The 576,716-nt window shown below is 45.5% G+C and overlaps 2 protein-coding genes across 2 annotated transcripts; one reads left to right on the top strand and one right to left on the bottom strand.

The window, feature by feature from the left end:
• Positions 1-25,985: 25,985 nt before the first annotated feature.
• FSTL4 (follistatin like 4) lies at positions 25,986-438,841 on the bottom strand. Its single transcript, XM_030927157.1, has 16 exons — positions 438,609-438,841; positions 429,853-429,988; positions 398,858-398,891; positions 233,717-233,965; positions 145,828-146,021; positions 141,989-142,112; positions 77,266-77,432; positions 62,844-62,964; positions 54,386-54,547; positions 53,879-54,013; positions 52,893-52,919; positions 49,458-49,576; positions 45,948-46,097; positions 38,353-38,460; positions 29,469-29,578; positions 25,986-27,319 (listed from the first exon to the last, which is right to left on the bottom strand). Exons 2-16 carry the CDS (start codon positions 429,976-429,978, stop codon positions 26,617-26,619), a joined length of 2,529 nt encoding a protein of 842 aa, XP_030783017.1. The 5' UTR covers positions 429,979-429,988; positions 438,609-438,841; the 3' UTR covers positions 25,986-26,616.
• LOC104659815 (overexpressed in colon carcinoma 1 protein) lies at positions 392,554-393,458 on the top strand. The gene has a single exon (XM_030927158.1). It carries the CDS (start codon positions 392,753-392,755, stop codon positions 392,942-392,944), a length of 192 nt encoding a protein of 63 aa, XP_030783018.1. The 5' UTR covers positions 392,554-392,752; the 3' UTR covers positions 392,945-393,458.
• Positions 438,842-576,716: the final 137,875 nt, after the last annotated feature.

Below are 576,716 nucleotides of genomic sequence, written 5' to 3' on the forward strand. Positions count from 1 at the left end.
GTCAGTGTATAGAAATGCAACTGAATTTTGTGTGTTGATTTCACATCCTGTTACTTTGCTGACTCATTTATTAGTTCTAACTCTGTTTTTGTGGAATCTTTATGGGTTACTTCAGAAGACCAAATAACTTGTGGATGGAGAGAATTTTACTTTTTCTTTCCAATTTGGATGTCTGAAAAAAAAATACATATATTTTTATGTTCCATCAATACCAAGTTTATTGAGAGTTTTTAGCATGAAGCGCTGTTGAATTTTGTCAAAGGCCTTTTCTGCATCTATTGAGATAATCATGTGGCTTTTGTTGTTGGTTCTGTTTATGTGATGGATTACATTGATTGATTTGCGTATGTTGAACCAGCCTTGCATCCCAGGGATGAAGTCAACTTGATCGTGGTGGATAAGCTTTTTGATATGCTGCTGGATTTGGTTTGCCAGTATTTTATTGAGGATTTTCGCATTGATGTTCATCAGGGATATTGGTCTGAAATTCCCTTTTTTTGTTGTGTCTCTGCCAGGCTTTGGTATCAGGATGATGGACTCATAAAATGAGTTAGGGATAATGCCCTCTTTTTCTATTGATTAGAATGGTTTCAGAAGGAATGGTACCAGCTCCTCTTTGTACCTCTAATAGAATTCAGCTGTGAATCTGTCTGGTCCTGGACTGTTTTTGGTTGGTAGGCTATTAATTACTGCCTCAATTTCAGAGCCTGTTATTGATCTATTCAGAGATTCAACTTCTTCCTAGTTTAGTCTTGGGAGGGTGTATGTGTCCAGGAAATTGTCCATTTCTTCAGATTTTCTAGTTTATTTGTGTAGAGGTGTTTATAGTATTATCTGATGGTAGTTTATATATCTGTGGGATTGGTGGTGATATCCCCTTTATCATTTTTTATTGCATCTATTTGATTCTTCTCTCTTTTCTTCTTTATTAGTTTTGCTAGCGGTCTATCAGTTTTGGTGATCTTTTCAAAAAACCAGCTTCTAGATTCATTGATTTTTTTTGAAGGGTTTTTTTGTGTCTCTATCTCCTTCAGTTCTGCTCTGATCTTAGTTATTTTTTTGCCTTCTGCTAGCTTTTGAATTTGTTTGCTCTTGCTTCTTTAGTTCTTTTAATTGTGATGTTAGGGTGTCAATTTTAGATCTTTCCTGCTTTCTCTTGTGGGCATTTAGTGCTATAAATTTCCCTCTACACACTGCTTTAAATGTGTCCCAGAGATTCTGGTACATTATGTCTTTGTTCTCATTAATTTCAAAGAACATCTTTATTTCTGCCTTAATTTTGTTATTTACCCACTAGTCATTCAGGAGCAAGTTGTTCAGTTTCCATGTAGTTGTGTGGTTTTGAGTGAGTTTCTTTCTTTTTTTTTTTGAGATGGAGTCTCGCTCTGTCACCCAGGCTGGAGTGCAGTGGCGTGATCTCAGCTCACTGCAAGCTCCGCCTCCTGGGTTCCCACCATTCTCCTGCCTCAGCCTCCCGAGTAGCTGGCACTACAGTCGCCTGCCACCATGCCCTGCTAATTTTTTGTATTTTTAGTAGAGACAGGATTTCACCATGTTAGCCAGGATGATCTAGATCTCCTGACCTCGTGATCCCCTTGTCTTGGCCTCCCAAAGTGCTCGGATCACAGGCGTGAGCCACCGCGCCCAGCCTTGAGTGACTTTCTTAATCCTGAGTTCTAATTTGATTGCACTGTGGTTTGAGAAACAATTTTTTGTGATTTCTGTTCTTTTACATTTGCTTAGGAGTGCTTTACTTCAATTTTAGAATAAGTGTGATGTGGTGCTTGAGAAGAATGTATATTCTGTTGATTTGGGGTGGAGAGTTCTATAGATGTCTATTAGGTCTGCTTGTTGCAGAGCTGAGTTCAGGTCCTGGATATCCTTGTTAACCTTCTGTCTCGTTGATCTGTCTAATACTGGCAGTGGGGTGTTAGGTCTCCCGTTATTATCGTGTGGGAGTCTGAGTTTCTGTGTAGGTCTCTAAGGACTTGCTTTATGAATCTGGGTGCTCCTGTATTGGGTGCATATATATTTAGGATAGTTAGCTCTTCTTGTTGCATTGATCCCTTTACCATTATGTAATGGCCTTCTTTGTCTCTTTTGATCTTTATTGGTTTAAAGTCTGTTTTATCAGAGACTAGGATTGCAACCCCTGCTTTTTTTTTTTTTTTTTTTTTTTTTTTTTTTTTTTTTTTTTTTTTTTGCTTTCCATTTGCTTGGTAGATCTTCCTCCATCCCTTAATTTTGAGCCTATGTGCGTCTTTTCATGTGAGGTGGGTCTCCTGAATAGAGCACACTGATGGGTCTTGACTCTTTATCCAATTTGCCAGTCTGTCTTTTTTTAATTGGGGCATTTAGCCCATTTACATTTAAGGTTAATATTGTTATGCGTGAATTTGATCCTGTCATTATGATGTTCGCTGGTTATTTTGCCCATTAGTTGATGCAGTTTCTTCATAGCATCAATGGTCTTTACAATTTGGCATGTTTTTGCAGTGGCTGGTACCGGGTGTTTCTCTCCATGTTTAGTGCTTCCTTCAGGAGCTCTTGTAAGGCAGGCCTGGTGGTGACAAAATCTCTCAGCATCTGCTTGTCTGTAAAGGATTTTATTTCTCCTTCACTTATGAAGCTTAGTTTGGCTGGATTTGAAATTCTGGGTTGAAAATTCTTTTCTTTAAGAATGTTGAATATTGGCCCCCACTCTCTTCTGGCTTGTAGGGTTTGTGCGGAGAGATCTGCTGTTGGTCTGATGGGCTTCCCTTGGTGGGTAACCCGACCTTTCTCTCTGGCTGCCCTTAACACTTTTTCCTTCATTTCAACCTTGGTAAATCTGACAATTATGTGTCTTGGGGTTGCTTTCTCGAGGAGTATCTTTATGGTATTCTCTGTATTTCCTGAATTTGAATGTTGTCCTGCCTTGCTAGATAGGGGAAGTTCTCCTGGATAATATCCTGCAGAGTGTTTTCCAACTGGGTTCCATTCTCCCCATTGCTTTCAGGTGCACCAATCAAACGTAGATTTGTTCTTTTCACATAATCCCATATTTCTTGGAGGCCTTGTTCATTTCTTTTTACTCTTTTTTCTCTAACCTTGTTTTCTTGCTTTATTTCATTAATTTGATCTTCAATCGCTGATGCCCTTTCTTCCACTTGATTGAATCGGCTATTGAAGCTTGTGCATGCTTCACGAAGTTCTTGTGCCATGGTTTTCAGCTCCATCTGGTCATTTAAGGTCTTCTCTACACTGTTTATTCTAGTTAGCCATCCATCTAATCTTTTTTCAAGGTTTTTAGCTTCCTTGCGTTGGGTTAGAACATCTTCCTTTAGCTCGGAGAAGTTTGTTATTACCGACCTTCTGAAGCCTACTTCTGTCAACTTGTCAAAGTCATTCTCTGTCCAGCTTTGTTCTGTTGCTGGTGAGGAACTGCGATCCTTTGGAGGAGAAGGGGTGCTCTGATTTTTTTTAGAATTTTCGGTTTTTCTGCTCTGGTTTCTCCTCATCTTTGTGATTTTGTCTGCCTTTGGTCTTTGATGTTGGTGACCTACAGATGGGGTTTGGTGTGGATGGCCTTTTTGTTGATGTTGACGCTATTCCTTTCTGTTTGTTAGTTTTCCTTCTAACAGTCAGGTCCCTCAGCTGCAGGTCTGTTGGAATTTGCTGGAGGTCCACTCCAGACCCTGTTTGCCTGGGTATCACTAGCGGAGGCTGCGGAACAGCAAATATTGCTGCCTGATGTTTCCTCTGGAAGCTTCATCCCAGAGGGACAGCTGCCTATATGAGGTGTCTGTTGACCCCTACTGGGAGGTGTCTCCCAGTTAGGCTACACGGGGGTCAGGGACCCACTTGAGGAGGCAGTCTGTCCATTCTCAGAGCTTAAACGCCGTGCTGGGAGAACCACTGCTCTCTTCAGAGCTGTCAGACAGGGACATTTAAGTCTGCAGAAGTTTCTGTTGCCTTTTGTTCAGCTATGCCCTGCCGGCAGAGGTGGAGTCTAGAGGCAGTAGGCCTTGTTGAACTGCGGTGGGCTCCGCCCAGTACGAGCTTCCCGGGTGCTTTGTTTACTTACTCAAGCCTCAGCAATGGCCAACGCCCCTCCCCCAGTCAGGCTGCCTTCAGGCAGATGGATCTCAGACTGCTGTGTTAGCAGTGAGCAAGGCTCTGTGGGCATGGGAGCTGCTGAGCCAGGCATATGAGAGAATCACCTTGTCTGCCGGTTGCTAAGACCATGGGAAAAGCACAGTATTTGGGTGGGAGTGCCCCTTTTTTCCAGGTAGCCTGTCAAGGCTTCCCTTGGCTAGAAAAGGGAAATCCCCCGACCCCTTGTGCTTCCCAGGTGAGGTGACGCCCCGCCCTGCTTCAGCTCGCTCTCCGTGGGCTGCACCCACTGTCCAACTAGTCCCAGTGAGATGAGCCAGGTACCTCAGTTGGAAATGCAGAAATCACGTCTTCTGCATCAGTCACGCTGGGAGCTGCAGACTGGAACTGTTCCTATTTGGCTATCTTGGAACTCCCTCCTTTTTTTTTTTTTTTTTTTTTGAGATGGAGTCTTGCTCTGTTGCCCAGGCTGGAGTACAGTGATGCCATCTTGGCTCACTTCAACCTCCGTCTCCTGGGTTCAAGTGATTCTCCTGCAACAGCCACCCAGTACCTGGGATTACAGGTGCCCACCACCATGCCCAGCTAATTTTTTGTATTTTTTAGTAGAGATGGAGGTTCACCATGTTGTTCAGGCTGGTCCTGGACTTCTGACCTCGGGTGATCCACCTGCCTTGGCCTCCCAAAGTGCTGGGATTACAGGCGTGAGCCACCGCACCCAGCCAAAAAGAACTTTTTTTGAGACAGAGTCACACTGTGTTGCCCAGGTTGGAGTGCAATGGTGTTATCTTGGCTCACTGCAACCTCTACCTCCTAGGTTCAGGCGATTCTCCTGTGTCAGCCTCCCGAGTAGCTGGGATTATAGGTGCTTGCTACCTTGCAAAGCTAATTCTTGTATTTTTAGTAGAGACAGGGTTTCACCATGTTGGCTAGGTTAGTCTTGAACTCCTGACCTCAAGTGATCTGCCTGCCTCAGCCTCCCAAAGTGCTGGGATTACATGCATGAGCCACTGTGCCTGGCCGCTGAAAAGGATTTTTATTTATTAAAAAAATTAGAAAATTATATCCACCATCCAGAGTTACGTTTGTATGCATGAATAGATGATCACAATTCATGGTATGTACTTATTTATTTGTACTTCAAATAATAAAAAGCATAGCAATGAGTTGTTTAAAATATGAAATACAGTAAAGTATAAAAGTTGGAATTCTCTCAAGATTTTTTTTTTTTAAATGTATCAGTTATTAGGTTCTTTGTAAGACATTTAATATACCAATTTGTGAGGATAAACTCCTTTCCTCAGGGCAAATAGATCACAAGTAGCCCTGGAGACAAGAAACAGCTTTGATTTTTGATAAAATTTGCAAGTCCACATCTTTCTGATCAATCCTGCACTGCTTTGTAATCTCATAATATTTCTCTTTATGTGTCAAAGATCTCATCTTCCTGGCTTCTGGGCTTTCTCAGCTGCTTCTTGAAGTAAGCAACAGTGAGATTATTTGGGATTTTCACATTGCTGATATTAATTTTTGTGGAGATGGCAATGATAATTTCTGGTGTGTTCTATAAAGAGGAACTTGCTTAAAGACCAGAGGTCTAGTCACAAGCAGCTCAGCTGCTTCAGAAAAGTCACCCTCTTGTCTCTGTAGTGCCCAGTGAGGATGATCAGATGGTCCTGGGAGTGATGCTGGCTCAGTTTTCTTGGATGCTGACTGAAGGTTTTGCCATGGCTTGGCAGTTTTAAAGGCACATCTTCAGTAGGGTGATATTTGGGCATTTTGCGATGTTTACCCACCTGGATACTACCATTCTCATCACCACCAGTTTTTTGGTTTTGTGACAGTGGCAAGAACCTTCTCCTTTTTCTTTTCAATCCTGGATTTAGTGGCTGAGTGTTTCCTCTTGTATTGGAATTACCTGCCAGTTCCTCTGATGAGGACAGGATTTCAGCTGTCATGGGGCTTCCCCTTCTTGGGATTTTTGGCCATGAAATTATCCTTTTTCACCTTGCCACCAGCATCAGCCTTCTTGGCTTCACATTTCTTCTCTTTAGTATCTGGCTTCTTGACTTTTTACCTACCATTTTGCAAGAGCTCTCTCAAGATTCTTGAATTATTTACAGGCTGGGTTTAAACTTAAAAATTATATTCATTATACAAAAAAGTACAGAGGAGTGTATAGCAAATACTGATGTGTAATCATCACTTACTGTCTGCTACTCTATCAAATGTCAATGCTATATTTATTTAGATTAATTTTATTTAGATTAAAAAATAATAGAAAAAGTCTTATAGATACAGTTGAATTCCATTACACCCTTCGCTTCTCCGATTCTCTTTACTTCTACTCCTGAGGTAACAATTAATATGGATTTTTTGGTTGTCATTATCATGTATATTTCATTACATATAAATGTAGCAAGGGACAATGCATAGTGTAATATTTTGCATATTTAAAAAACTATATAAATGGCATACTGTGCACATCTTTATAAAATTTCCTTTTTTCTTTTCTTTTTCCTTCTTTTTTTTTTTTTTGTTTTTTTGTTTTTAGACAGAGTCTTGCTCTGTCACCCAGACTGCAGTGCAGTGGCATGATCAGAGTTCATTGTAACCTCAATTTCTTGACCTCAAATGATACTCCCACCTTAGTTTCTGAGGCGTTGGGATTACAGGTGTGAGCCACAACACCCGGCCTAATTTTCTTTTTAAACTTGCTTGACATTTATCCGTTAATACATATAAATCTAATTCATTCATTTAATATTTCATTCTGTAAATATACCACGATTTATCTGCTCTTTTGTCATGGTCATTTAGGTTGTTTCCAGCTTTTCTCTATTACGAACAGCATTACTGTGAACCTTCTAAAAATGTTTTTTTGTGCATATGTACTAGAGTTTCTCTAGGGTATATACTTAAAAATGTAACTGCTGGATTGCAGGGTGCACACATCTTTAACCTAATTAGATTTTGCCAAATTGCTCTCCAAAGTGGTGGTGTCAATTTCCACTCCACTAGAAGTGTATAAGATATCCTATTTTTCCAAGTGCTCATCAACACTGGGTTTTATTGAACCTGTTAATTACTGTCACTCCTCTGAGGGTGAAATTGTATTGCAATGTATATTTAAACAGAATTTTCCTGATTATTAATGAGGTCGAGTAACCTTTCATTTGTTTACTGGCCATCAAGTTTCCTTCTGTGATTTGCATGTTCATATCTTGTCCAGTTTGTATTGGATTATCATTTCCTTAAGAATTTCCTTATATAGTCTGGATAGTAATGCATTATTTATTGTATGACTGTAAATATCTTGCTTCAAATTATATGCCTTGTGTTTTTACTTTGCTTATGGTATCTTTTGAAGTACAGACTTTAAAACACTTGTTTGTAAAATAGGTCATATGGTTAACGCTATTGTAAGTACTCAGTTCCATTGGGGTACCTTTGTCCCTGCAGCAATACAACTGTGTTTTAATTATTATAGCTTTATAAGAAACCTTACCTGGTAAGATTAATTCTGTCATTCCCTATCCCCCAGATGGTCTTGGTTATTCTTGGCCTTATTGGCATTTGATTGGATTTAACTGGAATTATAGTTATGCACTGCATAATGATGTTTCAGCCAATGATGGACCGCATATGTGATAGTGGTCCCATAAGATTATAATGGAGCTGAAAAAGTTGTTTTCTATGTGTAGATACATTTAGATACACAAATACTTACCATTGTGTTACAATTGCCTATAGTATTGAGTACAGTAACATGCTGCACAGGCTTGTAGCCTAGGAGCAATATGCTGTACCATATAGGCTAGGTATGTAGTAGGCTATACCATCTAGGTTTGTGTTAACTATGATGTTTACACAATAGTGAAACCACTTAATGATGCATTTCTCAGAACACATCCCTCTCCTTAAGTGCTGTGTTACTATACATAACATTTATAGATTAATTTGGGGGAAAACTTCTCTCTTTAGGATACTAGGCCTTCCTAGTCATGAACATAACATATATCATCATTTAAACAATTTTATTTATTTATTTATTTATTTATTTTTTTGAGACAGAGTTTCATTCTTGTCACCCAGGCTCTCGTCCAATGTTGTGATCTTGGTTCATTGCAACCTCCGCCTCCCTGGTTCAAGTGATTCTCTTGTCTCAGCCTCCCAAGGAGCTGCTACCACGCCTGGCTAATTTTTGTATTTTTAGTAGAGATGGATTTTGTCATGTTGGTCAGGCTGGTCTCGAACTCCTGACTCAGGTGATTCAGTTCAGCCTCCCAAAGCGCTGGGATTACAGATGTGAGCCATCGTGCCTGGCCGTATCATCATTTATATAAGTCTTTAAAATGTCTTTTATAAACATATAATTTTCTCCATAAAACACCTGCATACTTTTTGGTTAGATTTAGTTTTTGGTCTGTTGTGTTTTTGTGCTATTATACATTATGTATTACTTAAAAATTACATTTTCTAATTGTTGCTATTATATAAAATCACAACCAACTTTTCTATATCTATTGGCAAAGTTACCAAACTCTTATTAGTTCTTAATAGTGTATCTTTAGAAACTCTTGGATTTTCTACACATTTACATCCACTGTAAATAATGATATTTTAATTTTTTCTTATGTAGTTCTTATGCTTGCCATCTGTCCGTCTGTCTCTCTACCTTAGTACACTTGCTAGAACCTCCAGCTCCATACTGAAAGGAGGGAGGCATGCTTGGTTTGTTGTTGACTCTAAAGTGAATGGGTTTAACATTTTACCTTAAGTGTGATGTATTGTTTCGTTACCTCTGTTAATTAAGATAATATTAATAGCGGCTATAACAAGCATCAAAATCTCAGTGTCTATAATAGGTTTATTTTTTGCTCAATTAAATTTCAAAATACGTATTGTTGATGGGTGGCCAGTCTCCAAAAGATCACTTAAGTGGGCTGGGAATGGTGGCTCATGCTTGTAATTCCAGCACTTTGGGAGGCCAAGGTGAGTAGATCACTTGAACCCAGGAGTTCCAGAGCAGCCTGGGAAATCCTGTCTCTACAAAAAAACACAAAAATTAGCCAGGCATGGCGATGGGTAACCGTAGTCCTAGCTACATGGGGATCTGAGGCAGGAGGATTGCTTGAACCCAGGAGGTCAAGGCTGTAGTGAGCCAAGATTGCACCACTACACTCCAGTGTGGGTAACAGAGTGAGACCCTGTCTCTCGCAGAGTAGGATTTCATGGGCTAGGCCTGGAAGTGGTGTGCACCACTGATGCCTGCTTTCAAATCAAACTCCAGGAGATCTCCAGGTGATATGCAGGCCTCTCCTTTAGGTCTTGATATAGTTTCTTGTCATGTGGGGATTCATGATCTTAAAAGACAAGTCCCAGCACTCCCACCACCTGTGCCCCTGTGAATGACCAGTGGTGTTGCAAGCACAGGAAAAAGCACAATAAGAATTAGTATTCAGAAAAAGGAAGAGGAGATACATAGCTGTGCCTGGTCAGTAGCAATGATTAAAAGCTGCCAGGTAGGCATCGGGAGGTCCCTCTGCCCACTCAGTTTCAAGGGTCAGCAGTCTCATCCAAAGATCATTACTACATGGAATTCGCAAATCTGACTTATTTCCTAAGGAAATTGCCATCTATTCCTAATTTATTAGGAATGTGTGTGTTTTTATTAAGGGGTGGGGGTCTTGCTGTGTTGCTCAGGCTGGACTTGAACCCCCAGGGTCAAGGGCTCCTCTTGCCTCAGCCTTTTGAGTAGCTGGGATTACAGGTGCATGCCACTGCACCTGGCAGGAGTTTATTTTTTATTTTTGTTTATTTATTTTGTGACGGGGTCTTGCTCTGTTGCCCAGGTTGGAGTACAGTGGTACAATCTCAGCTTACTGCAACCCCCTCCTCCCAGGCTCAAGCAATCCTCCCTCCGCAGCCTCCTGAGTAGCTGGAACTACAGGTGTGTGTGCCACCATGCCTGGCTAATTTTTTAATTTTTTTTGTAGAGAGGGGGTTTTGCTATGTTTCCCAGGCTGGTCTTGAACTCCTGAGCTCAAGTGATCCATTGGTCTCAGCCTCCCAATGTGTTGGCATTACAGGTGTGAACCACCATGCCTGGCCCAGAGTTTTTTTAAACGATGAATGGGTATTGAATTTTATCAAATGTTTTTTCTGTATCTACAGAGGTGATCACGAATTTTTCTTCTTTAACGTGTTAATGAAGTGAATTATATTAATAGATTTTCTAAAGTTGATCTACACTTGTATTACTGGGATATTCCCTTCTTGATCACGAGGTATTCTAAAATCTGATTAGCTAGAACTTTATTTAGCATTTTTTCTATCTAATGCTCCTAAGTGAGATTGGCCCATAATTTTCATTTATTTTACTGTTCTCATATGGCATTTGTTTCAGGGTTTACTAGTGTCATAAAATGAATTGAGGAGCTTTTCCTTTTCTATTTTCTGAAACATTTTATATAAGATAGAATTGCCTCTTAAACTGTCTGGGTCTAGTGCTTTTGTTTGTGTGTGTAGAGTAACTATTGATTTGCTTTCTTTTATAGACTTACTTGGATTTTCCATTCCTTTTTGAGTTCGTTTTGGCAAACCATTTTTTCTAGGAAATGGTCCATTTCGTTTAGGTTTTTATAGGAATTGCATAAAGTTGTTCATAGTGATCTTTTGTTTTAAAAAAATCTTTGCTTAATCTGTGAAAACTGTGTCTTCTTGTTCATTCCTAATATTGTTTATAGTCTTTTCCTGATCACTCCTGCTGTGCGTTTGCTATTCTATCAGTTTTTGCAAAGAGTCAGCTCTTGTTGTTTTCAATCCTTTTTAGAATTTGTTTTCTACTTTTAAAATCTCTCCTCTTCCTCCTCTGTTTTTGACCTCCTACTTTCTTTGGTTTCACTCTGCTGTTCCTCTTGAAATTTCTTGAAGTAAATGCTCAGATCTCTGATATTTAGCCTTCTGTTCTTTTGTAATGTAGGCATTCTTTTGTAATGTACACACTTCTATTACTTCATGTGCAGGATAAAGCTCTGATATATATCTCTAATATGTCAACTAATGTATTTATGATTTGATATATTTATGTATATCAATATATATGTATGTATATAGTTATATCTCTGATGATTTAATTAGGAATATTTTCTAATTTCCATTATGATTTCTTCTTTGAGTTCTGGATTAATTACACTTTTTTTTTTTTTTTTTTTCTGAGATGGAGTCCTGCTCTGTAACCCAGGCTGGAGTGCAGTGGCCCAATCTCGACTCACTGCAACCTCCACCTCCCGGGCTCAAGCGATTCTGCTGCCTCAGTCTCCCGAGTAGCTGGGACTACAGGCGTGTGCCACTGCGCCCAGCTAATTTTTGTATTTTTTGTAGAGACAGGGTTTCACCATGTTGGCCAGGCTGGTCTCAAACTCCCGACCTCAAGTGATCCGCCTGCCTCGGCCTCCCAAAGAGCTCCGATTACAGGTGTGAGCCACCACACCCAGCCTAATTACACATTTAAGTCTCCAAATATCTGGAGATCCTTTGGTCATCTTTTCAGTCATTGATTTCTATTTTATTGCATTGTGGTCAGATAATATGCTCTATGATTTTGATTCTGTGGTAGTTATTGGAACTTTTCCGTAGCATTGTACCTAGTAAAGGTTAGTTTTTTGTATAGCTTCATGTGAGTTTGAAAAAAATTGTATTTTTTTCTAACTTCTAGATGTAGGGTTCTAGATGCATCTATGGATCAAGCTTATTGTGTGGCTCACATATTCTTTCTTTTTTTTTTTTTTAAGTACAGTGGTGCCATCTTGGCTCACTGCAACCTCTGCCTCCTGGATTCAAGTGAATCTTGTGCCCCAGTCTACTGAGTAGGGGTGCTACTATTACAGGCGCATTAGGATTACAGGCATGCGCCACCACACTCAGCTAATTTTTGTATTTTTGGTAGAGATGGGGTTTTGCCATGTTGGCCAGGCTGGTCTCGAACTCCTGACCTCAAGTGATCCACCTGCCTCGGCCACCCAAACTGCTGGGATTACAGGCATGAGCCACTGCATCTGGCCATTTTTATCAGTTTTTATTTGTTCAAGACAATTACTGAGAGAGCTATGATGCTTTCTCTCTCTCTGCTGTGATGATAGATTTGTCAGTTCCTGGTAACACTATCAATTTTGCTTTATATATTTTGAGGCTATGTTTTTAGAATTTTTTTTTATCTGCCTGGTGAGTAGACACTTTTATCATGTACTAACTCTTTTCATTCTTGCTGTTTGCCTTAAAGTCTATTGTCAGGTATTAATATGACTACAACAGTTTGTTTTTTAAAAATTATTACTTGGTGTGTATTTCTAATCCATTGTTTAAAAAATTTAGGTATATTTTATCGAGATATAATTCACATACCATAAAATCTATCATTTTAAAGTATACAATTCAATGGTGGTTGTAGTTTATTCACACAGTTGTGCAATAATCGCCACGATCTTTTTCCAGAACATTTTCACCTACTGCCAAAGAAATATTATAGTTAGCTGTCAATCTCCATTTTCCTCTCCTCCAGCCCCTGGCAGTCATGAATCTCTCTGTCTCTATAGATTTGCTTATTCTGGGCATTTCACATAAATGCAGTCATATGACACATGCCTGACTGCTGTGCCTGTCTTCTTTCACATAGTATAAGGTTTTCAAGGTTCATTCAGGTTGTAGCATGAATTGATATTTCACTCCTTATTTTGGCTGAATAACAGTCAGAGTTTTTTCTGATACTTTTTTCATACTTTTTCTGGTTTCCCTGAGCTAATGGGTAAATTCTTCTCTAGATCACTCTTTCCCTGAAGATAAATTCCTTTGAGTGTCTCAGGTTTATTCAGGAATCTCAGTTGACAATGTTTCACCTTGCTTGGGTCTGAGGTTTTATCTCTGTTCACACTTGTGTATCACAACCCAAGCCCCAGTTTGCTCATACTTTCTCGTATTTATCTTTCTCTCTTTTTTTTTTTCATGGCTGTACATTTTTAAAGGTATTTGTTTTCTTTTCTCCAGCATTTCTGGGTTTTAGTGGATTTTTTTTTTAAATCATGGGTCATGATATTGCCAGAAACAGAAGTCTTTTAATAAACATTTTAATGTAAGATATAACATAATGCACAAAAGTACATATAACATAAATGCACAGTTCCATGAATAATTACAATCACTACCAGGCCAATGAATAGAACATTGTAAACACCCAAGAACCTCTCTTTGTGCCTCTTCTCAGTAGTAATCTATTCTCTTTTCTCACAATTCTGACTTTTGGGATAACCATTTTCTTGCCTCTCTTCATAGTTTTGTTACTTATATGTGTCTGTGACAAAGAACAGTTTAATTTAATTTTGACTGTTTTTGAGTCGTATCTACCCTTTTGTTTGACATTACATTTGTAAGACTTATTTGTAATGTTTTGTGTAGCTGTACTTAGTTCATTTTCATTGCTGTATTCCATTATATAAATGTATCATTGTTTTCTTTGTTCTGCTACTGAAGGATATTTGCATTGTTTCCAGTCTTTGCTATTACAACAGATGCTGCAATGACTATTCATGAACATGTATCCTGGTGTATATATTCCAGCAACATTTATCGAAAAAGTTTGTCTTTTCCCCACCAATCTGGAGTGCTACCTCTGCTGTACGTAACATTTTTGTATATACATATATTTATTTCTAATTCCTATATTGTTTCATTGAGCTGTTTGTATAATGTTGCTCAATTACATACTGTCTTAATTACTATAACTTTATATTAAGTCTTATATTTGATAGAGTAAGTGCTCCCAAACTGTTTTTTGTTTTTGTTTTTTTTTGAGATGGGGTCTCACTCTGTTACCCAGGCTGGTGTGCAGTGGTACAATCTTGGCTCACTGTGACCTCTGCCTCCCATACTCAAGCGATCCTCCCATCTCAGCCTCCTGAGTAGCTGGGACTACAGGTGCACACAACCACACTCAGCTAATTTTTGTACTTTTGGTAGAGATGAGATTTTGCCATGTTGCCCAGGCTGGTCTTGAACTCCTGAGCTCAAGTGATCCACCTGCCTTGGCATCCCAGAGTGCTGGGATTACAGGCCTGAGCCACCATGCCCAGCCCTTCCCAGACATTTTTCTTCAAGAATTTCTTAGCTACTTTTGACCTTTTAAACTTCCATATAAATTTTAGAATTAACTTGCCAAAATCCCTTCTTAAAATTGTAATTGGGCAGGCACCTGTAGTCCCAGCTACTTGGGTTGCTGAGGCAGGAGAATGACACGAACCTGTGAGGTGGAGCTTGCAGTGAGCTGAGATTGCGCCGCTGCACTCTAGCCTGGGCAAGAGTGTGAGACTCTGTCTCAAAAAAAAATATATATATATAATTGGGTTTGCTATTATTCTCTAAATCAGTTTGGGATAAATTAATATTATTATATTATTAAATCTTTCAATCAACATGGTGTATCTTTCAACTTAATGTTTTTAATGTCTCTCAAAGTTCCAGAATTCTCTTTAGAGAGATCTTGTATATCTTTATTGATTTTATTCCTATTAAAATGTTATTATGAATGATATTAAAAAATCATTTAAACTGTTGCTATTATGGAAAAATATAATTATTTTTGTTGTATTAATTTTTCATCATCAACCTTGTTAAACTCTCTTGCTAATTTTAATAATGTATCTTGCATATTCAGTTTAATTTTCTTTTTGTAGAGACAGGGTTTCCCTGTCACCCAGGCATGGAGTGGCACAATTATAGCTCACTGCAGCCTCACTGGGCTCAAGCAAGTTTCCCAAGTAGCTGGGACTACAGGCATGTGCCACCACGCCCAGCTAATTTTAAAATTTTTTGTAAGACTGAGTCTGGCTTTGTTGCCCAGGATGGTCTGGAGTTCCTGGCCTCAAGCAATACTCCCACCTTAGCCTGCCAAAGTGTTGGGACTACAGACATGAGCTACCTCGCCCTGCCCCCTCATTTGAATTTTTTACATACACAATTATATAGTCTTGTTTCTTTCCAGTTCTTACACCTTTTGTTTCTATTTCTTATTTTATTGATCTGGCTAAGACTACAGTGTACAGTGCTAAGTCAAGTGGCCGTAGTGGATCCTTGCCTTATTCCGTATATAAAAGGGGGCACTCTCAATGTTTTACTTTAATGTTTTTACTTCAGTGAAGCATGTTTGCTATAGACCTTCATCTCTAATAATTAAGACAATTTCTGTTTCTACTTTGCTTAGAGAAAATCATGAATATGAATGAATTTAGGATTTTCTCAATACTTTTTCTACATCTCTTGAGATGCTCATAGGCTTTTCCTTTAAGCTGATAATGTGGTGAATTACATCAGATTTTTTTCCTAATGTTAAATCAACTTTGCATTTCTGGGATTCATCCAACTTACACATAATGCACTATCCTTTTTTCTAAATTGCTGGATTTAGTTTGCCGATATTTTGTTTAGCATCTTGGTATTTACATTATGAGTAAAACAGGCTGGTAATTGTCCCTTTCTGGGGTTGTTCTTTTTTTCTAGTATTGCAACCTGAGTTGGGGATTTTTTCATCCCTTTCTATTCTCTGGAAGAATTTGTGTAAAATTGGTGTTACATCTTCCTTAAATGTTTGATAATATTCACTGGTGACACCATCTGGGCCTGGAGGTTTTCATTTTTTTTCTTTTGAAATTATTACAGATTCACATACAGTTATAAGAAATACTATAGCAAGATCCTGTGTACTCACGCTCAGCTTCCTCCAAAAGTTGCAAAACCATAATACAAGATCACAGCCGGGATACTGACACTGACACAGCCAAGATACAGGACATTTCTGTTGCCACAGGATCTCACATGTTATCCTTTTATAGCCACACCCAGGTCCCTCCCACTGCATCCCCCTTCTGCATCCCTGATGATCATTAATCTGTTCTCCATTTCTACAATTTTGCCATTTCAGGAATGGTATATACATATATACAGTATGCAACCTTGGAATGGAATCATGTACAGTATGCAACATTTTGGTATTAGCTTTTTCACTCAATGTAATTCTCTGGAGAGTCACTCAAGGTCGATGTGTCTATCACTAAGTCATTCCTCTTTATTGATGAGTAATATTCCACAGTATGAATACACTGCAGTTTGTTTGACTTTTCACCCGTTGAAGAACATCTAGATTGTTTCCCATTCTAGTCTGATATGAGTAAAGGTGTAATGAACATTTGTATAGAGGTTTTTCTTGTGTGAAGGTAAGTATTTCTGTGGGATAAATGCCCAAAAGTGCAATTATTGAATCAAATGATAGCTAAATGCTGATTTTTAAAAAAATTGCCAAACTGTTTTTCAGGGAGTCTGTTCCATTTTTTATATTCCCATCTGACATGCATGAGCGACCCAGTTTTTCTGCAGCCTCAGCAGTGTTTTTTGTGATTGTTTGTTTTATCAGAGTAGTATTTTCACAATTGTAATAGGTGTGTAGGATATGTCATTGTGTTTTTAATGTGCATTTCCCTAATGGCTGATAATGTTAAATTTCTTTACCTGTGCTTATTTAACATCTGTATATCCTCTTTGGTGAAATATCTGCTTAAGAATTCTTTTTGCCCATTGTCTTTTGTCTGTCTTTTTTTTTTCTGAGACAAGGTCTCGTGCTTTCACCCAGGCTACAGCGCTTTCACTCACGGTGTGATCTCAGCTCACTGCAACGTCCAGCTCCCGGGTTCAAGCAATTTTCCTGTCTCAGCCTCCCAAGTAGCTGGAATTACAGGTGCATGCCACCATGCCTGGATAATTTTTGTATTTTTAGTAGAGATGGGGTTTCATCATGTTGGCCAGGCTCCTGACCTCTAGTGATCTGTCCACCTCTGCCTTCGAAGTGCTGGGATTATAGGTATGAGCCACTGTACCTGGCCTTTTTTTTTTCTCTTTTTTCCTATCTTCTAATTGGATTGTTTGTTATTTTACTGTAAGTTTTGTGAGCTCTTCATGTATTCTGGATACTAGGCCTTTGTTGGATATGTGGTTTGCAGATATTTTCTCCTGGAATGTTGTCTTTCCATTGTTTTAACAGGATCTTTTACATAGCAAAAATGTGAAATTTTGATGAGGTCCAGTGTATCAAATTTTCCTTTTATGGATCATGCTTTTGGTGCCAAGTGTAAGAACTCTTTGCCCACCTGTAACTTGCCCCCATTTCCCTGTGAGGCCATTGGAAGGAAAGCCCAAGTGTGTGTGGAGGGGCAAGCGCTGTTGGGAGAGAAGCAGCTCCCTGCCCTGCCTGTCTCTGGGCACTCACTTCTGCATTCTCTCCTTATCTCCTGGATGATGTTCTTTAAAATGTTTTATTCATGCTTTTAGTGGTAAAATTGTTCTGAATGATTTAATCTTCCCCCTGAAGAGGAAGGGAGATCTGACCATTGTTTCCTAGGTAGAAGTTGGTGAGGCACTTACAGACTTGGTGGTAGCCCAAGGGGAATTCTTGCCTGGATGTAGGAATGAGTCCATCTTCTTCAGCTCATCTGTTTTGTTTTCCTCCCCTTGGTTGCGGGGCAGGAGTCAGGGTAGTGGGGGGTGGTGGAAGGAGTAGGTAGGATCTACAGGCTCTGTAATTGTGTCTCACTTTTGGGAGATAACAGTCTGCCCTCAGGGTGCCCCTGTTCACCAAAGACATGAGTCCTTGTTCCTGACTGCTGCAAAGGGAGCAAGGGTGGATGGGAAACCATACTGTCTGTGTTGTACTTGTGCCACTCAGGAATGATGAGTGCCAATGTCAGGTTTCTCTTAATCTTAATCACAGAAATGATGCACACAGTTTACTGTAGAAGTTCTAGACAATAGAAATAAACATAGAGGAAAACCAGATCCACTTATAATCCGAGAACATTGTGTTTAATATTTTAGCCTATTCCTACTTGCCCCACCAACCCCGAATTCTTATTTTTTTTTTTTTGAGACAGGGTCTCTGTGAGGCTGGAGTACAGTGGTGTGATCTTGGTTCACTGCAACCTCCACCTCCTAGTCTCAGCTGGGACTACAGGTGTATGTCACCACACCCAGCTAATTTTTGTATTTTTTGTGGAGACGGGATTTTGTCATGTTGCCCAGGCTGGTCTCCAACTCTTGGGCTCAAGTGATCCACCCCCCTTGGCATCCTAAAGTAGTGCTAGGATTACAGGCATGAGCCACCGGGCCACCCCTGCCCCCGGCCCCCACTCTCCAGTATTCTTTTATAAAATGAGAATATACAGAATGCATTTTCTTATATCCTGAAGCAATGTGAGTGAGTTTACCTAGCAGTGCATCACGAGGTGCTGATTCAGATTGCCTTGCAGGTTCCAGAAAGCCTGATCACTGGGAGCACAGGGCCTGGCTCCTTTTAGGGTTCCCCCAGGGACTGTAAGTCACATTCTCTGTCTTGTGCCCAAGGGATGCTGAAAGTCTCCCTGTTGTTGCTCTGCCTGGGGGTGCATTGTCCTCATTGCATACAGGGTCCTGGGGGCTGTCACTTCCACCCTTTCTTCCTGGGCCGCCCAGTTCCACTGGTCACTGCTGACCAATATCTCCTGCCTGGTAACTGGATTTCACTTTGGCAGGAGACTTTGGTTCAAAGGGAGGAACTCTGAACATGCAGATGATGGCCAGTGGCCTTGGATAAGTGAGAGTTAAGGAAACAAAGTAATTTTCTTTGGATGGAAGTTTACACATAAAGATGATACTCACTTAGACTTGCAGATAATATGATGTACTCTTTATTGCATACATACATTTGATTTTAAAACAATATTAATTTTAGCTCTGGGCATATCCAGCCTTAGCTAACTGAGAATTGTGGCTCTGGGACCATCTGCTGGCTACTCTCCAGACTGCCACACCGGTCTGGGAAGCTGGCTTTCTTGGGATGGAGGTTAGAGCAAAGCCCCCGCGATAGGTAGCCTGTGCCTCCTGGCGTCTGCAGGGAAGTGAGGCTAGAGCAGCTGCAGTTCAGGCATTCTCATGGTGGTGGATGTCGCAGGCAGCAGGATCAGCAATTAGAGTGCGTGTTCTGACCACAGATGTAGATTCGAATTCTGGCTCTGCTGCTCTGAGCCTCAGCTTCCTCTTCTGTAAAGTGGGGTAACAATAACACATACCTTGTTGGGTCATTGTAAGGTTTAAAAACAGGTGCTTATTAAGTGCTTATCACAGGGCTAGGCACATGTAGTAGGTTACTCCTTCAGTAGAGATGGGGAGCAGTACCTTGTTTATGTCACTGTGATGATTAATTTTATGTCAGCTTGGCCAGGCCACTGCTAAAGACTGAATGTTTGTGTTCCCCACAGATTGATATCTTAAAACCCAGCCCCCAGTGTGATGGTACTTGGAGATGGGGCCTTTGCGAGCTGATTAGGGTATGAGAGTGAATGGGATTGGAGCCCTTAGAAAGAGGCTCCTGGAAGCTCCTTTGCCCCTTTCACCAGGTGAGGACACAGTGAGAAGATGGATACCTAGGAACCAGGAAGTGGCCTCTCACCAAACACCAAGTCTGCTGCTGCCTTGATCTTGGGCCTCCCAAACTCCAGAATGATGAGAAATAAATTAGTTTATAAGCCACAAAGTCTATGGTATTCTGTTATAGCAGCCTGAACAGACTAAGATAACCATGGTGTCTGGTGTCTATCAAACACTACTCTAATGATTCTGTGAAGGTATTTTAAAAATGAGATTAACATTCATTTCTTTGTTTTTATTTTTTGAGACAGTGTCTCACTCTTTTACCCAGGTTGGAATGCAGGGGTGAGATCATGGCTCGCTGCAGCCTCAAACTGCTGGGATCAAGGGATCCTCCCCATCTCAACCTTCCAAGTAGCTGGGACCCCAGGTGCCCATCACCATGTCTGGCTAATTAATTAATTTTTTTTTTTTTTTTGTAATGGCGGAGTCTCCCTATGTTGCCCAGGCTGGTCTCAAACTCCTGGGCTCAAGCGATCCTCCTACTTTGGCCCCTCAAAGTGCTGGGATTACAGTCATGAGCCACCATGCCCAGCTCAGATTACCACTTAAATCAGTAGACTTGGAGGAAAGCAGATTACCCTCTGTGATGTAGATGGGCTCTATTCAATCAGTTGAAGGCCATGATAGAAAAAGACTGGCTTCCCCCTAAGGAGGGGATTCTGCCAGCAGACGGCTTCTGGACTCAAACTGCAACTCTTCTCTGTGTCTCCAGCTGCTGCCTACCAGGCTGATTTTGGCCTTAACAGCCTCTATAGTCACATGAGCCAATTCCTTAAAATAGATCTCTCTCTTTCTTCACATACACACACACACCCTAGGCGTTCTGTATAATACTGTCATGGCATAGCCATCTTAAGCTCACTGAGGACAGGTGCTGTGTCTCCTTCGTTCAGCCCTTTATCGCCCATACCCAGCACAGTGCTGGCTCCCCATTAGCAGCCTGGTGATTACTGGGTACTTCCCACTTTCTGTGTCTCAGAAGCTCTGCCCCAATGAGAGCCCAGAATGGCCAGGGTAATAGCTTCACGTCTGGGGCTGTAGTGAATTTTTAGTGCCTGCCAGGGCAGATGTTGGGCGGTTTTGAACCAGATGTGGTTGTGCATTTTGGGAGGGGAAACTTCCACATGGGGAAGAGAGACTTCTGGGTCCAGGTGCCTGCCTTTGTCCAGCCACTCTTCGGACTGGCCAGAGCACGACTATCGCACTGTGATCAGCAGGAAACTGCAATTATGATGGAAAGGTGGGAGAAGGACGCCGCGTGGTTTTGCCTTAATCAGTTCTCACTTTAAAAACTGCAAACAGACTGGCACCAGAAAAAGGTAATTTTTCTTAATTTTTATTGTAAAATCCTCAGAAAAAGAGCATTTACAATGACAATAGTTTATGATAATTTGGAGTCATCGTTATACCAAGTGGTACTGCAAATACACCATGTGTTCAATACTGTGTAATAGGTCAAAGTAAACACAAACTTATTTCAAATGCCACATACAGTTACTGTGTTGGTACAAATTTCTACTAAAGTTGATGTATTAAAAATAATTTATATATATTTTATAAATAAGGAAAAATTCACATGTATAATAATTACAGGAGGCCTTTTGAGAAATACTGGTGATTACAGAAAATATATTTTAGATGCTACACAACAGTTCAAAATAATGTAATCTGCCTTGACATGAGAGATCTGAGAGTTTTCTGAGGTGAGGAAGCATGAGACTCGAATAGGACAAATGATGTGTGTGGCTTCACATCTTGAGGGTCACTCAGCTGCACGACAGCATGAAACGGTGTGTGTGACCACGCCAGCAAAACTCCATGCCCAGTTCTGCTTTGAGATCTTCTCACACAGCCTTTGGGAAGCATGAGAAGCAGGGGAAAGGTAGGAAGCCACAGGGCCAGGCCAGGATAGGAAGGATGAGGGGGCTGGCCAGCCACGTGGGAGCCAGGCGAGGAGGGAGCTGTGGGTCTCTGGTGTGCGGCTTGCAAATCTGTTTCCCTCACCTCTCCCAAGTAGCACAGGACCCACAACTCTTCAACCTATGGCAGATGTCACGCTGGGCAGTGGATAAAGATTTAGATTTGGGGCGTTTTCTCAATTTAGAGCTCTTGGGCCTCACAACCCAGCCAATACTGGTTGCTCTTACTCAGAAACAAAGCTCTGATCTTGAAGAGGGTGCCTCTGAAGGGCAGCAATCTCTGATTCTGCCGAGCACATGTCACCAAGCTTGCTGTAGGGGTAAGTCAATAGTTATTGCTTTGTGCAGTGCTGGCTGATCCCTCGAAAGCCCTCTAGGGCATGGCCCATGTTCTCTGGGGCCACATGAGCAAGGGCTGGTTCTATATATGTAAAGATGAGCTTGGAAAGAAGTGTGCGTGAATTGTGGGTTTTTTTTTTTTTTTTTTTTTTTAAGTGCATGCTAAACACTCTGGGGCTGGCTAAAGAAGCCTCGCTATGAATTCTGGAGAATAATCCCCACTCTTGTATTCTCCATAATTTCATACATTATTATTTAGTTAAATTAGGCTTCCCCACTTGCTTCCCATGGCTCCAAAGGAGGATGTGGATGCAAAGGACAATGCTTGTTTGTGTCCCAGGGTCTACTGTGTGGCTGCTGCCTAAAGCATGCAGGCCCAAATAAGATGCTCAAATCCTCATGTGACTTAGCAGGTAACCTGGTATAGATAAAAGCAGGGAGTGGATTGTATTCCACTGGCTACTTGGGGTCTTGTAGTCATACCCTGAAGTAGGCACTGTATTTTTTTATCCCTTGAATTTTTAAAGCATCTCTGTTTTATGATCTCTATAATTTTGGAGAGAAACCAAGGCAGCTAGTGACTTTCTTGAACAAAATTTCTTTGCCTACGTGCCAGTCTGGCAGCACATAGTAGTATCTGGCCTATGAATGACTTCTGGCTTGTACCCCAAAGCAGGAAAGTAGCACGAGCAAATACCACGGGGTAGGGGCTGGTGTAGCCATCAGGTCAGTTGCTCCTTGAATGGTCGGAGCTGTTGTGGAGTGGCTCATGAGCAGGGGGCCTGAGACACAGGAATGGAACAGGAAAGGGGGGAGAATAAAAAGGGAGTTGGAGGGAGGTTGCGGGGGCTCGAGCCCTCTGAGAGATGATGCTTCGCTGAGATGTCATGGTCTCACTATTCCTGCCAGAGAACACCTGACTTCCTTGATGGTTCCCAGCCAGCTGTCTTTAGTCTTGGTCATCTAACTCCAAAGGTCTGCAAGCAAGGGTTTGGAGGGTGTGATTCTGGGCAGCAAGGGGCTGTGTCCCTATGAGTTCTGACTGTACTTGGAGTGGAACCTGGGGTCCTGGGTGGGGGAGGCTGTCGAGGACTTCTGTGGCAGTGCTGCAATCTTACTTGTTACCTGCCTGGCCTCCTGGCTGGGAGTGGAGGGGAGTAGCATTCCGGGGGTGCTGGGTGCAGGGGCGAATGTGAGGTAGATTGGTGGATGCATAGGAAGGATCTCGGAGTGGTAGTGTCAACTCTCCTGGAGGCTGGCTTCTGAAGAGTGGGAGAGAGAGAGTTGTGGGATTTGCTAGTGAAGATGCTTCGGTGTCTGTAATAATGGAATGAAACACGTCATGATAAATGAATCAACTATACTTTTTAAGCCCCTTGTAGAAAAATATATCCAGAATGAATCTGTTTCACATCTGAGTTCTGAAATCTTTAGTTCACAGGTTACTGGTCAACAGAAAACAAGATGTGGTTGTACAAAGCCAACTCCTGGCTGCTTTCCTAAATGAGGACTCAGCAGTCTCAATCTCTATGGCAGTAGGCCATTCTCTGCTTTATCTGGGGTTGAAAGCCGGCTTCTTCCGGTGCCTACCTGGAATTGGGAGCCTTGTCTGGACAGACGGAGATGGGGAGATGTCTGGGTTGGGGGTGGGAATTGTAGGGGTTGAGTTTCTGTCTCTGGTGATGCTATCTCTAAGTCACAGTACCTGAAGTTTGGTATTAGTAGTTGGCCCCAGCCAGGATTTACAGGGCTCTTCCAGCTTCTTCCTGGAGCCTGGGGAAAAGTAGGACACTTGAATGGCTTGGAGACTGAAGAAATAAGCCTGGGCCAGCCCCAGGCGGGGTGGGCTGGGTCAGTGTTGGTGAGGCTGGGATGATGGCTTTGGCCGTGGGTGTGACGCCCATCAAATCTCCTCATGCAGGCGGGTTGTGCCATCATCCAGAAGCTGACAGTCCCCCTTCCTGCCATCCGTCTGGGGCTGCCTGGGTGGGCTTTTGGACCCAGAGCCTTTATGCAGGGTTCTGCCCACTGGAGCAGAAGAATGAGGGCCCCTATTTCAAAGCCTTCCTGTCACCACAGGTGCAGATTATTTGTCATTTTGGGGGGGAAAAAAAAAACTATTGAATTTTTGTGAAATTAATTTTATTTCAAAATGACCGAGGGAGTTTATGTAAATAGCTTTCTTGATGATTCTTTTGGTAAAGTCAGTATTTCTTGAATAGTGTAAGGTATCAGTGTGAATTGTGGGTTCATTAGGAGGATTACTGGCTGGGCTTGCTACAGGAGGCCCCCTGTAGTGAGGCATTTCCTACCAGTGGCTTTCCAACTGTGTTCCATGAACCTCTTCTGGGGTGAAATATGGGAGAAAGGGCAGGCCGATCTGGCCTTTTCTTCCTCCTCCTCCTCCTCCTGCCCCTGACTCCCCACCCAACCAACTCTATTGGTTTTCCTGCTAAAAATCATTTACCTGCCTGCATTGGTGACTTTGCCTTCTGGGGCTGGACTCCTGAAACCCTGACCTAGGCTTCAGGCCTGCTTCGATTCAGTTGTGTCTGGCATGCTGTCAGAGAGACCTAAGCCTGCCGTGTCCAGGAACCGCACTCTGAGGACAGTGAAGGGCAGCTATGCTTTTTAGACACACTCCGAGATGAAAGGGACAGTGGGGGAGGAACTGGTGCTGCAGAAGTTGACTCTGTCACTCCTGATTATTTTAAAAGGCCAGTTTGGGTCGAACTGGTCTTTGACTTAGGAATCTTGCTGCCCAGAGGGGCTGGTGTTCTGGCCTGGTAGTTGGTGGGACTTTTCCTCCTTTAGGCTCAGAGATCCTTTTTCTGTCAGGGGCTGATACAATTGAGATTTTTCCAAAAAGAGAAGTTTATGAAAGTTGGAGAATTTTAGTGGTAAAAATGGGAGATTGGGAGTAAACATATCAAGATATTGAGTCAGGAAAAATAAAAGGGGTGAGATGTGTCATCCATGCATCCCAGCAACTGTGAAACTGCATTCTAGACTTTTGAGGTGAGCTTCCTCAACTTATATCTACATAGCATATCTTTTAAAAGAAAAAACAGATGTACATGTCTAGGCACACCCCTAGGAGTCGCAGGGGACACGCATTTGGGGGACCAAGATACATAAGACATACAAGACAAGTGATTGATCTCATGAGAGCTGGGGCGAGGGATGCAGGTGGCTTGGGCAGTCAGGCAGGAGTGAAAGGAGCTGTGTGTGTTGAGTGACACAGAGTCTAGGGTTTCCTCTCCTTGCAAGGGTTTGTTCCTCAATGGGAAAGGAAAATCCTGGTCATGTCAGTAGGTGAAGGTGGCCAAATGAGCAAAGATCTCTGTGGTGAGATCACCTCTCCCAACCTGTGTGGCTTGCAAAATGATCATTCAAACCAGAACACATGTAAGTTCCACTTACATGCGGGAGAGGGAAGGGGAGCCTGTTTTTGCTGAGTCTCTGATCTAGGCAGTCTCCAGAGGGCTGTGTGGGTTGTATTTCTTCGATGCCCACCTGAGAGTCACCACAGCCTGAGACACGTAAGGAGAATGCAGTAGTGCCAGCCTGTGGCCTTCTGTTCTGGGTTCTGCAGTGTGTGTGTGTTGATTGGGGAATGTGGGTAAGAAAACCCTCACTGAAATGTGTTCTCTCTGCAGTGCTGATGCGGGGATGGGGTACCAGAGATGAGTGGATAGGCCACAGGCAGGAAAAATAAATGTTTTGACAAGGTATAGCTTCAGGAACTCACCTGGCCCCACTCGTGTCCCTGGGGTTTCTGCATTGAGCCTTGGGGCCACCCATACCTTGCCAGGCAAGCCCAGTCTGCCCTGAATCTGGGGCACTGGACCTGACTAATGAGATGTCTCCCTTCTGTGCTGACAAGCAGGCACACAGAACTCGTCTTGGTCTCTTGGGGTCCCAACACAGAACCGAGTCCTTATGGATGAGGTGGTCTGGTCTGCTCTTGGAGAAGCAGGGTGGCAATAGTTGACAGGGCTGGTATTCTTAGATGACCATTGTTCTTTCTGGCTGTGGAATGGGGGGGTTGTGACCTCCCCCGAGACTCGGCCTAAGGCAGGGAAGGATACAGTTGGACCTCGGAGAGCATCTTTCTGCTTACTAGCATTTGAGATTATAAAAATTTTTTTTTAATCAAAAATTTCCAAAATAAAGTGAGTGATTTCCCCATCCCCCAAGATGCAGTGAGTCTTGCTGGCTCTCCCTCAGGCTTACAGCAAGTCAAATGGAAAGAAAAGCAAGAAGCAGCTGCGAGGGAGAAGACGCGGTCCCACACGAGGACGGATGGGCTTTCAGTTCGGGAGGGAGGCCCCTGCTCCTGGTTGGCCTCTGCTTCTGGGCCACTCCGTCAGGGCGGAGTCTGGCTGGGTCTGGCGGTAAGGGACAATGACTATGTGAAGGCAACCGACAGAGGTGTCCGCCTGGAGAGCAGGATCCCTTGGTTCCATGATGTCCCCAGGTCACGCGGTGTGCAGCTTGGCACAGAAATGATCCCTTTACACAGCAGCATGTGTTCTCATCGTAGCTCAAGGCATAAATCATACTTCCTAACGAAAAAACCCCAGTCTTGGTAGCAGCGCATACCTTATACTAGGAAACTTGCAAGGAGACCAGTGTTGAACCACAAAGCGAGTACAGGTTTTTGCTTTTGTCTGTAAAAATGTACAGCGCACCTGCTTGGGGCTGCAGTGTCAGGACTAGGGGGTGCTCCTTGGCCAAGGGCTCTGCTCTGGGCCCTTCATACCTCACCCACCCACACCACTGTGGTCCCCCCCTTTATACCTGACACCTCACACCGCAGCGTGTTTTGTCTCCCATTGATGAGGAACAGAGACTCTCGGGCTGGTGTGAGGAGGTACTGTCCAAACAGCCCACTGTCCCTCATGATTCTGTGGGCGCCCCCCCAGGGCTGGGGTGGCCCTGTGGGTGGCTCCTTTAAGTTCTTCAGTGTGCCCACCTTCCCTGTGGACAGCTCCAGGAACAGCAGGTCCGGCTCCGTGTGCAGAGCCGCGTAGATGTTGTATTGATTGCTTTCAGTGAAGGAGCGCTGGAAGGCCAAGTCTGAGATGCCCGGGTTTATTTGCAGGTCATACAGGGTCTGGATCTCCCCCCGCACCGTGATCTCCTGCACATGCAGCCAGGGGCTGTCAGCTGCAGCGCTGACTATGAAGTGCCCGTCGGGGGATGTGTGTGGGGTGCCTGTTACATCACCGTTGGGGCCAACCACAGAGTCTGTGACACTGTCAACGAGTAGCTGTCGGGCAGCAGAGGCAGGACTGTCCTGTCGGCACTGGATGAAGAAGTAGCCGCCCAGGTGGGTGTGCGCCATGGCCTGAGGCATGCAGCCATGGTGGTGCAGGCTGATGGTCTTGAGGGGCATCAGTGTTTCCAGGTCCACTTTGTGGACTGCAGGGTCAGACTTGTTGAAGATGAAGCCAAACCTGGGAGGGGAAGAACTGAGGTCAGAGGTCACCTCCAGGGGTGGGGAATCTGTCGTTCATCTTAACCAATTACATCTTCTGCCTTTTCCCTTTATTATAATCCTTCAGTGATCTAATAGCTTAGTAATAAGATCTATCATTCTGCAGGGGATGTCTTCATAAACAAATTATCTATGATCTCAATCCAAACGCAGTAGAGTTACAAATGTTGCTGGATTGATGCTCTTGTAACATGCACTCATCATTGGAAATGATTGTGGAGGAAGGCGAGAGGCCCTTCAACTGCTTCTCCTTTTGTAATGCCTATGATATGTTTCCCTGAGGCCCATGCCAGCTGGAAAGGGGCAAGTCTGTGTCTGGACGGTGAGCATGGAGGAAAAGGGCAAGAGATCCCTGCCCCGATTCTGCCTGTTACAAAGATATGAGTTCTATATCCTCGCTGTTTTCTAGACTAATTAACAAGTTAGAATTTGAGGATGCAGATGCAGCCAAACAAGTGCAGATTTCCTATTAGTACCCTCTTCCCCTGGAAGGGAAACATGTGGGGGCAGTCTCTTTTCTGGCCACACTGGTGGTGTGGGTAGGAAGAACTCTGGGCATTGGGGTTGAGGACAGCTTTTCCCTCCAGAGCCAGATGGCCTGGTGCCGGCGCATTGCCCTGCTAGCTGCAGAGCCTGGGGCAGGCTGCTCTGAGCCTCAGTGACTCTAGCCAGGGTAGCTCCTTCCTAGGGCTATTGGGCAGGGTAGCTCCTTCCTAGAGCTATTGGGAAGATTCAAAGAGGGAAGTTTAGCAGAGGGGCTCAGGTAGGTGGGAGTTGCTCACATCTGGATTTTCTGAAATTCCTCTTTGGAGGCTGGTTGGAAGTACGGAAAAGCCTGACTCCAGGCAGGCCTTCCCTTTGATCTTGAGAGTCTGTGCCTAAATCCCTTATTCACAGAGGCCTTTTGGTGATGTGTACACTTACAGGAATAGAGCAGAATCTCTTCTGTAATTTTCTCTAGAAAAACTGTACCCCAGAGTGGAGGAAAATACTCCCTCCAAGGCGTATCTTTAAAGCATCCTTAAAGAATCAGAGCATGGAAATAGCAAGAAAGAAAACTCGACTCTTAAAAGAAACTTTAAGTTAAAAGCCACACACAGGAACTACAGAGCCTCTGAGTGTGCCCGACCCCCAGCTGAATACAGCTGCTTTATGAGGGCTTCACCATTTAATATACTCTTAGAGGCTCTTGCAAAGGCTCTCTCTGCAGTGAGAGAGTTCATAAAGTGGCTTTCTTCCTTGGAAAAAGGTGAATGGGTGCCTCTCCAGCATCAGCTTGCAAAAACGAATCACTTCTTTCTGCAGAGAGGTGCTTGATGGTGGATTATAGAAAGGTATAAATAGTGCTACAAGACATTTGGGGTCTTGATGGCTTAGAGACAGGCTTGGTGGTCTGGCAGTGGTGAGTTTACAGAAGATGTTGGGGGCTCTCTAACGTGAATAGGGATGGGGACTGACCATGCGGGCCGAGGTCTGCAGTTGAGACCATGGCTCTTATTATTGGGTGGTTGTTTTAGGTAGTGGCAAACCATGGCAATCAGGAAGCCTTGTCTCTTTGTGGGCTCCTCACACAGATGCTCTGGGGGTTCCTAAAGTATTATGGGCTGTGGTTAGATGGGAATGTGGAAGAATGGTGCACTGAAACAATACTTGGCTTTACATTTAGTCTGACTTTGCCAATTCCTAGCTGTGTGACATTGGTCAGTGTCTTAAATTCTCTGACCCTTATCTATAACATAGGGGTTAAGACCATCTGGACTAGTTTTTGTGTCTAGCAAGCAGAGGGTGCTCAATTTACCGCTACTGTTTCCTTCTTTCCTCTGCTGCCCTTACCTTGAGGATGGGACTTCCTGACCTTTCTGGGCCCCTGAGGGCATTAGGAGCTGGGTGCCTTCACTATAACAGAGTCACTGACCCCAGGCAATGAGGACTAGGCACTGGGTCTGTTTTACTGGACCTTCTCTGTTCCTTCGTGATGGGGTCCAAATTCAGCATAGGAGGAGTAGGGGAGATAGAGAAATGAGTAGGTCCCATGCTGGGCAAAGCTGCCCCTTGCAGGGCTGAGCTGCAGCAGGGAGTGCCTTAGAGGCATCATGGGCCAGTCTCACCTGATGTGGTTGATGATGAGGTTCGTTGGGGGAATGAAGAAGTCATCCACTCCTGCGAAGGGTGTGCGGATGAGGTGTTGGTCCTGGCCGGCGCTGGCTTCTGTGATCACCTACAACACAGAGTGGGAATCCTAGTGAGGGCCCATGCAGGTGGGGGCTGAACCTGGAGACACCTGTATGGTCAGGTGGAGACACCCTGGCAGAGGGGTGCTTGGGAGATGACTAACCTCAGTATCAGGGAAGAGGCATAAGCAAAGTGAGAGCAGTTCAGGAACATCCTAGAAAGGGACCTGTTCTTCCTGAAAGAGGAAGTGGTGGGACAGGACTGACTGCCCGGATTGCCCTTGCTCCATGGTTACACCTGCCTTGCTGCACTTTGTCAGCCGCCGTGATGGCAGAGCGAGAACCTGAGGGGTGGGGGTGGGGTTTCCAAGGGAAGTCCCCAGAATGGAAACATCACTGTGGTTGCTCAGAGATCACCTCCTCTCGCAATGGGGAATCCTACCATCTCAACATGTAAGCCACGCTAGGGAAAGAGGGAGAGGGCTTTCAATCATGAAAATGTCACGTGGTGGAACTGCCTACTGGGAATTCCTTTTTCTCTGGTGCCAGATGCCTGGGCCAGTTTGTTGGTAGTCTCTGTCGGATGCTGCTCACAGGCGTTCTCTGAGGTACGACTCCAGGATTGATGAAAGACAGTAGACATCCTACGGGATGCCACTCTGAGATGCTGGGCTGTTTAGATGTCTTGCAGTTAGAATGCTGGGAAGAGGTCCTGGTCTTACAGAGGAGGCTTGCTGTAGAAAGTAAACAATTAGGCCCTGTGCCTTGTACAAATTGGTAATGACAGAGCACAGCCACCTCTGTTTCCCTGGAGGTAACCCTTTCTCCCCTGTGGACTCGGCAGGAGGAGAGGAGAGCTTTATCCCTGGTGTGTGTCCCAGCTGCACCCACGTGTCAGGGAGGGCACAATGGCAGCTCCGAGCAGAAGCCAGGTGGTGTGTGAAGTCACATAGGATGAGTGAGTGGTCCGGAGTCCCTGCCATGAAACCCCTGTGGTCAGGCTGGGCAGCCCCTCTGTCAGCTAGTGAGGCCCAAGCCAGCCAGCCTGTGTCTTCCTGCCTTCTGCATATGCTCATCAGCCTTCAAGTTCTAGGCCACTGCCCAGAAAGCAGCAGACCAGTGGCCCAATGAGGGGCTTGGCCAACTTACAGGCCCCGAGGAGAAGCCCAGATCGTCTGTGTAGGAGAAGAGGCAGATGCTGAGCCCATGAACGGGAAGGTGAGACACTTTTTCTTTTTTTGAGACAGAGTCTCGCTCTGTCCCCCAGGCTGGAGTGCAGTGGTGAGATCTCGGCTCACTGCAAGCTCCGCCTCCTGGGTTCATGCCATTCTCCTGCCTCAGCCTCCTGAGTAGCTGGGACTACAGGCGCCCGCCACCTCGCCCGGCTAGTTTTTTGTATTTTTAGTGGAGATGGGGTTTCACCGTGGTCTCGATCTCCTGACCTTGTGATCCGCCCACCTTGGCCTCCCAAAGTGCTGGGATTACAGGCGTGAGCCACCGCGCCTGGTCAGTGAGACACTTTTACTGATCATCTGATCATGATATTGTTGCCATATGTGTAGAAAGAAGGGTCTGGATTTCTGCAGCCTGAGGCTTGGCCTGCAGGGTGAGAGCTGTCTGTGGTGGGAGCTCCTGACTCCCATGGCTGAGAACTCTGGATGCTTCTACTTTTTAGGAATGGAACTGCCTTCTGGCTTTTACTTTTATGACAAAACAAACAGCACCTGGCCTGCCTCCTCAGGCAGGCTGGAGGCTTGTGTCTTTTTTGGTCTTGCTTTCCTCTGTAGTCGGCAGGCAGAGTGCTGTCTGGAGTGACGTGAGCCATGATTTTCAGGCTTGAGGCAGTCCTCACATTGCATTAGGTGATTTCTCTGTGATTTTTTAAAAGAGGCCAAATGATTACTTCTATGGCAAGTACTTAAGAAAAAAACTCATAGAAGTGGGCGTTAAGAAAATATTAGCATTAGGAAACTCGATCTTAGAGAGTCTGAAAAGAAAATGCCACGGAATTCCAAGGAGCCATGCAATCATTGCTTGATATCAGGCCTGTCATTTTAGCTCGCAGTAGAGATGGAAAATTACAGGCTGTCATCGGTCAGCGTCATTCATGCTTCACTGCTCTGACACCCTATATTCAGAGGTTACTTCATCAAAACGCAGTGCCACGGGCCGTTGAACTGATGTGGTCATGTCAGCCTTGTTTCTCTGAGTCACGAGTTCCTCCTCAGCTTTTTCTTGAGTCCTAACACACAGCTGGGCCCACAGTGCCCTAAAGATAACTGTCAAGCCCCTCACATTTGCTGCTGTATGGGCATGATTCAGGAGATGTATGCGTGTGCCTGAATCTCAGGATATGCCCATCAGTTGGCAGAGTGGGGACAGGAAGGCTGGGCATCTCCCTCAGAGGGGTGTACGAAGCCAGCTGGGAAGTGGCATGTGGAGGCGCAGGAGACCTTGGTATCCAGAGGACAGGCTGAGAGGCAGCTAAAAGCTGGCCTTAGAAAGTGGGTGGGCCAGAGAGTGCTGGGCAGCATCGGAAAAGATGCCAAATGTTCCAAACCTGGGTGCTGAGGAGGGCTTTGGTGGAGGGAGCCTCATTTGTACAAACACGTTCATGTAGTCTTCCCAAAGTGTGTTCAACAATTCCTTCAGTGTTGGATATTTAGAAACAAAGTTAGGTTATTATTTTTAATCGCTTGCAAATACAAATAATGCAGTAACAAACATTGTATTTGCGGGAGATTAAAAATGTCATAGCTCAATTTTTGTCCACTTCCATGATTATGGCCTTTGGAAAAATTCTGAGAAGTTGCTGGATCAAAAATTACTTTCACTGGCCAGCTATGGTAGCTCACACCTATAATCCCAGCACTTTGGGAGACTGAGGTGGGCAGATCACTTGAGGTCAGGAGTTTGAGACCAGCCTGGCCAACATGGTGAAACCCCATCTCTACAGAAAATATAAAAATTAGCTGGGTGTGATGGTGTGTACCTGTAATCCTAGCTACTGGGGAGGCTGAGGCACAAGAATCATTTGAACAGAAGAAGAGGAGGTTGCAGTGAGCCGAGATTGTGCCACTGCACTCCAGCCTGGGTGCAGAGTGAGATTCTGTCTCAAATAAATAAATAAATAAATACATGAAAATAAAAAAATTACTCTTTCAGGCTTTTGGTTCACACTTCCCAATTGCTCACCACAAAGGCTATGCCAGTTGAATTTCCAGGAGCAGTTTTTGTAAGCACTGGTTTCTTTAACCTTAGACCACAGTGGGAAGGTAGGTTTAATCAAATGATTTCATACTTTTTTTATGATAATACATATCCTAGACCTTCCGTGTTTTGTCATTTAGGCAAAGGTAAACTATCGGTTATTGGTTTTGGAGAAGTAGTCTTTATTATATTTAAAGAATTTCCTTCTATTCCTATTTTTAGGCTTTTTATTAAGAATGCCTGCTATATTTAATTAAATGTCTTTTCAATATTATTGAAAACATCCTACATTTTTCTCTTTCAATTTGTTGGTGTTATGAATAATATTGGCTGATTTTCTGACAGTGAACCATCATTGCATCCTGGGAATGTGTTCCCCACTTGAGCATTTACACATTCCTGGGTTCTATGTCTTTTTCTTTGTGTGTGTGTGTGTGTGTGTGTGCGTAGTAGTTTGTTTATACACATGCATCTCTCCTGTTAAACTCCCTTTTTAAAATAAATTATCGGCCGGGCACAGTGGCTCAAGCCTGTAATCCCAGCACTTTGGGAGGCCGAGGTGGGCGGATCACGAGGTCAGGAGATCGAGACATCGAGACCATCCTGGCTAACACGGTGAAACCCCGTCTCTACTAAAAAATACAAAAAACTAGCCGGGCGAGGTGGCGGGCACCTGTAGTCCCAGCTACTCAGGAGGCTGAGGCAGGAGAATGTCGTGAACCCGGGAGGCAGAGCTTGCAGTGAGCTGAGATCCGGCCACTGCACTCCAGCCTGGGTGACAGAGCGAGACTCTGTCTCAAAAAAAAAAAATAAATAAATAAAAATAGAAGAGTAAATTATCCTTGCATAATATTCCTGGATTTGTATGCATCTCTCCTGTGAAACTCCCTTTTTAAAATAAGTTATCCTTGCATAATATTCCTGGATTTGTATGTTAGACAAGGACATGGGTCCAAGTCATCTCTTGGATTCCAGTCATTCCTATAACCAAAACCAATTCTTCACAATTTATTCATTTAAAAAAATCACAAGCCATGGGGTTTCAATGCACTTTAATTTGAATTCAATTAAAAAGAACTTAACAAGTCAACTTTTCCCAAAGAAAACTTTATATTCTATTTTCTTTAGGAGCTCAGTGAATATAAACATTAAGTTTCAATATCAAATCTTTAGAAACACCGTAAAACTATTTAAACAGTGGTAGTTTGCATCTCTTTGTTTGTAATCACTGAGCCCATGAAATTCAAAGCCAGACAAATCCTTGTACTACTAAGGATGATAAGCCTGAACTTCTTAAAAAATATCCTCAAAGCTTTGGAATCTAGTAAGCATTAGGAAATGAGTGGGATTCAGAACAACCCGAGCAAAACTAGCGCAACCCCACAAAACGTGTTCAATTTGAGTTTTCATCCTGGACTCTATTTCTAACGGGATGTTAGAATTAAAAACAGAATTCTGCCTCTGTATTTATAAGGGAGATTAGTCTACAGTTTTATTTTTTATACTATTTTAAATCAGGTTTTATAATCACAATTACACTGGCTATTTAAAACAAACTAAGGAACTATACAATTTCACCGTATGGTCTTGGGATAGTTTAAGTAAAATTATCTATACTTTGAGGACTTGACAAAACTCAGCTGTACATTTTTCTATGGTAGATTTTTCTTTAAAAAATCCATAATTGCTCTAGTTCAAGTTTCTCTTTTCATAAGTCAGTTATTATTATTATTTTTAAACATTTTGCAAGCATTCACTCATTTCCTCTAGGTTCTAAAATTTGTTGCCTCAGAGTTGCAATGTACTGTTATTTTTTGAGATAAAATCTCATTCTGTCACCCAGGTTGGAGTGCAGTGACGCAATCTCGGCTCACTGCAACCTCCGCCTCCTGGGTTCAAGCGATTCTCCTGCCTCAGCCTCCTGAGTAGCTGGGATTACAGGCACGCACCACCACACCCAGCTAATTTTTGTATTTTTAGTAGAGACAGGGTTTCACCATGTTGGCCAGGGTGGTCTGGAACTCCTGACCTCAGGTGATTCATCCACTTCGGCCTCCCAAAGTGCTGGGATTACAGGAGTGAACCACTGCGCCTGGCTTATTTTTGAAGTCTTTTCATCCTCCTGTATCTGCTATAAAATTCCCTTTCTCATTGCTCATTTTGTCTATTTTTGTTTGCTTTTTTCTTTATCGGAGTTGTGAAGGATTCATCTTTTTTGTTTTGCTTTCTATTACTTTTAGTCTCTATTCTTTCTTGCCACTTTTGTTCTCTTTCAATTTCGTAAATACCTCCTTTTCAGGCTTTTAAGCCCCAGTAATTCCTTGGTACAGCTTTCTCTATATCCTGTAAATTTTGATACAAAATAGTGTGTTTTTCATTGCTTTTGAGACCATTGGTAGTTTTCCTTTTAATTTCCTCTTCGATCCAATAGATATATCCAGGAATGTTTTCTTAATTATCAGAAAATATAGTTTACAACATCTACTTTTATAAAAATTTAAAGTTTCTTTAGTGATATTGTAGACATTAAAAAATTCTATTTGACTGATGAAAGGCTTTCTGTATTTTTATTAAAGCAAACTTCTTGTTTATATTCAATTTTCCTCTCATCTTGTCTCTTTTGTATGTACTATTTAAGTATATTTTAAATCAAGCTCTTCTGTGTCAATCATTCTTGTTTTATGTATTTGTTATGTTGTTTGATATAGCTGTTCAGCACCTACTGTCTCTCAACATGCTTAGTGCTCTTAACCCTAAATTCCACATTGCCTGATGCTACCATGCATGCATGCTGTTTCGTTCACCTGTCATCACTATTCTCACCCCTTTAAGGGCAACCTTTTATTATCACTTTATGTGTGTTTCTTGGAAAAAATTTATTGCTAGTTTTTAAAACCAATCGGCTCATCTCTGCTTTTAATTGGAGAATTCAGTCATATTTGGTATAATGAGATACTCACTTCTCAACTACCAATTTCAAACAACATTCTCTGTATCCTCTCTTATCCCAATAAAGTAAGGTTTAAAGTAAGGTTTTGAGTATTTTTACTCCCCCTTTCTGCATACTCCCTACTTTTGTTTATTTTTTGAACTAGGGTCTCACTTTGTCACCCAGGCTGGAGTGCAGTGGCATGATCTTGGCTCACTGCAGCCTCCACCTTCTGGGCTCAAGCGATTCTCCTGCCTCAGCCTATCAAGTAGCTAGGACTACAGGTGTGTCATCACGCCTGGCTAATTTTTGTATTTATTTTTGTAGATACACGGTTTTGCTAGGTTGCTCCTGCTGGTCTCCAACTCCTGACCTCAAGTAATCCTCCTGCCTCAGCCTCCCAAAGTGCTAGGATTACAGGTATGAGCCACTGTAACTGGCTCCTACTCTTTTTACTGAAATAGTTTATCTTTAGTTACAGCTTGGTATCAGAATTTCTTTCATTGTCTCTCTCCTAATTCAAATATCCTCACCTAGCACTTATTGCACAGTTCCAGATAGCCTCTCCTCATCCATTTTACTTTTAATTTTAGATCTTCCTCTCCTGGTTCATTACTTGCCACTATCTCTGTCCACCTTGACGTCTCTAATCTGGCTCATGTGATGTTTGTCTAGTATCTTTCCTTACGTGTGGCCCATGAGTGATGGGCTCCCTGAGTTCCTGCATATCCGTATATCTTTCTTTTGTGCTGACAGGTAAATGACGCCTTGCTTGGGAATAGAACCCTTGGAGCGTGTAGATGGGATTCCATGGTCTTCCAGCTCCTGTTGCAGGTGAGAAGTCCACTGTCAATTTGATTCGTTTTCCTTAAAACTTGGAGTTCTGGAACTTTATCACTAGTGAAGAGATGTGTCATTTCTCATCAGTTTAGCCTGGGACTTGTAGATCGCTTTTAATCTACAGGATTAAGTTTCTTCGACTTGAATATTTTATTGCAAACGTATTTAATGTTTAACTCCATTCTAATAGTTATCTTTTCTTTCTAAACTTCTGTTCTTCCCACTTCACGGCTCAACCTCTTTATGGGTTTGCTCTGTGAGTTGAGAGAGCTTTTCTTGTTCTTTATCTTTCAGGCTACTATTTTGGGTCTCAATAGAAACCATGCATTTTTTTTGCGAGTCTTGCTCTGCTGCCCAGGCTGGAGTGCAGTAGTGCTATCTCGGCTCACTGCCACCTCCGCCTCCTGGGTTCATGCGATTCTCCTGTCTCAGCCTCCCAAGTAGCTGGGACTACAGGTGCGCACCATCACGCCCAGCTAGTTGCTGTATTTTTAGTAGAGGCGGGGTTTCACTATGTTGGCGAGGCTGGTCTCAAACTCCTGACCTCAGGTGATCTGCCCGCCTTGGCCTCCCAAAGTGCTGGGATTACAGGTGGGAGTCATCTTGCCTGTTCACATTTTCCAACTCATCTATTGCAGTTTTAAACTGGGAAATCGGTTCTGTTCTTTTTCTGGTGGCCCTCCCCTTGAATTTTCTGAAGTGCTTTCTTATTTTTTTGTTGGTATTTCTGGCAGCTGTATCTCTTTGGGCTGGTACTCTGTTCTGAGTGACCTTTATTCTGGTGTCCAGGCTCTCTTATAGTTTATTACTACTTTTTGTCAGCTCACTGGGCCCAAGAATGGTTGGTGGCTTCCCCTGTGTGACAGTGGCCTCAGCGTATAGAAACTGAAGTTGTGAGTGGTGCAGAGGTGCAGGTAGGTGGTCAGTCCCTAGAAGGAAGCATCTCCAGACCCTGGTCTTTCTGCCCTCTTGCCAGTCTTGGTTCCAGAGGGTTCTACAGGGGAGTTAGCTCCATTTGCAGCCCTTCTCACCTAGGGTTCTGAGAGAGAGAGAGAGACAGACCCTAATCTCCAGAAGCATCCATTATTTGTAATGAATTAACTTTTCTCCTGTGCACCCAGAATGGTTCTATGCACCATCTTTGGGAGAATTGAGAAAATAGGCATTCAAATCACTTTTTATAGGGCGCAGTCCTCTTATGGATCCCTGATGGGCAAGGCTGGGCAGGGCATACTCAAGTTACTCAAGTCAGAGTTGCTATTGACCTTTCTTGGCTGATGGGGGAAGGGATCCCATGGATCTCTGGAGCCCAAGCTCTACCCAAGGGAGTGCTAGATGTTTGGGCTCCAGAGCCACACTGTCCAGGGTGGACCATAGGCAAATTATGGAACTTTTCTGTACCCTAGCACACTGTAAGCACTTGGTAAGTGGGCTTTTGTTTATGGATATAATTGCTGCTGCTTCTCCTTCTTCATTGGCCAACATGTGCTGCTTGCTTTGACACTATTCTCCAGCCTCCCTTCTAGACCACAGAGCCTCATTCTGTTGGGACCCAGGAGCTATTGGCTCAAGAGAGGCAGGATTATGGGGCTGGATGGAGATTGGGTGCCACGTTCTGATTGTTGTGATGTCAGAATCCTATTCATCATCATTATTGCTGTCTTCAACTGTCTGTGAGGGGCATTGGCCTGAGGCTGTTTCCTACTCTCTCCTTGAGCCTTTATGGATATATTTTGGACAAATGTAATTAGCCACCTGGGGAAGCAGGAGATACTTATTTTATAGGGAGAGAGTGCTTCTCTCAGTGGAGTGTGGGTATCAGCCTCCATGTGCTCAACATACCTGGAGACTTGGCTGAGACTTGTGCGCGTCCCCCCAGCTCAGGACCCACACTTGGTCATGTGACTTGTCATAGGACAGCTTAGCCGGCAGAGGGTCCACACCTATGGACTTGAAAAAAAAATAGCGACAAGTTGGTCATCATTGTTGTGAAAGCTGACATGATGATCATTTCTGGGCATTGTATGCATGGGCATCACTCCTGGGTGAGGGGAAAGCCAGTCTAGGAGGCTTGCCAATGGTGCCATTTGGGAACGCAGGGCAGAAGCTTCCCCTCTGGCTTTTTTCTTGGAGATACACACACACACACACACACACTTCTTTTTCCTTTTTTTTGAGACGGAGTTTTGTTCTTGTTGCCCAGGCTTGGGTGCAATGGTGCGATCTTGGCTCACTGCAACCTCCGCATCCCAGGCTCAAGTTATTCTCCTGCCTCAGCCTCCCAAGTAGCTGGGATTATAGGCATGCACCACCATATCCTGCTAATTTTGTATTCTTAGTAGAGATAGGATTTCTCCATGTTGGTCAGGCTGGTCTTGAACTCCCGATCTCAGGTGACCCAACCCCCTTGGCCTCCCAAAGTGCTGGGATTACAGGTGTGAGCCACTGCACCCAGCCCAGAAGCATAAAATTAGTTGTCAATAATGTTCCTTATTTTCCTGCATGTTTTACTGAAAGGGACCTAGACCAACATGGCAAAAATCTGAACACAGAGGCTAAGTTTTTCACTCACGAACCAGCTCCAGGGTTCCTTCACTCTTCCTGAAAGTCTTGGACCCTCAGCATCCTTCCCTAGACTACTGTGTGGCCTAGATTCTGGTGAGTTGGCCCTTCCTCCTAGGTCATCTGAGGTGGACTTTGGGATCATCCATTATCACCCCTCTCTATCTTTGTTCTATTCTGGGCAGTTTCTATCTTGCACAGCCTTTGACTGGTGCCTCTGGGACTCAGACTATAGCATCAGCAGATGTGCTCTTTTTTCTTTTTTTTTTTTTGAGACGGAGTCTGGCTGTGTCGCCCAGGCTGGAGTGCAGTGGCGCGATCTCGGCTCACTGCAAGCTCTGCCTCCCGGGTTCATGCCATTCTCCCGCCTCAGCCTCCGAGTAGCTGGGACTACAGGCGCCCGCCACCACGCCCAGCTAATTTTTTGTATTTTTAGTAGAGACGGGGTTTCACCATGTTAGCCAAGATGGTCTCGATCTCCTGACCTCGTGATCCGCCCGCCTCGGCCTCCCAAAGTGCTGGGATTACAGGCTTGAGCCACCGCGCCTGGCCAGATGTGCTCTTTTTTAACTGCAGTACTGCTATCCCCTGATGACACAGTTTCTCCTGTGGCTCTGTCAAATGAAAGCTGTTTTCTACTTCTTATAATATAGATTATAAGCTCAAAAACTCTGTTCTATAATGTTCATATCACCAGACTATGGCCCCCCGCTCCTCTTCTTGTCACTGGTCAACATTCTGGTCACTCCCTTTGCTCACTGTCTTCCTCTCTACCATTTACTTGGTCACTAATTTTGGTGCTTTCAATCCATGTGGAAGATTCATCCAAAGCCCTCCTTTCTTAGTTCCTTCTTGGTTTCAACGATCTTTTCCTCCTCCCCACCTCAGCCACCATAACTTATACTTTGTTTTATTTCACCCACTCATATTCTAGTATTCTAGTCTTTCCAATGTGGGGGAGAAAAACCGCATCATCTGTGCCTCCATTGGCCAAAACTTTTGTAAAGAAGTAAGCATTTCTCCTTAACTCACTTTCACCAAGTTTCTGAATTCATGCCAAATTCAGAGATCATTTTGTAATCCTATTTGACATTTCAGTAAGATTCTACATGATTAAACTCTTACATACCCTTCCTTACATCACGTGGCCTCCCACCTTCCTGGCTTCTCCTCTTTATTCTGACTTCATCTTTGACTGTCTTCTCTCTACCTCCTTTTACTGGAATGCAATGGCTTCTAATAACTCCCTATACTCTGATGACTCTAGAATTCATTCATCTGTTGATGATCTCAACCTAATGTATACAGAATTGAACTCTTGATTTTTCCCACCCTGCTGAAATATTTCTCCACTCATCACCATCTTTGAAGTCTCCCTTTACTATCTTGCTTTAATTAAAAACCCTTGTCTCCTGAGCCTTAAGTAGAAGCTGTTTTTATTTTCTAGACTTTACATACCCCAAGTCCTTTGTAGCCTCCAGCTACCTATATTTGTTCCTGTCAGCTTCTCTTCATTCACCAAAGGCTTTGGCACCTGACACTGTCTTCCTCTACCCAAAGCTTCCTAACCCATCAGTAACGATACCATCTCGACAACACATTCTCTTCCAGCTATCCTGTTAGTTTTCCCTCTTCATAAGAAAACTTCCCTCAAGTTTGGACTTTAGCTATTCTCTCTCCTTTCTGCTTAACCTTCTCCCATTGGATTTCATTCTCTCATTCTGAGGTGGTATGGAGCAGGAGTCTGGAGAACTTAAACCAAAAATCTTTTAAATTCAGGACAGAATTTTTTACAGTCTCAATGCGCTGAGCAGCAAGGCTATGGCAGGCAAGAGATCTGATCCTGGTGAACAAGCCCTAGGATTAGGGGCAAATCAGAGGCAGGCTGAGCCCTAGCCCTACAGAATCTGCAACTCAGTCTGTATTCTCTCTGCCTAGCAGGGGAAAGTGTAATTTTCTATATAGAGTGTGTGCCATTAAAAGCTGTATTAGAAACAGAAGATGGTTTGATAGAACATACCCAAATTGAAGCAGAAAGAGACATGTGCGACGCAATGGAAAGTCCTAACTTTTCTTTTTTTTTTTTTGAGACGGAGTCTCACTCTGTTGCCCAGGCTGGAGTGCAGTGGCACAATCTTGGCTCACTGCAAGCTCTGCCTCCCAGGTTCACACCATTCTCCTGCCTCAGCCTCCTGAGTAGCTAGGACTACAGGCGCCTGCCACCATGCCCGGCTAATTTTTTAATAGAGATGGGGTTTCACCGTGTTAGCCAGGATGGTCTCAATTTCCTGACCTCATGATCCGCCTGCCTCGGCCTCCCAAAGTGTTGGGATTACAGGCATGAGCCACGGCACCCCGCCTAACTTTTCTTTTAAACAGAGTTCCCAAAGAAATGAGAGAGAACGCGGCAGCAGAATATTTGAAAAAATAATGGCTGACATTTTCTCAATCTTTTGAAAGATATCAATATATATATTCAAGAAATACATTCTTTGTAAATCCCAAATCATAATAAACACAAAGAATACCATATGTACACACATGATAAACTGCCAAAGACCACAGAGAAAAATCTGGAAAGTAGAGAAAAATGATACAGCACTTTAAAATAGCAAAAATAAGACAGACTGACAGTTGACCTATCAACAAAAATAACTGAAGATAATTAAATGATACCTTAAAATGCTGAAAGAAAAGAATTGCCAACATAGAATTCTGTACTCAGTGAAAATTCTATACTCAGTGAAGAATAGATGAAGAATAGAAAGTAAAGATATTTGTTCTTTTTGTGTTTTTTTTTTTTTTTTGAGACTGTGTCACCCAGGCTGGTGCAGTATCGGCTCACTGCAATCTCTGCCTCCCAGGTTCAAGTGATTCTCCTGCCTCACCCTCCCTAGTAGCTGGGATTACAGGCCTGCACCACCATGCCCAGCTAATTTTTGTATTTTTAGTAGAGATGGGCTTCACCATGTTGGCGAGGCTGCTCTCAAACTCCTGACCTCAGGTGATCCACCTGCCCCGGCCTCCCAAAGTGCTGGGATTACAGGCATGAGCCACCGCACCTGGCCTAAGAAATAGAAAGTAAAGATATTTGAAAAGAAAAACTGTGAGAATCTGTTTCCAACAGATCTTCAAGCAAAGTTGGTGTTAGACCTATTCAGGAATTAATGGCAAATGTGTGGGTGAATATAAATTAATATCCTGTGGGGTTAAGTGACATATACAGTTAAAATTCATTACCACTACAGTGCAAAAGTAAGGGGGAGGAGGGTGGAAGGAGTTGAAGTGTTTCATGGTTCTAGCATTATTGGGGATATTAAGTAACAATTTGTATGAGACTGTATTGATGCAATGATGCATGTTATAATCATAACGATGTTAACAAGAGTGCATCATCAACAACAGAATAATAAAAATGTTTGACAAATCCACAAGAAAGCGAAAAGGAGAAAAAAGCAACATAAACAGGTAGGTCAAATAACAAAAGTAACATAGTAGATAAAAATCAACTATATAATTAATTACATTAAACATAAATAGATCAAATACTCCAAGTAAAAGACTAAGATGATTAAATTAGATAAAAACTCAACTACACATGGCTTTATAAAAGAGGACCTTAAGTATAATGACATAGAAAGGTTGAAAGTTAAAAAGATGGAAAAATTATACCATTAGAACACTAATTAAAATAAATCTGATTTAGCTACACTAGTGTTAGACAATAGATTTTCAGGCAAGCAGCATTACCAGAGATAAAGAGGGATATTTTGTAAAAATAAAAGGAAAATGATATAATTTCAAAGCAAAAATGGATAGAACTTTGAGAAATAAAGTACAATCATAGTGGAAGATGTTAATACACCTCTCTGCAGCTGATAGACTAAGCAGACAAGAAAATCCCCAAGGATGGAAGATCTGAATAAGACAATGAACCGGGTAGATAGAATTGACACATATATAGAATACCATATCTAACATCAGAATGCACATTCTTTTAAAGTGCACATGGAACATTTACCAAAATTGATCATAAGCTCAGTCATAAAACAAGCTTCAATAAATCTCAAATGATTGAAATTATTCAGAGTATGTTCTCCGGCCAGGGGAATCAATAACAGAGACAGCTGGAACATGTCCCATTATATTTGCCAAGAAAAACACGACCCTGGCTATTTCCAACTTTCTTCATATAACAAGCCTTTACTGGGGAAACTGAGCATTGTTGAAAAGATACAACTCTGCTCACTGGTCTCACTTTAAATTTATACCCACAATTCTTAAGTGGGCCCTCATTGTTGCCCAGCAGTCCTATCATATTTGCCTGGCCAATTCAGTCTCATGTTCAACTTTTATCTCTCTCTTCAAACCTCCAGGCTTGACTGAGAAAAAGCAACTCAAAAAAAAGTTCATCTAACTACCACCCATTGCATCACCTATTTGTACTTGTGCCTGAATGTAAGATATTCCATTTCCTCCTGTTATAATGAAAGAATGTGATTTTATCTGGGGCTAGATCTCCACTTGTGTGCTTTGGATTTCACTGACTCCTGCCTACAGTCAATGTAGGATGAGGATGCAGGAAAGAAAGAGAAGAACTGTGGGAGTAGTTATTGTCAGTAGCATACAATGTTGTAATGTCACCTACTTTAAAAAAGTTATTTTGGCATTCCCTTCCAGGCATTGCCTCATTTCCTTACATTTACTTACCTTTACAGCAAAACCCTTCTATATGATTGCCTGTATTCACCATCTCCATTTCCTCACCTACAATTCTAACTTGAATCCACTCCAGCAGGCTTGCATTCCACCATTATTCGATCTGTTCCTGCCAAGGTGATCCACAACTCTATGGTACCATATCCAGTGGTCAGTCCTCAGTCTTCATAACATGCACATGCTCATTATAACTCTCCCTTGAAACACACTCTTCTTTTAGCTTCAAGAATATCTCTTTCTCCTAATTTTCTTCCTATCTTTCAGGTTACTCCTCCTTGGTCGCCTTTGTTGGTTTCTTCTCTCCTTACTAATCTTTAAATCTTGGAGTACCTCAGGCCTCCAACCTTGAGTTCTTCTCTGTCTATACCACCTCTTGATGATTTCATCCGGTTTTCTGGATTAATACAGTTCATATGGTGACGATACCCAAATCGATATCTCTAGCTTAGGCCTCTCCTTTGACTCTAGACCTGTTTATCTAACTGCAACTTGACTTCTCTACTTACACATCTAACAGTATTTTAAACTTAAATCACCCCCTAATCTGCTCCTTGCCTTGCCCAAAGTCTCTTCTATTGTAGTGTATTAGTTTCATATTGCTGCAGTAACCAATTACTAGAGATTTGATGGCTCAAAACAACACATTTATTCTCTTACAGTTCTGGAGACCAGAAAGCCAAAATCAATGGAAACCAGTGATCCTTCTAGAGGCTCTAGGGGAGATTATGGTTCCATGCCTTTTTCCAGTCTCCAGAGCTGCATTTCTTGTATCCCTTGGCTTCTGGCCCCTTCATCCCATCTTCAAAGCCAGCAATTCAGCATCTTGTTTCAGTTTTCACATTACCTTTTTCATCTATGCAGTCAAATTTTTCTTTGCCTCCCTCTTATAAGGACATTTGTGATTGCATTTAGGGCCCATCCAGGTAATCCAGGATAATCTCATTTAAAAATCCTTAAACACATCTGCAAAGTCCCTTTTGCTATATAAGGTGACATCAATAGGTTCTGCAGATTTGGATGTGGACATCTTGGGGGCTATTATTTAGCCTACCACACATTGTAAATGGCATCACCCTTCTACAGTTGCCTTAAGTTAAAAGACAACTTAAATCCTTTTTCTCTCAAGCCTTATATTCAATCTGTCAGAAAGAATCTATCAGAAAGTCTTTCAGGCTTCATGGTTAAAATACGTCAAGAAACTAATCATTTCTCACCACCCCTACTGCTGTTGTCATCTCTTGCCTGGATTACATCAGACCAGATCCCTGCTCCATCTTCCTGTTCTTTTGAGACAGAGTCTCGCTCTGTTGCCCTGGCTGCAGTGCAGTGGCATGATCTCAGCTCACTGCAGCCTCCACCTCCCAGGTTCAAGTGATTCTCCTGCCTCAGCCTCCCGAGTTGCTGGGATCACAGGCACCCGCAACCATACCTGGCTATTTTTTTTTGTAGTTTTAGTAGAGATGGGGTTTCCCCACCTTGGCCAGGCTGGTCTCGAACTCCTGACCTTAGGTGATCCTCCCACCTCAGCCTCCCAAAGTGCTGGGATTATCGGTGTGAGCCACCACACCCGGTCCCTGTTTGTTAACACATCCACCAGGTTGATTCTTTACAGATCTAAGTCAGATTGCATCAATCCCCGATGAAAGCCCTTCTGCAACTTTCTCACTGAAATGTCCTCACTTTGGGCTTTGTTCTAGCTCCCGACTGGCCTCTGAGGACCTGTGTGAGTGGGCCCTTGCTTGGCCTGACTTCATCCTCCCACTCTACCCCTCACCACTCTGCCTGCTATCATAGTCTCTGTCCTACCTGGCATCTCATTCACCTTGAGGGAGAAGGCCAATTGAAAATAGTCTTCCAGTTCCTCTTTTGTTTGAACCTGGATTTTCATAGTCCTTATTACTTACAGTTCTCTAAAATTCTCATTTATGGTCTGTTCCCCAACTAGAGTATGAGTTCTAGGGACATTATTGCTCATTCATAGCTGTTTCCCTACATAGTAGACAATCAATACTTAATGAATAATTACACATGAATCTTTCCCCCCTTTAGTCTGACCACTTGGCATAGGAGCTGGGGAGTATGCAGAAAGCAAAGAAGAATGTGGCAGGCTGTGCCCCAGAATTTGAAGTTTTCCTCACTCCATTAAAGAGGTGTACCTGTAGGACCTTCTGGGCTCGGATGTCAACCACAAGGACTCTGCTCAGTGCTGGCTGGGCCACATAGATGTATCGGTTCCGGACGTTGACTGCAGATGCCCACTGGCAGGGCTGGGTTGCATTTTTTTCTCTTTGAGGACAGATTTCTTCCTGCAAAAGAGATAGGCTGTCATATATCTTCTTAATTGCCCTTTCCCTCCAACATGTCTAGGTACCCTCTCCCCTGATTCTCCTCTGTGCCTTTCTTCCCCTCTCTCAGAATCCTTTGGATCCATAGAACAGAGCACCCAAGCCCTCCCACATCACCGACTTCTCACTTAACATTCCTTTAATCTTTTGGGGCTAAAAGTCCCTTTGCACCCGCTCAGTTAGCAGCTTCCAGGTCCATGTTCTTCTACTCTGTATGCTACCTTCTCCCTCTCCTCATCCTCATTTTAAAAACTTCTGTTCATGGCCAAACTTCTGAAAGAGTTGCCTATACTCTTTCTCCACTTCCCACCTCTCACATGCCCCTTAACACTCTGGCTCTAGTCCTCAGAGTTGACATTTTCTCCCAGAGGTCAACATGGACTCCTTACTTATTACGTTAAACCCATGTTGACTCGTCCTCTGTTCCCTCCCCTCCATCCTCCCTTGGTGGCTGATCCTCTGTTGCTGGACTCTGCTCAGTGTGCTGATCTCTATATGCTAGCATGTCCAGGGTTCTTTCTTGTTTCTTTCTTCTCTAAAATCCACCCCCTTGTTACTCTCATTGAAACCTATGGCTTTAAACACAGTCTATGTGCTCACAATTCATACCCAATTCATAACTTTAGCTCAGGCCTCTTCCCCGAACTCCAGACTTGAATAACCAACTGCCTAGCTCCACTTGGTTGTTCAAAATCAACTCTTAATTTTACTTCCTAATCTTGCTCATTCTACTGAAAACCTGGCAATTGTGCTATTTTACTTCCATAGGCCAAAACCTTAAAATCTAGTGAAAGGCCATCCTTGATGCCTCTAACCTCAGGCCCCATCCAATGTCTCACAAGTCATTTCAGCTTTACCTTCACAGTATATCCAGAAATAGGCTTTGACCATTTCTGCTTCATCACCCTGGCTCAAGCTACGCTACCTGCCACTCAGGTGACTGCTATAGCATCTGGATATGCTCCTGGGTTCCACCATAGCCTCCCAACCTGTTCTTGACACAGCAGCCACAGGGATCGTTATAAATTCAAGTCAGATCATGTGACTCGTCTTTCTCAATTCCCCTCACTCCCAATAACATTCTTTCTTGCTCAGAATAAAATCCCAAGTCTTTCCTACAAGGCCCTCTACATGGTCTCCTGCTTTTCTCTTTCCCACCCCACTCCACGCCATGGGCATGTTCAGCATTCCTCAATCATGCTGCTCTCCTGCACCAGGGCTTTTGCCTTGGCTGTTCCTTTTGCTTGAAATGTTCTTCCCCAGATATCTACAGGGTTTATTCTCTCATTTCCTTCAGGTCTCTGCTTAGTGTCACCTTATTGGCAGGTCTTCTCTGACCTCGTCTATCTCAGCTCTCCTTCCACCCTTACTCTCTTACCGGCTATATTTTTCATTTACCACTTGACTTTCTGCATTCATTTGTCTACCTGCGCACAGCCTTTCCTCCTTCACTAGACTGTAAGTTCCTTGAGGGCAGGTCTTTGGTTCACTGCTGTATAATTAGCACCTAGTACAGTGCCTGGCACAGAGTCAGTGCTTAAAATGTATTTGTTGACAGAATAAATGAGTGAAAAAGGGGACCTTCTTTTCACTTGTCTTACATGATATACAGTCTCATGGTTTTCCTCATGACTGTGGCCCAACTCTGTCTCAATCTTCTTTGTGTTTCTTGTTAGTCTGCCTGTCCCTGAACTGTTGGTGACCCCAGGGTTCTGTTCTAAATGTCCATCTCAAATCACTTGCACCCGTCCTTGTCTGTCCCATTTGGCCAACACTCACATGCTAATGGCACCCAGATCTGTCTTTATCTCAGAACCTTTTTCTCCAGCTCCTGCTTAGTTCTCTCATGCCACCCCCATTTCTCTCCTAGGTGACTGCAATAGCATTGAAACCAGTCTCTCTCCTTTTACTCTTGTTCTCATATTTAATCCTTACATAACCCCAATTTGCCTATGAGACAACTGCGGCTTAGAAAGGCTAGGTAACTTTTCTAAAGCTACTTAGTCTACAGAGGTGGGATTATGAACCCAAGTCTACCTGACTCTGAAGCCCATGTTCTTATCTGTGACATCACACTGCTTCTTTCTGGAAAATGTAGACATCTAAGCCAGCAGAGAGGCCTGATGTGGGATGCGCCAATCTCCTACTCACCAGCCCTTCAGGAAGAGGCTTGTCCCATTGTAACTCTTGTTAGGTGTTTGAGCAGTTTCTAGATGCAAAAATCGTTCTTTGGGATCGTTCCCCAGCTCACCACAGTCTTATGTTGCCTGAAACACCTTCAGGACCTCTGTGTCTTGTGTCTAGCTTCTTATCCAGGAAAACTGAATCCCGGTTAGGATTTGAGAGAGTCCCTCCAAGTTACAGGTTAGGTTATTACAAATATATGAGAAATGTGTGCCAATGTGATGGAGTGCAATTATTTAAACCTAATTGCTAGAACTCTTTCTAACTGGTTTCATAGCTGTTGTTAATATATGGAAGGAACATTGATGGGAAATAACACTTCTAAAAAATAATTAACTCAAATTAAACAGTCTGGAAAACAGCTTTTCCCAAAGCCACAAATGTGAGAAATGGAACAGCCTGAGATATACCAATAGCCAGCACAGCAATGCTTTAGGAATTTGCCTGGGCCAAGCCCACTTCCTCCATGGGCTCCAAGCCCATAACTATTCACTGAGTGAATTGTGCGCAGTTATTGTGTACAGCTGAGGACACACTGTATCCTCAAGGGGAAGGCATATGGGGGCATGACATGACCCTTTGGGCTTCAACACTATAGTCCTATCCTCAAGGAGCTCAGGGTATCCCACAAGGCCAAGTGGGAAACAAGCCAGAGGAACAGAGGCCTGGTGTGGGGGCTATAGCCCTGGGGCAGGCCTCCTAAGGCTATCCCGGAAGGGCTTTCCTGGATCTGCTATCAGCAATCATCTCTCCTGCCTCTGCCCACTGAATGTTCCATGGTTATTTTCTACCTGGCCTTAGTTTCCTGAAGGCCACTGAGAAAACACCTGTTTGGCAGCTGTCTGTTCACATTGCTGTCTCCATCATTTGACTATGAATTTCTGGAGGCCAGGGACCCATTTGTACCGCCTGGGCCTCACCTGAGGCTCAGTGCAGAGAAGTGGCTTCTGGATGAAGGAATGAGAGTTGTAAATTCTCAGCCTCCTCTATTCCTCTCTTAGCTTGGGAAAAAATTTGAAACCACACCACATATAGCAAATGGAATTTTAGAAATCAAATGGCATGCCTGGTTAAAGATGGACTTTTAGGATTTTGCCTGTGTATGATGTAGAAGCCGCCTCAGGCACAGATACTTACATAGCTCATGAAAATCTTTTCTGTGGGTTTGAGGTGCCTCTGGATCTCACAGTCCACAGGATGGATGACGATGATGCCGTCGTCGGAGAAGACATAGAACATGTTTCCCACGCTGAGGCCTGGGAGGAGCAAATGGAATGGGCATGCCCCTCCAAGCAGTCGGCCCCTGGGCAGGGTCACACGCAGCACTGAACACACAAGAAACCGGCCACATGGATGCATCTGGTGCAGGCATGAGATGCAATTCCTGGTCAGGGTGGGGTAGAATGAGCAGCCAGCTTGTAGCTGGATGGGTGCAGAGAGGGCCCCCAGGACTATGAATCAGTAAAGCATGTCACAGGCTACGTACAGCTGCCCTAAGTCATCTAGGGTTGGCCACAGGTTTTCAGATAAAAGCCTTGGCTTTGACATACATTTGACCTTTCCTGTTCTGAAAGGGAAAGCCTCCCTTGAGGGTTTATTATATACTAGTCACATCAGGATGGATCAGTGGATGCCAAAGCAGCAAAGGCTTTCATCTGATTTTTTAAACCCATGTATGTACAGTGTCACTTCCTGCAATGTGGAGTCCTAAGAATGCTGCCCTTTGCCCAAACTTTGTCCTGGCTGTGCTGGCCAACCCCCCTTTCCCGACAGCTTACTCTGATTTCTGCCCCCGTCCCCGCCACCCTTGTTTCTCTGTGGCAGCCTGTGCCAGGCAGCAGAGCCTACACTCCAGTCATGCCCCCCTGCCTGCCCTGACCCCGGCCCAGGGCTGTGGCTGTCTGGGGAGAGGGTCTAAGCAAACTGGTCGAGAAGCGGCCTTGGGGACCAGTTAGCTCAGCCTCCTTATTTTAAAGACAAACTGAGGTCCAAGGAGGGAAAGGGGCTTGTCTGAGGCCACCTGTCTCTGTGCCAGAGCTGGGGCTAGATCCTGGGCCCTGCCTTCTGGCCTCTGTCCCTCACTCTGTCTCTATAAAGGGGAAACAAAGTACAAAGAGATGTAAGCTCTAGAGTGTTCCTTCCCTCTTTCCTTCTCCCTGTTTTTCTGTCTCCTCATTTCTCTCTCCTCTTTCCCTTTCTTTCTTCATTTCTTTTAAATCTAGAACATTAAGATCTCTACAAATTCTAGGGTAAATATGTAGAAAAATCTCTTTTCTAGTTTTTTTTTTTTTTTTTTTTTTTTTTAGCATGCTGAGAAAACTGGTATGCTGGTTTAATGGACTATCTGAGCAAGTTTTTAGTGAGTCAGAAAACAATAACACAGGAATCACTGTTTTACTTTTTTCCAACAACTCTGCAGGCAGTTTTCTGGGCCTTGGGTCCTTGGCAACCCAGAGGCATTAATGTGGGTGGTCCTTGCTGTTGAACAAGGGGCTGACTCTATGATAAACCGCGGCCGCCTCCAGCGTCTGTGCTGAGTCAGGCTCTGGGCAGGAGGGCTCCTGCCAGCAGAAGCAGCTGGTAGCAGGCCTCTCAGAAGCTGCGAACACTAGGGAGTACGCAGCGTAGCTCTCCATAAGCAATCCCTGGGGAATCCGGGGCACTGGGCAGCCTATTTCTCGAAAGCCAGATGAAGCTCACCTCCGGCCAAGAGTCTGGTCTTAGCTCCACAGCATCTTGGTGTTTGGAGCCAGCACTCCAGCACACACCTGCTCTGACCCCATCTCTCTCACCCACAACAGGAACTTCTCTTCTGTACTCTTTCATCTGGCAAACTACTTCCACTCAAACCTAGGGGCCAGAGGGGGTCAAAGTCCCCACTAGGCCACAGACTCCAGGAACAGCCACCCAAGGCTACTTGGAAAATTGGTAGCTGGAAGAACCAACATAAGACTGAAAGCATAATAGAGCCCACATGGGGTTTGTGGCTATAGCTACATGCCAGGCTGAGTGCAGTGCCTCGGCCTTGCTCACAGTCGGTCCTGGAATATGAGGCTCAACAAACAGTCATTCAACAAATAATTGACTTCACAGGATACCCAGCTGCCTGATCCAGCTCCCTGGAAGCTGCCTGAGTGTAGCTTCTGTTAACAGGGCCTGAAGGAGCTGTTTTTGCTTTTGTCTGTTCTCATCTCATTTCTCCTGTTGAGACTTAAGTGTCCCCTGAGGCCTGCTGGCCTCTTCATTTTGGCTCCCTATCCCTATTTCCAGACCTTGACTTTCAGGAGTGAAGGGTACAAGCATCTAGCTACCCAGGCAGGATGGAATTTGTTCACTGCTCAATTGTTCAATATACCTACCAACCCTATGCCCCAAGGCGGCTGTGGGTCTTTAGTGGGCACTTGGGTCTTTACAGCTGATTTCACATCCCACAGGGCCTCTTGCATTCTTGGCAGGTCTCTACTTCTGAAACTTAAGACCCTTTGTAGTAACCTCCCCTTAGCAAAACACCACCTCTTAAACACTTGAGTGAATGTGCATCTCAACCTAGGTGCTGCTCGTTCAGCAGCCGTGAGAGCCTAAGGGACCGCCGTGATCAGCGACTGTTGCTATTGACAGCATTTCCTCATTTTCTGGGCTCTGCCTTTGTTTTGTTCCCAGACTTATCATGTCAGCTTTAGTGCCTGACGTTCAGGAAATTGTTCTGAGTATGTGTCTGCATTCATATGCCAGACTGCAGGTAACACCGTGTGAAGTTCTTGAGGAAAAAAATGAGATGGGAAATGTCTTGGTTTTCAAACAGGGAGATTTTGTGCTTAAAACATCAATCACATGGTACCTCCTGCTGCTGCCCACTGAGCTGGAGAATGAGTTGCCACAAGGGGATCTGGACTCTTATCTGGTTGTGGGGACAGGGACCCGGGCACGTATCTGTACCCCACAGTGACTCAGGCTCTGCCACCAGCTCCCACACGTGCCCACTATATTTTGAGTCATATGAAATTGTCAGTATTAGACCACTTTGATGCACAAAAATGGCAATTTCATATGGCTCAACTTACTAAAGATTTGCTTGATAAATATGTATCTGAAAATCTATACATTTAAAAATACACATTGGCAGAAATTATGGCAGCTTTTGTCCTCTGCATTTCCTTAATCAAAGCATATTTAAGGTACAGGGACTATCTAGTAGAGATCGACAACTTGTTTTGTTGTTTTTAAACCACACAAGATAAGCAAAGCACTAAATCCAACACCAGTCAGCTACTGGAAAAAAATTTAAGGCCCACATCCGACCAGGAACCCCTGCCAACTGTTCTGCTTCAGTGGAGGTTACAAGCCACTTTCAATGAAAGCTTTGCATTTAAAAATTTCTCATTAAAGACATGAGTACATTTTAAATTTGATTAAATGCATATGCCACTTGAATTTGACACTGACTTCCTGCTCCCATACTTGTAGGGCTACTTTGCGTGTGGGAAAGCTGATGGCAGTTCACGGAAAGATGGCCCATCACAGAACTGCACACACGTGATCACAAGCATGACGCAAAATAACGAAGCTTGGTACCTTCCTCTCGCCACAGGATGTTTGCAACTGGAGCAGCAGAGAATGAGGAAAGCAGGAATGTGATGGAGGGAAGGAAAAAGAAGAAAGCAGTATCAAACCTTTACTGTAGTGATTCCATTTATGAAGATCCTGGTACCTAGTCCATCACTTACAGAATGCGCACCACTCATTGCTCTAGGAACAGTATCTTGGGGGAAGCTCTGGACATGAACAAATGCTTTCAGGTCTCCAGACACTTTTGATTCCTAAGTAAATCTTTGAAATCATGCCCCAGGACCACAGAAGCTAATGGAATTTCTCACATTCTATGGATGATCAAGAGTAAGCAACATTTCTCCCAGATTTCCTGGACTACCACCAGGAGAAGTGACTTTCAACTAGGATTCTCCTAGGATGACCATGTGAAATACTTCTGATTATCTACTTTGATGAAAGTGGCTTAGCCTGGAGCCTTTGACCATGACCAACACCCACATCTATGAAATCACACCTGCAGGCCTACCTGGGGAGCAGTGGTTATGAGGAGAGCACACTTAGCACACTGATGGGCCGGATCCCTAGTGTAAAGGCTACCACACTCCCAAAGGTGTGCATGTGTGCACAGACCAGGGTCTGAGCCACTGTGGGACATCAGTACCTGGTGGGCGGATAGTATAACTGATTTTGTGGATGAAGGGCAGAGGTTCAGGGCATACAGCAAGTAAAAAGCAGAGCTGGGACTCCACTATTTGGGTTTCCTTGTGTTCCTGGGCTCTGTCTGCTGTCCAGGGAGTCTCCCTGTCTGTTTTCAGAGTTGTCTAGGTTGCCAGGAAAGGCCTGCTCACCTCTGGGTGCCCTCTGATTCCAGCTTTATGCACAGAGGGATATGAAGTCCCTGTCTTCACGGACTCATGGTTGGCAGCTGTGGCCCTGGTCAACTGGTGCCCTCCCTTGCCACCCAACACCCCTCAGCCAGCTCAGAAGCATAAATGCAAGTGTTGACTCACGGGTCTTTCTAGCTGAGTCTTCAATGAAGAGCGAGGAGATATCTTCATCCACACCCACTTCATTTTTGGCAATGCAGGTGTATGCCCCTGTGTCTTCATACCGAACACTGCTGATGTGGAGTTCGCTCCCATTGGCTGCAGAAAGGATAGTGCTCAGGGTGCACTGCTCAGCTGGAGACGCCCTCACTTTCCTTTACGGGGCTATGAGAGTGTTAGGGCTGCCCAGCCCCTGGGCAGCCAGCAGCCCTGATCATATGCCCAGGAAGGGCTGGCACATCTGAAATGCACTGAGGGTGAGCTGGACCTGAGTGACAGCTTCTCATTATTGCTCTCAGAAAGCTCAAAAAGACCTGTGTGAGCCCAGATAACAGGGAAATTTGGGAGCCATCTGTTCATTCCTAACCTGTCTGACTTAGAAACAAATTATACTTCTCATTTCCATTCCTGGAGTCTCAGCTGGATTTGAATGGGAATATCACATAGATGTCTACCAAGGGCAGTTCTTACCTAAAAGGGAGAGCTGTTTAGACATCTGAGTTGAGACGTCCACGCCGTTTTTCAGCCAAGTGATTCTGGGCATGGGAATGCCCTCGGCATGGCATCTCAGGCTGGCCGCCACTCCGGGCTCCTGTGCCTGGCTCTCTGGATAGACGCGGATGACTGGCGGCACTGTGGGTGAGAGTCAGTGCTGGTGAGAAAGAGATGGCCCTGACCTGGATTTGAGCCTGTGGTCCAACCTGAGACCCTGCTCCAGAGGGGGTGAACCCAAGAGGTGACTGGAGTTCTGTGTTTAACTAGCTTATAATAATCCTGTCCAGCAACTCTAGCTCTAAAAGAAAGGGCTGTAAAATGGATTGCAGATAATAAACATGTCAGACTTTGTACCCTATGACTCATGGCTTTCATCATTATTCTAAATACGATCAGAAGGCCATCCAAATATTTAATGCTGTTCAGCTGCTACATGTAAAGAGCAGCAGCCACTGAAATTTGTTTCTGAATAAAATGAATAAAATTTAGATATATTCCCTTTCTGTTATCAGAAAGCCATTGGATAGGGCTTAATTTCTTGCAGGAAATGTATCACAAAACACTTATGGCACTGACTGGCAGGGCCTCTGTTCTGGGGAAGTCCATTCATTTTCCAGTGGATCATTTTCATTTCTCCACTTCTCAACCCCCGGAACATGGGTGAAAGGCCAGGTGTGCCCTCCTCAGCTTGGAGTGACTCAGCCATGGGCCCTGGCAGTCAAGTTCAGGGTTGGGGGTGTGACCCTGCCCACTCACCAGACAAGCATGGGTGGGCAAGGTTTCACACCCTCCACAGAGTCTGGCCCTACCCAGCCTGGCTATGGGGAGGGACCTGGAAGAAGCAACGAGGGTCTGGAGGACCCACCCTCCTACCCCTAGCTTTGGGTCCAGGAAATAAGTATCATTTTTAGTGGAATAGAGGGTTCTTCATTAGCTATACCTTTTACTTTACACACTTTCAAAAAAGATTTGTGAGATGTAAACATACCCGCATATTAAACTAAACTAAACTAAACTAAACTAAACTAAACTAAACTAAACTAAACTAAACACACTGCCCTTGGAGGTGGGGGAGATGGATTCTTCTTGAAGTGGACAGCTACATTTTCCTAGAGTCATCTGGAAGTCCCTGTTGTTCAGTAAAAGAAAGCATCCAGTACTTTACTTTAGAACTGAGAAGGTTTTTCTTGGGACCAGAGCATAGAACAAATTGGTACTTATGTAGAAAAAGGCAATGGTGTGGATCCCGGGACCTGAGTGGGGTAGAATTTTTGTGATTCATGTGGGGTGGGCAGAGAATAAAAGAAAAACTCCACTGCCTGACTGTGAGAAATGAACTCTGTAGCTCCTGTCACAACTCCTCAGGGGCTGCTCATAATTCCATCAACTCAGTCTGAATTTCAAGTCTTCTCTTGTCTGTGGGACACAGTTGGGGGCAGGGGTGAAAGCTACATGGACAACCGCCAAGGGAGACAATCCCATCCAATGGCCCAGAGCTGTGACAATAACATGAGCTCAGAGCACCCAATACCAAACCACACAGAGACCCAAAACAATAAAGTCAGAGTCCTTGCCTCAGTTTTTCTTTAGCTCTGGGGGAGAATGCCATGGAGTGGCAGAAAAGCCTGTCACAAGTCAGGCCGCTAAGGATGGAGGAGGTCCACAGAGCTCCAGCGGAGGCACATCTGGAGGACTGCTTCCAACAGAAATGTGTAGCTCTCTTCTCTGACCCCTGTTTGATCCAGAGGAAAGAAAGAAACTTCCCTGCTTGATTCAAAGAGGAAAGAAAGAAACTTCCCTACACCTTGCCTTGGGTAGAGGGAGGAGTGGGGTTCCCTTTGAATAGATAGCATTTTGGTCGGAATTCAGGAACACAGAGATAGAACCTGGAGTACTGGTCTGGGGGGTAGTTGGAGAAGGTGGTAGGGTAGAGCCACCAGAGTTCTAGAGTAGGAATGGCTAGGACCTGGGGTTAATAAGCTTGGCTTCTTACTAGATCACTATTTCTACAAGCCTGCCTGGCAACCACAGAGTAAACTTAAATAAAGTAGAAGAAGAATCAGTGGGGACAGAAGCAAAAATGAATGAATCAACCAGAAAGCTGAAGAGGAGAACTGGTAAAAAAGAAATCTAAGAGCTGTTTGTAAAACCCAACAAAACAACTAAATTCCTGGGGCGTTTGATCAATGATAAAAATAGAAAAAGAACACAGAGGGGATTAAAAAATATGAGAATATTCGGCTGGGTGCAGTGGCTCAAGCCTGTAATCCCAGCACTTTGGGAGGCCAAGACGGGCGGATCACGAGGTCAGGAGATCAAGACCATCCTGGCTAACATGGTGAAACCCCGTCTCTACTAAAAAATACAAAAAAAAACTAGCCGGGCGAGGTGGCGGGCATCTGTAGTCCCAGCTACTCGGGAGGCTGAGGCAGGAGAATGGCGTAAACCCGGGAGGCGGAGCTTGCTGTGAGCTGAGATCCGGCCATTGCACTCCAGCCTGGGCGACAGAGCGAGACTCCGTCTCAAAAAAAAAAAAAAAAAAAAAAGAGAGAGAATATTCAATTATTGTTAATAAATGTGAAAGTCTCAATGAAATGGATCATTTAAAAGGAAACTTTAGACCAGGTGCGGTGGCTCATGCCTATTATCTCAGCACTTTGGGAGGCCAAGGTGGGCGGATCCCTTGAGTCCACATGTTCGAGACCAACCTGGGCAACATGGCAAAACCCCGTCTCTATCAACATACAAACATTAGTCAGGTGTGGTGGCACACACCTCTCTGGTCCCAGCTACTCAGGAGACAGAGGTGAGAGGATCCCTTGAGCCCGGGAGGCGAGGCTGTAGTGAGCCATGATTACGCCACTGCACTCCAGCCTGGGTGACACAGCAAGAACCTCTCTCAAATAATAATAATAAAAATAAAAAAGGAAACTTGGAAGTACCAGCATTGAATTAAGGGGAGAATATTTAAAATAACTGTAAAGTACTACTAACTCAAAAGGCACTCTGACAAGTTTTTTTCAGATAATTCCTTCATTAGGAATATATAATGGAATGAATAATTCCTAGAGCATAGAACAGGGAAGATGTTCCAAATGACATCATGAAGGTAGCATCATGTGGACACCAGAACCTGGCAGAGAATGCAAAAAAGACTACAGACTGATCTCACTTAGGACGAGATACACCAAAATTCTAAGTAAAATATTGACAAGTCAAATCTAGCATGGTATTAAAAGAACATACTATGGGCAAGAGTAATATGTTTCAATGGCTACTAGGAAATCTACCATTAATCATTCTGAAGTCAAAGAGAAAAACCATTCGATTCTCTTGCTAGACACTAGAAGGGCCTTTGAAAAAAGTTCAAAATCAATTTCTTGGGGAAAAACCCTCAATAAAATAGGAACAGAATGACATTTTCTTCATGCAATGAAGAATATCTCTATAAAAAGAAGAAACAGCACCATTCTTTTTCAAATGGTGAAACATTAATTTGGGAAAACAGAAGAAGGACAAAGGCAGGGAGGCAATACCAGACTCCCAATGTCATGCTGGATGTTGTCAATGGAAGGCAAGAAATGAGAGGTACAAATAGTACAAAGGTGGAGAAAAATGATATGTGGCTATATCCAGGTACTGCACCAATAAAGCTATAAGGATTAATTGGTACGTAAAGACGCCAGTACCAAAACGTACAAAATTAACAGTTTGCTTATACACCAGCAATGGCCAGACAGAAAATATAATGGAAGTCAATTAAGAAAACAATAAAACTTCACTGACGATATTAAAAAAGGCTTGGATAGTTGAAGAGAGATGCTCTTGGGTAGAAAGACTTAATATTGCTAGGAAACAAACTCAAAATTAAGCCATATGTTTAATCTAACTCCAGTTAAAAAATCATTTGGTAGGTGCCAGGTGCAGTGACTCATGTCTGTAATCCCAGTACTTTGGGAGGCTGAGGTGGGCGGATCACTTGAGTCCAGGAGTTCAAGACCAGCCTGGGCAACATGGTGAAACCCTGATTCTACCAAAAATACAAAAATTAGCCAGATATGGTGGCTTGCACCTGTAATCCCAGCTACTTGGGAGGCTGAGATGGGAGGACTGCTTGAGCCTGGGAAGTTGAAGCTGCAGTGAGCCTAGATCATGCTATTGCACTCCAACCTGGGCAACTGAGGGAGACCCTGTCTTAAAAAAAAAAAAAAAAAATCAATTGGTAGGGGCTTGACAAAACATTTCTGAACTTAGAAGAAAAAATATGCAAGAACAGCTGAGGAAATATTGCAAAAGGAGAGTGACTGTCATTTTGCTATACCAGATATTACAAAGTTTGACAATACCAAATGTTGCAAAGTGGGGTGGAGGGAGAGAGGACCGCGGAAAAGTTGAGGGCGTTCTGAGTGTGGCACCACCTTAATGATCTTGCTGCATTTTACAAAGCTGTCAATTCAATACTGTGTAGCCAAAGTTTACTAAATGCCAGCCAAGTGTCAGGCATGTCACACACAGCAGTGGGTGAGACAGCCTCAGGCCCTACCCTCATGGAGCCTTCTGTCTGGGGGAGGTGATTCAAGAATTAACCATGAGTGAGACAATCACTTCCAGAGGGAGCTTTGGGAGCATGGGGACAGTGGTCCCAGAAAATGGTCAGAATAGGGACTAGGCTCCACACTCTCAGTTCACCCGGGAAGTGCTTCCTGATGTCTGCAATGCCTGTCCTTTTACTGGCGGTGGGCTTGTCCAGTGAACTGGAAACTCAAGGAATGAGCTTGCCTTTGTATGGTGGGTGGTACATCGGCCCCTCAGTGAGGTGGCCAGCACCAGTGCTGGACACTGGCTGTGCCTCAGCCCTGGCCTCTGACAGGAATCCTGCAGACCCACAGGAATTGCACAGAGGGCACGTGGTGGGAGCTTGATCAAGTACAATGCTGGGCTCACCCCCAGTGTCTGATTCCTAAGATCTGAGATGGGGCTGGAGGATGTGCATTTACCTAACAGGTTCCAAGGGAGACCCTGAGTCAGTCCTGACTTGGAAGCTCCCAGACCAATTCAGGGCTAATTTTGAACTAAAGTGCATGCCAGTGTTCTAGAACAAAATAAAACCCGACTGCAAGTCAAGGGTGTGGAATGAATCATTCACTTAAAAATACACGACTAGGCTGGGCGCGGTGGCTCACACCTGTAATCCCAGCACTTTGGGAGGCCGAGGCAGGCGGATCACGAGGTCAGGAGATCGAGACTATCCTGGCTAACACGGTGAAACCCTGTCTCTACTAAAAATACGAAAAAATAGCCGGGCGTGGTGGTGGGTGCCTGTAGTACCAGCTACTTGGGAGGCTGAGGCAGGAGAATGGTGTGAACCCGGGAGGTGGAACTTGCAGTGAGCTGAGATTGCACCACTGCACTCCAGCCTGGGCAACACAGCCAGACTCCGTCAGAAACAAACAAACAAACAAAAAAAAGACAAAAAAAAAAACATGACTAAATGCAAGACACTTGGGTCTCCATTAGCAGGGACAAAAAAAAATGGCTCACATGTACCTAGAGTGAGACGCACACTGCTGCTGGTCTTGACGGTTTTTTGAGCCAAAGCAGGTAAGATGACTCCCCACTGGCCTCTAGCCCTTCAGCAGGACTAAAGAGGGAGCCTCAGATGTGCCTGCCCCACCTCTGGTGCCCCTGTGTCTCCCCAGTTTTGCCCCAACTCTCTACTGGGGATCATTAGGCCTCTTCTCCTACCGCCCCTTATCCCAGCTCATGCCAATCTCCACAAGAAGCCTAGGCCTCCGGGCATCCCTCCTCCCCAGAACCTTCTGTTATGCCTTCTGGAACTCATTTGCTGTCATTAGCAACATCTCCCACATCCTCAGACTCTTCTATGAGCGCTCCTTCACCTTCCTGCGCCAATGGAAACCTGGCTTCCTCCTAAGGATGCAGCTTCTCCTGCAGCGGCTTCAGAGGCAGCCCGTTTCTCTTGGTACCACTAGGGTGGGAGGTGGGGTAGGCGTCCTCCTGGGCCCTCGTTGCCACTTCCAGACCATTCTCATGTCACGCCCACCTACTACCTAGACACCACCCCCGCTCAGACATAGCTCCCACGCCTCTTACTCCTGCATCCTGGTCCCCTTTTCTACTGGATTTTTCCTGTTAGTCCACACAATGCTTCTATTTCTCCTACCTTGAAAAAAAATAAAAAAACCCCTCTCTTTATCCCAGTTTCTCTCTCAATTATGCCCCATTTTTCTCCTTGAAAACACCCTGAAGTGTTGTCCATACTCAAAGTTAGAGCCAGCTCTGGGCAGTTCCTACCCATGCTGGAGCTCTGAATCCAGCCTCCCACCAGGAGGATGGAACAGTGTGGACAGGGAGCGTCTATGTGGGTGTGTGAAGTTCCTGGGGCCCTGCCAGGAAAGGCGGAGACCAAGCTCTCTGCTGGCAACGTGGCAGAGACCCAACTCTTTCCTTTGGCTCTGATCTCTTTTCCTTTTGTGTTAATCCACACATTAAAAATAATGTGAAATTAATATATCCTAGGCACACACATTCATTTTCTCCCTTTTTTTTGAGAGCGAGTCTCCCTCTGCTGCCCAGGCTGGAGTGCAGCAGTGCTATCTCAGCTTATTGCAAACTTCACCTCCTGGGTTCAAGCGATTCTCATGCCTCAGCCTCCCAAGTAGCTGGGATTACAGGCACATGCCACCACACATGGGAAATTTTTGTATTTTTTGTAGAGACAGGGTTTCGCCATGTTGGCCAGGCTGGGCTCGAACTCTTGGGTTCAAGCGATCCAGCCTCAACCTCCCAAAGTGCTGTGATTTTAGGCGTGAGCCACCACACCAGCCTCATTTTCTCTTAAATTTGAGAACCTTCAAGTGAAAACATTTGCATCCATAACACAAAGGCCCACTGTCTTTGGGAAACACCGACCATTCCCAACGTGAAAGGCAGCGTAAATACATCCTTAAGTAGGAGGCACAGTCACGAAAGTAGCATGCGGGAGTAATAAACAGATTCAGAAGGTTATTATTGTGTTTTTGGGAATGAATCGCGACTTGTCTGAACTGTGGGGAGGTCGAGAGTGTTTTTAATTTAATGGATTAATCATTTATGTCTGAAGTTCTTTTGCCTTCCTATGAAAAAAATGCAAGAGGTTTACCCAGAGTTATAAATCATTGTCAGTGCTCGGGCCACATCTCTGGGAGGTCTGGGCCATGGGCAAATTATACTAATAATTTGAAAGAGGAAGTAGTTGCCTGAAATGGTTTCTTTAGTCAACCGAGTCAGGGCAGAGTCATGGAAGGGGAAGTCCCAGAAGTTGGCGGCCCCGCCTGTGCATGGGATCCTGCCCCCACTGCTGGCAGTGTGGCAGCTCCAGGGAGAAGCGGCCTATATTCTATTCTTGGCTTGGACATTTTCTCTGGGTCTTGATTTCCCAATCTGTATAATGGAGAGGAGGCTCTCTGAGGGGCCACCAGCTCTGACCATCTGTGTGCACCAACTATAGCTAAATTTGGCTTGAGCTACACCAACGATCACCCCCGTGTCTGCCCTACCTTGGACTTTGAACTACATCCTCTGCCAGGCATTTCCCAAGCATTATATACATACTCTATTTCATCAGACCAGGTTAAGGCAGCCAGCAGTGTGACCTAGAGGTCAGAGTATAGGGTTTGGATCCAGAGCAACACCCAGCAGTTGTGTGACCCCAAGCAAGTGACCTTTTTTAGCAAATCATCCATGAAGTGGATTAAGATACGTGGATGGGAAGGTCTATGTGAAGGGCTGATTACAGGGACTGACCAAGGCAAGTGCTGGGAAAACCCTGGCTGCTGTAATTAGGAGGCAGTGAATTCTTCCGTTTCTGGGACTCCTGGCAACACAGAGGCCTGTGAGAATCAAGGAAAAGCTTCCAAGCCTCAGTTTCTGTCCTGGCTTGTCTAAGATGAGGCTCATTGGGCCTCCTGGGGAGGGAGATGGACACAAGCCCTTGTCGGAGGAAATAGAGGCTCCTAATTGAACAAGTGATATGGTTCCATACCACCTGGAAGGAGTGGTGGGTTTCAGTTTCTGCTCTCGCTGGATCCAGAGGCTACAGCGGCTCATCAGCACCGTGTTGCCTAAGGGGCACGCTCCACACTCCACGTGGTCTGTGGGAGCCCCAGCTGCCGAGCGTGACTGGCCTGAATGGCTCACGCCATGGCACTTGGATTTGTTTCATCTGTGGAGGCTTTGGTTGGAGCCAAATAGGAAAATTGGTCAACAGACTTTGCCCTTTCCACACAGTTCCCCTTTACTTATAAGTGAGATGAGATATTTTGAGGTTAGATATTTCTTTAAGAAGACAGAATACAGGAGGGGGCGAAGGTTGATCTGAGCAGCAGTTTGGGGAGGCTTTGAGGGGACAACATGCATGGAGCCATTTACTAACCATTCACCTGCAGGACGTGGGTCTGGAACAGCTGCTCGTGGCCAGAAGCATGGCAGGTGTAATTGCCCATGTGGATGGTGGTCACCTTGGTGATGTACAGGGAATCATCCTCTCCGAAGTCCTGCACAGGGCAAAGACGACGATGAGACGGGCCTCTTTATTGAACAGGCTGGAAACTATAGCTGTCTCCTGGTTTTCCAGAAGTCCTGCAGCTGGGAGAGAGTTCCTTTCTGCCTGGCCCTTGCTCAGCCAGAGCTGTCTGCAGGGGTGAGCCATCCTGGGTAGCAGCAACCCTATCTCGTCTTCACATGGTGGGCCCAGAGCCCTGCATCTGTTTAAGGCCTTGTGTACCTGGTACCTCCTCCATGAGGCCTGGTTTGAATCCTTCCCCCAGCACATGCCCTCTCAATTTCAAGCAACTAGGCCCACGTATCCCCCCATTTACCTGCTGCATGCTTATTTCTCAGGGATCTTGCTCACCTGATGAACAGCTCTGTTTCTGGAGGCCAGGCCTTGTTTAGAGCAGGGGTTAGCCGACTTTCTTAAGGGGCCAGCGAGCAGGTATTTTTGGCTTCATGGGTAACACAGTTTCTGCCAAATACCCAACTCCGCCATTACAGCATGAAAATAGCCTTCATGACATAAATTAATGAACGTGGCTGTGTTCCACTGAAGTTTTATTTAAAGTTGGTGGCTTGGATTTGGCCCATGGGCTGCAGTTGGCCTGCCTATGGTTTAGATCCCACCTCAATCCCAGAATGATTTCAGGCTGCTTGCAGAGATCTTGGTAACCCAAGGGAAGGGAAATAGAACTAAGGGGAATATGGGGCAAACAAAAAAAACAGGGCAGGAACATCAGAGAGCACGAGGAAGGGCAGAAGCCCACGGGTTCCACAGGAAATGGCTTAATAAGCCTCAGCACTGTCATCTCTGCAGCCTCACACGATGGGGTCTTATTGGGCCAGTGCATAGGAGAGGGATGGGAAGGAGGGGGCTTTTGGCTGCATCAGAGTTCCCTGATGAGCACTGGGCACCAAGCACTTGCCCAGTCAGCTGCCTTCCCTTTCGCAGACCTGTGCCCAATGCTGGCCCTTCCAGGCACCAACTATAGACATGCCAGGGATTGGAGTTACCCACTGTCTACAGAGAGCCCTCATCAGGTTGGGCCTTGGCTACCAAACATCTCCCAGGATATGGTGCTCAGAACTGATGGTACAGAGAAGGCCCAGGCTCACTGATGAGCAAGGCGGCTGTGCACTGTCATCGGCAGGGAGTGATGGGAACTCAGGAGATCCAGGATTTAGCTTGAGCTCTGCCACTGACCAGCGTACTCAGTCTCTCGGGGTGCTGGCTTCTCCACCTGTAAGTTGTGGACAATATATATGGCCGGCCTGCCTTATGTGGTGTTGGGAGATCTGGTGAGAAAATGCATGTGAATGTATTTTTGAATGTGGGGTGCATGATATACATAGGGGATGTTATTTTTCTTGTTATTATTAGCAGAAGATGTAAAACTCCTCTTGACCTCCTGGAGCAAACACCAAATCATCCCTCCTGCCATTCTCTGGCCCTTTCTGAGCTCCCTTTTCCCACAGAAGCATTCTGGAGGCAGGAGAGAAGGCCATGGTGGCATGAGGGCTAAGAGCAGCTGAGGTCAGCTCCCTGGGTCTTCCGCTGATATTCATATGAGCTCCTGTCCCTAAAATGCCAATGTTCTCTCTTGCTCACACTCCAGAGGGCCCGGCCACAGTGGTCCCGAAACCCCTTAAAGACACTTTCTGGGATGGGCGCGGTGGCTCATGCCTGTAATCCCAACACTTCCAGAGGCCGAGGCGGGTGGATCACTTGAGGTCAGGAGTTTGAGACCAGCCTGGCCAACATGATGAAACCTTGTCTCTACTAAAAATACAACAACAACAACAACAAATTAGCTGGGCATGGACGCGGGCGCTTGTAGTCCCAGCTGTTCAAGAGGCTGAGGTAGGAGAATCGCTTGAACCCAGGAGGTGGAGGTTGCAGTGAGCTGAGATCGCGCCACTGCACTCCAGCCTGGGTGACAGAGCAAGACCCCACCTCAAAAAAAAAAAAAAAAAAAAAAAGACACTTTCTAGCTAATTAGCCAGATGCAGGGGTGCCGGCCCAGAGTGAAGCTTGGGGTAGGGCAAAGGCAGGAAGGTAGATGGTGGGCACATGCAGCCTGCTTGCAATGTCAGGAGAAAAACTCCTAGCAGTGCTCCCAAAGAAGTAAAATGTTGCAGAGGGCTGCGGGAACCCTGAGAGTTTGCTGTGAAACATTGCTTTACTTCAAAGAGCCCTTTTCTACCATTCTGCGGAAGCCTCCATAATAAAATAAAACACCAGATAGCTGATTTGTCCTGCATCATAACAGAATCATAAAAGGTTCATACCTGAGTTGCTTATGAAAAGTTAATGACTAGTCAATTCTGGGGCCGACATATTTCTAGTCTAAGCTGTTTCCTGGGTCAATACCTAAGACTGGAGGAAAATCTGTTTAGCTTGGAGTCTCAGCGGTGGGATGGCATCCTGCGATGGTACAGCCATTTCAAAGGGAAAAGGGTGGCAGGGCTTGGAAACTCCTCAGCGCCCCAGTTGGCGGGTCCCAGGGTAGACACCATCCCAGAAGGCAAAAACCAGAACTGCTTGCAGGGAGCCTGGCGCTGTGGACCTGCTGGCATTTTCCCTCCAAACTGCCTTCCTGAGCCTTCACACCCATAGCCCCTTCTCATGACGGCCCTTGAAGCTGGTCTCAGGCCCTGGCAGGCCCTGCCCTCATCACCACCCGTATGTTGTTGCTTAGTCATCAGCACCACCACATTCCTCAGGTTGAGATGGGCCCTGGGCTCCGAGGGCTGCCTTAAGGCCACTGTTCGCAGATATCAACCTCAGGATGATACCCATTAATACCAACATATGGTCTTCAAGAGGTTACCGTGTGCTGGGAACTTACACATCACCTTGTATGTATTTAATCCTCAGGAAAAAAACCCTGAAAACCCCAATCCAGAAAACAAAACAAAAGCCCAGTTCCCCAGGGGCTGAGACACTAGGCTCTCCTTGCAGATTCATTCAGAGTGGGGCCTTCTCTCACCACCTCCACGGTTCCTGCTCTGGCCAGTCGCCACCTTCCCGGGGGATGCCAGGGACCCCGGCTTCTAGCCCGCAGCCTCTGCCCTGAGGCAGATGCATCATGCCCTTCATACTCAGAGCCTTGTTTGCTGGTGGCCAGCCCCTCTCAGACCCTGTCCGCTCGCACGCTCCCCTTGCTGTTGCTCTAGAGTGCCAGGGATGCTCCCCTCCTCCCGGGCTGTCTGTCTGTCTCCCTCTCCGGCAAATCTGCTCCAACCTTGTCTGGCAGCCCCATCTCTGGAGCCTAACCTCTGCCCCACACCCTGCTTGGTGCCTCCTGTGGACCCACTGCTGTGCCGTCTGCTGCTTTCTGTACTTACCTAGTTTGCTGTCTGTCTTCCCCTGCAGAATGTGAGCTCTGCAGAGGAGGGCAGGGAGGCTTGTGCCCTGTGTGCGTGGCACAGTCCTGGTGCACAGTGGGCCCTCAAAAAACAGCTGTCGAGTGGACTGCACGGGGCACTGAGCTAGGCTTTCGGTGGGATTCTTTCAGTTTGACAGCCGAGGTGCCCACCTGCCTTCCCATCCACTCAAATGTTACCCAGCCACACAGGCTCAAAATGAGGCAGCTGGTGGGAAGAGCAGAGCACTGGTCTCAAGTCTCATCCCCACTTCCCCACTTGTCCCCTTCTCCATCCTGCAGCCCTCGGGAGAACTCGAGGCTCTTTTGCGCTTATCAGGCTGGGGCACGCTGGAATCGACCAAAGCTCAGAGCAGCAGGAAGAGCTGGAAAAGCCCATCACGCATGGATTCCCACCCTCTACTGATGACTTGTGCTGTGCCTCCAACATAGTCATTTAACCTCACCGTCTGTTTTTTTCTTGCTTACCAAGTACAAATCCCTGCTCCCCAGGAGCACAGACTTAACTCTTGGGCAATCACTCAGGTGCTAAGGGGTGTGTGTCAGCCCTTGGAGGACTTGAGGGGCTGCTGGGTGTGTTATGGCTCTTCTGTGAGCACCTAAGCATCACCTGCCTGTGGCTTCAGCTGGGGGAGAAGCTGACTCTGTAGTAAGTAAAATAATGTCTCTGGGTGAAAATGATAGGCATCATATAATTACAGAACAAAGTGCATATTGTTTTCTGGATATGAATACCGGCCACAGAAATCAAATTTACCTCGTTGGATGTGAGAAAATTACTTTAACAATTGATTTATAAGAAGCTACATAAAACTAAGCCTGCAATCCTTCCTCTCCTGAATGTTCTTTGAGATGCATCTGAATACTGCTATCAACGCTTGATTGAATCTCTGTACTTGTCTCTTTATGGATGGCTTTTTTTTTTTTTGCTCTGATGCATAGAACTGTATTAGCAAAATCAAGGTTCCTTACAGAAATAAACAGATGTCAGATTAGACCATTCTTTGTATTGATGCACATCTGTTTTTTGGGAAAGAGATGATTTTAAAGACATGGTTCTCGCCTCTTAAAAAGCAATTTTCTAAGTATCTCCCCTTAATAAAGAACACAATTAAATGAGACTTAAGTATTAAACAATAGTTAAACAGCGATGAGATGGGGGATGTTGTCACAGTGATCCATGGGAGTCAGGTATAAGCAATATGGAAATGAGCCATCAATACTGAATATTTAGTGACTAAATGTTCAACGCAAGGACTCCAGAGTGATATTAGAGTTTAGGTTAATGATACTGTCAACGTTACAAGTTCAGACTCAGTTTAGAAACAATTATTCAGAGCGTTTCCAAGGTTGCCCTCCTCAGGAGCACCCCAGCTCTCTTTGCGGGAGGAGGGAGTAAAGAGGGGGTCTCTCCCCCCACAATCCTTCAATTCTGGCTGCTAGAATGCCACTAACTGTAGCATCTCACCGCACAGTCGAATGCAGCGAAGCTAAACACAGAGTGACATGCAGTGCCTTGGTGATGGTCGTTCCTCAAACACATCTAGACTTGCCTGGCCCTTATCCAGACCAAGCCAGGACAGCATGCACGTGTGGGTGAGCACACACAGGCATCCACATGGACACAGGCAGTACATGCGAACGCACACACGGGGGAAGGAGCACACTCAAACATCTACATGGATACGAGGCACACATGATGTACATGCATGAGTACACGTACCAACACACTGGCTCTCTAGTGCTGACCTCCGTGACCAACACTGAGGTTACAGCGCCATTCACTTCCTTCCAGTCCCTCACAGGACGGACTTGCCATCCTGCAAAGACCTGTAGAACCATCCTCTTTCTCAGAGTCCTCTCAAGGGAAAGAAGTCTCTGCAACTTGGAGCAGTCTCTAAGTAGCTGACTGAGCCCCCTGGAAGAGGGCTGTTGTGGGCAGCTGCATTCAGTGTGAACAACTCGGACTGGCCTGTCCTCCTGCCCGTTCCCAGGTTCAGGTATGGAAGAGGGAGTTGGAGGCATGAGAGAAGCCACTGTGGGGAGAGCACCTGGTTCCTCCAAGGCTCAGGGCATGTGTGGTCCCTGGCTGACTTGGGTGTCCTCTGGTGTGTGCGGTCAGTCTCTCCTTCTGACCGTGGGTGCCAAAGGGGAGGCCCTCATCTCTTGAGGATGACTCATCTCTTTGTGCATGACTGTATTATCCTCAGCATGTCATATGGTTCCTGTACATAACTGGAGCTCAATGAATATTTGCTGACTTCAGGGAGGTGTGTTAGCCTAGCATGCTACCTTCTGGGGAGCCCTGAGAGGAAGAATAGTGAAGAATTCATATTACCCAGGGAGGTCTGGCCTTGCCCTCTTTGGCTACAGGGAGGCAATCTCTAGGCTCTGGAATGTCATGCCTCATAGGGGTCTCTTTATTTGCCTGGGGTCTTTAGGCCAGGTAGTATCAGTTCTGCCTCTGGAGGGGCTGAGGATGAGGGGGCAGTCACGTGGGCAGTATTTGAATGAGCTCCAGCAAAAACTTTGGACACCGAGGCCTGGGTGAGCTTCTCTGGGAAACTGACGCCGTGACAGTGACGTGTCTATGACTCCACTGGGAGAGGAGAACAGAGGTTCCATGTTCAGAGCCCTCCTGGGCTCTGCCCTGTGGGCTTCGTCACTTGGCTGACTTTAATCTGTACTCTGCTGTATTCAACTTTAACTGTGAGTATAACACTTACAATGAGTTTGTGAGTTTTTCCAGCAAACTGTTGAACCCTAGGGTGGTTTTGGGAACAACCTGACTTCCAGTTTATGTCAGAAGTGAGGGTGTCTTCTGTGGAAGAGCCAACTTCAGTTGGCTCAAAAACTCAAATAGGGAAGTTCTGACCTAGTGGTATGTGTGCTGGAATTGCATAGAGGGACAAACCTGATTATCTGGGTATACACAGGTGCCCAGGCACCTGCAACAGAAGGCTCATGCCACAGACATTGCTCTGAACCCTCCACTTGTCCACCCTTAGAGGCCAGAGGGCAAATACCTCTTGACCTGCCAGGACACGGGACTGTTATGTAGTAGGGGTGGCAGCTAAGGGGCCCTCTGGTGAGGTGCAGGCCTGAACCCTTGAATGGGGCTTTGGCTCCTTGGCTAATTAGCCTGGCATCCCCAGCTGGGGCGGGAAGGGACTCAGGTTCTAGACTGCACTGCAGCAGTCATCTGAAGTTCCAGACCACCTCATACCCACTGCTTTCCTTTGGAAAACCTGCAACCCTCTTCCTGGGGACCCTTGGATCATGAATCCCCAGGCTGAGCAGTCTTTACCAAGGGTTCCAGCTCCTGACTCTAACCTGGACCACACTCACAGCCATGACAGCTGATTCCTGTCCTTGAGACACTCCAGAGAGGATTTAAGTAAATTTCCTTCTACGGCTCATTTCAGGGACCAAGACGACTTTCAGTTAAGAATTTTCTCCTGACACGGCGTTCAAAACTCTCACACGTTGTTGGAGAGGGCGTAGACTGGTGCAGCTATTGTGGAGGGAGATTTGGCAAAATCCATCAAAACTGAAAATGCACCACTTCCAAGAACTTATCTTACATGTCAACTTACACACATGTGCAAAGAGGTGTGTATAAGGATGTTTACTGCAGTCTTGTTTGCTGTAGACAAAACCTGAAACAGGCTGAATGTGAGCTCCGCTGCATGGGGCTGGGGAAGGGGAGTCCAGGAAGAGCAGTGCTTGGGCATGGCTCAGGGGCTGCAGGACCTCCTGGTGACTCCCTTGTCCTTGCTCAGTGCGGAGAGTGCCCTTGGAGGGGTGGTCTCCAATCTGTAGTGGCCAAGAGAGGCACCAATCGGCCTCCTTCATTGGCTGGGCCTCTGTAGGGAGGCAGTGAGGAAGAGACTCTGTGGGGAGTTCCTGGGCTCTGCATTCAGGGCATAGAAGCTGAATCAGAACCTTCCTGAAGGACCCTGTACCTTGGAGATGGGGCCGGAAGTGGTCACTGAGTACAAGTTAAGCCCTGAGGCCAGGGCTTCCCTTAAGTCTTTCCCCTAAAAGGAGAAAGAGGACCTCGAAAGAAGCACTGAGAAAGCAAAGGCCAGAGGAGGCACTTGGCAGGGCAGAGTTACCCCACAAGTTCCACAGGCTGGAGTACCACAGGCCCCGGCCCCCATATCTTGGAGAGCTCTGGACAACACTCCCAATGGTTTGAACTCATTCAAAACTCAAAAGAACTGGATGTTCAGATGTTTTTTGACACAAGCTACAGAGAATTGGCCAAAGCCTTTAAGTGCTTCAAGTGTAGTGTTTTCTAAGATTTTAAAACAAAATGTACCCAAGCATTTAATGAGATTATTTTAATGCAGAGCCTACAACCACTGTCTATCGTGGTACAAACAGCTCTCCATGCTAATCAAACGCCTCTCATCTTTTTACAATGAATTCATGACTGGTTCATATAAAGACAATAAAAATTAAATGAGTCATGAGCTCCTAAATCATTTTCTTTTGGTCTTTTTAATAACTCACTTCCAAAGAAGAGCTAGCTGAGAGTATACGCTTCATTAGAATTATTTGTTCCTGGTTTTATACCATTTAGGTAGGGGGAGAAAAGTGAACCTTTTTTAACACATCCTTCAAACACTGCCACAAATACTTTCTTCTAATGGGTTTTGTTTTTCTGCTTTTATCACCGTACTCTGCCTGCCAACATTTGAAAGCCCCAAATAGCGAGATTCAGTGGAAAAAAAAAAAAAAACCCACAACAAAAAAGAGTGGCTCTTTCAAGTCATTTGAAATATACCAAGTTTGTTGTAGGCCTTTTCGTTTTTTCTTTTTCTTTTTTTAAAGAATACAATAGAAAAACGTTTTCTCTCCCTCAGAATATCTTGCTAAACAATTCCACGTGCTGGTCTCAGAGCACATTGCTTCCTTCCTTGCTGGGGCCAGAGGCCAGCAGCCAGTGAGAATAGGAGCTCCACACACAGGGACCCATATCCAATTTGATACATTCCACTGGGGCCTGGGAACTACAGACAGCCCCACAGCAAAGACTTGGAATTGCTGAGGGCTAGGTATTATGTCCCACAAGCAAGGAACCCAGAGAGCTCTGGGCCAAGGCATGTAGGCGGCTGTAGGCCCATGGACAAGTTCTCCATTCCTCTGAATGACTTAACCCCACGTGCCTCACGGGGCAGGGGTATGGGATGAGGTGATGCTTATGACCTGACCGGCACGGAGCCTGCACCGTGTATGAATGGTAACAACCCTGGCAACAACACTTGTGATGGTCCAGCCCATCAGCCATTACCTGTGACTTTTGAGATGCCCTATCCCTATTTCTGTGGGTTCCTATTCCCTGGCCCTCAGGGTCATAAGGGACAGTGAGGAAGACAGTTACGAGACAAAGGGCGGGTGACGTTGTTGAGGCAGGACATGCAGACTAGGTTTGGGGACAGTCACTTCACCCCTCCCTGAGTGGCCGCTGTGCAGTCTGGGTGGTCAGAGAAGCAGAGGGCTGAGGCCCAGAATGGGTTTGCATGTTCTGCTTCTGCAGAAAGTGAGGCAGCACCCCATCCTTCCCAACCCCAATACCTAGAATGGTATTTCCCAATACCTAGAATGGGGGCCAGAGTAGGGAGGGAATGTGTGGATCTGCTTCTGAGATGGGTCTCACCCCAGCCCCCAAAGCCTGGACCTGAGTCCCCAGGAGACAGGGGCTGCAGGGGAGGCTCACCAGGGAAGGGTCCCCTGTGGGGGCTCCACAACAGGGGCCGGGGGTGAAGGCTCCCCTTCTACCAGACACACTCCTGGGGGCAGCCAGGCCCAGGCCCAGGTCATGCAGAGCACAGGGTGTTGCTGGTGGCCACCCCTCCACTTAGCTTCTGAGGTAGGGGCAGTGGGCTGTGCCTCCTCAAGGACTGAGCTGAGCAGGGGCACAGGGCCAGGTCAGAAGCATAACCAGACACACAGTTGCTTCAGTAACGAAACCCACAGTCGGCCAGGAAGTAAACAAATTACAGGCTGCACTTGTTAGCTCTGGGGAACATGAGCGTGAGCAGACACTATTGATTTCTCATCAAACAAACAGAAGGCGGCGTCATAATCCAGAGAGCCACTGCTAGGAGGGGCTGCAGGGTGTGCCCTGGGCTGCTGAACTGCTGGGGAGCACCTGTCTTTGGGGGCCTTACACGATTCGTCCATAATTCTAGCCTCTGCTCAGTGGTGGACTTGTTTTCCCTCCTGCAAGCTGGGGGGTAAAGCTGAAGCCTCTTGCAAGGCAGTGGCTCAGGTGTCCTTAGGAGACATACCAGGTCCAGGCCCAGGCTGAACTTCCTGACAACCTTAAGAAGGCAAAGGCCAGGTATGGTGGCTCATACCTGTAGTCCCAGCACTTTGGGAGGTCGAGGCAGGAGGATCACTTGAGCTCAGGAGTTGGAGGCCAGCCTGGGCAACATAGCAACAGCTCTCTCCACAAAAAAATAAAAAAATTAGCCAGGTGTGGTGGTGCATGCCTGTGGTCCCAGCTACTCTGGAGGCTGAGGTGGGAGGATCGCTTGAGCTCTGGAAGTCGAGGCTACAGTGAGCCAAGAGCATGCCACTGTGCTCCAGTCTGGGTGACAGAGAGAGACCCTACTGTCTTAAAAAAAAAAAAAAAAAAAAAAGGCAAAGTGAAGATGTCATGAACTGAGCCCAGTTGAGCCAAGGCTCCATCAGGGGAGCCTTGGGTGGAAGCCAGGGGGACTCTGGGGCACTGCTGCACTCCAGATGTGCCGCTGGGGAAGTTAGAGAGAAGGAAGACTCGGAAAACACGAACAAGGCTCCCCTCACTTCTGGGCCCTCTGTTATTTGAATTCCCTCTTGGACGCATGTTTAATCTTAGGCTGGAAAAGGCGCTCCAGACTCTTGCAGCACACATATCTGACCATGTCACTCCCCCATCAAGCATCTGTGCTTCCCCACTGTCCACAGGGCAATTGCTAAGACTCTTAATGTTAACATTCAAGGACCTTTATGTTCTAGCCCCAATCTGTCCCTATACACTTCTTTCTTACTCACTAATTCCTGTCTCCTGAAGCCCGAGGAGGGCTCCATTTCTGTGGCCCCCAGAGCAGTTGTTAGCAGATACCTCGCCTCCCTGGAGGCTGCGAACAGTGTCTTTGTTCTATACTCTGGTACGGAACTTGTGACTCTCAGGCACTTAGCAAGTGAGTCAACCCAAATGATGACTCCCCATGTACGCCACCTGGATGGGCCACACGTGATTGGGTGACTCATAAGTGCTTCTGGGAGCAACGTTGCTCGCTGCAGAATCTGACTGGCTCCTTCTTACCTGGCTCCAGGCGAGAGGGGTACATTTACTTTCTGATCAAATATCATTCTGATGCTCAAGGCATGCTTGATGTTTGCAAGTCAGGAAAGTTTAATTACATGTGTCATTAGAATGGCATTCTGTAATAGCTCTGTGACTGAATTCATTAACAGAATTCTTAACAGATAAGACAAGACAAATTAATATTTTGTTGCTCACGAAAGCTTCTCATTAAGAGAGTAGTGAAAAAGTGATTAATATTTTGTTGCCAATCAAGATGTCTCATACAAACGACAAAGAAAGGAGGCCCACACTCCTTCGTGCTCTGTGATCTCCCCGCCTTGGTTTTTGAAGGTCGATCAGCTTCCCCCTGTGCAGGCGTGTTTGGGCATCACCACTGATTACAATGCCGGTGACTGTATTTCATCGGTCGCTGAGACACTTCAGGCCGAGGGACTCTGGGAGCCTCATCAACCCCAGAATCTTTGCTGCAGCAATGTTGCAGTCCTGGGCTGTTCTCCCCTGACGAATTCTTGCTTCGAAAATGCAAGTGAATCCCGATGACCTGGCTCTAGCCCTCTTCAGCCTGATTTCTTCCAAGGGTTGCTTTCCGCACCGTCCCGAGTGGGGCTACTGCTTAGGAGCACCTCTTGTGTGCCAGGCACTGAGCTGGGTCCTTGACACACTTCAGCCTAAAAACACCCATGTAAGGAGGACATCATGCTTTTTCTCCACAGGCTCAGAGAAGTCTAACAGCTCACCCAAAGCTGCTCTGGATTTGCTGGAGGTGGCGGGTCAGTGCCTCTCTCCCTGGGTGAATCAAGGCTGATGTGGACAGTGAGACTTCAGTCCCCGCTGCCAGCCGTGGGGACATGCCAAGGTCCTATCTGCCTGACCGGGGAGCCTCACCCGGCTGTTGCTGGCTGCTTGGTCAGGACTCAGGCTGCAAGATGCTGAGAATGCTATTTAGCAGCAGCAGGAATAATATTAATGATGGCAACAATAGTAATAATGATAATGACAGTGATAATAGTTAGCATTTATAGAATACCATACGTGAAGAGCCTTAAATGCATATTCTCATTTAATCCTCACTGGAACCCTATGAGGCTGGTCCTATTATTTATCCCCATTTCACAGAAGGGGAAACTGGAGCTTAGAGCAGTCAAGGTTACTAGACTAGTAACTTTCCAAGGTTCTAGCTAGTAAGTGGCAGAGCCCAGGCTCATGCCCTTCACTAGCAAGCTGTGCCGCCTCCTTCCCTCAGGTAGGGGAGGTGTGCGTGTGTTTTGTGTGTTTGTAGACATCGGGCTTGGACCCCTGCGGGGCTGGCGCTGCCCTGCTCCCTCGCGTAGGGGTTCTGAGAAGCACTGGGCCCTGCCTCTTTGTGGGCTACTGACTCAACCAGGAGCAGCAAGTGTTTCCTGGGAGGTAACAAGGGGCCATTCATCTCTGGTTGCACCCACAGTTACCCAAATTGCTAACCTTATTGTGAAAAGCAGAAATGCAATTGAGTTGGTGCTGGAGACATGTTTGAGGGAGGGGCAAACCACTCGAAGTAATTTAATTAACTGATGGCAAGTACATTAAGTGGAGTCTTGCCTCTGCTTTTATTTCTGATGTCTTTCAATGGAGCACCAAGTAATGCACATAAAATGCTCCCACAGATACAGGTGGACCTGTCCCAGTACTGATCAATCTTTACTGGCCAAACATGTTTAAAAGCTGGCACTGTACCTTGTGAGCAGGTACAGTGGAGGATATCACACTCACAAACATGCACCCCAACACAGTCCAGTCTTTACAGATAGGACACTGCTCTTTCTTGATAAGCTCTCAGACAAGCCCTCACCATCGCAGGCCCAGAAAATGAAGGGTTCTGCCCATCCAGCATCTGTCCAGCAAGCACCCACCAGGATTGTGCTGCGTTGACACTCAAAGCTGTATAGGATACTGGCTATGTTCACCGTGGTGGGAAATCACAAGGAAACCATCCTGTCCAGTGTGACAAGGCTAGGGAAAGGGCACTCCCTGGCAGCGCTGCCCGGGGTAGGACCTCCAGAGTGGCCCCCTCTTTCCATCTGCTTCCCCCATGACCCCCAGGGTGTAGCTGAAGGGGCCTACAGAGCAGGAGAGGACTAACTTTGGTGGTTCCTGCAGCATTTCATGCTGAGTCTCTCTCCCCACAAGTCTCAGAGTTGGAAGGGACCTTCAAGGTCACTGGGTTTAGCTGCCCTCTTGTGGCTAGCAGCATTGCTGACCACAGTCCCTGCTTGAGCTTGCATATGCCCCTTGGGATGAGGAGCTCCCTCATATGGCGGCTCCCTCCTGTGGCGGCTCTCTCTCTCCATGGTGGGGCAGGTTTGATGGCTGGAATGGGGTTCCATCTAAGGGGCCCAAATTGATCTCCTGTTGAGGTGCACCTTGTGCTAGTCCAACTTATGGGGTCGCACAGCCTGGGTCAGCTCCCTTTGCCCCAGCCCCTATCCCACCACCTTTGAGATGTTAGCAGGAACTGACCATTCATCCCACGGGTCTTTCTTCTCTGGGCAAGCATCCCACTGTGGACCAGCTGCCCTGTCCTGTGCCAACAAGGCTAGGACTGCCCTCTCTTCTGCCTGAAAATTATATACCTGTTACTGTAACCCAAGACCCGTCAGCTGTCCTGGCAGCTCACTACCTGGGTGACATCACTCTGTCTTCTCAAATGAACTTCTGGGAAGGTACATCACCTCTTGTGCCAAACTTGGACCAATAAATATCCTTGAATTATGCCACTTCTTTAAGTCCAATAGAAGGGAAGTATTGCTAATGTTTTTCTTACAGATTAATTCATTGAGGATCAGCAGGTTAAGAAATTACTCAAAGTCACAAAACTGACGTGGGTAATGCTGGGACCCCAACGGAGGCTGCCTGGTTCCTCAGAGCACAAAAGTACCCCCTGATGGCCATGCTAGGCTGCATGAGCTCAGCTGCTTTCTTCCACACAGCACCACTTAACTCATCACACCCTTGTCCCCTCACCCAGCAACGAATGTCCCCAAGGTAGGTCCCCTCTGGCCTGACCTGGTTTCCCTCCACCTTCTCATCTGGCACCTGGCACTTGTCTTCCAGCCAACCCAGCCCAGTGGCTCACCTCTGCCCTCTACCCCTTCCCTGCATGCAGCTGTCTGCAGCCTACCCAGCATTAGGGCCCAGAACCTCCTCCTAAGGTAACTCAGGCCGCTGTTCTCTCAGCTGTGGAGCCTGCTGCACTCTGCTGGCCTGTGGTCCATCCCTCTGAGCCCTGTGAGCAGGCCCACACAGCCCATTCTCAGGGTCACCTCCAGGCCTTTGCTAATGCAGCCCTGTTCAGAGGCCTCCTGTCCTGCCCATCGCATCCCTCTTCTCTTCCTTAGCCAGACATAGCTACAAGGCTGATGGCCACCATTCATCTATTTTCTGCTGTGGTGGGACTTGGATTTTCTGATACTGCCAAGCTGACAACAGGCTAGAAAAGCACCAAACACGGGATGTTAAACTAAAACTCTCCGGCCCTGCCACTGCCTGTGGCATCTTACCCAGTGTACTCTCCCAGGGAGGTGCACTTGAGCTCAGAGTGCTTCCAAGTGACTTACATTGATGTCTTCCAAGTCCAGGAAGTTCAGGGTGAGCCCGTTGCGCTTCCAGATGATTGGTGGCCTCAGGTCTCCATGGACGGCGCAGGTCAGCACTGTGCTCAGCCCCACAGTCACTGTGGTCACACTGACCCTGTCCTCTGGGGCGAGGCTGAGCTGAACCACTTCTGCAGAGGGAAAGGAGGAGGCACAGTCAGGTGCAGGCCCAGGGAGTGGAGTCTCAACTCAAGGTGAATAGCCATGAATTTCCTGGGTGGAAGGGGCCCAGAAGGGCTCCACAGCTTCCTGAAAATTGTTTACAATGTGCTGACTAAATGTAGAGATAGACACTTTTGCTGGGCGATGAGCCAAGACTTAGGTCAAATGCCCAAAAGGCTGTGTGAGTCCAAACAGGTCAAGAACCATAGTTAATGTGCAGGGGACAATCTGAGCCATAGATTTGTGTCAAGCCAAGAATGTGGGCTGCTAAGGCTGGGGGGCCCACCAAACTGAGAGACCAGTGGGGAAGGGGTGCGGCACCCTGCTCACAGCTCCGCTGGCCTACTGGAGTCTCGGCCTTGCTAAGTGCAGGGAAGGTCTGCTGAGTGAGCCAACAGGTTTCTCATCCATCTGGGGTCAGTTTTAAAGGTTGCGCTGTCTGAAGTCTGGGGAATGAACTGGCTGATCTTTGGTTTGTTTCTGTCTGAGGACTCGCTGAACTTTGGATTTGGATTTCTGTTCTGTGACCATGCACTGTAGCTTTTAATTTTCTGAAGCATACTTCAGGCTGCAGAAATTATTAGTCCTTGCCATTTTGCACTTGATAACTGGCATTAGGACTGATCATTCTTCAGGCAAATGGTAAGAATCTAAGATATTTCTCTGCAATCACAAGTTTTTTGAAATTCTCAGGATTTATGAAAAAATTAATCAAACTCAGGCTGCTTAAATGACCAAATGGGATCAGCTTTGGGGGAGAGTCAGAGAACACTGATGGGACTGGCTCCCTTTTGCTCTCCTCCCAAATCTGTGCACTCAGGGAGGCTGGGGCAACAGCCAGAGGTGGCATGAGCTGCGGGAGGCAGGCTGGCTCTGGGAGCAGTGGGTACTATTTTGTCTATTCCCTATTCATGCTTACGACTCTGTTGGGACCTGGGGGACCCCAACAGATGTATCCCCCTGAACTGGAGCAAAGCAGAGTTGGGAGCTGAGCTCTGTTATTCTGCGGGATGCTTGTGAGCTGTGACCAGGCAGCAGCAGCCCCGCAGGCAGCACATCTGTGCTCACACGCTCTTGCCCTGGGAGAGGGGAAGAGGGAGGGAAAACAGCCGCAGGTGCAAGGCACAGCAGAGCAGCTGAATTGCAAGCAGGGCCCTGAGGTCAGACCCTGAGCAGCAAAGCCCTCCCTCCTCCACAGACGCTGAGGGGCCCCGCCCTGGGCTCACAAAGATGAACAAGATATGCTAGGTGCTTCATCAGTGGTGTTGGATGGATGGATGAGAAACGGAGAAGATGAAATAAAGAAGTAAAAGAGCCAACAGGCCGGTGGAGAGGGGACAATCACACTCAGGAAAAATGTGACTCACGGTGAAGGAACCCTCGAGGAAAGATAAGCACCGAGTGATGGACGCAGACGCAACTGGCATAGTATTTTACCAACATTAAAATGATGCATTTCAAGTTCCCCCTTAAATCAAGTTCTGCTCGCTACCCTCCCACCTCCAAGTCATGAGGTTTATTGCTCAGGGCAGGAGAGAGAAGGCACTAACTCTGCAGCAAGACCCGGGCTTTGGAGAGGGGAAAGAGAGAGTGAGAATGTGCTAAAATAGTTCAGCTCCCGCCGTACTCTGCGGGTCAGTAGGACTCAGACCTCAGCATTCCCCCCAAGAGAAGAGGAGGTGTCCTTTCCTCACCAGATGACCAAGAGGCTCCCCTGGGCCACGAGGCTTTGTGCCGCTGCTCCTGCCACCTGGGGCAACCACATGTGTCTGGGCAGAGCCAGAACCACCTTGGCTCCTGGTACGGAAACAGGCCCAATTTTCCCAGATAACTGAAGCTTGAGAAACTTCAATTTGTTTTATCTGAGTTCTTTTAACAGAAAACCACCAGGCCTCCTAGATTACTGCAGCCGGACAATGAGACACACACCTGCTGCCTGTTGACCATCTCCTGTCTTACCTCTCCCTAATTCCCCGCTATCTAAACTCCGAACTTTAGTCAGAGAGATGGATTTGTGACTGGTCTCCCATTTCCAGGCTGATGTCACTGAGATTAAAGTCTTTCTTCCCTGGCAATACTCATCCACTCCGTGATGGACTTTCTGTGAGGTGAGCAACCAGACGTAGGCCGAACCCCTGCTATTCAGCAGCATCATCTCTGTACCTGAGAACTGCCTTGGGCTGCCAGACCAAGGTCCAAAGGGAAGTGCCCCTAGCCTCAAGGGGCGTGGAGGCCAGTGGTGGCTGTGGGGGGCTTTGCTTGGGGGAGCCTCCTGACCCCCGAGTCCACCAGGCTGTGAGCCCAGATCATGAGCACACCCAGGGCTGAGCTCAGCTTCGAGTGACCTCAGACAGGGCAACCCAGAGTCCCTTGCCATGGGAAGTGAGGCTGCAGTGCACCACCACGTTGCTTCCCTGGGCACTCAGAAGCCAGCGGGGAGAACAGCTGGGATGGGGGTGAGGGGGTGAGGGGGTGGGGGGAGGGGTGGAAGCTAGAGACACAGAGCAGTTTTTAGACAGAGCACTACTTACGTGGACTGTTAAAACTGTCAGCTTGCGCTAATCTTTACAATGGATTGAGCATTTAGTTGTGTTTTTCTCCCAATGGGGTGAGGCTTGTGAAGTCAGGTTAGTTACAAAAGGAACCTAGATTTTCCCTGCACGTCTTATCTGTGGTCAGACTTGAAGGAAAAGACCAATTGGGCCTTCGGGGAGGGGCTTGGAGGCCACAGCAGGGCTTCCCCTGGGCCCTAGAGATCCACTTCTCAGGTGTGGCTTCCTGGCCACCTGTATCTTATCTCTGGGGGTGGGTAATTAAAACATAGATTCTTGCCCTTCTACCTCAGGTTGATGCAGACTCTCTGGTGGGCTGGGTGGACATCCAGATTTTAACAAGCATCCCCAGGGGTTCTGTGGTGGCCTGAGAACCACTGTGTTACAAGATGAGAAGGGCTCTGGGTACATAGAGAGGGGGAATGCAGGTGGGAGACAGGGAGATGAGGCAGTCTGGTAGGCGTGGTTTCCTGGGGCTCCAGACACAAGGCTAGGAGCATGGCCCCTCATTGGGAACACAGGACTGATGTGAAAGGTAGTATGCCCTCCTCCATGTGGCCCCAAAGTCATATATTCCAAGCAGCTCTAGAAAAATGTCTGCGGGAGCCTCAAACATGGGGCTAATAGGAAACAAAAATCCAAGTGGGAGATGAAAGCCTTCTGTGTCCCTTTGGGCCTGTGCCAGCTGGGATAACTGGCTGCTGCATCCTCTCTGAGTTATTCCCAGTCATTTGTATGTAGAAGATGTGCACTTTGCACAGGAAAAACTCATGCAAAATTAGAATGTGTGAATACTGATAGAACCATCGTAATTCTGCTCCTGTCAGCTACGTGAATATTAACCAAACAGCAAATATTTGGATCACTTAAAGTTTAATTAAATGAATGTTTTATTGGATTTAATTTGTGTCAATATTCCCCAGCTCCTTTCACAATTCTGAAGGGATTTAAGGCTACTGAGCCCTCTCCTTCCACCCTCACTCCCAGTTATTTCCTGGTCAACAAGCCTCCCCCTGGCAGGTCCTCCTTCCTTGCTAAGTGGCAAGAGTAGGACTAAGTGGCTTCCCAGGGTGACTTCCAGGGAGAGTATAAAATAAGACAGCACCATGTACTGGGCCCCAAGTGAGCAGGGCAGGCCACCTGGCCCCCAGGCCTGGCTCTGCTACTGACAAGCTCAGTGGCCCTGGCAGCTCCCTTCCTGTCACTGGGCCTCAGTTTAGACATGGATACAACGAGGGCTTGGGCCCCCCCCTTGCTTTTGCCTCGGAGCCGATTATTCTATGTTCATGTCCCCGGAGACCCCCTGAGTCTTGCAAGTGCTCCCACTGCATCTTTTCTTGCCCCTAAGTGTCATCTGCCCCTGTTCTTTGCCCACCTACCCATGATGGTAAAAGTGACACCTCCAGTGGCAGCACCAATGGGTGCCAAGTCCCACTGAGGTTTCCCTCCTCACACCCTCTGAGGACTCCCCTGCGCCACCCCAGACCCCCTATAGCCTCCTGCATGGTCACCCCTCCAGTTTGCCCCAGCTGCCTGCAAGTCTCTTGTTGCCATCGGCAGAACAAGGTACATCTCAGCCCTGCTCAACAGCTGCCAATGGCTCCCTATTACCCACAGATCACCACATAGAATCTAGAACAGTCCCCAGTCTTGCCCCTGCTGTGTCTCTAACATTTTTAACCACTGTGCCAGCTGGCTCCCCGTGGCATTTGTGTCTTCAGACCTCAGTGTGGGCCTGCTTGGCACCTGCTACTTGTCCATTCTGAGCTCCTCACACTATTGGCCCCTACCTCCAAGATGACCTCATGGGATGTTTCTGGGACCCTGACGTTTTTAATGTAAACAAACACTTGGACGGATAATAGGTGAAGAATATTGAAAGAGACTGTCCTGGTGAATTTATCAGAACTTTTACAGGCTTAGTAACAGAAACACTCAGAAATGCTCATCTATTAATAGCTTAGGGGAAAAAAGGTGGTTTAGTTCCCACAATGGGAAATCTAAGGGAGGTGGAAGAGGTTGCAGGCATCCAGGGCCTTTGACAGTGGCATTCTCTACTTGGTTGCAAGATGTCCGTTGGTGGTCCCACACTCACATTGTTTCTGTATGTGGGATTCCAGAGGAAGGTACCAAATCTTGCCTGTGAGCCCTGGAAAAAAGCATGGGGGAGCTCTGATTGGCCACATACAGCTCCTGTGTTCTTCCCTGAAGCAAACACTGAGGGCAAGAGGATTGAATATTGTGCAGGTACAGGACTGATTGGCCCATCAGGCCTAGGCTGAGTGGCCACCTCCACGGGCAGGGACTAGGTGTTTGGGCTGGGGTAAAACGTCTCACGGAAAGGGTATACTGGGCAGATCGACACCCTATGACCATCATAGGGATGCAGCAAGGGCCCCCTCCCTTCCCTCCATCTCCATCACAACTGCATCGGGAAGCCTGGGCATCGTGTGTGATCAGGGCAGATAGCTGCAATCATACAGTGAAGACCGTAAGAATCATCAGAACTGAAACCTGATCTAGGCTGCTGCAGTCCTGCCTCTACCCTGCCCCTTCTCTGGAGAGTGATGGGGGCAGCTTTCACAGGGAGGAGATGTGGCCCAGCTAAGCAAACTCCACCATCCTGTTGAGCCTCACATCCTGATGGTGAGGGTCTGGAATTTGTGGAGATGGCCTTCTGTCTGTGTTCAGTGATCGCACATCTCCTGAACCTCACCCGTGCTGGCCACATCTGCAGGGCTGTGGACCAGCGAAGACCCAGGCCTGGTCTCTGCTCTGGTGGGGAGCCAGGTCACATGAGAGGAAGGTGAAGATGCCACATGCAGCCCTCCAGGGGACAACGAGTGGTCCTTCCGGCCCCTGGCTGTGGCTCCAACGCCCCTGTGTTGACTGACCATCTGTGGGCTCATTGGCCACTATATGGGAAGGTTTCCAAAGTCCGTGGAAGACCAAACGAGACATGCCCAGCGCTCAGAGTATGATCAGGGTCAGTGAGGGGGCTCGGCCAGACACTGTGTCTGGGTTGAGAATGTGTCTACACACAGAGGCTGGTGTCTTCGGAAAGAGAGGGCTGGGCTGGGGGTCACAGCAGCCCATCAGGGAGCTTGTCTGGCACTGCTGGGCGGAAGTCCGTGCCCACAGAGAGACTGACGCCCCGCTATGAGAACTGGCATTGGAGAGCTGCTCTGCAAGTAGGGAATCTGAGGAGGGCAAGGGAATTGGAGGGTTCCCAAAGCTCAGGGCTTCCCATGATATCCTCCTGGGATGATGGCCCATCAGTGTGGGCTGGTTAGCACAAGACAGAGCTTCCTGGGCCACTAGCTAGGCTGCATGCCCCACAGTGGGATTCTGGGCAGGGCTGTTTGGTACTCTGGTGCCTAGCCCAAGGCCTGGCATACAGTAGGTGGGCTCAAGGCCATGACCTGTCTCTCTTGACCCTTCAAACCAGTGCAGTAGCATACCCTTGGTTTTCCAGACATGAGATGCCACAAACACCCATCCTCACCTTTCTCCCTGAGTCTTGGAGCTTGGAGACAAAGGGCGGTCACAGGGAATTAATGGGCTTACCATAAGCAGGCTAACAAACATCCTTCCTGAAAGCAGGAGGCCATAACATTTCAGTTGTTGGAGAATTGGGTTTTAGTTCCTATTACAGCTTTCCCTTAATCTCAGGCGCTATTTCTCACACTGACTTGAACTCGATGAGACACTCATAAACCCATCAGCACCCTCTCAAACAGGATTCTGGTGCTTTGTAGCGATAGAAATTAAATTTCTCAAATTCTTGTCAAGCTGGTGTTAGTTTTCTTATGTCAGAAACACACTAATGGAACACATTCCTACTTGGACATTTGCCATTTTTCAAATGATGCTGTTGGTGAAAAAACCCCGTCAAAAGCTCAGTAACCTGCCTGCACATCAATATTTTTGACTGAGCCTCGGAGGGCAAACTCAGGCTCAGGGGCCTGCTTGGGAATGAGGGCAATTTGGAGAGAGCACAGGCCAGGCGCTTAGACACATCTCTGTAACTGCAGTCTCTTCCCACATTGTTCTTCCTCTAAATTAATGTGCTTTCCTGAAACAAACCCCTCAGGTGACCTGGGTGCCACCAAAGAAGCTGTGGCATTGGAGTGACAAAGCCTATTGATCTGGTCCCATCCCTGTGACCAGAGCCACACTGTGAAGTTGGTGAGAAGGGGAGGAGCCAAGGTGGAGTGCGCATGCCCAGTGTCTCCTGACCAAATAGGGCAACATCCCAACATCTCCTGGACCTTGTGACTTTGGCTGGTGTTTACAGAGTGAAGCTGCTTTGGCATGTCTTGGTGGGCCGGGCAGGGCAGGTGGGAGGGATGGTGTGCTTTTTGTCTCCTCTGTTCCCTCTACCAGAGATTGTCACTCTGGGATTCTTTCAAATAACTGCTGAATCTTTGTGGATGGGAGGCTGGGGACAGGATGTCTTAAAGCCTTTCATCTCGACATTCCTGTTTAGAGCACCAGGGTGCATCTAGCCTGCACAGGTGGCTCTGTATTAGCCAGACTTGCTCCAAAGCCATACAAGAGAGCACTTGCCTCTGTCCCAAATCTCCTGTTTCCTTATGTGTAACCGGATTCAATCTTCCTGCCATTGTCATTCCCTCTTGCTGGCTTCATTTTGGGGATGGCAATAAAATTACTAGTTAATTACCTGCGGGTCAGTGGGTAATCTACTTTTCCAACTGGCCTACGTTGCTTGGTGTTGCTTCAACTTTTATTACAGTTTAGTTATCAAGTTCTGCTCTCTGGTGTGAGCAAACACCTTTGTAAGCTGCATAAAGGCTGAGACTATATCTGTTTTATTTATGTTGTATCCCCACACCTAATACAATGCCTACCACGCAGAAGGGACTTTTAATAAGCAGTTTTAAGCGAGTGAACTACCAGGGTAGTGCTCAGACAACAATTATTTATGGGGCTGGTACCAGGAGCCAGGATACAGTGGGAATATACTGGCGAGAAAAACAGGCCCGGTGCTTGCTAACCTGGAGCTCATGGCTTAGCAGGGAAGACAAGTGTTAAGTGGGGAGGGAGAGCAGAGGCCTGAATCTGTCTACAGACCCCAGGTTAAGGGCCCGTGATGCCTGTAGAGCCTGGTTGCCCTCTTTCTTGGCAGAGCCCTCCCTGTGTGCCTGGCACACCTGTGTCCTGCTATCAAGACATCCCAGTCTGGTGTAGTATCCTCCTTGTTTGCAGGAGGGGCCTGTGCAGGGGCAGGGTTACCTGGGCATCCCTCTGGGCTCTGGGGTTCCATTTAGCCTCCTCTGGCCAATACATCTTTTTGGTTTTGGGAAAACTAAACCTCAATGTGACTGCTATGTGCAGATGAACAGGAAGTTAGAGCAGAATTCAGTGCCCAGGGGCTGTGACATCACCATCCTGGGTGTCATGGGGTGCCACAGTGTGGCAGGCAGGAGAGGCATCCATCAGAAGGATCAAAGGGTCCGTGCTGAGGTGGACAGCACAGAGCCTCCTGGTCAACAGGGGCATGGCTGTCACAGTGCTGCGTACCGGCTCTTCCACCCCCGCTGGTTCCTGTGTGTGGGGGGTAGCCTTGGTCAGCTCAGCCAGTCTATGGGTCTCTCCCACCCTACCAAGTCTACACCCAAAGATGATGGGCATACCTCTGCTCAAGATATTTGCAAAAGGAAAGTATCTTAACTGCCTATTACTTTGGTGTCTTAAGGGGGAAAAGAATGTATTACCTTATATAATTATACAGAGCTACTCAGAATTTACAAAAATTCATACAGATCTCTAAGGTTGGGTCCAGAATCTCCTGAGCAAGTCAGTGGAGAAGAGCAAACCGTTTTTACCTAACTAGCAAGAGGGGGCCATGCTGTGTGTTTCCAAATGCCAGCTCATCTTCCAATTCCTGTGCACTCATTATCACTATTTCCTGGCCTCTCTTGGAGCCAGAATGAGGCCATGTCATTGGGTTTGACATGGTAGGTGATGGGAGGTGACCGTGCCTGGCCACACAACCTCTGTGTCATTGTCTTGGTTTGTTTTATATGTCACCTTGACTGGGCCACAAGGCACCCAGATATTTGTTTGAGCATGATTCTGGGTGTGTCTGTGAGGATATTTCTGGGTGAGATTGACATTTGAATCAGTAGACTGAGTAGAGCAGATCGCCCTCCCCAATGAGGGTGGGCCTCATCCAATCTGTTGAAGACCTGGATAGAAAATGAGCCTGGGTGAGAGGGAACCCTTCCTGTCTCACTGCTGAGCTGGGACATTGGTCTTTTTCCTGCTTTCAGACTGAAACTGAAACACTGGCTTCAACAGAAGCCAATGTTTTATTGGTTCCATAGAAGACATATACATCTTCTGTTGGTTTTATTTCTCTGGAGGATAACACAGTCATCATCCATGCTCTCCTCTCCCTGCCTTTGGAGGCTGTGTGGTCATGCATTTGATGAGAGCGAAGAACACGGTCTAGTCACTGTTGAGGGAGAGCTGCCTGACCCCATCAGACTTGATGAGGATGGGAAACCAGCCTTTACTGTATTATACTACTGAGATTTTGGGATTTCTATAGCAGCTGGTGTTAATTCCATAACACACCCCCCTCAGAAGGGAAAGAAATACCAGTTAACGTAAGGAAATGGGAAAGAGACTTTTGAGAAGCCAAGTCACCCAGGTCAGGAACCTTCTGAGAATGTTCTAACAAGAGTAGATCCAACTTTGGCTCCAATCCCCCGAATATCTTGTGTACAGGGATTTCACTCCTTCACCCCACAGCTGTATCTGTTGCTACAGGGTCCAAACTGCTGGGCTGAGGGAGCAAGGGCTGGGGGGAGGGGGTGTCTCAGCTGGGCTGGCAGAGAACATGTAAACAAATTACACAGTACAATAACCATTATGGATAGAAAGAACAAGATGAGAGAATACCAAGAGAGTAGCAGGGAGGGCTATGAAGATGTGTGTGTGTGTGAGGTGGTGGTGGTGGTGGTGGGGGGAAGCCTCTTTGAGTAAGGAATATTTAAATGAAGATCTTTAAAATGAGAAGAAACCAGCCAAGCCAAGAATGGGAGCAAGGATATTCTAGTTAGAGAAAACAGCCCATACAAAGGCCTTGAGGCAGGGTGGGGGCTTTGAGTGCTCTGGGAGCTGAAACAGACCAGTGCAGCTGAAGCACAGGGCACAAGGCAAGGGCATGTGGCACAGATGCAGTCAGGGGCAGGAAATAGCCAGTTGGAGTGGGCAGAGCAAAGTAAGGACTGATGACTTTAATTTAAGGGACTGAAAAGTGATCAGAAGGATTTCTTTTTTTTTTGAAGAGTCTCGCTCTGTCACCCAGGCTGGAGAGCAGCGGTGCGATCTCGGCTCACAATCAGGATTTTAAGTCAATCAGGGATGTGACATGATTCGCATGCTGAAGGATCACTCTGGCTGTTGTGTGAATAATGGACTGGCAGGAGAGAGGGAAAAAATGCGGGGGGACCATTTAGGAGGCCAAGGCAGTGGTCCAGGAGAGAGACGGGTGGTGACTGTGGAGATGAAGAGGAAGGGACGGGGCTGGGAAATAGTTTGTATGGGGTGGGGAGAAAAGAGAGTGTCAGGAATGACTCCCGTGTTCCTGACTTGATCCTCTTGCATAATATGGTGTGATTTCCTGTGATGAAGCAGGCTGGGAGGGAAGGTCCAGGGACCCCACACAACCTTGAGGTCCCATCTTTGTCTTGATGATAACCCCGTGACCCTCCCAAGGCGTTTGATTTGAAATGTAATTTGGGATCACTTTCTTGGCCTCCTCCAGTGAATGAGATTTGACGATGATTTCTAAACTGTGGCATTCTTGTTATTAAAAACCCTCCTCTAAGGAAGCAGAATAGATGCAAGTCTTTATCATCCGGGTCCCCGTCTTCCCAAGTTTCCTGGGGTTGGACTGTGTCCGGCGGGCCACTCCAGCAGCAGGAGGCAGACACAGAGCCTCTCCTACTGCATCCCTTCACCATTTCCACCCCACAGCACAGGCTGTGCCCTCTCCAAATGGGGGACTGTGCTTCACATGCAGGAAGGGGAGAAGCCACTGCATCCTGAAAGAACATGAATAAATATAACTTGTTTTCTGTTTAATTATCCAGTCTCCTGAGAATGCTCAGTCATGGCTGTGTTTTGTAAACAGGCATCTGCAGACCATTTTGAACAATTTACATCAGTGTATTTGTTTTTGATTCCAATTTCCCGAGTGTGCCACGGTGCTGATGAACTCCTGATGAGGGGTTCCTGTGCCAGCTATCAGCTCTGCTGCTCCCAGGGACCACGGAGCTCCTGCTGCCTTCTTTTTGTAAAGGAAACATTGCTCACAGCCTCCCAGCCCCTCTCTAAGCACGGCTCCCAGGGACCTCCACCCTCTACCTCCTGGTCCAGGAGGAGCCGTGATCAGACTCTTCCTCACTATGGAAGACTCCTGGTATCCTGGTTTCAGGGCTCACCTGAGAAGCTCTTACAGCTTGTTTGCTGAATATTTAGTAACTTGGGTAGGGAGTTCAGCTGAGCCCAACTGTTGGAAGGGCAGGGGCACTGGCCCCTGATGGCCTGGTTTGGACTTTGGCAGAGGGGTTCAGGAGCAGAGTTTGGAAAACCCTCATCCCTCTCCAACTGATGACACTGCGGGCACGAGCAGAAAGCGGAAACGTGGAGTAAGGAAGCCCTCTGAGTGCAGTGGTAAGCAAGGAGGCTGGAGATGTTGGGAGCAGGGCTGGCGGGGCCTGTGGTCTGGTGAGGAGCCTATGTTTGATTTTCTTACAAACTGTTGTAGGATTCTATGCAGGATACTAAAATGGTCTGATTTACACCTTTAAAGACCATCTGTGTATTGGTGGAGATGGTCTTCAGCTGTATTAACAGAAAATCCTGACTGGAAATGGGGCTGGCTAATTCGGGAAATTTGACTATCTCCATCACGAGAAGGCCCCAGTGCATGTTTTCTGGGCAGGTTAATTCCATGGTTCCAGAATGTGACCAAAGCCTCAGGCTCTCTCTTTTCTGCCCTGCAGTCCTCAGTACGCTGCCTTGATGCCCGTCGGGGTTACCGGGAGGCCTACAAACAGTTGGAGGCATCACATGTAGGTACACATCTGGTGGAGAGGATGTGAGTTTTAAGAACTATAAACAAAAATAAAATCCTAAGATACCCACCAAATGAATGGACCGCCTCTTAGCCAAGAGGACCCCAGAAAACTCTTAAAAACTGAGTCCCCAGCCATGCAGGGAACAAAGGTTGGATATGCCTTGTTATATCCACTCTGTTTTGCAGTTTAGACACAACAATGGGCCAACATTCATGTTAAAACAGAGCTCATGAGAGTGACAGGCCAGGCGCGGTGCTCATGCCTGGAATCCCAGCACTTTGGGAGGCCGAGGTGGGTGGATCATTGAGGTCAGGAGTTTGAGACCAGCCTGGCCAACATGGTGAAACTCCATCTCTACTAAAAATACAAAAATTAGCTGGACGTGGTAGCACGTACCTGTAATCCTAGCACTTTGGGAGGCTGAGGCAGGCGGACCACTTGAGCTCAGGAGTTCAAGGCCTGCCTGGGCAGCATGACGAAACTCCACCTCTACAAAAAATACAAATAATTAACCGGGCATGGTGGTGAGTGCCTGTAGTCCGAGACTACTCAGGAGGCTGAGGTGGGAGGATCGCTTGGGCCCAGAAGGTGCAGGTTGTAGTGAGCTGAGATTGCACCACTGGACTCCAACCTGGGCAACAGCAGAGTGAGACCCAGTCTCAAAAAAGAAAACAAAAAAACAAAAATAAACCAGTGCCAGAACAGACTCTTTGTGGTAATAAAATACCAAATTATAAATGGGACACAAAGCCATGCCAGGCAAGGGTTAAGTCTCGCACCCCATGTTTGAATAAACTGCGCTCTACCTGCCACAAGGCTTTTCCTTTCCTCTAGTGGCTAAACAAGCACTGGCCTTGAGATAAGCAATTCTGGAACAACTGCAGCTCCCCCGGAGGCCGACTCACTGCCCCAGCCCCTGTTCTGCAAGTCACAACTACAGCTGCAACTGGACACGAGACTGATTTCAGTAACCTTCTCCTGATAAGAAGACCACTGACCCTGGACTGATCCTGGCTGGTTTACACAGGCTGCACACTTAGTGCCTTCGCATCCTGAAAAGACCTTTTCACCTATAGAGCCTAATTGTAATAGAGTTAAATGTTAATTTTCCACCCCAAAGTGAAAATGGGTCATATGTTACATGCATGTTTGTATATACATACACATGCACCAGGACCACCTTCCTAAATATCCACAGCTCCTCCCGTAACCTGTAGAATATATCTACTTGGCCAATCACATTCAGCATAAAGCTCCAACCCCAACCCCTTCTCCTTCCAAGCGCCTGTCTCTGGTCTTTTCTGCAGGCTGCACTGCCCAGTCTGCGGGATGGCCACCTTGCAGGCTGTATCCTTTATAAGAAAGAAAGTCTCCTTTTCTAAATTGACACTTGTGTGATTTTTTTTTAAGTTAACAAAACAAAGAAACTTCTCCAAAAACTCCCCAGCCGACTTCCCCTCAGGTTCATTGGCCAGATCTGTGTCACATCACTCCTAAACAACTGTGGAAAAACCATCCTGACTGGCACCAGGACGTTGGTGGCTGTGGGGAGAGGTGGGCAAACAGGTTCTGTCAGGAAGGAGGGAGGGGTGAGGGTGTTGGGACAGCACTCTGTTGGTTTGGGTGTTGGGGGGTGGATGATAGAGGAGGCTGCCACCCAGGCATGGCACTCCGGACCGAGCATGGCTCTGAGAGCAGGTGCCGGGGGGGACTGATTGGGCCACCTGCCGGAAGAGGGGCCAACAGGCTTGACTGGATGGGGAGATTGAGGGAAAGGGAGGAATCCAGAATGAATACTGGGTTTTTGACCTGAAAAACTGTGTGGGTGATGGTTCCATTTGCTGAAAGACTGAGGGTTAGGATAGACATTTCAGCTGAGATGCAGGGTTCTGTCTTTAACCATGGGAGGTGGGCTGAGGGGGTAATCAGTTGGATATGGGAGTTTGGGGCTCAGGAGACTGGCCTAGGCTAGGCATGCAAACTTGAAATTCACTGATGCATAATACTTAGAAACACAGGATCACATGAGATCCCTGGGGAGAGAGTGTGGAGTGAGGAGAGATCTAAGGGTGCAGTTTCTGGGACCCCCAGTGTTTAGAGGTGAGCGGATGGGCAGGGGCCAGTGAGGAGGGTAGTGCTGCAGAAGGAAGGGCCAAGGAGGGTGTGGGTCACCTGTGCCCAGTGTGGCCGAGAGCTCCAGGTGGATGAGGAGTGAGATTTGGCCATGGGCTTGGCAACACAGAGGTCATTTGGGGCCTCTCATGTTTCATTAAAGCCCTGGGGAGTGAAGCCATCTTTGGAATGGGTTGGACAGAGAACGGGAGGTGAGAAGGTGAAGAGGCATTCTTTAGAAGGGTTTTGTCATGACGCAGAGCAGAGAAATGGGATGGTAGACAGAAGGTCAAGGAGAGTGGGTTGTTATGTTTTTAAGGTGTTGTGTTTGTATGCTAGTGGGAGTGATCAGATAGAGAGGGAGAATTTCAGAAGAAAAGTCTCTGAGTGGGTGAGGCAGGGGCATGGAGCCTGAGTGGTGGCCCAGCCTCTGATGGGGCAGAGACCTTGTGCAGTGTGGTAGAAGGTGGGCAGAGCCTGGAGTATAATGGGCATGTGGGAAACTGGACCCAATGGTGGAAAGATTGGGTAAAACCCATTTGGTATACATTAGTGCTTCTCAACACAAAGCAAGTTTTCTCAAGAGACATTTGGTAAAGACTGGAGGTATTTTTGGTTGTTGCAACTTGGGGAGGGGGTGGTTTCTTACTGGCATCTGGTGGACACAGCCTGAGGATGCTGTGGAATAGCCCAAAATGCACAGAACAGTCTCCATGACAAAGAATTAAACGGCTCCAAATATCAATAGTGGCACTGTTGAGAACTGTGCTATATATTAATAACCACAATGCTAGCAAGGAAAATGTGGCTTGCACACCCTTAAAATAAATACTTATCTTTCGTGTGTTGGGAGTGGCTGCCCACCCACTGCCCTGCCCTAGGCAGGGGAGATCGCCTGTGTAGATACATCCCTGTCCTAACTCACCCATGTCTTGGTGGTTACACTCTGGTGAGGCCACCTGGCATTCCTCATCTGAGCTGGACAAGGCCAAACCTTGCCCAGGGGTGTGGCTATCAACTCTCCCACAGACACCAGGCTTGGCTGGCCCACCTGTTGCTCCTCTCCTGGTGGTGAAGGGTCTCAGTGCAGGCAGCTGACTGGGAGGGAGACTCAGAAGAGTGGGTGTCACCACCGTTATCATTGTGACATAAAACCAATTCCTTTGCCTTTGCCAAAACTTTTTCTCTTAGGCAGAGGCGTGGCAGCAAAGTTTTAAAGTATTGGGATGTGAGAAATCTCTTTCCCTTATGTGGGACATTTCTCTCTCTCTTCGTCTTGGGTAGGTTCTTTAAATGATCTTTCAGTGAGAACCCTATCATGCCATGTATGCTTTGTCCAAGGACAGGTCTTGGTAAGAAAAATGCCTCCTGTTTCCTCTCCAAAGACTCCTCCGCCATCTGTCAGTTTGGAAATCTCCACATCTTTACCCATGGCAAATTGCTTCTCAGCAGTACTGATGTGGCACTTGCTTTAGGAGGCGCAGGCAGAGGCTGCCAGCTGACTGAGTGAACGGTCCATTTTAGGGATGAATGAACCAAAATCTCATCCACTCTCCCCATCTTAACAATTACAGCCAGGTGCCCTCCCACTCCTCTGAAACCACACTTTTCTCTTCATCCCCTCTGTGCTGCTTCCAGTAGGGACCTCAGCATTTGGTGGCAGCAGGTGGCCTCTTCCCTGGGAATGCTGACCATGGGGTGGGTCTGTGTGGCACCACCTCCTAGGCCCCTTCCCCCACATTGTCTTGGAGGGAGCGGGCTCCTCTGCCTGGCACTGAAGGCCTGCTAGCACCTGGTTTCCAGCCTCATCTCCCACAACTCACACTGAGCTAGACACAAGTGGAACTGCCAGCCACTCTCCTAATGTCCTGGGCCTTCCCCCATCACTGGCCACCAGGGAGGGCACCACCTCACAGAGGAGCTCAGAACTATGCAAATACGCCCAGATCGTCTCAACTCAAACTGGGCAGCCGAAAGTCAGTGTGAAAGTTCCAGGCTTTAGTGACACCTCTGCCCTGCCCTTACCCCACCCTGCCTCTGGAGGTGACACAGGTGTTGTGACTGCCCTGCACCCAGTGAGGATGCGGGTCCGGGGCCGCTGGGGCAGGGGTGGAGCAGGACACAAACCCACAAAAATAAATTTCAATGATCACAAAGGTAGGGGTGAAACTAAATGTTTGAAAAAGCATCTTTTGACAATTTGCCATGTGGTGGGCTGGATTTTGGAGAATTGGCCTGTACTCTGAATGCAGGGGAGTCACTCCCCCTCCCACTAGGGACCCACAGGCTGGTAGATGCTCCACAGGTTGCCCCTCCCCCAGCATCCCTGCAGGGCTGGTCATCCTGGACCTGATGCCACTGACAGGCCTGTCCATGTGGGGATGTGAAAGTGGAGGTCCAGAGAGGTACTGTGGCAGGACCAGCGCCCCGGGGGGGATTCCAGCTCACTTTTTTCTTCTTAGCACCCCATTTCAATGCACTCGGGTTGGAGGGAGAGGGGGACAATGATAAATTCAAGGAAAAAAATCTGGATCTCATCCTCACATAGCTAACAAGTTAGCGAAAGGTGATTTAAGACTTAGACATGGTGCCTCTGCTCATTCTCCCACAACCCACCCAGCCAGGCTAGGGAGGGGGCAGGGGAAGCCCCCCGGGAATAAGTGCTGTCGCGACTGTCCCTTGCCCCATTTATACTCCCCGGCAACAGAAGACTGATTTCTCTTGATCTTGTGTGGTCTGTTTGCGGTTGTGGTGCTGATGACTTCACTGTTAGAACTGAACAGGCTCACACAGGCAGGGCCACTGCAGGGGTCCCAGTGCCCTGGGTGGAGGGGCCACATGCACAGCCTGAGCAGAAGTCTGCATCCTAACAAATAGCTCCTGCATCATGAGGTCTACAGCCCATGTTGGGCTCAGTTTCTCTTTTGTACATTGTAAAAACTGGATCACATTCAGGTTCAAAAGCCTCAGAAGTGTTTGGGATAAAACTATCCTCTGGGTTCTTGGGAGGCAAGACTGTGGCTCCTTTATAAATATGAATCACATAAAGAAACCACACAGATACCCCATGGCTAGCACTGTCCTGCTCCCTCCTTCTCTGTCCCTGGAAACCCCAGTTTCACCCATGTACCCTGCTTTGTGCTGACATCTGGCTGCCGGGAGTGCCCTTATGAGGTGGTCCTTTCAGCCCACCCGTAACCCGAGCTGTGCCAAGAGGGCCCCTCTCAGTCTCACCTCCTCTTCTCCACTCTGGCCCATCAAGAAGGAAAGGGTTCTGAGAAACTCACTTGTGCTCAGGAAAGATCAGCTGACAGGAACCAGGTGTGTTCCCCTCCCAGGTCCTGGCTGTTTTTGGTCTCCCCCAACCTCTCCAGGCCCACCTGAGCCTTCATCTGCAGAGGTCTTGAGAAGGCTAGGGTGGTCTATCAGTCCGCTCTTGCATTGCTATAAAGAAATATCTGAGGCTGGGTAATATATAAAGAAAAAAGGCTTAGTTGGCTCACAGTTCTGCAGGCTATACAAGCATAGCACCAGCATCGTCTTGGCTTCTGGTGAGGCCTCAGCAAGCTTACGTTCATGGGGAAGGTGAAGAGGGAGTGACAGCAAGAGAGAGAGGAGGAAGAGCCAGTCTCCTTTCAACAACCAGCTCTCCCGTGAACTGAGAACTCACTTATCACCAAGGGGGCAGTGCTTGGCCATTCATGAGAGATCCGCCCCCATGACTCAGTCACCTCCCACCCGGCCCCACCTCCAACACTGGGCATCTCATTTCAACATGAGATTTGGAGGGGACAAGCATCCAAACTATCTGCGGTGGGAAAATGATCCTGACACCAGGAAGCCTCCACTTGCCCCCAGCTCCACAGATGCTGCACAGCACGGCCTGCCTGCAGCCCAGGGGCCAGCCCAGCAGTCCCCACAAAGCCCTGGGAGCCATCGGTGGCCACTGGCTCCTTCTGTTAAATCTGGGGTGCTTCAGGAGGGCAGAGTTACTGTCTCAGATCCCAACACGGCCCTCTTGGGGAAAACAAATACGGCGTGATTGGAAAGCAGTCACCAGTGTGGAAATGTATCCATCCACGCAGCTGCTCACCATACCCTAGAGATGAGTTTCTGCTGGGAGCCAGCCCCGGGTGCCCTCTGAGAAAATCTACAGCAGTCTGACCCCTGGCATTCCCGGCTGGGCCAGCCTAGCTCTGTTGGACCTTGTCCTCTATGTCCACAGGACATCCACCCTGGGTGACTTGTCCCATCCCTCCCTTATCTCCCCTGCCAGTTCCACCTTCCCAGGCTCAGCCTCATCATCCTTCCCATCCCTCCTTCATCTCCCCAACCAGTTCCGCCTTCCCAGACCCAGCCTCATCATCCTTTCTGGCTCCTTCAGGTCCTGCCCTCCAGTCCTTGAGTCCGAGCACCTTCTGCTTCCCAAGCCTTTCAGCTTGGCCTCTCCTCCACTCCCATAGCCACAGGCAGAGGCTCTCCAAAGGGCTCCTGCTTGCAGGCCATGTCCTGGACATGCACCCTGACACCTGGGACAGCCTGGAGACCTCAAGTGTGAGCTGGCTTAGCACCTTCTTGAGTCTTCCCTGGCAGCCCCTCACTCACACCTTCCTCTTGCACCTCGTGTTGGGATCACAGCCTATCAGGGTGCCCTGAGCTGGGTTTTGTGCCACGTTCTGTGGAGGTCAGGTCAATGGGACACTCTGTGGGGAGGCGTCAGCTGAGAAAGCAGCACCTGGTGGGGAGGGTGGGGTGAGGGGTAGGTGTGGTTGAGTGGCAGGAACAATCTCTGCCTGGCTTCCACACCTCCTCAGTGCCTTGCACGGGGCCTGGTGCTCAGCCGACCCCAACAGACATTAGCTGAGTGAAGGAGCCATGCTTGCCAACTGGAGAGGAGGAGAAAAACGGGTACTGTATACACTGAAGGGCAAAGGAAGGCTGAGGAGCAGTGAGGGTCTCAAGGTTTTTGAGCCATGGCAGGCAGCAGGGAGAGGGGCAGGGGTCCTGGCACCCTGGTTTTCCAGGCCCCACAGCAGGCACCTCACACCCCCAGCCATGAGGTACACTTGTGGGTGAGGGGAAGGCCTCAGGGGCTACACAGATGACACACAGGGGCTGCACTGAGCTCAGCTGATGCACCAGGCGTGCCGCCCAGCACTGAGGTGGGGGCCTTTCCCAGGGGCCTCATTTTGCTGTGCTGAGCGGTTGAGACTTTACAGCCTACCACCCACATGATGGGGGATTGTCGAATGGCTCCAACCAAAATGTACTCTCTCTAGAGGCTGGTGGCAGCCCTACAAGTCCTGGTCATCTTGTCTCCACCCAGGCCCACAATGGAGTGCCTGAGCCCTCGCTAAGTGTGAGCGCACCATGACTACACAGCTGGCAGCCCCAATCCCACTGCCTGAGCCCAAGCACTCCCATGATTCCCTCTCTGGACACCGTGAGCCCAGCCAGCACTGGCCAGACAGCTCTGTGCATGCAGAGAGCAGAGCCCAGGTGTGGGGGCCCCTGTGGGCAAACCCAGGGTACACAGACCACAGCACGCACACCCAACACGGCTGCTGATTATTTTCAAGGTCCTGACCTTGGGAGCTGAAAATGAGTTTCCTTTCTCCTGGCAGCTTCTACAGACGGATTAGGAAGTTGTGGGCAGAACAGCTTTGTGCTGTCCTGAAACAACACTCTGGTTTAATGAGCTCCCTGTACACGCAGGGCAGTTGTCAGTGAAATCTGCCTATTAAAATGCATGTGGTTCAGAAGGAGGCTTGGCTCTCTCCCGGCTGAGGCCAAGGCTATGCCCGGCTCCTGCCTCTCCACCCTTCCCCAGGGCTGCTGTCCCCATGGGCTCGGAGAGAAGGCGGTGAGTCAGGAATGCTGTGGAGCAAATCACTGCATGTCAGCAGAACCTGGGCTTCAGGATGCCTCTGTCCCTCTGTGAGAGGCAGGTGAGGCAGCTGCCTAGATCTGCCCAGTCCCTCACTGACTAAGGAGTGGGGGAGTCTGTGGCAGCAGATGGTAAAGGACACCTGTGTCTCCACACCTGTCCTCTGCTTGCCTGGTGTCCCGGGAGCTGGGAAAGCTGGATCAGGCCTAGGACCCCCTCTTGGTCAGCCTGCAGCAGCTGACGCAGCCTCTGCTGCCCTGCTCAGAGGGAAGCCTGGGCAGCGGAGGTCTGGAGCAGTGACCGCAGCTTCCCCTTTGTCCCTGGCTCCTCACTCGGTGTCCTCAGCTTTGGGAGGGTCCTGACGTTTCTGGATCAGCCCCATGGGAACCAGAAAGGGATGTGCGTGCCGCTGCCCCCAGTGCCTTCTGAGAGCACAGAGGTCCCCACAATCACACAGGTGGAGGGTCTGACCTGCCAGCTGGGCAGGGTGGGCTCCTGTGCTGTGTCTCCGCACCTGGAGTCTTCCTGATCCCATGTCTCAGAACCACTTTTCCCAGGAGGAGGAACAGTAGTAGGAAAAACTGGGTGATGTTGATTCAGCAGGTTCTGGGGATAGGGGAAGAAAAGGCAGGAGATGGGGTCTGGGAGGAGGAGGTGCAGGATTCTGGTGGGGGGTGGTGAGGAGGCGGGCAGAGGACACATCCTGCACCTGCCGCCTGAAAGCTGCAGACTGTGTTTTCATGGCGCTGTGAGGGCCTCTCCCTGAGCCCTGGCTTAGGAGGGCCCCGGGACCCATGAGAGGGCCCGGGGCTGGGGTTAAACAGGCAGGGGCAATAAAGACAACCCATTTTTCACAAAGCACACTCGTATCCACAGCTGCATAAGCCCCACAAGGAGGCTGGGTGAGGAGCATCTGCCCATCTCACAGATGAAGAGGCTGAGGCTGAATGAGGTGAAGCAATTTGCCCCAGGTCTCAAGTGGATCCTTTCCCCTGATGCCCAGGCTGGTCAGAGCAAGGGAAGCACCATGGCCACAGTGGTCCTGCAGTGCCCTTGCTAAAGCGGGGACTTGGTGTTGCTCTCCTGCCAGTGGATACCTGAGTCCATCGCTGAAGATCTGTTTCAGAAACTGAGACACACCTGGGAAGGAACCGCCTGCCATGCTGTCAGTCATTAACACACAGGCAGAAGAGCCTGCTAGATAGGTTCCAAATCGGGGAAGTGTGGTTTGCTGGGGGCAGAGGTCAGGGTCCAGAGAACAGGAGGAAGGTCATGAGACACAGGAGGCAAACTCTTCCGACCTCCACATTTCACTGGCTTGGCTGGGGCAAGAAGGGCTGTGTTTAGAAGGCGCGTGAGCCACACATTCAGGCTGGGCAGAAATGAACAGTATCACTGAGGAGCTGTGTCTGCCACTGACTCTGGAGGAATTTGCTTTCACTAGCATCAGCCATCTAACCGAAATTTTACCTTAAAAATGCCAAAACTAATGGGCTCAAATAAAGTGTTAGCTATTATGTAGTAGTTTCTAAAAAACCCAGCTGGTCACAACTCAAGCTTTTAAAGGGAGTTCACTTGGAAAACCTAGGTGCCAGAGACATCACGTAATCAGAACAGAACTGATAAACCCACTCAATAGGCTTTAGCACGAGCACCGTTTTCACCAAGAGTGGAGGCTGGATTCCTCTTCCTGGGAGCTTCCTCTGTTGTCACCCAAGCTCCCAGATCATCAGGTTACAGCACAGAACACTTTGGGTCTGGTCAACTTTGGTCTGTGCCTTCTCACACCACATGATGGAGAATTTTATGCCAACTCCCAGGGCTCCAATGCCCCCCGACCTGTGTGCTGTCCCCTACTTTGAGTGAGACAAGTCACTACCCCCCGACATTGGCGTTGTTTGAAAAGTTGGGCTAATGTGCATTTGAGTTCCTGGGTGACTAAGGAGTCCTGGGGAGCTCTGAGGCCTTTGCAGGTCAAATGGGAGGTGGTGGAGGCCCGGCTCATTTGTCTTGGTAGCCCGGCTTCTGCAGGAACACATTCTAAGTGCAAACCTCAGCTGCCTTCCTGCTCATCCCGTGACAGGGAGGAGGGAGTGGGCTGTTTCATTTTTCCTAACTTCGGAAACAATAAGACATTTTTCCTAACTCCGGAAACAATAAGACATGGAGACAAGAGCCGGTCACTTTTGGAAGAGTTGCCAGGCACCTGCAGAATCAGGCCCCTCAGGAAGCCTCTAGTGAAGGTATCCAATGGTATACTTGCACAGATGTGCAAAGACATCTGTGACCAAAGACGCCAATTGCAATATTATCTAGTGAAAAACTAAGAACAACCTGAATATCCATCATCAGGGGATTGGTTATTATGTTTTGGTTTCAAATAGAATTTGAAAGAGCCAGGCAAATCTATTTGTACTGACCTGAAATGGTTTTAAATGAGAAAAGCAAGTTGCAAAACAAGGTGTGGAGTCTGATCCCAGGTCACAAAAATACCTGTGTGGTGTTTGTACATGCAGGAAAGAAAGCCTGCGTGGGTCCAAGCAAATTGCCAATGGAATTTATCCATGGGGTGTGAGACGGGGGATAAGAGAGCAGTGGGATTTGGGAGGGATTATCTTTCAACTTCTTATGTGCAGTAATATACAATTAGCATGTATTACTTTGAAACAAAATATATTCCAAAAGAAAGGAAAGAAAGCCCTGAGGAACATCCCTGTCTCAGGGTCTAACGACAGCCACACAGAGGCAGCTGGGCTTGAAGGGTATGTTCTTAGGAACTCATGCTCACTTAGGTCCTGGGGTTTTTCAATCAGCCCAATGCTCTGGCCCAAGCCCTCAATAGAGGTGGTCCTTTGCCTGCTCCATGTAAGGGGTGCTGGAACTGTTAATCCCATTTGCCTTTGAGCTCACTTTGGTTGGGGTCTGGAAAGTTCTACCAGGCACATCGGTGTGTCCTCTCTCATCTCACTGGGTTGCTGACTGCAGACTTCACTGCAGCTCGGACCCTTATGAATATGGGTTTGGTGAACACTGTGCTTGTAAAGCTTAGAGAGGAGGTCTCGAATTTGACAGCATCTGTTGCTGCCTACCCAGTTCCGACGGACCCCTCCATGCCCACACACCTGCTCTGCTTCTCTCTCTCCTTTCCTCTCCAGTTTCTTTAATTCAGGTCAACCTTACCTGGTAGCCCCTAACTCAATAAAGTATGTGTGCCTAACATGGCCCTTCCTGCAGGGTTCCACTTCATTATCTCCATAATCCAACCTGGGACTGGGTAAGAAGAGCACAGCCACTCTCCAAGTGATTTAACGAGATGCTTTAATGATGTATTGAAAATGAACATTGACCCCAGGTAAGAGGTGCTAAACTGATACTTTAAAAGCACACCATCCATTTCACTCTGATGGACTCTCCTCCTTAAATCACCGTGTTGTCATTTTTATGATGCAGATCTAGCTATTGAGGCTACAGGACTGTGAAATGTCATATAAAAAAGCCAATAAGAAAAAAATAAAATTAAGTTGCGGGGAGTGTGCATTAGCATTTCAAAAATATTCTGTTGCATTATGCTATTATTCTCTCTCTGTCAAGGGGCACTGGGATCCTGTCCTCCCCATAAAGAGACTGTGCCACAGAATGTATTAGCGCTCCATTCCTGAAACGGCGTGGCAGCTGAAGGGCATAGTTACAATAATGGCAAAATACATTCTGGACTAAATTTGATAGGACGTGGGGGCAGTCCGCCTCCTCTGATGACAAAGTCCTGATTGCTTCTCTCCTTGTTGGCTCACTCCTGTGGCTTTCAAAGTTTTGACAAATGAATGTTTTCAGCATTTCTGCCCTGCAGGAAAGTGAGGAATGAGATCTGCTGAGGTGAGGGTCTGACTCTTGCATTTCAGATGACAATGTGGGGGCTAGGATTTTGTAAAGTGCAGGTCACCCCCACTCTATGCTCTTCTGCCCCACAGCTGTATGATTACCCCCACATTTTCCAAGGCCCAGAACTACTCCAACTGCTGGGTCTAGGGTTGCATAGTCATGACCCACTGTGCCATCTAGAAAGGACGAGTTTAATAACTCACAATGGGCCTTGGTCTTCAGGACTGGAAGCCTTTGAAAAACTTTACTCCCATCCTTGGAGCTCAAACATTTGGCTCTCTGAGGTGCATCTTCCCTTGTAACTTGGAGTTCAGTTAGAGCTGCTTCCTGAGCTTGCCTTCCAGGCCTGAGTTGGGCCAGACAGAGGGAAGTGGGTGCAGTGGGAAGAGGCTCTGCTAACCCTTGCCCGCCTTGAAGGGCCCTCTCAGTCTCCTGGGTAACTGTGGGAATGTGATTCCTTTCGATGGCTCTTAATTTGCCCAATTGGGGAAGATGAATCTAGTGCCCCTGGTAGGTGATTACATTAAGCCATTGAGACAATTGCAGTGCTTTATCTGGGACTTTTCAGAAAGCTGACTTGTTCTTTAGGAGCCATCGGCTTAATGGAATTCCACTGTGTTATTTTCCAATGTGATGTGCTGCAAGATGGGTTTGGTCAGCACTTTGGTTTGGGGAATATATTTTCATTTGAGAAGATGCCTCTGCTGGGCTTCTTGTGGCATTGGTTTTGGAAGCACAGATTCTCAGCCCAGCCGAGGGAAGGCCACGACGACACATACAGGGTGCAGAGAGCACAGACCTGCTATAAACTTCCTGCCAGGAGTGGTTAGGTTTCCCGCCCCCCACCGCCCCACCATCAAGCCCAGCTAGTGAGATTCTGTTCTGAATTGAATTTTAGCCTTAATGAGATACCAAGTCCCTTCTGTTCTCAGTAACGGAGACCTTGAGAGTTTTTATTAGAGAGGGAGCGAGACAAAACTTTTCACTGTTTTCATGTTCCTAATAACAGCCTAAGTCGTAACCTGAATTTTTATGTAACTAATTATGACTGTGACTTGGGTATGAAAGATTTATACAATCAGAAAAGAAATTACCTGGGTTATCTCTGAGCAGGCGGGGGATGAATCGTGTAAGGAAGTTAATCAGTTTTCTAGGTCATACAAAAGGCACCTGCACGGTGCTGGGTGGCATGGCCAGTGGCAGAGGGAGGGAGGGATGCAGGGGATGCCTTCCTGAGACCTCAACGGAGCTGCTTTTCCTCCTCCACCCTGAAGAGCAGCCAGCTTTGACAGGGGGCGGGCTTCGGAATTGATACTTTCTCCCAACATGACTTTCCTACCCCCTGCTTCCTAAGACCGACGCACGGGACTCAACAGTCCCAGGGAAATTAAAACACAGTGAGGTGAGTGGGTTAATGGGAAACAGGAGACATCTCAACAAGGGGAATGCACCAGGAATGTCAATTCCTACAATCAGAGCGGAAGCCAGAATTCTATTAATTTTTGCGCCTTAAAGTTTCATTTCAGTTAAAAACGGGGACTGAAAATTAATGACACAGCCATTTCTCGAAGCTCACAACCAGAGGAATGAGTGTTTGCCAAGAAGCAATAGCTCTTGTAACACTTACACTCACTGCATTCTTAACGCATTGTTTATCTGTGGAAAAAGCAGTTTGCCCAGCGTGGCGGTAAGGAGGGCATGATGGAAAGCCAGCGTGGAGGGAGAGAGGAGGCACACGCGTGCAGGGCCGTGATGTGCATTTAGTTACACGACGGCTTCTGGAAGCCCACAACTGATTAATATACACGGGCTTGTTCATTTACTCAGCATTATGTTTAATCATTTAATTTCGCAAGAGTTTTTAGATCTTTTAATCATCCTAATATTCTTCTTATTGCAACATATTACTAAGCTGTTAGTTCAATTCAATTAAAAAGTGTCATCCAAAAGTAATTTATTCCATATGCGTCGTTAAGTGGATACCCCAGATATGTCTGCGTTTTAAAGGAATAATAACTCTTCCGATTTTATTAGTCTGTAAATGAGTGCGCTGTGTTAGCACTAAAGGCAGCATCTCGAGTGGTGAATGTTCGTAGGCATTGATGTGGCAACAGATCTATAACTGTTTCTCTGGATTTTGTACTAAAACTCAGAAGATGAAAACTCGGGCCATCTGTTAGGACTTGTAATTCTCAGGTGGCCCCTGACACCCAGTTTGACTTTCTGATGCTGATAATATTTGTCATAGAACAGCGCTTCAGTTCCCCTTCTGGGAGCTTCTTGCCCAGGTTTCCCATCCCCTGCAGGAGCAGGACGGATTGGGCCATCAAGGGCCAGAGTTGCATGTGCTAGGGGCCAGCGCTGGGCGTGGGGAGAGGTTAGTGCCTTATTACCGTTCTGACCTTTCTGTTTGACTCCTGTGATACTTCCTCTGTTCTCTCCAGAGAAGTGCTGTCCAATGGTATGGCAATGCAAGCCACATATGTGATTTACATTTCTTGTAGCCACGTAAAAAGAAGAAACAGCTGATAGTAATGTAATAATATCTAAACTATTATTTTAACATAAAATCAATGTAAACTTAGTTAATGAGACATTTACCTTCATTTTTCACAGAAGGCTTTAAAATCTGGTGTGTATTTTATACTTACATCTCAGTTTGGACCAGCCTAATTTCAGGTGCTCAGCAGCCACACATAGCTAGGACTTGTAACATAGCCATGTTGGAGACTCAGCTCTAGAGTCCTCAGGCCTGGGGCCCTGTGTGGCCTGTGGCTGTGGCTTACCTGGGCCTGTGGCTCCTCTTAATGGAGGAGGGAACTACTTGGGGTCAGGGTTACCTGGGGGATCTTCCTGAAGAAGTTGGCAGCCCTGTACTTGGAGGTTCTCCCAAGAGGTACAGAAGAGTGGATACTGGCTACTGATGACTTCTGAGGTTTGTCTTACCCTGAGGTGGCAGGAACCCAGCAGGCCCCAGACTGGTGGAAAGAAATAGCTATAAAGATGTTTGTGACCATGTATCCGTGTTCACAGACCTTTGCGTAGCTGAAGGGAAACCTAGTTTTGCAGGTAGCGGAAGGAGTAACCCACTCCAGGGACAACAGGGAGCTCTGCCCAGGGAGGGTCCATATCCACCTTTCACTCCACCGTCCTTCCCCCAGGCATGAGTCAGGGCATGCAGGAGGTGCTGACACACAGGGGAGGTCCCTTCTGCGCCTCCAGCAGGGGACTAGCCTGATTACTGAGCTCAGAGAGTCAGCTTTGTCCTTAGCCTGCTGCGTCCCACAAGGAAAGATTTACTCTCCTTGGGGAACAAAGTCTTCCATGATGAAGACATTTGGGATATTAATGCCTGCACTTTGAGGCCTAAGTGTTCATTTTTCTTCGGCAAACTCTCAACACGGCCAGGGCGGTGGCTGGGGCTGATGGAGTCGCTTGCAGAGAAGTCCTCCAGGCAGGCAGGGATGTTATTTAATACTTGAGTCTGGTGACAGCAGTCAAAGGTGGTTCCCATTTCCTGGAACGTTAAGCAGTTAATCCCCTGGGCCTGTGTCCTATTTGGGCCAGCACAGGAGCCGTGAGAAGTCAGGGACAAATAGAGAGACCTTGCAAAATCTTAATACCCTTCTCTACTTTTGCAAAGTGCCATGCTTATTAATATCTCGTTCTCAGAAAAAGGGCAATCTGTGCTTTTTTTTTTTTTTTGAGAATAGCAATAAAAAAGGAAAATTAAATTAGCAACTCTGTCTGAGCTTCTCATCCATTCAAGTGTCTTCAACTTCATAACCTGTTAACTTAAACTCTGACCACCTATTTAAGAGGTTTCAAGAAGATACCAGCATTCTGCCTGGCCCCATTGGAATGTCAGCCTAAGAGACACAGGTCTGAAGCCTGGGGGGCTGGTCCTGAGTGAGAGGGCTCTGGTGGGGTGGTGTGCTCAGCCTGCCCATGTGACCCAGAAAGCTAATCCTTCCGTCAACACGGGCGGTCCTCGCTCCAAAGCACACACTCAACTCCAAGAATTAGTCAAATACAATTACACACATGAAGTGACCTCTCCAACCCCTCTTAAATAATGGGGAGATAAAACTGTCTTCAGAGCAAAACATCACAAAGAAACTGCACTTAGTAATTAGGACAAGGTAGCAGTAATAGCTGCTAACAGTTATTTGGTGCCAACTGTATACCTTCCATGCATAGGACCTGCTACATAATTTACAGGGCCTTGTGTAATATAAAAACACAGTTCCCTTTGTTTAAAAAATTTTAAGAATTTAGGCTGGACACAGTGGCTCATGCCTGTAATCCCACCACTTTAGGAGGCCGAGGCAGGTGGATCACTTGAGGTCAGCAGTTTGAGACCAGCCTGGCCAACATGGTAAAACCCTGTCTCTACTAAAAATAAAAAAAAAATTGCTGGGCTTGGTGGTACACACTTGTAATCACAGGTACTCGGGAGGCTGAGACAGGAGAATCACTTGAACCCGGGAAATGGAGGTTGCAACGAGCTGAGATTGTATCACTGCACTCCAGCCTGGGTGACCAAGGGAGACTGTCTTAAAAAAAAAATTATAAGAATTTCAAGATGTGGCCAGGCACAGCGGATCATGCCTGTAATCCCAGCACTTTGGGAGGCCCAGGCAGGCAGATCATCTGAGGTCAGGAGTTCGAGACCAGCCTGACTAACATGGTGAAACCCTGTCTCTACTAAAAATACAGAAATTAGCTGGGTGTGGTGGCGGGTGCCTGTAATCCCAGCTACTTGGGAGGCTGAGGCAGGAGAATCACTTGAACCTATAAGGCGGAGGTTCCAGTGAGCCAAGATCGTGCCACTGCACTCCAGCCTGGGCAACAAGAACAAAACTCTCTCTTAAAAAAAAAAAAAAAAAAAAAAGAATTTCAAGATATCAACAGCAGAGCATTAAAGCAAGCATAGGCCCCTTCTGAGTGTGGACCGCTGTGTGACTACACATGTCTCAAGCCAGGAGGCTGCATTGCATCAACTGGTTTAATTCTCACAACCAAACACATACGAATACTCTCTCCATTTCACAGATGAGCAAGCCAAGGCTTAAAGAGCTAAGGAGACTGTGGGAATGAAGGTTTTGAAGTGGGCTCAGTGGAGAAAGAAGCAGTGGGAGAGCTGAGTCATTAGGCAGCACATGGCAAGTTAGCAGAAAACCCCGGAGAACAGCAGCAGGCTGCCCCAGAGTCAGCCGTGAGCGCTGATTTAGTTTCAGGAAAACAATAACACTGTCCCATTAAATTAATGTTGTTAATTTGAAGTTTATTGGTTTTGCAGTTTGCTTTTATTTCATTTATAAATTTGTTTTAGCTTTATGGCTGTGAGAGAGCTCTCCACATAAGAAACGTGTACCTGGTTTTATGTTTGTACATATTTAAGTAACATTATACTAAATATAACTCAAGTCAACAGAGAGCAATCACAGTGTTTCCCCTTCAAGTGGGGTCTGCACATTCCTCAAGGAGGGAAATACATCTCTTGTCCCCCAGGGTGGAAGCCATAGAGGGTGCTCACAACCCTGTCCTCAGCTGGCTGCCAGCAGGGCTGTCCTGGCTGGCTTGGGGCCTGTGCTGGATCCCAGTGGAGAGGGAGGGCATGCGTAGCTGGCTCCTCTGAGCAGGTGGCTGTCTACAGGCTGGGGATGGCAAGGCCCCAGAAGGCCTGTCTGGCCCTGGCCTCCCTCCTGGCTGTTGCCCTACATTCCTTTGCCTTGGCCCAGGGAGCCCTTAGCCTTATGGCAAATTCTTGAAGAGTGTCCCTGACCCAAAGGCAGGTAGGGCCCTGTAGGAACACCCAGGGGCTGAAGGCCATGGTGGGGGAAATAGTAATGACCCCTCAAGACTGTGTCCTAAGCTGGCCCTGAATGGGTACCTTGGGGCCAAAGGCCATCCCTCCCCACTCCCCACCATGGTTAAGTGTCTACTCTTTCTTATAACAGGAGCATGTTCAAAACCAGGCATCAATATCTTGTTACTCTGTGCATATTCTCCACCAGCAATTTGATGCCAAGAGATAGATTTCCGATAGAAATGCATACCAAAGACTTGCACAAGAACATTCGTGGGACCATTATTTATAATTTTCCCAAACTGGAAACATCCCGGTACATGAAGCCAGGTGGTATATTCTTACAACAGAATATTATCATCAATGAAAAGGAACAAACTCTTGCTATAGATGAAGTGACAATAGGCAAATCTCACAGACATAGTTTGAAGCAAGCAGCCAGGCACACAGAGGTCATTCTGTATGAGTCCATTGACATAAAGTTCAAACATAGGCAAAATTACTCTGTGGTATTAGAAAGACAGGATAATAGGCTGGGAGTGGTGGCTCATGCCTATAATTCCAGCACTTTGGGAGGCCAAGGTGGGTGGATCACCTGAGGTCAGGTCAGGTGACCTCAGCCTGGCCAACATGGCGAAACCCCGTCTCTACTAAAAATGAAAAAATAAATTAGCCAGCTACTTGGGAGGCTGAGGCAGAATTGCCTGAACCTGAGAGGTGGAGGCTGCAGTGAGCCAAGATTGTGCCATTGCATTCCAGCCTGGGCGAAAGAGCAAAACTCGGTCTCAAAAAAAAAAAAAGAAAAGAAAAGTGGGATGATAATTGTGTCAGGTAGGAAGATGGGTACGGGTATTGGGCACGGGCAGGAAGTGGGGTGTCTGAGATGCTGGCGGTGCTGTATTTCTCATGGGGACAGTGGCTGCACAGCATGCTCTTGTCTGCTTCATTGAGCTGTGCACTTTTCTATGTATGCTACACCTACTTACAATCTAAAAAATGACTGAAATATTATCAGAGAAAACATAGGGCTAAACAGCACATAAAATATTTACAGAGGAAAGAATATATTGCTATTCCCCATCAGCTCCCATCTCTCTGTCCCTAGGCAAGTCCTGGGAGGAGCCTGCAGGAAGGCTGGGGCCTCTTACGTCTGACTTGCCCCTTGGGGTGGCCCCTGCTGCTCTGGATAAAGCAGCCTCATGAGTGGGGATGACTCTGGGGGATCCTGGGGCTCCAGGCTTTCTTCCCCACTGGAATGATGTAGGAGGAGGCCCTCTTCTGAACTGTTATTGGGGGTTCATGCCAGGGACACTTGGTGCTGATGTGAATTCAGCGAAATATAAAGAACAGCCAGTCCGGGGTGGGCAGGGGCCTCATAGCAAAGATGCCACACAACAAAGGGTTTCATCACCCTCTTTCCATTCCTGTGACCAGAGCTGTGTGCTCCTCTGAGCTCAGTCCCATGGCGTGGAACATGCGGCCCTCACCACAACAGCAGGAGGGTGAGCCTAATTCACAGGTGGGAAAAGTAACCCCACGGACCTTAAGAGATTTGCATGGGTGCCCCCAGGATCACCCCCAGCACATCAGAGGTGACTGGTCTCATGGCTTGTACAAAGTGCTGCTGGGCTGACACAGTGACATTCAGAAGCAGAGAGGTCCCATGACAGCCTGCAAGAATGGCCAGTCTATAGGAGGGCCAGGCATCCTGTCCAGAGGCCCGCCTCCCCAGAGCTCTGGGGTCCCATGTGGCATGTGTGTTTGGAGCAAAGGGGTCTTGTGAAGCCCTGTGTAACTCTCTCAGCTCCCCAGGCCCTCTGCCACACCTTGGCTGCAGTCTTGGCTTGTGTTCCCAAATCCTATTTGTCTTCCAGCCACACAGAGAGCCCTTCCATTTTCAGGAGTCCCACCTCCCAGCAGGGCTCTGTCTGTGCTGGAACTTTCTTTCCCATGTTCCGGCAGGGCTGATACCAGTGTATGCTTCCTGCTCTCTCAGAAGTTGGGTGCGTCTTAGTGATGACTTTTTCCCTGCAATACAGTCTAAGGGAGCTGAGACCTGGTCTCCTGGCTGTCCTAGAAGGCCATATCAGGTGAGGTGGCATCGGGAAACCTCTTGGGTGACATGAGAGGTGCAAGGAAGACCTCAGTGGAACACTGTACCCTAGAAGCTGAGCTCAGATGGACACGTCTCTCCCTAGAGAGGGTTCTGACAGGTCTGCAGGCCACTGTCATCTAGAAAACACCAGCCACTTCTTCACAGTTATGCAGGGGCATTTCTTGCTCCAGACCAAGATATTAGGCAGGCATGAACCCTTCAAGACAATCTGATCCCCTACTCCTCCCACAGATGAATCAACTAAGGCCCAGATGGCAAGGCAGCCTCAGGTATACAGGGCAGTAACAGCCTTCCTGGACCTGAGTGGCTGAAGATGTAGCTTCACATGTGTTTTGCCCGCCCTGGACTGGGAGGCCCCAGCCCCTTGCCAGCCCTGCTCAGCAGGCTTATACTGTGTGGCTACAGCTCAAATGCTGCTACGAAGCTGGGGGTTCGTGCAAAAGAATGTCAGTTTCTATAGAGTTCTTTTGAACTGACTGTGTGTTCTCTGTACTTCTAGTGCCCTAGACCAGGGGTTCTCAATCTCTAGGTCCACGGCCTGTTAGGAGCCGGGCCGCAGAGCAGGAGGTGAGTGGCGGGCACTGAGTTCTGCCTCCTGTCAGATCGGCAGCAGCGTTAGATTCTCAAAGGAGCACAAACCCTATAGTGAACTGTGCATGTGGGGGATTTAGGTTACACGCTCCTTATGAGAATCTAATGCCTGATGATCTGCGGTGGAATAGTTTCATCCCGAAAGCATCTGTTTTCCGCCCCCAACTCCCAGTCTGTGAAAGACAGTCTTCCAGGAAACCAGTCCCTGGTGCCAAAAATGTTTGGGACTGCTGCCTTAGACTGTTGTCAACAGGTGGGGCCCAGGAGCCTGGCAAGGAGATGCAGGCTAAGTCTGGGTTGGCCATGTGCACACATCTCCTAGGATGGTCCAAGGGGAATGTGAACACAGGGTGGGTGGAAGCCACAGGCTCAGAGTGGTCAGGTGGGGTGGAGGGGCCACAGGGCTTGCAGGCCTATGAGACCCGAGTCCGGGCATGAGGCAGGGTCATGTGGCAGGGGCATCCTCTTTGGGGCCTATGGTGGGTTGAGTAGTATCCCTAACCTCTCACCAAATTCATGTCTATTAGAACCTCAGAATGTGACCTGATTGGAAAATAGGATCTTTGCAGATATAATTACTTAAGGATCTTGAGATGAAATCATCCTGGATTTACTGTGGGCTTGAATCCCATTAGTGGTATCCTCGTGAGACGAGGAGAAGACATGGAGGACAAAGGAGGCCCTGTGAAGATGGAGGCAGACACTGGAGTCACGTTGCTGCAAGCTGAGGAATATCAGGAGCCACCAGAAGTGGAAGAGGCAAGGGCCTGGAGCCTGTGAAGGGACTGTGGTCCTGCCAGCACCTTGATTTCTGAGTTTCGGCCTCTCGACTGGTGAGAGCACACATTTACGTGGTTTAAAGCCACTGTGTGATCAGCTCTCCTATCAGCCCTAGGAAACCCATGGAAGGTCCTTTATTGCATTCAGGGAGCAAATCAACCTCTAGCACCCTCTAGGCCTCAATGTGGCCACCTGCTGTGACCCCTGGCCAATCACAGCCACATTCATGGACGCGAGTTCAGGTGGCAAGCGGCAGGTGGGCATGGGGATGGGGTGAGGGGAGAGACCTTGAAATGGCAGATTGTAGGCTCAGTTGGCCCACTCAAAACCGCTGCACTTAGCACAGAGCTCGCCGCCTCAGCCCAGGCATAAATATTTGTGAGCTGAGTTATTCTCAGTCAAGATTGATGCCATTTGGGACATGGACTAGGCCAGGGGTGTGCAGATGAGGCATAAAAGTCATCCCCAAGCTGCTCTGAAAACTGCTCTCAAAATGTGGCAGCACCAACTCCTCAGCCCCAAAGCAGGTCTCCAAGATACTGCCCATGACTGGAAGGCTCCCCTCGACTGCTTGGTTTTGCTCCTGGTGTTTGCCAGGGCTTAGCACAGAGCCTGGGAACACACATCCTCCAAAACCAAGGCCCACTCAGAGCCACAGGGTAGCCACTGAATGCAGAGTAAAGACCACCCTCCTTTTGTGATGGCCTCCCCTACAGCTTCCCTGGCCTACAACGCTCCAGCGACACTGGCCTGCCTCCAGCCTTCGACTACAGCAAGCTCCTCCCTGTCTCCAGGGCTCCTAGACTCCTAGACATCTGGCTAGTTCCTCTCACCTCCCTGTCTCTTCCTTTACATTCTCAGACAGGTGCCCTACCCATAACTGCCCTATCTAGAGTAGATTGCCACTGTTTTCCTATCTTTCTCCCCAGAACTGTAAGTTCTCCAAGGGCAGGAACCACAACTGGCTTTGTTCACCATCAAATGCTAGCAGCCTGCCCAGTGCCCTACACATGGAACGTGCTGGGTAAACACTTGGTGGGTGAGCAGTGAGCCTGCACACTGGTCCCTGTGTCTGGGACACCCCCTGGATTGCTCTCAATGAGGAGTCACTTGTGTCCTGCCGTTTCCACCAGCCCGCCCTTGTTGGAGCCCTGAGACAGCTGGTTCTCTCCTTTAGCTCAAATCCTGGGCCTGGTGTTTGTGATCTGCATTAATGGCCTAGAGGGACACTTGAAGGTCTTGAGTCCAGAGACCCCATAAGGTCCCTGCTGACTGTTGCCTGAAACCCTTTTCCCAGGAAAATATCTCTGAAATAGGTTGGACTTAGGAGGCAAATAATAACATTAGTAAAATCTGACATTCCCTGAGCACCCTGCCTCACACTCTGCTAAACCCTTTATACACATTTTCTCCTTGAACCCTCAGAACAACATTTCTGTACAACTACTTCCATTGTACAGATGAGAAAACTGAGGCTCAGAGGGGTAAATCTGCCCAGGTCTGCAGGATTCTCCAGCTGAGCTCCCTAAAAGCTGCTGCAGTCCTGGGCCAGGACTCTTCTATGATTTGGGCTGAATAGCTAGAACCAGAGAATACAAGTGGAAGGCTATGACGGGCACGGAGATGGAAGGGAAGTGGCCAGGGAGGGGTTTTCTTTTCTCCTGAGCTACCAGTTGAGGGTCTGCACTGGCAAGGCCCCCTGTTCTGGACTAGGACAGTCTCAGCCCCTAGGGCATAAAGAGGGGATATAGATTTTGGAGGATTTGGCTTTTCCAGGGCATGAGTTGGGTCTCAAAGGAACAGGTCATGGGGTTTGGGTCAGGACTTCTGGGAGAGTGGTGGCTGAGATTTCTCTATACGAGTTGTTGACAAACCTGGGTCTGAAATCCAAGGTTCTAGGCTCCCAGACTAGAGACCAGGCCAGAGCCTCGCCTACCAGGTGGGTGGAACTAGTTGGGAATCTGAGGACCTATGTTTTCCCCGAAGCATGAATTCATAGAGCACTCATGATGTGCCAAGCCCCATGTAAGCTTTTGGGAATGGCGGATGAGTGAGTCCAGGGGAGGGAGATGAGAAGAGACATGGGAAATGCTTGGTGGGCATCTGTGGTGTCCTCAAGGCCTCTCTGAGCAGGGAACACTTGAACTGAGTCTTAAAGGAGTTTGCCCAGAAGATGGGAAGGCTAGGGCCTGAGGAGGGGCTTCCAAGCAGAGGAAGCAGTATGTGCCCTTCTGTGGGCACAGATGAACAGGGCCAGTAGCACTAAGCCACGTGCTCAGGGAGTGGTAGAAATTCCTGAAACACTGGGGCCCCAGAGGAGTCTTCCTGGTGATCCTTGTATGTTCTAGGGCAGGAAATCTGTGGCCATTTGGGGGAGAAGCCACCAGTTCTGGTTTCCTGCCAGCTCACAGTTGCATTGTTGAGTTCCAATTAACATTCACGGAATAATTGAAATATGTAATTGGAAAACTCAAAATGCATTTTAATCCCATTAGCAGCAGGATCATTTCTCCCATATGATTCTTCTTGGGGGTGAGTTGGAGGTACAGCAGTGGCTCCTGTGGGTGGGAGCAGAGGCCTTCTGTTCTGGGAATGACAGCCATCCTCGCTTCATGCCCTGGGGGCTGGGACTGCTCTGGTGTCCCCTGAAAAGAGACCTGAGTTACTTCGCCTGTGAGTGCAGCCTGCTGACTCCATCTGGTCAGTGGGAACTGCCCTGAACCCTCACCTGTGCTCAGCCCCATCGAACCAGGGTTTGTCACACTTGCCCTAGTCGTCTGAGGCCCTGAACTACTGCTCTGAAAGGGTCTGTACTGACCTTGTTACCACAAAGAGGAGAAGCCCCTTTCCCAGGAAGATAACTTTCTCTAAACAAATACTACGGTCTTGCAATGCTCATCTGACACTTGTCTCTTTCCAAAGAGATAGCCATTAATACTTGTCAAGTTCTGAGAAATGATTTGGGAGCAGAGGGGCATGGAATGTCTGTTAGCACAAGGTTGGGGTCCTGGGCTGGAGGAGATGCACCCCATCAAAGTAAATATGCCACTGTTTTCTTACCAGGCACAAGGCAAACCTGCTGCTCACCTCTGAGAGCTGCTCATCTGTGACAGATATTTTCGAGAGTGGTGGTGCAGAAACTGGGTGTCCTGAGCCGTTTGCACCCTAAAGGTGTGCTACTCTTCCTGGGGTCCTCTGGGCCTCTAAGCCTAGCTTTATGTGTGTGTGCGTGTGTGTGGCAGTGTTCTCCAAGGCTCTAACGGGGCCCTGCTGTGCCTTAAGACTCCAGCTAGTGGAGCTGGCCCTTGTCCAAATGGTGGACAGTGACCTGGGCCTTGTCTTAGAAAGATGTGTCCATTGGCAAGTGATAAAGAAAGCAATACAAGTCACTGAGATACAGCTGGTGAGGAGTCCACTGCATGGTCCAGATCCAGGGGACAATCTGCCTTCCACTTCTCTCTCACCTTCTTGTTCATCCCAAATAATGCCAGACACATGGTGGCATTCCTTCCTATACAGACCTGGGGAAGCAGATTCCCAGGGATAAGCAAATTCTAGTGCTGCTTGGGGTGGAATTGAGAGCAGACCCTGGAGGTGTTTGGCCAGAAGGTACAGATGCCAGGGGCAGTGGCTCATAGAAACCATTATGAAGAATTGGACAGTGGGCTGTTGGCTCACAGCACTGCATGGGTGTAGGGCAGTATATTAGTTTGTTCTCACACTGCTATAAAAAACTACCTGACACTGGGTAATTGATGAAGAACAGAAGTTTAGTTGATTCACAGTTCCTCAGGCTGTACAGGAAGCATGGCTGGGAGGCCTCAGGAAACTTACAATCATGGGAGAAGGCAGAGGGGAAGCAAGCATGTCTTACTAGGGCACAGCAGGAGAGAAAGAGCAAAGGGGGAAGTGCTACACAGTTTTAAAACATCAGATCTTGTGGAAACTCACTCACTATCATGAGAGCGGCAAGCGGGAAATCCGCTCCCATGATCCAATCACCTCCCACCAGGTCCCTCCCGTAGCATTGAGAATTACAATTCATCATGAGAGTTGGGTGGGGATACGGAGCCAAACCATATCAGGCAAAGACCAGGAGACATATGTAGAAGGCAAGATATTATCTGCACAGATGTGGGAGGGGGCTGTTCAGCACTGGCCCTTCTCCCGCACTGATCCAGCTCCAACCTCAGAGAGACCATCTGCAAATCTGGAACTCCGAGCACTTCATAAGGAGCAATTCTCACAAGTCCATGCCCCCGAGTCAGACCACTGCTAATCAAAGTGTTGCTTCCTCTAATTAGAGTGAGTCAAGTCATTAAAAATACTATCTTTTAATTGTTGGAGTGTGACATTTCTTCTTGATCCTAAGACAGATGCCCCTCAGGGCAGAAGTGGGACTGGAGGGAGGGGAAGGAGTGGGCAGAGGGCAGCAGTAGTTCCACTGCTGAGGCCCTGCTGATGTGAGCAGTGCCTGCCCGGGCAGCCTCCTCCCTCTACATTCTTGCCATTATCCTCTTCCTCTTCCCACCCAACCTGTGCAGACAGCCCCTGGCATGTGCTGCTCTGGAACCACTCCTTGGACTCTGCCTTGTGCACTTGCTTTTTTACTTAAGTCCTTGGGCAACCCTCCTGGAGAAGATTCAGGCATCCAAAACTTGGATGAACCCCCATCGGCCAATATTCTTGGCATTCTCTGCTCTTTGAAATGGTTATAAACTCTCTTAAGTCAGAGAGGATGCTCGGTGTCAGATGCTGGAGGAAATGTGACACGGTCCTTGCCTTCCTTAACATATTAGCTTTTTGCTTGGAGGGAGTCCTAGGGTAGGGTTGGGGAGTAAACAGACCCATGGTAAGAGACAGGCTGAGTAGGGTGTCAGGGTGCTGTGAAAGGGCTGGCTAGGGCATGAGACCTAATGAGCAGGCAGAAGTGCTCAGACTTGATGAGTTGGGAAATAGGGAGCCAGCGAAGGCTCTGGAGTAAGTGGGCACAAGATGATAGGTGATGCTATGGAAGGCCCATTGGGTGGCCCTGAGAGTGGTCAGAACATGGCACTGAGTCATCATGGACACCCTTGGTGTTGTCCCTTCTAGCTTGGCTAGTTCATGAGGGAACAGGGAGATTTGCACAAAGTTTATTTGCCCTCTGTTTATAAATGGGCAGGGCGCTGTTTGAAAGAAGAGAGAGAAGGCAAGAAATATTTGTAAACAATGAGAAGAGAAGTGAGAAGACAAATGGAAATCTTGGTGGAGGTGGCACTGCTCAAACTCTGTAATAGGAATCATATTTCAGCTTTGACCAGTGTCCTGGCAGAAGGAGGGGAACACATACAGCTCAAGTGAGGTTCAGGCAGGTGCCAGCTGGCTGGGACCCTAGCCTTTCCCTGAAGGCTGCCTCTGGCACCAAAGGTTCTCTCTGACTTGGGCAGGAAAGGTCCCCCATTCCCTTGGCCCTAAAATATTACCCTCAGAACTGCCATGGAGTAGGATCTGAATTCTCACATTTTCCTCTTAACAGTTCCAAAGGAATGATTTCCCAGTTTCCTCCAAGGCCAAGTGCATGTCCTGCCACCACAAGGAGCCTCCCTCACTCATCTCACGTGATCTTCCTCTGTGAGGAAGTCACACAAAGTTCCCAGCTGTGGAGTCGGTCACACAAAGCTCCCTGGTGAGTCAGTCTCTGAGGATCACTCAGACTATGAGGTTCAATGGCTCCTTCGCTGCCCCAGCTGCACCCAGCTCAGCACCGCCTGGCCCGGTTTGGTGATTTGCTTTCCATAAACCTCAGAATGGGCCCGCAGGCTAGGCCACGTCCAGGCATAGACTTTACCAAGACCTGTCCACTGGGCTCTCAGCACTCTCAGGGTTGACCACGAGTAACCCTGCACAAAGTCCTGGGACGGGAGCTGGATCGGTGGTCCCATCTCCCAGGGCACCAATAACTCAGCTCTGCACCAAGTCCTGTCCTGGGTGCCTGAGCACAGCAGAATCTAACCTGTCCTGTGTCCATGGCACTTGCAACCTAGGTGTGTGTGTGACATGGTCATGACACAAGGCTGACTTCTAAGCATCCCTGGGTGTGATGTTGTGCAGTGCTTAGGAGTCTGGGTTCTAATCCCAACTCCACCATTTACTGACTATGCAACCTTGGGCAAATTTCTTAACCTCTCTGGACCTCAGTTTCCTTTTCTATAAAATGGGACTCAGAATCTGCCTCATAGACTTTTAGTAAGGTCTGAATATGTGGAAAGTATTTAGCATGTATCAGGCACATGGTTAACACCTGCTAGATACTAACAGAGAGCGACAATGGACCTTAGAGCTTTGGAGGCCCTACCCAGATCTCCACATTCACGCATGTAAAAACACTTGTAATGAGGCCTCACTTTTTCTGAAGAGATCTTGTTTCTGTGGAACACGTTTTTGATGTACATCCACCTGCTATAAGTTAATCGTCTCTTCAATCTTGACAAAAACCTTTCTTATTACCCATAGGCTAGGGTTCAAAAGGCTTAAAAAATCAACTCATGACCCATGTGGCTCTCTGGAGCCCATGGATGTTGCCCCAGCTGGGGGCCACGTCATCACATTGGCCCTCCACTATGTATCTGAAGCAAGGTAGGATAGGACTGCAGGCAGGGGACTTAGGGAGGGCTTCTTGGAGGAGGTGGCATCTGAGCTGGCCCACAGTAGACTGCAAGGATCCTAACAAGTAGATGAGCCTTCTGTGCTGCTTTTTGGAAACAATTTTGTTTCTCTCTGTTTTCACTCCAAGTGTCTGTGAGCATCTGGAAGTTTTAAGACACACCGATCACCTCAGTGCTGCCCTCAGACCACATCTCTCCACGGGGCTTCAGTGGAGCATTTTCGATCCCATAAAAAGAATACCTAATTTGAGAAGTACTGATTGTAAATATCATTCTGTCTTTCTCACTTAAAAACAATCCCTCGACTCTGGGCAGCCCCTGCCTTGCCTGGTTGCATTTCCATCTTTATGTTCACAAGTCCAAATACCAGGGCTTTTCAGGCAGAACTCCTCAGCTTCCAGTGTGTTAAAGCTTTGTAGGTGACTATTCTACTGAGGAGGTGAACACTACTGCTGCGAGTCTGTGAATGACAGCTGCATGCACATCTGTTGAATCAGCAGTGGCTCGGGATGCTACCTGGGTGCTGGCCTATGATGGAGGCCGCAGTCGGGTCATTTCATTTCCTAAGATGCAGGCATGGGCATCCCAACGAGCTCAGCCCTGGTTCTGCTTCTCCCCTGCCCAGAGCTTTGGATGGCTGTTCTTGACTGCACATTCCAGGCCTGTATATTCTGACTGATCTCACACTGTAGTGCCAACTGCCCCCTGCTACCTACACTCTGCTCTAGGATGACAGCAGTGCTGTTTCTTGAACATATTCTGTGTCCTCCAGCCTCACTTCTTTCTTTGCTCCCACTGTTCTTCCTGCCCTTTATTCCAATCGCACACATGCTTCTGGATGCCATTCAAATGCCAAACACCACCTCCTCCAGGGAGCCTGCCTTCCATGACTGCCACATCACAAGCACTCTGCATCTCTCCCTCATACCATATCCCCAATCTCCTGACTCAAGAGAAACGCTGTTTCTTTTGGACTTGGACTTGCCTGGATTTAATCCCAGCTGTGCTATTGCCCGACCTCAGTCATCTCATCTGTAAATCGGGGTTAATAATAGTACCTGTTTGAGGACTGAATTACATACAATAGAAATGATTTAACATAGTGCCTGGCACAAAGTAATGCCTCAGTAAAGAACAGTTATTATTTTTAAAAATGATTAATGTATTTTGAGTATTCCAGCCCCACCTTTTGCTAACTAGGTAGCCCTGGGAGTGAGTGACTTAACCTCTCTGAGGGTGGGGCTTTGCAGACTCTGCAGGCCTTAGATGAGAGTTTTGGAGACAGGCTGCAGGGGCCCCGTAGTAGAGGCCCCTCTGTCCCAGGGGTCCCCCACAGTGGGACAGGGAGCCCCAGATGCCCTCAGTAGCACAGCCAGGGAGAGGCTGCTACCTGCCCCTCCCAGGCCTGTCTGGGTTTGCCCAGGCGCCACTCCTGGCCCACTCGCTGTATTGAACTATTTGGAGCGATGCTGCTGTTCATCTGGAAACAGTGTCATATTCAATACCCACAAGAACAAACACAGACCCTGCCCAGCCACGAGGGGCTCAAAACCTGTCATAGTCACAATGCTCAGAGCCCCCAGCAAGAAACTCATCAAGATGAAGCACCAAGCTTTTAAAGAGCCTCCACCTGAGCCCCTTGGCCCTGGATGCTGGGACAGGGCCTGCCCAGGGAGAGCCTTTGTGTCCTGGAAAGTGGAGGTGGATCCAAGATCCTAAGGTGCCTGTGAAAAGGGCTCTGGCCTCGCTTGACTGACCTATCTGAGTGGTAGCCCCTGTCAGGACAGCTGGACAGCGCTGGAGGGGGCATCTGGGGACTAAGCATCACTCCATTTTTCTGGGTCGCATGTCCACCTTGATAATTGTTCCTCAGCTACAGGAAAACCGTCTGCTCTCTTTCTACAAAGACCGAGGTGAGGGTCTGTAAGAGGCTGCTCTCCATACCCTAGAGCTGGTGCTGTGCCATCCTCCTGTCTCTGGAGCCTGGGCTCGGAAGCACAGCCTGGCCTGGAGGAGGCCCTTGGGCAAAGGAGCTCCACAGAATGTATGCCCCTCTTTGATGCAGCATTTCTCAGGAGCAAGGTCAGCTCCCAGCCACCCTTGGGAACTGGGATAACAGTGGGAATCCTGGGGGCTGCGAGGTCTGGAGCCTCAGGGCAAAGCAGGGCAGAGATGAAAATGAGGTCACAACTCCAACTCCAACTGCCCCGCCATTGATCTGCCCACCTTTAGCAGGTACTTAATACTGAAGGAATTATATTCTTGAATCACCACTCCTAATCCTTCCTCTGAGCCTTTCTCTCACCTTGAAGTAGAGCTCTTGCCTTCTCTGTCTGTCCAAATCTATCCCATCTTCATTCTTCAAGATCCAGCCTAAGCCCATCTTCTTCCAGGAAGCCCTCCTGGCCATCCAGATGGTTCCACAGCACCTATCATCCCAACCCTGTGGTTTAGCACTTGATATTTACATATCTCCTTCTTGCCTGGGAGCCCCACTTCTCTAGATGGGTTGGGAGCTGCTGAGAGCAGGGCCTGGGCTGCCACTTTCTCGCTTCCTGAATGAAGGAAGGATTCCTAGGATCTTCCTTCCCTAGGATCCATGCTGAAGGAAAAGGCCTCTAAGACACAGGGCAGAGGGGCAGGTGTCCTGCTGTGGTGGGCACCTGTCTTCCAGCTTGCCTGACTCGAGGACTAGTCCTGCAGCCTGTCCTGGCACAGATGTAGCCCGAAGCCTGACATTCTGCCTCCAGAGCTGCCCAAAGACCAGCACCAAGCCCTTGACTGGTAACACAACCTGATGGTACCATGTCTCGGTGATGGGTGGGGGGACTTATTTCATTTGGCTCAGTCAGGCACAGAGTTGTTTATTTCAGCTCTCTTTGGCTGTCAGTTCACTTGGCGAGAAACAGAAATGGAGCCATGACTTCTGAAACAAAAATAATCTTGTCCCAATTGCATTTGTATTCAAATGCGCAAAGTAAATTCCAGGGCCTTTCTGAGAGTGTGCCTGAAGTGGGGCCTGCGTGCAAAGGGGGTGCTGATGGCTCTCCATTCCTGAGAGTGGCCAAGATCAAGAATTCAGCCTCAGAACACACCTTTGGCAGCCAATCTGTTAGGCAGCTGCACAGGTGCAGCACCAGCAGGAACCCTGTCCTCCCTGCCTGGTGTGGCCCCTCGCAAAAGCAGCCTGGTGATTAATTACTGTGTCCTGCCATCCAGGACTGTGAGGAGGAGAGTGAATAAACGAGAGGGAATTTTATGTACCCGTGATGGGCAGGAGACAGGTGAGACTGTTTGCTGCTCTAAGTGAACAGAATGTCTGGAGCTGCATCAGAGGGCACTTGCCATGCCTGCACCTCTGCTGACCCCGTCTGCCGCCAGCACTGGGCGAATGAGGAAAATGGAGCTGGGGGCAGAGCTCCTGTGAGGGCCATTGGGGAGTCCTTGAGCCTCTGCGGCATGGAGACAAGGCAAAGTTTCCAGCTTGGGTCTCCCCTCTTTGTCCGGCAACCCTGCTTCCCAGCAGGCCAGCAGCCTTGGGGAGGGGTCCCACACGGGTGACTAGGGCCCCAGGGAGTTGTACTTTCCACTGGGTCTGTGGATTATGATGTGGCTATCTGAAGCCCCTGAATTTTAGCTCCAGGCATTGTGCCTAGGCTGTGTGGTCTCCCAGGATGAGGTAAAGCAGGAACCACAGGGGCCACAGCAGAGGGTGGCATGTGGCCTCCAACACAGCCCCCCTCGGAGCCCTCTTGGATGGCTCTAAGCACTGCCCTCAGCTCAGTGACCTCAGCGCACTTGGGGAAGGACAGGCTGGCAGACAGGGGCCCATGGCTCCAGGCCTCCTGCCCTTGACCTGCGGTCACTTGCCTGCAATGTGGACCGCTTCCCTTCAACATGACCCTCTGTAGGACCCCACTGAAATGCCAGCGTGGCTGAGTGCTGGCCAGCCCATCAGGGAGGAGCTTGAGCCCAGTGAGCCCCCAGTGCTGCGCTTCCCATTCTCATGCCACATCTCCCAGTCCCTCAGTCTCCCCAGAGCCTCCGTCTCCGCCTCCCCACCCTTCTCCTGAGCCTGCGCTCAAGGTCACGTGCAGCTTCTCAAAGACTCAGCCACCCACTTGGAAGCACTTAACGATCTGATTACAAAAGAAGTACAATGGGAAGGGGGAAATATGTTGGTGATACAGGAGACACAGGAGGGGAGGTGAGTTTGGGGGAAGAGCGGGCAGTTTAGTCACACTCAGTGTGTGGTGCCTCTAAGTAATGACCCTTGGACCCCTTGGTCCCCTTGGACCTTAGGGACAACTGAAGATCTGGTGCTGGAAACCTCATGCCTGGAGGCTTGAGTGGGACAAGACCCTCCCCAGGGCACAGTAAATTGAGTGGAGCAGCATACCTGACTGTCTCAGGCCCTCCATCTGTTTTTGTAAATCAAGTTTTATTGGAATACAGACACATTCATCTGTTTACATCATATCTACAGCTGCCTCACGTTACAATGTCAGAGTTCAATGGCTGTGGCAGACACTGTATGGCTTACAAGGCCTAAGATGCCTACGTCCTGGCCCTCTACAGAGAAAGTATGAGGGGCTAGCAGAGGAAAGGAGCTCACTTTCAAAGAAAATGGAGAACACGTGGCCAAAGAGGTGGACAGCAAATGAGCGTCTCAAGGAGAGAGAGGTCCAGAGGGCCTGATCTGCAGAGAGGTCAGACTGGATAAAGTTAGGAATGTTCTCTGGCTATGCCAACTGCAGGGCAAGAGTGACCTGTTGCAGGCCTAGGTTCCTGTACAGGTGTGGGGGAGGTGGGGAGGGTGTGGACAGAGCACAGAGGGAAGCCAGGGGTCAGGATTAAGGCCATGGAGTTGATGAGAAGAGCCAGCCTTTCTGAAGACACTTGGCTAGTTCAGTGGGAGGGGAGAGGGCTGTGGGTCATAGGGTACATGTGTCAATCCCCAAGCCCTTCGATTTCAGACCTAAGCCTTGAACACTTTTCTAAAATATCGGAGACTACTTTCCTACCTTGGTTACAACTGTCCAGCAGCTTCCCAGACTCGGCCCTGCCAGGTCTTGAGTCTCCACCCAGACCCATGGAGATGGGCACTGGCAGATGGAGGATCTCAGAGAGAGGGGAGAGGTAGACCCAGGGCAGAGCCTTGGGGTCGTGCTGCCCTGGTAGTGCCCGAGCCTGGGTCAACTCGCCAGTTCTTTCTCCATCTCTGACCCCTTTTCCACACCAGAATGCAGAAAACAAGTCCACCTTGCCATGCAGCCTTTTCTGACCTGTGGCTCCCAACCCTTCCTCCTGGGGCTGTACTGGCCTCTGGGTTCTCTTTGTGGCCCAAGAGCTCAGACCACCAGGCCTGCCTGGAAGGGGCCAAGGGGTGTGAACCATGCCCTTTCCTCCAGGGCCCAGTCCTCCTGCCTCTACATGCTATCTCCCAAGGCTGTGCCTACCTTCCCCTACCTTGCACAGCTTGAGCACTGGCCTCCTGGGGTGTGCCATCACGATTCATCACAGTGGTGCCACAGCCAGGCCTGAGGCCCGACTGTGAATCGAAAAAAAAAAAAAAAAAAAAAAAAGAGTGTGAAATAGCAAACTCATCATATGAGACTCTCACGCTTCCCAAGATGAGCTGATTCCCATTAACAAAACACCTTCATTTTCAGAAAATCCATGTTCACAGCTTGCTCTGTAGAGCCTCCCCCACAAGTTATGATTTATATTTTATTACAAGGTGAAAAGAGACAAAAAGAAATCCTCACAAGGGGGGAGAGAAAAAAAAAAAGCCCACTGACTCTTTACAGCAACTCCCAGGGCATTTGATTTAAAGGGACATTGTCATCTTTAATGTTTTCATCCCAAGGAATTAGAGAGCGCCACTGTGATAATTTAGCAGCTCCTGATTTTAGGGGCAGCCTTCGTGGTCTAGCTTCACTGTATTTCCCTTTTTATGATTCCAGAGAGTATTTTCTGAGAGATAATAATGTTGGGTGATATTTCTCCTTTGTCATGTGGAGGCCTGAGAAAAAAATTAAAAGAGATCCTTTCTTCTCCCCTCTGTGAGGCCAGGCTGTGGACTGTGGAGGACCATCACGGCCACCTCACGCCACTCCATCTCCACAAGGCCTGACCCTGCCTTCTGGCGCCCCCAGCGCTGAGAAGGAGAGGCAGGCAGCCATCTTGGCCCTGTGGGGAGCTCTCAGAATGGTCTTCACTGTTCAGCTCCTTCTCTCCCGACCGCCACCCCAGGCAAGGGCCACAAGAGCCTCCCAGAGTCATCTCTCTTTTTGTGTCCCTTTCTGTTCCCTTTTTCATCTGTGTTCAGGTCTTCTACTGTCTCTGGAGTTTCCTAGCCCTCATGCTTCCCTGTGGGTGTCCATGGGTCGGTCCTCCTCAAACTGACTTTGACCACACCCTCCATGCTTCCCTGGCTTCCTTGACACGCCAAACTCTGTGGCCTGCATGTCTGTGGCAGAGAATGCTCTGTGTTCACCTCAACCAGAATCTATTTCCTCCTGTGGACACAGCTGGACTACATTTCCCAGCTCTTCCTGTGGTTAAGGGAACCATATGACTGAGTTCTGGCCAGTGGAATGTGTCAGGAGGGATGGGTGCAAGGGCTTTGCTGGGCTCCAAACCCTCTCCGGCAAGCCTCTCTACTCTTTCCATCCCTCTATATACCGGCCAGATGTAGCATCCAGTAAAGGAATCTGAGGTCCCAGGAGACGGAAGAACCACAAACTGAGAATGCCCGAGTCCCCATGTCACCGTGTGCACAGAAACTGAACACCAATATTGATCTGTTACAGGAATGAAGAACAAATCTTTGCACTAATAAATATTGCACTAAGCCCCTGAGATTCGGGGGTTGTGTGTGACTGCATTTAGCTCCCTAACACATGCCCTTGCTGCTCTCATTCTAATCCCTCCCTCCAACATCATTTCTTCTCTTTTATTTGTCAATGGCATGGGACACGTTGGCCATATCAGATGGTCTGGAGCCTTCCCATCTGTTCTTATGCTTAGGCTGTTGCCTCTGACTGGGATGCCTCTCCCCACTCCCATATCTGCCTGTGAAATCCCATCCGCCCTCCTTTGTGAAGACTTGTAGCATCATTTTGCTTAGCTGCATTACACCCTCCTCTCAGTTTCCATGGCGTTCTTTTGGCAACCATCCCACAGCCTTTTGCCTTGTTTTTGCACACATCTTGTTTTCTCATAGCAGAGTGAAATTCTCGGGGCCAGGGACCAAATCTTACTCATGGTCAACCTGTCTGTGTTGGAAGGTACACCATGGTGTCCAGGGTGTTAATTTTGGAGGACATCCCCTGATTTGAGTTTCATCTCTACCACTGTGTACAACTTTTTGATGCCTCAGTTCCTCTTCTGTAAAATGGGGATAAAAAGAGACCCTGCCTCAAAGAACCTGCTCTTAGGGAGAGAGGGAAACCCCCTGCATGTGCCATGTGCCACCTACTGCCCCTCTTTGCTGCAGTCACCTGCCGACTCTGGGTTATGCCCCACCCCATTTCCTGTATTGTAGCCTATGGTTAATAGTAGTCTCCACTACCTGCAACCTGTGTTAGCGCCAGGTGATTTAAACACCCAAGTTGATTATCTGCCAACTCTCCACCTTACAGGCCCTCACTCCATGGCCATATCCTGGAATCCAAACACTGTCATTACAAATAACAGCAGCCTGAAAAGTCATATCTTCAGGCATCCTACTCTCTGATGACCTCCCATCTCTTCGGTTTATTCTGTCTGGTATCCAGAGTCCAAAAATTCTTCAGCTCCACCAGGAATCTACTGACCAACTGTATGCCTGTCACCTACTGTGATGTTGCTCCCTCCTTACCATGGAATTCCATGGAATTTAAATCACTGGAATGATACTGTTGCACACACTCAATTCCTTTACCCCTCTTGACAACCCTCCAGCCCTGGTGAAATCTGTCTGGGTGCTGTCTGCTTATACCTGGGTAGCTGAACATGCTGGGGAAACAGCCACCCTGCTGACTAGTCTCACTTTGGATTCAGGACTAGGACCCTCAAGTGGGTCCGAAAGCTGCCCAGAGATCACACCGCCTCCTCTGCATCTGTCCCTCTTTCACTCTCCTACACAATCGTTCCCGACCTTCTTCTCCCTCCTCAGGCTTCCTCCCCCATCCTCACGCTCAACCATGACCTTGCTTCCTGATTCATTGAGAAAACAGATGTCTGCATATGCACCCACCACACCGACCCACCCATCTCTATCGGCTCACACGCTCAGGCTTCTTTCCTGTTAACTGGGTCTGCCGCCCATGCATCTAAGACAATCCCCAGCCTGGGCCCTGGATTCCACCTCCCCTCGCCTACTCAAAGAAGTCATCTGGTTGTACTGCCTCTTCCTTCCACAGCCTCAATTTCCCCTTTCTACTTGACTCTGCTCATCCACAGACATGCCAGTTGCCCCTGTGTGTTTGCAAAAGACTTCTTGGCCCTACTATCCTCTTAGCTACTGCCCTATTCTGTACTTTGCTGCAAAACTCCTCAGAAGAGTTATCTTCACTTAGTTTCTCCAGTTCCTCTCTTCCCACTCCATCTTCAACCCAATCCAATGAGACTTTCGTACCCCTCTCCCATCCCATTGCATGGAAACTGCCTTTCAAGTCAAAGACCTCCAAACGACTAATACAGGTCTCTTTTTTTTGTCCTCATCTTAACTGAGCTTTCAGCACTTGGCACAGCTGACCGCTTCCTGACTTACTCTTCTCTTGGCTCCCAGGACATTGCACTTGCCTGGGTTTCCTCCACCACTCTGGCATCTTCCTCTCATTCTCTTTTGGGGCTCCTGCTCCTCTTCCTGACCTCTTCCCATCAGAGGCTCTTAGGGCTCAGTCTTGGCTTCTCTTCTCTATCCACACTCACCTACTCAGTGATCTCATCCAACTCATAGCTTTAAACGCTGTCAGTATGCTAAGGGTTTCCAAGTCTCCATCTCCAGCCTAGACCTCTCCTCATCTATCCAACTGCCTGTTCAACATTGCCACTTGAATGTCTGATAGCATCTCAAACTCAGTATGCCCCCAAGTTAACTCCTGATCTTCCCTCCCAAACCTCTTCCACCCATGGTCTCCTCCGTCTCAGTTAATGGCAACTCCATCCTTCCACTCCTCATGCCCAAAACCCTGGAGTCATCCTGGACTCTCTTCTTTTTTAATAACCACATGCAACTCATCAGCAAATCTCTTGGCACCGCCCTTCAGAATACACCCATGATCCAGCTTCTCACCACCATCGTGCCCAATACCTGGATTATTGCAACAGCTTCCTAACTTGTTCACCTGCTCCTACTTTTGCCATGTAACAGTCTTTTCTCAAAACAGCAGTCAAAGTGCTTCCTTTAAAATATAAAGTCAGATCGCATCCCTTCTCTACTCGAAGCCCTCCAATAATCTAGTTTTATCCATTGTGAAAACAAAAGTGCTTAGGTCAGGACTTCTGACCCTGCCCCCAGCTTCCCACACCACTCCAACCATCAGACCTATTCTTACCTAGGGGGCTAGGACACATCTTCCTCCAGTGACTGCATGGCGAGTGCCCTCACCCCTTCAACACCTGGCTCACATAGCCCCTCTGGATGAGGCTTTCCCTGGGCTATCGTATTTAATTTTGGCCACCCCTGCCCTGCCCTGCCCTACCCTGCCCTCTGTGTTGCTGTTCTCAAAAGTACTACTCAGGTTGTAATCTACGCTTCCATTGTTGTTTATCTGTGTCCTCTCCCTGCAATGCAAGTTCCGTGAGGGCAAGAGTTTTTGTCTGTGTTGAAACCTGTTGAATCTCTGCAGCCTAGAACAGCTCCTGCCAGGAAGTATTTGTGTGAATGACTGCGCAATGCCTCCAGGGCTAAGCGCTTTTCACTGGCAGGCCTGCCTTGGGGGCTGGGGCTGGTGGGGACACTGCAGCCTCAGGTGTAGGTTCTAGGGGGGGCACCTCTGAGGTCACATGGGCAGGGAGTACCTGCCTACCTTGACGGCATCACGAAGTCTTCCAGAGTTCATAATTGCACCCTTTGATGGAAAACATTTTGAAAAAAAGCTTCTCTATAAGAGAAAAAAAGGACAATTTTTCATGCCAAATAGTGTTACCAAAAAACTGCTTTTGCACAAATGGTATCCTACATGCAGGATCTCAAAGCATTTTGCAAATGTATATTAATTGGTTATCACAATATCCCTGCCAGACAGAGGAAGAATCAGTCTCCTGAATAAGAAAAGAACACTTGGTTTTCATGATTAAATCAGGCACAAAGATGGAATGTGTGAGCCCCAGGGTTCCAGGAACAGAGGAGGGTGCTCCCATATGTCCTGAAGCCAAGGTTCGCTGGGACTCCTGGGTGGCAGGTGGCCTCATCAGATGTGCTGATGGAGTGCTGGAGCCATCATGCATGGGTTGGAATTTTTGGTCTACTGGGTGACTGCAGGCAATTACTTAATCTCTCTGTGTCTCTGGCTCTTCACCTCTAAAATGAGACACATGGGCTGGGCGCAGTGGCTCACGCCTGTAATCCCTGCACGTTGGGAGGCCCAGGCGGGCGGATCACGATGTCAGGAGATCGAGACCATCCTGGCTAACACCATGAAACCCCATCTCTATAAAAATACAAAAAATTAGCTGGGCGTGGTGGTGGGTGCCAGTAGTCCCAGCTACTCGGGAGGCTGAGGCAGGAGAATGGCGTGAACCTGGGAGGAGGAGCTTACAGTGAGCCGAGATTGCACCACTGCACTCCAGCCTGGGCGACGAGCGAGACTCCATCTCAAAACAAAAAAAAAGAGACACATGGTATCTTTTCAAAAGGATTGAATGTCACTAAATGAGATAATGTTAAGCTGCTCAACACTCAGTAAATGTTATTAGTAATAACAAATGTCACAGTACACCCACTGGCCACAGCCTCCTGCACTCTGCCTCCTTCATGGGAATCCTGTGCACCTGACTGGTCCCAGCTCCCACAGAAGTCTAGAGTGGGCACATGAAGTCTCAGGAAGAACTTGCCAAATTGGGATTAGGACCCCTGAGGCCTCACTGTAGTTCTTCCTGGACTCTGCTGGGTAGTACAGATTCTAGAAGCCAGGGTGTTTCTGATGGACTGGGCCTTGCGGGACAGGATGCCAGGTGGGGTGGGCAGCGTCGGGATCAACAGTCCTCCATCCCTCATCTGGACCAGCAGTCCCCTATCCCTAGCCACTGGTATCTGCAAGGCCAACACCTGCCAAGTTTGAGGTACCAAAGGGGTCTCCTGAAACAGATGCTGGTGACCAAGATTGTCTAGAATGACTTGAGATGCAGCATAGCTTAGTAGGTAAGAACATAGGGTTTGAAGCGGAACTCCTGGGTTCAAACCCTGCTCTGTAACTCTCTAGCTGACAGGTGGGCAAGTTCCTCTAGCATGGTGCCTCCGGGCCTCATCTATAAAAAGGGAATAATGAGAGTTCCTCCCTCATAGATTGTTGCAAGGATTAATGAATTCACTTAGAATAGCTTAGCATCAACTATCAATGATGTATGATTTCCTGATATTAACTATGTGGCTTCAGAGGCAAGCTCTGCAACACACGGTGAGCCCTGCAATGCTCTGCTCCTGAGGAGTGCGATGCCTCTACGCCAGGTGCTGGGCATGGTGTCTGCCCATCCAGCCAACGCTCCATTGTGGGTGGGCTTCCCCACTGTGGGTCCTGGATTGGTTTTCCAGTAATCAACTTGCAGACAGGATGACAGGGCCAGGCTTGTCGCATCACCATTCTTTTCCCAGGGCCCAGTCCAGAACTTGCCTGGGGCAGATGCTAGGCATGAATGAATACACGAGCGCAAATATTCACCTGTTGTTTTGCTTCAATTTGGGGTGTTTCCTTAAACTCCTGCCTACTCAGAGCTGAAGTTCAAGAGCTTCCTAACCTGTTGGTTTTGTGACTTCAAAGACCACATCTATGACATCTGAGAGCTGGAAACTCAGTCATGGTGCTGATCCATGTGTCACCTGTAGGGGTGTCTCAGTGCACTCTGGAAGCTTACTGTCCTCTGCAGAGAACTGAGGGACAGCCGCTTGCCAGGCCACTTTCCCTGGAAGGGCTCATGGCCTCACAGCATCTTCATCTGAGGATCAGGAACCGGGGCTGGAGACCAGGCGGCCAGTCCCTTTGGTGAGACTGAGGCCCAGGCCAGAGCCCTTATGGTCATGCCATTGTAAGGACCGTACTGCTCCCCTGGGATGTGGGCTACTCCCTGCAGCCTGGGCATCTTGGTGGACATTTTGTTTGTAGACATTACAGAGCTTGTAAGGGCCTGAACCTTCTGAGACACTGTTTTCAAAAGGAACAGGTTGGGTGCAGTCAGTCTAGTCTAACACAGACTTTTTGAAGTCACACTGCTCAGACTGGGGCCTGGGAATATTTCATCTGCTCAGCCGCCTGGCTAGGGCTGCTTACAGAGGTGCTGGGGCCTGTGGTCTCAAGGGCAGGGATCATAGGTTTGGGCTGAGTCTGGCAAGATCAGTTACCTCTCCTGACTTCAAAGGGAGGTGCGCACATGAGTACAAAGGCTCAGGAAGGGCCCACATGGCCAGATGTCCCCAGTTTCTCTCCTTATGTCCATTTAAGGCAGAATAGCATCTGCCTTTAAGGTGCGGCCACTATTGCTCCTTTTCCAAACCCCCACCTTCCTCACAGCTGGCCCTTCTGCCACTAAACATTCCACATTTTCTGTGTTTTGCCAAACTCAGAAGCCCTTAGGTTTACCAGGAAGCTCTGTCCATCGCTTGGCCCCCATTCACAGGACAGTCATTCTGTAAGTGCCCTAAGCGCTCAAGCCTCAAGGGTGTCTGTGGAGGCTCAGGCTGCAGAATGGCCATATCCAGTTGCACCTTGCACCTATTCTGCTCTCTCTGCACTAGGGGACGTGAGGAAGGAGACACGGTGGCCACATCTCCCACAGGGACAGAGTCTGCTTGTTACCAAGTCTGCTCGTTCACTCAGCACTTCCAGGTGTCAGGGGTGGCAGGGCCCTGGGCTAGCCTTGCTCTGGAGCTTTCTAGATGCTGAGTTATTTAACTGGTAGTACTTTTAGGCCCAGTTCCCCACCCACCCCTGTTTGTTCTGTCTGAGGCAGCCAGGAGTCGACTCCACTGCCCTTAAATCCCCTACTGTGCCCTGAACATGGAGCAGTGGCCTCCCCAGTTGTGGCCTGGTACAGCTGCTGCCTGGACAGTATTCAGCCTGGGCCTTCCTGCGAGCTCCTCCAAAGGCTGTCAGCCTTCACCAAGGTGTCAGCAAGTTACCCTGAGGGATGGGTGTTCTGAACACCCATGAAAGCCAGGGATGTGACTTTTGTTTCCAAGTCATCATTTCCCCAATGTTGAACCTGCTGCCAAGCATCAGCACATTTCCAAGCACCATGGCACAGAGGTAGACTACTGAGGGTCAGGACAAACACCAGGGCTGGAGGTGGCTCAGAAGAGGAGCCTCTGGAGGTGCATTTATTTGTGGGAGCTGAGAAGGAATGGATATTTGATGGGGTTTGGGTTTGAGAGACAGCAGCCCTCCATGGGACACCTGTTCTGAATAACAGGTCTACTGCTCGGGCCCACTTTCTCTGTGGAGCCAGAGCTTTGTCAGGAGGTTGGAGGTGTCAACTGCTGTGGTTCTGCAGGACAGTCATCCTGCTCTTTTCACACTGTCATCTGAAAGGGACCCAGGTAAAATGTGTCTGAAAACACCTGTGGCATACGGACTTCATGACTCAGAAAAGATGCCAGTTCAGGGACCCTGCCCTCTGCAGCAGCAGAGGTGAACAGCTCCCAGAAAGGGTCTGCCTGACTGAGCCCACCCTCTGCCCACCCCAGAGTCACACATCATAGGGGAAGACACAAAGACTCCAAAGAGTCCTGGCTGGAGCAGAAGTGCAGCCAGCATCCTGCCAAAGTGCTCAGGTCTGGAACTGTCACACCTGGCTGGGAGTTGGGCTCTGCAGCCCCAACCTCCTTGGGCCTTGGTTTCCTTATTTTTGGAACTTGGAGGTCAGGAGAGGTGCTGCCTGCCAGATGCCTCGCAGGGCATCTGGCACACAGTGAGTGCGCAGCCTGCAGTGGTTGCTGGGAAGCAATGGGCTCTGGAGAGCCATTAGCAACTCGCTAGTGGGGGCTCTGTCTGAAGGGGTTTGGGAAGATGAGTAAGCTGAGAGACGCCACTTAGATGGAGAACGTGGGGTGGGCTTGGAGGTACCGCTCCATACACTGCCCATCCCACCACCTGTGGAGGGGGAGAGAGTCCTTTGGGGCCCATTCCCACCCCACCTGGATGCATTTTGCAGTCCCAACAAGTGTATAAACAGTTGTTCTGCCTGAAGCACGTGTCTGACGACAAATTGCCCATGCCATCTGGAGAAGAACAGCTCTCCAAGGGCACAGCTTGCAGGTTGCCCCAGGCGGCTTGCACAGAGGCCCCTTGCACCTTCCCTGGGCAGATCTACAAGGGGAGTGGGCACTGGATGGGACTCTTGCTGCAGTGTTAGAATTCTGGCAGAAGCCCAAAATGGAAAGCCATTACCAAATACCCCCATGCTAAAGAGTGACAGAAAGCCACCTCATGGTGGCGACCAAACTGCTGAGTGCTCCTCAGCTCACCACCCTCCTCAGCCCACAGCCAGGGGAAGATTTGGATTCACCAGGAAGTCTGAGCAGAGGAGAACAAAACTCTTCTCCCGCTTGTACCTGTGCTGAGTCCAGCCTGTAGTTCCACAAACTAGTTATGAGTGTTCGCTTGCCCCAGTCAAAATCAGGATCCCAAGGGTCCAAAGATGCTATCAGCCTTCATATGTAAAGGCAAAAATCTGGGACCTCCAGAACCCCACCAAATCCTGTGTGAGTTAAATGGGAACTCGGGGCTCTGAGCATATGGCCGTTAGGCGTGTCCCCTTCTATGTAGACTCAGAACATCTGCTCCTCCATCCACGGGGAAGATCTCCCATTGATTTATTTCCATGCTGCACTTGTGATAACCTTTCTCTTCCTGCTTATCAAGAACACAAATAAATACCCAGAAAGATCAACTTCCACAGCCACTGCCATCCTCTGACTTCACTGCCATTCTCTTTCAAAAAGGGAAATCAGATAAGACTTGGGTACGAACACTTTACTGCAGAGCACATTTTAATCCCACTCTACCTCTTACCTTGGGCCTCCTTATGGTATCCAGGGAGTCTCTGGGAGGCATTGGGTAAGGACTTGTCAGATGCTCTGTTATAAAGGGTGCTAAGGGTGGCTTGGCACTGTCCTGTGGGAGGCCAGCTTTGGGGGAAACAGGAGTTCCACCAGGACAGCAGTGAGTAAATGGGAGCAAGGTGCCAAACCGAGGGATGACTGCAGGTTCCATGATCCTTCTGTGCCCCCCAGCCACCGGCTCACAGACCACTGTGTGGAACCATGGTGGGCTGCTCACCCGGTGCGTGCCACATGTGGGCAACAGGATGCCTCGACCATCAAGGGGAACCCTCAGGTCTGTTCTTCCTTCTCTCTGGGAACTGCCACAACAGCTCTGAACATTTTCTCTTTGCTACAATTTTTTAAAAGTCCACCATGGTCTTTAATCCCTAGGACAAATGTTTGTCAAGCACCTACTCTGTGCCAGGCTGAATGCCCACCGCATGGAAAGTGCTAGGCTACTCTTCCCTGCTCTGCTGGCCTTGTCCACCCGCTGGAGCAAGACCCTTGGGCTGGAACCACCCTGCCAGCTCTCAGAGGTCACCCCTACTTTCCCTTTGGCCTTTGGTGCCTCCTGCGTTTGTTACTGTGTAGTCCTGCTGCTGTCTTTGCATACACTCATTAGTCCTGTGGCCTCTGCCTATATTTCAACCACCTGGCAACTCTCCTGCTCTCAGCCTGCCTCGGTCCTCAACCCAGAGTGAAGGTGTGGGGAATAGCTGGCGTCTGGGTTAGAAGAGGTGCTCCTTAGCCCTTGGGGCTAAAGAGTTGCTCAGGAAGGGCCACGATAAGTAGGGATCAGTATCGCTGATGCTGAGAAAATCTCAGATGGGGCACTGGCCCATCTTCTGGGGGTTTCCAGCTCACTCCTCATCTGCTGCTTCAGGCAGGCAGTAGTAGCTCAGGTGTCCAATGGCTCTCTCTGCCTCTCCAGGGACTGTCTGTCCCCAGGGGGCCACTTTGGTGCTGAGGCTTCTGAGTGCCCCGGCCTTGAGGGTGGCCCACAGCTCTTCACCCAGTCAGTTGCTATGTCCCATGTAGGTGGAGTTCCTCTTACATCCCCACCACTCCCTAACCCCAGGACACAGTTTGTTCCCATGCAGACCACAAGCTGGGCCTTACAGCAGTGGTGGTGGGGTTTTACAGGGTGCTGTCATGGAGCCTGAGAATAGGTGATCAGAGAGGAAGGAAGGAGCAACAAGCGAGAGAACGAGTGATGGTGCCCTAAGCATCCTTCCCAGGCTGGTACAACCTCAGGCAAGGTTTACCTTTCAGAAACACGCCAGGGTGGGTCTTCTCCACACCTCGGGACACCTGGTTATCACAAGGTACCTCAGAGCTCACACCACCTACACCCACGCTGAGACAAGGGCAGTGCTGGCAGGCCAAGGAGGCAGCGGGCTGGGGGCCTCCATGTTACCCTCAGTTTGGTTTCTGAGCTCCTGCCTGGAGCCTGGGAGGTAGCCTCGGTCATGCAAAGATCTCCCTTGAGATGCGAACTCTGGATGACTCAGGCATTCACATCCTAAGCCCCGTCAACACTCCAATCCAAGGGAGCAAGCTGAGAAATCGGGAATGTGACCTTCAGTACTTAATTGCATGTTGAAGTCCTCACAAAAGCTTTGCAAAAACATGGAGATTTATAAGGATAATATGGTGCTATCCTAGTAAAAAGCTGACATTTAAATTGTTCTCCTTTTATATCTTTGTAATGAAATTCTTTGTTTCCTCTGCAGCCATTTTTGAGTATTTACTAACATTCAGAGAGCTCTCTCCTGCAGGCAAAATTTCAAGCTTCATGACGTCAGGCTGGGCCGTGTGACACAGGAACACAAGACTGGAGTGGAGCCCCTGGGGGAGTTCTTACTCCAGGAATAGCGAAGGACAAGGTGTCCAGCCACCCCACTCCTGCCTCTCCCTCCAAGAGGAGGGCTTTAAAAAATCACCAAAGCTTCATATTTTAATGAGTTTTCTTTGCAATTTATATATAATAGATTTTCAATAACAACCTGTAATTAGTTCATTTTCTGCTATTCAATTGCTCTGCATGGAGGCCATTGACAACTTCCAGCTGGGATCTTTAAAAATGGAAAGTGCTTGAAGACTCAGCTCCAGACAATGACTAGAAAGTGCCGGGTCCCACCATGCAGCTGTTAGAAGTAAACCATTGAGATGGGAAAGGGGCAGTCTGGGTTTGAAACTTCCAAGTGTGGGAGAAGAAGAAACTGCCGCAGGGTGCACTGACAAGCAATCACCAGTTCTGGTTCAGAATCAAGCCCTCTGTGGTGTAATGGGGGGCAGAGATTGTTCCACCCAGAACCCTAATGCATAGATGGAGGCCCCATTCCTGCCACCCCTGTTCCTCATGCAGATGAGGCACTCATCAGACACTTGCCAAGGGGCTCTTGACAACTTTTCCTGCACAGTAGGGGCAGGTGGAGGCAGGCGCATGCATCAGTTGTGTTTCTGTCTTTATATAGCAAGGGACAGCCAAAAAGGACAGAGTCCAGACCCCAGGACATCAGGAGGTCTTAGATAACATGTCTAGGTCCTAGGAGGTCTTAGATAACAGCTCTGCTCACACGTCTGTCCCGACAGTCATCACTGGAGGCCTTCAAAGGCCAAGTCCAGGTCTCCAGCTGATACTCAGTCCCCTCTCCAGCGGCTTGCAGGCTGGTGTACCTGCAGTGATGGGGACTCACCACTCACTGGGCAACTCTGGAGAGGCTGGGGAGGGTCCCTCTCAGAACCGAGCTAAGCCGGCCTTCTGCAAGCCCTGGCCTGAGTCTGAACTCTGCCCCCGGGGCCCTAACTGTGGTGCTGGCCTTTCTGCCCTGGGTATTGCCTCCTCCCTCAGGCAAGCCCCTTGTCCCTTGGGATCACAGGCTCCCCCCACCTGCCCGGGAAACCTTTTTCCTCACCCTCTGTCTGGTTATCTCTAGCTCGGCGTTGAGGTCTCTGCTCCGACGTCCCTTCCTGACCTCTCTGGGGACAGTTGGTCCTCCTGCACCCAGGACGCTCTCTCAGCCCCTACTTTGTTTATTGGGTCATCTTTCTGTTCCCCCACCCCCGCCTCTCTACCCAGGTGGCAAGATCCTCATGGGCAGGGCCTGCTGTGGTCTTGCTCACAGCTGAGTCTCTGCCCAGCGCTTCCCCGAGAGTGAGCTCTGTGTGCGTTTGCTGACCTAATGCTATCTCATCTTCCATGGTTTTCTTCCTCCTACACTTCCCAACCTCAATTCCTGACCCTTTCCCTGTGTTGCTCTCCCTGCTCTGGTCAGGCTCCTCTGAAAGGCTCAGGTTGCTGGCCTGCCCTTTCCATACCACTCCATGCCAAGTGTACGGATAGGAGAGGAGACAGGGCCTGTCCCTCCCTGCCCAGGAGCTCACCCTACTTTCAGAGAGCCTCGGCCTACAGCAGCTTCAGGGTGGACCCGCTGGCCTTCCCACAGTGGTCTTCCTTCCACATTTGCCCTCACCTGCAGTGGGGAGCTTGGGTATTTGTGGCCGATGGTTTTGCTCCAGAGGCCTGACCTGCCAGCCTGCCAGGGCCCAGCATGGAAATACAAACCCATATTCTATGCCTATGGATCATTTCCAAGGTATGCAGATTTACACAGCCAGCAAAGCTGACCTCCAGGTGAGGTGGCAGGAGTTGGGCTGGGTGGGGCTGCTGGTCCTGGGCTGCTGCAGCCAAGGTCTGCTGCATCATGAGGGATGTGGCTGTGGGCCGGCAAGCATGCAGGGCTGAGGAGCGGGCTGAGCAAGAGCCCTCCTCTGCACCCGTGGTTGCCAGCGGTAGAGGTAATTATGCAGCCTGCCAGCTGACCAGAGCACTTACTCTGAGGAGGGCTGAATGGCCAGTTAGTGGCTCTGGGGTCAGGATGAGAGCTTTCCAGTGGGAATTGCTTTTATCTTCAATAAGGCGTCATTAGCCCATGTGAGAAGCAGGGGCTCCCCTCACACCCAATTGCTCATCCAGTGATTAGGGATGTCTGGACTGGGGATGTCCAGCTGCCCTGCTCCAGCCGGGCTGATGCTTCTCTACCAGGGGCCCCAGCTGTGTGGCCCCAACAAGGCACTTCCTCTGCCCCTGCTTTCTCCAGGCCCCCTGGCGTCATGCAGGGAGCCTCTGGGATCGCTGGCCACAACTTCATGTCTGGACTCCTCTGTTTGCCCAAGGTATTTCTCCATGTCCTTCATGCCCTCAATGAGCAACACTGACCAAGGCCTCCCTGGGTGACATACCCCATGCTGCACAGGAGTGCAGGATGAGTGAAGCAACCTCTATCCTCAGGGAGCCTGCGGTCTAAAGGGGGAAGGAAAACAATGGCATGGCACAGGGTGATGGGGCACACATAGAAATCTTCATCATCACCCTCACCGCCACCATCATTGACTTGGTTAATGTTTGCCTAACACTTACTATAGGCAAAGTCTTGTGCTAATCACTTTACATTAAGTAGCTCCTTTAGTCCTGAATAACCCTGTGCATGGTTGTTATTCCCATTTTACAGATAGGAAACTTAAAGCCCAGTTTAACCTCCGGTAGGGAGCTGTCCAAAGTCACACAGTTAGTCGCAGAATAGAGATTCAAAACCAGGTCTAGCTTGGACTCTGGAGTCCACACTCTTAATGATCAGGCCACAGCCTTGTTAACCGAGGGCTGTGGGCACACAGAGGAAGATGTGTGGGGCTTGGTGGAGGAAAAAGAAATTGAGGAAGACCTCCTGGAGGAGAAGACCATTGAGTTGGGGCTTGAAATTTAGGGAAATCACTGTGAGGACAGTGAGATTCTCTTCAATGGAGAATGCAGATGTGTTGCAAAGTTTGTTTAAATGCATGAGAAAGTTCTAGAATCAGACACGCCCATTGAATCCTGACTCTGCTACCTGCTGACTACGTAACCTTGGGTTAGCTACTTCTCTGAGTTTCAGTTTCTTCATCTGTGAAATTGGACATAGTGTACAATGCTGACACATGTTAAATGCTGGGTATCACTTTATACAACTGGAGTACGAAGAGCCTCTTACTAACCACAGCAATACTGACAAGCAAAGTCATTCAAATGGAACACTGATTGTGAACCCCGTCCTCCAGTGCTGGCCTCAGGAGCTCACATGGCAGTCTTCTTGAAGCCCTCTCTATACACTTGAAGTCAGGACAGCAACCCCACTTCTGTCTCTGGGAGGAGGTGGTGAGATCACCCCTTCTGTCTTCCAATTTTCAATTCCTCCCTTGGCCACTCCAGCTTTAACGTTTTGTGCCCTTGAGAAAATGAGGGACCAAGGGCAGTGAATCAGTTCTTCGGCCACTTTATTTCCAAATCCTGTGTGGCAAAACCAGTGTCTTCCTTTGGGGTAGGGGGAGTCATTGGCACCTATAGTCTTGGCTTCAGTCAGAACTGAGACCAGCTCATAGGCATTGCTTGCTCTCCAAATTCAAGAGCCGAGTAAATTCAGATAAAATTTTTGATGAACCCCATGCTATTTAAAATCTTGTTACTTACTATCCAAAACTCAGGAATGAAAGGGAGTAGAACAAAGCAATATCCTTGCTATCTAAACTCCTTGTCTGAACTCACCCTATCCAGATAAAGAGCCAGATAGATCTGGGTAGTGAGGATGCTTACGGTTACTTATTTTACCATCCTGCTCAACACAGGGTGGGTGTGAGGATTGCTTGAGATAGTGTGTATAGAAGTCTGGTATGGGGCCAGGCACTATTAGTTCCAGAGGATAGTGGCGTGGTAAGTGAAGCTGCACCATCCTTTCACTTAGCAGCAGGGAAGGTGAAAAAACAGCTGTAAATTCACCAGATGACCATATCATCTGTTTCATAGAGTTGCCCTGGCTGTAGTGGTAGTGCTGTAGATTAAAACACTGTTTTCCTTTCTGCTTGCCTGGAGTTTACACATGTCAGAGGTGAGGAAGGGTGTCTGGCTCCCTGGCATTCAGCACCCCAGGTCCTCCTGACACTCTGCCTGTGTGGTCCCAGGACATTAACATGTGAAGCCCTTTATGCTGCACTGCTAGCTGCTCAAAACCTTCCCATGCATCCAACACATTTGTGGGTTTTGCTCTCACAGGAGTAATTAAAAGGACAACTATTTTCTAAAGAGCAGAAGAAACTTGCAATGAATTTAAAGTGAGAAAAATACTTGTTTTAGCAATGTGTTTTCCCCTGATCCCAACCTGAGCATTCAGAACAGTGCAAAAACCATGCATTATTGGGAAGCCTTTTAGATGAGCAACTTTGAGGTTAATTTACTGTGATGAACAGACAGGGCCAGCACACACCTTGCTTATGGTGACCCTGGAGCCTGGGTCTCTGCCATGGCAGGGACAGGTGGCACTACTCCTTGTTGGGGTGGCGGGAGGTGGTGTGGGGAAGGGGAGGCAGAGGGCATGTGCTGGAGAAGGACACTGAGCCTTTAGTTCCTAGATCAGCCTGTGGTTTGGGAAGCCAACACAATGCAAAGAGAATGTTTAGTTGACAAAAGGAAGAAGAGGGGGGTACCCTCATATTTCATTCTGGTCCCTGTACAGAGAGAGGCAATTGGGAGCCTTGGCTCCATCTGACAATCAGAAAGAGACTTAACTGACTCCCATGACTAGGTACTGCCTGCCACCCTGGAGGAGAGTCACCTGTTCCTCACAGCCAGGAAGGGGGTGCAGCCCCATCACGAACCAGCTCAGCACAGACAGCCACCAGCTGTGGGACTCCTAGCATCACCCCCCGCCGGCCGCAGACTGTGGCAAGCATAGCCCAGCCAGGGCCAGGCCAGCTGCACGGGAAGACATGATTTAGGAGACCTCTTCCACAAACCTCAAAAACTGATAAATACAACTTCCTTCTCTGGGGAAAACAGCCCCAAACCGAACATCCTTTAGTAAAGTGATTGACTCTGCATCGGTAGGCTACAGAGCTGGAGTCACCCCACAGACCTCACCCTGCCTTACACCCAAGGACACCAGCAAAATAGAGACTAGAAAATAAAATGCTAATGCCTCAACCTCTGCCAGCCCATCAGCTCTAGTTTTTAAAATTAAATCCAGAATGTTGTTGCTGAAATGTCTGAGATATTACTTTCTGGGTTTTAGTGAGATTTCTTTAATGCCCATCGATTGCTGGGTAATAACTTGTACCTATATGTCTCATTTCAATTACCTATTTAAAATTCGCTGAACCATAAATCTATTTCCAGAGCTATGGGAATTTAGTTTAGAGTTCCTGTGACTTTGAAAAACCATTGATCCCCATATGCTCCAAGTGGCTGCATGTCAAGCCTTTATAGTGGGGGTTAACTCATTTTGTGGCTTCCTTAACGGCTATGAGTTTACGTTTTATTGCATATCTATTATTTGGGCTGGGCTGCGATGAATGTTTTGGCTGTCTCGTTCAAAACAAGTCCAAGGCGACAGCAGAATCTAATTTGTTTTAAAAATGATGATTATAAAGCTTTCCAAATAATAATCCAGGAACGAAGGGAGCTGACACCACATTGCTCTGTATGTGACATGTGGCTGGAGGTCAGGTAATGACGTCCTTCCCTTTCCAGGGTAGCTCATGTTTATAATGACCTTACTAGGGAAGCTGGAGAGGCCTTCTCTTTCATCACAGGCAATAGGGATGCTTCCATTTCCTTGAGAGTAAAGCCAAGAGCTTGCTGTTTGGCCCCAGACCCATTCATGGGAACTGTGCTCATAAAGCAGAGGCTGCTGTGGTACCAGGCACCAAGATGGTGCCCAAGCAGTGCCATTATCTGCTTAATGATGGCATCCTGGGACATTAAGTAATGATGCCCGGTATGCCCTGCAAATCCCTGAAGTCCAGGCTTGGCCTCTGGCTCTAAAAATGCACTGAGCTTTTCCTTCATAACTCCTTTGGTAGAGGGGTCTAGGCTCAGAAAGCGTTTTTGGGAATGTCTTGGAACTATCCCCAGAAAACACGTTGCTGCTTTCCTGACTCGGAGAGCTGCTGTTCCTGTAACCTGCCCTAGCTGCTCGAGCCTACTCTTGTTCATGTTCCATGGAATCATCAAGGAGTCTCAGTGTGGGGAGGCAGGTGGGGAGGATATTGCCAGAAGTAGACTCCGAGGGCAGGAGAGAGGGTCTTGTCCAGTGATATGTAGGTCAATGTTTAACAACCGGCTCGCTAGAGAAGAAAAAATGTCCCCCCTTCCCTTTTTTGGTAGCATCTGTGTGGTGTGAATTTCTATGATGTAAATATTCCCAATGTGGCCAATTTAACGCGACCAAGTGTTTAACTGCTTGCAAAATTCCTGAAAATTTAACAATGGGCTCTCGTGAACCAGGTTTGGGGAGTTGTGGATACTTCCACACATTCCAAATGTATTTCCAGATGTATTTCTGGAAATAATCTCTTTGGCCCACAAGACAAACACCTCCACAGCAGGATAAGCCTACCAGTCATTCTCACCTTATTATGAACCAGCACAGGCAGGTATGAGTTTGACTAGTGGGCAGGGAGGAGGATGATGGGGACCCTGCACAGTCATAGTAAATCAAGCAAAGCCCTGGAACTGGGGGGTGGACTTTGGTACTAAGGATGATATGAACTAGAAAGGCCCCTGAAACCAGGTCAAGCTCATGAACACTTCCCATAGGGAAGAATCATACTTGTTTCTCTCCTCTTACATCATCCAAGTACCTCTCTATTTGCCACAAGAGCCCTGCTTGCCAACAAATCACAAGGATCCCTCTTCAGGCCTTGTGCAGGTGTGGAATAGCAACACCCCAAAGAGATGTCACTCCGAAGCAGGAATACTTTGCTGGAAAAGGGATTCCAGGTAAAGGTTGGGGTTGAGGGAGGATACCAGGCTCTGTGGCTCAGGGCCCCTGGGGGTGGGGTGGGCTTGCACCCACATCCTGAATGCCAGGGCTTACACTTAGGAACTGTGAGCTGGCAGGTCACACCCAAGGGTATATGCATTGTCCACTTTAAGCAGAGCTTGAATATCTTCTAACGTAAGGGGCTTCATCTCTTTTGGGCCAAGGATGTCCTCTCTAGTCTCCAGTGTGGGCCCAGCACCGCCGTTTCCTCTCCCCTCTGCTGACCCCTGCCTGGAGCTACACCAGGCTCTTGTATCTTGCATTTCTTGTAAGTCCTGTCCCAGCACCACCTCTGGTTAATGTAACCTCTTGGAAGATCACCTTAGTAAAAGATACAGGTCCTGAAGGCACCCATCCACTTGCATATGTACCAGGTACTCCCTGGAGGGGCACTCAGAGTACCTCCTGTTTTCAAAGAGCACCCACTTTCCCTTCTTCTCCAGGGATCCCCTGCCTCTCTTCACTTTGGACCCTCACTCTCCATTGTCCTTGGGTAGTCACTGCTCCCTGCTGCTGCATGGCCAAGCCTCCAGGCCCTCCTGCAGGGTGTTTTCCTCCAGACAGGGCTCGCCACATGGCCAGGCCATAGCCTGAGGATAGCCCTAAAATCTGCTTCCTTCTCCTTCAGTCATAGAACCCCCAAGGGGGTGCTCACAGTGCCCTCACAGCTATGCTTCAATTACAGTCCTGGCCCCTCAAAGAGTGAGAAAAATCTTTATTCAAAAGGAACAGGGCAAGCCCTCTCTGGCCCCATCCACTCTCCATTTAGTCTTTTCTTAAAGCTCAGGCTTGTTGCAAAACAAATTCAACAGCTTTTCTCTGTATAAGAAACCAACCTGGGAGACAACTGAGGACAGACTCCAGGCACCCAACAGCATTTTGGTGCAGGAGCACCTGCGGAAATAAGCCCTTTTCCCACTAGGACCCAACTTACGGAAGGCCATGTAGAACTCGCGGAGAGTCAGGGAACTGTCACTGTTGTAGTCGTCAAATCGGAGGAGGTCACCTGGTGAGCAACCAACTAAGTCTTCATCCAGGTCCTGCTTCTTCAGCACATGCTGCGGGGTGAGGAGGAGAACAAGGCCAGAGTCAGGTGAGTTTAGAGTCATGGGCATTGATGAAAATGACTCAGGCCACGAGGGAATCCAGGGACAGTTCAGTGGGCCTTGAGGGGTACCTGAAGCTCTTTGGCTTTGTCTTGTCTGACTCCTTCATTTTATGGATGAGAAAACGGGCTCAGAGAGGGAAAGTGGCTCCCCCAGGTTCACACAGTGCTTGGGGCAGAGTCTACACTAGAGCTCAGGTGTGTCTTTTCCCTGTCTAGGCAGACAGACCAGACAGTCTGAGATGGGAATCCTTGAGGCCACCTGCTCTACTGCGGTGTGCTATAGATGGGGAGACAGGAGAGAAAAGGCCCCATCAGATAAACCCAGCAAACCGTGGCTGAACTCAGTGTGGGGACAGAGGTCCGCCAGCTTCCAGCTGCACAGAGCTGGAGGTCACTGCTGCATCATGCACCCACCCACCACCCATCAGCCCTTACCCATGGCAGGCAGTGCTGCCTGGACACAGCACACTCCCAGACCCCTCCGCTCTATCCACCTAGACCTGAGCTTCGCCCCTGCCTGCCCTGTCCTGCCCGGGACACAGATGTCCACCTTTGTGACTCTGGCACGGAGGCCACAGATGATATAGGCTCTCGTAAACTCCTCTCCAGCTGTGGTCTGAGCCATAGGACACAGAGGCCTGCCCAGCATGATCGGCCACATGTCCCAAGGTAACTAAGGGTAGAAATTCTAGGCACCCTCACTCAGCTGGAGCTACAGCCAGAGGCCAGTGTGCTCAGAACTGAAGGTCTTGCAGGGAAAATGCTCAGAAGGAAATCTCAGAAGAAAGAAAATGATTTTGTTTTATTTTGGTGCGGGGGGAGGGAGGCAGAGGCATTTTCTCTTTATTTAACATTCTCAGCTTGGTCTGCTGTATTAAAGGCAATTTAATGTGATAATGTTAAAAAAATGACCCTTCACCAAGCAAGTAAGAGTGTTCGATAAAAGGGAGATCAACCATAATGCCTGAGATCAATCTTCTGAAGATGGAAATTTCCCTTTGTCTATTTCTGCATTGGAAATTGATTAACTTTTTATAGGACTGACGAGTTTTTCCCCAGCACCTTTGATTCAGTGTCAGGGAAAGGCCCACTTTAGCCAGGCTCTGCTTGGCAGATTTATGAAATAGACTTTAACTATATTAAATTTTAAAGAGGAAATCATTGTCCAATTACCACACTTCTTAATGGCTTCAGGTGCCTCAGGCCACATATCTGCCAGGTTAGAACGAAGTGCCTGGTAAGGTTCTGTTTACCTGGAGCTGTGTGGGCCTGGATACCAAGATCTCACAGCAGCTTCTGTTAAAGACAAGCTGATGCCACCTGCCCTCGGTGCTCCCTGCTCAGTAGTTTGAGGAATTGCCAGGTGCTTCTTCCTGCAGGTAGCTGTAACTGTCAGGACCTGGGATTTTCCCAGAGCAGCCTGAGTCACCTGTAGGTCCCTGGACCTGCCCCTCAGGTTCTTAGCCAGAGCTGAGACCTAGTGCTGATGGAGGTGGTGACATGCTGGCAGGGTGGTTGCCCTGGGGGCCATGGGCAGCAAGTCTCCTGGGATACACGCCTTGAATGGGCTTGCATGAGCTGCTCAGGTATGGGTGAGCAGAGCAGAGTCATCTGAGATTCCCAATGTGCTTCCTGGAAGCAGGCTCAGGACTGCCTGGAACAGAGGACCTACATTCCAAAGCTTCTGGTGGCTGCTCCTTACTAGGGTTCTGTGGGTACTTCCTGTCTCTACAGACCTTCAAGGAACCATGTGGTGCCTCTTGGTGGGAGCCATTCTCCCCAGGGAGATTCCGAGTGCTCTGAGGAGAGCAGGCGCATGCATGTCAGCCTGCCAGGGTTTTATCTCAGTTCTATCATGTCCCAGGCAGTGAACAACTCAGGCAAGTTGTCTGATTTCTTAGAGCCTCAGTTTCCTCATCTGAAAATATCTGTGAAGTGGGATAATAGTAGTCTCCTCCTTACAGCAGAGGATGGTCAAAAGATTTAAGGAGAAAATAATAATAATGATGATAATGATGGCAACAATACTGATGACTCTCTCTATTGAAGCACACCATGTGGCCAGGCACGGTGGCTCACACCTGTAATCCCAGCACTTTGAGAGGCCAAGGTGGGCGGATCACCTGAGGTCAGGAGTTTGAGACCAGCCTGGCAAATATGGTGAAACCACATCTCTACTAAAAATGCACAAATTAGCTGTGTGTGGTGGTGTAAGCCTGTAATTCCAGCTACTTGGGAGGCTGAGGCACAAGAATGGTTTCTGCCCAGGAGGCAGAGGCTGCAATGAGCCAAGATTGCACTGCTGCACTCCAGCCTGGGTAACAGAGTGAGACCATGTCTAAAAAAAAAGAAAAAAGAAAAAAAAGAAAGAAACATACCACATGCCAGGTACCACTCTAAGGCATTCACTGTCTTAGCTCATTTAACCCTCATGATGACCCTGTGAGGTTCACAGATGAACACAGAGGCACAGCAAAACGACATTGTCTCCCACGGTCCACTAGCTCATACATGCTGGAGGCAGCACTTCACCTTAGGCAGTTTGACTCTAAAGTCTGCATTCTTTGCCACTATCCTACATAACAATGAACCCTTCTGAGTTTATTAATCACAGGTCAAGGGCCTAGCTCAATGTCAAGCACATGGCTCAATGAATGCTAGGGCACTCCCCACCCCACTTCCTCCCAATGACTGGGCCACAGCCTTGAGAAAGTCCCTGTGCCATGTTTAAGATTTCTTTAAATTGGCATCAAAGGTGGGGACCTGTCTTTATTATCCATCCACTGGGTGGACAGTCTGTGGTCACAAGAAAAGAGCTGCCCACCACCCCCCACCACCCAACTTGGGGAGGCTGATCTCATTCTCCTTGCAGATCTTGTACCTGCTTGGTGTGGCTCTAGGGCTCCAGACCCTTAGAAACAAACCAGTAAGCAGAAGTAGGAATGCAGGCCCCTCCAGCCCACCCCAGCTTTTCTACCATCAGGACTCTATAGGCTGCTCCCTGCAACTGGCAGTGGCTGTGGCCCCAGTGTGTGAGGTCACTCTTTCCTTGCTTTCTATGCTGCAGACACTAACTACCCCTGCACCACCCTGTAGCTCAACAAAGGACATGTGTGCTGTGTTAACACTGCAGTCTCGCGGGAGGGAGGCAAACCGCAGGGTGTAATGCAAGTGTTTTCCCAAATGAGAGCAGGGCTTGGTTGGGGTCGATAGGTAGACACAGGGCTTTCTGCAAACAAGCAGGCTGAGGTTTGGGTTCTTGATCTTTGGATACCAAGGAGCAGTACTGTCCTAAGGTAGAAGATTTGGGGACTTCCATGTTATAGCTCCAATGGTGTTCAATGGAAACCAAGCACTGCTTCCTTGTAACTTTTCTGCTGAGTAACTAATCCTATTCAATGAAGAAAAGATTGATTTCCCAGTCAAAATATGAGAGACCAGGCCCTCTGAAGTGAGTTTTTTGCCAGATAGCTGAGAGGGCCTGTGAAAGCTTGTTTGTAAATAAAGGCTGAATGTGGCTGGTGGGAAGAAGAACCTGACCTCATTTTGTTTGTGAGATGTTCTCAGAGGTATTGAACACACGCTCTTAGACACCCGGAGTGGGGGTTGGGAAATGGAAAACTGGATTCCTCCATAATGTGACTTTCACTGAACGCCATGCCCACCTGAGCCAGTTCAGAGCTGCTGAGGTGGCCATTGCCATCTGCATCTAAGTTCCTGAACAAAGATTCCACCAGGACGCGCTTCTGGGAGGCAGGGTCTTGTCTACTGTCTTCTTCCTGGAGTGGCTGCAGGCGGGTCTGGAGTGCCAGAAGGACATTCTTCAAGCGGGCATAGCCGGCTATGGTGCACGTGTCACCTGAAAGAGAAGGTGAGGTTATTATAATGAGACTTATCCCGTGGTCTTGAGAGAACGTTCTTGCCACTGGTCCATTCATCCATATCACTCACAAATAGGCACTGGGCATTCACTATGTGCAGTGCATGGTGCAACTGTAGTCAATGGGACTTGTTTGTGTTCTGCTCACCAATTTATCCCATAAATATTGATTGAACATGGAATGCATGCTACACATGATGCAAATGCTGGGTGGAACCTATTTGTCCAGCTGACAAATATTTATTGAGCACCTACTACAAGCCAGACTAGAATAACTGCCAGATGGAATGGGAAATTCTTCCAGCAGAATATATAGCGGCAGCCCCACAGAGGTTTTAGGAATGCCGCCCCCAATTCCATTTTGTAATCGCTGGTTTTTGCCTTAATCCTACCTTAAAGGCTGCTTTTGAATACTTGGCCTCCTAGATTAGGGAGTTTTAGTTAACAGGACTAATAAGCCCTGCTTATGTTAATTAGGTACCCTCCCAGAGCTGGATTACTTCAAAACAAACATATACACAAGTCTATGACCAAGAAACAAAAAGCAGCTTTACAACATTAAAACCAAAGCACACAGCTTGTTTTATCCCAGGCGTGCTTGCTGAACGGCAGCAGAACCGTGCAGTGTTTGGACAAGTAAGGCCTGGGATGCACTGCAGCATGGCGTAGTTTACCTTGCTGGTGACGGGCTTCTAGGATGGACACTACGCAGGGCATGGCCCATACACTGGGGCTGCAGGAGTGTCAGCAGAGAGGGCAGCCCCTCCAGCCCCACTTCTCATCTCGCCGGGGGATGAGTACTTTCAGCGCCTGGCTTTGCTGAATCCTGGAGAATGGGCACAGGCTCCTCACTGACCATTCCAGGTTGAAGGCCAATGGGTTGATGGAGCCTGGGGCTCTTCTCTTTAATTCCAAGGCCAGTTTAGGGCCTGAGGTAATATCCCAGAGTTGGAGAGTCATTAGGAAGAAGTGCTAGAGAGCATGGGCTCTGAGGTCCCCTGGGTTTGAGCTCCAGCTCTGCTGCCATCATGCATGTAGCCTTGGGCAGGGTGTCTCAATGATCTCATCCGTGAAATGGAGATATCAGTGTCTCCCACACGGGGTCGTTACGAGGATTAAATAAGATGTGCACATACAGGCCTTTGCACCGGCGTGGCACCCAGTAAGGGCTCATAACATGATAGCTACTCCCTCCCTTGTCATTATGGGAACCACATTTACTGAAGAGCAACTGTCAGGGAAGCTACTGGGAAGAAAGGGGTGATGGGGAAGTCTGTCTGTTTCTTTCTTCTACCCTTCCTCTTTTCCTCCTTCATACCCTCCCTTCTTCCCTCCCTTGATAAGCCTGGACAGCCCAACCACTTTTTCTTGTGCTTGTTTATATTTCTAGATTTTCTTCTAATTTGGGGTCAATTGATTTCCACCAGAAACAGATGCCCATTACCATTTCCTCCTGCATGTTTATTTAGAAAAAAATCAATTGCTGTGTTCAATGCAATCAGATCTATTTGCTCTCTGGGAGTCTTTGTGCTCTGACAAGAATGCCTCTCTCCCACCCCTTCACCTTGCTCGCATCCCTCTTTTGACTAGTAGGATATTGATTCCTGAGAGTTCTTGGGGCCTCCAGTTGGCAAACCCAATTCTCAAGTCTGTAGAGCTACATGGCATTGAAAACAGTGGCTTTGTCTCCCTACAAAACTTGCTGGGTTCTTCCTTTTTCTAGGCCTGGATAAGGATCAGTTTGGGGGAAGGGGAGGAATAGTTTTGCCCGAGTCTAGCTCCTCACTGCCTGAAAGAGGATGAACTTTGGTCCTGGCAAACGGACCAGAAGTGGGGGTACAGAATGAAAGTGGAGGTGGGGCTGGCTGCTGGGGTAAATGGAGATGGATGTGTGCCTATGTAAGGGTCTGCAGGAGCCAGCACTGGGGGTGCTCCCAGGACTTCCTGGAGTAGGGGGTGTTTATATCCAGATACTGAAAAACTGATGTACACAGCAGGTGGATATGGTGTCAGGAAGAGGCTGTACTCAGAAATGCTGGTGAGTAATCGGGCTCTAAAGAACATGCCACAGCAGGGCAACCTGAAGGTGAGGCCAGGCTGGGTCAGAAGGGCAGGACACCGCATCCTTGCAGATCCCCCCAACCTTCCTCCTGGACCTTGGTAGGGTGTAAACCACTTCTGAGCTGCCAGCTGCCCTGGGCAAGGTTCCCTTCTGGAGCCTCTTGTTTCGTCTCAGGACCCCAGTGGCCAGGCCGGACTAGGCAGGGAGAGCGCCCTGGGAGTTCTTGGGATCACCAGCTGGCAAACCCGTTTCCCAAGTCTGCAGAGCTACATGGTGTAGCTGGGGTCACCCTGTGAGCAGGGGTCTGCAGCTAGACACCTCCAACACCGGCAGGCGGGGGAAGCCATCCAGGTGGGTCTTGCTGGGATGGAAGTGGGGTGCTGTGGCATCCTCCCCAGGCTCGGCCCCTCCTCACATCCTCATAGCTGCCCGTGAGCACAGAGTTCTGGCTGCTTCACCCTGGCAACTGCCCAGCAGACACCTTCTGGTCAGGAAGGTATGTGCAGGTCTAGACGTCAATCATCTGGGGGAAAGGGGTGGGTCCCCCAGGTCTCCAGCATCAGCTCCCTGAGCCCATGGTCCCACCCTCTGCTAGGGCTCACATTGCCCAGGCCCCTCCTGTCCTTTTACCAGCGTTTATTTACATACTGTGTGCCTGATGCTGGGCAGCTTCTAGTTCTGGGCACTGTGGGTGCCTGTGGTGGGAGGCCAAGGGAGGGATGTTCAGGATGAGACCTGTAGGATGAGGAGTTGTGGGAGGAAGCAGAGGGAAGAGCAGGCCAGGAGCAGGACTGTGTGTGCAGGAGCTGTGGTGCGGCACATCTGGAGACTGGTGAAAGCTGGTGTGGCTGGGCTGGAGGGGCTGAGTCAGGTGGAGAGTGAAACAAGACAGGCAGGAGAGGGCAGTGGGGCAACCCAGGCAGAGCCTCCAAGGCCGTGGGGAAGTGTGTGGCCCCACACATCATGCTGTTCAAAACCTCCGTTGTCATTTCTTCCTTTTACTGAGGGCACTCCATGCCTGGGCCAAGCTTGCCACTGGGGTCCTGAGATGAACCAAGGGATTCCAGGAAGGGAATCTTAAATTCTTCTTTATCCCAGGAACAATTGTGCTTTAATGAGTTGCAAGAGAGAACTCTGCCCAAACTCAAATCATGAAGTCATCTGTCCGAAATTACTGAGCTCCTCTGGTGCCCGACAGCACTGGGGAAGGGCTGTGGACCCTGGAGGAAAGGTGGCCTGATGCTGGGAGCTCTGCTTCTGTGCAGATGATCACTCAACATCCCAAAGTCCAAACTCTCTTTCTGGGAAGGATTTTGATCCTTCATCTCTAAGGGCTGCCCTCTTGGTGGCTCCCTGCCTTCACTCCCTGCCTCTGTCATCCGAATTCCATAGGGCTTATGGTGGGGTGGGGGAAGGAAAACTTCCTTCCTTGCCTTCTTCCAGCTCCCAGAGGCAGATGCCCCAAAGCTGCAGCCTCTGGCTCAGTCTCCCAGGATAGCTTTCTCCCTCACAGCTGGCCTTGGCTTCCAGGATGGGTATCTTCCTAGCAAGGTGTATCAAAGTCATAGGTTACCAAATTCCAGTTTTATTTTTACATTCCTGCCCCCTGCTGGTTTCACTGTGGGGTCAGATAGGAGGAGTGACTCAGCTGTGTGAAGCACTGGGCATTTTGGACACCACTGGACATGGTCTTCAGCTAAAGGCTCCCTCCCCACTTCCAGTTTCAAACATTTGTCTAATTCTAAAAGAAATACATGCCCATCAAAGAACCACTTGGAAAGCACAAATAAATATAAAGAAAGAGAAGATAAATCATCCTGAAATCTACCTCCCAGAGGCAGCTGCTGTCAACACACTGCTGGCCAGAAGTGAAGCTGGGCCCTCTCCATGAGTGACACTGAGCTCATGACTGAAATGAGCTCTTTCACGTAGTCCAGCCCTCGTCTGCTGTGCGGGCTCCAAGGTCTGTTTTCTGATCTTCCTCCTATTCTTCTCAAATTCCAATCATTTTGGGCAAGAAAGTGTCAACACCCAAGGTTCATCTCTTTCTTATCTTCACCCCAGTCAGCCCTGCCCACCTGCCCAGCAATTCCACAGGTGACTGCAAGAGAGGCAGGGGGTGTGGGGGGACCAGGGGGGACAACTTCAGCAGCAGTGATCACGGGGCATGTTCCTGCCCAGAGGCCTGGCATTGACTGTCCCCCTGGCTGGAGTGCTATTTACCCAAACCTCCACCTGGTGTACTCATCTTGGCCGCTGCTTAAACATCACCTGACATAAGCTGGCACCCCTTACCTTCATCACTCTCCGTGCCCTGATGCTGCATGTGTGGGGCCTGGCTCCCAAGGAGGGAGGGAATCAGATCTCTCTGGACAAGGGCAGGGTCCAGTCTTAGCCTTGGTCCACAGGATACTTTCCTCCTTCAGAGGGAAGGACCCTGGGGTGTGTGGCAGAGGCTTGGGGATCACCCCACCCCTCCCTGGTGCCCCTGTGGGTGATGGTCAAGATGATGTTGAGAATGATGGTGGCAGGCCGGGTGCGGTGGCTCACGCCTGTAATCCTAGCACTTTGGGAGGCCGAGGTGGGTGGATCACCTGAGGTCAGGAGTTTGAGAGAATGGTTCGAGAGCATGCCATGAGGAGCCCTGAGCCAGGGCCAGATCCCATCGCCAGGGCCTCTCCAGCTTAGCCTGGGATGGGGAGACTTGGAATACAGTTGAACTTCAGCATTGATTAATCCAGAGTCGTGACTCTTCCAGAGAGAAGTTGGGATGCTTGCATATAACCTTGACGTCCATGCCTTGAATGAGGCTCAGCAGGGGCTGCCCGGTTGGGACCCGCAGGGGACCTCCTTCATGAGTGGGCAGGACCGCCGTGATTTGGACTGAAGAGGTTTCAGCCCACATGTTTGGAAAGTCATTTCAGTGTTTCCTCTGAGTCTTGCTGGTTTCCAGGTAAAGAGAAATTTGTGCTGCCACAAATAAGGGGATTTTGTTTTTGCCTTTGCGGTAACCTTGGGTAGGTCAAGCCTTATGGTGAGGTTTGGAGAATTTCAGGGAAGCCCCCTCCATAGCTGGAAACTCCCTGTACTCTGAACACAGCTGCCCTTTCTCATGTTGCCCCACTCCCTTCCTGTCTTAGGCCCAATCTACCTGGTCTGTAGGAAGCTGTCCACTTACACACACACACACACACACACGCACACACATGGGACTGCTTTCTCCCTCAGCCTTCCTTTCTGCTTGCTATGAAATCCTTTCTGGGTGAGGCTTGCCCCAGCCTTAGTTTGGGCTCCCCCAAAGCAGTCCCTGAGATGAGGATCTAGGGGCAAGCAGCATATTTGAAGATGATCCCAAGAAGTGCTGGAAGGAACAGGAAGTAGACTGGGAAGGGAGAAAAGCCAACAAAGGGTGCAATCATGAGTGGGTTGCCGCTGTGGCCAATGGGAGTTCAATCCCATGGGGTCCTCAGAGGGACTGTGTAGAACACACCGCAGAATTGCTCCACTGAGGTGGAAGGGAGTTGGGATATTTTTCTACCGACTTCCATCCCTATTAGCTGAGGTTGCTCTTGGAGGAACTGACCACCTCCAGCTAGCAGTTCTGGACCTCTCAAATGAGGACTGAACACATGCCTGAGACCAGAAAATGCCCTCAGACTGAAGCTGCAGGTGCCTGGGATGGGATGCTCTTGGCAAGTGTTACGGGGAATCATCCACCCAAGCTGCACATTACCTCTGGGGTTGACTGAGAGAAGCTGGATGGGCTGCTTTCAGCATCTGCTATGTCCCCTCAACGGGATTACACGTTCTGAGCAGGCAGGGGTTGGAGTGGACAGTTCCCCATGCAGCAATACCGTATGAAATACTTGTTGAATGAGAGGACCAGAGTCCTGTGGCTCCAGGGCAGACAGTCTCATGAAGCAGCCAGGGTGATGGGTTCACCCTGTAACAACCTTGTCTAAGGTCTTCAGGTGGATACAGACTTCATCATAGGCTGCCGTGTCTACCTGATATCAACATTGCTAATGACAGTCACCACAAGGCCAGGCAGAGCACTGGATGGGGGATCAGGAGACCACCTGACTTTAGCTGTGAGACCTTAGGAAAGGCATTCACTCCCCTGCCCTTCCTACTCCTGTTCCTTATCTTAAAATGGGGATAATAATAGCCTCTTACTGCCTTCCAGGGTCATGACATGCAAGGAAATGTGAGGACATTAGCAAGTGGTTGGCCAGGCCTGGGGTCTTCTCTTGGTGAGATGGGCTCAAAGCCCCAAGGGAGGGGTATGACTCATTTGTCTTTGTCCCCTTTACTGTGGAGCCTGGGACAGTGCTCATGGCTAAACAGAAGAGAGAAGATGTCCTGATCTCCCTCCCCCGCTCCCTCCCTCCCGCCCGCCCGCCAGTGCACATGCCCCGTCTGGGGCTTCTCGGGGAGACAGGCTGCATGTCCTGATCAGCCTGACACTGACAGCATCGTTGACAGGCTCTGTGAAGGGCTCAGCCACCTTCCTGCTGGCCTGGGTACCCTCCATGCCACAGGGCTGGCCTGGCCAGCCCCTGGCCCTGGCCTTGGGCTCCTTGCCAGCACATGTGTGGGGCTCCTCCTGCTCCCAGACCAGGCCTGCTTTGGCAGATAAAATATTGATCAGTCTGCCAAGGAGCCCAGAGTGTGATCCTATTTTCATGTCAGAACTTCGTAATGAACTACATTTATCAAGCCCGTTCTCCATGAGAAAGGTCAGTCGCAGATCCGGCTAAGTTGTTATGACACCTCATTAATCTAGTTCCCTCAATAATTGTCCCTCTTTGAAGATTCTAATGTTCTCCCATTCCCACTGCACTCCCTCGACACAGAGGAAGATGATTATAGCAGGAGAACAGGCACATCCACATTTAATTTTTGAGCAAAGGGAGATAGGTAGCAGGTAGCAGTCTCTGGAATTAAATGTCCATCAAAGAAACACTTTTTATTGCAAAACAAAGGGAAGCAAGGGAGACATTGTAAATATTCCATCAGCCACTTGTGGCCCTGCCAGACTGTGCTCAAAGGGACCATCTTCATTCTGTGGCAGGTGAAGCTCCTGTTACAGGTGTGGGTGGGACTGGGAGACTCCGAAGCACCAAGGGGAGGGAGGCGTTGTGTAATGTGGGCAATGTGGAAGCCGCTACATAGGCTGCCAGGAGCTCAGATTCTGAGAGGCAGACAGGCCATGTGGTCAAGGCCCAGGCCTTGAATCCCAAGCGTGAGGCACCTGCATGGTGGTGGGGCGGGAAAGTGGGCTGTCTCTTGCTGCCCTGTCCTACTCTCTCACCACAAGGTGTTTTTTCTTCACCGACTCCTTCAGCCTCCCTCACCTAACACACCAATGCTGCCTAAAGGGGGCCCTCGTGTGCTGCCCTGTTCTCTCTTGCCAGCCTTCCCCAGCCTTCAATTTCTGTGACTTTTTCATCCACTGTGGATCATCAGGCTCCCTGTTAGACTGTGAGCTCCTCCAGGGCAGGGCGGCCTTGCTTACAGGTGTACCCCTAGCACCTGGCCCAGCACCCGCACATAGAAGGGGCTCATTCAATGTCTGTTGCCTGTATGACTGTGGAAGACGGGCGGCAACTGGGCTTGGAGAGTGGTTACAACCCTGCCCTGAGGAAGAGACAATCCCAGTCACGCTGCACCATGGTGACAGGTCTGGATCTCTGGAGGAGACTGGTGCCTATGTCACCCATCATGTCAGTTCCTTGGGGGGTGTGCTGAGCATGTGGTACATGTGGCCATGCTCACGGAAGCCCAAACCTCCATAGCTCACCCAGTGGGGACACCCCAAAACCTGCAATGCTGGCTCCATGGAGTGAACTCCAGCATGGCCAGGCTGGGGGTGGTGGCAAGGTGGTCTCTGGACATAGGTGGCATAGAAGTGTGGTGGGCACAAGGCAGCTGCCTGGGAATTGCTTCTGGACAGGAGCAGGAGGAAAGCTGCTGCCCTCTAGTCTTGGCATTACTGGTCAGGACAGCCCTGGATCCCTCTGTGAAGAGGCCAGCCGGGGCCCCTGTGCTTGAAACAGGCACCCAGGTAAGGAGGCCTGTGGGTGAATTTGGCTATGGCACACCTTCAGGAAAGACCCTGTTTTTTGCCCCGGCTCTGATCAGTAAATGAGCAGAGCCGACCCTGTGGACCATCTGTGTTCTTGGGGACAGCTTTATACACAGGCAGAATGTGGGGTCAAGGTGGGTGGGGGGAATCCCCAGGCCACTATAAGACTGCAGCTCCATGAGTCTCCAGGGTGCTGGAATTTCCCTTCTTGGGGTCACTCTACTCTCAGGAGTCCCCCATTGAAGAATATACAAAATATACTAGAGAGGGGAATGCAGGGCATGGCTCAACATCATGAAAGAGCTCAGCTGCCACTGCTGGAAGCAATCCCTTTGGGGAAGGGGGCGTGGACCAAGGGGCAGGGGCATGGGGAAGAAAGACTTGCTTGGGTGGGGGATGGTGGGTCTGCTCTGAATGCCAACAAATGGGATGAGGATCTCTCTTCCCAAACCAGACACAGGCCATCCCTGTGGAAACCAGCCACTCTCTGGAGCTGCACTCAGTGGGCTCCAGCCCCTCTTCAACCTAGCAGGGTGGCTAGAGCTCGGATCCCCAAACCTCACCTGAGAATCCCCAAGAGAGGCCCAGGGGAGAGATAGGACGTGCCCCCATCCTCTTGGCTGCCCGTCCCCAGACATTAGCAACACTGGTTGCCACACTTTCCCCATGAGCCTGATAAGTCATGTCATGTGCTGGCCCAGCAAAGCTTCGATCTTCACCACCAAAGCAAAAACCTGGCTTAATTGTCTGGCACCCACATTATAGCTCAGTGTGGCTGCGTTACAGGGGCCTCAGTTGTGATGTGTCATTCTGAGGTCTATTTTGAAACTGCTAAGCTGTGCAAAGAACAAGCAGCATTTTACTCCCAGATCTAATTTAGGAGCTGCCGTAACTTTGCTGGAGTTAGCTTAAGAGGAACAGATGTTTAACTTGATGTCAATTCATGAACATTAACAATCTTTCTGCTGCCATTTCTGGGAAAATTCAATTAACAATAAATGCCAAAACCAATGGGCTTATCTTTAAGATACATTTTAGCTAACATGATGTCGTTTCACTGACAGTGTTGACTGAGCCACAAAATTCTGAAAATTCCAAGAGATTGTTACACACATATGATACAATATATCACAATCCCCTCACAATCCCCAACAAATCTCCTCACAATCCCCAAACAAACATAGACAGGTGTACTGGAAGTCGTGCCACCTGGTAACCCACTGCCGCTGTCCCTTGGGGTCTGTGACTTCTAAGTGAATGGGTCACTATCCTCTTCTCTCAGCCCCCTGTGGCGGTGTTTATGCCTGTCATTGGCCTAAAACCACTGGCTACTCTAGCCTTGAAGGCCCTCCCAGTGGTCCCAATCTGGCTCCACTGACTTCCCACTCCCTGCCAGAAAGCCCGCCCACAGAGCTTGCCCCCAGGTGCCCCACTCCTGGCAGGCCCACTCTTCAAATCTGACTTTTCTGCCAAGGCCCAGTTCCACAGAGCTGTTTCCATCCCTTCCAAACCACACACTCTGGACCTTGGCTCTGTGAGTCTGGAGAGGTTTGTCCCTGTCCTGTCTCCTAGACTGAGCTTCTTGAAGCAAAGACTGCTCCCAGCATCTTTGCATCTCTTGGGTGAATAGCTTCATGCTCTTAGAGAACACTGCTAACAGGGACCTACAGAGGGCATACCTTCACCAGGTACTGCAGCCTGCCCATGGCTTGGAGGAACTCAGCCTGCCTCCTGTCCCTTCCATCACTTGGAGCTCTCCCTGGAACACTACTCACTCCTTAGTTCCAATACCAGCACCAGCAATGAGCCAAATGTACTCATTATACAGATGGGAAAACTGAGGCCCAGGGTGGGGAAGGGACATGACTGGACCACAGGGCTGACTAGTAGCAGATCCAAGATCAGAACCTGGATCTCCTGACCCTGGTCTTTCAACCACATAACACCAGGGTCTCAGGAAACTCAACGAAGAACTTGTTTACTCTGGCTTTCCCTAGAGGAAGCCCAGGACAGGCCTCGCTGAGGAAGCGCAACGGTATGGGAGAGCTGCTATAGAGTCTCACCTCTAGAAGGTCTGCAGGTTTGTTAGCAACAAATTTTCAGCTTCTAGAAGGGTAGCAAGTATGGGGTGAGGCCTGGAAAGCTGCATTTTAAGAGTCTCTGCTGATTCTGGCACAGATAGTCCACTGAGCACACTTTGGGAAACACAGTTTTAGCAAACGTGCTTACCTTCCCCCTACCCGACAGGGCTCACTTGGCCACCTTGCTTGAGAGCTGACTGGCTCTCAGGAGGGGCCTGGAAGGGAAAACTACCAAATTAAGTCAGAAAGAGAACCTGGGTAACAGCTGGAGGGTGCCCGCCTCTCAGCCAAGACCCAGAGACAGAGCTGAGCAGTTCCTTCCAATATCCTGGCTCTTGCTTCCCTGCAAGGCATGGTTGTGCTGCTGCCTCTAACTGGGAAACAGAGGCCAGTATAAGAGCTTCAAGAGGAGGAGGGCGTGGCTACAGGACTGGGTCTGTCTCTTGTTGAGCTGAGCTGAAAGCCATCACAGGCAGCTGAGTTTGCAGCTGAAAGGGTTGGTTCTCTCTAAGGTCACCTGCTGGCATTCGGCCATGTCGAGGTCCTGGGATCCTACACAAGGATTTTGGCATGTGAGTACTCTAGCAGCCAGGGACTGGCTGAGGGAAATCAGTGGTTACAGCTTCTTAGATGCAGCCCCTTATCCTCCCAGGATTCAAAGAGGGCCTTGCATCAAGGCTGCCAAACTATTCTCGGTCAGTTTCCATCTGGTCTTTTCCCTGGAGTGTCCATATTTGTCATTTCAACTAATTTTGAATTTTCTAGGTTGAGGATACAAGGCTCACTTTGGGACCACAAACAGAATCTGCATGTCTAAGGCTTGACATGGCCTTTTACCTGGGGTTAAACACACACGAGGCCATACAGACCTTGTGCCTGGTTCCCCACCTGTACTGCACTGGAGCAGATCCAGCCGACTCCAAGGCTGGTGGAAATACTCACCTCCACTTGCACCTGAATCTGCAGACGATGCCTCATCTCAATTTGCACCCCAGCATCAGGTCATTTAAATTAACAAAACCACCCAGACCTTTGTTAGATAAATGGTACATTTGCTCATGAATGCCTGGTTCAATTGATGTTGCTATACAATCTGCCTTCTGACATTTACAATCCCGTCTTTTATTCCTATTAGAGAAAGCAAAATTGGTTGGATTCCTGGGAGAGGGATCCACATATACTTTTTATGGTTGACTGGCACATCTGTTAGGTGGCCCCAGAGTGAAAGAGTGCTGTTTGAAAACATGAATAAACGCTAAAGCCCTCCTGGCATTAAGAACTTTATTTTTCACTGTTAGTGGAAAACCTCCACCAGCCAGATTCCCTAACAGGTCAGCATTCCTTGTGGAAGGTGGGCAACAGCTCCTTACGAACTCTGGTCCCCCTTTGCCCTGTCAGCAGCTCAGCTCTCCTCCCACTCTCCCCTACCCCAGCCCAAGAGCAGAAGCAGTAGTGCTGGACTAGCGGTCAGCCACCAGGCAGGGAAGTCAGAGGGGATGTGGGAGTGTGGGCACCTTCCCCACCTCCTATTTAATTGTATTAATTTTGTTCCCAAGACTTCCTTGGGAGGCTGCATCCTCCCAAACATCTAACTAAGGGGAAAAGGCCGGCTGTTGAAATGGAAGTAACTGCTCAGCGTCGGCGAGGCAATGGCGTCAGCGATGTCCAGAAATGTAGCTGCTTGGAGCTTGAGCTACTGTGGTCTTTGAGTGGCCACTAGGCTGGGTGGTGGGCACATCCATAGAGACACGGCCGGGTCTGAGGCTGTCGCTTTCTCCGCGAGCGATCAAGATGAGGGCTACTGGCTCCAGAGTGAGGCTGGTGGGTCAGGCAAAGGGGGCACTTTGCTCCCACATGGACTCATCACACATGCAAGGAGTCTCTATAAACGGCCTCAACAAGGGCAGTGCTGTCCCCAAGAGGCGTTTTGGAATTTTGTGGGGATGTTTTTGGTTGTCACAATGATTGGAGGGCCTTGGTGGCACTTAATAGGTGGGCCAGGGGTCCTAGCCATCCTGCCCTTCGTGGTACCATCCTGCACCAAAACTTCCACTGGCCTGGTGTATTAATCGGAGTTCTCTTAGAGAGCCAGAACTCAAAGGAGAGATATATATGAGTTTAATAAGTATTAACTTACACACCTGTAACAGGTTCTGTTTGCAGCTCTCACAAGGTCCCACAATAGATGGGGAGCACAATAGATGCTCCTCATCTGCAAGCTGAGGAGCAAGGAGAGCCAGTCTGAGTCCCAGACTGAAGAACTTGGAGTTTGATGCTTGAGGAAGCAACCAGGCTGGGAGAAAGATGCAGGCTGGGAGGTTAGGCCCGTCTCTCCTTTTCACATTTTTCTGCCTTCTTTATATTCCTTGGAAGCTGACTAGATTGTGCCCACCAGATCAAGGGTGGATCTGCCTTCCCCAGCCCATTGACTCAAATGTTAATCTCCTTTGGCAACACCCTCACAGACACACCCAGGATTAATACTTTGTATCCCTCAATCCAATCAAGTTGACATTCAGTATTAACCATCACACCTGGCATCTCATCTGAGTTTTTAAATGTCTCAGTCATGGCAGCAAAACATCTGGTTAATATTACTTGAGCCTAAAATCTAATGTGTTACACAGCATTCCCTGGCCCCCAGTCCGCCAGCGTTTGGCAAAGGCATTCCAAAGATGCACCTCTGCTGTCAGTTGTAAATTTTGTTTACTATTTTATCAAGAATCATTCACCATTTTGGAGAAACTCATCTCTAAAGTAATGACACTTGAATATTCAAGTTGTCAACATAACAGACGTGTAACAGGTTCTGTTTGCAGCTGTTGTGTTCTTAGGGTTCCACGTGTAGGTGCTGACGTCTGGCCTCCATGGGTACAGCTGGTGCCCAGATATTTACATATGAAAGGTTTATTTTATGCTCATCACTTTCCCTGCATTCTCCTTTTTATCACATTGTGTTAGGCTGTTCTTGCATTGCTATACAGAAATACCTGAGTCTGGGTAATTTATAAGAAAAGAAGTTTAATTGGCTCACAGTTCTGCAGGCTGTACTGGACGTACAGCACTGGCAACAGCTTCTGGTGAGGCCTCAGGAAGCTTTTACTCATGAAAGAAGGTAAAGGGGGAACAGGTACCTCATAGGGCAAGAGCAGGGGCAAGAGAGTGGGAAGAGAGGTGCCACACCCTTTTAAACAACCAGATCTCTCAAGAACTCACTACTGAACTCACTACCGTGAGGACAGCCCTGAGGGGATGGTGCCAAGCCGTTCATGAGAAACCCACCCCACCATGATCCAATCACCTCCCACCAGGTCCCACCTCCAACACTGGGGATTGCATTTCAACATGAGATTTCAGGGTACAAATATCCAAAGTATACTACATCACACATATATGGGATAGAACTTAGATATCTCCTTTATATCAAATATATATCATATTTGATGACATGTATCCATTTCAAGATAATAAAGGGGGGTTTTACAAAAGATGTGCTATGAAAAGGTGGCTTTAGGTCCAACAGGGGTAAAGACAAAACAAGTGATTTACATGAGCAACCCAAATCTGTGGCCTTGCTTCTTTTCACACTCGCAGGTACTGTGATTTTTAAAGAACAGCAGGAACAGTGTGGGAGTATGCCTGTGTGTGTATGTGCTGAAGTGTGTGTCCCTGTGGTTATGCTGTGGACACACGTGCACCTGTGTGCAAGCTTTGCTAGCAAGGTCAAAAATAGGGGGGCAGGGGATTCAGGGTCATGCCTGGGGGCCATGGAGGCTCCTGGCCTCCAGGAAGGGAGTCCACAGCAACCCCGGAGGAAGAGGCATCACCTCCGCACACTGGGGTGGAGACAGCAAGCCCCACTGAGGGGAAAGCAGCCCCATATAGGTCCTGGTAGGGCCTCCTCCAGAACTGGGCTCTCTCCTGTCTCTGTTCTCCCAGGACACCCCCAGGCAAGGCAAGTGTGCCCTGAAATACCAGTAGCAGTTTCTGAGCAGGCGTCTCACAGGCCTGGCGGCTCACGGTGTTTTGCTCTCCTCTGTGTTGATCCTCAGCTTCTGAGCCAAGCCAAAGAGTCACTGGGTTTTAAAGACAACAAGCAGAGATTCTGGTCCTCTGGCGTGAGGGGTGCCTGGACTGCAAATCAATGCCATTGAACAGCGGTCTCCAGGAAGGAACTCCCCAAATGTTAACACATTCCACATTCACCTGCGGAAGCTTTGCTGGGCTCCTGGGGTCATTTACTTTAGAAGAAAAGGTGTTAGAGGGAAACTGCCTCAGAATGCTCTCAGAAAACAGGTCTGCTATAAGCCGGGGATTCGTGCTCTTACATGAGCTTGGTAGGAAATGGCATTTCAGAGAAGAATGACCCAAACAGAGGGTTTTAGACGTGAGATGGCTCACAGAAATTTCCTGAGGTTTGAAGATTTATCTTAACCTCTCGGACTTGAACGACTGACAGTAAATCCCTGGTCAAAATAAAACAAAACTCCACAACTCTGAAAGCGAACAGCAGCCATTTCAGGAGATCTTTGGAGTATTTCCAGGGCTTGAGCCTCTGGGAGGAGAGTGAGAAGGCGGCCTTTCCCCGTCACCTGCACTGCTGCTGTGGGGATTATCTACACGGGAAACTTATCAAAATGTGGGCAGCCTGTGGAGGGAGCTTCAGAAACCCTCATTTCTGTGAAAATCGGTGCCGGGCAGAATGTGTGCGTTTTTCAACCCGAAGCTTCTGAGCTGATGAGCAGGCTGTGGTCCCAGCTCACATCCAGAACGCAGGGCCTGGCAGTGTGAGAAGCCAGGGGCTGCCGAGGGAAGGTTGGCAGTGGGGATGAACAGCAAACCAGGTGTGGGCCCACTGAGTGTTCAGAAAGCCCTCTGCTTCCAGCGATGGAGTTGGATTCCAGACACATCTCAGCCATAATGCATCTGCACTGCTCACTCCCTGAACACTGGGAAAGGAGCGAAAGCAGCAGCCTGATGGGATTTGGCAGATGTGCTGGCTCTCACTAGACTCACACACTGAGCAATCACTCCAGCCTGCTCTCTGCCTCCATATTTATCAGTTCCTAGAGACTGAGAATGGCCTCCCGCCTGCCTTGTCTGTCAGGGTAACAGATTCAGATACTTTGAGAGGTTCAGGACCCACGGTTGATGGGAGTGACAGGGACCCTCTTGGATTCTCCAAAGGAAAGTGTACACAGCTCAGAGAATACCTGGGGCCGGAAAGGCAGAGCCAGTGGCCTGCAGCCTGAGGTTCTTCCCATCTGAGATCCCAGCAGGAGCCCTGTGCACCTGTGTCCCCATGGATACGGCACAGATCCCATGTCACAGAATTAGCATGCTTTGCTTCAGGATGTGTTTACCTGTTTTCTGATTCAGGCTTTGAAAATGTGGTTAAAATGTTCATAAAGAACTTTCCAGGCAGAAGGGCAAATACTGAGAAATCACCTGGTAAGTCAGGCTCAAGAAATGCCACTTGATGATGTCATGGCTCCTAAGAAAAACAGGAGCCATCAGCTAAATAAGCCAATCACACTGTCACCTCCATTTTTGTTTTTACCACGATTGGTGCTCTCTGTTTGGTGAGGATAACACTCTGGTAAGAGTTTCAAAAGGGTGGGGTGAGAAACTCTTTCATTTCTTTGGGAGGCTCACGGCACCCAGTATAGGCTCAGGTGCAGAGAGGACGCTGGAGAACAGGTCCTTGCATGTGCAGGCGTCTCTCTCTCTCTCATGCACACACACACACACACACACACACACTCACCCACGCTCTTACACACAGCTGTGGATCTTGGTGTGCATCCCAATGACACTGCTCCTATGGCGGCAGCTCAGCCCCAGCCCCATCCTGCACCTTGTTTGCCTCTTGGAGGCTCCTATGCAGCTGGCCCATGACAAATCCCAGACCATAGAGCCTAGGATCAGGGATAAAGGTTTTGGAATGATGTAGTCCAAGCTCCTCATTTATTGATTAGGAAACTGAGGCCAAGGAACAGTGAGAGGCCTGAGGCCCCGGGCATTGGCGATGCAGCCGGGCCATTGCCTGCCTGTCATTTTGTGCCCCACATTCTTGTTTTCTTTCCTGCCCCAGCTCCACCTCCTTTCTCTTCTGCTTCCAGCCTTCCAGCTCTAACTGTGATGGGAGAGGACAGGAATCTCTATAGCACAAGGACCATGTTGAAACCCTGCCCAGGCATAGGGGCCTCTTACTGGGCAAATCTTATTGTCACTAATACACTGGCACATCCTGCCTTTTCCTGCCAACAGCTGTGGTTCAGAAATCCAGATGTCTGGGCTGGTCATCTATCTCATCCAGGGCTGAGAAATGTAGGGAACACAAAGATGGGATTTTCAGGTCTTTTAACTGACAGGAGTGACCTGTAGCCGATTCCCAGAGCAAGGTGCCTTTGGAGGAAGCAGAGTCACACCCAGTGAGGGCATTTCCACGTCAGGCAGAGGCTGACCTGCACTGAGCAGGGCCTCCTGCATCAGGCAGAGGGTAATGTCCGAGACTGAAGGGAAAGGAAATCTGGAAAGATCCATGTTGCAGGATGTTCTTCAGGGCCCTCAGACACAGAGCCACGAGTATAGCTGCTCTTGGGAAAGGCAGAGTGAGCTGGACCCCAGCCTGAGCCAAGAGGGCCCTTCAATGCCCCATGTCTGACCTCTGAGGCATTGGAAGGGCCAGACCCCACCCAGGTCCTGAGGTCTCACCTAGGGCAGAAGGAAGCCTGAATGCCAACAAGAGATCTTTGTTTTCTACTCCACTGGTAATTTGTATTGCTTTCACTCAAAAGTCTGTCTTCCTTTGGGTGTAAAGTCTAGAAATGGTTCGAGTTCCAAACTGATAAAGCATCTGAATCCATTACCATGACAGACGAGTTCCTAGATGGTTGCTTCATGTTCTATGCGCAGCTCCCAGTCACAGTCGGCGAGGGTCCTGCCATGCTCACTGGGTCCTTCTCTTCCACACTCATATGAAGCTTTTCTTTACCTCATGGCCTCTGCTCTCTTCCCTGTTTCCCTTCTACCTGGGCACTCCTCTAAGTGGCAGCGCTGGTGTTAGCCACCTTTCTGCTTTGTCACAGTCACACCCTCTCCTCTTTCAAAAGGCTACCTGAGTAGTGGTTATGCTTGGGTGGGTCATGCTTGAATGGAGCATGGTGTGGGGGGTGTCTGGGTGCTGGTAAGATTCTGTCTTTTGATCCAGGTGCTGTTTATGCAGATATGTTCTCTGTGGAAATTCATTGAGCTATACACTTATGATTTATTCATTTTCTGTCTGTGTTATGCTTCAATGATATGTTTATTTAAAAAAAGTAACCTGATGTTTCTCAATATGTCTGAAAGATAGCAGTTGCTTTGAGTAGACAGTATTTGTCCTCAGCCAAGCCCAGGCCTAGGTACATGAGGGAGGGGTGGGAAGGTGTGGGGCTCACAGGAGAGGGTCACTGATATGGAAGTGGGGGCAGCTCATCTGGTCCCTGAGACTCTGCCATCCTGGGCTGGGCATCCCTTCAACTCAGGGCTGCCAGGAGGCCTGGGGTCTCTGGGGAGGAGGATGGGCGGGGGTGTGCGGTTTGCTAAGCAGCCTTAGGAGAAGAATACAAGGCCTAAGAGTCAGGGATCCCCACTGCCCCAGGGCGTTCTGGCCTCACCCCATACTCAGCTCCAAGAGGTATCTAAAGGAGGCTCAGTCCAGGAGCTAGGACACCTTGGGGTGTCCCACACAGGCCCGGTGAGCAAGGCTCCCAAAACACCTGGTGGTCTGTGCTGACACGGCACCACTTCCTCATGTTGAAGGTGTGGCTGGCCATGGCTCCTGGCTCAGAGGTATCAGCATGCAGGCAGGTGCTCAGTCAGTCTGTTCTTGGTGAGGGTTTGTCATGGGTGCTGACATAAAGCTGGGCCTCCTTGGAGACCCCTGAGCACACAGGGCCAATGTGTAAGGCCTGAGGAGCCTCTCACAGGCCATGCCCTGGCCTCATCGGCCCTGCTCTCCCCTCCTGGGCTCCTCAAGGTTTTGAGGACTGAAGTAAGCACCCAGGCATGGCTGGAACTCGACCTTCACGGCCCTGGTTGTTCAGCTCACATGACACAAAAAGGGACATCAAGGGTCTCCTGCTGGGGAGGAATCAAGATGGACCTTTCTGTCCCCTCCCATCATGGTCCAGTTGTGCCTGACTGGCCAAGAAGCCACCCCTGGACAGGCCCAGCCTCCCTCCCTCCACGCCTTGCATGGTTGGCCTCCTCCACCTGAAATGTCCCCCTGTCAGCCCCTAACCTGTCCCCTGGGTACAGCTCAAATTTCTTTTTTTTTCTAGAAAGCCTTCCCTGAATAGCTCTCCCCTCCCCTTTTTTGGGGGCAACAATCAGAGTCCAAATTATGCACTTAACTTTCAACATTAACTCCCTGTACAGCTGATTCTTCCTCCAGTGTGCAGTGTGATGCCCACCAAGCAGATGGGCCCTGATGCGCCAACACTGGGATCCTCGGGACAGGAAGAGTTTTGCCTTCTGCGTTATTATACCCACTATACCCATGAGGGACGCTTCTTAATTATTTGGAATGAACTAATTGATCCCAAGCTATGTGGCTTGCACTGAGGGAGCAGAGGGACCTCTACTCGACAGTGGGAGATATTTATAACCATTCCAAACATCTGGCTTGGCAGAGATAGGCAACCCATAGCTTATCCTGCTCTGTGAATTCATGAGCATGTGAATTACTTCTGAAACTTACTGTAACTCTAGATCCCAGATTGAAAATAGGCCAAATATGCACAAGGCAAAGAGCTCCAAACCATAACCACGGGGCAGCAGCCCTAATCATCTTGAGGCCCCGGAACTGTCCCCGACCCTTGCCGCATCCTCCCCAGCAAAGCTGGGCTGTCCAGCTGTGGGAGGAGGCAGGGATGGGGTGGGGAATGAGCACAGCCAGCCCTGAACAGTCCTCATCACTCAACAAACAAGCACTGACCGCCCCCCACCCCGCCCGCCGCTGCACTGAGGTGTGAAGTGGGTAGAGAAGTGGGTGAGGCTTGGGCCCTGCTTTCCAGAAGCCCATGCTCCAGGACATGAGACGATGTGGGCACAGCTGGCTGGTCAACTTCCCTTCTGGCTGTCTCTCTCCCATCCTGCTCCCCTCTCCTAACCACAGCGTCCTCTGCAGTCAGCAAGAGTGCTGAGCGCTGTGTGAATGCTCTTCCATTCAGGAGGGTGAGGAAAGGATGGTACAGGTTTTATTCCCTGCCCCCACTGACCCAGGGCAGGGGTGAGAGGCTGATTGATGAAGTCACTGCCTAGACTTGTCATCAGGGCCCCCACATCTTCTTCAACACATCCTCCTGCCCACTCCATCTAAACAACCCTACGGCCAGTTCTGTCCCATAGTCCCCTGCAGACCCGACCCTGTGTGCCCGTCTTTCTCTTGAGCCAGCTAGGTCCTTCATCCTTTCTGGGTCCTTTTCTGATTCCCCAGCTTGTGCTGGTCTCCCTGGAGCCCTTGTAGGCATTTGGCATCTAATGCTTGAAGAGAGTGAGCACCATTTCCATGACCACACTGTGCACCCTGGGGCAGGGGCTGTGTCCACCCCTTCCCAGGTCTCTTCAGATCCATGGGGATGGTGGGCTCGCAGTATGTCCTCAAGACATGTGACCACTGATGGAATGATGAATGATTTGCCCTATCACAGTGACGCACCCCTGTCTCGGGGAGGAGGAATGGGACACCTCTGGCAAATGGGCACGGGCCTGCATTCGGGGATGGTGGGCTGCAGGCCCACAGCGCTCGATTTGGGATATTGTCCTCTCCGGTAAGGTTCAGAGACCCCAACCTGCCCTTGCACCAGCATGGGGCTGGGGTGGGCAATCTGGGCCTTACCTCCAGACAGTGTGCACCAGGGTGATGAGGCAAACCACTAAGAGACATCATGATTACATTCTAGGTGGGGGCTTCTTGCACCTGTGACCCAAATGCAAGGCCAAAGGTACATTTTCTAACTAGGAAGCATCTGTTAACAGTCCTCTGCAATGGACTCTTGCCCACACTTTACCAAGTTCTTAAACGGAGATGAGGTATAACTCACGGTGGCGGCTGGCTCTGCTTGTTTAATTGGGGTACATTAGCGCTGAATTGGAGCCCGAGGCTTCTTCGAGGAGTGGATCTGGGTCCACTCATCTGGATTGCATCCACCTGAGCAAACGGCCATGATTATAGCTTTTAAATGACTTCCTAGAGCTAATGGATCACAGAAAATAGTGTGGGACTAAAAGTAAATATAAAATGAGGGAGTTGGCTGGCTTGAAAGCTGGGCTGCCAAATGGGAACACCAGCAATAATTACATTTGAAATGCCACCCATGTCTTAGGAAATGTTCCCAGCTTGTGCCTCCAAGTTTCAGGCTGAATTAGAGTCGATGCTGCACACCACTCAGAGCTTTCAACATGCGCCAGGTAGCTAAGGCTAGTTGTCCCCTCCACCAGAAAGCAAACATAAGAGCTAGAGAAGCATCTTTTAAAAAGTGAGCCAACTCCGTGGAGTTGATTTGACTTTTGAGGCAATATAGGTAGTGAATATTTTGGAGGATAGGATACTGTTTGAAGAAATGGAGATCAAATGTGAAGACAGTCATGGTTCTTGCCTACAAATCTCTTATAATTGTGTGGCCTTAGATGAGGGGGTTTGGGTGGTGAGTACGCGTGCGGAGGGCATCTGGCAGGAGAGCTCCAGGGGTGTCTGTGCATCACAGGATGTATCTGAGTGTAAGCTTGACTGTCTGGGTCCTTGGGTGTGTACATAAGTCTCCCAGGTCACCCGTGGGGAGACGTCTGATCGGCAGGTGTAAATGTTGATTGAGTCATGTTTCTGGATGACTTGGGTCACTCACTGGCCCTGGCCCTGATGAGCCCCTGGGTGTGTGCCCCTATCCCTGTGTGCTCCATGCTTGGAGGCCCTGGGGGGGTGTGCTGACCCATTTATGCCAGTGCACACTCTGGACTGGCTCCTGTGGGAGAACACAAGCGTGGCTGTGGAACTGGCCTCTACCATGCTCCATCTTCCTACCCTGGTGTTCTCAGGCCCCTTTAAATGTGATCGTTGCTGAGAGTATTTGGCTGCTTCTCCTGCCCCATGCTTTTCGAGGTTCCCAGAAACTGTGGTTCTTTGGGACGTGGGGTGGCATAAGCTGTCCAGAAATTTCCCTCTGCTCCCCATGGACACTCGGTTTCCTCAATCAAGGGCTGGTGCAGGGGAAGCTTGGAGCGGTGTCCCCTCACTCTCCAGCCTAGGTCCTCTCTTGAGCTCCTGATGTCACACCCCACTGTTGGCCTGACATTTCCCCACAATGCCCCACAGGCCCCTCGACTCAATATGGCCCAAATGGAACTCACCATCAAGATTGCTCTTTCTTTTACATCCCAACCTCCACTGACAACCCCTCCACCCAAGCCCCCTGCTTCCCAAATTGCACACCTGGCACTACCTCGCCATCCTGCCCATCCCCAACCAATCAGTCCTGGCTCAGGTCATTTCTACCACTGTGTCTCTCAAGGTGCCAGTTTCCCACCACTCATACCACCTCTGTCCTAGTTGAGGAAGCCATTAACACCCCCAGATGACCACTATGCCTCTGATCATGTCCCCACCAATCCTCCCCCACTCAGTAGCTGGAGGAATCTTATGGGGGTTCCCACTGCCTTCGGGCTGGAGCCAGGCAGGGCCCTCCCTGACTTGCCCTGATACATCTCCAGCCTCATCCTTCCCCACTTACACACCAGTTCTGGCGACTCTGCACCACACCAGTTCTGGCGACTCTGCACCACACCAGTTCCTTAAACATGCCTGCCGTCACCTTGGGGCCACAACGCTACAGCCAGAATCTTGCCCCCGCATCTTTCCAGGCCTCTTCAGATCCGTGGGGCTGTGCAGAGGGCTGGCTTGCAGCATCTGCTCAAGATACGTAGTCACTGATGGAATGATGAATGCTTTGCCCTATCATGGTAGTGCAACCCTGAATAGGGAGTAGGAATAGGATACCTCTGGCAACTGGGCACAGGTCTGCTCTTGGGGAGGGAGGGGCGGAGGGCTTTGGGTCTTAGCTAGCACGTGGCTTTCCTGCATGTCACTCTCCTGACCACTCTTGGCTGGGTTCAGCCTCCTGTGTATTCTGAGAGCCCTGGACACCCCCTCAGAGCATCGATCATTTCTGCTTCCTCTACTTGTCTACATGTCCCTCCCACCATCGACAAGAGCCAACAGGGATCCTGGCGTACAACAAGCACTCAACAAACATGTGCCAGATAAACAAAGGAACAAACATACAGCTTTGTCCTGAGTTGCTTCTACTGAGACACGCATGGCCTCTAAGTTTCCTTTGACCCCGAGTCCAAGCTGCCATAGGACAGCCCCTTGGTAAACTGAACACGAATACTCCATGCTCACAGGCCTTCCGTTTTGCTTCCCCTTGGAACCTTCCTCTAGTGAAATCCAACTCCTTTGCCTAGGTGAGAGCAGGAGAAGAGAAACCATGACAAATACATCCAAGTGTGAGATGCTCCAGCTCGGAGCCCTGTCCCTGGCTGGGACCAGCCTTGATGACCCGGGGTCTGTTCTCCTCTTCAGAGATGGGGGAGGGAGCTTCACTCATTGTGAAAAAGTATAGGGATTGGAGTCACTGTGGCTTGAGAATCCTCCCAGTTCTCTCTTTTGCTTTTATTTCCCTGCATGGGTGCTCACAGGACAGGCTGGAGGGCACGGGGTGCTGTTTCTCCCCCACACTTGTGTTCTAGGCATGGGGGGTCTCAGAGCAGAGCAGCACCCACTTGCTTGCTTCTCTCCCTGGGCCTCATTTTCTCATCTGTCAAATGGGGCTGATAATCTCTGTGCTGTAATTGCTGTAGGAGTCAAGGCCCAGAATGGCACCTTGACTGGCCTGTCTCCAGGGGAGGAGCACCCCGGATGGCAGAGAAATACTCTGCATTTTAGTGGGTCAGATTTTCATCCCTCTGAGGTGTGGGGTGAGTGTGGGGTGTGTGGAAGGTTCTGGGGGTCAATGTCTCTCCAGAGGAAACTTCCAGGGGTTTGATCCCAGGGAGTCCACGGGATCCAGGGTAGATGTCCCTTCCTGGCAGAACTGTGTGTGTGGGGCACTCATGAGATGACTGTAATGGAAACATAAATTGTCCTACTTCAAGGGAGCCACTTCAAAATGTTGTAATAACCACTAGAAACCCATTCTCTGCACACCCACTAATAAACACCTCAGTCCCACGTCACATTTCCTGGTATCTCTAAAGACACCAGGAGAAGGCAGGAAGGCCATAAAAGAAACATAAAAATACAGTTGTAGATGAGCCTAAAACCCATTTCTTTGAAGCTTCATTGATGGGAAAAGCTTCTGGCCCTAGAGAACTTAAAGGCTCATCATGCAGATATTTGATTAAGCATCCTCATATCACAGACCACGCTAAACTGGAAATCATTATGCAGTAATTGCAAATACATTAATAAAATGATGATGTGGGTTTGCTCAGGACATAAAAAAGGAATAAAATAATTCACTCAGATAACTCAACAAAAATGTGCAGGCTGCCCCCAAGACAGCTAGAAGAGAGCCTCTTGAGACAGTGCCTGGCCCTCTATTGTCAAAAGCTTTTAGGGTAAGTGGATGCATAGCTAGGCTTCAAAACCACCCCAAGGCCCAGGTGTGGGGTGCCTGAGGGTGCTCCAAAGTCACTGCCCACAGTAGGGGCCGCCAGCTCACTCTCATTCGCATCCCACAGCGGGGAAAGACCAGGCTCTAAAGGCAGTGCTCCTTAGACAGCTTCTGCAGACATGACCTCTCGGAAACTAAGAGCACAGGAGAGAGTTCACATTAACTTCACCAGTTAATGTGAATATGTTTGAGTTTCTGTACACGTTTTTTTTTTTTTTTTTTTTTTTTTTTTACTTAGGGGAAAGTAAAACAAAAATGTGTGCAGGAACTCAAACAAAAAATATGTGCAGGAATTCAAACACATTCACATTAACTAGTTAAGGTCTAAGGTCTAAGATGAGGTCAAGGTGACTCCCTAATCATGAGCTGGCTTCCCACAGGACGTGAGTCAGGCCCAGCGGCTGGCTCTCATACCCCAGAACACGGCCTCTCCTGGCATCTCCCTTGCACGTGGTCCTAGGAGTGCCTGCCAAGCCCCCGTGTGAGTGCATGTGAAGGAAGCAGCAGGGGATGAGGGAAGGGCCAGTGGAGACCTCTCAGACAGGAACCCTTCCCCCTCTCTCTCCTGTGCTCTTTTGTGAGGGGAGCACAGCTACCTACCAACACCTCTGCTCTAACTCCAGGGCCTGTCACTTCTCTGTGCCATCCTCTCCAGCCCCTGCTCTCTGCTTCTCCATATCCCATATGTCCTACCAGGCCCACCTTGAAGCATTCTTCCTTTAGAAAACTCTAGGTGTCAACCTTGAATGTGCCACTTATAAGCTATGTGACCTTGGGTAAGTCACTTACTCTCTCTGAACCTTAGTTCTGTCATCCATGATGCAAGAACCCTAACAGTTTCTATCTTATTGATGTAGCTGTGGCCCTCCAATGTATGACAGTCAACCCGCACCTCTCCAGCCCGTAAGAGAGCTAGTACCTTTGCCACCAGGCCTAGTACCTGTTCCAGCACTGTCTCCCAGGCACTCACGGCTTCCTGTGTGATTCCTCTGAGGCTGGAGCCATCTTCTCACTGGCTCCGACAACTCACACAGAGCCCACACAGGGTGGGGTCCACAGAGGCCCCAGGAATGGACAGGGAATCAGGCAGACGAATGGCAGGAAGGGGAGCTGGAAGGAGAGCCTTCCTGTTAAGAGGGGGCGGCACTGAAGGTCTGTGATGAGGTCGCTTGAAGCTCAGGAAATGGCAGCACTGACAGGAGGGAAACAGGCGCTTGGACCCCAACGTAGTTGGAGAGAGAGGCGGCAGCGGTGGGAGGAGAAGCTGTGGGGTCAGGCTGGTCGACACCGTGGAGGGGCTTACAGGACACCGGGGGCGGATTGCAGAGAAGGGACAGGGGAAAATTTAGCTTGGAGTCAAAGAAAACAAAACTGTGTCTCTGCCAAAGCAAGGAAGTGGAAAAATCCTGTGTCAATGATCTCCGAACAAGCAGCACCATTCACCTTCTACTTACAGCACCGCAGTGAGGAGGCAAGCTGCCAACCTGCTCATCGCAGCGCTGTCACCCCAACACCTGATCAAGGAGGAACATCTGGAGTCGGCCTCTGCCTGTCTGCTCTGGCCTGGGCTGTGTGTCCCACGAGTCTTTCTGGAGGGCCTACTGTGGATGTCCAGCCCAAATCAGATGCTGCAGGTGAGCTGAGCAGAGACACCCCAGATATAGGACACCCCAGATATAGGGCAAACATCAGTTAAAAGCAAATTAACATTGCCACCCTAACCATTCCCCTTTCCTGGGGACTATGAGAAAACTTGGGAAAAAGAAAAACAGAATGACTAGTGATTCTCAGACCTCTAACAAGGCCACATCGATTTGTGCATACCCCCTTTGTCGTTTGCCTTCACACTGTGTGTGTCTGCACGTGGCAGCCATAGAACCGTGGTACCTAGAGTTTGCCTTTCCAATAATCTCCCAGAATACCCTGGTTTCTGATTGCTCATGGATCCTTACACTGTAAGGGGAGCTGCTTTCCACCATCCCTAGAAAACCCACCTGCATGTGATTGTTCTAATGACTGTGGGAGTTGAGGTCTTTCCTTCCTAGGAGAAGCAGGCCAGAGACCACCCCTGCCAGCCCATTGAGATGAAAGATGCTCTTGTCGCAAGGGTGATTATTGTGCATCATCACAAGGGCTCAGGCCACCTGTCCTGGAAAACCCCATTTTATTTCAGTTAGCAAGAAGTAAAGCAGGGTGCAGATTTCCTTAGCAACTCTGGAAGAAGACAGAAAGTTCTGAGTCCTCTGTGAGGAAGACAAAGGGAGGGTTGAGGCTGGCTCTAATGTGAAATGTCTCCTTAGGGCCACTAGCGGTGCCAACAGAAAGCAGACATGCCTTGGCTGGGCTGGATGCTCAGCACGGGTGTGGAGACAGCCTGCAGCCAGCATCTGGGCTCCCTGGGAGGCTGGCCCATGGCCACCTGTCTGTTCCTGGGAATACCTGAGCAGCTCAGCAGCTTCACACAGAACATGGAGTACAGAGGACTTTTCAAAACACTGTGGCATCCTTCTGAACCCTGGGGCTTGAGAGTCTTAGGTTTTCCAAAACCACACATATCAAAAATGTACGTTTTGGTCAAACTGCTTAGTGCAGTTGAAAGACTGACCCTGTACTTGAAACAAAGGTTTTTATAACTGGAGGCTGCAATTTGGTGATGTTTGGTTGTATTCAAGGCAGTAAGAGACATTTTATCAAGGGCGCAGTTTCCATCTACTGGGTTTCTGTTTACTCTGCAAGACCTAATTCTGTATTGTCATTCCGTGAGCAACACTGCTTGAATTCAATTGCTAGATTGTGAATTTCCTCAAGCAAGTTCTATTTAGTTGAGGCCAGAATCTCAGTGGGTGGTAATAAATATCATAGCACAGGATGGTCAAGGGAAACAAAGTAAAAATCCCAAATCAAATATGATTATTGATCAACACTGAACTGCTTTAACCATTTCTATGCTAATTCCAGATAAATACATACATATTGGCATTTTCATTACATAAATACATTCACTACCTAAATACATTGACATTTTCAGCTGAGAAAATATATTGAGCAATTTAAAATTGCTCAATTCTTTGGAGAATGGAAGATAAATAAAAATACAGTAAAAGGCACAGAGCAGAAAAGGCAGCGAATTCTTATAGGCCTGAGATAGCCTGTGAAACACCTTCAGATATTTAATATGACACCACTTTCTTAAAAATTTTTTAAAAGCAAAATATGCATACCATTAAAAAAAAAACTGTAAATAATACAATTGGATGAATTAAACAGTCTTTCTTGCCCCTTCACTATGGAAAACAATCGGTTCCCTGATCTTTCCCTGTTACTTATATGGTCTAAAACATTAATTTTTACCTCATTACATTCTGTAACTATAAATAATAAGTGTACGTTTCTATTCATTGACTCTAAAAGTGAAAATGAATAAAGAACATTAACATTCTGATGATGCAACCCTCATCCATGGCAGAAAGACACAGTGAACCTCACGGCAGGGGAGATGTCAGCCCAGGTGACTCACCTGTGCTGTTTGAAGGAGATTATTTTAAGCTTGATAGTTAAATTGTTCACTTTCTTCATCTTCCTTTAATTGCTCAAAATGGTGACATATTTTAGTTTGCTTAATATTTTATGATGCCTTTCTGGTTTAGCAATTTGCCTTCCCCAGAATTTTTAACTGCCTTAAAAAATTTATTGAGGGATAGCACATACATATTCTTCATCATCTCTCTGAGGTCTTCCAGCTTCATCTTATTTTTGTTCCATGGAATTAACTTTCTTCTTGAAGACTTGCTTTTCAGAACCTTCTGACTTTCTCTTCTAACTTGAATGGGATTATCTCCCAGGTTTCTTACACAGTTGTCCCACATGTCCTGCTAGGGTTTTTTCATTGGATACCTGGCTTAGCTCTTCTGTTTCTTGGACCAGCTCTTCTTTCTAGGTTCCTTTTCTGTCTTGCTGGATTACACTCCTCACCCTCCATGCCCTACTTTTTAAATCAGAAAGATATACAAGAAATCTCATTTCTTGGATATCTGAAAATGTTTTTATTTGGTATAGAAGTCTAGGTACAAAATTGTTTGCCCTTAGAAATGTGAAGGCAAGTGTCTGTTCATATCCTTTGCCCACCTTTAGATGGGGTTGTTTTCTCTTATAAATTTGTTTAAGTTCCTTGTAGAGTTTGGATATTAGCCCTTTGTCAGATGGATAGATTGCAAAAATTTTCTCCCATTCCGTAGGTTGCCTGTTCACTCTGATGATAGTCTCTTTTGCTGTGCAGAAGCTCTTTAGTTTAATTAGATCCCGTTTGTCAATTTTGGCTTTTGTTGTAATTGCTTGTGGTGTTTTAGTCATGAAGTCTTTGCCCACGCCTGTGTCCTGAATGGTATTGCCTAGGTTTTCTTCTAGGGTTTTTACGGTTTTAGGTTTTACATTTAAGTCTTTAGTCCATCTTGAATTAATTTTTGCATAAGGTGTAAGGAAGGAGTCTGGCCAACAAACATGAAAAAAAGCTCATCATCACTGGTTATTAGAGAAATGGAAATCAAAACCACAATGAGATATCATCTTATAACAGTTAGAATGGCGATCATTAAAAAGTCAGGAAACAAAGTTCTTCAAAGCCACATCATCGCGGTCAAAGTAGTAAGACATGGACAGGTAAACGTAGGAAGCGTAGAGCTCCAGGTTGATCTGGCGGTTGATGGCGGCCTCTGAGTCCTGGTGGTAGTTCTGGCGCACCTGCGAGGTGGACGCGGTCATCATGGCGGAGGCTAAGGACAGGCGACGGTGGCGGTGGCGGTGGCTGCGCGGCGCTGAAGCGGCGGCGGGGGCCTTGGGGCGGTCCGAGGACGCGGTGAAGAGGTGACGGAGGGCTGGCTATGGGGGCCGGCCGGGACGGGGGACGAGCGCCGGGTTCCGTCCAAGCACTGTTGAAGCAGGAAACCCCGACGACTCTCGGCGAAGAAGGTCTCATGAGGAAAGGGAACATGCCGAGAAACTGATGAAGCTGCAGAACCAATGAGGTGGCCGAATCTTCCTTCAGGATATTAAGAAACCAGACTATGACGACTGGGAGAGCGGGCTGAATGCGATGGAGTGTGCTTTACATTTGGAAAAAAATGTGAATCAGTCACTACTGGAACTGCACAAACTGGCCACTGACAAAAATGACCCCCATTTGTGTGACTTCATTGAGACACATTACCTGAATGAGCAGGTGAAAGCCATCAAAGAATTGGGTGACCACGTGACCAACTTGCGCAAGATGGGAGCACCCGAATCTGGCTTGGCAGAGTATCTCTTTGACAAGCACACCCTGGGAGACAGTGATAATGAAAGCTAAGCCTCAGGCTAATTTCCCCATAGCCATGGGGTGACTTCCCTGGTCACCAAGGCAGTGCATGCATGTTGGGGTTTCCTTTACCTTTTCTATAAGTTGTACCAAAACATCCACTTAAGTTCTTTGATTTGTACCATTCCTTCAAATAAAGAAATTTGGTACCCCCCACAAAAAAAAAAAAAAAAAAAAAAAAAAAAAAAAAAAAAGTCAGGAAACAGATGCTGGAGAGGGTGTGGAGAAACAGGAATGCTTTTACACTGCTGGTGGGAGTGTAAATTAGTTCAACCATTGTGGAAGACAGTATGGCGATTCCTCAAGGATCCGGAACCAGAAATACCATTTGACCCAGCAATCCCATTACTGGGTATATACCCAAAGGATTATAAATCATTCTACTATAAAGACACATGCACATGTATGTTGATTGCAGCACTATTCACAATAGCAAAGACTTGGAACCAACCCAAGTGCCCATCAACGGTAGACCAGATAAAGAAAATGTGGCACATACACAACATGTAATACTATGCAGCCATTAAAAAGAATAAGTTCATGTCCTTTGCAGGGACATGAATGAAGCAGAAACCATCATTCTCAGCAAACTAACACAGGAGCAGAAAACCAAACACCACATGTTCTCACTCATAAGTGGGAGTTGATCAATGGGAACACATGGATAGAGGGAGGGGAACATCACATACTGGGGCCTGTCAGGGGGTTGGGGACAAGGGGAGGGAGAGCATTAGGACAAATACCTAATGCATGCCAGGCTTAAAACCTAGATGACGGGTTGATGGGTGCAGCAAACCACCATGGCACATGTATACCTAAGTAACAAAACTGCATGTTCTGCACGTGTATCCCAGAACTCAATGTCTAATAAATAAGTAAAAAGAAAAGAAATGTGAAGGCAATTACCCCACTGCCTTCCAGTGTTGCTAATGCCAATCTGCCAACAATGACTCCTGATCCTTTGTTGATAACTTGTCTTTCATCTCTGGAAGTTTTGAGAATCTTCTCTTTATCCTAAATGTTCTGAAATTTCAAGAGGATACACGACTATATATGTGGGTTTTTTTTCATTCCCCCCTGCTTATGTCTCAGTGGGTCATTCCTTTTGAAGGTCTATATCTTAGCTCAGCTCTGGGGAGTTTTCTTCTGTTATTCCTTTGGTAATTTCCTGCTCTTAAATTTCTTTGTTCTCTCTTTCTGGGTTGATATTAGTTAGATATTGGTATCACTAGTCATCTGTGTTTCTCAGTTTCTCTCTCGTCTTTTCCATTTCTTTGCCTTTTAATCTAAGTTGTGGGATACTTCCTTGACTTATTCTTTGGCTCCTTCTATGGCATGTTTAATTTTGGTGATTGCATTTTTCATTTCCAAGAAATATTTCTTGTGCTGTTTTCCTTTCTCATAACATCCTGTTCTTATTTTATGGAAATGTTTTATCACGTCCCTCTAAAGGGATTTTTTTTATTAGATTTAAAAATTTTTCATTTGTTCCCTATCCCCCACGGCCAGTTGCTCTTTTCCTTCCTATTGGTTCTTCCCTTTTGTGCTCTTGGCTTTCTCAAAATGTCTCATGATCCCCATTTGTCCACTGCATTGTGCATGATGGGTTGATCAGTGCAGGCAGTAGACAGTGGTGTGCATTGCCTGTGGCTGTGTAGGTCTGTCTCTTCCTCTGGGAGGGCTGTGTGTGAACTCCCTCTGTGGGGAGGTGTGTCACACAGCAGGCTCAGTTTAGGATGCTCCCTGGGCAGCATACAGGTGACCCCACCCAATCCTCTTGACTTCTAATCTTTCTTATTTTTATTTTTTTGATACAGAGTCTCTGCTGCCCAGGCTGGAGTGCAGTGGTGTGATCTCAGCTCATTGCAACCTCTGCCTCCCGGGTTCAAGTGATTCTCCCGCCTCAGCCTCCTGAGTAGCTGGGACTACAGGCATGTGCCACCATGCCCAGTTATTTTTGTGTTTTTAGTATAGATGGGGTTATAGATGGGATTTCACCATGTTGGCCAGACTGGTCTCAAACTTCTGACCTCAAGTGATCCACCCACCTTGGCTTTCCAAAGTGCTGTGATTATAGGCATGAGCCACCGAGCCCGGCCTTGACTTTCAATCCCTTGAGGTCAGATCAACACCATGTGTTTTCCTTTTCTTAGTCCTCAAGAGGACCTTGAACAAGACAATCATTAACTAATAAAAACAAAAACAGACAAAACCTCCCTTATTATTCATTAATGGCCCACTCTGAGCCAGGTATGTTATAGCTGCATTATTTCTATTTATTGTATTTAATTCCATAAACAGCCCTATTTTCCATTTTAGAGATGAGGAAACAGACCCAAAAAGTGTAAGACACCTGCATCATAGCCAGGAAGAACCTGAGAGACCAGCATATCAAACTCCTCACTCAAAAGACAAGGAAACTGAGGCCCAATTTTGTCCAAAGCCATAGTTTGGTGAGGACAGTATTTCAGAATCATGGCCAGTGGTTTTTCATTTTCAGAGAATTATTTTTTCTCCTGAGTTCTTCCACCATTAAAATAAGATACAAGACTGAATGTTATGGCCTCAGAGAAGAGTATGGTGCACAGAGCATAAAGGTATCAAACTCTTGGCTCTTGAAAATCATACCAGAGACCATTTTCTGAAAATGAAGGCTTTTCATTTGCAGAAAAAAGGCTTTTGAAAGATAGTTTATGTCTAAAGCTGCAAAATCTTAGCTTTTCATAGCAAGGAATAAAGCTACGGAGTCCATAAAGTTCAGAGCCTAAGCAGAGCCACTGGGAAAAATGTGTAGGAATTTCAGAGCTAGTTTCCCTCCCAATGAGAGATCAAGTCACTTCTCCGGGAGGGAGAAGGGAAAGGAACTGGGAGATGAGAACAGTAGAGACAGCCACTAGAAGGGGGGTCTACATCCCATTCTCCTGGGAGGAGCAGATCGTAACCCCATAGGAGTTGGTGGGGATCCCAAGATGCCATGGGAAAGGGTCTGGAAGACTGTGAGAGCCCCCAAATCTGGTCAGGTGCAGGAGCTGAGGGGCAGAAAGGGCATGAGTGCTCACGGAGGTGACTAGGCAGGAGCGGGCCACTCTCAGCTGTGTGTCCTCCACCTCGCGACCTGTGCCTCTCTAGTCCAACTGCTCAGAACTCACAGCTTGCTGCCTCTGCTTCCTTGGGGAGGGACTGTGGGCTACTTATCTGTGCCTCAGTTTCTTCATCTGAAAAATGGGGATACTAATAGAACTTGCCACACTGGGTAGCTGTGAGGATTCAGTGAAATGGTGTACGGAAAGTCCCCAGCATGGAGCCTGGCACAGAGAAACTGCCTGGAAAATGCAGCTCTTATGACCATGGCTAACAATGACATACCAGCTTTAAAATCAACCTGCTTGAATCAGCAGAACTAGGGTACTCCCGCATGGAGGCCAATTAAAACAGCTAAGTCATCACCATCTTTTCAATAACTGCCACTTAGAGCCCTGTCACCAGGGCTGTGTGGTTTCTAATCGTATTCAGTGAGATCTCAGAATAGTTCTCTCAAGTACACAGACCCCATGTCCCCCTGAAAATAAATAAAACACATCTTGTGACAACTTCAGTCCTCTTTGCAGAGGGAAGGCTGGGATGTGGGCCCTGCCTGTGTGTGAGACTCATACACCCAGAGATGAGCAGTGGGCGGCCCTGGGGAAACACCAAACACTTTTAATTGCTAAAAGATGGAGTGCAAGGCTGCTCTCCGGTTGAAAGCCTCTGTGTGTGTGTGTGTGTGTGTGTGTGTGTGTGTGTGTTTCTCCATGTGTCCTCTTCCCTGTAGCCCCATCTCTCTGAGGAGCTTCCAACGGTGCAGAAGTCATTGACCCACAAGGCACAATCTCACTGCACCAAAGAAGCTAAGAGTGCAGCCAGCACAGAAGAATACTTCAAAATGTCATGCTGCCATGCGACTGTAAAGGACCCACAGGATGGACTATATGTTTTTTTTCTGTTCTCGGAAATAGTGTCATACAACTACCAAGAGTGATGGTTATTAGAGGCACTGAGACAAACCCCTGCTGGGGGCCAGCACTGCTGTGCCCGCTGGAGCCCCAGGCTGCCCCTCTGCGTCCGGCCCCATGAGAACTTGCTGTTGCAGGAAAGGCTCACACAGCACAGGCAGGTCTTCCCTCCAGTTCCAGCCTCTCAGGGTTGACTATCTCCCCTGGTTCTTCACTCCCTCTCTTCCTTCTCAAGGTTTCTCTCAAGGTTTAGGTTCCTGTTTTCTTTCCTACAGTCAAAAGCTCTTTGGCATGAGCGAAGATTAAATTTTCTGTGAGTAACAGGTACCATCTACATAATGGATTAAACAAATGGTAAGTTTTACTGTCTTTATGTAAAAGAACACAGAGGCGGGTGATCCAGAGCTGGCATAGTGTCTCCATTAACTTATCAGACCCAGGGTCATCTCAGTTCATCATTCTGCCATCCCCTGGGTGTGGCCTTGGGCTCCATGGTCCAGGAGGAATTTAGCCAACATATTCTCCTTTCAGGCAGTGATAGGGAGGAAAGGAAGGAGGGGGACATCCCCTCTCTTCCTTAAGGTGGCTTTCTGGAAATCTCACTTCTGCTTCATCTGATTGAAAGAACATGGTAGGAAGGCTAACTTAGTTATAAAAAAGGCTGGGAAATGTAGTTTCTTATCTGAATGGCAAGGTGTCCAGGTAACTTCAAGATTTTGTTGCTAAAGGAGGAGGTGGGGAGATGCTTAGTGAAAGTAGTACCTGCATATGTAAATATTTGTTTTGGCCAGCAGAGGGAAAGCCGCACAGATGTCTCCATTGCCCCTTCGCTGCATTTCCAGTCCCTATACCTGAGCCCCTCCCGTAGCTTTTAATATTATTCCATTGGGTTCTGGCATCTGTTGTGTTTTTTTCTACCTATATAATTATCCCTTCGTAGGTAATATGTCTTTTATCTCTGGTTGCTTTTAAGCTTTTCTCATTATCTTTGACATTCTACAATTTTACCATTAAGTCTTGCATCACTTTTATAATTTTGCCTGGAACTTATACTTTCTCAATCTGAAGATGAAAGTATTTTTCAATTCTGGAAAATTCCCAGCCATTATCTCTTCAAACATTACTTTTTCATTCTTGCTATTTTCACCTTCTATAAATCCTATTAGATATATATGGGTTCTTCTCATTGTCACCCATATCTTAGCTGCTGTTTTATGCTTTCCTTTTCTTTTTCTCTCATGCTATATTCTGGGCTATTTCTTCAGTTGTCTTTCAAATTTTTAATTCTCTCTTCAGCTGCCTAAGCTATATTGTTAATTTTTTTTTTTTTTTTTTAGACAGAGTCTTGCTCTCTCAGGCTGGAATGCAATGGCATAATCTCAGCTCACTGCAACCTTAACCTCCTGGGTTCAAGCAATTCTCCTGCCTCAGCCTCCCTAGTAGCTGGGCCTACAGGCACGTGTCACCATGCCCAGCTAACTTTTTTATTTTTAGTAGAGATGGGGTTTTGCCATGTTGGTCAGGCTGGTCTCGAACTTGGGACCTCAGGTGATCCACCCACCTTGGCCTCCCAAAGTGCTGAGATTAGAGGCGTGAGCCACTGCCCTTGGCCTTATATTTTGAATTTTTAATTAAATAGCAATTAAATTTTTTCTATAAGTCTAGTATGGCTCTTCTTTTTATTTTTGAAGAGTATTTAGATCTGTCATGATTTCTTATTGCTTTAAATATTTAATTTTGCTTTTTGTTCTGTACTTTTTAGAATTGGGGGTACATATGCAGGGATGTTACAAAGGTATATTGCGTGATGCTGGGGTTTAAAATATGACTGAATTCATCACCTTGGAAGTGAGCATGGTACCCAATAGGTAGTTTTTCACCGTTGCTCAGTGCCACCCCCCACCCAGTAGTCCCCATGTCTTTTGTTCTCATATATATATGTGTGTGTGTGTGTGTGCGCGCATGTGTGTGTGTATATATATATATATATATTTTTTTTTCTTTCTTTTTTGAGACAAGTTCTTGCTTTGTCACCCAAACTAGAGTGCAGTGGTGTGATCTTGGTTCACAGCAAACTCAACTTCCTGGGCTCAAGTGATCTTCCCACCTCAGCCCCCCAAGTAGCTGGTACTACAGGGACATGCCACCATGCATAGCTAATTTTTATACTTTTTGTAGAGACTGGGTTTCACCATGTTGCCCAGGCTGGTCTCAAATACTGTTCCCATCTTTATGTCCACATGTACCCGATGTTTAGCTCCCACTTATAAGTGAGAATATGTGATATTTGGTTTTCTATTTCTACGTTATTTCACTTAGGATAATGACCTCCAGCTGCATCCATGTTGTTGCAAATGACAGGACCTCCTTCTTTTTTATGGCTGCATAGTATTCCATGGTGTGTATGTACCACATTTTTTTTAAAAAAAATCCAGTTCACTGTTAATGGGCACCTGGTTTGATTCCATGTTTTTGCTGTTGTGAGTAGCTTATTGCTTCATTTTAAACACTCTTTAAAAAGTTATTTTTTAATCAAAGATACATAAGCCCATAATTTACAGTCCAATAATTATTTAAGGTTTTTAAATGAAAAACAGCAGATCTGTCCCCTTCTTCCCATTTCTCTCCCCTTCCAGCCCATTTCGTTGGTTCTTTTGGAATTTACCTTAAAATATCCTACTTGTACGTTTGGCATCTATCAACTTCCCAGTGTAAAGATGAGAATTTAGCTCTCTTTTACACACTTCCCCTACCCCCTGTACAAATAAACACCGTCCTGCTCCTCCACCCCTTCAATAAAGATAGAGAGCATTTTGGTTAGTTCCGTGTTTATGTAATTGGGCCTTATAAATGCCATTCACAGCCAAGCCAGGAAATGCACTGTGAAAAGTTCTTTTCTTGAACAGCCTTTTTTCTCTCCTACTTAATTTTTGATGATGAACAAATAACCCCTCTGCAGAGAAGGAAGCAAAGGTCTGCATGTGGGCTGGAGCCAGACTGCTCCCTGGCCTGAAGGGGTGTGCAAGGGGTCCCTTCCACATCCCCAAAAGGGGTCCCAGGCGCTCCTCCTGCCCTCCTCTGGAGTTTGGCAGGAGAGTATGTGGGGCACCGTTTCTTAGATGGGAACAACTAGGAGTGAAAATGAGGAAGTGTTGTATAGAAAATGAGGGACAGAGTTAGGTGAGGTGGGGGTGGGACAACCAGAGTCATACAATTTGGATTAACACTTTCTAGAAGTTTTTCCTAAAAAGTTGCCACCTGACAGTGTTATAGCAGAGGCCATAAGGCCAAAAACAAAAATAACTGTATACAAGCACACACACACAGTTGCCATCTGAAGTAACAACCTCAGAAGCAGGAAGGAGGCAGGCTGCCTGCAGGGCTTTGTTCACCACGGGCCTCTAGGTTCCAGCAGCACTCACCAGAGGCCAGTTCTTTGAGCAGCAGCAGGAGCCCTGAGCATGCTGGACAGTGTTCTGGACATGCTGGGCAGTGCTCATCCTGCTTGGCTCTTCCCTGCTGAGGACAGGCAGGTCAGAGCTACTGAGACTGGGGTAGATGTCAAGGGGTGGGCTTTTGAAAACAGGCCCCTGTAGCTATTCTGCACAGGCAGCAGGGTCAGGAGCTGCATCTGGTCTTAATTCTGCTCCTGCTATGTGGCCTTAGAGAACCTTAGTTTGTGCATCTGTAAAATGACCCCTATTATGCAGGACTATTATAAGGATGGAGAGATAGTGGCCAAAAATTAAAAAAAAATAAAAAAAAGCACAGGGAGTTGATGATGCTACGGACTAGGTGGGAAGCCCTTCAAGGCCTTACCAGGGTGGAAAGAGACAAGGAGCTAGAACGACACACGCATGAGCCAGCGCCATTTGGCCCTGCAACAGAGGAGAGCATGGTCCCTGTTACTGAAATGGGAATGTGACCCGCTGTTTCTAAAAGGGGTTCCATGAATGTTTTCAAAGATGAACGGAGATGACTGGGTAGGCCTGGAAGCTCCCCCAGCTCAGCCCTCATGGTTGAGCGTGCATTGAAGTTTTGACATGCAGAGGACATCCTGGAGAGCCTTGGTGGCCCAGGCCCTGGTCTCACTGAGGAAGTAAAGTGAATCCACACCTAGCAGTAACTGGCAGTTCCTTTTACTTCCTCAATGAGGCCATGTAAGCTCCTTGTGAACAGAGTTTGAACTCATCCCTCCTGTGGCCTCAGAGAGTGGACAAAGGGCTGGTCACAGGGCAGGGAATCCATGAGATCAATCCATAGATATTGGTATAACTAAGGGCACAGCACCAGCCCTCTAGCTGATGGCCTTGAGACAATCTTAAAATTCAAAGGCCACAGCTGTGCTCATGCAGATCTGATGTCACCTACATCACACCTGCAGTCCCAGGAGTGCCATCTTTCCACCAGAGAGTGAGACTGACAGCACCCAAGTGATGACAGTAATGTACATGCATGTGTGGGATGAGGAATGTCACTGCCGTGCTGACCTGGGCAAGGCCTGCTCTGTGCCTGCTGGCTCCTGTCGTGCTGATGGTGGGCTCTGTCTACTGCTAATTGAATCTAGGAAGCCCTGCTGTCAGCAGCGGTCTTTGGCTGTGGTTGATGCTGAACTCCTAAGGGCAGATTTTATCAGTCCTAAGCAGTTGTTGGTATGTAGTTTGCATGTTAAAAGAGGCTTAGCATCCTGACAGGTGCTACTGGAATTGCAGAATACATATTTACAGGTGCCAGCCACCTGTGCTAGATGTCTGTGCAGCCTGGCTGAGGGAGGCAGTGCTCTAGACACTTGAGTGCTCTCCTCAGCTATTCTCAGACAGCTTCCCAAGTTTTGAAAACAAATAACACTTAGCATGAAGCTAAATTGAATATGACTGAATCTTTCGTTGGGTTCAAAAGACACACCAAGCTCTAGCAGCAACTTAGGACTAGCATTAACAATGTCTAGTTTTGGGCTGGGCGTGGTGGCTCACGACTATAATCCCAGCACTTTGGGAGGCCGAGGCAGGTGGATCACGAACGAGGTCAAGAGATCGAGACCAGTCTGGCTAACATGGTGAAATCCCATCTCTACTAAAAATACAAAAATTAACTGGGTATGGTCACGCATGCCTGTAATCCCAGCTAGTCAGGAGGCTGAGGCTGGAGAATCGCTTGAACCTGGGAGGCGGAGGTTGAGGTGAGTTGAGATCACGCCACTGCACTCCAGCCTGGGCGACAGAGTGAAACTCTGTCTCAAAAACAAACAAACACAAAAAGAACAAACGACAATAACAAAACAATGCCTAGTTTTGTTTTAAAAGAAAGGAGGAAATAAATCTTCCAGTTATTTAGGTTTTAATGGCCAAGAAGGGGTTTCTAATCCTTTATTTCAGACTCAGAATTCTGTTTTTGTGCTGGTCTGTGCTCCCCTTCACACTCCTGAGAAACTCCTTGAAACCAGTACCCATGGCTGTGCCCTGGTCCCATGGGAAGATGCATCGAGAACTGTCTGACTCCTCCTGAGGACTGATGTCCGGGCCTCTCAGGCAATCCTCGCGTGGCTGGTGTTTTATCTTTTAAGAGGAAGAGGCTCAAGGCCTCTGACAGAGGCGTGGGGTCCTGGGTCCCAGGGGGCCTTCTGGGTCCCAGAGGCCAGTTATAACTGCTGCCCAAACCTACCCCACAGCCAAGGGCTAAGGGGGCTGTGCTGTAAGAAGTCCTGATCATGAAAAGCATAGTCTTACAAAGTAGACAACTACGTACACTACAAAATAATTCTTATTTGCCATAGATTCAATCACAGACCATACTGTATGCCCACTGTGTGCTAAGCCCTGGGGACACCACTGTCATTACCAGCCATAGCCCCTTCATTCATGGGCTCATGGCTTGTGGGTGCCAAGACAAATTTGGGCATGTCCAGGTAGTCCACTGAACTCTACCTGCGTATGCCACTGAACCTGGATTTAGAGATGAAGTCTGGGAGGGCCTCTAGGAGGAGGTACTGGGAGGGAGAATTTGAGAGGAAGAAGTATGTCATGGAGAGTTTTGATGGCCAGGGCCAAGTTCTAGACCTGAGGTCCAGCTACCTCCCCTGGGGAGAGGCCAAGCTGGGAAGGACAGGTGGAGGCCCCTGCAGCATGTTTCAGGAAACCTCTCAGCTTCTTCAGATGGGACTGGTTACCAGAGAGGCCCCAGGAGCTCATTGATGAGTATATGGTAGTGACAAGTGAGGAGAAACCACTTTGTAAGTGTCAACTGTAGGGATGCCACAAGACTAGAAACTTAAAGGGAAAAAAAGCATGAAAGACCCACCTGTGTGGTGTGAAGCACGGCTGCTTCCTGGCCTGCCTCGCAGGGATCCCCCAGGCCCGCATGGTCTTTTTGGCAGGGGACCCCCCTCCAGCTTCCTGCAGGAGTGTCATGGGGACAATGCTGGGCATGCAAATGAGGCCCTAGGCCACATAACACAGCCCCTTCCCTGCCCATCAGGAAGAGCATGAGCTGGTAAAGGGCCATGCCACCCTCTTTTCCATTCCAGGTTGGTTTTACAGTCCAGGGCCAGAGTGGGGCCCAGCACCCAGCTAAAGGTTGCAGTAACCCTGGAGTCTGAGAAGTCCATTGGGCACAAGTGTGGAGCTGGGGCGAACTGGGAAGCCCTGGACCAATCCCGAGTAGAGACCAATAGCCTGCTGCTCAGTGTGGCCAGATCAGATCCCTGGCAAGTGGGAGAGGAAGGACAGCATGTTTGAGATTTGGTGTGATTCACCTCAGCTGGCCTTGGAAGCACAACTCTGATCCTTGGCAAAGTCTCAGTCCCCCTCCTGTTCGTGCTGTCCCCGTGCCCTGCCCTGCCCCTAGGAGAACTCCCCATTTGCCTGTCTGTCTGCTCCTCCAGACTGGGAGCACCTCCTTCACTTTCTTCCCTCCCTTCTGCCCCCAAGGCAGGAGCGGGGCCCCTCTCTCTAGCTGCATCTTCAGCCTGGCTCACAGGAGATGCTGATAGATATTCATACAAACAACAAACTGGCAGTAAGTAAAAAAGGCACAGGGTTGGGAACTGATTTCTAGTTGTGTTTGGCCTATCAATGCCTGTTTACAGTTTAGAAGGGGCTGATTTCAGCTAAGACTTAAAGCTCTGACATCATCCCTTGTTAAGCAAAATGGAATTCTTCCCAAGTAACCTAACTGCGAGAATGGTCATTTGCCTCCAAACCTACAGGGCCCTTTCATTGCCTCATCGACTTCTGCAGGCTCTGCAGAACCAGGTTTCTTGTCTACCTCATTTCTTAAGATTTACTCCTTCTGGCCTCTCTCCCTAGCACCCCCCACATCCCCTAAAATGAGGCCAAAGCAGTTGACTTGGGCACAGAGACACCTACGCTGAGGTCTCCAGAGGAGAAGTGTGCTAGGGCAACAAAACAGCTGGGGCCTTCTGGAGGTCTCTGCCGCCTCCAGCTTCTCAGCCCACTCCTGTCCTGGTTGAGTGTAGGCAGAGGCAGCACAGTTAGCGCTGGTGCCCACTCAGGAGGACCAGTCAGCTTGGGTTGGGCATAGAGCTCCAGCCATGCTAGCCATGGCTATGTGGTCAATTCAGCCTGGCAAAATGTGCAGTGAGCCCAGGGCCACCTGTCATCTGCTCGGCTTGTCCTTGCCTGCTGCAGGACGCCACCTGGCCTGACTCATCTCAGCGTAGCATCCTCAAATCTCCTCTGACTCTGGCCCCCATTCACATAGAAGAACCCTTATGATTACACGGAGTCCTCTCGGATAATCCAGGATAAACTCCCCTGGGTCTAGATCCTTAACTGCACCTGCAAAATCCCTGTGCCATGTAAGGGGACATACTCACCATTTCAGGGGACTGGCTATAACTACCTCTGGGGAGGGGGAGGCGGCATTCTGACTAATACACTGGCAGATTCCGCCCATCAGCTCCCATCATCAACCTGGGGAGGCTAATTAGAGGAATGAAGGCTTTACATGTTGTTCTCCCAGTGAATGAAGCAGCAGGGGCAGGACTCTGAGAACAAAGGCAGCCACCAGCAGGGAGGGTGAGGTGGCCTGGGCGGGGTGCACCAAGCGCTGTCCTCCCGAGGCCCTGGAGCCCATGCTGCCAACACCTTGTGTTCACTTGCACGATGGTGCCCGTTCCCCCCAAAAAAAGGTTCCATTTCCTTTTTTTTTGAGATGGAGTCTTGCTCTGACGCCCAGGCTGGAGTGCAGTGGCACGATCTTGGCTCACTGCAAGCTCGGCCTCCTTGGTTCAAGCAATTCTCCTGCCTCAGCCTCCCGAGTAGCTGGGACCACAGGCACCCGCCACTACACCTGGCTAATTTTTTTTTTGTTTGTTTGTTTGTTTGTTTTTTTAGTAGAGACGGTGTTTCACCGTGTTAGCCAGGATGGTCTCAATCTCCTGACCTTGTGATCCGCCCACCACGGCCTCCAAAAGTGCTGGGATCACAGGTGCGAGACACCGCACCCGGCTGGGTTCCATTTCTTTTCAGGGTGTGAATTGTCCTGCTTCTGTTCTCTGAGGTCAGGTGCGCAGTGGGGTGACAGATTTGCAAACACTTTAAGGCCTTTTTTCCAGATGAAAGGATTTTCCTGGGACACTTCTTTTATTTTGTTATTTTATTTTATTTTATTTTTTTTGAGACCCAGTCTCACTCTGTTTCCCAGGCTGGAGTGTAGTCGCGCGATCTCAGTTCATTGCAACCTCTGCCTCCCGGGTTCAAGTAATTCTCATGCCTCAGCCTCCTGAGTAGCTGGGGTTACAGGCACCCACCACCACGTCCAGCTAATTTCTGTATTTTTATTAGAGATGGGGTTTCACCAGGTTGGTCAGGCTGGTCTCAAACAAGTGATCCACCTGCATCAGCCTTCCACTTCTTTTCAATAAAATGCTATTTCCAGATCGCAAAACAGCACATACTCCGTGAAGACGAACTGGAATATAAAGGAAAGAACTAAAAAGGAAGTAAGTCTCTGATGATCCCAATATGCAGAGTGAGCATTCAGGTCTGGTTACCCATGTGGAAATTCTCACACAGTGGGGTCTTTCTGTACACCCTGACTCTTTTGCTCTTAACCTGTTGGCATTTTCTTTTGCCATTGGCTGCTCTTCTAGCTACAGCGTGATGTGCAACAATGCACAGGATTTGGTCCTTCCCTTCTCCTATAAACGACTTAATCTTTGGTGGCCAATCTGTGTGCCTTTCTCAATAATATTAATAATGCTGTCACCTACATCTTTTTGTATCATTGTGATAGTTTCCTTGGGACGGATTCCTCGCAGTAGAGAAGCTGGGTCAAAAGGCGCATAGTAAACTCCAAGAAGGCAGGGACTCTATCTATCATTTTCCTGGTTTATCTGCAGTGATAGGTGAAGACTGACTGACTATGAGAGACTAACGAATAAAGGTGATGAATTTCAAAAATATTCAGCCGAGGAAAACAGGCCAGACACAAGAGTACATACTATACGATTATGCTCACAGGAAGTTTTAGAATAGGCAAACAAACCTATCATAATAGAAATCAGGTCAGCAATGGCCCTTGGCAGGGCAGTGATGGGGGGACTGACTGGGAAAGCACCAGCGGGAAACTTCCGAGGTGACGGCAATGTTCTGTATCTTGATTGGCATAGTAGTTACAGGGGTGTGATGCCTTTGTCAAAACTTACCGAATTTAGCCACTTATTGTTAGCAGTAATATTAGTGTCTTGCTTCTTATAGCTTTAGAGTACACTTGAGTTAATGAAATGCCCCACATCTACCCCACCTGCATTCAGCTTTTAAAAGCATTTCCTTTACTCTTCTTTGGCTTAATTGAAATCACTCTTCTCTGAGCCCCCTTTCCTGCCTGTTCCACAGATGGTGATGGCCTCAGTTGTCCCTCACAGGAGCTTTCCTGGGGAGCCAAGGAGGCCAGGGCAGGTGTGGAAAGGCCTCTCCCTGACTCCCTGTGCTGTCGAGACTGCCCTGGCAGACTGGGGAGCCAGTATTCTGAGCTCCAGCCTGCCCCAAGGCCCCTAAGCTCTCTGCTTTCTTTTTTTTTTTTTTTTTTTTTTTTGAGACAGAGTCTCGCTCTGTCGCCCAGGCTGGAGTGCAGTGGCCGGATCTCAGCTCACTGCAAGCTCCGCCTCCCGGGTTTAAGCCATTCTCCTGCCTCAGCCTCCCGAGTAGCTGGGGCTACAGGCGCCCGCCACGTCGCCCGGCTAGTTTTTTGTATTTTTTAGTAGAGACGGGGTTTCACCGTGTTAGCCAGGAGGGTCTCGATCTCCTGACCTCGTGATCCGCCCGTCTCGGCCTCCCAAAGTGCTGGGATTACAGGCTTGAGCCACCGCGCCCGGCCTAGCTCTCTGCTTTCTAAACCCCATAAGTGGGTTCCAAGAGAACAGATGTCCTAAATCGCTCCCCAGGAATCAAACAGCCCTAACAGTGGACCCTCAGTGTGGCTTCCCTTCCCTGCAGGGCTGGGGCCTTCATGGGAACACACGTTTTCCCTCTCTTCTTCGTCCCCAATCGGGTACCTATAAAGTACACTCCAAGTACGATCTTCTCAACATTTTCTCAAAATAGGAAGGAGAAATTCTGGCGATTTTCCTCCCACCAGCACCTCGCTGTTCCTTGACCTTTTAAAGCCCATTTTATGATGAGAAAGAAATAACCCACTGTTTAATTCAAAGCTGGCTCTAGGATCTGACCTTAACGCATGAAAATGTGTTTTGGTCCAATGATCATTTTGCAGAATCTAAGTCTGAAAATATTTTTGCTTCAAATCTCAAGTTAAAAAACATAAACATCACTATAGTGTCTCTTAGAGTTTGTTTTCAGGCAATAATTTTTTTTTTTTTTTTTTTTGGCAACAAGTCAGCTTTCATTATTTGTGAACAATCTTTAAATTTACTAAGTTTGATAGGCTGGAAAAGGGACCTAGACAAAGCAATAAAATCTCAATAGCAAAGTTCCTACTGATGGGATTACAGTTTTAAAGAAACAAGAGATGACACATTGAAAAAGTAAACTTTTTATATTGTCCAATTATGTTCAGTAAAAATAAAAATAAGCTCATAGAAGGGCTATGTTTTCAACATCCACTTTAATTTCAGGCAGTTAAATGCAGCAATGCATTACCCTTCAAAAATAATAAATAAAGTTCCAGAGTACTTGAAAAGCCTCTTCATCTCTTCTGAGATGGTGCGTCCCATTCCCTGTCATGTTTCTCAATTATCACCGTGAGTGATACTCCCTAACACAGGGAGCTTAATTGCCATCTTACCATGTGTTGCATTTACCGTGTATTCCTAAAGCAAAATTTGGGAAATTAAATCTTGGAGAATAAAACTGTCCAATCACAATAACACAATTGTGTAGGACCTTTTCTTCTCTTCTTGGAGTTTACAAACCTCGAAATTCTGCTCTGAGCAGGAAACCAATTTTAGAAATGAGTTAAATGACCCAGAGTCAGGAGAACATCAGATTAACTTTTTCTGAGCCCTTGCAGCTGAGAGCAAGTCTGAAACATGATTCCTGACCTCTTCTCGCTCTAATAAACTTTCCAAGGAGGGGTCGCATTCCAACCCTGCAGTTCTGGCTTCTTTCCAGAGCTTTCTAATGAATTGGTATTGTCTCTGGATGAAAACCATCCTGGGAGTGGGAGACCCTTACCTCTGTCCCTTTGTATGTCATCTTGAGCTTTCGTGGTTGACTGTGATAATCCTTTATAGTTATTTACTATCTAATTGAGAAGCACCCTTTCTGTCATCTGCAGTTTCTTCTACAACAGCAGCAGGCCCTCTCAGTGGGCCTCTTGCTCTGGAGCTCCAATCTTTCCTCTTTTCCAGCTGCTATCTTTAGTCTCCAGAAAGCCCACTTTATCCTTATCTGCCCAAGGATCTCTGGGCTCCCTGTAGCATCAGACTAGTATATCTTGGCCAAAATGCATAGGTATCACTTTCAGAGTCTTCTGCTCTTGCTCCTAAATGTCCCTTTTTACCCCAAAAATTTCCCTGAAAATATTGAGGCTGGGAATTTATAGCCACAAGGAAACCCAAAGGAGGTGTCAAATGTCTTCTAGTCCTGACAAGTTTCTTCCTTTAAGACAGTGGTTCTAAGTGGGGCAGAACTGCATCATAGTGGTTTTTTTCAGAAATCACTGGGGCATTTTCAGCAGTCTCAATGATTGAGGTGGGGATGGGGTTGCTGTTAGTATTGTGTGGGCAAGGACCAGGGATACTAGACATTTTGCATTGTATAAGACAGTCCTTCACAACAATATATTGTCACGTGTCCCCATTTTTTGAATATCCCATTGGATATTCATGTAGTTGAAAACATATTTATAATTATTTGAGCCTAGAACCTAACTCTAGTTATCCATGAATACAAAGAATTTTGTGCATGGCTTAGTATACTTGGAATTTCTCTGGGATACAACTACTATAAAAACCAAGGAATGAGTATACATTATTTTGTTCAGAACTTTATCAACAGTTGTTCATCATTATCTCGTTGCCAATGGCAACACAGTGTTGTGGTATATGAATTGCCAATTCCATACACCTGTATCAGTTGCATTTGTAGAGGCTGCCTTCATGCCAGCATCTGCCTATATCATTATGAATTCCATTGTGGTCTTGCATATTGAAATATGTAATATTTGATTACAAATTACTTTCTGTGTATTTCTCATTTATATTTTAATTAGGACATCACATTGTGAAATTATGTGTGGAAGTGGATTATATTGTCTACAATTTTCGTTTCAGGGCAATACATGGGGTGTTATTAAATATTTGTTCTAAAAAGTTGCACTGGATCTGAAGGAGTTGAGAACCAGTGTTTGAAGATTTGGCAGTGGAATCCAGTCACTCCTCCCAAAAGAGGGCAGGAGGAGCCTTTGTTCACTTGCTCGTGTCTGTTGATTACTTTTCACTCACCCAGCACGTAGCCTGAATGCCTCCTCAGTGCGTCTGTGGGGCTCCCTGTCTATGCGCTCAGGATTTCTCTGATAGGTCTGGGGGCTGAGGCCTCTGGGCCTGCTGTGTGCCTGTGCACATGGGAAGGCAGTCCTTGCCCATGGAGACTGAAAATGCCCCCCTCCAGAACAGGCAAAAGAGCATAAGGGGGAGGCTGAGCACAGGAGGTGCTTCCAGGCCTGGCCCCTGCACTCCGGGAACTCCTTCCCATAGTCTCAGCAGCCATTTCTAGACCCTAGTTAATTTCTGTTTTGAAAACATTATCTCACACTTTTAACTCATCAATTACCATGCCTTTAACCTATCTCCTTTTTAAATCATTAATTTTAAAATTCATTTTTTTCTTTCTTTTCTATTTCATCTTAAGTTTAATATCTGAGATTTAAATTCCAGGCTTCTAATTCCCCCTCCCTTGTCTCCTATAGCTGTCAGCCTTTTAGACCTCTTATTTAAAACCTCTTCTGTTTCATTGATTTCTCTCTCTTCTAACTTATTCCTGTTTTACCTCCATTTGGGGTTTTATGTTTGCTCTATCATTCTTAAAGAAAAACAACTACCCTTCTTTATTCTTTTCTCTTTTCGAATAATCTGCATACTTCACAGAGAAAAAAAAAAAACAAACAAAACCAGGTGTACAAATTACCTCATGGTTAAGCATGTGGTGGGGGGCAGCAGTGACAGGTACCAAGTGCCCACAGAAGCTGCCCACATTTCCATCAGTGGGGGTGTTCCAGGAGGCCCCCAGCTCTAGCACTGCTTTTCCTTTGGGGGATATCAGGTTATGGGGGAGTCATTTACTGTAGCCCTCTCAATCCTTGTTTTCCCCCAGCAACTCCAGAAATTCCCACCCTTAATGACTTTTCTTCTTCTACTTGTCACAATCACGCCTTTTCTCAAGCTTGGCCACTAACAGGAAGGTCTTCCCTGACCGCTGCAGCCTGAAGTACTCTGTCCAGCCCTGAATTTGAATGGCCAGCTGCAGTGTAGGTCTAACTACATTAAGTGCTTTTTCCTTTCACTTTCCTTGCTCTTGCCTTAACAATAACATTTAGCGTCCATGTGGGAGGCCAACAAGGCTGCTCCTGAACCTCCAGTCAGTGTTCTTGGAGATACAGCCAGGATGAAACCTGGGCTGAGAGCATCTCAGAGCTGGAAGGCTGTGGACCACAGGGACCAAACTCCTGCTTGGTCGAGCTGCAATTTCACCTCCCAAGGGTTGCCTAAAATGAGGGCTGCCCACACCCTGCCCATCCCTGTCTTTCCATCAGTCTTCACAGCTTTGTGCAGGCCCTGTCACCACTGAGCTGGCCTCACACTGAGCTAACTCTAGTGTTCTGATGACCGGGGTGGTTCGTAGACAGTGGCGCAGAGGGCACTGAATTAACACCTGCCACTTTGCAATACCTCATCAGCCTTCCCAGGGATGCTTTAGCCCACCTCTGGGCCCTGAGTGTGCTGCTGGGGACAGATCTTTCAGCAACTCCCTTCTCACTGAACAGGACAGCCTGGCTAAGGCAGGACATGCCTGACATTCCAGCATCAGCAGATGATTGACAACTCAAAAATATGGAACCAAGAGTGCCCATGGGGTCAACAGTTTCCAACACTGCTCAGCAAGGGACACGTTCAAAGTGCATCTTGAGCTAGACTTTGTTTCTGAAAGTCCGAGTCCCCAGACTGCTTGTAACAACTAAAGCCGGGTTCTGTTGGAGGTGTGGGGGTGGGCAGTGGTGGTCACAAGTAAAGCCTGCTGTCTCAAGGCCTGAAACTTCAGAGGGGACTCTGAGTGTACTTCCAGTGGGCACCTGACCTCCTGATCAAGGTAGCAGCAGGCCACCACAAAGGAGGAATTGGCAGGGGCTGCCCCAGGCCAGGGGCCTCTTACACCTGCTGAGCCCCGATTCAAGGTCCTATGATGAAGACTCCCTGCTCCTCCCGCAGGAATGCTCCCTCCTGACACACATTAGCAAGCAGCATTTGGGAAATTGTGCAGTTATGAGGCAGGCACCTAAATGAATCCTGAAGGAGATGGTACATTTTTTAAGCCACTTAATTGAATCTGTGGCAGTAAATCTTTTAGTCTTCTCTTAGCATTTAGAATTTCAATTTACTCCATGGATTTTTTGTGCTCAACCCCCAGTGAAAATGAACATTTGTGCTGAAAAGCTTTTAATCAACCGTTCTCAAAATGTCAGTCCCCCTTATCTCCAAAGCCCACTGAAATCTTTGTGCCTGTGGTTTTAAAAATATATTCTGTATATGCCGTTTCTCCCTTTCAGATTCTAGCATTCTTTATCGTGGCTTAATCAGAGTCATTTTTGATGTTCATCCCTCTCTTAATCTCCTTAGATTTCTTTTTAAGGTGAGCTTTCCACTTCAATCCAGCTTCACTGACCTATTAAGATCCTTTGAGGCCGCTGCCTCATAGATGAAGACACGCTTCTGTGGAAAGCCCTCAGAAAGCCCTCTCTTTTAGCACACAGAAGGTTAATTGCCCAGTCTTTAATTAAATCAGTCATTTTCCTTTAATGTTGTTTGTGGAACTCCGTAGTAAATTAAGCCATAAACCTGTCCTCCTTTTATGAGGAGTTTGAGTTTTGACTGTTCTTGCTCGCAGTCAAAACTCAAAAAGGCGGGTCATGGCAAAAGTTAATTTCTAAAAAATAATAATAATAATAAACCTTAATGGAAAAAGAACACAAGATATCCTGAAAGAGATCAAATTTTAGGGATTTTAATGGCAAATGTTTTATTTGGGGAAATGTGCTTTTTAATACTTTTCTGGTAAAATGGAAACGATCTCCAGCCAAGTTGCTGAACCAGGGAGACCACCCAGGCAGGTGCAGATGGGACCTCCCCTCTGGGGTCTTTGAAATGTGGCTGTCATGTGAGTGGCCACCAGGGGACAGCATGCCCCCACCTGCTGACTTGCTAATCAGCACCCCTGTGGCCCTGACCCCCTGCAGGAGGCAGGATGTTCTATCGATTTCTCCCTGGCCCTCTGGTTTCCCATGAGCCTAATCAGCAGTGTAGTCTTCAGTCCTTGCTCCTTGATTTGTCAGGAGAATGAGTTATCCGAGCTGACGCTCCCTGTGATTTGTAGGTTGGAGAACTCAGCCGTACTGCTGTGACCTTTTCAATATTCTGTTATTAGATGGGCTGGCCATTTCAACTTCCTCCTGAACAAAGTATCTTCAACATGTGCTGAAGAGGGAGAATGGCCAGTTAATCAGAACACCGAATGCTGAAAAGGTCGGACCAGGGCTACGGGTATTAACATTCACGGTCTGCGTCAGTCTCCTGCAGCCTGCAAGCCTCACAACTGGCAGGGACTGGTGGTACCCGACAAAGGGATGAGGGCTAGCCCTCAGCCCTCCTTCTACCCCTTGCAGACAGGGACTGCTTCTCCCAATATTACCCTCCTCTAACGGGCAACCCAGACTCCTAACTGCCGTCCACAAGGCCCCACCTGCCTGGGCTTCTGGATCCTTCTCCAACATCATCTCCTACCACCCTCTCACTTTTGATGCTCCAACCACGGTGGCCTTTGTGTGCCACCTTGAACGTGCCAAGCTCCTTTCAGGTGCAGGGCCTTTGCACTTGCTGAGCCTTGGCTTGGGTCTCTCTTTCCCCTGATTTTCGCATGGCTGCCTCCATCTCAACATGCAGCTCTCAGCTCAAATGTCGTTGCCCAGAGGCCTTCTGAGGATACCCCAGCCATTGAAACTCCACATTGAAACATTTCCCTCAATGTTTTTCTTTATGGTCTTTACCACCTGTCATCTTTGTCTGTTCATGTGTTTATTCTCTGTTTCACTCTATTCAAATGTGAGCAGCTTGAGGGCAAGGATGCCTTCTGACACGGTCACTGTTGGTATTGCTGGTGCTTGACACAGCACAAGTCCACAGCAGTCCTCAATCCATGTATACTGACAGAGTGACAGTGACATGCAATTTATTTTTAAAAAATCCATAACTCCGACTTCTCTCTGGTCACTGAAAACTTTCTTCTGCCTGCTTCCCCATGTCTCTTTCCTCACTTTCTTCTTGGAGGACCCACAGCACACCCTCTGGTGACTCAAGAAGCCAGGTGAAACCCAGCACTCAGAATTTGAACTCACTGCAGCTGTTCAGTCCAAGGAACATCAAGGGACTAATCCAAGATGAAAGCGTCTTACACAAGCACAAGGCAGCATCCTAATTTATAGTAATGGGACCATTTTCAAGACTTCAATTTTGAACTGAGGTCTACTTAAAATACTAATAGCTTGAAAAGGTCAAAACATTCCTATAATTCCCTTTGCTTAATTTTTTGGTGCAGAGCATTCTAATACTGTTAAATGATGTATTTAAATGTTGAAGTATTTTAAATGAATATTTAAATGTATTGAAATGTTGAAGCCAAACAACAGCAGGATGAGAAGACAGCCTCTGCCATTCAGGGTCCTCCCCTTGAAGGTCTCTCCTGAGGGTGACTCTGTTAGCCGCTTGGGGGCAGACTTCGGTGGAAGACAGCTGTTCTTCTTTCCTGGAATAGCTCAGCTCAGGACTAGCAAAGGATGAGACAGAGCCAACTGATCTGCTTAGGCGGCAATGACTAGAATGGACACCAAGATGTTCATAAGCCCTACAGGGAATAAAGATTCCAGTCAGCCAGCAATCGCTGTTCCAAAGGCCTGAGATTCATGTCTGTATCCCCACAAAGTGCAACAAGACTGGTTTTTAGCACCATAAAAATGTGTGAGGTTGGATGTGTTGTCTCTGAAACAATGTGGAAGATTTCAGTCCAGAATGTCTCTCTTTAGCCCCAAGGTAAACAAGGAAACAGCCATATGGCAATGCTTTATTCTCAGAAGTTTTCTAGGAATCCAACCAAAGGCATTCCAGAAAGACCTGCGTTTTTAATTCCTTTCCAATTAGACCCTGGGATTTTAGGTCAGCAACATGGGGAGGTTTCACCGCCATGGCATGTGACAAATTTCTGGGAGTGCTCTCACTCCAGATCTTGGTCAGCAGCAGGCAGAACTGTTTGAACAGCTGCAGCTTGGCCACGCTGTCTCTTCTTGGCTCTTCTGCACCTCGAGGATGAAAGATGTTAAGAAGCGCAAGGAAGCGGGTTTCCCTGCCACTGTGGGGTTTCTGCAGTGGCCACCTCAGGAGTTGGAATCAAAGATCAGGAGAGTAGAAAAGGAAATTAAAGCTAATGGTTTTAAAGAGCCTGCCAGCTACGATCCTTGGGAGAGAACAAATCAAATGCAATTCCACAGGTGACACGGGATGTACCTGAATAGAAACCTAACATAGTTTCACATTTCATTTGGCTGGAACTTTGTTCTCCATATTCTGCTGTGAATAAACCCAGATCCAACAGGCAGGATCAAGATTCCAGAGTCTAAGACTTTGGTGGAACCAGGAGACCATCTTGTCTAGCCTCTGCCTAAGAAAGATACCCTTGTCCAAGGGGAGTTCTGGGCTTTGCCCCCTGCCCCTGGGAGGGGATTGCTAAGCCCTCGGACTGTGTTGCCTGATAAGAACATTTTTGTTTACCTGGGGGCTTTGGGCCATGACACAGTCTATGCTAACAATGTGATTTATGGTGGGGGGCCATGGACCATGTGGTGTCAGCTCAACCTCTGAAAGGCCAGAGACTACGGTCAGCCGTGCAGCCAGCTGGCCATATCCATATGACTGAGTTCCAGTAACATCCTTGGATGCCAAGGCTCAGGCAAGCTTCCCTGGTTGGTGGTGCCCTGAGTGTATCGTCACACACCAGTGCTATCTGCACAACTCCACTGGGAGGGGACACTTGGGAGTTATGTGCTTGGAACTCTTCTGGGCCCCATGTGCCTCTTCCCTCTGTTGATCTTAATGTCTCCTTGTGCTGTAATAAACCATAACCATAAGCATAAAGGTTTCTGTAAGCTCTGTGAATCCTTCTGGTGAATTATTGAGCAGCTGATGTCAGAAGTGAGGGTACCTTAGGGGACTGCCAACCTCTGTAGAAACTAAGGTCCAAAGAGCAACAGGAAGAGCCTGGGAGAACTCGGGTCTCTTGATGCCCAGTCAAGTTCCCTAGCACAGGAGGTGCATCACACGCAGATAGTTTTCCTGAGCCAGGAAACAAATGTGCACCAGAACAGAACCAGTGGGTAGTCGTTCCTGTAGTTCAGCCCCATGGGCAGCTGTGCCCTTGGTCTTGCTGTCAGATGCACCTGGACCCTCCAAGCCAAAGTCTACTTGGTCCCCTCTTTGTCCCCCAACTGTGGACATGTTGGCTTGTCATCTAGCCCATTCTAATAATTTTATTTCACTGAGTGAAGATCAGTTGGCAGGCCAGGACTTTTCCTACTGCCAACTGGCTTCTTCTGCAAAAAGGGGATTTTCCATCAGATGGTGCTTCAGGGATTCAGTTTGTCTTATGCTGGGAAAAGTCAGTCTTGAGCCAAATGTAGGTACCCATCCCGACAGACGAAGAAGCCTCAGGAACTGACTTCCAAAGTTGGCTTGGGCTACATGCAGGGTTCTGGCAGGCACACCCACACATGGCCTGCTGAATGCCACTAGCCTCCAAAGCTACCCAAGTTTGTCCTTTTCTTGTTAATGTTAATCTCTATATCTCCAAAGTTTAATGCCCATCTGGCATTTGAGGCTTGGCTAAAGAGAATCATGCCTCTTAATAAAACAAGAAGCCAATTACACAAGTTGTTACATTTGGCAGCTGGTATCTTGCTAATTTGCAGCATGGGCAGTCCCTCTGTTAATCCCCTCCCTGGGCTCATTGCTCCTGTGGCTCCTCAGCAGGACCTGGGTGGAGAGCCACACTGAGACACCTCATGCCACTCACAGCAGTGTCTCAGAATATCACGACGAGAAAGGGACTGAGAAAACAGTAAGGCCAACCTCCTCTATTGCACAGAGGAAGAAAATGAGGCCACCTGGCAGGGGGGTAGGTGGGAGACCAGACTCATACTGTCACAACCCAGTGAGGCTAGAACACCAAGTCCTGGCACCCAGCCTGACACAGCCCCTCCTCCCACTGCCCGGGCACCTACTTTCTTATTCGCCACAAAATGCTCAGCTTAGGTGGGCCCCATTCTGACAGGTGGGCGCCTCCTACACAGTGTGATTTTAAGAGACTCTAGAAGGCTCACTGGGCCTCAAATGACACCATTAAGGGCAACACACTTGTGCCATTTGATTTACTGGGTGGGTTCTGTCACCTGGCATCAGCAGGGCTTAGTTAACCCATTAGGGCCCCACTCCAGATAGTTTCAGAGCTGAGGAATCCCTGGTGGCAGAGGACACAGGGCAGCTAGCTACGACACAGGTAGAAGAGACCTCCCTCCCTCCCCAGGTGCCAGCGAGGCACTGCTGATTTGACCCCTTTGTTGGGATTGGTCCTGTCTAGCAGGCCTGCCCTCCACCCACCCAAGCCAAGACCATCCTACTAAATTCCAATCCCCCTCCTCCAGGAAGCTTCCTGGCCACCCAGCTCTCACTGTTCTAGCTCCTTTGAACTGTCACCGTGCATGTGGTCATAACCCCGCAACCTTCATCTTCAATCATGCCCTAATATTTTCTGTCTGCCCTGATGAGACCCAGAGTTCTGCAGGGCAGAAGAGGAACGTGATTTCTGCCCAGAGTTCTCTGCTTGTCGCTGAGGAAATGACAAGGTGGCTTGGAATATGGCAGCTGTGGTTGGCAGGCTGGGCCGTGGGCAGGGAGATAGGCTGAGACTGAGATGGCCCCTCACTTGGTATCTGTCTGCAGGCCAGCCTCTCTAAAGTGAAGCATCTGGATCCTATTTAAGGAACCTCTCCCTGTGGGAGAGTCCTAATTTTTTAAAAAACATTAGCCATGGCTGGGCAGGAAGCCTGCTGGAGGATACCCAAAGGAAGACAGGGGTCCCAGGCCTGAAGGGAAACAGGACAATAGTTCTCCCGGACAAGCCAGTGTACTCAGGGTCCTGTGTGGTCTGGCTTCCTAGGCAGAGTTGTGTGAGGACAGGCTCAGGGAAGGGCAGCATGGGCCCTCAAGCATGGTTTATGGGCAGCCTTGGGGTTTGGACTCTCGTCCCACCAGCTGGAGAGAGAAGGAATGAGGGATGAGGCGGTGCTGTAGGAAGTGGGGAGAAGGGGTAGGCAGGTGTGAGGCAGCAGTGAGTCAGAGGCTCAGGCAGCCTCCACCTCAGAGAAGAGGGGGTGGTTTCAGGAATGAGAAGAAGGAAAGAAAGCCAGAGTTCAAAGACCCATTGGGGTCTGAGGCGACTGGCTCCATGGAACAACAGGGAAAGGCAGGTTGGGGTCATCGAGGGGGTGCTGGGGTGCTGAGTCAATCTAGGGTAAGAGATTGCTCTCCCCTGCGATGACTGGCTGCAAACGGGGTCCCCATCACAGACGTGAGCTTGGACATCAGGCCTGTGATGACAGAGGCCCTGGCTGCCTCCCTGACTAGCACCAGCCCGGCTCTCTGAATGCCTGGGTAGTTCTGGGCAATACTGGCAAGCAGGGCCCATGCAGGGATGGGGCATGGAGGGACAGGGCACAGAGGGCCAAGGGCCCCGAGGACTCAGAGGGTCACCAACCCCAGGCCATCAAGACCGGCCAGCTCTGGGACTTAATGGGATGAGTTAAGTCCTAGAAAGGGTGTCCACTCCGAGACTCTGACCACGTAAGCTCTGCTAGTGTTTTGGGGCTGCCCAGAAGCCAGCACTGCTTTCCCAAGGCCCTCACTGCAGGAGGCACTCCTGACATTAAACATATCTACTCCTGAGGGTTTATCCCATGTAGTTCTCACGAAATTTCAAATCATGGCTAGTGTCCCTAAAACTCCCAGGGTGGGAAAAAGCAAGCATGAGGGAAGTGGGCCTAGGGAAATTGTGGGCCTGACTCCTGGTGGCAGGACAGACCCGTCGAGGGTATGAGAGCCACTGAGTGTCCCTACAGCAGGGCCTCCACTTGTCTGGCACAACACAAGAACTCCCTGGGGAAAAGCCTCCATTTGAAGTGTCTGTAAAGTAATGTGGAATGTGGCAGATGATTCATGTGCGTAAATATCAGTTGGAAGACAAGGAAATGTCATTTTCACCTTTGTTCTAAGATTCCTTTGAAGTGCGAAAAAAAGATGGTTTCAGCGATCACTGGGCATTGTTTGTTACGGGAGCATCATTAAAGACACTGATTTGGGGCTTGAAAAATACTGAGGTATGAACATTGTCTATTACAACTGGAAGGATTCCTCATCGTCAGACCTCGCTCCGGAGGCAGAAATTCCTCCGCCTCTTCCCCAACAGCCTCGGCTGCTGCTTGTCCATTCCCAGAGACAGGATGCCCACTTTTCACCAGGAGGCCCATTGCAAAGACAGCCCCAGCTGTCGGAAGGCTCACCATTTTATGGTGGAAACTGCTTCCAGGAGAGAGGAATTGAAATCCATGACACTGACAAGCAGGGCATTTGAAATCGGCCTCCCTGTCACCCACCCACAGGCTGAACATCTGCCTGCTGGGGCTGCCCAAACACATCTCATCAAACTTTCAGGTGAAGGGCCATCAGCTGGAGACAGTTTTCATGTTTCTCCCACCAGGGAGATAATGCTTCATGCTGAGGTTTGAGGTCTGGCAGGGGAATAATCTATCTATCTATCTATCTATCTGTCTATCTATCTATCTATCTATCTATCTTTCTATCTATCTATCTATCTATCTATCTAATCTGTCTATTTTTAAAAACTTATTGTCCTGTGGGATAAAGTTTCTAGACTGTGTGTGATCCTAGTCTTTGCCCCCGGAGGTCACCTGTGTGTCAGAATCCCCCTAAGCATGTGACACCAAGGAGAGAACACATAACTGAGCTCAGTGTTTACCCTGGTATTAGGACTGACTGGGTCATGGCCCAAGACTCCTGGTCACCAACCTTCCAGGCCTTTCCACAACCAGCCCTGCAGTCAGCAGGAAGCCAGCCTCCAGGTTTCTGCAAAGGAACTTTTAAAGGTAGTAAAAAGCCAATGAGGACAACTGCAATTCCAAGCGACACTTGGAGTGGGAGTCATGAAACCAGCCTGATGAAAGAGAGGTGCTGTGTTTTAGTGTTAACATCACTTACAGGGGAATGGATCCAGACACATTATGAACAGCCTTTGTTTCCCCTTGGGTAGCCAGCTCCTCTCTGGAGAGTTCGGGGAATCTGCATATCAAATGTGGCATTTTATGGTGCGACCTGGGCCTCCAGTGGGAGGAACTGAAATTTCTGGCATACATAGGCTGGGCACTCTGTTTTAATTGTGCCCAGAGGGAGAGTGGCTCCTTGTAACAGGCTTCTTCATGTTCTTTGTTACAGCTGCTTTCTCAGCAGCTCCCCTCTGTGGGAACATCATGGCTGGCTGCTATGGACTGAATGTGTCTCCCCAGAATTCACACATTAAAGCCTAAATCCCCAAGGTGAAGGTATTAGGAGGTGGGGGGAGCCTCATGAATGGGGTTAGTGCCTTTCTCAGAAGAGACACAAGAGAGAGGATCTCTCTGCCATGTGAGCATGCAACAAAAAGGTGGCTGAAAAGCCACTCCAAAAAGGTGGAATACAATTTCCATAGTTGTTTAAATCACCTATTTGGTACTATCCTGTTAAGGAAGGCCAAATGGACTATTCTAATCCCTTCCAGGAAGGCCTGCAGCTATTACAAAGAGCCCCCAGGGATCTGCAGCCAACAAGAGCTGACATGATACCACCAGCCCACTGCCTTTAAGGGTGACGCAGGAGGTGGGTGGTCAGCACCTTGCATCTTGGGCTGTGGGAACTATAGGGATGGGAAGAGTTTGTTGCAAAGGTAACTTCCTTGAAACACATCCTGAGAGTAAGAATGTAAAATCCATGAGTAACACCACCATGTGGGAGGGTTGCACAATGAGCTATATGTAGAAGCAGAGATCCACTGGATGCATATACAAGAGGGAACCAGTGTGAACAGGCGGCAGCACCAATGTGAAAATGAGTGAGCTGGAATATACTGCTTCATGGCCAAGCTAATCCATGACTTAACACCAGGTTGGGTGTGTGGGATGCTGGCCCCACACTGAACAACTGTTTGTGGCAGACCCCACCAAACCTACCCTCTCTTCTTGGGAAGCCTTATGCATAACCTAGTCCATGCAGACTGGGTTGGGGCCATAGTGCACCCTCCGTCTCCCTGGGTGGGGCACTAAGATGGGTGACCAACACAAGCACCTGAGCAACAGTGGTCCCCAAAATCTCAGGATGAAGCATCACTTGCCTCTACCTTCAGCAGCGTGATGCCCTTCTTTATATTGGCTTAAACAGAACTGGTCACAGAGCTTCAGGAAGCATGGGAAGTTTCCTCCCTTAGACTCCCCTCTCTCCTGCAGTAACCACACTCAGCAGCACAGATGTGAGGGCTAAGCTGCTTGCCTCTGCCTGACCTGAAATGAAGTCCCTTAGGCAGGGAAACCCTGAGCCCCACATTAATCTATGCTAGCCATGCCCTGAGTGGTAACTTAGAAGGGTGACTTCACAGGATCTGGGAAGGTCCTCCTGCCCCCTCCCCTGGCTTCCCTATCCTCCTCCAACTGCCCACACTCAGACTTACTGACCTGGGCACAAAGGATTTTATTTGATAATTACAGGTAGTTAGATGTGCAACTTTCTCCTATTCAGTCATTATGGAGACAAATTTATCCACAAGAAGGCACTTTCTGGACAAGGGTCCATTGTACTGATGGAGCTAAAGGGAGGAAAGGGGTCCACACAGGGGTTCTGGGCCCAGGGCACACAGTGATTTTACTAGAGACAAGTCTGAATTCACCATTTCTTCTCTGTGGAATTGAGCTGTGCAGATGAAATGGTCTTTTAATATTATCTCTTCTAGATAGACATTGTGACAGTACTACTATCTTGGTTAAATATGAACTTTCCAGTCATATTCTTGGTGGGCAGTTAAACAAGCAAACCAAAAACCCCTAGCTATGGACTGAATGTTTGTGTCTCCCCAAATTCATATGTTGAAGCATAAATCTCCAGTATGATGATACTTGGAGGTGAGGTGTTTGGGAGGTTATTAATTCACAAGGATGGAGTTCTCATGAATGGGATTAATACCCTTTTAAAAAGAGAAAGGAAGAGGTGATCTTCCTCTCTCTCTCTCTTTCTCTCTCTCTCTCTCTCTCTCTCTACCATGTGAGGTCACAGCAAGAAGATGGTCATCTGCAAACCAGGAAGAGGGCCCTCACCAGACATAGATCTGTTACCTCCTTGATCTTAGACTTCCCAGCCCCCAGAACTGTGAGAAATAAATTTCTTTAAGCCACTCAGACTATGATAATCTGTTATAGCACCAGACTGACTAAGCACCCCTCATTTAAACAATTCAGGCCTATGACAGTGTCAGGTGACATGGGGCCACAGATCTGAGAGAAATCTTGGAGTCCCAAAATTTTAGAGTTGGATGGAACCTTGAGAGACAATCAAATTCATGTCAGCCACCTAGAAATCAGTAGGTGGTATTCTCGGAGTGAGCTGGTGCATAACCTGGTTGGCAGTCTCGACTTAAACACCTGTCCCTCCTGAAGGGATTCTCTGCACTTACCCTGCAGCACTCCTGAGCACCCAACACCTGCCGTTTTCCAAAGAAAACAATGGTTTGACTTACTGTTGAGTAAAGAGATCCATTTATAAAGAGCTATTTTGAAAAAAAAAAAAACCCAAAACATAGGGTGTGCATGGCTTATATATATATATATATATATATATATATAAAGAAAAGACTCTAAAGTTACATACCAAAATATTATCCCTGGTTCTCTCTGCTGGTAAATCACTTTTCTTTGACTCTTTTGTGCTTTTCTGTGTGTCCTAAATTCTCTGGAAATAATGCATAATACCTTTGTAATCAGAAAAACAACAATAAAAAGAAAGCACAGCAGTTACTTTTAAAGACCCCAATCAAGATTTTCCTGCCTTGATTGAAATAGCAAAGCCTCATGCCAGTTCCCCGTTGTCAGAAAACAGCTGGAGTGTTAGTGAAAGCATTAAAGGAAATAAACTGGTTAGTAAAAAGTGGTGGGGGAGCTTTAAAGTAGGTGCTACTTTGTGATAAAAATGTACCTTATCCTCCTCTCACTCCTGTTTGGTATAGTTGATCCATTAGAGGTAACTACCAAAAATATCTACTTGTCTAGAAATCTGGCTTTCTGTCACATTGGGATCCGTAATAGCCTCTAAAGTTAATTTGTTCTTCCCACATTGACATGATTTAAAGTGATATGGACCCTTGTGAGATGTGTGGAGATAGGAGAAAATATTACAAGTTTCTGGAAGATCCATGGCCTTAGAGAGCAGACATACGCTTGCATCAGTTGATATTTATACTTAAATAATGGAGAGATATACTATGTTTACATATGGAAAGCCACAGTCTTGTAAACATGTTGATTCTTCCTGAATTTACCCATAGACTCAATGCAATACAAATCAAATTTCCAACAGGGTGTGTGTACACACACACGTGTGCACTTGACAAGCTGAATCTACAATTTATAAACATGTACAACATCCTGAAGACAGCTTCAGTGCTCTCAAAGAAGAAGGACAAGAGCTTGCCCTGTGAGATATCAGAAGCTGATATGATGTGAAGCTTTTGTTTTTAAGACATTGTGGTATTGGTACAGGAATACATCAACTGAACAGAAGAAAGAACTCTGCAATAGGCTCCTGCAGAAACAGACATTTGCTACAAGACAGAGGCAGTATTGTAGATCTCTGGGGGAACAAATAGACTGTTCAATAAATAGCATTAGGGCAAATTGGAATTGGAATCCATGTGAAAAATAAGAAAACTAGGCCTTTGCATTATACCATTTACAATACATGAAATCCAGGTAGACTAAAAAAATAAACACTGGGTCCTGCTTTTAGAATGATGGCATAAGGAACTCTGTAGACATGCTCTTCAGAGAAATAACTATAAATGGTGAAATGATGATTTGATTTAAAACAAAAGAAAATTCCAAACCCAATCAGTTAAAGTGCCTGGAAATTTTCCTAAGTACCTATAGCACATGAAGAAACATTTATTCAAGAAAATCTACTTTTGGAAGGCCAAAGTGGGTGGATCACCTGAGGTCAGGAGTTCAAGACCAACCTGACTAACATGGTGAAGCTCCGTCGCTACTAAAAAATACAAAAATTAGCCAGGCGTGGTGGTGGGTGCCTGTAACCCCAGCTACTTGGGAGGCTGAGACATGAGAACAGCTTGAACTTGGGAGGCGGAGGTTGTAGTGAGTTGAGATTGTACCATTGCACTCTAGCCTGGGAGACAGAGCAAGAGTCTGTCTCAAAAAAAAAAAAAAAGAAAGAAAATCTACTAAATTCAGTAAGAACAGCAAGAGCCTTACTTGAGCCACGACCTGCTTGCTCCCTCTCTCTTTGCCAGCTCAATGTGAAGGAAGCTTCATTCTGGATGGAAGTGCCAAGGAGACAGGGTTCCCTCTTCCCCAGCTTCCAGTCAAGGTATATAATATTTCCCTGGGAGGTCAGGATGCCAGCACAACTAATCCCCACCAGCTCCAGGCTGTGGAGACTAAATTCCAGGCAAATGCAACGGAGGAGTCTGGGGCTCTCATCTTCCACTCAGCTCTGACTCACAAGATGGAGACTCTACTGCTGGTATGACCAGCCAGTGACACTGGGACACGAATTTCCCTCACCCCAGTTTACTCATAGGATAGAGATTTCATGCTGGAAGAAGTGAGCTGAGAGACCAGAGTCTACCATGATGACCAGGCTAGAATTACAACTAAGGGTGTCATTCTAAGAGAACTGGGCCATTATGCCCACACCAAACTCTGGAGCAGTGGCTTGGAGACTTTGGCAATGGGGTGAGAAAGGCCCTTAAAATGGAGAGCTCTGACTGAGAGGAATTTAGAACATAGTATGAGGAAGTTTGAGCCTAAAAGTGCTCTTAAAACAATGAAGATTTTGGTGGTAAGTAATTAAGAGGAGGCTGGTAGCTCCATGAGAGCACAAGCTAGATTGTAGGCCAGCTAGTTTACTAGGGAAGAAAATGAACAAAACATAAAATGAACAGAGCCTCAGAGAAATGTGTGACACCATTAAGCACATCACCCTATGTGCAGTAGAAGCATCAGAAAAAGAAAAGAGAGAGAAAGGAACAGAAAATTATTTGAAGGACTAATGGCTAAAAACTTCCTAAGTTTGATTAAAAAATTAATCAATACATTCAAGAAACTCAACAATCTCCAAGGAAGATACACACAGAGATCCAGATGCACTCTACTAAAAATATTGAACACAAAGACAAAGAGAAAAATTTGAAAGCAGCAACAGATTTTTTTTTTACTCGTGTACAAAGGAACTTCAATGTGATTAACAGCTGACTTTTCGTCAGAAGCAAAAGAAGCCAGCAGACAGTGGAATGACATATTCAATGTGCTGAAAAACAAAACTGTAAACAAAGAATCTTATATCCAACAAAACCACTTTTCAAAAATGAAGGCAAAATAAAGACATTCTCAGATAAACAAAAAGAAAAAATTCATTGCTACATACTCACTCTACAAAAGGTGAAAGGAGCTTTTTAGGCTGAAAGCAAGTGACCCCAGATGGTAATTACACCCACACCAAAAACAAAGAGCACTGGCAAAGATAACTATGTAATTATACAAGACAGTATAAATACATATTTATTCTCCTTTCTTGTTAGCTGATTTTAAAAGCAATTGTATAAAATAATATGCTTATAACTGTATGATTGTGCCTGTAACATACAGAAATATAACATACTTGAAAATAACACCACAAAGGATGTAAGTGGGTGCAAAACCGTATTGGAGTAAGGAAATGATAACTTGAATCTACAAAAACATTGAAGAAACCAGCAATGGCAAATACAAAGGTTAACATACAAATTATATAACTATATACTTGCTCTCATTTATTCCCTCAGCTTCTTTAAATGACAAAATTATTTAAAGCAGTAAATTTAAAACATGTATTATTGGGTTTGTAACATATATAGGTTTATTTTGTGTAACAGTAATAGAAAAATGTAAAGTGTAAAAATATATAGGAATAACATTTCTATATCTCACAGAAATTAAAAGTTTTAGTATGAATTTGAAGTAAATTCTGATAAGTTAAGATGTATATGGTAAATCCTAGAAAAAACACTAAAAATGCCCTCCAAAAATGTAGGTAACATATCATTAAATGACTTAAAATGCTACAACATAAAATGTTCAGTTAATGCAAAACAAAGCACTAAGGGAGAAACAGGAATAAATAAAATGAGGCATATAAGAAGCAAAGTAAAATTTAAAATGTAAATCCAACTATATCAATAATCATATTAAATGCTAATGAATTAAGCAATCCAATCAAAAGGCAGAGATTTTCAGACTGGATAAAAAAAATATTCAAATATATGCTGGTTATGGACCACATACTTTAGAATTAAAGATATAAATAGGTTGCAACTAAAAGCATGGAAAAAGAAACTATAAGAAAACTGAAAGAGTTATACTAATATCAGACAAAATTAACTTTAATACAAAATAATGTTACTAGAGATAACCAGGGGTTATATAAATAGATAATAATAAAAGGGCTAATCAATTTGAAAGATTTAATAGTTTTAAACATATACATACCTAACAACAAACCCCAAAATACATGAAGCAAAAGTGACATAACTAAAGAAAGAAATGCATGACAATAACAGATGGAGGCTTTAATATCCCACTTTTAATAATGAATAGAACTAGGAAGATCAACAAGAAAATAAAAGACTTGGACAAAACAATAATACAACTAAACCTACTAGATCCCACTAGAACACCCTATTTAGCAAAAGCAGAATTTACATTTTTCTCAAGTGTACGTAGAATATTTTCCAGGATAGACCATACACTAGATCAGAATAGAGAGTTCAATAAATTTAAAATAACTGAAGTCATACAAAATATGTTCATCTACCACAAGAATGAAATTAAAACCAATATCCAAATGAAATCTGGGAAATTCACAGATACGTGAAAATTAAACAACACAAACCCACATAACCAATGGGTCAAATAAGAAATTACAAGGAAAAATATACCTTGATATGAATGAAAATAAGGACACAACATAAAAAAACTTATGAGATATAGCTAAAAGAGTGCTTAGAGAGAAACTTGTAGCTATTAATGCTTACATTAAAAAAGAAACAGACCACGCATAGTGGCTCATGCCTGTAATCCTAGCATTTTGGGAGGCTGAGGCAGGTGGATCATGAGGTCAAGAGATCAAGACCATCCTGGCAAACATGGTGAAACCTCGTCTTTATGAAAAATACAAAACTTAGCTGGGCGTGGTGGCATGCACCTGTAGTCTCAGTTACTCGGGAGGCTGAGGCAGGAGAATTGCTTGAACCTGAGAGACAGAGGTTGCAGTGAGCCACTGCACTCCAGCCTGGTGACAGAGTGAGACTGTCCCCCCCTCCAAAAAAAAAGAAAAAGAAAGAAAAAAAAATCTCAAATCAATAACCTAATCTTTCACCATAACACACTGGAAATAGAAGAGCAAACTAAACCCCAAACAAGCAGGGCAAGCAAGTAGTAAAGATTAAAGTGGAAATTAATGAAAAGAGAATACAAAAGCAATAAAGTAACTCAACAAACCCAAAAATTGGTTCTTTCAAAAAATATCAACAAAATGGACAAAACCTTTAGCTAGAGTAACAAAATTTTTTTTTAGAAGTCTCAAATTACTAAAAACAGGAAGGAGGATATTACTATTGACTTAACAAAATAAAAAGGATTATAAGGGAAAAGTATGAACAAGTATATGCCAATAAATTAGACAACTTTGATGAATTGGACAAATTTGTAGAAAGACACAAACTATTGAAAGTAACTCAAGAAAAAATAAAAAAATACTATATAAGTAAAGAGATTTAGTTATATAAAAATCTCACACAAAGAAAAGCATGGGACCGAATTAATTCACTGGTAAATTCTATCAAACATTTAAAGAAGAATTAATACCAATTTTTCATAAACTCTTCCATAAAATAAAAGAGAAGGGAATATGTTTCAACACATTCTATGACTTCAATATCAACCTTATATCAAAACCAGGCAAGACAACAGAAGGAAACTACTGACCAATATCCATTATGATTATAGATATTAAAATATCTTCAACAAAATACTAGCAAACCATATCCAGCAATATATAAAATACATATCATATATATAAAACTTATAAAATAAATTTATAAAATATGTATATTTATCCAATTATACCCAATATCAAATCCAGGGTAAAAAAAAAGGACTATACATCATTACCAAGTGGGATTTATCCCAGGAATGTAAGACTGTTTTAACATATGAAAATCAATTACTGTAATAAACAATGTCAACAGGAAAAAGGGCAAAACCCACAATAGTCGCAGAAAAAGCACTCTGTCAAAAAGGGGTTTTGATAAAAGCACTCAACAAAGCAAGAACCGAAGTGAAATTCTTCAACCTAGTAAAAGGTATCTATAGAAAATTCACAACTAACATACCTGATGGTGAATGACTAATGTTTTCCCCTTAAATAATGAACAAGACAAGGATGTCTGCCCTCATCATTGCTATACAAAATTGTACTAAATCTTCTAATTAGGGAAAGAAAATAACATATAAGGCATCTAGATTAGAAAGGCAGAAGTAAAACTATTTTTACTTATAACCACACTATCTTTTTATAGATAATCCCAAATCATTCAATTTAAAACTACTAGAACTAACAAATGGGTTTTGCAAGTTTGCAGGGCACAAGGTCCATATACAACAATCAATTGTATTTCTATACCTTAGCAATAAACATTCTGAAAATGAAATCGTGAAAACAATTTCACTTGCAATAGATACAAAAAATAAAATATTGATAAATTTAACTAAAGAAATGCAAAACTTATATTCTGTAAACTACAAAAAAGTTGAAATTAAAGAAGACCAAAATAAATAAAGACATCCTATGAGTTGAAAGACTTAATACTGTTAAGATGGCAATACTTTCTAATTGATCTACTCATTTTATGTAATACTGTTCCAAATCCCAGCTTGCTTCTTTGAGAACTTGAGAAGCTGATACAAAAATTTATATGAATTTTTAGAATAGTCAAATGATCTTGCAAAAGAATAACAAGTTGGAGGACTCACATTTCCTGACTTCAAAACTTACTACAAGGCTAGAGTAATCAAGACAGTTTGGTATCAGCATAAGGACAGACATATAAGATCAATGGAATAGAATTGAGATCCAGAAATGAACCCTCACAACTACACTTAATGGATTTTTTACAAGGGTGCCAAGACAATTCAAAAGAAAAGAACAGTGATTAAAACAAATGATGCAGGGATAACTGGATATCCTCATATAAATGTCTGACAGCAACCCTTACCTCACACCACATGCAAAAATAACTCACAACAGACTTAATGTAGTGTAAAAACTAAGTATAACAGCTGAAATGACAAAACTATTTTTGAGACATAGTCTCGTTCCCTCACTCAGGCTGTAGTGCAATGGTGTGATCTTGGCCTACTGCAACCTCCACCTCTTGGGTTCAGGCAATTCTCCTGCCTCAGCCTCCCAAGTAGCTGGAATTACAGGCGCCCACCACAATGCTCAGCTAATTTATTTATTTATTTATTTATTTTTTGTATTTTTAGTAGAGACAGGGTTTTGCCATGTTGGCCAGCCTGGTCTTAAACCCCTGACCTCTGGTGATCTACCTACCTCAGCCTCTCAAAGTGCTGGGATTACAGGCATGAGCCACTATGCCCTGCCCAATAAAACTCTTAGGAAAAAAAAAGTGGTGGATCTTTGTGACTTTGGGTTAGGCAAAGCCTTCTTAAATATGACATCCAAAGCACAAGTGACAAAAGAAAAACATAGATAAATTAGACTTCATGAAAATGAAAAACTTTTGTGCTTCTTAGAATAAAATAAAGTGAAAAGAAAACCCAAAGGATGGGAGAAAATATTTTCAAAGCATATATCTGACAAGGGACTTGTATCCAGAGAAATATATAGAACTCTTGCAACTCAATCTTAAACAGACTAATAACTCAATTAAAAAATAGGTAAAGGATATGAATAGACAGTTGTCCAAATAAGATATATATACATGGTCTATAATCACATGAAAAGATATTCAACATTATCCACCAAGGAAATGCAAATCAAAATCACATGAGATACCACTTTAATTCCACTAGGGGACTATAGTTAAAAAGACAAATAATAATAAGTGTTGGTGAGAATTTGAAGAAGTGGAAATTCTTACACATTGCTAGTGGACATATAAAATGGACATATAAAATGGCAGAGCCACTTTGGAAAACAGTCTGGCAGTCCCTCAACATTAACTTTATTTTAGAGTTAATTTTTGTATATGGTGTGAGGTACGACTCCAACATCAGACTTTTTATGAGGATATCCAGTTATCCCTGCACTGTTGAACATAATATTGACATATGACCCAGCTATTCTACTCCTAGGTATACACCCAAGAAACATAACATATGTCCCCACAAAAACTTGTACGCAAATGTTTATAGCAGCATTATGCCTATTCATGATAACCATAAAGTAGAAGCAACTCAAATGTCCATCCACTGATAAATGGATAAAATTTGATATATCCATGCAATAGAATTTTATTTGGAAATAAAAAGGAAGGAAGACTGATGTATGTCAAGACATGGATGAACCTTTGAAGTCAGTCACAAAAGACCACACATTGTATCATTCCATTTATGTGCAATGTTTAGAATAGGCAAATCTTTAGAGACAGAAGGTAGATTAGTGGTTGCTAAGGGTAGGGGGTAGGTGGGTAGTGGCAGCAGTAGGAAGGGAAGGAATGGGGGATGACTGTTAATGGATGCAGTTTCTTTTTGGGGTGGTAAAAATGTTTTAAAATGGATTACAGTGATGGTTGTATAACTCCGTGGATATATTGAAAACCATTGACTTGTATATTTTGAATGGGTGAATTGAATAGTATGTGAATTATATCAATAAAGCTGTTACAGTTAAAAAACTGAAAATGAAAGGCAAAACTGTAAAGTTAGAGATGATGTAGAATAATGCAGGGCCTCGGGAGCAGGGAAAGATTTATTTTAAAAGGCACAAAATCTACTAATCATGAAGGAAAAGATGGCTTAATTCAACTTTATGAAAATTAAGAACTTCCATCCTTAAAAAGAAACAAAGATAGAGTGAAAAGTTGAGCCACCAGTAGAAGAATGTTTGCAATAAATACAATCAACAAAGAATAGGTATCCAGAATATATTTTAAAAACTTCCATAAGTCAATACAGAAAAAGAAACAACTTATATGTAAAAAACTTGTGCAGGTACTTCACAGAAGAGGAATCAAAGTGGTCAATAAACAAATAACACGATGCTTAGCTTCATTTGTAATCAGGAAAGTATCAATTAAAACCACAAAGAGATGCCAGTCATACCTAACATTTTTAATGTTTTCTAGTCACAAGTGTTAGTAAGAATATGAATTATGGGAACTCACACACTGCTGCTTCCAAGGAAAGTTGGTCAACAATTTTGGCAAAGAGTATGGTGATATCTAGAAAGGACAGCAAAGTAACAGTGCCTAGGGTACATGCTAGAGGAACACTTTCACAGGTGCACAGGAAGACATATCCGAGAATGATTCCAGTTGCACAGCTTGGAATATCCCCAAATGGGAATGAACCCAAATGCTGGCTGTCAACAGTAGAAGGGATACATTGTGGCATAGTTATACAAGAGGTTATCCAGGAATGAAGGGAACAAGGTACAACTATACCCCATAGGGACTAGTCTTACAAATAAGATACTGAGTATAAGAAATACATCTGAAAAGAACACCCACAGCATGGTTCCCATTTATATGGAGTTCAAAAACAAGAGAAAGTAAACCATGTTTATACACATTTATGAATATAAATTTAGATAACTATAAAGAAAGCCGGAAGATGATTATCACAGAATGGACAGTGGTCACCTCCAGGCAGGGAGGAGGACGTTGAGTAGGGAGGGGTACGAGAGAGGGAGCATTTCTAAAGCACAGCCTAATTCCTAAAACATGGCTCTTGTCTTCATGATCATTCTTTTAACTGCATGTACACATTTTCATCCCATTGTCTGTATGCCATACGTCATAATAGAAAATGAAGAAAAAAACATTTCCTTTTCACCAAGTGGCTTCCCTTCCAATTCTATGAATGTGCCAGTAGGTCAGCCTTGCACATGGACACAGCTATGTGCAGGGTTGTGTGTTCAAGCATTCCTATGAGTACTCAGCTCATTCTAGTTAAACACGCTGGCTGGGATGCCATGGACTGAGGAAGAACATGAGGAAGCAGGGCTTCTGTCCTCCATGGAGAAAGTTAGCCAAGTTAGCTGTGGCTGTGTGACTTACTTTTCCAAGGAAATGGGGGTACGTGAATGTGTGTCAATTCCAGGCTCTACACTGGGGTTTTACTCCCTCTTCACATCCCCTTCTGTACCCTGCACTTCCTCCTGGTCATCCCAGAGCTCAGACCCTGGTGGGCTCAGCAGGGGCTGCCCAGACACCCCTTGAAGGGGTGGGGAGTACCACCCTCTCACGGAGGTGGTTTGCTCAGCACACTGCTCACCTGCCAAAATCCTCCTGGTTCTCAGATGCCTGGCCTTCCCTACAGTGCTGACTGCAGAAGGCCATGTGGGCCTGGGTCTGCGAGCTGAGCCCCTGCTCATGTTGGATGTATTGTGTGAGTGAGAAACTTTTACTGGGGTGCCGAGGTTTTGCAGTTGTTTGTTACTGTGGCATAACCTAACACTCCTCTGAAACCTCCATTTCTTTATGTGGGTAATAATTTCCACCTACTTGTGATGATTGTTAGTTCTCATCATTCCCTCCTGCTCCTCCTCCTCTCACTTTAAAGTGGATGCAAGAACACTGAGAAATAACTCATTTGTTGAATTAGTCATTTACTTATAATCCAGACTGTGATTGTTCGGAACATTGGAGAGAGGGATTTCTCCAATAAAAGACAAACTTGCTGACTCATGTGGGGTTGACAGCACTCACAGGATCATGAACAGTCAGATGGCGTAGTTCATCCCCTGATGCTGGGGAGCATGGGTGGTCACCTATTTCAGACTGTGCCTCAACTCTGCTAGGGAAACTGCTTAACTCGCTCAACAAAGAACTAGTAGCTTGCACCACATGATACATACTCCCAGTTAACTGAGAAACACAGTATTTCAGCCACTTGTTTTAGATATGTGTAGGCACACTCAAGTCAGACGTCACAGGGAGGGCATGGAAAGGGAAAATGAAATAGGAGGTGAGAAGATGAGGAGGAGTACAGGGAAAGAAAGAGGGCACAGAGAGTGACAGAGAGAGAGAGAGAAGCGGGATGGGGCAAGGAAGAACAGAGTGTGCAACTGCCTGGTGGATATTCAGGTGGTTGGACCAGGCTCTGCGTGCCCACATGAACTTTACTGACATGTTACTCCTTTTGACATGCCCATTTTGAAATGACCTCTCCATTGGCATGACCAGCTACTCCCCAGCTGGCCAAGCCCAGCTCACCCTGATTTTGTCCTACCCTGAGTCTCAAATGTCTCCCAGTCACAACTCTTCCTGTGGACCACATCCTGCACTTCCTCCTGGCCATTCCAGAGCCCAGACCCTGGTGGGCTCAGCAGGTGCTTCCCAGGTACCACCTGAAGGGGTGGGAGAGCCACCCTCTCAGGAAGGAGGTTTGCCTTCTCCTGTCAAAATTCTCTTGGTTCTCAGATGCCCAGCTGTGCCCTTTGGCTTTGAGGTTCCTGGGGCTAGAAACCCCCAACCAGAGAGTCTCAGTGGTGGTGCTAGGGTCGGGGGAGAGGAAAGCCTTTCTGAAGGATGTGTCCTTTCTTGGGTCAGGCAAAGGTACTTGTCAAAACCAGATCTCCATCCCACTGAATGACAAGCCAGTGCCCACTTCTCTGGAAGGAGTTTTTCTCCAATTAACTTAAGTCATGTACCTGTCTGTCTAACTGACAGGCCCCAGGGCCCTGGGAGAAGACAAGACATCCTATCACTCGGCGGGGACACCTCAAACATTTGCTCTGTTAATTGGCTGCTGCCTTATTAAGAGGTGGGTCTCCTGCCGCAGCCTTCATTACCGATTTCCAGGAGTAACTAGGCTCCCCCACACTCCAGTCACCAAGGCGGTTGATTAAATACCCCGATTTCCATGTCTTTGAACTCAGCAGCTTGCTGGCTGAGGTGTACATTTCCCAGACAAAGGTATCCTTAGAAAGGAGGCACACTTGGATCTAATCAGCAGCCTTTGCGCTCTGCCCTCCTCTCCCTCCATTTGTGGACTGTTCTTTTGTTCTGAGAAATCCGACGCCTACATTCCCCTTTGGTCTTTCTCTTCTTAAGTTTACATCTTACATTGTTTGAGTGTTTAAATATAATTTCAAATGGATATTGTTTAAATTATTAAGCTTCTGGAAGAAAAGAAGACTTTGCTGGGAAAAATGTGATTGGCAGAAAGCACCTCTAAGGCTGGTGGATGAGGAGAGGTAAGGACTTCCAGAGTCAAGCGCTGCTTCCCCACCCTCCTGCGGAACCCCTGTGTACTGGAGGTGGAGGCTACAACTCAGGAAAGGATGGTGCAATGACCCTAGAGTGCAACACTCCATCCAACTATAGTCCAGGACAGGGACTGAGCCACAGGGTAGGAGAATCACACTCTGACTTGGGCTCCAAGCAGCATTTCCTGAGTCAGCGGCCCGCTCTCCAGATGGGGTGGTGACAGGATGCGCCCTGACGAAGGGCTGACACTTCCACAGGGCTGTTCAGGGCCCAGTCTAAATGGGACACTCGGCTCCTGTCAGTTGAAGGATTTCACTCAGGCCTCACTGAGATGACTTGTACTTCTGCTTAGACAAGGATTGGCTAAGGATGGAGGAAGGCAGTTAGAACCATCCCGGGGTGGGCAGGTGTGATGGTTAATTTTCACAATCAGTGCCTGGTCCTGCCGACTGTATTTTTCCTAAGTGGTTCTCCGGTCTGCCAGCTCCCCTGATTCAGGCCTCTGTGTGGCTTTGCTGAATGTCCTCGATGCCTTCTGCTGGGCCCCTGCTTCCAGGGTCACTCTGTCCCAAGGGCAACACAGGCGATCTTTCTGAACACCAGGCCTATGGTTTAAAACCCCAGAATGCTGCCTGCCCTCGCATCCAAGAGAAAGTCCATGCTCCTTAACCTGACGGTCCAGGTCTGGCCCCAGCTTGGTCAAAGCTCCTTTCCAGGCTTGACCTTGCTGCTTTCTCTCTGCCCTAAGCTCTATATTTGGAGAAACACCAATTGGCTTGTGACTCCCTATGCTGGCTTCATACCCTAACCCTTGGCCTAGAAGACTCCTTTCCTCTTTCTCTAACGCATTTCTCATCATTTAGTACTCAGTCCAGATGGCACCCCCTCTCGGAGGCCTCCCTGTTCCTTCCATAACAGACTGGACGTGCTCTGTCGTGATGTTCCCCATCCTGGTTTACAACAGGCAGGGGGTGTGTGTCCCCCTCAGCTCCCCAAGGGCAGGGACATCTCACACTCCTCTTGGACCCCCGCCACCAGGCCCTCGACTCGGCCTGGTACACAGCAGGCTCTCAGCACTGTTTGCTGAAGAAAGGAAATGCGGAATTGCAGAAGCCTGCCAAGGCACGAATGGCCCAGATACAAGAATCACAGATCTTTCTATGAAATCGTGAAACACAAGAGTGAAACTTGATCCATGCAGCGCTGAAGACAGGGACCACTACTTTACTTTCCTCGGGAGTGTGAAGAAACAGGCGCAATGAGGTTTAGAGCACACACTGGTACCGCTTATGGGTTCCTGTGTGATGTGCACTAGAGAAGTTCTATTCCTGATCACACCCACCCTGAATTCCTTTTCCAAGGCTGCCATCTCGGGCTGCCCCACAGACTCCTGGTCCCCCTAGAACCCAACCTGGGCTGCACAGAAGCTGAGTCCACTGGCAGCAAATCTAGTTAGGAGCTCAGTCCCGAGCTCACTCTGTCCATCGGCTCCTCTGAGGTGAGCCATACACAGTGCCTGGCTTTTTGCTAATTTTGAAAAAGGGAGAGACTGCGCAGGTGCTCACTGCAAGGCCTCCTTCCTTTTCTAATTACAGAAATCACGACATACATAGACGGTGTGGCACAGTAGAAGGAACAAAGACAACAAAGAAACAAAGGTTTTAAAAAACCATCACACTTCCTTTGTTGAGTCAAGAGTGGTATGGGCACATGTCAGCTACACGTGCAGAAAGTTTCCTTCAGAACACAAGTGAGAGTGCAGGCACAATCTGCACAGTTGCTGAACGATAATCACTGCGTGGTTTTTAAAAATCATACATGTAAGAGATGTGGCAGAGCAGACAGAGCAAAGACAACATTTAACATTTCAAATCAGTCTGAATCGCAGCTCTCCTCCTCACTGGTTGAGTGGTGGTGGGCAAGTCATTAAACCTCTGTGAGCCTCAGTTTCTTCACCTGCCAAGTTAGGGGTAATAACAGTCCTTACCCTGAAGGGCTGCTGTAGGATTAAAGAACAGAAAGTGCACAGAATGCTCAGCCTTGGACCTGGCATGTAACAGGGGCTCTTTGAGTTAGTTGTTACCCTGCCCTCCGTTCTCATCCAATCTCTGTTTTTTCAAAAAGGGTAAGATGTATAAAATCACAATCATTTGCTGCAAAGTTTGATGATTATAATCACAGCCAGCAGAGTCTCCATGGAGCTATAGCCACAGGAATCCTGGTGGTGCCTTCACTCTGAGTTCTTTCTTTCTCAGCCTTCTAGACGGGCACGCTCAAGTGTGCATCCTGTTTTGTGCCAACTGTTTCTCTAAATTAGTATCTGGGCTTCTGTTGGCATGTTTTACAGAGAGAAACCACATTTCTCAGCAGTGGACTTTGCCTTCCTTTTGTATAGATTCCCTGTTTCTTCGGGTCTTCGTGATACCCACAATTGTTTACCCTGAGAACCACAAAAGTTTTTAATATGGAAAGTTTGTTCCTTTAAAATCACTAGGAGAATGTTTATTGAGACAAGCCTGGCATATAAACAAGATCTTCATGTCACTGAAATTTGGCAGGGGGCAGAGGAGGGGATGCTGGCGAGAAGGAACCCAGGCAGAAGTGGAGAGACAGAAAGGAGTGACTGAGAAATATGGGCGTTTTTCTTCCTGTGTGATGAAGCCCTCACCCTGTGTTTCATGTGACATTGGCGGGGACTTTCTTCCTTTGTAATGTGCTCACTGGGGTTGTGACATCACATAGCCACATGGAGACAGCCACTGAAGTTCAAAAACAAGGTGAGTGTAAATGTGAATCATTTCATTAAAACAACTGGATACACAATACTTGATGTCTGTGGTAACTCTAACTTTTCCTCATTTCCCTTTAGGGGTGTGAGGGTTTTTAGGTACCTGCTGTCTGATCAGTTGCAAGTGCCAAGTCTGGTGGAGGAGGAAGGAATGCAGCCACAACATCAGCAAAGCTGCATGAAGTATTTCCTTCTGCTGCTGCCGCTGCCCTGTACCTGCTTATTCACGTCCCACCCACCCAACCTTCCAGGTTCAGGTCAAGCCCTGCTCCCTGACAAATATCCCTCCTAACCATGGGAGTGGTCACTGGCACCCAGTGAAAGAGGATAGGCAGGTGCCAGTACTGGTGCTGTCATTCACAAGTTCAGTAACTGGGAAAGTTATCTGGCTTCTCTTTGCCTCTCAGTAAACACCAACTAGGAAGAAGAGTGCATGAGATGATGTCTATACAGCCCCTGGCAGTGGGCTGGCAGCCTGGCAGATTCTCAGTCAATGAGAATATGTATTTCCCGTGATGCTATCCACCCCACCCTGATAGTCATTCCTTCTTCTTTTCTGCAAGGCTGTGTCCCATAGTGGCCCTTTATTGTCTTGGGGGTTGAACTTCTACCTTTATCTCTTAACAGGGCAGGTCTTCTGCCTTCTTTGCCTTTTCTTGGCAACAGAGTTTGGCTCTCATGCATTTCTCTCTAATTGGTTAATCACATTGTATTGACTGCAACATTAGAACTAATAGTTCAGGCCTTCCCAATCATCCTGACCATGTCACTGGCATACTGACACACGCCCATGGCTTCATCACACAAGGAAGACACACTATGACACACTGGGGTTTTCTTCTATTTCAGTTGCAGCCCTGCATGCTTTCTGGTGAGCACACTCTAGCTACCGAGATGAAGGCACGGGAGGCTCCACTGTAGGGTCGAGCGTGTCAATCAGTGGCTGATCCTTCCCATGGTCTCTGGATACACCAGTGAAGGCAGGAGGTGAAGTCTCCCAGGTCAGCTGGGAACAACCAGGGACACTTGTCTGGGGCTGCGTGAGGTTTGTTCTGGTCTCTGATGGAATATTGCCTTCATGTATGCTTTTTAACATACTGAGTCAAGAATTAAGTGTGATCTGTTGAAATTCCCGTTAAGTCAGTCAAGAAAATTAAGTGCACTTAACCTGATCATTTACCCTTTGCAATTTTTGGTAACTATAGTTGAAAAAGTTGTTTAGACACCTTCTCATTTCAAGAGCCCCTGTGCTCACCTAAGCCTTGAGTTCCTCTTTGTCAGATTCTCTGATTTCTCTGTAGAATGTGAATGGTTCATCTTTCACTTTTTTTCCCAGCCAAGAGTACATGGGTGGTGTGTTATTTGAACCCCTGCCTAGCAGAAAATACTTTTTATTGTTTGCACACATGGATCACCATTTTGATAAGCGTAGAATTCTTGCATCATGGTCTTACCACCTCAAAACTCTACCAATAATGTTTTTTTCCTTTATATCAGACAGTATCTGAGACTCACCTTGGACACAAATGTAACTGAAGGGGAGAAGCTGCCCCGGGCAAGCTGGCCAGCTAAAACCACTCGAGAGCCCCCAGTGCAACACCAGGTGGTTTTTTTTTTTTTTTTTTTTTTTTGTCTGCTTTGTTTTTCTCTTCCTGGATACTTCAGATCAATTTAATTTTTTTTTCAAAACCTAAAATTTAGCAATTATATTTTGACTTATTTGATAAATCTTTCAGCATACAGCACTTTTTTTTTCCAGATCTCTCTTTGCTTATTGTGTCCATTTGAATTGCTCTGAGGTCTTTAAGATAACCAATCACTATTATTTTAAATCTCTTATCTCTGTCTTACATATCTATCATCCTCTCCCACATTAGTTTTTAAATCTTCTTCTCATTTTCGATGTATTTGGGCAGCGGTTTTCAAGTTTGTTTTCTGTATTGGAACAACTATGATTTCTGTATTGTTAATCTTTTCTTTTCCTGCTTGAAGTGGAAAAGCAACTTCTGCAATTGTATTTCAGGTTCTTTATATTCTTTCCTTACCTCCCCCAGCTTCTATTTTATTTTTGACTGTGGCTCAGCCAATTTACAATCCCATTTTTTATCTCATTTCAGAGTTCATGTTTTCTTGAATTGGAAGAACACGTTACTGTCTAAAATGTGCTTCTGTTTCTTGTAATAATTTTTCCCCAAAGCATGCTCTTTTGCTGCATCTTAAGTGTGTGCTCTCCTCCTCCTCTGTTGCAGAAGCCAGCTTCACCTTCATTCTTGTTCAGACAGGTCTGTTCAGGCTTCACCTCTGTTTATTCTCACCGCAGCCCAGTGAGATTGACCAGACTGGAATTACAGCTAAATCCATGGTCACTGCCATGACATACTGCACCTGGAGAGGGGTCTTAACTTCCCTGTAACCAGCATTCATGGCTAAACAGTTGAGAAACGCCCTTGAAAATCTGGAGTTTTGCATGTGAGTGGGAAGGAGAACAAGCAAGCTCACTGTCTACGGAATTAAGATGATGTGTCACTGACCCTTTCTGGTCCCATCTCCACCCATACCCTGGTGTCCCCTTCTGAAACCTTCTCCTTGGTCTAGGATATTTCTTTTTTTGCAGCTTTACAAAAGACGTCTTCCTCACCCCTGCTTTCCTGTCCATCACCCCCCTATCCAGAAAGGTTCTGCCCTTCAGAACCTCTGATGGCTCTAATTTAGGGTTCCCCAGCTCATTGGACAAGCTTGAATGGGGAAAAGATTAAAATCTCAGAAATGAGGACTCATGCAGACCTGGGTCTGTACAAGCTCCACCTGACTGAATACAAGCAAAGATCTCTGCAAATCCCTATAAAAATACCTTGGATTTATTACATTTTGATGGAAATATGGATCACTGGATGAGCCACACAGCATCTGAGAAACAGAGACAAAAATGGGGTGGAAGAAGACAGAAAGAGACAGAGATGTACAAGTGCTTTGGAGGAAGAGTCAGAGAGCTAGCCAGGCAGAATGAGCGAGGGAGGCAAGGGCTCAAAGAGGCATTTGCTGGACCACTGTAGACTAGGCCTTTGGGCACACCTTAGCCAACTGAAGGGGGCATGCAGTGCACTGAACACAAGCAGTGGAAGAGAAAGCACAAGTTCCCTAAGGAAGATAAGAAAAGAGAGGTGGCTGCTAAGTCCCTGGATGAGCCCTTCTTTCCAGCTACAAAGAGAAATGCATAACTCAGATCACCCTGCTTATAGTAAGTGGATGGAATTCACTGCATCTGGCTATTTTAATTACCTACAAGCAAAGTGATTTTGCTACTTTCATTTAGAGGAGCTTTTTGAAAGTAGTTTTCACTCAGATTACTCTCATTAACAAGTGATCAAAATGCATCAAAGCAGAAGTGAGCACAAAAAGAAGAAAAGCAGAGGGAAGAACTCTCTAGGAGATGTCCAAACCCAGCAGTCACTGCGAAGCTCTGTCTTCCCTCAATAGCCTGGAGAATACATGTGTTCTGGATCCGGCCCTCACGAGGCACCCAGGTGCAGGACTGGGCACAAGCTCACCTACAATCGGGAAGCATGGGTGGCTCCCAGAGACCCAGGATGCTGTACAGGGCTGGGCCCCAGCTTTCTGTAGTTCTGTCCCTCAGTTCTCCTGGCCGAGGACTCAACTCTACAGACCTTACATTCAGTTGTTTGGTGGGGTCTTGTTCCTCATGCATCCTCCAATGAGCCTGCACTGCTGGGAAGTGTTTACTCCTGAAGACACTCTCTGCTGATGGAGATGAGCAGTCATTTACTCTCCCCCGGCTCACTGCCTCCTGACCCCCCTCATTTCTGTCAGTTAATTTGATACAGTGGCAAAGGCTCCTCCCTCTCTTTGGAGAAAAGAAGATGGCCCAAACTGGGTCATTGCTTCCCTGTCCAGAAAAGCAGGCAGAGAGACTGAGTGCCCATGCCAGGCACAAGGGCTGGGGCGAAGGAGGAAACAGTCCAGCCCCCAGGCCTCTGCTCAATTCTTGTACCCACTGTCCTCCCAGCCACTAGTCCCTTCAATGCCTTATATCACCAGGCAGCAGAGGAACCTGAAAGGTTCCCACATCTAGAAAAGAGCACGAAAGTTCTGTCCTCGAGCTTGCTAGTGAGCATAAAACACTTTGAGGCAGGCGCACAGAGTCCACGTATTTGAGTTGTGGCTGGTCTGACAGCTGCTGAGTCTATCACACAGATAATTAGATAAACTGCTTGAGCACAGAGATTCAATACATGGTGTCATTTAGCGGCTGCTACACAGGGGCCTTGATCTTAATTGAAGGCACAATAGGGGAGAACCTTAAAGGAGTACCAAATCAACTTCTTCTCGCTCCAGTAATTAAACATCTGACTCATGGTGATCATCTGAAACCTCTCGAGTGTTGGGCATAGGGTCCACTCACATGTATCTGAGCACCTGAGCCCCCGGCACCCCTCCTGTCCACACAGGGCCTTCCTCAAACAGCCTCCTGCGGAGAAGTCACTGCCTCCCCTTGTCAAGGCCACTTTTGGGTGGGCCTCATGGAGTAACAAGAAGTAATGAGTAATATAGCCTAGTGGCAAAGAGCTTGGGCTTCCAATGGCCAACAGGGCCCTGTGGGGAGATCAACCACATCAGCCCTCCGACTTCCTTAGTTTCTCTTTGCTTACTCACCCTGGTCCAGCAACTCTGGCCCCCTTGTGAGTCACCAAACCTGCTAGACAAGCTCCCACCTTAGGATCTTTGCAAACTTTGTATTGCCACTGCCTGGGATACTCTTCCCCAGATATTCAAATGTCTCACTACCTAACCCCCCAGCCTCTTGCAGGCCTTTGCCCAAATGTCACTTCTCATATCAGAGGCTCTGGCTAACTGCCCTCCTGGCTTTATTCTACTCCATGGCACTTGTCACCATCACATAGACTTCATCTCTTGTTTACTGTCTGTTTATCCCACAAGACTGTACCTATCATGTGGACAGGGCTCTGTTTTTTTCCCTGCTGTGTCCCCACATCACTGAATAGTATCTGACTCATAGTACACGAATGTTGCTTAACAATTGGACAGAAGGGTTCGAGCAGGACAGCACCATGGTCAAAGTTCCATCTTGGAAAACTTATTCTAAATGCCATATGGAAAGTGGATTTGAAGAAGCATCTGACCTGGGGCTCAGAGAATAGCTAGGAGGCCATAGAGGTCATCCAGCCAGGAGATGATGGTGGGATGGACCATCCCAGGTGGAATGAGAGGTAGACTGAAACGTGAGGAGAGGTCAGGCAAGAAGATATGGTTGGGTCTTTTCTCATGGGACAGTCTGGGTCTTTGAGGCATAGCTGGAACTGTGAGAAGAGAGCCCCAGGGGACCTACCTGGAAGCAGCTGGTATAGAAGGAGGGGCCTATGGAGAGTCAGAAGGATGGGGGCTGGTCCCCAGAAGACAGTGGAACAGGTTTGCAGGGAGGATGACAGAGCTCACTGCAGGAGGGATGCAGCAAAACCAGGCCTGGAAAGTGCCTTCTTGGCATTTAGAAGGGTAAGGTGATCTTAGCAAACTCAGTGGCAGGGGTAACAGGACAGGAACTAGGTGCAGACCCTAGACAGCAGAATACAGGGAAGCTGCAGAAGTGGAGACAGCCAGTGCAGAAAATGCTCTGCGGCCTGAGAGGGAAGAGAAGAAAGGCTACCTAGGAGGACAAAATCCTGCGCCTTTGGGCTTTAGGATGAGAGAGACGAGTCCGCCAGCAACCAACAGGAATGAGGAGTGCACAGCAAAGGACGGGTTGGAGAAAGAAGGACGGGGTGCCAGAAAACAGCCGGAAACAATGTGGGGAACTCGGAGGCTATAGCCTGTTTCCATAAGAGAAATCAATGCACCGCGAGACTTTCTCAGCTCAGTAACTTCTTAGCAATTTTTAATTACTAGAATGTAATTAATTCATTCAAAGTGCAGCAGTTCTGTGAAGCACACCACACATGCTGAACTGATAATATTCTTGCACATTTGCAGAGTGCTCACACCAAGACATTTCCTTGCATAAAACCTGGAGGAAATAGCCAAAGAACACACATGTTTGTTTTAAGTCACTTTTCTTGATCCTGGAAGCAGATACTGTAAACGGGACAACGGAGCTCCCAGGGATGCTGGACTATGGGGCTATGAGTGAATTTTCAGTTCAGTCAAATCCTAGTTGTTTTCACAGATGCTGACAGAATCTGTGGAGTGAGGAGGGGGTATCCAACATGAGAGACAGTCCGTAAAGATTCCCATTTGTGCTTAAGGTCTTGGAAGCATCTCTGGCTAAAGCAGCCCCCAAAGGATAACCCAGAGAGTGGAGATGTGTGGCATTTCTTTTGGCTGTAAATTCCTTGAGGTCAGGCCTGGTGTTCTGATCCTACTGGTATTCTCAGGTCCTGGTACAGCCTTAGCACCCAGTGGGCATTCAACAGATGTCTGTGAAGTTGAGTGTCTTGGCAGAAAATAGCCAAACCTCTTCTGTGGAGCTTAAAGTGAAGGCCAGGAAGAGGGCTGGGTACAGAAAGATCCTTTTGCAAAGACCGAAAGAACAACAGCGGCCACTGGACAGAAATGTGGGTAGGCCCAGAGTGGAAGGGCAACTGGAAGAACAGGAAAGGGAGTCTGGAGAGAAAGTAGAGTCCAGCTTCCAGAGCCAGACCAGGCTGAAGGTGGGCTTGTCCCCAGAGGCTCTGCCTACTTTTGACCCCAGGTTCTCCTGGCAGCCTTCTGGGTATCTGTGAGTTTCCTACTCTTTCCTTAGAAAGGAGACAGGGGTCTGGTTTCCTGTTGTCCAGAGGCCCTGTGAGTTTGGGATGATTGAGCCAGTTTTCCCTGGAGAAGCTGTAGCTGGCTTCTTAATGACCTGTAGGGCAGGGAAGCCCTGCCCAGCAGTGGCATGCAAGGCCCTTCCCACTGCCCATGGCTCCTGAGCCTTCCTTCTGCACCAGGAGGTCTCCTGGGGGAGAAGCATAAAGCAATTGCATCTGTTGGGAACGTGCCTTGCTGAGACCTAACTAAAAACAGCCCCGAAGCTGTTGGTGCCTTTGAAGGGCCTGTTGCAGCAGCAAAGCCTGGGCCCTGGCTCGGCTCTGCCTGCGTGACTTGGGACAGGTATTAGCCTGCTCTGGGCTTCAGGGTCCCTCTTTGGGAAATGAGAATGTTGCAGTAGCTTATCTGACACCCGGTCAGCTTGAGTTCAGACTACCCTGCTTGGCACACAAGGCCTTTCCCCAGCTTGCTGTGATCCACTGTCTGCCTTTATCCCCAACTATACTCTCCCCCACACCCAGGATCCCATAATCACTTGCTCTTGCCTGAGACTGGAGGTACCTCATGCCAGTACCCCTAGAAAGCCTTCTCCACCCTCTCAACCTAGCAAACCCTCCCTTGCCCTTCAAGATCCACCTTCAAGGTCTCTTCTCCTCCAGCACCTTCTCTAAACATTCTCATTCTGAGTTAGATGAATTTTTACCCCAGGCGCCACTGGCATTTCCTGAGAGCCCGGAGGTACATTCTAGGAACTTTGTCCGGACTAGGGATCAGAGACACCTGATTCTCCCCTTGCTTTTCTACTAACCTGCTACATGAATTTCGGTGGCTCCTTACGTGTCTTTTCAAAAAGCAAGACAGTTGGACAAAGTGATCATTAAATTTGACCAACTGGAGATCAAATTCTAGTCATTCATTAAACAAACATGGAGGGCCAATGTTCTTCTCTCCCCTCATTCACAGGAGGACCCACCACCCCTGACCTCCTTGCTCATTACAGAGTTGTCACAAAAATGGGCAAGGGTCTTATAGTGTTACAACGGCACTACCATCATCCCTAGTGCTGTTGATACTGCTTAGAGAAGAAAGCTCACTGCACGCCAGGTGCTGCTCCTGTCATACAACACTCTACGAGGTAAGTGCTGTTATTATTCCCATTTTACAGATGAGATAAATGAGGCACAGAAAGTTCATGTGCCTTGTCCAAAGCAGCACCCTCGAGCATGTACCACATTGTCCTATCAGCCTGGGGCTCCCTGATGCTTCCTCAGGCCCCAGCATCTCTTGCTGCAGGGACTGCTCCAGCAGAGTTACACCAAATTCCCTATCAACGCCTTACAGCATCACAGCCCTGCAGCAGGATTTCACACATCCCAGGAAGTGAGTCTCCTGCTGAGAGCTGGACTGGGCTGACAAAGCTGGGGATGTGAGAAGCTTTCCCTGGCAGGACAGGAAGGACTTGTGGAAGTATAGAAATGCCCCTGGAGGTGTGGGGCCCAATTTAAATTCTTAAAGTAACAAGACTCAAAGTAACAACAGCAACAAAATAACAATAAGAAAAATAAAAGGCTCTTAGGCAGCAAGCTCTATTTGCTCTGCTAACTTGCAACAAAATACTGAGTTTTTATGCCTGTTTAGTAACAAGAAAAAAAGATTTCTTAGTGAGCCTGTAGTATGTTTAACTTGTTTCCAAAAATGGAAATGACTTCCTTTCATTAGCTTGTGAACTCTCCTCTGAAGCACCGAAACTACCTGCAACCACCATCAGGCTGAGGAAGCTGAAGGGCCCCCTTAAAACGGAACCTCCAACAATCCCCTTTCTTCCATAATTTCATGGTTTGTTTGGAAAACTGCCCAACTATGACATTGTGTCATCTGGTATAATACAGCCCTGGCTTGGTGAGTGACTGCTGAAAGGGAAGCTCATCTTCTTGAACAGCGTAGGAGATAAAGCGTGAATTCAAAACCAAGAAAAATGAGTTTAAAAGTGCCAACTAATACACAAATAGGAATGCGATGTCACAAGATAACTTTGAAAACACAAACTCTGTAAGAAGTTAAACAGTGAAATCCATCCAATATCTTGGCATTCTCTTGGTAGGATTTGGTGTTGAGGAAAAATGTGACTCTAATTTTGCCACAAGAAGAGATACATCTTTCCCACACCCCCTTTTGCCCCTGACTTTCAGTGAGATCCTGCTTGTGACTCAGGAGATCTGGGATCAAAGCTGTAAACTCTAGCTGCAGCAATCCTTTTGAGTCTGGTTGATTTCCTGTACATGCTAATGATCCCTAAATGATATATTTCATTTTACATTCACAAGGAATCCCATTGCCATAGCAACTGGACTGTGATACCAGAAGTTTTCTTATAAATGGGCCTCACAATGCTGCCTCTTATCCCTTGCTGGGTGATGAAGGCTATGTGTCCCCCACCACTCCTCAGGAGAACCCCTTCCCCAACAGAAAATCAGTGGCTCTGGCCACAGACAGGGAGCTCCAAACTGCAGTGACTTAGCCCAGCACAGCCCGTCACCTCTCTCCTCTTGCTCCACACACTCCAGCTGCACGAGGAATTGTCCTAATTATTGACTTCTGGGGGCAGCTAACGTCCCGGAGAATGAAGTCACAACAACTTCTCGTAAAGTCTTATAGAAATAGAGAATTAAAGATAGATATTTTAGAATTTTTGCTTGCGTGAAAAACAAGTTTTTGTTGTTGTTGTTGTTGTTGTTGTTTCCTATATTAACTCCCTGGAAATTTAGGACAAATGACAAACTGTCATCCATGGACCTCAAGCTGTTATTAAATATTCTGCTGCCATTGTGGGGTGGGGACTGTAGGAACTTGTTCTTTACATTCTCCTTTGTTCCAGGACCCCCGTCACCAGAGAAGCTCCCATCTGTTTCCTTCTCCCCGCTGGAGCCATGGTTCTGGTCAAAGTGAACTGCTCACATCCCAAGAAACTCACCTCGGGGCTGGCCTGCTTTCCCTTCATCAAGCTCCTGTGAATGAGCGCCCAAGTCTTTCCTGTTTGGTGGTCACTCCCTATGGGAATGACCAAGGAGGAGAAGCAGTCCAGCTCTCCTGCCCTTCTATCAGGACTACAGCTGACCCTGAGGGTGAGGCACTGAAGGCTTTCAGTGGAATCCAGACCCAAGAGGCCATCTGCATAAAGAAAAGGCCCTGCTCCAGGTGGACACTGCTGGGACAGGGCCCAGCAATGAGTGTGTCTGCCTGACACTCATGTCTTCCTCACCCACTCTCCAAGTACCATTAAACAATCTGGGCCCAGAAATCTCTCCCCCCACCTCCCAGGCAGAGCCCTTGTTCCTGTCTCTGCGTTCTTCACAGTTTGTGCATCTGTCTACTCTCGCCCTATGGCCATGCTGGATTAGAATAAATAATGATGGCAAGTCTCATGAACACTAAATCCATGCGATGCACCAGGCAGTGTAGTGTGCTAAGTGGTGTTTGTGCAGCCCCTCTTTCACTTCTCTCCAGGGCTGCAGCAGGTGGGTACTGCTGTTAGTCCCATTTTACACCCGAGGAAAAAGCCCAGAGAAGCAGAGTGATGCACCCAAGGCCACATAGCTGGGAAGTACTGTGTCCAGAATTAGTGGGTTCTTGGTCTTGCTGCCCTCAAGAACGAAGCCGTGGACCCTCGTGGTGAGTATTATAGCTCTTAAAGATGGTGCGTCCAGAGTTTGTTCCTTCAGATGTTCAGATGTGTCTGCAATTTCTTCCTTCTGGTGAGTTGGTAGTCTCGCTGACTTCAGGAGTGAAGCTGCAGACCTTCATGGTGAGTATTACAGCTTCTAAAGGCCACACATCTGGACTGGTTCATTCTTTGCGGTGGGTTCGTGGTCTCGCCGGCTTCAGCAGTGAAGCTGCAAACCTCCGTGGGGAGTGTTACGGCTCTTAAACGTGGCATGGTCCCAAACAGTGAGCAGCAGCAAGATTTATTGTAAAGAGTGAAAGAACAAAGCTACTACAGTCTCCAAGAGAACCCAGTGAGTTGCCACTGTCTGGCTGGGGCAGCCTGCTTTTATTCCCTTATATGACCCCCCCACCCATATCCTGCTGACTGGTCCATTTTATAGAGAGCTGATTGGTCTATTTTATAGAGAACTGATTGGACCATTTTGACAGGGTGCTGATTGGTGCATTTACAATCCATGAGCTAGACACAGAGTGCTGATTGGTGCATTTACAATCCTCCAGCTAGACATAAAAGTTCTCCAAGTCCCCACTAGATTAGCTAGACACAGAGAACTGGTTGGTTTGTTTACAAACCTTGAGCTAGACACAGAGTGCTGATTGGTGCATTTACAATCCTTTAGCTAGACACAGAGTGCTAAACAGAAAAGTTCTCCAAGTCCCCACTAGGTTAGCTAGATACAGAATACTGATTGGTGTATTTACAAACCTTGAGCTAGACACAGGGTGCTGATTGGTGTATTTACAATCTCTTAGCTAGACATAAAGCTTCTCCAAGTCCCCACTAGGTTAGCTAGATACAGAGTACTGATTGGTTTATTTACAAACCTTGAGCTAGACACAGGGTGCTGATTGGTGTATCTACAATGCCTTATCTAGAGATAAAGGTTCTCCAAGTCCCCACTAGACTCAGGAGCCCAGCTGGCTTCACCCAGTGGATCCCGCACAGGGGCTGCAGGCTGAGCTGCCCGCCACTCCCCTGCCGTGCGCCCTCACTCCTCAGCCCTTGGGCGATGGGACAGGGCTCTGCAGCACAGGGGGCAGTGCTGCTCGGGGAGGCTCGGGGGTGCAGGAGCCCATGGCGTGGGGGAGGCTTCGGCAAGGCGGGCGCAGGTCCCAAGCCCTGCCCTGCGGGGAGGCAGCTGAGGCCCGGTGAGAATTCGAGCACAGCGCCGGCGGGCTGGCACAGTTGGGAGACCCTGCTGCACCCTCTGCAGCTGCTGGCCCAGGTGCTAAGCTCCTCACTGCCTGGGGCTGGTGGCATCGGTTCCCCGCTCCGAGTGTGGGGCTGCCGAGCCCACGCTCACCTGGAACTCACTCTGGCCAGCCCGCCAGCGTGGCGCGCAGCCTGGGTTCCCACCCGCAGCCTCTCCCTCCACACCTCCCCGCAAGCAGAGGGAGCCGGCTCCGGCCTCCGCCAGCCCAGAGAGGGGCTCCCACAGTGCCGTGGCGGGCTGAAGGGCTCCTCAAGTGCTGCCAGAGTGGATGCTGAGGTGGAGGAGGTGCCCAGAGTGAGGGCTGCTAGCATGTTGTCACCTCTCAGTACCAGAGCTGGGATGCCACCCTTGGTCTTTCTGGGAACTCACAGGCACCACTCTCCACCAAAAAGTGGTCCTTAAGAGAGGAGTTCTGCTATACCAAGTGGGCGGCAACTCACAATCTGTGAAAACCTCAATGAGTCAGAAGGATTCGGTGGATAAATTCAATCAACATGAAGCAGAACTGAGCCCTGATCTGCTCAAGGCTGCCTGCCCCGCTCTCCACGCCAGCTTGTTCCCATCCCTCCTCACCTCGGTGGGTTTTGTGGTGGCTGGTTTTTCCCTCCCAGGAAATGAGAAATGTTGTTTGAATAACCGATGGTGAGGGAGGCTGTGCACACTCTGATGCAGAAATAGAAACCTTTAGGAAGATGCAATTTAGAGGATATTGGAAACCAGAGAATGGAACATCAGTCTATAAAATTCAACACGGCCAATAAAGCTGGAGCAACTGGTCAAGTGTTTTAGTGTGCACGGTTGCAGAGGAATTGGTGGCACGTGGCCGGGCAGCGCTTCCAGACTGGGGACATTTTTCCTAGGCTCATTTTAGCCTCATTTCCATAATGTGTCTCATGATCTCTGAAGCACCTCGGCATTAGCATTATAAGCACAGCCGTGAAAGTGTCCAAGACTATTGTCATCACCAGGTAAAGGCGCCTTTCCCAAGCCCTGCCTAGCACTCCATGCTGCCATGACTGCTAAGTGGAGTGGCCCATTAGGTGGGTGCAGGTGACACAGGTAGATGTAACAGAGGCAAACATACCTTTGCTCCACCACCTCAGCCGTGAATCCACCTCCACACACACGTGTCATCAGTGGGGTCTGTGAGGGTGAGGCAGGAGCTCTGCCCCTTCCCACTTGGTGCCCAGGCCTCTACAGCCTGGACTGCTCTCAAGCCTTTGTCTCCCAGTGTTGCAGGCACTTGGCAGGTCTCTAGTCCAAGCCTCCTCCTCTCCTCCCTGCACAAACTAAAGCACTTTCCTGACCTCACGCAACTCCAGGTGGGCTCTCCTAGCTCAGGCTATGTGGGCCTGTTTCCATCTGCCTGCAAGCTGCCTCTGTCTTCTACACATTTCCTAATTCATGTATACCCATTTTGTACACAAATATTTGTACACAATAAATACTTCTACAGGCCATGACATGTACTATTTACCAGGGCCACATCAATCAACACAGGATGTGCATTCTGACTCTTGTATCTTCAAGCATCTGGGAGCCATTGAGCATTTTCTTGGTGCAAGGCACTGTGCTAGGTGCTGAAAATACATAAGGGCATAAAACAGCCATAGCTGCTGCCCTAATGGCTCTTACCATCCAGTGGGAGCTGGTACTTGCCTTCTCTTCTGACTCAATCTCAGCCCAAAGCATGAATCCTTTGGCCCCAGCTCCATGGACATATTCTGATGTCCACCCAGAGGCTTCCTTGTCTTGCTCAGAGGTATTTTGGACAGGTAAAACATGGGGTGCCTTCCCAACAACAACTACTCCAGGCCAGAGTTTGTGTCCTTGCCATGCTGGGAGCCATTATGCTGGTGTCTGCCTGACCACATGCTATGCACAGCACAGCCTCCTGATTCATGGGACTCTGTGCAGAAGGGTAAACATGGTCCTTGTCACAACCTTGCAAAGGCTCATCCTGTATGGAGAACTGGGTAGTGCCCTGTTGTCTGGTCCCTAGTGAACCTGTACCAGCCAGGGTTTAATTTGACCTGCCTGGATTCTGCTCCCCAAGAAGCTTCCTCTAAGGGCAGGGGTCTCTGGAGGTGGCACACAGGTAGAGTATGCATCACCAATATGCCACTGCTGCCATTTTGTTACACACCAGTCTTTGTCTTTATTTCCTACAGATAGGTAACTTGTAGACTCAGCACCCAGGTCACTTGTCAAAAAGGCATTAGAAGATCCATCACAAAACTCAAAACCACAGGGCAAGGGCCCTGTTCCTACCTTTGAGGAAACAGTCCTTGCTGTGGATGACGGTGATCTTCTTTCCCAGGAGGCAAGCGGCACGGTGGAGCTTACAGTGGTTTTCATAAAACCTCCCATCAGAGCCGCACACAGGCATGTAGCTGGGCCTGCATGCCTCCAGGCACTGGCATTCGGGCTCCCCTGTCTTCCTGCTGAGCACGCACCGGCTCCCTCGGCTGCAGAACTTCTTCCCGCAGGAGGCTAGTAGCTCATTGTGGCTGGAAAGCCCTGCTGGACACACAAACACAGAGGGTCAGCTACAAACACTCAGGGGGTCTGAGGTCAAGGGCCTCCTTTGTAGCTCACAAGCACAGACTCCATTTGCCTGTGAAGCCAAGCTACTCAAGGTGGTCCCTGGGGACTTGGGGTCTCCTAGGGAGTCCCTGTCCCTCCATGAGGTGGCCATTGGTGCCAAGAAGGGTGTCTTGCCTTGCAGAGCTCAGGTTTCATGGCTGACTCCCTCTGAACATCTGAAACACAACACCTGCCCATCCTAGGACCCAGCTGGGGGCTTTTGATCAACTCTTGGTTCTTTCTTAGGCTTACTTTTCCTGCTTCCGGTTGAAAAATGAAAACACCCAGCCATTCTATGCTCACAAAGAAGCACCTTACACCAAAGGACAAAGCCTGCTACCACTGCTCCCAGGCTCACAGTCAGCCTCCTGGACTAGAGACCTATTAAAATCAATGACTCTTTAAAAAGCGGTCCCCCCACCCACCTCCTGCCTGCAACACCTTTTCCTTCTGTCCTTCTTTTCCTTTACTATATCATGACTTTGGACCAGGCTGTGTACTAGGGGTCTCAAAGATGAACAAGCCATGCCTTTTCTTCTTCCTGACTTTGTCATTCTGTAAGGTGGTGACATGTATGCAGATCAGGCAAAGGGCATGGGAGCCAGGGAGCTAAGTTTGGGAGAAGTAACTGGGAGTGGTAGAGATGATGGAGGGGGTGGTGTGCCAGTCGGCCCTGCAAAGGAGAGAAGAGTTTTCCCAGAAACACAGCAGGCTTGAGCCAAGACTCCCCCAGCCGCCCTGTGGGTGGCATTTGCAGGTCTCAGGTAGAAGACTAAATGTGAGTAGGAGTTTTGTACAGCGGTGGGGTCGGGGGCAAGGTGTGATTTCTGGGAGACTTGGAGAGCCAAGCAGAGAAATTTAGGTACTCTATTGTAGGCACTGGGGAGCCATTGCAGGGAGGAAGTAAGGCATAAGAAGAAAGTCATGCTCCAAGTGTTCAGGATGGGGGTTGGGGTAGCTGAGGTCGGGAGACCAGTGGCTGTGGCCATTTCTTGGGGGAGAATGTGGTTCTCCAAGACACACGTCATCAGGGGAGACACCAGCAGCCTTTCCCCATCGCCCAGTCCTTTCTAGCACAATGTTGCAGTTACGGACAAGAAGGCTGAGCCCCTGGAAATGGCAGCTGCCACATTGCTTGAGTGTCCCCTGCACCCTACAACACCCACCGTGAACTCAGGCAGCAGCACCCAGAGCTCACACACCAAAGAGGTCAGGGCAGCTGGAAAGGGCACGTTTAAGTAAGGTGAAACAGGCATCCATCACCAACATCACACTGCATTCTGGGAGTCTGGAAATGAGATAATCGGCACATGTCACTGAAGGTACAGATGGAAAGTTGGGAATTACACAGGGACACCAAAAGACAACTGACATGTGAATACAGATTTTTATGGCCTCAGAAGACTTTGCTTTAACTGTTAATTAAATCTCCATCAAAATACTCAGCAAGACAGAATGGCCCTAGTAATCATGACCAAACTTTCAGCCCCAGCTCCTACCCATAGGATTAAAATGTCTAAGCAAAGAAGAAAAAAAAGAAAAGAAAAGAAAAGAAAAAGAAAGAAAGAAAGAAAGAACAAAAGAGAAAGAAAGAAAGGAAGGAAGGAAGAAAAGAAAAGAAAGATCTCCTTTTTCTTGTTTTTGGTTAAGTCTGCTTTTCATCATTATAGATTTAAAGGAAAAAAATCAGTTATTGGCAGATTAACTGCTTGATTCAATAATTCATTTAAATTCCTCCAGCCTTGGCAAGCTAAGAAGTATTGACTTTTTCTTGAATCATAATAAACTAGAAGGTCAGATATCTCTGAGCAGTGTAAAAGTGCAGATCCTAAGCGGGCGGGAATCTCTTTTATCCACTTTGCTAATTGTCTGCATGTCACCATGAAGGCCCAGTGGGATTCAGCAGCCCCTCTGCACGCTTTCCTGTCAAGGTTGACGGTGGCGGGGCGGGAAGGAGGCGGAAGGCAGGCAGGCGCCTGGCAGGGAGGCTCTGGACTGGAGGTCCCCCACTCACGGTGTTTATGGTTGCTTTGCCACAGAGCATGTTTGCTTAGCGTGGTTCTCCTGGGTTGTTGGAAAATGGATTACCCTAGAAAGTGCTGGCGGCTACTAGAAGAAACTAACAGCTCCGAAAATATCAGCTTTTGTTTCTCTCCCAAGACAGGGCCAGGACGCAGGGCATTGCCATCGGATCACTGTTTTAATAACCTTCCCATGCAGATAGGGTGCGACCCACTAACTGCCCATTTTGAAGAAACAAGAGGCAAAGTCTCTGCACTCTGGGCAGTGAGCCTGCTTCAGGCTGTGTGCCCTGCCCCCACTGCTCTCTCCCTCTGGTTAAACCAGTTCCAAGTCACCCTTGTAGGCATTTCCTCTATGAAGTGCTTGCTACCAGCCCAAGTCCAAGTGTCCCTCTCTGAATCCTCCTACCCCAAAGTGCCTGCCCTGCCCTGCTCTGGCCTCAGGAGGCCCCACAGGTGCTGGGCCTTTCTCTTCGTGTGGCCCCAGTATACTCAGGTTTTAAGAAATGCAGAAATGTTCAGAACTGATTTCCTGAAGGCTAATTCAGTGCAGGTAAGAAGCCAGGCTAGGGGCTCAGATGGGGAGGCTGGTGAAGCCTCAAAGCGTGGGCCCTGGTGCGGGTACATTTTCCCTTGCCTTCTCCAAAGCAGGCAGGAGGGAAGTGGAAGGGTGGAGGTATGAGGGGAAGATGGATGTCTGTGGAGATGGGCTTTCCGGAGTAAAGAGAACTGGAATCCTGGAGAAGCAGAGTTGGAAGGGGCTTCAGAGACTACCTCCTCCAGCCCAGGCAGGCAAACCAAAGCCAGTTCATGGGGGGCTGGGGGAGAAGCTACTTTCCCCGACCCCTCCTTTGAAAGCTGTGTGTCCAGATGGTAGTGAGCACCTCTGAGGCCCAGCATCACACAGGGCAGCAGGCGCCCACGTTTGCTTAGCTTGCTGGGGAGGCTCCCATGGCCTTCCCTGCAGGCTGCACTCCGAGGGTCAGTGTTAAGGAAACACTGGTGCCAACTTGTGGCTACTGAAGTTGTCAAGAACACTCAGGTTCTCCCTGACATGGAAATTGGCTGTCGGCAAATATTTGATTCCTGATTACTTGCAATTAAGACAAAAGTAGCACAGAGGCCCTGCATATGCCCTTCACAAAGGCCCCACTGAGAGTTGAGAATACCCTGGGTGGGGGAAGGCCCAGAATCTGATCCACAGCCCCAGAGATGCTGACCTAGGAGTGGGCTCCTCATTAAACAAGCCCCTTGTTACCACTTCCTCCTTGTCATTTAAACAATGAATTCCCCACTCCTACTATGATGATGATAAAACAGTAATGGGAAAGATAACCAAGTGAGACTACCAGCAACTGCCTATAGTATTTATGAGGACAACCACAATGCATGAAAAGTACAATGTGCTTAATTTATAGTCATCAAGAAAGCCATTTACTCAGGATAAAAACTGATCATCTTGCCAAATAAGCTGCTTTTCAACACAAATTAAATTTACTGAACATGGTCAGAAATGGGAACTGTTACATTAACATTATGGCGGCAGGAGAAACAAGTCTATTGGTACCAGTTGGTGCTAAAGACGCCCTCTGTAATCTGATTAAGGATTCTCAGTAAGAATGCCACAGACCCAGGACTGCCATGAACTGGGAGCATGGATAGGTACAGGTGGTGTAGTTGAGTGGTTGTGGAAGGCAAGCCTGTCTGACCCCGGTGGAGGGCATAAAAGGAGGCTGAGTTCTGAGATGGGCCCCAGAGAGAGGGGGTCTACATCCACCTGGAGCAGGAAGCCCCTCCATTGTTTCACCACAGCCAGCCACAACCAAGAGCACAGAAAGTTGGGTAATTTTGCTTCCAAACTCTGACTCAGCCTCTGTAACTGCTTCCTGGGCCCAGAGAAAACTCACAAGTGCTCCCTTCTCAGGGATAGTGCCCCGAGTGGCAATGAGGGAAAAGCCACGAGCTCTTCCACTCTTGGATGCCAACGGCCTGCTGGCACCTTCTTCCCAACACAGCTTTTCTGTATCTGAGACCTCATCTCCAGCTTGACGACTGATGAGAGCCCCATCTCTGACAAGGCCTTGGGAGCTCCCTGCTCCCATCTCAGCCAGAGGTTCTGCCTAGGCCTCCTCCTGAAGGCTGTCAGTGCCCCCAGTACACAACCTAGCACTCAATTCCACAACCTCACCCCAACTCACTATGAGGCCTCAATGAGGTGATGGCTTGGCTCCGAGGAGGCCACTCACTGGAAAGCCCAAAACTGGCTGAGAAGAGCAGGGCGTGAAGGCAGAAGACCAGAGGCAGTGTGTGCAGCACCAAGAACCTCAAGAACCTCATCTGCCACCTGCCATGAACCCCAGCCCAGCACAGCAGCTGTCTCCAGCTTCTGCAGAAAGAGGTACTTGTCCAGCCAAGTGCCTGTCCATGGGCAGATACAGCCCTTTATACATGGCCTTATATACTTTATCCTCCAGGTCTTGACATACCAACACACGGGAGCGGCAGCCCTCGCCTGGGGTCATGGTTGGGTTTCTTAATGACCCAGAGCTGAGGCTTTGCCTGTGGAAGAGCCATGTGCATGTAGCCATGTGCAGATATGTGGGGTGCGCCTCCAGGGATTGGAGGTAATGGTCCCAGTATTCTTCCCTGCTTTAAGGTAACATACTTACACACATGGCAAGGTGATCCAGGGACAGAGAGTGCCTATCAGTGTTGACTCTCTCATTGCAGAAACCACCCAAGTGCCTGGTATGCGGCTAGAGAATTCAGGATTGTGTGAGAACCAGGCAGAGGCCCCATGCTGCAGTCCCATGCCATGTCTACCCTAAGACAGGGTGGGTGGTAACAACGGGACACTTCCGGAGTGCCTGCTTGCCAGCTCACCATCTGTCTATTCATCCAACAAATATTTACCGAGCACTTGCTATGTGCCAGTCCCAATTCCAGGTGCTGGGGATTCAGACAGAATACACTTCTATCCTCAGGGCACTACCATGACAGTGTAGGAAGACACACAAGAGGGTGAACTGGCGAACAAGAAACAAGACAGGTATAGATGGTGTTAAATGAGAAGAAGGAAATAACCAGGGTGCTGCAGCGGGCACACTTTACTCTGGTGGTCAGGGAAGCCTCTTTCAGGAGGTGAGATTAGACCTGAGACCTGATGGTGAAGATGGCAGAGACCTGGGGGAAGGAGAGAGTGGAGCACCCTCGGGTGCCCTGGACCTGGCATGCAGGGTGAGGAGGCCTGATATAAGAAGAGGTCTGACTCCTGAAGCCCTGCCCCAAGGTAAACGTCACCAGGCAGACTCAGTCTGCTGGGAGCTGTGAGGCAGATGCAAAGTTTCACCCTGCCCAACTGTTCCACCTGGAAAGTGGGGTGAGGCCCCGCCACCCCACCACTCAGTCCTCCCAGCTGTCTATCTTCCTCTTAGGGGCCAGAAAACTCTCCGCACCCCTCAGGGCTGCTGGTGGGAAGAGAGCAGCCCTCTCTGAGCTCTGACCACAGGCCACCTTGGTGAGGGCCTCCATACTCCTAGATGCCCTGGGTGCTGGGGCTGCGTCAGGTCCACCTCCAGCCTGTAACGCCTCATTTATACTCAAGGGTTGGGAAGAGAATCTGTGATTCCTCCCAAGGACATATGTGTGTGAACACCCAGCCAGAGAAGGTCATGTGTAAAGTGACTATTATTTACTGAGGCATGCCCACCAGGCACCATGCTAAACTCTGAGAATCTATGTGCTCATCTGATGCTCCTTTAATCCTCCTCAAAGCTCTATTAAGTAGACGCACAGGCCCTAGTCAGCACATATTTGTGGCATGAATATATGCCTATTTTACAGATTAGGAAACATGAGTCAAGTGACTTGCCTATGGTTAGACAGCAAGTAGGTGGTAGAGCCTAACTTTGAATCAGTCTCACTCCAAATCCCTCGAACTTGGGATAATCTGCTCAGCTGGCAATATGGTCCCTGCTTCAAGGAACTCATGCCAGGAGGATCTAGATGTCCATAGTGTGAGCTTCTCCAGCGTCAGGATACATCCACACATCAGCAACCCCGGCTACAGGATGGCCTCTGCTCATCCACCTCATGGACACATAGCTTAGGGGCCCAGGTAGCAACTTCTCTAAAGGCTGGAGGTTTACAGGGCTGCAGAAGGAAGCCCTGCTTGGATCTGTGAACATCACAGGCCCAAACCCACTCCTTGTCATGCATGGACACCTGGCCATTAAGCCCCTTGCCTCCCACTATGATGTTTCCAGCTTCATCACCTCCCTGTCTCCACTCCTGCTATTTTGCCTGAAACTGGACAGGTGACTGCTGGGCAGATGTGACGTATGCTCAGTGACCACAGGTGATTTCAAACTCAACCAGTGAGCACAGCTTGTATGCTAAGGTTCTTGTGCACTTGATGAAAGCAGTTTGACCAGCTCTGAAAGACTTGACCACATTTTCCAATCCCAAAGCTCAACAGAAACACATGGTTGCCCATTGCTGGAAGGTAATGCAACCTGCCATGCATAATGTTTACAGATCCTAACCTGAGGTCTGACAAATTAACTTCAAAGTCAGAAATGCCTGGAACAAGAAGAGAGAAGGAACACCTTTCATCTGTCAGTAGGCCTCTCAATTGTGCCAAAAGAGTTTCTATCTAACCAATTTGTATCAAACGAAAGCACAAATAGGTTTCTACATATTGTCCAATGCCCCAGGGCACGGCTTTTGGAGGTGGTTATTTTTGGTCACAGTTGAAGATCAAACACCAAACACAAGTGCCAAAGCATACTTTTCAAAAACTTAAAAATGTTGACTGTCATGAGAATCTAAAATGAGCATGTGTTAAAGCTGTGTTTGCCTTCTTAATGAGAGAGCCCACAGTGCAGATGCTGGTTCACAGGAGGATTGGAGGAGCCACATGGGCACCGGAGAAAGAAGGCTGGGATGAGATGCCTAGGCTAGGCACACAGTAGGTGAGTGACCTGCAGGGTAAGACAACCATAACCTTTTGGGTTCTCTGTTCCACCAGAAAGAATCATGTGCATTTTTACTGGGAACAAATGTGAAAGTTAACATGTCACTGCAGTCTGGGCCTTTAATCAGTGGTAAACTGTGAGTTGAACAAAGACGTAACCCTCTAGCCTGGATCAGTAAATAATACTTGGGCAGATCTAGTAAACAAGGTCCCAGAGGGAGGACTTGCCACCCTCTCTTTGCCTTATTCCCAAGTTTTGGATAATTTTCTCAATACCACCAAAATCCCTACACTAACCAACATCACCTGAGGGAGCTGCCAAGGACTCGCATCTCTTTCTTCTGCCTGGGGCATCTTCCTTCAGAGCCCCCAGCCTCACAGAAAGACCCCAGAAAGGGAGGAACGTGAGGCTCCAAGTCACTTGCTGAGACTTACTGAGACGAGAGAACTTTCTCCTGGGAAAGGCCCCTGGTAGAGCAGAGGGAGAAGGGGCTGGAGCCAGAGGCCATGTTGCTGCGGTGGGAGCTGACAGAGCTGACAGGCAGCTCCTCTTCACTGGGGCGGGGGTGGGGCGGGGGCGGGGGTGAGGGGAGTGCTGCAATAGAACTTCCTACAGTGCTTGTGTTAATCCGCTGGGTCTCAAGTAACACAAGAACACAGTAAAACCTTGGCCTCCACCCAGTCCTGTGCTCCTTCACAGTTGATAGCTGTGTAAGCCCAGACAAGGTTCTACCATCTTTTCCCTATTTAAAAGCGAGGATAACAATGGTCTGCCCCTTACAGGATTGCTTTGAGGATTACATGAGATAATTCACGTAGAGAGCTTGGCGCTTAGCAAGTGCTCAATTTGGATACTCCCAATTGGTGAAAGGTTGAATAAATAGGACTGGAAAAAAAGTAGCCATTTGGTTTTACTGATTCAAGTGCATGCAAATGTGGGGTAGTTGCTGTCTTTGGGAGGCCAGCCTTACTGGAAAGGTGAACATATTTATGTTGAAAGTATTGAATGATTTTTTAAAAGGCAGATGCAAAATAGCATGCTTCAAAATACCCCAAGGAAATGCTTCCCTTGCCATTTTCCTTGCGCCAGGGCTTCCAAGGTGGGGGAGTCTGAAATTGTACATTCTCAGGGCAAGGTGACTGGAACTAACTCACAGCACAAACTGCAGGCTCCACTCAACACCTAAGGGCAGTGTCAGGTAGTCACCAGGGCCGCTGGCCTGCCAGAGGAACCCTGGAGCTCAGTTTCAAAGGCATCCCCCGACCTGGGCCCAATGCCAGAATATCTTGCAAACCTCTCAGGCTCACCTGCTACAGATAGGTCCTATGGTTTCCCTCCTTCCGGGAGCCCTTTGCACTGTGTGTCATCTTCCCATCTACTGTGTGTGACAACAGTGAAACTACCTGACTCACCATTTCCAGAGATTTCCCCCCAGCCTTCCCAGGTCTCTTCCACCTAAAGGATGCTGCCAGGCTGCTGGCCTGAGGACCCCACTCCTGTGGTTCCTTAGACAGAACAGCAGGCCCTGAGGCAGGGCCCCAGCAGCACCTTCACAGCTGCTCAGAACTCTAGGCTGGGCGTCAGGCAGTGTCTGTGGTTTCAGGGCTGGGATCAGGCTCCACTTCAGAGCTCAGCACCGGGCCTGGCACAGAACGGGCTGGGTGGAAGACACTGCAGAGACCAAGAGTGGCTGGGTAGAGAGCTGAATAATCAATCAATGGTTTTACAGAAACAGACAGAGACCCAAGATTGGCTGGGTAGAGAGCTGAATAATCAATCAATGGTTCTACAGAAACAGACAGAGACCCAAGATTGGCTGGATAGAGAGCTGAGTAATCAATCAATGGGTCTACAGAAACAGACATGGTCACAGATTGAGTGGAAAGAGTGGAGATTGTAGAAAGCCCTTGGTGGGAGAACAGCAACCTGGGATCTACAAGGCGTGGCGAGCCTCAGTTTCCTCATGGGTACGTGAGAGGGCTGCATAGAGATCCCTGAGATCGAAAAAATCATCCCACATCTGTGAATCGAGGATGTACATCAGAGCCTGTGTTTTAACTTGGATGTCTTTTGGTGATAATAAAACTCCACAAACCTTTTTCTTTTTCCTCTATTTGTCTTATCAAGTTATCTCAACCGGCTTTTAAAGGGTTATTTTGGAGACCTTCTTGGGAAGAAAAGCTGCATAAAAATGTCAAGTACAATAGGATTTCTGCCCTTGGGAGAGTTTCTTTTACAAAACGGCTTTGTTTTAGAACACTTCCTCCAAATATATTCCTACCCCCGAGTTCCTTTTCTTTGCCTAAAGCCTCTTCAGCTTGCATCTGTCTTATTCCCTGTCACCAGCCCTCATTTTTCCTTCAGGTACTTAGCTCCTTTGTCACTTTCTCCAGCTCCTCTGGGCTCCTTCCGTCTTGGAGCCAAGGGGACCAGATGTTGCTGCTCTCCACAGTCTGCACCATCTCGCTGATGCGCCACCACGTGGGTTCTTTCCTGCTTTTCTACCAACTAATGATTCAAGGCCGTGACACCCCAGGCTGCCTCCAATTATTTCAAGAATCACTGTGGAGTTACTCTGTGAGCCACCGTGATGCTCCTTGTCACTTTATCCTTGGAGACTTGCCAGCACAGATGGGAAGCTAAATTCTTCCAGGGCCCTTTACCTGCCATACAAGGGCCGCCCCAGTCCGCACCTTGCCTTGGTTGGATCACTTGTCATAGATGTGTCTCACAGTAACAACATGCTTTTCTCCCTCATTCTACTTTTAAAGAAAAAAACAGGGGCTCAATTAAAATATCTAATATTAGCACAAAAAACTACCATTTTCTAATCAGGAGCATTTCAATTTCTCCTCTCAAGGATCTGCCCTTGTCTCTCAACGGGATTATCAGCCATAAAAACATGCACTGGATAATATCAAGACAAAGCTTAGTAACAATATTGGACAATTTGATTTCATCTATTCTCAACTTCAACCCCCTGGCTCAACTGAGCCAAGCAGTGGCTGAGGCCTCTGACAGGTGGGCCTGAGGGTTCTGGGAGGTTGGCTTTCCTGAATGCATGGGTAGGCTGGTCTGCTCCACCCGAGTCCAGGAGAGCACGTGGAGACCACGGGTCTCCACTGGGGCCTGACAACCTGTCTACTTCTATGAGAAGCTCACAGGGTCAGCAGTTGCCCTATCAGGTACTTTCTGTGAGACCACCACCACCTCAAGGTACTTCAGTGTTGCCTTCAAACAGGCTGTGGAAAAGAACCACATACACCGGGAGCTCCAGCCTCTGAAAAGATGACTAGAATTACAGCTACTGCAGGGGAGGGGTGACACCTTAACTAGTGACAACAAAATACCAAAATGCCACGAGAATCAAGCGCAGCACAAAGAGGGTTTTTGAGGGAATTATGATTTTTGAGCCGACAAGAAAATCAGGAGAATTTCAGGAAAGAATTTAAGGAGATAATGTTCACTATTAAGACTTCAAGTCTTCCAAGGTTAAGAAAATCAGGGCAATTTAAGGAGAGAATGGTCACTATTAAGACTCCAGTCTTCCAAGGTCAAGTAGAAGACACATCTCAAAACCTAGAGTGAAAATAGAAATAAAGAAAGTCTTAAAATACAGTAATAATTCCATTTAAAACTTTAAGGACAAAGAAATAGAAGAAAACTCCTTAAATAGCCAATCGCTAAGTGTTTCCAATTAAAATCAGGAGCCAGACAAGGATATTTGTTATCATCATTCTTATTCATAAAGGAAGTATAATAAGACAAGAAAATGAAATAATCATTAACATTTGGAAAAGAAAGACAGCTAACAACGATCTCTTTTTGCTGATTATGTATCTGTATACTTAGAAATCCAAGAGACTGCAGTGAAAAAATATTAAAATTATAACAGAATTATGAAACTAGTTGGACAGATGATAAATATGCCAAAATTAACCATTCCTCTTAACAGTAGCAATAAATAATTAGAAGTGAAAAAGGGAAAAATCGTCTACTCATAATCATGGTAAAAACCATAAAATATTAATAAACAAATTTGACAAGAAAGCCACAAGACCAATATAAAAAAAGACTATAAAACCCTATTGAAGGTCATAAAATAAGATTGGAACATTTCTTATATGTGGGTAGGAAGACATTCTCATAAATATACAAACTTAATGCGATTATTTTAGACTTAGATAAAATGATCTTAACAAGTTCATTTGAAGTAATAAGTGCCCCAGATAACCAAGAAAAATAAGAGAAAGAATAGTGTAGGGGGATGTGCCTTCCCAGATACTAAAACATTCAAGCCAGAAAACTGCTGTGATAAAATCAATATGAGATCGACCTAGGAATAGGCAAATCGATGACTGCAAATTTGGCAATAAAACAGAAAACAGGATCAAGAAATAAATCCCAATGTATATGAAAATTAGATGGGTGACAAGAGTTATCACTCCAATGGGAAAATCATAGCTCTCTGATAGGTGATGCTGGGGCAACCTGCTATCCACCTAGAATGAAACAACATTGGAAACCTATTTCACACCACATAAAAAATCAAATTTGAATAACTATAAATGTTTAAATTATTTCTATGAAATAATGAGTAGACAGAAAAGAACACTTATCCACTCTGTGGATGGCTTAAACATTATCATACAACAAACGTGGACGAATCCATTCATTTAAAGAAAAAGAACCGTGTCTTTCATTTTGAATTTTCCTGTTTGTCCCTCTCCAATTCTGTTCCCTCATTGCCACTCAGAGATAGTCATTAGCCTGAATTTTGTGTTTATCATTATTTTGGTTTATCTCACCTTTGTATTTCTATGCAGTATGTTGTTTTACATGCTTTTGAACTTCATATAAATGAATCACACTCTATGTACTCATCTGAGACTTTCTTCTTTTGCTCTCACACTATATTTAGTTACACCCATGTCTGCATATAGCGGTGATTCATTCATTTTCCTTCTAGTACCCTCACATAAACATGCTCTTTAATTAGTTTATATTAGATTGTTTATTTGCCTTTTTCTGTGGTCCTCTTTCTCTCTTTTGTTTCCTTATTTTGAATCAAATACTTCACCCTGATTTTCTTCTTCTGCTCATATAAACATTAAATATCTCTTTTATTCTTCTACTGTTTATCTCAAATTTTAAAATGTATAATTAAGCCAAAGTCTATAATCAACACTTTAACCCTCCTCATGAAGAACCTTAGAACACCTTAGAACCCTTCCTGACCTAACTATATGACAACACTCTATATTGTGAGTCTATCTCTATTCCTCACAATTCCTTTTTTTTTTTTTTTTTTTTTGAGACGGAGTCTTGCTCTGTCGCCCAGGCTGGAGTGCAGTGGCGCGATCTTGGCTCACTGCAAGCTCTGCCTCCCAGGTTCACGCCATTCTCCTGCCTCAGCCTCCTGAGTGGCTGGGACTATAGGTGCCTGCCACCACACCCGGCTACTATTTTGTATTTTTTTAGTAGAGACAGGATTTCACCGTGTTAGCCAGCATGGTCTGGATCTCCCGACCTTGTGATCCGCCTGCCTCGGCCTCCCATAGTGCTGGGATCACAGGCGTAAGCCACCGCGCCCGGCCCATAATTCCTTCTTATACCTCAAATTCTCTTTGTTATGTTTGTCTAAAATGTCTAGTTTATCCTAATTTTAAAGAGCTATTTATGCCGTGTAATTATTCTTACAGTCATGTATTTTTTTTTTCTTTCAACTTGATAAACATTTTGTTCCCTTGCCCTCTGGCTTTGTTGGGATGTCACCTGATAGCCTTTTCATTCCTTTGTAGATAATCCATTTTTGATGTTTGAATAATTTTAACATCTCCTCTAGTTTTCTGCAATTTCTCTGTGATGCAAACACACATACTTCTTTGCATTTATTCTGCTTATAATTCATCAGGTTTCCTGAAAGTGAGGATTTCTGTCTTTCATCAATTCTTGAACATTCTTACCTATCTTCCATTAAATGGTATCTCTTTTCCATTATCTCTCTCCTTCTTTCCCAGGTATTCTAATTAGACATACGCTACAAATTTTCATTCTATCTCTTACCTCTTTCACATTTCTCATCTTTAGTTTTTCTATGTTGCATTCTGTAAAATTTTTTCAAACCAATCTTCCAGCTCTTAAGTTACCTCTTCAGCTATTGCTAACCTACTGTTGTTACACTCTTCCACTGAGTTTTGAATTTTGAATTTTCAGAAATTATTTTTAGCCATTCATAAAGATGATTGGTCATTTGTAAAATCTCTTGATTTTCAATCATATTTTTAATTTTTTAAAAATACTAAATATACATATTTTATATTCGGTATCATTTTGTTATTCATAGATTATGTTGGTTCTTACACGGTACTCTCCTTTTGGTGTTTTGATTTCTTTTTAAAAGAGCTCACATTTTCTAGAAATTAATCTGTGAAAATTTTTGAGATATAGTTTGGATATAGGCTCTTCTTGATTGTGCCAGGCATCCAAGGACTCCACCATTCTGGAGTCCTTGAATTTTTCCAAGGACTAAATTTTATGTTTTCCAAAAACTAAATTTTATGTTTTCCAAAAACTAAATTTTATGTTTGAGATTTTTCAGGCTACTCAGGTAGTTTGCATATGAGCTACAATTCCTTATGGAGATCAGCCTATGGTTATAAACTATCAAGGAAATTTCTCTGTCTCTACTCAGTGCCAAGATTTGAGACAGGAACATTTTCTTGCCAGTCCTTGGGACTGGGTGGATTTCTCTTTCTTGTTCACCCTTACACTGCAGCTACAGCCCTTGAGGGGCCCAGGTGTATATATATGTAGGGGACTGGGAGTGGAAACATTCCACATACGCCCACCTCGGAAGGACCCTGGGATTTGTCCTTGGTACCCTGAGTCATAGAGGGTATGTAAACCAAAACCAATGTTCACCTAGTTTGGCAAAAGCCCTCAAGGTAAAGTCAGTCTCACAGCTATCTTACCTCTCTGGATTCCTGATTTCACTTGTATTTTTAGCCTCTAGGTAGTCCGTATTTTCTTACCAAGCATACCAATGTTTAAAAGGATTTTAAAAATATTTATCTGCCATATTGCCAGAGGCAGAAGTCAGATTATGACTTTTAAAAATAGAATTCAACAATTAAAGAAACACTTCGAGGTAAATACAGGGGTATTATTTTCAACACAGTACCATTTAGCCCTTTGGAGAAGAGACAAGAACAGCTCCTGTTGCAGAAGAACCCCAGGAGCCTGGGTTATTGCCAGACAGCCTATTTTCATTTTCCTGAGCCCACCTGCATGTTAAAAGCAAGTTTAAACTTTCCTACCACCAGGAATTTAAACAATATAAAGAGAAGTATATTAATGGGGTACAATGGAGGAAAAAAATGGACACATTTGTTACCAATAACCTTTGCACCTCTCTTTCACCTCCAAACCCAACGTAGAAGCCCTTAGCATCAGTACTTTCTTTCTTCAATATGTAGATGTGGCTGGCTACAAATACAAGGTCAGCAACTAGTTCCTTTTGAGCCACTTCTGATAGAAGAAATCAAAAGACTGAGTTGAGTTTGAAGTATCTTCTGAGCAGGCAATGCCTTGCTTTAGGCAGGCCCACCACAGTGTGGGTCTCGACCTATAATATCATCTGGTCTCTCATCTATGTTAGTCAGGACAAGCCTGTTTGACTGGTCCTGCTCTCCTGAGATAGTAGCATCCGAAAGTGAAGGCTTTATCCTGCACTGTTGTTGATGTATTTCCACCTACAGCTTGGACAAAAGTCATTCTAAGTATTGGCTCAGTCTTACTTATGGTGGCAAAATTAGACAATCTTAAAAATCAAAATATTCTTCTGAGCAGGTCACATTAACCAAAACTAAATTATCTTTGATTCTTGTTAATATACTTAGATCTCAACTCTAAACACATAAGAATGACTTTTGCCTTTTTTTAATTCCAAGGAGAGGAGATTCTAACAATGTTTTATCTTCAAAAAGTCATAGTAAAGAGGAGGGTGGCAGAGCATGCTGGTGGCCAAGTGGGGGTCAAAGCCATTACAAAGAAAGGGACATCACAAGTGGGAGGGTGGCCTCTTCGGTCTCTGGTAGGCAGCTGAGGTGGGTGGTGGGAAGGTGGGATTAGGTGCAGGAAGGTGGCTGAGTGGTGCAGAAGCTTGGTAGGGGCAGGAGATTATTTCATATAGAGGAGAATCTAACAGTACATAAATATATTGAGGACAGTGGGAACTAGGTTTTTCATGGAAGAAGAGAATTACAAATATGAAAAGAGGGAACACTAGAATGAACTCTGTGGTTGGACTGGCATTGGAGGTATTGAAGGGAACTCATGGATTTTAGCTCAAGGTACATGTGTTTGTGTCTATGTATATATAGGTCCTTATCCCCGCCTTCTGAGAGGATCTGCAAACAGCAAAACCCCAATAGCAAGGAGCACGTTTAATGCTCACATCTTTGCTTCTAAATATAGCTCACCACTAAAAAGAATCAAGGCTTTTTGAAAAAATGGTTTGTTCCAGGGAAGGGGCAGGGAAAGAATAAGAATAGCCTGGAACATCTTGTACCAGAAAGTAAGGAATCACTTAAGGAATCATGAGATGCATCATAAAGGACAAGAAGGCAGCTTGAAGAAGCTCCTACTGGCCAAGCCTGGGACACTGGAAGCATGAAAATCAGGATAGTAATGGATAATAGCTTTCTGCTAATTCAATGGAACTGATTTTTAAAAAGTGAACAAATAAATGGGGACAAGAGAAACTCTTCTTTACAGTAAATTTTAACTTGTAAATGTAAAAGAAATGATGGAACTAGAACATTTTCATTTGGCAATCATAGTACTGTTAATTCTGGTTACAAGCCATCGAGACATGTTAATATTAGTGGGTGAAAGAGAAACAACAGAATATTTACATAGTCTCAAAGGATCTCATCAGAAAATATTTATTACTTTTATACATTTTATTAATTTTAAAGAAAAACAGGACAAGCTTATAGTGGAGAAAGCTGGCAGATATCACTTTACTCAAGTGATCAAAATCAATATTACCAATAGTGTCACCAGTTGACATTAATTTCCTATTTGATGGGATGTGGAGAGAAGAGCTCGGCATAATTTCAGTAATATTCTTGCCAAAAGTTCATGAAGAAACATCAGACAAACTCTAATAGAAATAAGTGGCCTGTAATTTTAAAAACTGTTAAGGATATAAAGATCAAGGAATGACTCAAGCACTGTTCTGAATTGAAGTAGGCTGAGGACAGATGACAGCTAAGTGCAAGGAGTGCTCTGGTTTGAATTTTCTATCAAGGACATATTAAGACAGCTGGCAAAATTTGAATGGGGTCTTTGGGTAAAGGATATGGGAAAGTTCTGTGTACCGTACTTGCAGTTTTCCAATAATATTGAACATACTTGAAAAAAATAGGGCATCCAAAATTGCATACACAGAATTTTACTTCTAACTAGGATACAGAAGTTTGAAAAAGATTGTTGTTCTCATAACAAAAAATGCCAAATAAACTAAAATTCATATCTTTTTAAAAGCCATGGGACAGTAATGAAGGAATATATGTCCAAGTCAATCATATTCCAGAGAAGAACAAGCCTTTAGTAGAAGTGATATATACAACATCTGAAATAAAGGATTAATGGGCTTTGCTAAAATTAAGAGCTGACTGGACGTAGCAGAAAAAGGGATCAATAAATTCAAAGACAGGTCAATAATAAAAAAGGCCCATACTGAAGCACAGAGAAAAAAAAGAAGGAAAAAAATTTAAACAGATCATTAGAGAATTATGGGACAATAAGAATAGGACCAACATAATTGAAATTTCAGAAGGAGAGGAGATAATGAATAGGGCAGAAGGAATATTTGAAAATATATTGGCTAAAAATTTACAAAACTGAAGAAAGACAACTCAATATCCGAGGCAAGGAATCCTCAAGCAAAATAAATACAAAGGAAACCACAAAGGCAAATTGTCATCTGACCACTGAAAACCAAAGATAACAAGAAAACCTAAGAAGCAGCCAGAGGAATAAAAGACGCGTCATCTTCAGAGGAACGGTAAGAATGAAGTTTCAGCTGGGTGTGGTGGCTCACGCCTGTAATCCCAGAACTTTGGGAGGCTAACGCAGGTGGATCACTTGAGGTCAGGAGTTTGAGACCAGCCTAGCCAACAAGGTGAAACCCCCATCTCTACTAAAAATACAAAAATTAGCCAGACATGGTGGTGCACACCTGTAGTCCCAGCTACTAGGGTGCCTGAGGCAGGAGAATCTCTTGTAGCCAGGATGTGGAGGTTGCAGTGAGCTGAGATTGCGCCACTGCACTACCGCCTGGGTGACAGAGTGAGGCTCCATCTTAAATAAATAAATAAATAAATAAATAAATAAAAAGAGATTTCACTTCTGATCAGAAACAATGGGAGTCAGTAGACAGTGAACTAACTTTCCACCTCAAGAATACAGAAAAAGGAAAGAATATACCAAAAAGAAGCACAAACAAGAAAAATAAGGAAAAGACATCACTAAGCTAGCAAATGAATAATAGAGAAAAATCAGCAAAGCTAAAATTCGGTTCTTTTAAAAAGTTATGAATGTACAAATGAATAATAGAGAAAAATCAGCAAAGCTAAAATTCGGTTCTTTTAAAAAGTTATGAATGTACAAATGAATAATAGAGAAAAATCAGCAAAGCTAAAATTCGGTTCTTTTAAAAAGTTATGAATGTATAAACTTTTAGTAAGTCTGATCAAGGAGAAAAAAGATGGAAATTATAAATTACCACTATCAGGAGTGAAAGAAGGAGGATTTCTATAGATATTACAGACATTAGAAATTATTAGGTGATATTAGAAACTTTACACTGATAAATTTGACAAATTAGATAACATGAAAAATTCTGTAAAAAGCATAATTCATGAAACAGATCCATGTGCTCATGGATTAGAAGACTCAATATATCTAAGATACGGATTCTTCCTAAATTTACCTACAGATTTGACACAATCTCATTCATAATACCACCAGACTTCTTGAAAAAAATCGACAAGCTATTCTAAAAATTATATGTAAATGGTTATAGAAATAAGGAAATAAAGTCTATATAGAATATGCAAAGCAATCTTGAAAAAGAACAAGTTTGGAGAACAAATGCTACTTCAACTCATGAATTACTATATAGCTACAATAAAGACCATGTGGTACTTGAATAAGGAGAGCGACTGAGAGAGGCCAGAAATAGCATTATACTAGACAGTCATTTGACTTTTAAGGACACACTTTCATTGAAGTATAATTGACAATTAACTACACCTACATACAGCATACAATTTGAAAGGTTTTTGACATATATGTATACCCATGAAACCATATCACAACCAAGACAACAAACACATCACCCAGGATTCCTCATGCTGCTTTGTTACCCTCCCTTTGCCCCTCCCTGTCCCTCCAACCCTAGTCTGATCTGGCTTTTGTCATCAGACATTAGTTTGGATTTCCTATAATTTTATATAAATGGGATCACGTAGTAGATGCATCTTGTTTTGTGTGGCTTGTTTTACTCAGCATAATTATTTTGAGATTCATTCATGTTATAGAATGCATCGATAGGTGTTAGCTTCATTAAAGTTTGCCACATGCCAATAGTTCATTCCTTTTTTTATTTTTTATTTTTATTTTTTGAGATGGAGTCTCGCTCTGTTGCCAGGCTGGAGTGCAGTGGTGTGATCTTGGCTCACTGCAACCTCCCAGTTTAAGTGATTCTCCTGCCTCCGCCTCCCGAGTAGCTGGGACTACAGGCATGCACCACCATACCCAGCTAATTTTTGTATTTTCAGTAGAGACGGGGTTTCACCACATTGTCCAGGATGGTCTCGATATCTTGACCTCATGATCCACCTGCCTCGGCCTCCCAAATTGTTGGGATTACAGGCATGAGCCGCCACGTCCGGCCAGTTCGTTCTTTTTTATTGCTAAGCAGCATTCTACTGTATGGATATACCAGTTTGTCTATTCATTCAACTGTTAATGGACATTTGGGTTGATTCTGATATTTTACAATTTCGAATAAGGCTGCTATGAATATCTATGTACAAGTATTTTTATGGACATATGCTTTAACTTCTTTTGGGTAAGTAGGTAAGCGTAGAATGGCTGGATCATATGGTAGATATAGGTTTACTTTTTAAAGAAACTGCTAAACCATCTTCCAAAGTGGTTATAACATTTTACATTCCCATCAGCAGATTATGAATGTTCTGGTTCCCCCAGATCCTTGCCAACACTGGCTATGGTCAGTCTGTTAACTTTTAACCTGTTTAAATTTAGTGGTGTATCACTAAATGTGTAGTGGTACATCACTGTATTTCAATCTGTATTTCCCAATGACTAATGATCTTGAGCATCTTTTTATGTGCTATTTGCCACTCATAGGTATATATCCAAGAGAAATGAAAGACTATGCTCACAGAAGGACACATATAAAAATATTTATAGAAGTTTTATTCATAGTAGTTCCCAAATGGAAACAAACCTAATGTATGTTAACAGGAATCACAAAACAAACTGTGATATAGTCATACAACAAAATACTACTTAGCAATAACAGGAACAAGCAATGAATTTTCCTAGCTACATGGATAAAACTCAACGTTATGTTGAGTTTGAGTCAAAGAAGCCACAAAGTTTCCTTACTGTATGGTTCCACTTATATAAAATTCAAAAATAACTAAAACTAATCTATGATGCTAGAAATCAGAACAGTACTTGCCTCTGTGAATGGGAGGGTTGACTAGAAAGATCATTTTCTAGGTTGATAGCAATGTTTTATATCTTGATTGAGTGATGGTGTATACATTTGCGGAACATCATTGACAAGAATCTATGCATTTAATTGTATGCAAATTATACCTTAATTTAAAAATAATTCATATTCAGGTTTTACTTCTTGTTCAAACCACACTTGTGATTAAATAATCTCAAGTGGAAATTTAAGAAATCTTTCATTCCTCCCAAATCTTAACAAGCAATCCAGGGCTTCACACCTGTGCAGGCTGGCTGGCAGGGGCTCTGGCCCACTCTGGGCTCTGAAGATGATGGGGGCTCTCAGACAGGGACTCCTGTGCAAATTCCCTGACCTCAAATGATAGTGCCACCACAGCAGCGGAGCAAGAAGACAACAGGGACCTGGTGTGGTCCAGAGTTGCTCAAACTGCAGAGATGCTTCTAACGCAGGAGAAGGTCACAGAGTCATGCTGCTGGGCCCTCTGTTTGTGGCTGCAGCCAGGGCTGGCCCATGGGTGCATGGCTGGTAGAGTAATACAGGGTCCCACACTCAGAAGGGCCTCCAGCTTGGGGCTTACTGGTGGGGTTCTTGTCTTGAAATGCTTGCTGATTCTCTTTGAATTTGTATTCTATAAGAGAAGGGTGATGGGACAGTGGAGAATGTACCAGGGCTTGGAGCCTCGGCTCCTGTGTGGCCCTGACTCTCACCTTCTCCTCAGCATCCCAGAATGGCTCTCTGCTGCCTGCTCCCCACTTTTATGTCCTGGGTGGCCTCCCCCACTCACCCCTGCTGCTGCCTTCAACCTTGAACAGCGACCTGGTCACACTGTGGGAGGGAGCATTCTGCTGTTGCCCTCCACCCCTGGCAGGTGCCTGGGTGTGGGTATGGGTGGGACAATGGTTGGGTCCACACCACCAGGCATCTCAGGGCAGGGCAAGGGGATGGCTGTCGCTGCCCAGGCTGATAGCACCATGGCACATACAGTGGGCCTCTTGTTCACCTTCAAGTCAGGTTTTGAATACATCCTGGTACAGGGGTTGCAAGCTGTCGGACGTTGTCTGTCTGTAGAGGGTTGGGCAGTGGACCCAAAGGAAACCCCTGGCTGAGGCTCTACATTTCCCTTTTGCAATGGGTCCTACAAATTATGTGGCCAGTTCTGGCTACAGCCACTGTCGGGGGACTCCCCTGCCTGCTGTCTATATACTTTCCCTTGCACGATCCCAGGCCCGACAACTGAGCACATGGGATACGAGTTTCCCCATTCGCTGAGCTCTCCGCTTGCCCTTGTGGTGTGCATTCCACGGGGTGGCCATTGCCCTAACGGTGGGTCACACTGGCAAGCTGGTCCAGGAGGTGGAGCCATTTCCAACGCCTTATGTGCTCTCTTCAGGAATGATCTCTTAAATGCTGCTCTCAGGAGGATAACAAGTGAGCCCATCCTGCCACCTTGAATGACAGCCCATCGGACACAAAGATAGGCAGCAAGCTCCTTTGGGTGGGCATTATGCTCACTCACTCATTCATTCAGATATCTATTGAGTATTACTGTGTGCCAGGCCATATTCTAAGTGCTAGAGATATAGCAGTGAACAAAACATACAAAAATCCCTGCCTTTATGGAGCTTATATTTGAGTGGAGGAGACAGGCAGGAAATGATAAGTACCATGGAGGAAAAGAAAACTAAAAAAGGAGATAAGGAGTGAAGGGACAAGGGATATTTAGATAAGGTGGTCAGGGAGGGCCTCTTGGAGGAGGTGGCCTTTCAGCATGGAGTGAGGGAACAAGCTGGAGAGGATCAGAGTCCAGACCAAATGCCAAGTCCCTCGGGTGGGAGTGAATTTGATGTTTTCAAGGAAGAGCAAGAAGGATGATTAGGATGAAGGAGAGAAGAAGGACGTGGGCGAAGATGGGGTTAGAGGCGAGTTGGGGACAGAACAGCAGGGCTTGGTGGGGAGCTCTGACTGCATCCTAAGTGTAGTAACAAGCCACTGGTGGATTTTAAGCAGGAGAGTGGTACAACATGATCTGTATTCTTACAAATGCATGCTGGCTGCTGGGTGGAAGATTGATGGAAATGTGGCAAAAGGAGAAGCAGGGAGGCAGCCTAAGTCTGAGCAAGAGAGGTGGGCCTGGACTGGGGGCCACTGAGGAGGAGCAGAGGCCTTGGTGAGACAGTGGAGGGTAGTGTGAGTGAAGGGGGCGGGGTAAGAAGGACTGTGTAGTTTGCGGATGAAAAATGAGGAGGATGCTGTTTACCATTTACTGAAAGGGGGAAAATGTGTCAAGACCAGGTTTGGAAGGAAAAAAAAAATCAAAGGATTTGTTCCAACTACTTTAAGAATAGGATGGCAAGTAAGTATCTAAGTGGGGAAAATCAAGGGACAGTTGTCCAAGTGAACCTGGAGCTCAGGAGGAAGGTGTCCCTGGAGAGGCAGAAATGGAAGATTTTAAAGTCACGGGATAGATGACATCACCTAGGGAATGAGAATAAATAGAAAACAGTGTCATACTACACAAATTACTCTTAGACAATTATTGAGCATGGTAATTTGTGAAATTTAATAATTCTATCTCTACATTAGAAAAGGTGTGTTTGACTTGAAAATATGTGTTTAATTGGGTCATTCAGACCACTTTAAAACTCTTGCCACGTTTACTTCATTTTTCCTTTATGGCTGCAAGTTGGAATGTCTTAGAAACAACACCCAAGCCCCTCTGGGCTGAAGTGATTGTTCTGACGAATGAGGCTTTTTGTCTTCTGAGAGAATGAAGCTAAATGAACAAGAAACAGGTCAGTGCTATGCAGGCTCTGAACGGCTGAGCTCTAGGTTTGAAGTTTCATTTGTACAGTTGCTGTCTGGGGGAAATGGAAAGAAAAAGAAACGATCTCCTGGTATTTCTGTCACAACAGGTTGGAGCTGGCCCGCTGACTTTGTTCTTGGACTGCACGAATGAACGGGCGGCTTGTTTCCTGGCCCCTTTTGACTACTCTGCACTGCTCACCTGGATGAGGTGCAGCCCTGAAATGGGGTCTTGGGACATTCCTAGAATTCACTGACATCAGCAGAAACTTCAGTCCTAAATACATCCAGGCGGTACCTCGTGCTGTCCTGTCTGCCAGCTAGGAGCTGGAGAAGGCACATCCTCCCTCTGCCATGCTCTCTTGGGTCCTTCCTACCCTCCTGCCAAGAGCCTCTCACAGCAGTCTCTGTGGAAGAGGCCCTCAGCCTCCTCCTGGAACCTCAGAGGGTAGGGTTGCCCAATTCTGCTGCTACCTGAGGAGTTAGCCCCCGCCATAGGAGTGGCAGAGTAGATGGGGTGACAGTAGTGAAGGCAAAGGTAGCTGTGGTCATCGAGGGGTGGTGGGGATGATGGCTGTGATTGCTAATGGTGGTGGAGGCAATGGTAGTGGTGATGGCAGAGATGGTGGTGGTTGATGGCAGTAAGGATGGCGATCGGGGTGATGATGATAGACGTGGTTAGAAACTGCTCATTTTCTTCCCCTTTGAGAATAAGTACAGACAAATGACTCATGACTGAGGCCATGGGACTGCTCTCTGCACAGGGCAGGAAGACGACATACATAACTGAGTATAACTTTGTCACAACAGAGCACTCGGTGTGTGCACAAGACTGAGTGTGCATGTGCCAGGACGAGTCCCCCGGTGCACACAGGCGCATGAGCTGAAGCCCAGCAAGGAGCTGAGGACCAGCACTGGGGTCCCGGCAGTTCACTAGCTTACCACCAGGTGTCGCTGTGCGCACAAGGGCAAAGGGCACCCGCAGACCAGCGTGGCGGAGCGCGGCTCTGCAGAATTGGATTGGGCTCCCTGTTGGGAGACCACATTCTGTCTGACGCCAGCAGAAAGAGTGCCTGTCCCCAAGATTTCAGGGGACACCTCAGACCCGAGTCACGCAGCAGCTCTGAGGCAGGTTGTGCCCTTGAACATTCTAGCCGTTCGAAGTCAATGCACATCCAAGCATCTGCTGAGTGATTCTGCTGCACGGGTAACCAGACAGCCCCGTGAACAGTGCAGGAGGCTAGTTCGGAAGTTATCATAAGACGATCACCCAGCATGATGGAAGCATCTCCTGGGACCGGCTGACAATTTGGGAAGTTTACAGAGCACTTGAGAGAGATATAACCCGAAGGGACTGTTTTGGAGATGGGAGATAAAAAGAGATGATATTTGTATTCAATACCTTACAGACAGGAGATGACATGTTCTGTGAGCTTTGCATTTCCCAGCAGTCTCTCAGATGATGGTCTTTAGAATGTCCAGGGGCACCTGGGTTCTCTACAATTTCCCTGGGTGTGCTGTCCCACAGCGTTTCCGGGTTGGTGACACTCAAGCACTATAGGGGTACACGATGGTGTCCTCTGAGAGGCACCATGGCATATCTCAGGCCAAGGGAAGGCTGGTCTGGACAGGGAAGCTGGCAGAGACTGTGTGGTTACTAGGGAGCATTCCTATAGCTGGGCTCACTTCTAAATACCACATAAATAGGAAAGAGTACTGGTTTTGGAGTCTAACGATCTTGAGACCTTGAGTCTAATTCTCCCATCTGGAAAATGGGAGAATAAGCCTTTCCCTGAGGCCTGTAGAGAGAAGCACATGTAATAGTGAAATGTAAGGCACTTAGCATAGTTCCTGGTGCACAGTGGGTGTGGAACATGCTAGGCCTTTCTGCCATTCCCATCAAATAGATAACCTAATCAAAAGAAGATCTGTAAAAACAACAAAAGATATAGCAACCTTTCTTATGTGCATCAGATTGGGTCTAACTATTAGACTGTGCATTAATCTATTTCAAGTGAGTATTGATAGGAAAGATCAAAGATCTGTGGGCCCACATGGATCGCACATTTATTATGTTCCAGACACTGTAAGGACTTGATGTAGATTTTGTTACCGATTTTTGACAACACTTTATTATAAAGTTTTTAGTTTGTAAATCTTTTTAACATTAAGATTTCTTCAAAGTGACCTAAAAGAAAGTACCTTAGCTAAGTCTGAGGTTTGCCCTGGGAGCTTCCCTCAAGCTGTTTGAATGGCCTATCCCGGCCTGGTCTTGTCTCTCAGCAGGAGACCCAGAGCAAGTCAGCCAAAGGCTGGCAGAGACAATGCCATCCTCAGGTGGCAAAGCTGTTAACCGTGCATTGTCAAACCCTCCAGGCATGAGGTTTAATAATGGCCCACAGCAGGAGTTGTGCTGAGATATTAAGAAAGAGACATAGCGAAAGCTATTTTGATTGTGAGTTCAAATTGTTCAGCAGAAAACCTGGAAAAGTAATTAGCAGACTCTTATAAGGAAAGATTTAATGCCCAGCTGACCTCCCAAGACTCTGTGATATCTGAATTTCCACTGTTGGAGATTCATTTCTTTGAATGGCCCTTCTGGGCTCCTCTCTGAAACTCTACATTTGAACTTTAAACTTAAAGCATTAATTGATTAATTCACTCATTGAATAATTCTGTGTTCCTACTATGGGTGAGGTCCTGGGGACACAGCAGAGAATAAGGGAGATATGGATCCTGCCCTCAAAACTTATGATCCAGTTGCTGGCTGTCATATGTAGCCATGTGGTTTGTCCACTGCACAATAAGCCAAATGGCAGATGAAATCCAGGAGCTGGTTGGGTCCAAAGGGAGAACAGGGACATAGGAAAAAGTCTGTATTTGAAGTTAGGGTGAGGAGAAGGGAAGCAGGAATGACGCGGGGGGCTCCAGTCTTCCTGTCCAAGTGCTGAGGACGCCCCTGGGCAAGACCCTTCTCTCTTGGCCTTGGCCTTCGGCCTTTTCCTCTTCTGCATATGGGGAGCTGGGAGTGGACCAGTCGTGATTTCCTCTGTAGCTTTCACCTTCCTCATTGCCCCAGCGTCCCTGAGAGTGTCCCTTTGATCTCAAAAGAAGTCATCTTTCCCAGTGAGGGATTTTTAAAACACGGAGTGTGCTAGCAGAAGAGTGAGTGTTGTCCTTCAAGCCTGACGGAAGGAAAGTCTTTCCGACGAAGGGAGGACACAGGGAGCAAAGGATAGCCGGGAGTCTGGGGATGTGAGAGGGAGAGACCTGCCTCTGTGGCCCTCCTGGGCTGTGCTGACCCACAGGACCAGTGGCTTGGGTCTCCTGCATAATGAGCCCATGTCACTTCATGGGGGTTCTGGGCAGATGAATAGCACTGTCCTGCCAGCTCTGCACTCCCTAATTGGAGAATGTCATGAAGATGGTCTCCAGACAGAGATCATTAGGAAGAGACTAACAATTCTGATCACTCATAACACAGCTCTCATGGCCAATTAGCAGCAGAGGAAACTGAACTGTACCATGGGTTGGGGAATGATCAATGCCGGTATTGTGCCTCCCGGCAGGGAGGGTCACTGGGTGACTGGGGAGTGGAGGCAAAGGTAGCGGAAGTGGTGGCAATGGGGGCTATGGAAGAGCAATCTCTGGCTGGAGGCACAAGCCTCAGTCCTGTTATTTCCCAGGCAGTCGGCCAGTTCTGCTTTAGTAACGCCCTGATAGAAGCTCCAGTTCTCTTCTTTAGCTTAGCAAACACTGCTGCTACCCAGAACCCAAACCAGGCTAAAATGTTTCCTTTCTCCGAAAGTGAGCACAAGTTCTGGAAGGAGTAAGCTGAGATTTCAGGTTCTAAAACAACCGAAATCTCAGCATGTCTTATCATGTTCTCAGTGTTTCGTCTCTCAAATGCCCAACAGCCGAGAGGAATTGTGGTTTATGAAACCTTGAAATACCCCAACATTCCTCACAGTACTCTTTCGTCCTGTGAACTAGCTCACACTGCCCCCTCCGAGACTACTCTGGCAATGTCACCACTGGAGAACACGCAGGCTCCGGTGTCAGGCAGCCCTGGGTTACAATCCCACTTCAGCTGTGATCAGCTGTGTGACTTGGACCAGCCACATAACCTCTCTGGGCCTCAGTGTCCACACCTATAGAGCATAGATAACAACTAGTATTTTCCCCAAGGATGAGAGGTGGCTCAAGTGCAACGCCTAGCACAGTGTGGGCCACTAGAAGGTGCTCAGTAACTGGAAGAGTGCCTTGTTTTATCAGCTCCCACAGCTAAACCCCGTTCTCAAGGAATGAACCCAGGAGCCTGAGAGGATGGAGCCCCTTTTAGCAGTAGAGATGTGATAGTCCACTTCCAGGACTTACCTTTCCCAATGTGCAGGGCTACTGCCTTCTCCAGACCTCCCAAGCCCAGGAAACTGTTGGTAAGTGAAAGGGTGAGTGAGTGTGTGTGTGGGGTGGGGTGGGAGTTATACACAACACAGGGGGCTCTCCTTATTAGTGCTTCCAGCAATTAGTGCACACAGTGGCAGGGGGAGGGGTGGGGAGTGGCGGGGGCAACAGGGGTAAAAATGCAGATTCCTGGACTCCACACCCAGTGACTCTGTTCAGTAGTTCTGAGGCAGGTTCTAGGAATGTGCCTTTTTAACTAGGACCCTGGCTGAGTTAGGTTACAAAGCTGTGGTCTCAGATCACATGTTGAGAAGCCCTACAGGGTTACAACTTCTGCCATCAGGACAGACAGGGCTTCTGTTTACATCCTTCTTAGAGGTTTCATCTGGCCCTGTGGCTCCAGAGAAGTGTGAGGGTTTGGGTTTCTCTGGGGAGGTGCACACAGGACCTTTGGTGTCTATGGTTGAGCCTTCTGAAAACATTGGGCAGGCACAAGGGGTGAGAGATGGAGCTGGGCAGGCAGCTATTTCAAGAACTCTTCTGAAGTCCCTAATGGGAGAAAAATCACACTCTATACCCAGATATCAACTTCTGTGAGTTGGGAGGTCACAAGTAATGTGTGAATAACAATACCTAAGGTCTGCTGAGTTGGAAATGAGTTGCTTTTATGATAATGAATTTCAAGTGGATTTAAATTTATCCCTGTAATAATATCATTGCCATACACTTATACCATGAAAAACTGTGTGTATAAAAGATTGCAGCCAATGTGCGGAACTGGGCAGGACTCTTGATCTATTGTACCTGGGTATGCCAGACAGATGATGTAATCTGTCATACATGTCATGGCAGAAGGAGGGCCTGCTGCGCCATCTGGGCTGTGATCTCTGACTCTCTGGCTTGCCCTAGCTGCCCTGAGGTGGTACCTTACTGAGCTCACTTTGCTGCCACCTCTAACTGGACCATGGGTAGGGGCTGCCCAGGGCCTTGCTTGACAGGCTTGTGGAGGGTACCCTGGCCAGAACCAATAGGACACGAACAATAGAAGGTCAGGTCCATTCTGGGTTCCAGGTGTCCACTGTGAGACATCTGCTAAGGACATCCTGGGCATTAGACCTGTGAACTGGCACCTGTGCTGTGCTCAGCATGGCAGCACCTGCAGAGACCAAGGTCCTGAGCGCCAAGTGGTCACACAGCAGAAGTGGCTGCCCAGGTGCAGAGGTGCTACAGAGAGGGGCTCCTGTCCTCACTCTCTGCAGAAGCAGCCTCAACTCCGGATATTGAGGGCTGCCTCATCCTGGATGCGCCTTTCTCTATGGCCACTAAACTTAACATGACTCTTCCAAAGGGTTTTTCTGAGAATTGTCAATGCCAGCACAGGGCTGGCATGTAGTGGGCATGCAATGCTTCATTGTTAAGAGTAAACTACGACACACAGAGGCACCATTTCCGTTATGGTGTGAAATGCAAATGTCATCATCCTAAGCAGCTTCCCCAAGTCTCAGTTGTAGTTTCCAGAAATAAGTGACTGCCTTCTTATCCACATGCAGGAACTTTAGTTATTTCTTCCTGGCCTTAGTGGTGGGATCCTAAGGATAGCATAAATCAGGGGAAGAAACCCAACATTAAAGTTTCCATAGAGCATTACCTTGTGAAAGCCTCTTCTCCGGAGTGCCCTAACCTGGGTCCCAGATGTGGTTAAACTGATGTGCCTCTCGTTGGCCCACATGAGCAGAGATCTGCTCGTAGGACGCCCACAGCCCATGGAATCATGAATGCCGAGGAGCTGCCCCCACACGGCAATGGCACTGATGTGGGCTAAGCTCTTAACACACGCCAAGCTCTGTGCAAAGTGCCCTCTGGAAATGATCATCTCCACAACCATCTCACAAGGGAGGTAGAAATAATGCAACCTATTTCCATTTTCTAGGTGGGAACACAGGCTAAATGAGGATTCTTTCTACCCCAGGACTGCCTGGTACCATGTCTATGTTCATGACTCCCCCTCCCCAGGGATGAAGGGAAGAAACGGCATAAGCTGGAACAACAGTCAAACCAAGAGAAGATATCAGGAATGGAGGATGACTTTAAGCTCACTCTCCCTCCAGAACCTGCCTTCTCTAAAAGTAGGCCTGTCCTCTTGATTGTGAATCTCCAGGCTTCTAAAGACTTATCAGGTCATTTGGATTCCCTGTACTATGAGTTTTTGGACTCTTGGATGCACCGTCCTGTGGGTTGCTGGACTCCCTGGGTTGTCTACAAGAAGAACAGAGCATGGTAAGTTTAGGAATCCCTTCCCTGTGGGGCATCCACCCTCAGCATGAGGCCACCATCCCTCAGTGACTTCCCAGAATCCATCAGCTCACTCCACCTCAAGATGTAACTCAATTAGAGGATAAAGTCCCTTCTCTCCTATTTCAGGTTAATTGGGTCTGTGCCAGAGTTCACACATTCTTGTTTTTGCACCTCTGACTATTGATTAATGACAAATCATTGGTAATAGACACACACTGCATACCATGAGTATTTGAGATGTGAGTTGTAAATAAATGCTCATAATTAATACTTGAGAAAGATTGGACAGCCATAAGACATAGAAAGCACTTGGGAAATGTGAGGTGCAATTTTTCCTTGTCCAAGCAATTTTCAAACTCTAGATAGAAAGCTGCTTGGGTGTAGAATGTAAGTTGAAAGTGAGACTTTCACACTAGGGGCAAACTTTGCAACAGAGGAAACAATTGTAGAAAAACCAATTTAGTTAATTGTCTTTGTTTCACCTGCTGTTCATGTGTACCTGGAGCTTGACGCTCTCCTGAAGCCTAGTCTTGCTCCAGTTGGAGTGGCCCTATGGGGTAGGTCTTGCTGCTTCTGCATATATTTCCACATCTCCCAGGGGTTGGGGTTAATGAAAAAGTGGTACCTGCAAAGGGTTTGAGGAGTGGCTCTAGGACAGTGATGTTTGTTGCCATGGAAATGAATATAGTCTCCAATTCATCACTATCATCTCAGCAGGACCTGGGAGAGGAATGGCCAAGCCAGAGACCTTGCAAGTTTGGTCACAGATGCACCCATGAGCTAGCAAGAGAAGTGGAGGAAAAACTGTTCAGGCATGCCTCAGCACTGCCTGTGTCTTTTCAGCCAAATGAATACCAAAATCTTACTCCACAGAACAAAAGGGTAAAAAATGACTCCAAAATAACAGATTGGCTTGCTCTTCCCTCCCTCTTTCCCTTCCTCAAATTCCTGATGTACTTTTCAACATGATTCCACTGGTGGAATTAGAGGTAACACAAATCATTGGTGATATTCACCAACTATTTTTTGAAGAATGCTCCCATAACTGGATATTGAGATGCTTAGTTGGCTGTGCTTAACTCTAACTTGGCAAAACTGTACAGAGGGGTCAGCGGAGTCTTCAGTCAAGGCCCCACAGAGGAGGCTTAGAGGAAAAGGGCACCTTATACAAACAAGAGTTTCCCCTCCATTCCTGCAAAGTGGTGGTGAACAATAAAGTGATCTCTAAAACTTCCTGGTGGACAATAACTAAATGCAACCAGAATGGACTTTTGATGGTAAAAACAGCACATATATGTTGATAGGAAGAAAACAGGAGAGACCTTGAGGGATGCATCATGAAGGAGAAATTTGTAAGTCAAAGGTTGCAAAGATAGGGCTCCCAGGCCCCCATTCCCCCAGCAGACAGTGGTGAACATCCAGCACTTTTCCACTGAGCCCAGCTGTGGCCCTCTCATTTACCTTTCTCATCACTCCAGGCAGCCACTACCAAGAGAGCTGTGTTACCACCTGTGGAAGATTAAAGATGGCAACACATTCTCTGATGCTCCTTCCTCTAGGACGTAGAGTACAATTTTTCTCTTCGCAAATTGGGTATGGCCTTAGTAACTTGCTTGAACAACAGAACGGAACAGCTAAGACTTGACTTCTGAAGCTAAGAAGCCTTGCAGCTTCCACACGAATGTCTTGGAACACTCACTCTTAGACCCCTGAGCCACCACGTAGGAGATTTGACTACCCTGCAGGAGAGACAGTGAAGAGATGCTCTGAGACTACAAGGGGTGGAGGAGTACAGCCAAGCATAGCCTTCCAGCTGACCCTATCAAGATGCTAGATGTGTGGGTGACACTGGATAAGGCCCTCAATTATAGCCCGGCCAGCAGCTGAATGTTACTGACACTACTGAGTAACCCCAGTCAGTGCCACCTAGAGCAGAAAAATCACCCAGCTGAGCCCTGTCTTAATTCCTTATTCACACAATCATGAACTAAAATACAATGGTGGTTGTTTTAAGCTGCTAGGTTTTGGGGTAATTTGTTACACATCAGTAAATAACCTGAATACCACACAAAGCAAAACTCGTTGGCCACCTGGGTCTAGATAAAATTTGTATTCAGGGTCCAGAATGAGTCCTTGGGTTTTTTTTTCCGTTAATAATTACAATAGTGATACTAGCATTTATTAAGTGCAAGATACGTTGGAACCATTTTATATGGAAGAACTCATTCATATGCAAAATCCAAGTACCCAAGGATAGATACAAATCCCCATGAACTGAGCCAAACACTGATGGACCTACCTCAGCTAAGAGTCCATCAGCTAAGAGTTAAGTAACAATTCAGTAAGACAGAGGGTGTAAGTATCAGTTGTCCAGTCACATCTGTTCTGTCATTTGCACTTCACTATACCTCCATTCAAGCTGGGCAAGACTGGTTTCATTATCTTTTAAAAAAATAGATTAGAAAACTGAGGCTCAGAGAGGTTGTGATTTGTTGAAGTTCACACAGGTTAGTGAAAGAGGTAAATTTGGAATCCAGATGTGACAAGTCCAGGACATCTTTTTGTACTTCACAATGCCTCTCTAAACATTAGCTAATAGAGAGAAGTTCTCTTCATAATGACATTTCTGCCTCTCCCACAATATCTACCCAATGCCATAAACATCAGACAATACCCTGCAAAGGAAATAAACTTTCAAATAGACATATACTACATGAAAGATTTGCAGCACCTAATTTCTCAGGTTCCCCTCTGCCAAACCTACCTTGTGGGGGTGGTGTGAGGGTTAAGAGTTCAAGTGGCTATGAGACTTGAGCCAGATGAGGCACACAGTAAGTGCTCAGTAAATGGGGAAAATATTACTTCTCCTTTAACTTATTCAACAATTATTTATTGAGCATTTGCTATATGCATGTGCTGTTCTAGGCACCAGGGATTCGGTGGCAAACCAAACAGGCAGAAATCTGCCCCTTACAAATCTTATATTTCAGTGTCAAGTGGAAACCTATGGAAGATAGGATGCTGGGTGGGTGGCTGGCGAGGCCCACTCACTTGGTAACGGACTGATTTTCACACAGCAGCATTGGATTACACTTAATTCAAATTTATCCACAGCAACATAACAAATCTCCATCTTTAGAGATCCTTGCAGTACACCCCAAGCCACAAGCACTAAATCTGGCAATTTTTCATATGCTTCTGTGCCTTGCTATGTGTGGTCATGGCTCAGATCTTTTAAGCAGTCCTAAGGAATGACTTACAAAGAGAGTGCAGAAGGCTTCTTGGGTTCTGTCTCAGTAAAAGGCATCTGGCTCCTCTATTCTCTCTGCCCCTGACTCCTCAGGCTGTCAAAGAGGGAAAGAGAAATTTCTGGAGTTGCAAGGCAAAGAAAATCTAAGCTGTTCTCTTTTTCAGTGAACTAAAAGCCAGAGCTGAAATCCTGCATGTTTAAAACTAGAGCTCATTGGAATTCACCAAAACCTGGACAAGTTCCCCAGAGACCTGCAAAAGCTTAATAGTCCTATTTGTTTTTGAAGTAGGGGACACTGTGCAAATCCATTCCACCTGCCTGTCCATATTAGTGTCATTTTCTGGTCTGGTGGGTTAGATGGGGGAGGGATTACCCACTAACTGGCAACAGGGCACCCATGCAAGGGTAGGGCACCCCTTCAAGACTGGAGATTTTCCAAAGTATTGGAGTTTTTTGAGCACTGTTAGTAAGTCAAGCTGTTTGGCATGATTTACCTTTTTCAGTTTCAATAAAATGTTTTCGGTTTGATTTCTATTTCATTCATTTGGCAAGCATTTATTGCCTACTAAGTGCCAGGCAGTGTTCTAAGTGAATATAGCAGCCTGCAATGGAGTTTATATTCTCATGGGCAAAGCTTAGATAATACAGAAAGGAATCAATTAAGAAAAAAAATCAGATGGTCAGGAGTGCATACAATTAAAATACATTGATTCAATAAGTAAATCAGGGTGGCAACTCTAGGTGATCAGGAGGCCTCTTGGAGGAGGTGGATTTAAGCTGAGACCTGAGGAGGAGTCAGCTCTGTAAAGAGCTGGGGGAAGCATGGCAGGCAGAGGGAAGAGCTGGTGTCAAGGCCAGTGCAGGTGTCCGGGCCAAGAGGGGAGGCCAGAAAGGCTGAAGCACGGCAGGAAGGGAGGGTGGCAGGAAATGAGGTCAGACAAGGAGGCAGCAGTGGGATTTCAGGGGCCTCCCAGCCATGGCAAAGGGAAAAGCTTAGAATTTTTTTCAAGGTGTGATGGGAAAGCCCTGGAGGGTTTTAAGTAGGAGGTAATACAATCTGATTTACACTGAAAACAGATTACTCTGGCTATTGCAAGGAGATTGGTCTGTAACTGGGCAAAAAGGGAGGGAGAGAGACCAATGGGAGGCTTCTGAGTTTCTCAGGATGCAAGATGGTGGCTTTGACTAGGGCATAGTAGTGGTGATGAGAGAAGTAGACAAGACTCAAGGTGCGTTTTGGAAGTAGAGTTGATAAGACTTGGTTTGATGGATTAGATGAGGAGCTGTGGGGGAATGTTATAAAATAAATGGAAGGTTTTTCAGAGAGAATAATTCCATATTTTACTATATTTCATCCTAGTCTTTTCCAGTTACATAAATATACATACGTACTTTATAAAATTGGAATCTGGAAGTAGTTTTATATCATGCTTTTAAACTTAACATTCTTTTTGTGACTATTTCAACAAGTCATAATTTTTAATGACTGAATAATATCTCATCATATGGGGCACACCATACTTCCTTTAACCAGTTGCTGCTTGACATTTGGGCTGCTTCCAAAACTGCTTTGATAAACAAGGCTACAGTAAACACCCCTGAACATAAATCTTTAGGTGATCTCTGATTTTTTCCTTGTGATAAATTGCCTGAAGTGGAATTATGAATCAAAAGCATTTTTAAAAAGATATTTGATAAGTACTGCCAAATTACTGGCCATGGAGTTGGTGCCATTTTATATTTTCATTGGCTGCATTTGAGAGTCCACATTTCACTCTACCCTTGCTAAAACTGAATTTTATCATTAAAAATTGCCAATTTCATAGCCCAAAATGTATTATGTTACTGTTTTAATTTGCCTTATTTTGATTATTAGGAAGGCTCAGAATCTAATATTTAATAATGATGTATATTTGGTGGATGGATGTGAATGTGTGCGTGCCCTCTGTTCATGTTCTTCACAAACTTTTCTATGTGGATGGTCATCTTTTTTGTTGATTACTAAGAGCTCTTAATATAGTAAAGTCATTCATACCTCCAACTATTTTTTCCCCAGATTTTCATTTGCCTTATGATATACAGAAGCTTAAAGATTTTATGTCATCAAATATATCAACCATGTCTCTAATTGTATCTTCATTTTTTATTTGGTTTAGGAAAGCCCCCCACCCACCTTAGTAAAAGTACAAAAATATCTGCTTATATTTATTTGAGGTATTTTATGATTTTATGTGTTTTATTTAACTTTTTAAGCCACCATTTCCCAAGTGATTTCTGCAGAACATGAAACACCAGTCTCATAAAATACTCAAGTAATTCTGGGAAAAGCATGTGCTATAGTTCCCTCTTGGGACTGCAGCATGTACAGTAGCATCAAAGACGGTTAAAAGTCCTGCAAGAAAAATATCTGCTTAACTTTGCTTACCATGGTGTTTTGCAGTTGTATTTACTCCAGAATCCTTTTCTTGTCATGATTATTCATATCCTGTAAGAGTGTTTTGGGACAAGTGCTTTAGAAGAGCCATCGTATCCTACTGCAATATGGGGTCATCCACCTTTTTAAAACAAATACTTAATCATTTGGCCCAGTACCATTTGAAAATAACTGATCCTTTTCTCACAGTTTTGAAATGGTGTGTTAGGTGAGCACTGTGTTCTAAGGTTTGTTCCTGGCCTTTCTGTTCAGTTCTACCGGTATGTTAAATTCTCACACTATGATTGTGCTCCTATTTTCCCTTTTATTCCTAACATATTGTGTTATTTGGTACATAAGCTCCATGAACACAGCATCTTTTTTATGGATTTTATCACCATAAAATGACCTCCCTTTTTCTTATTCAGTGTTGCTGCCTTGAATTCTACTTCCCCTCTAAATTGCTAGCCTTGCTTTCTGTTTTTGTTTTTGACTAACAGAACTTTGTCCACTCTTTTTCCTTTAATCTCCTTGTGCCATTTGGCTTTAACTGTGTGTCATTTCATTCTCTCATTCATCAGAAATGTCTTGAATACTTCCCACATGCCAAATGTTAGGCACTAGAGAATACAGCAGTAATCACAAAAAAATACAATGCTTACCCTCAGAAGTAAGTATAGTATAAAAGATAGACATCAGCCAATAGTTTCATAAGTATATGTAAAATTACAATGGTGGCCTATGTTTTATGGTATATGGCATTATGAGCTAAGTGCTACAAAAGTTTACAAAAGAATGACAATTTAGTTTGGTGGAATTGGCTCAGGAAAGACTTTCTAAGGAGGGGACATTTGGGCTCAGCTCTGAAAGATGTGTTTGTTAACTAAACTGGGTAAGGGGGAGGCACTGGGAGTGCTCCAGATGGAGGATGACCTGTGACAGGAAAGAGCGTGTTGTCAGTTAGTGGGGTGAGGCACGGAGAACCAAGAGAACATGGTATAAGTTGAGGCTAGAAAGGTTAATAGGGTCAGACCATGCAGCATCTTTTGGATCCTGCTGAGAATTTGAGCCTTTATTCTAGAAGCATTGAGAAGTTATTAAAGGGTTTGAAGCAGAAGTTTTACAAGCAACGATATGCTGGAGACTACTATTTATAAGGGCAGATGATTCGTATTTCTTCCCAACTCTGTGTTCCATGACGTCACTGGACTGGTCAACTGAAGTCATCCACGATAGTAGTATGTACACTCTGGAAATTGGCAAATGCTATGAATCAGGACTTTTCCCACGGAGAGCCAGTTGTTAAACATTTATCAGCACACCACTGATTGACATAATCACCAATTGTGTTCTGGAAAGAAATCACTCTGGTATTTGGGTGGAAAACAGATTCCAGGGGAGCAAGAAAGAATGCAAGGAGACTGGTTAGGATGTGATTATGAGAATCTTGTTGAGAAATAACTGTATTTTGAATTAGAGTGGTGGTAGTGGAGATAGAGAGAAGTGAATGGATTTGAGATGTATATAATATTTAGAGCCAAAAATTAATGATGGATTGGATTGAGTTGCTACAGGAGACAGAGATGACAAAGATGGCTCAAAGATCCTTGGCTTATGAAGATGGATGAATGGTGGTACCATTTACTGAGATGGAGGTGCTGGTTGGAGAATGGTGCTTTTTTGAGTTGTTGTTTATTTGTTTGTTTTTCTGGCAAGAGGGTTAGTGATGGGGAAAGACCATGAGTTTAGATTTGGACATTCTGAGTTTTAGTTGCTGGTGAGGCACTCAAGTGCCTTTGTCAAGTAGGCAGTTGGACATATCGGCCTGGAAATCAGAGCAGAGGTCTAACTAGGAGCTATCAGTGAGAGACACGGCACTTGGGCACTATTTCAACCTTTGGGCATGGTTGAGGTAGCCTGAGAAGGGAATATGGAATCAGAAGAGAAGATTGCTCATTTAATATCTTAGATTTGAGTTTGAAGAAAGAATATTTAGTAGGCAACATTTAATGCAAACTGTGTATAGTATATAGTAAATAGGTTTTGTTTTTTTGTTTTTTTTTTTGAGATGGAGTCTCACCCTGTCGCCCAGGCTGCAGTGCAATGATGCAATCTTGGCTCACTGCAATCTCCGCCTACCAGGTTCAAGTGATTCTCCTGCCTCAGCCTCCCGAGTAGCTGGGATTACAGGCACTCGCCACCACACCCAGCTAATTTTTTGTATTTTTAGTAGAGACCGGTTTTCGCCATGTTGGCCAGGCTGGTCTTGAACTCCTGACTGCAGGTGATCCACTCACCTCAGCCTCCCAAAGTGCTGGGATTACAGGCATGAGCCACTGCACTTGGCCAGTAAATGGTTTTTTTTTTTTTTTTAGTCAATTTGGAGTCTTTGCATTATCATTGGAAGTTGTTCTTTTCACTTTATTTTAAAAATTTTTTCATCATTTATGTTATTGAGCTTTCTCCCTTTGTCCTTTTCCTTTTATTATTATCATTGTCTTCAGCTTTGTGGGACAAGTTTTCTTTCTTTGGTTGGAATTTATAGCTACTGAATTGTAATGTTTACTCTAATTATATATATACTTAATTCTATAATTGGCTCATTTGGAATCTCATGGCTCATTCTTTTATGATACAGTTTCTCTTCCTGAATTATTTATTTTGATTCATTTATCAGTTACATGGAGTATGACTTGAAGTACTTCTTTTAAAAAATAAGAAAAAGCAGGAAGATGGTGTATAACTGAACTCTTGCATATCTGAGAATGCCTTTCTTTTGCCTTCAACATGAACATCATCTAGGCAGAGGACAAACTCTTGGATCATAATCTTTTGTCCTTGAAACATTCCAAATACTGCTCCATTATCTTCTGGCATTCAGTGCTTACAGGCGAGAAGTCATGAGTTGATTTAATTTGTTCTTCCAGGATGCTAGTACAGTTTTTTGGTGTGGGTATTTCAAAACCCTTTCCAGGATATGTCCATGGAGTAGATGGCATTGATTGGAAGGAGAATATATGATATTGGTGGTAGGAATTATATTAGGGGTTGTTAATAGAAAAGAATATATGAAGTCTCTGAATTTAGGGACACATGTACATGTCACTAAGATGTAGAGAAATAGATACAGGGTGTGGAGGAAGGAGGTGGATCTGGTGGAAACTGCAGAACCTTTACATTCACATGATCACAAGTGTGGGACGAGTGAGGAACACAGTGGGAGTTTGACTAAGTAAAGATTTCAGTGAAGGCTGAAGTGCAAATTCATCATCCGGATTGCCCTGACAATGGGGCTCACACCTCATGGAAATGACATTATAATGAGGAAAACCCACATGCAAGATATAAATTTGATTTCGAGGATGAGCAGAACTGATCTAGTTAGCTGTGCCTTTGGGGAAGGTCTGAGGAGGAGTTAAGGAGGTATCTGGCTGCAGGCTAAGAATGGGGTTATGTGAGAAACAATTTACATTATATAAAAAAAGGGCTGGGATGAGCGTGGATGCTCAAGATCTTCTGGTACCTCACACGCCTTTGATTCCTCCTGCCCACTTTGGTGGATGTCAGTGTAGATAATAAAGCTTGTACCTGTGAAGTCACATTGTCTCGCTCTTATTCTACTTATTGTAACACTGTCTAGAAGGAAACTTGGACAGGGAAATGGCCAAGTGTGTTTCCCAGTAGCCTGGGATGAAGTGATGGGCTGTAGGGATTTTCTCCCAGCCCTTGCTAACATCTAAGCAGTTTGGGCCACCTGGGGATGGGGTGGGATGGACAGGGTGGACAACGGGAATAGGACAAGAGTGTCTAGGCATATCTTCCTTTTTATGTTTCCAGAACTCTATGAGATCTTTGAATCTATTATTTATTGACTTTAAACAAAACATTCTTTTTAGAAGCCTTTTGACATGACCAGGCCTAAACTTGCCAATATTTGGTTATTCCTGGAGCCATGAATTTCTACCTTCAATCAGGACAAAAGCTATTTGAGGCCTCTGGGTGGGATTGCGATTGACACCACACGTTAAATTTTTCATTCTGTTGTTGTCAGGTGGGAGGCTGGCTGTCCTTTCTACCACTAGAAAGAAACAGCTCAGGATGGCCAGGCTGCTAGCTAACTTGAGAAAACTTGCCTTCATCCTTCCTGCTTCAGAGGCCTTCAAGTGCCAGCTCGTGGGGGTAACTGGGAGAGTCCCTTCCCTCTTAGGGCTGATCTCTCCCTTTGTCTAAAACAGGGCTTAGAATGAGAGGTGCTGCAAGCTCTGGCAACAATATCTATGAGGGCAAAGAGAGGGTCACTCTCCAAAGACGGCTGTGCCTGACAGCGTGCAGGCTCCAGATGCACATGGGCAGAGCAGGCCATGCCATTGGGAAGGCTTTGCCAAAGGGGGCGGGTACGGGGTTTTCATGTACTTAGCCCACCCCCACCCTCTTCCACACGCCTGGCACCATCAGTGCTAGAAATGCCTTCATTAGGAATTCACTTCCTCAGTAGTAGGCATTGTTTATTTCAGGGCATAGACACCTTGGGAGGGGTCAGACGTTGATCTGTGTTAGCTGTAAGCACAGAGGATCTGTTCAGTCATGCTGCAGACCCACAGTTCTTAGTAAGCAGAGCCCTGGGGGTGGGGAACATGTGGGGGTCGGGAGGAGGGAAAGGAAGAGTCACCCTGGAACACAAGCCCTGGCTGTGGAAGAAGGGCAGGTCCAGCTGGGCAGGTAGTACAGGAGAGAGCTCTGGAACCCGGGGCTACACCCATTCACTGAATAACTTCCGGGTGCCGTGGCGGGAGAGGGCCTCAGCGGGCAAGGCGGGCACAGGAACAAGACACATCATTTGGGTGGCTGTGGCAGCTCAGGGGTGCCCGTAAGATGCCTCACCAAGCCTGTTTTTGGCAAGGGTTTGGACTTCCTTTCTTGTGGAAGGCTCAGCATCTGTCAGCTTCTGCTCCACAGGCCCACTGGGAGCTCTCATCAGCCAGCCGAATGTGGGGCTGCACTGAGCCCTTACATCTGGCTGGCCAACCAAGCTGCTTATGGCAATGTCAGGCTTGAGCTGAGACTTTAAATTCAACTTCCTGGGAGAAGCAGTCGGTACTGGACTTAGCTTATCGCCTCCCCAGGATGGATGTGCCAACGAGTGCTAATAGTTTTCCATGGAGCTGGGTCACTTCCCTGGAGGCACAAGGTAGTGTCCTGAGTCATTCCACTGGCACAACACAACCTCTGAGAGGCCTGGGAATGTCCGAGAAGAGGGAAGAGAAGACAGTGGAGACTGCAAGGGGCCTAGCCCAGACACAGCGTGGAAGACAGGTTTCAGGCAGGACATGAGAACCACGTCCCCAGCCCTCACCCATCACTTCTCCGCACCTCAGCACCACACAGAGGAGGAATGTATCCTAGAGGCTTGGATACAGTGACTACTGTCTCCTGCACTTGGCCTCCTGGGTCTGGGTCAGGGCCAGCCCTGCTCCTGAAGATAATCAGAAAAAGGAAGAAAACATTCCTGGTGTCAGGGCCTGCACAGCACAGGGCCTGGCTTGGGGCAGTCGGTGCCTGTCTTGATGTGGTTCCTCTGAAATCAGACTCTGAGTAGTACTTGAATGCAAATATATTGGGAAGTGATATCCTAGGAAGCACTGGTAGGGAGATGGGGAAATGAAAGAAGTGAGAGAAAGAAGCCAAGACAGGGCAAATTAATGAGCAGGTTATCACTGTGGGCAGCTGGGATTAAGCCTGCCAGGAAGGCACCTGGGAGATGGGGCAGGATGCCTTCCTGGGCCTGAGGGGTGCAGAGCTGGTACTTATCCAGCAACTCTTGCTCATTGTTGGTTGAAGGCTGCTCCTGGACACATGAACTCCCAGCACTCCTGGCCTGCCCTGTGCACTGATCAGACACGCCCCTGCATCTTGGTAGCACCCCAAGGGGAGGCAGAGAGTTGCAAAAGATGCCTTCAGTGTGTAGTAAACAATGAGAGCACTGCCAGTATCTGTTACAGTGGCCAATAAACGTTTAGTGCAGATAGGCAAACTGTGCCTCCAGCCCTCACCCATCACAGTGACAGAGGGATGCAAGTGGATAATCCACCAACACGGAGCACAGGACGAGGGAGGGCCACCTGCTTGGAGGCCTGAGGCAAGCAGGTGACAGACAGGGCTACTGAACCCTGGAAAAGTCCAGGGAAATTGAATTACTTCCATGAGGCTCTAGAGATGGCTGGTGGCAAGGTCAGGACCAGAGAACTCAGATTTCCCCACTCTAGCAATGTTGCCACCAGAGCCCACTCCCTCCCACAGGCATGCTCCAGCACAGCAGGGTGGGCTGACACTGCTCCACACATGGCAGCTTCACACAGTAAGTGATTGTCAACCTGGCAAGCCCAGTTTCTCTCTTGCATGGATTTTAATCCAGGCTGGCAGGGCCTGGGACAAGCGGATGTTCACTAGTGGAGCTCTTTTCATGCCTCTGAATGGGTATGGGTGGCCATGCTGCCAATCAACCAGTGAGTTTCTGGCATTGTACCCGCAATGGTGAGAAGCTGGGCTGGTAGAGACAGCCCCTGTCACATGGAGAAACCCCATTCTGTGGATTTGAGCTCTCAATAAGTTCTCAGACGTGCAGGTCAGAGGTAGGGCCAGGCAGCATCCTCCAGGAGGAGTGAGGGTGAGTCTCCATGCAAAGGTCTCAGCTGATTATCTGAGGTGGCAATCACCTTCCAAAGGCTAATTGGCTAAGGATAAACCACTCAGTGGTTAAATCCTACAAGTGTGCACCTTGGGATAACAAGATCCTAGCTATCAATCTTCTTTTATTTGGTTACAAGAAGAGACAACAGGACTGAAAATTGATGACACAGGCATCCCTTTCAGGTCCCAATAACTTCTCTTTGTTGCTAATTATATCGTTGTGATATCTGGCCATTAAGTCATTAGAATGAAAGATGCTAAATAGAGCTATGCTTGCATGGAGTCAGATCCATTTTTATTGAGCCTTCTCTTCTGTAGCTTTTCTTGAGATGTGATGCTGATGCTTTTTATCTACTATTCATCAAGATTAAGGAAAAAAAAAATCCTTATCCGTTTTTGACCAGAGTCAATAAAAGCATGTTCAGAAAACCCAATATAATATAGCATGGTGTCATTCTTTCATTTAGTTTTTAAAAAATGCTCATGCAGTGATACATAATCTTGAGCCCTGGTGGAAATGAGAATTAAACACATGGAGGCATCGTGGTGTGACCCCCTGAGACAAAGGACCCCTAAATTTCATGTCCTCCCTTCTCCTGAGTCATAGAGGCTCAATCAAGTTTTTGGAGTCAGCAAAACAAAAACTGCTCAGTGGCAAAGCCCACATTCTACAACTGACCCAACGCCATCAGCATCTCCAAACTTGATACCTGATCTATCAGTTTCACTTTCATCGTGTCCAAGGCCTCACACCATACCTTCTTCAAAGCAACAACAGGTATCCTGTATATCTTATTAAACATGAGCAAAGCACAATAAGTCAAATCTGGTGATTTTTAAAGAATACTTTTGAATATTCCATTTATCAGAAAATTGTTACCTCTGCAGAAATATAATTCTTGTTCCATATGGACCACCTTTATTTCTGCGCATCCTCAAGCTCTTTTGGAGAATGTCTTCTGCACGACACCTTGTGTTCCTAAGGTAAGTGTCACATTCTAATTGGAAATCAAACACGGGTGGTAGAGTCTAAATGTGGAATTTAAATTCAAGGTCCAAAAATATCCAATCATTCCTATCTGAGGTTTTTTCCAGGTGCAAGAAGTGATAAGTGGAGCTCGATTCCTCTAATGTGCCTTAAAGAAGAAATTGCACCATTTAAGGATTCCCATCTGGGAAAGCAAACATTCAACTGTTCTAAACATCCAAGCTTGAACTGAAATTGTCACACTCTCTTGTGTTGGGGCAACTCATTCATGGTGTTGGGAGCTCCCCAGTCCCTTCTGCTAGGACATCTGTTTCTTAAAACCAGGGCAAATGGTTAACCCTTCAGGCCCATCCCTCCGGAAAAGGAGAAATACTGGGCTTTCACCTAACATGGCTGCTTTTTAGATGATGTTCTCCAGTCTGGGCCTGGGCGTATCTGGACCTGGAGTGCTTTGGTGGTGCTCTGACTCCTCTTAGTCAAGAAATCCAACACCTCTCAGGCCAGCCTCTCTGTGGGTTCAGCCCGATGTTCTGAGGAGGGCACAGACTGACTCACTCACTAGTGGGTCAATTACTGCCCACAGGGACCCTCCAGTCTCATAGGAGGCCCCATCCCATCTCTGCCCCTTGCACCATATTCCAGCCACACTTTACTGTCTGTGGAAACCTACTACCCCATATGGGGCTCTGTCTGGCCTGGGCTTTCACATACACAATTCTCAGTTCAGAATACTCACCCGTATTCTCTTGCTTTAGACCCTGGTGGGCTTTCAGTTTAGATATCACTTCGTCTGAGGCACCCTTCCTATATCTCCATTTTGGGGCCTGGGGTTCCTCCTGCATGCTCCTACACACCCCCCTCTTTTCCTCCTGGGCACCTGTGTTGGGCTGCAGTTGCTCACCCACCATGGCACATGGAGGGTAGGAGCAACTCTGGATTGGTGAATACTGTATTTCCAGTCCTTACAGTGTCTGGCTTACGGCAGGCACTCAACCATGTTTGTTAAATGACTAAACAACTGAAAGGAAGGAAGAAAATAAAAATAAAAACATAAAGACAGACAGATAGGTGGGTACCTTCTTGCCCACAGTCCCCATGGGAGGATTCGCCCTCCAGACCATTCATGATTTCATGGTTAGAAGCACTGAGCACAGTTGGGCCACCTGGCTTCTCCAGGGCCCACCACCAATGAAGGCCAGTCCTGGGAGCTCCAGCACCCTCCTCATCTGCAGCCACCCTGCCTGGCAGTGCCCGGCCTTCTTTGGGGACCATACTGGCCCTCTGTTCCCTCTCTTGCCCAGACATATCGTGCTCAGACTCAGTTCCCTCTGTTCCATGCAGGGTGATCAAAAAAGGTCTGTTACATCTTTTTATTTTTTCTCTCTTGCTAGACCAACATGTGCTCCCAGTGCTGCTCTATCCAGGCCCTGGCCAGCCTTGAATCAGAGGCCTGGAGCTGCTGGGCCCTGGCTTTCCCTCTCTGAGCCCAGCTACAGCCCATGGGCTCTCAGGGACCGGGCAGGAATGGAATGAAAGTGAAGTAGGAGCTTCTGCAGGGCACTGAGTGGGGCTGTCCTTGGGGTAACTCACAACGCACTCTTTCCCCAGACACATGGTACTTATCAGCTGTGGGCCCCATGGCATGGGGGATGAGATGAGCACACAGGAGGGCTCAAGCAGCCCCTCACCTACTCCATTAAGCCCATGGCATCTCTCCTTCCAGCTTCCATTTCTGGGGCCAAGGGAGGAGGGTGAGATGCCGGATTACTCCTAGCCCCAGTTTAACCCCCCACTGTCTCCTACTGCTGCCACTGACCTTGGTGCGTAGCCTGTGGAAAGGTGGAGGCAACCTCCAAGCTGGGCCCAGATGGAAACACACACCTTGTAGCCAGCATGTGTGAAAAAACATTAAACCCTGCACCTAGCACATAGCACCTCTCAAAGGATAAGGACTGAAGACCCAACAATCCAGACCTGTTTCTGCTCCCAGTGTTTTCACATTCAAGCAAAAGAGCAAGTCTGCCTTCTTTTGGCATGGAGGTACCATTTACCTTCAAAAATCAGAGAAGCAGAGGGGCAGCTTCCAGCTAAAAGTGCTTTGCTGATGAGGGTCCATCTGTGGGGATTTCCAGGTGAGGGACTGCAAGAGTGCTCCCTCAGATCACTGCCACGGGGCAGCGCAGACCGGGGAGTGCTCCCTCAGATCACTGCCACGGGGCAGCGCAGGCTGGGTAGTGCTCCCTCAGATCACTGCCGCGGGGCAGCGCAGGCCGGGGAGTGCTCCCTCAGATCACTGCCGCGAGGCAGCGCAGGCCGGGGAGTGCTCCCTCAGATCACTGCCACAGGGCAGTGCAGGCCGGGGAGTTTGGGTCTGGCCTCGTCTGGGTCACCTGTGGGCCAGCTGCCACCCCATCGGCCCTGTCTGCCCTGACACCTGGCTGCAGTGCTGGGGTATGCTGTCTCACCCAGGCCCTCTGTCCAAGGACCCCCAAGGCCACTCCTGGGAGCCAGCTGGCCCCACCTGGGAGTCTCTAAGATACCAAGCTGAGCATAGACTGGGATGGGTAGCTGGGAGTATGCCAGGGGCATTCTTCCCCAAAGCGTGCAGGCCCTGCCAGGTCCCCAGGCCTGTGTATTTGCCTGTCAGAGCTGCAGCAATATTTAACAGAGAGAAATTCTTGGGGATTATTTAACTGAGTTTTGAATTTATACTTGAGTTTTAAAGGAGAAAAAAAGAGACAATCTTCTTTAAACAACTTCCATGAAAGGTTATAAAACACAGATAATTTACATACAGGAGCAGATGGCAGGCTGGGTGCCATTCTAGGCAAACCACGTGTCCCCTGGCAGTTCTTTTTAATGGATACTACAAGTTTAAATGTGGTTTATAAACTCAAGGGCTAGCCATTTCCCCACGTGATTGATTGTAGGGTATAACAATGATGGCAGTCATGACCTTCATTTCATCTGAGGAGACTTCCCCACCCCACCCCTGTTCGGGGGCAGCCAGAGCTATTTGAGCCCCATCAAAACCCTCAGGCTGTCAGGCTGGGTGCGGTGGCTCACACCTGTAATCCCAGCACTTTGGGAGGCCGAGGCAGGCAGATCACTTGAGGTCAGGAGTTGGAGACTAGCCTGGCCAACATGGCGAAACCCTGTCTCTACTGAAAATACAAAAATTAGCCAGGCATGCTGGCAGGCACCTGTAATCCCAGCTACTTAGGAGGCTGAGTCAGAAGAATTGCTTGAACCCAGGAGGTGGAGGCTGCAGTGAGCCGAGATCATACCATGCCACTGTGCTCCAGCCTGGGCGACAGAGCGAGACTGTCACAGCAATAACAACAACAACAACAACAACAACAACAAACCCTCACACTCTCATCCACTGGTGGGTTTTACTGGCTACCTGTTCCACACTGTTGGGCTCTCTTCTGCTCCCAACATGCTGACACTGGCATTCCCCCTACTCCTCCAAGTGTTCTCTTTTGAGTGGTTCCTAACCCACTATCAGGAGAGCCTGCCTGGAACATATTGGGGCTCCTCCCTCCCGGGGTCCTCCACATGTGGGAATCAGGAGCTGGTTTTCTTTCAGGCAGCTGTATTCCCACAGCCCAGCCCCCTCCCAAAGTCCACAGCAAAGGTTCCTGTTTCAGCACAGGCCCCTAAGAGGACGTGTCTGCACAGCGTTGCTCCCTCCTCTGATGGTGGATCCAGGTTCCAGGCCTCGCCCCGGTCCTCCCCAGTTCTGTGGCTCCACTCATCCTGTTCCCTCTGTGGACCTCAGTCTCAGGCACTCTGATCACCCATGACTGGGCTGGCGGCTGAAGGGGTTCTGGAGGCAGAGGAAGAGAGCACAGGTCTAGGGTATTCAGACCACAACTGGCTCCTGTAGGCTGACGAGAAAAGACAACTCCTACAAAGTACATCTTTCAGCTCTTCAGGACCCAGGAGACTGTTCACTGTGGGCTCTCCTGCTGATGCTCTGAAGCCACCCGTGTGCTGTGATGTCAGGGCAGCAGAAGAGGCAGTAGGAAGAGCAGTGACACTGATATCCAGGAGGACTTGTGTGCCAGGCCCTGGGACAAGCCTCTTGGTGAGGTGTCACCACCAGCCTGTGTGACAGCCAGGGAAGTCAAGGCACAGAGTGTGGGCACCACCTGTCCAAGCCTCTATATGGCCAAGTGTGCAGCCCAGGTCGCCTGGTGCCCAAGTCTGCCCTTTAAACCACTGTACTATTCTGCCTTTTCTGAAGGCCAAACTTTCATCTGATGAATCAGAACAGTACCTAATGCATCTCCCAGAAATTTCCAAACCCTGTGCTTTTGAGAAGCACTTGGCTGGCAGAGCAGAAAGAACAACATGCTTCGTAAGACGGTGGGTCAGGTTCCTGCAGTTCGAATTCCCTAAAGTTCACAGAAACACATGATGAGCAACATGTATGTGGGATTATAATTTTTTTTCTTTTTCTTTTTTTTCTTTCTTTGTTTTTGAGACTGAGTGTCACTCTGTTGCCCAGGCTGGAGTGCAGTGGCACAATCTCGGCTCACTGCAACCTCCGCCTCCTGGGTTCAAGTGATTCTCCTGCCTCAGCCTCCCAAGTAGCTGGGATTACAGGTGCCCACCACCACACATAACTAATTTTTGTATTTTTAGTAGAGACAGGGTTTCGCCATGTTGGCCAGGCTGGTCTTGAACTCCTGACCTCAAGTGATCTGCCCGCCTTGGCCTCCCAAAGTGCTGGGATTACAGGTGTGAGTCACTACACCCAGCCCAGGATTACAATTTTCTAAGATGTCATTTTAGTGCAAGCTACATAATCCCACCATTGTGATGGAAATTTCCTAATTTTTCAGCAGAACTCTCTCTTTTTTTTTTCTTTCTTGGAACAGACGGCAAGATTTTTAAATTTCAGGTAATTTCAAGGAGGAAACTGTTGTTTCTCCTCTTTGTTTGCATGTATGAGTACCATGTTTCACATTTAGCATGAAAGTAGCCGTGGTTTAGTCTTTGTTCACACTTGAGATGCTGAGAACACACTTTAAATTAAGCACTATCAGTAAACAGTGATCATAAAGTAACAGGAAGATAACATTCCGTTAATTTGCTCCTGCTGAAACCATATGCCACTTCCCTCCCCAGGGCTGCCCTGCCGAATGGTTTCTGTTCACTCTGTAGTCAGAGTCATGGCTTCTAGACTTCTCCCCACACCTCTAATTTCCACAGGCCCGGCGACCTTCCTCAGTGGCCCAGGAGATCACCAGGCCCAGCACCCACGCCGTCTGAAGGAGAGGAACAGGGGGGTCCCCACATGCTGCCAGTGGCACAGCCCAGAGTGCAGGTGTGTAGATGGCTCTTCGTAACCCGTCCCCTCCAGGTGCCACCCTTGGCTTTTCAATGCGTTCCCTCAGCGCACACAATGTCAGGTGTTCCCTGCTCCTGGGGCTCACAGTAGGGGGCACACAGAAGTTAAGGGGTGGTAACAACAAAGTGAACGGGAGCAGTGGGCGCTCGCCTCTGTCAGAGCTCACTTCACTGTCACTGTCCTCACCATGACACCATTGGGAACACACTAGCATCCCCACTCTGGCAACAGAAGACTGAGGTTGAGAGGTCACTGACAGCTCCCAAGGTCAGACAGCGCAGCTTCAGAATCCCCAGGGGAGCGGGAGGTGAGGGGGGGTTCAGAATTTTCCGCCTTTTGCACAAACTCCCCAGATGCTTCTTAAGCACAGTGAAGTTTGACACCCAAAGGTGATAAGATGGGGTTTTAAATTCAGGTCCCCAAATCTAGTGCTCTTTCTAAGCCACAGCTGCCACCAATGTTTAGGTAATCAGCTGACTAATTCTCCCCCAGATGTTTAATGGCGATTGACTCATTTATACTGGGGAGGTAATTCTGACAACTCCCAGATAACATTTCCATTTCAGTGGTAGCCTTCAGGCATATGTATATATATATCATATAGGCAGGGATTGAAAGGGAAGGGAGTATCTCTGAAAACAGCCCCACTCCTCTGATCCCCTGAAGATGCCCCCACACAAGCACTGAGTGTTCTACAGAACGATCCGCCCCACGCGCCCCTGTGCTGCTGCATCTGTGCACACAGTAGGCCTGGGGGTAGGGTGGCCTTGCCCTGCACTGCCCCTTCGCGCCTCACCTTGAACCTGCTTGCCAGGTGGATTCCTGGCACTGAGGCCACCCTGACACCCCTCTTCAGAACGCTGGGCCGGTGCCTTGTTTGGGGGCATCTCAACCCCAGCATGTGAAGTTTCATGACATCAGGCCCCACACAGAACCCTTTGGGGTCGTGGGAGGGAGGCTGGCATGACACTGTCAGCTGAAAAGCTAGCAAGGCCAAGGGAAACCATGGCCAAATAGTCTAACACGTGCGGGCCTCTGAAAGGCAGGAGCTGTGGCTGGGGATGGGGCCTGGAGACAAGCCCGGGGTTTGGGACCCAGTAAAGCAACCAGGAGGGATCTCCGCGTGGGGAGAACCTGGAAAACAGACAGTGGCTGAAAGGGCGGATTCCAGGGAGAGCCTTCCTCAAGCATCCACCCCAGGCGGGGGCCGAGGTGAGGGGTGAGGTCTGGGTCCCTCCTGTGTTTCAAGGTCCATCACAGCAGTTCCCAGGCTTCCTTCTGAGATAGCGGGTTTTCCCTGCAGGGTGAGCTCTTTTCATCTCCCTTCCCCCAACGCCACTGTGCAATTCATTTTCCCTGTGGGTTTTTTAAGTATTGGCAAATGCATGAAATTTTTAAGAAATGAAATGGAGGGCAAATTAGATTTCATCTTGAGCGAAAGGAATCTATAGAATTGATCCCCAGGCCCTCTGCTCTTGGGGTCCCACTAGGCCTTTACTGGGGACATGCTGTGGTCCGTTGTCTAGCAGAAGTTACAATCCAGGCTTCTCTTTCCGCGTTTAGGTCAAGTTTCCTTCAGAAACGTGAAAGGGCTTTTGTGTTGGCAGCCACTGTACAAGTGGCTTTGGAATAGCCACTTACCAGCTGGCTTTGAAAGAATTCTTTTTGCTAAGAGCTTTACCTAGGTTCCTCACCAAACACGAATACTAGTCTTTCCTCCATTTCCATGCCCAAGGCAAAAACAGCCCAGGATGCAAACCCACAGCAAGCAAGTCGATTTCTATCAGGGGAGACTTTTACAGGCAGACCAGCTGTAGGGTCCATTCTCTTTATGACATGCGTTATGGATCTCCCCAAGAGAAGGAGGCAGAGAAGGTCACCTGAGGGTGAACCTACTGAGCCCAGAGTGATGGGCCCCTCAGGAGCTGGGAGGCTCAGCCAGGACTGTGCCCTAATGGCTGGGGGAGGCTATGGGCTCCGGCCCTGCTGCTTCCTTTTAGCCATCTGCACACACACCAAGCACTCATGGCCCACAGGGCCCAGGGGAGCTCTGAGAACCACCACTGGTCTTGTCCATCTTTCATAATTCAGGAGAATCAGGGTTAAAAAAAGTGCATGAGCAATCGACATAATTTATATGCTGCAAGTGGACGAGCTGGCATCCTCTCGCATCATAAAGTTTAAATAACGGTGGTTTAACACCAGATGTAAGTGCAGCTGTCCTGAGCGGAACGCCATTAGCTCCATTACAACAGAAGATGGTACTTTTCCCAGTTCAGCATCCCCAGGAAAACATCACACCTGTCATCTTGGTGCCACAAGCAGCTGACTTAATGCAGAGTCTACCGGCACCTTTTCAGATCAGATCCATCAGGGAGCTGGAGCATTGATAGAGGAGGGGCGATGAGGGCTGCAGACCAATGGGGGAGAGCCAGGTGATGCCAGCACTGAGTGCATGCTGGACAAGACCCAGACCCCAGGTCTTCCCAGGTAGCCAGACTCTTCACCCTGGAGGGGGAATGGGGTGAGTGGAGGGAGACAGGGACAGAGGGAGGGAGAGGCATGATGGGGGGAAGAAAGAAGAGGAATTGGGAGAGGAAGAAGAATGAAGGAAAGGAAACTGAAAGGATGGGAGTTAGGTCTGGGCATAAGTAACTCAGAGAAGGAAGCTCTTTCCCAGTTATGGCAAAGTCCCTAGGGGGCAGGCTGAATTGATTTAGACAGGCAGGGTCTGCACACATTGATTTGTTCCACCTGCACTGGCTGAGGGTCAATGTTTCCCTTCCAACCAGGAAGACTTCTGAGGGCCTGCTGTTTACAAAAGGAAAGTTTGAGAATGTTGGCCAGGCGCCGTGGCTCACGCTTGTAATCCCAGCACTTTGGGAGGCAGAAGCATGCAGATCACCTGAGGTCAGGAGTTCAAGACCAGCCTGGCCAACATGGCAAAACTCTGTCTCTACTAAAAAAAAAACACCAAAAACATTAGCTGGGCATGGTGGCAGGTGCCTGTAATCCCAGCTACTTGGGAGGCTGAGGCAGGAGAATCGCTTGAACCCAGGAAGGGGAGGTTGCAGTGAGCCAAGATCGTGCCACTTCACTCTAGCCTGGGCAACAAGAGCGAAAGAAAAAAAAGAGAGAGAGAATATTAACATCAGGCAAAGGCCAACAGGGCCAAAACACAGCAGAAACACATGTGTGGAGCAGAGCCACCAGCCTCTGTCTATACTTGGGCTGAGCCAGGGTCCGTGGAATACTCTGCTGGATACAGAGCAGCCTCATCTCAGAGATGAGAAACTGAGGCCTGGGGGGAGGGACAGGAACTTCTCCAAGGCCCCTGAGGCAATTAAGGAGGAAACAGAATTGTTCAAGTTGGGCAGAAGAATTGAGTAATTGAGTATTTCTGTTTGTCTGGCAATGGATTTGTGGTGGAGCATCGAGATTGCCCATGAGGACACCAAGGGGGCCACAGCCAAAGAGAGAAGGAGCCATCTGTCCTGCTGTCTGCCTGCCTCGTAATGCTTCCCTGTCGGGCACTGTGGATGCAGACATAAAAAGCATGGTCCCTCTTCCCCCAGGAGCCCACACCTGGCTGGGGAGAGAGACCTACAGAGTATCTGGGGCTTCCGTGGTGTTCCACGCAGCAGGCTGTTGCGGCACAGAAGATGGAGCCCTCCCAGCTTGGCAGAAGAGCCTTGCCAGGAGAAGGAGAAGCTGGCTGCCTGGCGTCACTCCCATTGGAAATAGAAAAACTCCAGCTGCACGGCAGAGTGTCACTCTTGCCTATCTGATTACCTGGGGAGAAGCATGTCTAAGAAGATACAGACTATTCTTGTTGTATCATCCTTTGCTCATATCTCTCAAGTACCAAACCAAACAACTGAATGTTTTAAAGGTGACAAAGGTATTTGTGTTTCACTGAGCAATGAGAGGAAAACAACGCAGGAATACTTAGCAGGATCTGCAGCCAGAGAAATTTTCCTGAGCTAAGAGATTTCTGTGCAGGCAATTTCCATAGGCACTTCTCATTTAAATGGAAATTCCTCCGGAAACACCACCACCACCAATAGCTAACATCTAGTGCTTGACTAAGTGCCAGGCGCTGAGAGGTGTACATGTATTAACTCTCTTAATCCTCACTACTTCCTTATGAGGTAAGTGCCCTTATTAAATGTACTGTTTGGATGAAGAAATTGAGTCTCAAAGAGGTTAACCAGTTAGTCCAAGATCACTCAGGTTGTAAGTAGTAGAGCCAGGATTTGAATCCAGGAAATCAGGAGCTGTGCTTGGGCACCCCAGTGGATGCTCTTCCAGGGACCCCAGGCAGCTGAGTGGAGTGTGCTGTTGCTATTCCTGCCAGAGAGACCACACATGGCACAGCTCTGCTGTTCTCAGACCACATCTAAAAGACAGGACAGCAACAGTTCTTTAATGCAGGTGCACTCTGTGCAGTGTCCCATTTAGTCAGAGTCCTACCAACAAGTCTATGAAGTGATTGAGGCACAGCAGTGAAGTGACTTATTGGAGGTTATACAAACGGTGCATTGCGAACTTGAATTCAGTATCAGTGCCCAGGACAATGCCTGTGCGCATACAGGCTCAAAAATGAATGAATGAATGAATGAACAGATGAATGACTCCAGATCCAAGCCCAGGCCTCTCCTCAGTGTGCCATACTGTATCTTCTATGTCACTCTTCTTCTACATCCAATGGCAACACAGACAGTGAGAAGGCAGGAACAGAACATGGCATTTTTTTCTCCTTCCTGAAGGGCCCCATTCATGCCACCTTCTCTTGAAGTCTGGAGTTCTTCATCATCACCATCATCATAATCATCATCATCATAGTCATCATCATCATAATTCCCACGGCCTTCATATGACATCTGAGTGTATAGAGACTGCATAATAGCTTTTCCAAGATCCTGTATTCAGACTAGAGAACTTGTGAGTGGATGCTCCCACCTGCAGGCAATGGAACCTGCCCCTGGGAGCAGTGCTTCACTACACCGGGGCAGAGGGGCCTCACATAGGGGCCTATGCTGTCTTATCTTGGGCTATCTCAAGACAAGTCCCTCCTGGACCCAGGCCAAGGAGCTGGGGACCAATATCTGCCTGAGCTTAGACCTTGGGGCCAGCCCTGACTCTTGCTCTCCTAAGACTGTCACTTGGAGAAGGAAATGGAAGAGAAGGAACAAGCCACCTTGTTAGAAACCTCCCAGTGGGTCTGTAGTTGGGAGTCACAGCATTCCCCAAGCAAGGGCACTGATCCCCATGAAGAGCCACCATGTCCAGCACAAGAGTTACTGTCCAATAAGGACTCTTAGGTCATCTCATGACTAATCAGGAAGAGGGGACTAAGTTGAAGGGACGGAGGCTTTGGAGGAAGAGTGGCAGCCCAGCCTCTAAGGTAGTGTTTTCATAATCCTGAAAACCATTACAGCATTTTTATCTTTCCTAAGAAGTGGAAACAACTAAGTTGGGTTGGGATGAGGCATCCCAGCAACACAGCAGCTGTCAGAAGAGAAGCATAAACCATTCTCAGCAATATAAATATCACATTTCCTCCCATTCAGCGAGTTTTAATTTATTTATCTAGCCGAGCCATGATGGATACAGTCTGCCCAAATATATTACATGGGGATAATGCAATCTCTTATCCAGAAAACCACCATATTATAGATACTATCAAGCTACTTTCTCAAAAGCATTTGGTACCCTAGCAACCAAAAAAGAAAAAAAAAAACAACAACAACTAGGACATAAAAATTACATTGCATCTGCAATACTTTGTTGAAATTGGTTTTGCAATAAAGCATGTATTGTAAAAACAAAGGTTTAATGATATATCAGTTTGGTGAAAATCTGATTACAAAGCAAAAATACGTACATCTGAGTAAAGTTGCAGAGCTTTTAAAAATGAAACTTGGCAAGGAAATCCTGGACAAGCTTCAGCTGGAAGGGTGCTGGATTTTAATTTTTTCTGAATGGTGGGTTTGCACCAGTGATACCCCTTCCTCCACACACAACTTCAGCATCAATCCTGAATCTGAACCTTCAGCAGCAGTCGCTGGAGCTCATAAGCTCACAGAGATGGCAGATGGCTGCCTGGACATAGAAACTATTTGTTAAGAAAAGAAAGTATCTCTGCCCTCAAAGGCGGCATTTCTCTCACTATGGAATCACACGTTAGCTGGGAACATTTGAAGGGAATTCATGAGGCAGCCGAGCGCAAGTCACGATGGCTGCTCCACTCTGTGATAAGCCACCACCCACATTCTGTTGACCTAGAACTTGTCTGTTCTGAATACCACACACAGTTTGCCAGTCACATTCTGGGGCTTGAAGGCTCTTTTTCTTTTCTGTGGGGGGTGGTCCCTCAGCAACCAGACTGGGCCTGCAATTTCTGAGACCCCAAGATGTGTGGGCTCCTAAAGCACTCTCTCCTATCACAGGGGTCTCCTCATGGCATTTCATTTTAGTTTTCTCTGTTGACAATCTCCTTCACAAACTGAGAACGCCTTGAGGGCAAGGCCTTGTCTTGTTGGCTCTGTGCCCCACCCCCAGCACAGTACTTGGTGCAGAGTAGGCCTCACTCAACATGGGTTGGTTAAATGAAGGTGTGAGTGCCATACCAAAGGAGCAGGGTAGAGAGATGAGGGAGACATGGCCCCTGCCTTGGGAGGTTTGTGGTTGAGTTGGGGAAGAGTAGAGAGGGAGAGGTGCACATGGCACACTCAGTAATCTCCCCATGTTTAGATTTCCTCCTCTTCATTCTTTCACCTACCCAGGCTACTCTTCTTGGTACTTCCAAGCTTACCTGCTATAGAAAAAAGATAAACTCATCCTATGAAAATGCTGGGCGATTATCTTGAGAGGTATTTTTATTTCCCAAGAAAATAATAGGCAAGGAAATGCTTAACCCAAAAGAATGAATGAGAGCATTTCTGGCATAGTGACCTCTGGGCGAAGGTAAAACATTGCAACTACTACCAATAACACAGCAAAAGATAAAAGAAATTTGTTTTTTAAGCATATATGTATATGTACCTCACTGATTACATTTCTTAACATAGATTGATTGCGTTTTCAAATACCTGCTAGAAAGGCCTAGGAATGCAGACTTAGCCAGCTGAAGCTGACAGGAGAGGGTCTTTGAAAGAGGCCTGCAAAAGAGAAATGTCTAGAGGGAGAGAAAAGAAGGAAAATCCCAAGGGAAGTTTTATGTCAGCTCAAGACCAGATTCAAGGAGGCTTCAAGAGCAAAATGATACTTAAGGTATTTGAAGAGAAGTGAACTGTCAAAAGGCAAAGGGCTGAGGACAGGGACTTCTGCAAACCTGTGCTGACCTCCTGCTCCCTTGCCAGGAAGCGAATGCCTCCAGCCTGCATGAGCACCTGGAAGTTCACGTGCACGCTCCCTCTGAACCCACAGGGAGGCTCCTGGAGGTCTGACAGTCGCTGAATACTTCTAGGGTCCCAGCCCTCGTAGCGTCTTGCCATCAGCAAGTTCTACTTGCTATGTGTGGGGCAGGGGAGGGCGTTCTGGGGACAGTAATGTCAGCAATGCAGGTACTTCCTGTAAAGAACCTCAGCCATGTGGATCAGCCTTTTGGGCATAATGTCCTGGTTATATTAGGACCCCAGGGACCCTTAGAGGAGCTCCTCGGGGTCCTTCTTTATCTCTGATTTCTGCAGCACGTCATTCACTGACTCACATGTGCACATACACACACCCTAGCCCAGACCTCCTGGTGGGTGGAGATGAAGCCCACTGGCTGTGAAGCTGGCCATCCTGAGAAAACAAGTGGGCCATGCTCAGGCTGGACGCCAGCTTAGGCCTTGTGATTGCTTTGACTTCCAGTTTTTGCTTTAGCTGTGATGTGCTCTGGGTTACCCACTAGACTAGTGAGCCCTGCTTTCGGATGGTCACCCTCCCTTTTCCTCAGTGTAGCTTATGCATTAGTCCAGCTTAGGGAGGGGGAAAACCAGCTGATTCTCTGCCTCCTGCCTACACTGCCTTCGAGATCCAGACACAGGCTTTCCCTGCTCAGGCCAACAGCCTTTGGTGGTCACTGGCACTTTGGGTTAGGACCCAATAGTATGAAACTTTCTTTCTTTCCTTTTTTTCTGAAGACTTGTCAATGATCAAGGCACATCATACAAAGTTCTACTTAAGAAAAACAAAACAAAACAAAACAAAACAAAAACCCCTGAAGCACAAGTAACACACCACATAAGCCTGAAATTTTCTTCACTATGATTTTGCCCCAGCATAGGAACAAGCCCCCAGCTATCTGTGACACGAACGGTTCTGAATTGAAAAGAGCTGGGAACACACACAGCCTGGCTGCTCCCAGAGGATGCCCCAGGACACCTGTGTGCTTCCTACCTCTGGTCCATTTGTGCCCTGCTGACTTTCTGAATTTTTGCCCTTCAGATCTCTACTCAGTGCAGGAACTTGCTGAAAGACCTCATGAAATATGACTGGTGAGATTCCATTCCACTGACCCTCAGCAAGGATGGAGCTAAATGCACTGGGTGGAATTTACAACCTATAATTTTCTGTAACATTGTTCCTGGAGTGGGGAGATAGAGAAAGAAAAAAAAAAAAAAAAAAAAAAAAAAAAAAAAAAAAAAAAAAGAAGAAGAAGAAAAAAGAAAGCTAAGAGAAGGAAATATAATTTCAATTCATTCATGATTTATCTATTCCCTCCCTGTGGCTGCAGGGGAATTTTAACTCGGTTGCAAGATGGCCTGGTTGTGCAAGATGCCACATGCCATGGAGCTGCAAACAGCATGAGCACATTAACCTTTCCTTTGCTGGTTGCTTCCAGCCTTTTACCCTGCTGCTACCTGGCCTGACATTTTATAGATTTCAGCAACTGGGCAGAATATCACGGGCCTCCTGGAGCACACAGGTGGGTGGCACCTGGTATATATAGACGCACCCCTTTCCCCGCACAAACAAAACTCTGGAGCCAATATGAAACAGAGAATGTTTGAAATCTGTGTCCTGTCCACTTCTGTTGCTTTCTCCTTTATCCAGTGCCTTTCCTTTGAAATGCTGTGAAGCCCTGAAGGGATGTGAGAGAGCTGTGCAGAGGAGCCTCTTAGAATTGTCAGTTTCCATGTTAGCCAGCCAAGGCAGCGGGGCCAATCAAATGCTTCTCAGCTGCCTGTGTCATTTGTACCGATGGGCTCCATCTACAAAGGAGTCGTCAGCATCTCAAGTCTGCATTGCCCCACTTGGTGTAACAAAGCTCTTCCCCATACATTTCCCCATTCAGTCTGCTTCTGCCATTTAATCAAGGATTCTTTAACTTCCAGAAGAAAAGGGAACACAGTGACCTTGGAAGGAGTGGATGAGGCCATTAATCAATGGTCTCTGCATGCAAGTGAGGAGCAGCCAATTCCTACAGCTGAGCATCAGATTCCAATTAGTGCACAAGACCGAGTCCGGGAGGAAGGGGTTAATGCCAATGTCACCAGGCGGAAGAAACACAGGAAAATTCATTCCCATACCCTGGCCTCCGACAAGCATCCATCTATCTATACATTCAGCTGAACTTTCCCTTCCCACTCTGCGCAGTGAACAGTCATTGTTTAAAAATGTCACGATAATAATCAGCTTTTGCGGCAAAGATATGAAAAATGTATTTTAAGATCAAAAGGATGATATTGTCTTCCAGCAGATTACACATTCCGCCCACAGAAAAGGCTAATCTGATGTCCTCAGAGAGGAAATAGGTAAACATTTTCAACATTATCACCATCTGTGTTTCATTTCTTTGGGCCTGCTCAAGAAAAAAGTTATTTATGTATTAATAAAAAAGAATGATTTTGTCCTTAAGAAAATGGTAATGGCAGCCTTGAAATATCTGCCTTGGGTTTTACAATCCCAGCCATGTACACTCAGGAAGAAACAGGGATGCCATCACCCCACATCCTTGGGTAGTGAGCCTCCTTCTTCCCCATTCTCTGTCTTCACCCCAAATTGAAGTTAGGTCTGGCATTGGCCAAGGCAACATCTTATCCCATGTATTTCATGAGGAGAGAATAGGCTTCCTTAATGGCAATGCCAGAGAGGTGTCCTGGGGTTGGAATCCCCATCCTTCTGCATCTGGCAAGCCACATGTCCTCTCTGGGCCTGGGTCCCATCTGTGGACTGGGGATGGCCTGGCCTCATGGGAATGCCCTCATATGATGGAAAACTGTTTTCCAGTTACCAGGGCCTCACAGACACAAGCACTGGCATCACTGTTGTCTGCGGGAGTATTATCACCAAACACAAGGAGGGAGAGGAGGAGGGAAGGATTCAGTGCTGTAAAACCTGCAACCTTTTAGATGGTTTCAAGCGTTGGCTTGGACAGCCTCTTGTGAAGGCCCCATCACATCCTGCAGGAGCTCTGGAGCAGCAGGGTGCACACACGTCCATTGTAGAAGGGGACGGAGGAGAGGTGCAGGGGACATCAGACACCCCATCTCCCATGGCCTTTGAAAGTCAGGCTGGTGCTGATGGATGGCTCAGACCTCTGCCTTAGAGGTGTAGTGTCACTTCCCCTGCCTCCAACAGACCCCACCTGCCTCTGGAAGCAGGGAGGCATGTGTGGGGCTGAAGGCTTTCGGGAAGCTTTCAGTCAGCAGTCTTCCAGAAACTGCAGAGATTCTGTTGTTTTTCCACATTTCCTTGGGCCTGAGAGGCTGAAGCAAAGGGCATAGACGTTTATTCTGAGGCTAAAAAAAAAGAGCAAAGCAAACCCACCAACAGCCCCCGAGAGTGCTTTCCCTTTCCCACCGCCCTGGGGTCCAGGGCAGCCCTTCCTCCAAAGCAGTGGAGAGGGAAGCCCCCATCAGCCACCACCCGTGAAGAGTCCGCACATGGAATTAATACCATACCAAGAGTCACTCAGTATTTAGGACAATTAAATATGACGAGGATTGGATTTTTGAATTCCAGGTTAAAAAAAAAAAACACTTATCTAGAACTTCAAGTGTCAATATTAAACAATGTTGTTGTTTTTTTTTTAAATGTTATACTCTCAAAAATCTGCCTTAGAGTTGAGTAAATTAAAAATTCAATCAGCAGATATTATCAAACATCTGCAGAGGAGACTGTGGAGGATTAACAACAAAGCAAAACCAAACAGACAGTCCTTGTCCTCAAGCAGTTTGCAGTCTGAGGCAATGGGTCACACCGGAGAGGAAAGAGGCTGTTGGGGCCACGGCTACCTCTCTCTTGGGAGAACAGGAGACCATGAGCGCCAACTCAGGCTTTGGGAAGTGAAATGCTGTGGCTTTGAGTTCTTGGGTTACCTTTGATGAACTCTGGCTTATCCACACTGAACTAGCGAGCTGTGCATCTCACCACCCTCCCCTTTCCCTAGGCAAGGAATTATGCCACACTGTCCCCCGGCCCGTGTCATGGACACAAGGTCCTCCCTTTGAGGTAGGAAAATAGGATCTGGAGGCAGGAAACACATAAGGCTGATTCACACTTCAGCTACGAAAGGAAATATCCTCCCCATAGGGTGTATGCTGAGTAAATGACTTTGTAACTTTACTTCATCCTCTTCACTTAAATAGGGTGTAAACCAAGTAACCAATGGAATCCTCTAGAGGGTATTTAAGCCTCCGCAAATTCCGTAACGGGGCCCTTAAGGCCCTATGCTCAGGCCCGCTCCCACACTGTGGAGTGTACTTTCATTTTCAGTACATCTCTGCTTTTGTTACTTCATTCTTGCTTTGTTTGTGTGTTTTGTCCAATTCTTTGTTCAAGACACTGAAAACCTGGACACCCTGCACCAGTAACACCTTCCCCAACGCTCTTTCCAAGGGCAGCAACCAAGCCACCTGGCGGGGGGGGGGGGGGGGGGGGGTGGATGACAGCGCCACCTAGTGTGCAGCAGTCTGTCCACCATCTGATTTTGGAGTCCCGGCTCCTCCTTGCGGGGACCACACATTCACTGCTCCTGGTCTTTTGCAGTTTCCAGCTCAGTTAGTTTCACCTTATCCTTGCTTCTCGCATGAACACACATTTCTTTTCTTTCTGTCTATGAGCTCCAAGGCTCTATTCCTAGAGAAGCCTAATAGTCGTAAGCCTCATCTCCATTTTAAGAAGGAACAGGGCATATTTTATAGTGAAACTGGAAAAACATCGACTTTCCAGTGTGGCCCAGTGCTACCTAGAGGATCTGATTGTCTCTTTGGCAACTTTCTACAAGGAGTATTCACTGGGTCAGGGCAAGCCTGAGTGCTAGTCACACTGCTGGCTGTGTGACTTTGAGCCAAGCACCAAACTTCTCTGAGTCTCAGTTTCCTTGTTTGATAAATAAGGGCTTGAACTCAGTCCTGGCTCACACCCCTTCCAACTCTTGCATGCTATGAGGCTAGCTTCTCATCTTTTAGTTAAACCGGTTTCCTTCAGGTTACACCAAGCAAGAGAAAAAAAAGGAACAATTTTCCTTTCAGTGCTACAATTTTTCTTACAACACTGGGTTCCATGATATTAACTGTATGTATAGAGTAGTTTTTAGCAACATTAAAGGTTAAATAAAGTTTTGGACACTAATCCAGAAGTCAAACCACATTCAGGAGAATACTCCTGTGGAAAAAAATGCATTTTTGTTTTCAAAGGTCCGGATGACTGCCTAATGCTAAACTGCTGGGAACAAAACCCTCTTGTGAGTTGTGGACTGCTTGCACAAATCACTTACTCAAATTCCATCTGTCAATGTGGCTCTGATATTAAAATTTCCAATCTAAGGGACAATGCCCTAACTAGCATGGGTTTCAATCCACGACGCAATATTGGGGCCTCCATCCATCTTCTCCTGTCATAACAGACTGATTACCTCCAGAAGCGGTTCTTCAAGAACAGGGTGAGTGTCACATTTTCAGCATTTTGGCCTCTTGCAAAGGACTGAATTACGTTTCTAGGTAGTTTACTGGAGCCCTAAAACTTTTCCTGTTTCAGCCGGGCGCGGTGGCTCACGCCTATAATCCCAGCACTTTGGGAGGCCAAGGCAGGTGGATCATGAGGTCAGGAGATCAAGACTATCCTTGCTAACAAGGTGAAACCCCATCTCTATTAAAAGATACAAAAAAAAATTAGCTGGGTGTGGTAGCGGGCACCTGCAGTCCCAGCTACTCGGGAGGCTGAGGCAGGAGAATGGTGTGAACCCGGGAGGTGGAGCTTGCAGTGAGCCGAGATTGCACCACTGCACTCCAGCCTGGGTGACAGAGTGAAACTCCGTCTGAAAAAAATAAAAATAAATAAATAAATAAATTTGTCCTGTTCCACATCCTAACTCCATGGTGCAATCTCCCAGTTTTAGTTCACCAGTGTTTGTTGCTGTAAATCTGTCCTTGAAACATCCTGGGAGGAATGCAAATTTGATTTTCACCCCCTAAACAAACAAACAAACCCTCCAAATTAGCAAAGAAATTCTATGTAAGTTATAAGCTAGGCTCTGTTGCTGACTGACAGGACATATCTGGGGCTCCCAATAAGATATTTTTCACTCCAGTGACCTTGGAGAAGGGTTGGATGCTTCCTTCTTATTCACTATTCTGCTATTCATATCAAAGTATTTTATACCATTTATATGATTTATCATGCCATTTGATCAGCCTGCATAGTAAATCTCATAAATTGTCTTCATTTGATAACTTTACTCCCCCAACACATTTAAAAATAAAAGACCGAGACCTAGGATGTTTAAATAAGAAAATAACTACACATTCTCACAACCACACCTCAGAACCTCCTGGCTCTCAACAAGGATGAGACAAGCTTTAGGCCCAGGCAGGTTTAGAGGAAGAGTCCTGCCAAGCACAGTCCCTGCTGCCAGCCATGATATGAGAAATAAACAATGGTCTCAGGCAGCAAGTGGGGGCCATCTGCTTTCAAAAACCATCTGACCTCACCTGAGTCAATCACAGACACTGTCTAAAGAAGGAGCAGTGGGGAGAGAAAGGTAGACACAGATCTCAAGACCACATCCTCACTAGGGCAAGAGCGCCATGACAACTGCTTCTGTGACATCCCCCGATGTTCCCTCCGGCACCCCAGATAATGTCTTCTCAAAGAGAAAGCTGGCCAGGTGCTCACACGCAGGCTTGGCACTCATAGCCCTTGAAGGGCAGGGCCTGGGAGCTTGGTCCTCCCTCTCCCCACACCCTGGAGAATTCCTAGGAAATATGCCAAGCTCTGTGTCCCTTTGGTGCCAGGGCACATGCATGCTCTTGATCTCACTCCAAGATGTAGAAAACACCTTAATTATCTTTCAGCCCATTAACACTCAACTCTGTGGCCCAGAATTCAATTTAATTCAAGTGGATTCAAAGTAGCACATGTGGAGGATGCAGGGGTTGACTCTGGAGCCTCTACTTCACTCCTAATGATTAACCAAAGACGCTCCTGAAATCCCACTTCCATGACAACGATTGGTTCGGGAAGGAGCAGGTGGACTACTCCGGCCAATGAAATGTGAGGAGCACTAAGAAGGATTCTGAAGAGATAGTCTATTTCCTTGGATATGGGTTTGTGGGTGACTCTGCACGGTCTAGCTGGAAGGCTAAGCTGGCCCACGAAGGATGACAGAGTGGAAGGAAGCCAGTGCTTGATATTGGTGATGGTTCTGACCCTGGTGCCAGCCCTATTCATGGACTTAGCAATGTGTGAAAATAACTTTCCCTACTATTTGAGACAGTTTGGGGCTTTCTGTAACCTGGAAAGCAGGTGAACTGACAGCACACTCAGTTTCTGAGCTGCCCGTGGGCCAAGGTCTCAGAGATGGGAGACTTTGTGCTCCTGGAGTTCGCAAGCAACCAGAGTCTGGCCTCATCTTCCTTCCAAAGCCTGGCTGAGGAACGCCATGTGAGGCAGGAGGTCTCTTCTAGGTCTCAGGGATTCGACCATCTTTACTCTGCATAAAACCCCAGCAAACAATCACGGCAGGCTCAAGGCCACGCCAGCATCCTTAGTGACTGTGTGCTAGGCCTCCCAGACACTCCCTGTCCTGTGAGCATCTGGTAACAGAGACTTGAACAAATTTTAGTCAGGCTTTTTTGAGCCCTCTGTTTTGCAGGGCCTAATCCTTGGTCTACTGGGCCCAGTTTTAGCAAAGAATCCTGAGAAGCCAATTTATCTGGATCCTCCACTCTTGATATCCAATTAAGTGTCTCTTCCTCCACCTAGATGTCTAATCAAGTTCCCCACCCCCTACACCAAACTAAGCCCTCTTGGTAATTTTCCATCCTCTCCCTTACTCTACCAGCTATAAATCCCTACCTGTCCCTATTGTATTTGAACTTGAGTTCAACCAAGTGTTAGAGCAATTTCTCTTCACCACTGGCCATCCATTTTCCCCTTGTGTACTTGTGCTTTGTATTTCTTCCCTGGGGTGCAAACCCAGACAGCAAGGCAGGGGAAATGGTCTGTTCCCCAAAGCATCCTCTCCTCCCTCATCTAGTCCTGGCTTCTCAACCTCCTAGGACAAACTTCTTACATAATCTTACATAATCAGGGGACTGGGTTTTTCAAACAGCTGTGAAGATTAAAGTACAATATCCTGTGTCAAGGAGCTTGACTTTAATATATCCTGGCATAGATGACTGATAGCCTTTCCTGAGAGCAAATGAGGAGAGAGAATGAATACAAGTGACTGCATGAATGAATCAATTACCAAATGAAGGTGCTGAGCACTTGAAGGCAGGTTGCAGAATAGGAAGGACCAGCAAAGTTAGGGGGAGGTTGGAGAAGCCATGGACTGGCTTCTTCACTGGCATTACCAATTTGGTGCAGGGCAGTTCCAAGCCTTCTTGCCAAACTATTCTTCCACGTCAGTATCAATTCGTTGTTTTGAATTCAGTCTCAATCACCTCCCAAGGTGACAGTCCCTGAACCTGGAATGTGTACTCACTGACATATCACAACTGTGATGGATCAACCATCTCACGTCTCAAGGTGCCCCCGGATGTTCCACCTAGAAGCTCTGCTCCTGAGATGACACTTACACTAAGCAGGGTTGGGGCCGCCCCTCCCCGTCTGCACAAGACATCTGTAGCCCAGCCCTGCCTCTGCTCTATCTGAGTACAAGTCTACCAGGCCAGGTGCAGCAGTGGAGGTGCCCACAAGAGCCCAAGTTACTAACTTGAAGGCTGCTACATTTTCTCAATAACAAAATCACTCTTCATTGCTGAGTGCATATGCAGGTTTTTCTGGTTTAATAATGAGAAAGACAGTCCCACTCCCCACCACCAAATACCCCAAACAAAACCATAGCCCAGGCTTAAAAGGTTCCAGTTGTTCAAGGGATATTTCTCTCTCTTTCACAAAAGGAAAACCTCTACTAGTTTTAAAAACACAGCATCAGCAGAGGGGCCAGCCTCGTGGGGAAAAGTTCATTTGATTGCTGTGGCACAAGCAACTCTCCCAGACCAGCAGCTTCCAGCACTGAGCTCATACTCCTACCCTCCCCACCTGGAGGGAGAGGTGCAAGTCAGCCATGAAGGAGGGAGAAAGTCGCTGTGAGGAAGCGTGGGGAAAACGTGGTCCCTGGACCTGGAGGCCACAGAGAGTCAAGCCAGGGAGTTGCTCACCCAGCTGCACGATTTGATGGGGGAAATTCTCAAAGGTTATGCAAAAGAAGAGGCTGTTTTCATACTTTTTATGCATCCATACGAAATATAGCGGAGTTGACTAGTAATTTAAGTGGGACCTTTCTGTGACCTGCCCTGATAGGAGCAGTCTCTACTCAACCACATCTACAATACATCCCCAAGAAGTCAGTGCTTGGCTTCCCCAACCCCCACCTACCTTTGCTGGTCCTTCCTAGTTTCCAACCTGCCTTCAGGTGCTCGACACCTTTGTTGATTAATTGATTCATGCATGCGGTCACTTTGTATTTACTCTCTCTCTCCTCATTTGCTCTCAGTAAAGGGTATCAGTCAGTTATGTGAAACGGTGATTTGCACATAGGGCAGTCCAGCCTGCCATCTTTGCTAGTCCCTGAAAGGCGCTGCCACATTGGCCTCCCCTGGCCTCTGCCCATGCCATGCTCACTCCTTCCTTTGCCTGGTGTTCCCTCCATTGGGAGCACCCATTCTATTTCCTACCCACCCTTCAAAGTCGGGCTCAAGTTCTTATGGCCTCTCAAAGTCTTTCCTACCTGATTTAGCCCACATTAGTCTCCTCTGAGCTCCTCTCAGAGGAGCCCCTACCATGACCGAGAGGAGGGCAGCTGGGAGGAAGACAGTGAGCTCAGCAGGGGCTGCTGTGGGAATCCTGGTCACAGAGGGTGCACCTGAGTCAAGCCTGTGACGGAGGGGATGGGCAGGAGACAGAATCCATAGATCTTGCAGGCAACGGGGAGAGAAGGGCAGGAATTCCCTCAGAGAAGCCAGGAGTAGAGGCTTGCACCCCCCCCCACCCCAATGGAGCACACGGCTCACCTCATAAAGGCCCCGACCTCCTAAGCAGCCTGCGCTCCCTGGTGACTGCTTTCTGGCTGTTTGCTCAGACATTGCTGGCTGTGAACTAAACACTCCTAAAACATTTCTTATACATTGCAGACGTTTTTCTACCTTGAAACACTCGGGTGGTTTAATTTGTTTTCTGAAATAACAAAAGCAATTCAAGTAATTGCCTTCAGAATGGGGCACTCATAGGGAACAACCTCAACCCCACACAGGAGGTGCCTGGCAGATTCCTTCCAGGTTCATAATTTATGGAGCAATTTGCCTGTCCTGTCACAGGCAGGAGCCTCTCAGCAAGGGGAAGGTGTACCCGGCACCAGGTGCCTCACTTTGTAGCCTGTTTGTAGCTCCTCTTGCTGGGAAGATGAAAATAAGAGATAGTTACTTCCTACCACGGGGAAGGCTGGGGGAGGCCCGCCCACCCGGCACAGGACCTCTGGGCACCAACAAGGGCTCTGTGGGCCTTGTCTTAGTGCCCCGTGGGTGTCCCTGCCCCAGGCCATCGCTGTCCTGGTCTGCAGATGACTCCATCTCACTGAGCCAGAACCAGACCCCGGGTCCCAGTCCAGGATGGGTGGGAATGATAAGCTGGATGTGGTCCATGGCTGTCTGTATTTTGGCTCACTTCCGAGATAGGTGATCAGTAGTATTAGGGTGAGTTAAGAATAGAAGAAGGTGACTGTGGCTTCATCTCTTCCTGTTTTCTTATGAAGGCTGACTCGAAGCTTCTCTGAGAGAATTACTAGACCTGCCCACTAAAGCAGAGGAGCCCAAGCCATGGAGCCACTGCCTTTTCTCCCTCTAGCCATATCAGCATTGTATCAGCAGCACCACCGTTCAGGCCGCAGGTCAGCTGCTCAGCAAGCCACACCCCAGCCTAAGGTCCAGGTCCCAGACCTGAGACTTTTAGTGTGGCAGCACTGGGCAAACTCCCTCAGTTGCTCCTGTGCTGCAATCTCTGCCAAGGGACTTCTGACAGGCAGGCCAGCTATGACCAAGCTCACCTCCAGGACTTTCCAGCTCAGTGCGGGAAACAGACGGCTCCCCAACTAACATGCATGTACAGGGCAAAATGACCTATATGCTACACAATAAGACACACGAGGGAAGAGCTGTAAAGGTGGAGAGGGGTGAGAGATTCCCTACAAGCGCAGGAATCACGAAACTTCCTTGGGGAAATAGCATTTAATCCAGGCCCTAAAGGAAGGGCAGTATTTGAAAGACAGGTATAATTACTTGTAATTGCAAAAACCACAATTACTTTTGCACTGACCTAATAGAAGTCAGTGCATCTCAAGCTGAAAAAATGCACAGATATGTGAAGGCAGAAGATATGTCTGAGAGCGGACTGCTGGTCTCACTTGGCCAGAGGGCAGGAGCCAGAGGAAAGCAGAGAGAGGTAAGGTTAGAAAGACCCCTCAGGACCGGATTGTGAAGAGGCCGAATGGCAAACAAGGTGATGGATTCTCCTCTGTGTGCTGGGAGAGCCAATGCTGCCAGTTTTGAAGACTGGGGGCTGTATTGGCCAGGGATGCAATGGAGCCAGGAACTCTGTTGGAAAGATCTGCCCAAGGAGAAGAGAACTGTCTAAGAGCTCATAACCAGAACTGCACTGAGATGTGGATATGGGAAAGGGATGAATGACAGATGACCCAGTTTTCCAATTTAAGCAAGTGGGTGAATTTTGGTGCTGTTCCCTGCAGCCAGCATAACTGGAGGAGATGCAGATAGTGTTGGGCCTGGCAGAGGGGATGTAACAGCTTTGCTTTGGGCATGTTAAACTGGGGATGCCACGTGCTAATATTAGAAAGCCAGATGTTTCAAATGTTTTAAAAACCAAAGGAGAGGGTTCAAAATGACAGGTAGGTACATGCATTTCTTTCTTTCTCCTGCTGAGGCTCAATTACAATGTCTTTAAAAGAGTAAATCACAACAGTAAAGACAGTGGAAGAGGCACCCTCGGTGAGCAAGGGATTTAAATACATTTCCAGAACATTCACTGGTGCACAGGGCAGAGGACACCTCAGTCCACAGCCCACAGCCCTGAACATATGCAGAAGAGGCAGCCGCCGTACAGGGAGCCCACCTCCAAATAACACCGCCCTCATAGGCACAGTCAAGATAAGGATGGGGAAAAAACTGAAGTGCTATATGTGGAAAACTCTCTTATGCAGAAAGAAAAGAAGAATTTTTTGCCTAAAGAAATGGAATCCACAGCCTGCGGAAAACCACGGTGGTTCCTGTGGGTGTTAGCGCCTTCCTTACTCTGGAAGGGCATTGCGTAGGGGCTGCTCACGTGACATCCAACTCCCAGCCTGCTCATCCTAAAGTGGAAACTGCCAGCTGACAGGCCCTGCCCTGAAATAAGAGTTTCCAGTCAACCCTTGTGCCATCCTTACTCCCATATTGGAGTGGACAACCAAGAATTGCCAGACCTGCAACAGAAAACACACAGAGCAGGATCACAGATGAACTGAAGACAAACAGATGAACAAACAACGACAGCTGACTAAAAATAAAATCCAAACAGAGATAATCCATGTGACAGAAGAAAACTAAAAGTAAAAGCATAATTCCAAAAGAAAGCCAAACGCTGCAAACTAGTATCCTCAGTGGGTTTCGACAAGATGCCACTTCTAGGAATCACAAAGCAAGAACGTGTGCTTGAAAATTAAAAGTATGAGTCTTAGACCCGGCACGGTGGCTCACGCCTGTAATCGCAACACTTTGGGATGCTGAGGCAGGCGGATCACCTGAGGTCAGGAGTTTGAGACCAGCCTGGCCAACATGGTGAAACCCGTCTCTACTAAAAATACAAAACTTAGCCAAGAGTAGTGGCACACGCCTGTAATCCCAGCTACTCAGGAGGCTGAGGCAGGAGAATCGCTTGAACCCGGGAGGCGGAGGTTGCAGTGAGTCAATATTGCACCACTGCACTCCAGCCTGGGGAACAAGAGTGAAACTCTGTCTCAAAATAAATAAATAAATAAATAAATTAATTAATTAAATAAAATAAAAAATAAAAACATGAGTTTTGAAACAAAAAGTTCAATACTCAGATCAGATGATAAAGCCAAGAGAATTTTCCAGAATATAGAATAAAATATATAGAACAGACACTTTGAGAGAAAAGTAACAGAAAATATTGATACAGGAGGTCTCATATGCAATTAAGATTTCTAGAAAGACAGAAACCTGAGAAGAGGAAATTGTTTAAGAAAATTAGAATTGCTTTTGTTTGAGGAAGGATATATGTCTTTAGGTTGAAGGACCCACAAAAGGAACCACAAAGTCAGACTCATCATTGCAAAATTTTATAATGCCAAGGACATTAATGTTATTTTGTTCATCATGGATTTTTTTGCATTATTTTGATTTTGTAAAATATTGATGAAAATATTATTTGTTTTAACTACTGAGTCTTTGTGCTGGAGGCACGCGCCTCGATTGCCTTGCTCTGATCCTCGCCCTGTTTTGTGCCAGGCATAGAAACTGGAGATAAGTGAGTGAATCAGCTTCTACTCTCATGAACCTGAAAGTGTTCATGAAGGGATTGCTCTGGTCCCAATGCTGTGTCCCCCTAAACTCATATGTTGAAATCTTAACCCCCAAGGTGATGGTATTAGGATGTGGGGCCTTTGGGAGGTGATTAGGTCACGAGAGTGGAATTCTCATGGATGGGATTTGTGCCCTTATAAAAGAGACCCCAGAGAGGCCTCTGCCCCTTCTGCCATGAGAGGACACAGCTGGAAGGTGCCATCTATGAACCAGAAAGTGGGCCCTCACCAGACTCTGACTTGGCCAGTGCTTTGATCTTAGACTTCTCAGCCTCTGAAATTTTAAATTTCTGTTGTTTATCAGCTACCCAGGCTATGCAATTTTGTTATAGTAGCCTCAGTGGACTAAGACAGGGATGATCCTAATAGCTTCCAGATAGATTAAATGGGCCACCCACAAGGAATAAGAATCAGTCTAGCATTGGGCTTTTTACCAATGACACTGCTTGCTTAAAGATGATACCTTTACAAGTATGACACTGTGGTTTTTCTCTCCTGGATACATAGTTACACTACACTTTTCAACCCCCTTGCTCTAGAGGGGGCCATTCCACTAGGCCTCACATACAGGGTGTGAGTAGAATATGTCACCTCTGGGCTGGGTCAGTTAAGAGCTGCTGGGCCTTTTCCATGTTCTTTCACAATCTCCCTCTCATCCTTGTCCATAGTGACCTTGGGGGCCACACTATAGAAGGAATCTTGTTTCAGAATTACTGTGTGGAGCAGAGAATCCCTGTACTCCAATAGGGGAATAAGCAGGCTGTGCTGTGACTATACAATAAACTCTATTATACTACTGATATTTGGGGGTTATATAGCAGTTACACTACCTTGACTATTAGAAGAAAAATTTTCAACCTGGAATTCTATATTCAGCCAATCTTTCAATCAAGTACAAATACAGAATGAAAGCATTTTCAAATATTTGAGTAATAGAAAGCGGAACTCTGGTGCACACTTTCTCAGGAAATAACATAAAGGTGTACCCCAGAAAAAAGAAAGTGCACGCCAAGAAAGGAAATTCAGGATACCTGGGAAGGAGAGTGCAAGCAAAAAGAACATTCTAGGTTAGAGTAAGAAAAAGAGCCTCCAGAAGACAGGACTCCATGAAAAACAAAACAAAACTGATGATAAAAGAAATCGTATTAGTGAATGCCTAGAAAATGTGAGGCTATGTGGAAGGCAATTCACGGAGGGTAAAAAAGGAGAATTTATTTCAGCCTGATACCAGAAAAGAGTCTTCACTGAATGGCACAGAGTTGGTATGCCGGATGCATAGAGAACTAAATGAAATACTAGGACATGATTTGACTCTCCAACAATGGCATCTCATAGTCATACTAATGTAAATGTTATTTATTTATCTTCAACTTTCAGAATCAGCTTACAGACAAATGATGGGAGACCATCCAAATGCTGGCACGGTAGGGACATCTTGGTCATCAAGTCTAACCCCAGCCTTGAAAGATGAATACACCAAGGTTTGAACAGGGATGTGATTTTCCCAAGGTCCCTGAGTGTGTAGCAGGGGTTGGACGGCAATGGCCTTGGGGCCTGTACTCCCAGTTCCGCTATGCCCTGACTCTTGTACTGTTCACTTTGCCTGAACTCACACTCACAAGCTGTGGTGGGGGAGCTCCTGCCCCTGACCTTGCCTTCTCATCAAAGGCTATTGTGACTCCTGCAGGGTTTATCATCTAGTTCCAGTTCTGACACGCCTTCCCCTCCCTGCTTCTTTAGATACTTTTCCTCCCAGTAGGGGCAGCTGTCGATTTCTTCTCCAGAGAAGATAACCTTGCCTGTCCAACGTGCTCTAATCAAGTGCTCTGTTTCTATAGTTTTCAGATGTTATTGGAGAGACTCTGATTTGAAAAGAAAAAAAAAAATCGATGGTGTGCTTTGTAGAGGTGACACGTCAAAGCATGTCCGCTGCTTGGCAGTTTGACACCACACCGCCCGGTCTGCAGTATCAGCGACAGGGTACAATGCTTGGCTCTTTGGTCGTGACTAGATGAAGTGGCTCCTAGCTGCATGCAGTGTGTCCCTCCTATGGTCTGAGATCAGCACCCACCAGTCAAGCTTGACCCCCTAACCACTTGGACAGCCATCGGCACATGCTGCAGCACCACACATGCAGTGTGTGGTGATGGCTGCCCAAGAGGTTAGGGGGTCAAGAAGTTATTAGGCCAGTCCTCTGCCTCCGCATCATTACCTACATCTGCTTGAATAGAGGAGTCTTCCACATTTGGAATCTCTAAGAAAGGTGTAATAACAGAGACAGAATCTCTACAGAAATATTAGGTATTAGTCTGTTCTCATGCTGCTATGAAGAAATACCCAAGACTGGGTAATTTACAGAGGACAGAGGTTTAATTGACTCAGAGTTTCGCGTGGCTAGGGAAGCCTCAGGAAACTTACAATCATGACAGAAGGCGCCTCTTCACAGGGTGGCAGGAGAGAGAATGAGTGCAGGGTGGAGAGGAGAAAAGCTCCTCATAAAACCATCAGGTCTTGTGAGAATTCACTCACTATCACGAGAACAGTGTGGGGGAACTGCCCTCATAATCTAATCACCTCCCACGAGGCCCCTCCCCCCCACGTGGGGATCACGATTTGAATTACAATTCAAGATGAGATTTTGGGTGGGGACACAGCCAAGCCATGTCATCTTGCTACAGGGACGGTATGATCTACCCCACAGTAAAGAAAACAGATTCTAAATCTCACTTCAACTCCTGCTGTATTTTCCTTCCACCCTAGGCTCATCTTCAGGGGCAACTGAGACATGGCGAGTGCAGCATCGGAGGTGGCATCTTGCATACAGGTGGTGCCTAATAACCAGGGAATTGGACATTCACACAATCCCTCCATGCCCCAGTTTTTGAACCCTGCATCACCCTCTCTCATCATGTCCTCCACTCACGCAGCACAAGAATGAACAAACGGGAGATGGGGCCAAACCCTTGCTGAGAACTAGCAAGTGCCAGTGCCCAGTTAGAGAGCCCAGCACCCTCTGGAACACAGGTTCAGGCTGGGCATTTTCATCTGTAGCCCCCGTGAAGCAGTGTCCCTAGCTCTATCAGTGCACTGAGAAATGCACAGGCTAGTGGAAAATGCCAGGATTTGCTCATTTCTGTTAACAATTCTATTCTGTAGCTGTCATTAAAGGCATTCTGTGCTCAAGGATGGGCAAAACTCCATGGCCTTCGTGACTTACAGGCAGGCACTGCAACATTAAGCAGCTATTTGTGATGAAGAGCCTTCATTTTCTGCTTCCCTACCCTGGCATTAATAAGGAAAGCACATCTAATTGCCAAAAATGGTTGATGCAATGAGAGAAAACTCTGAGCACCAGGGTCAGTGGAAAGGGCTGGCGTGCCAACAATTACTCTTAAATTATCTTTCCTCTGTCTTAGCAGCTTCCTTTAAAGGCAGTAAACAAACAGCAACTGCTTTGCAGTTTTGACTGATAATTATCTCATGAATGAGGCCTGTAATTTTAATTGACGGCACCCACTTCCTCCCAGTGCTCCCAACACCCATGGGGGATCTCAGCCTCACAGTGTCTGTGGGGAAACCCAAGTCATTCCATGGCCCCGAAGTCATCCTAATATTAGGTTCCCAAAGGCTGTCCTCAGCGGGGAGAGAATAAAAAGGAATGCCACAGCTTGTGTGTCACAAGCAGGCTGTGAGCCTCGTGTGCAGTCCAGGCTGGCCCCAGGACGTGGCTCTGGCAGGCATTTAAGTCTGGGAAGCAGGGGAGCCGGACGTCTATCACATGTCTCAGTTAAGAACTAAAACTAAGCTCCAGGCTTCTGTTCCTGAGAATTTGCTCCGTCCTGACAACAACCGCATCAATTTTCCCAGTTAACTACCAACAGGTGGGAGAGAAGGGCACACACCAAAATGTCATTTATAATTTAAAATTCATTATTGAAAAGGGCTCTGCAGTAATAGTTCAACCTCAATCATTTCAAAGATGCTTTCACAAAGGCGGCATCCAACTGTGGGAACGGGGAGGCCAGGCGGGTTTTCCAGGGCTGCCTTCCCTGTTCCCTGTACCGTGCCTCCCTCTCCCCTGCCACAACCCTCCCGTCAGAAAGCTATTTTATCTCTGGAGAAGTTTTATGCCAGGGATATATGACCAGAATACATGAAGGTCTTTTGAATTTATTTTCAATAGCCCTGCTACTCTCTTCTCTATGAAATATTTAGCATTTAACTCGTTATTTCTGCTGCTGGCAAAGTCTCAGGTGCAGGTGGCTTTGTAGAGATGGCAGAATGTCACACCAAGGTAATTGTTTCTCTTTATTTCTTCTAGATAAAGAATAAGTAATAGGCAAGTCTGAATTATCAGGTGGTGCTTCCATCACGGGCTCCTGTGATAACATAAACTGGGAGATTGAATTTGGAGTGGTCTGCATAATCAGCCCTCCCCTCTACTTCAACAATTTGCCTATGAGTGAACCTGCATTCGTGAGCCACCTCTGCTACTCTGCTCTCACATGTATGTGATAGTTCCTGCCTTCTAGGAGCTCTGCGTGGTGGAACTGGCTTTTAATGTCCACCTTCCAGAGGAGTCCAGGCCAATAGGGCCTACCTTGGGGGGCTCTCTGAGATGGTGGCAGGAGGGTAAGGTGGGTGAGGGGTGCACAGCAGAAGCAAAGTTCAGGAAAGGAGGAGGACGAGAGAAAAGGAAAGTAGCAGAGACAAAGAAAGGTGCTGAGGTCTGCGGGAAGGTGTGAAGAGAGAGGCTGGTGGGGTAAAAACGAGATCATCACTCCCGGACAAGTAGCTTGCTAAGCAGCTAAACCAAATGGAATCAGTCTCCAAACCTTTTGAAGCTCTGTCATTCAGCTTGAGGCAAATTCCATTAAGCTGAGTTACAAAAAGATGAAGGAATCAGGTGACCAGTGAGTGCTACATCTTGGGCAACGTGCTTATGGCCCCTCGACCGCCTTGTCTTGTGTATACCTTTTTGCAGTTTGGTTTTGATGCATGGCTGAATGGGCTTGACATGAACACTGGTTAAGGCCCTCAGTTTAGCAGCACATTGTTATACCAATGCTTTCCTAGCTCTCAGGAAAATTTAAGACGGAGAACAAAGTTTGTTCCTCCAATCCCCAGCATTTTACGCAGATGTAAATATTCACGCATCATGGGAAAGCTAGTTAGAGAGAAGTTGTGGAGAAAATGGTTCTGTGGCCGGGCGCGGTGGCTCAAGTCTGTAATCCCAGCACTTTGGGAGGCCGAGACGGGCGGATCATGAGGTCAGGAGATCGAGACCATCCTGGCTAACACGGTGAAACCCCGTCTCTACTAAAAACACAAAAAAACTAGCCGGGCGAAGTGGCGGGCGCCTGTAGTCCCAGCTACTCGGGAGGCTGAGGCAGGAGAAGGGCGTAAACCCGGGAGGCGGAGCTTGCAGTGAGCTGAGATCCGGCCACTGCACTCCAGCCCCAGCGACAGAGTGAGACTCTGCCTCAAAAAAAAAAAAAAAAAAAAAAAAAAAAAAAAGAAAATGGTTCTGTGAAATTTTTATACCCTAGTCACTTACCTCCTTGGTAAACTCACACAGAAAAAAAGTGCACAGGTGTCAAAATTTCCACCTTCACTGATGTATGTCCATTCTGTCAGGATAGAGGATAAATCTCTGTCCATGTCCAACATGTCCTTCTGAGCCCTGTTTACCCAACTACAATTCCCCTATTCAAGGGTCAGAGCTTGTCCTTTCTCCATAGAGTGGACCTCACTGACCCCGAGTCAGTGGGACACTCACTGAGCCATCTACATCTATATCTATATCTATATCTATATCTATATCTATATCTATATCTATCTACATCTACATCTGTATCTATATTATATAGTGGTCACGGGATCCTTCTTCACCTGAAGATCAAGCCAATCAGAATGAATCTAACTGACCCACCTAAAGGTTACACCCATGACCTTGGCCTCTTAGGCAAAGTGCCTCAACCTCTGGGGGTGGGGCTGCATCTGGCACACAGTATGTCCTCAGTAAATCATTTTCTTATTGAAGACTTCTGTGCCCCTGCAGCCTTATTCTGCTGTCAGCATTTTGCTTAAAAAGCAAGCAAACTAATACTATCGACATGAAGAGGTTTACCCACTGTTTATGTTTAAAATTTGGTTTAAAATATGTTCAAATGATTCAATAATTATTAGTGAGAAAAAACCTAAAAAGAAAGAAAAAAGGAAAAGAAAAAGTTTAAAATATACTCTTCAAATCTGTGGATAGCTTAGTTGGCTTATACAAATACTACTCTGATTTCTAAAGGAAAGGAGTCAAATGTCTCACAGATAACCAATAAGCAGTTCAGCCATTTTCTCTCTCATTTGCTTTACTATTCTAACAAATTTCATTCTTTTTAGGTCTTTTCAATAGACTACCGTTATGTTGGGCATTTACTTTATGCCTGCTAGCCTGTGTTCAATGATTTTCATACAACCCATTTAATCCTCCTAGCAAACCTGTGGAGACAGGGTTTAAGTATGTTCCCAATTTACAAATAAGGAAACTGAGGCTGGAGAGCACATGCAGCTCGCCCAAGGCCACCAGAGTTGTGAATCAAACTGTGCTGTGTAAATCCCGCTCTTAATGGACTCAAGTTCTCTTCTCAGGAAGACACGGGGGGAAGTGACCCTTTAATGTTTTGTCTGCTTCTCTTAGAGAACAACCTGCTGAAATTTTAATTGGTTTGGGTGGCAACTTTTCTGAAAGCATCTTCTTCAAACTTTATCTTCAAAGCTCTGCAAAAAATGTTTTTTTTTTTCTTTTCCTGAGAAGTGCCAATTTTCCAGAGAACTCAGACAGAAATTTGCCCAAATAATTAATAACTCTGTCTTTGGTACTGAGGCATTCCTCATGTTAGGGGAATTTCATGTCACTTTATGCTTCAATTACTGGAAAGTTCCCATTGTCTGGCCAGTGTGGCTTTGACAGCAATGACATCTGAGGGAGATGCCAATCATTAATGCTGGCCATACAAGTACCTCTTCCTGATTTTCACTTTGGTACATATCGTTGTGTGAGTGAGTTTCATTAAGAGGCAAATTATGTTCTTCTGCTGAAGGTCCCCATTGAACCAAAAACCACTTTTGATGTTCTTCCAAGATATTACTAATGAAAAATGTGTGGGAATGAGCCACATAACCAATTCCCTGATTTTTTTCTCTTAATAAAATGTATGCTGCATAAAGCCCACATTTTGGCCCCATTTGGATTTAGGCTCACTCAGCTACCTTCATCCTCACAATTTATGGTGTTACTACACACACAAGCAGTCTAAAAATATCTTGACTGCTCATCTGAAATTCTCACTGTATCGGTGAGCAAGTCGTCTGTCTCTGGATTACTTCCATAACCCGCTCGGGTTCAGACCACAGGAAGGAGCATCCGTAACTGTGGTAACAAGCAGGGATAAATAATACATTTTCAGGAGACAGCCTTATTTTGCTGCAGTTGTTAGAATGCATTCCCCATATTACAGGCTTGCAAATTTAATCTTAATTTCTTCTGTGAGTTTCTCTCTAAGATTCTCCATTGATCCCCTGAGTCAAGAAAATGTGTAGTTTATCATCTGCCTGATCAACAATAGCTGAGTTGCTCCAAGTTGCCTCATCCTTTTCCTTCCATCAGATCAGGACAAGATTTTAATTTTTCATGAAGAGCAAAACTGTAGCTTTCTACATGGCCAGATAACTGGGGTAATTTGCTCACACACACGAGTGCAGTTTCAGCTGGGGGCTACTGAGGCATCTGCGCTGACCCGGATTGCTGAATGGAAAGGAGGGTGCCTTGTTAGGCAGGGATGGTGGCAGAGGGAAGCGGGGAGTCCTTCACTGACCCCACAAAGTATGGAGAGAAGCTGCCCCATCCACAGGAATGTCTCAGTCCCTAAAGATACAGATAAAAATGATTTCTCACCTCTCAGATCTTTGCGCATTTTCTATGTAAAGTGAAATGTATTTGGATAATTCTTTAAGTAAAATAGAAATGTCTATTGCTGGGGAGAAATTGCAAGAAGTTTAAATAAAATTAAAAAGCAGAAAAATTCTAAAGTCCTTATTATATGTCTCTACATTATCTTATTTGATTTCCTTCCCAGCACTCATCACTACCTAATACTCACCTGCCTTGTTTGCTCACTTACTGCTTGCCTGCATGACAATCCCATGAAGGCATGGGCCATGTGCGTCTTACTCGCTGCAGGGCTCCCAGGGCTGAGCCCAGTGCTGGGCACAAAAAAGGAGTAAATAGGTGTCGGTTTCGATGAGTGAATCAACCAGAAGGCACCGGCCTGGGCCAGCCAGACTCCACTGATGATGTCCATACCGAGGCCATAAGACTTCTCTAGGATGCAGCTTTTTCCATCTAAAGAGGGTAATACAACAGCCAAAAAACGGAAGCAACCAAGATGTTCATCGGCCGACGAACAGATGCACAAGATGTGGCACGTGTGATGGAATATGATTCAGCAACCAAAAGACATGCAACAACATGGAAGAACCTCAAGAACACTGGGCCCAGTGGAGAAAGTCAGAAACAAAGTGACACATTGTATATGAGTCCATTCAAGACATGCCCAGAGGAAGCAAGAGTACAGTGACAGAAAGTGAGTTAGGGGTTGCCTAGGGCTCGGGTGGGCACGGGGGTGCCTGGATATCGGCATGAAGTTTCTTTTGCAGGTGATGAAAATGTTCTAAAATTAGATTGTAGTGACAAACTAATTTTAGAAAATTCTGTAAATAGACCAAAAATCATTGACTTGTACATAAAATGGATCAGTTTTATGGCATGTAAATTATATATCAATAAAGCTGTTAGAAAATAAATACTATGTTAATGCCATGAGTTTTTTTCCTGTGGTCTTTGGGAAATGCACAACAGTGTGGCTAATGTGTCTTTTATGTGCTTAAACAAAATAAATTGAATAAAAACTCCAAAAAACTAGAAAAGAGGGGGATACTCTACCCTCCCTATGAGGATCCAATGGGACAATGTTTGTGACAGGACCTAACACCAAATGCAAGGGAGAAAGGCAGATGTGGACTCCAGGCAAAGTAGACCCTGCTGGTCATGCCACGCCCGCATGCAGAAGGCAGATGGGGAGGGACTCACAGTCTGGAGCCAGACTGCCTGGGTTCGAATCTCAGCTCCACCACTAACTAGCCTGATGACCTTGGGCAAATTACTCCACCTCTGTAAGCCTCAGTTTCCTCATCTGCAAAATTGGGACCATAATATCAATTTCACCGCGAGACCTGTACCTGGTACAGAATAAGCCCTATGTAAATATTTTCCATTACTACTATTTGAGTTTCTCATAGAAACTGAGGCATTTAAAATGCCCCCAAAGTGCTTCATGGTCATCCTGCGGCACTGAAGGTGAGAGGTGTGGGTATAAGTGACCTCTGGAATAGCACACATGGTTTTCAAAGTCACCAAGGGTTTGCCTAAGTGGACATTCTCTTATTCAACCCCAGCCACTCCTTGTCCTGGTTATACCTGACTTGGATCAACGTGAAGCCAGTTCTACTTGTGGGCCTAGCTCCCGGAGAGGGGGTGACAGAGCCCTGGTATGGAAGTGGTGTGAGTCAGAGTCTCCTCTGCCTCAATATTTTCCACTGTATTCTCCCCAGCGAGGCCTCTAGGCAGTCCCCTTACAATCTAACATCTAGTCCTTGAATCTCTGCTCCAGATGCTGCCACCCCAGCTGAATAACCTTCTTCATGATCCTGAAGAAATTGCTTTAGTGGATGATCTTCTGTTTCTCTGGGAAGAGGAAACTTGATTTTTAAACGAGATTTCTCCCCAAGACTTCACCTACCTTTCAGCAAAACTTCCAAGTAAAGAGCAGCTCCTGACACCAAACAGCAGGTGCCGCACATCACATTTACAGCCCTGTGTGTGGAGGCAGACAGGCCAGCCCGTGATACAGCAGCAGTCCTAGTCATCTCAGACACCTCTGGAACCCAGGCTGGAAGGGACCGTGGCTGTTGGCCTAATAAACTCTAACAAGCTAGCCTGCCAGGGGCTGTGCACTGCACTGTTTGCCAAGGATGTCCTGAGGTCAGTATATGCGACTCCATGAGCAGTGAGCATGTGGTTCTCTGGCCTTGAGATGTTTAACCCTTGCCTGGCGTTAATCTGGATGGCAAGTTTTATTTCTGAGACTGATCATTCAAGAGCTATTGGTCAGGCATGGTGGTTCACATCTGTAATCCCAGCACTTTGGGAGGCTGAGGCGGATAGATCACTTGAGGCCAGGAGTTTGAGACCAGCCTGGCCAATATGGCAAAATCCCCATCTCTACTAAAAATACAAAAATTAGTTGGGCATGGTGGCACACACCTATAGTTCCAGATACTTGAGAGGCTGAGGCAGGAGAATAACTTGAGCCTGGGAAGCAGAGGTTGCAGTGAGCCAAGACTGCGCCACTGCACTCCAGGCTGGGCGACAGGGTGAGACTGTCTCAAAAAAAAAAAAAAAAAAAAGCTATTAAGCATTACTATGGAGGGAACTCATCACAGGTAGTCAGCCGCTCAGCTTGAGAGAACATTCTGTTTATTTGTACATTCAATAAATGTTTATCGAGTGCTCACTATGTGCCAGGATCTGGGCCACTGTATGGGTTCACAAGGGTGAGCAAGTCAGACATAGACCCTACCTACCTGGAGCTTACAGTCTGATGAAGAAGCCAACAGAGCAATTGGCCTGTCATCAAAAGGAAGAGGTCTGCTGCTGGAGACAGCAGCTCAAGTGCAATCATAATGAAAAGGGTTGTAAATCTCCAATGCCTCTCTGTGCCATCTAAGAGGGCATTCAAACACCAACAAAAACCATGAGAATAGGCAGAAAGTGCTGGGTCCAAGCTTCGGGGAATCTGTCTTGAGAAGGAGGGAAGGAGCAAGGGAAGCTGCCTCCAACATGGAAAAGGAAAACATCTGAGGATGAACTGGGCCGCGGTCTGGCGATGTCTGCCTGCAGATGCAGCGCCAGTCTCACTAACAGCTAATGCTAACTGATGCAAAAATGTCCATATTGCAAAGGAAAGGTGGAATCCCAAGACTGTTGATGGAATCTGCTCATTATGGAAGGAAATGCCATGCAAACGTGTGTTTGAAAGAGAATCAGGAAGTCAGACTGCAATGCCAAGAAAAATAAACCCAGTCTGATAATCCAGACTACCCTGGGCCAAAGAGCCAGATCTGAGCATTGCACAGGTTTCCGGCTGGCACTACCCTAGCATCAATGCTGCAGAGCAACATTTACTACAAGCAACTGAGACAATAGAGGAGTCTGTTAAAAATAATCAGGCTCCCGTGAAACACGACTGGCAAGGGTAGGGGCTGCCTAGGGGTTAGTCTGGGTTCAGCCATGGTTGTTGCAGGCCCTCAAGAGTTCACAGAAATGGACAACTTCCAGAGAATGCTGTAGGGCTAACAGAGGCTGACCCCTCACCTTGCCCATGGTGCACTTCTCCCTGCCAGAGAACTAGCCAGGCCACCCACAGCACAGCCTCACAGCTCCACAGTAGAAACACAGATGCCAGGGGCCCCAGCTAGGGTGAGAGTGAGCAGGTGGCAGGGGCTGTCTCACCACAGCACATGGCTTGCAGGGTGTGCAGGTGAGGAGAAGGTGTTCGTATGCATGAGAGTGGGGATCCCAAGGCCTCCAAGGGAGGGCAGAGGCTCTGAGATCACTCAGCTGTGCAAACTGGCAGGAGGGAACTTCAGAGCAAGCCTACAGGGAAGCTCTGCATTTCCTGGGAATGATGACTCTCGGGCCCCTTGCTGATAATCCAGACTACCCTGGGCCAAAGAACCAGGCTAGAGCATTGAACAGGAACTTGCAGGCTGTCATGGACCAAAGCCACCTTTGGAGAATGATGTGGTTGGCTGTGTCCCCACCCAAATCTCATCTTGAATTGTAGCTCCCATCATCCCCATGTGTCGTGGGAGGGACCCAGTGGGAGGTAACTGAATCATGGGGGCAGGTTTTTCCCATGCTGTTCTCATGTTAGTAAGACTCATGAGATCTGATGGTTTTATAAAGGGCAGTTCCCCTGCACGTGCTCTTGCGTGCCACCGTGTAAGATGTGCCTCTGCTTCTCCTTCACCTTCCACCATGACTGTGAGGCCTCCCCAGCCATGTGGAACTGAGAGTCCACTAAACCTCTTTTTCTTTGTAAAGTGCCCAATCTTGGGTATTTCTTCATAGCAATATGAAAATGAACTAATACAGAGACAGCACAAGTGCTCAGCAAAGGGCGTGTGACTGAAGCCAGGCCTTGTTCAGGGATGCAAGTGTACATGCCCCTTCATGTATGTGGACTGCAGAAGCCCATTCCTAGCATCCATCCCAATAAAAAGGCTAGGATAAGCTGGCTGGGGCTCTGACTGGACCCTCTTTAAAGCCAGACCATTTAAGGCCACTCCAGTCCCCCATGGATGGGCTAGTTATCATCTATTCTTTCACCACAATTCACCCTCTGACCCTGGCTTCAGAGCTGCCTCATTATTTAGCCTGGAGGCCAAGGCCAGGTCATGATCCAGCCTTTTCCTTTTGGTGCTTCAGTGCCTCTCATGATCAGTCTTTGTGTTTCAGCAAGGCATAGGTGGGGCATGGTAGTGGGAGACATCAGTAGGTCTCCAGGGCAGGTAGAGGCCTCTGGGCAGGGGCAGAACGTGCTCAGCAGGAAACAAAATCCTTTCCTGCTGCCAGTCCTGTTACACAGCCCACAGGCTGCCTCCTTGGCCCTCACCCAGGGCAAGGCCTTGCCCAGCATTCTGCACTACAGAGGTACTGGCTATAAAGGCTTTCCTGTCTGTGGCTCCTCCCTGTAGCCTGCCAGGCCTCCAAGCGAGAATGTCCACTCCTGCTGTCTTTCTCTGGACTCTTCTCTCCCTACCCCTACCTCAGATCTCCAGATCTCCACATCCTGACTCCAGCCACCTGGCTGCCTTTCACTTCCTTCCACCTTCCTCCAGATGCACCTCTGCCTAAGTAGGAGGTCCTTACAGATTCTCCCCCTCCGGGTGTGGCACCTTCCCTGCTGTACAGCAAATTGGGCAATGTCCTCCTCTCCCAGGCATGGACTCCTGAAACAAATGGAAGGCTCTGCACAAGTGGCACTGTCACCATCTCTGAGCCCTCCCTTTGCAGAACATTGAAATGGAGGAAGAAAAAAGGTTTAAGCAGCATTTCATTGAAAGGCCTTCTCACACAGAACTTTGACAATGACACTGAAAGAGAGGCCACTTATACAAATAAAACTTTTTAAGAAATAGAGTTTAAAATCTCAGTTTTCTTCACTAGTCCAGGAGGAAGGAAGAATGGAAGATATCTACTAGCCTACATGGGAGAAAAGCTTTATTCTCTTACATTTATAAGAACCATCATGTGTCAAAGAAAAATATGCTATTCTATAAGGTTTAAAACAAGTCATCTTAGAATTCTCATCCTGCTTTTGCCAAAACATAAAGAAAATTTCCCCTGCTTTCTAGACCTCCACTGCTTTATCTGCACTTGGTGGAAGCCCTTTCTACACGCTGCTCAGAAACATGTTCTACCGTCTCTTAAGTAACAACATAACACAGTGAAAAGAGCCTAGTGTCAGCGGTCAGGACGCTTGAAATGTAGCTACACTTCTGCAACCGATGTCAGTATGAGGGCTTCATATTCCCCTTCTGTAAAATGGGGATTCCTTCCTTCTTACTTTGCATGGTTGTCATAGAATCAATTGAGATGGTGAATGTGACAGCTCAGAGCTTTCTAAACCTAAGCACCTTGTATTTATTAGGTAACAGTTCTTATTATTGCTGCAGGGAAAGGTGCCATGCAGTTCAGACTCAAGCTCAATTCAGGCATGGTTTGAAGGGTAACTTCACCCAAGAACTTTCTAGCTCTTCTCTTTTTTCTTTGTCAAGGATTTTAAAACATTAATATTACCCTTGACAGTAATCGTAAATTTTGGCTTAAAAATGAAATGTGTCTGCCCCAGGTAATGCCATTTCTCTGTCCAGAAAATAATTTCATGAGACATTCCAAGAGTTTCTTTCAATGGCCACAAAGAGGACCCTTGAGCAGCCCCTGCTGTAGGAACATTTGTTCTCTTAAGCATGTGCTTCTAAACAACCAAGGAGGCAGAGTTCACATTCACAGCCAGCCCTTGGGAACAGATGCTGAAGAATATCTGCCTGGAGACTCGTAGAGAAAGCAGGAGGGAACCCTTTATGGGCAGGTAATGGCGCTGCTTCCCATGCAGGCAAACCTCGCTGGTTCAGGCTAATTGGGAGGATGGCCAGCCTGTGTTGGCAACAGTTGAATTTGGGAACACTGAAAGTGAAAAGTAATCTAATTTCAGTATATGCAGCAACTCAAATTAGGCTAAGGATGCATGGCCAGGACTTGCTGCTCAGTGGAGATCCTTTAAACCCAGTTTAAGAGAGGTAAATGATTTATAATCAGCACATTCCAAGCAAATATGCAAATAGCAAGAGTCATTGCAGCTGCAAACAAGCTGTTGTCCTAAGTGGGCTGGCAGGGCAGGCAGGAGGCACTCCTTCAGGCTGAAGCAATGTTTGGGTCCTCAGCAAGCACTCTGGCCCTGGAAAACTCAGCCCAGCTGCTGGCTAAAGAGTCAAATACCATGCAGGACCAGGGCTGAGTTGCTGAGGTTTGCCTCGAGTGCCTGGGAGCATCTTATCCACTGTACACGGACACATTTTGTTCCTGAACCACAGTTATCTGAGGCAGTACATCCCCATTACCTCAACACATTACTTGTCACAGCAGGCTTCTTCCAGAAGACAGACTCTACTTCAAGTGGCAAATCCCAGTTTTCTCCAGTTCTGGACTATGGAGCCTGTCTTCCCATTGGTAAATGGGCATATTCCCAAGGGAGCAGGAAGTACGAAGGACCAGCTCCTGGGGGAATGGCACTCACGGCGAGATTGGCTCACACTCATGAACATGTGGCCTTCATGCGACCATCGGTAAAACACGGGCTCATGGAGGAGAAAGAGCAAGGTGTGGGCGGAGGGGCCTGAGAGACAGAGACAGAGACAGGACTGGGGGAAGGAAGGAGAGAGAGCAGGAGCAAGAGACTGACACAGAGAGACACACTACGGAAGTATCAGAGAGAGACCTAAAAAGGAGGAGGACAGGGTACGAGGGGCGGGGAGCAGAAGAGACCAAGAGCAGGCAAGAAAGAGAGACACACAGAGACAGTGAGAGATGGAAGGAGAGTGATGAAGAGCGGGAGGGAGAGGAGGGGAGAGACAGGTGCGGGGAGAGGGAGAAAGAGAGAGAGGAGAGGAGGGGGGATTGATTTCTCTGAGGAACAGGAGAAAGGGACATAATTCCAGCAGGCATTCCCTCTCCTGTTCTGTGCTTCATTTTCTTTAAAACTAGCTCAATCATCAACCACATCTGAAAGCGCATTTGAGGAGATAAGTTGAAGAAAAACGTGTTTCCCTATGAAAAATCCATCACCCAACACAAGTTACTCTCATCTCTTGTGCTGAGAAAGCCAAAACAACCCCGGTGACCCTTTACAGCTGTGTTACTGCAAAAACCTAGAAACAGCCCCCTCTTCACCCTGCCAAACTCCAGCTCCTGGTCTGAAGTGATGGCCCCACAGGGGCCAGTGATCCCAGAGCAGGAGCTGGTGGTGAGTGGGCGGAGCAGGAAGGAGCTTTGAACCATGCCTTCTTAGGCACTAACAAACATATTGAAGTGCCACAAAACAGAGCAAAGTAATATTATCCCTATTGGACCTATGAGGAAATTGAGGCCCAGGGAGGATAACTTGTTCAAAGTTATACAGCCAGTAGGGGAGAATCCGGGGCTCCCACCTGACACTTGACACTGGTAGGAGGCCCCTGACCCTGCCTTCTGAGAACTGCACGCTCTTACAGCACACAGCTTTGCCAAGGAGTGCCACTTACTTATATTACCCTTGCCAGCAGCTGTGTCTGGGGGGAGTGGGTCTGATTCTGGAATCCCTTACACCAACGAACTGCGTAGAAGGACCCTGTGACACATTGCTCAAGACGACGCTCTGATGTAGGCATTTTCCTCTCTGAGCACGTGGAAAGCCTGACACAGAGCTCCTGGTCTCACTGCCCAAGTCATGCCCTTACATCTCCCTGCACTTGGCACGTGGCTCTGCACCCCTCCCAGGGTGACTGGGTTCAGGATGATCACACACAGTAAAGAGCAGGTGCCTGCGATGTATGTTGCTGCTTGGTATTCGCTTCCTTCTGCAATCTGAGCTGTCACCATCTCCTTGCAGATGATGGAGCATGAGCTACTCTGAGGTTCAGCAGCACTCACAAAGTCCCTGCATGTGCAATGGCAGGGTCCTTGTCTTGGTGAACTGTTCTGCTGTCCATCAATCTCTGTGACCTCAGGTGAGCTCCTGCCTCTGAGCCTCAGGCTTTCGTTTATTAAATGTAAAAGCTGTACCCCGTTGGTTTTTTGCCAGTGTTTCCTGAGTTGATGTACATTTCAGCAGGGTGCCTAGTTGATGACGAGTCCTCTCTCAGTAAAGGAGAGTTGGCCCTTTACTGCTTCTCCCTATGCAGGTGCTTCTCCCTACGCAGGTGTGGCCAGGGACTGTGTTCACCTCACCATCTCAGGATGGTGCTGACCACCCCCAGCAACTGCCCTACTGAGCTCATTCCCAGCCCTCCACTGAGCCACAGCAAAGGACTAGCATAAGCACTTTGTGACTGTCTCTGAGCTACTTAAAATCCTGCAGACACCGGGTCTGGCTCTAACTCTGCTGCTGAGGACACTCAGGCAAGTCTCCCCACTGGTGTGGGCCTCAGTCTTGCCATCTTTAGAAAAAGGCATAGATCATTAGGTCTGAAAGAGACCAACCAGTCAAACACCAGCCTTTTGCAGATGGGAAAACGGGCATTCAAAGAGGGAAGGGCTCACTACTAATACAAAGATAATGAAGGAAATAGAATTCAGACCTCTTCCTGAACAGCTGATGCTTCAAAGGACTGGAGCTAATTTGAATATCTGCTACCATATACACAAATGGTTTTTAACTGGCATTTTATAATTTTGATTTTTGCTGATATAATTATCCTGCATTATTTAGGATTATTTTGAAAAAGAAAAACCAAGAGAGCTAAGATAATCTTTGTGACGAGCTCTCTTTTTTTGAGATGGAGTCTCACTCTGTTGCCCAGGTTGGAGTGCAGTGGCACAATCTCTGCTCACTGCAACCTCTGCCTGCTGTGTTCAAGTGATTCTCATGTCTCAGCCTCCTGAGTAGCTAGAATTACAGCCGCCCACCACCACATCCAGCTAATTTTTATATTTTTGAAGACATGGGGTTTTGCCATGTTGGCCAGGCTGATTTCTAACTCCTGAGCTCAAGTGGTCTGCCCACCTTGGCCTCCCAAAGTGCTGAGATTATAGGCGTGAGCCACCGTACCCAGCCAAACTCTCTTCTTATGGTAACAAATCTATACAGATTAACGATGGGACATGTCCTTTCATGCGCAGGGTAGAAATCATGTTTATCTCTAGATGAGAAATATGCCATTAAAAATGTAGATTTGGAAGAAAATTCCCAAACCATTGCCAATTTTTATTCTCGAGGAAAATGAAAACATAGTAAGAGCTTCTGTGGGATGGAAGTCGGTGTGGGGGTGCTGGCTGTGAATGAGCCATGGCTTCAGAGGGCCACCCTCAACCCAATCTCATGGGCCCCAAGATGCCCCTCACCCCTCCCACTGCCTCTGGATGACTAATCCTACTCTCTGGCATCTGGAGACTGCCCATGAGAGATTCACAGAGCCTGGAAACTCCAAAGCTCCTGCTGCAGGACCTACCCAAAAGGCCATCTTGTCAACCCCCCACTGGACAGAGGGTAGGAGTACTGAGAGGGGCCAGGTAGCAGGGGTTAAATGAGCACAATCAGTGCTATTGGATGGTTGACTCCTCCTTCCTCTGGGTCCTATCCTGGCACAAGGTGCCACTACTAATCAGGCCCAGAAGCATCCAAAATTCTTAAGATAAATACCAAACTCTGGACCTCTGAAGTGATATGGCAGACCCTCAGGGGAACCCATTTCTCAGCTAACCTTCTGTGGGGCATCTGCCTGGTCTAGTCCATGCAGAAACCTGGTTCCTGTTCAGAGATGTTCATTGCACTGAGTGTTGGGATGGGGCCAAGTGTCATGAGAAGTGAGGAAGAAACTAGTCAGCTAAATAACGTAATAATCCTATACATGTGGCAGTTCATGCAAGTTATTTCCATGGCCACCACACAAAGTAGCACAGAGGGCCTCCAGTTCTCTTTTCTTTTTCTTCTGTCACATGTCTGTACCAGAGGCTTCCATTTTTCAAGTGAGAAATGCTAGAATGCCTTTGAGGTACTATCTAGAAGATTCTGCTAGCAGATGTTGCCTGTGACATTCAGGAGAACTTGGGGCTAAGACTCTCGAAATATTCTTAAGAAGACATGCAAAGAGCCAGGCTCAGGGACCAATGCCAGTTCTGGTGGAGGAAACGTTCCCTTTTACACACAGATAGCACACTGCCTCTGGGCAATGGATACATAATATGTCATCACCAAAATAGCCCTAGCTTCTCCACTCCATGTTGACGAAGAGAGCTCCTTGACTCTACCTGCAGGGCCCTGATGCCTTCCCTGGGTGATGACAAAGGACAAGGAGACACTTATCACTGACATTTGAACAGATGCCCATGAACATTAGTGAGATCAAAGGCTTACCTCTAGCCCTGAAAGCCAGCCTCCAGCCTGAAACCAGTGACATCATCTGCTACAACTGCAACCAGTGACATCATCTCCTACAACTCATTCCTTTTGCCAGGAAATGCCTCCTTCCATGCTAACCTTGACTGCCAGGAAACATCTCATTCCAGGTTCTCAGTACAGGACATTCTCTTCTTTGCCAAATTGGTTTCTTGCCTTTATAAACTTTATAAACTTTATAGGACCTATTCTCTGACCCCTGAGTTATTTCAAAATAGGTTTTTAAGTTTCCAAATGTATGGGTTTGTAGTGGGCTTTTGTTTATTAGTTTATAATTGTGGTGCAAATGAGTTAAGGAATATGGCCTATCAATTAGTTGGTATTTGTTGATACTTGTTTTGTGGCCAAAAATGTGGCTAATTTTTGTATTGTGCATGCAAAGAATGTGTGGAGTTTTACATATAATGAATGGATTAATCTTATTAGTTATCATTTTCAAATAGCCAGTGTTTATTGAGTATACACAGACACAAAGAAAGGAACAACAGAGACCAGGGCCTACTTGATGGTGGAGTTCAGGTGAAAGGAGTGTAAGGACTAAAAAACAACTATCTTTACTATGCTATTTACCTAGGTGACAACATTATCTGTACAACAAAACCCTGCAACATGCAATTTATCCACATAACAAACCTGTACATGTACCCCGAACCTAAAATAAAAATTGGAAAGAAAAAAAAATCCAGTTTGTAATAAATTTTTGTTTGCTTGACATCATTTTCTAAAAATAAGTGTCACAATATCCTATTATTGTAGATTGTAAACTTGTCGATGTTACTGTATCAGTTCCTAGACTTTGCATTATGTCTATTTAGGAGCTGTATTAAATGCATATAGTTCATGATTATTATGTGTTCCCAGTGAATTGTTTCATTTGTCACTGTGTAGTAAACCCAATAATGCTTTTGTGCCTTAAACAATACTTTGATATTAATGTTACTACAAATAACTTTTTCTTTTCTTTTTTTTTTTTTTTTTTTGAGATGGAGTGTCACTCTGTCACCCAGGCTGGAGTGCAGTGGCGCGATCTCGGCTCACTGCAAGCTCCACCTTCCGGGTTCACGCCATTCTCCTGCTCAGTCTCCCGAGTAGCTGGGACTACAGGCGCCCACCACCGTGCCCGGCTAATTTTTTTGTATTTTTTTTAGTAGAGACAGGGTTTCACCATGTTAGCCAGGATGGTCTCGATCTCCTGACCTTGTGATTCACCCGCCTCGGCCTCCCAAAGTGCTGCAATTACAGGCGTGAGCCACCGCGCTGGCCTAATTTTCGCTTTTAGTATTTGTTAGTATACATTTTCCATTAATTTCATTTCAAATTTTGTGCCATTATATTTAGACATGATCTTTGTAAACAGCACATCCCTGTATTTTAAAAATTCAATCTGAAAATTGCTGTTGACTAACAGATAAATCCAATTCACTAAAACATATTACTGATATATTCGGTTTTTGCCAACTTAACTTTAGTATTTATTTAATATTATTTTTATTTCTATATATTATTACTACTTATGATGCTTTTACTTTGCTTCATTTTGTCTACTTCCCTGCCATCTACTGAGTTGCAATCTAGGCATTTATATCTTTAAAAACAAATTTGGGGGCCAGGCGCAGTGGCTCACGCCTGTAATCCCAGCACTTTGGGAGGCTGAGGTGGGTGGATCACGAGGTCAGGAAATCGAGACCATCCTGGCTAACATGGTGATACTCCATCTCTACTAAAAATACAAAAAATCAGCTGGGCGTGGTGGCAGGTGCCCGTAGTCCCAGCTACTCAGGAGGCTGAGGCAGGAGAATGGCATGAACCTGGGAGGTGGAGTTTGCAGTGAGCCGAGATGGCGCCACTGCACTCCAGACTTGTTCTTCAAAGCTCTTAATAATATCTTTTAATAATATTTCTTAATATTTCAATATCTTAATATTTTCTCTTAATATCTGTTTTACATTTTCCATCTTTGTGCCTCTCTGGGTTCTTCCCTGAGTAATTTCAGAACTATCTTCCTGTTCAACAATTCTCTCTTCAGCTATACCTAATATGTTTTTAAATCATTTATTGTATTAATTTAAATAATGTTAATTTCTAGAAATTCTACTTTTCCAAATTTGCTTGTTTTTCCCCTACAATTCCTTCTTTATAATTCTCTTCTCTCTTTTTATTATTCTAATAATTTCAAATACGGATTTTTAAATAGTTACTTTTATATCATTTTATTACATGAAGATTCTGAAGGAGCTAAACCCAGTGGGTTGAGTCTGGGGTTAACTCTTCCCAATGGCAAATTAGTTCCTTATGATCTGCAATTTTATGTTGTAAGTTGAGATTTTCTTTTTCCCATCAGCATCCTGTACATTCTGATGTGGAGATTGTCCTTTAGAATGGATTTGCATGTGTTTCTTCTAGGAGCTCTAGTGGTTTTACTGATCTGGGACCTATCTTTAAGTTTATTTCTAGGTTTAGAATTTCTGTAACATGTAAGTAAATTCAATGTGGTTCAAAGTGTAGGCAGACCACAAGCTACTTGCCACATTCCTTGACCTTTAGGTAAAATTTTCTTAGTCCCCATTTTCACAGAGAGGGCAGTCCTCCCAGGTCTCCGCCTTAAGTAGAATCCTTTTGGTAATGTGCAGGCCCAAACCACACTTGCTGTCCTGGGATGGAGATTAAAGCCTTTGCTCCTAGCCCTAATGGCCTATACTGGGTCTGACGCTGCCCCTCAAACCTCAGGGCGCCATGACACTAGCTTGCTCACTCATCACTGCCTTTGAGACTAGTTTGTTCATTTTTTGTACCTAGAAACTTCTCTAACCTTCAAGTCCAGCCATATATTTACAAAAATAAACATTTTCCCCAGTCATATTTTATCTGGCATTTCTATATATTTGGAGTCAGGAGAATGGAGGGGTCCAGGGTCAACTCAGATCGTCCTTCTGCCAGATGTTGAACCTTCTAGCCCCTTTCTTCAATATTTATTTTCTTCTGAGACAGAAACCAGCCCCCAGCCAATCACTGCTTCAAACTACACAAGGTTATGAGAAAGAAATCCCAGTACTGAATTGCAGGGCTTCAGCATGTATAAAAACAATAGCATATTTACTAGGTGCCAGACACTGTTTTAAGCATTTTAGCCATACTAAGACATCTGGTTCCTATGACAGCCCTGTGAGGTAGGTATTATTATACATTTTACAGTTATGGATACTGAGGAACAGACATACTGTGTGCTTAATAACATGTAAACAACGGCGGAAAGAAATAAGAAGAGATTTCCACCTCCCCTGGAATCTGGGATGATGGAGGACTTCATGTTCGATGGTTTTGCGACTGTTACCTGCCACCGGAGGCCTTACCGCTATGTTATCCTGCCTAAGATGATCATCGTGAGATTTTTTTTTTTTGTTTTTACAACACTGTGTTGTACTAATGTGTAATTTAATTTCCTTGAAAGCTTTCCAAGTCTAGCATCACACAGGAGTGAGCTCGCTGAATCACTGGTGTTGTTACTAATGTCCCCAGCAGACATTACCACAAACGGAATCCTGTGCTGAAAACACATTTTCAGGCATTTTTGGATATCCTGCCAGCACAGAATACACTGAGAGGCAGTAATTTTTGAAGACAAAATGTTCAACAACTGCGTCTTTTGACCTTCTGGGATTCCTATCATACGTTTTGATCAACTTAGTCTGAATTCCATGGGGCTAAACCGTATGTGAGAAAATGTGAAATCCTGATATCCCTTTGAAGAGTATGGCCTGGTTTATGCACACATTTATTTCAGTATGACATTTAACAGAAGAGGGCCTGTGGCCCAGGCATACTGAGGAAACCCCGCTCCTGAGACTCGCCTTGAGCACATCCCGCTGGCGCACAGAGGGGCACCGGCTCGCATTTTAAGGCATCTTATGCAAATGTTTTTATCAACATGGAAAGTGAACTGTGTGTTTTCCCTCCTCTCAATCCTGGAACTGTAGGTTATGTTTAGTAAATATTTTGACTGGTGAGGTTGTAAACAACTGTCTCCATTCTGAGGCAGAAAAGCAAAGATATCTGTGTTGAATCAACAAAGCGGATGGGATGTTTCATGTCTTGGCCCGTAGCATCCTGACAGGAATCCATCCAGGGAAACGAGCAGCCAGAAACATTTGTGAGAAGGATCCACGCACATGCTAGCCCACTTACACACCGGTTGGGAATGAGGGATTGTAGCCAGTACGAGAGATGGGAGAATTGTGCTATTAATTAGCAAGGCCAAAAACTTGACCAGGCCCCTGCGGGGAAGGGCTGGGTGGATAAGTGGGTACCTCTGAGCTCAGAGAAACTCTGCAACTTATCTCCAGGCCACTCACTGTGATTGCTGGAGAAAGGAGCAAGGATCCCACGATGTGGCAGGCACACCCAGGAGACAGCTATTCTAATAGTGGAAGAAGTAAGCGCCACAAACCATACCCTAAAATTGGTTCATTTGTGGACACCTCTAAGGGGATGAGCGAATAATCCAAATAACTGAGCTTAAGGCCTTTACATGACAAAATATGTTTTATTCTAAGTGTAAATATTTTGGATGGAGTTCCTGCAATGGGTTTTAACACTCTTCCACACCTTCTACAAAGAGAGAACTGAAAAGTCTCTGGAGCTTGATGGAGAAGTTAGGATCATCACAGTGAACAGTAATCATGAGCCCATGCTTTGCTCCGGAGACCACCCCGGGGCCTAATAAGAAATTAGAGGGAGGTTTGAGGCAACCCTGTGTAAACTAGTGGCCTTCTGTCCACTTTTGCAATTTGCATTTGGGTGGCCATCTGTCCCCTGCACTGTGACCAAAATCTGTCTCTGAGAGCTCCTTTCCTGCATCTCAATGTCCATAGGCCATGAAATCAGATGGTCAAGGTGGTTAGAATTATGTTTAAAGCACGAGTCACGAGGCTGTGAGGACACCAAGAGGGGTTCCTCCACTAAAGTAAGTGAGAGCACAAATGCAGGGACAGTGGCCTCAGCATGGGTAGCTTAGGGCTCTGTGGGGCTCCTGCTGGGTTTGGTGATGTTCAGAGGCAGCGGAGGGCAGATGTGTTGTGCTGCAGCTCTGCCACTGGGAGCGGAAGGACCAATGCCACCTGTAGCACATAAATTGAGATTCCATCCTCCGATCACTCACTTCTGTCTATACCACTACACTCTTCAGAGGCCAGGTGTGCAGACGTCTAAGATTTAAGACAAAAAACCACAATTGACTGAGCTTTTCCACTAAACCTGGCCACATGGCCCTCCCACCAAAGGAATCAGGGAGCCCTGGGACCTGTGTTGTAGGCAAAGATCTGCATTCACGGCATGAGGCTTTGAATCAACCCAGGACCAGGAGAGAAGGCTCCTGCATTCCCTGATGTGGTATCTCTGGCCACGATACCCTCGCAGATACCCCATGACGAACATGATAGGAGGCTCCGTAGGAAATGCAGACACAAGGACAAGGAGTGAGGTGATCCTGGCCTGCCGTTCCCCTGCCTTTGCCCCACTCTCAGACTGGGGCTGTCCCAGGAGGGAGATTCTAAGGGACGCTCAAACCACTTGCAACCAGGCTGCACTGCCAGTCTTTCCCCGCCAAGCCATCACAGGCCACTGTCCCACCCTCTCCCACTCAGCAGCTAACCTTGCTCTTTTCCTCCCTGTATTTCCAACTGGACTTTCCAAAGCCCTGCCTCCCCCTTACTGCCTCCCACCCACCTTCTGGTCTTAGCTGGCCCCACCCCAATCCTCTCCCCTCACTTGTCCCCTCAGGGTGCCAGGGCCACCCCCTCCCCATGGGATCCCAGGGAGCCTCTGCCCACCTCAGTCCAGGGTCTGCTGTTCCTTCATGGTTCCCGTGCTGTAAACATACTTATGCTGACAGAAGAAACCGGAAATCTCTTCCCTAGGCCCATCCTCACCGGCACTGCCACGGTGCCTAGCTCTGAAGCAACGGGTCTAGCACAGCATTAGCTGAGATCCCCACTTCTCCATGAAGAAGGAGCCTTTCCTGGAGGGAGCAGGTCACTGAGCTCCAGGCTCAGGCACGTCTGAGTTCTGTCACTCAGGTGGCTGTGTGACCTTGAGATGGTCACCTTCCTTAAGTTTCCTCTCCCGATGGAAGATGATGGATAATGAAGCCTACCTCATAGAGGGGTTGGGGAAATCAGAATACGATACATACAGCACTGCTGAACACGTAGTGCATGCTCAGTAAGTGGTAGCCATAGCTGCTGAGAGTATTTTTGCTGTTGTTTGCCTGAGGGGGCAGGAGAAGCCTCTGCATCCCCTTCAGCCCAAGGCCAGGCAGCTCCTGAGGCTTATTCCTTATCCTCACTCACCAGGCCTCTTTCTCACACATCAGATCCTGAATCTGTAGGGGTCACAAAGGCAGGAGGGCAGGCGGACAGGGGAACTGGGCTGAAACCCTCTGACCCGGCACTGGGGGGGCTGGAGTCTATGATGCATGAACATCCATCTCTGATAAACTTAGAACATGATTCAGACCCAGATGCATGAACTTGCTGCTTCCAGAGGATTCCTGCCTACATTTTTCGCCCTTGCTCTTTACATGGAAAGCATAATAGAATGTAGTTATACAACTAAAAAGAAAAATGTTTTCTAGGTAGGAGATGCTCTCAAGAAAGACAGGATTTAGGTGAAGGTTTACAGAAAGGAAATTTGCATGAAAGATTTTATCCAGAAGGTGCTTCTGCTGAAAGCACACTAAAGGGTCAGAGGGCTTTCTGAGGGCCCAGCTCTGCGCACTGGGCTTATCTGTGACTTTTGGGGTCTGTCTCCATGCATGGCACCCAGCCTACCCATTGGTGGCACTGAGGGGCAGCTGGAGAGAGGGAAGCCTCCGCTCTCACAATATTCTTTAGCACCTCCCCAATAAATCCATACTGGGAGTTGCAGCAGTGGGTATACTGTGCAAATGGGACTTCCAGATAAATCCTCAGGTGCCTCACCACATGGTGACTGCCTCCCCAAGCCCTTCTCCTTAGAGCTTCCAGAGCTGCTGTTTGAGCTAATCCCACATTCTCTCGTCTCTGTCTTCAGTGAAATAATGTTTGAGAAAGTTTCCTCTCCCCAAGACTCATTATTCATGGTCTTGCTTACTAAGAATTGTAACACAGAGGTGGATAGAAGCCAGGAATATTATTACAGGTCTACACATCTATACATTATCTATATGTCTATACATTAAAGTTATCCTTTAAAAAATAATAGATCAGCCAGGCGTGATGGCTCACGCCTGTAATCCCAGCACTTTGGGAGGCTGAGGCAGGCAGATCACCAGAGGTTGGGAGTTCGAGATCAGCCTGGCTAACATGGTGAAACCCCGTCTCTACTAAATATACAAAATTAACTGGGCATGGTGGCACACGCCTGTAATCTCAGCTATTCAGGAGGCTGAGGCAGGAGAATCACTTGAACCCGGGAGGTGGAGGTTGCAGTGAGCCAGGATTGTACCACCACACTCCAGCCTATGTGACGGAGTGAGACTCAGTCTCCACAAAGAAAAAAAAAAAAAAAAAAAAAAAGGATCATACCTTTTAAGCCCTTTCCAACTTTCCAGAGTACTTTTCAGTTCTCATAAGTGACCATATTCTCCCCTCCCTACATATTCAATCCACACCACCTCACTTACTTTTTATTGAGCACCTGCTGGGGCCTGTCTTCTATGAGGTCTGTTTTAGCAGAACTAGAGATGGGAGTAGGAACAGACACAGACCCTTGCCCTCAGGAAGGCTCTTGGGAATCAATGCCTGGAATCCCAAAGGCCACCACGTTTTCAGCAGCAACAAATTACACACACACACGCACACACACACACACACGTTACACTCTCAGGTAATTTTCTAAATACGTAACAACTGATGTAGCATGAGCAGTGACCAATCAGAATGAACCCAAGTTATATACGCCCAGTTCGACCACACAGTTGCAGATTGAGTGAATAACAGTTCTTCTCATAACCATGTTTCAAAAACTACACACAGGAGATCTGCAAAGCAGCTCTCACGCCATCCCTGTCTAATGTCCTGGGATGTCTGGTTTAGCTCAAATCTCTAGAGGGATCTGATCATTTGACAGAGCCCTCTTATGGCCACGCACATCACTGTGTCCTGGAAGTGCCTGGGAGATGTGGTAGGATTCCCCTAGTAAGCAACACAAGGGGAATACACACACACACACACACACACACACACACACACACACACACACACACACTGTGTGAGTGTGGATCTAAGCAAAAGTCAGACATCTGTGAATCCACAATCCGGGCTCTGAGGGTGGTGCATCTAGTATCAGCTTGCACAAATTGCAATTACCAACTGCTTCCCCAAATCCAAACCCAAGAATCAACCTTCTAGGTTGCAGTTCAGCTGAAACGTGCTGTTCATAACAGTGACAACTCATATTTGCTTCATTGAAGCACACTCTTACATGATTTTCAATTCCTTCTGTGACTGAGCACAGGCTCGACTGATTAATCCTGTGCTGGGGATTTGGGGCCTCTGACATGCTGTCAAGGCCATGCCACCCAAGCCTCTCTCTCATCCCTTTGAAGTCCTTGAGGCAGCAATGATCTCTACCCATCTCCACCTCCCACAGTCCACATTTTAGCTTTATTATGAGATCCTGGAAAGGCAGAGCCTAAATCCCGCCATCTCATATTTTGTTTGACATTCATTTATTTGATCAACCAACAGGTATCTAACGTCTACTTTGAGCACTCTCATCTTTACCACTAGATCAGAGGGGCTGCAAACCATGTTGCATATTTCCTTTTTATCACCTCTCATGGGCCAGGAAAAGGCTCGGGATGTATAGGGCGCTTCATAAACACTTAGAGCATTGAATCAATATTTGCTCTGCTACAGGAATAGGGCAGGAGTTCTAAGAGCATGTCCTGGGCCCCATTTTAAGTTGAAGGCTTACGATGAGTCTTTTTATTGCCTGGGCCTGGCTCACCATCCTCCTCTTCCCTGAAGTCTTTACACTTTCATTTCTATGAACTCATCTGATCCTTGAGTGTCCCTGGAAGAGAAACTGAGCTTTCACTTTACAGACAAAGAAGGAAGTTAGCTGACTTGTCCCTGGTTTTGTATGCCAACGAGCCTTAGCATTGAGACTGGAGCTCATGCTTACTGAACTCTGAACTCGGGCTTGTCACCCTGCCTGACTCTGCCTTTGAACAAAAAGTAATAAGATCTAGGCTATTGGTTCAATTCCTTCCTCAGAAGGAATGCCTCATCATCCTTTCTTCACAGAATGCCCCACAAGACAAAGCTTTGGTCTCCATGGGTCCAGTTAGACCAGATATGCCTGGAACTTTACCTCGGCAACAATAAGACCCAGCCTCCTGACTCTAGGGTGTCCTGTCATCTTAGGGGTACAAAAATCAACACACATACCCACAAAATAATGAAGGTGTTAATTTTCCAAGCTTGCACTCTCAGGCTATTTTACAAAATAGTTATGTTAAAAAAAATTAAACTGATTAACATATTCACCTTTCAGAATGTAAAAGCTGATAAAATAGCCAAACCTATTTCCAAAAAAGATTTCCTAATGACTAATTCTACTCTCTAACCTTTCTGGATAGAGTAGATGATCATATAATAATTTAGCATAATTAAATTCTCCAAAGGAAATTGCCCAGAAGAGAACAAACTGGACACACAGTGGGAAGCCATTCAGCTTTCAACACTCTTGTAAAGCACAGAAACTGACAAGACTCCTGTTTGCTTCATGAAAAAAAAAAAAAGTCATCTGCTTTAACTTTTGAATTTGCTTGACATCTGGAGGAGGGGGAGATCAAAGGGAGACTGTAAGTGCCGTGTAATTTTAGCCAGTTGCAGATGGAACATGGCTATCACTCATGGTGGGAAATGCACTCCTGGGGAAGATGAAAAGAGAGGGCAGATCACAAGGTGGCCATAGAGACGACTCCAGCCTGAGCCTGAGTGTGCTGAAGAGTGAGGTACAGCAGACGGCTGGGGAAAGGAAGACACCTTCCAACCAAAACCATGTGAGAGAAAATGCAGAGCAATTTGTTATATGCTTTACAATTTTAAGAAAAAAAAACATAAAAAGCAAAAGCAAACTTTCCTTTGCTGGTGATTGGAGCACAAAATTGGTTCTGTTTGAAGGATGGGAGAGTTCTTCATTTTCACTGTGTCTTGTACCAAATATCGTAATCAGCTCAGGCACTGAGTTTCTAGGAGTCTGCCCCTCTGGAAGGAGAACAGTGCAGGCCATAAGAAAGTTCTGTTTGTCAGGCAGACAATACTCAAAACTGGAGGAAGGAGGAAGGTATAAACTGAAGTCATCCAAGGAGGCACCATGGATGACACGGGATCTATTTTTAGGTGAGTCAGCAGATGAGACAATTATTTAAAGGGCATCTTTGAAGACTACGGTAGGCAGAATTATAAAAATGCCTCCTCACCACCCAATATTCCATGCCGTAACCCCCGGGACCAATGAATATGATGAAGCACCATTCCTGTGATTATGTTCTGTTTTGTTACATAGCACTGTTATGGGTTGAATTAGGTCCTTCAAAAAGGTATGTTGAAGTCCTAACTTCTAGTACCTATGAATAGGGCTTTATTTGGAAATAAGGTCTTTGCAGATATATTCAAGTAAAGACGAGGTCATTGGTGTGGCCCTAATCCAATACGATTAGTATCCTTATGAGAAGTGATAAGTTTGGACACAGACACCACAGAGAGGAGAATGCAGACACACAGGGAAGAGACCATGTGAAGACAGAGGCAGAGATTGGAATGATGCTGTCATAAGTCAAGGGACACCTGGGGCTTCTAGAAGCTGGAAGAGGCAGGAAGGCCTCCTTTCTTAGAGGCTTTGGAGGGAGCACAGCCCTAACGACACTTTGATTTTGGACCACTAGCCTCCAGAACTATGAGAGAATAAGTCATTCCCAATGCTTTAAGCACCCATTTGGTGGTACTTTGTTACAACAGCCCTAGGAGACTAACACAGGCACAGGTGATGCAAAGACAGCAAGGTTATCCAGGTAGGACTGATAGAATGACATGAGCCCTTCAAGCAGAGAGCTTTGTCTGGCTGATGGCAGAGGAGAAGTCAGAATCAAATCCTGAGAAGGGTCTAACATGCCACTACCAATTTGAAGATGGAGAGCCACATGGGAAGGGAAGAATGTAGGTGACTTTTAGGAGCAGACAGCATCCCCTAGCTAATAGTCAGCAAAGAAAGCAAGTGATATGGTTTGGATGTGTGTCCCCACCAAATCTCCTGTGGAATTGCAATCTCCAGTGTTGGAGGTGGGGCCTGGTGGGAGGCAATTGGATCATGGGGGCAGAATTCTTATGAATGGGTTAGCACCATCCCCTCAGGGTTGTTCATGTGAAATAGTGAGTTATCATGAGGTCTAGTCGTTTTAAAAGTGTGTAGCACCTTCTCCCTCCCTCTCTTCCTCCTGCTCTGGCAGTGTGAGACGTGCCTGCTTTTCCTATGCCTTCTGCCATGACCGTAAGTTTCCTGAGGTCTCCTCAGAAGCAGAAGCCACTATGCTTCCTGTAGAGTCTGCAGAACCATGAACCAATTAAACCTCTTTTCTTTATAAATTACTCAGTCTCAGGTATTTCTTTATAGTACTGTGAGAGTAGCCTAATACAGCAAGGATCTCAGTTCTACTCTCACATAGCACTGAATTCTTTTGATTGATTTTAACTTTGTGAGTCCCTAAGCAGAGAACCTCACTAAGCCCTCATGAGGACTCCTAATCTACAGAAACTTTAAGACAATACATTTGTGTTAAGTTACTATGTTTGTGGTAATTAGTTACAGCAGCAATAGAAAACTAATACAGAGACTGAGGAGGTTCACTGTCTCAATGTAAAGTCATTTGCTTACTGCCTCATTAGCAGAAAGGGCTGGTAATTTACAACAAAATTAGAGACTTTCCAGAGAGACATAGAAATGATCACAGATCATGCTTACTCCCAGATTCCAAGGGAAAGAACCCACAAAGTTGCACTAGAAGCAAAGATGAGTTGGTTAGAAACAGAGATATGCTGGTAAATGTTAAACAACCAGCACTCCAGGAGTAGGGAAAATTTTTTTTTTAAACCTTGATTAGTAGAATTTGACAGTTCCCACGTGTAATTGCTCCTATCATGGCCAGTATCAAACAAGCGGCTCATAAAATTCCTGCAAATTTAACAATAAGCTCTCCTGAGCCAGTATGCACTGGCTCCGGCACACCACTGGGATCACAAAGCAAATGAAGGGAAGTTGTCTTGAGGGAATTCAGACAGGTTTGGTGTGAAAGAGAAAAGGAGACCCAGCCCCAAATGCATCCACCCTCCTATGAAAGAGCTCAGTGGCTCTGGCTCTTCAGGCCCTGTGGTAGACCTTCTCTTCAGACTCTACCTTTTTGCCCTAGACAATTTCAGCCACTCATGGCTTCTTTTGCCATCCACATGCTGATGACTCCCAAATCTCCATATTCAGCCCAGTTCCCTGTGATGCATTCCAGCCCTACATAGCCAACAGCCTGTGTGCTCTCTCCTCTTCCACTGGCACATCCAACTTAACACGTCTAAACCAGAGTCCATCATTGTATTAGTCCATTCTCACATTGCTATGAAGAACTGTCAGAGACTGGACAAATTATAAAGGAAAGAGGTTTAATTGACTCACAGTTCCCCATGGCTAGGGAGGCCTCAGGAAACTTACAATCATGGCAGAAGGGGAAGAAAACATGTCCTTCTTCACAATGGTGGCAGGAAGGAGAAGAATGAGAGCTGAGCAAAGGGGAAACCCCTTATAAAACCATCAGATCTTGTGATAACTTACAATCACAAGAATAGCATAGGGGAAACTGCCCCCATGATTCAATTACTTCCCATTGGGTCCCTCCTGCCACACGTGGGGATTATGGGAACTACAATTCAAGATGAGATTTGGGTGGGGACACAGCCAAACCATATCAACCATTTACCCCCAAAAGACCTGGTCCTCCCCTGAAACTCTCTGTATTAGTGTTTAGTGCCTCTGTCCAGGTGAAAAAGGCCTAGGAAGTATCCCTGAAGCTCCTTTTTCACTTTCCATATCCAGTAAGTCACCATATCTGATCAAAATGCTTCTAAAACAGAAGGAAAAATAGGTACAGTCCATCTATCTCTCCCATGCCTACCATCGTACTATTCCAAACCACAAGTGTTGCTTTTCTAGGTTATTATAGTAGTTTCCTAACTCAGCCTCTTACAGCTACTCCATAATCCCCATTCTTTACAACAGAATAATCCTTTAAAACTATAAATCTCATCAAGTCACAACCCCGATTACAACCTATTGATGCTTACCATTGCTTTGAGGATAAACTCAACATCCTTCACTGGGACTCTGAGTGATCTAGTCCCTGCCTACCTCTACTGCATTACCTTGTTCCATGTATCCCCTCACTCTCTAAGCCATGCTGGCTCTTCTCAGATCCCAGAGCTCTCATCTTCCTCCCACTCTTATCCTGGGCTCTCTTTGCCTAGATAACCTTTACTCAGCTACTAGTTCTTGGCCTTCATGCCACTTCCTCAGGGAAGCCTTCCTGATTTCCCCAGACTAATCAGGTGCCCACAGCCCTCTGTCCTTTTCCTTCATAGCTCTTATCACAATTGCAGTCAAATAATTACTGGTACAATTATTTGTTTAATGCCTGCTCTCCCCCCATGAATATGAACTCGAGTAGGGTCAGGACCCCTGTAAGAGACTGGTCACTGCTGTATTTTCACAGTTCAGATGTTGTCTTTATGCAGAGATGCAGAATATATTTTTAAGTAACAATGAAGAAAAAATATAGTGCTAAGTGAAAAACCTCAGGTCACAGAATAGATTGTATAGGAAGATTTCAATTTGTGGAAACAACATAAATGCGTTAACAGAGAATAGGCCGGATATAAATCAGGATAATAACAACGACTATTTCTAGGTGGTGGTATTACAAGTAATTTTTGCTTTCCTCTATTTATATACTCAATTTTTTTCTAAAAAGGACAAGCTTTGTTTTTATCATCAGAAAAAAACTATAAAGAGTATTATTTTTAAACACAGCAGAACGGGCATTGTGTCTGAGGTTAAAGGACAGAGGAGGTTCCTGTCCTCCATTCTCCAGTCATCAACAAGTCACTGAATAAATGAGCACCCTCAAAGCACACCTGTGGCAGCAGCAGGTTTCAGCAGGTCTGTGTCCCAGAAGGTGCCTGCCTCAGTAGATGCCGAAGACAAGATTCTCTTCCTAAAGTCTGATTAGCCCAGAAGACAAACTATAAGAGAAGAAAAGCCCATCCTTATAAGTCCTTCTTAATCAAAGCCCAGGAGATATTCTGAGCCATTAGACAGGATTTTTATTTCCATTGGGATGAAGATATTTTGGAATAAATTCTCTGTCTTGTTCCTTAGAATGAATTCTTTAAAAGAAGGGATGCATTCCCTACAGCTGCCCAATTTTTTCACAAGTGGATGAGAAACTGCAAATCTATCACCTACGTGATAAATTAAGGTTCCTACCAGCAGATGAAGGAACGGAAGGTTGTTTATAATGTTACTGCTCCCGAAGCCTGAAATCACAGCATCAGGGTTACATATCAACATCTGGCAGAAACAAATCAGTTGCAAGATAAAATCCAATAAACTACACTTCTTCTCAATCCCCATCAAAAATACCCATCCTATTTGCTTCTGAATGTATTCTTTGAGTAGGTTTATTTAAGGAAAGACAACTGCAGAATCCCAGACAGTGGGCAAGTAGGCCGCCTGCCAATCCCAGCAAGGTGGGAGTCTCTTTTGGAGCTGGGGAAGGACCTTCACCTTCAGGAAGTCTTCATTGAATGGAAAATCATCAGAACTGTCACCCAAACCCACCTCTTACAGAAAACTGTTTTGTAAAAAAATAATGACTGTCAATTCATTTGATTGTCCAGGGATTTGTGACATGGCAGAAATATGCTCTTACCTCATTATGAAGTTTCAGTCCATGTGTTTCCCTAACTCTAGCTAACACAGGATCTGTTGGAGCCAAAGGCAGGGGATTTGTCTGACAAGCTGATGACCTTGTGCCAGGATAGCAGCAAATGCACAGCAGGATAATATTAAGCCATTATTAGCTTCCTAACTATTCGCAGAGATGAGTTGATTCTATCAACTTGTCACTCTGAAAAGTCAACAGCTCCACTCTAGAGGAATGAGAAGGAGGACAGATTTGGTCTGATGAGCAGGGAGGAAACAGAAGAAAGATCGGAAGCTCAAGTGGGTGGACAAGACAAGCAGGACGAATAAAAATTCTGGGTTTTGATTTTTCACTTATTTGGATGGTTCATATAATCGCTACACAGTCTTGGGCTCCATTTGCTCACCTCTGTAGTGGAGGAATAATTTGCCCAGCATTGTTAGTAGAGTAGATGTGACACAAAGTGTTTCATGAATTTGAGGGTCAAGGAAGGGCACAAACAAAGGTGAGAATTAGGTTGAAAACAAAGTTGTCTGAGCATCCATCTTGGCTCTCAGTGCTCAGATCAGTGCCTGGCAAAAGTGAGGTCATTCAATAAATATTTGTTGGATAAATATTTGTGGGATGAATGACTGGCTGGCTGAATGAATTAACAAATAGCAAGTCTTTCTGAAAGATTCACCTGAAATAAATTAGACTGGGCCTTTAAAAAGCAGGCAATAGGCCAGGCACCGTGGCTCACGCCTGTAATCCTACCACTTTGGGAGGCCAAGGTGGGTGGATCACCTGAGGTCAGGAGTTCCAGACCGTCCTGGCCAACATGGCGAAACCCCATCTCTACTAAAAACACAAAAATTAGCTGGGCATGGTGGTGCATGCCTGTAATCCCAGCTGCTTGGGAGGCTGAGGCAGGAGAATTGCTTGAACCCAGGAGACTGAGATTGCAGTGAGCCAGGATCACGCCATTGCACTCCAGCCTGGGTGACAGTGAGACTCTGTCTCAAAAAATAAAATAAATAAAATAAAAAGCAGGCAATATAAATATTGGTTTAGTTTAATGTTTTAAATAAAAATGAACAGAACAATGCAGGATGCTGTACCAGCTCTGGATAATCTTGCCAAGCAGGCGAAAGTGTTTGAGCCCATTAGGTCTTTTCTGCAGGCTGATCAGAAAGCTGCTTTGGAACCAGCTCAGAAACTACCTTTGCCATTTCCACAGTCTACCACTCTTTTTTGAAAGTAAGTTAGTACAGTAGGCCCTCTGGATCTGCGGGTTCCACACCTACAGATTCAAACAACGGAGACTTGAAAGCTTTTTCTTTTTGATATGGAGTCTCGCTCTGTCGCCCAAGCTGGAGTGCAGTGGCATGATCTCAGCTTACTGCAACCTCCACCTCCCGGGTTCAAGTGATTCTCCTGCCTCAGCCTCCCAAGTAGCTGGGATTACAGGTACCCGGCACCATACTTGTCTTTGTATTTTTAGTAGAGACAGGGTTTCACCATGTTGGCCAGGCTGGTCTCAATCTCCTGACCTCGTGATCTGCCCTCCTCGGCCTCCTAAAGTGCTGGGGTTATAGGCATGAGCCATTGCACCTGGCCGAAAGCATTTAAAAAAAATAAACAATAAAAAATAATACAACCATAAACAATAGAATTTTTTTAAAATACAGTATAACAACTATTTATACAGCATTTACATTGTGTGAGGTATTACAGTCACAGATTGCTTAATGATGGGATCAGTTCTGAGAAATGCATCATTGGGTATTTTGCCTGATGTCATCATTGTGCAAAATTGTATTATGAAAGGGAACAGCAACGAATTTTTCTATTAGCTACACTGGTCCCTGGGTGCATGAGTATGGGCCCGCTAATTATGTTACTAGGTCTCTTTGCACCTCACTTTCCTCATCTGTTAAATGGGATTAGAATAGCACCACCCCCACAAAGTGATGAAAATTAAATTGCAGGTAAGATTGCTGCCTGGCACTCAGCAAGCACGCAGGGAATGTTAGCTAACTGTTATTGACTATTATTCTGCTATGGGGATGGGTGGGAATCATCTTAGAATGCAAGGATTCTAAAATAGAAAGCTCTTTCCTCTGAGGTCAGGCCTCATGTGTCAAATGCTTGGCTTTCTATCTTGAAGGTCTGAGCTACCTTTGGGAGGGTCACCCATGGATAAGCTAAGTACTCCCCAGCAGAGTTTGCAGTAAGTTTGTTTACACCTGCATTGCCACAAACACGTGAATAAGGATTATGTTGTGATATGACGACAGCTATGATATCACTAGGTGATAGGAATTTTTCAGGTTCAGTGTGATCTTACAGGACTTCCACTGTATATGCAGTCTGTTGTCAACTGAAACATCATTACGCAGCACATGACTAAGTAATCCAGAGATGATGTAAAGTGTATGGGAGAACATGTGTAGGTTACATGCAAAAATGACACCATTTGTAGAAGAGACTTGAGCATCTGAGGATTTTAGTATCTGTGGAAGTCCTGGAAGCACATGAGTGAGAAGCAAATAGCTTTAAAATAGCATTAACAGTATAATCTGTTTAATGCAAACTGCTAGGATGTATTTTGCCCAGATCCTGTTTAAGCAAGGCTTGATATTTTACATGCTCCTTAGAGAGTCTGTCTTGTTGGGCCTTTCATCTTACTCATATATAAGGTAAGTGTTGATCTTGTTAATCAAGTTTCTCAAGGAAGGAAAGCATACCTCTAGAAGCACATTAAAGGACTTGCTATTGGTTTACTCTGTAAACCAGGACCCTGACATAGTTGCTGGTTTCTGAGTAACCAGAGCAGTACAACAAATAAAACGAAATAAATCTAGCTTTGATTTTCAAAATGCAGGCCTATTCCAGCCACCCCATCATGTTCCCATCCCTGTGTTTAAGCCTCCTTCAGACCACAGCAGAGCTGCCCTGCTACGCTGGGTGAGCTCTTCTGCAGTTTTGCCCTGGCTGCAGAGCTGCAATCCCCACACCTCATCTCCTCTGGGTTCTGGATTCTCACGAGACAGAAACCTCCTCTTTTTTATAACACAGCAAAGACCTGGCCAACCTTCTCCGTCTCCTCATTTTCATGGCCTGTTCAGATTTTTGCTTTTCTAATTTCCTCTTCTGATTCTTTATCAGAGACGTGCCTTTGTGGTCCCAAGGCCTGCCTCCTCCTTGCTCATTACAGCCAGCACCCTGAATACCCTCACAGAGAAGCGAATCACTCAGCAAGCACCAATTTATCCCAAGAAAACCTTTTAAGGGGTTGAGACCACTGAGTGTTCGCTCTCGCTATTTAAACGATTATTGCTCTCAGCCCAGGAGTATGGCTGTTGGAGCTTTCACTTGTTTTCTCCTGGAAATGATTCATTTCATAACAACAGAGTCCTTCAATGAAGGACTGCAATAGCTTCTGGGTTGCTAAACACTCTGAATATTTCATTATGGATAATGGGCCTAACACGATAACATATGTAAGCAACCAAGAAAGGAGAACAGATACAAAGACAGCCATGAAGCTGGGCAGGCAGTGTGCCAGCTCTGTCTCTCCTGCTGCCCTGGGCAGTGCCCACTGGCCCAGAGCCTTGACTTTGAAATGCTTGCTTTGAACCTCGGCAGGAACCTCAGAAGTCATGCACATGTTCACTGACTACAGAGCTCTAGGGACAAACATCTGGTTTCAGATATGGAGAGCAGGCAAAAGATCTGGTCCACTCACTCATACTTCATAATCATAACTGATGATTTAGTGCTCACTGTATGCTAGGCACTGTGCCAAGGTATTCAGTACATTATATCCTTTAATCCTCAGAATAACCCTATGAGGAAGGCACCAGTATTATCCCCATTTTACAGTTGAAAGAACTGAGGCTTAGTGTGACTAATTTGTCAAAGGTCACAGAGTTAAGTGGCACGGCCAGACAATGGAACCGCATTGCCTTACCCTCAATGCTGCGAAACAATAGACAACAGCCCATAGCAACACCCTCCACACAGTGGTTCTGGGCAAAACACTTTGTTGGCATCATATATTAACAAATCCACTGACCCCCAAAAGACCATATGATAAGTTAAATGAGCTCCTGTCTATTTCTATATAAAAAATTACTTTTCACACCCCAAGGACTGTGCATGGATATTCCCAGGTTGGGCTAAAGCTCAAGTTGTCCAGGTGGTACCTTCCTGTCAGCTCTCCACATTTAATTTATGACTCTGGAGTTTACTATTGGACCTACCCAGCAATGTTCCCGGCCTTCCCTGAGAACAGACCACACAAGCTTTCAGGAAGATCAATTTTCCCAGCAGAAGGAAAAAACCACAAACTCAGCTCCCTACCCAGATTTTATCTCCCACTCCAAGAGAATTGGGGGAAAACAAAAAATTTTAAAGGCAAACAGGAACAAAATGTAGTGCAAATGTTACTGAGGGCACTGTCTTCATGGAGCCCCAGGGAGTCCTTTCTGGAAGGCAGGAGCTTTGCGATCCTGTCCTCTGCCTCCACCGGTAAGCCAGCAAAATGGATCTGAGTGCAAGGTTAGAGCCACGGCCGTGTCCCGCTCGATAAGGTTTCTGCTGGTTCTCTTCTCTGATGTCAGAACCCATCTGTGAGATGGGGACATGAAAGGCAGCTCTTGGTCAAAAATGGTTTCTGTACAGCTCTGGGACCGGCCCCTGTTTCAGAAGCCATTCTTAACAGTGATTTTGTAGCAACTGATGTTTCTCTTGCTTGGTCACCTCTCACCTCCAGCTCAAGGAGTTTTTGCGAGCTCAGTTTCTGGGGCTGAGATGAGATGTATCCCCTTTGAGTTCCATCAAGGCCACAGGCCATGCCTTCAAGGACATCCTAAGCACAGCCAGACCAGCTGTGGGCCAGGCTCCTCTGGGTCCCTCAACCTAGGCTGGCATCTCTCTGTGGCACAAGTGGTCTGCCATGGGCCTGGGTCCCTGGTTAGGACGTGATCAGCACCCTGATATACTCAGGATCACTCAGCAATGGAATTGCATGTGCTCTTCTTTCCAGCCAGACTGTAAAGGACAAAGAACCAAGCTTCTAGATTTGTGCTGTTCCCTCCTCTCCTCCCCAGTAGCCAGCAACATCATACCAATCCTGTCAATCACAGTCCTTACCATACCCACAGCCTCTTCTAACGAAAACTCTTGACTGCAGACCCAACTGAATAAGTAGCTCCAGGCAGCCATATTTTGTACCCCACAAATTCTTGTGACCGCATCTAAGTGGAGCAAGGGGTACATGTGACCCAAAAGCTGCAACTCCAAAGTCTCTCCTGTGACACATCCTAAGAGGTGAGCAGAGCCAGCTGGATAGACTTTTTTGAGAATTTAAACTGAAAAAAATGATTATTTTTTCAAGTGATTTATCAGTTTGCCCCACTAAAAGTGAGACTTGGAGGAAGCTTCAAAATGAGGTATGCCAGAAACCAGAGGGATCCAAGCCAAGCTGAGTTAGGAGGAGGCAGAAGCCAGGAGTATTCAGAGGCTGAGAGGCAGAGGAAAGAGACAGGGCAGCAGGGATGCAGCCAGCTGACATGGCCGTCGTGGGTGGAGCAGGAAGACTGGGGGCAGAAGTGAAGACAGAGCTGAGTGTCATTCAAGGTGGGGTGACGGAGTGGAGAGTGAGGAACCACAGCTGCATGGTGGGAGCTAACTGCTTTGGACCAATTCCAGTTTCATGGCTCTACCATGTTTGTAGTTTTCAGCATTCTGCAAGGTCCTTGCTCCCTTATTGCCCCTCATGTAACCCACAGTACCCTCCTTCTATATCCTTCACTGAGAAAGATTCCACAGGACATGCATGCAGGCCAACACTGGGCGAGGCCATTCCTCCCTCCTCCAAAGCCCAAAGCCCACGCATCATCCTGCCTCGCCACAGCGTCACTCTTTCCCTGGGGCTGTAGGCGGCAGACTGTGCTTCTCACCTGTGTCCTACCCACCTCTCTCTCTGCCACATGTAGTCTAACACACAGTTCAGACTCGACACTGACCACACAAATCTCCCCACAGCTCACTGGATTCTCTTCAAGACCCTCAATAGGTGCTGCAGATTCCCAAATGACACAGTGAGCAAACAACCATGTTGTAGGAAGGATCTGTGATCTTACTTACAAGGTTTGGGTTTTGAATAGATTGGAGATTTGGAGTTTAAAATCGGCTATGGTCCAGTGAATTTTTCCAGTTTGCTTTTTAACAGAGATTTGACATAGAATAATGTGGGTAATTCTTCAAAGAATTTTACACATTAGACCTTTATAGTACATGTCCTTCAATTCTACTGCTACATATCCCAAGCAGTATTTTAGGCACTTGCATGTGTTTTTCAATCTCTTTCCACTCTGCATCATAAATTATGTAGTATATTCTGTAAAAAGATAAATGTGTACCTTCACACATATCTATATACCCAGATACCTGTACACTCAGAAGGAAGAGAAATGGCTTATGCATATGATGCTGCAGTAGACTTAGTTGCCAACAGGGAGGTAGGACTGGGTGGAAAGGTGATGCCTAGAGATTGGATAAGATTTTCTTTCTTTCTTTTTCTTTTTAAGACAGTTTTGCTCTCTCTCTCGCCCAGGCTGGAGTGCAATGGCATGATCTTGGCTCACTGCAACCTCCGCCTTCCAGATTCAAACGATTCTCATGCCTCAGCCTCTTGAGTAGCTGGGACTACAGGCATGAGCTACCACACCTGGCTAATTTTTGTATTGTTTTTAGTAGAGATGGGGTCTCCCTATGTTGGCCAGGCTGGTCGTGAACTCCTGACCTCAAGTGATCAGCCCGCCTCAGCCTCCCAATGTGCTGGGATTACAGGCATGAGTCACTGTGCCGGCCTGGATAAGATTTTCTAGTATCTCCTAGACCTCCTCCAGAGAGCTGCGCCTTTGCTAATCCTCTTCTGGAACAGGCATTTTGCTTTGATGATGCCTAATTCCAAACTATAAGCATAGAATATCTTGGTATACTTATATTCACATCATATATGTTCCAATAGGGCAGAATGGTTTCTTTTTACAAATATGCATATTGTCATATGAGGAGAAACGTTGAATTGTACTCTTTGGTCACAAAGAACAATGGTTACCACTAGGACAAGCAGGAATACATGAAGTTCATGCCGACACAGTGGGTAAGAGCAGAGACCCCAGCAGCAGTATACACTATGAACTGCAGTGTGTCCTGTGCCCATCCATGTGTTCAGCAGGGCCCAGCAGCAGCCAGGGGGGCTGGAAGAGGAACTGCATGAGATGGATTCTTCCTATAGAATTCTTCCAATCCCAATTCTATGGAATTGGATGCTATTAAACCTGTCTTCAGTCATCCACATGGACAGACGGCAAAGACAAAAGCTTCTAAACATCCTGGCTATTGGTCAGCAGTGAGTGGGAATGGATCACTTCTTTTTCAGTGGTAAGTAAACGTGATTTAAACCCAACATGAGGCCTGGTACAAAGGAGTGGGGATAGAGGTGGGAGTAGAATCTGCATATTGAGACATATAGAACATTATCCCGAAGAGTACTCTCTGAAAACGATCTACTTTAGAATTCAGAAGAAAATGTAAGAGAACGTCAGCACCTCAAGAGAACTAAATAAGCCATCAGTTCAGGGAGAGCAGGAGGAATCCCTAGAGAAGAGGAACAGATGAAGAAACAAGAGGGTGAATCAAAGGCTCAAGAGAAGAGGATAAAGGAAAAACACGAGGAAATGAGAAGTGAGGTGACAGAAAAAGGAGTTCAAGAGGTGGAAAATGCATTTGCATAATTAGCATCCACATAGGAGCCAGTAAAGAGCAGAACTGAAATGATACAAAATTCAGACAACGACATGCAGGACAAACTTTAGAAGCTTTCCCAGAGTGCAGAGAAGAGAAGGAGCAGATGTGCAGGGCAGGCAATAGAGTTTCCACTACACACAGATAATTTTAGAAGACAAGGCTAGAACAAATAATCAAGACAAAGACATAGTTGTGGGAAATGTTCCTAAAGACTGAAGCATAGATTAAAAACGTTTATCATGTTCCAGAAGAAAAAAAATGGTAAGAAATCGATACTATACTTAACCAAATAAACATTTGGATAATGAAGACAAAGGACAAGTGGGTCTAGGATTTTAGCCAGAAAACCACAAAACATTTTTTTTTTTTAAACAAAGGAAACAAACCAGGCCTCCCTTAGACTTTTATACTGCAATATAAAATACTGGAAGATAATGGATCAATGTCTACATAGTTGTAAGGGAAAATAATTTTATTCAGGAAGTATAATAAGAAAGGTGGTCTTTACTATATAAAAGTAATACTTCGTATTCTTGGATATGCAATATTCAAGACAATACAACACTCATGTACTCTTCATTCAAAAACATCATTTGAAAAAGTAATATTAATACAACTAACCTAAGAAAAGAAAATTAACATCTGAAACTATAATACAGAAGAACCCCCGATAAGCCATGCAACCAAATAAATGAGATAAATCTAAATAAATGTTATAATGTTGGTTAATAAGTTGAATAAATTGTCAGCATGTTTTAGAAAGAAAAGACTAACAAAAAGTTTTTCATTGGTTGGCTCTAAATTCCTAAAAATAATAGAAACTAAGAAGTGGTACAGGGCCAGGCATGGTGGCTCACACCTGTAATGCTAGCACTTTGGGAGGCTGAGGTGGGAGGATCGATTGAGATGAGGAGGTCAAGGCTGGAATGAGCCGTGATCACAGCACTGCACTCCAGCCTGAGCAACAAAGTGAGACCCCCATCTCTTAAAACGAAAAAAAAACAAAAGCTTTCAAAATGTTTAAAGGTAACCTATGGGAGATTTAAGAATAGGGAATATACAAGGCACTGAGAGATGATAGTAAAATAACAACAATTTATAGCGTATAATACAGGAAACAAAGAAAAAGACAGCATAAATTCAGAAAACAAAATAAGCTGCAAGAAGCAATTCTGATCATTAACACACATTATAACAACTATAAATAGGTTAAATCTTCCTGTGATAGCATAAATAATTCTCAGATTGGCTCAACAAGTAACACCTGCTTTTTTATAAAAAAAGGAAAACATACAAAAAATATAGATTAAATGATAAACCAGTATAAATTAGTATTAGAACATAGTATGCACTCAATAAATATTTGTTGGCAAAGTGAATATCAGAAAAACCAAATAACAAAAAAGCAAGGTTGGTAATAACATCAAAGTGCTTAGGATGGCAAACAATATTCAACAATACCATATATTGAAAAAACTGAGTTTCTTAACTCATTTTCAAAGTGCATCAGTCACCATATGAGAAATGAAATGTAAAAACTAAAATCTACAGCTCATGAAAAGTAATGCAAAAATCAATAAATAAAAACTGTAAGTAAAAGATACCAAATCAAACCTAGCGCTATTTTTTTTTTTAAAAGAGTAACGTGCCATGACCAAGGAGGACTTATTCTAAGAGTTCAGCGATATTTTACCAATATCATTTTAATGAGTAACTTAGGAGCATTCCTTTTACTTTCAAAATTGAGACAAAGAAGCTCACCTACTATGTACTAAGACTTTGTTTCCTGGAAGGTCTAGACCTTGCAGTTAGACACGAATACAAGTTAATAGTCAAAAAACATTGAAAGGAAGAGGAGAAAATGATCATATTTTCCGGAAAAAAAATCTACAATTCACAAAATTACTATTAGAATTTGTAAGAGATTTAGTAAGGCACTGTTTACAATATAAATTAACAAACACACGTACACAAAACCAGAAAATTATAATGATAAAAAATCCAAAAGCAACCAAAAATATAAATTGTCTATAAAATATGCAAAACACCTATGAAGAAAATGACAAAAATTTATTGAGAAAAATAGGAGGGTTGAGTAAACGGAGAGACTCCGTATCCCTGAATAGGAAAATTCAGGATTTTAAAGATTTTAATTTTCTCCACATTCCCCTATAACAGTAACACAATTCCAATAAATTGTGAATGGGATTTCTTTTGGGAGCATAACAAAAGTTATTCAAATTCACTCATGTGGAAAATATTTCCAAAGAAAGATTCAGAAAAGGTCGTCTGAGGTGCTGACTTCTCTAACATTAAATCTCTAACATTAAAGTGCATCGTAAAACTAAGGTTACCAAAACAATGGGGCATGGGAGCAGGAGCAGGCAGATCAAAACAACAGACTAAAAATCTAGGAAGATACATGTAAATAGAGTGTCATTTCAAGGAAAAAAGAAAGGATATGTCATTCAATTTATGGTGTTGAAACAATTAGTTAACCACATGGAAGATAATTAAATCAAATCTCTGCCTCTCTGCCTTGAGGCTGGGTACAGTTGCTCACGCCTATAATCGCAGCACTTTGGGAGACTCAGGCAAGAGGATTGTTGATCCCAGGAATTCGAGGCTACAGTGAGCCATGATTGCACCACTGCACTCCAGCCTGGGAGACAGAGTGAGACCTTATCTCAAAAAAAGAAAAAAAAAAAAAAATCTGCCTTATAGCAAACATTGAACTCTCAACCGACTAAAAAATGTACAAAGTGGCCAGGGTCTGTGGCACATGTCTGTATTCCCAGCACTTTGGGAGACCAAGGTGGGGGGATCACCTGAGGTCAGGAGTTTGAGACCAGGTTAGCCAACATGGTGAAACCTGTTCTCTACAAAAAAATACAAAAATTAGCCGAGCGTAGTGGCAGGTGCCTATATTCCCAGATACTCAGGAGGCTGAGGCACAAGAATTGCTTGAGCCTGGGAGGTACAGGTTGCAGTGAGATGAGATCATACCAATGCATTCCAGCCTGGGGGACAGAGAGAGACTCTATCTCAGGAAAAAAAAAAAAAAAAAATACATACACACACACACACAAACTGACAGCATAATAATACTAAAAGAAAATATAAATAAACATTTACATAATTTTTGGCTTATATGTTATTAATCAGAGTTCTATAGAGAAATAGAACTAATTGTGTGTGTGTGTGTGTTTGTGTGTGTACGGTGATTGAGGGAGAGGGGGAAATAGATCTTTTTAAGGAACTGACTTGTGATTACAGAGGCTGACAAATCCAAAATCTGCAGGGTAGGCTAGAAGGCTGAAGCCCCAGAAAAGAGTTGATGTTACCACTCAAGTCAAAAGGCAGTCTACTGGCAGAATTATCTCTTCTTTGGGGGAGCTAAGTTATTTTTCTGCTAAGACCTTCGACTGAATGGATGAGGTCCCCCCACATAATGGAGGATAATCTGCTTTACTCAGAGTCTACTAATTTAAACATCAATCTCATCTGAAAAGTACCTTCACAGAAATATCTAGAATAATGTCTGACCAAATATTTGGGCACTACGGCCTAGCCAAGTGGACATACAAAATTAACCATGCCAAACTGGAAAGCACTTGCTATGCACATAAACAAATGCTGATACCATAAAGGAAAAAAAGGTAAACATTTTTGACTAAATAAACATCAAAAACCTTCTGTGTGTCAAGCCTATCATAAACAAAATTAAAAGACAAATGACAAATTGGGAAAATATTTGCAAAACGTATGCCGAAAAGTCAATGTCTTTAATATATAAAAGTGTTATTTTACAAATCAATAATAAGAAGGAATACATCAATAGAAAAAAGGCAAGGAGCAGTCAAACTACAGAGAAATCAATACAAATGGCCAATAGACAAATAAAAAAATGTTCATCACCACCAGTAATGAAAGAAAGGCTAATTAAAACAAGGAAATACCATTTTTATACTATCACATTAGTAAAGATGTTTAGAAATGTTAACACCCCTTTCTGAAATGGCTGTGTTCTAATGTCTGAGCTTCAGCAAAGGACTTCAAGCACTCTCTAAGACCATATTACCAATATGGCGGTGAATATCACGTCTCTCAGACCATATGATGAATACCAGGTCTCTTTCTAACGTGTTCTCTGCTGCCCTTGTTCTTCCTGATATATTCTGAGGGCAAAATTTATATAAAAGTGGAGTGTAACATTCAGCAAAAAGAAAATAAAAGAAAAGAAATGTTAACACCCAGCAAAGGATAGGTGGGGCAGGGGGGCGGCATTATCCTAAATTTCTGGAATGTGAATTGAATAACCTTTCAAAATGGCAGTTTGACACTATAGCTCTAAAGATCTGAAACTCTGCATATATTCTGCTCTGCATTCCAACAATTTTACTACTGGACTCTATGTTAAGGATGAAATTTGGAGTATATGGACAAGTATATAAGAACAGAGATGCTGAATGCTTATTTTTCTTAACCCATGCATAGGAAAAAGCTTGGCTGGGAGATACATGCCAATGGTAATGGTTTTTAATGTCTGGATGATAATTTTAAAATATTTTTATGTGCTTTGCTATATTTCCAAATTGGTTACAATGCAAATTTATCTGTTTTGTAATTGGGGGAAAAATTTAAAATGTTCTTAAAACCAAATTACAAAGGATACTTATTCCCTGACCCCCATGGAATGTATTAAATTAACAATAATCTTTGTATGTGGTTAGTACTTGAGTCTTTCATCAATCCAGTGAAAGAAGAAAGACTATTATTAGTACTACTTTACAAATAAAAGTATGAGACCTGGAGGGAAGAAAAAATCTTTCGTAAAACGAAGCTCTCCGTTTTGAGGTTCACTTGTCAGGCAGAGTCCAATGTCCTCCATGCAAGGAGGAGGTCCCCTCCTGCCTCTGTCCCTTAACATTCCATTGCTTGTCCTTACAATCTAACATTGCTCACGGTACTTTCCAAAGGCCACCATTTGTTCTGATCATTGTAAAAACACACAACACATTTCCACCCCAGGGCTTCTCTTCTATAAGCTGGAATGCGCCCCTGCTTTCTGGATGTACACTGACTAACCAGGTACTAGAAGTCACACACATAGAGTTGGCTTGCTCTCAGATAAACACCTCTCAGACTGGGATGAAGTCCCTTCTGTTCCTATCCCAGCACCTGGCACCTTGTGAGGTGCTGAGCTGGCCTCAGGAAGCAGGTGCTGGGTTAGAGCCTTGAGGCTGTCATGCCACCAATCACCAAGGTGCACACTTCTTTCTGTCTGTTCACTACGAAGTAGCAACATAAAGGAAAGCCGGGATGGCCACAGTCAATTTCAACGTGTCAGCCTTTCCGGGAAGGGCAATAGCAGTAATGATGGTGCCTGAGCCCCTTTGGTATTTTTCATGCAATAACTATCTGTACTTTTTCAACCAGATATTATTCCTCCTTCCCCAGCAAGTTGCCTTTTATAGAGAATTTTGTTGTTTAGTAAGAACCATTTCTGCCCTAAGAGGCACAATCAGGAAGAAGAAATCAAAATAAGTCATCCTAAGATCTTCTAATCAGAGAGTGAGGGCACTGAGCCTTCGACCCTGGAAGCCACATGCATTTCATTTTGGGTCTAATTACAATACTTAGGCAGGAGATGCAGGTGTCACCCTAGCAAGGCGAGCTACAGAGGATTGAGGGTAAATTTTTTACATGAAATTACTTGGGATAAACAAGTAGTTAGAGTAGACCGTGGGCACCACTGTGTTAAAAGAGCAACAACATAAAACAGATGCACATGAAAAGAACCTGCAAGTGGCAATTGAAGGTGGGTTTCCACACTTCTTTTCTCAATTTTTCTTCCTTTTTTTCCTCTTCTCCTCTCCTTTCTCAGGACCCTCCCTCCTCCTCCTCTCATTTTTCTTTTTTTGCAATGTGGCTGCATTGCTTATGTACCTAAAACCACAGGTTTGGGGAAGAAGGTGTGGAGTGGATGGGTGGAGAGCTCTCAGACGGTGTCACAGGACACTGGAGGAGGTGCAGTGAGCAGTAGAGATGGCCCTGTGCCCACTCCTTCTCTTCCATGCTGCAGGCTTCTTCTCTTCACGGCCTCGAGAAACCCATTTCACTCAACCATCCAGAGCACACCACAGAGGGCCGTGGGGAGCACCCAGATGGGAACCCCAGGGCTGCCCCCAGAGATATTTGGCATTGGGGTGGGGGTGGGAGGGGCCAGAGGAGAAGCAGCCAGTGATAGACAGCACTTTCACAGGACACAAGGGACCTGCTCTGGAGCACAGCACTTCAGGAAGAGAAAATAGTACATTCTTCCAATGGCAAGATGCCAAGTGTGAAATTAAGGGGCTGGTGGGTTCCTGCTGTCAGAAAGTGTAATCTTTACCTCAGATCTGTCAGAAGGCAGGGGAGGGTGCAGAGTGTTCACTGAAGGGGTTTTTAAGAGCAGGGTTCCTTTCATGAAAAGTCACATATATCATCCAGATGCAGATATGTGTGTGTATTCTGCATACATATATTTCTCACTGTGCATAATATAGAACGATGCAGCATTTGGGGCAGCACAGAGCTAGGTACTGAGAAGGAGTTGTGGGCTAGTTAGGGTTCTCATGGGACAGAGGGGTGGGTCTGAATCACTGGAAAAGCTGATGTGGAGGAAGAAGGTGGTTCTGGCAGGGGGGATGAGGCAAATATTTCCCCTGCTGCTTCTGAAGAAGTACCATGTAAGGAAAGATGTGGGTTCAAAGTCCCTGTGTGGATTAAACTTTCTCAAGTTTATTTTCTCCTCTGGTAAAAAGTAACTACCTTAAAGAAATTTTTTTTTTCATCAAGCATCTACTGTTCCTTCTTAGGGCAAACATATCCTGAGCTTGCGTTAGCAAAATGACCGCAGTCCCACTCTTAGGGTGAAGCTGACCCCCCATCCCCAGCAGCAGGGGGAACACGTCTCCACTGAACCTTAGGCGCAGCAGCCTTTCCTTCTCTGTGTAACTGGTGTTCAGGGATGGCCCCAGGACCCAAGCTGGTCCGGCAAGAGATTCAGCTGAGCAATCGGGCAGGCTGTCACTTGCTTCCCTGCTGAGCCCTGAATCCAATCCAGCAATAATATGGAACCAGTTATCATCAGACTTCCCAGTTACAGATCCTTTTCTCCTGGCTTAAAGCACTTTGGGTCAGATTTTTGTCACTTGCGGTTGGAAATCCTAATTGATGAGGACTTGCAAGCTCACCAAGGCAGGAGCTTTGTACGGCCTGCCACCCTATCCTCAGCACCCAGGAGAGTGACTGGCATCGAGCTGACTCTCAGAAGTCTTTGAGGAATCATCAAATAAGTGATTCCAAAACAGCCACTCCTTTGTGAATCTGCTACATTTTAACAGAAGAAAAGATTCTCAATAAACATTATTTCCTTTTCTATTTTATTGCCCATTATCCTACCAACTCTTTCTAAATTAACGCCCAGAGAGGAACCCTATTAACTCTTTATTTGGCTATTAATGTCTTGTGAGAATTTTTATTTAATTCCCTCTCATGGAGAGGCAGAGTGGGCAGCCATGACATTGCACCCGTCTTTAATTTCTAAGTAAGAAAGCCGCTAGATGTTTTAGCCACAAAGGGGCTTCACAGGTCATCTGATTTGATCTCCTGCCTCCAGGTAGATGGATTTATAAACTGCAGGGTTGTCCCAAGAGAACAGTGATGCAATTGAGGAGAGATGCCAGAAGGCAGAATTAGATGATGTAAAGCTCTCTTAGTGCCAAAGATGTGGAAACTTCAGGAGACGCTGTGCAAAGCAGAATACGGGTATAGATCCCCAGGTCCTCAGAGTTCCCCACAGTGACATATAGCTGTGGGGAAAATTATCTGTGAGGAGCAAGAATTCTGCAGGTGGGAGAGGCTTGAGTCTATGCACATTAACCATTCCAAACAAATAGCTGTCAAGACAGGACCACCGATAGTGCAATTCCCTTGCTGGGAATTAATTCAGCATTTAATCACACTAAAAATCAAAATGATTGCTTCTTTGCCTCCTCCACTTCTCTTATGCTGGACTTGAGCCCATGACTCCTATTAAATTTCCCAAGAAAATGTTAAACAGCTGGTCAGCATTCTTCCCTTAACCACCCTAGAAGACAGTAATTACCAATGTGCCACAAGCTCTTGGGCTTTGGGACTTAAAAATAAAAAACACAACTCTTATCACCTTTTCTCATAGCATTATTTTCTCTCCCTTAATTCATCCTGTTGTTTATTTCTGGACCTTCTCCAGCTTTCTCACATCCTGCCTAAATTTTGGAGGCCAAATCATGACATAACGCTGATGCAGACATCTCTCTGATGTGACTTGCAGACTAAACAATTTTCAGTAGCATCTTTCACGTTTACTATTTCAGTGGCTGCCACTTTTTAAATTAAGCTAATTGATTATCCAATTGACACGTTCTTAGCATGTGTCTGCCCCAGTGGTCCTTCAGAGCTGAGGGGCTTCAACAGGGGCATCCAGCATTCATTCTAAAAGCCCCAATTATCATTAATGAAGCACACAACTCAATGAGTCCACAATTTGAAACGCTAAGTGCCTCGGGGGCAGGGATGCATATTTTTGTAGCCTTCAAGCACTGAATGGGAACTGTTAATATTACTTTTGTATTTTAATCAGTTGGGTATAATTAAGGCACTGGAAAAAGGGTTTTCACAGAATGTGTAAGGGACTGAATTGTGCCCCTACCCCACTCAGCCCCCATTCATGTTAATATCTAAACCCCAATGTGACTATATTTGGAGTTCGAATTTTCAAGGAGGTAATTAAGGTAAAATGAGGTCAGGAGGGCGGGGCTCAAATCTGACAGGACTGGTGTCCTTATAAGAAGAGACACCCGCTGTCTCTCTCCCGGCATGCATGCAGATGAAAGGCCATGTGAGGACACAGAAAGAAGGCAGCTGTCTGCAAGCCCAGGAGAGAGGCCTCCCCAGTCCTCCTGGTACTTTGGCTCAGGCGTCCAGCCTCCAGGACTGTGAGAAAAGAAACTTCTGGTGTTGAAGCCACCCAGTCTATGATATTTTGTCATGGCAGCCCAAGTAGACTAACACAGGACAGACACAGGAGAAATCTGAATGGACTGGCATTCATGCCTGGAGCTGCGTGGGTGGTGAGTGGGTGGGAAAGAGAAAACCAGCCAGCAGGGAAAACCATCAGATAGTGGATGACATAGCAAGTTAGCTACTTCTTCTTTAGAGAAAGGGCATGGGTTTCTGAGCCAGTCAGACCTGGGCTTGAATCCAGGCTGTTATGCCTATTACAAAAGTGAAAATCAATGTAACATTTGTGAATCTTGGTTTTTTTCATATGTAAAGTGAGGGTAACAGCACTGGTCACTTGGGGTTGGTGTGATGATTAAATGTGGAGCCTGACACATAACAGGTACTCAATAAACAGTAACTACTCCTATCATTGTTGCCATTCATTCATTCAACAGCATTCCAGGGACCTAATATACAATTTATTATTTATTATGTTACCCATTTATTACACTTGTAAATTTGAAACACAATTTAAATTACCAAGTCTGACAGGACATTTTTGTCTTAGAGCTGACATCCTAGTCCACTGTACAGACATTAAACAATAAATAAGACAATTTTTGATAACAACAATTGCTGTGAAAAAGCTAAAACAAAGTCACAGGCAGGGAGGGAAGAGGGGCCTCCTTGTGACGGGAATGTCAGTGGTGGTCTCTCTGGGAAGTTAACATCTGGGAGACAGCAGATGAGACAGCAGCGGTCACAAAAGATCCGAGGGGAGATGCCCAGGGAGAGGGGACAGTACAACACGTGCACAGGCCCAGGCTGGGAGCAGATATGTTCTGCTTGAGGGGCAGAAGGAGGACAGGTCAGTATGTCTGGAGCATAGGAAGCTGGAGGGAGAGAAGGATGGGCTTGAATGGAGAGAGGCAGGCAGAGGTGAGATCATACAAGGCCTTGGAGGCCTGGGAAGAAACTGGATTTTATCCTAAGCCTAATGGGAGATCACTGACAATTTAGGAAGATAAATCATTTTCATGACTGTGGGTTTTCCAAGGTCTGACATGATAAAGGGAAAAGGGCTTTGTGATGACTGAAGAGTGAAGAGCCAGAGTCGCAGCCTCTGGCAATGCAAGAAGAAAGGGGAGAGCAGTGTCAACCCTGAGGAGTTTGTAGGGAATACACACCGTTTGCCCGTGTGTCACTTTGCCTCATTTGAGATGCTGTAACTTGCAGAACAGAGGGCTAAAACCACTTTGCGCAGAGAAGCCTGCTGTAGACAGGGGCACCACAGAACATGTGCTTCCTCCAAGCTGCGTCTCTCTGGACCAGTACTTGCAATACTAACAGGTGCATAGAGGGCCCTCTGGAAATGAGCCCCCCACCCTGCCCCGGGGTGGATGTACAATACTGCAGTGATTCAAACGTATAGCGCTAAAGCCAGGAAAATCACAACTGACAACACAGCCCCCATGCCCAGCTAGTGAGTGAGGCCACCCACTGGGCACCCACTCAGATGCACTGGCGGATGTTAGGTTTCCGGACTGAATTTGGCCTCACTGAATCAGTCCTCCTCACAGCCCTTTGGAGTCACCTCATCTTGCTAATCTGTCTGTCAGTGCTTTAGATGAGGAGTCCCTGAACAGACATACACAACACTAACTTCATGGATCCGAAAGTCCTCTAAACTTTACCTTTTCAACCCTGTTACATGGAGTCTCCCCAGCAGACGGGTGCCCCAGCCTTTCCATTGTTCTGGCAAAATGGGCCCATGGTCCATACGTCTGTTTGATGTCTCAAGGGCTACCATTAATTATGTATCCCTTTGGTTAGAAATGCAAATGACCCTTAGCAGTCATTTAGATCTCCATGTGAATTCGCTTATCACGCACATTCCACCCCAAACAGAGCTGGCCAAGCCAAGTGTGATGCTTGATGAGGGCTGGGTTATTTCTCCCTGCACTGCCCGAGTCCGTGTCTGGTTAGCTTGTGCCTGGCTTCCGCCTCACAAGGATACACAGAATTCCCACTCAAAGGCAGCTGCTTTGTTTCCCACTGAGAAAGAGCTGCTTAGGGAGAATTAGAGCAAGCTAAATTAGGGGCATTGAAACCATCCTGCCCAGTGGTGTTCCCCAGCTGTGGAGCCATAGCTTTCTCATTTGATGGTGAGCGGGAAGAGTTTCTTATTCATCTTAAGCAGTCTCCTCACGGCCTCTGTTCTCCTGAGACTGGCAAATGATCATCAGGAACCGTCCTGGCCTTGGCAATGATGCCGGCCTCACTAACAAGCTATATCTCAGCAGTGTAATTGCCAGTTAAAGAGCACTTCGTCCTAATTAACCTCTTCAGGGAATGAGTAAAAGCATCAAGAATTCCAGAGTTCACAGAACCTGTGCACAAGCCCTTGTCATGCAAATGAAGAAATTGAGTCTCAAGGTGATCAGGACCCGAGGTCCCTCAGCTGACCAGCGCAGGACTCGGGCCAGAATCTGGACTTCTAGATTGACTCCTGAAGCCCTGGTTTACTCCACCAGCCAGTGGGAATGGTCAATATTCTCCTAGCTCTTTATACCTTCAAATTTGTCTGTCAAAGACATATTAGTTGAGCATGTATTACGTGCTCAGCACTGTGCTGGGCGCTCGGGTCACGGGGGAGATGGAGCAGCTTGTTATTCTCTCAACTGTCTACTGAGCACCTCTCACAGGGAACACACTGAGGGCCCTGGGAAAGCACTACTTCAACAGATGAACAGTGTTGATACCTAGCAGTGTGATTTTCTAACTACAGTGAGACATTGATACTTATCACACACAGTTATTGGACATACTAAATGCCATGATATTTATGAGGCCCACGGTAAGCGATCAATATGCTGTAGTTATTTTTATTCTCTTCATTACGTAACTGGGGAGATGAAGCCACCCATGAAACCAAGAGGGTAGCCTCATTATCAAGCACTGGACAATGAGGGGTGGGTTTTGAGTGGTGAGGGAAAGAAGGTGAACAGGAGGGAACTGAGAAGTCTTCGCAGAGATCAGATGTCAGCTGGGTCTTGGAGGAAGAGGAGAATCCATTCGCAAATAGGGAAAGCCCAAATGTACAGCTGGAACGAAGGAGGCTTGCTGGGTTAGGGTGTGACTCCCACTGGAGAGGTAGGGTAAGGATCTCCCACGGATGGTCTCGAAATTTTGGCAGAAAAACAGTGAGGGTTCCCAATGACCCCTGGAGGCCATTTAGATCTCCATGTGGATTAGCTTATCACACACACTCCAACCCCAACTGAGCTGGCCAATGGTGAGAAGATAATATTTGCAGACGAGTTGTGGAGTGGCACTATGCAGACAGGGTCAGGGAGGCTCACCGGGAGGCCTTTGCAGGGAGCTGGGGATGAGGACTTTGATCACGTAGGAGTAGTGGGAGGAGGTAGGATGAATGCGAAATAGGAGCAGAACTTGGCCAACCTGGACAATGCAGACTCGGATCAAGAGGAGCTGGTGAACGGGCTGAAGTTTTGAGCTTGAGTGGACAGAGTTGCCAGTCAACTTCCTTCACCTCCAAAAGGCTCTCTGGAGGCAGTTTCCAAGTCCTCCTTTTTCCCACCCAACAGAGGGGCAACCGGCAGCAAGCCGCCAGCTGTGTAACTCCACACAGCCAACAATCACTGTGGACGAGGATAAATCTTGAGTGCAGCCCTCTGTCCTGAGAAGCCCACCAGGCCTGTGTGGCTATCTCCAAAAGACTGCTAATGCACTGATTCTCAGTCTCCGCATGTCCCCACTGTCTCTTGTTTTGTTTCTATCCTGCTGGAAAATGAGAGGTTTCAGCAGAAGATGGAAATTTATCCTTTATTTTGATTCTGTGTTTGAACACCTTCCACTTCTCTGCAAATTGAGGGGTATATTTTAATATAATGCTTGGCTAATGGAACCAGAGAATCAAAAATTAGCCAAGGCTCCAAGAAGACTGGCGAAGCTTTTATGCCTCATACAGACATGCTACTTTCACTAGAAACTGCTTCTGACTCCTCATGAAGACCAGGGTTCACCCCCAAATCAGGCAGGGCTAGCCAGTGCCTGTTCTTTCATCCTCTCAGTTGTGATCTCTTTTTCTCTGAGATGTGCACACGCGTACACACACACACACACACACACATAAACCCATGAGTGCATTCACTGTATAACTGACAAATGTTATAAGCATTCCAGACACAAGATGCTGTTAAACAACACGCATCATCCCTGAAAATGCAGGCCTGAACCGATGCTATAAGAACTATAAACTGAACAGCTGAGGGAACTCAGAGTAGCAAGTCATTCACATTCTATAAATATTCTCCCCTTCCCCCCATTGCACCTTTCCTTATTCGGAAACATGAAGGTGAAGGTGCAAAAGACACATCACACACAGACTGAGCTCTAGAGTGATAACCAGCAGGCTGCCTGGTCTAGCCAGCTATGTCAATTCTGGGCCCAGACAAGAGAGTCCAAATGACCCCCTGATATCCAGGGGTTAGCCACCCCACATGGCAGCCTTGGCCTTGCTTGGCCTCCCACCCCCAAGGAACACTGAGCACTCACCTGCCAGTTGTTAAGACACAAGTCTCATTAATTTAGCTCCCCCAAGCCAGATGCCTATGTCGGGAAGGAGGGTGAACCCAGTCATCAGGGTTAGTCCAAGCACCACAGCATAACCTTGGTACATGTTATCATCTCAGGGATTTGGTTCAGGTGTACACTGTGGAACAGGTGGAATGTGGTTGCAGGTAAAATGCCATGTTCCCTCTTGCTGTTTCAGTAACAATTTCAAAGACACACTATTATGGCTCTAGGAAATAAGTCACCTTTAACATAGCGGGGATTTCCCACAGAAAGGTGAGCTGCCCATTAGGCTTCACCATGGACTACAAGCTCTGCCAACCTTTCTGGTCTCTTGGTTTCTTCTCCTCCATCCAACATCTGATCATATTGAGTTTTCGTTCCTAACTCAAGCCACGCTCTCTTGCTCTCAGGACCACCGCTCATGGAATTTTCTCCGCTTTAAACACCCTCCCTCCAGCTGGCCCCTGCCCCAGCCTGCCCCTGCTGGGCCATCTCCTTCTGTTCTCTGGTTAGATGCCCTGTCCTTGGGAAACATATCCTGACCACCGCATTTGGATTCGACACCACATGCAAGCTCTCATGCTACATGTCACACTGAACTGTGATTCCTCCTCCCTGAGCTTGTCATGGGACAACTGCACCCCCAGCACCCAGGGCAGAGCCTGGCACACTCCTCTGTGAACAGTTTTTGAACTGAGTTATGCTGCTGAGACACCAGCAGAACCCCCGCCCCACTCTTCTGCAGGCCAAGGCCACTGTTCCCAGCCAACAACTCCTTTGTCCACACAGCTCCTTCCATCCCAGGTGACTTGATAATCCATTATAGCACATGGTTCCATGTAAGTCAGCATGGAGGGATACCACCTCATATTTTATAAATAAACAAATTGAGATATCTAGTAAAACCTGTTCTCCTTGTTTGGACACAGAGCTGTTTGCTATCTTCAGCCTCTCTTGCCATTAGACGTGGCCATGTGATTAAGTCTCCTTCATGAGAATGTGCATGGCAGTGAGCAGTGCCACCTCCAGCTCTGGCCCATGAGAACGTCCCACAGGCATGCGGGAGTCTCCATGTTCTTTCTCCAGCTGCCTGGGATGTTGATGTCCAGGGCAATCTCGGAAGCCATTGTCAGCCTGGATCCACAAATGACCACGTGGAAGACAGCTGCCTTGACAATCCGAACGCCTGCTCAGAATTGTTCCTGGAGCAAGAATTAAATGTCTATTGTATGAAGCCACTGAAATCATGGAGCCTATTTGTTATTGTAACCTAGCATTCCATATGAATACCCAAAGACTCAGAAAAGATAAATGACTTGCCCAAAATATTAACAACAAATGCCAGCATCAGAATCCATGTTTTAATTAAGAATCCTCACATGCCTCTGTGCGGAACTAGCATTCATCACAAGGTATTTTATTCAGGTGTCTCCTCTGTCTTCCCTACTAGACAAAAACCAACCCAGACACAAACAGTTGGCCCAGGAACCTACTGAGCTAGCACCACGCCTGGTACATTGCAGGCTCCCAATGCTTTCTTGAGCACACACTGACATAATGCTTACTATGCACCAATCTCTGTTTTAAGATTTTATAAATTTTAATTTATTGAATTCTCCTAACTTTATGAGGTATGATTATCATCATCTCCATTTTATAGATGAGGAAAATTAGGCACCACTGCCTCCCTAGTGCCTGATCAAGGAGCTGAAAAATCCCCAACCCAGACAGGGCATTTCTGGTTCTAAACCCTCTCCTAAACAAACAGGCTCAGCAAATGGTAAAGTTCTGCTTCGCTGAAGACTCACCCTTCAGAGTTGCTGGTTCAGAACTCTGTTGAATGGTTTTTTGTATATTGCTATTCATCTGTGTAACATTTATTTTCTATGGGAAAGGAAAATAACGCAGTAAAATGTTTTGGTTTTTTTTTTTTTTAAGTGTCCTATATGATTGGATTTGTGCAGCAGTCCTCAGAACACTGATTCAAACCAGTACATGAAGACACTGGCTTTGTGTAACCATTTCTCTTTTCTAAGGCAGCGAGTCCAGCTTTTTGGAGTGTGACACCCAATTTGCTTGTTTGGATTTTGTTGCACTTTTTTTTCTTTCCTGCCTCCAAACTCAGTTAAAACTGCTGTATTCTGTGTATTTGTTTTTTGTTTGAAGCAAATGGTGTCGAGACTTCTGTGCCAGCCCTTGAGACAGCTGGAGACACCCTGGGGTGCTGTAAAACCGAGGGTGGGAATCACTGATTTCAGAGAGAAGAAAAAACAGTTCAGGGAAAACTAGCAAGTCAGCATCTTCTGAAGCTGCAGCATGAGCCAAGAGTGCTGCGGCCCTGGACAGCGCCGTTAGGAGCCGCAGAAATGCCTCCCCACTCACCGCTGGAATTCAAGGTTACAGCAGGTTAAAAACACCTTGCCGGACTCCAGGTGCCCACCTCAGCACCTTCGCTGCCTGCTCAGGGTCATTCATGATGGAGCAGTTCTCAGGGCCCATGTGTAATCCTCAGTCATGTGACATGCATTGTGTACTCAACACTAGCCTAGGCACCTTGAAGACAAAGACAAGTAAATAAGCTTAAATGAAGCAAATCTAGTTTCTGCCGTCAAGGAGATTGTGCTGAGGAAGAAGATAAGACACAGGCATAATACCTTGCATGTGTCCTGGAGAACATATGAGTTTAGCTAGAAAGAGAACCCCATCTCCTCCAGCAAGAAATTCCTGTGTGGCTGTGCCACTTTTAGGTGACTTATGGCCAGGGACCCTGCCCTGACCACAGGGACCCCTCCCCATGGAGCCCCAAGATAAACAAGGCACATTGGCAGAGGAGGGCCAAGAAACCCCTAACTAAGGGCTACACTCAGGCTCCACACCCCAATGCAGAGACCTGGCAGGCTGAGCTGGGCCAGAGACTCAGACTCACACAGGCCCTGAGTGGGCTCTCCGTGGTCTTTCCTCTCACACCCACAGACTCTCATCTGGGATCTTGCCCCAGTGCCCAATGCTGCGCAAGCCTGGACCACAGTGGGCTGTGCCCAGACTGGACATGGGCCAGACTCTCACATCTAGGAGGTGGGACTGGAGATGAGGCTGGGCCCTGGATGGGGCCGACATTCTTCTTTGCCAGGAGAGCAAATGCAGAAAAGGATGGGCTCAGACACACGAACTGACTCCTCCTTGTGTCTCGCTGGCTGACCACTGATGGGACACTCTCTTCACACTGTTTCTTTCAACATCTTTCCATCGAAATCTTAACAACCTTCTTGTCAACATACTCCTTTAAAGCAATTGTTACAAGGCATCTCTTTGGGAGAATGTGCTGCCCCCTTCCCCCAGTGCTATGAGTGAGCCATGAAAGGGGAGGACGTGAGGTATCTGGGGCTCTGACTTTGGCCCTAACCTCTGTGGTCACCTTGCCAGGGAGGGACCCACATCATGAGTTTCGGGATTATCCCTACCCATGACTCATGAGGCCTTGAGCGTCCTGCTTCTGCCATGGAAGATCCCCTGGGAAGACTGAGGGCCAGAGCTGAGTGTGGAGTGTGTATCCCTCCACACCGGCAGCAGCCAAGCCCCGCCACACTGCATTTGTTCCCTAAAAGAACATTTTTCTAAGCAGGCCTCTCAGCTCTGGGGAATGAACAGCAATTGAGTGAGCAACAAATTGTTTCATTTGCTAAGACTGTGAGCTACAACTTGCAATAAATCAGTGTGAAATGAGAAAATAGAAAAGGAAAGATGATCCTTCTCCAATTGCCAGTCAAGCTTTAGTTTCCGGCACCACAGGTTTGGTGATGGGGCGGAAATCATCAGACTCCTCGCTCACAATCATATTCTCAAAGGAACCATACTGAAAATATTCCAGTGAGCTCATTCCTGGTATCCATCCCCACAGGATGCAACCCTTCAATAATCTGCATGCCTTTACTGTGGGAAGGAAAACCAAGCACATTCCAGGTCAGGAGTGGAACAGGGCATGCCTTGCAATAGATGGAATAATGGCCCCACAGATGTCCACGTCCTAGGCCTGATACCTATATATATGTTCTCTTACACTGCCAAAGGGACTTTACAGAAGTGAGTGAGGTAAGGATCTTGGATGGAAAAATTATCCTGCAAGATCCAGGAGGGCTCAATACAATCACAGGTCCTTCTAAAACAGAGGCAGGAGGGTCACAGTCAGAGAAGGAGACATGATGACAGAAGTAGACAAGTAGACGTCAGAGTGATATGGGGTCACAAGCCAAGAAGGCAGGCAGCCTCCAGAAACTAGAAAGTTCAAGGAAATAGATTCTCCCTTAGAGCATGTAGAAAGAACTGCCTCTGTGCTTGTTGGCAGCCACATAGGCCAACCATTATAAATAACTTCCAGGAATCGACAGTCACCACAAACTGCCCCACATTATCCCCTCCATGCTGTATATTTTCTACATTCCTAGCATAGAGACTTATGTTCAATATCATCTCCAGGTCCGATTGGGAATACAAACAGCCTCCTTTGTGGTTGTGTAGGCACATGGCAAAGACTCCATTGCAGAACAAGGCCAGGGAGGGAGGTATTCCGGTTAACCCAGGACACTGTTTACTCAAGAGCTCCCAAGGAAGACCCTACTAGAGAGAATGGAGGCCCCTCCCATGAGCCACTCATAAACAGGACTCTGGGCATTAGAACCAGGCCTTATCTACCCCATAAGGACTTCTGATTCTCTAAACACAATAGGACGAAAATGTGCATTGCATGGTAAACATAAGCTGGATTTGCTTTCATAACCAAGGTCAGGACCTTCTTTAACAACATCAGCAGGGGCAATGTCACCTGTGACCATCCTGGCTCAGAAAGGCTGGTCACAGATGGGATGGCCAGCCAGAGTCCTAGAGTACCAAGCCTGAGTCTCCCCTTTGGTTAAGGGCCCTGGAGTACCTGGAGAAAAACCATTCGGAGGACAAAATACAGCAGGACAGGTGATCTCCAAACCCCAAGCATCCAACCAGAAATGAACCCCAGAGACCCTGTCTCAGCTGTGAAACTTCTAGGGCACAGTCCCAGGGATTCCTGCACAGCAACAAATAGCATTTTGTGGATTCTAGGAGTTTATGCAAGAAACAGAGGGCCCCGGTGGGCTTTATCATGGAATTAGAGTTACCAAAAATAATCCCCATGGTCATGAAGTAGCTTTCACACCTTGATTTTAGCCTAGTGAAACTGATCTTGAACTTCTGACTTCCAGAAGTGAGATAATAAGTTTACGAGTATTTCTTGGGTTTTGTTTGTTTGTTTGAGACAGGGTCTCCCTCTGCTGTCTGGGCTGGAGTAAAGTGACTGATCTCTGCTCACTATAGCCTCAAATTCCCTGGGCTCAGGTGATTCTCCCATCTCAGCCTCCTGAGTAGCTAGGACTACAGGCACATACCAACATGACCAGCTATTTTTTTTGTATTTTTAGTAGACAGGATTTTGCCATGTTGGCCAGGCTGGTCTTGAACTCCTGGCCTCAAGCGATCCATCCACCTCAGCCTCCCAAAGTGCCGGGATTACAGGCGTGAGCCACCATGCCTGGCCAGTAAGTTTATACTTAAGCCACCCAGTCCATGGTAATTTGTTACAGCAGCAATAGGAAACTAAGCCAGGCTCTCCATGTTCACAGTTATCTCCGCCCTGCTTTTGGCAGGACAGACCTTCAGCAAAACCTAATGAGGAGCAGAACAAACATTCACTTCATCACCAACCTCATCCCACATCGGAAATGAGTCACCCTGACTGCCCACCCCAGAGCAGATGGACTGTGAGCCTCAATAAGGAAGACTGGGTGGTGGATCTAAGTGCTCCTGAGGAGTTTCCATCCTGCCCCATCGCCCTTTCCTGCCCCCATTTCTCCCTCCAGGTGCTCCCACAGCTCTGGCTCCCCTGAGCCCTCACTCCTGCTGCAGTGCTCCTCATCCACATCTCCTCCTGAAACCTCAGGCCTAATACTGTACATTGGGCCTAACATTCTCCTGCAGCACCTACTTGTCTTCATCTGTTTTGTGCTGCTATAACAGAATTATCTGAGACTAATTTATAATGAACAGAAAGTGATTGGCTTATAGCTCTGGAGGCAGGGAAGTCAAAGAACCCATCACCTGGAAAATAAACTGGTTGTATTAAAAAAAACTGGTTGTAAAAAAACAAACAAACAAAAAAAAAAAACAAGTAAACTGAGTCTCCTATGAAATAGCAGAGACTCCATGTTAAAGCTAACAAATCATCCTAAACTATCAGAAACAAATTACTTTTCTGTCACTTGAGTTTAAGAAAAAGTCGGTAAGAAATTCCCTCTGCTGTTTTCCAGTGAGTCAAGGCCTTCTCTGCCTTGTACAATTTGGTCCTAACTCTGGGACAAGTCCAGGCACAAGCGTAGCGAACTGAGCCCCAGGATAAAAAGTGGATCTTCTCTAATACATTTAACTACAGTAATGAATTCCTTATATTCTGATGTATTTCTTCACACTATTCCTGTTACTTTTATGCCTAGTGATAGAGTTTCAGATATTCTACCCTCCATGTGCCCATGATGGCTATTATTGTGGAACCATGAAATTCAGAACTCATAAGGTCCAGCCTCAGAAGAATAATATGCTTGAAGGAACATAGCCCCAAGATCAAAAATAATTTTAACAACACAAATTCTTTCCTTGCTTTTTTTGAAAATGGTTACTAGGATACAAATATCTAATTCATTGGGATATTTGATAACATCCCTTCTTTTCTCCCCCATTTCCCTCACACACCCAGCTGTCCCCAGCATCACATCCCCAGCTGTCCCCAGCATCTCTCCCACAATGGTCTTAATCTCTTCACTCCCAGCTTCTCTGCAACTCCTTCCCTTTTTTCCATGCAACCTCCTTTTCATCCTTTTAATATGTGGGCCTACCTGCCTCTTAATGAGGAAAGAAGGAAAGAGGGGTGCTCTGAACTGAACTGTGTGCCCCCAAAATTCATATGTTGAAATTCTAATCCCCAGTGTGACTGTATTTGGAGTTAAGACTTTCAAGAAGGTAATTAAGGTTAACTGTGGTCATATGCAGGGGGGTTATCTGATAAGAGGGTTGGCCTCATAAGAAGAGGCACAAAGAGCTCTCTCCCTCTCTCTAGCATGTGAAGACAGAGCAAGCAGACAGCTATCTACAAGCCAGGTAGAGCACCCTCACCAGAAATCAAGCTGGTCGGCATCCTGATCTTGGACTTTGCAGCCTCCAAAACTGTGAGAACAAATGTCTTGCTTAAGCCACCCAGTCTATGGCATTTTGTTATAGCAGTCCAAGCAGATTAGGACAAGGGGGATAGAAATTGGGTTAGAAATTATGGGATTTTCTTTGGTGGACTGAAGGAAGAGGAAGTAAACGTTCTCATACTGAGTGTCATTTTGTGTCCGAATAGTGCATATGGTACTAGATTATTATTTATGCAGAGACAGAGAGACTGAACTCCTCCAGAGCAGGGACAATGCCTTGTTCATCTTCCTTTCCCTGTCTCCAAGCAGAGGGCCTCTCACACACAATAGATCCTCTGTAAATACACATCAAATGGTGAATAAGCAAGTGAATGAATGAATGAACTGAGCACATGATGGAAAGGCATGCACTGGTCTCTGGTTAGCATCAGATTTTACTCCCATTATAAAAGTAGTACCTGTTTAGTGTGGAAAAATATTAGAAAATACAGATAATAATGAAGGAAAGAAAAATTATTCAAACTGACCAGTCAGAAATAAACCTCAATTTTTAGTCCATATTCTTCCATATTTATCTCATTTATTTATTTATTCAAATTAGAAACCTACAGTACATTCTATTTTTATAACTTGCTTTTCTCCTCCCTTAACAGCATATTGTGAACAAATTTCTATTTCAACAAAATACTTGTAAAGGTACAACATTGTTTTAAATATTTGTTTAGTATGCTATGGCATGGTTGTATTGTCATTATTTCAGTCAGTTACTTTTGGGGGACATTTAAAGGTATTTTATTATTATAATCAATGCCATAATAAGTATTTAAAATTTCTTTAAAATTATTTAAAATTAACTTCTGAATAGAAACAAAATAGTTATAAAGTATATGTGGCATATGAAATAACAATACAATGATTATCCATGTATGAGCCATGTATAATAATTTTACTTGTTTTTGTCACTTGCTTCTTTTTGCCAAATAGTATGTGCCTGAGATTTATCAATTTTATTACATGTAACTGTAATTCATTCATTTTCCACTCTGGGTATAGTATTCTACATCTATCTCTTTATATTCTATATATTATTATAGAATAATTGCTATATCTTTATCACTATAGGCTATATCACGATTTAGAATTTATACATTCCTCTGTTGCTAGATCTTTACATTGTTTATAATTTTAAATTATTATGAACAAAGGTGCTATAACTTTCTTATTCATGTCTCCCAGTACAAATATGGAAAAGATTCTACGGGAGGTTGCTCCTGGGAGTGGAGTGTCTGGTTCCTAGAGTACAGGATTTTCAGCTGTGTTAAATAAAGCCAAACTGTTTCACAAAAGAGTTGCACAAGCTTCTGCTCTCACCAGCAGTGTCTTGTGCTATTTCTTTAGGATGGCCCAATTAGCCCAATTATTTCTGGTCCTTTGGTTTCCACATAAACTATAGAACCCACTTGTCAAATTACACACACTCATTCACATACTTTTAATAATAAGTTAATATACTGTTCATTTTGGGGGAGAATAAACTCCTTTACAATACTGATCTTCTTATTAATTAATTAGGCCCTTCAACAAAGTTTCATAATTTTTTCTCCATGAGGACTTTATGCATTTTAGTTATATTCATTCTTGGAGCTTTCTATTTTTGATGCCAGTAATGGTATCAATTTTAAATTACATTTTCTCTTTTTTACTGTTATATGGATAAGCAATTACATTTTGCATGTTGATTTTGTATTTAACAACCTTATTAAAAGATATTAGTTATCCTAATAATGTATTCACAGAGCATTTGGCTTTTCTACACAACCATATCATTTGTGAATAATCACAGTTTTGTTTCTCTCTTTCTAATTTTCATATTGTTTATTTCTTTCTCTTGCCTTACTGCACTAGCTAGGACCTCCAGTGCAATATTAAATAGAAGTGAGATAGCAGGTACTCTCATCCTGCTCATGTTTATTTTGATATCATTTCAAACTCACAGAAAAATAGCAAGAATAATATAAGGATCTTCTATACTTTATCTCAGATTTAGCATTTTGTCCCATTTGCTTATCATTTCTCTCTCTCTCTCATTCATATATATATATATCATATATATATCATTCATATATATACACACACAGAGACACATACACACACATACAGATAATATGAAAATACAGATAATAATGAAGGAAAGAAAAATTACTCAAACTGACTAGTCAGAAATAAACCTCAATTTTCAGTCTATATTAGTCTATATTTATCTCTATTTATTCAAATTCCATACACACACAAATATAGTGTGTGTATCTATATATATACACATACATATATAAATATATAGGCATACATGTATATATGTATACATATATATACACAGTACATATATGTATTTTGGGGGGAACCATTTGAGAACAAGCTAAAGCCCCATGTGCCTTTAATCCTAAAGCATATATTTCCTGAGGTCAACACAGCCTCCTACAGTATAATTGTAGAAATCAGCATTGCTATGATGCTTTACCTAATCCACAGTCCATATTCAATTTGTGTCAATTATCCCAATAATGTCTTTATATCTAATTTTTTTTCCTAGTCCGGGTTCCAACCCAGGATCACAGATTGCATTTAGTTGTTATGTCTCCCTAGTCTCATTTTATCTGGAACAGTTCCTCAGCCTTTCTTTCTCTTGACCTTAATATTTTTGAAGGGTACAGGCAAGTTATTTTGTAGAATGTCCCTCAACATGGATTTGTTTGATGTTTCCTCCTAAGATTCAAGTTATAAATTTTTCATGGGAATACCAAAGAACTGACACTTTGTCCTTCTTAGCATATCACATCAAGAGGCATATGATGTTGGTTCATCCCAATATTGGTGATGCCAGCTTTAATTGCTTGGTTAAGGTTATATCCATCAGATGTCCCTAAAGTAGAGCTACTCTTTGTCCTTTTGTAATTAAAAAGTAATGTGCGGAGAAACACTTGCAGAATATGTAAATAATCTGTTCCTCATCAAATTTTGACTGTTGGTTTTCCGTATCCACTGAGACATTTTTTTAACTTCATCTTTCCTTCTATATTTCTTATCTGGCATTCCACCAGGAAGAGCTTTCCTTTACATCCATCTGCTTATTTATTCATTTATGTATGTAGGGACTCATGCATTCCTATTTTATTCAGTGTGTTGCAATTATTTTCCAGTAGTGTTTTGTTGTGTAACCATTCAAAAGCCTGGGGGTTTGACACAACACTTATTTTATTATCTTTCATGGTTTCTGTGGGTTGGGAATTTGGGATGGACTCAGCTAAGTGATTCTGGCTCGGGGTCCCTCATGTGGTTAGAGTCAGACCACGGCCAGAGCTGGGAGAGCTGGGGGCTAGCCAGCTGGGGGCTTGTTGAGCATCTCTCCTTCTCTTCGTGTAGCCTCAGAGCATCTCCACTTGGTCTCTACCTGTTGGCTCACTTGGGCTCCTTTCACAAGATGGTAACCTCACGGCGCACTGTTTATATGGTGGTTCAGGGCTCCACTGTGAATAATCTAGCCAGCAAGGTGATGATTTGTCATTTGTATGACAAAGCTTTAGAAGTTATACAGAATCACATCTGCCACAGTTACAACTTGCCCAGATTCAAGACGGGGGAAATAGATCCCATCTCTACATGGAAGAAAGGTCAGATTCATGTTATAAGGATATGCATGATGAGAGATACTGTTGCTGCCATCTTTGGAAAATCAATCTGCTATGATCCACCCTCTGGCCACAATTCACATCCCTCCCATGTGCAATAATCCTCTCTCTAATATCCCCAAATCTATTAGTGCAGCAGCACAAAATCCAGGATCAAAATCAGGTTATCTGTTATCTAAATCAGGTCCTGGTTCAGACAAGACTCCTAAGGTGAGGTTCCTAGGATTCGGCTCTCGCGCACCGTTCCTCTGAATCTGAAGACCTGTAAACACTCACCCCATAGGTCCATGCATGACAGTGGGGCGGCACAGCACAACTTCTACAGATATTGTCATTTAGAAAGGGAGAAAATGTGAGGCCCACATCAGGTGCTGATCCATAGCAGTTCTGCAATTTAGCCAGTACTTGTTTCTAGTCCCTTGATTAGAACTCAGGTCGACTCCAGGAATAATTAATTCTCTAGGGCTCTTGGCTCCACCCTTCTGAGTCTTTCTTCCTTTCCATGCAAAGTAACCCATGTTAAGTAGTTTTCTCAGCCTGTTTCCTGCTTGTAGAAGTTAGGACATTCAGGGAACTCTTCATTTTGCACTGTCTCTGTCACTTACGATTTAAGCTTGTAAAATATTTGAAAAAACAAACTTGCATTCTTTTAGTGTATCAGTTTACAGTGTATTTTGTGGTGATTAGTGTTTCATCTTGGCTGGGTCATAGAGCCCAAATATTTCATCAAACATTTTACTGGATGTTTCTGTGAAGGATTTTTTTTTATTTTTTTCTTTGATGAGGTAAACATTTTAATAGCGACACTTTGAGTAAAGCAGATTATCTTCCATAGTGTGGATGGGTCTCATCCAATCAGTTGAAGGCCTTAATAGAAAAAAAATTGACCTCCCGCAAGCAAGAAGGAATTCTGCTAGCAGACATGGCCTTTCGATTAAAACTGCAACCCTTCCCTGGGTCTCCAGCCTGCCAGCTTACCCCATCAGATTCTGGATTTGCCAAGCCTCCACAATTGCAAGAGACAATTCCTTAAAATAAACACATTTTTAAACACACACACACACACACACACACACACACACACACACACACACACACACATTCTCTCCTCTCTCTCTCTCTATTGGTTCTGTTTCTGCAAAGAACCCTAATACATACTCTTTCCAAGAAAAGCCAAACTTGTACATCTCTTTGAGACAAACCCTACTGTTTCCTGGGCTCCCTATGGGACAATGCTCTTAAGATGCTAGAAGCCCTATTGTTCAGCAGCAAGGCACACCTTAAGATCTGTAGAAGTCGTTCTTTTTTTCCTAGATGGAAGGGTCTATGATACCTTGAATATTTCTGGGGTTTTAACAAAGAACCTTATAGGTACCCCTCATGGATTTTCTTTTTGCCCTGAAATCTTTTCTTAATTTGACAACTTTCCTCTACTTTTGAGAGGCTGGGAATAAGAACAAGTTTGACTTTCAAGCCTGATGAGTCTTGGCTCCTTTATATTTAACAGTTTGTTCTCCAGTTCACCTCTCCCTCCCATGGTTTAACATAAGCAAAAAAAAACAAAACAAAACAAACAAAAAAACAACGAATCTAGTGGTACTTTCAAAATTGTCTAATAACCTCTTTAGTGGAACCCTCAAGTTTATTTAGCATATTTCCTATCTTTTTGCATTACCAGAGGTGACAATATTACTAAACAACCCACTATCCCAAATCCAGAGTTCTTCCATCCAACTTCTTGGAACATTTTCCTCCCTTGACTTTAAGTGCCCACTGAGAGCCTCCTCAGGAGGCCAGCCCGCTTACACAGCCCCTGTAAGCTTTCACCAGCAGTCTCAAGGCCTCCTGCCACCAAAACCAAGGTCCAAAACCAAAGTCAGGTGTTTTGAGGTTTTGTCATGGTGCCATCTCATATTTTTGTCCCTAATCTATTATGATTATCTATCGCTATGCAAAGAATTGCCACAAAACGTAGTGACTTAAAACAACAACAAGTATTGCATTATTTCTCGATATTTCTATAGGTCAGATATCTAGGGAGGGTTCAGCCAGGTGGATTTGGCTCAGGAGCCTCTCACATAGTTGTTGTCAGATGGTGGCTGAAGCTGTTGGGGGCTGATGTGGCATTCTTCTCTTTTCAGGCTGTCTCCATGTGGTTCTTCCACATGGACTAGTTTGCACAGGAACCTCAGGACAGAAGACAGTTGACATGGTGGCTCAGGCTCCAGCAAGAGTGTTCCAGCCAGCATGGTGGAAGCTACCTATCTTCTATGATTTGGCCTTGAAGTCCTACAGCATCACTTCCACAAAAGTCCCCAGGTTCAAGAGGAAGGGACATAGACCCTGCCTCTCAACAAGAGGAGGGTCAAAGACACATTGTAAGAAGAATATGTTAAATGGAAGATACTGTTGTGGCTAGCTTTGAAACATACAATATGCCACAAATCCATTAACATGTTTTTTCCTTTTTAAAGCTCAAATTGTCCAGATGTGGCCAGCATGATTCCTTTAAGTTGACTATTATGTCGTTTAATAAGTCCCCATGATGCTTTGAGTGCTGCTTTAGTTTTCTGACACAAAACAACCATCCAGATTCATTGTATACTTTTTCTGCTCCATTTCCCCACTTCTCCAAGGAAGCTTAGTTCCCTTCAGTGGAGAACCTGGCTGCTAGGGGTGTACATTGCTACTGAAGTATCACTGATTCTGTGCCTTCTCAGCACACAGAGCTAGAGAATGTTACACAGACACACACACACACACACACACACTTAAGTGATACTTAACTGATACTTCCAACTCCCATCTGAAAACAAATGTACCATTCTAGACTTCCCACTTTCCATATCTGTAAAACCCTTTCCTAACAGTGAAAAATCTTGCTCACATTATATATGAAATACATTTATTATTTGCTACTGGGTTTAAAAAATGGTGTTTGAAGTTAAAGAAGTTCCCTTCTATTTGGTTTTCCTTGTGTAAGAATTTTTTCTATAATAAATGAATGGATATTAGATTTTAAAAATACTTTTCCTACATCTATTGAGATGATTATATGACTTACCTACTTAAAACTGTTCTGTGGTGAAATACATCAAGAGACTTCTAGTGGCCAACAAATATAGTTTGAGATAAATCCAAATTGTTATGGTTCCTTATCTTTTATTAATAGACTGCTAAATACAGTTTGCTAATTTTTGCTTAGGACTTTTGTATGTTATTCTCATCAATATACCCACTTTTTCTGGATTCTGGAATAGCCCATATGAGATGAAAATTGTTGTTCTTTGAAAATTTGTTAGTACCCACTGGTAAAATATCTGGATCTGATACATTCTTTGTGGGAAGATTTCCAGTTGGAAATCTGATGCTATTTCTTGAATGATTCTATGACTGATTAGATTTTTTATTTCTACTGAAATGAGTTTGGGCAAAGATTTTTTTCAGGAAATTTGACCAGCAGAGCTTTCTAATATATTGGTGAAATAAGATTCTATTATTGTTTTGATTTCTGCGCTTTAATTATTACATCCTCTTTTCATTTCTCATATATTTTCCCTCTGATATATTTATTCCCTCCTCCTCCCTCTCTCCTCTTTCCTTTATTACTCTTGACAGAGTTTTGTTCATTTTATTGGTTCTTTCAAAAATCAGCCTTTGGCTTTGCTGAACCTTTCTGTTGTACTTTTTTTTGTTTTTTTTCAATTTTATCCATTCCTTTTTATTATTATTCTTTGTTACTTCCTTCCTTCAACTTTATTTGGGTTTACTCTGCTACTCTTTTCCCAACACTGTGAGGTGGAGATGTTTAACTCATCAACTTTGGTCCTGTCTTGTCTTGTATTCTTTTCTCTTTCTTTCTTTCTCTCTCTCTCTTTTTTTTTTTTTTTTTTTTTTGTCAAAGAAACAGAGTCTTGCTCTGCCACCAGGTTGGAGTGCAGTGGTGCCATCAGAGCTCACTACAGCTTCAAACTCCTTGGCTCAAGTGATCCTCCCACCTCAGCCTCCTGAGTAGCTGGGACTACAGGTGTGTGCTATCATGCCTGGTTAATTTTTTTATCTTTTTGTAGAGACAGGGTCCCACTGTGTTGCTCAGGTTTCTCTCCAACTCCCGGCCTCAAGCAATCAACCCACCTCAGCCTCCCAAAGAGTTGGGATTATAGGCATGAGCCACCATGCCTAGCCTCTTTCTTCTCTTCTAATGGAGTTATTTAAGATTGTGTAATAGCTCCCATTGTGATCATGAGCTTGTCTATTTTTCCTTATAAGTATGTCAATTTTTACTTTACAGATGTTAATCTGATCTTACTTGGTAAATACATACTTGGAATAGTTATTATCTTCCTCGTGAATTTAATCTATTATTACTCAGTGGTCCTCTTACTCTCTAGTTAAGCTTTATGCCTTTATAATATTGTGTTTCACTTTATTACACCTGTACCAGGCTCTTTTTGCTATTTTTCTGGAATATTGTTTTTCATCTTTTATTTTCAGTCTTTGTCCTTGTATTTTAGATATGCTTGTTTGTCAAACAGCTGGGCCTTTTTTTCTATTCTGGTAACTATCATCTCTCAATTGGAAGATTTGGTTTGCTTACATTTATTGTAATTACGAATATACTTGAATTTAAAGCTAATATTTTGTGTTTTCTATTTTTTCTGCCTTTTCTATTTTTCATTTTCTCCCTTGAATTCTTCCCGGATTTTTGAATATTTTTCTCACTTCATTTATTGTCTACTACTAAACTTGAAAGTTATGCTTTGTTAGTGGTTTCCTTAGACATTTTCACCCTCTATACTTATCAAAATTAGGTTTATAGGTATCTTTTTTCTTTTTCTCAACCATACAAGGATTTCGGTACAGAAATTCGAAGTTGTCCTTTTTTTGACTGATCTGCTATATTTTCACTTATTTTCTGCCAAGCTTTTAAAGTTATGAGACATTATTTCATGCAATTAATACTTAGATTAACACAAATATTCCCACTTTTAATTAATTAATTAAAATTAAATTAATTTCCAAATATTAACCCAAACATTGCCACTTTCTTTACTCATTATTTTAATTAATTAAAATTAAATTAATTCCCAAATATTAACCCAAACATTGCCACTTTCTTTACTCATTATTGCTTCTCATATCTTAGACTTTCCATTCTTCCTGTTTAAAAACATCCATTAAAATTGACTCAAATGAAAGTGTGTTAAAAATCTTTTATTTTTTTTTCAGAAATGTCTCCATTTTAAAATTTTATTCAAAGATATTTGATGGTATAAAGTTCTATACTGAGGAAACATTGGCAACTTAAGGTTCTGGCTTCAAAAAAAATAGCTGTTATTTGACTTAAAAATCACTATACAGAGGGACAAGAACTGTAAAACAATTGTTTCTGGGCCCTGGAGGCAGGCAGCATGTGCTGCTATTCTTGAAAGAAAGAAAACACAGGAGATGAGCACCACACTCATCCCAGTTTTCTACCTGAGGGTAGTTTTTAATGGGTTCATGGCCCAAACCTTGTCACAGGGAAATGGAGCTCAAGTAGAGAGCAGCCGTCTTACTAGGCAGAAGAAACAGATGTCAAAGTCTGAGATTTCTGAGGCTGGACCTGAGCTCAGGATAAGAGCAAGTTACAGAAAAGGAGCCCCAAAAGCCTGAATAGGGTTTCTCTTTGGTCCTGGACTAAATCCTAAGCTGCATGAACAGCAGCAAGGTTTCAGGGGCCTGGAAATCTTTGGGAAGTTAAGAGCTCAACAGATTTTACAGGTTGTATAGCACCGAGTAGGTGAAATTCTGGCCCAGTCAAAGTATAGAGACCTTGGTAAATACCCTGAGCTTTTGGGCAGTGGAGACTCAGTGGTATAATAAAGAATTTGACTGGTATTTGTCTCTGGTTGCTGAAAGGGAGAAAATCCTTGGAGTAATAGGAATGTCTTTTTTATTTATGAGCCCCTTATATCACACCTGAGTTTACATTATGAGATGGCTCAGAACAGGCGCTGGTCACCAGAAATATCAACCATGTGAGCAGAGGTTAGGGCTTAGAGCTAGCCTGACTTCTGGACAAAAAGAGGTACGATATATGGTTTGAGAGTGTTCCTCAAGATTCCAGTGTGAGATTTAGTCCCTGTTGTGGCAGTGTTAGGAAGTAGAGTCTTTAAGAGGCGATTAGGTCACTAAGGGGGATTCATGCCACTCTCACAGGACTGGATTAATTCTCGAGGAAGTGAGTGAGCCCTTGCTCTCACAGGACTGAATTAGTTACAAGAGTGTGTTATTATAAAGCAAGGTTTCTCCCTGAGTTTTCCCCTTTACACACTCACCCACTTCCCTGCTGTATTATGGCATGATGCAGCATGAAGCCCTCACCAGAAGTCAACCAGATGTGGCTGCCTGATCTTGGACTTCTCAACCTCCAGAATTGTGAGCCAAAACAAACCTCTCTTCTTTACACTTTACCCAGTATCAGGTATTTAGTTACAGAAACAGAAAATGGACTAAGAGAAAATTGACACAAAACGTGGGGCTACTACTATACAAATACCTGAAAATGTTGAAGCAGCTTTGGAACTAGACAATGGATAGAGGCTGGAACAATTTTGAAATGAATGCTAGAAAAAGCCTATATTGCCATGAATGGAGGATTTAGGGCTCTGGTGAAGGTGCAGAAGAGAAGACTAGGGATAGTCTAGAATTTCTCAGAGATTATCTAAATGGTCATGACCACAATGTTGACAGAAATGTGGACAGTAAAGGCCATTCTGACAAAGTCTCAAATGGAACTGAAGAACAAGGTCTTGGAAACTAGAGTAAAGACCATCCTTGCTATAAAGCTGTAAAAAACTTGGCTACATTGTGTTCATGCCATAGGGCTCTATGGATTACAGAACTGAAGAGCAATGAATTAGAATATATGGTGGAAGAAATATCTAAGTGGCAGCAAAGTATTCAGGCTATTATATGGCTACTTTTAACCACTTTCATTAAGTAGTGAGAGAGGAAAAAATGACTTACAGATGAAATTCATAATCAAAAGGGTAGCAAAGTAGAAAGACTTAGAAAATTCTCAGCCTCGCCATGTAAAGAGTGAAAAAGTGGCTGAGCGTGGTGGCTCATACCTGTAATCCCAGCACTTTGGGAGGCCAACGTGGGTGGATTACCTGAGGTCAGGAGTTCAAGACCACCCCAGCCAACAAGGTGAAACCTCGTCTCTACTAAAAATACAAAAATTAGCCAGGTGTGGTGGCACATGCCTGTAATCCCAGCTACTTGAAAGGCTCAGGCAGGAGAATTGCTTGAGCCTGGGAGATGGAGGTTGCAGTGAGCCAAGATCATGCCACTGTACTCCAGCCTGGCTGACAGAGCAAGACTGTCTCAAAAGAAAAGGAGTGAAAAAGTGTGTTCAGGAGAGGAAACCAAAGATGTTTCCACAAAAAGTGGTCCAGCAACCTTTTGCTAAGGAGATTGGTAAAGACAAAAGGGATAAGCAAGACAATGGAAGACAGATCTTGAAGGTATTTCAGAGACCTTTAAGACTCCTCCTTCTATCATACACCCATAGGCACAGGAGCACAGAATGGTTTCAGGAAATGAGCCTAGGACACCCTCCACAGGCTTGCTTCCCAGGGCCCCCTGAGGTCTCTGTTCCCCACATTCCAGCATAGCATTCCTCTGCCAACCCAGCCACGGCTCCAGGTATAGCTGGAGCCACTGCTCTAGAAAGTACAAGTTGACCTTGGTGGCATCCATGTGGCATCAATTCTGCAGGCATGAAGAATACAAGAGATACGGGGCACGGCTTCCTCTCCCCAGATTTCAAAGGATATTGTGAACACCCTGGGGGCCCAGGCAGAGACTTGTCACAAGGATTGAGCCACTGCAGAGAGCCCCCATTAAGCAAGGCCTAGTAGAGTCATGAGAATGGGATCACCATGGAGACTTCAGAATCATGGAGCTATGAGCATGCAACACCATTCTGGGAGACTTGAAGTGTGAGACATGGAGTCAAAGAAGATTATTCCGGAGCCTCAAAACTTAATGTTGTTTTCCCTGTAGGGCTTTGGACTTACTTGGGGCCTAATACTCCTTTCTTCTTGCCTGCCTCTCTCTCTCTCTCCTCTCCCAGAATGGAAATGTCTATCCTATACCTGTCCATTCATTGTATCTTGGAAGTAGATAACTTATTTTGATTCCACAGGCTGCTCACAGGTAAGATTGGGGACTTTTGAGTTGGTGCTGGAATAAGTTAAGACCTTTGGGACTATTAGAATGGAAAAACTGTATTTCACATTGTGAGAAGAACATTAATTCTGGGGGCAGGTGTGAAATGCTATGGTTTGAGTGTGTCCCCCAGAATTCATGTGTTAGAAATTTGGTCCCCAGTGTGGTGGTGTTGGGAGACGGAGGCTTTAAGAGGTGAATGGGTTGTTAAGAGGGATTAATGCTGCTCTCACAGGACTGAGTTAATTCTTATGAATGTGGGAGTCCTCCCCTCCATTGGACTGGATTAATTACCACAAAAGCAAGTAGCTATAAAGTGAGGCTGCCCTTGCATTTGCCCTTTTGGTATGCACTCAGCTTACCCTCGTGTTATGATGAAGCATGAGGCCCTCACCAGAAGACAATCAGATTTGGCAACCTGAGCCTCTAGAATCATGACCCAAAATAAACCCCTTTTTCAAAAAAAAAATAAATTAATTAACCAGTCTCAGGTATTACTTTATAGCAGCAGAAAATTAACCAAGACAAGAGGGGAAACTGGATTACATGGCCAATCATTAAAGTTACATGGCCAATCATTAAAGCGATAATACCTACAAAATAAAATCCCAATAAAAACCCTGGACACCCAAGCTCAGCAGAGCTTCCTGGTTGGTGAACACACTGATGTGCCAGGAGAACAATGTAGCCTAATTTCATGAGGAGTGGGCATGGAAGCTCTGCATTTAGGACCCTCCCAGACCTTGCCCTATGTATTTCTTCATTTGGCTTCATCTGTATCATTTATAATAAAATGGTAATCAAAAATATAGAACTTTTCTGAGTTCTGTGAGTCACTCTATGAATTATCAAACCTAAGGGTGTCATGGAAAGGATTTATAGTCAGTATTTATAGTCAGGAATTTATAGTCAGTAGGTCAGAAATGCAGCTGGCTTGGGGGAACCCTGAACCTATGGTTAGCCTTTAAAGTGAGAGCAGTCTTATAGAGGACTGAATCCTTAACTTAGGGGGTCTGCTAACTCCAGGTGGTTAGTGACAGAAATGAATTGCAGCATACTAGTTGATATCAGACTACACAAAAAGGCTTTGTCCTGTGGGTAAGAATCATATCCTAGGAATAAGGCCTATACACTACAACTGAGGGAGAAACCAAAAAAAATCCCCTAACAAAGTCTAAACATGCACAGCAAAAAATGGTAACCTGTAATCATGAGATAAAATCATCAATTGAGGTAGACCTAGAGATGCTAACACTATGGGCATTAGCAGACAGAGGACTTCAAAATTACTATCATCAGTGTGGCAAAGAAAAGAAAGAGTAACTCAACAGAGAACTGGAACCCATAAGAGAGAATCAAGAAGACACTCTAGAACTGTAAAATACAATATTGAATTTTAAGAATTCACTGGCTAGAATTAACATCAAAAGAAACTCTGAAGAAAATGTTAATTAACTCAAAGGTAGATTGAAGCTTGAAGGGGGAAAAAAGAAGGGAAAAAACAGATAATAGAGTAAGAGTGTTGTGGAACATGGTTAATAGGTCTAAAATTCTAGACTGGCCAGTGTTTTCTCTCAGCATATTAAAGATATTCCAATGCTTTCTGATTTCTACTGGGAAATAAGCTGTAAGTCTCTCATAAGTAATCTGTTTTTTCTTTCTGGCTACTTTGAGGTTTGTCATTTTGTCCTTAGTATTCTACAAGTTTATGTTGTAGATAGCCTTATGTTTCTTTTTATGTATCCTATTTGGGATTTACTGGGCTTCCTATATCTAAGGATCGCTGTCTTCCTTTGGTTTGTAAACTTTTTTCAAGCATTATCCCTTCCAATATTACTCTTCCTGTTTTCTCTCTTTAACCCCAATTACAAATGCTTGAGTCCTCCCCACCCTAGGCTACTTGCCTCCTAACCTTGACAGCTTTGTCTCCTCCTTGCATTCTGGTTACATTTTCAGATGTATCTTCCAGTTCTCTTCAGTTATGCCTTGTTTGTTCTGAAGTCTATCCTTTGATTTTTAAAATTTCAATTACATGTTTTATTTCTAGAAATTTGAATTGGTTATTTTTCAAATAATCAAGATAGTTTATATAGATTTATTCTTTGTTTATATTTTCAGCTCCCTTTTTATTGCTTATAACATAGCACGCATAGTTTTTTAAATGTTAATTCTATTATCTGGTCTTTATAGTTCCATTTCTGCTGGCTCTTCTTTTGGTGTTTTGCACCCTTTCATTTTTTAAAATTTTAACTGGGAGTCCATATTCCTTGGATAGAAAACTGTCAATATTATTTGAGGCCTATATTGAAGAAGAGTTCTTTTACACAGGATTTGTGTTTGCTCTGCCATGTACCTAGGAACACTACCAGCCAGGACTGTTTTAAGCTCAAATCTTGGCTGAGGCTTTCTCGGACTAGTCTATTATATGAATTCTACTGAAAGCTTAGCTTGTGGTTCCTGTTCTCAGAGGAAACATTTTGACTCCCACTTAGCATCAAGGTTTAAGGCAGGCAATTTTCTTCACGCATCCTTGAGAGAAGATAGGGCATGTTTATTTTTATTTCACCCTTACACTAGAGAGGTAGCCTACTGGGGTCTGTTGGGGTCTCAGTTTTTACATAGAGGAGGTTTTCTAACAGGCTGATCTGCCCTAGGCTTGACTCCTGTCCCCATATCTCTTGAGGTCATAAAAATCAGAGCTCAAGATCACCTGCATTGGGCAAATACTCTCAAAGCAAAAGTCTGCTTCAGAACCGAACTTTCTCTGAGCTTTGGCCTCTTAAGAATTCTTTAGTTCCTGCTTTCTCACTGAGGTATTTAAAAGATTGTTTAAAAGTTTTATCCTTTATTTAAAATTGTTTTAAGTGGGAGAGTCAGCTAAGTTATCTAGCCTCCCATACAGCCAGAAACAACAAGCTGCATAAATAGTTCTAAAATTTTCTTTTTATTAGTACCTACTCTTCCTGAAATGGTGGATAAATGTGATTACTCAGTTTTGAGGAAAGAAAACAAGTTGGTCCAGTTAAATCCAAGGTTTTCTAACCCAATGCATTTCAGTAAGTATTCACCAAAGACATCCTAGTCCCCTGTACTATAGGCCCACTTAGAATCAGAAGTCACAACCCCAGGCAACCCCAGCTCCAACTGTGGGTGAATAATAGCTAACAATGATGGCTAATACAGGGCCTACTCAGAAGGTGGGTCAGTGCTATGCTAAGCTTTTGAATATGCATTTAATCCACACAACTGCCATAGAAGGTAGATAGAATTATCACCACTATTTTAGATGTGAGAAAACCAAAGCACAGAAGTTTAAATAACTTGTTCAAAGTAATATAACCAGTACGTTGGATCATACTCAGAATGTCTGGCTGTATAATTTTGAAAAACTGCACTGAATAATTAGAGAACACAGAAGGAGACAACTCTCAACTCAATGAGATCATGTGAGTAATAAGGGTAGGATAAAGTCCCAACGTAATGGTGGCTGGAAATGTTATAGAAAGCCAACTTAGGTAGAATGGAGTTTGGCTCTTCTCACTGTGTAAGTGATGATTTTCTTGTCCTTTGACATAGCATGCCATATTATATGGTCATTGTACACTTACGACGCCTGCCCCAAGCTAGAAGGACTCATCTTGCTCCTCTCCTCCTTTAGGGAGGGAGGTTAGAGTTTCCATGCAGACCCTGTTAATCCAATTTTCTTACTATTACTTAGAACATGTTTCTAATAAACCTCTTGGGATTCATATAAGTTCTTTCACAGCAGTTAAGCAATTGGGAATGAACCATCCTAAAGACAACGGGCGAGCCACCCAAAGCAACCACCAGCTTTGTTTGCCTGAGTCTTGCCTCTGTTTACGATACTTGGGGAACAGCAAGTGTGGGAGAGAGGATAAAACACAAGATAGCTTTTACAAAATGACTAATAAAGAAATAATGGGAACCCAATAACTACCAATTACAGAGGCAAGAGAAATAATAAAAATAATAAAGCAGAAAATGTACAAAGCAAACAATTAAGACTATTTTATCAAAACAATACTGCGACTCAGCAAGCATTAATTCTCACTGCACAAGGGCAGTAACTGTTTATCATCTGAATTTTGCACATTAGGAAAATGACACCAAGGGAGTTAATAAGTTTCTCCAAGCTCTAGGACACTTCGGAGCCCAGATTAAAAGTTAGCCATGCTCACGCTCAGCTGAGATGTCATCTCTCATTAAAGTCTAAATCAGCTCAGAGAACACACCACATTTATTATTTTTTATAAAATCGTATGACTGATTCTGGAGGAGCCAACAGTATCTTTGGGATAAACACTGATTAAAAACATACTTTTAAAATGTCTCTTTTTCTAACCCAGTGGACCAAATATATAAATTAGAGCTATTCTGGTCTACTGAGTACCGTAAATGTATATTTAGATGTAACAAAATATCAGCTGGAAATATCTTTGGAAAGTAATTACTCTGCAATATACGTGGAATGTCTTAAATGCTTAAAGCAATTGCCTCATTTTAAAGACATAACTTACATAGAGAGGCACAAATATTAATTACCAAGCTCGAAGCTTGCTTGTAAATTTATTGCCTAGAGGGAATATGTATAGATTAAGGCACAAATATCAAAAAATAAGATAGAATGATAGAAGATTTAACTGCCTAAACCAAGGACCCACTTCTAGACACCAGCATCATTAGAGACATTCAAGGAGGGCTGAGGAGGTAAAGGGTTGCTCCAGCTTTTGCTCCAAATTTCCCCAACTTCTCTCCTACCCTCCACTTTCCTCTCTCCCCCATCTCCTTACTGACATCTGACTCTACTGGTCTACAATTAACAAGTTCTATACCTTAGTACAAAACAGGGATTGAAAACTCAAATGTCTATGGAGACCACACAAGTAATTTAAGGAATATGGGTCTTCTGGAACTTCTATTTGGTTATATTTATTCTACAGAACTGTATCTAACACTTAGTCTCACTATGAGGAATGCACTAGGGAGTAGTGAGGACTGTGGAAAAGCAGGAGAGCATGTATACCCTTCAAAGACACGGCTGCTCTCACCCAAGCCTGTTGCTGCCATGAGGTCATGTGGGCCCAGTGTTATCAAAGCATTTTACTTTCCAAGATCATCTGTATATTTGGATATTTGAATCTGTTGGTAAAATGCCCTTATTTTTAAACTATGGCAACTCATCTCATTCATATTGAAATATTTTTATGTTTACAAAAAACATCTGCAGGCCAAGAGAGCATAAATCAAAACATGGCTGCAGGCTGAATCTGGCCCACGGGTCACCAGTTTGAGACCTGTCATATGAAACAAATATGGACCAGAAATCAGGCTCAAGGGTCTTAGGAGAAACCTGTCTTAGGTTTTCTTATGAAGAGGCAGACAGGCTTGGTGAGTTTCCAGGTAGGAGATGATGTGGCTCAATGAAAGTTCTGCTATTCCTTCAGGACCCAACGTGATTTTGTGGGTATTCATAAGGAAACAGGGGATGAAGCCCTAACAGTGGGTGTTCTAGGAATTAGCAGCAGATAGGAGAGATACATGCGTGCAAAAGTCTTTTCTGGACACTTGCACATGGTAGAAGAGCCACAGAATTCTCAACTGTAGGGTTCAGGGCAAGCAACCTCTGGGTAAAGTCTCCTGGTCCTGCCGTTCCCTGTGCTCCAACGGCAGTGGCTAGTCTCTTGCCGTTAGATCTCTGGGCCTGCAAAACGTAACTCTCCCTCTGACCTCCAGGGGGCGAGGGAGAGCGGGTGAGTCCCGTGGTACCTGGAACCCACAGTCTGTATCAAGAGAGAGGAAGCCTAGGTTTGTCCAAGACTAACAGACTGGACCAGCATCTTCACCTCTTTACCAAGGCATGGCAGCAGCTTCTCAGTGTCTTGCCTCAGACGTTTCTTCTCCGTTTCCCTCTGTCCTCCACATTTTCCCCTCCCATCAGGCACAGCTATGGGTGCGCCCGCTCTTCCTAAACTTCTCAAGGACTGTCCATTTAGAAGTGACCTTGCAGACTTGCCTTAGAGCTAAGAGTCCTCAGGACAAGGGTCCTAGCAAAGCTACAGTAGCAAGACACAGGGACACCCCACTACAAAGGACTAAATATTTAGGTATGGTGAGGTCAGTAAATAAGTCACTACTGAAACACGCCCAGCAAACCAAATCACAAATCCTTTCAAAGCTGTGTCTTCTCATTTCTAAAACAGAGTATCACATGATCTGGCCACATTGGACTATTGTGAGTGTTAAAATAAGTGAACTCGGCAAAGCATATGGCATATGGTGGAGCTTTAATAACAACAGTTGTCATCATGTGCCCCCTCCCATATAATCTCCTATCCCCTAAGGCTGGAAAACAAAACATGTAGGAATAATTTAAATGAAAGTCAAAACATAGAACTTAACTAGAAAACTCAGTTAGCCAGGACCCCCATCACTAGGGTATGGTGGCTAAGTCTCTGGGATATGTTGGACACTGTGCCACTCTATGGAGAAGGGAGAACCTGGACTCAAGGGTGGGAAGCAAGGAAAGGAAGCAAGAAAAACAACCCAGAGAGCCCTGAGAATTAAGAGCACTGGCTCAGAGCCCCAAATCCCTCCTCTGCTACTCACTAGTCCCGGGACCTCAGGCACGTCACTGTACCTGTTCAAGCCTACCTCATCTGTCCAAACTGTGGGGCCTTTGATCTGGAGTTGGATCATTTGGATGATTCCATGAATGGAAGAGATGAGAAGCAAGTCCAACCTTGCAAGGAGGGAATGGTCACCACCATGCCCAGCATTCAGGCAGGCTGCTTGGTGGGTGGAGTGCAGTTGTGAAGACAGGCTACGCAGTGGACCTTTTGGAAATCCAGACAGAGAGCTTGGGGAGATGGGGTGGGGAGGTGCCTGGAGCACAGTGGTGGGCACATCTAGTGCTCTCTCAGGTCATTTACATGGGCCTCCGCTGTGGGTAGCCTGTTTCTCGCTATATTCCAAATGTCTCTGATCCATGACACTCGCATCCTAATGGATCCTGCTGTCAGCAATGGATGAGCATTGAGCTAACAGATGTCAAACAGCATTTACATTTCTGAAATGGCTTCATCTGCTCCCTCTCCCAGGACTCTCCAAAGTGAAATTTGAAATGTGGACAGACGGGTCAGCTCTGGACAGCTCCACTTCCAGAATTCTCATGGGCAAGAAACAATTATTTATTTGTTCCTAAACAGACAGACAGTGCTGAGCTTATTCAACAACAACAACAAGCTGCTTTTCAACCTTGTCTTCTTGGAAAGGCGTGCAATTTCCTAAGAGGCACATGGAAATGTCTGTCACCTTGTAGTTTAAATAGCATTCATTCATTCATTCAAAGCACACTCGCAATGAATTACCTTGTTCATTCGAAATTCTGCAGAAGACCAGTGAGAGGTTTGGATTGGAGAGAGCATGGGGGAGTTTAGCATCTGCGATGTGGTACGAGAATCAAACCGCGCTGCTAGATTCACCCAAGCACCCTCTGCATGATGACGGCAGGGTCAGAATGGTATTCTCAGTCTGGGTTTCAGTAGCAGGGACATCTGTAGCTATCAGAAAATGCTGTGGAATCATCTGTCTAGGGACCATCTGTATTTGGGGGTTATTCCAATGTAGCACCTGACACATGATAATGAATGGATTTTTCTGGCTCTCTCTAGCTCTATTTTAAACTGTCATCATTTTAAACCATGAAATATGTCAAGTGATAATTAAACCTTACCATAGACAGGTACTGTGAAAATGATTAACTTTTACCATTTCCTCCATACACATTTTGAATATTTTGAATACCCCAGGTATGGGAACATTACACTGACAGATGAGAGAAGTCATCTTTACAATAATTTATTTTTAAAAGAACCAAAACAGGGCTGAAAATTCTGTGTTTTCCCATTGGGTTTTAATTTGAAAACTTCTGTCACAAACTCCTATTTACAGAGGAAGCCTGGTGAGAGGAATACAGAACCGGATGCCATAATCTCCAACTCTGCCTCAATTAGCTGTGTGACCCAGGGCAAGTCCCTTGCCATCTCTGAGCATCAGTCTCCTCCTCTGTCAAATACCAATGACCGTATCTTCACTTTTCCTAACTCACAGGCTTTCTTGAGCATATTAAATGAGAGGACAAATGGGAAAGCTCTTTGAGAGCAAAAGGCACACCAGTTACACTATCTGAATGTAAGGTATTATTTTAAATTCTGTATAAAGGGGAAAAAAGTAATATGCCAGCACAGCTTTACAGGCCTACTGTTTTTAAAAAATAAACACATACACAAAACCAAAACCTCAACTCATTTTATTTTCGGCTGAAGTTTCTGAGCAGGAGATTAGATCTGACCCTATCAAATCAACGTCCCCTCGGAGCCACAGGACTCCCATTTTGTGTCCAAATACGCAGGGGCTCACACAAATGATAAAAATTCAAATGAAGCAGCCAACCAGCTGGATGGGAATGTTGCTTCCAGCAAAAAGGAAGAGCAAATAACTGCTAAAACTAGTAAGGCAAACAGCCTGAAATATATTTTTACCCCCCACAACTCATTGCCTAGACCTGTGAATTTTTTTACAGGCCTATTTCTTCTGAACTTGGGGTTCTCCACTCCCCTTTGGTAGCAGCAGCAAGACACAGCTCCCCGAGATGGGAGGTTGGGGGAGGTCCCAGGACCTCTGACTCTGCAGACATGCTGACTGTAGAACAATGAATACACGTTTTTGAAAATGAATATTTCAATCAGAATTACACAAACATTGTCAGATTCCCATAGAATGTGTCTTCCTGAATGACCTCAGTGAAGCCCATTTTAATTCTTTGATCAATTTCCTACAGAGTACAAAAGGTCCTCATTGTTTAAATTTAGAAAATAAGATTGCAATGCCTATCTCAGAGGTTGTTTATGAAGATTAAATAAGAAGTTGAATGTGAAAATGTTTCCATTTCCAATCTACAGAATTTATAGTAAAGGACTAAACATTTTGCCTCTAAATTGTTTTGAATGTGTGGACACACAGGAAATTACTTATTATAAAGTGGCTCCTGGTGGAGCGCAGTGGCTCACGCCTGTAATCCCACACTTTGGGAAGCTGAGGCAGGTGGATCACCAGAGGTCAGGAGTTCGAGACCAGCCTGGCCAACTTGGTGAAACCCTGTCTCTACCAAAAATTACAAAACTTAGCTGGGCATGGTGGTGCATGCCTATAATCCCAGTTACTCGGGAGGCTGAGGAAAGAGAATCACTTGAACCCGGGAGGCACAGGTTGCAAAAAATGGCTAATGAACAGCAGCCCTGCTTATAGGTGAGATCCATCCTCCATTCTGTGTTCCTGTCTGCCACCCCATGCCCATTTAGAAGCAGCCAGCCCAGCAAGCCTCCACCAACCCCTTCCCGAGAAAGAAGGCGATCTCTTATGAAAAACAGAAAATAAAAGCTTCTGCCAAACATCATCGAGGAAAGGACTGAAGCCACTGCCAGGGAAGGGGCTTGCTCATTCGCTTTTTTCTCTATTTTGGGTGATTTCATTTGATGTTCATTTGCTTTTCATCTCTATGTACTTTGGCTAAAGGGCTAAAGACAGGATCTCATGTTTGGGGTAAAACCCCTCTCAAGTTGCGGCTAGTGAATGCTTGGTGCACCTCCCCAGGTATCTCCTGCACCTACCCTAGGAGACAGGACAAAAGAACAAGGTGAAAGAACCCAGTCGCTGGAGGCAGCTGTGATTTGAAGCAACAAAAAAGTGTCCTTTATTTGTCATCAGGGACCTGAGTTCAAACTCACACTCTGTTAGAAGCTCCTGTGACGTTGGGTCAGCTGCTTAATCTTTTAGCCTTGGATTCCTTCTGAAGGCAGAAGACAGCACCTCTCCCTGAAACGCTAGGTAAATGTTTGCTGATTCTTAGCCTGCTTTTGAGGCACTCAGAATCCTTTTAGGGGTGGAGGGTGTGATAGACACCCAGACGTGAAACCATTAAGTGGATGTTAACATACTTAGGGAATTCCTTTTACCTTCTTGCTTCTGTGTCTCTTATTCAGACCCAACTGCCATTTGGGATCCACCTTCCTCTCACTCTCACTTCAGGATATCCTGACCAGGGGTATGGCTGGTGACTGTCAGGAAACCCAGCAGCACACAGCATTAATTAAGAGCATGAATCACATGACCTGAGTCTGTCCAATCCCAGTGAGCTTTAGCACTTTTGTGGGATACACGGGACTAGAGGCCATCTGTCTTCCACCGGTCCCAGAGTTGTGAGGAGGGGTGGCTGGCACTCACCATGAAGGGGAGCCCCCAGAGAGGGGCAAAATGGAGGGAGAAGCCAGGTTCTTACACTCCATATCAAGTATATCTGAAGCCACCCCTCACTTTCCACCCTCACTGGACTGTCCAATTACATAAGCCATAAGTCCTCTTTTTGTTTGAGCTAGTTGGGTTGAGGTTTGTTATTTGCAACAAAAACGTCATCACTGGTACAGTATGCCCTTAAAAGTCAAAGGGGACCCTCTGCTGAGGCAGCCATGCTTTGGAGAAAAGATCCTGAAACTTCGCCTCCACCAGAACATTCAGAGAGTTGTTCTCCCAGATTCCAACATCAATTACACTGAACAAATGCTCTCTCTATATTGCGAACCCACCTGCGAGGTGGCTGGCCATGGTGCAGGTACACCAGGTAGACATCTGTCTGCAGGACATCAGGGCATCTTCTCAACTGACTCATCTATAAGGGCAGGGACTATGCCGGGTCATCTCTGCACACCAAACTCCAATCAGCCCACGGAAACTTCTATAAGCAACCAATAAAGCCTCAACGCACACCCTGATAATTATATTCACCTTTCCACAGGAGTCATTTCTCCATTATAAGTAGTAGCTGTCAAACTAGGGTCCCAGGTACTGTTTTTGAGGCACTGATGGGGTGAGAGAGCCATTGAGGGGCAGAGAATGGAGTTGAGAAGCTGGAGCTCTGAAGAACAGGGCAGGAGCAATCACTGGCTTGCAGTACATGGGAGAACCAGCTCTGTGCACCATCCAACTGCTCTGACTGCGCTCGGACCCCGGCCCAGGTCTCCCCACTCTTGGCTGCATTCTTATCCCAGAAGGCTGTGGGTCACTGTTTCCATGGAGCCAGTGCCCATCCCACCTGCTCATTTCTGGGGCACACGCTCCCTGACTTCCTGGAGAGCTCAAAGCAAGATTCAACACTTTGTGAAAAGGTGTTTTTTTTGTTTGTTTGTTTTTGTTTTTGTTTTGTTCTGTTTTTTTTTTTTAATGCAGGCCCTAAAGCATTTCTTGGAATTCAATGGCAGCCCTGGCCAAGAAATATAACCCAAATAACAGCATGTAGAGACCAGTGGGTGGGTTAGAATGCACAGGATTTTCCAACCCTGGTTGCCTGATCTGCCAAGATGCCATGGCTCACTCACCAAGCCCAACTTGTGCACCGTGGAAGCCCTCACCACTGCCACAGGAGAGAAATGGGCGAAATGCAGAGTGAGTAAGGCCAATCAGGAGAGAGAGCGTTGGTTGGCAGGTCTTGCTAATTTAGAGGAGAGGTCTCCCATTACAGATTATTTCCAGTCCTGACTCTGCTCCTGCTGAAGCAGAGAGATTAAAGATTTGTTATAAAAAAACAAAAAAACAAAAAAACAAAAAACAAAAAACAAATCTTAAAACAATGAAAAGGCAGGTTTGTTGTTGTTTAAAAAAGAGCTTTAAAAGATGAACTCATTTTGATGAAAAGAACTGAATTAGACTATAACGGTCAGTTGCATTCCGTACCTCGTTTCCTAATAAAGAAAGATTGTCAAGCAGCAATGAGACAAAAGAGACGGAAACAAATGATTTTTAAGTCACAGATAATTAACCCCAGAGGCTTGTGGATAGCACATTAATATGCTGGGGCAAATAGCTTAATGAGGTTTGAAAAGGGCTTCCATGTTTATATGGAGAAGATAATTTCAAGGGTTCCTGAAAAGCAAAGAAATGCCTCTGGCTTGGGGACCAGTCAAGGAACAAAGATGACAAACGTCAAGCTTAACTTCTGCTGGGATCTCAGAGATGAGGGTGAACCTCCTGGGTGGGGTAGGGACCTCAGCAGATGTACAGGGAGCACCATCATCTCTCTCCACGGTCCTGAGGGGCAGGATCAGCATGCTTCAGGCTGACGCCATCCTGTCTTTTGGTCTTCAGGAATGTGCAGTGGTTCATACCCCTTAGGAGTCATGAGCTCTTCGACAATGTGACTCTTCCCACAAATTCCAGATAGTGACCTATGCCCAAATATTGCATTGCAACCTCTAAGGAGACCCCTAGGCAAGCACAAGTGATTATACAGGGGTTCATTATCCTGCCCACACCGACCAAGGCTCTATAGCTTGTCCGTCATAACCACAGAGGTTTAGCTTATGTGCATGAACACATTTTAAGCTCCTTCTAGGGGAAGAACCCACACGTTGTTAGAAAGGGCAGAGGAGTTCTCTGAGGATGGTAGTTAAGGAAGGTGAGCATTCCCAGGGACTGGTGGGAAAAGCAAGCACAACAAATAGGACCAGGTATCCTGGAGCTATGGGGTTCACAGTCAAACAACCTGGAAGGCCCTGTGCCTGTGATCTGACCTTTGTGAGAAATCGAGAGATGACACAGAGACAACTGTGCCTGTGATCTGACCTTTGTGAGAAATGGAGAGATGACACAGAGACAAGTCAGCCCTGGGATATCCCAGGCATCTAACACTTGTTCAGTGCCCATTCTGTGTTAGGGACAGGGGACCCTGGGAGGAAGACACCTAACCCCTGCTTTTCCAAAACTTGTGCCTGCACGGCAGCATGAGAGCTGTCCCAGGGCAAAGGCTCCAGGTACCAGGTGAGTGGCGCTGTGGCTCTTGGGGAGGATTTACATACCTCAAGTTCAGACAGCATCACTGGCAGGTCCATCATGAGCCCTGAGCTATCCACCACAAGGTTCTGCTGCCTCCAATCCCTGGAGAGAGCTGAGCTCAGCCAGAGGATGGGATGGAACAGCCACTTACTCAGGGCCTGGAAGGCGTGGGATCAGGAAGATCATGTGCAGGGACAGGAGTGAGAACCCCGTTCACCTGTACTGTCTTAGTCCAGGCTCGCCTTTCCAGTTCCAGGCACTAGAATTACACTGCAGAATCCTGGGGAACAGAACCTTAGAGTTATCTACAGCCTGGGAATCCTCTGGATAATGCTGTGCTTGGTCCTCCGACCCCAGTGCTCAGAAATCTTGGGAGATTTTGGGATCTTGGGAGAGAAGTTTATGTTTAAGTTCTTTTTTTTTGAGACAGAATCTCACTCTATCACCCAACCTGGAGTGCAGTGGTGCAATCTCGGCTCACTGCAACCTCCGCCTCCTGGGTTCAAGTGATTCTTCTGCCTCAGCCTCCCGAGCAGCTGGTACTACAGGCATGCACCACCATTCCTGGCTAATTTTTTGTATTTTTAGTAGAGACGGGGTTTCACCATGCTGGCCAGGTTGGTCTCGAACTCCTGACCTTGTGATCCAGCCACCTCGGCCTCCCAAAGTGCTGGGATTACAGGCATGAGCCACCACGCCCGGCTGTTTGTCTTTAAGTTCTTAAAGGTGCCATCTTAAAGGCTTAGTTCTTCTGATTGTAGAATGAGAGAATTAGAGCATAAAGTTAAAGAAAGACTCTGACAGAGGAAAGGGACCAGAATAGGCTAAGTTTAAGATAATTCTTCGGCCGGGCGCCATGGCTCACACCTGTAATCCCAGCACTTTGGGAGCCTGAGGCGGGCAGATCAAGAGGTCAGGAGACAGAGACCATCCTGGCTAACACGGTGAAACCCTGTCTCTACTAAAAAAATACAAAAACCTTAGCTGGGCATGGTAGCGGGCACCTGTAGTCCTAGCTACTCAGGAGGCTGAGGCAGGAGAATGGCATGAATCTGGGAGGCGAAGCTTGCAGTGAGCCGAGATTGCACCACTGCACTCCAGCCTGGGTGACAGAGTGAGACTCTGATTCAAAAAAAAAAAGATAATTCTTCATAGAAAAGTCAATAGGCTACAACATCCAGGGTCTCATGAATGCATCTTGGAGACAGAAGAATGAACTGGCTTACTTGAGAGAGGCCTCTATGTCTATGGCCAGGCCTGTAAGAGCTCTAGTAAAAATTACCCATGCACTGAGCACTGCCAACATTGCCCATCCTGTGCCAACGGCTCTGCATACATAGTCACCCCTCCTAATATGTCCATGAGGCTGTGTGGGCACCGACCATATCCCTGCCCAGAATCTTCCTTTGCGGACAACCATTGCCTGTGGTCTGGATGAGGATGAGTTTGCAAACCCTGATGGGATTTTTCTGGTGTCATTCTAGGGGAAAGTTTCACCCTCTGAGATGGTGAGCAGGCAGGACTCTGTGAGCTGCAGCTGCTTGTGGCCATCCTGGAAGGCTGCCTGGAAGAGGCCAACGTGCCAGGAGAAGAAAGGACAGGAAGAGTGTGAGAATCCTTTTATCAGCTATTCTTGAAGCCAGATCCACCCTTAGATTCTACAGCTTCATAAGCCTCTCAGGCTTCGGCCAGCACAAGTTGGGTTTCTACAACTCAGAATTCAGACTGATGCTATCCCCATCCTTTTTCAGGTAAGGCTGAGTAACTTACCCAAAGTCACACTGTGAGTAAGCTGCCTACCAATTGGTCATGATCAAAACTGGGCATCAAATCACTACTTAAGCAGAACACATCAGCTAGGTGCGCCATGCATTTCCCACTCAACTTCGGACAACCAGACACAATATAGTTTCCCAGCAGCTGAAAAAAGGCAGCACGACCCAGAAAGAGCCAATTTCTGTGAGGTTGGGGGACAGGAGATAGATGTCACTTTCAACTTCTTTGAGCCCAGTGACTGTAGAAGAACACGCAGTGCCCCACTGTAAGTGAGAGAGGGTGGGATGGGGGAAGGAAAAGCCATCTCTTTCCCCAGATGGCAGTCTTGAATTGAAAAAGAGCCACGGTTCCAGGCACTGTCAAATCTGGATGGCTCCCTTTAAATTCCCTACATCTGCAGCTATTAAAGAAGTTACCTCGGAGGGGTGCCGGGTTGTTTCCGCCCTGCAGCCCGCAGCCCGCCGCGCCACGGGCCGCGTCCCTCGGCTGTGGGAGGGGGCGGCCTCCACTCGGTTCCTTGCCCCGTCAGCCTCCCGCTCGGGGCGCGCCGCCTTTCGTCTGGGTCTCCGCCCCCAAGACCCGCGGCCGCAAGCCCCGGAGTGCGGCTTCCCTGGCCGGCTGCGCGATGGGCTTCGGGAACTCCACCGCCACAAGCGCGGGCGCGGGCAGAGGCCCTGCAGGAGCAGCCAAAGATGTAACAGAAGAATCCATAACAGAAGATGACAAGAGGAGAAACTATGGAGGAGTATATGTTGGCCTACCATCTGAAGCTGTCAATATGGTGTCCAGTCAAACAAAGACAGTTCGGAAAAATTAGAAGAAAATAACATCATGACTCAAGAATCAAGAGCATGCTCATCAATTTGGAAGGAAATTGGCTCCGTGGGACATTGTAATGTGCGTAGACATGTCCAAGGAAATTCTAAACAGTCACCCTTCCCTCTTGCATTCCCCCAAATCTTAAGTGTATACATAAAACCCTGGGTACATATTGTTGTGGTAATAGAAGGGAATTGGTTAAACAGTACACTTTATGGAACTTTCTGTGGCCACCTACGAAAGACAAGTTCACAAACTGTCATGGAGGCTGCTGTTGCCTAGCCAGGGCTGCTGCGTTCTGGCGTTTCCACCGTGGCCACTCAACACATTTCATGGAGGTCATGTCTTTTCACTGATGCTTTTTGATAGTTTTTATATAACAAAATCTTTATTCTATTTATAACTTGAGACGATAAGGCACTATAAATGAATGACCTAAAATAATATATTTGTCTGTTATCTTTTGCTATTTCTACTTCACTTTAATTTTTAGCTGTGAAATTGGTAAACGGATTCTTACAACTATCTCTTTCTGTTTTTTACTATTTGGTTTTCAAATTTCATTTAAATGTCAGAATTTCCTTTTTAGGAACAATGTGTATTTCATTGCAATATTTAAAAATAACCTCAAATTTGCATGCCATATGCACATTTTGATTACATTTTTATTTTCTTTCATGAAAGGCATGTGCAACTACAAATACTTCATAGCCATTGCGTTGCTCATTCTATGTCACAGCATCTCTTCATATTAGTTCTCTGACTGTTTTCAAGGACTTGGTGATGGACGGTTAGTGGGATATCTGGAAATTAATTTGATAATGATTTGTGTATCTACGTAGTACTACAATGTAAATTACTCAATTTACCAATGTATTTCAACAATTAAAACATTTTTATCCCTCTTCAAAAAAAAAAAAAAAAAAAAGAAGTTACCTCAAAATAACCTAGGAGTTTATTAATCTGTTTCACTGAAGACAGTCAGCCACTTCACATTACACCAAGATAGATTAGGCAGGGAACTGAGAGATCCAGAAAACATCTGCTACACAAAATCAAAATTAATGGTAAACAGAATGCAGTTCTTGATAGCTGAAGTTCACCCAGATGCAGAGAACTATAAAGGGTCTACTGGAGGCAGCTGCCAATTAGGGACCGATTCCATGGGTTTTCGGAAAGTGACGCTCTAGTTTCACACTCAGGACTGGCAGGTCACGTTTGCTTAGGAGATTTGCACTGCGAAGCAGCCAGAGCCACGCTGAGTGTGCATGTGATGGTCACCCCCTTTTATCCTTTTCCCTGAAGACAGCAGTGGCCCTCCTCTCCCGGGCTCCCTCACAGCCTTGCTGGAAGCCAGGCCAGGCTGGACAGGGCTGGGACATGTGCGGGAGCCAGCATAGGGAGAGGAGGTAATGCAACCTGACATTGGTGCTCATCCCCAAACTCGCAGCCCCTAATCACAGCACAATCACAGACATCTGGAATAGCTTACAGATCGCCCTATGCTCCTCAGAGATGGCTGACAAGGGCTGAATTATCTCTGCCATTTGCTCGGCCTACTCAAGTGTTCGCTCGTGGCTATAATTCAGCGTGATGGGATCAGTCAGAGAAAAGCACTGGCTTGAGTAGATGAATTTTGGCAGTCGCAATCAGCACTGGCCCTCACAGTGGACACGGGAGTGTCTCAGAGAGGTAAGGGTGGCACCCTTTGCTGAAGCTTCAGAAAAGGGTGAAATTAAATTTTAGGTGTCTGGTGGGAGTTATAAAAATACCTGCATTGGAGAGCACAGAGAGATGCAGCCATCACTCCTTCCCATGCAGCTTGCATAGGTAGGTCCCAGGCATGAATATCCAGGGTCACACAGGACTCCCCTGAAGGAGGAATGGCTCCGTCTCCCTTGGGGAGGCACATTACCTTCCCAGGGGACACCCTATCAGTCTCGTAGTCCTGCCACAATCTTTGCTACAGTGTCTACCTTCAAGTCCCACAAATCTAACTTGGAAACAAAGCACCCCCAGGAAGTCCCTCTCAGCTCTCTGGGCTTGGCAACCAACATAAGGTACAGACACTCCTGGATGTGATGAAGCAAGATCAAGTCACTTAAGCAACCACCACTCATTAAAGAGAGGTTCAGGGCATCAGAGAGCACCAGCCCAGAAGCATTCCTCATCCCTACAAAAAATTAACATGAAAAGGAAGGAGTCTAATGTGTACAGGGCTATCTGCTCTGTGTCGCAGGTTACTCAAGGAAAAGGGAGGTAAAGAATGTGAACGTTCTCTGAAAACTTCAGAATGACCAAGAAGATATTCTCATTATTGCTGCCACAGTGTTCTGTGCATGCACAGCCCATGGAGCACAGTCTGGTGCCTGGGCACTCTGAGGAGGAAGCTCTCCCTCTTTCTGGGCTCTCTAGGGCAGGGTTTGCAAAAGGCACTACATAGAATGCCTGCCCTGAGATGGTCAAAAACAACACAATTAATTTTGTTAGATCCCACAGAAAACCAAGTTTGGAAAATGCTGCATATTACATTCCTTGTTGAGAGTGATATTTTGCCTATGAAAAATCCTGAGAGATTCTCCAGTCAAAATACCATCATCAACAACAACAATGAAAACTAAAGTTTACTGAGTCCAACATTTTCCAAGTGTATTACTGTCCTAAGGCCACCATAATAAAGTTCCACAAACGAAGTGACTTAAAACTGGGAGAAATGGATTTTCTCCCAGTTCTGGAGGCTGCGAGTACAAAATTAAGGGGCTGGCAGGGCCATGATCCCTCTGAAGGTTCTAGGGATGGAGGGTTCCTTGCAACTTGCCAGCTTACGGTGGTTGCCAGCAATTCTCTGCTTCCATCATCATATGATGTTCTCCTTGTGTGTCTGTGTCCAATTCACCCTTTTCTTATAAGGATCTCACTATCGCATCAGGGCCCACCCTAATCCATTACGACTTTGTCTTTATATCTGCCAAAACCCTATTTCCAAATAAGTTCCCATTCACAGGTTCTGGGTTAGGACTTTGACATGTCTTTTTGGGGAACACAATTCAACCCGTAATATTAGGTTTATCTGAATTTTCATCAGTGCATCAGCCAGGAATATCTAATGATAGCCACAGAACATTTCTTTAAAAGTGCCTTTCTAGAACCAAAGGGCCCAGTGCCTCACTTAGATATTACTAGCAAAGGCCAGAATGAAAAGGCAACACACACAAAGCGAATATGTAGCTTGCATTTAATTTAAGAAACAATTGTTGGTTAACTACTGGCCCTGAGCTAGGGCTGTGAGGAATCTGGGGACGAAGGAGCAGGGAGGGTCTCTGATCTCAGGAAATTAACAACCTGATAGGAGCCCTTCCCTCTCCAATTAGATAGGGTAAGCTAAACACTTCAAGAAACAGAGTTGGAAAGGATTAAGGGGAGGTAGATTTGACAAGGATGAGGGACAAGGCATGCAGGAACAGTGTGAGGCCAGAGGCAAGAAAGCTAGACAGCATGACATCTACGGCTGGAGGGGAGGAGGGGGAAATAGGGCAGAGGACAGGTCTAAGGCACACAATGCATTCACTTTGCCCCAACTTTCTCTAGTTCCCACTATGATTTGACCTGGACTCGACTTCCACTGCTAACATTAGCCCCTCTCACTTCTCAACACACATACTTAGTCAAGAGTTTCCAAAAGTCACATGGTGCGAAGTTGCAGTTGGTTAGCCATCTGTGGCTCCAAACCTTCAATGGAGTGGATGCTCCTGAGTCAGGTACAGAATTGAAATAAGACAAACCAAAACAGAAAACCTCCTCAGGTTCTGTGACTGGGAGCTTCCTCTCTAGACTTGAAGACTTTCTAGACTCTCCTGGGCCTCAAAAACTGTGCAGAAAAATCAACTATTACTCATCTGTTCCTCTTTCAGTCCCGGGTCAAGTCAGAGCTGGGAACCAACCCAGGTGTTCATTGCTAGACAATATCTTACTTTTCTTTGAAAGAAAAATAGTTTACTGAAGCACCATAGTGCTTCTATTATTTTTATACTTGTACACTGTTCTGGAGAAGATTAACAACCCCACAACCCAAGTCAGTGAGTCAGTGAATTCCCAGACCTAAAAATATTTAGAACCAGCCGGCAAGGTCCCACTCCTTTTCTTCCTGCCAGGTTGTAAGCATTGACGTTACAGCACTGGGCTATTTCAGGAACTCTCAAACATTCAACTTTGACAGAAACAAGCAAGAAAGACATCAGTGCACAATAGGAAGAAAAAAGTTTATGTGATGTCAGAACAAATTTGCTAGTACAAACCCACAGTGTATGTTCCTAGTCAACCATCTGTGAAGGCTGACGCTTCCAGCGGTGGAGAGGTTATGGATGAATGCAGTGCAGCCTGACTAACACCTTCACTCATCCTCTGGGCACTCTCATTCTTCTGGGGGTTTGAAGTCATAATTTCAATCAGGCCTTTTTCATGCATTTGAATAGAAATACATGGCTCTTCTACAACCCCAGCCTTATTAGAGACATTTTCAACACAAGGACAGTAAGATTCCAAAAAGGTTAAGTTTATATGTGATTTTATAATGCAAATCAATTCCAAACATTCACAGTCGGGATACTGGCATAAACAGATATTATTCAAAGCCAAAGTTCATGTCAAACTCTCCTCTCCTTCCAGCTATTTCTCTCCAACTTACACGGTCACGGTACCCACTGTGAACACTACTTTCCATAAGAAATATCCTTCCCAGCCCCATCCACCTTCATCCATTTGGTTTTGGTATCCAAACAACACAGTTTGCTTTACAAATTGCCCTACAGTTCAGAGGACATCCAGTCTGAAACCAAAGATAATGGCAAATAGGAATGCAAGCCAGAAAGTTCATCTTAGAGTCAGATTATCCAGATCCTAGGACCCTAGGGATCCAGCACCATGGACAGCAGCAAACTACCCACTGGCCACAATAGATAGTGTGAAAAGTTTGTGTTACCAAGCTCTAGCAACACATGTTGATAACATAGCCATGTCTTTTGCTGTGTTGCATAACACAAGAACTAATCAGGAGGCAAAGCAATGTTAGATTTAGGAGTCAATATAGAATTTGCTAACTTATTTTAGATTGTCTCCCTTTTTGGAGACAGTACCACGGAGAAGGATGTGGTGAAGGTTAAAACCAAAGCCATATTCTAGACCAGGAACTTACTTTCATTTCTGATCTCATCGTTCCATCCACGTAATAAAAAAGATGATTGCCAATGATTCCACAAATCATACAAAAGACATCCCTTATTAGCGACTAGGTATTACTGAAAATGAATAAGGCAAACTTCCATTTCCACTACAAGATTTCTGAAATTATCACCCATATATGTATACCTCAGAGACCATAAAACAAATGTGCTACAAGAACTCTGGCAGGGGAAACAGAACATCATGGAATTGTTTTCAAAAGGAAAATTAATTAGTTATTTCTATTTCAGCTTAACTGAAGCCATAAGAAATCTATTTAGAAATATTTTTCACAGTGGTATCTCTTCCTAGATACTGAAATACCACAAACCATAAGCAATTTTTTTTGTGTTGTTTGTGTTGTTTTGTCGGGTAAAACTAATAATTATTCCAAGCTTCACTCAAAAATGTGGTTTCTCTTAAGAAACCAAAAACATGATTGTGAATGAGCCAGTTCTTCAAGTACCCCCTCCTCTGGTACTTGTAGGTAGAAGTCATAGTTTTCACAAGCAAACCTGGCCTTCAGTCCATCGAGTCCCTACAGACAAATGCCAAGTAGTCAGCACCCAGAAAAGGCCACAGGAAAATTTCAAAGAATGAGCTGCCCACAGTCTGAAGTTCATCTTAGTTTCAGCAAACTACTTCAAAAATGTCAACACTGAAAAGAAAATGGGTATGCGTGCGTTTTTCCTACCTTCTCTTCTTGTGACTTCAAAGCTTCTGGGCTCCTGCAAGAAAAGAAAGACTTTGTGTTTTTTGAAGAATAATTCATATATACAGATACTTGCAAATATCTCCTCTCTTGTTAGTCACATATTTATGAAAAGCTGAACAATCTACTAAGAACATGACACTGAGTAATGTTGGGTTTACTGAACTCTCAACATGTACATCTATAAATGTAAACAACTTGTTGCTTTGAGGGCTTAGGCAAAAAACAAACAAACAAACAAACTGTTAATCACAAAGGTTTCAACGAGCACAGCTAATTCTCGGGGTCTTCCTTATTTGCAATCTGGGCTGGTACCAAGTGTTAAGGAAGACTCTTCCAGGTTGATGACCCAACCTCTGCCTGAACTGTAGGTGCTTTTAGGCACTGAAGAAAACACAAGCAGACAGGGGCTAAAATTATCTGGCTAGCAGCAGGTTCTTCTTCGTGGTGCTATGGTGAAGACCACCACTGCTCCTGGGTATGTCACTGACATCACCTGATGATGGATTAAACACAATTTATGGTTTCCAAAGGGTGAGATCCTATGAACAATTTGGATAGCCAGTCCTTGCCACTGAACTAAATTAAGCCCTTGGGTTTTCCTAATTCAATCCCATCTTTATTGATGCCTACTATGTGCAGGGCAATAAGCAAAGTGCTCCAGAAGTTACCCAGGTAAAACAGAGTACCTGCATTGATATTCACAGTTGATTAGGGGGCTACATAACAAATGCAAATTACTGAGAAATCAAATGGTGATTTGTCTTGTAAATAGCAGTATTTCACATTCCAGTTGGAAACATAAGGAAAAGTGTTTTTAAAAGAACCTTTGAAAATAGCACTGAAGAATAGGCAGGGTTTCAGACAGAAATGGAGGAGGGAGAGTGGACCAGGAAGAGTGAATGGCACAGGAAAATGTTGGGTGGTAGGAAAATTCAGGGTAGCTCTAGAAGAAGGAAAAGTCTTGGTGAGAAGTAGTAGGGGAAAAGACTAGAAATGCATATTGCAGCTTCATAACTAATAAAAAGTATCTCCAACTCATCACAAATGACATGTTTTGGATAAAAAGCCTAAGGTTAAAAATAAGCTGAAAGTCCATACTAGCAACTGAAGAAGAGAAGAGAAAACACCAAACTATGACTACCGCCTCAACACCGCAGCCAGGAAGGTAATTCAGCAACAGTGCTTTTTAAGGCAATAGCATTGTCTTTCACACCTTAGCATTCTTGTCTAGCATCCTCTTGTGGTCAGAATGGGGAGGCAATATTACAGATGAAACTAAGAGGGCACTGGGAAGGTTGTCCTACCCAAATTACATTCCCTGACTGCTACCTTTCTACTGAGCAAAAAGTCCCATTGGAGACCAGTGGAAGATCCATGTCACATGCCAACAGCCCATCACACAAACCAAACTCTGGTTCCTGAAGGAGTACTCATCAGGTAAGGGTTCAGAGGTGGGGACACAGAGATGACAGGTGTAATGCAGGAAACATAAGCCACAGGGCATATTTTGCACAAAGCAAACCCAGCTCCTCCCAAACTTCCTCAGTAACCTACTCCAAAGCCTGGCATCTCTGTTTCTTGAAACAATTAGTATTCATGGAACAGGAGATAATTCATAATCAGCTCCAGAAAAAAACTACAAAATTTTTGTTGTGGTTACATAAAATTTATAAATTAATTTAGGGAAAGTTGACATCTATATAATATTGCATGTTCTTATCTAATAACATGGGATTTTAATAATTGTTTGAGTCTACTTTTGCTTCTTTTGAGAGTATTTTATAGTTATTCTTGTGCATATTTTGAATATTTCTTTTTTGTATGTCTTTTGTTATCATAAATGTTCTCTTATTATTTCTTCTAGCTAGTTTTTGCTTGTATATTTGATGGCAATTTAAAAATAATTTTTATATTTATTTTATAACCAGTTTCTTGGTTAAATTTTATGGTTTGTAATAGTTTTTCCATTGATTCTTTTGGGGTTTCCATTTGAATATTTACGTAATTTGCAAATAGTAATTATCTCTTCTTTCCAACTCCTATACTTCCAGTTGTTTTCTCTTATCTTAGGGCTTTACCCAATTCTCAACCCATGTTAGGCATTGTGGTCATACTGGGTACCCTTGTCTTGGCTTTTACTTTCAGAAGAAAACCTTTAGCATTTCCCCATTAAGTGACATGATGGCTTTTAGCATAAAATTTACAAATTAATTTAGGGAAAGCTGACATCTATATAATATTGCATGTTCTTACCTAATAACATGGGATTTTAATAATTGTTTGAGTCTACTTCTGCTTCTTTCAAGGGTATTTTATAGTTTTCCTTGTGCATATTTTGAATATTTCTTTTTTGTATGTCTTTTGTTATCATAAATGTTCTCTTATTTCTTCTAGCTAGTTTGCCAATATACATTTTATTGAGTTTTAAAAATAAATATATGTGCTAGCTGAAAAACAGCTTGTTCCTTTACTCATTTGTTTATTGACTGTTTCCCTCTAGTGGAATGTGGGATGGCGCCAGTATCTTTTTCACTCTTGCATCATCAGTGCTATAGCAGAACAGATGCTCAATACATATTTGTTGAATAAAAAATAAAATAAAATAAATGTGTTGGATTTTATCAAGTACTTTTCTCTGGCATTTAAGGAGATAATCATATGATTTTTCTCCTTAGTTCTATTAATAGGCTGACTTACATAGTAGATCTCATAATATTCCACTACCCCTGTACTTCTGAAACAAGTTATTCTTAGTCATAATATACTTTTTAAAATATGCTGCTGGATTCCGTTTATTATTGTACATATGTTTTACATTTATTGGTCTATAATTTTTTGTATTGATATTCATAAATGAGATTGGTCTACCAATCTCATATTTTTCTTATCAGATTTAGAAATTGGCGGGCACGGTGGCTCTCACTTGTAATCCCAGCACTTTGGGAGGCCAGGCGGGCGGATCACGAGGTCAGGAGATCGAGACCATCCTGGCTAACATGATGAAACCCCGTTTCTACTAAAAATACAAAAAATTAGCCAGGCATGGTGGCGGGCACCTGTAGTCCCAGCTACTCGGGAGGCTGAGGCAGGAGAATGGCGTGAACCCGGGAGTTGGAGCTTGCAGTGAGCCGAGATCACGCCACTGCACTCCAGCCTGGGCGACAGAGCACGACTCTGTCTCCAAAAAATAAAAAATAGAGGAAATTAAAACAAAACCAATTTTATGTAATGAATTTGGAAGTTTTCCTTTTATTATACTCTGACATAATTTAAATAAAAATAGGATTATCTGATTTATTTTAAAATTTTTTAATTTTTGAGGCAGAGTCTCACACTGTGGCTCCAGCTGGAGTGCAGTGGCACGATCTCGACTCACTGCAACCTCTGCCTCCCAGGTTCAAGCGATTCTCCTGCCTCAGCCTCCTAGTTCTTCCACTTCATTTCTCAGAGACTGACTGAAAGGGGAGGAGAGGTTAAACTTGTCCAAGGTCTCACATTTTGGTCAGTGGGCAGCTAAGATTTAAATCCCAAAATCTGATTTGAATGCCTATGCACATAGCATTCCAACTTTAAAAACAGTCATGATAGTTAATTCCTAGGGACATTGTGAAAATTTTATGATAGACTTCTTCTTTGTGCCATAAAAAAGTAGCTTGTATCAGACTAAATCTTCTGCTATCAACAACTATATAAAAATGGAATTTAAAAAAAGTTTTTGAAGGCATCCAACAGCAACAAAAGCAGCCAGAATTTAAAGGAAAGTTATGAGAGAAAAGTCCATTGAGATGTGCCCCATATTCACGGCCACATTTCCCCTTTGCGACATTTGCTGCTTTGCATAGAAGCCAAACAGAATGTAACATTCTAGAACCTAGAGAAGTCTCTCTGAGATGGGAAATAAAAATCAGAGTGCAAGGCTACCAAAGAAGCCAGAAATTGAGGGTCAGAAACCCTGGAAAAGGAAACCAGAAAGAACTGAGCTCAACATTTTCAGCTTCCCCTTGGTTATATGATTATGCCTGAGCTACACATATAAAGGGCAAAAAGGCTGAGAAACAAGTTAAAAAGTAGCCTCAAACAAGCAAAAAGTAATAATAATAATAAAACCTAAACATAGATTTTGAAAGTACATGGCACTAGAGAGACAAAAATTAGGCTTTCCAAGAAATAATGGCCCTGGCAAATGCAGCAGACTTACTGCTAAGACCATATATTCTCAAATTATTCCTATTCTTGAGTAGATGAAGATGATATTCCAGGGCTCTAACAAAGAAAAATAAATCCTCTGTAGAAAACAATAAAGTGATTCACAGCTTTACAATTTTTCATATATAATCTCCAACGTCCAATCTAAAATTACCAGGCATAGCAGGAAATGGGATCAAATGGCTAAAATCCAAGAAAACAGACCACAGAAACAGCCACGTGTTATCCAGATCTTAGAATTCTTAGGCACAAGCTTTAGAATAACTATGGCTAATATGTTTAGGAAAACAGGAGAAAAGATGCTGAACTTCATTATAAAACTGGAATCAATTAAAAGACCATATATTGGGTACAGTGTACACTGCTCAGGTGATGCAGCACCAAAGTCTCAGAAATCACCACTAAAAAACTGTAATCAAACACCACCTGCTCTCCAAAAACCTATTGAAATAAAAATAAACAAAAGTAATCAAACAAAAATTTCATAACTGAAAATTAAATAACTGAAAACTTCAACAGATGGATTTAACAACAGATTAAATACAACTGAAGAAAGGAATAGTAAGATGGAAGCTAGATCAGTAAAAAATAACCAAACAAAAGATCTGAAAGGAAAAAAGATAAAGAATGAAAAATACAGAAAAAAATATGAGACACTGTAACATGGTAAAGAGTTCTAACAAGCATGTAATTAAATTTTCAGAGTGTAAGGACAGAGGAAATTGGGCAGAATATTTAAAGAGATGCTGGTTGATACTTTTCCAAAATTAATGAAAGACATCCAGACAGAAATTTGGGAATCTCCACATGCCCCAAGCAAGATAAATACAAACACAACCATACCTAAGTACTCAGTAAAACAGTTGAATATTCAAAGACAAACAGAAAATCTTTAAAACAGCCAAAGGGTGGGTGGTAGAGATGGGGAGAACATTGCCTACAAAGGAGCAATACTAAGTGTGATAGCTGATTTTTCAGGAGAAAATAATGGAACCAGAAGACAATGGAATGCCATCTTTAGTTTTTAATTTTTTTAACTTGTATTTGAGGTTCAGGGGTACATGTGCACATTTGTTATACAGGTAAACTGCATGTCTTGGGGGTTTGGTGTAAAGCTCACCCAGGCAATAAGCATAGTGCCCATCATCTTTAAAATTTGAAAAAAACATAGAATCCAACGAAAATATGGGTATTTATAAGGTAAAATAAATGAAGGTAAAATACAGTTATATTTAGACCAAAAAAAACCTGAAAGAATACATTGCCAACAAATTAACACTAAGAACAATACGTTATAGGGAACTCTTAAGGCAAAAAAAGGGCAAAAAATTATTCAGATGAATGTATGGCTATGTAAGAAGAAATAAGGAGCACTGAAAAGTGTAAAAATGAATTAAAAATACATTTGGGCTACTTAACACAACAATAATGCACTGTAAGATAAAAATATTTGTAGAACTAAAATACATAGTAATGTGATTTTTTAAAAAGGTCAGGAGGTCAAATGAGATTAAAGTGCTATAATGTCCTAGTACTGTCCAAAAAATGGCAAAATTAGTGCTATGACACCAAAGGAATGAAATAATCAAAACTGTCTCATCCAAAAGAAGACAAGAAAGGCAGGAGAAAAAGGAATATAGAACAGAGAAAACACAGGTTGATATTTAAACCTATTTAGCTATAAATGGGCTAAATAATCCTACTAAAACACAAGGATTGGGCCGGGCGCCGTGGCTCACGCCTGTAATCCCAGCACTTTGGGGGGCCGAGGCAGGTAGATCACAAGGTCAGGAGATGGAGACCATCCTAGCTAACACGGTGAAACCCTATCTCTACTAAAAATACAAAAAATTAGCCAGGCATGGTGGCGGGCGCCTGTAGTCCCAGCTACTTGGGAGGCTGAGGCAGGAGAATGGCGTGAACCCCGGAGGCAGAGCTTGCAGTGAGCCCAGATCGCACCACTGTACTCCAACCTGGGCAACAGAGCATTACAAAAAGGCTGAATGTAAAGATTTAAACGATAAACCATATTAACTTCAACCAAGAAAACATGGCCATACATAAAGTAGGCAAGAATCATTATTAGTGATAAAAAGGGATTGTTCATAATTAGAAAAGGAACAACTTAACAGGAATATACAGCAATTCTAAACTTGCACATACCTAGTAGCATAGTCTAAACATATACAAAGCCAAAACTCAAAGAACTAAGAGGAGTATTTTTTTAACCCACAATAATGGCTGGAAAATTGTAAAAATCTCTGTCTTTCACTGATAGAGCAAGTAGAGGAAAAAAGCATCAGTAAGGATATAGAAGAGTTGAACACTATAATTTTAAAACTCGACCTAATTGATATACATCAAACACTGTACCAAATAGCACTTCATTTCAAGGGTCAATTCAAGATTTATAAAAATTGACCATATGCTGAGACTTGAGCAAGTTTAAACACATCATGGCAACCTCATGGAAAAAATGTAGAACATATCTTAGAACATACATAAAAATCATTTCCTGATGGATTATAGATCTATATGCGAAAAGTAAAGCAGCTAAGTCTCTATAAAGTATCAAGAGTATCTTCATGACTTTTAGACAGATGAAAATTTCTTAAAGAGGATGTGAAAAGCAATACCAAAAGAATATCTCAGACTTTATTAAAATTAAGACTTCTATTTATTAAAAGATAGGATCAAGTAAATGAAAAGGGAAGCCATTAAGGAAATATACTTGCAATCCATATATCTTACAAATGACTTATTGAGAATATATAAAATACTTTTGCAAATCAATAAGAAAAGTACAAATAACCTAACTGAAGAATGAGTAAAAGATTTGAATAGGCACTCCACAAGTTGAAACCACAGTGGGATACTGTTATAAACCACAATTACATGTGGTTTATAGATGACATTTTAAAAAACTGATAATACTAAACGTTTACAAGGATATGAAGGAAGTATAATTTTTATACTCTCAGAGGAACCAGCACCAGCAAAACTTTGCTCACTGGTCTGAGTCCCAGTATGGCGAGGCTCCTCCCCTGGAGACGGTAGTGATAAAGGTGTTCCTTCCGGCAGGTACTGCTCTTAACTATTGCAGTGTTTCCTTTTCCACCTTCTTAATCCTTTAATATCTGTTTAACCAATTCCCCGTAATTAAATTATGTTAAAATAACTATGTGACATCTATGTTCCTGACCCAACAATTTAACTCCTAAGTAAATGTCCAACAGAAGTACATTCATGTGAGCACCAAAATGCATGTATAAGAATGCTGAATGCAGCATGTTATGTAATGCAAATGTGCACCAATGGTAGAATGGATAAACTGTGGCATATCCATACAAAGAAAAACTTCACTGCAATGCAAAAGAAAAAACTCCGCAATATGTGATAATGTAGCTGAATCTCACTGTCACGGCACTGAGGGAAAGAAGGCAGGAACAAAGAGTACAGTTCATAAGATTTTATTTTTATAAATCTCAGAAACAAGCAAAACCAATCTCTGATGATAAATGAGCAGTAACCTTTGGGAGAATAATGATCAGGAGGACACAGAGTGGTTTCCGGGATGCTGGAAATGTTCTATATTATCATCTTGGTGGTGGTCACATAGATGTGCTCACTTACAAAATATTAACCAAGTGCCACACTTTGGATATGTGCCTTTACTATATATTTGATATGCTCCAGTAAAAAATTTTAAAATAAGACAAATTACCCAAGAGTAATCAGAAGTTTGTTAAATAGAGGGAACAAACCCCACTTCCTAATTTACAGATGAAGAAAGATGTACTGAGGGAAAGACTGCAACTTGCTGAATATCACGTGAGAAGTGGTCACATCAGGACTAGACTCAAACTTCTGAGGTCCTACCACTATACTTCCTCCAAGGAAATACTCAACACACATTCATGAAAAATATGACAAGGATTAAGAGTGGGGGCTCTGAAGTCAGATGGATTCGGGCTAGATCCTCGCTTGTTCCTGCCAGCTGTGCCTCTGTCACCTTTGTTGAATTATTTAACATTTCCTAAGTCTCTGTTTGTTCATCTGTAAAGGCAGAAATAGTACATTCCTCATAGAGTAATTGTGATGATCAAATGAAATAATAATAAGCTTGTCCCATGCTTAGCATGGTGTCCTGCACATAGGCAGTCCTCCAACATGTGCCACCATCATCATCAACATTACCATTCATGAAATGAGCTAACAGAGGGAGATGATCAGATTATTTTTGGGAGGTAAATGAGCTCAATGGCTTCCTCAATTATTGAGGCTAAATAAGAATCCATCTTTCCAGTCCTTAAAAAAACAGCCCCTCAAAAGCTGTAGCAGAAATGTAAGGAATGAAATTCATTGACATAATGACACCAAGGCCCTAGATGCATTGTCTAAGGAAGAAATTATTTTCTGCAGAAGCTTCAAACCAGATGGTTATAAATGAGACTTAGCGCATGGGCATTACTTAATGACTAAATTTCTTTAACTAAAAATCTAATTTTGTTATAGTATAAATCACACTTTCTTGAAGCAGGGAATTAATTTTAGATTTTTCATTCACTGTTCATAACCTTTCTACGAGTTTGACAGCCAAATCATTTAAAATGTCATTTAACCAATACAATACAACAGCTTTATTCCTCACTGTGCCCTTCCTGAATCCATTATCTCTTGCTATAATGTAGAAGAACTTAAATAAAAAATTACCATTCTATAAAGCTGTATTTTACTACGCAGTTAAACTACACAATCTTTATTTTTGAATCAATATGAGTGCTGAGCAATATTTTTCATAATCCAAAAGCCGATTACAGATTCTCAGCTACCAAAAAACAGTTTGAAGGTTGCTGAAATAGTACAAATGAACACTCTCAAATTCTACTCCTAGATCCATCCCATGTCTGTCTTGGGCACAGGGGGTGAGGCTCTAGAAAAGAATGGTGAAGCCCTGCCCCAGACCATAGTCACGCTTCTGCATCCATGCTCTCAGAGGTCCTTGGTTAAGGAGTAAGCCTTAGTCTGTCACCCAAAATATTATGGGATTCACTGGAAAAATATTGGCTATATGGATTAGGAAAGTGAGGGATCAAAAGCATCCACACTGAGAAGAGAATGAAATCAAACAGTAAATGGAGTAGAGTTCAACGTGGCCAGATCTTTGTAGACAAAGCAGAAAGGAGTCTGCTGTACACAAGGGGCCCAGCCTGAGGAGGTCCCTGTGCCAGTGCCCTGAAGATGGGCCCCTGACTGGCAGCACCTCCATCCAGCAGCAGAGGGGCTGAGGAAACCCCTGGCTTCAGAGTTCCTCAGGCCCAACTTCCTGAGGACACACAAAAGGAAGCCCACATGTTCAATTTATGAACCAATTAGTACAGATGAGATGGAAGCTTTGCCATGGGACTCATCGCTACTGAAATTCTGACGTCTAAGTTCTAAGTTTTTCATATCTGAGATGCTCTTAAAGTGAGTGTTTCTTTAACAACCTTTGTTACAGTTTTTCACTTATTCACTTGAATTTTAAAAACTTGACTCTAAGCAGGTTCATTTTTGCTAGCAAGACACTATTCTGCAATTAAAATCTTCACTTGGACTGACAAAATACAGCTAAATAAAGTGGCGCCTTATGTAGCACATATTCCACTGCTGGCTCCCACTTACTGTGCACACAGTAAGAGTTTTGCACACTTTATCTCATTTATATGGCTCAGTTAAAGGCAGAAGGAAAACTATTGAGTTGTTATATTTCTCAGCACACCACGTCTGGGTCTTCAAAGCCAGAGAAAGTTAGGGAATTAACCCTAAACCCGGGGCTAGTTTGAAAGCCAAGCTGAATAATCCAGCAAAGAACAGGATTTTCTAGGGGAGGGTCTAAACACCCCCTGCTTCCTCCAGTTATGCAGAGCCTGCTACAAGTGCTCAAGAAAAACACCAAAGGGGTGCTGGCTCTTGAGAAATGCCACTTAATCGAGGGGTCAGAGTTCCCCACCTGTACCACAGAGAACAGTGTCAGATGGCTCTGGGGTTAATGAGAGGTGTGTGTAGCCCTGGTGGATGGGCTTACTGCCTTAAAGGCCAGTCAAAGGTGGGGGAGGCACAGCAACCAACACTAAATCATTAGGGGCTTAGATAGCTGAGGGAGTTTGATAAAGGCCAGGGGTCCCTGCACCTTTCAGTCAGCCCTGCCTAGGAGTTGCCCAGTCAGCAGAGGTTGAGCTTGCCTTTCTCATCTTCCCAGGAGACCACGTCTGAAGGGGAGAGGGCTGGGCATGGCCATATAGGCAAAGAAAGTGCAAGTCTCCTTTGAGCCCAGGAGTTCAAGACCAGCCTGGGCAACATGGTGCAACCCTATCTCTACAAAAAAATATGAAAATTAGCTGGGCATGGTGGTGCCTACCTTTAGTCCCAGATACTTGTGAGGCTGAGGTGGGAGGATCACCGGAGCCCAGGGAGGTAGAGGCTGCAGTGAGCTGTGATTGAGCCACTGCGCTCCAACCTGGGTGATAATGCGAGACCCTGTCTCGAAACAAACAAACAAACAAACAAATAAAGCAGTGCAAGTTTTCCCACTTTGGGGCTGAAACCCAGATGGCACAGCAAGCAAGCTCTGTGTCCCCTCTATTGCCTATCTTACAATAAATGACAATAAATGGATCAATGTAAGGAAACCAGTGTACACGGGGCTGGGAAGTCTAAAATAACTAAGCCAGAGAGTTTAAAGGGAGGTTTATGAAGACAAAAGGAAGAGATCATGTCAGATGACTTTTTAAAAATACCAAGGAAATGTCTTTACTGTTTAGGTACTCTTTTACTTTACTAATTTAAAAAAGAATCACCATGATAAACCCATCAATAGCTTCTTGTGGGGAGACCTGAGAATATCAACTTTATTATGCCCCTGAGGGCAAAGCCTCCAGTAGGTCTGAATCACCTGATTCTTTTCAGCAGCTGCTCCACCAGCTGCAGTCCTGAGGAAGCCACCGGATACTTCCCACTCCAGTTTGCCCATCTGTAAAACGGGCAGACCCGACAGCCCAGCCAGGACAATTGAGGCGATATCTCAGAAACATGGGCAGAGTCCCACAGAGAGTTCTGTCCAGGGCTTTCTGACGGGAAGCAGAGGGTGGTCAGTGAAGGAGAAAGCTGTGATACTCTAAAAAGAAACGGAATTAATGGTGATTACCAGACACTAGACAAAAAAGAAAGCAAAGGGATATGTGCCCATCTTCAGAAATTAAGATGATTTGGAAATATCATATGAGAATTTAAATTCTAGATCTCATTTAAAGCTTTATGCTAAAGGTTATTCATTTACAACTTAAAAAGAAACGTTAGCCCTGAATTTAAGACGGTCTTTGATAGCAAATCCACCAAAATGACAATATGAGTAAACACTCAGTTACATTTGATGAAATAAATGTCAATAACTGATTGATCACTGCTCCTTGTTAAACACAATCGCTTGCACACAGCCAGATTAAGGGACCAAGAAGGCAAGAGGGGAATTTTCTCATTGTATCTCTCAGACAACCCAACAAATTAAAAACTAATTAACTTTTTGATTTGGAAAGTAATCCACATCTCTCAGAATGAGTAATCACCATGTCCAAGACCATCATAACAGTTAGCAGCATGGGGCTGTAACTCAGCACCCCGAGGAATGACCTCATTAATATGTCATTGTTATTTCCACTGACACTAGCAGGGCTCGACCTAACACAGGCATTATCTGCAGAACTGCTTAACCACAAAAGCAATGGTCATTACCAGACTGTAACCACAAGAGGGGTGTCCATCTCCCCCAGGGTCCACGTCTCTTTCATCTTTTACTGCAGCACAGGGCCTGGCATGGCATAGGCCCTAAACACATTCTATTGCTAGAATGAAATCAGATTATCCCAAGATCTCCGGCTAAGAATACGGAGGTGAGTGCAATTTCCCAATTCGCTCATGGAACACACCAACTGCCACTGAAGCCTGACATTCTCTACTTTTCCTTTTGTAGGTAAAGTTTCTACAGAAACACAAGGACAGACTGTGATGCGTTCCTCATTCTGAGATGCTTCATGTCCACCAGCTGTCCGATCAAACAAGCTTCTTTCCTGCACTGACTTCATTCCAGGAGTCCATGATCCATAAGAAAATCATGACAGTCTTGTGGGTGTCTGGGGGAGGAGAGAGAACAGCAAGGACAAGTGGCTCTTGGGAGGAAAGGGGGCAGGAGTTCATGTTTAAATTATTTATGCTACCCTCCACGAACCATCCAATAAATGATACAACTTAACATCCACCTGTTTAACATGATATTCCAATCTGCTACTTGTTCTCTTTCTGCCAACTGCAAGCCCAAGATGAGGTTTAGAATAACCTGTGCCTAGAAAACTAAAAGACAAAAAAGGAAGAAAGTGTGCCCTCCAGTACAGTCCTCACGTCTCAGTCTATTTTTCATTCTTTGTTTTGAACATAGAGTTAGGGAGTCACAGATACAGACGGTCTGACATGAAGATGCAAAATGTGCCAGAGTCATGGTGGGGCCAGTGGTGATAGATTGGGCTGGAGCCTCTGAGAAGGTGAGCAAGCTGGGAAAGGCCGGCTGGGGGCAGGACTGGGTGCAAGTGGTGTCTGATCGGGATAAGCTGAAAATACCCAAAGTGGCCAATGCTTAAGGTCAGACATACCCTCTTCTCCAAAGGGACACCTGAAGACCCCTTAATCCAAGACTTCCCACCAGAAATTGTCATCTGACACAGCAATAGGTCCCCTCCCCTTGGATCTTCCTGCTAGCCAGTGTTCCCCCTGTCCTCCTGAGCATCTCCTCTTTCCCCTCTTCACTTCCACTCCCATCACTCACAGCCTCTGTGGGCTCAGCTTTGTGGATACCTTCCCACCAGGTCCTAGCCTGTAATTCCCACCTCCTTGACCCTCCCCAAGACCCTCAGCCCCATCACCCAGGGCTCTCAGCAGAGCTCTTGATGGGCCTCCTGAGCAATTCATTTCATCATCCCTTTGTCTGTTCATGTGTTCACTCATTCAATAGATATGTATTGTCCTGGAGATGTAGCAGTGCCAAGACAGCCCCAGCCCCAGTCCTTATGAAGCTTAGGATCTCACTGGAAGAGACAGGCAACAAACAAACAAACAAAGGAAATACAGAGAATATCTCATGCTAAGAAGCACCATGGTGCAAAACGAAACAAGGAAGGGGGATAGACTGCCAGAGGGGAAAGGCTTTGCTTTTTTAGATCAGGCGGTCAGGCCGGGTCCCTCCTGGGGGTTGGTACTGGAGTAGGTCTCTACTCCAATACCCAATCTGAGCACATTTGTCTGCTCAGGACTGTTCAATCCCTCCTGCCCACTTGGTGAGCCTCTCTCTTTACTGTCATCTCTTCACTTTGTAGCTGTGGCACCAGCAGTAAGAACTAGCAGGGGAAGCAGTGGAGGTCCTAGGGATGGCAGTAGCATCCCAGTGGCAGCTTCTATTTGCTAAGCAATTACCCATGCCAGGCTCCATGCTGAGCCCTCTCCACACCCGCCTCCTTCAATCTTCACAGCCCCGAGAGGAACTTCCGACTCCTACCCACACCCACGAACCTCCACCGTGCATGCCTTCCTCGGAATCTGGTGATTTTTGATTGCTGTCTGAATAAATAATTGGTTTGGGCTCCCATAGGCTTTCTGTACGGGGAGATAAATCCCCATACACACTTTGATTAGAAGGTACTTTCATTGTACCACTATAACACTTATATTAAAAATGGAACTTAAAGTAGTTTAAATTAAACGAGTTATATTTAATTAAAAAGCCTTTAAGGCACAATAAGACTGTTTTTCAATTTTCTTTTCCAACAGAGTCAAAAGGCAGAAAGGCCCCCAGTGGTCAGCAGAGCTAGACTGGTGTTTACTTAGGACCCGGCCCATCCAAGGATCCCAAGGAAAACCCAGTTTTATTCCCTGTCCTCTTTCCATTCCTTAGGTAGGATGTACCATGAGCTTCAGTTTCCTCATCTGAAGTGGAGATTGAAAGGTGCTACCTATAAGATTGTCATGAGAAAGGAATGAGGGAGCACGCAGACAGCATGCAATGTCACTCCTCAAGTAGAGAAATACCTGCCCCACACGTGCCATGTCAGGAACCAGGCCAGCCTTAGCCACCCACACCTCCCAGGAGGGTCCTTGTGCCTGGGCAAAGGCACAGGGAAGCTTTGTCCCCTACAGTCTGAATCAGCTCTTTCCCTTGAAGAGTAGGTGCTGAGAAAGACAGTGAGGGCAGAAGTGGGCATTTTGCCTGCACTTCTCTCATAGGCTAACACAGCGGTTCTCAAATGGGGACATTTAAATAATCCAGAGTACAGGCCATACCCTAAACCAATTAAATCACAATCTCCAGGGGTGGGACACAGGCATCAGTACTTTTTGAAGCCACCCCAGTAGTTCTAATGTATGGACAAGTTTGGGAACCACTAGGTTAATCACGCATCTTAACACCTTACAAACTCTTGCCCCAGTGAGCCTGGCCAGTGCTGTGCACCATGGTGCCCAGCAGCCTCAGACAGACCTCCACAGGTGACAGCAGGCTGGCAGGGTTCTCCACTGAGGGTGCCCTGCTACTCCCACCTATGGGGAGGGGTGTCCCTTCATAACAGAAGGTATCAGCTGGCTGTCGCAGGCACAGAAACAACTGTAAACAGTGGTGCCAGTTTCTCTTTCCAGCAAGAGTTAGTGGAGCCAGAGGATGGCTTGGGCAGGCCCACACCAGCTTTCCATGAGGACTGATGCCAGCTCAGTATCCAGAACTCAGTAGGCACAGGTGGGAAGAGTAGGCTCGAGCAGCCAGGACCGAAAAGCCTCCCAGTGACAGGGAGAATGGGGTGACTGGGCTTGCAGTGCTCGAGCCACAAAGGGATTCACCTGCACCCCAGACCCCCAGGACTGGGTCACCATATGCATGGCATTAACCTTCAGGAACTTGTTTCCTCATCTGCAAAATGAGATAAGGTAGTGTCTATGAAACTGTGGTGGCAGCTGAGAGAGCAGGGCAAAGAGCACTCAATCTGGTGGCTGCTGTCCACTTGCCAATGTCCACCCACAAACAGCATCCTGGCTGTGCCCCCCAGCAATTAGCATAGCACCCAGCCTGGGAGAAGTACTCATCATTGTTTCTGAGACTCTGGAGTGGGGAAAGGTCCACTAGTTCTACTGTGGTCAGTAGGCAACAGCTGGGAGACACAGGATGGGGGAAAGGCATCTGTTGGTACAGTGTCAACCCATGGGCCATGGCCAACTCCTGTTGACCCGGCTCCCTCACACCTCTTCTTCCTTCCATGCTAGGCGCTCACCCATGACTTTCTCTCAGCCTTTGGGGCTGCCCATTGGCTCCTTTGCTTCTACCCACTTGAATGCCAGGGTGCCTTCCACTTGGTCTTCTGCAGGTGTAGATACCTCATGTGTCCTGGGCCCTGTATGTGCCTGGGGTATCCCTGTTCTGCCCACAGTGATGCTCTCCTCTCCTCACTCATGGGCAGCTCTGACCACTCACTAGCCATGGCCATCCCATAGAGCAGGGTGCTCACCCATCTATATGAAAGGGGCATACTCCGAAGGAGCCACCACGGCTCAACCAATCTTTAGTACCCAGTGTACTTGGGGATGCCTGAGACTCCCACCCCGAGAAGGAAGCTCTCCATGGCAGCACCTCCAGCAGGAGCGCATGAGCTTGCCTCTGGCCTCACCTCAGCAGCAGCCCTGCTGCTCCCTCCAGCAGGAGCACATGAGCTTGCCTCTGGCCTCACCTCAGCAGCAGCCCTGCTGCTCCCTCCAGCAGGAGCGCATGAGCTTGCCTCTGGCCTCACCTCAGCAGCAGCCCTGCTGCTCCCTCCAGCAGGAGCACATGAGCTTGCCTCTGGCCTCATCTCAGCAGCAGCCAGTGGAAGAGTCAGCAAACACCAGTACATTCCCACTGGGTTTCCTGACCCTCCAAAAGCTCTGGAACCAGCTTGGTTGCCAATGCTGGGAATCTCACCTTCTCCTTGCCCCAGAACCTTGCTTCTGAAAGAGAGACTGCTGTGGTCAACCCTTAGGAACTTCCCAAGGCCAATTCTTAAAAGCAGAAACAGAGACCACCACACATCACACACTTAGTCCTCCATCCAGAACTGACACCCACAGACACTGCCCTCACTGTCCCATGTGAGGGCAGTAGCTGCCAAGTGCCCACTGGAATCCTGGAAGAAGTGCAAGGAAATAGCCAAAGGAATGTTAATATGTTAATTCTCGGAGGTTCAGTGGCTGCCTGATGGTGAAAGAAGAGAAACTGTGGGGGAGGAGGGCGAATAGGGGCAGAACTCATCTCTCCCCACAGAAGGTCAAGAGGCCCCCCACAGCCCAGCCCCAGGAGACCACCACAAACTCTGCTGCCCTCCAGGAGGAGGGATGCCTCCTCTGATGTGATGTTGTCTGCTTTGACCTTCCAAAGCTCAATGTCATCAAATGTCCTTTCCCCAGACTCAAACATATGTCCTTGGGGGATTAGAGCACAATACTGTGGTTAGGAATACATGCTAGACAGTCAGAAAGCCAGGTGCAAACCTTGGCTCCACCACTTACTATATGGGAGATCTCAAACAGCTCACTTATCTTGAAGCCTCAATTTCCACATTGTGTAAAATAAACAAATTAATAGTACCTCATAGACTCTCTTTGAGAAGTAGTGAATTAATCCACTTAGTGCTTTGGCAAAATGAAAGCTGTTTATTAATTCTATCATTATCAGTAGCTATGGAATTAAAAGAAATTCATATTAGGAATGAGAATTCCTATTGGGAATCTCCTATTTATTTATTATTTATTTGAGACAGAGTCTTGCTCTGTCGCTCTGTCACCAGGCTAGAGTGCAGTGGCGCGATCTTCCTCTTTATTCTTAAAAGAGAAGGATAAGAGGAGCCATTCAGAATTCCAGCCCAGAGCTCCAGAGGACACTGCCCTCTTTCTTCCTCACCCTAGAGATGTCCCTGGTTCCCTACCCCTCCCTAACTCTTGGCTACACAGAAAGAGACATCACAACAAAAACCAAATTTTTAATGCAAGAAGACTTTGTACCTAGCCGGGAGCAAAGCTGAGATTCAGAACTGGTGAGGTGGGGAGTGCATCTATCGCATCTTATCTTCCATGATGAGAGGCTAAATTATCCCACAGCAGCTCAACTGCTATTTTGCTTGTTGGATTTAGCAGGGTGGTCGACCTTCTAAGAAGAGGCATCTGGTCAAGCCATGACTCTCCTCCCATGTAACCCCTCTTTCTTCCCAAGAATGATTCCAGCTAAACCTCAAAGCAGCTGCACTGAGGAGCTCCCTACAGCCACAGGATATGTATCTCTGGAGTCACAGGGCCACAACTGAGCACCAAAGCCTGCTCCCCTTTAGTGAGTTTGATGGGTCAGGCATGGACACAGGCTGCCTTAGCCCATTTTGTGCTGCGATAACAGAATACCTGAGACTGGCTACTTTATAATGAACAGAAATTTATTGGCTCACAGTTCTGAAGTCTGGGAAGTCCAGGATTGTTGGGCTGGCATTTGGTAAGGGCCTCCTTGCTGCTTACTCCCATGGTGAAAGGTTAAAGACGAAAGCAAGAAATCCAATTTCCAGCCGCAAGCCCTTCTATAATCGGCATTCCTGAGGGTGGAGCATGGAGCCTTCGTGACCTAAACACCCCCATTAAGTACCATCACCCAACATTGTGGCATTGGGGATTAAGTTTCCAACACATGCTTTTTGGGGAACACACTCCTACCATAGTACCCTAGAAGCCAAGGGCACTGGCACCAGGATGGAGCGGAGGGCCAGGGAAGTAACTGGCAAAATGCGAGTCGGCCTGCGGAGGCCAAACCTATTTTACAGCCTGTCTGCAGGGACATCCTAGGAATGCATAAGTTGGGTTCCCGAGCTGCCCAGCCACAGACAGGGCGGGTTGGTAAGGTAGGGTATGGAGAGGGTGCCGACAAGACAGGGAGGAAGGCAGGCAAGCAAAGCAGGGGAGCAAAGATTTAACAGCACAAGGCAGGCCTTACTGCCCAGGGCCAACCCCTGCTCTGAAGATCCAAAAATGCAACTCCATAAAATGCTCCATGTCTATACAAACTTGGCTCACATTTCTCTGTGTGCTTGTTGAGAGGTTTGAGGCTGGCACTGCAGCCTTGCCAACTGTCCTCCACCCACAGTAACCTCCTGCCACTCCTTCACAAGAACCACCCAGCACTGCACCCACACCCTCCCCTCAGAGCCCCTGGAGGCCTCCTCACCTACTGGGACCTGCCTCCTGGCCACAGGCAAATGAACCTGGGAAGATATTCCCCCAAGCTGAGCCAATAAGGCTCTGCCCCTTGAGAACCTGAGGACATAGACAGACCTCAAATGAGACAGTCTGGGGCCCAGAGCTACAGCAAGGGCTATACTCGAGCTCCCTGGAAAGACCAGTCTCTGGAGAGAACAGGTAGAGGAGGGAGAAATGGAGAAAGGAGACAGTGTGGCTCAGAAGGGAGTTGGAAGACAGACTGCCAATGCCTCTAAGCCTGAGCCCACGAGGGCATTCTGCCATTGGCTTTGGGAGAAGATCTGGGGCCTCATGACAACCTTTCTTTGTACATGAGCATCTTAGCAGGTGTTTCTGCTCCTGGCCACCAAAAGGTCCCTGATGAATCCCCTGGTCCACAGTCCCAGATACTCACCTTAACCAGTATCTTCAGTTTTCCCCTCCTGCCAGATATGGCCCTATTCCACCCTATACCTAGACTCAGAGGGTTTCTCCTCCTTAAATACTCTAATACTCTGCCCAGATCTTGGTCTTCCTCTCCAAATACCACTGCCTCCAAGAGGTCCTTCCCAATCCCACCTTCCACGCAGCGCGTTTTTGTGCTAAATTCTCACGTCACCCACGTTTTGGCCTGTGCTGCTAACTAAACACGCTCTGTGCTGCATTCACCATTCATCATGCGCTCACCACATTCTTAAAGCTGTTTGTGATTATTTTTTCTTCTTTCTCATAATCCCAAGGTGAAATATCAGACAAGAATTTCTTGTACAGTGCAGTTCATGATCATCTTTACTTGTAACACAAGAACAGTCATTTTGAATACATTCAGATTTAAATTATATATACCATTCTCATCTGGAATGGATAATGAATCACAGATAATTTTGTTCCAGTCAGCATGGTCATAAAAGTGTTTTTGTTCCTAAGAATTACTGGACAACTGGTGCTATGGTTTGGATGTTTGTCCCCCGCCAAACCTCATGCCAAAATTTGGCCCTCACTGTTGGGGGTGAGGCCTAATGGGAGGTGTCTGAGTCATGGAGTTGGATCCCTTAGGAGTGGCTTGGTGCCATCCTTGCAGCAATGAGTGAGTCCTACCCTACTAGTTCCCAAGAGAGCTTGCTTTTAAATGGAGCCTGGAACCTCTCACTCCCACCTTGCTTGCTCTCTTCACCATGTGATCTCTACACACACCCATTCCCTTTAACCTTCTACCAGGAGTGGAAGCTTCCTGAGGCCTCACCAGAAGCAGATTCTGGGGCCATGCTTCTTGTACAGCCTGCAGAGCCATGAGTCAAATAAACTCATTTTCTTTATAAATTACCAGACTCAGTTATTCCTTTATAGCAACACTAAATGGGCTAAGTCAACTGGCTACAATCAATTGGACCAGGATGGATACATGGACCAAGGTGCAACTCTCCAGCAAGGAATAAGACCTCCAGTGGGACAGTTTTGGCCACTGGGGTGGTAGTGTCACATGCTGCAGTACCCTAAGCAAGATGAAGGACGACAGAGGAAGCTGGGAGTCTCTAAGTGTCATCCACACAGGATAGACACAGTGCTGAATGCGGCAGCCCTGTAGGTGTCCAGAACCTCAACAGCCCCCTTCTTCACCCTCTTTCAACACCACCCCTGGCCCTGAAACTTGTCGACCAGTAATAATGGGCACCCACATCCTCTACACTACCAGCCCAAGTCCTCTGAGAGGAGGTTAGGTGTCACTGAGCCAACAAGAACACAGCCGTATCAGGTGGAACCACTTCAGGGGAGAGGTCCCAGAGCGGTGCAGGCTCTGGTGGACACGTTTTGGGAGGGAATGTTGAAGGATGGTAAAGGAGGGGCCTGGTGGAGGTTCTGGACACCAGAGGGCTGCTGCATTCAGCATTACGTCCATCCTATACAGGTGACACCTAGAGACTTCTGGCTTCCTCCAGCTCCCAACCCACACTCTTGAGGACTTTAGAACAGCTGAGTCAGGGGACAGGACAAACCTGTGATACCAGATCAACTATCAGCCACATGCACCTGGGTGGGGAATGTCTGGACTGTGACCACAGGTGTCCAGCCCTGGGACCAGGCATGGGGAATCGGGGAGGCACATGGACTTCCTTCTTTATTAACATGTACTTCTTTCTAATAAAGATGTACTTCCTTATTACTCAATAAATATGCCCGCTTTTCTTTAGGCTAAAGTTGAGAACTTAATTTAATCATTATATACAGACTAGAAAAGATCATTAACTAATGTAGGTGTTTAATCCCTTCTGCTAACTTGGAATCCATTCTGAAGCAGCTGATTGCTCCTACCTCCCACCCCCACCCCAGTGGTCCTCAAGCCTCAAGGATGGAATCGCAAATCCCATTTCTCTTCAGCCACTTAGCCAGCCTTAGTACAAGGCCAGGCACACAGCTAGGTGCTCAGCGGATGTCTGTTGATTACTAAGATTTAAGTCAACCAGATGTCCCGATTGGCCAAGCCAGTCCAGGGCTCAGAGACCCTCTAGGTAGGGATACAAGAAAGTCAAATGGTAATTTCTGCTTCAGGACACAAAGATATGATCCTAAGCCATACTGCCAGGCATGAACACTCAAGCATGAAGCAGAGAAGCCTACTGTTTTTGTTTTTATTGAGACAGTCTCACTCTGTTGCCCAGGCTGGAGTGCAGCAGTATGATCTTGGCTCACTGCAACCTCTGTCTCCTGAGTTCAAGCGATTCTCCTGCCTCAGCCTCCCAAGTAGCTGGGATTACAGGTGTGTGCCACCATGCCCAGCTAATTTTTTTTAATTTTTGGTAGAGACTGGGTTGCGCCATGTTGGCCAGGCTGGTCTCAGACTCCTGACCTCAGGTGATCTGACCGCCTCAGCCTCCCAAAGTGTTGGGATTACAGGCATGAGCTACAGCACCCGGCCAGAAGCCTGCTCTTCACTCTTCAAATGCTAATATGAGAACAGCAGTAACAACCAAACAGAAAACAGCAGAGAAGGAAGAGGAGGCACCGTGGGGCGTATTTTAGAGCCACTCCAATTAGAGTATCTGCCTGGCAGGCCTCTCCCGTTTGACAACCCGGCATCCCCACAGGAAAGCCTACTTACCTGGTATGGACACTCAAAATGTGGCATCAGCAAAACCAGAAGAAACTTGACGTCTTTTCTACAGAGACCAAAGTTTTCAAGGGCATTTTAAATGCAAGGACAGAAAGGGAAATAAATGGAAAAATAATTCTGTTCTCTTTATTTAGAGAGCAAGCTTTAAATGATAGCAGAGCTCAAACAAGCTTTCAGTTCAGTTGTCCTAAGACTGGCATTAAGGAAAGCCATCAAGGGTCTTATACTTACTTAATGACATTTTAAAAGAGAAGTTCTGTTCCTTTCTTCCCTCTGTGGGGATGGCTGGCAACCACCTACCCCGGAGCCACAGACTATTTCTACTGACCCTGAAAATGCTAAGCACAAACAAAGCATCCTGCATTTGTTTGACCTTACATTTCACTCTGCGGGTTCATGGTTTTGGCAAGGGCCTGGCCGACTGCCAGTGATGCTGGTCTCTGCAGAGGAAACAGAGCCAAGCAGGCCCTCAAAGTCATTCTAGGAAGGAGATGGCAACTGAGTCAGGGTCCCACCTGTTCCTACGCACAGCCCATAGGACTCTCTGAAGCCTCTCCTGGTTCAAGAAGAAGAAAGTTAAGAAGATTTGAAACTGATGGGATTCTGCCAGAAGTGGCCAAAGGCAGTCCAGTGACTATCTCCTGGGATTTCTTATGCAAGGGGTCCCAAAACTCAAGACACCTTGTCCAAACCCCATATGATGACAAAATGAATAGTACAAGATGGCTGACTCAGTCACTTATTCAACGAACATCCGAACATCCTGCTGTGCGCCAGGCTTTCTGAACACTGAGGATATAGGGCCCAGTCCCAAGATATTTACCACTCTACTGAAAAGAGGACCCTCCCACCCCGAGGGCTGCCTTGCTACATGGTATGTGGCCATGGCCAGCAGTGACAAGAACCGCAGCAGCTGAAGTTGATATATCAGGCTGTGGCTCACAAAGGGCTCACAGTCTTCTTGACATCCACCAACTGAGGTTCTGGGATGACAATCACAAAACCACAGCTCTGACTGCCATGTTCTGCGGAGGTAATCTGTTCTGGGCACCTCACGTACCATCTTAGTGCTCAGGACAACCCTGAAAACGGTACTGCTATCGCCAGCATTACACTTGCGGCAAACCTAAAGGCTGGAGAGGGCAATTCCCTTAGCTCCACAGCTGACAAGAGAATAAACAGATTTTAGCCCCCGGACCCTCTGAGTTGAGGGTTCACTAGAAGCAAAGGCAGGGCTGAGGATGCCTTAGGCAGCAGCACAGACAGGTGGCAGACAAAGTGATTCAGCCCCAACAGGAAAAATCAACTATGGGGTTTTAAAACAACAAACACCCTGGAGGAGAAAGTGGCAACATAAAACACACTAAGTGAGAGTTAACAGGGTTCCAGGGCGGGGAAGGAGGACAGCAGCCATTTCTCCCAAGAGCCTAGACAGCCATGCACATCAGCCTGTCTACACCGAGAGCTAGCCCTGCCACCAGCCAAGCAGGCCACCAGAAGCACTGAGGACTTTCAGCCTGAGCAGGGGAAGAGGCGTCCTCTGAAAAACAGGCCATGCTTCAGGGGCCCAGGCCCCCAGCTGGGGCTGAAGCCTGGGTTGTGCTGGGGGCGTCTGTCACCTCTGAGGCTAGGCCAACTCCCTCACAGGTGGGGAGGCGCTTCTGTCAGCTGCGTCACAGGCTTGCTGGTGGCCTCACTGATTCTCCGGAAAGGGCTTTTGCAAGAAATAGAATATGACTTCCCTTCTCAACTCTTAAAAAGAAAAATACACACACAGTTTTCAGTCTAGATCCCAAATAACATGAAACCTTAACCTTCAAAGTATTTTAACAGAGGCAACAGTGGCAGCTTCCATCTGCAGCTGAACCCTCCAGAAGGGTTTCGATTTGTACCCGAGGCCCTCTTGGAACAAATGAAGAAAAACCAAGGGCTCAGTGTCTAGATGCAGCATCAAGCAGGTAGATAGGTGCTACCTTAGCCCAGTCCCACCGACCAGTCCCACCCACCAAGGGAAGACAATTCTCTCAGGATCTCCTGACCAACGCCAGCAGCAGCACCAGCTCTCCCCACCCCAACCCCTGTACAAGATCAAACTGAAACTCACCCTGTGATTGAGGGAAGACCCCAGCCCCGCAGGCCACTCACACTCATTCTTCACCTCTGCCAAGAGCACACACTACTGGCAGGAGTACAACAAGGCTGATTTTTATTAGGAGGAAAGAAATTGGGTTTCTCTTGTTCCAGACCTTCCTGACTCAAGGGAATGCCCCAAAGGATGGCTACTCATCAAGAGAGAGGTGAGGCTGACGGACGGATGGCTTCTCAGCCACCTGGCCACACTTCCTCCCCCCAACACCAATGTGCCAGCACCCACCACAGTGTCCACGGTGTCGCCTGCTCAGAGCACTGGACCCATATCCTCCCACATCCTCCATGTCTAGATCTAGTATGCTCCACCTCCCAGGTGGCTGGTGACAAGACAAAGCCCGGGAGCCAGTGGCAGAGACCACAGCCATGGAGGCAGAAGGACAATGGCTCTGGCTTGGCAGCCCTGAAGAGTAAAGCCCACTCACTGGGCCTTGTTAGATCCTGCCTGACACAAGGACGGCATTTACTTCCATCCAAATGGGAAGGAAGAGCAATAACCCATAGGGCATATGGGATAAATCAAGCAGATGATTGGGACTTGGCAGATCTGTGCTGCCAACTCCCCAAAAAACGGAAATTGGAGCCCCATTTACAATGCATGGCCTGATGTCCCGATTACAAGGGTGGGAAGTTTCCTAGAGGAGTATAGATTATTTAGCAACAGAGGCATAAATAAAGTAGTTAGATGAGTAAATGCTAAATTAAGAGGAAGAAAAATAATGGTTTTCTGTGAACTCATAAATGCTCATTTTCCTGGGTCACAGAACTTTTCAGGGCCAATTAAAATTCTGTCAACTATGATCTCAAAATACTAAAGAGGCACACAGTGCACTAACTGGTACAGTGTGGAAGGGCTGGCTGGGAGCAGTGGAGAGGACACAAAGAACAAAGACAGCGACTTTCCCTGTACAAGGATAAAGAGAAAAACAAGACTCCAAAACGGCGTACCAACGCAGCAATGCTCATCCCCCAAACAGGCCGGCTGGCCTTGGGGACAGAGAAGGGACAGGACACCAGTAAGGGAGCCACGGTGGTGGCGAGAGGTGAGTGTGTTGTTGGTCCTTGGAGCAGGGGGTGTGGGCTAAGCCTCAGAATTTAAACTTACCTCTCTCAGAATTTAAAACCACCTACAGACAAGCAAGGGAGGAACCACGGGTTGTGAGAGCTAGAGTTACTTGTCCAACTGCTTGAAAACAGGTGAAAATGACCCTAGAACCAAGGTTGTTTAAGTTCATCTTTCCCATCACCTACCTGCCCCCTAAGCGAGTCTCATCAAGCTATTTTCCAGCACGACTGCAGCCTGCCCATTTCTCTCCTTTTCCTGACTGCAGTCAGCATCATCATGTCAGCAAGAACTAAAAAAAGGCTAGGGTCAATCCAACTGGTGTTCTCCTTGCGTGTGTGCACGGGAGGAGGCAGGAGGCTCCTCTAAGGCTTTTCTGCCCAGTGTCCCCTGGGATCTGAAGTATCAGCATCACCTGGAGCTCAGAATCTTGGGACCCACATCAGATTTGCTGCATCAGAATCTGCATTTTAACAAGATCCCAGACCGTTCACAAGCACACTGCATCTCAAGAGGTACTGGAGCAGGGTACAGCACACCCCATTCTATAATTGGGAATGGGCTCATCCCTGAGACCTTGAGAGGTTCTGCTACCATTGTTTGCCTTGAAAATTATGAATGTACTGATAACATCTACAAGTGGGAGGTTGTGCCCTGCCAGTTTTACCTGAAAAATGAATATCCACATGCTGACTCAGAATAATCAGCAGAAAGCCCTGGCTAAGTGTTGGGGACCCAGAGAAGCAGCCCCCACATCAACCAGCACCGCACCTGCAGAGGAAATTCTGGATCCTTTTGAAAGGGGTATGTGGTTTGGTTATCCCAGGGCTCCACAGCCCTAGGGAGAAGACCATTCTCGTCTCTTGCTGAGAGACCTTGCCCAGAGTCTCATCTTCTTTGAAAGCAAGTCAAATACTAGAATTTGCAATGGTGAGTATCACAAGGGTGATACGGCAGAAAAGCCATGAGAGATGCACACATACTGCAGGTGAAGCTTAAGAACACCCAGCTTGGACCCCCATTGGTTCACAGGAAAGAAGGAGTTTCTTTTATTTATGCCCACAAACCAGCTGAGGGCCAGGGTGAGTAGAGACACCAACGGGCAGATCTGAAACCCTACAGACGATCAGCTGTTCTTCCCCAGTAATCAATCAAAGAGCACAGTCAGGGTTATGGGTGGTGGGGAGTAAGCCAGCCCTTCCACACTGTACCAGTTAGTACCAGCCAGCCCTTCCACACTGTACCAGTTAGTGCACTGTGTGTCTCTTTAGTATTTTGAGATCATAGTTGACAGAATTTTAATTGGCCCTGAAAAGTTCTGTGACCCAGGAAAATGAGCATTTATGAGTTCACAGAAAACCATTATTTTTCTTCCTCTTAATTTAGCATTTACTCACCTTTATCAGAAAGGGTGATTGGGGGTGAGGGGCACTAGTGTTAAGACAATGAATACACAAGAACGGTGAAAGTGTTTTGGAAAAATCAATGCTCAGTCTTCGAGCCCAAGTACTACTGAATGCCCAGCCAAGGCAGAACGAAGCCACGGAGCATCTAAGGACTCTGCAATTTGAGGTTGCCCTTGTGGGGACAGGAGTGCCATGCCTGTCGTCAACACTTGTAGCAAGGGGAGGGGGCCAGTCAGTCAGGGTAGGATCAATGCTGTCTTAGGCTGACCCCTGAGGTTAGGGAGGCGGGGAGTCATGTTTAAGTTAGCTGACACCACTCCACATATTTCTTCTGCAAAGACTTTACTTTGAGAGAATTTGCAAATACTGAAAACCCATGGTATCTGAGCTCAAAACCTATCTCTGGTCTATAAGCACTGAGGCATATGAGGTGACAATTTAAGAAGGAATCAATATTAACATGTACAGGTATATAGTACGTGACTATGTATATGCCACGGGTAAGAGTCATTTAGAAAAAGGTCAGTAAAATGCATGAAAGATGTATAAGACCATGTAACGGCCACCATTCAATCCCAGAGCCCAGCAAATGGGTGACATGCTGGTGCTGGAACACAGCACCCAGGACCCAAAAGTGGGGGGCTCCCACAATAGCACCCCGGCCCCAAAAGTGGGGCGGCACCAATGGCAGCACCCAAGCCCCAAAAGGGGAGGCTCCCACCACAGCACCCAGGCCACAAAAGTGGGGGGCTGCACTGCAGCACACAGGCCCCAAAAGTGGGGGGCTCCCACAAATGCCTATTTCTCAAAAGCAGGTCTGCTCTTTGGAGGCTGCTACCACATCACTTCTCACCCCTTTCTGGTTCCTTGGTTCCCCCCGAAATATAAAATTCTACTAATATTGATTTTACTACTATATTCATCTTGACCAGCATACAGATAGTCCCTGACTTAGGTTTAGTTTGACTTAGGATTTTTCAGCATGAGGATAGTATGAAAATGATGTACATTCAGTAGAAATTGTACTTTTAAGTGCCCATACAAGCCGTCTGTTTGTCACTTTCAGTACAGTATTCAATAAATTATATAAGATGTTCAACATTTTATTATAAAATCGTTTTTGTGTTAGATGATTTTGCCCTAAGTGTAGGCTAATGTCAGTGTTCTGAGAATGCTGAAGCAGGACAGGCTAGGCTATGACGTTTGGTAGGATAGGTGTATGAAATACATTTTTGACCTACGATGTTTTCAACTTACAGTGGGTTTATTGGGATGTAATCCCATTGTAAGTCAAAGAGCATCTGTGTAGGATAAAGGGGGGGATATAACAACATTTCATTATTTCAATAAATTGTACCTCTCAGAATTGTTTCCTCTGAATTGAGAATTCCATTAGTATTCTAGGGCACGTTCTGCCACTCCACTCTTACGAAAGAGGCACTCCACCCAGCTGTATTTCTTTTTATCTATGTCTGTAAAACGGTAAACTCCTTGAAGCTATTTCCACTGCAGTCTTTGTACATAAAACAATAATTTAACACTTGCTATAATTGCTTTAAAAATACGCGCACACACACTCGTTGGTCATTTAATTCTTATTTACCCTTAGGTCATTCAAGTAATTGGTATAATAACTTTAAAGGTAAATCAAATCTTATTAATGCTTTCTAAGTACTTTAAAAATCTTAAGTCAATGAGTATTTGTGTGAAGCACTACTACCAGGAAGAAACATACAGAAACAGTTTAATATCTGCTTCCTAAAAAAGGTTTTTGACTTATTTAGAGTCTCAGGAAACTCTGCTGGTTTTGATTCTTCCAGGAAATAAGACTGTTTGAGGAAACTGCTAGAGGAGTTTAATATGGTTTGGACTGTGAGTTATCAATACATTAAAAGCTACAATTCAAATAAGAAACTACCCAGAAACTATAACACACAAGGACTATCTTGGATATTAGGATGCAAGCCTGCCTGGCCTGTTCACAGATTGGCTGGGGAAACCATCCACTTCCCCAGTGGCAGTGAACCTGCTGTGCAGGGAGGTATGCCCTGCGCTGAAATATCTGATGGTCTGGTCTGAATTTTGGAAGCACCAGAGTGACTTTATAACCAGGACCAAATGTCACATAAATTATCGATTGGCTTAAAAATGCATTGAACCTCTATTTTGCTTATAAAATTATTAGACACTGTGAGGAAGAAAAGATAAATAAGATAGGCTCCATCCATATGCTAACATAAATATAAGAGAGAAAGAAAACAAAAAGAGAGAGGAAGGACTAAGAGTTCAGAAAAAGAGACCAGGTGTGACCAAGAGTGGTCAAAGAAGATTCTAAAGAAAAAGTAAGAACCAGAGCTGGGCCCTGAAGGAGGAGGAGAGTCAGGTGTAGAAAGGAGAGACATAGAAAGAAGAAACAGCAAGCCCCGCAGGAGGCCCCTGGTAAGCAGGGGCGTGGGGGTGCATGGAGGGATGCACAGAGTATGAGCAAGGGATGCAAACAAATCCACTAAAATAAGTGCTCCACTCTCTGTTTTCTTTTTTTTCCTTCGGGTTTTTTCTTTCTCTTTTTTTGTTTTTTTCTCAGACATAGTCTCACTCTGTCACCCAGGCTGGAGTGCAGGGGTGCCATCATGGCTTGTTGCAGCCTGGACTTCCCCAGGCTCAGGTGATACTGCCACCTCAGCCTCTCGAGTAGCTGGGACTACGGGAGTGCACCACCACACCCAGCTAATTTTGTATTTTTAGTGGAGACAGGGTTTTGCTATGTTGCCCAGGCTGGTCTTGAACTCCTGGGCTCAAGTGATCTGCCCACCTCGGCCTCTCAAAGTGCTTGGATTATAAGTGTTAGCCACCGTACCTGGCAGTATTCTGTTCTCTGCAGCTAAACATTTAACCTAGGCCATCCTATGCCCTAGGTCCATTCCCATTATCATCTCATTTAATCACTGATAGAAACAGTTTCAATGATTAGAAGTTACAATATTGCAAAAACAAAAGCTATAGCAAAAAACTATATATATGATCAATAGGGCAATAGTTCCTGTGGTGCAGAATCTACACAGTCATCACTTTCCTTTCCTGAAGCAGCAACATTGCTGGACTTGGAAGACAAAAGCTACCCTGGAGCGGGGGTTGCAGGGGAGCAAAATAACAACCCCCAAAAAGCGTTACTTCCTCCCAATGACTGGTATGTGTTCCTTCTTGTTGGCACACAAAGAAGTAGGGTGTTAACAGCTAAGATAAAGAGACCCTGGGTTGATATTAACTTACCTTCAATTTACCTCCAGCTAAATCCCACCTTAATTGACTTGACACTTTTATTTGAAATAAGTGGTTTAAAACAGTGGGCTGATGAGCCCCAATAGTAAGAAGACTAAGCTTTACTGTGTGTTTGTCTGTTTGCTTTGCTATTAAATATTCAACAATATATGTGTAGGATTTAAGTGATCATTTTCTCTTCGTATGGATATGAGTGTGCCGATAAAGCCGTTCCCATAGGGAAATGCTGTTCTCACCAGCAAGCCAATCTCCAGACTCTTTCAGAAGAGCATTAAGTTGCGTCCTTCATGGATTTAGATGGCAGAGATAGTGTTTCTATTTAATCATCTGCTCACCACAAAAGGAAGGCACACTAACTTCAGCAGGAAAAGTGTACATTAAATTACTTCTGAAGCTCCCCAAAGATTAAGGCTGGTAGTTTTGGGATTGCATTACAATTAAGTAATAATGAAAGAGAAATCATGTCTTTTGATCAAATAATGCATTAATCCTACCCTACACTGAGTAACCTTATTCACTCTCCGGGAATGTTGACTTTTTGAGGTAATTTTTATTTCTCATTCTGCAAGACAGGAAACAGGGACAGAGAAAAAAGAGAACGGCAGGCATCAAGGAAGACAATGGGAGGAAAAGCGCCCTGGAAAGCTCCCTATTAGGAATGAGTATTCGTCACAGCATAGAGAAAATCCCAGGTGGTTTTAATGGAAGGGTGAAGCCATTTCTTAAGGGTCAGCACACACAAAGCATTTTCTGCAGAAAAATACATTTTGCCCATGAACCCCAAATTCATGGTATCTATTACCTTGGGCAGGGCCAGGTTGCAGCTTAGGAATCCTCTTTACTACATAAGACCAGGGTTCACTAAGCAATTAGCAGAACATCCAGACTCTCCAGGGAGGTATTTGAGAACAAGTTTTTCAAGCACTTTAAAAGCATTTATATATACCTAACATGCCATTAATCATTCTTATCTGTTCATTAAAGCACTCTCCCTTAGGACCTCCACTTGCCAGTTCTTTCTCAGCCTGGTGCTTTTTATCTATATACCTGAAAACTAGTCCATTTCTTTTCAAATATATTTTATAATTAAAATACTTCATTAATTCACATGGGTGTACTCCACCAATTACTCTGCATTTTCAGGGTTTTATTAAATATACAGAAAGGCCATTCTCTGGAGGGTCTTTGTAGAGACTAACCAGGCAACTGAAGCTTGGTTTCGGAATACATTTTCAGCATCTGAGAGGTTTTAGAGTCACCACTCACGTCGTGTTCTCAACCTCTTGTCCGTATCCACACGTTGCCTTCTTCTGTCCCCCACCAAAAAGGAAGTGCAATTTTAATTCACTCTGTGATCTAATTGATCTAAACTAAAGGTGGAGGGGAAATCAGATACTGTAACATCGGAAAGCAATCAGTTTGAAACGTTATGTCAGTGGGGATTTGACTATACCTCTGCCTGTGACTCCCCCACACCCACATCCGGGCCTCTGCTGGTTCCTGGGTCCGTCCATCCCAGCGCTGCCGGCAGGGAGGCTCCGAGCAGTGTGAGATGCAGCCAAAAGCCTCCTGGTTTCATTTTGTTGAGTCTGTTGAAGAAATGACAAATGCTGAGAATAAAACATTGTGAGATGGATATAGTAAGTCACAGTGAGTTAGTATGTGTTCACCAGAATCAGATAAACCTGGGTTTAAATCCTGGCACCAAACTTCTGTTCTACCTTGGAGAAGTTATATTACTTCTGAGCCTTAGTTTACTTATTTCTAAAATGGCGATAATACGTACCTCAAAAGGCTTTTGTGAGGATTGAAGGAGTTAGTGTCAGGCATATAGTAAGAACTCTATAAATGCTATCTGTTACATGGAAACCCATTTGAAATGCCACCTACCATTACATCTACAAGAACAAACCAGGGTGAGGCAGCTGGGTCACCTCTATTAGGTTGCCATATAGCCATGCCTCAGTTTCCTCAGAAAGCATTTGGGGCTGGGCACACAATTAGTGCTCGAGAAATTATGATTATGGCTGGGCACAGGGGATCACACCTGTAATCCCAGCACTTTGGTAGGCCAAGGCAGATGGATCACTTGAGGTCAGGAGTTTGAGACCAACCTGGCCAACATGGTGAAACCTGGTCTCTACTAAAAATACAAAAATTAGTCAGGCACAGTAGCAGGCGCCTGTAATCCCAGCTACTCAGGAGGCTGTGGCAGGAGAATCGCTTGAATTTGGGAGGCGGAGGTTGCAGTGAGCCGAGATCACACCTCTGCACTTTAGCCTGGGTGACAGAGTGAGACTCTGTCTCAAAAAAATGAAACAATGATTAAGAATTCTTACATCTCTGGCACCTCATTTGCAGCTGACATCTCAGTTTATAAGACAGTGAGCTTGAAAATGGCATCATAAGGTCTAATATCTTAGTTTCAAGACCAACCATTTTGTAGCAGAATCCAAGCATCAAATGATAACGGAATTTCAATAACCTTTAAGATGTTTCCGGAGACTCACTAACATTATTGTATACAGTCCTAAAAGACAAGAAGTGAGCAATTCGAGGTAATCAAATAATTACATGGATGAAAAAACTAAGCATCAGCTACAACAAATATTCAAGTCCAAATCATGTGCTAAGCATTGTGCTAAGGAATGAGGACACAGACTGTCTTACTTGTTCAATAAGCTGTACTTTTTTGGAAGAAGTTTTCTACTGTGAACACAGTCCAACCATAATTTCAGTATTCTGATTATGAAACATAACCAGATACAGCTCATTATGCAGTACTTAGAACTCTTACTCAAGGAAACTTTAGGGGTTATTGATTTCTGCTCATACCAAACAATTTAGTGCTTAATCACATATGGTTCACACTGCATCCTGATCTAGGCTGGTAAGTTAAAGACACCGGAGCTCCTTGGAGGCCAGCACCCAGCATGAACTGGCCTAGGGCTAGTCCAGAGCAGACATCCAAGTCAGAAAGAACTGGGTGCTTGAGGGACCTGGCAGTCCACCCCCGCTCACTGCCATAGGCAACAGCTTTGGAGCATCCCTACTTTAGACAATGGGGGTGGAAGTTGTCACACAGTCACTAGTGCTGAGGCCAGGGCTGCCAAACAATTACACTCCTGCCACATTCCAGGTTTCGTTTGGCTGCCGTCCACATCCAAATAGAGCTGCCTCTCCACATTTGCTTTATGTCTCCAGCTTGAGACAGAAATGTCCACAGGGAGGAAAAGTCAGACTCAAAACTGTGGGACTCTAGCACTGGCCCATGAAAAGGCAAGGTTATAAGGTACGACTATCTTTTAAGAGAAGGTGGCCGGGCGCAGTGGCTCACGCCTGTAATCCCAGCACTTTGGGAGGCTGAGGCGGGCAGATCACGAGGTCAGGAGATCGAGACCATCCTGGCTAACACGGTGAAATCCTGTCTCTACTAAAAATACAAAAAAATGAGCCAGGCATGGTGGCGGGCGCCTGTAGTCCCAGCTACTCGGGAGGCTGAGGCAGGAGAATGGTGTGAACCCAGGAGGTGGAGAGCTTGCAGTGAGCCGAGATCGCGCCACTGCACTCCAGCCTGGGTGAAGAGCGGGACTCTGCCTAAAAAAAAAAAAAAAAAAAAAAAAAGGCAGAAAGTGTCTGCTTGTTTTTAAAAGCTTCCATAAGTTCCCACTCCTATATCTGTTTCTTCGGTCACTCATCTTTGACATCTGTTGACAAAGCTGAGCTACTGGGGAAAGAGTCTGCGTGGCCAGTAAATACAATCTGAAGGTCACAGTCTCACCATCAGTACCTGCCCCACACTCTGAAGAAGGCAGAGTTGAGTGGAATAGTGCCGCTTCAGCTGCCACCCGGGAGACGACTGTGAGGACTGCGACAGTCACGGCACCCCCTCCCCCGCCCCCCAATCGCTTCTGCACTCTTGATCCAGCGGTCTCCCTAAGATGTGTGAAATCTTACAGGGAGGAAGAGCAGGAAAAAACAAATAAATCATGTTCAGGACTAAAAGAGAATAAAACTGTCTTCCCCTTACTGCAACCTGTTTTTCTTGTTTTCTTGAGATGGAGTTTCACTCTTGTAGCCTGGGCTGGAGTGCAATGGCGCAATCTCGGCTCACTGCAACCTCCGCCCCCTGGGTTCAAGTGATTCTCCTGCCTCAGCCTCCCGAGTAGCTGGGATTAGAGGCATGTGCCACCATGCCCAGTTTATTTTGTATTTTTAGTAGAGATGGGGTTTCTTCATGTTGGTCAGGCTGGTCTCAAACTCCCAACCTCAGATGATCCACCTGCCTTGGCCTCTCAAAGTACTGGGATTATAGGCATGAGCCACCACGCCCGGCTGCAACCCATTTTTCTAAAAATAAAGTAATTCTCTGTTCTCCGTAAGTGATCCTCTTCTGATCACAGAGCCACTTTCCAGAGACTGCAGAAAACAGTTAGTGGATTTTTCGAATTTTTAAAAACCAGCCATAGGAATTTAAGCTAGAACTAGAAAGACATTGCTTCTTACTCTCATTAATTTTTTCCTACTTACCTACTATCAAACATTGCTCACAGAGTAAACACACAGAGTAAGGTCTACTTTTCTCCCTTTCCATGCCTCCTAGCTCACATAAACTAAAAACAGCAAGATAATCCAAATCTATGCTAGTTAATGTACAGATGTCAACTCCTGGAGGTATGAAATATACAAGCCATAAAATCTGGTATTTAACTTTTGATCTGCTTTGTAATCTAAGATCAATTACGTTTTAGGTTTTGGTACTAATGGGTAGCATTAAAATACAATCTATTCATTTCAACTGTGATTTTGGCAAGCACCAAATCAGTTCATAAGAGGAGGCACCAAGACTGCTGGTTTCTAGGTTGTGTTTCAGGAAGCCCAAGATTCAAGCCTGGAGCTTGGCCTGGAGTTGCCACTGGTTTTATCCGGTTTGTGTTTATATTTCCTGTAAGAATTTAATTGGAAACAGGGAAACACGTGAACCAGGCCAACTACTGAAATACTCACGGGCAGCTTGTTTGTAAAGTTTAGCTCGGTCTGCCTACCACTAGCTGTGATTTTATTTGCACTGTGGATGTGTTTTAGATGTCATTTTATACTTACAGTGATTGACAATCCATTACATCTACAGCACCAACAGCCTGGAAATTTATAGCTCAAGTTTTATGACAGTTCAGTTCATAAAAAAGAATTAATATTGGGTCTAAATCAATTTTGATTATCTGTCTAATAATCAAATAGAGACTATCTATTTGGATAACACTTATATAGCAATTACGATGTGTCAGGTACTGTTCTAAACACTTCACAGGTATTAACTCATAACTCTCCTTTTTCTACTCCATGATGGGGGCAATGATTATCCCTTAATCAGATGACAGAGGAGATGGGGTCACAGAGAGGTTAAGGACTCTGCCACGGCCATGTGGCAAACAAGTGGCAAAACTGAGATTCCAAGTCAGGCATGCAGACCCACGACATCTCTTCTCTTAACTCTCAACTGCTGCTGCCTGTCTTTTTTGTTTTGTTTTGTCCTGCCTGTTTTGTTTTGACAAACAGTTGTTTTTAGTATAAAGGGGAAAATTTAGAGACAGTAAATTAGGAGGCCCTGGCCCCGAGACTCTCCTTTCCTCTGAAAGCTGCCAAGAGCTGCTCTCCTCCTCATGGCTCCGACCAAGGGGAAAGAGCCAAGCTGCTCACCCTTAATTCCCACACTTTACCCTGGGATGGGGGCCCCTCGGCAGACTCTCCTCAGTCCTCACTGCTGCTCTATTTATGGGCTAAGAAAAACATATGGTAGAAGGAAGGGAGGGAGGGAGGGAGGGGAACCATGAAAAGATGCACAGAATCCCAGGCAGATGCCCCTCAGCTCACGGAAAGTGCCGGCATCATAAGGCTAGTCACTTTGGAGAAGTAACTCTGTTAACAAATTAATTACTCCTCAAATTCAAATTGCCCTACTGGCCTTCAGATAGAGGCGAATGCAAGAATCTCACCATTATAGAATTGGGAAGGTGCCATTCATAAGGTCACAAATCCCCTTTTTACCTAGAGCTCCTTTTGAGATCAATTTAGATTAATAAGTTTAATTCAATCCTTGCTAAGTCCTAAGTATTAATTATAAATCTACCTAGGATTGTCCACATATAAAGAGCTGAGACTACCTTTTGTTCCAAACAAGTCATAAAGTACACTGACTTGATACTTAAGCCATCATGTTTGGAAGGGAGGTGTTTTATTGCTTCCCCTGTGGTTTCCTACTTGAGCTTCAACAGACATTCCCCCAGTCAGGAGAATCTGGTGCTAACCTGGCTGCTGCATAGATAGGACCCCAGAAGACCAGAAGGTGGACGAATCCACCAGGGTTGGAAGACAAATCAGTGGCCAGGCCTAGACTGGAACCCAGGCATCCTGCCCCCGGGGCAACTGTTTGGTTCCTTATATTATTGCACACTTACATCTAGAGTGGAAGTTTGCATTCTCTGTTTAGATAGGCAGATTTTGCTTTTCTTAATGCTGAAGGACCTCCACAAGATTGTCTGCCTCCTTGTGAAAACCACAGGATTTTCAGGTGTTCTAAAATAAGCTAATGTGTGTGTTATTATTTATCTGTATTTAGAATTACAGAGGTACTACAGGTTAGTATGATGTAACATTCCAAATACTGACTTGCTTTTTGAAGAAAAGCATGACATAAGAATGCAAATTGTTAGGGAGAAATAGGTATTCATATGAAAATACCAAAATCTGCCCCACTCAGAGAACACACACAGGCATGTAAGCTGTCTTTATTGACCAAGTTCACAGGCCAGAGAGAAGCAATTCCATTAAACTGGCAATGGGTTTAATACAAACTTCTCTTTCTATTCCAGGAACCAGCCGTCTTGGGAAGAGTGGGAATTCTGGCCCTCAGAGTTTCGGTGGCATTGTTCATCCATTCTCTCTCTCAGCCTCTCTCCCAGAACTTGGTAACTTTACCAGACTCGCCATTAAGGATTAGCCATATAGAAATGGCTTCTCTTTGTAACCAACAGGACCAGAAATTACAAAGATGAGTTGGCAGAACCAAGCAATGCCACCCAGCCTTGAAGAGAACAGTCAGATTTGTGACCCTGAAGCATCTACATTTTTAGCCTTTCCAGATGAAAAAGTATCTGCCCTACACACACTGTAGGTAGCATTTTATTCATGGCATGTTGGCAATCGACATATAAAAATCAACTGGGAGCACCAAAACCCTGGAATTCTCTTCTGCATGTCTGCTCAAATTTAAAAGGAAAAAAAAGCCACATCAACCTCAACCTGAAACCTGTAAGGCTATATGGGAACCTCTCAGAGGTAGGGAACTTAGGACCCTAGCTCTGATTTGTGAGTGTTTTAGAAAAAAAGAAAGTGATGCAGATTTCCTAAGACAGTCCCTAAAATACCAACCCAGGGAAATTAGGCATGGAAATATAGCAAGCTAACCTTGCAGCAAGCCATAATGAAGTTAAATTGCATTTCCTATTAATTATCTACTCTATATCATTAGTTAATTCTTTCCCAACACTTGATAAATTAGATGCCTAAATTATTCTACGTGCCATGTATAAATCTATGATATTCCTATTTACTATGAAGTTTAACACAGACACACATGTGACTTCCAATAACCTTTATCCTTCCAACCTTCAGGTTATACCTCTTAAGTACCACATTCTCTTGACTGCAGTTCTATTTTATTTGAAGTTCCATGCCTTATGTTATGCATTGAGACAGAAAATGTAAAGCAAGATGTGCTCCTGAAATATCTAATTGCATTAAGCTAGGAAGCACACGACTGACCACACATAAGCAACTCAAGAAGGTTGAGTTCGCAGAGAAACACTCAAACAAGGCTTAGGAATTAAGGTAGTTTTATGAATTAATGACTATTCAACGCCAGTCTCTGAATATACTGTTAAATCAAACAAAAGATCGTAACGTGAAGTTCACGTTTAAAAAATCCTACAACCCTTAGTAAAAGGAAAAAAAGTCCTCAGGGACTGACTGGTCATGGTGGAAAAATCCAACCTCCTCTTCCCTCACCCACCTCCAGGGCACAGCCAAAAGGATAAAAGTTCTCCTAATACCCAGAAAAACAAGCTGGCCCTTTTCCAGAAGAAAAAGAGCTTTCCTGGAATCAACAAAAATTGAGGATGATCATAAAATTCTAAGAGAGAAAAAAGCACTAGGACAACTCTAATGAGCAATTTTAATACATTACATCAAAGTGGACTATTTTCTTGTGTGAACTTTGGTTCAGTCTGAAGTCTTGGGAGAGGGTGGTGCTTTTTTTCCCTAGGATGGGAAGGAAAAAGCGAACATTCAGCAGACTATGGCAGAAATGGTCTAGTGACGCTGCAGTGCCCAGTGCCTCCTTTCACAACGCTAAGATGGGAAGCAGACACGTGCCCTGTAGGGCATCTGCTCATGTGTCCGGCTTGAGCTCCTGCCTGAGAGTTGCTGCGGCTCTGGAGACTCAGAAGCCACATCACTCACGCCTCTGACCATTCCCTTCCCAGGTGGACCCCCACAAGACCACTGCCCAGACCCAGAGCCTATCCTGGGGTCCAGAGGAGCAGGCACAGAAACTGGCACCTGGCCCCCAGGATTAAGAAGACACTATAAAAAAAAAGCATCGCTGGTTTCCCCTAAATTTGGCAGTAGGAAAATAACTTCGGACTTTCAAGAAGAGTCCTAGTCGCTCCCTGATCTGTCTTTTCCCCTCACAGATTGTGACACAGGCCCATTCCCGGTGAATATTTTGGCTGGCAGTTACTTCACCACCTATTGAAATTCTGTTTACGTTTGGCCCAGAGAACCTGGACGGATGTTTGTATCTCGGGGGCCCCATCTAGTACAATTCCTGGTGCACAGGCTTGCAACAAATTTACGAAGGGAACAGACCAAGCTGCCTGCGTTATTTTTCACTGGCGGAAAGCTCGGCGGAAGCGACACCTAGAGGGGACCGGCGGGCTGTGGACGCGTCATTCATCAGTGTCGGCGGCCCCCGGCCGCTAGCGAGGGCTGCTGGACAGCGCCCCGGCACCCGCTCTCCGGCCGCTACACCCACCTCGCCGGGCACGCCCCCGCTGACCTGCGCACACCTAATGCACTTGCCGCGCCGCCGGGAGGCTCGCCGCGCTCCGGAAACCGAGAAACCCCACTGCCTCGGCGGCTTTACGCTCCCGCAAGAGTTGCGGGCACAAAGTCCTCAGGTGGCAGGCCTCGGGTTGGCGCCGCTTTGTCAGCTGCAGGGAGCCCCAAAGACTAGCCCCGCGCTAGTCCCCAAACTCGAGGCGACACGCGTCCAAAGCAGAGTGCTATGCCTGCCTCGTCCAGGTCCCTCCCAAAACTCAGAACTCGTCTTTGCTTTGCGGGCGCAAGGAGGGCGAAGATCATCCACAGTGCAAGCTCTCTTAGGACCAAGCCCCCAGCCCGAACGCTGAACGCCCCCAACACACTGCTCCCTAGACACCCTCAAGCGAGTACCCCGGGCCGCTCGCTCTGGACCGCCGCCGGCTGCGCACAAGCAGCGCCTCAGACTGCCTGGAGTCGGGTCATGCACAGATTCCTTCTTCCCCAGCCTCACACTCGGCAGACCCCGGGGTATCTGGGGCCAGGCGAGGCACAGCGGGCCCTTTGGGCTGCAGCGAGGAGACGCAAGTTTCCCCGCAAAGCCACGGGGAGGAGGTGCTGAGAATGCCTGCCCTGCGCCCAAGCCCAGAGCCAAGGGCACCGGGTCCGGGCAGAGGGGCCCCGCTCGCCTGGCTCCGCCGGGCCGCTTGGGGTCCTGAGCCCAAGAACGGCGCCTGCAGGATTTCGGAGGCGGGCGCGAGCTACGGGCTTGGCCCGAGCCCTTCTGCGGGGCGCCCCGCGTGCCAACCGGGTCACTCCGGTCCCCACCGCAGACCCCGGCCACGAGCCTCGGCGTCCCAGCCTCTACCTCGAGTCCTGGCCTCGGCCGGGGTAGCCCTAACGAGCCCTGGCCCGGTGGACCCTTCCCCGCGGGCAAACTTCGCTCTCCCGGCGCGGGCAGTAAGGACAAACAAGCGCCCGCGCCGGGCCCTGCAGCAAGACGTGGGGCCGCGGGCGCCGGGACCCCAGTGGGGCGCAGCGGGACCGGCTGGTGGCAGCGCCAGCGGCATGGCATCCTCCCCCGCCCGCTCCGGAGCTGCGCCCGCGTACCTGAGACGGCCGGGGCCGAGGAGAAGACCAGGTGGCCGGACTCGGGCGGGAGGGAGGGAGCGCCCCGTGGCGGCGGCGGCAACCTGGCCCCGCGTCCTTCGGCTGTTTCTCGGGCTGTCAGCGGGTCCCGGGCTCGCCGGAGGCTGTTGAGGCTCCAGCTCCCTGAGCCGCCGCTGCCCGCTGCTGTGCCACGGCCGCCGCGGCTGCCCTATTTCTGCCGCCGGGACTGGAGCCCGTGACGTCACCCTCCGGGCCCCGCCTGCCCAATCGCCGCCACCTGTGCGCGCCGCCCGCCCGCCAGCCAGCCGGTCAGACCCGCGCGGCGGCCACGGCAGGTGCGCGGAGCAGGCGGGCGCGCACGCGGGGCGCGATGACTCGGGAGCGCTGGGGCCATCTAGGGCCCGGCGGGAGGAGGGCCGGCGTAGCGCTCCTGCCTCTGGCTAGCGTGGAGCTCCGCAAGTGACAGCCCCTCTTCACCTCTACCCTCCTCCAGGCTCCTTTCTGGCAAGGTTCCCCAAGGCTGTGCTCTCCAGGCGCACGGGGGGGTCTCTGAATCTGCGGCCATTGCTCGTGGAGTCCAGGTGGGCTGGTACACCACAGCAGGAGAGCTGTCCCTGGGGACAAAGTGGGTGAAACCCCCCCCCCCACCGTTGAGACCCAACAACATGTGAAACAGCAAAGGTTTTCTTCCTCTTTCCTGAATCTTCCCTCTTCCAACTACAGAATCTTAAGACGTTCTGGGCATACAGGGGCAATCCCAAGTGACATTTGCCTACCTGATCTAGCTGGACCCAGAGGGTCCCTTCTCCCTAACAAGACATTTCCCCCTCCTGATCCCATCCCCAAACCTGGGGCTCCCAAACTTTTCTGGGTCCCTCTTTAACATCAGCAGCTTTTGAAATCAGTCTTGGTTCCCGAATGAACTAGAAACACCTTTGTAACAACTAGGGCCCCATAAATGGTCATACCACAGCCTCAGTCTGGCAGGAAACTTAGGCGGAAGCCCCTACCCAGGCCAGGCTGATGGCCAGGAGCCTTTCTGAGGGCCTGCCTCCTGCTCTGGCTGCGTGGGCACCAGGGGCCTTCCTGGCTTAGGTAAACAGTGTCCTGTCCATGCCTCTGTGATCTCTCCTGGCCTGGGGGAGGTGACAGAGGGGATTTTTTTGAGGATGAAGGTAGTTAAATATAAGGAAAAGGGGAAGAATAATGGAAGGCTAACATGAAGAAAGAGATATTACATTTGTTTTTTCCTTCCAGATTGTCCTGCTGCTGAACCCCTCCTATGCAGCAGGCACTGTGCTATTAATAATTGCTAGAGATACAGCAGTGAATAGGCCAGCGTGGTCCCAACATCACACAGTTTTGGTCCGGGGTTCAGCTCTCCCTCTATCACTGCCCAGCTATGTAATGCAGAGCCAATCGTATCTCTGCTGTAGGTATCAGTTTCCCCACTTGTAAAATGAGGGATTGGACAAAACCTGGTTGACTTCCCATGTGGATACCATGATTTTTACCCAGAAGGATAAAGGCTACTCCAGCCTCAGTGACCCTGGGCCCTAACCAGCGTGATGCTCTCTCGGATTTAACTATGAATCTTTGCCAAGGCCACCATGACTGAACTTCTGAGGCTGGCTAGGGGCCAGATTCTCCATGGCAGGACTTGGAAAGGGATGGCACTTTTCATCTTGGGAAACAGAAAAGAGAAAATAAGTATAAAAGGAAGCAGGGAAATTTGGAAATGTGCTGTGCCTCCCTCTGAAATTTAATTCTAAGTCTGTGGTCAGGAAGGTACACCATGGCTTAGAGGCTGGATTCAACTCTCCTCTCAGACATGAGGTATTTGGAAAAGCAGATTTCTGTTCTCAGCTCTGATCACAAAGTACCTGAGTCAGCCTAGTGGCCTTATTACATAATCAAAGCAGGACTTTGTGTATTTTTTGTTTTTTAACAACTCAAGGTCATATGTAAATCAGGGTCTATAGATTGACCAAGATCAGAAATAGCTCTGTTTAATGCAGTGAACAGGCACTGAACTTCTACATGCTTCCCAAAGAAGTAGAAGAAGGTAGTTGCTGCAAACCAGATGTATGGAATATTCCTTAGAGAGAATACTAATATCCGAAGTGAGCTGTTCGACTACTGTGCATAAAATAAGAGTGAAATTAAAAGTCACCTTGGAATGAGAAAGGTGAAGTGTGAATGACAAAATTAAACAAGGCTCCAGGGAAGCAGCATCAGATGCCAGTAACCTTGACACCTCTTTGAATTGCTCTGTGCTTTTACCTCTCAGTGTAATTTTTTGTTTAATAGTATACCCCAAATTGGAAAATAGGCTAGATTTCACACAGAGAATTTCAAAATTTGCCTGAAACCCGGTTTCAGAACTTGCAAGCATACTGATTCTCAGTAGCCAACTAGGATTCTTGGGGGGAAAAAATAGTTAAGTTTTGAATTTCATGTAATTCAGTAAGTTTGGAATAGGGGAACTAAAAGGAAACATAAATTCCAATTGCTGCCCCCAGCCCCACTCTAAGTTATTGGTGAGTGGTTCAGCCAGAGACACGTATAAAAATGTTATTAATATACTTTTACAAGCTCAAAAAGTTTAAGCAACCCAAATATTTTTTTACTTTGCCAGTTTAAAATCTTTTTTCTATTTCTAATCCTTACTAAAAACACAACAATATGATAAAAAAAAAAAAAAAAAAAAAAAAAACTACTGCCAAATGATGTGTGTCTCTTTTTGGTCATTTCAGATTACACTTGCATATCAGGATACTCAGAGATGACACATAGCCATGGGGATCAGGAGGGAGGAAGCAAGGCAGACCCAACCAAAAGTATCTGCATCACTAACTGTGGGTCAGCTTACCCTTGGGAGTCCCCACTAGGCTGGTCAAACAGTGCCTAGAAATACCCATTAGAAGCCAGACCGGGAAGTCATGTGAGAAGGTGGGAAAAGGCAGGAAACAATCTTCCTTGTCTTGCATAATATAACATTCTGCTGCCTGTTAAAAAAAATGTTTTTGTCTTCAAACCAAACCATGCAGTTTACTGAAGAGCCAGCCCTGTGCTTAGGAGAGCCCTGGATGGGAGGCACAAGGATGGGGTCTCTCTCCGGCCTCAGCCTCTACGGCTCAGTGAGCCTGGGAGAGTCATACCTTTCCCAGATCTTGTTTTCTCTTATTTCAGCTGGGAATTGGGGATGGGTAGGTGGGAGGCAGACATACTAAATGAAACGTCTAAGACCATTTTCAATTCTAAAGGTCTATGCCTTTATTTTGCCAGTATTTATAGAAGTTCAGTTATTCTGATCTAAACAGAGCTATGATGTTGAAGTTTTCTTCTAAGTCTAATATTAATGCTTATTTTAAGATGATAATTCATTAATCATCTAGAAATTAAGGGAATGTTGGCAGTAAGTTCAAGATCCTAGACCTAAGACCACACAGACATCGTTTTTAACTTTGATTCAGGGAGAAAAGTAGCTAGCATGGAAATAAGGTATTCATTCAAGGGACAACTGTGATTGGGGAAATTTTTCAAGACAAAGGAGAAGTGGTATAGAGTAGGAATTTTAATGAAGAAGTTGGGATAAATGAGAAGATGCAGTGATGGAAAGGGAATTGTGAATGGTACAAATGGAGGGAGATGAACATAAAACCCTCACCATGGCATTATTACCAAGGCAAATTCCCATGAAACTCCCAGGGGCTGGACTGATGGCAAAAGGGGACCAAGAAAGGTGCTGATAACAGGAGGAAACTGAAGTCTGCTACTCTTAAGAATGTATTATTTACAACGGACAATTGGGGATGAGATGTCCAGGCCTACAGCCATGAAGTATTATACCCTACTGAGCACAGGCAAAAGGAATGAAAGAGGAAACATACTAAGAAGAGAGTGAAAAGAGGGGCCAATTTCCTTTCTTCAAAAGGGACAACATAAATTTTTATCATGACCCTGTTTTCCAACTCACCAGTATAGAATCGTAAATAATGTGAAAATCTAAATCTGTCTATGTATCTATGTATCTATGTATGTATGTATGTATGTATGTATGTATGTATGTATGTATCTATCTATCTATCTATCTATCTATCTATCTATCTATCTATCTATCTATCTGATTTTAAAGGTGAACTGCTACCTTAGGGAGCTTCCATTCTTTTTTTTTTTTTTTTCTCTTCTTTTCTTTTTGAAACAGTGTCTTACTCTCTCACCCAGGCTGGAGTCCAGTGGTGGGATCACGGCTCCCTGCAGCCTCAGCCTCCCTGGGCTCAGGTGATCCTCCCACCTTAGCCTCCCAATAGCTGGGACTACAGGCATGCACCACCACACCCAGCTAATTTTTATACTTTTTGTAGAGACAAGGTCTCCCTATGTTGCTCAGGCTGGTCTTGAACTCCTGGGCTCAAGCAATCTATCCCGCCTTAGCCTCCCAAAGAGCTGGGATTACAGGCATGAGCTACCTAGCCGGCTGAAGCTTCCATTCTTCTAAATAAACATTCTATTCAAATGAATATGCAGTGTTATGGTGGGTCACTGCAAGGGCTATGAAGACAACTATCCAGCCTTCAGGGGTATAAGATGGTACTGGACTTAGTTGATAGGACACCCTAGATCTAAGCAGCCATTCTGACCTCTTTGACCCTAACCTGGACCAGGGCGTTGGACACTTATTTGCCTTGCTTCCTAGCAAGAGTGACCCTATTAACTGTTCCATGCCATCTCCACAGTCTTAGAGCCAGGTCCCCTCTGCTGTTACTGCCACTACTTCAGATCAAGAAGTCCTGTCTGGCTGGGCACAGTGGCTCAAGGCTGTAATCCCAGCACTGTAGGAGGCCTAGGCAGGTGGATCACAAGGTCAAGAGGTCGAGACCATCCTGGCCAACATGGTGAAACTCCGTCTCTACTAAAAATACAAAAAATAGCTGGGTGTGGTGGCACGGGCCTGTAGTCCCAGCTACTCGGGAGGCTGAGGCAGAAGAATCGCTTGAACCTGGGAGGCAGAGGTTGCAGTGAGCCATGTCGCACCACTGCACTCCAGCCTGGGTGACAGAGCGAGATTCCATATCAAAATAAATAAATAAATAAATAAAATAAAGTCCTGCCTGAGGCACCAAATGACAGTGAGAAACTGGCCTCCATGCCTATGCATTTGTCAGACTCAAGACTTGGGGCTCAGGCTTCCCCAGAAAACTCCTGAAGAGGTTACTCAATACAGCACAGTTAATGCCCTGAGGACTGGACTTTGACCAGTGGGAGACTGGGCACAGGAGGAAACCAGCAAACAAATTCCCCCTTGTTTCCCTGGATGGTCTCCATGGAGATGCAGTGCCCCAAGTCTTCTTTGAAGATACCCTGGAGGCCCAGCACATACACAGCTGCACTTGTTACAAGGCTGTGGCCTGCTCAGCATTTGAGCTTTCTCCTTCCCTGCACCTGCTTCCCTAGGATTATCCTTCTTGTTGATAAAGTGTTAGCTTATAAACTTTGCCTCCAGTTCTGTTTTCTAGAGACCCCAGACTGATAGAAGTAACTGGAAGTAAGAGTGGTGACTTTTCAAGATGGCAGAGGACAAAGTTTTTTCACGGGGGTGCTTAGGCAGAGATATGATTAGGTGAGGCGTGACATACGAGAAGATCTAGCTGGGAGGGCATTTAGGCAGAAGGCGTAGCTGGTGTAAAGAAGGAACTGGCTGATGTAGCTAAGCAGAGGGATCCAGGTGAAGAGTTGCAGAAGAAGGAGAGGGCTAGGCAAGGACCAGATCACACAGTGTCCTGACAAATACAGTAGCCCTTCGTTATCCATGGGGATATGTTCCAAGATACTTAGTGGATGACTGAAATCATGGATAGTACTGCACCTGTATATACTGGTTTTTCCCATACATACATATGTATGATACAGTTTAATTTATAAATTAGGTACAGTAAGAGATTAACAATAATTCATAACATAACAATATATTATACATAAAAGTCATGTGAATATGATATATATCTCTTCCTCTCAAAGTATCTTATTATATGTAATGTTTTAGACCGCAGTTGACTGCAGGTAACTAAACCTGTGGAAAGTGAAAGTGAAACCTCAAATAAGGGGGAACCACTGTAAGGACTCTATATCTGATGTTAGGTGTAAGGAAAGCCATGGGGGTGGGGGGTGGAGCAAGAGAATGACAGGATCTATAGTATGTTTTTAACAGATGTCTGTGGCTTCTGTATGAAGAACAAACTGGATAGAGAGGATAGTGACCAGATGCAAGAGTTGAAAGCAGGAAAGACCAGATGCTCAGCTGTCGAGAGGTGCAAAGTGATGTCTAACCCATTATCATCATCACTACCATCCAGCCAGCACCTAGGTTTATTGATTGCTAAGTATGCCTTAGACACCAGTCCTAGCCCTTTATATGTATTGTTTTGTCTAATCCTCATGACAACTCTGTAAGATCCTTATTGTATAAATTAAGCTCAAAGAAGTTACCCAGTTTATCTAAGGCAATTTGGCTGGCAAATGGCAGAGCTAGGATTTGACTCAGAGCCTGTCCTCATAATCATTACACAATTCTGTATCAGTTACACACTGTGTGTGTATATAGCAGCTATCATATATCTCAGAATTTATGTACTACAAATAGGTGACTAGAGAACCTTCTCTTCTGAATCTATTGGTATATTTAATTAATTGTCCTCATCATGAACCCTTACCATATAAAATCAAAATTAAACATGTAGTCTAAGAAATTATGGTAGACATTGTTGATTGGATACTCAAAATATATTTCTCTCTTCTTTTCTGCATATAGAATGTCAATTCCATTCAAGAGTCTCACCTTCAGCATGGTCTAAGCCAATCATGAAGCTCTTTTCCAGGAACTTACCAGTGGGGATCAGGGAGCCCAGTTCTGGCTGAGGAGAGGTGAGAGAGTGTTAGCTGGGGAGACAAAGAGGTACACAGGAAGAGGTGGTACTTCTTTTCCCTCTTGATACTGTCATTAAGTATAAGATACCCCTAGACCCACAGCCACCAAGTTGTGACCCTGCAAATGGCTAAGTTGACTCATGGAGGATGGTGGAACAGGGAAAGAGAAAGAACCTCGGTCCTTAATAAGCTGCTGAAATAACCCATTCTCAAGCTGACCTACCTCAGGATTTATTTTCCTTCCTACTTAAATCAATTGAGTTAGGTTTTTCTGTTACTCAAAGTAACAAAACACATCAAATGAGAAATAAGTCAAAATGTAAATAAAAACCTGATGCATTATTTGACTGGCTTCAGGTACACAGCATGGGAGGCAAATGCTATTAAAATGGGCATCATCCCCACTTTCCATGTGGAGATGTGTTTTGTATATTATTTGCCAAGAACCCCAAGCTGGTCAGAGGTTGAAGTCTCCTGACTCCAACCCAGTGCTGAGACATGGTAATTTTCAGTTATGGAGGACATTTAATTAACTAGGACCCTCCCTTTCCTAATAGCAGTAAATAAAAACAGTGGGCACATAACAACTGACATAAACAGGATGCTTTAAAACTGACAAATGCATGTACACACATCAGCACTGCCTAGCCATATGTGACTTGCATGCCTTCCACTACAACCCTCTTCAAAACATTTTCAAATAGTTTTACCATTTTGGTGTAATATATAACAAAGAAGTGATTTGAAGTTTAAACAAATTATTTCAGAGTATCATATTAAATGTTATCTTCTAAAATTGGCTTTAATGCAATCATTCATAACATTCATGAAATACAGTCATTACAGATAAGTTTCCATTTTGAATCATTTAACAACAAATACATGATATTTAATTTTTATTTAATTAAACGAAATAAAGCATCATTTTCTGACACATACACTAAAAAATGAGGTAATATCTAGTTTGGGGACAGAATGTGTATGAAAAAAGTGTTTTAGGACTTAAATCCTTGACAGTGCCTCAAGTGTAGGCAAAAAACTGTCTTTTAAGAATTAGTGTCTAAAATTCTGGAATTTCATGCTTTAAAACACTACCGTTTTATTTATATATTTTCTATGTTTTGTTTATAAATGGCAGGAGGGGAAAGATTTCAGGCCACTATTTCCAAGCACTCTGCAAATAACATATTGTGGGTGTGGATACAGCCTTTATTCTCAACACATGAAAAACCAAACTGAATATAATTGTCACTCTATTTTTCTCTTTTTAACACTGTTTTTGAAGTATGAAAGGCAGCTTGATAGTCTATATATAAGGATTTTTATCAGATGAATGCAATTTACAGATTGGTGAAGGTAATTTTGAAGCAAAATTGTAGACTTAAACCATTTTTTGCTCTTAATTAGCTTGTATTTCATCATCAGGTTCCTTATGTTTCTAGTCTTTAAACACAGCCTATTATGGGCACAAATCAAACATACATGACTAAGAAAAGCACCAATTTAAAATTACAACAGTCTGAAGCATCCCAGCAGTCAGTGATGTTCAACCAAGAGATCAACTGAGTAAAGGAACCATGAGTGTCCTCATCTGCTTTCCTCCACCTAACCACTGGTGTGCTTGCTTCTTACATACCAACAGGCTTTCAGTCTTTTATTACAAATGGAAAAAACTGTGGTGATCAGGGAACACTTCTACACTGCTGGTGGGAATGTAAACTAGTACAGCCACTGTGGAAAACAGTGTGGAGATTCCTTAAAGAACTAAAAGTAGAACTACCATTTGATCCAGCTACTAGGTATCTACCTAGAGAAAAATAAGTCAATATTCGAAAAAGATACTTGCACATGCATGTTTATAGCAGCACAATTCACAATTGCAAAATCGTGGAACCAACCCAAATGCTCATCAATCAATGAGTGGATAAAGAAACTGTCGTATATATACACGACAGAATACTACTAAGCCATAAAAAGGAATGAATTAAGAGCATTTGGCCGGGCTTGGTGGCTCACGCCTGTAATCCAGCACTTTGGGAGGCTGAGGCAGGCGGATCACAAGGTCAGGAGATCGAGACCATCCTGGCTAATATGGTGAAACCCCGTCTCTACTAAAAATACAAAAAATGAGCCAGGCGTGGTGGCATGTACCTGTAGTCCCAGCTACTTGGGAGGCTGAGGCAGGAAAATGGCGTGAACCCGGAAGACAGAGCTTGCAGTGAGCCGAGATTGCACCACTGCACTCCAGCCTGGGTGACAGAGTGAGACTCTGTCTCAAAAAAAAAAAAAAAAAGAGCATTTGCAGTGACCTGGATGAGATGGGAGACTACTATTCTAAGTGAAGTAACTCAGGAATGGAAAACCAAATATTGTATGTTCTCACTGATATGTGGGAGTTAAGCTAAAGGCATAAGAATGATACAATGGACTTTGGGTACTTAGGGGAAAGAGTTGGGAGGGGGTGAGGGATAAAAGACTACAAATATGGTGCAGTGTATACTGCTTGGGTGAAAGGTACACCAAAACCTCACAAATCACCACTAAAGAACTTGCTCATATAACCAAATACCACCTGTACCCCAGTGACTTATGGAAAAATAAAATAATAAAAATTTTTAAAAAGCAAATGGAAAAAACCTAATATGTCACTTAGTGATTTTTTGATTTTTTTTAAATTTTGAAATAATTCTAGATTCACATACATTTGTAAGAAATAATACAGAGAGATCTTGTGTACCCTTTACCCAGTTTCCTCCAATGGTAACAACTTGAAAAACCATAGTACAATATCACAACCAGGTTATTGACATGGATACAATGAAGATACAGGAAATTCCTACAACAAGAATTCTTTCTGTGGTCCTTTTATGCCCATCCCACCTCCCTTCCCTCTCGCTCCCCCCTTAGCCCTAATCTCTGGCAACCTCCATTTTTTTCTCATTTTTAAAATTGTGTCATTTTAAGAATGCTAGGTGCCGGGCGCGGTGGCTCAAGCCTGTAATCCTAGCACTTTGGGAGGCCGAGACGGGCGGATCACAAGGTCAGGAGATCGAGACCATCCTGGCTAACACGGTGAAACCCCGTCTCTACTAAAAAATACAAAAAACTAGCCGGGCGAGGTGGCGGGCGCCTGTAGTCCCAGCTACTTGGGAGGCTGAGGCAGGAGAATGGCGTAAACCCGGGAGGCGGAGCTTGCAGTGAGCTGAGATCCGGCCACTGCACTCCAGCCTGGGCGGCAGAGCGAGACTCCGTCTCAAAAAAAAAAAAAAAAAAAAAAAAAAAAAAAGAATGCTAGGTAAAGGGAATCATACAACATGTAACCTTTGGTAGATTGGCTTTCTTTGCTCAGCATACCTACCTTGAGAATTATACAAGTTGTTTCATGTGTCAATAGTTTACTCCTTTGTATGACTGAGTAGTATTCCATCGTATGGAAGTGCCACATTTGTTTAACCACTTGCTTTTTCTATTTTTTGGTGATTACAAATAAAGTTGCTATAAATATTTGTGTACAGGTTTTTGTGTGAACATAAATTTTCATTTTTCTGGGATATATGCCCATGAGTACAACTGTTGGCTTGTATGATAGTTGCATGTTTACTTCTTTAAAAAAAGTGGCCAATTTTGAATAAAAATGTTTCATGAAAAAGCCAAAAAAAAAAGAACCAGCAAAACTAGTTTTCAGAATAGCTAAACTATTTTAGCTTCCTACTAGTAATGTATGAGTGATTCCATTTCTCTGCATCCTTGCCTGCATTTGATGTTATCACTATTTTTTATTTTAGCCATTAGGACAGGTGTGTGGTTTTAACTTACATTTCTTTAACGGCTAAGGATGTTGAACATCTTTTCATGTGCTTATTTGTCATCTGTATATCCTCTTTGGTGAAATATCTCTTCATTCTAATTGCATTGTTTGGTTCTTTTACTGTTGAGTGTTGAGAGTTTTTTATACATTCAAGATGCTAGTTCTTTGTGGAAGTGGTTTAGAAATGTTTTCCTCCAGTCTATAGCTTGTTTTTCCAATCTCTTAATGGGATCTTTTGCAGAGCAAAAGTTTTTAATTTTGATGCAGTCAGACTTATCATTTTTTCCATTTTGTGGGTCTTGCTTTTGGGGTCAAGTCTAAATCCAAGATCCCAAAGATTTTTCTCCTCTTTTTAAATAAAAGTTTAATAGTTTTATATTTTGTAATTAAGTCTGTCACCCATTTTGAGGGAATTTTTATACAATGTGTGAGACTTAGGACGAGGTTCTTTTTTTTTTTTTTTTCCTACAAATGGCCAGCACCGTTTGTTAAAAAGGCTATCCACTGACTTATTTTATATCTTTGCCAAAAATCAACTGGATAGAAATTGCAAGGGTCCCTGAATAGCCAAAACAATCTTTTAAAAGAAGAACAAAGTCAAAGGGCTCACACTTCAACACTTACTACAAAGCTGCAGAAATTAAAAGAGTGTGGTACTGGTATAAGGACAGACATAAAGACCAATGAAATAGAATTAAGAGTCCAGAAATACACATCTATAGCCAACTGATTTTCAACAAGGGTTCCAAGACTATACAATGGAGAAAGAACTATCTCTATGACAATTTACCCTAGGATAACTGGGTATCCACATGCAAAAGAATGTGTTTAGACCCCTACCTCATACCAAATTTAAAAATTGACTTAAAATTGATCTACAACATAAATATAAGAGCTAAAATCATAAACTCTTGGGGGAAAATCATAGGAGTAAATCTTCATGACCTGGGATTTGGCAATGTATCCTTAGATATAACACAAAAAGCATGAGTAACAAATATAAATAAATTTGCGTTTATCAAAATTTAAAAAGTATTATGTATCAAAGAACCTTATCAAGGAAATAAAAAGACAACCTACAGAATAAGAGAAAATATTTGCAAATATATCCAATAAGGAATAAGAACTTGCATGACTCAACAACAAAAAAGATGAACAACTCAATTAAAAGCCAGGCAAAGGACTTGAACAAACATTTCTTCAGAGAAGATATACAAATGGCTGAATATTTGCATTAAGGAAATACAAATCAAACCACAATGATATAACACTTCATACCCACCACCAGGAAGACTACAGTAATACATATTTTTAAAGGAAAATAACAACTGTTGGTGAGGATATGAATCACTGGAAGCCCCATACCTTGCTGATAGAAATGTAAAATTGTTCAGTCGTAGAAGACACTGTGGCAGGTCCTTAAAATATTAAACATAAAATGTTCATATGACCCAGCAATTCCACCCCTAAGTATATGCCCAAAATAATTGAAAATAAGCACTCAAAAATTTGCACATGAATGTTCACAGCAGGAATACTGACAACAGCTAAAAGGTAAAAACAACTCAAATGTTCATCAGTGGAAGAATAGATAAGTGAATTGTAGTATATGCATACAATGGAAAATTATTTAGCCACAAAAGGAATAAAGTACTGATACATGCAAGAACATAGCTGAACCTCAAAAACATGTTAAGTGAAAGGAGACATACACAAAATGTCACATATTGTATGATCCTTTTAATATGAAATATTCAGAATAGGTAATCCATAGAAACAGAAAGCAGATTGGTGGTTGAAAGAAGGAATGTAGAGTAACTACTTCCCATAAGCTATGGGGTTTTATTTTGGAGTAATGAAGATGTTTTGAAACTAGCCAGAGGTGATGGTTGCACAACATTGTGAATGTGCTAAATGTCACTGATTTATTCATTTTAAAATGGTTAATTGTATATGAATTTCACTTCCATACGAAAAATACTCGAGCACATTTTTGGGGTTTATTTCTAGGTTCTCTATTCTCTTCCATTGATCTATGTATCTGTTTCTCTAACAACATCACATCATCTTGATTTCTACAGCTATGTCTTGAAATCAGTGATTCTTTACAATTTTTCTTTTCTTCAAAATTATGTTAGCTATTCTTGATCTTTTATCTTTCTGTATAAATTTTATAATCATCTTGTCTATATCTACAGAAAATCCTATTTTAATTTTGGTGGCAATTTTGTTAAACCTGTATATCAATTTGGGGAGAATTGACATTTTACTATGTTGAGCATGTCTCATCATTGAGTGAGATCTAACTAGATCTCTCTCATTTCTTTCATTACTTTTTAGTAGTTTTCTCTTTATTTCTCTTGGTATATAATTCTTTTTATATTTTGTTGTATTCTCTGGTAATATTTCCATTAAGAATGTTTGTATCTATATTCATGAGAGATATAGGTCTTTAGTGGGGTTTTTGTAGTGTTTTTGTCTGGTTTTAGCATTAGGGTAATACTAACTTCATAACATGAACTGGGACATACTCCTTCCTCCTCTGTTTTCTGGAAAAGATTGTGTAGAATTGGTGTTAGGTCTTCAAACATTTTGTAGAATCCTCCAGTGAAATCATCTGAGCTGAAGATTTTCTTTTGGAGAATTTTTAGTTATTAATTCAATTTTCCTAATACTTATAGGACTATTCAAATTACCTTAATATTGGAGAAGTTGTGGAAGTTTATGTGTTTTGAAGAATTATTTCATTTAATTTTAGTTGTCAAATTTATATGTGCAGAGTGGTTAATATTACCTTATTCTTTGTTTGATGTCTGAAGAGTCTGTAATATTCCTTGTTTAATTCCTGGTATTGGTAGTCTGTGCCTTCTCCCTTTTTTATTTTTGTCAGACTTTCTTAAGGTTTGGTGTCAAATTTATTGATCTTTAAAAATAACCCTTTGTTTCACTGATTTTTCTCCATTGGGTTTTTGTTTTCAATGTCATCAATTTCTTTTCTCATTTTCATTATTTCTTTAGTTCTGCTTGCTTTGGGTCTATTTTAACCTCCATTTTCTAAGCTCTTGAGTTGTGAGCTTAGATTATTTGAGATAGTTCCATGTATTTGAGATAGTTCCATCCATATATATGATATATATATGATAGAAATGTAAAATTGTTCAGTCATGGAAGACAGTGTGGCGGGTCCTTTAAAAGGTTAAACATAAAATGGTCATATGACCCAGCAATTCCACCCTTAAGTATATGCCCAAAAGAATTGAAAATAAGCGCTCAAAACTTTGCTCATGAATGTTCATAGCAGCAGTACTGACAACAGCTAAAAGGTAAAAACAACTCAAATGTTCATCAATGGAAGAATATATATATAATATATATATTATATATATATAAAATTTGTGTGTGTGCATGTGTATGTGTGTGGTAGAGACAGGATTTCTCCATGTTGCCCAGGCTAGTCTTGAACTCCTGAGCTCAAGCAATTCACCTGCCTCAGCCTCCCAAAGTACTGGGATTACAGGTGCGAACCACTGCACTTGGCCCTCTTTTCTAAGGAATGCATTTATGCTATAACTTTCCCTTTCAGCACTGCTTTATGTCCCATACATTTTGATATGATGTGTTCTCATTTTCATTCAGTTTAATATATTTTTTTATTTCCTTTGAGACTTCCTCTTTGACCCATGGATTATTTAGAAGTGTGTTATTATGTTTCCAATTGTTTGGAAATTTTCCTGTACTTTTCTGTATGGATTTCTAGTTTTGTTCCATTGTGGATGGAGAATGCATGCTGTGTGGTATAAATTCTTTCAAAGTTAGTGAGGTTTGTTTTATGGCCCAGGATATGGTCTATTTTGTTATATGTTCTGTGCACACTTTTAAAAATGTGTATTCTGCTGTTGTTGGGTTGAGTATTCTGCAACTATTGATTGGATCCTGTTTGTTGATGGTATTCCTGAATTCTTCTTTATCTCTGCTGATTTTCTATCTAGTTGTTCTAACAATTGTTGAAAGAGCAGGTTTTGAAGTCGCCAACTATAACTGAATGTGTCTGTTCCTCCTTTCAATTCTTTCAATACCTGCTTCACATATTTTGCAGCTCTATTTATGCTTCATACACATTTAGGATTGCTATATCTCCTTGGTAGACTAACCCTTTTACCATTATATGATGTTCCTCTCTGTCTCTGACTTTTTTATTTTTTTATTTTTATTTTTTTTTTGCTATGAAGTCTACTGTATTAGGCTGTTCTCACACTGCTAATAACGTCATTCCCAAGATGGTGTAATTTATAAAGAAAAGGGGTTTAATTGACTCACAGTTCCACATGGCTGAGGAGGACTCACAATCATGGCAGAAGAGCAAGGGATGTCTTACACAGCAGCAGACAAGAGAATGAGAGCCAAACAAAAAGGGGTTTCCCCTTATAAAACCATCAGATCTCATGAGACTTATTCACTACCATGAGAAGAGTATGGGGGAAATCACTTTCATGATTCAATTGTCTCTCACTGGGTCCCTCCCATAACAAATGGGAATTATGAGAGCTACAATTCAAGATGAGATTTGTGTGGGGACACAGCCAAACCATTTCATCTATATTATCTGCTGTTAATATAGTTACTTTGAATTCTTTTGATTAATGTTTGCATACTTTTACATTCAACCTGCCTATATTGTTATATTTGAAGTGAATTTCTTACAGACAGCCTATAGCAGGATGTTTTTTAATCCATTCTGAAAATCTCTTTTAATAGTCTATTTAGACCATTTACATTCAATTGATATGTCAGTGTTTACGCCTGCCATTTTATTTTTTGTTCTGTGTGTGTTTTCTCTTTTTCATTTCTGTTTTCTTTTTCCTGCCTTCTTTCAGGTTAAACTTCTAAGATATATTTATATATAATATTTTTGTATTATTGATATTTATTTTTATTCAATTTGTATTTATCTGTAGTGTTTTTGAGCATATCTCTTTGTATGACTTTTACCTGGCTGCTTTAAGAATTACATTATATAAAACTCACTCAAAACCACATAACTACATGGAAACTGAACAACCTGGGTAAATAAGGATATTAAGGCAGAAATAAATAAGTTCTTTGATACCAATGAGAACAAAGACACAACCTACCAGAATCTCTGGGACACAACTAAATTTGGTTAGAGGGAAATTTATAGCATTAAATGCCCACAGAAGAAAGCAGGAAAGATCTAAAATTGACACCCTAACATTACAATGAAAAGAACTAGAGAAGCAAGAGCAAACAAATTCAAAAGCTAGCAGAAGACAAGAAATAACTAAGATCAGAGCAGAACTGAAAGAGATAGAGACACAAAAAACCCTTCAAAAAAATCAACGACTTGGGAGCTGTTTTCTTTCTTTCTTTCCTTTTCTTCCTTTCTTTCTTTCTTTTCTTTCTTTCTTCCTTTCTTTCTTTCTCTCTCTCTCTCTCTCTTTTCTTTCTTTCTTTTTTTTTTCTTCTTTTTGAGATGGAGTTTTGCGCCTGTTGCCCAGGCTGGAGTGCAATGGCACCATCTCGGTTCACTACAACCTCCGCCTCCTGGATTCAAGTGATTCTCCTGCCTCAGCCTCTCAAGTAGCTGGAATTACAGGCACGCACCACCACACCTGGCTAATTTTGTATTTTTTAGTACAGATGGGGTTTCTCCATTTTGGTCAGGCTGGTCTTGAACTCCCGACCTCAGGTGATCCACCCACCTCAGCTTCCCAAAGTGCTGGGGTTACAGGCATAAGCCTTTGCGCCCAGCCACCGGGAGCTGTTTTTTTGAAAAGATAAACTAAATAGGTAGACCGCTAGGCTAGACTAATAAAGAAGAAAAGAGAGAAGAATCCAATAGACACACAAAAAAAATGATAAAGGGGATATCACCACTATTCCCACAGAAATACAAACTATCATCAGAGAATACTATAAATATCTCTATGCAAATAAACTAGAAAATCTAGAAGAAATGGATAAATTTCTGGACACATACACCCTCCCAAGACTAAACCAGGAAGAAGTTGAATCCCTGAATAGACCAATAACAAGTTCTGAAATTGAGTCAGTAATTAATAGCCTACCAGCCGAAAAAAGCCCAGGACGAGACAGATTCAAGACAGATTCAGGTAGACAAATTCTACCAGAGGTACAAAGAGGAGCTGGTACCATTCCTTCTGAAACTATTCCAAACAACAGAAAAAGAGGGACTCTTCCCTAACTCATTTTATGAGGCCAGCATCATCCTGATACTAAAACCTGGCAGAGACATAATAAAAAAAGAAAATTTCAGGCCAATATCCCTGATGAACATCGATGGGAAAATCCTCAATAAAATACTGGCAAACCAAATTCAGCAGCACATCAAAAAGCTTATCCATCACAATCAAGTTGGCTTCATCCCTGGGATGCAAGGCTGGTTTGACATATGCAAATCAATAAATGCAATCCATCACATGAACAGAACCAATGACAAAAACCACATTATTATCTCAATAGATGCAGAAAAGGCCTTCAATAAAATTCAACTCTTTATGCTAAAAACTCTCAATAAGCTAGGTATTGATGCAACATATCTCAAAATAATAAGAACTATTTATGAAAAACCCACAGCCAATATCATACTGAATTGGCAAAAGCTGGAAGCATTCCCTTTGAAAACTGGCAGAAGACAAGGATGCCCTCTCTCACCACTCCTATTCGACATAGTATTGGAAGTTCTGGCCAGGGCAATCAGGCAAGAGAAAGAAATAAAGAGTATTCAAACAGGAAAGGAAAAAGTCAAGTTATCTCTGTTTGCAGATGACATGACTGTATATTTAGAAAACCCCATCATCTCAGCCCAAAATTGCCTTAAGCTGATAAGCAACTTCAGCAAAGTCTCAGGATATGAAACCAATGTGCAAAAGTCACAAGAATTCCTACACACCAATAACAGAGAGCCAAATCATGAGTGAACTTCCATTCACAGTTGCTACAAAGAGAATAAAATACGTAGGAATACAACTTACAAGGGATGTGAAGGACCTCTTCAAGGAGAACTACAAACCACTGCTCAAGGAAATAAGAGAGGATTCAAACAAATGGAAAAGCATTGCAAGCTCATGGATAGGAAGAATCAATATCGTGAAAATTACCATATTGCCCAAAGTAATTTATAGATTCAATGCTATCCCCATCAAGCTACCATTGACTTTCTTCACAGAATTAGGAAAACAACTTTAAATTTCATATGAAACCAAAAAGGAACCCGGATAGCCAAGACAACCCTAAACAAAAAGAACAAAGTTGGAGGCATCATACTACCTGACTTCAATCTACACTACAAAGCTACAGTAACCAAAACAGCATTGTACTGGTACCAAAACAGATATATAAACCAATGCAACAGAACAGAGACCTCAGAAATAATGCCACACATCTACAACCGTCTGATCTTTAACAAACCTGACAAAAACAAGCAATAGGGAAAGAATTCCCTATTTAATAAATGGTGTTGGGAAAACTGGCTAGCTATATACAGAAAACAGAAACTGGACCCCTTCCTTACACCTTATACAAAAATTAACTCAAGATGGATTAAAGACTTAAACATAAAACATAAAACCATTAAAAACCCTAGAAGAAAACCTAGGCAATACCATTCAGGACATAGACATGGGCAAAGACTTCATGACTAAAACACCAAAAACAATGGCAACAAAAGCCAAAACTGGCAAATGGGATCTAATTAAAGTAAAGAGCTTCTACACAGAAAAAGAAACTATCATCAGAGTGAACATGCAATCTACAGAATGGGAGAACATTTTTGCAATCTATCCATCTGAAAAAGGGCTAATATCCAGAATCTACAAGGAACTGAAACACATTTACAAGAAAAAAACAAACAACCCCATCAAAAAGTGGGCAAAGGATATGAATGGACACTTCTCAAAAGAGGACATTTGTGTGGCCAACAAACATATGAAGAAAAGCTCATCATCACTGGTCATTAGAGAGATGCAAATCAAAACCACAATGAGATACCATCTCACACCAGTTAGAATGCCGATCATTAAAAAGTCAGGAAACAACAGATGCTGGAGAGGATGTGGAGAAATAGGAACACTTTTACACTGTTGGTAGGAGTGTAAATTAGTTCAACCATCCTGGAAGACAGTGTGGCAATTCCTCAAGGATCTAGAACCAGAAATACCATTTAACCCAGCAATCCCATTACTGGTTATATACCCAAAGGATTATAAATCATTCTACTATAAAGACACATGCACACATATGTTTATTGCAGCACTATTCACAATAGCAATAATTGAAACCAACCCAAATGCCCATCAATGATGGACTGGATAAAGAAAATGTGGCACATACACACCATGGAATACTATGCAGCCATAAAAAAGGATGGGTTCGTGTCCTTTGTAGGGACATGGATGCAGCTAGAAACCATCATTCTCAGCAAACTAACAGAGGAACAGAAAACCAAACACCACATGTTCTCACTCATAAGTGGGAGTTGAACAATGAGAAAACATGGACATAAGGAGGGGAACATTACACACCGGGGCCTGTTTTGGGGTGGGGGATAGGGGAGGGATAGCCTTAGGAGAAATACCTAATGTAGATGATGGGTTGATGGGTGCAGCAAACCACCATGGCACATGTATACCTATGTAACAAACCTGCGCGTTCTGCACATGTATCCCAGAACTTAAAGTATAATAATAGAATTATATCATATATACATAACATTACACAGTCTTACTAGTTTCATAATTTCACCAGTTCAAGTAAAGTATATTACCTCCCTTTACCCTCCCCTGTTTATAATGTAGGTGTCTTAAATATTTTCTCTACATACATTTAGAACCACATCAGATGGTGTTATCATTTTTGCTTCAAATATCAAACATAATTTAGAAAACTCAGGAGGAAAAGGAAAATCTGTTGCATTTACCCATGTTTCTGCTTACCATGTTTTTTTCTTCTTTCTCAGTGTTCCAAAATTCCATTTTTATTTTCTTTCTTTTTAGAAAACTTTCTTTAGACATTCTTTCAGGGTAGTTCGGCTGGAGACAAATTGTCTTAGTTTTCCTTTTCCTAAGAATTGCCTTTATTATCGTTTTATTCCTGAATAATATTTTCTCTAGATATGGGATTCTGGGTTGACAGTTGTTAGTCTTTCATCAGTTGGAAAAGGTTGTGTCGCTTCCTTCTGGCCTCCATAGTTTTGTGTTTTTTGTTTGTTTTGTTGTTGTTTTCTTTTGAGACAGGGTCTTGTTCTGTTGCCCAGGCTGGGGTGCAGTGGCATGATCATGGCTCATTGCAGTTTCAACCTCCTGGGCCTTAAGCAATCCTCCCAATGCAGCCTCCCAAGTAGCTGGGACCATAGGTATATGTCACCACACTCAGCTAATTTTTTTTGTATTTTTGTAGAGATGGGCTTTCACTATGTTGCCTAGGCTGGTCTTGAAATTCTGGGCTCAATGATCCATACAACTTGGCCTCCCAAAGTGTTGGGATTACAGATGTGTACCACTGTGCCTGTCCAGCCCCCATAGTTTTTAATAACTCCTCTGTCATTCACATTATTTTTGCCATATAAAGTCTTATTTCTCTCTTATTGCTTTCAATATTTTTTTATTTGTCCTTAATTTTCAGAAATTTTAGAAGTTATCTTGGTGTGGATTTATCCTGCTTGGAGTTTGCTAACCTCCTTGAATGTAAAGGTTGAGTCTTTTGTTACATTTGGGAAGTTTTCAATCATTACTTCTTTGAGTGCTTTTTGAGCCATGTCCTCTTTCTCCCTTCCTTCCAGGACTCTAATAACATAGGTCCCGTAGGTTCCTGAGACTCTGTTAATTTGTCTATTTTCTCTACTATTTTCAGATTGGGCAATATATTGTTCTATCTTCAAACTCACTAATTATTTCCTCTGTACCCTCCAATCTGCTATTGAACCTATTTATTAAATTTTTTATTTTAGTTATTGTATCTTTCAGCTTTAACAATTTTTTTTTTTTTTTGGTTCTTCTTGATATCTTTTATTTCTTTGTTGAGACTTTCTCTTTTCTTTCATTGATTTCAAGTGTGTTTCTAATTGCTTACTGAAGCATTGTTATGATGCCTGCTTTAAAATCTTATCAAATAACTCCAACATCTCTGCCATTTCAGTGTTGGCATCTGTTGATTGTATTTTTCATTATCTTCCTGGTTGGTTATATGATGAATGAGTTTTGAATGAAACCTGGCCATTTTGAACATTATGTTCTGAAACTCTGGATCTTATTTAAACCTTCTGGTTTAACCAGTTTTCTCTGACATCACTTTAGTAGGAGAAGGGACAAGGGTGTCATCTGTTACTTCCCAGTGGGTATAGAAGTCCAAGTTCAATACTTAGTGTCCATTGAACTGAGAAGAGGGAGAGGCTCCTTGCTGGTACTTCACAAGGGTGGGAATTCAATCTTCCTATTAGGCCTTCACTGAAACCTCTCTGGCAGGGAATGATACAAGTGGCTCATTATGGCTCACCACATGGCTTCCACTGACATCATGGGGTGGAGAGAGGTGGTGGAAGAGTGGCCTTGTTACCAAGGGACAAGCAGTGGTGGTAAAGATCCTGACTCTCCACTAGGCCTCCTCCGATGCCACCTCAATGGCAAAGAGAAAGGGTGTCTTCCTCCTGCTGGTGGGGTACAAAACTAGGCTCCCTACTTGGCCATCTCTGACACCATTATGGTGAGGGTACTGGGGTACCTTGTTTCGGCCTGGCAAGTATGGAAGTCTAGGATCCCTACTTGGCCTTTGTTGGTGTGTGTGTAGGGGTGGGGTCACAGGTCTTTCTGGGATGTTTGGGTGGAGTAGACTGGCTATTGTCTAAAAGTTTTCTGTCTTGCTAGGCTGCCTCTTTCCTGGTCCTTTGGCTGGAGAGAACAGGCTTTTTTTTTCTCTCTTTCTCTCTCTTTTTTTTCTCTGTACCTGTTGGCATTTCCAGATTGCTGCCTCTTCAGCTCCAAGTCTGGAACATATGAGGCAAAAAGAAAACCCAGGGAACTCATCTCTGTGCCATTCCTTGGGTCTTAAATTCCCTAATTAGTCTGCCTTCTTCTCCTCACCTTATGTCTCTTTATAATGTCCAGGGATTTTAGCTGTATTTAACATGAAGAATGGGGTGGGGGTGGGGAGAAATGTCTACTCCATCATCCTAGAAGTAAAAATTCATTTGTTTATTGTAAAAATAGCAATCTGTACTCTAGAATATCTCCAGTTGTGAGGTACTTACAGAGATAACATCAACTGAGATTTGTGATATGTCAGACATGTTACTAATTGAGAAAATGACTACAGGATAAGGTTCTCATCTGTTCCCCCACCATTCTTTGTCTAATCTTCTCCAGAGAGTACCCTCATACTCTACAGCAAATAGCATGACAATTAATTTCCCGCAGGATTCAGACACAATATGGATTGTATCGCCTTGTTCATCCAGAGCTTAGTTATAAATATATTGTTTTTAAAACAATAGACTCCAGACAATAGGATCTCTTATTTATTGCATCCTTGGTGGAAGGTAAAGGAATAAATAATTCCTCTACTTGGTACTTTATTGATCTCTTGCCTATTCTTTTTTTTAAAATAAATAAATAAATAAATAAAACGTAGACACCATAATGTCATACCATCTGTTCTTTATGTCTAAGTTGGAGTGGAAAGCAGTCCCCTGCTAGTTTACATATGAAGGCAGTTAGGAAGAGAGGATACATTGGTTTCAGGAGGCTTCAGTGATGAGTCATACGCATGATGCACTCTGAGGATCAGACTCCACAGGGAATGAATGATTAAAACTCAACAGGACTGCTGTGGTCAGAGAAGACAAGGTAGCCTCCAGAGAGCACTGCACTTACATGCTTAGTAACAGTAGGTCTTGATGTGAAGTAATCCAGTTGCTGCCACAATAAATGTGGAAAAGGATGACAGCTACATTCCTGATATACGTATATGGGAAAGTACGTGGACCAGAAGTCTTACCAGTTCCTTAAAACTGCCTCGGTGGTCGGGCACAGTGGTTCATGCCTGTAATCCCAGCATGTTGGGAGGCCAAGGTGGGCAGACCACCTGAGGTCAGGAGTTCGAGACAAGCCTAACCAACATGGAGAAACCCCATCTCTACTAAAAATACAAAATTAGCCGGGCGTGGTGGCACATGCCTGTAATCCCAGCTACTCGGGAGGTTGCGTTGAGCTGAGATTGCACCATTGCCCTCCAGTCTGGGTGACAAAGCGAGACTGCATCTCCAAAAAAAAAAAACAACTGCCTTGGCTCCTACTTTCTGTGTTTGCAAAACCAAACAGTGAAAATATCACCACTCCTTTCTCTCCCCCCAGAAAAATCCAACCAAGTTCAACGTAAGCCCAATGGTGAGAAGAGAGGTCCTGCTGTGGGCACATATGACCTTGGGTATGAGAAGGAGGCAGTAAAATCACTATAGTACAGTGTCACCTCATAGTGCATGGCATCACATGAGCAGGGACTCTGTGCTGTCATCATTATATCCCAGGGCCCAGGTCGGTACCTGGCCTATAACAGTCCCTCAATAAATATATGTTGAATGAATGAATAAACAACCTTGAGGAGCTGTTAGGACAAATGGCTGTTTCATAGAAGATATTTACTGGGTTCTGGTTATATTCAAGGCAAGACCAAGAATCAAAGACCTAGAGGTCCTAGAACAGAAGCCTGACATTCATTGGGGAGTTTATAGTTAGGCAGGGAGAGAGGCCGGGCTCATCTGCCACAGTGCAACTCAGCAGCCTGAGAGCTCCACTCTGAGTGGGATAAAAAGGAAGGGCTATGGGAATTCCAAAGTTGTGTTTTGGGACTCAGCGGTCAGGAAGCCCAGGCTGTGGGCTCTTTGAGGACATAGGCAGGGTCTTTTTTTTTTTTTTTTTTTTAATTATTATTATACTTTAAGTTCTAGGGTACATGTGCATAACATGCAGGTTTGTTACCTATGTATACCTGTGCCATGTTGGTGTGCTGCACCCATCAACTCGTCAGCACCCATCAACTCGTCATTTACACCAGGTATAACTGCCAATGCAATCCCTCCCCTCCCCCCCCATGATAGGCCCCGGTGTGTGATGTTCCCCTTCCCGAGTCCAAGTGGTCTCATTGTTCAGTTCCCACCTATGAGTGAGAACATGCGGTGTTTGGTTTTCTGTTCTTGTGATAGTTTGCTAAGAATGATGGTTTCCAGCTGCATCCATGTCCCTACAAAGGACACAAACTCATCCTTTTTTATGGCTGTATAGTATTCCATGGTGTATATGTGCCACATTTTCTTAATCCAGTCTGTCACTGATGGACATTTGGGTTGATTCCAAGTCTTTGCTATTGTGAATAATGCCGCAATAAACATACGTGTGCATGTGTCTTTATAGCAGCATGATTTATGATCCTTTGGGTATATACCCAGTAATGGGATGGCTGGGTCATATGGTACATCTAGTTCTAGATCCTTGAGGAATCGCCATACTGTTTTCCATAATGGTTGAACTAGTTTACAATCCCACCAACAGTGTAAAAGTGTTCCTATTTCTCCACATCCTCTCCAGCACCTATTGTTTCCTGACTTTTTAATGATTGCCATTCTAACTGGTGTGAGATGGTATCTCATTGTGGTTTTGATTTGCATTTCTCTGATGGCCAGTGATGATGAGCGTTTTTTCATGTGTCTGTTGGCTGCATGAATGTCTTCTTTTGAGAAATGTCTGTTCATATCCTTTGCCCACTTTTTGATGGGGTTGTTTGTTTTTTTCTTGTAAATTTGTTTGAGTTCTTTGTAGGTTCTGGATATTAGCCCTTTGTCAGATGAGTAGACTGCAAAAATTTTCTCCCATTCTGTAGGTTGCCTGTTCACTCTGGTGGTAGTTTCTTTTGCTGTGCAGAAGCTCTTTAGTTTAATTAGATCCCATTTGTCAATTTTGGCTTTTGCTGCCGTTGCTTTTGGTGTTTTAGACATGAAGTTTGGCAGGGTCTTTTACATGTCTAAACCCCTTGGTGTCCAGTGCTGGGTCTCATTCACAGTAAACACTCAACAAAGGTTGACTGAATAGTGAATGAATAAAATGACCTGGCTCTTCTACCTATGAGCTGTGCAGCCTGAGACAAGGCATTTAACCTCTCTGTCCTCAGTTTTCTTTTCTACAAAATTGGAACAATAATAGAACCTACCACTTAGGGGTTACTATGAGGATTAAATGAGTTAATATATGTAAATTACTCATTTAGTTGAGAGTAAGCACTATGTAAATATTTGTTGTTATGATTATTGTTGTTGTTATGTCTAAATGAATGGATAGTTTTTAACAGGATCCTAGAGATGATTTTAATAGATGGATTATGGTGGGGGGAGTAGAACTGGTACAATCAAACATGAAAAAACAGGAATAAAAATTATTGCTATGTTTTGAACAACAACTGAACATTGGTGCTTGACAGCCCAATGAGGAAAATATAATTATCCATATTATACAGATGAGGCAACTGAGGCTCAGAGATGCTAAGCATCTTATTCATGGTTACACAGCCGGTAAGGAACATAGCTGGAATCTGCGCTATTTGGCTGGAATGGAAGCATAAGTAGAGGGGTAGTAAAAGGCAAGGTCAAAGGATAGATGGCAGCTGGATTATGACAGGAGAGTTTGGAGTTTATTCTTTAGTGGTACAACAATGACAACATGAAACCCAGGCTCTTGAAAGACGACCCTATTTATAAAGTGACAGGACAGACTGGACTTGATATCATAATTCTTCCACCTAGAAACTCAATTCTCTTTTCTGTCCTGTGTTTGCACTTTCTTCTCCCTGAAACCTACTCCAAACAGGCTTTCATTGTCACCACTCCCCTGAAACTCATCTTGTAATGTCATCTACAACCTCCCCATTGATATTAATACATCCAATGGCAAATTTTCAGTCCTCATCTTATTTGGCTCCCTTATTCACTCAACAAAAATTTTAGTTGAGTATCTACTACATTCTAGGTCCTAGTTTAGGGGCTGGAGACTATGGATAAAATAAAATAGAAAAAGATCCCTATGCTCATGGAAGTTGCAGCCCAGTAATCAGTAGAACTGGACACAGCTGGTCACTCACTTGTCTTAGAAACACTTTCTCCACTTGCTTTCTGGGACATTGCACTTCTGGTTTTCTTTCTAACTCCTTGGCCATTTCTTCTCAGTCTGCTATGCTGGTTTCTCCTTATGTCTTTTCCATCTAAAAGTTGGGATGCTCTGGGTCCTAGTCCTTGAATCTCTTCTCTGTCTCATTTGTGTTGAAGAGCTCTTCCTCTTCATGGGTTTTGTCACCTTGTATAAGATGATAGCTCTGAAACTCACATCTCCAACCTGGATCTCTCTCTTGAACCCTAGACTCCTACATCCCATTACCTGAGCACTTCCACTTGAATGGCAAATGGGCTGTTAGCTGACTTAATGGGTTCAAATCTGAATTTCTGATCTTTCTCTCTGCAAAACTGTTCCACTCAGACTTTCTCAAATCACATCATAGCAGCTCCATCCCTTCAGTTAATGAGTCTGAAAACCTTGGAGTTATCCTTGGCTCTTCTCTTTCTCTCACATTCCAATCCAATTTATCAGCAAATCTTGCTCCACTTTCTCAGTATAGCCTAAATCTGACAGCTTGTCACTGCCTTTACAGCCACCACTCCCTTACAGGCCACCATCAACTCTCAGCTGCATCCGGAGCTCCCTTCTTCCCCTCCTCACTCCCCAGGACTATTCTCAAAGCAGAGGCAGAGCTATCCTGTGAAATAGCTGTTGGATCATAGCACGCCTGTCTTGACTCCCTCCTCAGGACTTCTCATCTCACTCCAAGAAAAAGCCTGAGTCCTCGCAGGCCCCACACAACGAGGCCCCTGTCATCTCTCCAACTGGGGTCCGACTTCTCTCCCTGTGCTGCAGCTCCACTGGCCTCCTTGCTATCCCCAGGATATTCCAGGCATGCTCCTGCCTAAGGACGTCCCTCCCTAGGTACTCACTGGGCTCACTCCCTCCTCTTCCAGACCCTGCTTCTCAATGAAGCCTTTTCTGACCAGCCTCCTTAAAATTTCAGCTCTTCCCACCCTAGTATTGCCTGTCCCCTTTCCCTGCTTTTTCTCCCATAGCATTCATTGTCTTTCTATATTTTGCTTATTTCTTTTGTTTTTGTCTATATCTTACCACTGACATATAAGCTCCACGAAGGCTGGACTTTTGTTTTTTATATACACACACTGCATACAATTTGTAAATTGCTTTTTTTTTTTCACTTAAAAGTATATCGTGAACACTTTCTCATGCCCCTGCATACTCATAGCTTAGCTCCTGTCATTAAGTATTTCTCTATTGACATGTATTTTAGCGTTTTTTTTCTTAACCTTTTAAAATGTGCTTTATTGGAACTTTTATTATTTATTTTTTATTTTAAGTTCCGGGATACATATGCAGAAAGTGTAGGTTTGTTACATTGGTACACATGTGCCGTGGTGGTTTACTGCACCTATCAACTCGTCATCTAGGTTTTAAGCCCCGTATGCATTAGGTATTTGTTCTAATGCTCTCCCTCCCCTTGGACCCCACCCTCCGCCAGGCCCCAGCGTGTGTTGTTCTCCTGCCTGTGTCCATCATTCTCAGCAGACTAACAGAGGAACAGAAAACCAAACACTGCATGTTCTCACTCATCAGTGGGAGTTAAACAATGAGAACACAGGGCTGGATTTTTATCTATTGGGTCCATTGCTAGGTCCTCAATACCTAGATTCATATGTGGCAGTAGTCGGTGCTCTATAAATATTCACAAGTAGGATGTTGAGATCCAGAAAAGGGAGGGTCTGTGGAGAGCTATCAGGTGTTTCCCAACCTCAAGTGAACAAAGAAGCTATGTGAGTCCTGTGGGGTGAGCTTGGCAAGGCACAGGATTTCCTAAGCAGATGAGAAAGCCTTTGCTCCTTCCCTGAGAAGGGCCCTCGCCCTGTTCTCAGAGCTTGCCTTGCTTCCAAAGCAAACCCAGAGCTCTGAGTCAAGTCAGAAGGTTCCAGACAGGGCAGAATCCCTGGAGGAGGAAGGGGAGGACCTCCTACTCTCAGGCCATCTGTGGAAGCCCCATGGTGGGCAGGGAAGGGCAATGGGCACGGAGGAACCTCGGGGGGAATGCCTTCTCTACCACGTTACCTCTGCCCATGTTTAGGAGGTCCCATAACAAGTGGGACAAGCAAGCTTGTATCCACATCTTTTGTGCTACCAGCCTGGGGTTGAGCTTGCATGCAAGACAAATGTCTTCACCCCACCCAGAGTGATCTTTCCCACAAACTCTGAAGGGTCAGCACTGGAGACAGAGACAATCTCCAGGCCCAGACTCTATGAGCCAGGAATAAAAAAGCCAGAACTGACTTCTTAGAAAGAGAAGAAAGACTCTGCACTGGTTTTGATTAACATTAAAATACAGACCCCATTCACACCCACCACAGTTACCTTAAGCAAACACAAAAATAACAATAGGCATGGTACAATGACAGAGGAGCCTACAGTTAACACAGTGACAAGGTGTGCCTTGCCCACAGGCCATTCTAAAGGGTTTTTCACTCTGTTGATGCATGAAATTACCCACCCTGATGGAGCTGCGCCTACATTCATGCCAACTAGCAACATGGCATCTCCTCATTAGCCCCTTGGTCACAAATCCACCCGGAGAGATATGATTAATGAGAATCTCATAAAACCTGGGGGAATGGGCCATCTTAGATGCCTTGGAAGGGAGACATCGTCATTCACAGCCACATAAATCACCATGTGTCAATACCTGCTTCCTCACTGTCACACCTTGGTGAGCTTCCCTACTGCCTCCAAGATGCGACATGGTTTCTAGGACAGCAGAACCTCCTGCTCTCTGGGACACCTTGTACCTAGCTTCAAAGCAAGGTCAGAGTTGAGCTCTAACTAACCCAGTACACTCCTGGCTCCGAGACCTGCTAACAGGGTGAAGGAGAGGAGCAGGGTGTTAACATCAGGAGAAATACCAAATGTGCAGTGCTGGCCTGATTCATTTCACAGCTGTAGTCTTTTTTGATTTGTTTGTAATTTTCTACACTACTGCTTCCAATTTGATACTGTCTGGGCCTGGGATGACAATAAGAACGGGATAACAGATGATGAGCTCAAAATACTGAACACAATTATACTCACCCTGGATGTATGTACAACCAATATGTCACTTGGAAGAAGGGACCATTGGCCGCTGGGCAAAGTTGAGAATGTAAAATGTCACGGAATTTAAGATGCATTTCTTATGTACTTAGGAGCTGTCACCAGAGCTGCCTTGCTGCTCTGGAGAGGACACTAGGCCTAATGTTTCATAATCAGCTACCTTACACAAATGAATTAAAAGTACAAAAGGAGTACTGGAAGAATTTCCACGTGACTGCTCTTGCTTTGCTTGGCAGGGGTACCATGTACTGTTGCGCATGTTGTGTACTGCACTACTCAATGGGGCACAATTCCCATAGACTACATTTTCAAATAGCACCCCCTAGAGTCATGAAGTCATTACCCTACCCCCATATGCAGCAGCCCTGCTGCTGATTAACTTGGAGTATTCCTAAGGGCTCATGGGAATGTCACAGATCACAAAGACTCAACCATATAGTGCCCACACTGATAGCCAAAAAAAAAAAAAAAAAATGTACAGAATTACTAATACAGTTATCTGACTGTTCTCAGGCTCAATAGGACAAGGGACCATTCCATTTATTCTAGATATTCTGGAATAATACATTTTTTATATACTTGAATATTTTTAAAACTCCCTAAACTTAACAACTGTTTTAAACATGGTCTTTCTTTGCTGAGAGGCACTTCTGCAAGCTTTTGGGAAGACAATGTTGTAATATGTATAAATATGTTAGATTTCAAACACTCTGGGACCAACACTTCTACTCCTAAGAATTAATCCTATAAATAAAAGTGTACGAATATATTTGCATGTTTGTGTATATATGTGTATGTGTACATACACATACATAGGCAAAAATGTTCTCTATAGTATGGCTTTTAGCAGCAAAAAATAAAGGAAATTATTTGAATTTATACTAATAAGGGATTTGCTAATTACAATATATGCATACAATGAAATACAATGCAGTCTTTAAAAGAATCCACTATAGCTACTTGTACTTGTAGAAGACTATTCTTCTTTTTCTCCTCCTCTTCTTCCTCCTCCTCCTCCTTTCCTCTCTTCTTTCTTCTTCTTCTTTCCTTTCTTCTTCTTCTCCTCCCTCCCCCCTCTTCTTCCTCCTCCTCCTCCTCCTCCTCCTCCTTCTTCTTCTTCTTCTTCTCCTCTTTCCCCTTTCTTCTTTTCTGGATTCCTGGCAGCTCTTGAACACAATTCTAATGTTTGCGAAATTAACTGTCTCTCAATACCTTCTTCCCAAGGTAGAAGGCAGACATCACACTTCCGGGCTTCCTTTGCCACCAGGTCCCAGCTACGTAACCTGATTTCACCAGTGAAATACACCACATAAAACTTCAAAAGGGAAGTGAGGAAATGGGATCAGAGAGGGGCAGGTTTTTTCTGGCAAGAATAGTGCTTGAAACAACCTCTTTTGGCACTTGCAATGCCGAGCTTCTGAGGCAGAAGTGCTATCAGCGTTAGTGGCAGGGGCAGTTTCTGCAAAGATGAGTCTCCAGCAGAGCCAAGCACTGCATCTAAATGGCTTACTGGTGGCAGCACTGGGGTTTTCTCATCAGTACAGTTCTGCATTGTGGGTTTGGCCACTGTTCCTCAAAGCAGAGCTCCAAACCTACTTCTCTGTCTTTCCAATATTTCTGTGAGCTGTCTGGTCTTCTTTTAGTAAGCTTCTTTCTTTTTAATGAGCTCAGTCAACTCTCCGCAAAGACATCCATGATACATGATCCTTAACTTTTGTTAATTCACACTTCTGTACACCACCCATGGAGACCCTCCAAGCCACCATTCAGATGCCAGATTTAGACCTTCAGAACTCAGCAGAAGGATACATACGCAAATTCTGCAGTGTGGCACTGCCAGCCTGTCCCTAACCTAGGTTAAGGAGCATGGCCATCTCTGTCTGCACAGCACGACAGAGTTGTACAATTATGCTCAAATATTTTATTGCATTATGCTCGTTAGCTTAGAAAAATAAAGAATAAGAAACTTAAATGTTGACATGTACAAGAAGAAGACAAGGTCTAGTATACACTTAATAAAATTGAAACAAAGAAATCACAGGGATACTATAAGGAGGAAGTCTTTGGCCTTGATTTGCTACTCATCAAACTTGAGCTAGTGGACTTGGTGTTCAACAGTAAAGCACAAGAACAAATTGTCAAAATGTGAATGAGATGCCAAGATAATCTAGACCTCTGAGACTGCAGTCACCTTAGAAAATGTATGTCTATTATTCACTTTTCCATATTTAACTTCCCAACATCTTTTCAAAAGTGTATTATGTGTGAAAGTCGGAGACTGCCTATATATTCTAAAGTAAAATAAGTAGGATGCAGAAGAGTATGCATAGGTTTGAACTCAGCTTTAAAGCATACGTATATGTATATGTATGTATTTTATATAGGCATTGAACAAATCTGGATGTATACCCAGCAAACTCTGAAAAGTTGTCAAGTCTGTGAGTTGAGATGGTAATTTCCTGTGCTATTTCACACAGCCTTGAATTATTTGAAATTTTGCAATAAGCAAGTTTTTCATGCTGTTATAATCATCAAAAACCCTATAAGGCATATCCTTTGGGAAGAAAAGGCACAATGGCTCTTCAGCACTTCCCAAGGCCTGAGGCTATTGTGTAGGGATGAGCCTCAGACCCTAGGTCTCAGGAGGCCTTTGTCCTCCTCCAACCCTCCTTCAGACTGATGTGTGGTTGGGTGCCTGCCATGCCACCCCTCTAGGCCTTATGTCTAATCCCTAATATTAGGAGGTTGGCACACACTATCACAGTGGTCCTCCAGAGTTCTTCACAACAAATGCAGGACTTGATCCACCAAGCAGGTCATCCACCCCAGACAGATACTCCCTGCGTAAGCTGGCAATAGACACAAGAACTATGTCCTGTCTTTTTTTTTTTTTTTTTTTTTTTTTTTTTTTTTTTTTTTTTTTTTTTTTTGAGACGGAGTCTCGCTCTGTCGCCCGGGCTGGAGTGCAGTGGCCGGATCTCAGCTCACTGCAAGCTCCGCCTCCCGGGTTTACGCCATTCTCCTGCCTCAGCCTCCCAAGTAGCTGGGACTACAGGCGCCCGCCACCTCGCCCGGCTAGTTTTTTGTATTTTTTTAGTAGAGACGGGGTTTCACCATGTTAGCCAGGATGGTCTCGATCTCCTGACCTCGTGATCCGCCCGTCTCGGCCTCCCAAAGTGCTGGGATTACAGGCTTGAGCCACCGCGCCCGGCCGTCCTGTCTTAACAGACAGTGCCCCGATGATGTAGTGTGTGGTGTGAGCAAGACTGATTGACCATCCTGCCTAATAAAGTGAGATCCTGCCCTGAAGGGGGAATAGGCCACAGAGCTCACAAGGATGGGAGAGAAAATCAAATGAAGCCAGTATTACCCCATACCGACAAGGAGGAAGGTGAGAGCCTCGCAGCAACTCAGGAGAGGATGAAACAGCATGCAAAGAAGACACAAGGATGGGATGAAATTGTTCTTATGTTAGTGCTTTGCAGGGAGGCCACTTGCCCTTTCTAACATTTCTAATACTTATTTTATTCTTCTAGTAAATAAAATAAAAAGATTTCCTAAATTCAAGTGGTTATCAAAGTAAAATGATGGTGGGAAAAGGGTAAAGGTATTTTACTTGGTAAAATGTGTCCTTCCCAGGGCCACAGGGATGCACTGTGCTCGGAGAAATGAAGGTTCATTGGACACACAGAGGAGATGCGTAATCTGTGCTTTCAGCTGGAACACCCGCTCTGGTCACTAGAGTCCTAGCTTGCAGCTGTGCTGAAAAAGACCATATCTTTGCTCATCCTTTTCTTTGTTCCAACTTCTGAGTAAAAAGCTAAAATTTTTTTTTTTCTTTTTAACCCTGTGGCAGGGGCAGGAACTGAACTGTGAAGCCCACAATGGAATGAACGTTCTTGCTGAGATTCCTCTGCCTGGTCCTTGTTAATGTCATGGTGGCCTTTAGCCCCTGCTCTCTGCAAGTCTCTCCCTCTGCTGTTGGTTCAGCATCTTCACTCACAGTGGCTGGGCCCCAGAGTGACAACAGTAGTGTAATTGTTGGGATGAGGATGCAGGGAAACCACTGTGGTGTTCCTGCCTGCTGACCTGGGAGGACAGTTATGGCAGGGAAGACATGGAAGGAAAGACCAACTGGAAGTTTCCTACTCATTGTTCACCTACATCAGACCAAGTGACAGCCTGATTCTTTGAACCAAGGCATTGCTGGGAACCTGCTCTGCTGGTTACTTTCCATTCACCTCTCACCCACACCCATACCCTGTCCTCCACCTGGCTCTGTGCTTTAAGAGGCTGACCTCTATGGATTATGGTCAACATCCATAAGCTACTTTTTCCTCTGGTTCTAGCTGGGTTCTGCCAACTGGTAACACCAGTAGATCAGAGGCTGGAAGAACAGATTGGGTATTTCTTCATTGGCCCCTCCTTGCTTTGGCCCATCTCTCAGTGACTACAGCTCCCGACAGGCAGCTCCCCTCCACAGCCTCAGTTCTCATAGGGCTCTGTGAACATTATTTCCTCCCCTGTGCCTTTGGTCCTAATGGTGGTAATAACTTCCCACTGGGGACCTCATGACCCTTCGGTTTTTTTCCTTCACCTCTCCACTATACAGTATGGTAGCTCTCTTATTAAAATCTCTTCATTTGACCCATCTGCATGAATTCTGTGTCCTTTCAAAATCCTGATACATCTGCCATTCTTTTGCTTTGGAGGTCTGCTTTTTCCTCACCAGTGGGTGATGCACAGGGTGTCTGAAACTGAGGGTACACCTTACCTATAGCTCTGAAGTAAGAGAAGACCCAAGAGGTGTGCACGGTTCTAGGATGGTGAGTGAAGCAAGTGCCTGGAGTGTGTGGGCAAGTGCTGATGCTGGATGGCAAGCACCTCTTGGAAAGGACACCCAAGGACAGGCATTTCTAATCAAGGGTAAGGGCCCCTGAGACAAGCTGGCTGGTTTCTCTGGTACTACTTTTTTCATTCATTCAACAAATGTTCTTTGAGAACTGACTAGGTGCCTGGTACTTCACTAAGTATAGTAGGCTGACTAGTAACCTCCCAGAAGGATACATCCATGTCCTCATCCCCAGAACCTGGGGATGCTGCTTTTATAGACAAAGATGTGATTAAAGAGTTGGAGAGGGAGAGTTTGCCCTAAATTATCTAGGCAGACCCTAAATCCAGTGACAAGTATCCTCATAAGAGTGAGGAAGTGGGAGATTTGACAGGCAGCAGAGGAGGAAGCAATGCGACCATGGAGACAGAGACTGGAGTTATGTAACCACCAACTAAGGAACACCTGGAACACCAGAAACCGGAAAAGGCAAGAAAGTTTCCACCTCTAAAGCCTTTGGAGGGAGCATGGCCCTCCCAGCACCTTGAACTCTAAAGCCTTTGGAGGGAGCATGGCCCTCCTAGCACCTTGAATTGTAACTAACTGGGTGGCCGCAAACAGCAGACAGAACTGTGCAAGAATAAATGTCTGCTGCTTCAAGCCACCCAGTTAGTGCATTGTGTTATGTCAGGCCCAGGATATGAATACACCAAGCACTGGGGATCCAGTCACGATCAAGAAAGACATGGTCCTACCCTCCTAGAGCATATAGTCCAGGAGAGCAAACAGATAATGATCAGCTGGACAAAAATACACAATTACAAACTAGTAAGTGCAATGATGTGCTTAGATAGAGAAAAATGCAAAAGACACCTTATTTAAACTGGGAGTCAGGGAAAGCATCTTTGAGGAGGTGACTTCTGAGTCTGGACTTAAAGGATGAGAGGGAACCAGCCATAGAAATCTCTCAGGGAGAAGTGTCAAGGCAAAGGAGAAAATAAGTCAAAGGCTCTGGGCGGGGGGGTGGGGGGGGGAACAAATTAACATGTTCAAGAAACTCAAAGAAGTCTAGTATAGTTGGAATGAAGTCAGAGAGGCAAGCAGGGCTAGGAGGCACAGAGATTATGGGCCATGGTAGGGTCTTGGGATTTTATTCTGTGATGAGAAGGCTTCTCATGGTTGAGAGCAATGGAATGCCATGAGCTAATTTAAGGTTTTACAACAACCCCTCTGGTTACTGGTAGGGAACATGTTGGAGGGGGATTGAGAGAGAGCAGGGAAACCAGTTAGTAAACTGTCACAGCCTTCCAGGGAAGCAGTAAAAATGAACTAAGGTGATCCCTCCAAGGTGCGGAGGAGATGGATTGAGGACATAGTTTGGAGATAGAACTGTCAGGAATTGATGGACATGGGATATGAGAGAAAGACATGAGTTAAGGATGACACCAAGATTTTAGGCTAGAGGAACTGGGTATATGTGGTGCCATTTATTGAGATGAGAAGATGAGGAGGGGTGAGGAAGACCCAGGAGAACGATATAACTGGGAAATGTGCCCCCACTCCCTTTATATCTGTTATCAAAGTCTTCTGAGTTAGAAAAAGCTGTGCCATTTTCGTTGTTTTAGAGGCCCAAGAGAAAGTATCCTGGCTCCTGCCAAGGCGTTACTGGAACCATTGGTCACCTAGATTTAATCACCCTAGCACCACAAAAACAACATAACAAGGAGCGGAGAAAACCACAGAAGTACAAAGCTGGATCTTCTAAAGGCAATGTTTGTTTTGTCTCCTATGCTATATGAAGAGGGACCCAATGTAAATTGTGGGTTCCATGGATTGGGATCTAATCTAATAACCACCACACCCCACCTAGTTGGCTGTATCCACTCACTGTGGTCTTGACTCCATTGGAGGCACCAGGAGAAGATATAGCAGAGGGAGTGGTTGAGAGATATATCCTGAATATCTGAACAACCCACCCCTTACCAAACACTCCACTAAAATCATTGATGTTTTAGCCAAATGTTACCTCAGTATATTGACTTCCATAAATTGACTACACTTCTCCCTCAAATATAGGATTATGAGAAAGTGACTCTGAGAAGAAATAAAATACTCACATCATTTAAACCTTCCTCAACTACTAATCTGCCTTCCAGGGAGCAGAGACAAGGCAACTTGCAATGATAGAGCCTGCTCAGGGCCTGCCAGGAAACTCTGCAGTCTTATATTGAAGTCCTAGATGAGACTCTTTCTGGGGAAGACATCTGAAGAATCATCTCCCAAATCCATAGGTTATTTCTTCATCCCTTTCCAGGATATAGCACACAGCTAAGAACAAGGAAGAAGGAAAAGATACACACACAGCCTCAAGCCATAAGCTAAAGACTTATGCATATTTCTCATCAGAAATCCAGAAATCCATTCACTCTAGTCTCTTTACCCCCCTTAGGGTTTAATTTCTTATTTTAAGGCCATGAGCAACTCTAACATTCTTGATGACCTGATTTCTCAAATTAGATCTTAGCAGTAGTAACTATGAAGGGAAGTGATATGGTTTGGCTGTGTGCCCATCCAAATCTCATCTTGAATTCGCACGTGTTGTGGGAGGGACCCAATGGGAGGTAATTGAATCATAGGCACGGGTCTTTCCTGTGCTGTTCTCATGATAGTCAATAAGTCTCATGGGATATGATGGTTCTATAAAGAGGAGTTTCCCTGCACAAGCTCTCTTTGCCTACTGCCATCCATGGAACACTTGACTTGCTCCTCCTTGCCTTCCACCATGATTGTGAGGCCTCCCCAACCATGTGGAACTACAAGTCCACTAAACCATTTTTTCTTCCCAGTCTTGTGTATGTTGGACCGATACAGGAAGAAAAATAATTCTAGAACCAGTACAAACCAGTGAGTGATACCTAAAAGCATGAGAAAAAGGGAGGTGATAGAAAATACAAATTACAGACCAGAAACAAGAATTGGAAAAGTCTGGAACTAAATAGTGCCAGAGCAAATGTTCTGATTCAGCTTAGTAGCCCAAGGGGGAAGCTCTGAAATGCTGCATGGTTTAATAATTGATTCCAAGCACAGCAACTGGACAAGGAGGGTATCCTCTGACTACAGTTGTCAGGCCCAAACTTTCCAGGACTGGGCTCGGGGTAAACTGTCTCTCTCTGGGCTACCCCCATACCTGACCCTCAGCAAGAGGGGGACACATAGTTCATAAAAGTAGGCATTCATCAACCACCTATGGTACATCCAGCACAATTCTAAGCCTGGGAAGAAGCTTAATGCAGCTGCCTCCAGAGTCATGGGATGCTTATCAGCCACAGTTCCCCTGGCTTCAAAGGATCTGTTGAGCACTGACACTCTGCAGGCCAAAGAAAGGGACCCAGTGCTGACTTTTAAAAAATGGACTTTATTTTTTAGAGCAGTTTTTAAGTTCACAACAAAATTGAACACACAACACAGAAATTTTCTATATACCGCCACCTCCCACATGCATAACCTCTCCTACAATCAGCATCCCCCACCAGAGTGGGACATTGGTTACAATCAATGACCCTACATTGACTCATCATCACATATGTGTGTCTATAGTTCACATGAGGGTTCACTCTTGATGTCGTACATTCTATGAGTTCGGACAAATGTAAAATGACATGTATCCACTATTATAGTATCATACAAAGTAGTTTCACTGCCCTAAAAATCCTCTTTGCTTCACCTATTTGTCCCTCCCTTCCCCAACCCCTGGCTACCACTGATCTTTTCCTGTCTCTGTAGTTTTGCCTTTTCCAGAATGTCATGTGGTTGGATTATGTAGTATATAGCCTTTTCAGGTTAGCTTCTTTCACTGGGTAATACGCATTTAAGGTTCTTCCATGTCTTTTCATGGCTTGATAGCTCATTTCTTTATAGTGCTGAATAATATTCCATTGTCCGATGTGCCACAATCTATCCATTTACCTACTGAAGGACATCTTGGTTGCTTCCAAGTTTTGCCAATTATGAATAAAGCTGCTATAAATATCCATGTGTAGGTTCCTGTGTATAGAGTTTTCAACTCCCTTGAGTAAATACCAAGGAGTGTAGTTACTGAATCTTATGCTAAAAGTTTTAAAAAGATATGTTTAGTTTTGTAAGAAACTGCCAAACTGTTTGCCAAAGTGGCTGTATCATTTTACACTCCCACCAGCAATAAATGAGCATTTCTGTTGCTCTACAACATTACCAGCATTTGTCAGTGTGCTGGATTTTGACCAGTCTGTAAGTGTGTAGTGATATCTCATTGTTGTTTTAATTTGTATTTTCCTGGTGACACATGATATGGAGCGTCTTTTCATTTGTTTATTTGCTATCTACATCTTCTTTAGTGAGATGCCTGTTAGGGTTTTTGGCCCATTTTTTAATTATAATGTATGTTTTCTTATTGTTGAGTTTTTAAGAGTTCCTAGTGTATTTTGAATAAGGGTCCTTTATCAGATGTTTCTTTTGCAAATATTTCCTCCCAGTCTGTGGTCTGCCTTTTCATTCTCTTGACAGTGTTGTTTCCAGAGCAAAAAATGTTTCATTTCAATGAAGTTCAGTATCTTAGTCCATTTTGCGTTGCTGTAAAGAAATAGCTGAGTATGTAATTTATCACACACACACACAAAAGGTTTATTTGGCTCGCAGTTCTGCCAGCTGTACAAGAAGCATGGTGCTGAAATCTGCTTGGTTTCTGGTGAGGGCCTCAGGTTCCTTCCATTCATGGTGAGGGCAAAGGGGAATCAATGTGTGCGAAGATCACATGACGAGAGAGGAAGCAAGAGAGATTGGGGAAGTGCCAGCCTCTTTCTACCAGTCAGCTCTCATGGGAACTTACAGAGTGAGAACTCACTTACCCAAGAGAGGGCATTAATCCATTCATGAAGGATTCAACCCCATCCCCAACATTGGGAACCAAACTTCAACATGAAGTTTGAGGGGACAAATATCCAAACCACAGCATCTACTTAATCAACTATTTATTTTATGGGTTGTGCCTTTGATGTTATATCTAAAAAGTTATCACCATTATCACCAAACCCAAGGTCATCTAGATTTTTTCATATGTTATCTTCTAGGAATTTTATAAATTTGAATCTTAAATGTATGTCAGTGAAACATTTTCAGTTAATTTTTGTGAAGAGTGAAAAGTCTATGTCTACATTCATGTTTTTGCACATGGATGATCAGTTGTCCTAGCATCATTTATTGAAGAGGTTGTCTTTACTCCATTATATTGCCTCTACTCTTTTGTCATATTTATATGTGTCTATTTCTTGGCTCTTTATTCTGTTCCATCGATCTATCTGTCTGTTCTTTCACCCGTAAAACATTGTGTTGATTACTATAGCTTTACAGTAAGTCTTGAAGTTGGGCAGTGTCAGTCTTCTGACTTTGTTCTTGTCCTTCAACATTCTTCTGGCTATTCTGGGTCTTTTGCCCCTCCATATAAACTTTGAGATCAGTTTGTCAATATCCACAATCCATTCATCAAGTTGGAAAAAACTAACGTCTTGACTATGTTGAGTCTTTCTATCAAGGAACATGAAATATGTCTTCATTTAGTTCTTTGATTTCTTTCATCAGAGTTTTGTAGTTTTCCTCATACAGATCTTATATATATATTGTTTTATATGAAAAGCATTTTAGTTTTTGAGTGCTAATGTAAAAGATATTATGTTTTTAATTTCAAATTCACATGTTGCTGGCATACAGAAAAGCAATTGACACTGTGTTTTAACCATGTATCTTGCAGCCAGGATATAATTGCATACTAGTTCCAGGAATTTTTTTTTTTTTTTTTTTTTTTGTCAGTTCATTTGGATTTTCTACATAGAATCATGTCATCTGCAAACAAAAATAGTTTCATTTCTTTCTTTCCAATTTGTACAACTTTGATTTCCCTTTCTTGTCTTATTGCATTAGCTAAGAGTTTCAATACAATGTAGAAAAGCAGTGGTGAGACGGGACATCCTTGCCTTGCTTATAATCTTAGAAGGAAAGTTTCAAGTTTCTTGCTAAGTATGATGTTAGCTATAGGGTTTTTTTGTGGATATTCTTTATCAAGTTGAGGAAGTTCCCCTCTGTTTCTAGTTTACGGAGAGGTCTTTTTTATTATTATTATGAACGGGTGTTGGATTTTGTCAGATGCTTTTTCTGCATCTATTGGTATGATCATGTGATTTTTCTCCTTAATCTGTTGATGTGATGGATTACATTAATTGATTTTTGAATTTTGAACCAGTCTTGTATACCTGGGATAAACCTCACTTGGTCATAGTGTATAACTCCTTTTAAACATTGTTGGATTGACTTTTTTTTTTTTTTTTTTTTGAGACTGAGTCTCGCTCTGTCGCCTGATTTGCTTATACTTTGTCAAGAATTTTTGCATCTATGTTTATGAAAGATATTGGTCTGTATTTTCCTTTTCTTGTAATGTCTTTCTTTGAATTTGGTATTGGGGTCATGCTGACCTCATAGAATGACTTAAAAAGTATTTCCTCTGCTTCTAACTTGTGAAAGAAATTGTAGAAAATTTATATAATTTTTTCCTTAAATGTTTGACAAAATTCACTGTCATCCATCTGGGCCTAGTGTTTTCTGTTTTCTTTAATAGATATAGGCCCTTTCAGATTGTCTGTTTCTTTTTGTGTGAGTTTTGGGAAATTGTGTTTTTCAAGGAATTGGCTCACTTCATCTAGGTTATCAAATTTGTGAGCTTAGAGTTGTTCATAGTATTCCTTGATTATCCTTTTAATGTCCATAGGATCTATAGTAATGTCCCCTCTTTCATTTCTGATATTAATAATTTGTGTCTTCTGCCTTTTTTCTTAGCCTGGCTAGAGGCATATCACTTTCATTAGCTTTTTCAAAGAACCAGCTTTCGGTTTTATTGATTTTCCCTATTGATTTTGTTTTTAATTTTATTGATTTCTGCTCTAATTTTTTATTTTTTCTTTTCTTCTAATTATTTTGGATTTAATTTGCTCTTCATTTTCTAGTTTCCCAAGGTGGAAATTTAGCTGAATGACTTTAGATCTTTCTTCTTTCTAATATATGCATTCAGTGTCATACATTTTTCTCTAAGTGCTGCTTTCATTGCATCTCACAAATTTTGATAAGTTATGTTTTCATTTTCATTTAGTTCAAAATATTTTAAACTTTCTTTTGAGATTTCTTCTTTGACCCCTATGTTATTTAGAAATATGCTGTTTAATTTCACAGCATTTTGGGATTTCCTAGCTATGTTTTTATTTACTTTTACTTTTTGCTTACTTTAATTCCATTATGGTCTGAGAGCAGACATTGTATGATTTCCATTCTCATAAGCATGTTAAGGTGTGTTTTATGGCCCAGAAAGTAGCCTATCTTCATGAATATTCCACATGAACTTGAGAAGACTACATATTCTTCAGCACTGACTTTTTAAAATCAGAAACAAGGACCACACTTATTTTGGTTAACATTGATATCCAGACAGTATTGTAATCAAGCCATAGATGTATTAAATAAACATAAATATGACAAAGAGATGATCAATTAGGAGAAGTAACTGCGCCCATCATGGTAACAATGGATGTCTTGCCCACATTCCATCTCTTGGGGGTTTAATTTTCATTATAAAATTATCCACAGACTGAGATCCTATGTCCCTGCCAGGACTGGATTCATATACACAGAAAATAGTCTATATAGAAGTGCTCATTCCTTGTGAGTGTCAGTCAAACACTGCATTAGGCTTTAGACAAAACTAGACATAACACACACACCTACACATACATACACTTTCACACTGCAGAGCACAGCCATGCTGAGTCAGGCTATAGACTGTTAGTGCTAGAAGGAAGGGCCTTGAACGATGATATACCTCTGCCTCCTCCTGAGGGAAAACTAGGTGAAGGAAGGAGAAATTCTAAAATCCCCTCAGTTCAAACATGTCACCATCCTGACTCACAGACATATGTAGTTCACATAGCGTTTGTCCCTGGGGCCTCATCTCCTCAGCAGATGATGAACTTTCTGAGGTGAAGTGCAACCCACAAGGCACCCCAGCCAATTGGAGGCCTCCGTTAGAATCCTAACCACTCTGGGTCACAAAGAGGAGCCCCGTGTGAACGTTGGCTCTGGGTATCTCCCTCAGGACTGCGTCCCTCCCTGCTCCAACTCAGGCCCCGGCATAGAATCTTCTTCCTCCTGCTGAGGATTAACTGTTCTGCATCTTCAGCAGGAAATGAGTTCTTTGCTGTTTATTGTGGTCAAATCCTAAAATGAAGTCAATCCAGCGGTAAAGGCTGGATAAGCTGATGTCTCTTTATTAATGCATGAGGCACTTTGCAGTCCACCACTGTCCATGCTGAGATTGATGGAAGCTGAAAAGGAAGTGCAAGTTAAATTACGTCTTTGATAACTTCTGCTTAACTTGCCTGTCAGGGACCGAGAAGATTAAACATCTGCGATTTATTCCCATGTTAATCTCAACAAACACATGCACACGTGCACACACTCACGCACGTGCACACACGCCTGCACACACTCACGCACGTGCACACACGCCTGCTTGTGAGAGACTGCACTGGGCTGCATTGTTAAAGGCAATTCTAACAGTCTGCAGTGGTCTGCACTGACAGGACAGGACAGAAGGTTCATTATTCCTTTCTTTATTCCTTCATTCATTTGCTCATGCAAGCTTTCCTCATTGGCATCTGTTCTTTCTATGAAAGGCCTTGTGCTGGGCAGGAAGAAAACTCTAGGGGACCTAAAGTTTGCCAGTTTCTGGGCAAATGGTCTGACAGTAATTAATCTAGAGGCTTATTTGAGGCAATTCCTAGCAGCTCCAGCCCTGCCTCTCACGGGTGAGGCTGTCTGCAACCAGCTCCCTTTCCCCAGTTACTCTTCCCTCATGAGCAAACGGTGAAACCAGAGTGCTTCGTAATCATCGCAGCTACCATTTACTGACACTCATTATGCATGGGGTCCTTTACATGAATTATTTGAGTTAATCCTCCCCACAGTCCTCTGAAGGAAGCACAGTATTTTTGCTCTGTTTACAATCTGAGGCTCAGAGAAGTTACACAACCTGTCCGAAGTCACCAAGGCATAAAACAGGGATTGTAAGCCCAGAAGGTAAGACTTCAGAGGCCATGTTCTTAGCCCCCACCTCAGACTCTGAGTACAGTCCTCATACACTGGCATCAAGGCCAGGTGGGTGATCTTACAGGTCTTTGTACTGCTCTGGGCCACAAGTGCTCATTGCCTGCATTCTCTGTGGTTTTCCAGGGATCAGCTTGCTACTGTCTTTGAGTGATGCCTTTATGCTACCTTTTCTTTTTGGACTTCTGCTGACAATGCTGGTCATGTGGAAGGGACTTGTCCTAGCTTGGCCTTCAAGCACTCCCAGGGCTGAGTGCAGAGCCATGGGGATACCAGGCAAGGGTGAGGAGAGAGGACAAAGTGATCAGCATCCTTGCTGGAGAGCGCCTGACACAAGTGCAAAGGGATCCACAGGGATCCACAAGTTCAGGTCCTTCCTAGAGGTAACAAAAGCCTCAGGACTGCCCCGGCCACCTTGAAATCTCAGGAGAGCCCTCTGGTATTCCTTGAGATTCTCCTTGGACATAAGTTGGGGATCACATTTCCTTACACTGCTTCAACCTTCCCTATGCTACAACACTTCCATGAGTTGATGTCTCCAGTCCCCACCTTACTCCTAAGCTGCAGACCAGAATATCCAACCAGACACCAACATCTGTCTCCACCAGATGCCCCCAGAGAATTTTCCAACCCAATACAGCTCAAGCTAGACTCAATGTCTTTCCCCTACACCTATTTCCTCTTGTGCATCTTTTAACTCTCCATCTAGTCCGGAACCCGGCTCCACACCTCAGGTTCTTCCTTCTTTTCACCCCATCCTATCAGGCCTTTCTCTTCTTCCCCATAATTACTATCTGTGTTCAGAATCTTTGCACTTCTTATCTCTTCATCTTAGATTAAGCCAGAGCCTCTGGCAGGACTCCTGCCAACATCTTCTAGCTATCCCAGTCCATCTGCACACATACTGCCAGAATGGGCTTCTGGAAACATAATCCTGAATCAAGTCACTTCTCTGCTGTAAGCCCAGCAATGCTCACCCCTGCCCCATGCCTTCACAGCAATTTTCAAATTGCCATCTTAATGGGCAATGACAGGTACACAGTGAGGAGAATCTTTAAGAAGCTTTTAAGAATGGTGTTCATTAAGACTCATTCACTAAACAAATGTCTCTTGAGTATCTTCTATGATCCAGGCCTTGTACTAGGAACTAGGGATACATTGGTGAACTACATATTGAATACTTATGTTCATGGACCCAGACGCCCATGAAGGGAGACGAAAGCAAAAAATGAGCAAACAGCCTTGAGTATAATATCAGATATTTTCAGAGGAAAAAAAAGACAAGGTAAAGGAAGAGAGAGTAACAAAGCCAAGACTTATCTTAGTTGGAGTATTCAGGGATTGCAAAAGATAATGTTTATGGAGTGCTTACTTCATGTCAGGCTGTATTCTAAGTGCATCATATTTATTAATGCATTTACTAATCATGGTAACCCAGTGATATAGGCTGTTATTATTACTCCTCGTTTTGCAGATGAGAAAACGTAGCACAAAAGCTCAAGTTCACAAAGATAGTGACTAGTGGAATCACGCTTTTACTCCAGGCAATTTGTTCCCAGAGCCTGCCCTCCTGGCTACTATGCTGTGCTGCTTCTCCTGAGAGATGATGTTTAAGTTGAGAACTGACAGGGTAGGGGCTACCTTAGTCTGTGTTCTCCTAGAAGCAAACCTGAGACAAAGATTCATGGGCAGGTAGTTTATTTAAGAGGTACATCTCAGGAAGCCCTGGTAGGGGAGTGAGAAAGTGAGACAGGGAAGGGAAAGAAGCCAACAAGGATTATGTTATCAAGCAAGTTACCACTGTGGGCAAATGGAGCTTAATTCCACTGGGAACTCTGGGATCCAGTGTAAAATATAAGTCTCTAAGTCTCCTTCCCACCCAAAGGGATGAGGGAGCTGGAGTGTTTATACAACAATTCCCATTTCATTGTTTTAGGGCTGCTGTCAAGGACAGTAATTTTCTGGACTTATGACCTGCCATTTGCACAGGCAGTGGCAGTTCTCATCCGAGAAAGCCCTTGGGCAAGGAGGCACAGGTGCTGGCAGGTGGGAGTCTGGCTAAACACGACTCAGGGGGAACAGAGCCAAAACACCAACAGCTTCTGCTCGAGCATTCTAGGTGGAAGGGACATCACACGTCAAGTCTCACAGGAGAGAACAGGCTTGTTGTGTTCAAGGAGCAAAGAGAAGGCTCTGGCTACTGAAGTGATGAAGGCAGCGTGGTGAGAATGGCGTTAGAGGCCCAGCCAAGTAAGGATGCGTGGGCCTTGATAAGGTATTGGCATTTTACTCTAGGTGTGATGGAGATGCAGTAGAGTGACTTTGATTTGTGTCTTTAAAAGAACACTTTGGTTGTTGGATGGAGAATAAACTGCAGGGTGCAAGAATAGAATAAAGCAAGACTCCGTCTCAAAAAAAAAAAAAAAAAAAATAGAATAAAGAAGACCAGGAAGGAGACTGACAATAGTCTAGGTGACAGATATGTTGACTTGCACTGGAGTGGTGTTTTAGTTGTGATTGGATTCTGGCTATTGTTTAAGTTGACTGTTGGTAAGAATTAAAGATGGAATGATCAGGGGGTATAAGTGAAGAGAAGACTCATTGACTAAGATGGAGAAGATGAGGGGAGATTCAAGTTCAGAGCAGCAGTGGCAAAATTCAGAAGTCAGGTTTGGACATTTGGTAACTCTGAGATGCCTATTAGTAAGTAGAGTGTTAAATACAGGAGTGTGGGGCTCAAAAGAGAGTGACGAGGTCTGCTATGCTGTTCTTTAACCCCTCCCACCTTTCCTTGCCACTCCAGGAAAGCTCCCCCTCCTCCGCCAGACACACAGGGCAGTCTGTAGCACATGTGGCACTGAGTGGCGCATAGTTTGCAAGAAGGATGGTGGACTCAGAAACACGGTGGAGAGCCATGATGTAGGAAGATCAGTAACTCTGAGCCAAGATGACCAGAGAAGAGTTAGCCCCAAGAGATAGCAGTTACCATAGCACCCAAGTGACCATGTTATATGAGATGGACAGGGACTTCTTTTCTTCTTTTGGTCCTCAGGTGCGCAGAGTTGAGTATATCACATTGCTCAATTCAGTGCACACAATGTCCACTGGTTCATGAAGTGCTCTTCTCTAGTTTTGTTATTTTATTATTTCTCCTAGTTCCCTGTTTCCATATCTATTCTTTTCTGCCCATAGGCACCTTCTCTAACATATATATTAATGTTACTAGATATCTGGGTATCCTTGAAAAGTATGTAGTGTTGTTTTACATGTTTATATAATTCAAAATGTTATGCATTTCATTATTCTTTTTTACTCAATACTATTTTAAGGTCTATTTGCATTACTAAATGTAAATCTAACTTTTTTTTTTTTTTTTTTAACCAACTTCTGTGTAGTTTTTTTCTAAAACAGATGTATAGACTACATTTTCTCCTAGGGACACCTGGGCTCCCTTAAACTCTTCCTTCATAAATAATGCTACAAGAAATAACATTTTAAAATATTAGATTTTAGTAAATAGTCTTTGTTAAGATAGGAAATTTTCCTGGTGTTCTGGTTTTCTCAGAGTATATTTTAAAATAATGAATATGAATAGGTGTTGAACTTTCTCAGATATTTCATTTGCATCTCCTTAAATGATCATGAGTTTTTTCTTTTATTCCATTAATAGACTGAATCACAGTTATAGATTTTTTTAAAGCTTATACTTTCTTAAATTCTAACTTGATTGCATGTTTTAAAAGATAAACTATTACATTTGATTAGCTAATATCATATTTTGGATTTTCACATCTATGTTCAAAGGAAATTGACCTAAAATGTTCTTTCACTGTATCATTTTTATTCATTTTTAGGATCAGGTTTATACTAGTCTGACAAAGTTATGTGAACAGTGTGCTCTTGATTTCGGATTTTTTGTAGCAACATTTTAAGATTGAGATTACCTATTCCTTCAAAGTATTGCCGAACATAGCTGTAAAACTATATGGAGTTGGAAATTTTTGGAAAAAATGAGAATGATTTCATTTAAGTTTAAGAGTTATAGTTCTACTAAGATCTTGGGACATTTGCCACATTTTACATTTTTCCAGAACTTTATCTAGTTCCTCTTTTTATCTCACATTTTAAAAAATTTGCATTTCCTCTTCTTTTATTGGTGTCACCAGAGGCTTATCTATTTTATTAGTCTTTCTGAAGAACACTTCCCGTTCATTTCCCATTGTTGTTTTTTTCTCTATATTTATTAATTTCTGCCTATCTTCTTATCTATGTTTTTATTGTTTATTTGGGTTTACTCTGTTTCCTCTTTGAATTTTTTTAAAGATAAAGCTTAACTCTCTTGCTTGCATTCTTTCTTAATTTCTAGTAAATTTATTTAAAGCCATAAATTTACCTCTGAGTACCGCTTTGAACATGACTCACATAATTTAACATGTGCTGCTTTTAAATGGTGAATTTTCATTCACCTCTAAGTATTTAACAATTTCTCTTTGGTTTATTGTATAGCCCAGTGCTATTTTGGAGTATTTTTAAATTTTCCAGACATATAGGGTTTTAACATCTAATTTAATAGCATCATGGTCAAGAACATTGTATGTATGATATTGATTATTTTAAACTTATAAGGCTTTTAAATCTAAGCAAAGTTTATTTTGGGCTTACCACATTATAATTTGTTTGTGTTTGTTCTATATGCATATGAAAAGAAAGTTTTTTGTTTATTGGGATAGATAGGAACAGATAAGTTATATTACTATAATTTCCATATACTTGCTTATTTTTGTATGCTTCAAGTATTAGTTTTTGAGACTGTGTATTAAAACCTGCAGCTATTTTTAAAATTTATTTCCCACCCTAGCTCTCTCAGTTGTTGCTGTATGTCCATTGATGACATGTAATCAGAGGTGTACATGTCTGTTATCATTATATTTCTTGATATATTACTTGTTTTACCAATATATAGCATCCTCATTTTCCCTTTCTAATAGTTTATGACTTAAATTACTGTCTTTCTGATACTACAATTTCTATTCTGGCCTATTTCTGGTAAATCTTTTCCTATCTTTTCTGTATCCTTCTGTTTCTAATATGTATCTTGTAAACAATAGATTGCTTGATTTTTATCTTTTAAATTCACTTAGAGAGTCATTATACTTTGTTTAATGAATGACTTCAAATTATTTACTACTACTGTAATTCCTATTATAAATTATTGTAATATAATAATGTTAATATTAATTGTAAAACATATGACATTTATTTCTGCTTTATGTTTTCTATTTTCCACATCTTCTTTTTCCCCTTTCTTTCTTATATTCTATTAGATAGATCAGATTTTCTTCTGCTAGCTTAAAAGTTAAATATTCTATTTTTATTCTTCTAGGAGTTGTGTTTTAGCTATCAAGAACTGTTTCCCCCCATCAATTTCTTAAGCTATAAATATCTATTAATATTTTTTCCTCCAGAAAAATAACTTCAGAGAAATGGACAAAAACAAGCCCAAGGGACAGAAGAAAAGGATTAAGGGAAGGAAATAAAGGAGGGAGCAAGAGGTCAGCAAAGAATAGAACAAAAAGAGACAGAGAGAAAGATAAGTTGACAAAAAGAAAGAGTTAGGGGCTTAGAGAATGAAGCCCGGAGTTTTGTCTACCCAATATGCTCAAATTCAAACAGTGAGAAAAAACTCTAGGCATCATTGGTTTCTTTCATGCAATGTCCCTAAATCATTTTCTTTTCTTCTTTTGGTTGGGAAAACATTCCAAATTATTTAATGTTTATTTACTAAGCAGTCACTGTGTTCTTGGCCCTCTTTCAGGCCTGGAGACAAAGCCGTGAAGGAGACCCTCTCCTTTCCCTCCTAGAGCTCACGGTCAAGATCAGCAGCTTAAAAAGCAATTACAACAGAGTAGGGGAAGTACAGGGCACCTGAGGAGCATCCAGCAAGGGAAACCCAGCCTGGTCTGTGGGAATTAGGGAAATCCTCCTGTACGAAGTGACAGCTAAGCTGAGATCGGAAGGATATAACTCCTTCACCTGTGGTGCCAGCAGCAGAGGCTGGCCTTACCTGCTGCTCTCCTGTTGGCCACAGGCCCTCTGCATCCTATGGGGCTGTGGGCAGAACATTCCCAGATGTGAGTAACGCCATGGTGCTGCGCTCAGCACAGAGTCACGTGTCTACAGCCTACAGAGAACTGAAGTTGTCTCAGTTCAAATGCCCAGGATTCCCAAGGAGCCCACCCTGTTTCTCTCCCTAGCCTGCACCACTGGGTGACTGCAGACTGATGTCATTTGGTTCCTGAGGCCTACCACTTTTCTACAAAGCCTGCCTACCTATTTGCTCAGTGTCTTAATTTTCTTTTATACACAGTCATAGTCACTAATTTTGATAGACTGAGGAAGGAGTCTGTTAAGAAAGCTTTGGGGGAAAAAAAAGCAATTATTATTGTTTTCAAGGAGTAAATCCAGTGTTGCCTACCTTGACTGACATCCACGCTGGCTTTAATGAACAGACAGACAAAAACCAGTATGGAAACAGTAGAGGAGCTCGTGAGCTCTAGCTTTAGAGACAGCCACCTGTGTTCAAAACTTGTTATTTTTATTTTTGTTCTTTTGAGATGGAGTCTCGCTCTGTCACCCAGGCTGGAGTGCAATGGCACGAGCTCCGCTCATTGCAAACTCTGCCTCCCAGGTTCAAACGATTCTCCTGCCTCAGCCTCCTGAGTAGCTGGGATTACAGATGCGTGCCATCATGCCGGGCTAATTTTTGTGTTTTTGTAGAGACAGGGTTTCACCATGTTGGCCAGGCTGGTCTTGAACTCCTGACCTCAGGTGATCCACCCACCTCAGCCTCCCAAAGTGCTGGGATTACAGGCATGAGCCACCGCGCGTGGCCTCGAAACTTGATTTTACCACTTACTGTCACTGTGACCTTGGGAACACCACTGAAGTGCTCTGAACTGCAGGCTGTTCGTTTGTAAAGATGTAGTAATAGCTTCACTCGGTGGTGGTGAGGATTAAATAGCACCTTGCCTAGCACATGCTTAGCACAGAGCTGGTACTTAATAAAAGCTCAAAAAGGTAATTGCTCAGCATTCGTATTAGTATAAGTAATAGATGTAGTATCAGCATTAAACATTAGTATTAGCTTTAATATATTACAGCCTAACCTGGTAGTGGTATGACATCATCATGAAGGAGATGATGTCACTATTTTCTCCGGTTAGAAATGTATGTTGAATAGAGGCTGCCTGTAGTTAATCAAAGCATGGAAAAGTATGAAAAGTGGTTTCCAATGGATGTATAATACCCAGTCTACAGTATCTCATAATCATTCCTTAGAACTGGTTTAAACAATAAACAAAGCTCTTGTTTATAAAGATAACTCTGTAATTAAGTGAGGGCATTACAACAGATTTTTTAGAAACTTCTATGTTGTCCTTAATTGGTTTCATTTAAGAATCTAAGGCATCTGGTCACATTTTTATTAACTTGTCCTTATTCATTTACTTAGTCACTCATCATGTATTCAACAAATATTTGTTGGATTCCTATCAAAGAAGCATATGCACAAAGTAGGCATTCAATTAAAAAATAATTTTATTACCAGAATCCAACCATACATATATGCTTGATTATATTTAAAAATAGAATCAAGTTTGAGTTTTACTTTGCTTAAACTTTACAATAAGCTAGCTGATCTATAGCCAGTACATTTTTACTTCTTGAGGATTGTTTTAGAAAATTTATATTTCATTAAACTTTCCAGATTTCTAAAAAGGCTTTAAAAAAAATCTAAACTCCCTGTATAGTGCCAATGCTATAAATAGATAGCTCACTAAATAATCATTTACATTCCTAAAACATGAGCAGCTTTCTTTTCTATCTAATCCTCAATTTTTACATATTTTACTTTTCCATTTACAGTTGAAATGCTCTGCCATGCTATTAATATTTGCCAAATTACAGTGGATATTTTCACTCTGTGGCTAATCACTTCTGAGTTTACCAAAGTTGGAATGGAATTGGAATTTGCACAACTTTTCTCCAGATCAGACAACCCTAGCATACAGACCCCCTATGAAGGCACACACTGTGGAGGGAGGAGGGAACGTGACAGCCTGCTGATCCTGCCAAAATGCTTCCCTAAAAAAAAAATCTATAGGCTGACAAGTTTAATTACCCTTGATTTTTATTCCTGCCTTTTAAAAACACTGAAATCTTCAGGCTATGAAAAATGTTAGTGTTTGAAAGCACGGAATCATTAGAAGAGGAAGGCAGAGGCTCAGGTGTGTCCCATTCACAGTTCCAGAGCCCCTGGCAGCTCCCCAGGGCTGTGTTTGCTGTGAACGCTCCTGTGCGGTCACCTGGCTCAATGTGGCTCAGGCACCCTCCTCTTAAGGTACTGGCTGTGGGGGTGTGAGTCACTCTTCTATCCTAAGCCAAAGGTTTACTCATTTAACTGTGTGCCTTGGGGAGGCTTTGTCATTGCTCAAGTCTAAAATAGAATGCCATTCAGTAATTTAGGATCAAGAGTACATATATGTAAAAGATTCCCATGAGCATTATCCTGAGTGAAAAAACAAACCAGTCTCAAAGGCTTACGTATCGTACAGTTCCAATGCTCTAGCATCCTCAAAGTGACAAAATTATAGTGGTAAAGAACAGATCAGTGGTTGCCAGGGATTAGAGTTGCAAAAAGATGTGATTATTAGGGGTAATATGAGACCACTTCTTTGGTGACTGAACAGTCTGTAATTGTGGTGATGGTTACTTGAATCTACACATGTAATAAAGTATCGTAGAACTACACACACACACATACACACACGAATACATATCAAAACTGGTGAAATCCAAATAAGGTCTGTAGCTGAGTTAAAGTACTATACTAACATCAATGCCCTGGTTTAGACAATGTACTATAGTTGTGTAAGATACTGTCACTGGGGGAGGTTTCACGAAGGGAACTAACTCTGCATCCTGTTCTTGCAACTTTTTGTGAGCTTTCAGTTATTTTTAAATAAATTTTTTAAAAAGATATCAATGAGCCTTTCTTCACCAATAACTTTTCATGGGACCGAGAGAACAGCCATTTGTTAACCGATGAGTGTTTTTGTTTGAGAGTAGAGGTGCTAACACGTGCCTCTTCACGTGCCTCATCTATATTACTGACGGCATGAGGAAAGGGGTGTTCAACTGCTGCACACATGGTCTCATTGCCATGACATGCCTTTCTGCTAGAGTTGAATGATGTAGGAGTGAGATTCAAAAGGGATCTTTCCAGTGACTTCACTGTAGGATAGAGAAGTTTGAGCGAGGAGGGTTTTCAAGCCAGAAGTGCTCCCTGATGGGCTCTGGGCTGGTGCTGTGCCTTGAGGCAACATGGCAACCAGGGCAAACGTAAGCTGCGGGGTCCTCAGAGCAGGGCCTTTGACAACTTGAACAAGCCAGGGAGGCCATCTGGGAGGTGATGGGTCTGGAAGCCTCTCTAAGGAATCTTCCAGTGCTTCTGTGAGAGTCAGCCTGGAGAGCCGGTGTGGGGAGGCCTGTGTATATGGGTGGGGGATGCACCCTGAGTGCTATGAGCAAATATCCAAAGGGCTGTTGAATGGGAGACCAAGTGGACTTGTACTGTATGAGTGTGGGGGCAAGGCTGATATCTATAGGCCGCAGCTACACGAAAGCAGGTTTCAACTCAACACAAAGAATTGTCTAGTAGGCCTTCTTTGACAAGTAATAGGTTTCCAGACACTGGAAATATTCGAACATAGATCAAATGATCACGTGTCAAGGAGGCTATCAGGGGACCCATTTAAGAGACCCATTCTACTGTAAGAGGATGACACCGACAGTGAGGACACTGTGGAGGGGGGACCCTGATCTGAAGACATGGCACAGCATAGTCTGCTGATTCTGTTTTAAAAACATTCCAGTAAAATTTCCCGGGCATATTAACTCTTCAGTGGTTTATAGTGTCCCAAAACAAATCTCACCCCTCCAGTAGATCCATCGGCCTGTTGATGAGAGGAACATTGCCTCTACTGCTTTTCTTTCCCCAGGAAGGCTGGCACAAGGTGAGTCAGAAGCAAAGCTCTGTAAACACCTGACTCCAAGTGAATGGTAGCTCTGGCATGCCTGAGGCAAGAAGCCAGGCTGGCTGCCCGCTCAGCGTCCTCTCACCCTGCAAGTTCATATATTTTATGAGCCCACTGTGCTTCCTGGCCCAGACTTCCTCCAATGGTGATTCATCTGTCCTTTGCAGCTTTGTCAGTGTTTGGGTTTTCTACTTAGTTCTCAATGAACTAGGTATCATAGTTATAGCTCCCTAGAAAATGCCATACAGTAACTCTGTCAGGGGTTTTATTTGCTTAGATGGATCATTTTATTTCAGCAAGGTGTTTTACTGGCTTAGAGTGTCATGAATCACTTCAAACATAGATGAAAAATGACCCAGTATACATGATTTTATGTAGAATGTGGTTCTTCCTATTGAAGATCATGTCTCCTTGATTAGGAGATGAAATCAATTTAATTTCATGCAAATTATGAAAAATAGAACCATATCAGCATTTCCGTGCACCTACCCGGCTGGAGCTAAGAAGTTGACTCCAACACGTTTTGGTTGCCAGCACTCAGAAAATCGCCCATGAACACAGGGTTATAATGGCCCCAAATGAAGCAGTATGAGGCTCCTTCTCTGAAGCATATGCCTTATTAGGCCCAAACCACACCAACGACTAAGACCCCCAAAAGTATGAGAGTGGGGTTTTGAAAAGGAATTGCAGTATTTAGGATACAGTCTGCTATGCTGCAGTAACACCTAAATCCCTAAACCTCAGTCGCTTGACCCAACAAAAGCTTATTTCTTATTCTCATCAGGTTTCAGTGAGGTTTGGTCAGGCCATGTTCCATGGTGACCAGGAATCAATTTGGTCCTCTTCCATCTTGTTATAGAAGGAACATGGTGGGGGTTGGGGGATAAATAACTCTATTGAGTTTTAAATGGCTGGGCCTGGAAGTAACACCCATTGCTTTTCCTCCCAGCCTACTGGTCAGACCTTAACTACAAGAGTATCAGAGAAGTAAGGGAGCACCCAGATATTCTAAGCCTGACATGCCTCTGCCACTAAGAATAACTTTCTCAGTCCCCAGATATCTCCCTGACCTGTCATCCTGGTGGCTACTGGCATCAAGGTTTGTTCAGGTGTGTATGCTGGACTGAGAAAGCAGCCTTCACTTCTGTGCCTGGAGAAGAAGGAGGCTGCACATCCCAGAAAGCCTCTTCTAGAAGCAAAGGCAAGGGTTAAATGTGCTGAACCTGGGAACATCTGACTGACATAGGGGTACATAACAGAGAGGGCTGAGGGTCTCTTCCCTCTCCTCTGCATTCCAAATCTGAAAGCGCCTATCCATCAGAAAAATGCAGAGCAAGAGAGCCCAGGCCCCTCTCTGCACAGCCCTTGCTCAAAGGCTCGTCTTGGAGAGCATCTCTGTTTGAAGCCTGTAAGCTGGGCCGTTGCAGAATCCAGAGGATCACATACCTGGGCCACTTGGGATTGGCAGCTCAGCTGCAGCACTGTCTCTAGGCCCTGACCTCACTGGCTTAACACTGATCAAAGTCCCCTTTAGGAAAGTCGAGAGTGGCAGCATTCACATATCCTACCACTTGCCAATTTAAAATAAAGAAAAAAGAAAAAGAAAGGATAATCAGCAAAGGAATAGCTACTAAGACCCACCAGAATCTCATCTGCACATGAACTTGCCAAGCTGCTCAGATATTATATTATACTACTATGGAACTCACGTTATAATATCTTCAGTGTAAAGAATCACTTCAGTGAGCAAAGCACTTTTTTTCTTTTCCAAATCCTGTTTTATTTAGAAAATTGATGGAAAATATAGAACTACCACCCCATAGTTACTTTTAAAAAATCTATTTGGAAGCCTTGAAAATATTGGTGAATTATAAAAGAAATTGAATTCTAATACTTTTCTCCCATTTTATTGTTCCTATTCCCTGAAAAGCCTCCAACATTGTATTTCTATAGTTTGGAATAAAGACATATTTTGCCCTTAGAAACTGTAGGTTTTCTAATTATATGTAAATCAGTTCACAGAAATAAATATCCATGGTTAAAGGATATTTAAAATGTTAAAAGCTTTTTCTCCACTGTTTGCTGTTAAAAAAAAAAAAAATTTTTTAAAAAGTCTATTTCCAGAACGCTGGTGGCTTTAACACCTTTTCCTCTTTCATGAATGCACACGAGAACCTGCTCATGCGATGCAGTTTCTGGGCTGTTCTCCACTCTGAAAAAGCAATTCCATGTTAACTTCCCTTTCCAAACAGTTAAAACTTTTTTCTTTCTTATTCAGAATCAAAATATTTAATTGTACAATGAAACAGAATAGAAATTAAGAAGGATGTTCCCATGCTGAAAAAGGTTTCTTAAGTGTTATCTTTTACTTTCTGAAAACATTGCTATGGTTGTATTTTTAAAGGATCAGTATTTCCCTGACATCTGAATTATATTTTATTCTAGTCTTCTGGCTATAAACACCATCAAAATGATGGATGATGATCCCCAAATTTCTATCTCCACCCTTGAGTTCCAGGCTCACGTAACCAATTGCCTATTTAATATCTTCACTTGGTTGTCTAATAGGCATTAAAAACTGAGCCTGTCCAAACCTAATTCCTGATCTTCTGCAAATCTGCTCCTCCCTAACTTTCTCCATCTCAACAAAGGGCCCATATCATGCCTCTAGGTTTACAGGGCAAAAGCCTTGCAGTTACCCTTGATTCTGCCCTCTCTCTCATAATTCCCTTTCAACTTCTCGGCTGAATTCTGCTGGCCACCCCTCAACCTATGTCCAAAATGTTACCAGTTGTTATCACTTCCACCATTATTACCCTGGTACAAGCCACCATCATTGCCTACCTAGATTTTTGCAATGGTTGTCTCTTTGATTCTGCCCTTGCCCTCCTACAATCGAATTTTAACACTGCAGCCAGAGTGATCCTTTTAAAACATAAAGATGATGTCGTTTCAGTGTTGTAAACCCTCTGTGGCCTCCCATCTCAACCAATGTTAAAACAAAGTGCTTTAAATGGTCCATAAGACCCTGTTTGGCCTTATCTCCTCCAACTCTTTCCTGACTCACTGAGTTCCAGCTTGAACATACCAGACCCACTTCTGCCCCAGGGCCTTTGCACTGGCAGCTCCTCTGCCTAGAAGGCTCCTCTTCAGATATCTACAAGGCACTCTCACCTCATCAAGTCCCCTCTCCAACGTCACCCTGACTACTTACAGTGGAACATCCTCACTCCTAGCCTGCCCTCCCATCCTTGCTACATCTTTCTTCATATTACTTACCACCATCTGACATACTTTATATTGTACTTATTTGTTTATCTGTTATTTTATTCTACTAGATTATAGACTCTGTAGGGACAGGGATGTTCATCTGTTTTATCCACTGTGACGTCCATGCAGAATGGTGCCAGGCACACAGTAGACAATAAACATTCACTGAATAAATGAATAAAATTGCATTCAGTGGTGAATCAATGTATTTGGCTAAATTAGGGACTCATGCTTACCTTTCATGCCTGATAACACTTCTCACTCACATGTTTGTGGTGACTGAACCAGTGGCTGGCCAGGAAGCTCCTGTGACAGGACTAGCAGGTGCTAAACCTGTGTCTGGACTTTAGGGATGATTTGAACATCTGAATGTTCTCGTGTGTTGCACACAGCATGCTGGAATACACTCCTGGGCTCGCTGCACAGGGTCAGTCACTGCAGGCATGCTTATGGACTGGTCAGCACAATTCTGTCATATCAGAAACTAAGAAACCCTCAGGAAGACCATCCATCCTGCAGGGAAAACGGAGCTTCGGGGCACAGGGAGTATGGGTGATTCAAAAGAGAGTCATGTGGAACCAGGAAATCAGCCCCTCTCCTACACCCTTGTCTGGTCAGGGGAGGAATGTAAGTAAAAATGCAGACTTATTTCACTAAATTTGATAGAATGCCTGAAGACAGGTGTATGACAGAGGAGAGAAGTACCTTCTCAGATACCATACCACGCATCTCTATTTCCTCTACGTTCTGCGAGCTGCCAGAGCGAAAGGTCTGTGAGCTCAAGAGATACTCTGGTGGTATATTACAAAAACATGCAGGAAGGGCTGCAGGACTGAGTGGCCAGCCTTGTGCTAGACCTTCTGACACTGGGTTCTGTTGCTAACATGACCTTGCTAGTAGCTAGAGATTGGCTGGGTCTGGAGACACTTGGGCCCCTTTTGGATGACAGTTCCAGCTCTGATGCTTGCCTGGATACTGTCTTGTGACGTCATCAAGCTGGAGGTTAAGGCTGCCCACGGAGGGGTGATTTCGGGTGTGAGATCAGTTGTCACCAAAACAAGTGAGCACAGGCCCAATAGGCATGGTGCATTAGATGAGTTCTGAAAAGTTATAAGATGCGGAGAAATCTGATGAAATATGTCATAAGCAGAAAGGGCAAGAAATGTTTCCAAGTTTCATTCGCTCTTATGAAGTGACATCTAGAAAGAAAAGGAATCAGATAAAAAGGAAAAAGCAAATTATGATATTAAAAATTCATTCCCATTTAGCAAATTTGCTATTAGCATCACAATTCAGGATATTTGAATAATTCCAGCCTTACAGAGGTAGCATAATTGGATGCTTCAATGATGGGATTTGGGGAATACCAGAAAAATCTCTTCACCAAAATCACTTCTTCAACAGCCTGAGCTCACTCACTACAGTTGGACATGCCAGGTTCTTCCCTGGCTCCTCTTGTAAAATCCACGTTCCCCAGGGGTCAGCTACAGAGACTCAGCTCTTCCTGGTGAGCAGGTGGGGCATATGAGGTCCCAAATCCCGAGATGGGGGGCAAGAGGGAGCATGAGGTGGGCAATGAGGCTCCAGGCTGGCTGCCCTGCACCCCGGGGGCTCATCCTCCCTGAGCACTTCTTCACAGCCTGACCAAAAGTGCTCAGGAAGGCAACATGCTCTGTGTTCTTGTTTAAATCATTGAAAACAGAGGAAGTTCACAGGAAAATTACATCCTTCAGCCAGGGAGGTGTCTTGCCAGGTACGGGTCAGAAAGGGCTGAAGTGTGCCCTGCCCCCAGCAGCTCGGCTTGGCAGCACCAGCCTGTAGTGTGGCTGAGGACCCACCTGCCTCCTTCAGCCAGGCTCCTTGGGAGCGTCCGGGACAAGCAAAGGGCGCTGCTATTATGTTACCTCAAATATCCACCCTCACATGCCAACTGAGGACCAAGTGAGTCCAGAGGAGATGAGCCCTGGTGGAGTCAATAACTCTGAGGCTGCGAGTGCCTTTGCCTTCTACAGCCCAGCTCAGGCAAGATGAGTTTACTCCCAGGACCACAGACCCACCCAGCCCACATCCTAGGCTAAACTCCCCCAACTACAACCAGAGGGGCTTCTGAAGTGCTAGGCTGAGCCTCTCCGCTGTCTAGCATCAGAGTCATTAAGAGTTTCCATGAACCTCAAGATAAAAGACCCAAATCCTGGCCTGGGGTTGCTAGATGCATGAGATCTGAGTCCTGCCCTTGTCTCAGGCCTTCCTCACCACATTCCCACAAGACCCCTGTGTTTGCTACACGCTCTGCTCCCAAGACGCCCACACTGCTGCAGGACCCGTGTCCTTCCCTCCAACAACATACTCTTTTCCATCACCTTCCCCATCATTGGAGCTGTAACTTAAGTCTTTCCTGTTCCAGAAGGAGGGGATGGGAATACAGCAAGTTAAAATGCCACAAAGCTTGATTTTTTATCAAGATTCAGCTAATTTTTTTGGTAAATATTTCTCATATTGTTACAAGCCTTTGGTTAATTGCCAGAGTTCTGAAAAAGTTAATGTTGACAATTTTCACCCACATTCTCATTGCTTTTATGAAGGAACAAATTTTCAGAGGTCCCTACTTGGCCAGGGCAGAATTGCTCTTGCTAGTGAATTGATTTTTGACAAAGACAACTCAGCAGATAAAGGATAGTCTTTTCAGCAGACAGGCTGAACAATTGGATATCCACACATGATAAACAAGTAAGTGAATACACAGAAAAAGATTTGATCCATGTATTGCACCATACAAAAAAATTAAGCCAAATTCATTATAGTCCTAAATGTAAAGCCTAAAGTTATAAAACTTCTAGAAGAAAACATTGCAGAAAATCTACATGACCTTGGGTAGGCAAATATTTCTTAGTTACAACACTAAACACATGATCCTTAAAAGAACAAATTGATAAATTGGCTTTAATCAAAATTAAGTTTCTACTGTCCTAAATCACCATTAAGAGAATGAGAAGTAAGCCACAGACTGGGAGAAAATAGTTACAAATCATATCTCTGATGGACTTGTATCCATAATATATAAGTAACTCTCAATACAAATGCTCAAGCAAAAAACACAATTGAAAAACGGGCACAAAATGTGACCAGACATTTATGAAAGAAGATATACGGATGGCAATTGAGAACATGAAAAAGATAGTCAACACCTTTAGTCATTAGAGAAATGCCAGTTAAAGCCACAGTGAGTTACCACTCACTGCAAGAGAATGACTACAATGGAAATGACTGCCATACAAGCGTGGGGGGCATGTGGAGCCACAGGGCTCTCACAGGTTGCTGGTAGGAAGGTAAAAGTGTGCAACTATTTTGGAAAACAGTTTGGAAGGTTTTTTTTAAAGTTGAATATATACCTATCATATGTCCAAACCACTCCACTTCTAGATGTTTAACCAGGAGGAATGAAAGCACAAGTTCACACAGAGACTTGTACTTGAATATTCACTGCAGCTTTATTTGCATTAGTCAAAAACTGGAAACAACCAAGATATTCATTAAAGAGTAAACGAATAAACACATTTTGGTATATTTGTATCAATGGAAAATACTACTTAGCAATAAAAAAAATTGAAAAATGTAGCCATGGGACGATCTTAAAATAAATATGCTAAGCCAAAGAACCTAGGCAAAAACCCAGTACATTCTATATGCTTCCATTTATATAAAATTCTAGGAAATGTAATTGTGTCCCATGTGTTTAATATGAATTAACCTGCAGTGGCAGATAAGAGATAAGTGGTTGCATGGAATGAAGCAAGGACTGGGACGGCCTGAAAGGAGGGATTCCAAAGGGTCCCAGAAAGATTTGGGGTGTGAAAAACATACAGAGTGATATTGCAGACTTTGGGGACTCAGGAGCAGGGAGTCTGGGAATGGGGAGAGGAATAAAAGACAACATATTGGGTACAATGTACATGGCTCCGGTGACAGGTACACTAAAATCTCAGAATTCACTACTAAAGAACTCATCCAAGTAACCAAAAACCACCTGTAACCCAAAAACTATTGAAATAAAAAATTTAACAGAGAATATCAAGAACAGGAGAGTATCCACCAGCTTTCATAGCTTCCTTTTTTTAGTGAGTAATGCTGGAATGCAGATTAATAACACTATTAACCAGCGTGCCTGCAATTTTAATGAACGTCTACGTGAAGCAAAAATGTTACTTGCCTTTCTCAGCTGGCAGGAAAAGGAGCAGAAATTATCATTTTATATACCAATTATATTGTCTTTTTCTGACCAATTGAAAAAAAAAGGCTTGGGGAATGATGCATATGGGCATTATCCTGACTGTGGTGATGGTGTCACAGGTATACATGTATGTCAAAATGTATTACATTGGTGCAAAAATAATTGTGAATTTGGACATTACTTTCAATGGCAAAAACTGCAATTACTTTTGCACCAACCAAATAGATTGTGCACTTTTTTTATACGTATGTCAAGATTTAGACCGTGCATCTATCTCATATATGTATGTCAGTTTAGATTATGCACCTCTTACATATGTATGTCAAAACTTAGATTGTGGCCAGGCACAGTGGCTCACACCTATAATCCCAGCTTTGGGAGGTCAAGCCAAGAGGATGGCTTGAGCCCAGGAGTTTGAGACCAGCCTTGGCAACATGATGAGATCCTACCTCTACAAAAAGAAAAAAGAAAAAACAAACAAACAAAAAAAACCATTAGCCGGGAGTGGTGGCCTGTGCCTCTAGTCCCAGCTACTTGGGAGGCTGAGGCAGGAGGATTGCTTGAACCTAGGAGGTCAAGGCTGCAGTGAGCTGAGATCGTGTCCCTGCACTATAGCCCAGGCAACAGAGCGAGACCTTGCCTCAAAAACAACAACAGCAAAAACCCACATCCCAAAAATGTAGATGGTGCAATGAGGCGCAAAAAACTTAAATATGTGCACCTCATTTTATGTCAATTATTCTCCTACCAAAGCTGTTAAAAATAATAGGCCGGGCGCGGTGGCTCAAGCCTGTAATCCCAGCACTTTGGGAGGCCGAGACGGGCGGATCATGAGGTCAGGAGATCGAGACCATCCTGGCTAACACGGTGAAACCCCGTCTCTACTAAAAAAATACAAAAAACTAGCCAGGCGAGATGGTGGGTGCCTGTAGTCCCAGCTACTCGGGAGGCTGAGGCAGGAGAATGGCGTAAACCCAGGAGGCAGAGCTTGCAGTGAGCTGAGATCCGGCCACTGCGCTCCAGCCTGGGCGACAGAGCGAGACTCCGTCTCAAAAAAAAAAAAAAAAAAATAATAATAATAATAATAAAGCCTGGGGACAAGAGATCAAATCTGTATGTGGCTATAAGACCTTTTCTTGAGGCCTTTAAAAGAATGACTGAGCCGGGCACAGTCACTCATGCCTGTAATCTTAGCATTTTGGGAGGTCAAGGCAGGAAGATTGTTTGAGGCTAGGGGTTCAAGACCAGCCTGGGCAACATAGCAAGAGATTGTTTCTACAAAAAAAAATTTTTTAATCAGCAAGTTGTGGTGGGGTGCATCTGTAGTCCCACCAGCTAAGGAGGCTGAGGCAGGAGGATCACTTGAGCCCATGAGTTTGAGGCTACGGTGAGCTATAAATGTGCCACTGTACTTGAGCCCGATGACAGAGTGATACCTTGTCTCTAAAAAACAAAACAAAACAAACAAACAAAAAAAGAAAGGAAAAGAAAAAGAATAAATGCACTGCCCAGATGAAAAAATGGGCTTTCGGAAGCTTAAGGGCAAGGGTAAGGTCCCACAGAAGCCTAATCTCAACATAGCAGTAAATCAGCCAAGAGAGAGAGGGATATACTGACATAAATTGTGGGTGTGCCTTTCTGAGCATGAAGTGGCTATCATAAAATACATAGAAACTCCACACTGTTTTTAATATGAATTGAACTGGTAAAAGTACTGCCAGGCTGGGCTAAAAGAAACTGAGTCTGTTCAAATTGCAAAAAGACCTCTGGATCCTTCATTTTCTATGGCCAGAAAATAAGCTGAGAAAACTACTAAGCTGTCAACATCGACCATTTCTTCAGAAGTGACCATGGAGTATGACACAAAGGAAAGCGTGAGCAAGGCCAAGAGCCCCGGGAGTGGAACCAAGAGCTGTGGAAACACGGGACTGGGGCATCATTTCCAGGGAGTAGAACAGTGGTTTCATCAAGGAACACTTTTCACCCCAGAGTTGGGGGCCCCAGAAACATTTCCACCCTGCGGGATTTCAGAATTATTATGGAGTGGTGACTAGCCTGTTTCAAACAGGAGTGTTTATTGCTATTATGCTGTCCCTGTCTCATCAGTGCATGCTGAGGGTGTGGGAGACAGAGTCCTTTCCTTTCTCATTCACTGGGTCTCCAGAACAAAAAGTGCTCCATCTGGATTTTTATGTAGATTTTATAAGATCCTGAATGTTAAGCATTAGGCCAGGATGGGATGAGACTTTGAGGGTCTTCAGAGGGAGTGAGCACATTTTGCATGTAGAAGGGATGTGAATAATTTTGATCAGAAGGCAGACTGGTATACTGGTTGTACAAATGGCTCCAATTCCATATCTACACCTTTTGGGTGTGGCTTCACGTCTCTACCCATCAGGACCTGGAATCCATCTCCAGATCCTTTGAATCTGGGCTGACTGTGAAATTTCTTTGGCAGATAGGATGAGGAAGAGGTGATGGTGTATCAGTTCCAAGCCTAGGCACATAAAGACTACTATTCTTTTGTTCTTTCTTGGTTTTCTGCATGTTCTATGAAAATAAGCCAGTGCTAGCCTGCTAAGGGGTGAGACATTGGGAAAGACAGCCGAGGTGCCCCAGCTGATGGCAGACAGACTCCAGGAGCAGAGTTCCCTGGATGACAGACAGCTGATAACCCAGGAATGAGACAGCCCCGCCAAGACCAGAAGAACTATCCAGATGAGCCCTGCCTAAACTGTCAAACTGCAAACAATCCATGTAAATGCTTGTCATTTAGGCCGCTCAAGTTTGGTATGGTTTATTACACAGTACTACATAACAGATACACATGCACCATCTCTTTTAATCCTTACCACAACCAAAGAGATAGGTGCTATTATTATCCATATTTTGTAGGTAAAACTAAAGGTTAGAGCAAGTTTCATGGGTATCTAATGTTACAAATGCTCATTCCTCAGTGCCGTAAAGAAATAGCACTTGAATATAAATTTAATTACCTCAGCAAGGCCGTTTTTACTTTCTGCAGAAAGGGTACACTCACCAGCAGTTTTGCCACGAGAGTACACCAAACAAAGGAGGCAGGGTCATTTATAACCTGGTGTGTCCACCCTGCTGCTGTGTCCGGTTTCCATTGGCCAGAATGGGACCTCACATTCTGTATTTGTCCTGATTGGCTAGCAACTTAGAACTTTGTTAAAGAGGCAAAGGCAGAGGAGAACAAAGGAAGGAGGAAGTAACTTATGGAATGCTGAGAAAGGAAAAAACACCTTCAAATAAGGAAGAGGAACAGGCTATGACCTAATGCTTGCTTGGAGCAGTGTAAGTATGCCAGGGCAAATATTTAGGCTACATTGCGGGAGTTAAGAACATAAAGTACATTGATTTCTTTATTACGGCTGGCAGATATTTAAGAATGTTAGCATGGGTCTTTGAATAAATTTTGCTTCTAAGAAAAGTTACTATACATTCCTAATTAGATGGGGAGGAAAGCCTTTGAACCTCTACTTTACTTTTTACACTAAGGTCGTACAACTGGCAATGGCTTTTAGTCAGCAGAGCTGTTTGTTAATATCCTGGTTCTCCTTCCAGGCACTTGGTGAGGTTAAAGTTGAAGAGAGAGTCTTGGGACATGCTTTGGATGATAAAACTGAAGTGGAAGCAATGTGTATTACTGCCAGGAAAAAGACTATTATGAAATGCATGATTTGCAATGTTTGCTTTCTCTTGCTACCGTACTCGATGGTGCCCCAGACAGTGATGGCTCCTACAGCCCAGGTCTCTCAGTGTGACTTGGAGCACAGCCCCCAGCCACCTCATGATGGGCATGAAACATGATAGTGAAAAAACGCATTTTTGGTTTAAGCCAGTGAGATTTGGGATGATCACTGCAGCACAGCATAGACCATCCTAACTGATACAGTGGCTGAGTTAGAATTAAACTTCATATCTATCTGGTTCCAAACCCATGCTCTTATTCACGAATGAATGGGTGAATAAATGAACTTTGTCCAAAGGACAAGACCAACAGTGCTAACTGAAGTAAAAAAGAGAAAAGATTAAAGACAACAAAATCAATGCAGTTGAGACAGCAGAGGTGAGGGGAACACATTTTCTGTTCAGGGTTCAAAGCATCTATGGAGGTGTCGAGAAAGGAGGTTCTTCCTGCCACAGCCCTCCAGAGCTGTGCTGCAGGGCTCTGAAGAGAGCTGGCTTCTGTTCCTCACCCCAAGAGATTCGGAGGAATCAACGTGTGAACCCAGGAAATCTGAGACAGATTTCAGTCAATTTAGAAAGTTGATTTTGCCAAGGTTGAGGATGCGCCCGTGACACAGTCTCAGGAAGTCCTGACAACATGTGCCCAAGGCGGTAGGGGCACAGCTTAGTTTTATACACTTTAGGGAGACATGAGACATCAATCAATATATGTAAGAAGTACACTGATTCGGTCTGGAAAGGCCGGACAACTTGAAGCAAAGGCAGGAAGACCGGAGGTGGGGAGGGAGCCTCCAGGTCACAGATAGGTGATACATAAACAGTTACATTCTTTTAAGTTTCTGATTAGCCTTTCCAAAGGATGCAAATCAGATAAGCATCCATCTCAGTGAGCAAAGGAGTGACTTTGAATAGAAAGGAAGACAGGTTTGCCCTGAGTAGTTTCCAGCTTGAGTTTTCCTTAATGATTTTGGGGGCCCAAGATATTTTCCCTTCACAAACTCAAAGCAGGCACTACAGGGCTAGCTGTGAGTCCAGGTGTGCCACCTCCAGCCCTTCTCCGTGATGCAGGAAACTCAGCAGTCACCAGGGCAGAGCAGCCCCAGACTGGACCACCCAAAGTCCCTCCCAGGGTGGGGGTGTCCCCTCCTGGCTCTGCTATCCTGGCTGTTGCTCACTGCTGGATATTCCTTCCCTCAAATTAGGTGGAACAGGGTGGCTTGTCAGCACACCTGTCACTCAAACCTCTTCAACTCAAAGGTAACCAAGATCACCTAATTAACCAGCTTAGATCCCTAATTTGACATCTCATGAGGACTGCCAACCATTGTGGATTCAAATTCAACTCATCTGCCTCTACTTTGAATTCTCCAATTTAAGTGACATTTCCAGATTCCAAACTTTAATTCTATGCAAATCAACAAATGCTTATCTAGAGCCTATTATATGCACAGAGCTCTGGCCAGGAAATAAATAAAACATCTTCTCTGCCTCCAGGGACTCACAATCTAGTGAGAGAGAAAGATACAAGTAGAAGAAACCGTAATTCAAAGCAGCCTTTGATATGGGCTGTAATGGAGGGACAAAAGCAACAAAGAAGCCGGGAGGGCAAGACTCAAACTCTCCAGGTTCCTTTAAGTGCCAGAATTAACTCCTCTGTTTTTGTTCTTACTATAATTTTTCACATTGCCATTCTTATTGTTTTTGCCTCAATAATGAGTAGTCTAAGGAACATCACTAAGCTTTTGTGATGACCCGGGCAATCACCATAATGATAATTACAGTGCACGCTGTGTTACGGCCACAACAGAGGCCCCCACCATAGCAAAGGCTAGGGGCCTGCACGGGGGCTCCAGGTCACTACACTGTGAGAGGACTGACAACCCTTCCTCCACCAGTGAAGACCTCCCGGCACTGCTATCTGTGAAACGCTGTTTTTATCCTGCCAACTTAAGTAATTCACAACGATCTGGGTGCTGAAGGCTGTTCTGCCTTTCTACCAAGTAAAATGCGTCAGCTGTATGACAACAGTTTCCCCCTCTGTGAGCTATTTATTCCCACCTACTTCAAAGCTTTTGGCTATCTTCTTAATGGTGGAGGTCACTGCAATTCTGGCCTTTAGATAAATGGGGATTGTAGGATCATTTCTGATACTACCAGTAACCATGAGGATATACCCTTCACACAAAATAACTGAAAGAGAAAAAGGATCTTCATGTACTGTAATAAATAGGAAAAGCTAACTTTATTTTTAGATCCCATTAAGATGAAAAGAAACCTTGAGAAATCCCGTAGCAAATGAGACCGGCAGACCAAAGAGACTTCCATATGTGTATATGTGTGCCTGTGTGTGTGTCAATAAAAACTGAACCGATGCATGAGAGAGACCTTTTTTGGTTCTGCTGCCTGGGGATCATAGTGTATGTCAGAATACCATGCCTGGCACACAGTGGTGCACAATAAATGCAAATTGAACACAATCTGTGCAATCACATGAGTTGTGTGGGTAATGAAAGGGGAATGTGCTCATAGGCATTAGGGTAGGAAATTGAATTCTCTTCTTCACATAAGCTGGCAGATTTCTCATGATAATCACATATTCATTAATTTAGCCAAGAAACCTATTCAATGCACTTGTATTGAGTTCATCCTATGTTTCAGGCACTAATTTAGGTACTAGGCTCACTGCAGTGAATAAGTGCTCGTGGAGATTGCATTCTAGTGGTGACACAGACAATGAAAAAGCAAACAAACAAAGTTAAAAATCAGGTCGTGATTTGTTCTCTAAGAAAATAATCTATACAACTGTGAGGTGATGGTGCTGGGGCAGGGGGGTCCACAGGGGCTCATGAAGGCCTCTCCGAGAAAATGGCATCTAAGTAGAGACCTGATAGGAAGGTGCTTTCCATCCATGCCACAGGAAAAGCATCAGGGCAGAATAAACGGCTAGCACAGAGGAGCTCATGTGAGAAACAGCTCGGCATGGAAATGGGAACACAGAGCAATTGGAAAAGTGGGAAGTATGTTTTTAAACTGACATTTTAAAAAAGAGATTTGTTGCCAATGTCTTCAATCACAATTTGAAGCAGTCAACAGAAGCCAAAGATTTTTTTTTTTTTTTGAGACGGAGTCTTGCTCTGTTGCCCAGGCTGGAGTGCAGTGGCGCTACCTCGCTCACTGCAAGCTCCGTTTCCCGGATTCACGCCATTCTCCTGCCTCAGCCTCCCAAGTAGCTGGGACTACAGGCGCCCGCTACCACACCGGACTAATTTTTTGTATTTTTTTTTTTGACATTTCTGTTCAGAATCCAGTATTTATTTAATCTATGACTGCTTTTAACCAATTAGATGCTATCAAACTGACAGAATTATAATGACTACATGCTTTTATTTTCTCTCTCTTTTTTTTTTATTATACATTAAGTTCCAGGGTACATGTGCATAACATGCAGGTTTGTTACATATGTATATTTGTGCCATGTTGGTGTGCTGCACCCATCAACTCGTCAGCACCCATCAATTCATCATTTATACCATGTATAACTCCCAATGCAATCCCTCCCCCCTCCCCCCTCCCCATGATAGGCCCCGGTGTGTGATGTTCCCCTTCCCGAGTCCAAGTGATCTCATTGTTCAGTTCCCACCTATGAGTGAGAACATGCGGTGTTTGGTTTTCTGTTCTTGTGATAGTCTGCTAAGAATGATGGTTTCCAGCTGCATCCATGTCCCTACAAAGGATGCAAACTCATCCTTTTTTATGGCTGCATAGTATTCCATGGTATATATGTGCCACATTTTCTTAATCCAGTCTGTCACAGATGGACATTTCGGTTGATTCAAAGTCTTTGCTATTGTGAATAGTGCCGCAATAAACATACGTGTGCATGTGTCTTTATAGCAGCATGATTTATGATCCTTTGGGTATATACCCAGTAGTGGGATGGCTGGGTCATATGGTACATCTAGTTCTAGATCCTTGAGGAATTGCCATACTGTTTTCCATAATGGTTGAACTAGTTTACAATCCCACCAACAGTGTAAAAGTGTTCCTATTTCTCCACATCCTCTCCAACACCTGTTGTTTCCTGACTTTTTAATGATTGCCATTCTAACTGGTGTGAGATGGTATCTCATTGTGGTTTTGATTTGCGTTTCTCTGATGGCCAGTGATGATGAGCATTTTTTCATGTGTCTGTTGGCTGTATGAATGTCTTCTTTTGAGAAATGTCTGTTCATATCCTTTGCCCACTTTTTGATGGGGTTGTTTGTTTTTTTCTTGTAAATTTGTTTGAGTTCTTTGTAGGTTCTGGATATTAGCCCTTTGTCAGATGAGTAGATTGCAAAAATTTTCTCCCATTCTGTAGGTTGCCTGTTCACTCTGATGGTAGTTTCTTTTGCTGTGCAGAAGCTCTTCAGTTTAATTAGATCCCATTTGTCAATTTTGGCTTTTGCTGCCGTTGCTTTTGGTGTTTTAGACATGAAGTCCTTGCCCATGCCTATGTCCTGAATGGTACTACCTAGGTTTTCTTCTAGGGTTTTTATGGTATTAGGTCTAACATTTAAGTCTCTAATCCATCTTGAATTAATCTTCGTATAAGGAGTAAGGAAAGGATCCAGTTTCAGCTTTCTACTTATGGCTAGCCAATTTTCCCAGTACCATTTATTAAATAGGGAATCCTTTCCCCATTTCTTGTTTCTCTCAGGTTTGTCAAAGATCAGATGGCTGTAGATGTGTGGTATTATTTCTGAGGACTCTGTTCTGTTCCATTGGTCTATATCTCTGTTTTGGTACCAGTACCATGCTGTTTTGGTTACTGTAGCCTTGTAGTATAGTTTGAAGTCAGGTAGCGTGACGCCTCCAGCTTTGTCCTTTTGACTTAGGATTGTCTTGGCAATGTGGGCTCTTTTTTGGTTCCATATGAACTTTAAAGCAGTTTTTTCCAATTCTGTGAAGAAACTCATTGGTAGCTTGATGGGGATGGCATTGAATCTATAAATAACCTTGGGCAGTATGGCCATTTTCACGATATTGATTCTTCCTATCCATGAGCATGGTATGTTCTTCCATTTGTTTGTGTCCTCTTTGATTTCACTGAGCAGTGGTTTGTAGTTCTCCTTGAAGAGGTCCTTTACATCCCTTGCAAGTTGGATTCCTAGGTATTTTATTCTCTTTGAAGCAATTGTGAATGGAAGTTCATTCCTGATTTGGCTCTCTGTTTGTCTGTTACTGGTGTATAAGAATGCTTGTGATTTTTGCACATTAATTTTGTATCCTGAGACTTTGCTGAAGTTGCTTATCAGCTTAAGGAGATTTTGGGCTGAGACGATGGGGTTTTCTAAAGATACAATCATGTCATCTGCAAACAGGGACAATTTGACTTCTTCTTTTCCTAACTAAATACGCTTGATTTCTTTCTCTTGCCTGATTGCCCTAGCCAGAACTTCCAACACTATGTTGAATAGGAGTGGTGAGAGAGGGCATCCCTGTCTTGTGCCAGTTTTCAAAGGGAATTTTTCCAGTTTTTGCCCATTCAGTATGATATTGGCTGTAGGTTTGTCATAAATAGCTCTTATTATTTTGAGGTACGTTCCATCAATACCGAATTTATTGAGCGTTTTTAGCATGAAGGGCTGTTGAATTTTGTCAAAAGCCTTTTCTGCATCTATTGAGATAATCATGTGGTTCTTGTCTTTGGTTCTGTTTATATGCTGGATTACGTTTATTGATTTGCGAATGTTGAACCAGCCTTGCATCCCAGGGATGAAGCCCACTTGATCATGGTGGATAAGCTTTTGGATGTGCTGCTGAATCCGATTTGCCAGTATTTTATTGAGGATTTTTGCATCGATGTTCATCAGGGATATTGATCTAAAATTCTCTTTTTTTGTTGTGTCTCTGCCAGGCTTTGGTATCAGGATGATGTTGGCCTCATAAAATGAGTTAGGGAGGATTCCCTCTTTTTCTATTGATTGGAATAGTTTCAGAAGGAATGGTACCAGCTCCTCCTTGTACCTCTGGTAGAATTCAGCTGTGAATCCATCTGGTCCTGGACTGTATTTGGTGGGTAGGCTATTAATTATTGCCTCAATTTCAGAGCCTGCTATTGGTCTATTCAGGGATTCAACTTCTTCCTGGTTTAGTCTTGGAAGAGTGTAAGTGTCCAGGAAATTATCCATTTCTTCTAGATTTTCTAGTTGATTTGCGTAGAGGTGTTTATAGTATTTTCTGATGGTAGTTTGTATTTCTGTGGGGTCGGTGGTGATATCCCCTTTATCATTTTTTATTGCATCTATTTGATTCCTCTCTCTTTTCTTCTTTATTAGTCTTGCTAGCGGTCTGTCAATTTTGTTGATCTTTTCAAAAAACCAACTCCTGGATTCATTGATTTTTGGAGCGTTTTTTGTGTCTCTATCTCCTTCAGTTCTGCTCTGATCTTAGTTATTTCTTGCCTTCTGCTAGCTTTTGAATGTGTTTGCTCTTGCCTCTCTAGTTCTTTTAATTGTGATGTTAGAGTGTCAATTTTAGATCTTTCCAGCTTTCTCTTGTAGGCATGTAGTGCTATAAATTTCCCTCTACACACTGCTTTAAATGTGTCCCAGAGATTCTGGTATGTTGTATCTTTGTTCTCATTGGTTTCAAAGAACATCTTTATTTCTGCCTTCATTTCGTTATGTACCCAGTAGTCATTCAGGAGCAGGTTGTTCAGTTTCCATGTAGTTGAGCGGTTTTGATTGAGTTTCTTAGTCCTGAGTTCTAGTTTGATTGCACTGTGGTCTGAGAGACAGTTTGTTATCATTTCTGTTCTTTTACATTTGCTGAGGAGTGCTTTACTTCCAACTATGTGGTCAATTTTGGAATAAGTGCAATGCGGTGCTGAGAAGAATGTCTATTCTGTTGATTTGGGGTGGGGTGTTCTGTAGATGTCTATTAGGTCTGCTTGTTGCAGAGTTGAGTTCAATTCCTGGATATCCTTGTTAACTTTCTGTCTCATTGATCTGTCTAATGTTGACAGTGGAGTGTTGAAGTCTCACATTATTATTGTATGGGAGTCTAAGTCTCTTTGTAAGTCTCTAAGGACTTGCTTTATGAATCTGGGTGCTCCTGTATTGGGTGCATATATATTTAGGATAGTTAGCTCTTCCTGTTGAATTGATCCCTTTACCATTATGTAATGGCCTTCTTTGTCTCTTTTGATCTTTGATGGTTTAAAGTCTATTTTATCACAGACTAGGATTGCAACCCCTGCTTTTTTTTGTTCTCCATTTGCTTGGTAGATCTTTCTCCATCCCTTTATTTTGAGCCTATGTATGTCTCTGCATGTGAGATGGGTCTCCTGAATACAGCAGACTGATGGGTCTTGACTCTTGATCCAGTTTGCCAGTCTGTGTCTTTTAATTGGAGCATTTAGTCCATTTACATTTAAGGTTAATATTGTTATGTGTGAACTTGATCCTGCCATTATGATAGTAACTGGTTATTTTGCTCATTAGTTGATGCAGTTTCTTCCTAGCCTCGATGGTCTTTACATTTTGGTGTGTTTTTGCAATGGCTGGTACCGGTTGTTCCTTTCCATGTTTAGGGCTTCCTTCAGGGTCTCTTGTAAGGCAGGCCTGGTGGTGACAAAATCTCTAAGCATTTGCTTATCTGTAAAGGATTTTTTTTCTCCTTCACTTATGAAACTTAGTTTGGCTGGATATGAAATTCTGGGTTTAAAATTCTTTCTTTAAGAACGTTGAATATTGGCCCCCACTCTCTTCTGGTTTGTAGAGTTTCTGCCGAGAGATCTGCTGTTAGTCTGATGGGCTTCCCTTTGTGGGTAACCCGACCTTTCTCTCTGGCTGCCCTTAAGATTTTTTCCTTCATTTCAACTTTGGTGAATCTGGCAATTATGTGTCTTGGAGTTGCTCTTCTGGAGGAGTATCTTTGTGGCGTTCTCTGTATTTCCTGAATTTGAATGTTGGGGAAGTTCTCCTGGATGATATCCTGAAGAGTGTTTTCCAACTTGGTTCCATTTTCCCCCTCACTTTCAGGCACCCCAATCAGACGTAGATTTGGTCTTTTTACATAATCCCATACTTCTTGCAGGCTTTGTTCATTTCTTTTTCTTCTTTTTTCTTTTGGTTTCTCTTCTCGCTTCATTTCATTCATTTGATCCTCAATCGCTGATACTTTCTTCCAGTTGATCGAGTCGGTTACTGAAGCTTGTGCATTTGTCACGTATTTCTCGTGTCATGGTTTTCATCTCTGTCATTTCATTTATGATCTTCTCTGCATTAATTAGTCTAGCTGTAAATTCTTCCACTCTTTTTTCAAGATTTTTAGTTTCTTTGCGCTGGGTACGTAATTCCTCCTTTAGCTCTGAGAAGTTTGATGGACTGAAGCCTTCTTCTCTCATCTCGTCAAAGTCATTCTCTGGCCAGCTTTGATCCGTTGCTGGCGATGGGCTGTGCTCCTTTGCAGGGGGAGATGTGCTCTTATTTTTTGAATTTCCAGCTTTTCTGCCCTGCTTTTTCCCCATCTTTGTGGTTTTATCTGCCTCTGGTCTTTGATGATGGTGACGTACTGATGGGGTTTTGGTATAGGTGTCCTTCCTGTTTGATAGTTTTCCTTCTAACAGTCAGGACCCTCAGCTGTAGGTCTGTTGGAGATTGCTTGAGGTCCACTCCAGACCCTGTTTGCCTGGGTATCAGCAGCAGAGGTTGCAGAAGATAGAATATTGCTGAACAGCGAGTGTACCTGTCTGATTCTTACTTTGGAAGCTTCCTCTCAGGGGTGTACTCCACCCTGTGAGGTGTGGGGTGTCAGACTGCCCCTAGTGGGGGATGTCTCCCAGTTAGGCTACTCAGGGGTCAGGGACCCACTTGAGCAGGCAGTCTGTCCCTTCTCAGATCTCAGCCTCCGTGTTGGGAGATCCACTGCTCTCTTCAAAGCTGTCAGACAGAGTCGTTTGCATCTGCAGAGGTTCCTGCTGCTTTTGTTGTTGTTGTTGTTAACTGTGCCCTGTCCCCAGAGGTGGAGTCTACAGAGACAGGCAGGTTTCCTTGAGCTGCTGTGAGCTCCACCCAGTTTGAGCTTCCCAGCGGCTTTGTTTACCTACTTAAGCCTCAGCAATGGCGGGCGCCCCTCCCCCAGCCTGGCTGCTGACTTGCGGTTAGATCACAGACTGCTGTGTTAGCAATGAGGGAGGCTCCGTGGGCGTGGGACCCTCCCGGCCAGGTGTGGGATATATTCTCCTGGTGTGCTCGTTTGCTTAAAGCGTAGTATTGGGGTGGGAGTCACCCGATTTTCCAGGTGTTGTGTGTCTCAGTTCCCCTGGCTAGGAAAAGGGATTCCCTTCCCCCTTGCGCTTCCCAGGTGAGGCGATGCCTCGCCCTGCTTTAGCTCTCGCTGGTCAGGGTGCAGCAGCTGACCAGCATCGATTGTCCAGCACTCCCTAGTGAGATGACCCCAGTACCTCAGTTGAAAATGCAGAAATCACCAGTCTTCTGTGTCGCTCGTGCTGGGAGTTGGAGACTGGAGCTGTTCCTATTCGGCCATCTTGCTCCGCCCCCCCGTATTTTTTGTAGAGACGGGGTTTCACCTTGTTAGCCAGGATGGTCTCGATCTCCTGACCTCGCGATTCGCCCTCCTTGGCCTCCCAAAGTGCTGGGACTACAGGCATGAGCCACCGCGCCCAGCCACCAAAGATTTTTAAACCAGCTATTCTTTGATACTGATGGCTGAGTGTAGTGGCCAGAAGGCTGTGGGTCTGCAGGGCTGGGCCTCTTGCTCCCATGGCCCTCAGGCAAGCCATTCCCCACTCTGCCCCAACACCACTGCCCACAGGGGTGTTTACAAGGATCTAATGAGAGAATCCGCTGTGTCAACGTTAGTGCTGGTGCCAATGCCTAGCGTGGTGCAGGCCCTGGCAGCAGGCAGGACAGTGCATGAGCACCTGCTGGACTGGGCCACACGAGGGCTTTCTGCCAAACCAGGCCCCCGGACTTGAGATTTAACTCTTCCTGGCTGGCTTGTAAAATATGTCCATTGGGACCACCCTAAATTGACTGGGATTCACAGTACACAAAAATTGGGGATTCAGTGGGAAGAGCCTACTAATTTCAGCTGGGCAGATCTTAGAGAACCTCTCAGGGCATTGCAGAGGGGCAGAAGGAGTCACCATCACTCCTGAGCCTAGCCAGGGGAAGCCTTGGTCTCCAGGCCTGGCAGCAATGCAGAGTCAGCCTAGGAGAATCTGACAGGCCCTGGAACCAATGGGAATACTCCAGGGTCCTGCCCTTGGTGACTCTGCCATCCAGACACAAGCCCTCACCACCCTAGACTCCATGACTAGGTCCCAGGGGGCTGGGAGACCCTCAGATGCATGAATGAATTAGAATGTTTACTTTCTGCTGGAGTAAAGGATTTAAGAGACATTGTTACAGACCACAGCAAAACACAATATGGGGTGGGAGGATTAATTTCTGCTCACTATATTCGTTTTCTAAGAAATATCTTATCCTAAGAATTTTTAAAAAGAAGTTTCCCACACTGAAATTAGTGTGGAAAAATAAATGAGGTTTACATATTTCTTCTATCTTATAACCCTATGGACTAATACTACCTCTGGGATTTTTCTGGTTACTTTTCAATGCCTTTCAGATACATGGAGAAAACTCATAACAATACCTTTTGTTAAGAACACTTTAAATTCCAAGTGTTCTTCATTCTCTTAAAGTGATCCTGCTTAATAGGGCTTTTTATTAATTAGTTTCTTCTTTCAAAATTTCAGTTCTCCAAAAGTCCTTTGAAATGTAGCTGTTCTCCTTGCATTTTTCTTTTTCTTAGAATAGCCTTCTTCTCAGCCTTAGAAAGAGTTTGATAATAACCAGTTTGGAGCTTAAAAGCAAAAAAAAATTAGTGCTAACATTGCCAATTTTCTATTACATGAAGATGTAAGAACACCATGAGGTTTCGCTTTTGACTAAATCTACAGGCTCAGATATTTAAAAGATAGATAGTTCTTTTGGGCTTCTTAGAATAAAACTGAGTCAAGTTTGTGTCAGCCTGAAAATCAAGTTGTGAATATTGTTATAATGGAAATTTCTTACATTTGCAAACCAGTCCCTTCATCAGAAACTGGAAAGAAAAAAATATATATTTCTTTACTTCTCTTGTCTAATTCTGTATTCTGTTGAGTCTTTCGATGTTAATAGTTTAAATCACTGTGAGTACTTTTCCACCACGAGGGTTTTAATCCTGCTTTCAAACATCTATAGATATAATGATGTGCTTCCCCAAATGCCATGAGACATTTTATGAACTCTTTTAGAACCCTTCCCCGGAGAAGGTGCATTTAATAGACGAAAATGTCATGTTTCATTAGTACATTCGTGCTCACACAAATTTAGTCTTTGGAAAAGATAGTGCTTGTAAAACTGAAACCAAAATTGACAAATTGTGCCTCTGTTTAAAAGCTGAAATCCTCAAATAGAGAATCGTTCGCACACACGTCAACCTGAATCCATAAAACATTTACTTTCCCCTGGAATGAAAATTCTACTGCTAAGACTCTTTCCCTGGGAGACAGATCTAGAGGACCCAAGTCCTGGGCCCTGGAGGTCATTTAGCTGGATTCCATGGGATCTAGGCAGTTTTATCCATGAAGTAGCCCTTGCATGGATGTGGATATGGAATTGGGAATGCCTTCTACTCTCATTGTCCGTGCAACAGCACATTAAGGACTTCTGAGGTCTCTACTGCACTTTGCCTCCAGCTCTGAAACCAGAAATGCTTTGTGCAGAAAGACCATTAAGTTAAGAAGCAAAGTCGATTCCATCCACAGGACATACTAACGGAAGGATAGTAAAAATGTATCCTGCAAGTGAATAGACTTCATTTCTGATCCTAAGAAAATAGTCTCTCCAAGGTTTAAGCAGCCTAGAAACAAAATAGGAGGTGAAGAGTCTAGCACAGCATTCAGATCCGTAACTTTGGACTCGGTAGATAATTTAAATCTGGAATCTGTCATTAATAACTCAGGGACTTTGGTCAAGTTGCTTAACCTCTCTGAGTCTTAATGTCCTCAAGCAAAGGATTAAATAAGATGCTGTGTTTATTCATTTATTTATGGACAAATAATTACCAAAAATACCACAAAGGCCAGGAATTACTCTAGATGCTGAGAAGAATGCAATAAACAAGCCAATAAGGTTCCCACTCTCATGCAGATCACATTTTTAAAATAATGTTTTAATTGACAAAATTGCATGTATTTATTACGTGCAACATGATATTTTGAAATATATGTATGTTGTGGAATGGTTAAATTAGAATAATTAACATATGCATTATACCTCACAGAATTATCATTTTTGTTTGAGAACATTTAAAATCCACTCTCTTAGCATTTTTTAAGAATATAATATATTAACTACAGTTACTACATTATGTGTGGAGCCCACATTTTAATACAAGGAGACAGATAATAAACCAATACATGTAGATGATGTTGGGTGGTGATAAGTACTAGACAGAAACATTTTAAGAGCATTGCTCTTGCTGTGGTTGAGAACAAACTCTAGGGAGACAGAAAGAGAGACCAGTTAGAGGGCTGTTTTAATAAATAATTCAAGCAAAAGGTAATGACAGCTCAGACTTGGAGGGTGGCAATAGAACAGTGAAAGCTAGACAGATTCTAGAATTACTTTGACGGTGAAGATGATGGAATTTGCTGACAGCCTAGAGGTGGAGTATAATAAAAGAAAATCAACAAGGGTAATCCCAATATTTTAGATCCAAGGAGCCATTGGATCAATGTTGGTAGCATTAACCGAGATAGGGAATTCTGGGAGAGGGGCAGGTCTGTGTTTGAGCATATGTGTGTGTCTGAGTGTGTGTGTGTGTAGGAGGAAACCAAGAGTCCAGTTTTGGACATGCTCATTTTGAGATGCCACTGAGGCATACAAGTAGAGCTGCTGAATACAGAAGCAGAAGTCCAAACTTCAGGGAGAGAAGTCAGATGGAGTTACAAATACGAGAATCATTGCCGTCTAGCTGGAATTTAAAGCCCTGAGACTAGATAAGATTACCTAGGGGAGGGAGTGCAGATCTAGGAGAAAACAGAACCCAGGATTAAGGCCTGGAGAAGTCAGTATTTTGAGGCTGGGGAGAAGAGCAGGAGCCAGCAAAGGAGGCTGAGAGAAGTGGGAGAGTGAGTGTGGCAGGATGCGGACGGAGAATTCCTTCTGCATCATCATGTTGTTCCACACCACCTTGCTGTTGATCAGGGATCTTGTTTCACAGCAAAAGAAGTATAAAAATCTGCTCAGCAACATATCAAAGCTATACCACTGGATCACGAGCAGGGAAGACACAGACAGAACCTGGAGGAATCTATGTGCAGGCTTCCCTATGCTCTCTCCCTCACAGGAGAGGACACATAGAACTCACTCTTCCCCCAGCAACATGCATGCAACATTTCTGCCCAGGGAAGCTCATTAGAGCCCAAGGTTTTAATTGCAGGCTGGTCACACAGGCACCCTCTGCCTAGCATGTACCCAAATTCCAGACTCCCAGGAAGAAAGCAGGTGTTCAGCATAAACCACACTCTTGGTACAGTTTAGGCACAGTGAGCCACCCTTATCATTTAGGGACCAGCCAAATTCCCAGACACTGGCCAAGCACAGCCTTGAAAGAAGCCTATCTGTGGGTGGCAGTCTCAAGCCTGCCATGCTAACTCCTTTTTGCACAGTGGGGATCATGCTCCCTCAAGCATCTGAGGACTCAGTGCTGGTCTTGGACCATTTCCTAGGAACCTGGGTACCCAAACTCCTGAAATGCCTCAGAAGGTGGGCCCATTACTTCATGGAAGCCAAGAAGGGACCTTCTTGGCATGGACTTAGAGAGCTGGAAAGTGGTTGGATTAATTGTAGGCCTAACATGGGAATTCCTGAAAGTAAACTATGACAGTGCCTGCAAACAGGCCACAGCAGTCATCTATTTGCAGAACGGGCTGTCTGCTGAGGTCCTGAGCATGTGGGAGCTGCCCTTCTCCATAGGAGGTCTCTGCACATGGCCTCCTGCTTGCTCCTTAACCCACTGACCTCATCCTATCCCAGGCCTACCCAGATATCAGGCCGTACTTTCCTAGACCATGGCAATAGCCCCTTATCTCTGCCCCTAGCACTATACCTCCCTTTCCCTCCAACCAGGTAGCTTCCTGTCACTACTCTCACAAGAAGTTCACCCCGTAGTACCCACAAACAGGTAGGATGCATGCGTGGCCATGGATGAGACCGTACTGGAACTCAGAAAAGTCAAGATGGTGAGAGGAGCTAGGATGTCAGAGCGATGGGCAAGTGTCTTGTTTTATTTTGATTCTGTAAATCATAAAACCTGGTCATTTCAAGCAACCTCTGCTGGCTCCCCAAAGTCTACATACTAAAGCCCAGATTGCATTCCACAACATGGCATGGTCTTCCATGCCTTCTCACTCACTCATTAATTCATACTTTCATTCATGTGCTTGTATGTTCATTCATTTATTCAACACTACTGAGACCTACTATGAGGCCCTGTGCTGAATTCTGGAAATACACAAATAGCATGCCACCCTCTGCACTCCAGAACATGCGGTTAAGGGAGGGGGCACACGTATCATCCAAGGATTTCCACCAGACGTGTAGCACCTGAGCCAGCTCCAAATACAGGATCCTTTCCAAGGTGCTGGGCCCTGCGCTTCCAGCCCACCCTCATACCCTCTCCTTCTGTGGGATCCTCATAACCAAAAGTAAGCACTCCCTGTCCAGGGTTCTATAATACAAGGCCTCCACTTCTTAAAGGATTACTGAATTTCACCCTCTGATCTCAATGATCTCATAGAGGACAAGAAACAGCCCATGTTCATTATTGCTGAAGGGCTTGCCTGGGTCTTCAGTACACACCTGCCAAATGAAAACTCCTTGTCAGCCCCATGAGACAAGGCTCCTCCTTATAGGCACCCTGTCCCCACTTTTGGCAGAGGGGAGGGGTGGACACAAAGGCCAAGAAGTTATCTGGTTACAGCAGAATGAATACTGACTGACCTGCAAGGACTTAGAGCATTGGGGATTCCATGCTAATGACTTCACGTGTGTTCACTCCTGTTACAGGTGAGGAAACTGGAGCTCAGAGAGGGGAATGCCTTGCTCAGGTGATGCAGCTAGTCATGGGCACAGTCAGAGCTGGACCCAGACCTGTAGGGCTCTGGGACCAGAGTCCTTCTCCACCATGTGCAGTGGCCTCTCTACTCAGACCTGGATGTCTGAAGGACGGACAGAGCAGGGGCAGCCAGGGCAGCCGAGGTGTGCATGACACAGGACCTGCCAAGGGAATTCCGTGTTCTAATGAGTGTGCAGTGAGTGGTGCAGCACCAATCTCCTGGAGGGGGACAGGCAGGCACGTGGGCAGGCAAAAGCCCCAGGCTCGGCCTCCTGCTACGTTTCCAGATCCTCAGCTGTCCAGGGAGGGCAGACCCCAGGCAGGCCTTGGCAAGTGGTCATTCACCCCCTTCTTTCCCTGAGCTCCCCCAAATGATGTGAGGCCTGGGCCAGAAGCGGTGAGTGAAGCAGGGCCGACCTCCACCACACCGGCAAATGTGCTCCCACCTCAGGGGGATCCGAGGGGACTGCGACAGCCCTTCTTCACTGCAACAGAACTGAGTCAGATGTTTCCCATCTGGAGCCACCAGACAGACTTGGCTGCGGCCTCCATGGAGTCTGTGATCCAGTCCTAGATACGTTAATATATTCTAAAGCCAACATGTAAGAGTGATTTACTCATTGAAAAATCAAAGGGGAGAATGTCTGATCATCCTGTAACTGAGGAAAAAGAAAAAAAAAACTGGACAATTGTCATTGACAATGTGATGTACTTGACTCGCATGTTTCTGGGGCTGATTATTACAAAATGTGATGTTAGAAATGCTGCTAATCAGGAGGAACTGGGCCCCCCGTGAGAGGATCAAGGCTGGGGACATTCCAGCTGCTGGAAGCTCCGTGTGATGGGAAAGCAGAAATGACCCATCACCCAAGCAGGGTGGGCCTGGTCTCTGAAGGACCCAGCAGTCCAGACTCGTCCTTGGGTCCCTCTTGTATAGAAGAGACTGCTGAAAGCCACCCCAGGTCGGAACTAAGGGGCTCTCTGAAGCAGCAAAAACTTGCCAGGGGCATAAGTGTGAGTTCAGCCTCCCAGGTAACGGCAGAAGCACTTCCCTACTCTTGCTCCCAATCCCCCTAGTCTGTCCCAGATCACAACACCCATCTCACTACATTTTCATTTTCTCCTGTTTTGCTCTTCGAAGGCAGGGACTGCCTTGAATTGATGCCTAGAAGAGCATAAAGCCCCCATGTGTAACCCAGTGGGTATGGAAAGGACTTACTTGCTAAACACCAATGCTGGCAATATGCGCAGCCATCTATCACAGGAAAGTCTTTAAGGAAATGATGCTGCCCCTTTCCAGGCACCTGGGTGATGACACACAGCAAGGGGCTGCCCTGGAGACAGAGCTTCTGAGAACAACCCAATTTGTGTACCATTAGTCACTGCAGCCATGTGACTGGGAGCTCTGAATGGGTATGACCATAGAGCAGCCTGAAATGCTCACACATTCGACCCAGCTGAAAGGAAAGGAGGGCTGGTGGGTGGGGTGGCCTCCTGAGGAAAAAGGATGCGGGGTACAAAGTCCTACATTTAACCAGCAGTCCTGGTGCTCAGGTTGAGAGGCTGCGTCATAGCCTCCCTTCCTTGGGATCCATGTGTCGATGCTGAGGCCTGTGTTGGGGCAGTGGCCACAGAGAAAACCACCAAGTTCTCCATTGTAGCAGAGTAAGGCTTGTGTACAGTTACCCTGCAAAATTTGCTTTGGAGACCACTGAGCCATCTTGGTGGGAAACCCAAGTGACTAATGTCAAGATATCTTTGGAAGAAATATTTATTTAGCCTTTGGGATGTGGTCGAAGCCTTTGCACATCACAGAGAAGCAGAAAAAGAGATTTGACATGGTCCATATTTTCCCGAGTATTTTCTAGGTGTGTCTGCCAAGGGGTGTTGAAGCACAAGGTACAGACCGGCAAGGTTTGCATGTTTTGAGACCAGCTACAGGCAGAGGAAAACCCTAACGAGAAAAGATGAATATTATGTTTGGTATGCAGGGAAGGCACCAGTGGACAGTTACATCTGCCATCCCCTAAATTAGAGCTATTTGTCCTCATAGAATTAATTGCAGAAATAAATAAAATTTATCTTCAATGTTTGGCATGCGATCTCAAAAATTAGAATTCATGAGCTCACGTTTTCAATAACTCACATATAAATATAGACAAACGGATGTTTTAATGCAAATTTAATATACAGTAGTTAAATTAATGATTTTTTCTCCATTCGTTTTTAATTGAGAAAAAAACCTCAGAGCCACACCACATAAATCAAACTTGCCCAGCGTGTTTGTGTGATAGAGAAGTCGGCACGTTCACAGGCCATGCATCAAGATCCGATTTGCTTAAAATAAATGGCTCCTGTTTCCAGCTCCAAACGCAGCATCATGTTAATGCATATTCATAACTGGCCATTTATTTCCTTTTTTCCCCTCTCTTCTCAGTTTTATATTTTCTGGATTGAAAACATAACCAAGGACGTTGATTCCCAGAGGCCACATGGGTCAGGAATGCTGTGTTCAGTAGGATTAAAGATGTGGTAAAGCTTCTCCCATCACCACAAACGCAGAAAGGCAAAAGGCACCTGCTTCAGAACTGGACTTGGGCTGCTGGATGGCGCCGCAGGAGCCCTCCCTGCTGGGGCGAAGGTGGGTGCGGGCACAAGGAGATGGTGAAGGACGGGACCCTGGGACGTGGGCTCTACTAATTGCTGCTGCGTGTAGCTCATCTTGCCTTATCCGCAGTGATTGCCTCTTGATTTCATGCTGGATGGCTATACTGCTATCGGGAGCCTCTTGGTGAATTTGTGGACCATACCAAAAAGGCATTTTTATCACCGGCTTAATGCCCCATGGCTGACAGGGAACAGGCGAGAGAGAGAAGTGATGCTACTGCTCAGGCATTAAAGGGATCATTAAGCTCTGCGTTCGGAAAGGTCTTGTTTTCAGTTACATGTCAAGCTCAGGGCTGAAAGTGACAGGTAAGCAAAAGGTAACAGGGGGATGCTCACCTTGTCTGAGCATCTTCTGCCCTGCACCCTCACCTTCCTCTGTCCTCCCCAACCCTCCCAGGTCAATGGCTGGGGAGGGAGGGCATAGAGGGCAGAGCACCCGTGAGGCTCAAGGTCCATTTATTGGTTGCATGCCTCTGGGCAAGTGATTCAGCCTGGACTCCCTCCCAGCACTTGTTGCTTCTCTCTCTCCTTAACCTCCCAAGCGCAGAGAGGCAGCTACTGGCACTGACCTTCTCCCTTATCCCAGGCCACTTCCGCAACTAAGACTTCACAGTTTTCTCCCTGAAGTACCCATTGAGGCTTTTCTTTGATGCTTGGCAGACAGAGTTACATACAGATTCTCTGTCAAACCTAATCCCTGGTCTTTCTGCTCATCATTGAGATGTAGAGTTTGTGAAACATAAGCATTCAACTAGGGGACTCGAAGCATTTCAAGAAATGGGAAATTGTCCTCATGGTACAATTAACTGGTGCATGGATATCACCCACGGTGATGGCAGTCTGGAGAGATGGCTCCATGTAAGGAAGAAATCAAGTGTAATTGAGGGCTGCATAATTTACGGATGACCTGGGGCAGCTGTAAATAATGAACATCCCCAAATTATTATTCATTGTTTTGTTAGACATCCTGCTTCTTTCCAAAGAGAAGCTCCAGGGATTGAGATGTATTTATGACGAGATTTAAATGGCAGACACGCTTCGCTTTAGTCTACACCCAGAGGATCTGCTCCAAAGAGCCTATACATTCTTCTCTAGCAAGTGGTTGGTAGCGTCAAACTCTAGACTAAGTGAACAGGGCCTGTCCAGCCTTGGCAGGGTCAGCCAATCAGTGGCAACAATTTTCAAAGGGCATGGGCAGCATCTCCTCTGGTGCAAAGGACTTTCAGGAGCCTGCACCTGGGGGCTCAGCATCTCTCCTGGGATGGGGCCCATCCACTCTTTTAGATGGTCATCGGATTTCTTTTGTTGGAAATCTGGCTCTGAGATGACAAACCCTTCCCCATTCAGTTCAAGGTTTGTGTGCTTTGATTTGAATATGGCTCCTCAGAAGAAACATGACAGCTGACATTGAGGCACGATCCTTGGCTGGCTGTGTTGGGAAAGGGAAGCTAAAATGGTCCAAAGAGAAAATCTCTATCCATATAGCAGTGACCAGCAAGAGCCTAGCACATGCTGTGTCTACAGAGAGGAAAACACCCAGATGAGCAGAATGTAGCAGATGAAACAAGAGATATGCATGTGCTTGGAGACAGTGAAGTGCTGCATTCATGTAAGGGATGCTCACCCCTGTGGCTGCCAGAACACTCCTGCTGCTTTCTAGCACCTCCGCAGGCCCCACCCAGGAGAAACTGCCTCACCCCTCACAGTGGGATTCTCGAGCCCTCTTGGGCACTCACAACGTGATGGTAATGGAAGTTTGGGACAACTAGCCAGGCATGAGCCAGAGGGTGTGGGCTCATGGCCAGTGCTGGCAGGAGGCAGGCAGGCCCCAATTCCCTGGGGACAGAGGCCCCATCCCAGGGATTTCAGTCCCTGGGACTAAAATCAGTCCCAATGGTTCCACTGGCAACTGCCTTAGTATCACCCGCCCTCACTGTGCCCAGCTGTGTTCCCTGAGGCTTATCAGCTCTGACATACTCCCGACTCATTTATTTTTCTTATTCTCCACACAATCTCTTCTAGAGGGGCATAATTTCCCTGGCAAGTGGCGCGGTTGTCAGATCACCTGATTAAGAGGTCTGCATTCATTACTGTGAAACTGCCCAGCCCTGCATCTATAAGGAGCGCACAGGACAGCACAGGGAACTGTTCTGGGATTTTTGTTTTCTCCCCCGATGTCAAATAAAAATTACAATTATGAGCATCCTACATGTCTTCTGTGACAAAGCTGTCATCCCTGTGGCCCTTGCTGGCCTTGGGAAAATAATCCATGTAGAAGTGAACAGCCCAGACCCTGGAGTCAGACTGCCTGCTTTCAGACCCTGTTCCTCTACTCACTAGCTCTGCACCTTAAGCAGTGCCATCAAACTCTCCTCAGTTCTTCCATCTGTAAAATGGGGACGAGAGAAATACCCACCTCAGAGAGTGGCCAGTAGGATTACACGAGGTAGTGTTATAAGGTAACATTATAAAATGCTTACATAGTGTCTGGCACACGGTCAGTGCTTTATAAGAGTTTACACAAATCAATCAGGCCCATCCTTTGGATAGTTCATTTTGTTCAGTATCAGAATTAATTATGTTTATTGGATGTGGCTCAGAAGCCACATCCAATAACACCGTGTGGATAACTGTTGTGTATGTCCATGTCTGTGCAGAAGCTTACCCTTATCCACACATGTTCTCTCGATACCTAGAGGCCAGGTGGGATGGGCAGCAGTGGTATTATCATCCCCATTTCACATACAAAGGGACTTAAGCCCAGGGGATAAGGAAAATGACTTATTCAGAGTTATAAGGATAGAATGAAACCAGGGTCGCTTGACTCATTTGTTCCTTTCGTTGATGTTTACTCTGATCTGCACATCAGGAATTAAGGCGTAGGCAACCCAAGCTGCCAGAGGGGAAGACTCCGGAGCACAGACCCCTGCAGAAACACATTTTGCAATGGAAGTAAGATTGTGTTGGGAGCAGTCCGGCATGGAAGAAGCCTGGTCCGTCTGGACAGTGGTGGGTGGGAAGAAGCAAAGGCCGAGTCTTGGAGGATGAGATGTTCCCCAGGTGACGGAGGCAGGAAGAGCACTGCAAGTGTGCACACAACAAAACATACACAGGCACCGGAGTAGGAAACAGTGGCAGGCCTGGGAGCCACAGGTTGCACAGTAGGCTGAGCCTGTGGCCCAGGGCAAGTGTCAGGGGAACTGGGACTGAGAACCCCACACGTCACAACTCAAGGAGTGTGGACTCGAGCCTGCGGTCAGCAGGGAGCCACTGAGAGGCTAAATAGGGGGCATGGATTGTATGGTAGGATCTGCATGATAGAAATACTAAGAAAAGTGATTGTGTGGACTGGACTGGGGAGGAGGCAGTGAGCTCAGCGGCAGGAGGCCAGGTTGGAGCTTTATGTCTTTTCACTCAACCAGCACCTCTTATCTGCCAAGCACGCTGTAGTGTGAGGCTAAGTGGTAAGCAAAACAAAGCCGCAGCCCTCTTGGAGTTTACCTTTTAATACCACAAGAGGTGATAAGCTCCTCAGCCAGAATAGTGATATTCCAACACACAGGGGAGGAGAGAGAGCTGAGGAATACCCAGGGGGGCTTTACAGGGCGTGAGTTAAAACTCACTGCACACTGGAAGGTCTTTGGAAAGCCTTCCATTCTTCCTTCTCACTAAGGAATGCCCCCGGATTCAAACATGTTTTGGGTTGCCAAAACTAGAAGGTGGTTTGTTTAGGCACATTCCTCATTCTCCAAATGCATACATTCAACTTTCAAATTAAGAATTATAATTGATGATCTAGATGTAGCTGCTCTGAATAGAGGTCCAAAATAGTAGTAGCCTAAATCAGAGAGACATCTATTTCTCTCCTGCACCACAACTTGGGCACCATCAGTGCAGTCTGGTGCCGTGGCTATGACACGCAGTGTCAGGAGCCCAGACTCCTTCAGTTGGCCTGCTGCACCCATCCCCAGGGAAGCTGCCTCCCCTACAGGTCCCAGATGGGTCACCCCCACTATGTTTGCATTCCTGACAAAACGGGAAGGAAAAAGGGGAAAATAGAAGACGGACCCTTTAAAGGAACCACCTGGAAATAGCTCACATCACTGTGTTCAGCTTGGCTGGAACTCAGTTAACTGGCTAAACCTGGCTGTCAGACAGGCTGGGAAAAGTAGCCAACTAAAAACTGGAGGTTCTAGACCAGGCACAGTGGCTCACGCCTGTAATCCCAGCACTTTGGGAGGCTGAGGCAGGCGGATCACTTGAGGTTAGGAGTTCGAGACCAGCCTGGCCAATAAGGTGAAATCCCGTCTCTACTAAAAAATACAAAAAAAATTAGCCAGGTGTGGTGGAATATGCCTGTAGTCCCAGCTACTCAGGAGGCTGAGGCAGGAGAATCGCTTAAACTCAGGAAGCGGAGGTTGCAGTGAGCTGAGATCACGCCATTGCACTCCAGCCTGGGCAACAGAGTGAGACACCATCTCAAAAGAAAACAAAACAAAACAAAACAAGCAACAACAACAACAAATGGTGGTTCTAGAGAATGAGAAGAAAATAGATGTTAGGAGACAAACAGTTCTCTTTGGCATAAAAAGTTTTGGTGCTTTGTCATTGACTTGAAAATGCTTTATGACTCAGCCTCGAAACAGTCCTTGTCCCCCACTGTTCTCAACCCAGTCATTCTGAGGACAGAACAGAGATTCTGTAGATGGAGCTCACACAGAAGACAACTGAATTTAGCCTCCAAGGGGGATAAACAGGTCTCACTCAGGACTCATTTTTTTCTAAAGTCAATGATTCTGACTTCCTCAGTAAACATGTGACTTTGATGGGAAATATGACAGGGCCCACAGTTCTGATGACCTGCAAGGTGGAGACTTGTGCTTAGCTGCTGACTGTCCCGGACTTTCTGTTTTGTCCCTACCATGGGGCCAGGGATGTCATCTGCTAGAGCCCCACGCCAGGGGAACTAAATTGCAGAGCCTGGAGAAACAAAGCCCTGCAGCCTCCTCACACGGCTCGGTCCTTTAGCTCCTGGGTGTGGGTGGCAGCCACTCACTCAGGGTGACAGGAGCCCCTGCCGCAGGCAGAGCATTGCTAACAGTCTGGTGCCATTGCTTGGGTCCCTGAGCAGGGCCCTGCAGCCAGCCCCTCACCATCTGCCCTCCCCGTGGTCCTCCGTGTTTTCCCCTGCTCCACATCTTACCTTTCTAGCCTCTCGACCCAGTCTCTCCACAGTGGTCCTGTTGGCCAGCCAGTTCCTTCCCTCCCACCTCTTCAATCTGACCTTGCCTTAGTTCCAGAACAATCTCCTCAGGGCTCACCTTGGACCACTCCCTTCCCTTGTCCAGATAACTCTCATGCTAACCCCACCTGGGGCACAGTGCCCTACTTCTGAGGCAGGAGGTCCTCGTCGACAGCACAACTGAACTCCAAACTCGAGAGCAATTATATAAGTTTAGAAAACATTGCTTGAGGCAATCCACAGTGCCAACCAGCTACTTCAAATTCAGTAAACCTTTTAAACACATTTGCATTTTTTCCCACAATAGCCTCAATGTATTCAGGTACAGTAGTGGGTATATGTGTGAGAAAGATTATTTATTTGGTCTACAGATAGTTGTGTATGCTGTGTGGGGCACAGGGATGGGAGGATCTCCTGCAAATCTCTGAGCCACTCAAGGAACTACAGTACCCTGAATAAAGAGAAAACTCTTTCCTTTGGGGATCCAGGTTCCTGTCCTTCTGACCCTGCCCTACTTTTTCAAGCTTATTGTTTCTTATGCCCCAAAATTCAACCCCCAACCACAATCAGGCTAGTGGTCTCAGCACTCTAAGTGCCCCAATAAAACTTCCCCCAACAGGCCGGGCGCGATGGCTCACACCTGTAATCGCAGCACTTTGGGAGGATAGGCGGGTGGATCACCTGAGGTCAGGTGTTTGAGACCAGCCTGACCAACATGGTGAAACTCCATCTCTACTGAAAATACACAAATTAGCCAGGTGTAATAGCGGGTGCCTGTAATCCCAGCCACTCGGAGGCTGAGGCAGGAGAATTTCTTGAACCCTGGAGGCAGATGTTGCAGTGAGCCGAGATCGCGCCATTGCACTCAAGCCTGGGCAACAAGAGTGAAACTCCATTTCAAAGCGAACAAACAAACAAACAAAAACTTCCCCCGACCACCCCACCAGAACTTCCCTTCCACAAATCAATTCATCCTCATCTCCATATCTGTGCCCTGCTGGGAACATGCCTATCTCCTCTCTGTCACTAAAATGACCCTCTCCTCCCATTATTCCATTCGTAAGATCAGACATAGATCTAGTCCCCTCCTCCAAAAAGGCTGTCTGCCTGCCCAGCCTTCTCTGGATCCTATCTCATATCCAGAAAGGACTCCATAGTCAGGACAAGAAAGAGAACCAAGGTGGAATTATGACATGCTTGCCGACTTTGTCTTGCAAGCAAAATGCCACTTTCCTTAAATGAAGGATCATGACACATATCTGCTGCACCTCAAATACGCTTGGCGTTAGAGATCAATAAATTCCTAATGGTGGATTATAGTTACTGAAAACCTAGCAGTTGATTACAGTTCTTAGAGAAAGAATAAATCATTTTCAATTCCTGCCTGTATGCATACAGGAGCCCATGTAGGGACTATCAAGCATCTGGGTGAATGATAAATTCCACTGATGCTCCAGATGTTTCTAAATATAAAGATGCAGGGCAAACACTCGGGGGGATGAACTGAATTTCTGACTTTTGATGTGAATGTTTTATGGCTATGCATACACGACTTAAAATCTTTTTTGTAAACTTTTGCCTGTAGAGACAGTGACTTGCACATCCTCTGTCCAGGCATCTCCAAATTCAAAACTTCTTATTTGCTTCTTCTAATAATTTTCCTCTGCCCACCTGCCTGCTGCTCTGTTAACATGGGATGACTCAGAAAGAACAAGCCCTCCTTTGCTGTCACGTTTCCTCCACCCCAGCAGGGGCATCTCAGGATTTATGCTGTCTCCCAGAGAGCTCCATAAAAGATGAGCTAACTAGCTGGGAGAACTTTGGGAACCAGGGAAGCTCTGAGCTCCCAATCATAACCATGCCATGCTTTGGATCCGAGGACACTGAATTAAACCTTTCTTCCCCTTAACCACATTGGTTTCTCACAACATCTCTGAAAAATCAATTTGGAAAGGCATTGAGAGAAATGGGGAGAAAACAAATAAAATTTTGTTACTGAATTTTATTTAGAGAAAAATGCAGTACTTTCCTATAAAAATACAATTTGATTATATTACAATTTCATCCCTAATCTGTGTTTCCTATGCCAAAGTATTCTTTAATGGATCAGAAATACATAATTGCCAGCCATATACTCTCTTGTAGCCTCCGGAAACAATGTGTCTCTAGTGCCGTCTCTCCAGGGTCTGTATTCTTGGCAACCCTGAGGCCAGACTCCCACCAGATGGACGCCCCACCCAGCTGGGAATGTTCTGCCAGCCAATCCATTGTGATTACAGAGGTGGCTCTGACCCACATCTAAATTCTGAGCTGCCCAGGGCTGAGGGATCATCAACCTGAAGGCATGGACCCCCCCACATCATTTCTCTACTTATTTCTGAATTCCTTGCTTCTGTCCCAAGAAGGGTTCAAGGCTGAGTCACCACTGAACTCTCCTTTGGTCCAAGTCTCACACTGAATCCCGCTCTTATCCATCCCTGCAAGACTGAATGCTCGAGGCTGGGGTGAATGCAGGGAGGATTACCTGGCCTCCACACTGACTCACTCAACAAGCAAAGAAATGGCACACAAGAGACGCTCTGTAAACAGTGTCAACAGGAAGCCACAGCCTGCACAGGGATAAGGGTCCATGTGAAGACAAACACTCTTAAGTAGCTGAGAACATCCCAGTGATGGCAGGGGGAGGGACACAGCCACCTTGAGCTATATCTTCACCATTCACTGGTTTACTGAACACCTACCATGTGCCACCTATTATGTACACATTAATAGCACACTACACTATAAATAAAACAGATGTGTGCTTGGTCTCACAGAATTTATAGTCTAGAGGGGTAAAACAAATACTGAGCAAGCATCTGTAGTAAAATGTAAAGGAAAGTTAGAGCAAGGAGCTGGAAAGAGGGGTGCAGCAGGAGTGATGGAAAGCTGCCCTGAAGAGGTGTTTTTAAACTGACAACAGAAGGAAGGGTAGGAGTCTGCCAGATAGATAAGAGGGCAGAGTCCTGTTGACAGGAAGTGTTATGGGGAGAGTAAATGGTATGTGCAAAGACTCTGAGGGCAACATGAGTAGGGCACATTCACACCCCCAAGATGAGCCAAGTGCCTGGAGTGGGCAGAACAGAGGCCACGAGGATCTTGGAGGAGGTTGGAGCCTTAGCGTGGGTTTCATCCTTTGGTTGTGGGGAACCACTGGGGGTTTGAGCAGGGGTGTGATGTAATCAGATCTCTCCCTCATGAAGATCCATCTGGCTGTGAAGCATGGCATAGTGGCTATTGTTAACTAGGTAAGACACAGTAAGAAAGGGCAGTGGCCTGGGCTTGTACCAGAAGAGCTGGATTCAGTTCCTGGAGCCACAGCTTGCAAAGCACAGAAATTGGGACAGAGAACCCCTTGAATAGAATGTTGGTGGAAGGGGCTGGGCTGTGGGGGCTCTGACCTCTCCAGCAAAGGTGCAAATTCCATATTCTCTGAGATGAGATCCTTACCTGTCTGGCCACAGGAGACGTGAGAGGAAGAAGTGGTGTCTTCCAAGAGTAAGCAGAGAACAGGTCAGACTCCCTCTCACTTCCTGCTGCTCCCTTGACTTGGGGTTCCAACCTCCCCACTTCGCTTACTATCCAGTGACTTCCTACTCAACCTTCACAGCCCAACTCAAATATCACTTCCTCAGGGGGCCCGCTCTGACCTCTCGCATTATGTCAGGCCCACTGCCATCTGCCTCTGCTGCACTGTGTACCTTGCACCAGTGCTCACGTTACAGCGGTGATGTTATGCTTCTTAATGAGAATATTTGAGCCACATCTCTCTCACCATTATGTGGGTGCTCCATGATGGCAGAACTACATCAATGCCTGGCACACAGTGGGTGCTCAATAAATGCTTTTTGAATGAGTATGAACTAAACACAGCCACATACTTTGTTTCTGGCAGATTTGAAAGGATTTCCATTTGTGAGGAAGTTCTCTCCCTCACGGCTCACCCTTCTGGGTGGACAGGGGCTTGACAGGGCCATTGCCTCTGCTTTGCTGATCCAGCCCCACTGAAAAGCATACGGCTAGTAGAATCCAAACTTTACACCGACTCTCTCATAAACATTTTAAAAATAAAAAAACTTTTAAAGACGGGCCATTCTGGAGCTCAAAAAAACATCCTCTCATAATTAGAAGATTAGGGAGCCTTTTATGGGAACAGAACTATAATCATCACACTTTATTACAAGAAATTATATACAAACTATACAATTATAAAAAATTTGTTGCATCCTCCCAAATTACAATACCCTATGCATCTCCTGAGGAAAATTGTACTCCGTTTCCACCCAGAGGGAAGGAGAGATTCTGATTTGACATTTTGAGAAGAACCGGCACGGATTAGTGTCAGCAGCCATATTTTATTGATAAACTGATTTCCTTGGTTGCTCCAGCCTGACCTCCTAAGGACTCTAACTGCCACCTTGATATGGATAAATGCTTCCTGTGCCAGACATTATGAGCTGTCTTAGTACATTTTGTGCTGCTCTAACAGGATACCTGAGACTGGGTAATTTATGAACAAGAGAAGTTTATTTGGCTCACAGTTCAAGAGGCTGGGAAGTCCAAGATCAAGGGGCTACATCTGGTATAAGTCTTGGAGTCTAAAGGTTGGAGACCCTGGTGTTCTGATATCCAAGGGCAGAAGGAGAAGAGTTTCCCAGCTCCAAGGTAGCGGGGGGATTGCTATTTCTCTGCCTTTTTTGTTCTGTCTGGGCCCCAGCCAACTGGTTGTTGTGCACCCACATTGAAGGCAATTCTTCCCCGTTCAGTCTATAGACTCACATGCCCATCTCCTCCAGAAACCTCCTCACAGACATGCCCAGCAGGCATACCTTATCAGCTCTTTAGGTATTCTTCAATCCAGTCCAGGCAACACCTAAATTTAACCTTCCTATAAGCCCTACCCGAATTCTATGTGGAGGTGCAAAGACTTCATATTCCAGACTCAAATACTCCCTCCGATCCCCAGCAAAGCCATGAAAAGCATCAACTGATGCAACCTGCACCTAGGATGGGGACGGGACCTGGGAGAGGAGATCAAGAACCTATCCTCCAAAGGGTGCCACATCTGGACTGTGCTGTCCCCCTGGGCTCAGAGTGGGCCCCATCTGTGAGTGCCACAAAATCCTGGATATACCTGAGGGCCTAAGGCCGAGTTTGCCTGGGTGATCTGCCATGCACCTCCTCCGCACCTACACTCCACAGAAATTCTTTAGTCTCCTCCTCTCAATCAACAACATTCATCCACAAAACATTAACTGAGCATGTGCTATGTGCCAAGCACTTTGCTGGGTGCTGGGGCACTGGGGACTGGGAAACTCAGCACGGTTCCTGTTCTCCTGGAGCTCACAGCCTAGCCTGGGAGACAGTAGCTGATCTGGCTGCTCCCACATAAACACAAAAGCATGAGCTCTGTGTGGGAGCACACAGTACCATCCTAGTGCTCCGGGTTCCTACTTCCAGCACCTGTGACCATTCATCTTATGTCTTAGTTTCTTCAGGCTACCACAACAAAAATACCATAGACTGGGTGGCTTAAACCACAGAAATTTTTCTCTCATGGTTCTGGAGGCTGCGAAGACTTAGGTGTCGGTAAATCTGGTGTCTAGCAAAGGTCCTCTTCCTGGTTTGCAGATGGCCATCTTCTTCTGTGTCCTCACATGGCAGAGAGCAGAGAGAGCAGGAAGCAAACTCCCTTGTCTCTTTTATAAGGGCACTAATCCCATTATGAGGGCTCTGCCTCCCAAAGTCCCCACTTTCTAATACTGTCAGCTTGGGGGTTAGGGTTTCAACATATGAATTTGGACTGAATACAAACATTCAGTCCATAACGCCTTGTTTTGAGCCACTGTGTTGTGGCATCAGATGAGGGCTAGGATCCTCAGGTCCCTCCCATCCCAGAGGCTTTCCAGCAGATATAGGGAGTGAAACAACAGACCTGCCAGCCTGCCATGATGTTTCAGTTGACTGCAACCCTCTTTGTTAGCCACTTCATCCCCATGATCATCATCATGAATGCCATCATAGCTACCAGCTTCTGAGCACCCACCAGCAATGAAGCTTTGCTAGCACATTCTCAACTTCCCCTCTTGGTTGCAAACTGTTACCCTCACAGTGCATACCAGGTTCTGGCTCACATTCGTGATCTGTGGTCCCAGGCACCCAGCACAACAGCAAGCACCCTCACTCACACTATAAGCTTAAAGAGAACTCCACATGTCAAATGTCAGAAGGAAGGGCAGGTTTCCCTTCTCAAATGTCAAAGTAAGCAGAACATTTATTCCCCTTAAATCATCATTTTCTTCCAAGGGATTTGTACATAAACATAGTTCCCACTCAAACAGTCCTCTCCCCTAGGACCAAAGAGGTCATAGCTGGAGACCTTACGCCACTGATCTAACGCAGACAGCAGCCACAGTAAGGAAGATGCCCCGGATGCCACTGAACCGAACATTCAAGTCCAGCTCCTGCTTCAGCCAAGCTCTTTCAACCTGTCGTCATCGGGATCCTGAGGCTAAGCTCAGAGCCAGGTACTGCTCCTGTCCTCAGGGGGCCCCAGACAAAGCCAGGACAGCTAGAGACCAAAGACAATCCCCTCCCCTCCCTGCACACCAGGAGTATGTAAGAATGTGGGAAGGGGAGATGGGACAATATGGAAGTAAAGATGTGAGTGGCCTCCATGGAGACCAGCCTTAGCAAGGTCTGTGCTGCCCTGCAATGGGACCCAGGTTCCAGTGCCTACTTCTGCTGGCTCTGTTCCTGATCAGACCAGCCCTCCTTTCTCATTCCTTCTGTTCTGAGATAAAGCCACACTTCTCCCAGCACTCCATCTCCATTTAAACTCTGGGACAGAGTCTGTGCTCAGTACTTTCTATATATTATCTAATGTAATCTTCACACACACAGACCCTGTGAGGTGGCTCTTATTCCCACTGTGTCGTCTAAAGAAGTTGCAGAGTAGCCTTTTCCCATGGCTGGTCCGTGGAAGCCTGCAGGGAGAAGACAGGGCTGCCTGGCTCTGAAGCCTCCGCTCCCGACTTCCACATTGACCTCCTCTCTCCTCCTTCTTTGCTCACTCCTGGTTTTCAGGGCATGCAAGTGACTGGGGGGTGTCTTTGGTCTTCAGCTGTCCTGGCTTTGTCTGGGGCTCTGAGCTTTGCCTCAATATCCTGCTGAAGTCCTGTGACTGTCCTCTGGGCATCTGCCCCATCCACCGGCCTTCCTGCAGGCCCTTGCGGCCCATCCCAGGCCTGTTCCCTGTGCCACTGCTCATGCTAACCCTGACCGTAGAATTCCCCTGCCTGATCTCCCTGTCCTTGAAGCGCCAGAGCCCTTTATCTGGGCTCACCTCTGGCATGTTGTACTCCTCATTTTAATGAGTCGTGTCTCTCTCCCCTACCAAAAGGTCACCTCTGATCATTTCTGCATTGCACTAAAGTATCTGTTGAGTGAATAACTACACGTGGATAAGTGAACAGATGGACAGATAGATTCCCCAGGTGGCTCCAGTTCATCTGGGTTAGGCAAGACGGGCTGTGGGGAAGGAGGAGGGGGAAGCCCCAGCTATGCAGCCCCCATGAAGATACCCACGGCCTCTGCGTTAGGTGTGGGAGTGGGTGCAGGAAAGTGTGCATACTCTCATGTAGATAGGGGTCTGAAAATTATGCTGTGAAATCATCTAAGTGTGAGGCTGAGAAGTTATCCTTTCTGAGCCATGGCCTGGGGGCCCTGAAGCCCAAATAGACGCCAAGCTTGCCTGTGGGAGAGGAGCCCCAACACCCTAGCATGAGGTCCTTGGACCAGACAATGCAGCTACCTCAGCCGCAGTGCCCGAAACACAGGGCGATTAGGAGGAATTAGTGGAGGGCAGGGGGAGGGCTTGGAAACCACCATGGCAACTGTGGGCACATCTTTTGTGTGGCACTCCTCTTTGTCTCTGCCAGTGACTAGCAGGGATATCATATAAGCAGCAAATGTGCTCTCTGTTGGTACTGAGCCCACACTGCTGGCAGACCAAGGGCTGGGAGGCACCACATGAGAATCCTGCTCTTCCCCTCTGCCACCCTGAGGAAGGACTCGGTGGGGCTAGCCAGGGTCAACTCAGGTAACCCCAGGTGAAACACGGCCCTGCCCAATTCAGCACCCACTCTCCAGACGCAGCCTCTCCACGAGCCACACTGGGCAGCCAGCGTATGGGATCAGCAGGTTCCTCCCCCTGCCCCATACCATGCTGACATCTCCCCGATGTCACTCATCCTCTCTGTCTTGGAATAAACATACTCATCCTCTCTGTCTTGAAAGCCATGGAAAAGACAGTCTCCATCCCACCTTCTCCATTTGCATGAATTTCCCAAGAAAACCCAAGGCACATCAACAGCTAATGAGGAGTGAAAACTGAAGCCCCACTTGTCAGAATCTCTTTATTTTTAAGAGGCTGAATTTATAAACTCAATCTGAAATGGGCCCCTTGTGGCATGACAGAAAGCTCCATGTGGATGGCAGGCTTCAGCAGTCCCCTCTGCAGGCTCTGGCCCTCAGAGGCAGGGGAAAGTGAGGGCCCGTTGCCCATGGCCCAAGGAAGGGTCGCCACCTTCCTAACCTCGCGTGAGACTATCCACCAACACAGCCTGGCAAAATCAGCAAGGTGCCAGGACCAGCTGTGATTCTCAACAGATAATTTCCTGCTGGAGGACACATGTCCACTGTACTCCCCCAGTGTCTGCCCCTGTCACCAGGGGAAGTACTCCCAAAAAGATAGCTCCCATAGGTGAGGGCTTATCTCCAAGTCTTTATCCTCAATAGGACAGCTTTATTTCCACTTGGGTTCTAGCATTTTCTGGAGGGCAGATTCTTTTTTCCCAATTCAATTCCATACGGATTTATTAAGCACCACTGTGTGTGGCTTTCATAAAAGAAACCAAACAGAGTGAGCTTTCTCTGACCCCTGACTATCAAAGTCAAAGCGACAGAGAGGAAGCAAATACTTCATACTCTTACTTACAACCCACACCCTGCTTACATCGAAAAATCATTCAGACAGCAGCAAGCAGCACCCTCCAGAGACAGGAGGACAGGATCCAGAAGCCAGGGGCCGCCAGAAGCTTCCAGAGACGGCAGGAGAGCATCCGTACTGAGGGCTGAGCCTCACCAGACAGACTCCAAGGAAAGTAGGAAGGACAGACAGAGAGGGACAGTCATTGTGGCAATGAAGAGTACAGTGTGAGTCACAGACCTGAGTCCGAATCCCAGCTCTGCCACTTATCAGTCGGGTGACCTAGGCGGGGGGCACTGTCTCCCTCAGCCTCCATTAGCTCTTCTGTCAAAGAGTGATGGAGCCTTTGTGACTATTACATGTGATAATGCATGATTATTATGCACAACAATGTGTGACTATTACATGTGAAAATGCATGACCATTACATGCAATAATGCATGACTATTATAAGTGATAATGCGTGCCAACATGCTTGGCACAGCACCTGCAAAGATACAGGGCTCCATTTATGGAAGATGATTTCCCTGTTAGGTAAGTGAGGAGATCTCAGGACTGTCCTAAAAGGCTCCTTGAGAATCTGGAGCTCTCAAGCATCTCACAGCAATGGCCAAAGTCCCCTCTGGGCTGGAAGGACTGACAGCTACAAAATACAACGAGACCTCGGGAGGCCAGGCAGTAGTTCTGTGAGACCTGGTGGGTTTCCCTCAAAGGAGACAGACCCACCACACTCAGGTACACCACCTTTGCATTCTATTCAGAGAAGCAAATTTATTCCTGAAGCCACAGTATGAACTGCTCTGACCTGTCGCTTATAGCATGACAGTGACAAGCCAATGCCTTGAGGGACAGCATCTCAATACAGCCAGAAGGAGAGGCAGTCAATGGTGTCCTGGAGGTCAGGGCCCCCTGTAGCCCAGGCCTCTGGACCCCAGCCCTCTCACCAGTCCCTCCTTTCTGAGGGCAGAGTGTGACATTTAAAAGAGCTAAGAGGAAGGAAGGTGCCCTCAACATGAGAGTTGGCACGATGTCACTTAGGCTCACCAGTGTCCACGCAGGGCCTGAGGAATCCGTGCTAGATTCCACTTGCTTCAGCCAGTCAGGCCATTTGGAGCTGGGAAGCCAGGAGGAAACAAAACTTGCCAGAATCAGCCTCTGCCTAAAAGCCAGACACTTCCCCTCTGCTATAAGGACCATTTGCATCAAAAACCACCCCAAGGAAACTCCGCCTGCTCAGAAATGAGTACTTACTACACACCGAGAACTGTGCTTACCTCAGCTAACCCTCGCAACTGCTCTACGAGGTTGGTATTAGTGTTCTGATTTTATTCATAAACAAATGGAAGCTCAGAAGAGTTAGGTACTTCCCCAAGGAGTAGTGCTAGTCTGCTTTCACTGTATAACCAACAGCTTCAAAAACCCCAGTGCCTTACACAACATTCATTCTTCCAGGTCTACAGGTTGGCTACAATTTAGGTAATCTAGCCTGGGCTCAGTTGTACCAGACTGAACTCCAGACTTCTTGTTGGATTCACATCTGCTCATGGTCTTCATTCAGGCCCCTGCTGCAGGATCAATAGCCACGTGGGGTGAGCTTCCTCAGCCACACTTCGAGTAAGCAAGCCACACCAAACCACCACACCAAACCATCACACCAAACACCACACCAAACCACCACACCGAGCCACCACACCAAACCATCACACCAAACCACCACACCAAACATCACACAAACCACCACACCAAACCATCAAACCAAAATACCACACCAAACACCACACCAAACCATCATACCAAACCACCACACCAAGCCACCACACCAAACCATCAAACCAAAACACCACACCAAACACCACACCAAACCATCACACCAAACCACCACACCAAGACACCACACCAAACCACCACACCGAACCACCACACCAAAAGCTTCTGCTCACGACAGGTCTGCTCATCTTCCAACAGGCAAGGTGAGTGTGCCTGATGGGGCAGGTGCTCTGCCTATGCCAAGGGTACAGATGTATCACTGTATTCCAGGACGGAGTACAGCCCCAGGAATGATACCCAAACCTACTGCAAACAGCCCCCAAGGGGCAGAGGCAAAAGAGGTGAACTCAGGCAGCTCATTCTCATTACTACTCTGCCATCCCAGCCACCATGTGACCTCTCAGGGCCTCAGGTTTCTCATCCACTCAGGGAGTAACACATGACCTACCTCACTGGGCTTTCTAAAGCTTAAATGGAGTGTGAAGATGATTCTTCGAAGGGACCCAGGACTGCATTTAGAAAGAAGTTATTCCCAGCCTTCGTTTGGAAGTCCTATAGGACTCCAACTCTTTCACGCACAGATGTCAGAATGACAAAAAGGCAGAACTGCCCCACAGACTTGAGAAGGACGGGCCTCTCTCTGCTCATTCAGACACAGGCTGATCCTTAAGTACATTTTGTGTGGATAAGAAATGTCAGTGTCTCTATCATAATTATGACAACTGTCCAGGGTTGACCAGGTTGACTGCCCCAGGGGGACATTCCATGTTGAATAGAAAAAGCAGGTGAGAGCCAGTCATGGTGGCTCATGCCTGTAAACCCAGCATTTTGGGAGGCCAAGTTGGGCAGATCACTTGAGGTCAGGAGTTCAAGACCAGCCTGGACAACATAGTGAAACCCTGTCTCTACTAAAAATACAAAAATTAGCCAGGCATGGTGGCAGGTGCCTTTAATCCCAGCTACTCCAGAGGCTGAGGCAGGAGAATCACTTGAACTCAAGAGTCAGAGGTTGCAGTGAGCCGAGATCGTGCCACTGCACTCCAGCCTGGGCAATAGAGCAAGAGTCAGTCTCAAAAAAAAAAAAAAAAAGAAAGAAAGAAAAGAAAAACCAGGTGAGAACCTGGTCAGAAAGACACACACACACACACACACATACACACACACACACCCCACAGGTCAGCCTCAGTTTCCCTGAATGGCATTGCTGAGGAATGCAGGTGACTATGGTTGGAGGACACAGCTCGGTACTGCACAATAATCTGTTACTGTTCATCGCTGGTTCTTAGTTCCTCCGCACAGTTCATCGCTGGTTCTTAGTTCCTCCGCACAGTTCATCGCTGGTTCTTAGTTCCTCCGCACAGTTCATCGCTGGTTCTTAGTTCCTCCGCACTGTTCATCGCTGGTTCTTAGTTCCTCCGCACTGTTCATCGCTGGTTCTTAGTTCCTCCGCACTGTTCATCGCTGGTTCTTAGTTCCTCCGCACAGTTCATCGCTGGTTCTTAGTTCCTCCGCACTGTTCATCGCTGGTTCTTAGTTCCTCCGCACAGTTCATCGCTGGTTCTTAGTTCCTCCGCACAGTTCATCGCTGGTTCTTAGTTCCTCCGCACAGTTCATCGCTGGTTCTTAGTTCCTCCGCACAGTTCATCGCTGGTTCTTAGTTCCTCTGCACAGTTCATCGCTGGTTCTTAGTTCCTCTGCACACACCTTCTGATTGGTACCTTTTGATATTTCATTTTCAGATCAAAGTAGCAGCAGGGGTCAAGCTTAGAAATGGTAGCAGGAACACAAAAAGCATAGGGTTCTTTATGAAATGCACACAGTAGAACATGTTTGCATATTTTCCCCAATAAAACACATGAGTGTGTGCCCCGTGCAAATGCCTGAGCTCATCCCACTCAGTTCCACAGAGAAAAGCCAAGAGAACAGGTCCTGTACCCTGCCTGGGTTCAACTGATGCTGTGAGCACTCCACAAGGAAACCTATGAAGAGCACATAGCTCATGTCCTGGCGCCCAGGAAATCCTCAGTAAACTCCACCACTGTCATGAATACCAATCTGCTGCTTTGACAGGCAGCCCCTGAAACCATCCCCCACCCCAGACTTCTCTCCAGCTTTTGTACAGATTCTGGGAACCAGATATCCACATGTCCCTAAGGAACACATTTTAGTACTGAGCACACATCACTGCAATCTCATTTGAGGCATCGCTGTGTAAACATACGACCCTTTAATTCTATTTCAATTCAATTATGCAAATCTCATCACACATTCGGCATCAAACCATTTTTCTTTCCTCTCAAAATCTGTCCACCAATAGCCAACTGAACCTAGTATCAAACCCAGACTCAGAGTGAGCAGAGTCCCAACATCTTAAGCTTAAGCGCTAGAGAAGGCTATGGCTCCTCGGTCTGTGCACAGGGCCAGGCCAGCGGCAGGTGCTGGACAAATGAGCCAATAACCCTGGAACCTCAGAGTGTTGGGGCAGGAGGCAGGACCAAGAATACCCCTCCAGGCCCATTCACACTGTGCTCCATGGGGCCTCCGGAGTCCAGGGGCCTGAGGACCTCTCTGTGTTGGGGAACAAGAGGGCTGAGTGGGAACAGGGCCCATCCTCCATCGTCCTTCAACACCACTTACCACTTGCCTGTTCTCTAGACTGGGGCTCCAGGGAAACTTTGGTTTGGAAGAAAGTATGCTTTTATAGATATAAAGTGGTTAATTAGCCTTATTCTAGAATCCTTCTTCTAGAAGTGGAGAACTGAGGGCTGAGTTCCAGGGAAGGAAAGGAGTTAGGTAAAATCTCGGAGAGCCTGGGAGCCAGAGCTGAGAGCAGACTCCAGGGCAGGGCTGTTTGTGCGCAGAGCCCAGTGCTCACTGAAGAGGTGGGTCACTGGAGCTGCCTCCACAGGTGCCAGCCACACAGCTGCGAACAGGGCAGCACATGCCCATAGCTTTGTCTTCTCCCTACATGGGGACAGGAGTGGAAGGTGCTGTGGACAAGGCCCCTGACACAGTCACAATGCTGCTCCACCATGCTCTGTCGGTTCCCACGACAGAGAGGCCCTGTGGGCAGGAGAGCCGTGCCACCTACTATGGGGAGACAAGAGGCCTGCAAAGTCTTAATATGACCTGTCTTAGCTTATTAACTGGAGATGGATAATATCTGACAAATGACAGGAGATAAATTGTTAAGGAATATGCAAATATGTCTGCAGCAGGAATGGAAAATTACTATACAGTAAAAAGCTTTTATGGCTGCAAGAAAATTCAGAGGTAATTTGTCTCTGCGTCTCCTCAGATTCCAATCTCGCTGTTAGCTGTGGCAGAATGCTACATCCGTTACCATTCCAATTAGATCATTTTAAAGGGGCTCCTGCATAGTCAGCACCTTTGAAGGGCTGGGAGGAGAGGGCATTTACAAAGCCAGAGTTGGCCCCTCCCAGGGCTCTATCTCTCTATGGACTGTCACTTAGATAAGAGTCCAGATTAGATACTAGGACTGTCTCTGCCAAATGCATACCCATCTGGGCCATTAACAATCACTGCAGCAGGCCCAACTGACAGTTCTTTGCCAGACACTTCTGTAGAATGTCAGATAGGTTGTACCCTGGCTGAAGAGAGGGGCCAGCCAGGATGGAAAGGTCTTTGTACCTGAGGAAACTTCCAGAGAGGAAATGGAGCCATCTGTGAAAGAAGCACCTGCAAGAATGCCCAGGCTCAGCCTGCTGCAGAAACAGAAAATGAGACGAGGCTCTGCAGGGTCCCAGGCAGGAAGAGAAGGCCAGGAACTCGCTGAGGGCACAAAAGTAGGCCCCTGAACTGCAAAGCCTAGTGAACTTCCAGAGAGAAATGCCTCAGAGAGAGGAGGGGACTCCAGGGCCGAGCAAGGGATACTGCTCCTGCCACTCCAGGACATGCAGCTAGCACAGGTGGCAAAGCTTGATCTTCATTCCGCTCAGGCCCCTTGATTTTCCATTGAGAGGCAATATAGGAGAAAAGCCTCTGAAGGAAAATTAGGTGTTCAAAACACACTTGTGGACACCTGCTACTCACCACACCGATGTGAGGCTGGGCTGTCCTAGGGGTGGAGGGGTGGAGGGGTGGAGGGACAGGGAACAGGACTGGGGATAGGAAGAGGCCATCATCTCCATATCATCAGAGACAAGATCTTGACTGGCAGCAGAGGGCCCTCTCTGGAGTTCTGCAAACAGCTCTGTCTATGTGATGGAGGAGGAAATTGGGAAATTCAGTTCCATAACTAATTTGTTTCAGGGCTTGTTTCCGCTTTAGGATTTGATTATTTTGGCTAATTGTTCTAAGAAATTGTTTTAACAAACAACTTCATGGAATTGACTGGCAATTGTGAGAACCTGTGGGCACAGCCCTAGTGAAGGATCTAGAGCAATAAGCAGAGATCTAAGAGACCAACTTTATGGTTCCCGTGTCTCCCTACAGGCCAAGGCTGGGGTCAGCGACTCAAGGGTTCAGGCCCCCAGGTAGAAGGCAGACCTACAGACATTCAGCTCAGATTGAACCGGGAAGTGGAATGCCAGTCCTAAATCCTAGATCCCCATCAAAGCAGCTCAAAGGTACCAGGCTGCCCTTGTTCTTACAAGGCAAAAAGCACCCAGATAACACCTGGATATGGCCAGGGGCATGTCTTGATCCAAATTCACAGCAGCTCAAAGATTCTCTTCCTCTGTGAGGCTCCCCAGCGTAGGCATGATAAGGTGTCATCACCAGTGTGGGCTTCACTCCACCCCAGGGGTGTACCCAATGCCTGTCATCACTACTTCAGGTGACTGCCTGAGGAAGAGGCCAGTTGTGCCAGTCCTAACCTCTGCTATGTTCAGGCATAGTGTCAGCCGGGTCACACATCACATCCTAATGGCACACCCACTACTGTCCTAAGATGTGACACCAGCAGAATCAAGGTTCATCTGTGATATGCAAACATGAAAACACATTTGCCTGTTCCCTGGGAATTATAACTTCAGGTGACAAGACATTTCTTCCATGGGGCTGAATGGCATAGGCATTTGGATACTGGCTAAGTGCCTCATGCCTGTGGTGGGATGTGAAGGTTAGTGGAATATATGTTTTTGTTGTTGTTTTGAGATGGAGTCTCACTCTATCGCCCAGGCTGGAGTGCAGTGGCACAATCTCAGCTCACTGCAACCTCTGCCTCCCAGGTTCAATCGGTTCTCTGCCTCAGCCTCCCAAGTAGCTGGGATTACTGGTACCTGCCATCACACCCAGCTAATTTTTATATTTTTAGTAGAGATGGGGTTTCACCATCTTGGCCAGCCTGGTCTTGAGCTCCTGACCTCATGATCCACCTGCCTCGGCCTCCCAAAGTGCTAGGATTACAGGCGTGAGCCACCGCGCCCAGCTGGAATATATGTTTTACAGATTAATTCTAGCCATAGTCAGGGAAATGGCACAGAGGCTGCCTGCAGGCTCCACACTCCTCCTTCTGGAATGGTGGGACCCTGGCTCTCCTCTGCTCTGGCCTCCACCAGGCCTCTGTGCAGGTTCCTGCTCACCTCCTGGCTCTGGGGCTGCCTCAGTTGGGCCATAAATCCTTCTCACAGGACCCCAGACAACCACCACAAGACCCAGGATCCCCTTGTGTGTTCCTGTGATCCTGCAGGGATCTTCCTAGGAGATTCATCAGGGACAACCCAGGAGACCAGGTGTATGGGACTCGGCAACAACAGAACCCCAGTGCCTGTGTGAGCAGCATCTTCAAATCTCTCCATCCCTGTGACGGGTCCTCTGAGTTCCCAGCCCGAGCCCTTTCCCCTCGACTCATCATCTCCCTCACATTATTCAGGATCCAAATCAAGTTGTTTCTCTTGCAGAAAGCCTCCTGCAACACATACATACACAAATACACACACACACACATACATAGTCTCTCTCTCTCACACACACACAGACACACACAAACACTCTGTGACTCTAGCACTTCTCAGCTATTTGAATCATGTGAATGGCAAGGAACCTTAAGCACCTTGTTTGCATTTCCTTTCTCCTCTGTGTTTGGCCATCTCCCCAACTATACTAGAATGCATGGGCTGAGCGTGCCCCTGCCAATGCTCCCATAAAGTCTGGCAGCAGCGTAGGTGTCCAATAGCACCATAATAGGAAGGAGGTGAGCACAGAAATGGAATCAAGCCTATCTCTATCCCTTGGTCTGTATGGTCTTGGATGCATTATTTAATCTTTCCAAACCCTATCTGCCAATTACGGGCAATAATACCTACTTAATAGGGTCATTGGAACAACTAAACAAAATTCATATCAATTACTTAGCACACAGGGCCTAGTTTATAGTTAGTATTCAAAAAATGATATCTATCATTATGCTTTAATTACTTGTATATCACCATTATGATCAATACTGGAAAATAGATGGATGATACCTTTTACCAAGCATGGTTAGCAAAAGGATGTTCTGGTTCATTAAACATCTTAGTTAAAAGAAAATTACCAGACCTGCTTAACGAGAATTACCAGTTTTTTCAAGGAGTAAAATAAAATACACTACAACTTAATAGTTGATGAGACTGAAGGTGTTTAAGACTCTCAGAAGGCTTTCAATCATCATGGTGAATGCTGACCATCTTTTGTACTGGGAAATTTCATAAATGCCATGTGACAGAGCTTTCCGACTGCTAGAAGGACGTTTCATCCACCCTTTACTGTGCAAATTACAGACTTGCATATTCATAAACACTCACAAGCATGTACTTCTGGCCAGCCCACTTCCACAAGGCTCTTCCACCTCCAACCAACACAACAGAAACAAGATGGTTTCATCCCATCCCTCCCTCCTGCTATGCCAGAGCCCTTGAATTTGGAAACCATGCAATACTGCTCAGGGACAGGATGACCTGGAGGAGGAGCGGTAAGGCAGTGCAGATGGGCCCCAGCCAGTAGCAGCTTCCATGATTCTCTGGCAGCTCATCATATCTCCACTGGGCTCTCGGGAGGCCACAGCCCACACCCATGCAGATGGCGAAGGAAAGGCACTCTCTCACACTGCATCATCATGAGGTCATAAGCACGTCATTCCTTTTATCGGGAGCTAAGCATCCACGAGAATCTAAGGCTTAGGTGAGTTTCCCTCCTCTACAAAGAGGAATAGTCAGAGGACCAAACTAGTGCCTGGCTAAGGAGCACTGGGCAGCTCCCTGACTCACCTCTTCCCCGCTGCTGCTCTCCCAGTCCCTAACAATCCTCTGGCAGGGTTTGTTTATGTTATAGGTACGATTTCATGCCCCCGTTCCTCCAGGATCCTGCCCACCAGCAGTTGCCAAGTTCCACGGTCTCTGAACTCTCCCCTCTCACTGATGTCTTGTCTATCACATGGTCTAGGCGGCTGATGAGGCCCACAAAATCCTCTGGAGCCAGCCAGCGGCTGTTGACATTTCAAAAGGTCAATCAATCGCTCCATTTCATGGAACATAACCATCTTCCGGGACCTAAATGCAACAAAAAAATCAAATAGCGCCAAACAATTGTGGAAAACGAATGATGCACATGAAGGAGGAAGGGTGTAGCTGGCTTGGAAAGCATCCCTGTAGCCTGGGTCAGAAACAGGAGCCTGGGGCCCAGAGCTCTGCACCTGAATCCCACTCCTTCCATTAGCCCTGAGAAAGTCCTTTCCTTTTCTCGGCCTCAAGGAGGAAGTGAATTGGCTTTGGGATGCTGTGCTCTGAGGACTAAAGAAACCTTTCTTCAGAGGAGGAAGTATAGGAAGCTGGTAAAGTTCATAAGACCCCATAGGGTACTCTGTGGGGTGGGAGCCACCAGCCTTGAGCAGCTCTCCAGAGGCTGCAGCCATCCAGTTGGGTTGCAAAATGGGCCCCTCTCATGCCCGCCTGGAGCCCTTTCTGCACAGTGCTTCCCTTAATTCCAGGCTTCAGGTGTTGCTTGAGGCCCAGGCACTGGCGAGGCTTCCTTGCGTTTCAGGGCCCTCCCATCTGTACTCTCAGGAGACATGTTCAATTATCAGGTTAGAAATTCATCTATGGATTCCTCGAAAGCTGGGAATGTGTAATTCCAAAGCCTGGAACACAGCCTAGTACACGATATTGTCAGTAACTAGCTGTGGGGTAGAAAGAAAAGAGGGAAGGAGAGAAAGGGGGCAGGAAGGGGGAAGAGAGGGAAAGGGAAGAGAAAGAGAAGAGGGAGGGAGAGGGCAAGGAAAGAAGGAAGGGAGGGAGGGAGGGAAGGAGGCAGCGGTGGGGAGGGGAGGGGAAGGAAGAAAAGAGAAAAGGACTCAGTTCATTAAAGACGTCCAGTTGCCTCCTCCTCTCTAGAATGCAGTGGCTTGCATATATTTGGCTCTGGCTACACAGCTTCCAAGGTAGGTTTCCTGGCAATGCCCTTTTCATCTCCTCCACGACCCCCTGTGGGCGGGTCTCTGCCCTATTTTGTCATGGTTGAGGCTGCTATACTAGGGCTACTCCCCAGGTGGTCTCTGCCCTTCACTATGTGACCTGATTACTCTCACTGTTGGGCCTGAGTCATGAACCAGACCCACTGGACCTGACTGCTCCTCCTCCCAGACCCTGGCTTGTCCTGCTTCATTGGAGCAGACACAACCTGCCTCACAGGCTGTGTATGGCCCCAGTGGCACATGGAAATCCACAGAGGAGGGGACAGTCACAACCCTTGCCATGTGTTCCCTAGGCACAGAGCCAAAGGAGCTGCAACTCTCTCTCCTGACATTACCTTCCTCTCTGGTTATTCTCTCCTTTTAAAAATTTGAGAACCAACCAGTCAATGTGGCCCAAATGTAGGCAGGCCCAGGGAGTCACCTATGATGTGGGGGCTATTGCCTTGGTCTAGGTCTTCCTGAGATGGGGTTGGGAGAGAAACATAGCGGGCCTTAATTTACAGGGAATAGGAGAGCCGGTGAAGTTTCTCTCCTCCACCAGAAAACCAATTCCATGAAAGCAAGGGCCTTGATGGCTGCATTCACCACTATATTCACCCCAGGCAGTCTCTGGCAATAGTAGGCACTCAATAAATATCACCTATTATGATTGATTATAATAACAATCTATAACAAACTTCCCCAGGGCATTAAAAAGAGATCTGAGTTATACATTATTTTATACACAAAACTGTAGACACATGGACTGTGTCAAAGTGAAGCACAGCTGTCACATACAGGCAGGAAGGTCATCTCTCCAGATTACAGACCACCCGGGTCACACCCATTTTGATCACTTTAGAAGGAACTAAGAAGACGGGGAGGAAATGAAGGATTTTTATAGTGACTGGACCAAACATTCCCCAATCAAGAGGCCATCTATTCACTGGAACCAGCTCCAATCTTGAGACACCAGCTGGCAGTTTTGTCAGATAAACCACATTCTCTCCCGTATGTGCAAACTCCACATTTGACTTCTATAATACTTGAGAGATGAGCTCTACAAGGACTGGCTTCACTTACTCTGAAAACACTGGCTCCTTCAGTATATTTTCTTCTGTCTATTTTTCCTGCCTTGGCAGCAGGAAGAGCACTTTCAGAGATGTTTATTTTCCCTAATGAAAAACAGCCAGCAGTTGCTCTTGGCATGCTGAGCCATGGCTCGGGCCACTCTGGAGCATTTCAGAGCAGGCTGCAACTCCTATGTCCACCTTCCTGGAGCAGTGACTTGTCCTAATCATGCCATCTTTTCCTTCTTCTCCTCCCTCACTGCCAAGATGACCAGAAAAAATGATGGTTTCATCTCAAGCCACCTGAACGGCCAGAGACTCCACTGTAAATATTAATAGTTTCCAGACATAGCATAAGGCTCATCCATAATGCTCAGGCCCCCACTCAGTTCTAAAGGAGGTGTCTGTGAGGATAGATCTCACTTTTATGTAGGTGATTAATATTATTTCTATTGGCTTGGAGATGAAGGGGCTCTGATATATCTCTGTAAATTTGCAGAAGCCCAATATGCTCTCCCTGGGGCACGCTGGGCATGAAGACCAAAAAGACACTGAGTTTAGGAAACTACCCCTGCAGAGCCTGAGATGTGTCTTGCCATGCTCTGCAATCCAGAAAGATCTGCATCCAGGGGATCTCGGTCAGAACTGACGCTGGCATGGATGGACTCAGGGAGGAGTGCCATGAGGCAGGGGTCTGCCCACTGCACAGGAAGATGGTGCTTCTCTCTGCCCTGGACATGAGCTATCAGCTATCAACCATCAGCCCCCCACAATGCCTATTCCTTGGATAAAGGAAAAATGGACTCTCCAATATGCTCACCATGACAATGGTTGGTTGCACCTGACCAAACCATCCCTTCCTGGGGATTTACAATCTGAATACAAGTTGGGCCCTCCACCAGGCTCAGCCCAAGAGCACCTATCTTCATGAAGCCTTCTCTTGGCTCAAGTGAAGCGCACATCCCATTTGCCAGGGGCAGCCTGGGTTTACACTTACTGTCCATTCTATTTATCAATAGTGCCCCCTGTCACTCAGGCATCCCAGTTTGAAGAACTGGGATGAGTGTCCTTTTACTTTCTTACCCCAAATCCTCAGATGCATGCACCCATCAGACTCACACTGCTTCATGGGGCACAAACCCACCTTCCTGGGATTTGGCAGTTACCCAGTGAATGGAGACCACATCTCCTTTCTTTTCTCCTGGGTACTCCGCAGCCCTTGGCCCCAGCCTGGCCATGCAGAGGTACCACTAGAGCTGGTTAAAAAGCATGACCCTGGCCTAGGTACTTGGCCGTGCAACCTGGTTGTTGTATAACACCGGTCAAATCATAAGTAAATTGGCAAAGAACCAACATTTGAGGACAGTTTCAGCATCTGTGGGTTGGGAGACAGTGGAATGGCTCAGAACATCCTCATCATGTGAGAAAAGAGTAACCAAATAAATGTTCACACAGTACCACCACCATGCCGCCTTTGTCCCAAGACTTAAAATAAATACTATCAGGAACAGTAAAATTTGCAGGATGAATTAATGAACAAATACACATACAAGGGAGCAACTGAACAGGGGAAACCTTTGTCTCTAGTTGCACTCTGTGCTCACAGAACCTCTCTCTGCTGAGCCTCACAGCCTCCCAGATTCTGGTTGGATGTGCACCTGGTCGTGTTCTCAGTCAGAGAATTTAAGTACCAAAGAGCAGTAAACCCCTGCTGGGTCCCAGTGCTGGGAAAATGGAGGCCCAGGTTCCCAGGGAGCTCCGTCTCTGGAGGAAGGAAGACAGCATTTGGGATGGGATGCAGCTTGAAGACCAACCAGTTTCTCTGGTTGGACACTTCATTCCATGGACTTTGGGCACATTGGACAGTTTCTAATGCACTGTGTGAGGCAGAGGCTAGATGGAAACCCAGCCCTCATGACTCAGGAGGCTGCAGTGCAGCAGGAAAGGCACTGACTGGAAATCCAGAGGGGAGGGAAGGAGAGCCAGGAGCTCTCACCCGGTGGCTGCTGAAAAGGCCAGTGATGGAGGGTGCGAGGGGCCCCACCAGCCCAACAGACTTGCTAGCTAGCACCCGGCCTCTTCCCATGGGAAAAGGCCACTATTCCTCCCATATGTAGGAGCATGCAGTGCTCAGAACTCCAGAAAGAAAGGACTGTTCCTTTGTACTCTGCCAACCTACTGGTGACAGACACAGAGTTGAGCACCATGGCTACAGAGAAGAAACAACTGTCATTGAGAACTTCCTTATCTGATCTACTTTTCTAGGTCATGGACTCTTTGGGAAAACTCACAAAAACCATGATTGCTGCCCCCTCCAAAATATTTTTGTGTGATACAAACCCCTTCCTGCATACCATTTCATGGACCGACCTTCCAAGACCCAACCATGGGTGCTGGGTAAAGAACCCTTGGGCTGAGAGGAAAAATGGTGGAAGGACAGGAGTGCTGCCATGTTCTGGGCTCAGGGCTTTAACTCTTCTCACAACAGCACACAGAGATGTTGGCTTCACTTCACGGATGGGAAAACTAATGACAGCTCAGAGAGGTGACGTAACTTACCCAAAGTCACACAGCTATAAAATACCCTGCCCAGGGCTTTGCACTATTCTCACCACCCCCAGGCCACCCAAGAACAAGTGCAATACAAGGGGCTGTGTGATAACCAGAAGGATGAGCTATCCTATTCGGAGCAGGCAGTTAAAGTCCACTGAGGCCAACTCAGAGCTGTAACTCCCCATCACCATGCAATTTATGCAGACGTTTCCCATTAGCTCTAATGGATGTAGGGAGCATAAATTCCAGGGCACAACTCCAGACAGGCTCTTGTGATCTGAATGCCACTAAAATCAATGGCATCATCCGGTATTAATGTGGCAATTGCGGCGCTTCATAAATAGGTCTGTGGGGTTGGAAGGAGAAGAGCATGGGCCCTGTTGCTGCAGCCTGTTTCTGTGGTGCCCCACCTGGTGGGAATGGTGCCCCTAGATAGGCAGTCTGGCAGAGTGGGCCGAGAGCTGATTTCAGAGCTAGATTGACTGGGTTCAAATCCTGGCCCCAACTCTTTCCAGCCATGTGATTTGGCAAGCTATTGAAGTGCTCTGAAACTCAGTCTCAACATCTGTAAAGTGGGGATTAATGAGTTAACACGGGTAACCCCTGAGAACAGTGCCTGGCTCCAAGGTAAAATTTCACTTGAGAAACACAAAAGGCCTGCAAAGGCCATTCCCAAGGAAACCTCCCCACTGGGTTACAAACCCAAGCTGAGGCTACAGCTATCAGGTTGCTCATGGATTTGTCCTGGAGACCTTCTAAGCAGATGTCAGCACTGAAGTTCAGTTGGCATAAGGGCCAGGATTCCCAAGGGGGCCACTTTGAAGGTCAATGCCCATGAGGCTACATGTATGGCATCTAGAGGGTCAGGTGGGAGAGTGAATAGCCGCCTAGCTCAGTCCCTGCAGGAGGTCCAGGCCATGTGTGATTCTTGTAGCCATCCCACTTCTTTCTCTCCCCCAGCACGGGACAGACGAGCATGTAAGAAGCTGGTGCCAAGACCCACTAGAAGGCCAGAATTCCATCCTACTCTTGACATCAGAACCAAACCAACATTTCAATCCATATTTTGAAAAAGAAATATACAAAGTGATCCTGTTATCCCAGGATAACAGGTACCAGAAACAGAGCTACAGCAAATCCACACAAAACAGGTACAAAACCCATAGTGAAGGGTGAAGAAAAGTTTTATTGAGACTTTATCTTAAAAATTAAGTTAAATTTATAATGATATGTTTACTTTTATATTTTAAAATCTATGTGATAATTGCAACTCTGCTAATTATTAGAATGAATAAATTATGAGTTGGCATAATCATCTAACATTTGCTTTAGACAAACCCATAAAAAAGCAAAGCAAATTGCATGATCTGATAGGAAGGAAATAGCTCAGGACCTGCCTTGCCTGGCTTCAGCTGCCCTAAAGCTGCCAGGCTACCCCTTGCTGCAAGATCCAGATCTGACTGATGCTACCTTTGCACTGTAGAAAGCAAGCACCCAGTGGTGATGCAGAGAACTTGAGATTGAAAGAGAAACAATAAAAGTTCCCAGGATTCCCAAAAGGCAGGATAGATGCACTGAATCAAGAAGTCATGAACTCAAGCTAGCTACCAGACAGCTTTTGGAGGATCCTTCCATCTTCCCAGGATACTCTCTGTTTGGGCCAGTCCAACCCCCAACTAGGGAGCTTCATCTGGCTATACAAACCAAGCCACTGGGTCCTGGGTGGGAGAGGATGGGAAGTGTCAAGTCCTTGATCTCTCTGTCTCAGCAAGATCTGAGAACTTTGGAGAAGAGAAATGACCAGACTAGAAGAGATGGGATAGCTTGTTTCCTCCCAATATTGAAACTCAGGAAGTAGCAAGAGTGAAGTCATTTCAATCCATCGTATGCTGTAGTGGTGGGCAATGCACATCCACACATCGGCTCTCCCATAAATCAGGCCACAAAGGGCGCGTGGACGCTGAGCACCTCTTACAGCTAGAACCCTGGAGACACAGAGCTGAGGCCAGGGTTTTTCTCATGCAACAGGGCACGCTCCAGGAGGGACTTGCTTTTCACAGACCCTTGTCCACTGACCCACAGAAGAGATGAGAAACTGGACACAGCAGGGGCCTGTCTGGGCTCTGGGTTTGAGTTACACAATAATGATCTGGGCAGAGGCTACTCCACAAAGACATGCCTCCAGCTCAGCCCAGCCAAGACATACATGGAGAGAGAAAAAAATAAAATACCAGATGTGACTGTTGTCCAACATGGTGCCCCCTCTCTGGCAACATAAAATAACCTTCGCTTATCAAGCCCTTTCTACAAACCAGGCCCTGGGCTCCATTTAATCTTCTCAACAACTCTATGACTCACTTACTCATTTGACAAATGCGAAAGCTAAAATGCATGCCTGGACAGTGGTGTAGCCCCAGATTCTAACTTATGCAAAGCCCACGCTCTTAACCCTGAAGCCTGGCGATCTCACCAGGAAGCTGAGAGCTCTGCAGATCAGATGCCTGAACAGTGTCTAGTACAGAGGAGGTGCTCAAAAATACTCGACGCCTCTTGGCTGTGTCTATACTTTACAACAACCTGGAGGATTGAAAAATCTTGGCAGATAATTTAAGCTTCGTAAAACTTCTGCCAAGCTGAGATGTGAGTAAATCTTGACTGTGGACTCTTGAAGGTAGGAACTGAGTCAGATCCTTTACTCTCCCAGAACACCATATGCCTCCTCTGCTTTGCATGGAAGTGTGGTCCTGTGATTCATTAAGTCATGCCTGTCTCCTCCACTGGGATATGTGTTACCCCAGCGTCATTTCATGATTGGTACATAGTGGGCAACAATGGATATTCCTTGAATGAAGAGGCTAATTACCGGCAAGGAGGCTGGCGTGGCTGGAGCTCGGCCAGGAAGACAGTGAGCTCCAGAACTGAGACTTATGCACCAGCTGGGTCTCCCAGACATCCCTTTTGCCCTTGAGTTTTCTCATCTCTTCAGGATCTCTCCATGGGATCGGGGCAGCCTTGGTTTCCTGGTTCAGCCACCTTCAGCATAGACATTACTCAGTCAAATCTTCAAAATATTCCTCAGTCATTTAAATATGAAAATTTTGTCCTGAACTGAAGAAAATGCTCTGAAAAATTGTGTTGTCTTTCAAATGAGCAGATTCCCTAAATTATGAGAGAAAACAAATTAGGATAGAAGATCTCCCAATAATTGCATAAACTCCAATTTCCTCTGTTTTAACATAAACATCAAAATAATAAACTCACGCATATACAGGGAGAAAAAAAAATCCAGCCTGAAGATGTTGCAGTCTTTAGAAGCTGAAACCTAAATGACTAAATTGGCAGTTTATTAACAGGAAAATTATGCTAAGTAGCTTCATGTTGATGTCAAGAATTTTATGCAGCGAGTTATGGCGTGGTACCCTGAGTGCTTCATTTGCATTTTCTCATTTAGAGAGAACAATGGCTCCAAATGAGTGCATCATGTTCACATTACAAACCCAAGAACATTTGCACAGACAGAAAGGCATATCTTGATACCATAGTGATTAAGCCTTTTGTTCATTATGCTTCAGCACAGACTTAGGGGAAAGAGGGCAGATTAACTTCACTTAGGCTGGTAATGAAGGGACCTGGGCCAGAGCTCTTAAACTTCTCAAAGTACAAGCAGCCACAGCCCACAGGACTCTTTATTTTTCAGGACACCCCTGTTTGATTTTGCTCAATGAGAACTGGGATCTGTGTAATAGGTAAGTAAATACACACCCTACTTCACATCGTGGAATGCCTTGTGAAATCCCAAACATTGTGAAGAATAGGAAGGAGACTCTCACACAGCCCACACCTGCTAAACCTGGGCTGCTTTGCTTTCCCCACTCAGTTCCACAGAGTGGGTACTTCCCAGCCCCTGGCTTGTTCAACCGATGCGTATTGAAAACACACATTTATTGAGTATCCTCACTGTGCTTAGTCCTCGGCTGAGTGAAGGAGCAAAAGAAAGCACCATGCCAACTCTTTAAGAGTTCAAGAAGGAATTCTTAGATGTGTAGCACTGCTAGAAACCATGTGGTCATCGATAAGCAAGTGCTGGTTCAAGTGCTGTTAAAGTGTCCAAATGTATGCGCAGTTAATCAGGCCATGTACCATGGATGAATCGTTAGAAGAAGTAACACTTGACTGAGTGTCTAAGAATGGATCCAATTTTTAGCTCATCCAGCAAGAAAATGGAAGGCATTCCAGATGGAAGAAACTGCACAAGCAAAAGCATAAAAGCAAAAGTGAGCACAGAATCTGATGTAGACCATCAGGAAGAGTCGTGTTCATTCATGCAGGCTCATTTCTCAAAACCACAGGCTATCAGCCGAGATGTGCCTCATCAGTTTATATACATTTATATAAGAATATATATATATACTCTTATATAAACTTAACCTATTCAAGACTTAACATGGCAGAAATAATGCTATGTGTTTGCCAAATCTCATTTCATACCCCTCCTTAACTGGGAACATGTTAAACTGTGTTTTAAGCTTCCCTACAGTCAGGCAGGACCATGGAACTACTTCTGTGTAAAAGATACTAACTTTTGTCATTTAATCACACAGAGATTTGGAGGGTGTTTGTCACTGTGGTATAACTTATTTTATCTTGACTAATGCATTGGAAAAACCATATTCATTACTTGAATCCTGACTTCATAAATTTATACAATCATTCCAAAAATATTAAAGAGCCCACTGTGTGCCAGGTACATTAAGCATCGGGAACACAGGAGTGAGCAAAACAATAGTCTCTTATAGTTAAATGGAAATCATTCCCAAATATTAGCTTTTATGAATCACAGAAACAAATTCCATTTTTAAAAGAGGGAAACTTTACACAGAACATTTCTTAAATTACTGAATTGGAATAATAGCCTCCAACCCAGTATTTCATTCAATCTAAGTATCTATCCCTTGGCCAAAGGCCAGTTGGACTTTTGGCAAATCCCTTATCTGGTTCCTAAAAATCAGGAGTCTGTCCTGAACCAGAATGACCCATCAGGCAGCACCTCTGTGGCCTGTAAATGGTTTCTTCTGACTCCCATCACAGAGCAAAAATCTGGGGGTTCATCATCACACACAACTATTCAAACTAGTTAAAGGTTGGAAACAATCCAAATATGAATTGACTATTTCCGACCTTTAACTAGTTTGAACAGTTAAAGTTCCAGCAGTTGAGTGGATAAGTAGACTGGTATATCCATATGATGGAATACTATGTAGCAGTAAAAGGAGCCCTTATACTCCTCATAGGGTCCTAATTTTAGAACTTCAAAAGAGGCCTGTGAGAAAAACATTTATTTTCTCCAGAACAATACTAGTATTTCATTAGGATGGCAGAAATATGCTGATTGTTTTAAATTTGATTGGTACTATTTTGTTTTTTAGAAGTTCTTTATTTGGGGATAATTTACATAGAGTAAAATGCATATATTTTAAGCACAATGTTGATGGATTTTGATAAATTTCCACTCTCGAGTAACCAGCAACTGCAATCAAAATATAGAAAGTCTCCATCACAGCCAAACGTCCCCTAGAGCCCCATTCCAATCCCACCAACCCCGGGGCAAACAATAATCTGCTTTCTGTGGCCACAGATTTGTCTTTCCCAGAGGTTCAGATAAATAAAACATTACAGTACCTATTCTTTTATGTCTATCTTCTTTCATTCAGTATAACGTTCTTAAGTGTCGTCTATGTCATTACATCCATCAGTAGTTCATTCCTTTTTATCGCTGAGTAGTACTCTATCATGTGGATACACCATACTGTCTATTCATTTATCTGTGCATGGACATTTGGATTGATGCCAGTTTTTAACTATTATGAATAAAGCTGCTATGAACTTTCATGCATACCTTTTAGGGTAAACATATGTTCATTTCACTTGGGTAAATATCTAGAAGTGAAACTGATGTGTATTTTTAACTTTATAAGAAACTGCCCAACTGTTTTACAAAGTGGTCACATCATTGTACATTCTCACCAACAAGGTATGAGAATTCCAGTTGCTCCATATCCTCTCCAATATTTAGTTTCTTTGTTTGTTTGTTTTTTGGTTTTTTTGAGATGGAGTCTCTCTGTCACCCAGGCTGGAGTGCAGTGGCACAATCTTGGCTCACTACAACCTCCGCCTCCCAGGTTCAAGTGATTCTCTTGCTTCAGCTTCCCGAGTGGTGTGTGCCGCCATGCCCAGCCAATTTTTGGTGTTTTTAGTAGAGACAAGGTTTCACTATGTTGGCCAGGGTGGTCTCAAACTCCTGACCTTGTGATCCGCCCGCCTCGGCCTCCCAAAATGCTGGGATTACAGGCATGAGACACTGCGCTTAGCTAGTATTCTTTTCATTGGAGCTACTCTAAAGAATATGCAGTGGTCTCTCCTTGCGGCTTTATTTTTATTCATGCATAGATCTTCACACACCACATACATATAATTTATTGTATAATGTCTGAATGTTCCAAACTTTAGAGTTTAAATACATATACTCATGCAAGTTTATTTTCTAACGTCTTATTTTGATGTAGAAAATTTATTCTTGATTGACAAATAAAGAGAAAGCATTTAATTATCTGACAGGGAGAAAAGGGAAAAAGAAAATAGAGAAAGGGAAATATGATGATGTCATAACATCATTTTCATTAATTGTCTTCAACCACATTTTGATTTTACAGATTTGGCCTTTGAGTGATTGTGGATTTCTATGTGACAGCCCTAATGGTCACAGATACTCACATAATTAGCAAGCATTTACTCTTTTGACTTGATTATTATCTCCTATTCAAGTAAATGTATTACTGCCATTGAAACCATGTACTTACCAATAAGCTATTTGCTGTTCAGTTTTAGTTCTTTTTAATTGCTAAATGTAAAGAATAAGCAAGATACATTTCACAAGCTACATTAGTTCAAAATACATAAATAAAATGTAATCCAAAATAAATCATTTAACTTTATGATAGACATAAAAATATTTTGGAGGGAAAATCTGGATGACTGCTTCACTTTTGAATTTTTAGTTTTATAGATATAGTGAAAGTAATCTTCTGTTTTTGAGTATCTCTTATGCTCTGGCTACATTTACAAGTCAGAGTAGTAACTATTCTTACTTACAAATCCAATCTGACGGACATAGGCATGGGCAAGGACTTCATGTCTAAAACACCAGAAGCAACGGCAGCAAAAGCCAAAATTGACAAATGGGATCTCATTAAACTAAAGAGCTTCTGCACAGCAAAAGAAACTACCATCAGAGTGAACAGGCAACCTACAGAATGGGAGAAAACTTTTGCAATCTACTCATCTGACAAAGGGCTAATATCCAGAACCTACAAAGAACTCAAACAAATGTACAAGAAAAAACAAACAACCCCATCAAAAAGTGGGCAAAGGATATGAACAGACATTTCTCAAAAGAAGACATTCATACAGCCAACAGACACATGAAAAAACGCTCATCATCACTGGCCATCAGAGAAACGCAAATCAAAACCACAATGAGATACCATCTCACACCAGTTAGAATGGCAATCATTACAAAGTCAGGAAACAACAGGTGCTGGAGAGGATGTGGAGAAATAGGAACACTTTTACACTGTTGGTGGGATTGTAAACTAGTTCAACCATTATGGAAAACAGTATGGCAATTTCTCAAGGATCTAGAACTAGATGTACCATATGACCCAGCCATCCCACTACTGGGTATATACACAAAGGATGATAAATCATGCTGCTATAAAGACACATGCACACGCATGTTTATTGCAGCACTATTCACAATAGCAAAGACTTGGAATCAACCCAAATGTCCATCTGTGACAGACTGGATTAAGAAAATGTGGCACATATACACCATGGAATATTATGCAGCCGTAAAAAAGGATGAGTTTGCATCCTTTGTAGGGACATGGATGCAGCTGGAAACCATCATTCTTAGCAAACTATCACAAGAACAGAAAACCAAACACCGCATGTTCTCACTCATAGGTGGGAACTGAACAATGAGATCACTTGGACTCGGGAAGGGGAGCATCACACACCGGGGCCTATCATGGGGAGGGGGGAGGGGGGAGGGATTGCATTGGGAGTTATACCCAATATAAATGACAAATTGATGGGTGCTGACGAGTTGATGGGTGCAGCACACCAACATGGCACAAGTATACATATGTAACAAACCTGCACGTTATGCACATGTACCCTAGAACTTAAAGTTTAATAAAAAAAAAAAAAAAAAATCCAATCTGACAATGCTAAGAGTTGGACCTCAGAAAAAGCTGCTAAATTACATGCTTAGTACACATATTTGAAGTAAAACATTTCAGTGATTCCATAAAGGATCCCTTAAAGGTTTTTAAATGAGTTCTTACTTGAACTGTACACAGAATATTAAATACATAGAAAAATAAATCTTTAAGGGGTCTACAGTCTGCTATGGCCAATAATAATACCTTATAAAAGTCCATTTGAGGCCAGGCACAGTGGCTCATGCCTGTAATCCCAGCACTTTGGGAGGCCGAGGCGAGTGGATCACCTGAGGTCGAGAGTTCGAAACCAGAGTGACCAACATGGAGAAACCCCGTCTCTACTAAAAATATTTAAAAAATTAGCCAGGTATGGTAGCACATGCCTGTAATCCCAGCTACTCGGGAGGCTGAGGCAGGAGAATTGCTTGAACCCGGGAGACAGAGGTTGTGGTGAGCCAAGATCATGCCATTACCCTCCGACCTGGGCAACAGGAGTGAAAAAAACAAAAGTCTAAAAAAAAAAAAATTCCATTTGAATATATTAGTGATGAAATAGTTCCTTATTTATAAATATAGGCATTAATACTATATCTTAATACTCTGAAAAAGAAAAGTAGTATGCCAATTTTCAATTATATTTATAAAGCTCCCATGTCCTATATTACATTTAAAGTTGAAGATGGCAGTATTTATGAGCTTTGGAAATACAGGATAAGATTGGAGTCAAGTCTTCTGACTCTAAAGCTATGTTTCTTTCTAGAGTTGCCACTTCACTTTCTTTATTAACTTTGAAGTAACCTCATGGATATCCATATTCACGCTTCATTATGGGCGAACTGGCTTCACATGTATCCACAAAGATTCTAATTTAAGTTTAATGACCACAGAATTTGAGACAGGTGTATAACAGGCCCATAACTTTAGCAGCAAGAAATATCATCTGTTAGATCAGAAACTTAGTAACCATAAAGGAATGCAATGATACTGTTACCCATTAAAAAAGGAGATGCTTATATTAGAAAAAGAAAATTCTCGTTTTGTATCAAGGAGAAAATGAAACAATAAAGTCCTTTGGAATGCACTAAATATAATTTGTAATTCAAGTTCTTTTTGTGGCAACCTGTAAATACAAACTATCAATACATGTAAACAAATAAATTAGTTTTCTATTAATCTGAGGTGGACTTTGCTTGACAATCATATTTTCATTGAAAATGATACGGCTAACAAAAATAGAATCTATTCCCTTGAATGGACACAGGTCAAATGGCCTCTCCTCACCATGTCCAAGTATACAGGACAAGGATTCCAAGCAGTGAAGAATTTTACCAATAATGAAGAAGTTCTATAATTAGTGAACATATATCACAAGAAAATAGATTAACTTCTTCTGCTTCATCCTTGGAAACACTGTGTTTTCTACCACACTGGCAACTTGGGGAAAAAGAGTCATCATCATTTTTCCAAGACACCTTTTCCAGATATACTTGAGCATCTACTGGCTCCATATATCTTAGATCATCTTCATGCCACTGAGGGTCATACTCTTTTTGTTCTCTTCATTCCCTAGAATTTTCCATGCCTGATCAATTTCAATGAATTTCTGTATACAGTCCCCCACTATTCCTGCTGGCATATCTGTACTTTGTTAATATGAATGATACATTAATATAAGTTTTTTATACTTTTGTTTTAGGTTTGACACATTTTGGTCTGTCCCCCAAAATGCTATATCAATTATTTTTTGGCATCAGCTCAAATGCCGTTATCCACTGAATAAGAACTGGGCCTTCTCAGATGAGCAAACTTCATATAGCAGTCACCAGTGCCCACTCTTTGCCTGCCACTGGCCGGAACTCAAAATCAGCTTCTCCTCCTTGTGGTTTTAATTTGCATTTTCCCAGTGATTAATCCTGTTGAACATCTTTTTATGTGCTTATTAGCCACTCACATATTTATTGTGTGTGAAACAATTGCTCAAATATCTTTTGCCCACCTTTTTTACCCCCTACCCACAACAACTTGTTTTTGATGTCACAATTTACATATTTTTATATTGTATATTTTTTAACAACTCATTGTAGCTTTATTTTTGATGACTTTTTGACTTTTAACTTTCATAATAGAAATTTATATGATTTATACACCAGTGGTATTACAGTTTTCTGGATCTGGCTACATATTTACCTCTACCAGTGAGTTTTGTACTTTCATATATATTCATGATGGTAATTATTGTCCTTTTATTCCACTTTAAGAACTCCCTTAAGCATTTCTTGTAGGGCAGTACTAGTGGTGATGAATTCCTTCAGCTTTTCCTTATTTGGGAAAGACTTTACTTCTACTTCATTTCTGAAGGACAGCTTTGTTGGGTATAGTGTTCTTAACTGACAGTCTTTTTTTCTTTTAGCACTTTGAATATATCATTCCATTCTATACTGGCCTGTAAGGTTTCTGCTGAGAAATATACTGATACTGTAATGCAGGTTCCCTTATATGTAACTTGGTGCTTTCCTCTTGCTGCTTTTAAAATTCTCCCTTTGTCCTAAACTTTTGACAATTTGATTTTGTGTCTTGGAGAGGACCTCTTTGGGTAGTATCTATCTGGGAACCTTTGAGCATCATGAATTTGGATGTCCATATCTCTCTGAAAACCTGAGACATTTTCAGCAATTATTTTATTAAATAAGTTTTGTGTCCCTTTCTCTGTCTCTTCTCCTTCTGTAACTCCCATAATGCAAATACTTGTTTGCTTAATGGTAGCTCATAAGTCCCATAGACTGTCTTCACTGTTTTTCATTCTTTTTTCTTCTCTGACTCAGTGATTTCAAAAGACCTATCTTCAGGTTCACAGATTATTTCTTCTGCTTGATCTAATCTGCTGTTGAAGTTCTCTATTGCAGGGGTCCCCAAACCCTGGGCCACAGACCGGTACCAGTCCATGGCCTATTAGGAACCTGGCCACATAGTAGGAGGTGAGTGAGTAGTACTTCCTGAGCTCCACCTCCTGTCAGATCAGCAGGGGCATTAGATTCTCATAAGAGTGCGAACCCTGGGAGGCGGAGCAAGATGGCCGAATAGGAACAGCTCCAGTCTCCAACTCCCAGCGCGAGCGACACAGAAGACTGGTGATTTCTGCATTTTCAACTGAGGTACTGGGGTCATCTCACTGGGGAGTGCCGGACAATCGGTGCTGGTCAACTGCTGCAGCCCGGCCAGTGAGAGCTGAAGCAGGGCGAGGCATTGCCTCACCTGGGAAGCACAAGGGGGAAGGGAATCCCTTTTCCTAGCCAGGGGAACTGAGACATACAACACCTGGAAAATCGGGTAATTCCCACCCCAATACTGCGCTTTAAGCAAACGGGCACACCAGGAAACTATACCCACACCTGGCCAGGAGGGTCCCACGGCCACAGAGCCTCCCTCATTGCTAGCACAGCAGTCTGCCATCTAACCGAAACGGCAGCAGTGAGGCTGGGGGAGGGGCGCCCGCCATTGCTGAGGCTTAAGTAGGTAAACAAAGCCGCTGGGAAGCTCGAACTGGGTAGAGCTCACAGCAGCTCAAGAAAACCTACCTGTGTCTGTAGACTCCACTTCTGGGGACAGGGCACAGCTAAACAACAAAAAGGGAAGCAATAGAGGCCTGTGCAGACGCGAATGACTCTGTCTGACAGCTTTGAAGAGAGCAGTGGATCTCCCAACACAGAGGTTGAGATCTGAGAAGGGACAGACTGCCTGCTCAAGTGGGTCCCTGACCCCTGAGTAGCCTAACTGGGAGACATCCCCCACTAGGGGCAGTCTGACACCCCACACCTCACAGGGTGGAGTACACCCCTGAGAGGAAGCTTCCAAAGTAAGAATCAGACAGGTACACTCGCTGTTCAGCAATATTCTATCTTCTGCAACCTCTGCTGCTGATACCCAGGCAAACAGGGTCTGGAGTGGACCTCAAGCAATCTCCAACAGACCTACAGCTGAGGGTCCTGACTATTAGAAGGAAAACTATCAAACAGGAAGAACACCTATACCAAAACCCCATCAGTACGTCACCATCATCAAAGACCAGAGGCAGATAAAACCACGAAGATGGGGAAGAAGCAGGGCAGAAAAGCTGGAAATTCAAGAAATAAGAGCACATCTCCCCCTGCAAAGGAGTGCAGCTCATCGCCAGCAACGGATCAAAGCTGGTCAGAGAATGACTTTGACGAAATGAGAGAAGAAGGCTTCAGTCCATCAAACTTCTCAGAGCTAAAGGAGGAATTACGTACCCAGCACAAAGAAACTAAAAATCTTGAAAAAAGAGTGGAAGAATTGATAGCTAGAATAATTAATGCAGAGAAGGTCATAAATGAAATGACAGAGATGAAAACCATGACACGAGATATACGTGACAAATCCACAAGCTTCAGTAACCGACTCAATCAACTGGAAGAAAGAGTATCAGCGATTGAGGATCAAATGAATGAAATGAAGCGAGAAGAGAAACGAAAAGAAAAAAGAAGAAAAAGAAATGAACAAAGCCTGCAAGAAGTATGGGATTATGTAAAAAGACCAAATCTACGTCTGATTGGGGTGCCTGAAAGTGAGGGGGAAAATGGAACCAAGTTGGAAAACACTCTTCAGGATATCATCCAGGAGAACTTCCCCAACCTAGTAGGGCAGGCCAACATTCAAATTCAAGAACTACAGAGAACACCACAAAGATACTCCTCGAGAAGAGCAACTCCAAGACACATAATTGCCAGATTCACCAAAGTTGAAATGAAGGAAAAAATCTTAAGGGCAGCCAGAGAGAAAGGTCGGGTTACCCACAAAGGGAAGCCCATCAGACTAACAGCAGACCTCTCGGCAGAAACTCTACAAGCCAGAAGAGAGTGTGGGCCAATATTCAACGTTCTTAAAGAAAAGAATTTTAAACCCAGAATTTCATATCCAGCCAAACTAAGTTTCATAAGTGAAGGAGAAATAAAATCCTTTACAGATAAGCAAATGCTTAGAGATTTTGTCACCACCAGACCTGCCTTACAAGAGACCCTGAAGGAAGCCCTAAACGTGGAAAGGAACAACCGGTACCAGCCATTGCAAAAACATGCCAAAATGTAAAGACCATCGAGGCTAGGAAGAAACTGCATCAACTAACGAGCAAAATAACCAGTTAATATCATAATGGCAGGATCAAGTTCACACATAACCATATTAACCTTAAATGTAAATGGACTAAATGCTCCAATTAAAAGACACAGACTGGCAAACTGGATAAAGAGTCAAGACCCATCAGTCTGCTGTATTCAGGAGACCCATCTCACATGCAGAGACATACATAGGCTCAAAATAAAGGGATGGAGGAAGATCTACCAAGCAAATGGAGAACAAAAAAAAGCAGGGGTTGCAATCCTAGTCTCTGATAAAACAGACTTTAAACCATCAAAGATCAAAAGAGACAAAGAAGGCCATTACATAATGGTAAAGGGATCAATTCAACAGGAAGAGCTAACTCTCCTAAATATATATGCACCCAATACAGGAGCACCCAGATTCATAAAGCAAGTCCTTAGAGACTTACAAACAGACTTAGACTCCCATACAATAATAATGGGAGACTTCAACACTCCACTGTCAACATTAGACAGATCAACGAGACAGAAAGTTAACAAGGATATCCAGGAATTGAACTCATCTCTGCACCAAGCGGACCTAATAGACATCTATAGAACTCTCCACCCCAAATCAACAGAATAGACATTCTTCTCAGCACCGCATAGCACTTATTCCAAAACTGACCACAGAATTGGAAGTAAAGCACTCCTCAGCAAATGTACAAGAACAGAAATTATAACAAACTGTCTCTCAGACCACAGTGCAATCAAACTAGAACTCAGGACTAAGAAACTCAATCAAAACCGCTCAACTACATGGAAACTGAACAACCTGCTCCTGAATGACTACTGGGTACATAACGAAATGAAGGCAGAAATAAAGATGTTCTTTGAAACCAATGAGAAAAAAGATAAAACATACCAGAATCTCTGGGACACATATAAAGCAGTGTGTAGAGGGAAATTTATAGCACTACATGCCCACAAGAGAAAGCTCTAAAGATCTAAAATTGACACTCTAACATCACAATTAAAAGAACTAGAGAGGCAAGAGCAAACACATTCAAAAGCTAGCAGAAGGCAAGAAATAACTAAGATCAGAGCAGAACTGAAGCAGACAGACACAAAAAACCCTCCAAAAAATCAATGAATCCAGGAGTTGGTTTTTTGAAAAGATCAACAAAATTGACAGACCGCTAGCAAGACTAATAAAGAAGAAAAGAGAGAAGAATCAAATAGACGCAATAAAAAATGATAAAGGGGATATCACCACGGACCCCACAGAAATACAAACTACCATCAGAGAATACTATAAACACCTCTACGCAAATCAACTAGAAAATCTAGAAGAAATGGATAATTTCCTGGACACTTACACTCTTCCAAGACTAAACCAGGAAGAAGTTGAATCCCTGAATAGACCAATAGCAGGCTCTGAAATTGAGGCAATAATTAATAGCCTACCAACCAAAAAAACTCCAGGACCAGATGGATTCACAGCTGAATTCTACCAGAGGTACAAGGAGGAGCTGGTACCATTCCTTCTGAAACTATTCCAATCAATAGAAAAAGAGGGAATCCTCCCTAACTTATTTTATGAGGCCAACGTCATCCTGATACCAAAGCCTGGCAGAGACACAACAAAAAAAGAAAATTTTAGACCAATATCCCTGATGAACATCGATGCAAAAATCCTCAATAAAATACTGGCAAACCGGATTCAGCAGCACATCAAAAAGCTTATCCACCATGATCAAGTGGGCTTCATCCCTGGGATGCAAGGCTGGTTCAACATTTGCAAATCAATAAACGTAATCCAGCATATAAACAGAACCAAAGACAAGAACCACATGATTATCTCAATAGATGCAGAAAAGGCTTTTGACAAAATTCAACAGCCCTTCATGCTAAAAACGCTCAATAAATTCAGTATTGATGGAACGTACCTCAAAATAATAAGAGCTATTTATGACAAACCCACAGCCAATATCATACTGAATGGGCAAAAACTGGAAAAATTCCCTTTGAAAACTGGCACAAGACAGGGATGCCCTCTCTCACCACTCCTATTCAACATAGTGTTGGAAGTTCTGGCTAGGGCAATCAGGCAAGAGAAAGAAATCAAGGGTATTCAGTTAGGAAAAGAAGAAGTCAAATTGTCCCTGTTTGCAGATGACATGATTGTATATTTAGAAAACCCCATTGTCTCAGCCCAAAATCTCCTTAAGCTGATAAGCAACTTCAGCAAAGTCTCAGGATACAAAATTAATGTGCAAAAATCACAAGCATTCTTATACACCAGTAACAGACAAACAGAGAGCCAAATCAGGAATGAACTTCCATTCACAATTGCTTCAAAGAGAATCAAATACCTAGGAATCCAACTTACAAGGGATGTAAAGGACCTCTTCAAGGAGAACTACAAACCACTGCTCAGTGAAATAAAAGAGGACACTAACAAATGGAAGAACATACCATGCTCATGGATAGGAAGAATCAATATCATGAAAATGGCCATACTGCCCAAGGTTATTTATAGATTCAATGCCATCCTCATCAAGCTACCAATGAGTTTCTTCACAGAATTGGAAAAAACTGCTTTAAAGTTCATATGGAACCAAAAATGAGCCCGCATTGCCAAGACAATCCTAAGTCATAAGAACAAAGCTGGAGGCATCACGCTACCTGACTTCAAACTATACTACAAGGCTACAGTAACCAAAACAGCATGGTACTGGTACCAAAACAGAGATATAGACCAATGGAACAGAACAGAGTCCTCAGAAATAATACCACACATCTACAGCCATCTGATCTTTGACAAACCTGAGAGAAACAAGAAATGGGGAAAGGATTCCCTATGCAATAAATGGTGCTGGGAAAATTGGCTAGCCATAAGTAGAAAGCTAAAACTGGATCCTTTCCTTACTCCTTATACGAAAATTAATTCAAGATGGATTAGAGACTTAAATGTTAGACCTAATACCATAAAAACCCTAGAAGAAAACCTAGGTAGTACCATTCAGGACATAGGCATGGGCAAGGACTTCATGTCTAAAACACCAAAAGCAACGGCAGCAAAAGCCAAAATTGACAAATGGGATCTCATTAAACTAAAGAGCTTCTGCACAGCAAAAGAAACTACCATCAGAATGAACAGGCAACCTACAGAATGGGAGAAAATTTTTGCAATCTACTCATCTGACAAAGGGCTAATATCCAGAACCTACAAAGAACTCAAACAAATGTACAAGAAAAAAACAAACAACCCCATCAAAAAGTGGGCAAAGGATATGAACAGACATTTCTCAAAAGAAGACATTCATACAGCCAACAGACACATGAAAAAATGCTCATCATCACTGGCCATCAGAGAAACGCAAATCAAAACCACAATGAGATACCATCTCACACCAGTTAGAATGGCAATCATTACAAAGTCAGGAAACAACAGGTGCTGGAGAGGATGTGGAGAAATAGGAACACTTTTACACTGTTGGTGGGATTGTAAACTAGTTCAACCATTATGGAAAACAGTATGGCAATTCCTCAAGGATCTAGAACTAGATGTACCATATGACCCAGCCATCCCACTACTGGGTATTTACACAAAGGATGATAAATCATGCTGCTATAAAGACACATGCACACGCATGTTTATTGCGGCACTATTCACAATAGCAAAGACTTGGAATCAACCCAAATGTCCATCTGTGACAGACTGGATTAAGAAAATGTGGCACATATACACCATGGAATATCATGCAGCCATAAAAAAGGATGAGTTTGCGTCCTTTGTAGGGACATGGATGCAGCTGGAAACCATCATTCTTAGCAAACTATCACAAGAACAGAAAACCAAACACCACATGTTCTCACTCATAGGTGGGAACTGAACAATGAGATCACTTGGACTCGGGAAGGGGAGCATCACACATCGGGGCCTATCATGGGGAGGGGGGAGTGGGGAGGGATTGCATTGGGAGTTATACCTGATATAAATGACGAATTGATGGTGCTGACGAGTTGATGGGTGCAGCACACCAACATGGCACAAATATACATATGTAACAAACCTGCACGTTATGCGCATGTATCCTAGAACTTAAAGTATAATAATAAAAAAAATTTAAAAATAAATTTAAAAAAAAAAGAGTGCGAACCCTATAATGAACTGCACATGTGAGGGATCTATGAGAATCTAACTATGTCTGATGATCTGAGGTGGAAATGTCATCGCAAAGCCATCACCCCACCACCCAGTCTGTGGAAGAATTCTCTTCCATGAAACTGGTCCCTGGTGTCAAAAAGATTGGTGACCACTGCTCTATTGTACGTTTTTTATTTTATCAATTGAATTCTTCAGCACCATGATTTCTGTTTGGTTCTTTTTAATGATATCTCTTTGTTGAATTTCTCTTTCAGACCATGAATTGTTTTCCTGATTTCATTGTCTATTTATATTCCCTTATATCTCACTGAGTCTCATTAAGATCATTATGTGAAATTCTCTTTCAGACAACTCATACATTTTCATTTATTTGGGGTCAGTTAGTAGAGAATTACTGTTTTCCTTTGGTAGTGTCATGTTTCCTTGCTTTTTAATGTTTCTTGTGTCCCTGCATAGGTGTCTGCACATCTGGTGGTATAATCGGCTCTCTCGAACTTTATAGAGTGGCTTTCAGAGGGGAAGACTTTCATCTGCAGATGGGCCTGGGGGTTTTGGCTGAGCAGACTCTGGTGGCTCTTGTTTCATGTGGGTGAAGGGATGTAGACTCCATGCAGCTTCTTCAATTGTGATCAGTATCAGTGATGAATGCAAGTGCCTCAGTGGTCTGGGCTACAGAAGTTTGTGGCCATGATGGTGGCTACCTAGGTATTAGGTCAAAGGCTTTAGTGATCCTCCTGTTGATGTCTTCCCCACAGTTAGGACTCATAAATGAGGTGATTTCTCTCTTGGTGTTGGGTCTTACAGGGTACACTGGCAACTGCAGCAACACTGGGATCTAATGCACAGGTGCACAGAGCAGCTGTAGAGCCAGGGACTGGGTTTAGGATCTTGTGAAAATACTGTAGCACCTGGGATGTGATGTACAGTTTCACTTTTGAGGCACAAGTAGATACAGTTCTTCCACTAAGCTAAGGTCTTTGTTCTGAGTTATAGCCCAGATACATGGGCCCATGAGGTTGGGATATGGCTGTGGTTCTGACCCCAGGGCAGGAGGGCAGCAATAGCATGGCTCTGGAAAAGAAGAGGTACTCCAGAGTCTCAGGCCTTGGAGAGCAGAACATAGCTGTAGTTTGGGATGCAGAATCCATATGACACAGTGGGAGCTTGGCCTTTGGGGGATGAGGTACCACACAGTGGTGACTCTGGGCCCTGGGGTAGTGGGACATGGCAGTAGCCCAGGCTCTGTGAGGCCCGGTGCAGCAGCAGCAAGGACCCAAAAGTGCCAGGCTATTACTATGGCTTATGAACCAGCAGGAAGGAAGCAGCTCAGCAATGACTCCACTCCTCAGCGAGGTGGGATGCCTCAGCAGCTCAGACTATGGGGCTGCTAGTCCAATTCCAGGTAGGCAGGGGATTGTGGCTGTTCAGCCTGGAGGGCAGAGTGGCACTGCTCAGCCAAGGCTCTGATTCCCTGAGAAACAGGGGCATGCATCTGCTTAGCCCCAGGGAGTGTGGCTACATGGATCAGTGAAGCCTTTTATTCCCTGGGGGATAGGTCATCGTGTCAGCTACGGCACTGGGGAACCCAACTATTCCAGTGTGCTGGAGGCCTAAGGTCCACATTGGCTGGGGAACAACTTCAGCTCATCCCTAAAAGTATACCAGCAACTGGGCTGGGAGAATGCAGCAGCTCCATGGTAGCTTGGCCCTAGGGGTTAGGGCATAACAGCAGCTCAGCTCAGGGATGGTATACTGCCAGGTGGGCATGTTGCAGTGGCAGCAAAATTGGGCAGGCTGTGCCATCCTCAAGGATGGAAGGGTACAATGGCTACTTGCCCTAGAGCAGGACACACCCCAGCAGTGGCTCCCACTCCAATATGGCACAATGCAGTCACAGCAGGGGGCACAGTGGAGGCTGGGGAAACAGTGTCAACTCCCTCTCTGGGGGTAACTCAGCATGTGGCCTTGGGAGAGATCTTTCAGCTGGGCTTAGAGCCTGTAAGAGTCTTTGGTAGAAAAGACTGCAGGTGTCTGTGGAGGTGACAGAAGCTGCTGGGATCCTCTTGCTTATCTTTTCCCTGCAGAAAGGAGTCCCTCTTGGTTCCAAGATGATGCTAACTAAGGAGATTGGGTGGCAGAGGCAAGGCATGTCCTTCCCTTCCCTATATGACCATCCTGGGTTTCTGTGCTCTACAAGATTTCTGCTGCTGCTTTGCTGTTCTCCAGAGCTCTCCTTTAGTCATTTTGGTTGAAATATAGGTGTTTATTCATTGTTTTGTGTTTTCCTGGTGGGGGACGGGATGAGTACTAGGAGCTTATAGTCAGTCACCTTGTTGACATCACCCTTTTGCCCATATTTAAAATGGGGCTGTCTTTGAGTTACTGAGTTTCGAATATTCTACATTCTAAATACAAAATATTTGTCAGAAATATGTTTTGAAAATACATTCTCTCAATCTGTAGCTTGTTCATTTCATTAACAGTGTCTTTAAAAGAACATAGTTTAATTTCATGAAGTCAAATTTATCAGTTTTATCATTTCTGTTTATTGGTTTTGTGTCATTAAGAATTTTTGCCTATCTCAAAGTCATGACTATATTTCTCCAAATTTTTCCGGAGGTTTTATAGTTTTAACATTTATATTTAGGTTTATAATCCATTTTGAGTTGACTTTTGTGCATGGCATGAAGTAAAAGTTGAGGTTCATTATTTTCCTTATGAGCATCCAGGCGTTCCAGCACTATTTGTTGAAAAGACTAACCTTTCTCCATCAAATTACCTTGACAACTTCGTTGAAAATCAATTGACCACCTATGTAAGGGATGATTTCTGGACCCTATTCCATTTCACTGATCTATGTGTCCATATTTATGCCAATGCCACGCCATCTTGATTACTGTAGCTTTATAGTAAGACTTTCAATCAGGTAGTGTAAGCCCTCCAACACTGTTCTTCCTTTTAAAAGGAAAAATTGTTTTAGCTCTTCTCAGTTCTTCCCATTTTCATATAAAATTTAGAATACCATCATTAAACAGTATTTAGGAATGTGGTAAGTTTCACTGTGTTGACTGTGGCAGAAAAAAAGCTGAAACTAGATCCAGAGATGAAAACTTAGATGCAAGTTGGAGGTTGGTTAGTTCTGTGCAGTGATGGGGAAAATGGCCTATTACCAGGAGGCAGTATTATTCTGTCAGTAAATAACAGTTCTACACGGAGATGTGTTCTCCACGAGCCACCCACTCCTCAGATCTGTGATTTGTTTTGTTCAGGAGAGGAATGTCTTTCAGATACACATGCCACACATTTACATTGTTAACAGTAGAGACAACCAACCTTCAAAGTCCTGCCTCTATTTCACTCCTGTCTTTTACCAGATCTTCTCACCTCTTGGTGAGTTGACCTGGACCACATGTGGGTACTCACAGGAATGTGGAGGGTGGTAATAAAACACCATGATGGTTGAGGAGGTTTGAAAAGGATGAAGCTCTACATCAATATAAGGGGTTGTTATTAACAACGCTGTTTATAATATTTGAAAGAGGGTGGGGTGTGTGTGGAACCAAAGCTGTCTTCATGACTCCAGAACTTCAGTCAGTCGCATGAAAAGAGCAGTTTACCTTATGTTTGGCATCAGGTGGATTTCCATTTGTTGAAACTAGGGAGTCTCAATTTAGGAAAAGCAAGAGGGCAGGGTCTGGATCAGGAATTCTGTTAGCACCTTTGTCATTCTTGAGTTAAAGTGTGAAAGGACAGTCACTCCTCCCCAGCATTCTTCTGTGGTCTGAAGAGTGCCGGAGTCCAGATCAAGCCAGCTAAGAAGAATGTTACCATCAGACCATCCTTATTATATTTACCTTCTCCAGAACGCTGAGTGATCCTGCTTACTATTAGCTGAGAAAATATCAAGCCATAGCGGATAGCATCTCCTCCATATGGAACTGATACTCGTATGAGCAAGTCAGTGTCCCTATGCCTGTCTCCTGTGCCTGAGCCCACCTCACCCACACAGACGAGGGAAGCCAGGCTAAAAAGTGGTTGCATGACTCAACTCAGCCATGCCACATATCAAGACCTTACTGAGAACCCTAGATTAGGCAGCTGTGCTGAACATTTATGTACTTGGTATCCAGAGATGCCATTGACTCTGAGCACAACATGCCCCACAGTCCCTGAAACACTCCTCTTGCAAAAGAAATCCTGAAGCTGGCGGGTCCCCATCCATAAGGAAGGGCAGCTTCCCCATCTGTATCCTTTATGGGGAGTTTTATCTCACCGAAGCACAGCCATCCTCACTCTCCTCCAGAAGATGTTACTGCTACTGAAATTATTCCAATTTCCTTTATCCCCATGAATGAGCCAGGAGAAGGCACAGAGGGGGTTTTTGTGGCTCTAGGGGCCATTTCTTTCCATTGTAGAGTTTAACATATTTTAGTATTGTGTGCAGTGAAAATAACAAAGGGATAAATTCAAGAGGGGCCGGGCAGTTGGCTTCAAATACAGCCCCTTCTGTGGGAAAAAGATCCCAGCTGAATAATGCACCTTCGGCTTCAAAAAAGTATGAAGGGATTTAATTTGTAAAACCAATCAGACTTCAAATAATGAAAATAAAACCAGTTTGAACAATTCTTTCTTATGCCCCCATTCTTTGCTGAATGAAATTAAGAAAGGCATATCGCCACTTCACATGCAAGATAAAGCACTGTTTCACATAAAAGCAGTTTCATTTTTTTCAAAGTCTGGATCCTCCTATGTTAATGTTTGAATTATTCCCGAGCTGCAAATTGGAGACCATGGCATGTCAGTGTATTAACTATGCATTGGAAAGCTGGGTGGCAGGTGGGGAACCATCACTTTATTCTCAACCATGTCTTCACATCATACAAACCACATCCCACATCCAGAGCTAACTATGTTCCAGACAAAGAGAAGATGCAGGGATCCAGAGACCAATCAATGTTCAGAAGTAGCAGGACAGAAAATGAAACGGAAAAGCTCCAGCAGGCAGCAAACTTTACAACAACAAAGGGCATTTTAATGACTATAAGGAGATGTAGCTTGACCCTAGTGCAAGCTGAAATTCAGATGGCTACTTCCTGAAGGGTTAAGGAATCATTGCAGACAGACCAGAACACTAGTTTAAACTTAAAAAACAAAACAACAACAACAACAAAAAAAACAGGTCTCCTCTTCCATTGTTGAAGCTGTCATCTTGCTGAAGCTGTATCTATATAACAAACGCATCCTGAAGACCAGCAGGAGAAAATCAACATTCCACCCATCTTCCCACTGGGCAGACCTGGGGACCAGTCACCAAAGGCTGTGGTATGAGGCTAACTATAAAGAGACAATTGATGAATAATTTCTCCAAGAGCCCAGGGACTGGAAGAGACTGCCCTACAAGGTTGAGGTAGGACAAGAGCCTCTTCAGGGTCAAAGGAGTGAAGGCCCAGCCAATATCTTAGTTTCTAAGTCCAGGAAGACTGCAAAGCAGGACACAGATTTCTGCTCACATCTGAATCCTGGAACCATTCTGTGCTAGAGTAAAAAGGAAAGTTCAATATGAATCAGTGGCCATCCTGTTTCAGACAACTGAAGTAAACCCTTGGAACCCAGTGCCATGAAGACAGTGAGGAGCCTGGGAACAGGAAAGGATTCCAGGATGCAGCATCAGGGGAGCCAAGAGCACGGGGGCTTTTGCTGGCCTGAGGACATCTATCACCATGCCTTGAAGCCCCATTAGGAACTGAGGGTCTAGTGGAGAAAGGATGGGAAGAGAGGAGCATCAGTAACTTACAGACAGGTTTTGCTGGCCCTTTGTGCATATAAGGAGAGAAGGGTGAGGTGAAAAGGGGCCAAGATGACAGTAGCAGCTGCCCAGCCTGACCCAGCACAAGGACAGGACCTGCAGAACAGGTGGTATTCCAGCCTGTTTACAGGGACCTGTGCTTTACAGCCACTCAACAGATTTGTACTGTTCCAAGCCTGGGAGCAGCTATTTGAGAGAAATGGGAACAAAAACAGGGATCATCACTAGCACATAGCAGATTCTGAGCACTCAGCAAATAACTGTTGCATAGCCAAATGGTCCCCACTGCTCAAGGACCTATAGTGAGAACCTGCAGAAGCAAAACTCTCCCAGGTACAGGCTCAGAGTTGCCAGGCATCCCTGTCAGTGCCTCTGCAGTTAGTATGCCTGGAGATCTGTGTACCTTCAACCAGGGAAGTAGCCTCCAGAAAACCTTCTCAGAAGGACCCACACTAGCATACGATTTGGAAACTAGGTGCTGGGGTAAATAAGGTCCATCCAGCTTTATCCCTGGAAGCCAGACTTCATGCTTCCTAAGGAAGACACCTCCAAATCAAGGGATAGGACTAAAAAGATGCAACTGGCAGGAGGATATGATTCCTAGATTCCTGAAGGAAAACTCCTTTGTTAAAAGGAACTGGAATCAGTCTGCATGACATATGATAGTCCTCAATGTGGTACATTTCTCCTTGGAAATTGCAACATGGTATGAAGTGACTTAGAGACAGAATGGTCTGTAGTCAGACTGAATGTCTAAGCAAATAAAAGAGGTAGGGAGAGTATCAGATAATGTTCTTTAATTGTGAGCAATGTATATCAGAAGGAAGGAAGGAAAAGAAGGAAGGGAAGGTGAGAAAAGAAAAGAAAAGAAAAGAAAAGAAAAAAAGGAATTTACCAGAAGGATAAAGTGTAGCTCAGCTAGTCAAAGGTCTTCAGAAAGACGGGATTACATCGGCCCAACAACTGCCTTGGGTGACATGAGCTCCCAGGCCACGACCTTTGGGAACAGCTCTGTGGAAAACTGCATTCTACATTCCAAGGCCAGGAGACAGTGTCTGATAGGCCCAGTTCAGCCACGTGCTGAAGCTGGGAGGAACAATTTCTGGAATTAGGTGGGGAAAGGTCCTTGAAAGGCAAGAGGGGTCCTCTTACCAAGGAAATAAAAGAACTCCATCACATACAACCCCTTGGTTGCCTGGCACATGAATTCCTGCATACATAGATTCATGAACACACACACACACACACACACACACACACACACAGACACACTCATAACCCTGTCCAGGCAGCCATATAACTGAAGGGCTTTGGAGGCAGATTGTCTTGGCTTGACCAATGCATGATCTTGGGAGAGCCACTTAAACTTTGTACGTCTCTTTCCTCATTTGTAAAACAAGTGTAATATCCCTACTAAGTGTTGCTGGGAGGGTTAAATAAATAATGCATATGGAATTTTAGCACAGTGTCTGGTACCCAATTAGTGCCCAGTAAGTATTAATTGTGGAGGTTTTCCACGTATACTTTTTAAAATCCCCCCAACACCTAACATTGTATTACCATCTCATCTCTTCTCAAAAGGAAACAGCCCCAAACCATTTCTAGTTACTGCATTTAACTTCAAGCCCAAGATCTCTGGATAACATTCATTCCTCCCACCTCAATATTCTACCACCTACAGAGTAAATGGTAAATTTACCCACCACCAACACACCTTACTAAATGAAGGAGAAGAGAAGAAAAAGAAGGAAAATTTCAGGAGTATATGATTCAGAAGGCAAGGAGATACCTAAAGAGTCCTGCTCTTTGCATTACCCCACCCCCCAATCCTGAGGGGAAGATGCCAGGTTCTGAAAACACCTGACTTTAGGTTTGAGAGGAAAGAATCTCTCGAGTGGAGAGGCAGGCTCAGTGGGAAGAGCCCTGAGGACACCTGACACTCTTGACTCTATTTCTGGGCTCACCAAACAACCTTCAGACAATTCAGGCAGTTCCATGGTCCCAGAAAGCGCAATGTGGCCGCCTGCCATCTGGTAGACTGCTTGTCCACTTTTCAGATAGCTGACTAGTAAATTGACTTGGACTGTGGGAGCCTGAATGGATTGATGTGAGGTTAGCCTGGCTGAAGCAGTCCTTTTTGGACTTGATTTCCTGTATATGGACAGACTGAAGGCAGATATCAAAGTCATATGGGAAGATATAACTCTGCCATTCCTTATTTCTAGGGCAGTGGCCAGAGAGTTCCAAAGTGGAGAAAGTAAAATTTCTCATCTGTCAACTGTGCCCCCTCATCAAAACTCTCCATCTTCTTCTTGAAGAAGAGCCAACTATTTTTCCTCTAACTGTGTCTTATTAAGCCCCTTCAGTGTCAGGCTTCATGACATGAATGAAAGTGAACTAGACAGGACTCAGGAGACCTCATTTTTATTCCCAGCTGTGTGATCCTGTCAGCACACTGCCCTCTGAGGCCTCGGGTCCCACAGCTACACGATGATGGGAAGGATGACCTGGTATGCCGGACCCAGCCTAAATCACTCCTGATCCTATACAAGTCTAGAGAATTCACATCCCAGCTGGCCGTTCCTGGACAACAGTGTCCTTCATCAAGTCCAGCAAAGCTGCTAGACGCTTTCTGGAAGGAAATATGGCCAGGCCCAGATGGCTGATTAAAAACAGAAAGTTCCTGTGATGGCAAACCAGCCATCGAGGAGAGGCATGCAAAGTTAACTGACACATCTGAGCCTCCATTCACTTTGAGATGATTTTTAAATTTCATCTTGGCTAAAGAAACCAGCCCATCTGTCTGGCTTCTGGAGCAATTAGAGAACACAGTAGAAGTTGAAAGTCAGAAAGTGAAACAAACAAACAAAAAAAAGGATGAGAAATACAACCAAGAATGGGGCACTTAATGCCTTGGATGTGTCCAAGAGAAGAAAAGAGATGGGAGGTGGACCCTGGGGAGTGAATGCAGACTCTGGACCTGACTAGAACACTTTAGGGCCAGATGGCCTCTCTGATGCTGCTCTGCTTGAGAAATCCCAGGCAGTCTGTATGTGGGGCAGGCAGAGAGCTGGCCCATTTTCCCTTTATAGAATCAGCAGAGAAAAGGGGTAAAGAAACAATGGGCACAATTTAGGGTGGGCACTTGTTTCTTGCCTGATATCAGGGCCGACACTGAAAAGCTCTCTTGGGGAGGTTGTGATCGAGTCATCTGCATCCATGGAAACTCCAATTATAACCCATTCATATTTTGGTCTGGACAGGACTCCACTGGACGAGCCCTGGCCTGAAGACAGGGATGGAAACAAAGCAAGTCATCTGCACTCTGGAAAAGATGCAAAACACTGTCTCAACCCATCTATACTGCAGCCTACATAAGAAACCACATCCCACAGGAGGAGAGTAGGCTTAAGAGGGGAACATCACAGGGAACCAGAGGTCAAGAGATACCCCAAGGCCACACAGCAAGCTAGGAACACAAACACTCTAACACATGGTCCAGTTCTCTTTTCATACAGAATCTGGAAAGTGGAAGGGAGGTTTCTCAGGGAACTGATAGGTTGGGAGTTTATACATATGCAGGAAAAAACCAGACTAGGTATTTAGAGCTTGGCTTGGGTGGGGGGCCAAGGGAGTCAGAGGGTCACAGTTATCTTTATACTATGCTCTTGAAAATAGCAATAAACAAAAAGGGAAAAAAGATAAAGCAGGACAGAGGGGCTGCCAGCCGGCAGTGGGATGCCTACTGAGTCACAGAGCATCCCTCCAAGGTGCAAGGAGCAGCTGACTGGAGATGAAGCAGACAGACACTGCTGGGGTGCTGGCAGTTTTCCTTTCAATCTGGTCAGAGACTTACTCCAAAAGAAATAAGCATTTTCTAATTATCTCTAAAATTGGCATTCCTTCCTCTCCCTCATTTTAAGATTCTAGATACTCAAAAGCTTCTCTAGCCCCTTTTTTCCAGAGGGAGGGAGGGATCCAGCTTAGGCATCATCTGATAAATGCCCACCCCGCCCCTCAACCTGAGGATGGTCCCCAGTGACTCAGGCACAAGCAACCTGTGTGCTTCCCACCAGGCACCTGGAGCTGATGGCTCTGTCCTAAGAGGAGGATCCTGCTAAGGTCAATCTAGAGCCAGGTACCTCTATCAGGCAGGCCCCAAACAGGCTCTGAGGAGCAGGAAACCTGTTAGGTAGTCTGTGATCACCTGGGGCCCCCTGAACCTGTTTACTAGAGGGAGAAGAAGGGGAGGTGTGTGGTGCAGGCACCAACCTGGGCCTGTGTACTGATCCTTGCTGGGTGTGCACTGTGGGCCCCCAAGGAAGATGGCCCTGCACAGGGGGTCAATCCACAATCAGCAGACCCTAGAACTCCCTGAAGAAGAGACACTGGGCAGAACCAGGGGGCTGGAGACACTCCAGCAGGTACCATCTCAATTACTCCCTGCACATCTCTCGGGCCTGTCTGCACCATAGATGCTTTACTTCCCTAGTCCAGCCCCAGGAACAGGGTGAGAAACTTCCAGAAAACCCATCCCTCAGCAGGTTC

The sequence above is a fragment of the Rhinopithecus roxellana genome, chromosome 3, assembly GCF_007565055.1.
Source record: "Rhinopithecus roxellana isolate Shanxi Qingling chromosome 3, ASM756505v1, whole genome shotgun sequence".
NCBI classification, from domain to species: domain Eukaryota; kingdom Metazoa; phylum Chordata; class Mammalia; order Primates; family Cercopithecidae; genus Rhinopithecus; species Rhinopithecus roxellana.

Coding starts and splice junctions, on each gene's coding strand:
- LOC104659815 (XM_030927158.1), top strand. CDS start 392,753: ATGGGCTTCGGGAACTCCACCGCCACAAGCGCGGGCGCGGGCAGAGGC.
- FSTL4 (XM_030927157.1), bottom strand. CDS start 429,978: ATGAAACCAGGAGGCTTTTGGCTGCATCTCACACTGCTCGGAGCCTCC. Junction 62,965..77,265: donor TGGACTTGGAAGACATCAAT/GTAAGTCACTTG, acceptor TGCCCTGTGCAG/GACTTCGGAGAGGATGATTC. Junction 46,098..49,457: donor AAAAGATTTTCATGAGCTAT/GTAAGTATCTGT, acceptor TCTCTTTTGCAG/GAAGAAATCTGTCCTCAAAG.